General features: G+C 35.8%; 6 protein-coding genes and 1 non-coding gene across 14 annotated transcripts; 3 read left to right on the top strand and 4 right to left on the bottom strand.

Moving 5' to 3' along the window:
• Positions 1 to 4,995: 4,995 nt before the first annotated feature.
• LOC100935210 (2-iminobutanoate/2-iminopropanoate deaminase) lies at positions 4,996 to 20,173 on the top strand. Its single transcript, XM_003763175.4, has 6 exons — positions 4,996 to 5,213; positions 9,987 to 10,092; positions 15,039 to 15,093; positions 15,260 to 15,328; positions 15,896 to 15,951; positions 18,728 to 20,173. Exons 1-6 carry the CDS (start codon positions 5,149 to 5,151, stop codon positions 18,782 to 18,784), a joined length of 408 nt encoding a protein of 135 aa, XP_003763223.1. The 5' UTR covers positions 4,996 to 5,148; the 3' UTR covers positions 18,785 to 20,173.
• Positions 20,174 to 30,106: 9,933 nt separating this feature from the next.
• Positions 30,107 to 56,189, bottom strand: ERICH5 (glutamate rich 5). 2 transcript variants are annotated; one of them, XM_003762682.4, is made up of 5 exons: positions 55,793 to 56,189; positions 36,037 to 37,593; positions 34,933 to 35,049; positions 34,688 to 34,739; positions 30,107 to 33,456 (listed from the first exon to the last, which is right to left on the bottom strand). In XM_003762682.4, exons 1-4 carry the CDS (start codon positions 55,881 to 55,883, stop codon positions 34,690 to 34,692), a joined length of 1,815 nt encoding a protein of 604 aa, XP_003762730.2. In that variant the 5' UTR covers positions 55,884 to 56,189; the 3' UTR covers positions 30,107 to 33,456; positions 34,688 to 34,689. The 2 variants fall into 2 exon arrangements, with proteins under 2 accessions (XP_003762730.2, XP_003762729.2); XM_003762681.4 differs by lacking the exon at positions 34,688 to 34,739 and having other exon boundaries at positions 55,793 to 56,187.
• Positions 56,190 to 70,577: 14,388 nt separating this feature from the next.
• On the top strand, positions 70,578 to 74,921 carry RPL30 (ribosomal protein L30). The gene is made up of 4 exons (XM_031947027.1): positions 70,578 to 70,677; positions 70,776 to 70,828; positions 71,155 to 71,300; positions 74,073 to 74,921. Exons 2-4 carry the CDS (start codon positions 70,808 to 70,810, stop codon positions 74,215 to 74,217), a joined length of 312 nt encoding a protein of 103 aa, XP_031802887.1. The 5' UTR covers positions 70,578 to 70,677; positions 70,776 to 70,807; the 3' UTR covers positions 74,218 to 74,921.
• On the top strand, positions 74,689 to 74,822 carry LOC111719116. The gene has a single exon (XR_002769400.1). It is a non-coding gene; the product is annotated as a small nucleolar RNA SNORA72 (small nucleolar RNA).
• Positions 74,922 to 83,755: 8,834 nt separating the features above from the next.
• On the bottom strand, positions 83,756 to 283,579 carry MATN2 (matrilin 2). 4 transcript variants are annotated; one of them, XM_031947023.1, is made up of 19 exons: positions 283,301 to 283,492; positions 264,619 to 264,794; positions 207,785 to 208,354; positions 181,926 to 182,048; positions 156,362 to 156,484; positions 143,677 to 143,799; positions 139,597 to 139,719; positions 126,332 to 126,454; positions 122,662 to 122,784; positions 116,091 to 116,213; positions 106,073 to 106,195; positions 105,009 to 105,131; positions 103,533 to 103,655; positions 100,806 to 101,219; positions 93,940 to 94,092; positions 91,845 to 91,916; positions 87,658 to 87,792; positions 86,439 to 86,537; positions 83,756 to 84,226 (listed from the first exon to the last, which is right to left on the bottom strand). In XM_031947023.1, the coding sequence occupies exons 2-19, from the start codon at positions 264,758 to 264,760 to the stop codon at positions 84,171 to 84,173; spliced, it is 2,871 nt and encodes a 956-aa protein (XP_031802883.1). In that variant the 5' UTR covers positions 264,761 to 264,794; positions 283,301 to 283,492; the 3' UTR covers positions 83,756 to 84,170. The 4 variants fall into 4 exon arrangements, with proteins under 4 accessions (XP_031802883.1, XP_031802885.1, XP_031802884.1 ...); XM_031947025.1 differs by having other exon boundaries at positions 87,658 to 87,735; positions 283,301 to 283,491; XM_031947024.1 differs by lacking the exon at positions 283,301 to 283,492 and adding an exon at positions 283,250 to 283,296.
• Positions 283,580 to 308,234: 24,655 nt separating this feature from the next.
• Positions 308,235 to 414,242, bottom strand: LAPTM4B (lysosomal protein transmembrane 4 beta). The gene is made up of 7 exons (XM_031947022.1): positions 413,798 to 414,242; positions 386,194 to 386,305; positions 372,879 to 372,952; positions 371,798 to 371,920; positions 364,734 to 364,832; positions 356,721 to 356,816; positions 308,235 to 311,057 (listed from the first exon to the last, which is right to left on the bottom strand). The coding sequence occupies exons 1-7, from the start codon at positions 413,894 to 413,896 to the stop codon at positions 310,896 to 310,898; spliced, it is 765 nt and encodes a 254-aa protein (XP_031802882.1). The 5' UTR covers positions 413,897 to 414,242; the 3' UTR covers positions 308,235 to 310,895.
• Positions 414,243 to 482,360: 68,118 nt separating this feature from the next.
• MTDH (metadherin) lies at positions 482,361 to 547,980 on the bottom strand. Of its 4 annotated transcripts, none has more exons than XM_012541729.3 (13): positions 547,490 to 547,980; positions 525,719 to 525,907; positions 510,677 to 510,761; positions 509,670 to 509,846; positions 508,001 to 508,066; positions 506,702 to 506,944; positions 505,103 to 505,198; positions 504,541 to 504,636; positions 498,617 to 498,738; positions 490,830 to 490,949; positions 488,553 to 488,693; positions 485,512 to 485,668; positions 482,361 to 484,190 (listed from the first exon to the last, which is right to left on the bottom strand). In XM_012541729.3, the coding sequence occupies exons 1-13, from the start codon at positions 547,892 to 547,894 to the stop codon at positions 484,120 to 484,122; spliced, it is 1,968 nt and encodes a 655-aa protein (XP_012397183.3). In that variant the 5' UTR covers positions 547,895 to 547,980; the 3' UTR covers positions 482,361 to 484,119. The 4 variants fall into 4 exon arrangements, with proteins under 4 accessions (XP_012397183.3, XP_031802879.1, XP_031802878.1 ...); XM_031947019.1 differs by having other exon boundaries at positions 506,867 to 506,944; XM_031947018.1 differs by lacking the exon at positions 508,001 to 508,066.
• Positions 547,981 to 570,545: the final 22,565 nt, after the last annotated feature.

The following is a 570,545-nucleotide window of genomic DNA, read 5'->3' as shown; positions in this document are numbered from 1 at the left end:
TGAAACTAAGGCTGCTTCCAGAAACCTCCCCGAGAAACCTGCTCCCAGAGAATCATCATATTTGAAGAGAACATCACAAAACAGTTCACAACTCCACCAACAATGCATTAGGGTCACATCCAACATTTTCCATTTTTGTCATATTAGCCACTCTAATAGGCATGAAGTGGTATCCCAGAGTTGTTTTAATTTTCATTCCTCAACTCTGAAGTGCCACCTCACACCTCTCAGATTGGCTAAGATGACAGGAAAAGATAATGCTGGGACACTAATGCATTGTTGGTGGAGTGATGAAATGATCCAACCATTTCGCAGAACAATTTGGAATTATGTCCAAAGTTCTATAAAATTGTGCATACCCCTTAACCTAGCAGTGTCATTACTGTGTCTGTTTTCCAAGGAAACCATAAAGGAGGGAAGAGCATCCATATGTGCAAAAATATTTATAGCAGTTCTTTTTGTGGTAGCAAAGAACTGGAAAAGGATTAGATATCCTTCAATTGGGGAATGGCTGAACAAGTTGTGGTATGTGAAGGTAATGGAATATTATTTCCTGATAATAGATTTTAAAAAGATTTACACACACTGATGCTGAGCAAAACAAGCAGAACCAGGAATACATTGTATACAATAACAGCAAGAATGTGTGATGATCAACTATGAAAAACTTTTTTTTTTCCACTGGTTCAGTGTTCCAAAGCAAGTCCAAATAGACTTTGGACCAAAACTGCTATCTGCCTCCAGAAAAACAGAGACTGAATGTAAATCAATATATGCTATGTTCACTTGTTTTTTTTCTGTTTTTTTTTTTAATCTCTCCCATGGTTTTTCTCTTTTGCTCTGATTTTTTTCTCTCTCAACATGATTTATAAAGCAATATGTATTAAAAATAAATAAATTTACTAGAAAAAACTTGCATTTCTCTTATCAAAAATTATATAAAGCATTTTAATATGAATACAGATAGCTATGATTTGTGTGAAAAGTGCCTGTTCATATCCTTTGACCATTTATCAATTAGAGAATGACTTGTATTTTTATAAATTTGATTCAGTTCTCTATGTATTTGAAAAATGAGGCCTCTATTCGAAATACTTGTTGAAGAAATTTATTCCATTTTCTGCTTTCCTTAAAATTTGTTTGCATTGGCTTTGTGCATAAACTTTTTAATTTTATGTAATCAAAATTATCTAGTTTACATTTTGTAATGCTCTCAATCTTCTTTGGTCCTAAATTCTTCCCTTTTCCATATTAAAAAAAAAAAAAAGATAAACTTGTAAATAGCAGGCTATTGGAGAGGAAGGAAGTTTACCTATCAAAAATAACAGAAAAGGAAAAAATACATCAGGTCAGGTTGCAGATAAATCAGCAAATAGTGCAGTTTCTCAGGCATTTAAAATTAGCCAGGTAATGCTTATGCTAATTTTAAATGCTTATCATAAAATTAATTAACCCCTTAATTGTAAATCATCTGGGTAAAATTATTGGAGGTCTCAGCTAAATTCCACACTTAGAAGGAAAACCTCAGCCAGTTAGATTAACTCAGTACAAATAAAATGGCTATTTTGGAATCAATAGAAAGCAAATTTAAAAATTCTGTGACACAGGACAGAGCTGTACAGGGAGGATACATTATATGAGCAATAACTATAAATAACATTTATATAGTGTTTTCAGATTTACAATATTATTTAATTATATTATTTTATTTAACCCTGACAATAGCCCTGTTGATTCAAGGATAACTGTTATGGTTACCCTCATTTCACAAAAATATGAAAAAATAGACTCTAATTGACTTGCTTAGGGTCATAAGTGAGACAGATTGAAACTTCAGTATTCTTACTTCCAAATCCTACACTCTATCCGTTATGCCACCTAGCTGCCTAGCAAAGACCCTGAGGGATATCCAGACAGGAGGAGAAGCTGCAGAGAGAAGCATCACAAACTCAGACAAAAGTATCTAGGAGGAGAAAGTGATCCATAGTGTTGTATATCACTAAAAAAAAAAAAAAAAAAAAAAAAAACAAGAAAGATGAGGATTTATTAAAAAAAAAACCATAAGATTTGGCAATTAGGAGATCAGTGATAAATTTGGGAGAGACAATGGAATGTGAGGCTGAAAATCAGACTGCAAAAATGTTGAGAAGTGAGCAGAAAAGTGAAAACAAGAAAAATAAAATAATTTTTTCAAGGAATTAAGCTGAGAAAGTGAGGAAAGTCATAGGCTCATAGGTTAATAACTTGCAAGAGCACTGAGCCTGAATTCAGATCTAGCTTCAGACACTTACTAGCCTTATGACCCTAGCCATGTCACTTAATCTCTTGGCCTCAGTTTCCTCATCTGTAAAATGGCTTCAGATATAAGTTGTGTGACTCTGGGCAAGTCATTTAACCTGTTTGCTTCAATTTGCTCCTATGTAAAATGAGCAGGAGAAGGAAATGGTAAACTATTGCAGTGTCTTTGCCAAGAAAGCCCCAAATGGGGTCACTGAAAAATGACTGAACAAACACTTGTCTTATATTATAATGTGAACTCTTTGAGAACAAGGACCATGTTTTTGCTGTTTCTTGTATTATCCATAGTGCTCATACAGCATCTGAAACATAGTTTATAATAAATGTATATTAATAATGATAATCTTGAGTTAGGGGGATATAGTAGATAAAACATCAAAGCCAGAATCAAGAAGACTTGAAATTCAATTGTGGATTTAAAACACTTAGCCTATGTGCCTCAGTTTCCTTATCTGTAAATGGGAATAACAGCACCTACCTCCCAGGATTGTTGTGAGAATCAAGTGATGATATGTATAAAGCCCTTACCATAGTACCTAGAAATTGTAAGCAACATGTATGTAAATGTTAGCTGTTACTATTATAATTATTGTTAAAGTACATTATAATAAATTAAGGCAGTGTGTTCTAGTACAAAGTTCTGGACTGGAAATTTGAGGACCTACCATTCATTTTCCACTCCTGGTCCCAGAAAAAAGTTTAGTTTTTCAAACACACTCAAGCCAGATTTGGGATTTGCTGGACTGAATTCTCTTGTGTATTCTTCTAATTTCATAGGCATCATCAATGAACTCCTGACATCATAGAACTTCCAGCTACAACCTTATAATCCCACCCTCATTTCCACCTTCTTTAAATCCCATTCCCCTTTCAATCTGTCTCATACAAACTAATAATTGGATTATATATTATCTCACATTGTTTTTGAATTTATGTGCATGTTTGACATTTTCCCAGTTTTCAAGTCCTGGCAAAGTAAAAAATACAAATAGTTAAATGAAAACACTTTCCATCTCTCCAATCATCAAAATTCAAAGATATATACATATACATATCTCCCATAAGGATTCCCCCAGGGGGTGGCATGAGGTCGTAGGACATAAAGTAGGAGGAGGGAGAAAACCCAAGGAAAATTTTATCCTTAACAATTTTGTATGGGGTCATCCTAATAAAGAGCATAACAAGCAATTGCATAACTTAGGACAGATATACTAATAAGGGGCTCATTGCATAAGAGTGCTGAACCTCCTCTTCCACAGTTCAGTTCTAGCCTTAGACACTTACTAACTGGACTTAGAGTCAGGAAAATTCATCTTCCTGTGTTGAAATATGGTTTCAGACACTCACTGTGATTCTGGGAAAGTCTCTTAACCTTAATTGCTTCAGTTTCCTCATATGTAAAATGATCTGAAGAAGGAAATGGCAAACCATTCCAGTATCTTTGCTAAGAAAACACCAAATGGGATCATAAAAAGTCAGACACAACTGAAAAATCACTAAATACAAATAGAATTAAATATTAAGTGCACCCAAGTTTGACTCCATGGGAATTCCCTATATCAGTTGCCCCAAAATCTGGGTTCAAGTTCTAGCTGTCACTTTCTTAAATAAATGTGTTACCTCTCTGGGTCTCCCTTTTCTCAGCAGCAAAATGAAAATGGGGTTCCTTTTAATTCTAAATAAATATATGATCCTAAGGTTGAAAAATGGACTGAGACCGTATCATCTTAGATTTAAAACTATACAGGACCTTAAAACATCATCTAATCCAATTCTTACTTTAATAGACTAGGAAATAAAGCCCTCCACACTAAGGAATTTGCCCAAAATCAGACAGTTATCAAGACAGCTAGGGTTTTAATCCTTATCTTCTATTTCCAAACCCAATGCATCTCTGGCAGTACCACACTTCTCAAAATGAGGGAGACCTGCAATGTAAGTCAGCACAAATCCCTGAATCCACCTGCCTCAGGTTCCTCATCTGTTACAATAGACATCATCAGAGTATCTACATAGCACCGATAACCACAGATATTGTCTGTGGTTCATTAAGCAATGAGCATAAGGCACTTGTTCATTAAGCAATGAACATGCACTCTGTGACGTTTAAAGCATTATATAAAGTTATTATTCTCTTTAGATTTCGCTACTTTGGGTGGGGTCATCTGACTGACTCCTTGGCTAATGATTATTTGAATTGTAGTTCATTAGTTCAGTCCCTGACCCCAAATATCATTGATTTCCTTCTAGTGCTAGTTTTGGACTAGAAAGCAGGATGGGGAAAGGGGAAGACAGCCGGCGCATGCCCAGTCTGTCCGAACATCTTTTTACTAACCCCTCAGGAGAGCGGCCACTTCACACAACAAAATGTTAAAACAGTTTCCTAGAACAACGAAATGCTGTGCAGGATGTGGATGTATAATGATATATATCAGGCAGGAAATGGAATATTTCTAAATATGCAAGCAGTCTTTTTGCTGTTTTTATTTTTCTCTCCCATGTTTTTTCCCTTTTGTTCTGATTTTTCTCTCCCAACATAATTCAAAAAGTGTATTTAAATTAATTAATTAATTAAATATGCAAGCAGGAGCTGGGAAGTAACTGACACACTAGGAAATCGCTGCCTCTCCAATGCTGATCACCGCTAGGCAGTGCGCGTGTGTAAACTACGGAAATTGAGACTACAATTCCCAGAATGGTGTGCGAGACATTCTCCGGTTATTTTTGCTTTAACTGAGTCCGCTACATATTTCACATCCACAGAGATCCAAAGGTTGGTCTTGTGTTTGCACCAGGACAGAACGTAGACACATAGAATTGCAGAGAGGGAATTTAAAAAAACAAATTGTCATGACTTCCTTAATGAAAAAAATAATCAGCACAGAAAAAGCACCACAAGCCATCGGCCCCTACAGGTAAAAAAAAAAAAAATTCATTCGATAATAATAATATATTTTCTTATGAATAATCAATGCATATTAATAATAAGCAATATACTAACGATGGTGAAGATTAATAATAATAATTAGGTTAGAAAAAATAATCAGTGCTTTAGTTTACAAGGTGTTAAGGTCGGATGTAAGCTTTTAATTATGGTGTTTAGATGAATCCCTGAGAATGTGGATTGGACTGAAGTGTAAAATCAATTCACTTTCTTTTTGATTTTTAGTAAGTCGCTCCTGCACCAATTACAAGTAGAATGGTTGGTTGTACAAAGAAAGCTAAGAACTTCTATATGAATAGGAACAAGAAAACATTTACGTTATTTAATTTTTAAAAATCCGTTTTTATAACCTTCAAATTGTTCCTTGTCTTTGATATTATTGTGTCTGGACTGTGCCATTAAAGGCAAAAAAATGAAAAGTTATTTTCAAGTAAAGTCTGGCCAGTAGAATAGAAGGTTCTGAGAGTTGGGACTTCTTTTATTTATGTCTTTTTATCATCTAACACAGTGCAGTTGCATATGATAGTGTTTGATAAATGATGACTAAATTGTATTGGATGTCATCTTCCCCATTTGCAGAGAATAATTTTCTTCTGTATTAGAGTAGTTTTAAGTTCTAAGTGAAATAATCTAAAGCAATTAAGTGAAGATAATTTATTATAGATGGATCCAAGTTTCTAAAGATTAAGGAAATTTGCAAATAGTGAGAAATATCTGAAGTGGAATAATCAGAACAGGTAGAAATCCCTTGAATTAAGGAATCATAATGTTCAACTTAACACCGACATTGGCTATAGAGTTGAAATATGAAGGAAAAATGTGTGAATATAATGCAGTACTTAAGAGACAGAGCACTGGTATTGAATCAGAAAACTTGAGCCCTGGCACTAGCTTTACGATTGGGCAAGTCACTTAATTGTTTTGAATCTTGATATCTCATCTTTAAATGTGTGGTGATTGTAATAATAATTATTATTATTTCTATGAATATTATTTTGTTGTTGCTATTGGAGTCATAATTTATACTGCTTTCCTTTATGGGCTCATTTCATTGTACCATAGGTTTTAAAAAATATTTTGCAGATAACATTGTTATACTCTGCTCCTCCTCTGGTTTATCTCCTATTTCAAGGAGAAAAAAAATTGATATCTTTTGTTTTTACATCAAATTCATCCCAATATATTTTCTTCCTCACCACTCAGAAAGCCATAGGGGGAAAAAAGCAATTCATTAAAATAAAAAATAAATAAAGCTAACTAATCCACCAGGGGAGCTGGTCCAGTATATTCAGTATTCTATATTCATAACTTTCACCTATACATAGAAGGAAAAGAAGTACCTTCCCATATTTTCATTGCAACCAAGCTTGGTCATTATAATTATGAAGTATTCACTCTCTATTTCTTTGTTCTGTTGTTGCTGTTTTTATTTATGTTGTTGAAATTATTGAGAATGTTACTTTCTTTGACTTGCATATGTCATTGTACCATCATTTGTTTAACCATTCCCCAATCAGTGAACATCTACTTTGTCCACTTCCTTCTCTTTAACTATACTCAAGAATGCAAACATTCTGATGAATTTGTGAGCTCATTAATTTGAAGTTTCCTTCAATGGTGCAGGTGCAAACCATACAAGTCCTCTCATCAGTTCTCTAAAGCACCTCCACCCAATTTTCTTGAGACCTTTCTCCCTTTTTCCTGACATCTCAAGGGTAGCAGTAGACCTTTGGCAATTCTTCTTGTCATAATAATGTCTTTTCTGATACTTATTGCATCCAAATCTTTGTTGGTAATATGCTACAATTTATTTATACTCACCATGTGTTTCTCCATTGTTTTTTGAGTTACTTTTAATTTTGATTCTTTGTAAATTATGCTGTTCTACAACACATATAATAATAATGATGATGATGATGATACTTACTCAGATTTACTGTGAGGAATATGCCTTAAGTCTGTGGTATCAAACTGAAATAGAAATGGGGCCACTAATCTGTTCAAAAAGATCCCTGCAGGCCATATATTGACTTATAAAACCATATATTAACATTTTCTATGGTCTATTATATTTAATTTATTTCATTAAATACTTGCCAATTTCATTTTAATTTGGTTTGGCTTTACCCCAATGGTTGTGGGCAGTGTTTATCTCCTCTTTAAATGATTAAGCTACATAAATGGAGTTATCATCATATTATAATTCTTATTTCTAGTTAAAAATAATAAGAAACTGATGAAATCATAAGACTGATTAGGGAAAAAAATATCTCACTGGATATGTTACCTGAGTGCCCCTGACCTCTGCCAAAGTTAGGAGTCAGAGCCAGCTGGGAGCAAACATGTTAAATTTTTCTGTTATAAACTCATAATATATAACTTTGAAATTAGTTAATCAGGGACTAAGAGCATACTCTGGGTACAATCCCAGTACACTTGTTGAAAGTGTGATTTAATTTTTTTTTTCATAATATATAACTCATTTCTGTACACTCAGCACTTCTGTCCAAAAATTTTTGCCAGACTGGACATTGAACTTAGCTCTTTGCTTTCCAAGCTACTTGCCTCATTTCAATTTCCTCCAGCCCCTTTCCAAAATGGCTGAAAGGTAGTGGAGGCATCCATCACTCATTTGTGCATTCATCCACATATAACCACTTAACTAATCAGGGAGTATGCTCTTAGTCCCTTAGCCTGGGTACAATCCCAGTACACTTGTTGAAAGTGTGATTTAACTTTTTTTTTTTTTTGGTATTTGGAGCCATGCTGATGAGATTCAAACCAAGGAGAATCTAAATTCATTTGAACTTTCATATCCAATAATGAAATGTAGCTAAGTGATATGGTGGATAGAGTGCTGGGCCTGAAGTCAGGAAAACCTGAAGTCAAAAGTATACCCCAAAACTTATTAGCCATGTGACCCTAGGCAAGTCACTTAACTCTATCTCGATTTCCTCATCTATAACATGAACTGGATAAGGAAATGACAAACTATGAAACTAATTATCCATGACAAATTATTAAGAGTTTTTAGTTAATCAGTATAACTAACATCTATGAATCAATATAGGCCTTAGTAAAATTTGTAAGTACTTAAGTCCAAATCTTAAGGACTATAAGTTGGTGCTGTCTTGTGAAGTCCGGGTTAGCTCCCTGTTGACCTCAGGATCAGCCAGAGTCAAGATCAGCAAGAGTCCTTGTTCTTTAGGGGGAGAAGTAAAGAAGATGGACAAAACTGCCATAAGCTCTCCACCTACTGGCCTCCCTTCTCCTTGTTCTCCTCCAAAGTGACTCTGGCTTGTTTTACTCTACCCCCTAATCCCTCCTACAATTATCTGTATACACCAAAAGATCGAGCCAGCACAGAATAGTGGGAAGGGTCATTTTCCAAGCATATGCTAATAGAGTATTGTCCAAAAAGTAATTAGCCTTAAGTGCTCGGTAGTCTGATTCCAGTACACCTATTCAGAGTTTCAGCCCTCTACACTGTCTCTTGAGAAAGAAAAGGAAGATGAGTGGTGAATAAGTCAACTTGGTCTGGAGATATTTTACCTAGCGTTGGGTCTCTCTGATATTGTGGTATTTATCATGAAACTTTCCAAAGGATGTTACTCAACTCTATGTTTTCTCTGTTGCTATTGGCTTTGAAGACCCCTATTGCTGATCAATGTGCTTTATAGTCTACCTTTATTTTCTTATAGACCAATCATAGTCTTAGTTTAGTTTGCATCACTGGAAGTTACATAACCACCAAAGTTTATCAAAAGCTGCTCTGATTGTAAGGTATGTCTCTGGTCACCGAGGGGCCATTGACCTTTATTACTAGCAATTACTAGCCTTGCTAATAAATAGTTTTTGCTTGAATCTCTATGCCTCATACTTTCTCCATTATAGATTTTCATATGACAAAACTTCTCCAATATCCTTGCCAAAATAACTCAGAATAGAAGCGCTTAAAGTTGGACACAACACTGACAAGGACATAAAGGGACTGCTTTTTATTAATAAGCCAGTTAGCACTGTTGGAAGTACTGTGAGACTGGATCTTTCTCTATACTTCCTACTCTAAGTAGCAAATCTTGTACACGAAAACAAACTTTTTAAATATTTTAACATTTATTAAGCATCTGTTATGGCATTCATTCTTTCATGCATTCATTTGGATCCTTAAAAAAAATTGCTTTCTTTTGTTGTTATGTCACCTTTACTTCCAAAGAGATCTCTCCTATCTCCCCCATCCATATCTGAATGCATTTCTTGTAACAAAGAATGGGGAAAAGTTTAGCATAAATGACATATCAACAGTCTGTCAATGTATGCAGTGTTTTACATTAATGGTATCAAACTCAAATAGAAACAGATCGTAGCAAGCCATATCTTGACTTAGAAAACCACAAATCAACATTATCTGTGCTATATTATATTTATTTTGTTAAAATTTTCCAATTACATTTTAATCTGGTTGGGGTAGCCTTGCTATCAAATTTGATGCCTATATTTTATATCCGTAGTTCCTCCAATTATATATAAAAAGATGGAGGAAAATACATTTTCTCCTTTCTTCTCTGGGCCAAATGATATTTTAATTACATGCTTTTCAGTTTTGTTTTTTGTTTTTGTGGGGGTTTTTAAAAAATCATTTAAAATATGTAATTAATGTGCAAACTCATAAAATGGAAATTTCTCTTTGCATAGATTCTCAGTACTAACTAAATATTATCTCCCACATTTTTCCAAATTTTAGTCAAAGTTTACTGATCAACCGGACGCTGTATGTTTCTGGACAGGTTGGTAGAGATCCCAAAAGTGGAAAGCTTGTATCAGGAGGGGTGGCAGAAGAATTTAAGCAGGTAAGAAATCATTCCTCTCTGCCCAGCTGGAAAGCCTTCTCTGTATACTTAATATGAAATGTGCCATAAAACTCATTTATATTTAGTGGTCCCAAGTGTCATCTACTTCCCTTTAGTTATAGACATCTTACTAGGGACTGCCAGTGCCTAGGAACTACACAGTTATATGGGATCGGAGGGATGAATTTGCATTTTAGCTTAGAAGAAACATGAGAATCCATCCCAAATGATCATGGGACTATTTGTGTCTGACCTGTGGTGGAGCATTCTGAACTTATATCACCTTGTAGCTTGACTCTAACAGGGTGATGTCATTTTGGTTTGCTTCAAGTACAAAGAACAACCTAACAATTAACCAACTTATATTTGGTGCAATGGGGGTTTTCACAGTGACTGCCCTAGGAACCCCCAAATCAAGGAGAGTTTTCTCTTTCTTTTTTTCCTCCTTTTTTATTTCTAGCTCATAGCACACAGTCACATCTATAGTAAGCATTTTAAAACTACTTGTTGGATTTAATTTAATTTTTAGTAATAGTTGACTTACAAAGCGCTCTACTGGATTCTGACAACAACCCTAGAAGTTAAATCCCACATATAATTATTCCCATTTTGTTGTTGTTGTTTGTCCTTCCTTCTCAAAGAAGACCATGACATCAGGGATGTGATGCCATAACATGCAAGTGAATTTGATTTAAGTGAGGGAGGACTGTGCTGTCTCACTTTCCCCTCCAGAGCCATCTATTATTCTCATTTTACAAATGAGTAAATGGAGACCCAGAGAAGTCATCAGATCATAAATTTAGAATTTTAAAGAAACTTAGAGAGTAATGAGCCATCCCCTTTCATTTTTACAGATAAGGAAACTGAGACTCAGAGAGATTAATTATCTTGCCCAAGGGCACATAAGTTTAAGTGTCTGAGGCAGGATTTTAACCCAACTCTGCATTTCAATCATTTTTAGTTTTGTCCAGCTCTTTGTGACCTCATGTTTTCTTGGAAAAGATGTTGGAGTGATTTAACATTTTCTTCACTGGCTCCTTTTACACATAAGGAAACTAAAGCAAACAGTTAAGTGACTTGCTCAGGATCAGATACTTAGTGCCTTAGGCTAGATTTGAACAAAAGAAAAAGGAATCTTCCTGATTCCACACCCTGAGTTCTTGAGTTTTCTTGAGTCCAAATCCATAGCTCTTATTTGCCCAAATTCACACAGCTAGTCAAGTGTCGGATTGGTTTACAACTTAGATCTTTTCTGAATCCCATCAGCATCTTTTCCTCATTATATGTCTTCTAGGTGAGTGATAAATGTTCCCTAATGAGAAAGTATACTTCTTTTCAACAACTTCACAGTGTTATTGTGAGTAGCACTTTGCAAACTTTAAAGCAACATTAAATAAATGTAAGCTGTTATTATTCATCCTCCGCAGAGAAACTGTGTCATATTGTTTCATTGCTGGAGACAGCAGATAAGGAATAGAAAATTTTTGGTTCGTTGGTTTTAGCATTGTAGTCTTCTTGAGAGAATCCTGCTATAGCAAAACAATTTTGATGTCCAGTAGTCATTCACTCACTCACCAAACATTTATTAAGCCCCTACTATGTGCTAAATGCCAGGGATACAAAGAAAGGCAAAAGACAGATAACATGCCCTGTCCTCAAGAAGTACACATTACACTGGGAGAGATAACCTGTAAACAGCTAGCTACATTCAGGATATATACAGAGTAGATAAAAAGTTGTTTGAGAGAGGAAGGGATTAATGGATTTGGCCTGTAAAAAAGGAGTCTTTTGATTCTGAGAGTAAAAAAAAATGTTCATTGAATACAATAAAACTGCAGGATTTTCCTTCAATGGACAGGAAGCCAATCATAGAATTTAAAGCAGAAATGAATTTTAAAGATCATGCATTTCAGGATGTCTTAATCGTTTTTTGTTTTTGTTTTTGTTTTTGTTTTTTGTATTCTTTAATGTTCTTTAAAATAATAGTTTAAGGGACAGCTAGATGGCACAGTGGATGGAGTACCAGCCCTAAGTCTGAAAGACTTGAGTTCAAATTTGACCTCAGACACTTAACCCTAGCTGTGTGACTGTGGGCAACCCAATTGTCTCACCAATATATTTATGTGTGTGTGTGTGTGTGTGTGTGTGTGTGTGTATACACACACATATATATTTGTTTAATATAAATATATTAACTATAATATATTTATAAACATAAATATGTATAAATATATTTATTAATATATTTTAATATAAATATACTAAACAATTGAAGGAAATGCTAAACTTCAGTGAGTTAAAGTAGTGTTAATTCTAAATATAATGTTCTTTATACTGTAAGACACTGTTCCCATATGAGTCAAAGAATCTTACAACTGGAAGGTCTTCTAGTCCAACCCATACCTAAAAAAGAATCCCATAATTGGGCTAGCCAACCTTTACTGGAAGACATGTAGTGAGCTTCCTGGAGTAAACCATTCCATTTTCAGAGAGCTCTGAAGTACTAGAAAGCATTTCCTCACATTGTCTATACTTTGCTTCTGGTTCTACTCTCTGACCCTCATGCCCTCAGAACAAGTCAATCTCTTTCTCGTTTACTAGCTTTTCAAATATTTGAGTTTAGATCTTATTTCCTCTAAGTCTTCCATTATCTAAGCAAAAGATCACAACTTCAACCTCTCATTGGGCCATCTGCAAACCAGATCAGCAGGTTGTATAGGATTTTACTGAGTCATTGTCAAGGTTGTCTTTAGCAACAGCAGAGCAACAATTTCTTTAATTGCCTTAGTGACAATTTTGCCTTTCAAAAGATAGATAAATCAGTAAAGGAAACAGTTTTTCCTTGAGTTGATCCTCACTACCAAGGATAAACTGGTTATGGAGTGAAGATGATGGAAAACTTGGGGGAAATAACACTTCCATCTTAAAATTAAATGTAAATAGAAAAGGAAAGCTGTATAGAATCTGACATGCACCCTAATTTTAGGGAAGCAGATTTCAAAATGTTCAGAAAAAGAATATGAAGTCCTAATAATGCTAAAGAAAGTCATAATAAAGAAATATATAATATAAATAAATAATAAAAATAAAGACAATAATGCTAAATAGTTTAATTTCTATTATGATAAATATCACATATAATTCACATAAACAAAAAAACTTTTTGGGAGGGGGAAGAATTCCTTGTTAATTTTTGAGTATAAAGAGATCTTGAGAGGCAAAAATTTGAAACCACTGTTCTAAATAATTCTATTCTTATGGAAGAGAGAAAAGAAGGACTAGACAAGTGCATTCAGAAATAATTGACAGAGTCTAAAAAATAATTATTACGGAATCAGAGTAAGTTTTGAAAGATGTCTATAGTAAAGTAATTAAAGTGCCATTAACATTTTTATCAAGGATTGAATAAAAGGATGGCATGTAATTGAATTGTCAAATGGATAAGAGAAATAGCTCATTTCTTGAATGACTAGAATGAAATCCAAATAAAATCAAGCCAATGACCATTTATCAAGCCCCTACTATGTACCTGACACTGTGCTAAGTGTTAGGAAAATAATGAAAGGCAAAAATAGGTCCTGTTGTCAAAGAACTCAAAGTTTAACTGGAGAGGCAACATGCAAATGACTATGTGCAAATAAGATATATACAGGCTAAATTGGGGGAAAATCCTAGAGGGAAGATACTAAAATCTAAGAGGATTGGGGAAAGCTTCTTGAAGGATTTTAGCTTAGACTTAAAGAAAGCCAGAGAAAGTAGAAGGTAGAATTCCAGGAATGGGAAACGGCCAACAAAAGTACCAGAATTTGGGAAATGGCCTGTCATAGATATGAAGAGCAGCAAGGAAGCCAGTGTTAGCCAAGTCATAGGGTATGGAAATGAGAGTAAAATATAAGACCAAAAAAGTTAGGAAGAGGCCAGATTTTAAAGGATTTAAGAAGGTAGAATAAATCATATGATATGGAAAGTGATTGTTTGCTACCCAGAGCAGATTACATCTGAAGTACTGTGTTCAGGTTTAGTCACCACATTTTATAATATTTTATTTTTCCAAATACATGTAAAGATAGTTTTCAACATATATTTTTGCAAAATTTGTGTTCTAAAATTTTCTCTCTCCATCCCTCACCACTTCCTTTCCCAAGACAGCAAGCAATCTAATATAGGTTAAATATATACAATTCTTTTAAACATTTTTTCATATTTATCATGTTGTATAAGAAAATTCAGACCAAAAAGAAAAAAAATCATGAGAAAGAAAAAAGCAAACAAACAAACAAAAAGTGGAAAATATTATGCTTGGATCCACATTTAGTCTCCACAGCTCTCTCTTTGGTTATAACTGGAATTTTCCATCCCAAGTCTATTAAAATTGCCTTGAATCAATGCATTGTGGAGAAGAGCCAAATCCATTGCAATAGATCATCACATAATCTTGTTGTTACTGTGTACAATAATCTCCTGGTTCTGCTCACTTCACTCAGCATCAGTTCATGTAGGTCTTTCTAGACTTTTCTGAAATCATCCTGCTCATCCTTTCTTACAGAACAAGAATATTCCATAACCTTCATGTACCATAATTTATTCAGGCATCCAATTGATGGGCATCCACTCAGTTCTGGATACCAAATTTTAAAAAGGTCCCTGTTAACCTGAAGAATATCCAGAAGAGGGCAACCAAAATGGATGAAGGGCTTTGACTCATGCCAACTGGGAAGAATGGATGGAAGGAACTATGAATGTTTTAGGTAGAGAAAAATATCCTTATGAGGAACATAATTTGTTGCCTTCAGACATTTGTAGATGTGTGGGAAATGGATTAGATGTTTCTTCTTGAAAGAACAGCTGTTTCTTCAATCTCTTCAATCTGTAAAACTTAACAACTTGGAGCATAAATTGGAAACAAAAATCTTCAGTATCTTCAGCTTTGTTCTTTGTACCAACAGGCTCTTATAAATGTGGGAGAAATTCTCAAGGCTGGAGGCTGTGACTTCAGTAATGGTGAGTGATTTGATTTCAAGTATTTCATTATAAATTAGAATTTGAAAGTAGAAAAGGATTTTTAGTGGGAGAAAATCATTAGTCCTCAGATTTATTCAAAGTATAATGATCTAGGGGATCTCATCAAGTTCCAGAGTCTAATGAGATTGTGCCCATATGTCTTTAGTGGTAAAGAGTACTGTTCTCCTGGCTGACATAAATGACTTCAATCTTTTTAATGATGTCTACAAGCAATGTAAGTTATTTTTTATTTACATCTAATTGCTCTCATCTACTTTCCTAAGAAATGGATTGCAGCATTAGACACGCCTTAATTTTCAAATTTTCTCTGGAAATTTTTGTTATTTTCCTTTTTGAAATTTATCTAAGCTTTATCAATTAAGAATATGGTTAAATTTAAATGATTTATTAAATGAATTTAAATGATTAATTCTGTGGTATGAACTATTTACCAGCTTGCTTTTCATTTCTAGAGGTTTTATACCCCTGCTCAGACCTATGACTTAATGAAAATAATTTTAAATAGAAGCAAAATTATAAGAATATAACCCGATCAAAAGACCTGAAATCAGCATCAAAATAATGGCAATTTAGAGGAAAACTAGATGAATTATCATTATAGTTACAAAAAATCATGTATGAAAAATAAAAACATGAAATCTTTTATTAAACATATTAATATAAATTCCAAATGGGACTATGCACATTGTTTGATCTTTGCCTTGCTACCATGCTTACACGCTGGGGAATATTTAATCTTGTTTCAAGGAGTTCATTTCATGCAGAATTATTTTACTTCTAGTTTTCAAAGGTAGTTTTCCAGCCAGATCTGCTTACCAAGTTGCTGCATTGCCTCTTGTAAGTAATAAACCCTTATTTCTTCTATCAAAACTGGTTTGGGATTTATTTTAACTAAGGCTTTGAGTACTGGATTGGGGAAGGGGAGTGTGTGTGTGTGTGTGTGTGTGTGTGTGTGTGGTCTGTTTTGCTTTATATTTTGAGTTTTTTAAATCCAGTTCCTTAAATTCTAGTCCAAAGTAGCTTTCCAGAATTTTGCCTTATTTTTACACACTAGTATTCCGACTTTTGGTACTCTGTGACACTAGAACCCAGAGGTGGCAAAACAGACAGAAGTTTAAAATACCAGCATATCCACAACTTTCCCTTCATTGGATGTGATCTCAGAGTAGACCCGAGTTTGCCATAAGTTGATATAAAATCTTAGAAAAAATTATTTAAACAGTGCAACAACAAAAAGCCCTCTGCTTTTCCTTTTCAATCCAAAGGTGGCAGCAGAGAGCAAGAAGCTCTCATGAAATGCCTTACTTTTCCCAAACTCTTGGAAGTGCTAAAGAAGCAATTTTTGTCTCTGGAAATGCAGATGAAATCTGTTCTTTGACTGATCAGCAAGCTATAGTGGAGACCTCCTCGCGGATGTTTCAGTGGAACATCTCTTCAGATCTCCTGCTGTTTTAAGTCTTCTTAATATTCTTCTTCTTTTCCTATTGCCATGTTGAATGACTCCTTTTATCTTTCCCAACAGCTTAAATGAGAATCTCTTGACTCTCACTTACTCCTTTACTTCAAAAGCCACAACAACCCCCCCCCCAATAGACAGTCCTTTTTCAGAGTTTATAGAACCTCTCATTTCTTATAACTTCTGTTAAGTTATAAAGGTAAACATCCCAACTGACAGGTACACACTCCATCATGGTTTGCAGCTCACTAAAGTTCTCCACAATGTATCTTTTTCGTAACCTTGAAACAGTTTTCTTCAAACACTTTTTTTTCTAGTTTTAATTTTAGTTTTTTTTTTTTTTTTTAGCTTTTAAGTTATATTAAATATAAGGGCTTTCTCTGCTTCTTTATGATACTAAACTGTCCTCACATAAGTGAGATACCTCCACGTTTGACAACTTCTAAGTCCTCACTTCTTTCCAAAATTGTCTAAATCCTGTAGGAAAACTGCATTTCTAAAAAGGAAAGTTCTTTTTTTTCTTTTTCTTTTTGCTGAGGTAATTGGGGTTAAGTGACTGGACCACAGCTAGAAAGTATTAAGTGTCTGAGACTAGATTTGAACTCAGGTCCTCCCAACTTCAGGGCTGGTACTCTATCCACTGTACCACCTAGCTGCCCTTATTTTTCCTCTTAATAGACATCATCATGTTCATCTATGACAGCAGCACATACTAGATCCTTTGTCTTCCTTTAAATAAAAACACTTTCTGCCCTTTTTATCATTAACTGCAAGGAAAAAGTCTTAAATTGAACTTATGTGCCTTAAATATACTGAGGAAGTAAAGAAAGATGAAAGGTAAAGGGTAGAAGAAAGGAAGAAAGGACAAGAGTTCCAAAGTCTACATATAGGGCCCAACTTTGTTGCCAGCTTAAAAATTCAATGTACCTCGATCCCTAAAGGCAAAGAATGCTGTTCCATGAGCAAAAAAAAAGTTTGAAATTTCTTCTAGTTTTCAAAGTCTGTTATTCCATCAATGGGAGGTTCCTCATCTGTAAAATGGAAATGAGGTGAGGTAATAATGACTACTATATTTGCCTAACAGGGATTGTTGTAAGCATCAAATTAGATAATGTGTGCAAAACCCTTTGAAATTCAGAAATGCTATGAGTTAATAGTCTTATTTTCATAGTTGGCCCTTTTTATCTTTCTGTAACAATCTTTTTATACTATAATGACTTCTTTATTCTTTTTTCTTTGGCTATTTCTCTACCTAATTGTAGGTGGAGTTTTACAATCCATTTTCCTCCATTTTCTACAAAAATTCAGTTTCCACTGACTTTAGTTCATGACTACTTACTATCAAGCATTTATTTACTACACATGGCATTGGGAGGGAAAGGGAAAATAATTGTGGTGTTTTAAAGGGGTATGAAATACTCTAAGCAAACTTTAAAAAGGGCTACTTTGCAATACTGCTGCTAAAACTATCCAAAAAAAGGAAAAGGGACCTATTTGTACAAAAAATATTCTCTTTGTAGTGGCTTAGAACTGGAAATCAATTGTAGGATGGTTAAACAAGCTATGGTACATGAATATGAGGAATATTATTATGCTGTAAGAAAGGACAAGCAGGATGATTTCACAAAAACCCAGAAAGCCTTACATGAACTGATGCATAGTGAAACAAACAGAATCAGGAGAACATTGTACATAGTAACAGCAATATGGTTCAATGACGAATTTAGTTATTCTGAACAACACATTGATTCTAGATAATCCTAAAGTACTAATGATGAAGCACATACCTGCTTCCAGAGAAAGAACTGATATTGATTGAATACAGACTGAAGCATGCTATTTTTCACTTTCTTACTTTTTTCTTTCATTTTAGTCTTATACAAAATGACTAGTATAGACATGTTTTACATAATTGCACATGCATAATCTATATGTGATTACTTATCCTCTTAGGTAGGGGGAGAGGAGGGAATAGGAAAAGGAGGGAAGAACAGAGGGATGAAATTTGAAACTCAAAACTTTAAGGTAAAATGTTTTTCTAAAAGTCCATCAGAAAAAAAAAGGTTCTGCTTTGGAAAAGATCAGTGTATGATGCATTTTCAGGGGCTCAGACTGTTTTCATTTTTTTATAGAATGTGTTTCTTTATTTTCTCACAGGGAGCTCGTATGGAAATTGAAGTGATAGCTGTGCAGGGGCCACTCACTTGTGTCTGATAATAAAAAGAAGCCTCATCTGTGCTGACAGTGACATTTGGGAGTTACCATGGTCCTTCATCTTCTTCAAATTTTATCAGTTTTTATTGAAAGTTCTCAGTTTAACAAAATGATTAACTTTAGAAATTGTCCCAAGTCAGGGGTAAAAACAGAATTAAAGTTATTATAACTTTAAATTGGAAAACAGAGAACCAAACAGAATAAGAAGTCATTAAATGTGTTTAAGGTATTGTAAAGATTACAGACTGGGAGGAGATGGGGGTATCTTAGAATAGTGTTTAAATAGCTTCACTCACATACCCTGCCACCTATCCTGAAGGATAAAGAATTGTCATAGTACCTCTAATATAAAACTCCTTATATTTGGTGACACAGTCCCCTTTGGTACTTCAAAACAGAATAAGACTATCAACCCTTCTTTGAGGACTGATGGTTGCTTATATTAATAATTGAAGGAAATGCTAAATTAGAGGAAGAAGTTAATGAAAATAAAGATATAATTTTTGTCCCTGCTTATTTGCATAGACTTCCTCAGGAAGCCCACAGTATTCCATGTACCACAGGTTAAGAACCCCTACATTAGGAGAACTATGGCATAGTGTAAAGGGCCCAGATTTGGGATTTAGAAGAACTGTGTTTGAATACCAATTCTCCTATTCCCTGTCAGGATAACCTTGGAGAAATCACTGAACTGAAGTTTCCTCATCTTAAAACACTGACTCTCAGTGTAAAAGAGATTTAGATTATATGGCCTCGGAGATCTCTTTAAATTTTAAATCATTGAGCTATAAAATGGACATACTAATTCCTGTCATTCTTCCATCATAGTGCATATAATCTGGGGGATCAAGTTATATGATATTTAAATTGCCTTGTAAACTGTGATGTTCACAGAATCAGCTGTTATTGGAAGACAAGAAGTCAAGGTTTTCTTCTGGACAAAAATACAGATTGGCGGCCAAAATGGAATTCCTGTAGAGGTATAGAAAAAGTAGGAGACAGGGGGAGGTAGGTGGTGCAGTGGCTAGAGTACCAGCCCTGAAGTCAGGAGGACCTGAGTTCAAATCTGGCCTCAGACGCTTAGCTGTGTGACCCTGTCACTTAACCCCAAATGCCTCAGCCAAAAAAAAAAAAAAAAAAGAGAGAGAGAGAGAAAGAGATACTGTCCAAATGCCCACTTAACCAATGCCCCAGTACTCTGGGAGATTTTGTGTTCTTCAATCTTGTTCATCAGAATATTCATCTAATAATATTTAAATTATGAAATCTGGGTATTCAATTTAGGGATCAAATTGTGCATTTCATCATTTGATATGCTATTTATCTCATATCACTTATATTATCTACCTCTGACTTAATACCATGCTAAATAAAAAACAAAGGAAAGTATAAAGTGTGGACATTTTTTTCTTCCAAAGAAGTTTGTAAAGATTTGTATGAATGGCCAACTTTTTATGGAACAAAAACTAGCACACACTGAATTGCATCCCTGTTGGATTAGGTAATCAAAACACTGAAGCTCCTTTCTGACTTTTCCACAATCTTTGACGCTGCTGATCATCCTCTTCTCTTTGGAGGTTTTCATGGCATTCCTGTCTCCTGGTTCTCTCCATTTCTGTCTGTCCATTCCTTCTCAGTCTCCTTTTCTGCGTCTTTACCTACAAATCCAGGCGTACCCTCCAAGGTGGTTCTAGGTATTCTTCTTTTTTCCCTCTATACTCTCTTATTTGAGGATCTTATCAGATCTCAGGAGTTTAAATATCTTTTCTATGTAGATGAGGCCCAGATTCCTAATATCTCTCCCAGTTTGCAGGTCTGCTTCATCAACTGAATTTTGGACCTCTCAAAACAGAATGCATTTATCTTTTCCCCAAAACCTTCTTCTCTTCCCAACTTGCCTAAAACTATGGAGATCTCTTCCTATTTGGGTATCATCTTTGACTTCTTATTCACCCCACATATGTAATCCCTGCCTTCAAAATATATAATATGTATATATCAATGTTGTCAATGCCCCACACTTAGATCTCTAATTGAATAAAATCACTTAACTGAGAGTTTGAAGGCTTTTCCCAGTGTGGGAACTCCCTGAAGGGGATCTGGGCCACTCCCAAAAGATCTCAGTTTCAATGGAGGGTGATTTGACCAAGATCTCTGATTGAATTAAACCATTTAACTGAGGAAGGGCTTGTCTGGGAAGGATATGCTTTTCCCAAGGTTTGGGAGCTCCCCAGAAGGGGGTCTGGGACCCCCAAAAGATCTGTTTACTTCATTCCCCCTCTCAAGCAGTCCCCCAAATTCATTTGAGGTAATGGGATGAAGGTCTCATTTTCAGTAGCTGCTCCAAGCTGACAAGGGACATAGAATTGTCTCTAAGTTCACTGGGAGTTTAGGCCAGGATGGGAAGTGTGAGATCTGAAAACAGCAGTAGAAGCATCTAAGGGGTGTTATGTGTCCCAGTCAGTCATCCTATGATCTCCAGGGTGAAGGAGCAATTGAAAATTCCTATCTTGAAGCCTAGAGAAAACAAATCTCAGGAGCAGATTAAAAGTGGGGTGTCATCCATGGTGGAGATGGTGATATTTGAGAATAGGGCCTTTTGCAAAAAAATGCCTCAGTTCCCATCTGTGGGCTGCCTTAAGGATGTTGATAGCCCACCCAATAATCCTGAATGCCCCCACTGCCCACAGAGCTCCCTAGCTGAAAGGCTAAGAAGGAGTTAACTACTGTACGGGGTCATAGAATGCTAGGGAGTTAACTGCAGGCAGGGGCCAAAGGATGACAAGAAAGGTAGGAGAGAAAATGCTAGGAGCAAAAATTCTCATCCTTGGAGTGAGAAAAAGGTAGAAGAGTGAGAGCAAGAGAAAGAAGGACTCAGACAATTTTACCCTTCTTTCTCCAGAGTGCTCACAGGAGTATTCTGAAATACCTGAGAAGTAAAAGCTGGACTATTTGTCTCTCTGCAAGAAGCTAGATAAGCTTAGCAAGTGCTTTGATACCTTCACAGCCTTCTCCCTCCTGCAGGGAAAAACTTCTACCCAATTAGTAAAAGTGTTAACAAAACTGAAAGCAGTTTGAAACCCCCTGCAAGGGGGAATTTGTGTCAATTTGCCAATCTTCCCCTGGGTGTGTACCCCTTCTCTGAACAGGCTTTACGAAGGAGGGAGTAAGAGTTAGTTTGAACGTATTTGAAAACAGCCAGAAGGAGAAAGGATGTACCCCCTTTATTCTACAAGGGGTTTTTCCTGTGACCTATAGGAAGGGGTATAAGAATCAGGGAGCTGCAAAAAGTTATCAAACTGTGCATACCCTTTGATCCAGCAGTGTTACTACTGGGATTATATCCCAAAGAGATTATAAAGAAGGGAAAGGGACCTGTATGTGCACGAATGTTTGTGGCAGCCCTTTTTGTAGTGGCTAGAAACTGGAAACTGAATGGATGTCCATCAGTTGGAGAATGGCTGAATAAATTGTGGTATATGAAAATTATGGAATATTACTGTTCTGTAAGAAATGACCAACAGGATGATTTCAGAAAGGCCTGGAGAGACTTACACGAACTGATGCTGAGTGAAATGAGCAGGACCAGGAGATCATTATATACTTCAACAACAATACTAGATGATGACCAGTTCTGATGGATCAGGCCATCCTCAGCAACGAGATCAACCAAATCATTTCTAATGGAGCAGTAATGAACTGAGCTAGCTATGCCCAGAAAAATAACTCTGGGAGATGACTAAAAACCATTACATTAAATTCCCAATCCCTATATTTATGCACACATGCATTTTTGATTTCCTTCACAAGCTAATTGTACAATAATTCAGAGTCTGATTCTTTTTGTACAGCAAAATAACGTTTTGGTCATGTATACTTATTGTGTATCTAAGTTATATTTTAATATATTTAACATCTACTGGTCATCCTGCCATCTAGGGGAGGGGGTGGGGGGGGTAAGAGGTGAAAAATTGGAACAAGAGGTTTGGCAATTGTTAATGCTGTAAAGTTACCCATGTATAAATCCTGTAAATAAAAGGCTATTAAATAAAAATAAATAAATAAATAAATAAATAAAGTTTTGAATTCAAAAAAAAAAAAAAAAAAGAATCAGGGAGCTGAAGGATTAAAGGTGCCATGGTCAGGGGTAAGCGGGCAGCACTTTAGCAGCTGAATCTGCAAACCTATTTCCCTTGGCCTGAAGTGAGTCTCCATTCCGTTGTCCTTTGCAAAATATGACTGAAACCTCCCTGGGTTTGTGGACAGCTTGCAATAGCTGTAGAATTTCTCCTGCATGTTTAATGGGAGGAGTTTTTGTTGTCAAACGACCCCTCTCTTTCCATATAGCCCCATGAGCATGCAAAATATGAAAAACATATTTGGAGTCAGTATAGATGTTCACTCTCATTCTCTTCCTTCCCCAGTTCCAAAGCTCTGGTTAGGGCAATGAGTTAAGCCTTCTGAGTAGAAGTCCCAGGAGGTAGTGGCTTAGCTTCTAGGGTGCCATTGAGAGTCACCTCTGCTCTGAGTGTTTCTCCCTGAGAATCTGCTGCTTCTCCCAGGGGGCAGAACTTAGAATCAGTATCCTGAGGAGGAGAAAAAAGGCTGGAAGTCTCAGGATCTGGTTCAGGTGAGGGGGATAGAGTTAAAGAGATATTGAGGAACATAAGGTCCTGTTCTGGAAGGGATCCAGAAGCCTTCTGATAAGAACAGCATAGAGGTCCTAGAGGAGCAGGAAGGAGAGTTTGATTTCCTTCCAGCAAATTTAAGCAGCATCCTGCAATGCAGTTTTAATTTAAGCTTTTTAGTTTTGAGATCTTTCAATCTGAATTTGTCTCCATTTTTTAAAGAGACTTCCTAAGGGAGGAGCCTTAGAAACAGAGATGTTCTGTCCCATTTTGCCATAAGCCTTAGTTTTCCCGATTCTATAGTTCCTCATCCTCCCCTAGACATCTCTAGAGATGGAGAGTTGACAAAATGCTCCCTGATTAAGGGAACTTTTGTCAGAGAATGCAGGAATTCCAATTCAAGTGTCCCTGAGAGAATTCTGCTTGAGCCTGGGGCTCCAATGACCCAAATCTTTCCTGGAAATTTTTGGGTATCCTAGCTATAGAATATATATATAGAATATAGATTTTTGGGGATTCCTAGTCAGGGAACCAAGATGATGAGGTATGGGAATAGGGGGAGAGATCCTATCTGCTCAGAGATGCAGGTCCAACGTGAAAGAATTCGCAAACCCAAAAATCTGAGTGGCAGAAAAGGGAATTTTATTGTTCACTAAGAAGAAGCTCTCCTAGTGGACAAAACTTCTCATTAGGAGTTTGGCAATGAAAAGTCAGCTTTGCTAGGAAGACAGACTTCTTAATGGCAAAAGGTCCTATTAGGTTGATAACAAAGGTTAATACTAAGAAGAGACTATCTTCATAATGGGCAAAAGTCCTGGAAGGCAACTTTGCCAAGAAGACAGCTTCCTTAGCAAGCATAATCCTGTTTCAGACTTCTGCAAAGATTTGGGGTTCAGAATTGTCTTTTATTAGCTGTCTAAGGCTTGAGTTTGCATTCAAACTTGAATGAGATTCCTTCAATATTGCCAATACCTGGGGCAAAAGAGATCTCTTTTCTTAGGAGCTGAGCTACTGGGAGTGGCCCCAGACTAATCTTCAACTCAATAGAGGGTGCAACTAGTCCCTGGCCAAGATTTCCAACTGAATGAAACCACTTAACTTGGGGAGGGCGGTGTTGTCTGGGAAAGGCATGCTTTTCTCAGGGGAGAGCCTGAGACCTCAATAACCCTTCTTTTATAGATTAAAGGGGACACAGTTTCAGGGTTCACCCAATCATTTCCCCCCCAAGCAGTGCAGGCAGTCCCCAAAATTCATTTGGGTTGAAGGGGCAAAGGTCTAAAAAAGCCAAAAAGTCAATAGAGCTTTTCCCTTCCCCCTTCTGCTAACCATCCCTGCTTTTGACTTGCTGCTGTCTAGAATAATTCTACTCTCCTTTGCTCTCTTCACCTCATCCCAGGGTTGGTCCATAGTGAAGTCTGGTGATAAAACTGGTGAAGGTAATGTAGGAGCAGAGAATAAAGCCCTGTGGACAATTCCTCTCCCCCTTTATTCCCTCCCCTCTCTTCCATGTGCTTTGCTTCTTTGTCACCACATCTGTTGCTCTTCAAACTTCCAATCTTACCTTTTCTTCTTGGGCTCCGAAGTCCTACACCAAACCTAACTTGCAACAAAATGCCCTGGACAATCTGAATATGGATGAACTTTACAGGATTCCTTTTGTACCCAAATGACCAAAAGGAATCTGCCCTCCCTCCACCATTGCCATAAATATTTATCCTTTGTCTCCAGGGTATATATGCAGGAGGGAAAAATCAAAAAAGTCAGAAGGAACCTTGTCACCTCCTATCTATATCTGATTTTTATCCTAAGTAAAAATAACCAGTAAACCTCAGAAAGGCTGTTATGTGTCTGCTTTTAAAAATAAAAGCTAGCATTTACATAGCACTTTAGGGTTTGTGAAGCACTTTACAAATAATATCTCATTTTATCCTTCAACAAAAGGATAAACAAGTGGGTGCTATTACTATCCCCATTTTACAGAAAAGGAAATTGAGTCAGATAAGTTAAATGATATGCAGAATCACATAACTAATAAGTGTCTGAGGTCATATGTGACTTCAAGTTTTCCTGGCTTTATATTTAACACTTTTATTATACACTGTGGCATCTGTCTATCTCATGGGATAGAAAAAGGAGAGGAGGAATTGCATGTGTAGAACCTATGTCAGAGTTTGCTGTCTTGGAAAGGGGGAAAGTAAGAGAGGGAGGAAGAAAAATTTAAACTGCAAAGTCTTACAAAAATAAATGTTGAAAACTATCTAAGTATATTTGGACAAATAAACCATTGCAAAAGAAGGAGGGGAAGAAAGGAAACTCTGGTGGAAAACTCCAGATAGTAACAATGGGAAGAGAAACAGATCATTGTCCCAAGAAGCAAAAAAGGGGGGACCCATTCAGCAGCCTATTCACTGGCAAGATATCTGTCCTGCCTATAGAGGCAAGAACTTTCCCCTCTTCTAAGCTTTACCCCTCTGGCACACAGGCTGTCACTGCTCCTTAGATAAGGACAATTTTCTGCTCTCGCCAGTTAGCTAGGGAGGAATGAGAAATAGACACATCCCAAAATGGAGACCTTGAAGAATTTTCCAAGAAAAACATTAGTATAGAAAGTGCTTTGTTTCTCTTATGTACCATAAATACATCAGTTACAACTTAGGTTGATACATGAGCCTATCAGGCTGTCCTTTTGTAGCATTATTTCTATGGAAAATAACCCAGAGTGTCACAGAAATAGTTGACAAAAATCTCTTAAATTGGGTGTGGGAAGGAATAAGAATAATCCTGATCCATCCAAATACGTGATCTTTAACACTCACTATTTGAGAGGGCACCTCTCCCTGCCTTCTTTGCAGATCTGAGGGATATGGATGTGGAACATTGTATGTGACAGCGGCTTTTTGGATATGTTGGTTACTTTTGCTAATTTTATCCCTCCCCCCATTTTTTTGTTATAAGGGAGGGTTTTGAGTGGTGGGGGCAGAATTATAGACTGAGAAATGTAGTGATATGAAAATAGAATATAGCAGTGACATTTTTTTTAAGAGTCTCCTCAAAATCTAGTAATTTTGTGACATAGAGTATTGAAGTTTTCTGAGGCACTGCATAATCCCAAAAAGAAAACATCCTTTTGAAATGTATTCTCAGGTTAGATATAGAACTTGATTTAGGTTAATGTAAAATTATAAAGCTTCCATTTTATATGGTAATGGCTTAAAATTCCATTGAAATTGACATGCGCTTTCCAGAACACTGAACAAATAAAGCATTTTCTAATGTAAAACAACATGCAGGATCTCTTTCGATGGCCTATTGTTACTTTAGAATCAAATACAGCTTTCCTCTCAGTGTGATAACTTGCCCAATCAGCAAGTATTTATTAAATGTCTTCTATCCACTAGGCTCTGGAGTTATAAATACAAAACTGAGATAAGCTTTGCTTGAAAAACGCTCACATTGTCCTGGAGTGATAAAACATAGTCATAGATAAGTAAAATAATAGCATAAATACAAAGCAAGGGAAGTGAAGGTGGACACAAACACTTTAGGGAATCAGGAAGGGGTTCCAGAAGATGGAACTGGGAGTTAAGCTTGAAATGAAGCTAGGAATTCCAAGAGGTGGAGGTGTGGAGGGGAACCATTCCAGGAGAGGGACCAGGGGGAAGCTGGGGACAAGGGATGGAGGCAATAAGTACCCAGAGTGAAGGGATGGAAGGACAGCCTATGCAAAGGTGTAAGGGAGGGAGAGAACCAGCAGGAGGACTTGAAATGACAAAGTTTATGTTTTAACATAAAAACCATAAAAAGCAATATAAATTTATCGAGCAGAGAAATGACATTAATCATGTGATACAGTAATATTTGGCAACTAGTAGAAGATGAATAAAAGGGGGGGGGGAATGAATTGAGGGAGAGCAGACTTATGATTAGTGCCTAAAATTTAGCAGGAGTTTTATTGACTGACTCATGAACTGAGCAAAGGAGTGATATGGAATGTTGTTGCTCAGTCATTTCAGTCTTGATTCTGTGACCCCATTTGGGATTTTCTTGGTAGAGATAATGGAATAGTTTGCCATTTCCTTCTTTAGCTCATTTTACAGATCAGGAAACTGAGGCAAACAGGGGTAAGAGACTTGCCAGGGTTACACAACTAGTAAGTATCTAAGGCTAAATTTGAATTCAGTATTTCCTGACTCTGGGTCTGGTTGGCACTCTATCAACTGTCCCACCTAGCTACCACGAAAGGTATGGAATGCATCTAAAATTTTTACCAAATATCAAATCTGGAAAGGATATTTGTCCAATCTATCTGCACAAGAATCCATAAGAAGGGATTCCAAACTTTTCTCACTGAAGATCTCCAGTGAGAAGAAGTTCATTATGTTCTGAGGCAATACACTCCATTTAGGGAGCATTCTAACGCCTGAGAAGTTTTTCCTGACATCAGGACTAAGTGTCTATCTGCAGCTTCTACCCATGGCACCAAATTCTGTGACTGCCATATGTGCCATCTATGTCCAGCAATGCTCAAAGGAGAAGAGTACAACAGAAGTCTTCATGACTAGCCACAAAGAGTTGGAAAACTGAAGTCCAGCATATTCTCTGAGAGACTGGCACACTCTGGCTGCTATCCACAGTTTCTTCCTTAAATCAGATAAAGTCTTTGAAGGAACCTCTGACTTTCTATATGACTGAGATCTGGAACTGACTGCAGAAAAGACTGGTGGGATTTAGTAGATGTATGTACTGCGAGATTTTAGGCTGCCTTAATAGAAATATGATGACCAGAAAAATGGAGATAGCTGTACTCTACCACTCTATACTCTACCACTGTTCTCTTCCTAGTCAGAGCAATCAATAAACTATAGATTTAAAGATGGAAGAAATCTTAGAGAATACCTAACCCCCTTTTTCAGATGTAGAAACCGAGGCCCAAGTCATATGTCTTGTCAAAGATCACACTCACAGAGTCACAAAAATAGGATCTGAGTTCAGATCATTAGAATTTGAATCCCCTACTCTTTCCACTCTCCCACACTGTCTCCATCTGAACTGTAAGACCATTCTAGACAACACATGTTGGAAGAGACATTGACAAGAATAGCATCTAAGATGACAAGCTTTCATTAAAGGAAATGGTAGAACCAAGAACTAGGAGCTTTGGCACTTGAGGCAAGTGGGCAGGACATATATGCTTGTGGGAGACAGAACCTCTAAAACATTTTGTGATTGCGAGTAGGGAACAGATAGAGAAGAGTTCACCTCTATGGATCACCTTGTAGTTCTCAATCCAATCTTTATTATTATTTTTAAAATTCAATTTTATTTCAATTCTGAATTCTTTCATTTTCACCTCTTCCACCCTATCTGTTGAGGTAGTAAGGAGGAAAAAAAGCCCAAAATAAAGATGTATAATCAAACAAAGCAAATTTTCACATTGGCTATGTCCAAAAAAAATGCTTAATCAGCACAGAGTCCATCAGCATTCTTTCTGAAGATGGGTAGTACGTTTCATCATGAGTTCTTTGGAAATGTGATTGTTCATTTTACTGAATGGAGTTTTTAAGGCTTCAAAGTTGTTTGTCTTTACAATATTGTTGTGACTGTATAATTGTTCTGGTTCTAGTCACCTTATTCTGCATCTGTTCATACTGTAATCACTTTTTATGGCACAACTGTATGCCTCCACATATTCCTGTATCATAATTTGTTCAGCCATTCTCCAGTTGATGATCACTCCTTCAGTTTCTGATTCATAGTCACAAAAAGAGCTGCTATAAATATTTTTGTATATATAGGGTCTTTTCCTCTTCTCTAATTTCTTTGGGATATAGATTTAGTAGCAATCCCAATCCCAGTTCAGTTTTACCTCTCACCCCCATCTGTTGAGAAAATACATGGAACCCTTATGTGTAGTCAAGCAAGGCAAATTCCCATATTGGCTTTGTCCCAAAAATATGCTCATGCAGCACTTTGAGTTTATCAGCATTTATTAAATGCTTATTGTATTCAGGCCAGATAACAAAGATCATGGGATTTAAAGAAGAAAAGGTCCAAAGAGATCATCTAGTCTAACTCCCCTCATTTTACTTATGGGGAAAATTATGGCTCAGATTTAATGAATGACTTGTCCAAGATCACACAAGCATTTAAGTGACAGAGCAGGAATTAAAACCCAGGTCTTTTGGCTTCAAAGAACCTCAGAAATCCAGATTACTTAAGATTCTATTCTAATGATCCCAAAGAAGGCAAAAACACACAAACCCTAGCTTGTAGGTTAAGACTGCCTTTAAGTTTCTCCTCCCACCATACTTCCCATTAGTTCTTTGGTGGATCTGTATTAGACATTTAGCCCTTGAATTCCTGCTCATTAAAGAGCACTGAGTGATGAGACCTAGGTTCTAGTTCCAGCTCAATATGACCTGATTTAATCACTTAACAGAATGAGCATTTAATAGGATTTCCAAGGTGGGATGGTGGTGGAGGTGAAAGTCTCTTAACAACCCTAATACCTTCTTCTACTTAAGAATAAAGGAAGCAGATGAAGGGCTTCAGACTCTTTTCTGCCTCCTTTAATTACTTTGAAGAAAACAGAGCTGGGGAGGGGGTGTCAATATATCTAAGAAAAAGTAATTTAATTTCCACTGTTTCTCTTCATAATGATACAACAATACATTGTGATTTTTTTGGTTACAATAATTTGTGCTTTATTCAAGAGAAAATTTTGAAATTTCTACACACTAAGATTAATGAAACAATTTTTTTTTATACAAAATATTTCCCATAAAATAGATTTAAGTAATGATACTTTTTAATCTCTAGGCAGAGTCATGTACAGGGATAGCATGCTTATGAATGTCAATAGCACACTGTATTTTATGGGGGGAAATGGAGGGCAAAGGTCATTAATAATTTCATACTAATAAATAGCAAAATCTCTTTTACAACTGGCTTTAAAACATAACATTTAAGGCTGGCTTTATGACATCTAGGAACTTGAAACATTTACAAGGCACAAGAAAAGCTCCCTAGTTGTTAAGTTTTAACCAACTTGTAAGAACTGATTTTAGTGCTTCCCAATAAAACTAGAGTTCCCCAATGATAAATCTAAAAGAGAAAAAATAAACTGCAGACACAGAATTAAACACTTCCCTTTAACTGGATTAGTTCTGCTCTACAATCAAGATTTTCTTTTTGCCTTGAGAATGTTAACAACTTGATGTTCTAACTTTGTATAAACACTGAAAGGAAAGAGTAAACTGCAGAATAAGATTAAAGTAGAACTCATCAGGACAAATGCTCTGACAGCTTCAGCACAATGATATCCAAAATTGGTGGTGATGAGCAAGAGAAAAAGAAGGCCATTTCTCTCTTACTTAATCCTCAGTACTTAATTAGTTTGCAATGGTATGCAACATAAATCAGAGATTTCCAAGCTGTTGCCCTTTAGGAAATAGAATCCAGAACCCATGTTTTGCCTACCAAACCAGCTTATTAAATTTGAGCAAAGCAGAATCCTTGAAATAGTGACTGAAATAGATTTCTCCAAATTTGATCATTTCCCACAAACCCGATCATTGTTATGTACTTCAAAATAGAGTTTAACAGACTACAAATCTAGGAGGTTCCACTTTGGTGTTAACCAGAATGTCCAAAGTTTATTTAGCTTCTTTTCATTAGCACTGAGTTTTATAAAATACATTAAAAATTTTTATAAGCAGTTTTTGTCAGTGCCAAGTTCAGAACAGTAGTACAGAAAGGTTAAGAGCTATATAGTCAGAGCATCCAGCTGTATTCCACCCTCAACAGCTTCCTTCTAGAGCCAAACAGAAAAGGGAGGATGAAATGTTTGTTTGTTTGTTTTCCCAAACTACCCACAGAAGACCAAGTCTAGTTTGAGGAGTAGGTGGCAGATAAAGAGGCTATTTGGGGATAAAGCTTCCAAGCAAACTTGGGGTCTGGCCTGGATGCTTCCAAGTTTGCACTTGGCCTCTTATGCAGACATCTCTCTTAGAACATCATCTACTCGTGATTTCCCATATAACAAATGGCAAAGAATTTAGTAATGATGTCATAATGGGTAGTCTACTATGAAATAAGGAAGTACAGAAGGGCTGGAAAACTCAGTTCTAAACTCAGTTTTGCTAATGATTCTTTAGAATTCTTGAAAGACAAATACATTAAAGATATTTAGACATTTTGCAAAATGGAGATAAGAATGGTGATGTTCCTTCATTATGGAGAACTCTGTAACAGTGTTTCATAAACCATAAGGAACAAAAATAATTTTGCCGGAGGAAATAATTGATTATTTTTTTAAATACCTTTTTTGCAAGGCAAAGTGCAGTATGTGTTGAGTTTTGTCACCCATGTGACAGGACATTAAAGTATAAATCTTTGGAATCTCTTAATGAAAAAAAATTTTGACTTGGAACCAATCCTATGATTAAAGAGCAAATTCAGAAAATACCATAAATCACTATCAGCTTTTGATACCTTTTATCTATAAATGTTTGCAGTCATCCTTTGTAAACAGTAGAATCACCAATTAAAAATATATATTCAGTAACTTTATGCATGTACAATATAAACACATTGTCTGAAAAGAAGCTTTATTTGTGTTTCAGTTGTGTTTTATATATATATTTACTTAATAGATAGAATGAGCTCTTTAATGATCTTGGATATGAATGCATCATCCCTTCCGGTATTGTTTTAAACAAACTACTTAGGGAACCATTTTAGATCCATGTGTGTTTTTTTAATTGATTAGAGATAGACTAAAGAAAATGTGACATATGAAAGTAATGGGATATTACTTCATGATAAGAAATGACAAATATGAGGATTTGAGAGAAACTTGGAAACACTTATATGAACTGATTCACAGTGAAATAAACAGAACTTTGAGAACAACATGCACAATTACTAAAGTAATGTAAATAAAGAAAATACTCAAAGCCTGTAGGCTCTCAAGTTACTTGTAATGACTAATCTGGAACCTGAAGAGCAAATGATAAAATGTACTTCCTTCCTCTTGGTAAAAAAGATGGGAGACTATAGGCACAGAATATTTTCAGGCTAGTTTGTATTATTCAACGTTTTTTGCTTTGTCATAGGTGGGATGACAAGGGGGATATTGGGAAATAACTGGGTTATAAAAGACAAAAGGCTACATTAAAAATTTTAAAACATATCACTGATAATTTTAATGAAGAAATATAGTCATTGGTTCCAAAATATTAAATTTTAAAGTTACAAAAATGCATTTTGTTAATAAACTCTGATATAAATATCTTTTCTCAGATTTAACTGGTATTTCACAATCATTTTTTAAAATTACATTTCTAAACAGGTTATTATGGATACATGAGATACTATCATGATAATGATTTTTTTAAATTACTTTTTAAAACTGCACAAAGTATACAAGTTGAAGATCATAGTCTGTTTCCTTTTCTGCAAGAGTAATTATTCTAGTAACTTCTTAGCATCTACCTTACAAATCACCATTTTAAAATTTAGGTCATAAACTAGTATCAATCTGTTTAAATAAGGGAAAAAAATGAGACAATGCACTTTGACCATCTTGTATACCTATGGATTAAATGCATAAACAGGAGGTTTCTGTAATTATTGTTTTGACATAAAAATGAATTTAGAAGAGTCTAACTCAGATTTGAAAAAGTATGAAATATATTAACATTTCAGACAAAAATGTTTTAAAAACATAATTCTACTTATATATTAACATACAAAAGGCACTCTATGGCAGATAAGTAAAAATGTACATATGTAACTACTTGTCAAAGTCTTTTGGCAACTTTTGAAGGATCCTTGAAAGGTGATTTCTTTGTGGCAATTTTTTTTAACATTGGTAAAAACTTATAAATTCCTTCTAAAGTCCTGATGTCATATTCCCCACTCCCATCCCCCCAAAGTCAACAAGACTGTAAAAATGATTTTTACTTAAACAGCTGAACAAGATGAAGAGACTGGAATCTGCATGGGTAGCATCTGGATCTTATTTCTTGCTATTTGTTAACTCTGAAATATATTTAAAACAAAATTAAAGATATAATAGGATTTGGGGGGACAAGGTATGTCTTGAAAAAGATACAACCAAATGGAATGTTTCTGCTACAAATGTAAAATCAGCAGCTGATTAAAAATGACACATTTTAAAAACATGAATAATTTGGTTATGAAAATACTTAACTGCAAGTAGCATGTTTTGCAATTATTGGCAACAGCTTTGGCTGTTTTGTTTTATATACAATGATAAATGAGCAGATCATTACTAAAACTGAAATTTACTTTTAGGGTCATAAGTATATTTCAAACAAGGAAACAGGTTGATTTCAACAATCTTTAAGGTCCTTTCTTGTAGCAAATTCTAGGATTCTTTGACTTTTGTGAACTGTGTGGCCATCACAGCCGTGTGACTTCATTAACAAATTTGTGTGTTCATGCATGCATATGTGTGTGTATGTACATGTGTATGATATGGGTATATACTCAGACTGGTCCATAATATGCTACTCTTTTTTTTTTTTTTCTGCTTTCTCTATTCACTTGTATTTAAAGGTATACATTTCTTCTTGCAATTTCTTTTTTTTTCTTTTATATTAGGTGAATCAGCACTGCTGGATAGAGCAATTTGTGGAGGAAATAATAATAGCTAACATTTATATAGCACTTTATAATTTGCAAAGTGCTTTACACACACACACACACACACACACACACACAACATCTCATTTGATCCTCACAACACCCCTGTGAGGTAGGTGCTGTTGCTATCTCCATTTTACAGGAGATTGAAAAGTCAAGTAACTTGCTCTCAGTGTCACACAGATAATAGATGAACTCAGATTTCCATAACTCTAAACCCGGCACTATCTTCACCATGCCACCTAGTTGCCTCCATAAATAATTAACAAGGATTCTTTGCTTGGGATTAAATCCTTGTTCTGCCACTCACCCACTAGCTGTGCGACCTCGAGTAAGTATCAATTCTTTGAGTCTCAGAATCGATAATTTCTTAGGCTGCTTCTAGTTTTAAAGTTTTATGATCCTGTAGTCTACTTATAAATTTTTTGTTATTTCTAAATAGCTTAAATTGCCTTGGAAGTTTTATCAACAAGTAAACAAGACTATATAAAAAGGCATGGTAGCACCATTCTTACTGTTGTAAAAATCGAACAAGGTGTAGAGACTAGACCCACTGGGGCAGGAATTAGGATATCAAAGATTAGGAGTTGATTCTAACACTTACTATTACATGTGTGGCTGTGGGCAAGTCCTTCTCAAGCCTTCAGATTTCTTATCTATAAAATAAAAGGTCAGGATTCTAGCTCAAATAGAATATCAAATTTATAGACCCTTTGACTATACAAAATAATTCAATAAAAGAAAAACTCAGAAGAATGGTGATGGGAAATGTGCTAATAAACCTCCCTAAGGTTCTCCTGTCTTGTAAGTGAGAGTGGGGAGTAGCCATTCACCCTTCTGTCAACATACCTATCTCTGTGAATGTAGTAGTATCCACAGCTTCTCCCGTTTCTTCTTCTTTTGTTTCAGACCCCTTACTTACTATCTCACTGTGCGTCTCAGTTTCCACCCTTTCTCCCGTCTCACCTGGAAACAGTAACCATAGAGATCATGATAGGACACCATTATCCAACATTAGCTGATGACCGAGTAGCTTGTGGTCTGACAGAGCTTATTCTTTCAGTCTCAAGAATGAGGATGGGGTGGGGTGGGTAAATTAGCAGGGAGAGGGAAGAAAGATTGTGAACAGAACACAAACTTTAGTCTTGTTCTACCCTGATGAAGTGTCCAATGGCAAATCAATTCCCTATAAACTTAGGACATAGAATTAAGGCTAAAAAATTGACAGCAGAATATAGATAAACAGGTAGAAAATCCTATATAAATATTAAGAAATAAAAAATAATTAAAATTTTGATATTCATAAAAGATGACACTGTGAAACTGAAACATATTGGCAAAATGGTAATCTGCCCCCTCAACTTTTTGTTGCTCTCTGAGAAGAAAATTATTCTCTTCTTATTAAGCACAGATATGCAATATGGAATCAAATAAGACTTACTTCTTGAATAATAGTAGAGTAGTTTTTTTTGAAGACCCAAACATTCTAGAGTCAAAATAAAATATTAGTTGCATTCACACAGAGGGCCTCTTCTCTATTCCTGTCCTAACAGGTAGGGAGGCAGTAGTTGTGACTTTTCTAATGTCAAGCCATTTCTTTATTCCCCCACCCATAACAATTTTTTTCCTCTCAATTGTCTACTTATATGTAAGTTATGATCAAAGATAAACCTGAAAAGCATCAGAATTCTATACATTATTTATTTGCTTCTCTGGTTTAAATATGATGGACACAGATTGTGTTTTAGAAAAATTTCACCAAAAACTATACTTAATCATCCAATCAAGATGATGGAATAGAAGTTCTAATAAGGAAAAGTAGTTTTGGTTCAAAACACATCCACTCCCATTTACCTAAAAGGTGGTTGGGGTGACTATGTTATAGCCTGGACACTTGGATGTGACTCTCCAGATGGCTATCCTTATAGGATTTAGGGTTTAAACAACCATTACCTTCAATTGCTTGGTTCTCTTCATTCATGTTAATTTCCCTGGCTACTTCCATGACTGGCTTCATGTTTTCCTGTGGCCCTTCATCTATTATGGGAGGTTGAGTTCCTCCAACTGTTTCTACCAACAGAATCTTTTCCACTCTTTCAGGAAGTTCAGTGCCTCTATCTGCTCTGGAATGGTCATTCTTTCCAGGAGCTCTGAGAGACTGAATCTCTCCCATGATTTCTGGGAATTCATTATCTTCAACTATTCCCTGAAGATTGTTCTTTTCACCTGTTACCAGAGTCATCTTCTTCACTACCCCGGAAGGTTTGGTCTCTCCAGGTGTTCCCTCATGCTTAGTCTCCTCCATCATTCCTGAAGGTTTGGTCCCTCCAGGTATTCCCTCATGCTCAGTCTCTTCCATCATTCCCAAAGGTTTGGTCTCTCCAGGTGTTCCCTCACGCTCAGTCTCTTCCATCATTCCCAAAGGTTTGGTCTCTCCAGGTGTTCCCTCACGCTCAGTCTCTACCATCATTCCCAAAGGTTTGGTCTCTCCAGGTGTTCCCTCACGCTCAGTCTCTTCCATCATTCCCGAAGGTTTGGTCTCTCCAGGTGTTCCCTCACGCTCAGTCTCTTCCATCATTCCCGAAGGTTTGGTCTCTCCAGGTGTTTCCTCACGCTCAGTCTCTTCCAACATTTCCGAAGGTTTGGTCACTCCAGGTGTTTCCTCATGCTCAGTTTCTTCCATCATTCCCAAAGGTTTGATTTCTCCAGCTATTCCCTCAGACTCTGTGTGTGTTCCCAAAGGTTCCATCTTTCCACCTGCTTCCTCATGCTCAGTTACTTTACGTGTGCCTGAAGGTTTGGTCTCTCCAGCTGTTCCCTCATACTCAGCCTCTTCCAGTATTCCTGAAGTTTTGGTCTCTCCAGCTGTTCCCACATAATTATTCTCCTCCAATATTTCTGCCCTTCTATCAGTATTTATATGCTGAATATCTTCCACAATTTCTTGAGGTTCTGTCTCTTCAGATGTTACCAAATGCTTAACCTCCTCCATTGTTCTTTGGGGATCAGCCTCTTCAGTCATTTCTAGATGCTGACTATGTTCTGTTTCTGTAGGTTCTACTTCTCTAGCTGTTTTCAGTGACTTAATCTCCTTTACAATTCCAAATATCTCAAGCTCAACAAATTTTCCTATAGGTTGAGTACTTTTCTCAATTTCCCTGTCATTCTTTTCATCTGTTGCTGGAAGTTCATTTTTTCCAGCAGATATGGGTGGCACAGACTCCTTAGGTGCCTCTGGATTCTTAGTTTTTTCTGTTGATTTCAGATATTCTGTTTGAACTCTTTCCTCGGAGCTTGGAGATCCTGCTTTCTCAGGGTATCCCTCTTCACAGGTAGAACTAGCACCATCAGCTGCAAATGGAATCATAAGCCTGGGATCCCCTGCTAGAAGGATATTGGTTGGTCCTCTTTTATCATTGGCATCGACTTTTCCTTCTGTTGTACACTGTTTGGTTTTGTCAAGACAAATTTCATTTTCATATGGGCTTGAAGAGTTTCCATCCGAAGTTGCTTTGGATCATTTATTTCACATGAAAAAGAAAACAAATTATTATTATTATTAATCTAATACTATAGAAAAGCAAATTGGGATTACAAGGAGTACTTAATTCAAATTAATTAAATTGCAGGTAAATCATTTCTAGGACAACCAATTTATGTCTATTTCCTCAAATGTCCTCTGCATCACACTTAACTTTATTATCCTAAATTTAGGGTTTCTTCATACCTGTCTGTTAATCTCCCTCCACCTCCTCCCACCCCTACAACATTCTTTCTCATGACTCTTGCTCTACTTTTGTCATTTGGTACATTTTTCTTATTCTTTCCTTCTGCAGGTTTTTTCTACTGTTTCTTTAGGAATAGAATAGGATTTCACAAAGAATCTCTAGAAGAAATTCTTAGAAACTCTTTTTTCTTTTGTGAGAGGTCCTCAGTGGCCAAAAATACCATCAAACACGAAGCTGGAAAACCTTTCAGGAGCAGAGAATAAATGAAGTGGGTACACAATTCTGAAAGGAAGGGAAGAAAAGTCATTACTTCTCCATCATTTCCACCAGTTGCTTTATCTTAGGGATCAGAAATCATGTCTTCAAAAAGTCTTTGAAACTTTTCAATTTTGGAACTCCCAAACTGAGGCCCTTGCTGTCATTAATAAGTACTTGCCTGTAGTCTACTCACTATATTAAACATGCTAGAGACACACTTTATTCCTCCACCATCTTTATACGAGCCATGCTACTATTACTATAGTATCCTCAAATCAATAATGCTATTACTATTGGAAACAATATATCAGTTTATTCTATTGTGGGCTCCACTCATCATCTCATCTTTGTAATTTTCCACAACAAAATATCCCTCCTTGGCTACCACTTACCAATTATGGTATTTCCTCTATGTATGGTATTTCCTCTTGTTGAAGACAGGGATTGTTTTGGATCCCCAACCTTAGCAGTTCATAATATGTAATAAAAAATATTTTTTTGTTGTCTATTCATTTATACTTAGCTTCCCATGGGACTGTATGATGTGCAGGATGATAGGAGAAAAAACTGAATTAAGATTCAAGAATGCTTGATTTTATTCCTAGATTATGCTACTAAATAGTTGTATAATTAGTTACTAAACCCTTACTAAATTCCATTCATTTTCCTCATCGGTAAAACAGGAATCATAATACCCATCACCACACACATATTCAAAGTTTAATGATTTTATAAGAGTGGAAGTTTAAGTATTTGGGAAGGAATAGAATGAGATATATAACTCCTGGGGAAAATTATGGTTCCTCTCTTTTTCAGACCCTTTAACATCTCTCTTAGCTAGCCCCAATATTTTGCTTTTCTTCTGGGAATCATGAATTGCATCTCCATAATACACATCCTGCTTGGAGCTTTTTGTCCACAATTTCAAGTATAAGTGAGAAATGAGGTTTTAGCAAATTTCAAACTTTCATTTGTTTGAAAGAATGGATAAAAATAAATCCACAAAAACTACAGGACAAGGCAAATTGTATTAGACTAATGGAACACTACTGTTCTATAAGAAATGACAAGCAGGACGATTTCAGGAAAACCTGGAAAGACTTACATGAATTGATGCTGAGTTATGTGAACATAATCAGAAGATTGTACACAGTAACAGCAAGAATGTACAATGAACAACTGTTTAAGACTTAACTATTCTCTGCAAGACAAGTCCAAAGGAATCATGAAAAAAGTGCTATCTGCCTCTAGAGAAAGAATTGATGGAGTCTGAATATCGATTGAAGCATTCTTTCTTTCTTTTTCTTCCTTCCTTTCTTTCCTTCCTTCCTTCCTTCCTTCCTTCCTTCCTTCCTTCCTTCCTTCCTTCCTTCCTTCCTTCCTTCCTTCCTTCCTTCCTTCTTTTCTTCCTTCCTTCCTTCTATCCTTCCTTCCTTCTTCTCTTCCTTCCTTCCAACTGTCTCTCTCTCTCACCAAGTTTTCTTCCACAAAATGACTCATATGGAAATATGTTTTACATGATTATACATATATATAAAACCTATATCAGATTGCTTAATATCTCAAAGAGAGAGGAAGGGAAAGAGAGAAAGTTTGGAACTCAAAATTTTAAAAAATTGTTTAAAAATTGTTTTTACATGTATTGGGGAAAGAATAAAATAATATTAAAACAAATTAGTCTAAAAATAAAATTAAAATATATGACCATAGCCTCAACCAGAGGATTCTTAACCAGCATTCATGAACTTAAAAAAAAATTGGATAAACTGTATTTCAGTATAATTGGCTTCCTTTTTAATTATCTATATTTTATTTTATGCATTTAAAAACATTCTGAGAAGGGGTCCCATAGGATTAATCAGACAGACAAATGGGTCTATGATACCAAAAAAGGTAAGAATCTCTATTCTTCATAGTATATATTCATCATAGTATAGGCATATGACATGCTCAAAAATGATAGAAATTAAATTCAAGGTCTTGCTTTAAAAAAAAAATCAGGTCAGAGTGCAAGTTTAGGAGCAAAGATAGAGCAAAAGTTTCTCTAAAACATCCAGTCTAAAGGCTAAAAAAAAGGGTAATCTGATTAAGCATCAAATTATCAGCAATGGAGGAAATGAATAAAGTAGTTTCATGGGTTTGTGAAGAAATTCATTCTGACAGGAAAATAAGACTCAGATCTCTCACAAAGGATTTACAGGGGTTTGGTTTTTTAAAGTGCCTTGGGGAATTAACAAGGAAATGAGTTTAAATGAGCCCTGTCAAATTATATTTTCTAGTCAAATGTTTACTACAATGATGAATACTGTCAGCAAAAAAGAGACAATATTCATCATCAACTTCAGAACACATAAATTATTTAAAGCAGCAGTTCCACAGTTGAAAAATGAGTGAACATATTAATTAATATTAAAATGAGTGAACATATTAATACCATCAAAAGATAACCCTAAAATCATATATTTTGCAAAAGTTTGTGATATATCAGGAGATTACAAAACAGGAGATTAGGGAGCAGGAACATTCACTGTCTGCTTGCCACTCTTTATGGTGCTCCTCTTATGGACAGCTAGTCCTCTACTGACGTCTAGAAGCCATCATTTTCCCTCTTTTCTATGATTTCCTGTCTGGAGAAAAAAATGGGTTTCTTCTCTCCCCTCTTTCCCTAAAGCAGCACACTACAATTCAAGATGTTTTAAAAGGGATTTACTGTGTAACTCTATAAAGAAAAAAGAGGGAAGAGATAATACTAGCTCACATACAAAAGGGTACAATAGCTTTTCCTCTAAAAGGTGCCAGTGAGCAAGACTTGTGATCTTGGAGTCATATTTGGCTATGGCCTCTCCCTCACTCCTCATATCCGAACAGTTGCCAAGTTCTACTATTGCTACTTCCACATGATCTCTCCCCTACCCAGCTCCTCCTTCACTTCTACAGATTAGTTAACCCTCATCACCTACTGCCTGGACTTCTAGTAAAGTCTAACTCCTCCATGCCTCCATTTTATCCATCCTCTGATTTTCATATTCTCTCTCTCTCTCTCTCTCTCTCTCTCTCTCTCTCTCTCTCTCTCTCTCTCTCCCCTCCTCCCTCTGTCCTCCTTCCCCTCCTTCCCTCCCCCCCCTCTCAACACCTATGTAATGCCAGTCTTACCGACATAGTGAAATGGATACTAGTTAAGTTAGAAGACATTCAAACCAAAACCCAGTAATGTTAATAAAAAACAGGGCTCATTATCCCAAGGCAGGTATAGAAACATTTCTTCTAATGACCAACAGGATAATTTCAGAAAGGCCTGGAGAGACTTACATGAACTGATGCTGAGTGAAATGAGCAGGGCCAGGAGATCATTATATACTTCAACAATATCATATGATGATCAATTCTGATGGACTTGGCCATCCTCAGCAACAAGATGAACCAAATCAGTTCCAATGGAGCAGTAATGAACTGAACCAGCTACGCCCAGTGAAAGAACTCTGGGAGATGACTAAAAACCATTAAATTGAATTCCCAATCCCTATATTTTTGCCCACCTGCATTTTGGATTTCCTTCACAGGCTAATTGTACAATATTTCAGAGTCCGATTCTTTTTGTACAGCAAAATAACGGTTTGGTCATGTATATTTATTGTGTATCTAATTTATATTTTAATATATTTAACATTTACTGGTCATCCTGCCATCTGGGGGAGGGAGTGGGAGGAAGGAGGGGAAAAACTGGAACAAGAGGTTTGGCAATTGTCAATGCTGTAAAGTTACCCATACATATAACCTGTAAATAAAAGGCTGTTAAAATTTAAAAAAAAAAAAAAAGAAACATTTCTTCTCCAATAAGAGGAAGAGAATTGCTAGACGTCCTCAGAACATATAGTAAATTAAAATTTTATAGAAATACACAGCTCACATAACAAAGCAAAAACAAGTATGGGCCAATGGATTTGTCATAGTAAATAGCCAAGATTCAAGAATGGAATCCAAAGGTATTTTATAGGCAATATTCACATGAACTCTACCAAAAGTATGTCAATCAAAAAGTGTTGAATAAATGAATCATATAGATTTGTTTAAAGAAAGAAAAATTATGATAATGATTTAGGATCAGATCATTATAACTAGAAAAATTAACTTTAATTATTGTCTGGCTAATTAACCAATGTGAATGAATTATTCAGGAAAAATTGGAAATTGTGCAAGATGTCATTGAAAGTTACAGAAATTTGGCATCTATCAGATACCTAGGAAGGCATGATCACTAATCTAGAATTATGTATGGTAAACTTGTCTTCCCCTTTAAATTAACAGAAAACACATCTCAGAAGTGAAAATTAAAACATGAAAAATGGTGAAAATTCAACAAATTGTAGTGGAACTAGAAGGAAAGGACTATCATTTCATTAATCATTTCCATAGCACTTAGCAAAGTGCCTGGTATATATTAGTTATGTAATAAATGGTAATTGGATTGAAATGATTAACCCATTTTTTTTGATGAGTATACCATTCAGATGCCTTCTGCCACTCTCTTTTTTTACTCCTCTCTCATATGAAGAAATGACCTTTTTCTTCCAAAGCAAACTGGTCTACTTGCACAAAAGATCCCATTCAATCCAATAGATTGCTTTCTTTATCACTCCCTCTTAATTCTCCCTACCTTCTTAATTCTAGTGCCTTGCCTCAGTTGATTAATTTCGATTTATCCTGTCTTTAGCATCTCTGTGCATAGGTTTTTGCACAGTTTCTCTCCCATTAGATGACTTCCTTCAGGACAGGGACTGTCTATTGTTTCTTTGTATTTATGTATGTATGTCATGACATTCTTACTGATATAGTGAAACAGAATTAGAAGACATTCAAACCAAAATTCCAGTAATGTTAATAAAACACAGGGCTCATTATCCCAAGGCAGGTACAGAAACATTTCTTTTTTTGCATATAGAAGGCACTCAGTAAATGCTTATTAACTGACCAACTCATTCCTTCTTTAAAATTCAAACATGGATTCTTGTGCCACAAACACCAGTCTGTATTTGTGTACAGCCTTTCTCTCTAGGATGTACATTTGAAGGTTTAGAGTCAGCATAAATGGTAGAATTTCTGCCATAATCTTGCTCTATTTACAAAAGAAATGTTCTCATGTGGAAGGTGTTTTAAGTTTTGTATTCAATCCTTTTTGTTGTGTAATGTTTATCAAGTACAATATTTCCAAATCCAAAACTATTTCTTAAAGAGTGAAAGAAAGGAGGGAAAGGAGTTTGTTTTATTTCCCCTCATGTCACATTCCACCTAAATCATACAATATCTGTGGGTAGGAGGCCTGCCTAATCTATTCTACTCTTTTTATCCCTTTAGATTGTACAGCAAATCTATCCTACCATGCACACATTTGCTGTGACAGCTGAACTAACAAAACTGGCGTTGTACACCCTGATGTGATAGACATACAAAGAAACAAAACACTAGGCAACACCACTGAGGGATTATAATCATAAACAAACACACCTGGGAACACATTATGGTAAGAGAACATGGAAACATGGTTTATTGCCCAAAGTAGAAATAGCAAACTTCTACTAGTTATGGAGCTCAGGTCAATGTCTTCAAACCTGTGAGCCATTTGTGTGTGTGTGTGTGTGTATCCATTCATATTCCTATTAAAGAATAAGACAAAGGGAGCAGCAGATAAAGAAAAGGAAAGGTTAGAAGAATGATTATAAAGTGACAAGACTGACTTTTTTTTCCCTAAACAAACATATCAGAATTTTCATATCCCAATGAGTGTCTACCACAAAGAGTCACCTGAAGAAGCCATACCCTTATTTCATCAATGCTGCCAATGAACAAATTATTTTTGAAACTTCTCTTGTGAATTTCCTTCAAGGCCAGTTTGTAAGTTTTTCATATGATAGTAGATAGTAGATGAGTCATGCAAGAAAACCCGTTTCATTGTTTTATAATTACTGCCGTCAAACTAGAGCCCTGAGTTCAGGAAAAAGTCAGGGTCAGAGGTATGAGATTTGCTGGGAACCAAATAGAAAGTATCAACATTGAACAAAGAATTGTACAGAAGAAAGAGAGCAGATTTTTGCTTATAAACCATTTTCTTATCTCTGACATGGGAACATTCTATCACTTGGTGGGGCCAAACCATACTGTGTATCTTTCTCATACAAGCCTTTCTTCCTTTAGGGAAAAAAAGAGATTGAGGAGGGAGGGGGGAGAAATGCAATGGGGAAATTATTTAAACTTAGAGCTCTCTTTAGGTTTTTCCTTTGACCCATAAGAGGAGTTCAGGAATAGGACAGAAGGGAGACCAAAGGGACAGCTTTGAACATGGCCTTCACAGTTAGATCTTCATGTTAGGAAACAGGGACACTTACATCAAAGTCGTACCTATTAGTAAATCTGAAAGTGTTTCTGTGTGTATACTCCAGTGACCCAGGGGTGAGGGAGGAAAGTGTCACCTCAGTAAACAAAGGGAAAAATAATCACTCTTTATTGCCTTTTCTTCGTTTTTAAAAAACAAAAATGTCACAGTGAAGTTTTACTAACTACTTTATTGACTAGATTTATCTCTATGTAACTTTAGACCACTTCCCAAAATCAAATCTCTGATCTCAGGCCTGAAATAATGACACTTCACTTTTGAGGATGATCAAAAGACCCATCATGTTCTGGAGACAATTCCAAAGGCTCATAGATGGAAAGGCCCTCAGAGGCCAATCCTCTCATTTAACAACTGAAAAAATTGAGTTCTGGGGATGACAAAGGTCACATGGGCAGTATCAGGGGCACTATTTGAATTCAAGTCCTCTGACTTCAAAGTCTATGCTCCTTTATTGTATACAGAATTCCATAAATATTTAAGCTTCAAATAAAATGAATAGGTGCTTAAGGTGGCTCCTTTGAAGGGAACAAAACTCATTTGGATATTCAAGTTCTGATGTAGATATGTGTGTTTATACACCAGAATATGCGTGTATATATACAGATATGTGTATTTACACAATCGTATGTATTATACATATATACACACACATCCCAGATACTATTTATGAAGAACCTAGTACAGTATCTGGCAAATATAGGTGCTTAATAAATGCTTGTTTCCTTTCCAACTGGTCATACACAAACACACACACGTTGTAAACATACATATAACATATTAGTGTATAAATATACATTGTGTACATATGCATATATCCACACATATACATGTTTATATATTCACATAAATTTTTTTAATGTATTTTAAAATTATAGATTATGTATATAGGTATATTTTAAATCTCATTACTTCATAGCCATGCCTATACTCCTAAATCCCAATATCTCAATTTTGATCCACTAAATGCGGTATCCTAGTTTTGTGAATTTTAAATTCCTTTGTGGGGGGTAGAGGGAGTATAACCTCAGGGGATGAAGTTCTAGATTTTTGAACCTGAGGCTGTAAAACATTAACATGAAAGTCAAACTTAACATAGGAACTGAAAACTTTTGGCAACCTTACTAAGAGAATAATGATTTTCATTTGGTTACATGACAGTGTAAGAACAAAGATTCATTGTTCTACATCCCCCCTTCTTTGTCCATCAGTAGAAGCATCTGCTGACCACTCTGTTCAAGCTGGTCTGGGCAGACTGGCTTCTTCTTGAGCCAGCATCCTCTCTTTAACTTATTCTGGTCTTCCCTTCCTAATAAATACATTCTCACATTTCTACTATTCCAACTATCCAAATTCATATTCTTTTGTGATTTACAATTCTAAGAGGAATAGAAAGAAGTGCAGTGTTTAGAGCATTAGACTTGGGTCCCAATGTGACCTTACACATTTGACTACAATGTAACTGCAAGCAAGATACTTAACACCTATTTGACTTAGCTTCCTTGTCTATAAAATAGAATCATAATAGCATCCATTTCCCAGGGCTGTTGTGAAGATTTGTAAAGCATGAAGCACAATGAATGGCAGATAGTAGCACCTTATGCTTGCTTATTTTCTTCCTTCCCAACTGGTTAATAGTAATAATAATTGCCATTTAGATAATTCTTTTAGATTTGAAAAGCAACATTAATCACATTTATTTAGTTCCCTACAAATGTAAGACACTTTATAGTAATCGATTGATAATTAATCTATCAATAAACCTTTAAGTGCCTACTTAGTGTACTAAGACTTCATAAATATTTCACTTTATATCCATCATCTCATTTGATCCTCACAAATATTCTTTATTTTACAGATGAGAAAATTAAAAGAGCCAGAGAGATTGAATGATAGAGAGATGGACAGGGGATTTCAGGCTGAGATTTGAAATCAGAGCTTTCTTATATTCAAATCCAGTGCTACTTCCGCTATCCCATGCTGCTATAGTCCTCCAAAGTCTCATTTTTATCCTTTCTTCAATTCAATCTCCAAACTTCCAATAAGATTTTGCAAATCTTAAAGGAATATATACAAGATTGTTATTATTCTCCTTTTGCTGAAAGTAGTGGATATATTTACATTTTAGTGACCCATTGTTTTTACAAGTCATTTTGAGGCAGACCTTCCATAGAGGAAGAAGATCCTGGGATCACAGAATCCTAGAGTTTAGAGGGTCATGAATTTCAAGCTGGAAGAAACTTCACAGGCTGCATCTGAGCCAATATCTTAATTTTACAGATGAGAAAATGCTTTACACGCTTGCTAGCTGTGTGACTCTGGGAAAGTCACTCAAGTGCTGTCTGCCCTCAGTTTCCTTATTTGTAAAATGGGCTAAGATAGCACCTATCTCCCAGGGTTGTTAGGAAATTAAGTGAAACTTTTGTAAAGTGCATGCAAACCTTAAAATGTTATATAAATGCTAGCTGTTATTATTATTATTAGAAAACATTAATCCCTAGGAAAGTTCAGTGCTTTGCCCAAGGTTACACAGAAGTGGGGATTTGAATTCAGATCCTCTGACTCTGGAACTACTGTTGTTTTCACTGCACTATGCATGGTACTTAGAAATAGTGGCCAAATAGTGATATATTGCAAAGAAGGACAATTAAATCATATGCTTATCTGAAATATAATAAAGATGAGAAAATTCCAATATAGAGAGAAAATAAAAGAATTTGGGTTCTCTTTTAAAGCTCATTTTTAAGGAAATTTCCCTGGTATAATATCATGGACTGAACACTGGACTTAGTGTCAGAGGACATGAATTAGAATCTTGGCCCTGTTATTTATCATTCATGTCTATGATCAAATCCTTTTTGGCCTCAGTTTTCTCATATGTTAAATAAGGGGATTGCATTAAATCATCCTTTGGAGGCCTTTCTAGACCTTCTTCTGGATCAGGAGTTCTTATTTTGGGAACCATGAATTTGTTTTTATTTATTTATTATTCTGGGAACCATGAATTTATTTTATTTGTTTTGATAACTCCATTTCAAGATAATGGGTTTCCTTTGCAATACTATGCCTTTTATTTCATGCATTCATGCACTCTTCTCAGATGGGGTTCTATAAACTTTGCCAGATTTTCAAAGAGGTCTAGGACACACAAAAAAGAACCCCGATTTAGATCTTCAGAGCCTTTAAGCTCATCTCAACTTATTATCTTACCTCTGTGCTAAGAATGATAGACAGAGCTGGAAAGAACCTGAGAAGTCACTTACTGACTAAGTCTAGTCCAACTCCTTCAGGGAACTAAGGCCCAATTTAAACATGCCAAGACAGGGATGGGATTCTAACCCAAATTCTCTGAATTCCTTCAGCATCAGCTTATCCTTGGGGTGGTAGAAGAGTGCTATATTTGAAGTTAATTATTATTATTCTAGAATAAGGATCAATTTATTAGAACCAACCATGACTGAAAAATGTTAAGTAATGTAGAATTTGGGGGAACCCCAAAATTTGTAAAAAAAATCCATTTAATGTCCTATTTTTATTATTGGCAAGATGTATTATTGACAACAATGCCATAAGACAAACTTTGGTTTTATGTAAAATTTGGATAATTGTTTTTACATAGTGCTTTTTTTATTCTAGTGAATACTTCCTCACAACAGAATTATAATAAGTAGTATTATTGCAATGTTTTTTGGTTTCTTTGTTTTCCTTCAACCTTTCTAAAAATTTGTGATTACAATGGTGTGAAACCTCTCTTCATGAATGCAGATTGCATCTCTTCTATGCCTTGATAGATCAATTGCTATGGTAAAAGTAAAATCATCACCTAATGGCTAACCTCTCAGGCATGGATAAGCTTCTCTGCAGTTAGCCAAGTCAGTCTTTGGACAATATCCATTTAGTCCATCATCCAGGTGGTATATGAAAACTTTCCAGCTCAGTAAATCCAACCAGAGCTTCTACTTCACTGGCCATTTTCAAGATGAGGAAATCAAAGTTGCAGGAAATTATTTTCCAATGGTCCATTTTAAAGATGGAGAAGTTGATTCTCTATAGAGACTAACTGACTTACTTTCTGATAATTATTGAGTGTTAGATATAGGTTTTAATCCAGGGCTAAAGACCAACTCCAGAACTTTTTCTTTGTACCATATTTCCTCTCTTTAACATGTCTCAGTTTGACTCAGTGATTAAAGTTAGGTAAGAAATGAGGCAGAAACAGCCTCTTGTGTCTTGATCTATATCTTGCCACTGGACCCAGATGGCTCTGGAAGAGAAAGTAAGGCTGGTGATTTTGCACAGTGTACCCTCATTTAAATCCATTTCCCTTACATGTCATATCATCACCATCCTAATGTCATGGTCCTCCTCCAGAATAAAAAACAAACAACAACAATGACCATAACTTCCTCTCCATGAAGAAAAATTATTTCTAAGAAAAGTGATGAAATTCTTGCAGAGTACACTATTTCACAGGATAGAGGAAAGAGTACTGCATGATTCCAATAAATGTTACTCTTATCATTTTTGTATTTGTATTCCCAACACCTAGCAAAGTACTTGGCATACAGAACATATTTAATAAATACTTGTTGATTGATTAGGGTCAGGCACCAGTTCTGCCATTAACTAGCTGTGTGACCTCATTGAGCAAGTTCTTTGATCTCAAAAGGCCTTAGTTTCTTCAATTTTAAAATTGAGGTAAATTGAACTAGATGACTTCTAAAGTCCCTTTATCTGATCCCTTGAATAGATATTCTCTGATCCTTTCAGCTGATTCTATGGTGTAGTCAGAAACAATGGGGGGAAAAAAAAGCTTGATTGCTGCTCAGTGTAAGTAAAAGAGATCATGCAGACTTGTAGTCATCTGAAGTAGGGTGTATATATTCTAAATGGGAATGCTAAACTAAATGCTATGGCTAAAATATAATACAAAGAAAAATTCTGCCTTTTTAAAATTATTAAAGCATGGGTAAAGCATTCTAGGACACATAGAATTAATGTCAGGGATTTTAGGGCACACAGTAAAATTTTAACCAAATTTAAGCTTTATATAAGTCATAGGTAAAAATAAAAAATATCCTGGATGTAAAGGATAAAAATCTATTAGAAACTCAATCAGAGTCCTGGTTATATTCCTGTTGTAATGGTTGAAAAAAGAATAATTTAGTGAAGAATTATCTTTCTGTGAAGATACTGAACAAGGGCTGCCTCTTATAATCTACAAAACACAATTTACATACACTTATGTAATTCAAGCCCATTCAGGCAATGTTGACAAGAAAAGCGAGAAATACTGAAGGTTAAAATAAACAAGTCAGTCTGGCTGATTATCAAAATGTAAACATGAGTCTACTTAAACTTGCTAAAAGTCCTTCTCTGTTTGCAGACAACTGCCCCAGTTCTTAAGCTGTGACATTTTTTTTTTTTTTTGGTCTTTTCTTATTTAAACTTGGTACTGAACAAATACCAAAAGGAAAAAAAAATAGCATTTTCATATGCACAGAATAGAGAAATGGTAATTGTCGGTGAATCCCCACACCTTTATTGTCTTTACAATCTTTCTTAAAAAAAAAAAAAAGATTTATTATAAATCCAACATGCGATTTTCAAAATTCTCTTGCTTGTTTGTCATTCCTTTCCTTTCTTTTCTGTTCGTTTTCTTTTAGTGAGCTGTGACATTTTGAAAAGAAGAAAAGGCCCTTTGGAGAGGCAAGAGTGCCTGTAACAGTATAAGACGGAGTGAAGTATTGTTTTAAAATGTTTAATAAATGCTTGTGGAGTTGGATCGATTTTTTTCCTGAATGTTAACCTTTTTTATCCCAAATGCAATTTAAATTGCCTTTGGCTAAATTGAAATTTATGAAGTCTATGGAAACTTTTCACAGTGTCTTGAATACAATAAATGCTTGTTGGATTGAGTGGATTAATTATTTCAATATATATTAATGTAAAAATACCATACAAGGCCTGGAGATACAGAGGGGAAAAAATGGTATTCCCTGTAATCAAAGTATTTATAATCCAATGAGTTTTTGGTATGTTAACTCTTTAATGTATCATGCATACATTAAGTGCATAATGTATGCATTTTTGTATTATAGTTATCTAGATTGCCCTTATCCCTTTACTACACTGAAAGCTCCATGAAAACAAGAAATGTGTATTATTTAAATTATAAATGTGTATTATCTAAATTATCTACTCTTAGCATAGTGCTTTGCACACAGGGGTAATTGGTAAGTTATTAAATGGATAAACTAATATATATATATACACAAATACTTCTAATAATATATAGGAGACAGTCAATGAAGAAAGAAGGACTCCTTCCATCTTGGTGGGAAGGATAAAGAGCAGAAGTTGGGGCAGGAAGAGAAGGGACAAGGCACTTTAATAGCTTACATTTGGAATGGAGATAGTGTTGTATGAAATCATAGAGTGCTAAATAGTTAATTTTAACTGGAATTTTGAGTATGTGAGCATCATTGTGAGATGAAGCTATAACAGTAGAATGAAGTTAGATTACAGAAGGTCTTGAATGCCAGTCTTAAAAGTTTATATTTTATTCCGTAAACAATGGAGAAACCTCTAAAGATTTTTGATCAGGGAGTAATGTGATTGGAATCACAGGGCATTGGCTATAAAAGAGAGATTCTTAATCTTTTTTGGGGACGGATATCATGGGCTTCTTTAGTCTGGTGAAGCCTATGAATCCCTTTTCAGAATGTTTATAATTGAAGAAAAGATATAGCATCCAAAAGAAACAAATTATACTGAAATATTGACAAAATCTTTTTTTAAAATTCATAGACCTTCTGAAATCTATCCATGGATCTACTCTTAAGAATTACTTCTGCAAAAATACTTTGCATTTGCAACTTGTGTTTACAACAAGAAGTTAAGTCTCAGTCTGGATAATTATTCTTCTAATAAGAAAGTGTGCAATATCCTGTAGGTTCCTATAGGGAGAAAACTGAATTTCCATGTCCCATTCTAACACTCTATTTGAATAGCTGCTGCTAGAGGTTTCTATGGCTGATTTGAAAAAAATATAGAGAAGTGACATCATCTATAACTGGTCACATCTATTTAATAAAGGAATCCATAAATGAAGGAAGGATGATATATATAAAATAATTCTTCTCCTGAGGGAAGGGAGGAAAAAGGAGAAAGCATGATAGGCATTTTATCAACATAATTAACCTGCAGGTCTAAACTATCCAAATCTTCTGAAGGAAGGAGAGAAAATAAAGTTCACTATACCCCAAATGAAGATTAACATCTATTCAATAAAAGTTTTCAAGAATGAGCCAATTTCTACAATATTATTAACAGTTATTTATAAACTAGAAGGCAATACATAATAAATTACTATACAAAATATTCATCAAATTTATTCTCTTAAAATATTCATGAGAATAATGTACAAATTGAAGTCACTCTCAATGAAAATAAATCAAATCAGTAAACATTTTTAAAGCATCTAATATGTGCTGAAAACATAAGAAAAATAACAAAAGATGATACTTAATACTTTATAGTTTGAAAAAACCTTTTCTGTATGTCATCTCATCTGAGTCATGAAGTCAGCCCTGTGTGGCAGCCAGTAGAGGTATTCTTACTTCATTTTACAGATGAGTAAACTGAGGCTCAAAATGGTTAAGTGAATGTCCAAGGGCCATTTAGCTAGTCAGAGGAAGAATTTGAACCCAGATCTACCTTACTTCAAATCTAGCACTCTTTACATTGCTCTATGTAGACTTCCGGTGAAGAACAAAGAGGGTCTAAAATTAAGGGATTTGATTCTTACTACTGTCCCTTAAATATAATACTGAATCTCTTGCTTGTGTTCTTTCAAGACTCATTTCACATCCCACCTACTTAGGAAGAAGCCCTGTCATCCCATCCCCTTAATATCTTTCCTTCTGAGATTACCTTCCATCTATCTTTTTGGTTTAGATCTAGTTACTTACATGTTGTTCCCCATCACCCCCAAATGTAGTATTCTAAAGGGCAAGGATTATTTCTGCCTTTCTTTTATCTTCAGTTTTCACTAGTGCCCTAGTACGTAGTTAGTGCTAAACAAATGTTGCCTGCAGACTAACAAAGGCTACCCTCTTTTTATGACCATTAGAAAGGAGTGAATAGGTGACCAGGAAGTCTTTTTGAAGAAATTCCCATCAAATAGTCCAAATCTCAGTAAAGCAGGAACTTAAATCATCAGGTATAAAGGAAATAAGAAAAATGGGATGAGGCTGAGGGCTTCAGAAAAGAAGGTAGTGAATGAGATACTCAGTGGAAAAGAGAATGTATAAAAGAAGAACTACCAAGCAGAAATGAGACTCAGGTATTCTTCAGTTATAAAATGGGGGTGAATAGATTAGGAACACATCATTTTTGGTCCTTTATATCCCAGACCTAAAAGAACGCTTTGTACTTGGCAAGATTTAAGATTTTGTTGAAATGAAGTCATCTAACATACATTTATTATATAACTCTATATGAAGTTTCCAGTGACTTCATAGATCAACTAAAGGTGATTACCTTGCATTTCTGACAGAAAGAGTTGACTTTGAAGAAATTCAATCCAATCCAATAGTTCTACTGCTTGCTAGACCAATACTAAGCTCAATGAAGGTAGGGACTATATTGTATTTAATTTTTGTATCTTGTAACTTCCCCAGTATCTAATTGGTGTTCTGAAAGCGCAAAATAAGCATTTAGCAAAGTAGCAAAGTAAATAGCAGAGGAAGCACACCCATATATTTGTTGATTAATTGAAAAAAAATAGTTAATTTAATAAATATTTGTGGGATTTGAAAGGTTTTTGCCACCTCAAGAGGGAACTCTATATGGAGTTTCCTGAAGAATTCTTACTCGGTACAATACTTCAAATGTATTACATATTAATTTCTCCAAAGCATATAATTCCTTGATGGACATCCTAACCTCATGTAAATATAAATATTTATTGAATTGACATGCCATTGTTTTGATGTAAAATGTGTTCCAAATTCTACACTACAGATATTATAGCTTTAGAGCATAACCTTTCAAAACCTAGGGGCAGCTTCTATAATATTTTGTTCTACTGCAAAGGGATATATTGAGAACCTATGAAATGGGATGGGTAAAAAAATTAAATATTATTAAACAGAGTTTCGGTATTCCTTGCTTAAATTTTAATGCCTGTTTCTGTTGTTTAAATTATTTATTAGGCCTCCAAAGATCATTAAGTTGAAAAGTTGATGAATATACAGTAGTGTCAAATGTCTAATACTAACCGCCTAATGATCAGAAGCAAAATGCACACACCAACTACCCATCGCCTGATTTGATTCATGCATTACAGAATTTATAGGGACATTCTATAAACTAATCTGAAATTATTTGCCTACTTTGCTGTATTTGTTTTCCCAAATTATTTCAGAGATTTTAGAATATCTTCCGATGTAAATAAAGCATGTGAAAGCAGAATAGCAAAGGAAGCATATCCTAAATATCAAATTACGATTATACAATTTCACTGATAGGTATTGAGTAAAAGATGCTAAATATATTTAAGCCAAAATTGTATCAGTTACAGATAATTTTGCCTTATCTATCCCAACAGTATCAGCTCCCAGAAGACAATAGCTCTACTATTTATATTTTATAAATTACATGCAGCTGAATGTTCACCAGCACTCTTATGAGCTAAAGTAGTACAAAAATTATGTTCTCCATTTATAGATGAGGAAACTAAGGCTCCAAGAGTATTTGAATTTGAACATTTCAAGTTTAACAAGCTAAACTTGGCAATGGATATAGGATTAGTAACAGACCAAGGACCCAAAGCCAAGATTTTTTTACCTCCAAATCTAAGACTTTCCACCATATCAAACTTCTTATTCACAGTAACAGAAGTTACTATTCTGTAACTTCTATTTTATTCACAGTAATAGAAGTTACTATTTTGATGGCACATTTTTTAAAATTACTTCAAAATTTTGTTTTATTATGTTTATTCATAAAGCAAAACAAGTAAATAAAGAATATTGTGTATGGAGCTTTATACAAATTATGTTCATTACTTTGTCAGGGTAAGGAAAATAATCTCAATTAACACATCTAGGCTAAGCAAAGAAGGAAAGGACTGAATTATTATTAAATCACTATTAGTAATTCTCTCTTATGATAGCTCAAAAAAAGAAATTTGTTCATTTTTACAGAAAGAAGCTATCCTATGTAATGCTTTTAAACTAAATCTAGCTTTGGAGAAGGAAAGAACTTCAAACTATAAATACATTGTTCTTTTCACTACACTCTATTAGGTAGATCAGGAAACACTTTAAAAATGAAAATATTGGTTAAGTGCATTTGCATTCTTTAAAAATATTGTCAAGTTACTGGCTTGCTTGCCACAACCATGATGAAATTAAGTTTTTATGCAAAAATTTGTCATGCAAGATTTAACTTGGAAACTAAAAAAGCTGGGAAAAGGGGGGAAAATAGTAAGTCTAAAGAGAATGCAAGACATTACTAATTATTTAAGTTTGTTTTTACCTTAATCTAATCTTTCAAATATTTTGGAATTAAAATATTCTTGGGGCTTAACTTCTAACAGTTATGATCTCAGAGATTTAACTGGGGGAGAGAGACCCTTGAATTAAAGTGGCTTGCTTAGGATCACACCTGTACTATGTGTCAGAGACAGAGCTTGAAAACCTGTCCAGGTTCCTGGTTTGAGAGCAGACAAACTCTACCCACTAACTTTGGTTGGCTCTTTAAAAACTGCATACGCAAAGTGTAATTTATGATATAGTTCTCCCTTATCACTCCTTTAAGGAAAAAAAAAAAAAGAGGAGGTTGATAGCTAATACTATTTCATGATTAACACAAATATTTTCAAATTATTTGTGATTATTTTAAAATATAGTAAAAATGAATTGTTTGCTTGCAAAGAAACCCAGATCCAGAGGGTTACAAGGAGGTGGGGAAGGGAGGAAGGTACATGCTAAGAAGAAAGAAAAGACTAAAGGAAGGAAGAAAAACCAGCAGTTTTCTCTTTCAACAGATCACCAGCTTTCAGGTGAAAAAAAAAAATCTGTCAAAGGACAAATATTTTTCCAGGTTTGGAAACAGATGTCACCAATTCCTTTCATTCAATCATCTAGACACAGCAGGGGACACAAGCTGCTCTTTCTTTAATAAGTTTCTCTCTGGACATTCCCAGAGAATGCTCATAAATTATTACTGCCCAAATTCTCTAGGTCGGGGGTCCTGGGAGGAGATGGGAGATGGAGACTCAGGTAAACCGGGGGAATGGGAAGAGAGGGACAGGCTTTAGGCTGCTCACCACTTTGCTTCAGTCCGTTGGTGACACCGGTCTTGTTCACTGGCCGGCTGCTTTCCTGATTCTGGGTCTGGGTGCTGCTGGAACACCCCATTGCCGTGAAGATGGCTGTCAGTGCCAGCTTCTGGGACTCAGGGGAAGGAGCAGAAGTCTCAGCGGAGATCCCAGGTTGAGCCCTATTCCTGGGCACGTGACCCACCCCCTACCAAGCTCTGGCTGGGACTTCTGGGGTCTAGACAATCAATGTCCAGCACGGTAGCTCTAGTGGACAAACCCTGGACAACAATGTACAGACACCTGCAGAGAAGGCTCGCTCCTCTTTGCCGCCTGTACCCACTGGGACTAGAGAGGCGGGGCGTTGTCTTGTATCCTAAGCTTTGAGAGAGGCCACCTGCAGATTTCTACTCCACTCTCTATTGGTCCGAGGAAGCGAATTAATGGGCGGGGAAGGGTGGACCGCGTGCGCGTGGCAGGGATACACAGAAGGAGCGGGCTAGTGAGAGCTGGAGTTGCTGCTAGATTAGCCTGAGGAGGAAAGAGGAATGTAAGGAGAGAAAAAGGACAGGACAGCCAGAGGAAAAGGAGGACTAGAAATGAAGGCTGGAAAGACAAAACGAAGTAGAGAAAGGATCGTAGAAGACAGAGAAGTGGTGAGGGGTGGAAAGGACTCAGCAAACAGATGGCTCGGGGTTCGAATCCCTTTCTGATGAATACTGCCTGTGTGAATGACTACGGGCAAGTCATTTAAAGAAGTCTCATCTTCATTTATGCATTGATGGACATCTAAGATCCCATGGCCTGTGACTAGTAACTCACAAAACTTTTAAGCACCTAATATGTCCCCAGGCATTGTGCTAGGTGCTAGGGAATACAAAGAAAGAATTTTCCCTTTGCATATATGTATATATATATATATATATATATATATGTGTGTGTGTGTATGTATACATACATACACACACACACACATATATATATATATATATATTACATACATACAAGATAATTTTACTGGGAAAGCACCAGCAATTGGGAGATACTAACTGAGACTCGGAGCTATCACACATTTAATAAGTGAAAGTGATCAAATCCAATCAGGACTCCAGACAGTCTTGGCAATATAGAAAAGTTACACAGATTAAAGACAGGGATGCCTGAGGAGTCAGGGAAATTGCAAGAAAGTAGATAGCCAAAGTTGCCTTAAACGCGATCTAGATATCAGAGAAGAGAGGGATCTCAGCACAATGATTTAAAAAAAAAAAAGTAAGTGAAGTTTGCAGAGTTAGGGTGAAGGTGGCAGAAGTGGAAAAGCTCAATGTGTATTTCAGACCTATTCATGTCCATTTTTATTTAATTAACGTCCAGACTCTGACTGAAAAGAGAATCTTCATAGATACTAATGTCAAGTATCTGTAATTTTTCAAACAAATCCAAAGCTCATGCAATTTGGCTAGTCTTTTGCTATGGTGAGGTTGAAGCCTGGGTGATTAGAAAAGTAAGTAGAAGAGGAAAGTCTTTTTTGAGGTAGGAATATTTGTGCTTTCAAAATAATCAAGTTGCATTTTAAATGTTATAAAAATGACAATTCATTATTGTTTGTATTCTAAAATCACTTCATGAGCAAATTAAAGATGAGCTTACTTGACATTTTTCTTTCTTGCCATGAATTTAGTACAAGTGAATATTTTAATATGCAAAAACAGAAAAGAGAAAATATTAAATTGTAGTTTAATAAAGCTATTACATAACTTTTCAAAAGGCATTAAGTCCTCATTAGTGTGAATAATGAATTCCATGAAATAGTCACATACATTCAGATCCTTACTATTTGAAATTATAATTATATAAAATATAATATAATAAATATAATTTTATAAAATATAATAACCAACTCAATAGAAACTTGCAGTGCAAATTCAAATAATGAGATCACAGGACTCATTATTTGTATCAATTAATTAATATAAAACTTAAGAGGCCCCTTTTGAATTTCCTTCTGGCCTCACCTCTGTATTTTAAAATGTTTCATTCCTCTTCCTCCTCCTCCTTCTTCCATCATTATCTGTTTCCATCAATTCTCTCCCCAATCCAAAATAAAAATTTGTCTTTTGCACAGACACTGCATCAGTAAATGTACACTTCATTCACACCTCTAGTCTATTACTTCTCACTGCTAAAAGGTAGGAAATATAATTCATCTTCAGACCACAACAGTGGAGTTGTATTTAGCCACAACTAATACCAACCGCTGATTAACTAACACACAATAGGTGGGCAAGCCCAAGCAAGAATCTTAGAAATGGCAATATGCTGCAAACCATCAGCACTGCTTTTAGCCAAATCAGGACAGCTTTATCCTATGGAATAAATCTTGTGTATAGTCAGTCAGTCAGTCAGTCAACTAGTTATTTATTAAGTATCCACTAGTGCTAGGCAATGTGCTAAGCACTTAAGAATTGTTATCCCTTCCATATGGTGACCACTTTGATCTGGAAAATCCGAGTAAAAATTTTTGGCCTTCCCTTCCTAATAGAGAAGAAGTCTGAATTTTTTCTTTTTCTTTTATGGGATTTATGGTGTCTTATTGTAAAATCTGGTTGATACATAATATTATGCATTTTTATGCATTTCTGAATTTCTAAACTTTTTCTGTGTTGTCTACTGTCCTTTGCATGTCATATTCCACAAAACTCTACACAAATTCCCATTTAATTTTTTTTATGCTGACCTATGACATAGTTAAACCTTGATGTGAAAAGTTATGTAGAATAACTGTACCAAAAAAGGTGAAAAATAATCTTGATTTAAGGAGTTCAGTCTAAAGAGGGATTCAAGCTGCCAAATGCCTCTTCAAACAATGTTCACAGACCTAGAAAAGTTCTCTACTAAAGACAATTTTTTGTTTTTATATCACATAGATTTCCTTCAGTAGCCCTCTTCTATCTCCTCTAAAAAGAACTGTACCTTATTAATATATATATATATATATATATATATATATAAAATAGAGGGAAAAATTAAAACTAATCATAAATTAATTGCTTTATATTTTGAATTCTCTCATGTTTTGCTGTGCACATAGTAATGTTTTGTTTTTTCTTTTCTTATTTTGTATTTAATATAAAAATTATGATCAGAACATGGATAAAACTGAAGTTATATATAATGTTTCCAAGGACCCTGATTCTGCAAAGAAGCAGGGGAAAATGACTTCTCATATCTTTGCTTTGTTTTTTATAATTGCTCAGCACTCAGTTCTGATAATTTTGTAGCGGTTGTTCTTTCCATTTACATTGTTATAGTTTGTAGATTGTTTTCCTGACGCTGCTAACTTCACTTTGTATAGGTTCATATAAGCTTTTCCATGTTTCCAAGTTTTTCATTATGCTGTGCCTTATAGGATAATAATATTGTAATATATTCAGATACCATAGTTTGGTTAGCCATTCCACAGTTGATAAAAACTGCTGAAAATATAGGTAGTTTCTCCCTGGATGCCATTTGGGGTGACTGATTTCCCTAATTACCTTTAAGAACCAGAGAAAGAGAAGGGGGGGGGGAGGAAGAAGGAAAGAAATTTTAGACCTGGAAGATTATGAAGAGTTCATCCAATAAAACTCTCTAATTTCACAGATGAGGAAATTGAGGTCTAGCAATATTGCAGAATTTGTCTAAGCTTTCATTCTTACAAAGTGACCAAACTAAAACCAGAACTTCCCTGATTCTCAGTTCAGTGTTAGGCAGACGAAATGCTGACGTGTATATTTATACAAATAAAAACGTGTATTTTGAACACTAGCCTTAACTTTTGGTGTGTTTTCCTCCTTTTTAAATAATAGTTTTTTTTAATTTTCAAAATACATGCAAAAATAATTTTCAACATTAACCCTCGCAAAACCTTGTATTCCAAAATTTTCTCCCTCCCTTCTTCCTCCCTTCTCTCTCCCTTCCTCCCCTCCACAGCAAATAATCCAATATAGGCTAAACATATGCAATTCTTCTATACATAGTTCCACAATTATGCTGTACAAGAAAAATCAGATCAAGAAATGAAAAAATGAGAAAGAAAAAAAGGAAAAAGGTGAAAATACTATGTTAAAATCCACATTCAGTCTCCACAGTCCTCTCTCTTCATGCCACTGGATCTCTCCATCATAAGTCTGTTGAAATTGGCCTGAATCACCTCAGAACTGATTATCACATAATATTGTTGTTGCTGTATTTAATGTTCTCTTGATTCTACTCACTTCACTTAGTATCAGTTCATATAAATCTCTCCAGACCTCTCTGAAACATCCTGTTGATCATTTCTTATAAAACAATAATATTCCATAACATTTATATATCAGAATTTATTCAACCATTCTCCAACTGATCCTCTCAGTTTCCAGTACCTTGCCACTACAAAAGGATTGCTGCAAACATTTTTGCACATATGGGTTTTCCTACTCTTTTAGCACTAATATTCCTTTCTCCAAGGGGCTCAGAATTATAGTTTCTCCAGGAAAGGGAGAAAGCAATCTAAGATACTCATTTATTCATAATTAAAGACACCAAATCTGTTAGGAGGACCACTGGTTAATAACTGTCATTTATATAATAATGTTGCTTTCTTTAACCTATGAAAGTATGATTCTCTTCATTTTAGAGATGAGAATACTGGAATTTAGAGAGCTTAGATCACTCATTTATGATCTTATGACATAGTAAAGATCAGATCTAGGATTTTGAGTCAGATCACCTGACTTTGTCCTCTCAGGACTCTTTCTTCTTCATAATTCTAGAAGGATTGCTTATGGTAAAGTTTATTCATTAGTTGGTAAAATGTTTTTGATTTAGGATGTGATAATAGAGAGAGGACGCCTTGCATTTTCCCACTCTTGACTTGAAAAATGTCATTTTAAAATAAACCTCCATTTCAGTGTAAATGGAGCCTATGCTTTGCCTTCCTTAGCCAGATTTTGGTCAAGGTCAACTAAAAGACAAAGTCCATCTGTCTCTGACCTTTGAGACCAACAACAGGCAAGCGGATTAGAAAGTTTCTTTTCTCAGCAAACTACTTCCAAGGCCATGAACTGATCAGCTATGAACCTAGCTGAATGTGCTTTTTTGTATAAGTATCTGTGGGTACTGTAACTTTGTTCTTCTTATTTCCTCATAGAATCATTTGAATTTTGTTTGCTCCATTCTGTTTTTCAGAGTTCCCTATTTGGTTAAGTTTTTCAAATAATCAAGGAAGTTAGGCAGGATGTTGGTAACCATTATGTTTGCTTTATCGGTTATTATATGTAACTTTGGTATACATTAAATAGTTACAAAGTTACAAAGAAAAATTGTTTTTCTATGCCTTTTCGCATTCCTTTTCTATGTCCTTTCCCCCTTTATCTATATTCTTGCTCCTAAGCCATATAAATCTTATGCTGGCTGGTCTAGCACATGAAACGCATTCCACTGTATGTCCTATCTGAGCTTGACCTGCCCTTCCCATCAAGTCAAAGATATAACAGCTTTCTCTCAATTAAACTCACTGATCCTATTTCTCAATTCCTCAGAACTCTGCTAAGTGTCTGGCTTACTAAAGTTTGATAAATCAATTCATCTTGTAGTTTTAATGCTGATAATGGCTTAGCATTTTTAAGGGATATTTGCAATGTCTTAACTTAGAGAACACATCTTTCTTCTTTCCTTATTTGATATGGCCATTTTAAAGATGTCAAAATGCACAAAAATCTACAGTAAAATGAAATTAGTGGGCTTCATTTCATATTTGATATTCAAACAGATGATAAGAATCTGCCTACCTAGGACAATGGGTTTCCTTAAAACCCTTATTTATATTGTAGTGAAGAAAGGCCAAAGTTGAGTTAGTCAGATGCTATGTTATTAGGGAAAAGAGAAGAAAACAATAGTTGATTTCTTATCACCTCAAGTCCTCTAAAGACACACAGTTTTGAATAAATAGTTATATATAACTTCAGAAAATGTACCAACATATAATTAGAATTCTTAAGAGTTCTTTTGTCCTGATTTACTAACACTCATGATCATATGTCATGCCCAGAATGATTGTGGGGTATGTGAAGGCTGAGTCAGCTCACTCAGTTTCCAGATTCCTAATGTTCGGCTGCTTAATCTGCGAGCTGAATCAATGTGATTTGATGATGATGAATGTAACAGATTTGTCTTCTTGACAATAAAGGGATAGACCAGTGCACAACCCAATGAAAATTGGATGAACATGTTTGTATTTGCTCAAAACTAGTTCTTTATCAGGAAACACAACCTGTCACTTTTAATTCTCATACAGAGTATAAATGAGAAGCATAATAAATGAAAGGGACTGCACAGAGTTCCCAGAAAATAGCTACGTTTATTTAGGTTAAGAAAAACCTGGCAGAAAGAATTGATTAAGGCTGTCCTGAAGCAATTGCTTAATTGCTACCCTTTCAAAATAACTGATGGTCTTACAAGAAATAATGCTTTCACTATATTCCTCATAGGTCTGGAAGGTTTGTAAGTCTTAAAGTGCTATAGAAAAGTAACTTAATGGTAATAATGATACTATGGGCTGACATAATCTAAAACCTAAATAATGGTTGGATAGCAGTAAAGAAAGGTATCTTGGTTTAGTGAAACTAGAGGGTTAGCCCCAGTCAGGAAGACCTGAGTTCAAATCCTGACTCTGACAATATTAGTGATGTGACTATGTATTCTAGGCAATCTGCATAATTTTAAAGTACAGATTATTTTCAGAAATCGAGGAAACCTTTATACTGATGAAATCACAGGTTTGGACCCAAAAGGATGAATGGCAAAATGATGTTTCAAAGTAATGTTTTTCAAACTTCTATTCATTTATCTTCTAGTCAACTTCATTACTCTGAAGATTCATGATTTTATCACTGTGGGGAAATAGTACTTCCATTAAAATAGGTCCCAATCACTCTGCAATTTAATAATTGATCTTTGAGAATTGGATGAAATATTACTTACTATGTAGTCAACCTGATGATGAATTTCTTCAAATTTTGCTCTTGGAGTCATTCAATCTGTTGCCATGCCCAAACTTAAGTCTTTCTAGCTTTGTAGAACTTGTGTTCTGCTTGGCATGCCATTTGGAAACTCAATAGTAACCTCCACATGATGAGGAGGCAAAAAGAATAAGATTTTTGTGAGGATTAGTTAAGTATGTAGGTCTGGAGAAATTTGTCAGATTCCTGTCATCCAAAGCTTTATCAGCCGTTGAAATTAGGAAAAATAACATTTTTAGAACTTGCCCTGACATGGAAAAGCCAGCAAAATATGGCCAGTATGTATTCACATTGGAGGATAGTATGCTTTTAATACTGTGAATAACTGTAATACATGTATTAAATTTTAGATAGTGAATATAAATGAATGGAACATAGAGAAGCAATGGAAAGTATGCTTACTTAGCATTCCCTAATGTCCCAAGTACAAGATTTCAAATCTGACATTTTTCTATGTACATGAAATATATAATGGATGTGGGTGTGGGAGTGATTTCTTTTGCTCATCATTGCATAATCACTTGTTTGTCCAACATTTAGTATTATGCTTGGCATGTAGTAAGTGCTTAATAAATGCTTTTGGAATAAGGTTCCTCTGGAAACGCTACTTATTTCCTTCTTTAAGACTTAGCACAGAAGGGGAAATTGCATTTTTTAAATTCCAAAGGGACCACAAGAATATATTTAATCTACACCATGTCTAATTAGGTTTTCTTCAAAACTATTCTAGATATCTTCAGATTTTACAGATTATTTTAGCATATTAATAGTCAATATTGATGACCATTATATCTAACACTTTTTAGGAATGATTTAATTCTATTTTTTTTTCTCTTCTTTTCCCCCAGGATGATAGAAATGACTGCTCTATAGCTTACTTCAAACAATCTAGTTCATATTATATTATTAGGAAAAAAAAAAAGGCACCTGCAAAGTATCTGGGACTCCTCTAAATAGAAGATTCTCTTCTAGTATTGAGGTTAGGTGCTAAAGATGCAATAAAGATTTTAAAGCAGAGCAATACCTTTTCCAAAATTTAACCAGACCAAAAACCCTCCATAATTAACACACTCAATTCCAATCATCTACTGTTCCTCATATTTTTGTATATACTTGGCACTTCATGAATTTATACTTATATGTAGTAGGAACTCATGTAATAACTCATTATTATATGGATACTGTGAGGATTTGTTTCCTAAAAAATAACTATATTCAGTAAAAATCTGACTAGTCTATAATGTTAGTCTATTTTCACTATCCATCAGTATTATAGAGGATTTAATTTTTTTGACCATATGCATGTTTGCTTCTTTCACATTTAGATTGTAAAGCTAAATATTCCCTATAACTGTCTTCATAGCACAAAAATAAATTCTAGCTTAATTAATGAGGCTTGAGATTTTATTGTATTTAATTAATGTAATAGGAGTCTTAAGCTTGTACTTAAGAATGTAATCCAGGTAATAGAGTCTTCTTTAAAATATAAAAACTATCTTTCTGATGATCTCATAGGAATAAGTTCAGGAATACAGAATAGTCTTCAGCAAATATTTGAAGGCAGAGAGCTTCTCTTTTAAAAAAAATGTTTCTTCCTAATGCTTTGAGTAGTGCCACTTGCATAATAAATCCTTAATAATTTTTTTTCCATTATTCATTTCTGCCATACAACACAATGCCCAGATTCAATTAATATGGTACTCATGCTACGTCAAATAATTTTTAGGTCAGGATGAAAATTAAATAAGAGAAGAAAGTGTTGTGTTTTACTCTTATGGTGCAAATAAAAATTCCATAACAGAAAATATGCCGCATTTTAAAATGATATATATGCCTACGATTATCAATGTTTTCCATGCTTTATTAGGCTAAAAACTTTTGAATATTCTTTTTCCTCACAAGAGGGTGCTCTTTCTTGTTTGTAACAGCAGCTTATAAAAATGCACACAAGGAGGCAAAACTTGGACTTGTTTTATTTCCCTCATTAATTTAGTAACTAGAAAAACACATATATAGCATTATTTCTCATGGAAAGTACTCTTCTGAGTCTAAACCTATGATATTTTATCACAGAGGGGAGTTCCAGATGAGGCTATTTCTTCTATGAATGCAGATCAGTAATAGTTGTTTCATTGTTGTCTGGGAATGCAGACAAAAAAGTAATTTGCCCAGTCAGTCAGTATATGGACAGTTTGGTTTCTTGAGGTCTGCTTACCACCTTCATTGGCATTTTTTTCATTAATTCCCTTGAAATAATTATTCTTCTTACAGACATCTTAGGAAAGTTTTACTTTTGTGAAATATTTTATTTTGTACTGTCCAGCTAATAAAAATACCTTATATTTCGATAGTGCTTTTCAGGAGACAAAGCATCTTCCTCATACTAAGCCTGTCTAGCTCAATTGAATGGTAGAGCTACAAATCAATTCTCAGTTTTCTGACTTCAGGCATCTTTTCTATGACATATGAAGTAGTTAAATAGGGCATTGTGTGAAACTTGTGCCATTTGGGCCAAAGGGGGATTCCATTCCTGGGTAGCATTCAAGACAATGTGCAGGGAGGAAACTAGAAGAGATGCTGAGGGCCATTTATTCCAAACCCCTCATTTTACAGCTAAAAAAACTTTAGATAAATAACTCACCTGAAGTCTCACAGGTCTCAAGGATGATTCGGGTGTGGCACAACCAAACTAGAGCCAACACCCCTTTCACTGTATCACAGTTAAGTATTGGTACTTTTCAGACATTGCCAAAAAATGGGAGAGGAATCCTATTCTCTATCTTTTCTTGTTTTAATGATTTTGAGGAAATCTGTGGTGGCTCAGTGTTGCTGGGGCATATAGTTTTGTTATTTATTTATTTATTTTTTTTGGTGGAGTATTACTTAGAATAGTGGAGTCTGATAGCAAATAAAATTTTGTCACTTCCTAATGGCAAATCACTCCAGTATCTTTATCAAAAAAACCCCAAATGGAGTCACAAATTGTCAGACATAAATAATTCAATAACAAACCTTGGGGTAAACAATTCACCATATTTGCCAAATGTAAAGTATAAAACTAGGCTGAAGGAAATGTTGACTTAAGGAAAGTTCATTTATCTAAAGATGTTCCAGAAGAAGTATTGTGATTAGTGAGTCAAGAGACCTGAATTCAAACTCTATTTCTCACACTATGACTTTTATGCAGGTCATTTAATGTTTCTGGAAAAGTATTCTCATTTGGAGGAAATCATACTTGTACTATCTCCTAAAGTAAACACAATACAAACTTCAAAATGTTAATGTGAGCTATTATCACATGCTTTGGGGGCATCAATTTATGGGTTTGGGCATCAATTTGCTGCACATAGATTGTATAGGACCCTGCTACACTTTAATAGATTTCTTGTTCAGTCATGTCTAACTCTTCATGATCCCATGCACCAAATATAATTCTAATGATTAGATTTTTTTCTAAGATTATTTCTCAAGTGACTATTCCACTTGACAAGATATCACAGGATCATGGGAATTGTTTAACTATCGAATTCTCCTATTATATACCTCAACTTTGATTAAACAGTTTGAGACTCTTAAAGAACAGTGACACAATTACATAATGGTTTGAAGCAAATTTAATCTATGATTTGTTCATTTATTCTTCCATTACATAAACAATTTAATTCCTACCACTTGCAACAAATTATGCTGTGAGTTAGGCAAAGAACGTGATCCCTGGAATTTTCAGTCTCATAAAGGTAACAAATAGAGAATTAACTGCAACTCACACAAAATGTGAAATTCTTTGGCATTTTCTTTCTTTTGGTCTGGACCTATGAAGAAAATCCTTCCATATAAACTGGTATGTTCTTTGTAACTTAAACTGTAACTTTAAACTGTAGATGTAACTTAGAAAATTATCTATAGTACCTAAGACTGAGAAATATTAATATATAGTTCTTTTTGTTGTTGTTGTTGCTGAGGCAATTAGAATTAAATGACTTGCTCAGGGTCACACAGCTAGGAAGTGTTAAGCGTCTGAGGTCACATTTGAACTCAGGTCATCCTGACTTCAGGGCTGGTGCTCTATCCACTTGGCCACCTAGCTGCCGCTATATAGTTCATTTTGAAAAAGAATATGATATTGTAAAGGAAGGCAGATGTATGATCCATTATTTACACTAAGAACTTTGGCAGGAACAGCAAAGAGTTCTCTCTCATCTTGCCATAGGAAGTATACATCAGCTTGAACACTGCCTTCATTTATCTATTAGACCTGAGTTACCTTTCTGGTGGGTCCCCTAACTGCCTCTGTTGAATCACCTTGTTAAGTACAGAAATAGCAGTAGATGAGAAGAGGATTAAGTAATTTGATCTGATAAACATTTATTAAGCACTTTTGTGCTAGTTACTGTACTAAATGCTAGGGTACAAAAAGTCAGTTTCTGCCCTCCAGTAGTTTACAACCTAATAAGGAGAAAACATGCAAACAAAGCAAGCTATATATAGAATAGGAATAATCAAGAGGGAAGGCAGTGGAATTAAGAGGTTTGGGAAAGACTTCCTGTAATAGGTGGGATTTTAGTTGGGGTTTAAAGGAAGTGAGAGCATTCAGGCAGGGTCGTCCATCACAGTGCCAAGGACTGGGAAATGGAACGTCTTATTCAGGGAACAGCCAGAAGACCAATGTCACAGGCAACAAGAGAATAGAAGAGTATGTATTAGGAAATAAGTTATAAGAAGACTGGAAAGACAGGAGGAGGTTGGGTTAAGAATGGCTTTGAATGCCTATATACACACACATGCATATATATATATATATATGGTATTTGACATAATCAGACTTGTTCTTTATGGGGGGGGGAACCCTAAAACTTTAGTTTGAATGGAGAATGGATCAGATCTAAGAGAGACTCCAGGCAGGAAGACCCTCATATTGTAATAATCCAGGTGTGGAGTGAGGAGGAGCAGTGTAAAAGGAGAGAAGCCAAGTTTTAGAGATGGTAACAGATTGGCTGTGGGGTATTTTTGGGGGGGAGGGGAGAGTAAGATAGTAAAGAATCCAGAATGACTCTTATCTAGTGAGCATGAGGGAATGAGAGGATGGTTGTCCTATACAGTACAGGGAAAGAGACTGGGTGGGAGGAGGGGAAACATAAGGAGTTCTGTTTTGGATATGTTTAATTTAAGATGTTATTGGGGCACAAACAAAACTAATGCAAACAAGATTAGAAGGGAAGCAACAAACTGGGAAAATATCTTCACAGTTAAAGGTTCTGATAAAGGCCTTGTTTCCAAAATATATAGAGAACTGACTCTAATTTATAAGAAACCAAGCCATTCTCCAATTGACAAATGGTCAAAGGATCAGACAATTTTCAGATGATGAAATTGAAACTATTACCACTCATATGAAAGAGTGTTCCAAATCATTATTAATCAGAGAAATGCAACTTAAGACAACTCTTGAGATACCACTACATACCTGTCAGATTGGCTAAGATGACAGGAAAAAATAATGATGATTGTTGGAGGGGATATGGGAAAACTGAGACATTGATGCATTGTTGGTGGAGTTGTGAACGAATCCAACCATTCTGGAGAGCAATTTGGAACTATGCCCAAAAAGTTATCAAACTGTACACACCCTTGACCCAGCAGTGCTACTACTGGGCTTATACCCCAAAGAGATACTAAAGAAGGGAAAGGGACCTGTATGTGCCAAAATGTTTGTGGCAGCCCTGTTTGTAGTGGCTAGAAACTGGAAACTGAGTGGACGCCCATCAATTGGAGAATGGTTGGGTAAATTGTGGTATATGAATGTTACGGAATATTATTGTTCTGTAAGAAATGACCAGCAGGATGAATACAGAGAAAATTGGAGAGACTTACATGAACTGATGCTGAGTGAAATGAGCAGAACCAAGAGATCATTATATACCTCAACAACATACTGTATGAAGATATAATCTGATGGAAGTAGATTTCTTTGACAAAGAGACCTAATTCAGTTTCAATTGATCAATGATGGACAGAAGCAGCTACTCCCAAAGAAAGAACACTGGGAAATGAATGTAAACTGCTTGCATTTTTGTTTTTCTTCCCGGGTTATTTTTACCTTCTGAGTCCAACTCTCCCTGAGCAACAAGAGAACTGTTCGGTTCTGCACACATATATTGTATCCAAGATCTACTGTAACCTATTTAACATATATAGGACTGCCTCCCATCTGGGGGAGAGGGTGGAGGGTGGGAGGGAAAAATTGGAACAGAAGTGAGTGGAAGGGATAATGTTGTAAAAAATTACCCAGGCATGGGTCCTGTCAATAAAAAGTTACTATAATAATAATAATAATAATAATAATAAAAAGATGTTATGGGGCATCCAGCTAGAGATCCGAGACTGGTCTTCAGCAGAGATACTGGAGCAGGAAAATAGACTGAGAAACATGGCATAAGGGTGGTAATTAAACCCACAAGAATTGATAAGATAACCGAGCGAAGTGAGGAGGGGCAGAAGGCACAAGTTACCCAGCGGTGCTCCCCCCAAAGCGGGGCACCTCTCCTCCTTGTGTCGGGGAAGGATGAGCCGGGGAGTCACCCACTGGCCGTTTCCCCAGACCCACTGCATGGGATGACAGATCTAGGGCTGTGCTCATCCGCGATCTGTGGATTAAAAAAACCCCACCCCCGCCCCAGTACTTCAGCATAATTGTTTTCCTTTTAACACTAATCCTTTTTGATAGTCTTGAGCTGTGTTTGAGTCTGTGGGCGCCTCAGCATGAGAGGGATAGTAAAGGAAGCCGGACTACAGAGCTGAGTGAGGGATGGTAAAGGGTTGGACCCAGAGTCGGGAAGATTCAACTTCAAGCTAAGCGCTTTTTTTTTTTTCCACTTTTTTTTTATTATTTTTTTTTTATTTAATAGCCTTTAATTTACAGGATATATACATGGGTAACTTTACAGCATTGACAATTGCCAAACCTCTTGTTCCAATTTTTCTTTTTTTTTTTTTTAATTTAATAGCCTTTTATTTACAAGATATATACATGGGTAATTTTACAGCATTAACAATTGCCAAACCTCTTGTTCCAATTTTTCTTTTTTTTTTTTTTTTTAATTTAATAGCCTTTTATTTACAGGATATATACATGGGTAACTTTACAGCATTGACAATTGCCAAACCTCTTGTTCCAATTTTTCTTTTTTTTTTTTTAATTTAATAGCCTTTTATTTACAGGATATATACATGGGTAATTTTACAGCATTAACAATTGCCAAACCTCTTGTTCCAATTTTTCACCTCTTACCCCTCCCCCACCCCTTCCCCCAGATGGCAGGATGACCAGTAGATGTTAAGTACATTAAAATATAAATTAGATACACATTAAGTATACCCGACCAAAACGTTATTTTGCTGTAGAAAAAGCTAAGCGCTTTTTAAAGTCATAAAACGCGATGTAACTGCCAAAAACTGTTTGTAAAAAAGAGAGACCCAATCCGCATTCATTTTACAGAGAATTAAGAAACGGAGGCCTAGGGTATCCCCAAATTCGCCGCATCGTCCGAGTCCAAATCTACAAAACGAGGGGCTTGGCCTAGATCTCCCGGGAGGACCGTTCCCGGGGTCCACGCCCAGGGTCTCCATCGCCCCCATCCCTGATCCTCGCCGCTCCGGACACCTCCACACGCTGCGAGGTTCGGCCTCTGAGGGAGAGGCCACGTTAACAGCCGCTTTAAGTAACAGCGGCAGACTACTTCCGCTTGCCCTCAGCTTGGCTCAGACGTTCTTCCGCTTCCGGTCCCGCCCCTGAAGAGCGTTGCATTGTGGGAGCTCCTTCCTTTCTCGCTTCCCGGCCATCTTGGCGGCAGGTCTCTGGTAAGTGGGCTCGGGGATGGCGTGGCCCTGGAGGTCTCGCGGGGTCGCGGGTGGCGCGTTCCAGACGCTAAGTGTTCCCCCGTCTCTCTGTGCTCCAGGCTGAGGGTCCTCCCGCACCGCAGGCAGGAAGATGGTGGCCGCGAAGAAGACGGTGAGTGGGGCGGGCCCGCGCCGCTGGCGGCCTCCGCACGTGGGGCTCGCCGGGCTCCGGAGGCCGCGCCCGGGGACCGGGGGGGGGGGGGCGGGCGGGCGGCATCACGAGGGGATCACCGTCTCCACTCCCCGCCACGCCACCCAGGCACAAGCGGAGTTTCCGGGGTGGGGAAGAGCGAAAGCCGGCTCCGAAAACGGGCAGGCTAGGCTGGGCCACCATAGGCACCCGAGCCGGGGACCTTCCGGGCTGGCGGCGGGTGGGGGGGCGGGTGAGCCGGGGGCGGGAAGCCCCGGAGTGAGAACGGCCTGAAATGTCTCCTGCAGAAAAAGTCGCTGGAGTCCATCAACTCGAGGCTCCAGCTGGTCATGAAAAGCGGCAAATACGTGCTAGGCTACAAACAGACCCTGAAAATGATCAGGCAAGGCAAGGCCAAGCTGGTCATCTTAGCCAACAACTGCCCAGCCCTGAGGTAAGTGCTGCTCCTTTTGGCCGGCTGCGTGCTAAGGGAATCCAAGGCGGGCTCTCCTCCCCAGGGCGCTTTGGAGGGGTGTCTGAAGTGGATAGAAACTTGTCCGTACTAGAGTCAGGGAGAGCCCCTGCTCGCATCCTCCTCCTCACACACAGTGTCGGTAGGGCCCGGGTCAGTCAGAATCCCGGAGCCTTTATTTACCCATCGGTAAAAGATCCTATCCTTTCCTCACATGTTAATGAGAATCCAATGAGATAAAGTATGTGAAAGGTTTTGCAAAGTTTTAGGTAAATATCGGGCTGTTGGAAAACTTTTGGAGACTTAGTTTCAGATCCTGCCCTTGAACCATACGGTCCATGCGTCCAGGAACTGTCTGAGCCTCACTTGCCATGTGTGTGTGTGAGAAAGAGAGAGATAAGGATAAAATATATATATGATAAGGATAAAATTTGGACCATCTACGTTAGAGCATTTTTTGAAAAAAGTACTTGAGACTTAAAAAATTGTGCTAATTAAACTTAGCATCTGACAGCCTTAAAGCTTGACTTAATTTGCAGGTTTTTTGCCATTCATTGTTCTGAGCTGTGGGGTGTTTGTTTGTTTGTTTTTTTGCTTTTTGTTTTTTTTGGTATCACTTTTTATGATTTTATGCACATTTGTAGAGTAGGGCATTTTGGAAGGGAAAGAAAATATTTAGATTGCTCATTTTAAAGATGACCCTTCTACTAGGGCATGTAAGTATGGTGATATCTTTCTGATATGTAGATTGGAAATTGGCATACATAAAGCACACCGTTGGCCCCTGGACCATGAATCGAAAATTCGTTTTAAAGAATTGAAATATTGGATCTGTAAGGGATCCTGTTTGCTTTTTATATTAGGCACTTAAATAAATGGTGAAATGAGATTAGTTTCTTTATCTGCAAAATGAGGGAGTTAGACCAACTATAAGCTTTGTAAAGTACTTTATAAATATTGCCTCATTTTATTTTCATAACAATCCTGGGAGCTAGCTGTTAATCTTCATTTAGGGATAAAATGAGGCAGATTGAGGTTGTGATAGGGACATTGGTAGTCAAGTTCTGAGGCGAGACTTGGAATTCCTGGATTTTTGGTCTCAAGTCCAGTGCTATGCCTACTATGCCACTCAGACTGCCAAGTATGACCTTACCTATATGTATTAAAGTAGGGGTCAAACATAAAAAAATCAAAGGCCACTAAACCTAAATGGCTAAGACCACATAGAAAACCACATTTATTTATTTATTTATTTTGTGATTTTGCTAAATATTTTCCAGTTAAGCTTGTTCAGACAGGGCATTTGGCACTTGTATTTAGAACAGTATTACATGGAGGTGCAACTCGAGGTCTACAGAAATGTTGCTGGTCCTAGAAAACTGCTTAGCTTCTCAAAATGTTTTTTGGAAATTTAAGACCTAAAGAAACATTTTTCAAAATATATTTTTCCAGTTATTTTTTACTTGCCCATTTACTTATTTCTGTTTGACAATTGGCCTGTGTGAAATTTAACATAACCAGGAGTTATGCCTCTTCCAGTTGGCTGGCTCTTATCCTTTAAAAGGCCCCCTTGAAGATTACCTTTGTGAAAGCACCTTTGACTACTCAGAGTAATAGCTTTTTTTTTTTTTCCTGTACTGCTCATTTGTTTCTTGTAATACTAAGCATATGCTTTTATGTATATCTAAATATGTGCATATCATCTAAATTGTAGGTTCTTGGAGAATAGCAGCCAGTCAGTAAACAGTAAGCAACCCACTACATGTCAGGCACTGTGCTAAGCATTACAACCAGCAGCCTCAGACTGTTCTTTGTGTATCCCTTTCCAACTTTGTCACATAGTAAGCATTCAGTAAATTGCTTCTTTTAATTTTTTGCATTCTCATCTGTACTTTCTGGCTTCCTTGACTTCCTTCAAGTCCCAGCTAAAATGTCACTCACTATTATTCCTAGTTTGGCTTGTATAGATCTTATTTGTAAATAGGTACTTGTATTCTAACATTCCTGTTAGAATGAGTTTGAGAAGAGGGAACTATCTTGTTTTACTGTCTTCCATAGCTCTTAGGATAATGTTTTTCAGTCATTACTGACTCTTTGTGATCCCAATTGGGGTTTCTTAGCAGAAAATTGCTCAGGGACACAGTTAATATCTTGAGTATCTGAGGCTGGATTTAAACTCAGGAAGATGAATGTAAGGCCTCTCTAGGCCTCACATTTTATCTACTGAGCCACCTAGTTCCTTTCTGTTGAGATTAATAGTAACATTTAAATTTATTTTTACTCTGAATTTAAAAATAGGTAAAACAAGCATTAAGACTTTTGAATGTTTACTCTTTTCAACAAACATTAAATAGTACATGCATGGAACTTAAATATACTGAAAGGAAGTAGGGGAGATCCCTTGTCCAATAAAGGATGTACTGGGGATATTGAAAGGAGACAGTTTTCCAAAGGAATCGGCCAAGTCTTTCTATTGTGACTCTTGGAAAAAAAAGGTTAGTAGGAAAATCTTAACTGTAGCAGACAATGTGACATAATAAAAAAAACCCAGCAGATCAGTGTAGGACTTGGCTTTGCATTGTCCATTTGATTTTATTGGGTTATAGTGTATGTGAAGATGGGGAAGGGAGCATGAGAGATAACTTTGGAAAAGGTAAGTGAAGTATGAAGTAGTTTTGAATTAGGACTTCAGTGGATAGTGGCAAATCTCCATTTACAATAAATGGGCTAATCTGTCATTTATTTTGTCTTCAGGAAATCAGAGATTGAGTATTATGCTATGTTGGCCAAAACTGGAGTGCATCACTACAGTGGCAACAACATTGAATTGGGTACAGCATGTGGGAAGTACTACAGAGTATGTACACTAGCTATCATTGATCCCAGGTATGTTTATTAAATCAGTTTTGTTAGCTATATATGTTCAAGTCTATAGTTCCCCTTTTAACAATTGTGTGTTCAAGTACTTATGTGCCAGGAACCATGATAAACCTCAGGATTATGAATTGGGGTTGTGGATGTTTAAAAACAATCTTTACACACCTTTAAAATTTTACTTTATCTGACTTATCTAAGAAATAGCAGTGCTGTGGGGGACAAGGGAAAATTAATTATAATGACATTTTCTTGGGGAAGGATTGGTGAATGTACAGAATTTCTGGGCTGCTGAGGTTTTTATACTTTAGAACAGAACAATAGGGCTTTCCCAAGAAACAAGCTTTTATATATGATGTAATTTTAAGGAATTGGTGGTTAGAAAGAGGAATTATAAGTATCATTGATGCCTAGAAAAGATAAGGAGCTCACTGCTTCAGAATAAAATCTAGTTGTAAGCAGTCTTATGATTTCAGTGGAGTTTTGGTTTAGTGTCTTGCGAATATTCTCGCTGGCCTGATATTATTGTGATCTGGTCAGGCTAGACATTCGCTAAATTAAGACCATGCATTGTGTCTCCAGAACTAGTTCTTTTCCCTAGTTTTGGTTTTATAAATGCTGGTAACAAACTAAAGGTAGGATGTATTTTCTTTGGTTTGACTACTGTTAACATCTGGGTGTTAGTTTTTTAATAGTTCTCTTCTCCTCCCCTCCCCCCCCCCCAAAAAAAAAAAAAAATCTGAAAGGAAGATTGCCCTTAGGGAGACAATTGTGTATCCCTAATAGAAAGTTAACAATTGATGACAGACATTTTAAATGTTAATGTAAATTTCCAGGGAGAATGTTAACTTTTGATTATGGTTGATAAGTTTAATAGTTTCATTGGTTGTCTTAATGTAAATTGTAACATTTTGTTTTTTAAATTTTCTAGGCGATTCTGATATCATTAGAAGCATGCCAGAACAGACCAGTGAAAAATGAGCTGTACAAAAATTATCTTTAATAAACTGGCCAGAATCTCTTTTAAAAAAGTTGTATGCATTACTATTTATTTTCCCTTGTAGAAATGGGAATTTATTTGCTCTATCTTTTCATTCCTGTATGCAGACTTTATTATCCTGTTACAGCATTCTTTTTCCACATTCAAGCCTATGGTACAAATACAAATCCCACTTAAAACTTTTTTTTAACCAAAATTTAATCTTCCAAAAAATTTATTATAGCTTTTAATAAATAGCAAAAGTTTTCAAAATCTGTATCTCTGGCTCTTGTGTACAAAAAAGGCTATTACATCTGTGCTTTTTTTTTTTTTTTTTTTTTTTTTTTTTTTTTTTTTTTTTTTTTTTTTTTTTTTTTTTTTTTTGCTGAGGCAATTGGGGTTAAGTGACTTGGCCAGAGTCACACAGCTAGGAAATGTTGTGTCTGAGGACAGATTTGAATTCGGTTCCTCCTGATTTCAGGGCTGCTGTTCTTTCTACTGTGCCACCTAGCTGCCTCGATGGCCAAATTTTTTAAGTTGAGCAATTTAATTCTGAATATTGTTAAGTTATAATGACCAAATGTTATAATGAAGTTATTGTTACAATGTTAAATATTAAGTTAAAATTACCATCTTTTTGGGACCCCAAGAAGATATAATACAACTCTTGCCATCTTCACAGAACACTATATAAAATTTCTCTTTGTTTTTTTTCCCCTCTTTAAAATTAGAGCTTATTTTCAAAATAGATGCACGGATAATTTTTCAATATTGATCCTTGCATAACCTTTTGTTCCAAAATTTCCTCTTTCCTCCACCCTCTCCCCTAGATGGCAAGTAATCCAATATATGTTATGTATGTTAAATCCACTATATGTTTAACAATTATCTTGCTGCACAAGAAAGATCAGATCAAAAAGTAAATTAATAAGAAAACAATGCAAATGAACAACAAAAAGAGTAAGAATGTTATGTTACGATCCACACTCGATTCCCACAGTCCTCTCTGGGTATAGATGGCTTTCTTCATGAGATCATTGAAACTGGCCTGAATAATGATCTCCTTGTTCTGCTCATTTCACTTAGCATCAGTTCATGTAAGTCTCCCCCGGTCTCTAAAATCATACTGTTGGTCATTTCTTATAAAACAATAATATTCCATAACATTCATAAACCATAACTTACTCAGCCACTCTCCAACTGATGGGCATCCATTCAGTTTCCAGTTTCTTGCCACTACAAAAAGGGTTGTCAGAACATTTTTGCATATGTAGGTCCCTTTCTCTCCTTTAAAATCTCTTTGGGATACATCCCCAAGTAGAAACACTGCTGGATCAAGGGGTATGCACAGTTTGATAGTTTTTTTTTTATCAGTTATTCTCTATATATTCTATTACCATGTCTCGGCAAAAGCTGTCTCCTTGGGAAAAGCTGCAGTGGCCTGCCCTCAAGCTCACATAATTCTAGCCTCTTGTTACTTATTATTTTCAGGGCACAACTCGGGCAGTACCTCCTTAATAAAGCTTTCTTTGATCTTCCCCCCCCCCCCCCCTCAATCTTCCCCACATTATCACTCTTCCCAAATTAATCTTCACTCAATTTTTTTTATTATAACTTTTTGTTTACAAGATATATGCATGGGTAATTTTTCCGCATTGACCATTCGCAAAACCTGTTCCATCTTTTCCCTTCCTTTCCCCTACCCCCTCCCCTAGATGGCAGGTAGAGCAATACATGTTAAATATGTTAAAAGTATATGTTGAACACAATATATGTATACATATCTATACAGTTACTTTGCTGCACAAGAAAAATCGGACTTAAAAACAAGGTAAAAATAAACTGAGAAGGAAAATAAAAATGCAAGCTGACAAAAACAGGAGTGGCATTTGCTTAGCATTTGATAAGTTGTGGTTCACACCCATTTCCCATAATTCTTTCACTGGGTGTAGCTGGTGTATTTTTTTTCTTCATACAATGCTAAATATAAAACCATATTGAATGTTTCAGATATTGTCTCCTTTATTTCAGATTTTTAAGAAGCTCAAAACTTAATTTTAACATCATCACCCTTAGTCTTTTTTTATGGAGGTGAAGGAGGTATTTCACTTATTCTAGTGCTGGTGGTTTTATTTAACAAATTCATAATGTTAGTGCTTTGAAAGTGTTACTGTATTTGTGTTTTCCAATCCTTCCACTCCCACTGCCCAAGTTCTTATGTCTTTCCATTTTGGTTAGAGATTTTTAAAAATGCACATAATATTGCAAATGTTAACATTTTTTCAAGGATGCAATGATTAATGGGTAGGTTTTTTTCTTTTTGTCTGCAGTAACACATTGGTCTGATGCAAATATTCTGCATTCTGTTTTTGTATCATGGACCTCTTTAGATTCAAATGCATAAAGTACATAAAAGCTACAAATATATTGAAGTATAGTAGAAATATATTCAAAAACCAAGTGTTTCTCTAGGTAGAGAAAGTAATGGAAAGAGTGCTGGAGTCAGAAAAGTTAAATTCTGATTCTGGCATCAATTATGACTCCAAGCAAATGCCCATTTGTAAGATAGGGAAAATAATAGCATTTGCCTTATAGTATTGTGAGGGTCAAATGTGATTATGTAGAAATGCTTTACTATTCAATATAAATCTGGTATTTAACAAATATGTTTAAGCAGTATTTGGTTTTCCTCAAATAACCTTAATTTTATGCACTTTGAAACTTAACTATTTTTCATGCTACTTTTTTTTTACAATAATTTTACAAATTAATTTTTACAATAATTTTACAAATATATGAGATTTTGCTACATATGTATGGAGATAAAAATAAAAATATTCTGCAAGCCTTGCCATTTAATAGGAAAATTAAGACACATCTATAATATAAAATGGAATGTTGGAAGTTCCTAGGAAAGATACAGGTGAAGTTCTATTTTATTTACCAGTGGGTTCAAGAAAAGCCTCATGGCAGAGGTGGGCATCTAAACAGCCTTGGACAACAAGAGTTTTGGCAATTAGAAATGGGGTAGAAGAGGAAAAAGCCTTGTAGCAAGTTGAGTTTAGGGGAGAATGAATAGTCCTTTTTGTCTGTAGTGTCAATTTCATAAAAGGGGGCCAGATTGGAGTACATGGCTAGGCTTCTTGGGGATCCTTAGGATGCTTTATTCAAGTTACTTTGCTATTTCAGTACTTAAAGAACAATTCATGTGCAGACTTCAGAGACTTTTCATACTTTCTTTCATACAAGGACGTCTCAACTGGCCCAATGTCTCTCTAAGCCGGGATCTGATCCATGATAAATTTATCCCCTTAAAATCCTTGCACATAGTAAGTACTTAGTAAATGTTGAATTCTCTAGGGATTCAAGTTTATTAAATAACCGCATGTAACATCGTGAAAGAATTTTTTGAAAGTCGAACATATTTTTGCTTTAAATAAATTAAACTTATTTAACTCATCCGAAATGCTATCAAGATTTGTAAAGTGTGATACCCAGATCATCATTATCATTATATTATGATATATGTCATCAAAAAATGATGACACAGCTACATAGCTTGTTATTGCTATTATGTTTACATTTGACACTCCCTGTCTCTTCAAAAGATTATTTGGGTGTGTCAGTCTTCCTACCTATCTTAATTCATGTTTAAGCTATTAAAAGTTTAAAACTGAACCAAAATTTTTGGGAGATTGATTTCCTCAGGGCAGGTTCTGTAAACTGGCTCATTAAAATTTTTGTGCCCTTTTTGGTTCTAGTTAAATTCAATAAACATTGCCTGGGGTATTAAAAAAATGTCCTCAAATAGCTTACTACAAATTATGGAAGGTGCTTCAGGTTAAGTACAGAAGTGGAAGGAGGAAAGGTGGCAAAGGAGAGATCAAAGTGTTGGGATAATTTTTTGAAGGGAAAAATTAAGAACTGGGGGGTTTGGGAGGAAATGGTCAAGGTCATTTGAGCTGAGCTTTGGAAGGAAGGTTAGGATTCTGAGCAATGGTATTAGAATATTCTTTTCTGGCATGGAGGACAACCTGTGCTAATGCACAGAGAAGGGAAATAGAATTTTGAGCAGGACTAATGGCTATTAGTCCATCTTGACTGGAATGTGAAAGTGTTATAAATATGAGAAGTTGGAAAGTTAAATTGGAAAGGAAATAGACTTACAGTACAAAGGATTCTTGTTTAGGTATGGATTAAATTGCTGTGGATTTTGGCTTATTCCGGTTCAGATTGTTTTGTTCATAAGGTAATAGGGAATCAATCACTGAAAAGTTTTGTGCTGGAGAGGGATTGGTAGTCACATATGTATATTAGGAAATATATAGATTTTTTTTATGTTAAACTGTTAAAAATGTACAAATAGAAAATGGGAGATAATTGAAATGAAATATAAGAAAGGAAAAAAGATGACGTGGCAAGCCCAATTTTGATTGGGCCTCAATTTGAAGTATTCTGGATTTTCATCTATATCCATCCCCTCTTTTACCTAACCTTGGGTAAAAAAGAAAGAATGTTTTTCATTCTGATGCTCATTCTCCTTAACCAGTTAATTGTTCAAAGTTTCCAAGTCATAGCTCTAAAAGTAGAGGTGGCAAATGACTTGCTTTACATCTCCTGAAACCTTTTTCCATAGTGCCTAGCATAGAGTGGATATTTAATAAATGCGTTTTGATTGATTCACTGCCAAGTGGGTTGATTTATTGATTTACTTTTGTTAAACTAACTCCCATCCCCACCCCTACTTTTTAGTCTTTTTTTACATGGGATTGAAAGGATGTGTTTGGAAATGATCATGTAAAAGAAAATGATTTCCATGATTGTCAAAATGAAATGTATAATGGAATATATGAATAATATAGATTTTTTAGGCCTACCGTTTTCCAAGAAGGTTCTAACTTGGGGAGTCAATTGAGTCTCTCATTTGAGATCAATCAATTCTTGACATCTGTGTATGTTAAGTGAATCAAAGACCTGTTCCTATCATATAATTCCCCATCCTCACCAATAAAGACCCCTAAGATTTGAATCAATTATTTAAAAACTGTTCCCACAGGACTGGACAATACCCATATTGTTTTCTTTGAAAGTGATTAATTCAATCGTTATTTGATCTCTAAAAATCTGTCTTTAGGTCTGCTTTGTGCAGCTTCAGCTGTTCACAGTTTAGAGAGGAATACAGTAAAATTCTATTAGTATTAATTGATAATTGCCAACATTAATTGGAAGCCTTGAGCGCTCCAGTATATAGACTAAGTCACTTTTTCTGGAGTCCCAACTCACCTTGTTGCTTTTTTCTGGACCTGATCAGGGACCCTTTTTGGAAATTGAAGTGTAACTTAGCTTCAGAAGGCCTGGGCTCTAGCTCTAGCTTGACTTTGTTATCTATTTATTAGCTATACAACTTTGGCCCATTCAATTTTACCCCATTTTCTTCATCTATTAAGTGGGAATAATTAATACCAGTCCTGGTTCACACGTAGGTATGAAGTAAAATTATGTGAAAATGGCCTTAGGATATAAGATCATGTTATATTTTTCCTTTATTCAACTGAAAACCATTCTTGAAGCTTTTAGAAAAAACAGGTGGCATAATACAGTATAGAGTATAATAGAGAATGCTGAACTTATTCCTTTGTTCTAGAAACTCCTCATGGCATGTGAGAGAAAATTAAGATTCTTCTTTGAAATTTAAAGTATTTCACAATTTGGTTGCACCCTAGCTTTCTAGAGTACATATTCCAACCAGGTTCAATTACTTTTTATTCCCTGTACACAATTTTCCATGTCTCACTTCTGCCTTTCTACAGACTATCTTTGTGCCTGGAATGTAGTCCTTCACTAGAAGAGGGAGAAGAGAATAAATAGTTTCCTTCAAAAATCAGCTCAAATGTCAAACTAGATGAAGCCTATCCAAATCAGTGCTGCCAAATTTATTTGTATTTCTTATATTAAAAACAATATAACGTAGTGAATAGAGAGGAAAACCTAGATTCAGGTCCAGCCTCTTATACCTACTAGTTATATGATCCTGGGCAAACCACAGCCCCCTTAAAATTGTAAATTACAGGGAATATGGCAAACTGCATTGGTAGAAGGCCTTTCCTCACCTGGGAGTTTCCTATTATCTACATATTTATTGGTCCTGCTCTTGCCATATACACTAAAATGGTATCACTTTTATTTGCCACAATTCTCCACTTAGCAAAGAGATCAAATATTTACTGGTCTCTCGTCTAATTGTGTAAAAGTTCCTTGTCAAACTTCTAATAGAAAAGAATTTTTTTTATCTCTATCTTTTGTCACCTCGGTTTATAGATACCTGAATCCTAGTAGTATGCACTAAATAAATATTTGTTCAGTGAATAGCTTTAAGTCAGAAGAAACAAATTCAATATCTTGTTGTTACATAAAAACAACTAACTGAATGATCAGGGGCAAGGCATTTAAATCTCTTTGCCCATTTCTTTATCCATAAAATGGAGATAACACATCCCTATTTTACAGAGTTGATGTGAGAATCATATAAGATGAAAGCACTTTGTAAATCTCCAAGCATAACAAGTGTTTGCTGTTGTTAAAAATAATGTTTTTTGAAATGTAGTGATTGAATTTGATAACTGAGTCTAAATCTGATTGCAAAATAGATGTATTCTTCATAGCCACCAGAGGGAGCCTGGCTACACAAAATCTAGAAGTGGAGACATTTATGACAACAGAATGGAGCCATCTGGAAACAATTTCTATCTATCTTACTGAATTCTTTGCTGTTTTTGTGGTTCTGTGATCTCACTGATGCAGCTACTCTCTCCATCCACGTAGACTATATCCATATTATCTCGTAAATCCTCTATGTGTGGTCTGCCCAGCTAGAAAGAGCCTTTCTTCTGCTTCTTTTAATGTCTTGCTGATAGCAGTTTAGCATTTGGACTGTGTAGTTCTCATTCTTGCCATGACTGACATCTCCTTTTCCAGTGATACGTCCTTTATACTTTCTATACTACTTTTTGAAAGTTTTATAGCCCACTCACCTCCATATTATAAGTTTTTCCGTTGCCTAAGGATCATCTGCAATTTTGAGTCTAGAGATGGTTGTGTTCTGCAATTCTCATTTATTTATGTAGCATCGTTGAGCCTTCTTAATCATTCTGTGGAACATGATGCTATTGACCATCTTCTGCACTGTATCTGTTTGCATGTGTAGCCACAGTACTTGACATTAAGTAATAACAATAGTTAATATTTATATAACTTTTAAGATTTGCAAAGCACTTTATACATATTAGCTTTTCTGAACATCACAACAACAAAAGTAGGTGATCACAACTTCATCTTATGGATGAAGAAATGGTTTGAAAAAGATTAAAGATCAGTTAGTAAATATTTATTTAACTTGCCCCAAGACACATATGGAGATAAAACTCAAACTTGGATCTCTCTTCATTAAGTTTATAATTCTTACCCCTACTCCTTACTTTCTCACACTATTTGTAATCTTTTCCATTTTGGGAGGGGGGGGGAATCCTTTTCTCTTAGAAATTCTCTTTAAAGTGTAAATACTATTAAATTGTCACATCCAACATACACTTCATCTCTATGCATTTTGTTAAATCCATATAGTCACTCTTCCTTATCTTCATCTTCAGCGTGATTGTGCTGGTTCCAATATCTGTTATTTATTTATCTTTAAATTATATGTGTAAGTGCTTTCACTTACTTTTATAAGCCATACAAAATTTTTTGTAGTTTGTTTTTCCCCTCTCTTTTCCCCATTTTATAAGGTGACATAAGGTGTAATCTTTTTCTTTTCTTTTTTTCCTGAGGCAATTGGGATTAGTGACTTGCTCGGGGTCACACAGCTAGGAAGTATTAAGTGTCTGAGGTCACATTTGAACTCGGGTCCTCCTGACTTCAGGGCTGGTGCTCTATCCACTGCCCCACCTAGCTGCCCCTGATATAATCTTTTTTCTATTGCTGTTCAGACATTTTTTAGTTGTGTCCAACTCTTCATGACTCCTTTAGGGTTTTCTTGGGAAAAATACTGGAGTGGTTTGGCATTTCCTTCTCCAACTCATTTTAAAGATGGTAAAACTTACAGCAAATAGGGTTAAGTGAGGGTCACACAGCTACTAAGTGTATGAGGCCAGGTTTGAACTGAAGATGAACCTTCTCACCAGGCTCAGGCTCTACTGAACCACCCTAGGTGTGCTGTTCTTTCCTTAAATGTTTCACAGGTGAACTTATACACTAAAATGACATCACTTTTATTTGCCACAATTCTCCATTTAGCAAAGAGATCAAATATTTGCTGGTTGAGATGATTTCTAGGCCCTTTTGGATACCTTATTGTCATGACTTTTAAGTCAGAGCTCTGAACAGTTGTAGATCTTTCCTCAATTTTATTTGAATATAAAATTCCCAATTTATAATACAAATGCATATGACCTATGATTCAGCAGAGACCTGCATTATATATATATATATATATATATATATAAAATCAAGTTAATCTAAAAAAAAAAATACCATACTCTTTAGATTTTCCTAAGAGTGATGTTCAATTGTAGTTAAAAAAAAAAAAAAAGACTGTTAAGAAGTGGTTTATTTTGTAATCAAATGAAATATTGGCATACTCAATTTGTAAGGGAAGAACAAGTAGTGAAATTATGTGCATCGTATATGACAAAAATACCTTTTAAAATGCCCACAAATATATTTTCCAAAACAATAATATTTGCTGGGTAGCTTATTTCTTCTCAGTTGGTTGAATTCTACTTAGAATCCACTATGGTTGCTTTCTAAATGTATTTCTACAAGTTAGTGTGCTTTTGCCTTAGTTTCACATGGAATCTAACATTGAATATCTACCCCAGAAATGTCTGGGGATTTGAAAATGTTACAGATTTAGCACCTGGAGCTTCATGGCTCTAATCTGCTTTCACCATAATTCTGTCTAGCATGATAATTCTACATATAAACATGAAGATGAGTTCAGATCTTCATCTGTATCTGAGGCGATTTTCCAGGACTTCCATTCTCCTCGTCATTTCTTCCAGTAAACCATTGGTTAAGGAAAGAAAGAAGCATCCAAAGTGCATTGTTTTTTTGTTCAATCCAAATTCACATGCATGTGGTTATCTACATTAAATTTGGAGGGCCTTCCACCAGAAAACAAAGAAACCCATGCCTTTTCCCATTGCTAACATGTTCTCAACCATATTCAACACCTTATGTTCTTTTTTGTTTTCTTTTGTTTATTTAATATTTTAATTTTCCCATTACATATAAAATAATTTTCTTTTACATTTGTTTTTAAAACTTTTGAGTTCCAGATTCTCTCTCTTCTTCCCCATACTCCCTTTGAGAAGACACATGTGAAGTTATGCAAAATGTTTCCATAAAAGTCATAAGACCTTATTTTAATGATAAAAGCCATAATACCTTATACTTTAATGTTTAAAAACACATTTTAATCCTAACTTAGGCAAATTAGCTCAGATGACTAAAGTGTGACTTTAGAATTTCTTGAAATCCCTTCTACTATAATGCTGTGAAGCATCTTTTGAGGGTGCAAAAATTAAATTTACCTCACTTGTACCATCAGAAATGGTGAGGGGGTGATATATAGACTTACTAGAAGAATAGAGGCAAGGAACTGATTGTCTGAAAATTACAGAAACTAAACTGAAAAAGTGGAATAAAGAGAGGTATGAGACAACAGAACTCTGCTATTATCCCATCCCTATCAACTTGCAGAGTAGCTGGAGAATCCTGATCCATGGTATATATCTTGTATGCTTTCTGCATTCCCTGGCCACCCAGTGGGGTTTTATATATACTGCTCCAGCTGGGAGCCAGCAGACTTTCTTTCACCTCTAGTATGGAGCAGGGATGATCATTTAGAATTAAGCAAGACCATATAGCAGAGCTAACAGCTGGGATGCAGAGTGGCCACGGGGAGCCTAGAGCTTCTGTATACCTTGTACACACCTTTCCTCACATCTCACTCCCCCAGAGAGAACCTTGGATCTTCCCTGAAAGAGCAGGATCCCTTTGCTTTCTGAGTCCCAGCTTTGCTCCATCCCTGGCTAGCTTCTCTCCCACCATTTTTGAGCATTATGATTCCAGCTTTGGGAAGCCATATGGGGAAGGGGCCCTGTGGGGTTCTAGTTGTTGCCTCCCCTCTATGATATAGCTGGGTTTGATTAAGCTAAGACACAAATAGGGGACGGGAGGAACTGTCTGTGGCATAGGGGGCTTACTTGTGTCTCCCACCTTCACATCTACTCTCAGGAAAAGACAATGGCAGCAGAATCCTAACTAGGGAAATTCCTGCCAGTTCAGCACTTTCAAGCACTTTGAGCCCAGATTCATCCATTACAATAACCATCTGCATAAGGTTATTGCATTTACTTGGAATACATATTGTGGACATTCAAAAAGGTAATTGCTACATGCAATTCCTTACTGCAGGAGCCCGCCGGCAGAGAGGTGGCTCAGAATTAAATGGTTTTCCCACAGTCTAGTTAGTGCATAGTAAAAAGCTCTGAAAAAAGAGCTCTTCTAGTATTGGGCTCTGTATGGCATACAGGCACACTATCGCTTTAAGTTGAAAACAGCAGGAAGGGTATTTAGTATGTGAAATCACTGAGCCCCTCTTCTGTTATCCCAAAGCATTCCTTTGTTAGTAATATTGTTTTAATGAATCATTGGATCTGGCTGTTCCCTCTGCAGAGTATTTTCTTTTTAAAGTGCTGATGTAAAGTCATCTGGCTGCCAATATACTCTTCTCCAGAAACTTATATGCAGAGAATCAAAAACCAGGGGTAGTTACCCTTCAGGACTAAGGAAATGGGTCAAGGTGTCAGATTAATCTGATGCTTTCTAAGTCTCATACGTGATTTGCTTTAATATACTGAAAGTTGGAGATGCAGACCTGGTACCTGACCTTTCACCAGGGGGAAGAGGAGGAGACAGTTGTTGATGGTTCAGTTCATGGTCTGTGCTTTATCAAGTCTTGGACTGACTGCTGTGAGGATGTCACTTGGTTAGTTAGCAGGTGGCCTTTAAGTGCATGGTATTAAAGCAGGGCTCTTGGATTTTAGTGAACTGCCTAATTAAAACAATTAGAAAATTTGTTCCCATTAGACTGCCTTGTAATGACTACATTTGAAATTTCCCAGATATCATCTGTTCTTTCTCACACTCCTTAAAAAGATCCTATACCTTGAACTTTACGATGAATCACAATTATAAGCAAAGGATATATCTTTCTGTGAGTTTTCTCACCTCTTGGTTTGCAAAGTTCTGGAATGTTAGGAGGTTTTCACATTTACACTGATCGTGCTTTTCTTCTGAAGGGCTTCCTGGGAAAACAGATGGAAAGTGTTCACCTCTGTAACCCACTAAATGTCCCAGACACATAATAACAGAACTGAATCAGCATATGGAGGAAACCATAATGAACAGATATGCTCAACATTTTCCATGCAGCAATATCTATTAAAGCATAGACCAGCAAATGCCATATGCTCTTCTAGGACTAGCAGTGGCTCTTAAGTATCCCAATTAGGGGAGAACCTAGTCCTCTCTAATGAGTGGTCTTTAGGATAGCTTGAGGCAGTTAAATAGTACAGTGGACAGTGTGCTAGACTTTGAATCAAGAAAACCTGAATTCAGATTTTGTCTCAGACATATTACTATGTGACCCACTTAATCTAGATCTGTCAGTTTTCTCATTTGTAAAATAGGGATTAAAATAGGGATTTTTGCACTTTCCTTTCAGGGTTGACATGTCAGGATCAAATGAGATTAGATTTGTAAAGCACATTGCAGATTTCAAAGTACTATATAAATTCTAGTTATTATTAATTCTTATCATTTATCTTAGATTTCTTCTAGGCTGTCCATTATTTTTTTTATGTTATTTAGACTTTCCCACTTTTTTCTTTTCCCATAATGATATTGTTGATGATAATAGCAGCAGTAGGAGCTAGCATTTTTAAAGCCCTTTAAACTTTGCAAAGAGATATGGATCTATCTCATCATCACAACAACCTTGTAAAGGGTGGATGCAACTATTATCCTCATTTTATGATGGGGAAACTTAAGTAGAGATCAGTTAGTATTTTGCTTAGGGTCACATAGGCAGTAAACATCTCTGATTTGAAGTTCAACTTATCCACTACACCACGTACCTATCTCATCCTACTTTCTTGTTCCTACTTCTTTGTGGAACAATGGAAAGAATGCTGAATTGGGAATAACAGGGACAGGTTCAAATCCCACCTTGACATTGGACAAATCACTTAAACTCTCTGAGTCTCTATTTCCTCCTCTATAAATTATAGGGGTTGGACCAGATGACCCCAAGTTCTTCCAGTTCTAAATCTATCATTCTTTAATTCTTTCTCTGATGCTTATTTGGTTTGGGAGCTTAAAAAAACTTATAATGGATCATTTTAAAAAGATATCTCTTACAATTACCTTTTGTTTTGGTTGAATGGAAAAGACTTTGTGTAGACTGTGAAAGGCTGTCATCTTCAAAGAGATATCTGTGATGAACTGCAAAATTAGAACAGGAAAGTAGGTCTTGGATATTTATGGTGATTGGCTCAGGTTCTGCAAGAGACCACCCAGAGAGAAACAGAGAGAGATGAGGTCAAACCTGACTACAGAACAACCATCAGTGGGGAGAGGCACTTAGTATTCCTGCCTTGATGTGTAGTTTGTCTTTGAGGGAGAACTGTGGCAATAAAAGACCATCTGTAATAGATACTATTGGTCGAGTAGGATTAGATGTGTGGAGTAAATCATTCACAATTTCTCTGTGTCATCTAGTTTAAAAATGAAAAAGGCTGTAGTTGGCATAAATTGTTATGTACTTTTTCTTTGATGTATATGAAAACAGTATTTCTTTTTCCTTTTAAGACTTTCAGCCCTGTTCTTAAGTCTGTTAAGATAATAGAGAGTGAAGAATTTTAATACTTTAGTGACATGCAATTTTCATAGCCCTCCACTAAGGTGGACTGAAGGTAAACCATTTTATAGATCCACAGAAGTTCAGAGCTGGAAAGGACTTCTGTGCCCATGTGGGCAAAACTACTTTTTGCCACCTAGGCAAAAAGAATTCTTAGCACAATATATTTGGCAAATAGGCATCTCACTTTGGCTAAGTGATCTCCAATGGGGGAATCTCAATCTCCCATCATAGCTCATTCCACTTTTGGATATCTTGAATTATTTTTTTTTTTGAGTGTGTTTCTTTTTTAATAGCTTTTTATTTACAAGTTATACGCATGGGTAATTTTTCAGCATTGACAATTGCAAAACCTTTTGTTCCAACTTTTCCTCTCTTTTCCCCCACCCCTTTCCCCAGATGGCAGGTTGACCAATACATGTTAAATATGTTAAAGTATAAATTAAGTACAATATATGTATATATGTCCAAACAGTTATTTTGCTGTACAAAAAGAATTGGACTTTGAAATATTGTACAATTAGCCTGTGAAGGAAATCCAAAATGCAGGCGGACAAAAATAGAGGGATTGGGAATTCTATGTAGTGGTTCATAGTCATCTCCCAGAGTTCTTTCACTGGGTGTAGCTGGTTCTATTCATTATTGAACGAATGGAACTGATTTGGTTCCTCTCATTGTTGAGGAGAGCCACGTCCATCAGAATTGATCATCATATAGTATTGTTATTGAAGTGTATAATGATCTCCTGGTCCTGCTTATTTCACTCAGCATCAGTTCATGTAAGTCTCTCCAGGCCTTTCTTACAGAAAAATAATATTCCATAATATTCATATAACACAATTTATTCAGCCATTCTCCAACTGATTGGCATCCATTGATATCTTGAATTATAAAGAAGTTTTTCTTGATATCAAGTCTTCGCAATTTCTACCTATTGCTTTGGTTCTTCCTTTTGGAGCTAACTGGATCAAATCAAATCCTTAGTTAATAAGGCAGCTCTTCAAATATCTATAGACCACTATCATGTGCTCTTTAAATTTTTTTCTAGGCTAATCATCCCCATTTCCTTCAAGTGATTCTTCTTTTGGCACAAGAACCAAAGCATTCTAGTGCTTTCCTTTGGACATTCCCTAATTTAGCAATATGCTTCCTAAAAACTGTGGCACCTAGAACCATACACAACATTTCAGATGTAATTTGACCAGAGCAGAGCATAGTACAGTTACCACTCTGCCTGGAAGTTAAGTCTCTAATCATGGAGTGGAGATGACTTATTTGTTGGCTATTCAATCACTTTTCTTATTCATAAGGAACTTGTAGTTTGTCTCCAGACATTTTCGCAATGAACATGTATTTGTAAAGCAGATGTTTAAAATCCAAGTATAAGACTTTATATTTTATATTTAAGTTCAACTAACTTGATTCAGTCAAATATTCTAGCATGTTAGAATCTTTTTGGATTTTTAAGTGTCAGCTGTAACTTCTAACTTTGTTTCAGTGAAGACTTTGATAGATATGATATTTATATCTTTATCCTAATCATTAATGAAACTGTTAAACTTCATAAGGCAAAGTATAGATCCCTAGGAAACTCCATTGGAAGTCTCCTTCCAAGGTGATCTGAAACTATTAATGTCTCTTTGACTCTGCCTATTCAAATCAATCCATCTAAAATTACAATTTTCTATCCCACATTCTCCATTTTTAAAAAACAAGAATTGTATGCAATATATTATCAAATACTTAGTTAAAATGCGGTTAAAGCTCTATCTTCTGTGTTTTCTCTATTTACCAGTATAATACTTTTAAGGATCTGCAATTTGGAGTCCTCCACTTAGGCAAATGAACTGCCACCTGACAAAATGGGAAATAATGAATCAGGCATGACTTGTTCTTACTGAAGTCATGCTGACTCTTTTCTAGCTGTTTGCTAACTATCACTTTAATAATGTGCTCTAACATTCTGCCAGCAACCAAAGCCAAATTCCCTGGCTTTTAGATGTCATTCTCTTCCCTTGAAAACTGCCTGCTTGTTTTCCTTTGTTGTTATTCAGTCATTTTTCATTTATGTCTGACTCTTTGTGATCCCCATTTGGTATTTTCTTGGCAAAGATTCTAAAGTGATTTGCCATTTTCTCTTCAGCTCATTTACCGATGTGGAATATGGTTAAGTGACTTTCCCCTGGTCAAATAACTAGTGTCTTGAGGCCAAATTTGAACTCAGATCTTCTGATGCCAGGCCCAACATTCAATCCACTGTGTGGCTTAGCTGCCGCCTTATATTCCAACATTTTTCTACTGCAGCTCTCCTCCATCACGTACTCCAAGGTAGTGGTCACCTCTCATCCTTTCTTTCCTCAGTAATCAGTTCTTGCATGTTGGTGAGAATTAGATCCAGAGTAGAATTTCTCCTTGTTGGTTCTTTTAATTCCTTACATCTAAGATTATTATTATGGCAAGCCAAGAGGTTATTGACTCACTACCTTTGTCAGATGAGAGTTTTAGTGGATATCTATATAACTATATATAACTATATATATATATATATAGTTATATATATTTATATAACTAAAGGCTCACATTACTACCATACCATATTTCAATGTTAGTCTTGTGCTTTATTTTTAAAACTTCTCATCTAGTTCCTCTTTTGGCACAAGTGGTCTTTGACATAGCCTGATAACATCATTACTTTTGTTTGTTTCCTCACTGATGATACCCCACTTTTGTGTTTTGATTTCCTTATGTGAGTATTGTTGTTGGGTGGGAGTAGTCCCCGACTTTCCATGGTCCTGTTTGGAGTTTTCTTGGCAAAGATCCTGGAATGGTCTGCCATTTTCTTCTTCAGCTCATTTTGCAGGTCAGGAATCGGAAGCAAACAAACAGATTGTATAGCTAGAACATAGATAAGGTCAGATTTGAATCCATATAATATGCCTTCTTAATACAAGGGAATATTCCTTCCCTCTTTAATTGGCCTGTTTTTTGAGGTAAACTCATCCAGTAGAAACCTATTTCAATCAATGTACCAAATCTCAATGGAAATATGAAATCAAATTCTCTTCCTTGTTTTTGAAGTTTATCTTGCAATTTTGCCTAAAAGTTGTTCATTAGCATATATACACATTTGATGTCATGGATTTTATTACTGGATCTTTCTGAGGCTCAGAGAAGTTAAATGACTTACCTGTGCTATGTTGAATGTTGGATAAAGGATCTGACCCTAGGTGGTCCCAGCTCCAGAAGTCCACATGACTATCCTTAAGAAGCTAAAAACATTTTTAATAGTGTCCTGGAAATAGGGCTGAGTTAAAAGTTATGAGAAATAGGTTTTAGTGTTAGTTTTCCTATGGGATCCTGGACAAATCAGATTACCTCTTTCCTGGAAAATGTAAAGGTTAGATAAGATGACATCTGAGGTACTTTCTTAGTTCAAAAATTTTATGATCCTTTAGAATAGGAGTCAGCAAACCACATTCCTTGGACCCAATCTTACATTCTGTTTTTGTATGGCCAGTATGATAAGAATGTTATTTACATTTTAAAATGCCAAAAAACCTACCCCTCCTTTATTTAAAAATATAAAAGTCATTCTTAACTCCAGGGTTGTACAGCAGTTAGATTTAGCCCTCTGGCCTTTGTTTGCTGACCCATTCTATAGAATGATGACATACTCTAGGGCTTTTTACTCTACCTGGGGGTTGTTGGGCCATCTTGGAAAGATCACCTTCTGGGAAGTCCTGGTTCCCATCTGAATCTTCTAGTGCTAGGAGGAAAGATATGACCAAGAAGGAGTGAGACTGAGAGACTCATGGCTATGGAGAATGATGACTGCTGTCCAAGTGTGAATGTAGCCTGGAGTCTTTAGATTCCTCATTGGTGGGATATGTGTGTATGATTCCCCTCTTTCTTGAGAAGTTGCTTATACACTATAGGGTAGATCTGGTATAGTTGATTGAAATGAGTATTATGAACATTGTAATAACATTTAAATTTGTTGGAGTTTCTTTTCATCTATAAACTGTAGGGAAAGAGAACAGAAAAGATTTTGAATATTTCTTGCAGATCTAAATTTAATCTAAATTTAAGCTATAAAAACATCCCTCAAGTAGAAGTCATGCATCTTTCCTGTGCACTCCCTTCTTACCACTTCTTAGAATGTCTACTTTCCTTCAAGACATAGTTTAAGCAACACTCCCTACAGAAGGCCTTTCCTGATCTCTCGCTACTCCTCACCCCTAGGTCTGACTTCTGCTATTAGCACTCTTTTCACAAGCCTTTTCTTGATCTCTTTCTCCACTTAACTCCCTCCCACCCCTTGTTATTATCATTCCTTTCCTCTTTGCTGTCCAAGTACTTTGGATAACTTTTATGTAATTACTCATCTTTGTGCATATTGCATCTCTCCAGTATAATTTAAGTCCTCCAACGGCAAAGACCATTTCATTTTTGCCTGTGTATCTCTAGTTCTCAGCATAGCATTTTCCACACAGCAGACATGTAATATATACTCATTGCATTGAATTGAATTCTCAATCCTTTTCCATGATCTCATATAAATGAAATAATGTATCTGAAAGCATTTGGAAAGGTATAAAAGAGTTATATAAATGTAAAGTAGTGTTACTTCCTATGAATGGAAACTCATCGTCATAAATGATGGTTTGGAAGAACATTTTTCCATTAACCCTTTTTCATCTCAATTTCATAGACATATATAAAATATACATCATTTTGGATTTTTTGGTGCCCATTGAAACTTTAAATGATTTATCTTTGATTAGCTAGCCAAGTTTTAATTAGCTTCATTTTAGGCAGGGATATCTCCCCAACCTAATGTTAATTTACTCCATGAAAACAGAACATTAGACAAAGTATTGTTACAGGGGATGATTGGTTCCACAGGAAAAATGTTATCCAATGAAAAATATGCTTCTGTATTACCAAAAGGCTGAAAGAAGACTTACAGAGAATTAAGACTATGTGATCTTTATAATGGTGATGATACCAATTCCTTCTTCTTCCCTACACTTTCCCTCTTCTTCCATACCTAAGACTAGTTATTATTCACTTGGGTCCCACCCATGGTGTGTGTGTGCATATGTTCATGTGCTAGGGTATGGTTTGGAGTTTGACTGTATGACATCTTCATAGTTTTAACACTCTCCCACAATTTTGTCTCCCTTGGTGGTTTAATATCATTCTTTTTTAGGATAAAAGTAGCAAATTCCAACATCAGGCCATTCTCTCTCCTTAGGATTGGCTTTTGTCAAAACAAAGAATGATTTGAGTAAGAGAGATGAGATGGGATTGGGGGAGGGAGTGAGCAGGCAACTGTGCAGGTGGGCACCTTTATAATTACTGACTGATACCATCCTGGACCTGCCAACAATTTTCTGATTGGGCCATGCATTAAAGACTACTCTTATCTCTACCAGTTGGAGGCAGGCAACTCTCAATCTCCATCAATTAGAATGTAAAAGGTATTTTACTGGGTTTATTGCAATAATGTTTAGGTTCCCTATGATAATGTATTAATGTTATTGTGAGATAACATGGGGGCAACACTATTTGGAGCGTGCCTATACTTGACTTTTTCTTGATGTCTAGGTCCTCTTCCTATGTTCTTTTGTTCTCTTAAGAATTATTTTCCTCCTTACTTGGAAAAACATTTTTTAAAAAAAGCTATAGAGCACTAAAGATCCTAAAGAACGGACAGAGACTATGGGAAACAGGGAGATTCCTGTTGTTCCCTTTCCCTTATAACTGGTCAAATTTATATTTGGCACCTTTACAGATTCCTTTCTTGAGCTTTTCGCTTATTTCTCCCATTGTACTGAAGTCTTCTGCATAGAAAAGGTGTTTGTCAGGGGGATCAGATGCAATCTCCTGCAATTCTTCCTCAATGGCTTTTCCTACTCCCACAGCATAGATGGTTATTCCTAGATGCAAAACAAATTAAAACAATGTAGTTAAGGTCTTATTCTAAGGTTCTGAAAGACATGTGTCTCCTCTGATGGGACAGATTGACTATTGGTTCAATATGAATGTGATTGTGTGAGTATACATATACACACACAAACCTAGGTTGCACAGTGGATAGAACAATAGGCTTGGAATAAAGAGTTTAAATTTGGCCTTGGACACTCAGTAGCCATGTAATTTTGGGCAAGTCACTCAACTCTGTCTCAGTTTCTTAGCTATAAAGTAAGTTGGAGAAGGAAATGGCAAACCACCCCCTTATTTTTTGCCAAGAAAACCTCAAATGGATTCACAAAGAGTTGGCCATGACTGAACAACTGGACAATAACAAAATATGTACCCCTATAAGCCTCTTTGCTTTATATGTCTCTGTCTCTCTGTCTCTGTCATTTCTGTCTATCTCTCTCTCTCTCTCTCCATACATACATATATATGTATATACATACACACACACATACATATACATATGTATGTATGTGAGTGTATTTCTTTGACAAACATTAAAGAGCTATATAAATGCTTACCATCATCATCATTTTTATTATGAAGGGTCCTATCAGCTATTATGGATGATCATTGCGTTATTCTACCATCATTGATTCATTCCTATGCATGGAAAAGTATTCATGGGATAGGGAAGTGACAATGATGGGGAAACAAAAAGGTTAAATCATTTAGTGAAGAACCTTTACTCTGCTCTGGGAAGGGTCATTCAAAAAGTGTTTATTCTTTTGTGTTGGTTGCCCAGTTCCTAAAACACAATAGATACTTGAAAATGGTCATTGAATGAATGAGTGAATGTTTACTAAACCCCATAGTATTAAAATGAGACATCACCCCCTTGAAACTTGTGAAAAGATTGTTTTAAGATACATGATACTGTAGAATATTTAATGTTTCTAATTATGGTTTAAACAATGAGATCTCAGTACCCTTATGCATGCTCAGATTTGGGTTGGTTATACCTAAGATTTTCTGCCTGTTGCCAATCCAGCACCTGGAATTTCAGAAGCTAATTTCAGCCACAATTACTCCAAGTTGAAAAATGATGATGGTATAAGCCCAGAAGGAGTGATGCGTAAGTGGAGGCTGAGTGAGCTGAAAATGAGCCTGCATACAAAATGTTTGAAGAGACAAGCTCTCCCTCTCTTCCCTTAAGGCTTACAGCAAAGAAAGAACTGGACTGAACCATTAGGTGGGAAGAAGGGCAGTTGGACACTTTTCCCGCAAACTAGCCAGCGTGTCCCTGAATGTATGTTTCCTGTTTATTTTTTATTTGTTGCTTCATTATTTTAGATGATTGCATATCTGGAAAAGAAGCTGACCAGGTTTCTTCTGATCAGAAGAATTTGCAGAAAGTTGGAAGAAACACCAGAGGTTCCTTTAGCAACTATAATTGGTAGTAAAGAGCTGATAATGGCACAGGCAAGTCTGATGAGTAACCAGTTTAAGCTCAAAGAGACCTGCTTGACTCAGCCTAGGAATGTATTGATCCATTATCTGAGACACTGTGCCCAAAAAGAGACTTCCCAGACGAGCGAGGGAGCAATTTGACCGTTGCTCATGCAACGCCCTAGTCTCCAAAGTGAGCTTGGTAGGAACGCTGTGAAGGAGTAAAAGGGCTCCTAGAACCAAGAGTTATGAGGTATCCCTTAGTCCTGTGCGTTTCCTATCTGGGCCTGACTACTTTTGTACTTTAACCTTGAATCCACTGGACCCTTGAATCCACCTGAATACACTGGATATTCAAGAGAAGAATACATCTCTGGTTTAGGGGGTGTTTTCATAACTTATTTACCTTCACAGTAAATATTTTTTCAGTAACTACTCTCTTGTAAAAACTCATTAATATCATTTAGTTGGTTGATATTGGGGAAAACACCAAAGGGGGCTCATAGATATTAGAAGTTATAACTCTTTAGGGTTACCCCAATAACCCTGAGAAGAAGGGTAGCCAATTGCCTACTAGGGACTCAAGCTACCAGTAGAAAGGGACTTTAAGAGACTGGGCCCTGAGAGGGTACTACTTTTTCTAAATATTAATGTCTGATTGCTTTTCTGTATAGCATAAATACATTAGTACCCAGGTTAACATTAATACAGACTCATAGAATTACTTTAAATGGTTAACTCTCAATTGTGACAAAAATTATACTCTCTTCTCTCTGTGAAAGGTCAATAGCTATATGAGTTCAACAGAGTTGTCTGGCAATCCAGCAAATTTGTGCACAAGTTTCCTAAAAAGGCTAACTGCTATTTTAAGGTTTAAAAAACAAACAAACACCCAACCCACAACTATATAACAGTAATTAAATTCTTTAGCTCATTGCAGTAAAAATATTGTTTCAATTAACTCTTGGTTATTTAATGAAACAATTGCTTTTCTTTTTCAGTCAATTAAGAAACACTTATTAAGCAACTGCTATGTGCCAGGCAGTGTGTGCTAAGTGCTAGGAATACAAAGAAAAGCAAAAATAGTTCCTGTTCTCAAGAAGCTCCCAGTCTAATGAGGGAAGGGGAGGGGGCGAGACAACATGCAAACAGCTATGTGCAAACAAGATTTTGTGTATGTGTGTTTGTGTGTATGTGTAGGCACATGTCAAATTGGGGATATTCACAGAAGGAAGCACTGTAATAAGGTGAATTGAGAAAGGTTTCTGTAGCAGGTATTAAAGAAAGACAGGGAAGTTAGGAGATAAAGATGAAAGGAAAGAGAGTTTTAGGCATGGAGGATGGATAGTGAATATACCCAGAATCAAGAAATGGGGTATATAATATGTAAGGAAGGAACAACAAGGAGATCAGTATCTTTGGATCACAGAGTTCATATGAGGGATGTAAAAACATAAGAAAATGGAAATGTAGGAAGAGGCAAGGCTATGGAGGGCTTTCAAAGACAGAGGATTTTATATTTGATTCTGGAGACAATAAGAAGCTATTCGATTTGATTGACTAGATCAGCCTTATACTTTAGGAAGATCAATTTGATAGCTGAGTATAGGATATGCTGAGGTTGGGAGAGATTTGAGTAAGGAAGGCCAACCAATAGTGCAGATATGAGAGGATGAGGGTATGCAGCAGGATGGTTGCTATGTCAGAGTGTATGAGAGATGTTATATGGTAGAAACAACAGATCCTGGCAACTAAGTAGATGGGAGATGATAGTGAGGAATTAAAGATAAACTTAGGTTGTGAGCCTGGATGATTGAGAGGACGCTTGTACCTTTGACAGTAATAAAGAAATTAGGAAGGGGGGAAGGTTTGGAGGGAAAGATAATAAATTAAATTTTAGATATAGTGAGTTAAAGATTCCCAGTTTGAGATATTCATTAGGAAGTTGGAGATTCAAGGCTGAAGATTAGAAAAGAGGTAAAGGATGGAAAAATAGGCCTAGAATCATCTGATGTTGATTGAATCCAGGGGAGCTGATGAGATTATTAGCATAGAGACAGAAAAGAAGAGGGATAGTTTGGGAGTCCTGAGATAGTTTGGGAGACACCTCTAGTTAGCAAGAGTGACCTGAATAAAGATCTAGCAAAGTGGACTGAGGAGTGGTCAGACAGTAGGAGAAGCTACAAAAAAACCAGAGAGAAGAATCAGGTGTATGGTGTATGTAAAATGTAAGATGTATGATGGTGTAAAAAACTGCAGAGAGGTCAAGAAGACTGGAATAAGAAGACTTTTCATCTTCTTAAGATCTGTGGATTTGTTGATTAGGAGGTTATTGATGAATTTGGAGAGGGCAGTTTCAACAGAAGGATGACTACAGAGAATTGGGAACAAAGTGAGAGGACAAGAGGTTGGGGTTGATTGTAGACAGCTTTCTTAGGGGTTTAGCCACAAAAGGGAAAAGAGATGTGGAAGGAGAGATAACAAGGATAGATGGATCAAGTGAAAGTTTTTTGAGGATGAGAGAGACATGTACTAGGAAAGTAGTCAGTGGGCAGGGAGAGATTGAAGAGTCACAAGAGAGTAGGGAAGACAGAGGCAGCAATCTGTTGGAGAAGATGGGATAGAATAGGATCCCTTGTGGATGTGGAAAAGTGGGTCTTGGCAAAGCCACATTTTCATAGAAGACAGGTGAAGGAGAAAAAAGTAGTAGAAGGCATTTGAGTAATGTGTGATGAGGGGAGGTGAGAAGAGGGAGCTTGCAGCAAATGGCTTCCATTTTTTAAAATATGAGGTAAAATTCTCAATAGAGCCAGTGGGGTTTGGGAGAACTGTAGGAGATTTGTGATGGATGAAAAGATTTGCAAAAGTCACCATGGTGAGTGGGATAGTGAATCAATCAGAGAGAGCTATAAAAGGATTGCCTGATGTGGTGTGACTTGGAAGAGTACAGAGGGACAATTACCTCCTTATTCTTAGATACTTCATTTTTCTTAATATAGCCCAAGGCTTCACTAGCTTTCTTGGTTGTTATTTCCCATTGCTAGTTTCTATGAAACTTTTAGAATCCAGCCTTCTTTAAAATGAACTTTGATTGTGGGATCCATTTCCAACTTTAAACTTATCACTATTAAATTTTATCCCATTAAGTTCAAACTAATGATCTGGCCTATTGACGTTTTTGGAACTCTTTTTTTATCTCAGTTCATTAGTGATCCAGCTTATTGTCATCTGACCCTTTGGCAAACATGTTATGCTTTTATCCAACTGCCTGAAAACTATTAAGCCTCACAGGGCTGAGCATAGATCCCCAGGGTAGTCACCAGAGACTTCCTTCCACTTCCAAGGTGACTCTGAACCATTAAAAACTCCTCTTTGGTTTCAATCATAAACCACATAATTGCACCATAGTCTAGTCCACACTATCGTATTTTCCACAAGAACAGCATGAGAAACTTTGCCAAATACTTAACTAAAACCTAAGTGAATTACATCTGTAGCATCCTATAAGCTATCTGTGTAAAGACTCTCTTAAAAAAAGGAAACACCTTTATTCTGGCATGACCAGTTCTTGATGAAGCCATGCTGGCTCTTTGTGATTACTGCTGCTTCCTTTTCTACATGCACATGATCCATTCCTTTACCCCTTAGAATGCTTCCAGGAATTGAAGTTAAACACTAAGTTGGCTTGTACACATAAGAAAATACAACTCATAATGGGTCTCTTGCCCCAGACATGTATTTTTATATTGAAAAGCTATTGCTATTAATCTTAGTAAGCTCAGATTTCCATAGGTACCTTTGGAAAGGATTAGTAATTAGATTAAGTCAAGAAAAGAATGTCTTCTCTCTTGGGTTTCACTTTTACTTTTGTAAGAAGAAGGTAACCTCTACTTCACCTGCTTGCTATTGCATATAAAATATCATACTGTTATTTGAAAGTTTTTAGGGCTGGGTTTAGGTTAATTGGGTTAATAAGACTGAATTAGCTTTCTCTCCAAAATTTTTATTTTTAAAAAATTTAAATTTAATTTGTAATAATTTAATAATAAATAACAATTATTCATTATTAAATTAAATGATCAAATTAATTAAATCCATTAAAATAAATAAAAATGATAATAAATAAAAATTTATAATAATAAAATAAAAATTTAAATTTAAAAAATTTTGAAAAGTCAACTACTTACTCCTCCTAACCTAAATTATTTAGGATTAGTTATTACATTCATGGTATCTATACCATAGGAGTTAGAGATAGAAAGGACTGCATAGATAATTGAATCTAACTCCTCCATTTTATAGAAACTGAGACCCAGAGAAACTATGTGATTTGGTCTTCTGACTGCCTCTTCAATATACACAATGCTTTCTAGAAGAGTACACAATAATGTACCCCGTAACAAAAACCATTAGAGAAGGTTAGAATTTCTATCCCTGGCTAGACATTTGGTTCAGGAAATCCCATGGAGAACACACTGCAGCTGGTAAAGATTAGTACATGATTATTCACATCCAGGAGAATGAAAAATCTCTGAGGAAAGGACCTTATTTTGCTTTTGTTTTGTATTTCCAGCACCTAGCACTGAGTCTGGCACAGTTGCATTGTTGAACTGATTCATCAGTGTATAGACTGGACTGACATTATTACTAACCTCCTGAAAGGGTTTCTTGCAAGCATGAGGATTTGGAGGCACTCTTGGTGAATGGACTCTCTAAGGCCACTAGGAGGCAGGACAATAAGGTTTTACGGTGGTTGTACAAGACTTTAAAAAAAAATTTTTTTTTTGTTTTTAGCTACTTGTCTAGGCTCCCTCTGGCCCTATGTTTGATTTATGAGAGGTACTTGGTGCAGGACAGACTTGGGGGTCAGGAGGCCTGAGGCTTCACATAGCACATATAAAACTGATACAGAATATATCCCAAGTGCTATATAACTCTCTCTGTTAGTTTATTAATCCTATTAGAATATAAACTTCATGAGGGCAGGGTCCATTTCTTATAAAACTTTCTGTCTTCTCTAGGGTCTAGCACTGTATCCAATACCCAGTCAGCATTTAATAAATCATTTGCTGAACTTCATTCACCAGTTATGTAATCAGGCTCATCTATTAAATAGAGATAACAATGATTAAATTACCCACTTTGCTGATGAATAAGAGACCTCCAAAGTGCTACAGAAATTATTGGCTGCTGTCACTGATAACTTGGAGGAATTGCTGATGTGATTGTTAATACCCTTGGGGGAATATAAATAACATATAATCCAATAATCCAAGATTACCATTCCGCTGGGCTCTGTTCGCCCATTCAGAGACATCATCTTGGGCTCGCCCATCTGTGAACACAATGGCTACTCGGGGCACTCTTGCTGAAAGTGGCCTGGCTCCTTCCCCTTCTGTAAAACTTTTCTCAAACATCTGCTTCAGGGCCAAGCCAGTCATGGAGCCTTTGCCCATGTACTTCATGTGGGTCACAGCCTTTTTCATGTCTCTGGCTGTGTGGAAGTCCCTCAGGGTGAACTCTGTGCGGACCTGGGTTGAATACTGCAGCAGCCCCACTCGAGCTGCTTTGGGGGAGATCTCGAGGGATTCTAAGATGCCTGTGACAAAATGCTTCACAATCTCAAAGTTCTCCTCTCCGAGACTTTTGGATCCGTCAATCACAAATACCAGGTCAATGGGGCCTTCAGTGCATTCTGTAAGATAGAAAATGGGGAGAATTAAGGCAAACAGAGCTTTATCAGTCTTTAGAAACATACACAAACACGATTACCTAATAAAAGGAGGCAAAGCATCTTGGGAATTAATTCCAACTCTTGACTATTTTCTTTCACACAGGGCATTGCCCAGCTTCAAAAACAAGTGCTCTTTACCTCCTTTTTGGGAATCTCTGTCCTTCTTCAAAGCTCAGCTGCAGTTCTATTGAAGCCTTTATGTTCACTCCAGGTTCTAGTGCCTTCTTCCCCCTCCTGATATTTATAATTATTCTGATTTTTTTTGTATATTTATTTACATTCTGTACACATTTCTCCTGCTTGAATATAAGTTTCTGGAGGCAGGGATTGAGGGTTGGGGTTTTTTGTCTTTGTATTCTCTAGCCTGGCATCTAGCTGCTTAACATGAATTTTATTTTTGAAAGTTAATGTAAGAGATTGACATAAATGCCTAGGCTTACAAAGACTTCTTGTAATTTAGAGGGTAGTATAGTAGCTTCAACCAACTGAATTTAATAGGATCACATATTTAGAACCAGATGAGATCTCAGAGGTCATTTAGTCCCTAATTTTTCCAAGGAGGAAATTCAGGGACAGAAAAATTAAAGTGCCCAATGTCCCCCAGGTAGGGCAGGACAAGGACTGGATTGGAGCCCAGCTTTCCCCTATAACTCATTGTCCCTCTTCATGAGCCTCATGTCAAATACAGCTAGATCCTGCGGAATGATCCATTTCATATATCAAGTGCATCTTCATTTGATGGCAGAGTACAGACAGAAATAAAAACAAAACAAAACACTGGGTTTAGAGTTGTTAGAACCAGGTTTGATTGAATCTTGGCTCTGTACTTTTACTAGTTTTGTGATTCTAAGTCACTTTAGTTTCCTCATCTGTACATAGGTAATAATATTTTTACTCTCAATCTCACAAATTTGTTTTAGGGGAAACATCAAGTTTCATCCAAATGAGTTATTTTTATTTATTTTTAATGTAACATGCTTTTTATGAGAAACTTTTATATCTCTATATATACTAGAATATATATACTATACATAGTATATATGTATTATATAAATAGTATACATATGTACTATATATACTAGCAATAATTTTTGATGGTGATAGACAAAACACACACAACACATACACACGCATACACACACGAAACGTTCTGTCTGATATGGGCAAAGCGGGGTTAGAAATAGAGGCAGACTCTGCAAGGCATATTTCTTTCCAACCACTTTTTAGCCAGTGAGCTCTTCTCCTTTCCTCTCATCTCTTCCACTATAACAGGTGTTTAAATTTACAGAAGCATATGAAATGATTCCCATGTGTACTTTATCAATCAGAAGATAAAAAGGCCAAGTTACCTTCACTTAAATTTACTCTGTGTTTGAAATAATCACTTCTACTCAACATGAGTATGACTAAATAATAATTATTGTCATCTTTTTTCTTCTTTAATGTTTCATTGCTATCTTTCCCAACCATAAACCCCCCCTTCCTCACCTGAGACTCATCTTTTATGATTAATAAAGAATAAAAAGAAAGAAAAATAAGGGAGTTCAGCAACTCATCAATCAAGTTATAAAATATCTGCAATATTCAGACATAATCTCCCCTCTGTTTAAAAAAAAAAGGCAAGAAGATATTTGATTTTCCTTCAGCAATTCTGTCCTTTTTTTTTTTAAATTTTTTTTCTTAAACACACACACACACGCACGCACACACATCTCACATCTCAATTTGAATTCTTCATATGCAGAAGTTCACAAAGTGAGGCATTTCTGTGATTCCAGAAAGGAGAAGATTCTAGCCCAGGTCTAGCTTCCACATCCTCACATAAAAAGCAAAGAGACTTCAGGGAAAGAATTGAACAGAGACCATTTTCTTTGGCAATAAGGATGTTTGTTTTCAGGCTCAGGAAAGAATGACAGTTATACTCACTGGTTCCTGGCTTTTAAAGGGAGTTCTTTTTACTTATTTTCCTTAGAAATTTTCTCAACAACGATTCCTAAGTAAATGGGTTTGGCTTTTAATTCAGACAAGTTTTCAGAAATTCACTTTTTTGCTTATTCATTGTGGTGGAGGATAGGAATGGGAAGAAGAAAAAAGCAGTTAGGGATTTATTCATTCTAATAACTTTCAAGAAAGCAACTACTCTCAGCCATATCCAGGTATGGAGCCAAGCTCTCATCACTTCTACTCTCAGCCCCTCCAAGGAGGCAGGGCCAGCCTCCAATCACTTCTTCTCTCAGCCCCTCCAAGGAGGTGAGCCAAGCTCCCATCACTTACTTCTGCACCGTTTCCCATCTTCTGCCAGAACATATCCCTCTGAGCATTTGCAGATGTAGGAGTTGCCATCATTAACACAAGTGTGTTCACAGCCGTGATTGGTGGATTTGCAGACATCCTCTCCTGAGGATTATGGAAAGAGTTAACATAACTCTGCCAAGGCAGCACAACAAGACCTTAATAGCCCTCTAATGAGGGATTAAAGAAGTGTTTTCTTAGCTACACTGAACCTCCTTTGGAGTGAAGAAGGAAGAGTTCTGTTTGAGGACTTAGAAGACTTGGGATGGGCTTCTGGCTCTTCCATCTCCTTCCTTCCTTCCTCCCTCCCTCCCTCCTTTCTTCCTTCTTTCCTCCCTCCTTTCTTCCTTCCTTCCTCCCTCCCTCCTTTCCCTCTCTTCCTCCCTCCCTTTTTCCTTCCTTCCTTCCTTCCTTCCTTCCTTCCTTCCTTCCTTCCTTCCTTCCTTTTCTCTCTCTCTCTCTGTGTCTCTCTCTCTGTCTCTGTCTCTGTGTCTCTCTCCATATATATACATACACACACATATGTATATATACACATATATGTATATAGTATATATATAGATACAGCATATATATATATGTAAAATGGAGATAATACCCATACCACCTGCCTTACAGGGTTGCAAAAGAAGAACTTTGCAAATTGTAAGATTCTATATGTATTATTATTAATATTTTTGAAGGTTCCAGATCTTCAATAAAAGTAAAGCCTTTGTGATTCTAAGTTCTGGGATCATCATCATCAACATCTTCTTTCATATGTTCCTTTGAGACTTAGCTTACATTCTTCCTCCCTCCTTTCCTATTTTCTTTCCAATTACTGATGTCTTCCTTCCATGAGGTTACCTTGCATTTATTCTGGATAAAGCTAAGTAAGGCAGTGGGGATCCTGCTCGGACTTGGAGGGAGGAAGACCTGAGTTCAGATTCTGCTTCAGATAACTACCTTTCTCTGCCTCAGTTTCCTCATCTTCAAAATGAGGATAATATTAGCACTTCCCTCCAGGGGTTGTTGTGGGGCTCCAATGAGATAATATTTATAATATTCTTCATAAATCCTAGTTATTATCATTGTTCCTTCATGTCCAACTCTGGCTGGCATTTTTCATCATGAGATTAAAGGGTATTTTCTTAAGTGTAGGGCTTTATTATTTCTGCTTTTGTATCACCCACACTTAAAGGGGAAGAATGGCATTGTGCCTAGAGAACTGACCTCCAAAACAGGAAGATCTGGGGTTCAAGTGTAAACTCTCCCCCATACTGTCTCAGAGGTCTCTAGGTAACTCTCATACTCCTTTAATTTGTAGAGAAGGAGCACATTGTAGAGAAGGGAGTTTCCTCATCTGGGAGTTCCTTATCCTATTGTCAGGTCCAGTCCCTATCCCTAGCACAGTGCACAGTCAAACACATAGTAGGTGCTTAATATATGTTTGTTGAATTGGATTTAAAGCAAACTTACTTTTGCAGGTTTTCCCATCTTGTAGAAGTGTATACCCTTCAAAACAGATGCACATGTAAGACTCTCCTCTGCTCACACAGGAATGCTCACAACCATGGTGTCCCAGAGCACACGGGTCCAATACTGAGTTTCCATGTGGTTCCAAGGGCACAAACAGGAAAAATATGACACTCATTAACAGTTATTCTCCCATTAACAATGCACATGAATTGGACAAATATTATGTGCTATTTCCCATTAAAATATGCTTTTGAACATGAAGGCAACTTTGGATGTCTTTCTCTCTTAGCAATTTTGGGATGAAATTCTATTGGCATTTTTGAAAGTGAAAAAATGACATGGTTATTTCAGCCATAGCACAGGTTTCAAGGTAAATTTCTCATTTCTTATCTGCTTTGATAATAATGATTTCTATTGTTGTTTAACTGTGTCTGACTCTTCATCAAACCATTTGGGGTTTTCTTATAAAAAATACCAGAATGTTTGCCATTTCCTTCCCCAGCTCATTTTACAGATGAGGCAGGTGAAGTGCATTGTTGAAAGTCACAGAAGTTAGTAAGTGTCTGAGGCTAGAGTTAAACTCACTTGAAATCTGGGCACTCTATCTCCTAGGCCATCTAGTTACTAATTAATAAGGATACCACCCATTTAACTGGTGCTTGGCAATTAACAGCCATTTCCCTAAAACAATCTAGGGGGAAACAATCAGAATAAACATTAGCCCCATTTTACAGATGAGAAAATTTAGATTCAAAACAGATGAACTCATTTGTGGGTTTAAAGCTTGATTTTTGGTCTTCAGATATCACATCCAGTGCGTTCCCTACAATATACCATGCTGCCTTTGTAAGGGGATTTTGTTACCAACGGAACAAATTGAAGTGCTATGATAAAGACCCAAGGAAGGCATTTCAGCAAGGGCTAGATTGTGACCTAATTGTCTCATGCAACACAGTTCCAATTTTATCCTAATGAGTGCCTCTTTGAGTAATTAACTGAGATGAAATTCAGGATCTCCATTTTTATACAGTCATTCGAGCTAGAAACCAACCACATGAACATACCTCTGCAGGTTTTCCCATCATCTCGGAGAGTGTAACCTTCATAGCAGCGGCACTCGTAAGAATCCTCAAGGCTTACACAAGTATGCTCACAGTCATGGTCTCCCAGAGCACAGGCGTCCAGTCCTGAGGTTCCATTTAAAATTATGCAAACAGAGAGGAAAATATTTCACACATTAGCAATTTATCCCCTTTTAGCAACTGCACATAGAACAATAATTGATTTTTACGTGGTTCCTTAAAGCTAGGTCATGTAGCTCATATACTATTTTTGTTGTTCATTTGTTTTTCAGTTGTGACTGACTCTTCATGACCCTGATTTGGGGTTTTTTTGGGGACAAAAATACTGGAGTGATTTGCCATTTCCTTCTCCAGCTCATTTTACAGATGAGAAAACTAAGATAAATAGAATTAAGTGGTTTGCCCAAGATCACACAACTAAGAAGTATCTAAGGCTGGATCTGAACTCAGGGCTTCCTGATTCCAGATCCCATTTTCACTGCCCTACACATTCCTTCCCTTATAATGCTAAGACAGAGATACTAAAGGCGCTAGACTAATTTTACAGATAAAGAAAAAGCTTAGAGAATTTTAATGATTGGATGAGTTAGACAAGTGGCTTATAATATTTTCCTACTAAAACATGCTTGTGAACATGAAGGAAAATGTGGATTTCTTCTAGTAAGTAGCTTTGGGAAATGATGCTTCATAAATTTTTTTGAAAAGGAGAAGTGGTATGTATATTGCCACCACATCATAGGATGGATTCAGGGCCAAGTTCTCAGATCTAGTCTGCATGCAATAATGATAACATCTTATACCAGAGCATTACAATTAACTCGATACTCTGCAGATTGCAATCCACTGAGGGAGATAATGAAAAGGCTTTCCCTTTTTTAGATGCTCAATTTACATGTGGAGAAACTGAGGCTCAGAGAAATTATTAAATGACTTACCCTTAAGCACATAGCTAATAAGTGGCTCATTGGATAGAGTACTGAAGTTGGAGTCTAGAAGACCTGAGTTTAAATCTTGTTTGTGAAGCTGTGAACTAATACTTGGTTCCTGGTCTTTAAATATCCCATCTAGTGCTTTCCCCACTATACCATGCTAAAGGGTTTTGTTACCAATGGGACAGATTGAGGTGCAACAATAAAGACCTAAGGAAGGCATTTCAGCAAGGGCTAGATTGTGACCTAATTGTTTCATGCCACACAAAGCTCTCTGAACTTCAGTTTCTCACCATTAAAATGAGAGGAGTTGGACTAAATGCCTCTAAGATTCCTCCAGAATCTTATATCTATAATACATAATATATAATATAATTATATTATTTTATATATTATGTATAATATAATATGTATATCTAGATATATATTATGGATATAATCTATATTTATAATACTTTGACTATGCATTCAGGTTCCTACTTGTTTATGCATGATAATATCTATAATCTGCCCCTCTTTTTGTTGTTTTGTTCTTTATTATTCACATCAGTTCCCTTGGGTGATGAAACTCTATCATGACATATTGGTGACTTCTCTGCCATTTAGTCTTGGAGGTTACCTAGGAGTCTTGAGCCTCTGTGTGTCACAGGTGGGACCTGAATAAAAGCCTTCATGACTGAGCTAACTCTATCCCTTACAGCACATTGGCCCTGGTGTGTACATATATGGCAGCTAGATGGCACAATGGACAGACTCAGGGCCTGGAGTCAGGGAAACTGGAATTCAAATCTGCCCTCAGATATTTATTATTAGCTGTATGATCCTGGTCAAGTTATTCAATTCTGTTTACCTTAGTTTCCTTATCTATAAAATAAGCTGTAGAAGGAAATGGCCAACCACTATAATATCTTTGCCCAAAAAAACTCCAAATGGGATTATGGACTAATGGGGTCATAACTAAAAATGTGTGTATGTATGTGTATGTAAGATTGTATATCTCTATTTATCTGAAGTTCTATTTCAATGCCTCTTGTAATCCTTTAAGGTAAATGGTCCAATCCCAATTCAGACATTAGTTATGTGGCCCTGGGAAAGTAATTCAACCTCAGTTTGTCTCAGTTTCCTCAACAGGAAAGTAGGGTTACTATCACATATCTTTTAGAGTTGTTGTAAAGAGCAAGTGAGATAATACTGTAAAGCACTTAACACAGTGCCTGGTATATAGAAGATGCTTAATAAAGTCTTAATCCTTCCCTCTTCCTTCAAAGGCTTCTGGGAATGGGCTGGAGCCAATTCATACCAAAACTCAGCAAATGCTATAAATTAGGGCTTGGTTTATTTTTTTGTTAATTGTCTAGATTTAAGAAAGTGACGGGGAAAATGTTAATAATGCAGATGAAATTTAAAAGTGTGTGCATGACATCCCCCCCTTTCCTAGAAAGCTAGTTGTTAACCATTTACCAGCATACCACTGACAAAGCCAATCTGGGAAAAACTCCTTTATCTGTCTATTTTCTGAAGACCAGTCTTTGTAAGACCAGAGATACTCATCACTAGGTTGTCCACATAAAGACTATCTTTTCCTTCCTTCCTTCCTTAATTCCTTCCTTCCTTCTTTCTTCCTTCCTTCCTTCCTTCCTTCCTTCCTTGTTCCTTCCTTCTTTCCTTTCTTCTTTCCTTCCTTTCTCCCTCCTTTCCTCTTTCCCTCCTTCTCTTCCTCCCTTCCTGTCTCCCTTCCTTCCTGTTTCCCTCCTATCCTCCCTTCCTGTTTCCCTGCCTCTCTTTCTTTCTTTCCTCCTTCCTTTCTTTCTTCCTTTCTTTCTTTTAGTATAATTATGTTACTTGCTCAGGCTCTCATAGCTAATCAATGTCTCAGGCTACATTTGAACTCAGATCTTCTTGACTCCAGAATTGGTGCTCTATCCACTGAGCCACCTCACTGCCCACACAAAGACTTTCTTTGGCCATAACAGCTCTTGAACATCAACTACCAAACCACAGAAAGGTGGTCACGTATCTCTTTGGGAGGTGTGGTCCAAACTGGCAAAAATCTTGGACTGTGCAAGTATTGATGAAGATGCCTTGTGTGTTCCTCTAGATAAGATCTGAAAGTGATCAGGAGGAGATGATCTTGACTGGCTCCAGCCTTTCATCTTGGATCTTCACTGGAATTAATCGATTTTTTTTTCCTTTTGCTTTTAGACTATAGTGTTGACAGACAGACAGCTTTCCTGAAGATTTTCCAGTCTTCAGTGGGAAGCAGTCCAACTGTTTTCTTTTTTTCCCCCATTACATAAGCAGGGCTCAACTCCACCGTAGTTTGTTGCAGGCCAATTGTACTGCTCATTCTTTGTCTTGGCATAACAGAAATAAAAGCCAGTGCTACATGAGAGCTTCATGAAGTCTTCAATAGGGATTTCGGCCAGTCTCTCTTGCTAAGAATCCAGTTTCTGAATTCTCTTGGGCTTTCAAATTAGTAGCAGTTTTTTTTTTTTTTTTAAACAAGTCAGTAGAGCATTGTGGTATGGTTTTTAGCCTTCTAAAAATGTTGAAATTTCTCATTTTCCCTTAATCTTAGTGCCTATATACAGTACTTTGCTCAAAATTAGTCAATTTTTAGAAGAGTCAATAGCTCTTCTAGAACTGAGTTTGCCTTAATTTGAGTTTCCCAGAATCTAAATAATTTCCAAATGTAAATTCACTAATTTATTTGTTAAAACTTACTTTCCTCTGTCTCTTCTCCTTTTATTTACTTTCTTCTTTTCCTTTCTGACTTTTCCTCACTTTTTCCTCTCTTTTCTTCCTTCCTTTCTACCTGTTTTTCCTTCTTTCTTTTCTTTCTTCCTTCCTTTCTTACCTTTTAAAAATAAATTTTAGTGATACTTTTTGTTTTTATATCAATCATTTTGGGAAATATTTCCAACATTGACTATTCCCACAATGACTTCAAATGCTAGTTTATCATCTCTGACAATTTGAAAGATATAAAGTAAAAATTCAAGATTGTTTTAATTCATACTTTTCTTATTATTAGTGATTTGGAATATTCTTTCATGTGACTGTTAAAAATTACAATCCTTTTTGACAATCGTTTTTGATGTGTATATATATTAATTATATATATATATGTTATCAGAGACATTTGATAGTAGGATATTTTTCCACTTGAATGCTCTTCTTACGTTAGGCACATGGATTTTTTTGTGCAGAAACTTTTCAGTTTTGTGTAATCAAAGATATCTTTTTTTATCTTTTATAGTTGTCTGGTTGAATAGTCATCAATGTTGGAGGGGTTGTGGGATAGGTAGGCAAGTGGATTGTTGGTGGAGTTATGAAAGAGTAAACCCTTTTAGAAAGCATTTTAGAATTATGCAAATAAAGTAACTATGTCCATATCCATTGGCTTAGAAATTTCATTAGGCTTATACTGCAAGGAGATAACTGATGTTTAAAAAAAGTCCGCATTTACACCAAAACATTTATAATAACACAACAAAGAATTGGAAACAAAGTAGATGTCAACTGATTGGGAAATGGTTAAACAAATTGTGGTACATGAAGTTATGGAATATTATGCGCTGTAAGAAACAATGAATATGACAAATGCAGAGAAATATGAAATGATATGAAATAAGCAGAGCCAAGAAAATAACATGTACAATTATAACAATATGCAAATGGAAAGACAAAAACGAATTGTTGCAAAATTGTAAAAAAATAAACATGGCTCAAAAGAAGAGATATGAAAAATCCTATTCCTTTTCAGAGATGAGAAGACCAAAAGTTTTACATAGGACATATACTTTCAGACTTAAAAAATGTATTATAATGATTTCTTTTCTTTTTCTTTTTTTTTCTTCTTAAAAAATTTGATAATATAAGATGGCTCGTTGGGAAGGAGAGGAATTCTAGGGGAAATTATGATGATATAAAAAATAAAAGAAATAAATAGAAACCAATTTTATAAAAGATCTCTAGACATATTTGTATCCAGAAAATATAATTTCCACTACTCATCTTGTGGTTCTCTATTACTCTCCAGAGCCTTCACACAAGGAATGCAGATGGATATCTAATAGTTGAGTATGAGCCAAGGGATTAAGGAGGGTGCAGAATTCAAATCTAGTAGAAAGACGCAAAAGAAGCCACTTTGAACTTCTTAAGTTTCTTCTGGGAATTCAAAAAAGGAAGAATGAAATTCCTAGGAAGAAAACATTTCCTTTCTTAAAGGATGACTTCTTCCAAGTCTAGTGAAAAAAAATATATTTTAACAATTTAATTAAGCAATCTGGAATACAATTGATTAGCAGTTTGATGATTTGGAAAAAATTTCTGGGTAGGAAACTTTCCTCTGGTCTATTAACCCAACCCAGAAAATGCTCCTAATGTCTGGATCAGGGTCTGATGACTCAGGCAGTCTGAGGCAGGGCAATAACTGCACTTTAGAATAATAGTCCCTTTCTAGTGATGACAGAATGTAAGGTGATGTCTAAGGTTCCACACAGGACAGCAGGAAAAGCAATCTTGCTCTTCAGAGAAAAAAAAGGCACAGTGTACATTGTGCTAAGAAGAGGGGAGTAGGGAGAAATGTAATTACATGATTTCATTATTTTTTACATAATTTTTATGTAAATTATTTTTTTTTACATTAAAAAATCAAAAGAGTCACTGCCTGCAAATCTTTATCTTATCTTCAAAATGAGTGGGCTTGACTCAATGATCTCTCATGTCTCTTCTAAGCTTACATTCTACAAGGTTTTGTTGATGACGATTTCAGTGGGCATTTGACTGACTGCATTTTCCTTCAGGTTGGGTCATTCATTGCTTCTCTAAGACCTGGCTCTAGCTTAAAAAGACCAAGATCTCCCCTTTCATCCGGGGTCATTTCCAGTTGTTTTAATCTATATCTGGTTTACTGGACCCTGATGGCTCTGGAGGGCTTGCACAGCCCTCTCTCACTTAAATCTAAATTCACTTTCATGTCATGACATGATCTCCCTGATGTCATGGTCTTCTTTGAAAATGAAGGACAAACAGCAAGACCTGGCTACAGGGAGAATCCCAGTGCCTAGGAAAGCGAAGGATTTTTTTTTTTTTTTTTTGTATTAGATGGTGCAAATCAGAGAAAAGTACTCTCTGCTCTCTCTTGTGCTGCATCTCTGCACTCAACCAGGAGCAGGATATAAGCAAAGACCTTGAGGATAAAATAAGTCAATATTGGGCAAATAGGTGGAATGGTTAGCATTCATGTTGGAAATCCAGAAGCAGATGATGGCAGTGGAGGTACATTATAATAGAAAGTTGGGCCCAGAAGGGACCTTATAGTCCTGTAGTTCAGCCTCTTCATTCGACAGATTGGGAAACTGAGGCCCAGAAAGGGCCACTGAATATTGAAATGAATTGTGCTGAAGTAAATGTTGAGGGGAACACGTAATAATCCTGGGTCTCAAAACCGGATCTTGTGACCGGGGCCACTGCTCTTGCTGGCATGGAGGCAAATCCATGAAGAAACTCCATTCAACAATATAAATAGACAGCTTGTCCACAACTTAATAGTATTAAAGGATGGCCCAGGGCATAAAGAAGAAACCTGCCCAGATTACATTGCTAGTTTGGATCATACTTGGAATTTAAGTCCAAGTTTTTCTAATCCATTACTCCTCATTGCTACTCATTTTTTCCAGTACACCATATTTAAATTGAATCCAGCCTCTAGCCCAGCATAGGTAAGGAAGGGAATAATTTTTCTGTTGCCTTCAGACTCCTTGCCAGGGTTCCCATGGCCCCTCTTTGAGGTCTTTCCTGGTCCTTAAAACAGAACTATTAACTCCCAGATCTCTCTTTTGCCTCCATAATTCATTATATTTATCTATCTAACCATCTGTCCTCAGCCCTTAGTAAACTGTAACTTTCTGGAGGCCTATGATGGTTTAACCCATAGCATTTTAGCACAATCCTTTCCACACAGTAGGTGTTTAATACATCTTTACTGAGTTGAAGTGACTCAATTTGACTTTCCATTCTTCAATGATGTACCTGTCTTCTTAGGTGAAAGAGAACCTCATTGGGGGCTACCCTTCAGATCTCATGCCTGCAAGGCCATGTCTGTAGTCTGCCTTTGGAGAGGGTCAAAAGCACACCTATCTGCTTAGCTGGAACTGGCTCACTGCCCCCAACCCAGCAGGCTTTGTGAAATGGAGGTGAAGTCATGTCTGTCATTTGGCACAGGGAAGGGGAACATATACCCCAATCTCTTGTTAACTGTGGCTAAACTGAAACCCAGCATATTATTATTGGACAGAATGGTCACACTGAATCATCCTGGGGGAAGACAGAAAGTCCTTTTTTTTTGTGGGAATTGTCTGGCTGAGCACATATAGTAGGGTGAAGGGGCAGAGAATATCTCTGCCAGTATAGCTATGTCATATCTTATTACTTCAAGGGTTTGAATATAAACTCAGCCATATACTCTAAATGCATATATAAAATTTCAACTTTAATTCCTCTGATTGATTTTTACCGATGAGATCACATTATCCCAAGTAACAAATATACTCTGAATGGGAAAATGGGGAAGATAGAAGGTGTCATGATGTGTTTATGTGTGTAGAATTCAAGCAGCATTTGCACAGACAGACATGTCCCTAGACATGGGAGCACGATGTGAGAAGGAGTTAGTTTGCTATTATTTTAGAAAGGCCCATGTGAACTTTAGAACTAAAGAAAAATTTAAAGAACTTTGAAGGAGGGAGAGAGTTATTGGGTATTAGAATCAAGCTATTTGGACTCAGTAGCAAGAGGAATATTTGGGGAGTTCTGATATCCAATCATAGGCTGATTATTGGATTTTCATTGGTTCATTTGTATTGAGTATAAGATATAGTAATTTCCCCATAGAGCATATTAAAGAAGGAAGCCCTAAGCCAGAGATGAGGTTCCTTGGGTCAGTTCATAAGCAGATTCCTGGGAAGCTGAGGGTTTGAAGGCCCATGACATTCAGTAAACATCATTCATAACCTTCTTATCTTTTGCCAGACTTTTGAGGAAATCCCCATCTCCCCTGTGCTTTCTCTCCTTTTCCCAGTTCTTCATACCCAAAGTTGGCTGATGATTGAATTAAGTGGGGTCATTGTGAGGACAGAGAAAGTGAATAAAAAGGGCTTTGTGAAACTGCAGAAAGAAAAGGAGAAAAGCATGAAATTGGAAAATCTTGCCTAAAGAGTGTGGGAAGGAAGGCAGCTTGGGGACCAGCTGGTTGGCAAATTGAAGAGATATTCCTCAAGGCATAAAGATTTCTGAGGGTTGGCTGTATACAAATGCATATATAAAACAGAGGGCTGGCCAAAGAGGGCCCATATAAGAGCATACAGAAGGTTTCCACGAGGCTCTTTGGTAAGCTTGAATCTGGATATGTGTGATGACATGGCATGGAATGATTAGAGAATGTATTTGGAGGCTGTTTTCCATGTGCTCAATTTTGTAGTGAAGAATAGGCCGTTTGGTTGGCTGATGACCCAGAACTGCCATATAAAAGGTGCCAGTGGAAAAATTTACTCTTTCTTTTTCTGCTAGCTATGAGGTGTCAGAATGTCTTTGAGTCCTGGAGGGCCAGTGGGCGGGTACCCTTCCTCCTGTTGTGCTTGCCCCATGGCCCCCCAGGAAAGCTTATATTGGGGATAAGGTTGCTTTGGGGTGTTCTTCCCTTTTGGTATAGTATCCCTGTGAGCTTTGAAATATCAAAGAATCAGAGATTTAGTGATAGGAATCCATACCGGTTTTTGCCAGCCATGGAGTTCAGTGAACCAGCCCAGCTTTAAAGAATCATCTACCTGGGGCAGGTAGGTGGTGCAGTGGATAGAGCACCAGCCTTGAAGTCAGGCGGACCTGAATTCAAATCTGATCTCAGACACTTAACACTTCTTAGCTGTGTGATCCTGAGCAAGTCACTTTACCCCAATTGCCTCAGCAAAAGAAAAAAAGAGTGATCTACCTGATTCCCAGTTTGGCAATGGTTCAATCTGGTACCTGAGACACCGTGTTCTACAGAAATGGAGCAACTCACCCCATACCTATGTTGCACTTGGACATGAACCTGGTGGGGCAAATGCTTTGTAGCAACTATTTGAAGGCTCAGTCCATTCTCCCAAGGGATGAAGGAGAGAGTCTGATTTTGAGAGGAAATGTTTTTGTATTTTTGTTCTTGATATCTTCTCAGGAAATATCCTTTTGCAGCAACTAATTCATAATAACTTGTTAAAATAATAATGGGGGTACTAATCACTGGTTTAATTGATGATATAGGAGAGAAACTACTCATAACTATCTATTGATAATAGGAAAAATGAAATGGGAGTTCAAGCCAACAACATTAGAATAATCACCCTAACCTCTCAGAATTACTCTTAGAATCTTTTTTTCCATAGTCAAACATAGTTATTTATTCATTTTTTTCTCTTATAAATAGCATTCAGTTTCTGGAGAGGAAAAACCCTAGAATTAAAAAACTTCTTTATCTCATTACATCCCACAATCTGTATATATTATTTACATCTCTCAAATAAAACATGTTATGAATCTTTTTGACATTCATTTCCCCTTCTCTTTTAAAATAAAAATTATGTACTAGTATGACCTAAGATAATAATCATTAATAACTACAAACTGAAGTAAGATTGGCACAGTTAGCTTGTAAGTTCTTATAATGTGTTTCACAGTTTACATCTATTTTTTTCTTCAACCTTCTTTAATATAAAGTGGATATGATCCTCTCCCCATGACAACAAGGATCATATCTACTCTTAGAATCTTGAAGAGATGATGTAGTTACCCCCTGAAAAGTCAATATGCCAATGCATAGACTTCCAGCTGTGTAACCCTGTCCTTTCCCCACTCCCATTCCCTCCAGGGCTCTGAGGAGGAGCAGTGAGCTCTGGGAACCTGATCTGTTAGTACAAATATAGGTTGGAAGAATTAAGTCCAAAGTTTTCCTATATATATGTCAAAATATACATGCTTCAGTATGTGCACAGAAGGTCTAATTTCTTTTTAAGTAAGAACTACTGAAAACTTACTTTTACAGGTTCTTCCATCACTCCTGAGTACATATCCCTCAGAGCATTGACAAACAAAGGATTCGTCAGTATTTATGCAGGAATGTTCACAACCATGATCACTCAACAAGCAATAATCCACTCCTACAAAACAAAGAGCCAAGTAAGGATTCTGTGAAAATTGAGCAAAACAGTGATGGAAGGGCATGCCTTGTTCAACTCAATTTAATTCAATGAACACTTATTAAGCTACTACAAAGTGAAAAACACTGTACTAGGGAGTAGGGCTCAATTCAGTTGCTTGGCATTCATGGTGCCAGACTACCTGGCCAGTCTCCTCTTATATTATCCCCCTCCTGTATTCTCTGCTCTAGATAAACAAGACTTTAGATCCTACAACGAAAATTGCATGACCTCTAAGTTGGGAGGGGCTTCAGGGGGTCTCTAGTCCAACCTATAACAAAGTAAGAACCCCTTCTATAATCTGTTCAGCTTTTGCTTCAAGAACTCTGGGGAAAGGAAAGCCACTATCTCTTGAGGCAAACTATTCCATGTTTCTTTACAGTGAACCTAAATTGGGCTCTGTGGAACTTCTATGCTTTAGTCCTAATTCTGACCTCTGTAGAAAGAGGGAGAAAAGGAAGTAAATTGATTAAGTAGCTACTATGTACGAGAACTATGATGCTTCACAAATATTTCCTCATTTGATCTGTACAACAACCTTGAGAAGTAGGGTTTTATTTTTCTCCTCATTTTACAGATGAGGAAACTGAGGCAGACAGAGTTAAGTGACTTGTCCAGGGCTGTACCACTAATAAGTGTCTGAGGCTGAATTTGAGCTCAGGGTCTTCCTAATCCAGTCCAGCTCTTTGTGCGTTGTGGTACCATCTAGCTGTCCATTTAGTGGTCAAGCAGAAAAAAATCTAATCCCTTTTCTGCCTGACAGCTCTTGAGAATTTAAAGACAGCTAACATGTTTCCTCTAAGTCATCTCTTCTCTAGGAAAAAACATCCCCATTTCCTTCACTTTTCCTCCAGTAGCATGGTTTCTAGTCCATTCACCATCTTAATTATCCAATTTGTTGATGATCTTTTTTAAAAAGTGGTACCAAAAATACAATATTCTAGATGAAGTTTAACTAGGTAAAAATCAAATAATAGGACTATCACTTCTCTGGTTCTGGAGACCATATATATCCTTCTTCATTCAGCCTAAGATAGTGCTATCTTTTTTGTTTGCCATTGGTTGCTTTGGTGACTTGAGTCTCAGTGCTTCTGTTCTTGTTGTCCCTTGTGACTGCAATTCCTTTTCTCTTCTTCACTTGTGAAATTCTTACCCATTGTTTAAAGTCCAACTCAAATGCTACCAAGGGAATGAGGCTGCCCTGGTCTCTCCATGGGTAGAAAATCATCCCCCTGGGATTTCACCCAGCATTGCATTTTTGCACCTAAATAATCTATTTATCTTGTAATGTATATTATAGTTATCTAATCTGGGCCATTATCCCTCTACAAGACTCCATGCCTATACTTTTTCAATCTTGCCCCTCTCTTAGGAGCTGACACACACAATAAAGAAATGCTTCATAATCATAATAAATTGTTTTTCTCTATTGCTACTTGTTACAAAGAAGGACTTTTATTTGGGGGGAGAGTTGAAGAGTTCGGAGAATTATGAAGCATGAGGGAATGGTTTAGTTATAGAGATACCAAAGAAAGGAAAGAAAAGAGCATCTATAAATCATTTTAAAAATACACAGAAGGGATACAGATGAATAGAGTAGTGTCGAAACTACAATGCTAAATTTAATATGTTTAAATGCCAAGAGATGAGCTAGATGATTCTTTATTAGTCTTGTATAGTGCAGATTGGTCATTATGTTGATCATAATTCTTAAGTCTTCCAGTTGTTTTCTTTTACATTGTTGTAGTCATTATATAAATTGTTCTCATTTGTCTCACTTCTAAGAAACCACCATGTTTCTCTGAAGACATCCTTTTCATCATTTCCTATAGCATAATTACATTCGATTCCCTTAATATGACATATTTTGTTTAGCCATTTTTCATTTGATAGGTACTTATTTTGTTTCTGGCTTTCCTGTAGAGCACCAGCAAAACAATGAAAAACAAATGCTGCCAAATGATAAGCAAGGCCCCAAAGAAGAGGCATGAGAGGATATATCCTCTCCTTCCTTTGTAAAGTTAAGAGGGTTACTGGTTCAGCAGATTGCATTTAGTGCCAGACTTTTTAATGTAATAATTTATTTTGCTGATTTTTTTTTCTTTTTTCTTGGGACAACTAGGTAATGCAGTTAATAGAGCACCAGCCCTGGATTCAGGAGGACCTTAATTCAAATCTCACCTCAGATACTTATTAATTGTATGACTCTAAATCACTTAACTGCGATTATCTTCCAAAAAAAAATTTTTTTTTTGTTGTTATGCAGGATGACTTTCTGTGAGGGAGGAGGGAGAAGGATGAAAGGAAAAATACAGATGATGTAAAAATAAAAGGTATAAATAAAAATCTATTTAAAAGTGCTATTATAAATATTTTTGTACATGTATATTTTTTTCTTTCTTTCTTTGATCTCTTTGACATTATATACCTAGTAATTGTATTATTGAGTCATAGGACTTAATACATGATTTAGTGACTTTTGGAGTATAGTTCTAAACTTATTTTCAGAATAACTAGCCCTAAGTCATTTCACCAAGAGTACATTTGTGCATTTATTTTTCCACAATCCATCCAACAAGGATCATTTTCTTTTTTGTTTGTTTGTTTTAATTCTTGGCCAATCTGATAGACATGAGGTACAATCTTGAAATTGGTTTAATTTGCATTTCTTTTATCATTAGTCATTTGGAACCTTTTATCATATGGTAGTTGATATCCTGTATTTCTTCTTTTGAGAACTGCCTGCTTACATCATCTGATCATTTATTTGTTAAAGAATGCCCCTGGCATTGATTCCCTATATATCTGGCAAAACAGATCCCTATCAGAGAAATTTATTGCAAAGATTTTCATCTAATGAATTCTTGAATATACTTTCTAACAATTTCATTTTTCAAAAGGAACTATGAAAGAAACTGTTATTTTTTACCCACTGTAATTCTGCCTCAAAAGAAAGATGTGTTTATGAACCTGGGGGATAAAGTAACCATAGCATTCTCAAAAGGGAGGGTGATGCTGAACTTCCTCAGATATGTGTGCTGGACTTTAGGAAAACAGGTCACAAAAAGATCAAAGAAATGATAGACATGTTCTCATAGCTAGGAAGTATAATAAAGTAATGGCTTAGGGGGGATAAAAAGTTCTCAAAAAAGGAAATTCTGACCATACAATTACAAAGGATCATGTTACTTCAAGGGAGGTGGCAACTAAAGAGACCTATATGATCAAACCAGGAATTTTTGGATGAATTTAAATGTGATTTCATTATTGTAGGGATCTTTAGATGAGGAAATTCTCTCTCTCACTGCTGATAAGCAGTTCAGGGTCATAGAAAGAGACCATTGGTAAAAGGAATGTGGACAAAAGATGGAAGAAAGGACCAAAGATGAATACACAGGTATTTAGTACAGGTCGACATGCAGAATTCAAGGAGGCTAAAGGATAGAATGAGTTGTGCAAAAAATGTTAAGGGCAATAAGTAGAGATTTAAAAGATATTCAGAGCCAGAAGAATGTGGAAAGGGTGGATCTGTGGCTTGGGAGTATCTGTTCTAGTATTTAATAAATAATAAAAATAAAATGGAACTACTCTATTCTCATGTTGTTTTCATCTTTCCCCAAAGTGGAAAATATTCAGACTAGAAGGGTCAAGAAAATATGATTAAGAGGGATTTGAGGTTTAAGACCAGTGAGAAGAGAGAGTTTTAGCCTTCATTCAAAAAGTGTTATATCCCAAGGTACAGGAATAAAACTCCAACAAACAACCTTATAGATGAGATCACAGAACCATTCTTTATAATTTTTTAGTAATTATGGAGAACAGGAGAACTATAAGAAGGCTTGTGTTAGACAAATACACTTATTTTCAAAAAGCAAAAAAAAAAAAACCTTTACTTTATAAGCTACAGACTGGCGAAGTGGATATTGACAGCCAATGGAATTCTAGAGAAAATCACAAATGATTCATTAGGGACACTTATAAAGAGGAGTGGTGACAATTAGGAGTCATCAGGGGATAACCAAGTATAAGTCATGCCAGATAAATCTCAAATCCTTTTTTTGATGAGATTTTTAGGTTATAGATCAAGGGAATGGTAAATATATATATATCTTGGTTTCATCAAAATATAATAACATTAGCTCACATTTTCATATATTTTTTGCAAACTTCAAAATACTTTACTCAACAATCCCATGAGATTGCTAGCATATTTTTCTTATTCTGCAGATAAGCAAACTGAGGTATAGAGAAGTTAAAGGGTTTGCTTCTAGTCACATAGTTATTATAAGTCAGAACTGAGAACATAAGTTCTTTTTTATGGAGAGAGGAAGAAATGTAAACTGAAATGGTTAGGCAAAAAACAAAACAAAGAAACAATCTTTTTTCTTAAGCACCTACTATGTGCTAGGCACTGCGCTAAACAATTTATAAATATTATCTCATTTAATCCATATAACAACACTGAAAGGTAAATGCTATTGTTATCCCTACTTTATAAATGAGGAAATTGAGGCAGGTAAAGGGTAAGTGGCTTGCACAGGATCACATAGCTAATAAATGTCTGAGGCTGGATTTGAATTCCTCTTCTTGACCTCAGACATAGAGCTTTAGAGAATGATTAATGAGCTGATAGCATAGCAGAGGAAAGTCTCCAAGGACATGCCTGCCTCTCTCTTGGACCCTTTCCTCTTCATCATCTTAATTAATGACCCAAAGGAAGACATACTTATCAAAGTTATAGATGATATATATGGGAAGGATAGATCATATGTTATTCTAGAGTCAATATTCCAAAAGTTCTTGACAGGATGGGAAGATGGGCCAAATCTGACAGGCTAAATTATAAGAATAAATAAAAAAGGGCTGTACTTCAGTTAAAACAGTCAACTAGCCAAGTACCAGATGAGGGAAATGTGGTTTAATAACAATTCATTAAAAAAGAACTTAGAGGTTTTAGCTTATTGAATCAACAATATGAAGTGACTGTTCAAAAAAAAAAAAACAAAACCCCACAACCTAATACAATCATTTTTTGGAGGGAGATGGAGGTGGTTTGGACCTGTAATTTCATCACTGTAGGGAGCTTCAGGTGAGGAAGCTCCCTCTACCATTGATGATCTGAAATATATCATAGAGACGAGATTGGGACAAGATTAGGTGCCTTTGCTTAGAGTCATAGCCAAATAATTGTCAGACATGGAATTTGAACTCAGGTCTTTAAATTTGACACAGTTCAAATCTGGCTTCAGATACTTAATACCTGGATGATCCCGGGCAAGTCATTCAACTCTGTTTGCCTCAGTTTCACCTCCTAAATAATGAGGTAAAGAAGGAAATGGCAAACTCCTCCTATGAAATTGCAATTGTATTTAATTTACACTTTCACATATTTAACATGTATTGGTCAACCTGCCATCTGGGGGAGGGGGCAGGAAGGAGGGGAAAAATTGGAACAAAAGGTTTTGCAACTGTCAATGCTGAAAAATTACCCATGCATATATCTTGTAAATAAAAAGCTATAATAAAAAAAAAAATAAAATAAATCTAGGCATTTATCAAAAAAAAAAAAAACAAAACAAAACAAAACAAAACCCAAGACAGAAAAAAGTCACCTATACACTAAAAGATTACATTAGTCTTTTTTGTGATAGTAAAAAATTAGAAACAAACTAGATGGACACTGATTGAAGAAAAGTGAAGCAGAAGGATTAATGGAATATTGTGCTGTAAGAAATGATGACTGAGATACATATAAGAAGCCCAATACAAAGTAAAATAAATAGAACCAGGAAAAAAAAAATACACAGTGACCACAACAATATGACTAAAAGAACAATAAAATGGAATGGGAGATTAAGTAATTGTAATGACCAAGTTTCTCCATGCCTGGAGAAAAATTGAGAAAATATCTCCTTCCCTTTATTACAAAAGACATCTACTCTTAGACACTGCTTACTTTCCTCCCCTCTCCCTTTCTTTTTCAATCTCTGTTTTAAGGGATTATTTATTCACTAGAAAAAGGAAAAAAGACATATTTGGAAATGAATGTGATGAAAAAACAAAAGGTTGTTACAAAAACTTTTGTTAACAAAAGCAATTTTTAAAAAAAGTTAAACAATTCAATATAAAATCTCATCACAATCTCCTTAGTACATTTAAAAGGACACTAAAAAGGAGGTTCAAATCCCCATTTCTCTTTAAAGCTACTGAAGAACAGATGAAAAATAGAATTCCAATGGACAGAGTTTAGTGAAAAAAAATTTCAATCCTTTTCTCCTCTGCCCTCATTCCAACCTTCTACCCACTTTAGTGTAATGATAACTGTGGATCAGAAAAGGCCACATTGGTAAAGTTGAACTGATATAAAAAAAAAAGAGTCTTTTTGAAGGAGGGAAGGAAAGCAACTCACTTGAACAAGTTTTTAGATCCTCATTAATGACGAAGCCTTCCGAACACTGACACACATATGAGTCATCCGTGTTTAGGCATAACTGCTCACAGCCATGATTATTCTCTGCACAGTGATCCACCCCTAAATTCATTTAAAGGAATGAACAAAAAGAAAAAGAAATGGGAGTTTAAAAACAAATACTGCTTGGGGATTTTGTATTGTTTCAATTCATTAGCAATCAGACTGGGAGGTATGCACATAATATTCCATTCTCAAATTGTTTCCTCTTAAGAAAACCATTCTCTGCCCCTTTCATTCTTTTCTTAATGGGAACTCTTGTACAATTTCAAAAACCAAGAAATAATTTTGAAAGCATTTGTTACTGTGTGGAAGTCAGTTTTAAAATAATTTTTTTTTTTACTATTTTGAATCTGAAAAATTCTTTTGTGATTTGTGATGACATTTTAATAATCTTTCTCCAACTTCCCTAATAATTCCAATCCCAAAAAACATTTGTTTGGTGATTAAAAAATAGCATAGCTGGTTTGGGGAGAGTAATAGAGAATAGTTCATATTTATATGACACTTGTTGCTGTTTGGTTGTGTTGATATTTGAGTGGTTTGTTGTTTCCTTCTCCAACTCACTTTACAAATGAGGAAACTGAGGTATACAAGGTTAAATGACTTACCCAGAGTCACACTCATGACTAGTTAGTGTTTTGCCTAAAGTCACATAACTATTAAGTATCTGAGACTAGGTTATGAACTCTGTGCCACCTAGCTGTCCCTGTCATTGAAAGTGTTTAATTAGAGGCTGGATGATGCCCTTTCAGCGAATTTTAATGGACAAAACAGTTTCTAATTCTCATGGTTTTATTGTTGCATCTACATAGATCATAGATCTTTATTGGCCTGCATATGGTCAGGTCTGATAGTTATTTGATCCTTAAACCCTTGGTAGCACTGACTTAACTATAAAATGGGATTTAACTTGTATCTGTAAAAGACTGAATTGACACAGATCTGTCTTAAAACTTCTTCATATCCCATCCCCCATATTGCAGAACTTCTTTAACTTTTCATCTATATTCTCCCTTCCTTTGCAGGACAGCTAGGTGACACAGTGGATAGAATACCTGGCCAGGGGTCAGGAAGATTCCTCTTTCTGAATTCAAATCTGGCCTTAGACACTTACTGTGTGACTCCATGAAAGTCACTTCACCTTACTTGCCTCCCATTTTTCATCTGTAAAATGAGATGGAAAAGGAAATAGTAAATCATTGCAATATCTTTGCCAAGAAAATTCGGGATCACAAAGAATCGGATATGACTGAAAAACAACTGAACTATAAAAATGAGGCAAAACAATAATACTTGCCTCCCAAGGAGGTGAATATCAAATGATGATATATGTAAACCATGTAATAAGCTTTAAACAGCTATACAAATGTTCATTATTATTCATCATGGTTCTTCTGCAGTATATGATACTCTTGACTATTCTCTTCTCCTAGATAATCTCTCCTTGTCCGATCTGTCAGATCACTTCCTCTTGGCTTCCTTCACTGTCACCTTTCTTGAAGGTAAATATTGTCTTGCTTATATTTATCTTTATCTTTAGCATGGTGTCTCGTACATTACAGATATTTACTAAATCCTTTCTCTCTCTCAATCCCCTGTCCCTATGCGTGTGTGTGCATATGTCTCTCATTGTCTCTCTATCTATCATAATTCTTATTTGTCTAAATGACATATATTTCACTCTACTTCCCAGGAGATAAGAAGCTTCTTAAAGGCAAGGACCACTAAAAATTTTTTTATACTTTAGTACCTTGCACAGTGCCTTAAATGTAACAGACACTGAATAGTTATCTGCCAAATGGAATTAATTAGTCCAGACTTTCACTTTGCTTCTTTTCTTAACTTAGAATTTCAGAGGCAGAATGCCAGATAACACCAGGATCTTCATTGTGAAGACAGGGCCTGAGAATGTGTTTGGATTAGTTCCATTTGTATACCAATTTACTGGATAATTTTTATCTAGGAACATTTCTAAAAGTCAGTTCTTAATATGTTTAGAGTGGGTGATTGCTGTCCTTAGGGACTTGAAAGGAAACAATGTTTAATAAGGACAAGTCTGTACCTAATGCTTTGTCCTCGAAACTTTCTCTCTTAACAATTTATGATTCAAATGTTCAACAGCTGCACTGTTCTCATTCACAATGTATCTCTGTCCCTAAAGCTTTTACAGATGTGCAGCTAGCTTGGTGAACAGTCTGAGGTCCATTGCTATCAGCAATGACACAAAGAACCACTTTCCCCACCACCACCACCACATTACTGCTCTACTTCTTTCCCACACCCTTGCCCCCCAAAGTGGCAGATTTACAGGAATCCATCCTAATTTAACATACATCATTCCCAGCCTTTTGGCCAGAACAAGCAAAGTGGAGACTATGACTTGTAAAAAACTACAGAAAATTCCAGTTGGCAAAGTCTACATTTTTCCATTAGCTTACATCATTAAATTGAGCTTTGTTGTGGGCTATTATATGAGGGAATTAAGAAAATGCTTAAAAAGAAAATGCACCACTGCACTTGGCTCAGTTTTCTGGTAATTGGGATGCCTATTATTTCAGATTTGCTTCTCCTAGACTATTGTACCAATATTCCTTTCATTCTTCCATGTTTAATAATAAGGCAATTGTGTCTTTAGAGAGCTCAGTAATGTTACTACAACCTGAAAACCAGCTTGAGTCTATACTGTCTTCAAGTGTTTGAAGGGTGGTTATGTGGAAAGGGGAGTAGACTTCTGCTTCGTCCAACGGGGCAAAACTAGGAACAGTAAAAGGAAGGAAAGCATGAAGAGGCAGATCAAGCTCAATTTAATTGAGGAGAGCCTTCCCCTCCAAAAAAAAAAAACAAACCAAAAAAAGCCCTAAGGAGAACTATTTATTTCTCACCTGGCTGTATCTCTGAGACTTCTCTATCATGATCCAGGAAACTCATTATTGAGGAAGAAGAAAAAAATACCCTCATCCTCCTGCAAAAACAGATCCTATCTGCCTTTAGACTTCACCTTATCCCCATCCCCTGCCTCTGCTTAGAGGGTGGGGCCATGAACTCCCAAAGCTCCTTTAAGAAAGGAGCTAAGATTATAAATAGCCTCATTTCTTAGCTGGCTTCACTACTTTCCCACCATGCCTCTGGCACTGATACCTTACCCTCCTCTCTCCTCTTCTCCTCTCCCAGCTTTTCAGCTTCGTTTTATATATTGTCTACCCACATTAGATCGTAAGTTCTTTGAGTGTTCTTGCACTCCTTTTTTTACATTTGTACCCCCAAATTTAGCATAGAGCTTGACACAGTCAGAGCTTAATAAATATTTATTGATCATTGAACTATCTAAAAAGGAAGTAGGCTGCTTTGGGAGGTAGTAAGTTTCCCCTTCACTGGAATTCTTTCATTTTGTCTCTGTATCCCCAGAATCTGGATCACAGAATTGGAATACTTGCCAATTGACTGATCTGCCTATTGCTAAGCATGATATCTATGCTGTCTTTCAAAAAAGCAAGGCTGTTTGACTATTATCTCTGAAGTTTGGGGGAGAGGATTTCCCCTTTGGTCCTCCAATGCCCTAATCTCATCAGTGTGGGATGATGTATGTCATTCTGGACTGAATACTTACTTCTGCAAGTCTTCCCATTGGGGTTGAGGGTATATCCAGGACGACAACGGCAATAGTAACCTTCTTCTGTATTTGCACATTCATGCTCACAGCCATGTTTTCTCATAGCACAGTAGTTGATTCCTGATAGGAGCAAGGTAAAAAGGTTGAGATGAATTCTTTGGTTCCTAGAGAATAATGACTGGGGGCCCTGAAGCAGCTCCAGAAACACTGGCTACAGTGGAATGGAAGGAGTAATTGAGATCACTGGTCTGGGGTGAGGGGTCAGACAATCTGAGTTCCAATCTTAGCTCAGCAGTAAGTGGACAACAATAATCTCCTGACTCCAAGTCTAGCATTCTTTCTATTACAGCACAGTGCTTAATGATTCTAAAATGCTATTTCCCCTCCTGTTCTAAAAAATTCCAGGATCCCAAGATTCATGGAAGCATTAAACAACAAGGCTATTTTTAATTTTTTTCCATCATTATCAATATTTCCTGGGGATCTTAAATAAGCGGGACATGATACAGAACACACTCCCCTCAGTAAGTTTACATAAAATGGCTGACATGCTGGACACTGTCTCTTGCTCTGTGTTTGTCTCCTTGATCACGACTACCGCCATAGTCTGTTGCCTGTTTGATATCCCTCGCCCCAACCCAAAGCAACAACAAAAACCTGTTGGATTTTGAGAGAAGACAATTTCTCTTCTTTCTGTATAACGTGAACACTAACAGCTGTATATCCTGAATATCAACTAATTGTCTAACTGTATAACATGAAACATAACCGGCCTTTAGAAGGACTGGGAAAAGTGATGTTTGCAAGTGCCATGGATCGCAGAATAAAGGCTGATCTTTCCAAATGGATCTGATCTTGCCAAACACTGAAAGAGCCATTTATGAGAGTGAGGGAAATGTATTTATATTTAGCAAGAGTTCAAAAGCTTAATCTTGTTCCAGATGAGTTCACAATTACAGCATCCATCTCAGGGAACTCAAAGTGAAATCCAGGCAGCATTTCCATTGGAAATGTATCTGATGATGCTACAAGTTACATTACTGTAATAGACCACCCCTATATTTCTACATTCAAATTTCATTTTTGTTGCTCAGGAAAGGCTACATTCTAGCTATTAGGTAATTAGTAGTTTATTTCTTGGTTGGAAATTTTAAAACAATATGAACTTATACCTGTCCATATACAAGAAGTATGTACAAAGATAGCTGCGGAAAAGAAAAGAAATGGGCAATATTTCCTGGCACTATGTCAAGCCCTTTATAAATATCTCATTTTATCCTGTGAGCAATCCTGGGGGTTGAGGGTGGGTAGATGTTATTATTATCTATTTTTCAGTTGAGGAAACTGAGACCAGAAGAAGTTAAGTGACTTGCTTGCCCAGGGTTTGTTGCTGTTAATGCAGCAACTGATCTTCAGTTGTGTCTGATTCTTTGTGATCCCATTTTGGAGTTTTCTTGGCAAAGTCATTGAATGGTTTATCATTTTCTTCTCTAGTTCATTTTACAGATGAGAAAACTGAGGCAAACAAGGTTAAGTGACTTGCCCAGGATCACACAGCTAGCAAGTGTCTGAGGCTGGATTTGAAAAATGGATCTGACTCCAGATTCATTATTCCATTCCATGACTCCACTTAGTTACCTCTTTAGGGGAGATGGAAAACTACAGAGAGGGAAGTGAGTAATACCTTACATTTACCTACTGCCTATTATATGCCAGACACTATGATAAATGTTTTACAACTCTTATCTCATTTGATCCTCACAACTCTTTGAGATAAGTGCTATTATTTTCCCTATTTTACAAATGAGGAAACTGAGGCAAACAGAAATTAAGTAACTTGCCCAGGGTCACCTAGTGTGTTAGTGGATTTAGAATTGAGAGTGCAGCTCTACTAAATTCTCATCCACAGCTCTTTTTATCCCTTAACTCTCTGTGTTATAGCTGTCTACTTTTATTTACATGCTATTGCATGACAAGGGACCCAAACTGACCTCCATTATGTTAGTATGTGCATAATAATGAAGGGGAAGGAGAGAAGGAAACAGAAAGGAGAGGAGAGCAGAGACATTGGAAGGAGAAAATGAAATCCCATTAGTCTTAGCAGTGGTAAGACCTGCCTTTAAATCTTGGCTCCTCTCACTAACTGAGCAGCCTTGGACAAAATTATTTCACATCTACTAATCACAATTTCTTTCAGCTGTATATTTTAAAATTTTTGGTCCAGATCCATGATTTCATCTGGGTGGTGAAACTCACACTGTGGAAACTCTCTCCACCTGGATAGACAAGAAACTCACTATACTCTTAGAACAGTCATCTATAACCTTGAGAGATGAAGCACCTCTCCTATAATTAATAATAACAATAGCTGTCATTTATATAGTGCTTTCATGTTTGCAAAGTGCTTTATAAATGTTATCTTATTTGATCCTCACAATAATCCTGGGAAATAAGTGCTATTATTATCCCCATTTTATAGATGAGGAAAATGAGGCAAATAGAGGTTAATACTTGTCCACAGAGTTAATAAGTATTTGAGGCTGAATTTGAACTCAGATTTTTCCCACCTCAAAGTCTCAGCCTCTAGCATTATTGTTATTGTTGTTCTTAACTACACAGTTAATATATATCAGAGGCAAGCCTTAAAGTCTTGTTTTTCTGATTCCAAATGTTCTTCTCACTTGTAATATGGGAGAAATAATATTCATATAAGTTACCGTACATGATTAAATGAGGCCATGTACATAAATGAAACCAGGTATGTAAGCAAGACCAGGTATATAAACAATGAGTATCACAGAGGACAGAATGTCAGATAGGAGCTCAGGAACATCTGAGTGTGAATTCTGACTCAAACACTAGCTGGGTGACTCTGGACAAATCTTCACCTTTCTCAGCCTCAGTTTCTTTATCTTTAAAGTGGAGATAATAATTGCCCATTTCCCAGGGTTGTTGTGGGGATTAAACAAGATTATGTATATATATAAATGCCAACTGCTATTTCAGAGTCATAAAGTGTTGTTTGAATGGTTTTTATTATAGATTATAATTGCATTCTCTATCTATACTCTGAAATTATTTAGTTTTTTCCCAAAAATGTTTTCAAATCTATTATCTCATTATTACCTCACAACCACAGGTAGGGAGGAGACATGGGAGATAATTGAGTATCTTGCCCAAAGTTGCAGTTAGTTAATGGCAGATTTAATTCACCTAGAACAAAGAAGTTGTTGTTCAGTTGTTTCAGTTGTTCTGACTCATTGTGACTCTATTTAAGGTTTTCTTCATAGAGATACCATAGTGGTTTGCCATTTCTTCCTTCAGCTCATTTAACAGATGAAGAAACTGAGGCAAAAAGAGACAAGTGACTTGTCCAGGATCACAAATCTAGTTTGAGGCCACATTTGAATTTAAGTTTTCCTGTCTCCAGACCCAATGCTCTATCCACTGCCCCAATAAAGAAGTAACTAACAGTAACTGACATTTATATAACTGGTTGCGTACATTATGCCATTTGATCTTCTCAACAATTCTGAGAGGAAGTAGTAGAGATTTAAAAAAAAATACCCATTTCACAACTGAGAACTGAGGCTCAGGGACTTGTCTGTGATCACATAGTCAATGTTAGTGGGATGTGAACCTCCTTCAAAGTTCAAAGCTCTATCCACTGCATCATGCTGTCCATAGAGAGAAGGATGGGTAATATGGGCTCATTCAACAGCTTTCTCATGGCATAGGAAAGGGGAAAAAAACCACAAGCAGGGAGAGACAAAGCTGTTTTTGGCTGTCCTTATGTATAACTTCAAACAATATTTCTGACCAAAGAGATGTGCTGAAGCCAGCTGGAAATGGGGAGGCCAATTGTTAAATTTTCAGCATTTGTACCTCAGAAATTGGCAAAGTACAAATCAGGATATGATTTATTGTTGTGATGTTTATTTAAAGAGATGGAGACAATGTTAAATATACAGACTAAACATAAAAAAGTGTGTTAAGCACATTTTGGGCAGTTGGTTGGGGGAGGGAAAGAAATGCTAAACATTTTCCAGGTGATTTCCTAGTTCTGAGCTATTAGGTGATTACCTAGTTCTTCAGAGACACCAGCCCTGACAGTCTAGCTTCTGCTGTGATCACCAGAATGAGATGATGCTTCTTAAGCAGAGGCTTGGGTGGATCATGAGTTTGGGAGAATTCCATAGACCTGGAGTCACAGCTGCTCATGTTTATGGCCCTAAATCAAGAACAGTTTTCATGTGTTCATATGGTAGAAAAATGGGGTTTCAGGAGTCTGTCACGGATTCATATTGTCAGTTGGAAAGGACCTGAGAGATCACATAGTCCATCCTCTCTCAGAGAACATATGGGGAAACTGTGTCTCAGTCAAAAGAAGCAATTGCCAAGGTCATAAAGATAGTAAATAGCATTCTTCTCTACTGTTATATTTAATTTGTGGTTATTTAATTATTTTAATTGTCCAGCTTTTCATGGGATTCTTGGCAAAGATACTGGAACATTTTGCCACTTTTTCTCCAGTTCATTTTATAGATGAGGAAACTGAGCCAAACAGGGTTAGGTGATTTACTGATTTACGAAGGGTCACACAACTACTAAAGCTGGATTTGAATTTCTGCCTTCCTGATGGAGGCTCAGTATTCTGTCCACTGCATCACCTACCTAGTCTATTCCATTTAATAAGTAGGATTTATAGATATAGCATTTTAAGGTTTACAAAGTACTTCACAAATATCTCATTTGATTCCCATAACAACCCTAGGAACTAGGTGTTATTAGACAGACAGAAAGGTTTACTGATTTGTCCAGGTTTACACGGCTAGTTTAAGTGTCTGAGGGAGGTAGGTGCTATTATTTTTTCCCATTTTACCTATGAGGAAACTGAGGCAGACTGAGATTAAATGACTTACTTAGAGCTACCCAGCTAGTATTAGATGTCTGAATCTGGATTTGAATTATTGTTCAGACCCAGTCCACAGAGCCACCTAACTACCTCTACTATTACTATTATATTGTTCCTGTTAGATTTGGGTTTCCTGCTTCCTATCCAAGGGCTTCCTGGTTGGATGCCATAGTGCCTCTGAAAGCTAAAGAATCTGTCCACAAACATTATTCCCCATCTTATGAATTGTGGATAATTTAATGAATCTGTGATCTCATCAGTGTCTCATTTCACTGTGAAAGACTGTGGCCCCTTTTTGTAGTGGCAAGAAACTGGAAACTGTGTGGATGGCCATCAGTTAGGAAATGGCTAAATAAGTTATGATATAGTAATATTATGGAATATTATTGTTCTATAAGAAATGATCAGCAGGATGATTTCAGAGAGGCCTGGGGAGACTTACATAAACTGATGCTAAGTGAAATGAACAGGACCAGGAGGTCATTATACACGGCAACAATATTATATGAAGATCAATTCTGATGGATGTGGCTCTTTTCAACAATGAGATGATTCAGACCAGTTCCAATGATCTTGTGATGAAGAGAGCCATCTACACCCAGAAAGAGGACTGTGGGAATTCAGTATGGAACATAATATAACATTTTCACTCTTTTTGTTGTTGTTTGCTTGCATTTTATTTTCTTTCTCAATTTTTTTTTCCTTTTTTGATTTGATTTTTCTTGTGCAGCAAGATAATTGTATAAATATGTATACATATATTGAATTTAATGTATATTTTACTATGTTTAAAATATATTAGATTATTTGCTTATCTAGGGAGGAGGTGGGGAAAAAGAGGGAAAATTGGAACACAAGGTTTTGCGAGGGTTAATGTTACAAAATTATCCTTGCATATCTTTTGAAAATTAAAAAGCTTTGATTAAAAAAAAAAAAGGCTGTAGCGCATTGCATCTTCTCACCTTGTACAATTCCTGCTGTTCATTTCTTACACACAAGCCCTAGATATGGATCAAGTTAGCAGACAGAAGGACTTCCTTGGTTCTGTATCCTAGATGCTAGTGCAGCACTAGTGCCCACGTCTTATCTCTCATTCTTACCTTCCTCCTTTTCCTGCCTTACATATCCCCGATACTGTCTTTTAAAACATTAATTAATTTATTTTTAATAATAGCTATTTATTTTCATAATACAAGCAAAGATAAGTTTCAAATTTACTCCTATAAAACCTTATGTTCCAAATTTTTCTCCCTCTCTTCCCCCCAACTCTCTCCCTTAGACAGCAAGTAATCTAATACAGATTAAATATGTGCAATTCTTCTAAACATATTTCCACATTTATCATGCCAGACAAGAAAAATCAGATCAAAAAGAGAAAAAAAATGAGAAAGAAGAAAAGCAAGCAAACAACAACAGAAAAGGTGAAAATTTTATGTTGTGATCTACATTTGACCCCCACTGTCTTCCCTCTGTGTACAGAGGGCTCTCTCCATCACATCTATTAGAACTGGCCTAAATCATCTCATTGTTGAAAAGACCCATGTCCATCTGATACTGTCTTTAATGGCAGTTTAGGTCTTTGACTATGTATGATAACTTCCTTACACCTACTCATGTTTCTTTACATTGATCTTTGCTACTAATTTATGTAAAATCCTATAAGTTCCTAGTGGAAAAGTGTAACAGTGGAAAGAACTGTAGTTTTGAAGTTTAAAAGATCTAGTTTTAAATCATCTCTCTGATAATTTTTATTAATATATAATCTATAGGTCTCAATTTCTTTTCTATATAATGTTATCATTTCCCATTTTTTAAATATGAGGGAAACTGAGGTTTGGAATTGCAATTTCCCAACTCAACATTTATCTCCCCAGCTCTCCATACCCACATTTATAGTCTGATTCTAGAAATGTGGGCTTCTCTCCAAATGCTCTCTTTTTCTCACTCAGAAACAAAGGAAGGGGGTGTAAAAGAGAAATCAGAAATTATATATATATTTATAAGAGCTTTCTCATCTTTGCTGGTAGGAGCTCGCATTTATATGGTGCTATATATAATGTGGGAAGGGAGTTAGACTAGCAGTTTCTTTTGGGTCCTATATCTCTGAAGTTCAATGAACATGGTGGTGATGTAATAATTAAGCTCTCTTCTCCCCTCTTGCCCCAAAGACCTGGGAAACTTCACCCCTTCCCTTCTTTGCAAAGGTGGAAATCTGTGGGTGTGGAACTTTGTACATATTGTCTAACATAGTGTTACTTTTCCTGAACTGCTTTTTATTTTTTTCTTCTCTTTTGTTCTGATTTTTTCCTAACAAAGGATGGCTTCCTGAGCAAGAGAGGAGAAGATAGATATCCTGAAATGTTGTTCAGTCTGACTGTTCCCCCTTTAGGAGTCTTCTTGCAAAGTTACTAGGGTGGTTCGTCATTTCTTTCTCCAGCTCATTTTACAGGGTTAAATGACTTGTCCAGAGACACAAAGCTACTAAATGACTGAAGCCATATTTGCCTGAGTTCAAGCCCAACATTGCACTATCTAGCTGCCCATTCAGAAATGAGTGACATAAAAACAAAAGATAACAATAAAAAATTTTAAAGGTAGTTATAATGTTTTGCAGCATTGTTCCTATAGACCAATTCAATTTCCTGTCACTAACTTTAGGACTCTGAAAACAGTGGAATGTGGAATCCTTCAGGACTGACTTAGTTTTGGAGTAACCCAAAATGGGAATTTACCAAATGGAAATGTTATTTCTACTCCTAGGGCAAGGTGAGTCTTTAAAGATTTATGTTCTTTTAAGTTTTTAAGATTTTGTGTTCAAATGTTGTGCCTGAGGCTTCCTAATGGCATTCTGGGAGCGTTAATCACACAAAAAATTGAATAGAGAATTTTCCCAGCAATATCTTGGAGCAAAGAAGATTAAGCAGGAATCTTTACCATTCTGATTTTCTCTTTCCACTCCACTCCTGGTTTGGGACTGGTTTTGTCTTTCCCAGAATGAATGATTGAATGCACAGGATGGCTTAGCTATACTATATTAATACTATACTTTTTATATTAATATATATATATTATATATAATAATACTATATATTAAGCATGGACAAGAGATCAATAACATGCTATAATCAACTGGGCACTGGCCTTATTCCTTATGTAACCTTGAACTTAGTGGGAGTTAGACTCCCACACCACTGGAATAGCAGAGGGAAACAGCTGGTTCTCTGAGTTTATTTATTTGTTTGTTTATTTTTTTGAACTTCTTTTGCCAACAAGTATTAATATTTGCTCTGCAAATCATATTCTTAGCGAGTTGAGCAGACTCTGTAGGGTTATATGACTGGTCCAGGGAATCACAGTCATTGTGTGTAGAGGTAGGTCTTTTTGACCCTCTATCCTGTCTGACAAGCTCCCTCTCACCCACAGCTGTTAGGTGTCAGCAAATTCCTTAACTATTTCAAGAGTGAAAATATGTTCTTTGGGTGTTGGTGATCCAAGCATGTTTGGCATAGTGTTAATAAGATCCAGGCTTGGGTGTGTTTGTGAGAGCATGAATACATTTTCTGAGGGAGTGAAATAGAAGAGGGATGTGGGAGAGGGAGTGGGAGAATGTATCCTGAGGTCAATGAGAGCAAGTGTGGAAAGAGAATAAGAGACAGCTGCTGTATTCATCCATGCTCTTTGAGTTGGGACCATGTATTTGGAAGGACAGAAGGAAGGGCTGAAGAGTTTAGTAGAAAATGGTGTATTCTACTCTTCTGGTACTTGAAGCCTGAGACGGTGGGCACCCCTCAGATCCAATGTTCTCCCATGCAATGATAGAAACACTGTGAGGCAATTAAGTGGTATAGAGAACCAAGCAGCAGAATTAGAGTTAGGAGGAAGAAAACAAGCATTTATTAAGCACCTATATGCCTGGCACTGTGATAAGCACTTTATGAACATTATCTCATTTGATCCTCACAACAACCCTGGTTGTGAAGGCACTATTATTACTCCCATTTTATAGTTGAGGAAACCGAGGCAGACAGAAGTTAAGTGATTTGCTCAGAATTACATAGCTAGCAAATAACCAAGGCAGACTGAACAAAGGTATTCTTAACTTTAGGTTCAGTATACTATCTACTGTGTTATTCAGCTTCCTTTAGAGAGGTAAACTTAGGAGGACCCGAATTGAAATCGTGTACCTATATTTAATAGCTATGCAACTCTGGGTAAGTCACTTAGCCAATCTCCAGCAGTTGGGCACAGCATCTGGCACACAGTAGGTAACTTAATAAATGTTTAATGATTATTCGACTGCTTGTTTTTCAAACTCTAAAGAACTATATAAATGCTAGCTCCTGTTAGCAAAGATGAGAGAGCCCTGGTAAATATATATTTCTTATTTCTCTTTCACACCCCCTCCAGTTGAAAAAAAGAGAGTATTTGGAGAGAAACCCTCATTTATGGAATCAGACTATGAATGTGGGTGTGGAGTGCTGGGGAGGTGAGTATTGACTTGGGAAAGTTACAACTCCAAACCTCAATTTCTCTATATTTAAAAAATGGGGAATGATGACTCTTGTATTACTTAGCTCACAGGGTTGTCATGAGGATCAAATGAGGTAACATAAGATAAAAAAATGTAAGCTATCACTATTGTAAATTATAGTCTCTACCCTCAGTGAGTATGGAGTCTGGCAGTGGGAATGAGAAAGACACACTTAAAAGAAAAATTAACACTAACAAGGTGGTGGATGAGAAATGCCTGGTGAGTAAGATAGACAAGCTTTGGGGAAGTTAGACCCTATTTCAAGTGGGGCACAGAATAGGTGTTAATTATCCAAAGTGAACCCCAACTAGTCCTACTAAAGTCAACAGTCTCACAAGGCCCAAGGATAAGTAGTATATGTGGGAGGCAAGCTTTCTGATGATTCAGGTCATTGGTCCCCAGCTTTGAAGGAAGCCCAGCCCTAGCTTTCATGTTTTTTTCTCAATACCCTGATGATTTTTACTTTAAAAATATGATGAAGGTGCTTCACAGTATGAATTGCAAAGGAAACTCAGAAAGGAAGGGGGAGAAAAAGTAGAGTACATCATGGAGTCTCCCTTAACAGATTTTAGGCTGTAAAAAAGTTCACAAACTGAATGCATCCTGTGAATGAAATCTGAGAGAAAAAAAAAAGTCATCTTATCCAGAGTATAAAAAAATGCTTCTGGGGAAAAAACTTCTGTTTAGGCTGGATAAGTACTCATAATTCTTTCCCTCGTTGATTAGAGATGATTTTTATATTAGAAAGAAATGCTGTTATGAGCCAGGAGGATAAGGGGAGGAGTTACAACCTCTTGGACTGGGCAAAAAAAAAGCATATATATGTCTCTCTGAAGAGTAGTGTACTGTATTGTACATTTAAAAAAATTAATTTGTAATTTTTATGATATCAAACATTTTTTTCTTCCACCTCCTCTCCTGCACCAAATAAAATCAGAAAATAAAAACAAAACCTCTGTAACAAATCTGCACAAAGACAAATTTCCACATTGACCACATCCAAAAATATGTATCTTATTCTGTATATTCCTTTACCCCTATTTGTCAGGAGGTGGGTAGAATCTATCTGAAATCATGGTTAGTCATTGTGTTGATCAGGGTTCTTAAATCTTGCAAAATAGTTCAATTTTATAGTGTTGTTACTGTAAAAAGTGTTCTCCTAGTTCTTACTTCATTCTGCATCAATTCACACAAGAATCAAGAAGATCTTATTGCTAGACTAATGAGCCACTCCAGTATTTTTGCCAAGAAAACCTCCTTGAGAGTATTCCACAGTCACTGGGATCACAAAGAGCCAGACATGCCTGAAGGATTGAACAATGACATTACCATCAAACTGCCAGTCAGGTATTTGCTAACTATGTGATCTTGGGCAAGTAGTTCAATCTTTGCTTTCCTCAGTTTTTTCATCTGTAAAATGGGTATGATTACAACACCCACCTCCCAGGATTGTTGTCAGCATCGAATGAGATAATATTTAGAAAGTACATAGCACACTACCTAGCACATATTGTTGGTCAGTCATTTCAGTCAAGTACAACTCTTTGTGACTGCACTTGGGGTTTTCTTGGCAAGAATACTGAAGTGGCTTGCCATTTCCTTCTCTAGCTTATTTTTACAGATGAGGAAACTGAGGCAAAGGGTTGCGTGACTTGCCCAGGCTCACACAGCTAGTAAGTAAAGTTCTACTCTGATACCTCAGGATATTGAACAGACCTCAGATTCTCAAAAGTCATGTTCTCACAGTACAAGAGGTAGTAGATTGTTTAAGGTTGAAAAAGGAAAAAAAGCCTGATGACTGATTATGTATCTATCTTGGACAGTCAGTCTAGTTGAATGTATAGAGGATATTTCCATAGAAATGAACTTTTTATAGTATTAATATAACACCATTTACCTTAAATTTACTTTTTATGTATCTTGCATGTACATAGTTGTTTACATTTTAGAATGTGAGATTCTTCAGGGAAAGTATGTGTGTTTGCCTTTCTTTGTATCTCTAGCACTTAGTCCAGTGCCTAGCACATTACAAGTACTTAATAAATACTTACTGTTCTGACTTTAGGAGAGTACAGGAGGGGCTGTGATGTGGCTTAGGGGGGATCCACACCAACAAAAATCACAAATTTCTTGAAGTGTCAAAGTGAGTTTTAACACCCACTTCTAAGTCACCTATGGGTGACTTCTCCTGGGTGCAGTTAACCACACATATCCATGGAAAAAGTTGTGGGCTACATCGAGAAGAATCCAACAGGAAAATCTGATTTAGTATTTCTATTCATGTGTGGTCTAGTAGAAATCAACCCATCTAATTATTTTTGCATTCTATAAGAATGAAAATAAAATTTTGATGTAATGTTTGATTGTGTCTAACTAAGTACTGTTATCATACTGTGTTATCTTCTTCAGAAGCCATGATATTCCGTATTTAATTTTAAAATGAGACTATGTAACCATCTGCTAATATTGTGTAACTCTGCAACATTTATTAAAACAAGCATTAGAATGTGCTAAGTAATATATGAATCTTCACTAGAAAAAATAGATTTAATTATACAATTAAATCTAGATACATAAAATCTAAATCTAGATCATAATTATATACATACATAATTAATACTGAATTACATAATTAAATTTTGCTGGCACAAAGAGCAACAATGGACAGAGTACTGCATTTAGAATCAGGAAGACTGCTCTTCAAGAGTTCAAAACTTATCTCAGACACTTGTTACCTATGTGACCCCAGGCAAGTCACTTAATCCTGGTTGCCTCAGTTTCCCATCTGTAAAATAATCTGAAGAAGGAACGGCAAAACACTCCAGCATCTTTGATAAGAAAACCCCAAATGGGATCAGAAGATTTTGGACACTAATGAAATGATTCAACAGCAACAGTCAGTAAAATAGAAGGTATAAGCATTAAATTTTGGAAACAGATGCCCACTATGTCTCACCTTATCATGGCACTAGGGGCACTTATAGGGCAGCCTGAAGGCCATGAGAGCCAGAAGTGAAGGAGAATTGGAGTCAGCTCTCCAAATGAAAGTTTTGCTCATTTCATGTGAATGCTAAAATTAAGTCATTTTATATCCATCCATCAGAAGAATTCCAGAACCAAAGATACTTTTTATTGTGATATAATAAAAAGCAGGTTGGACTTAGAGTCAGGAATCCTGGTTTCAAATCTTGGTTCCTTAATTACTGATTGTGTAACCACAGGCAGATCACACCACCTCCCTGAGCCTTAATCTACTCATATTTAAAATGGGGATAAAAATACCTACACAGTCTACTTCAAGGGGTTGTCATGAAGAAAGCTTTTAAACCTTAATACACTGCATAAGTGTGAGCTGTTATTAGCTGGAGTAGATATGTTGGATGAATTTGTGAACATTACTGGCTTACTGTGCATTGTCATAAGTGATTGCCTTTTAAAAAGTACTACTACTAATTATAAGCATTCAATCTTTGCCTCTGTCATACATTAACTGTGTGACTATTGGTTACTTTTTTAAACTTTTTGGTGTGCTAAGATTAAGAGATCAAAAGTAATTCTAATCTACATTATTAGGCAGAATTTCTATACAAGAATGTCTCCATATTGCTAAAGTCACAAGTCCAGAAGTTTCCCTCCCCCCAAAACAAGACAAAAATACAGGTGACTAAATGAGTGAATTGTGATGACAAAACTATTATACATGTGCCAGGCAAAAGTTTAGGATGGGTGTGTATAAATATGTTTTATCAAGTTTCCCTCAGAAAATAATAAAGCAACTCCAAAAATCACTCTTGGCTGACACAAAGAAGGACTTACTTCTGCATGTTTTCTTATCTGGGTTCAGATTAAATCCTTTCAGGCATCGACAAGAATAAGAATCCTCCGTATTAACACATTCATGCTGGCAACCATGGTTAAGGGAAGCACAGTAATCCAACTCTGATTAAGAAAAGAAAGGAAATGATGAATTTGATTTAGAAAAACCAGCAGTAAGTCTTTTCTTGTTTTACAGGTAAAATTCTAAGAATTTGGCTATTCCTCCTCTTTCCTTCTCCCTTCTTTTTTTGAGAAGAATTCAATAATAAGCAAACATCTATTAAACAGTTATTAGGTACAAGGCACATACTGTTATTTATTTCTCCTTACCAGAATTAATATGAATTCTCTGTGATCCCTCCTCCCTATACCTCTTTCTGGCCCTTTAACTCTTGCTTCTTTGTATCCACTCTTTAAATCTCATGGTCAGCACCTGAGCGCTGTCCATGGTACATACAGGTCTGGCCTTAAGAAGCTGATGCCAAATAGCAGAAATTATGTTTTTGCAATAGCTGTACACTCTCGCACCCCATATCCCTTAAATTTCCAGGTAAGCAGACCTGGTTTCTCTATAAGCCCATATAATTACTCTAAGATAGCAAGGAATGCAAGTATCAGTTATATTTGGAACAGTTGCTATTTCAGCTTGTTGGAAGAGTTTCCTCAGTGTTATATTGCATTGTGGCAAATGAACCTCCAATGGAATGAAAAGTCTAATATTCCTCTACTTGGTGGCCAGCCCTTTTCCATGAAGTTATTTATATAAAGAACTTAGAAAATCTTAATGCATTATAGAAATGCAACTTGTTTTTATTGATGTTATTGTTGTTCCATTCTTTGGTATGTCATTTTATATTGTTTTTTATAAGGCTTTGTATGTCTGTGGGGAAGGGGGAATCTTTTGGGGGTCTTGCTCAGTGCTAAATTGGAGAGATGTAGAAAGAACAGATATCAATCAATATCTCAGAAGGTTGAGTCTATATTTCTTTCTGGTTAAGTGCTAAAAATCTCTAGGTTTGTGAATGAATCTTACTCCCCTGAGGCTCCACCTATAACTATATGAAGAAACAAAATCATTCTTTCTTCCTCCTTCAGTTTCTCCCTCTTCACTGGCTCCTTCTCCTTTACCTACAGAGAGGGAACAGGGCTGAAGACAGGGATTTGGTTATTAGCTATAGAGAAATGATAGTTGAAGATTGAGAGATGATTTCATCATCTCCATTTACTATATCCGAGAGATATAGTAAAAGAACAGAAGAGAGATGAGAGCACCAAATCTTTGGAGATACCTATATTAACAAGAAGAAAGGAAGAAAAGACAAAGAAGGGGAAGTCAGAAATAAAGGTAAGCAGGATAATCTCTGTCATGAAAGCCAAAGAATACTATTCAGAAGAAAGAGGTATGGTCTATAGTGTTAAATAGTATAAAGAGTCCAAGGAGAATGAGAATTGAGAAAAATGCCATTTAACTTGGCAACAAGGACACTGGTGGCTTTTTTTGGAATAAATGTTAGTAGAATGGTGGAGACAGAAGTCAGATTAAAAGTGGCTAAGGAGTGAGTGAATGTCAGGGAAGTGAATGTAGAGAATATTGATGATTCTTTCAAGAAGTTCAGCAATGAAGATGAAAATAGAAGTAGAATAGTAGCCAGCGGGATTAGAAGACTTAAGGGGAGATTCAAAATTTTAATATTATTCAGGATAGGAGATACCGACATAGAAGTGATAGAATCAGACAGAGAATAAGGAACCAATAAAGATGAAAAGACTTAAAATTTTATAGAGAAGGGGGATGATTAATGGAATAAAATGCCAGAGAAAAATAGAAGAAAGATATCATTGCTGAATCCACATCTTTATCTGTTCTGTTTCTTTCTCCTGGAGTGCCTTTCCCCTTCTTATTTACCTATTCAGAACCTACCCCTCCTTCAAAGTCCAACTAGAGAGCCACGTCCAAAAATATTTTATACATGACTCTAAGATTGAAGCCTAATGTTAAAAATTATTTCACATCTATTTTCTTATTTATCTCTTTTTCATTTGGTATCGCTTTGAACTAAGGTAGGTATCACTTTGTCCATTTTATGGACATGGTGCAGAAAAAGTTAACTTCCCAAGGTAATAAAGCTAGCTAGTGTTATGAGGAAACAAGATGGAACATGGGTCTCCTGAGTCTCAGAACTATATGTTGCTGGCCTATCTTCTTCCCTCAGATTTCTTTCCCATAAGATCTTCCCTGATAGCCCTAACGAGTGCTGATCTCCCTTTTCCCTAAAGTCCAATAGACCACAGTGCCATTAGTATTCTTTTTGACACTTGGTCAAACTCTTGGAAGAGTTTATAAGACAGAAACTATATCTTACATTTATTTTATCTCCCTCTCTTAGTTAGCACAGTGCCATCAAATGAAAGAATTATTTCAAAATCATATGCTAAATTAATTCAGCACCTTTAGTTGTAGGATACTGAATCCATTGGTATGTATTTAGCTAGTTGTATATAATTTATCTATCTATGTCTATCTATGCTATTACCCCTCTTTCACAGAATTACAGATAAAGGTGTTTGTATTGCAGTAAAATTCCTTCTTTTGGTCTATAGCCCTACCATTTTATAGCAACTGGAGCTGCAGGGAAATTATTGGCAGGTGGATGGAGCAAAAGAAGAAAATTGATGACCAAAATAGCTCATATCTAGTGTAACTATCCATCCAGCTGTGTCCTTCATTCTTATGTCATTCCTAATCCTGATGCCTGCTAGTATTGGATGTTAGGGGAACTGAAAAATATCAAGAAAGTTAAATATTGGAATTCCTTTTTTTGTTTGTTTTAGTCGCATGTGTGTTTCTAAGCACTGGATTCCTTGTTTATGTAATAAATGTTTATAAAAAATTTTGTAAAGTCATCTTTTAAAAAATAAATTGAATCCCATTTTCTCACTGATTTATGTTTCCAAGCTGCATGATTTTCAGCTAAAAATTAATCTTCAAATGATGTTGGGCCCTAATATGGAAGCATTAAGCCTCTTGGTAAAGAAAGTAAACAAAGTGTGCACTAAAAGAACTCTATATTTACAACATGAAAAACAATTAAAAATTGCTTTTGAAAAGTGGGTGTGATCATTTCTTAATTTAGATTTTTTAAAGGTTAAATTTTGGTATATCAGACTTTCCTTCCCTTTTCCCCTCTTTCCTTCCTTTCTTCTTTGTCTCTCTCATTCTATCCTAACTTCCTTTCCTCTATTCCCTTCCTTCCTTCTCTCTCTCCTTTCTTTTTTTCCTTCCTATGTTCGTGCCTTCCTTCTTTCCTTTCTTCCTTCTTTCTTCCTCTCTCCCTTCTTCTTTCCTTCTCCTTCTTTCTCCTTTTTTTCTTTGACACTGGATCTCTCTATCTTGCCCAAATTGTACTATTTAGTGGCCCCTTATGAGCTGATCCTACTGCTAAATTGTCCTGCTTTATTTGTGACCTAGGTTGTTTTGGCCCACTTTATATATATACTTGATGACTTCTGCAATAGTCCCCTTCCCAGGGATTAACTATATTGGTGCCAAATTTAGTATGGGTACTAGACTGACATTAGCCCTACTGTTGCTTAGAACTCCTAAGTTCAATCAGTCTCAGGTTCCCCAGTAGCAGGGATTATAGACATTCACCATCATGCCTGTCTTGTATAAGGCTTTCTTAAAATGGGACACTCTTGGTTTTATGTGCATGAATTATTTAATAAACTATCTTACAAGATTCCAATGAAGATTTTTTAAAAATCTACCAATAAATGGTGAATATATAGTTTTTTAAGCACCAAAATGACATTTCAGGTTTATTTGGGAGGAAAGTAGGATCCTCTCCTCTAAATGTAGATCTTCTATGGAAAATGAGCTATGTGATTCTATAAAACAAATTTTGGAAAAGATTTGGATAACTTGTCAAGAAGGTCAAGAAGCAGTGATCACTAAGTTATAATAGAAGAGGAAAAGGTTAATAAAATTCTGCAGAATAAACAAAACTTAATTTGGCATTGAGAGACTTCAAAAACCCAAAGTCATGGAATGTCATCAGAATGCTACATTTTGTAACTTACTGTTGCATGTTTTTTTATCTGGGTTAAGAGCAAACCCTTTATGGCATTTGCAGAAATAGGAATTATCAGCATTTACACACTCATGTTCACAGCCATGGTTTTCTGAGGCACAATAATCCACAACTATAGAGGAAAAAAATTCAAAGTTAAATTTAAAATGAAATAAAAGATAGCTAATACATATGCATCATCTATAACAACAAAACAATTTTAACACGTTCACATTGTACACATAACTCATGTTATGATACACAATAAATCATGTTTATATTGTTTACAACTAACTCATTTTTACATTGTTTACATAGCAAACCACCTTCCCAGTCACCCTGTTTGACAGATGTTGTAGATATTATAACATCCATTTTACATATGAGAATGCTAAAGTTTAGAGAGTAAAAAGGGAAAAGAAAGGATCATTGTATTGCTAAGAAGACTTAAGTCTTAGTCAATTATTGCACAATATTGCGGATATGGTATACAACATTCTTTTGGTTCTGCTCACTTTATTCTGCATCAGTTCATATGAATCTTCCCAGGTTTTTCTGAAATCTGCTTGCTTGTCATTTCTTATAGCACAATAGCATTCCATTTCATTTATATACTACAACTTATTTAGCCATTCCCCAATTGATAAGTATCACCTCAATTTCCAATTCTTTGCCAACATAAAAAAGAGCTGCTATAAGTCTTTTCTGTACATGTGTACATCCTTTTTAATGATCTCTCTGGGATACAGTAGCATTTCTGGATTTACAGATATGCACAGTTTGATTGTCCTTTGGGTGTAGTTCCAAATTGCTATCCATTTCACAATTCCACCAATGTGGCTGTTGGTTACATTTTCTCAATTTCCCCTCCAACATTTGTCATTTTCCTTTTTTATCATTTTAGCCAATCTGATTGGTATGAGGTAGTACTTCAGAATTATTTTAATTTGCATTTCTATAATCAATAGTGATTAAGAGCATTTTTCATATGCCTATGGATAACTTTGATTTCTTCATCTGAAAACTGTCTTTTAAAGTCCTTTCCCCATTTATTAACTGAGGAATGACTTGTAATCTTATAAATTTAACTTTGTTCTCTGTATTGAAGGAGAAGAGAAAGGAACAAGCATTTAGTAAATACTAACTATGTACCAGGCAATATACTAAGCATTTTACAAATGTTGTTTCATTTGATTCTCACAATCTTGGGAAGTAGCTACTATTATTACTATTTTATTATTAAAGCTTTTTATTTACAAAACATATGCATGGGTAATTTTTCAACATTGACCATTGCAAAACCTTCTGTTCCAACTTTTCCCCTCCTTTCCCCCACTCCCTCCCCTAGATGGCAGGTAGTCCAATACATGTTAAATATGTTAAAGTATATGCTAAATACAATATCTATATATATGTGTATATATATATTTATACAGTTATCTTAAGTAGCTACTATTATTATTTCCCTTTTTTACATTTCAGGAAATTGAGATAAACAGAGGTTAGTGGCTTGCCCAGGGTCACCCAGATATTAAGTATCTGATCTGAACTTGGGTTTTCCTGGATCTAGGTTCAACCCTCTGGCTACTATGATATATAGCTGCTAAGAAAAGTGACTACATAGATATTGTCAGTGCTTGGATTCAAATTGCGATCTCACGACACAGGATCCTTTTTAGAATATATCAAGTTACCAAAGAAATGATACAGTATTTGATATATTAATCAACTAGTTATATAAATATGATGGTTAAGCAGTCAAAAGGGCAAATGCTTACTCTTCTGCTACCAGGCTAATTAATAGGCTTTAGAAGAACATAATCTTGATGTTCTAAGACTCATTACATATGAAAAGTACTAATATTCACTTGTTCAGTCAACAAACTATCAGACTGAGAACAGAACACCCACATAGCCTTAATCTCTGAATGTACTCCTCATTATGGGACATCAGCCAATTGCTAGAGTTTGGCCATAACAAAAACATGAAGATAGGAACCAAATCCTAACAAAAGTGAACTTTTCATTTTTCAAATGCCATTGAATTTTTTTTTACATTTTGGGTATAATCAGTAATGAGAATACCAAGTAACATCTTGATCTGGAGTTGCCAATCTATGATACATATACTGAAGTGTATATGAAGGCTTGTATTCATTGGCATACAGGGCAGTTTGCACAGGCAGGATGATGCAGGAGCAAGCAGATAATAAACACTTCCCAATGCTATGTCCCTGAATTCTCTTAGATCATAGAATTTTGAGATAGAAAGACATTTAAACAATCCTCCAATTTAACTGCCCCCATTTTATAGGTGAGAGAACTGAATGACCTATCCAAGATTCCATAGGTGGTAAGTGTTAAGAGACAGGACTTAAATGCAGGGTTTTTTTGTTTTTTTTTTGAAGATCTTTAAAAAGATAGAAGCAAAAAGGGGTTAGAGTCTCGGTATTTACTAGATCTATGATCATCTTGTGAATACTTGCCCTGTGTGAATTTTTTATAAAATAATTTTTTTGGGGGAGGAAGCGTATATTTGGTATTCGAATAATGTTGCCAGCCCAATGGAGTTGTATTCTCTGCAGCAGAGTTGGAATGCTTGGCAGTTTAGTTTGAGAAAGGACTGGTATTCAATGTCTGGTATTTTATCCTGCCTTATTCAGAATCTTCCTAAGACAAATCAAATGGAAGTGATTCAGTTTCCTGGAATGGCACTAGTATACTGTCCAGGTTTCACAGGCATATAACAATGAGATCAGCACAATGGTTCTGTAGAAATTTAGTTTGATAGTCTAATACCTCTCCTCTCCCACTTTCCTCTGGATCCTTCAAAACAATGATCTAGCTCTGGAAATACCTGTGTCAATCTCATAATCAATGTGGTCATCCTTGGAAAGTATACTGCCAAGGTAAGAGAATTTATTCACAGAATTCAGAATTTCACTATTTAAAGTTACGGATGATGTGAATATGAATATGAATAATGTGGTGAATGGCTAATGGAGAACCTGTGCTTTCTTGTTGTTGTAAGGCAAAAATTAGCACAAGCAACAGAAAATTAATCCATACTCTGTTGCATCTCAACTTTGGAGGCTGCATTGATTGCACAATTAAAAAGTACACTCTCAAGATATTTTTTAAGAACTTGAGAATTGATTATATGACATGGGAGACACTGACACAGGATCACTTAGCATGCCCTTATCAGAGAAGAATTGAATTAGCCCAAAAGAAACATGAGATGTGTAAAACTAAAGAAGCCAACACAAATGTTCATATGGAGCATTTATGTCCAACCTATGGCAGAGCACTCCAAGCTCATATTGGTCTGATCAATCACAGTCACATCCATTAACTCAACTCTTAATATAGTGATGTCATTTTGGTCGTCTTCAAGAATGAAGGGCAGTAACCACCGCCACTAGATCTATATCCCAAAGAGAACAAAGAAAAAGGAAAAGGGCAAATATATGCAGAAAATATTCATAGAAGATTTTTTTATGGGGATGAAGAATTGGTAACTAAGGAGGGGAGTCCATTAGTGGGGGGACAACTTAACAAATTATTTTATATGTGTAAATGTGTGTGCGTGTGTGTGTGTGTGTATATACACACACACACACGCACACACATACTTATTTATGATGGAATACTATTGTGCTGTAAGAAATTATGAAGGGAATGCTTTCCAGAAAACCTAAGAAGACTTGTATGAACTGATACAAAGTGAAGTAGAAGTAATATAACAATTTGCACAATGACAACAATACTGTAAAGACAAACTTGGAAAGATTTAGCAACTCTGAGCAACACAGTTGAAACCAACCATAGTGCTGAGAAGTTATAATGAAATGTATAATTCAATTACAGAAAGAGAGCGTGGACTAAGAGAAAATTGAAGCTTATTTGGGGTGGGAGGAGAAGGAGATATGGCTAATTTATGATTTTTAAAAAATTGACTATCCATGTTTTTCTTTCTTTCTTAATGGAGAGGGAGGGAAGTGAGAAAGAATTTGGACCAGAACAAATTTTAAAAATTAATTTAAAATCTTGCTTTTGTTTGAAAAGTTACAGGATTTTGAGTTATATCTTTCATGCATATTTGAAAGTACTTACTTTTATTAATTCTCTCAGTATTAGAATTCTAAGATATGTAGCAGACCTAGACTATTCCATCACAGGAAAAATAAGAGCTTTTGAAACCTAGTGGGTCAATAATACATAAAGCCCAAACATAATTTTTTGTGGGGGAGATTATTTTGAGTATCTCCATCTGGTTGAAGAAATTATACTCTTAAAAACAGAGGTGTACAAAGGTAGGATAGAACAGTAGTAGGTAGAGAGTCAGGAAGAAATACATTCAAATACCATCCTTGACATATACTAGGAGATGCTAAACAAACCTCTCGTCTTTTTTTTTAGCTCCCCAAGCAATTCTCTAAGACTATAACTTACAGAGAAGTTACCAATTTGAATCGGAAAAGGGAATTTCTTCATTAAAATTGTCTAAAATAATAAATTCTCTGATATTCTAAAAAAATAAAAATAAAAATAGAGAAGTAACTAAGGCCTGGGGTGGGGAAAAGAGGATCAGGGAGGAGGGAAGTGCATAGTAATCTTCACCTAGAATTCAGCAATGACTATATTTTCCCAAGTCTCATTCTAGTTCCAAAAAAGTCAGTTCTTACATAATGTTCTCTTGAAGTTTATGGTGTTTCCCACAGGACCCAGGAGTCTAATTTCTCAGTTATTATATTCCAGCTCTTCTGACTACAGAGTCATAAGCCCACAGAGACTGGAACCCTACTTGCTATTTTTGGTCTCTGACTGACTTGAAAGAAATAATTTCTCAAATAGCCAGTAGCTGTCTGTAAAGATAAAGAGTATTTAAGTGCTATATAATGAAAAGTAGAGATTTATAGCTCTTGATTTAAAATCTGGCTATACTCCATGGGTTTTCCACAATGGAATAGTCTGAAATGTGGATAATATTGAGCAGTAACAGGTTATTTTTAGGAGGAAGACACATATTCTTAACATCTGGCAATACCCAGAGATCAAAAGCCAAATCCACTATTGAGAGAAATTAGATAAAATGACTTCCTATGCAAACATACACATTCACACAGATATATAAAAACACCCATGTACATCTATACAATCTCTGCCTCCCCTCAAATCTCTAAATTGCTATATTCAGAAATGGCAAGTTTAGAAAAAAGGTTTCATGTTGATGCTGGTTATATTATTCCAGGAATTTTTAATCTTTTCTTAAAGTCATGGACCCCAGTTGAAGATCTGATGAACTCTAAGATCTTCTTAAGATAATGGTTTTAAATGCATAAAATAAAATATCAAAGGTTAATGGGGGAGAGGGGGAAAGATGTAGTTTTCCCATCCAATTTCATACATCCCTAGAAATCTATCTATAGAAAATATTAATATTAAAATAATAATATTTTAAAAGAAGCTAGGCCATTTCATATTTGAGTTGTTTGTTTTTACATATCAATATTATAATGAGAGCCTAAAAGTGTACATGGTATTGAATTGGCTGATCGTATCTCACATGGTTTTGTAAGCCTCAAATGAAATATTATATTTGTAAAACACCTTGTAAATTATAAAGCATTATATAAATGTTATCTAGTACTACAAATGCATCTATTTTATAGTATGGTGTTTATCTTGAAATATATGTGTATAGCATAGTATATAGTGCATATATAAACATATAGATACATACATATATATACATGTATGATAGAAAGAATACAGATACTCCAGTAGGAGTAGAAGCGAATTACCAAAAAAAATAATAATAATAATAACACACAATTACTACCCTAAAAGAGCATTCTAATGGGGAAGTTAAAACAAAGATAAAAAAGAATATAAACTATAAGTTCCTTGAAGACAGGGACTGTTTGGGTTTTTTTTTTTTTCTTTTTTTTTTGTCTTTTATATTCTGAGCTATAGCATGGTGAATGTTTGGCAAATTTGATTCAATGACCATAAACTTCCTTGTTTTGTTATTCAACCTTTTATTTAAGACGACAAACATTTAATAAATGCCCAATCTGTCCAAGATACTGTGCTAGGGTCGAAGTTACAAAATTATTCAAGAACCTTATATTTTACTATGGGGACATAACAACTACAGAGATAGCTATAACATAATTTGTACCTATTGTGTCCATTTGTATTGAAGAGCAAGAGAGACCATTTCTAACAACTAGGCGATTGGGGAAGGTCTCATGGAGAAAGTGGCTCCTGAGAAGAGACTCAAAGGAAGACAAGAATTCTGAGAAGTAGAGATGAGAAGGGAGTACATTTTAGGATTCAAGGATGGCCTATAAATATGCATGAAGGCAGGAGCTAATCTAATGTTAATTTAAGTGACTTTATGTGAAATATTTTGACTTGAAGGTAAGTAATGTAAAATAAGTATGAGAAAGTATGGGGAGTTAGATTGTGGTAAATATCTGCCAGTGCAGCTTATAATTTATCCTAGAAGCTAGAGAGCTGTTGAGCAGAACAGTTAAATGGTCAGTCTTGTACTTCTGAAATAATATTTCAGCTTCTATGTGAGAGATAGCTTGGAGAGGGAAGGAACCAAAGGCAGGGAGATAAACTCGAAGTTTATACAAAAGAGAAAAATGATATTAGCTGTTGCCTTTAATGAGCTTATATTGTACTGGAGGTAGTACAGATGCAGATGAGTTAAATATAATGCAGGGTAGAGGGTAAAAGGAAGAAAGAAGGGATTAAGCAAAATGCTCTAGCAGGATTTGGGAAGTAAAAGACCAGTTACATTAGGAATGATTAGATAATCTGTGCAAAATGAATGAAAGGGATTATTTTTGTGCTGTAAAAGCACATGAATAAATCTGGAGAATTCAGAGAAATCTTGGAAGATTGGTATGAACTGATTCAGAGGGAAATGAATAGAATCAAGTTATTTGCACAAAGACCACAATACTATAGAGGAAAAAAACTTTTTAATAATAGACTTCAACTATGACTTCAGAGTACTAATAGTGAAACATGTCACCTTCCTTCAAAGTACTAATGAAACCTGTCACCTTCCTCTTGGCAGAGAGGAGATGTCCTGGAAATGTAGAGTGGCACATGCAATACATTAATTTGTTTTCTTTTACTATATTCATTTTTTAGGGAGGGCTTCTATAGGAGTAGGGTAAGGTGGTGGGTGGCAATAGAGGCACCAAAAAGAAGGAAAGAAGGAAAAAAGAAAAAAAGGAAAGAAGGAAGAGAGAGAGGGAGAGAGGGAGGGAAGGAGGGAGGCAGGAAGGAAGGAAGGAAGGGGAGGGAGGGGAGAAGATCAATAAAATATACACCAAAGAGAATAGAAAGAAAATAAGATTACACAAATAGAGCAATTTGTAGCAATAACCTGGATTTCAAGATGAGAGAGACAAGACAGAGAGAGACAAATAGACATTCAGAGATAGAGAGGCAGACACACACATACATACAGAGAGACAAAAAACTCATAAAAACACAGAGAGAGAGGAAAGGAGGGAGGGAAGGGGAGAGAGAGAGAGAGAGAGAGAGAGAGAGAGAGAGAGAGAGAGAGCGCTCTAAATTCTCGAACTAGAAGATAATCTGGAACTATGTGTGTGTCTGTCTCTCTAAGCCAAAATGAAAACTATTTCCTCTCCAAAGCTCTTATAATCTCTCTCTCACACAAGCACACAGTTTCTAAATATCATTCTTCCCATCAATCAGGAGAATCTTATACAAAATGCTCCAGGCTTAAAACCTGGCTTACATGATTATCTTGTTAAATTTAATATTCACTTTAAAAAACAAGTTCATGGTTTTGTAAGTAAGCCTCTTTTTTGTTCTTTGAGAAGATTTGAGTTAATGTTTCTTAAATTCCGAACAGGAAGTGTGTGTGTGTGTGTGTATAATGTATATAAACACTTAAGTATATATATGTTTCTATATCTATTTTTTGAGGAAAGAACTGATACAGTGAAACAGTAAGTGATACAGTGGAGACTGCTAAATGACATAATGAACAGAATGCTAGATGTGAAAGCCTTGAATTCAAACCCCACCTCAGATACTTGTTTAGTTGTGTGGTCATGGGGAGGTCACTTAAACTCTCTCATCCTCAGTTCACCTGTAAAAGCAGGATAATAATTGCACTTACCTCACATGATCATTGTAAAGATCAAATGAGATAATATATGTAAAGTGCTTTGCAAATTTTACAGTACTATGTAAAAGCTAGTTTTATTATAACTAATAATAACAATAATATAAAGCTTAATGGAACTAAAAAGGCAGAAATTAAGGGAGAGTTCATTGCATGCATGAAAGTTAGTATCCATGAGGTCAAGGTGGTGAGAGATGGCATGTTAAATTGAGGGAATGGTTAATAGTGTGATTTGGCTACAATGTTGAAGCAACTATGTGTCCTAGAACCAAAAAGGAATCATCGATGGGTTTTGAGCAGGGGAATTATATCCATGAGACAAGTCCATTAAGACATTATTGTATTGTAGCTGTGATAGGTTTCAACATATAACCAATAAAGAATGCTGAAAAAGAAAGAGAATAAATGATATCATTAGAACTGAATAATAGAAAGAGAAGATGGACTGGTCACATGTTGAGAGTGAAAGATGATAGGAAGACAGTCAGAGTGTTCTACTAGTACCTCATAGAAAATGAGTAGACTCCTATGGTGAATTTTGGGGGGAAATGAATGAGAGTTTCACAATATGGATATGTATGGATATGTTATGATCTAAATGGAGGGACTTTCTCAAAGTAAATAGACCATTAATCCATTAGAAAAATATGTCTATAGCAATAAAGTGAAGAGGGCCTGAAGAAGATGGTAGAAATGAGTGGAAAGAAGAGAACAGATTTGAGAGATTCTGTCAAGGCAGAACCAACAATTCTTAGCAATTGCTTGGATATGGGCAAGTGAGGGAAGGGAAAGGTCAAGGATGACTTTGACAATATATATTATATGGATTACTAGGAAAATAAAGGTGTCCTCCTCAGAAATAGGAAACTTTGAGGGAGAAGTAGATTTAGGGAAGAAGATGATCAGTTCAATTTTAGATATTCTGAACTCAAAGGTAAACTAGGCTGATTAAGCCTCACAGTTTACTGAATTAGGAAGAGAGCATTTTGTAAATTTTAAGAGTCTGCTATCAGTGTAACTGACTGATCATGATCCACTCTCATGGCTTCAATAAGCACCTTGAAAAGAATAGCTTCCAAAGTCATGATGCTCTCCTGACCTTTGATTCTGTTGGGCAGCTCTATTTGCTGATGTCCTGCTATTATCCCGAATTCTAATTGTCTAAAATTGAATTCAATGTTTTTCTCTCCAAAGCAGCATATATAAATGCTATTAGTGTTCTTTTAACTTTAAGCCAATGAACTTGATTTTGATTCCTGGCAAAATTCTTCAATAAATTATTAAAATAATACTTTTTAAGCATTTAGGAAAGTGGCAGTCCCCAAGAGCTAGCTCTCATTTATCAAGAACAAGTCATGCCAGACTGAATCTGTAGTCTTTTTTGACAGGATATTGATATAATAAGTAATCAACATAACCATAATATGTTTACATTTCACTCTGTCTTGGTATCCTTGTGGACAAGATAGTGAGATGTAGACTGGATAATAGTACAGTGTAAGTGTATTTGGATCAGTATGATTGATTGAGCTTAAAAAATATTGATTATCGAACAAGGTTGACACAAAAGGAGGTTTTTAAATGTCATTGGCCCCATTCCATTCAACAAAATTGTTCATGACTCATATGAAAGCACAGGTGACATGCTTGTAAAAAATTGTAGATAACCCAGACCTCTAAGAAAATAACTCGGTATAGAGTAGTGATAATATAGAAAAAGATCTTGGCAGGCTTTTGAGATGGACCCAATTTAATAATATTTGATAGGGATAAGTAGAAACTTCTACACTTGGATTAAAAGGAAATTAACTTCAGAAGTCCTAATTGAGAAAGGCAGACCTTCACAGAAATTCTAATGAAAAAAACCTAGGGGTTTTAGTGGACTACAAGCTCAGCAAGAGCTAGCAGGGTGATGCAACCAAAAATACTAATGCAAACCTTTCCAGAATCACTAGTGTTATTCCAACTTATTATGCTTTTATCAGACTTCAGTTCAGCTCCAGTGGGCCCCTTCTCTCAATGGCAAATTTTTCTTGAAAGAATTCTTCCCTCTTTGGGAAAGACCATAGAGCAACTATTCTTGATTCTCTGGATACAGTCACTATATTCATGAGCATCTCCTTCTTCCTATTCCCAATTGTCTAGCTCCTCTTTTATTTATTATCTTTTCCATTAAAATATAAGCTCCATGAGGTCAGGTACTATCTTGTTTTTACTGGCATTCATCCAACTTACTACAGAACTGGTACATAGGAAGCACTTAATAAATGCTTGTTCACTTGCTGATTCCTATAGAAAGGTCTTTCATAATCTGAAGAGTGTTCAGAGTAAGAGAGTGATCAGGCTAAAAAACTGTGAATCCAAAGTTTGATCCATCAACAACTTTACTAGGTCTGTATCCCAAAGAAATCATAAAAAAGGGAAAAGGATCTTGACAAAAAGATTTATAGTAGCACTTTTTTTGTAATGGCAAAGAACTGGAAATAGAGGGGATGCCCATCAATTGGGGAATGGCTGAACAAGTTGTGGTATATAAATATAATGGAATACTATTGTACTATAAGAAATGACAAGCAGTCTGATTTTAGAAAAACCTGTAAAGACTTACAAGAACTGATACTGAGTGAAGTAAGCAGAACCATAAGAACATTGTACACTGTAACGGTAACACTGTGCAGTGATAAACTTTGACAGACTTACCTCTTCTCAGCAATGCAATGATCCAAGGGGCTTGTGATGGAAAAATGCTGACCACATCTAGAGCGAGAACTAAGGTGTCTAAATACAGATCAAAGTATGCTATTTTCATTTTTTTTAATCATTTTTTTTGTTTTTTTCTCATAATTTTTCTCTTTTGTTCTGAATCTTCTTTCACAACATCACTAATATGGAAATGTGTTTAACATGATTGTACATGTACAGCCTATATCAGATTGCTTTCTGTCTTGGGAAGTGGAGAGAAAAATGGAAGAAGGGAGAAAAATTTGGAATTCAAAATCTTACAAAAATTATTGTTTAAAACTATCTTTACATGTAATTAGAAAAAATAAAATATTAAGTGCAAAAAAAGAATGACCAAGATGATGATAGCATAGTACTTAGCATATAACAGGTGCTTGTGTCCTGGCTGATTGATTTTAAACTATATGATAAAAATTGGTTAAAGACACTAGGAATCTTTAATTTTGAGAAGAGGTGAAATGATCAATCTCTTCAACTGAAGGGGAATATGTAGGAGAGAGATGCACAGAATATAAGCCCCCTGAAAGTAGGGACTGTTTTGTCATTTTATCTTTGTGTTTCCCCAGTGCCTTACATGTAATGAGCATTTAATGCTAAATTACTGAATTGAATCAGCTTTGGTTAATTCAGCCCCAGAAGACAGTTCTAGGAGCAGTGGGTAGAAGTCATAGAGATGAACTCCAGCCCAAACTAATGACAAAATTCCTAACAAAGTTGTCTAAAAATGGAGAAGACTTACTTCAGAAGATAGTTAAATAAACCATGACTGCAACTGGTTGGTGGGGAGTTTGGATGGGTGACCACTCTTTGGGATATTGTAAAGAGTATTTCTGTGAAGATACAGATTCAACCTGATGATCTCTGAGGCCCTTTTTTACTCTTTTATAATCTACTCTCACTCATTCCCTGCTTGGGACCAATATCTGGGAAAGATGATGGGTAGTCTTATCTATTTATGGGAAAATAACAATTACTAAGTTTGGCTTATTACTAAGTTGGCTAATTTAGCTGCTTCCTAGGCAATCATGTCACTGTTATCTCTTGATTACCATGTGCCAAGTGAATGTCAAATCACAACAATAAATTGCAAAGAGAACCTCTAAAAAAATTAACTTAAACTATGCCCCATATACAAGAAGTTGCTTATTCTATGACATTCCAAATTTGGCAATGTCTATATATATTCCCATATTAAAATGCCTATTCTTAGGTTTCCCCAGAACTTTGTTCCTAGCTTAATTAATCACATGCCCCTCCCTATCTCATTCTGCATCTCTATAATCAGGATTCTCCTCAATCTGTTGCCTAGACCCATCTAGCTTCCACCCACAGATTCACAAATCTCAAGAACTGAAAAGGGCTTCAAAGGCTATCTAGTCTAACCAACAGTTTACTGAAAAATCTCTTTTCAAGGATCTCCTTTCTACCAGATCCAATTGCGAATATATTTTCTAGTCATTTGAGAATGAATATGAGAAGAATTTAAAACCTTGGTTTATTTTCACTTTAAAAGGTTCCATGCTCTTCTGCTTTTGGTATCTTGGACTGTGAAGGCCATCCAGGAAGATCAGGCCAATTTCACTCCAGAGGAAAAGCTTTTGAAATACTTTTCATTCTTGTTTGTGATGAAAAACCTGATGGAGGATAGAGTGGAGCTTAAAGCTAAGCAGATGTAACTCCACATATATGCCTTCTCACTTTGGTCCCCTCTTCTCCCTCCCGGTTACCTGATTCTTCCATAATACTCCAGTTTAGCATCAATACTCACTGACACATTTCTTCCCATCTTCAGCGAGGGTATAACCATTATAGCATTGGCACACATAGGATCCTGGAACATTTACACATATCTGCTCACAGGCATGGTCCTGCATTTCACATAGATCCTGAACTGAAACACAAGGTCAAGCCATTAGAAGATGACTATATGGTGACCCAGACATAGCTTTATCTTCAGGGATCTCAAAGCACAAAACAATCTAATTAACAGTTCTTCAGCATTCTAAATCACCACCACCAACAAACACTTTTTAAATACCTACTGTTTTTGAATCCAGCATCTTGTTAGGAGAAGTACAAAGACAACAGCATAGATACAGTTCTTTCTCTTATAATTTTAAAAGCACTTTAAAACTTAAAAATCTTGTCTAGCACCTCTACCTAATTTTCTACCTTCCCTCTCCCCACCATGGATCGTTCACATTTAATAGACAGAGAAAGTGAGGCAGAGGGCAATTCAATGACACATATAACTAATGACAGATCCAAGAATTGGAGATCTTTGATTCCTGAACTGATACCAGCCCATCAAGGATACAATCCCTTGTCAAATATGTATCAGGAGTAAATGTAATGCATTAGTTGGTGTGCTTGAAGTGGAGTCATAATTATTTTTTCATTCCTCTCTGAATTATACTCCTGAGTCTCCAGGATTTTCACCATAATATTTCAGTAACTTCTTTACCCTAGAAGTTCACTATACTTAGGGACTTCACACATTGAAAGCATCTTTGTATTATGACCTCTCCCTCTGATTGAGTGGTTCTGTTCAGAACAGCCATTTAAAAAAGGACATCCATGACAACCTTGGTTTCATTCTTCTCCCTAGAGTTTCTCTGCAAAACCCCAGTATCTTCATTTCTTCCACTTAGCCTTTTCAGCTTCCTTTTATTTGTTATCTCTTATTAGAATTTAAGCTCTTGGGGCAGCTAGGTGGCACAGTGGATAGATTACAGGCCCTGGAGTCAGGAGGAGCTGAGCTCATATTATGACTAGGCAAGTCACTTGACCCCAATCGTCTTTAAAAAATAAGTAAACTTCTTGAAGGCAATTATGGTCATTCTGCTTGTATTTGTATTCCTTAAGCCTTAAGGAGTACCTGGAACATAAGTAAAAGCTTAAGAAATACTCATTGACTTGACATGAAAACCTAGGTTCAAATCCCACTTCTGACTTTTTAATTATGTCAAGGCAATAAATGCCATAGACAAGTAATTTAACTTCTCTTAGCTTCAGTTTCCTCATCTGTAATATGAGGATAATAACACCTGTAGTTCTCCCATTATAGGATTATGAAGCTCCAAAGAAATGATAGAAAGTGCTCTGGAAACTTCAAAGTACTATATTAACATTAGTGATTATTACCAAAATAAATTCTGAAACTGTCTCTTCCTCTGTTTCTTTTCCCTAATAAATAGCTGAGGGGAAAATGATAAATGGAAATGCTAGAAGAAAATGCTAGAAGATGCAAATCACCAAAGGGAACTGGATTATTAACATAAATTATCATTATTGTTTGGTGTCATCATTTCTAAGAGTTCACAAAGTGCTGATAAGCCCTGTCTCTTTTCTTAGAAAAACAAAAAACAAAAAAATCCACAAAACTATAAGAATGCATTTACAGGAATATATTTTGGGGAGGATAATATATTTATGAGATTGAAACTTAGGAACATTATTAAAGGGTAATAAAGGTCAAAGATATCATCAGTTCATCGCTGATTCATAATTTCCATTCAACAAACTCTTTTTATAATACTCTTTTCAAGCTCAGAAGATGGTTTGACTCATAGAAGAGAACTGAATTTGCCATTGATTTCCTCATTAGAGCCTGGGGGAAATCAAAACATATTCACGAAGCTTTTTGTTCAACATAATAAAGAGAAATTTATCTGCTTCATAAATGAGAGGGCTTGTGATATAATGGAAAGAGTGGTAGATTTGAATCAAGAGTTCAAATTCTGAATCAGGTAAGTCATTTCAGGTTTCGAAGCCCCAATTTCCACATATGTAAATGGAGTTAATAATATTCTATTCTTCTCATGCAACAGTCCAAGGGAAAGTCCCCAAATCACAATAAACATCTAATTAGAAAGATTAAATGCAGATTAAAGGATGCTATTTTTCACTTTATTTTTTCAGTAGTTTTTTTTTGTTCAGATTAATATAGAAATATATTTATTAATTTATTAATATGGAATTATATTTATCAATTTTATTGCCATATCAGAGAAGGAGACAGGGAGGGAGGGAGAGAATTTGAAATTTGAAATTTTAAGAAATGGATGGTGAAAATTGTTTTTACATGTAATTGGGGAAAAATGTTTTTCAAAAAACCCTAACTCTCATAGCTCATTAGTTGCTAACTGGAAGAGTCCGTACAGCCAATTGAGGGTATTGGCTTAGGCTATCTTTTTGTAGAATCCAAATCACAAGTTGTCCATGCTCCATGTCCTTCCTTCCATGGCTTTTTTCTTAAGCTTGTTCTCACAGATAAATCACCTTCTGCACTTCAAATTTGGATCTATCACTTATAAACTCATTTCTTATACTTCCTATTTCCTACTCACTTGGATTTGTTGCATTTTTTTTTGGGGGGGGGGGTCTTTTGTCTCTGAATAGTAGGCCAGTCAACAAATCAACGAATATTCATAAAGAGTCCATTATGTGTCAGGCACTGTGCCAAGAGCTGGGGATACAAAAAAGGCAAAAAAAAAAAAGTCTCTTCTCAAGAAGTTCAGTCAGTCTAGTGGGAGAGATAATATGTGAAAAACTAGGCTATATACAAGATAAATTGTGAAAGTGAGGAGTTGAAGATGATACTAAGATTGCAAAACTAGGCATTTCCAAAGATGGTTGAGCTTTTTTGACAGTAACAGAGAAGTCTAGAAGTAGTGTAGGGTAAAGGTAAGGAAAATAATGTAATTCAACTCTGAGATACTCATCCATGCCTGGTCATTCGAAGCTCACTCTGTTCAACTAACTGGAAAAGGAGAGATGATGATTGCTCTTGGAGTCATTCAGGTCATTGTCCCCACTTTGAAGATAGACCCAAGAAGAAATACTGTGTCCAGGACCAGAGATTACTGAATTCAGTAGCTTCAGGAAATATGCTTCATTTAGCTTCCTGTTATAAACTTCTGCTCTCTTTGGAAGCTATGGCCACATTTTCCCATTTGTTGGATTAACCACAAATGTGGTGATATCATCAGTTGGAGGCATCCTTTTTAATCTTGATGATTATATTTAATTCGTATATTGGCCTTCAGAAGAACTTTTGGGCTTTTGGCTCTGGAAGACTAGACTGGGTGTGTAAGCATTTGAAGCCAGAAATGTGACTGGCAATCAGACACCCCGAGGGTAAAGAAAGCCAGGACATGAGATCCTCATGTGTCTTCATGATGTACCAAAGTGTGGTAATGCATTGTGAAGGGGTTTTTTGATGTAGAATAAATAGCATTGGATTTGGAGTAGGGGGTTCAAATCCTGGCTGGATGGCTTATCTACCTTGGTAACTCTGGGCAAATTCCTAGATATTTCAAGCTCCTAATTTCTTCTTCTGTAAAAATGAAAAGGTTGGACTATAAATAACTAGCTATTATTATTGCTAGAAAGATCAAGGACAAGGGATGTCGACAAATTAAACCAAGATTTTGTATAATGATTAGGTAGTTCCTGTCTACTAGGACGATAAGTCCCTCCCTCATGAATCACCAACCTCTTTCCCTCAAACAGAAAGCTTTCCAATTGCTTTGATTTGTTTTTGTCCTTTCATGCTGTTTTTATAGTCTCTGGGATTTATGACCATGGGGATTTGTACAGGCTGAAGGGAAGATGTGGTGGGGGATTAATTTAATTAAACAAGTACCATACAATGGATACACACTAGGTCTTGAGAAAACAACTGCAATGTTTTTCTGGAAATAAACACTTCAATCAGATACCAATACAGATGTTTTCAAATGATAACTTAGGCTTTTGAAAAACACCAGTGATTTTCTCGTGTTTTTCACTCCATGGAGCAGTTTTTTTCTGTATTGGTAATAAAACCTAAGTAGTGGACAAAAGACTTTGAAGTGAAATGTCTTTAAGTGTCAGCACTATGATTTATAATCTCAAAGATGACTTGTGGAAGGCCTCGGGGTTGATGGCACAGTAATCTTCTCCAAGACCTCTTAAAAAAATAGAGCTTGGGAGAGTTTGGTGACATTCCTTTCCCTGGACTAAATCTACTGTTATTCATCAAAGTAAAAGGCAAACCATAGCCATTAGCCAAATCTTCAGGCCTGCTTTTGTGCCATCCTTATCCTAAGAGTATTTTTTACATTTTAAAATAAAGACTTGTCTTACTTAAAAACATATGACAAACCACTTATGTTCTTTCATTGTGGAAGACCCTCATCTATGCTATTCTGTAAGATCCAGCCACCATCTTATAGGCAATCTTATATTTGACATTGCATGGCTACCAGTGGAGCACTGATTTTCTTATTTTGCACTGCATTACTGATCTACTTTCTTTTCTGTTCATACCTCTCTCTAGTAGAAGACTAGAAGTATTTTACTAATCACTCTCTCCTAGTAATCTAATTAGTAGAATTAGTAGAATACAGCCTCAACACCATTTATCTTGCATAATTCTTTCTAAAAAAATTTTGATACTATTTTATTTTTCCAAATATATATAAAGATAGTTTTCAACACTCACCTCTTCTTGCATAATTCTTGGCAACTAAAATAGCCTCCTTATATCAACCATGCACCTCTCCGTGACCCACAACTTTAATTATTCAGGACTGTTATAATCTTAGGTAACTAAGGACAGCAATGTATTAATTGCAATAATTTTGAAGTTCCAGGTAAATCTAATTCTAATCTTAACCTGTTTTATGATTTGATCTGTGAGCTTAGCCAATCACAACTTTCCTCAGCCTCAGTTTCCTCATTTATAAAATGGGAACAATAATATTCCTTACCTCAAAGAGTTGATGTGAGGATTAAGAGCCATTATATATAAAACATTTCACAGACCTTAAAACATTAAATGGTGGCTATTATTTTATTCTGAGTCTCACAATCTAATACAACTTTAACAGAAGAATACTATTGTCAAAATGATGGGACTTTGTTTTAGGAAAAAGCCTGGATACATTTATCTATGTATTCATCTATATATACATTTATCTATGTCACAAATAAGAAATAAACTTATTGCTAGAAAGATCAAGGACAAGGGATGTCGACAAATTAAACCAAGATTTTGTATAATGATTAGGTAGTTCCTGTCTACTAGGACGATAAGTCCCTCTCCCTCATGAATCACCAACCTCTTTCCCTCAAACAGAAAGCTTTCCAATTGCTTTGATTTGTTTTTGTCCTTTCATGCTGTTTTTATAGTCTCTGGGATTTATGACCATGGGGATTTGTACAGGCTGAAGGGTAGCAACTGTTTCATTCTGTCTTTGAATTTCTAATGCCTAGTATCAGGGTCTTGAATGTAAATAGTCTCTATTGAATTGTATTGAATTAAGCCTCAAATACTACATGGTCTTTTCAGTGGGATACAGAGTCACTCAGAAAAAAAGTAACTTAGTAATCCTTATTTAAAAACTCATGGAAGTAAGCAAAACCAGGAGAACATTGTTTTCAATAATAGCAATATTGTACGATGAGCAACTATGATAGAATTAGCTCTTCTCAGCAGTACAGTGATCCAAGACAATTCCAAAAGACTTGTGATGGAAAATACTATCCATATCCAAAGAAAGAATTGATGAAGTTTGAATGCAGATCAAAGCATATTATTTTCACTTTATTTTTTTGTGTTTTTTTTTTCTTTTAGCTGTTTCTTCTTTACAACATGACTAATATGGAAATATATTTTACATGATTGCACATATATAACCTACATCAAATTGCTTCCCATTGTAATGGGAGAAAAATTTGGAACTCAAAATTTTATGTTAAAAACGAAGGTTAAGAATTGTCTTTGCATATAATTTAAAGGAGGGAAAAAGAAAAACTATGAGAATGAAGAATACATATTGCTGAGATTTTCACCTATAATCTTATGGGCAACTCATTGAATTGGTCTATTAGGATACATATCTTGAACAGACCATATAGATAGCTAGTGAGCTGGGCCCAGAATTGAACAAAAAGAAGACAGAAGATTGAGTTACAAAATTTGCATTTGAGAAAATGGGTAGCATTTTCATTGACCTTCCAGTTGTTTCATGGCAGACTTGCAGGTGGGCCAAGTAATAAGGTGATGGGCATAAAATAAAATGTTAAATCAACCAATCAATGAATCAAAAAAAATTGCTATGTGCTATAGTACATATGCTATGTACTATATAAAAGTCACATAGCTGGTAGAACTTGAACTTAGATTTTTCTTATTTCTGGGATAGTCTTTGGGAACTGGTCAGTCATATATTGAGAGAGAGAGAGACAACAAATATTATTTTTAATAACAGATGTTATGTCTAATAACACTAATACCTAGAAAATGCTAACTTACCTAGAGCAAGGACTCAAGTACTATAGGTAGATCATGTGGAAAGGAGCTATGGGATGTAATGGGCAAGAATTATACAAGATAAGAAAGTGGGAATGAGTTATAATCTACACTAGTAGAGGGAATGCCCACATCAACGAGATCATAAAAACACAGGAGTATATACAATATAGAAATATCAAAGCAATAGACTATGAGTAAGCTTTAAAGAAATATAAAAACAGATATAAAATAATTTTCTTCACTAAATTTGATATATAATTTAGTATTGGTCAACTTATCATTGGGTTTACTTCCTAAACCTAAACCAAATTCATGCTAACTCTTCTTGGGATAAGACATTTTCTAATTTAGCAGTGGCTTTGGGTTTCAGAACAATTATGTTCAGTATTATGTCCTACTATCCCTTCTATCCTTTTTAAAAGAAAGGTTATTTTGACCAAGTTTTTTTTTTTTTCCTATCAGAACTAAAGATAAAAAGTCATGTTTGTCCTTTCTGCTGTCTGTTAAAGACTCCAGGGACTGTTTTCTTTCAATCAGGAACAAGTTTCTTTGGCAACCCAGTTACAAACTCTCAATTTAGTTATGTAGATCTAGCATTTACACTAACCTCTGGATCTCAGACAGAACTTCTTTTAACAGACTATATCTTGAAAGTGCTTTCCTTTTCCCCTACTCACCTCCACCTCTCACTTTCCTTCAAATCTCAGCTGAAGTCTCACCTTAAGTACAAGAATCTTTTCCCCATTTTTCCCCATTTAAATTTTCCCCATTAATACCAATGCCTTCTCTCTGAATTACCCCCAATTAATCTTGTTCCTGTCTTGTTTGGACATAGTTGTCTCCACATTGACTCCCCTTGTGTACCTCTTGAAGGCAGATTGTTTTTGACTTTCTTTGTATTTCTAGCACTTAGTATTGCCTAGTGTTTAATAAATGCTTTTTAACTTGACTTATTTGAGTCCCTGGTTATATGTAAAGAAATGTACTTTGTTTATGGCTCAGCGATACTCATTTTCTCTCCTCAATTGAAATAAAAATTTCAAAACATAATTTCCTTCTTCTGCTCCATAATCAAGTGCTTTGCTTCCTTTTGCATCAGGTTTCTATTGTTATTATACCCCTTTTTTCTTCTCAGTATTCATTCTAGGCCTAACTGCCAGTCACATCTAACACTTACCTTTCATCTCACCAGTATATTCTCACCTCAAAAACTTTTTCATAAGCCAAAATGGTTGGTTAAGAATCCCATCCTGACTGGAAATTGAGTGAATGTTCATCAGTTAGGGAATGACTGAGTAAGGTATGTAATGGAATATAATTGTTCTATATGAAATAAAAAGCAGGCTGATTTTAGAAAAGTCTGGACTTATATGAACTCATGCTGAGTGAAGTGAGCAGAAACTTGAAAATATTGTATTAAGTAACAACAACATTAAGTGATAATCAACTATGATGGACTTGGTCTTCTCAATAATGAGGTGATTCAAAGTAATTCCAAAAGACTTGTGATGGAGAGAGCCACTTGCATCCAGAGAGAGGATTATAGGAACTGAATATGAATCAAAGTCTAGTATTTTCAACTTTTGTGATTGTTGTTTGCTTGATGTTTTTTTTTTTTCTTTCTCTTTTGTGATTTTTTTTTCTTTTTTGATCTAATTTTTTTGTGTGTGTGCACTGCATGATAAACATGGAAATATATTTAGAAGAATTGTACATGTTTAACCTATATAAGATTGCTTGCTGTCATGGGGGAGGGTGGGGATAGGAAGGGAGAAATATTTGGAACATAAGATTTTGCAAAGGTGAATGTTGAAAACTATCTTTGCATGTATTTGGAAAAATAAAATACTATTAAAAAAAAAAAAAAGACTCCTGTCCTGGAAAATTCAGTTCTAGATAATAATAAAACAATATAGATCTCACAGGAACTGAAAGACTTGACCATTTCAATGGAGAGGATTTCCTTGGTTGGAAAAGAGTGGACTTCCCTGGATAAGGAGTATTAATTCTACCATCTTCTATTGTGTGATCTTCAGCAAGTTACTTAATATCTAGGTCTCTATTTCCAAATCAATAAAACTAGGTGGCTTCTAAGATCCCTTCCAATTCTATACCTATAGACATCCTGTGTCTATAATCTTTGGCTATTAATTTTTAGTACCTGTCTACACTGCTTTTGAAAACATATTAAATTATTTGGTCACTAAGTATGATTTGTCATGCTTCAGAAAGTGGATTCAGAATTTTTAAATGTTGCCAATGGATCTACATTTAAATCTAAAAAAGAAAAGAAAAGAAACAAACAATTTGGCTAGTATAAAAGATCAAACAGGCTGCATCTAAATCCATGGGGTCACTGGTGGAAATATTCTCTTTATAAAGAAAACATCACATACCTATAAAGATAGACTACATTACCAGGATAGGAGTGAAGTGGGGAGGAAAGACTATTTATAAATGATAATGTAAAAATAATATATCAACAGGATAAATTGGGGTTAATCATGCAAGGGAGGGACTAGCATTAAGGGAGATTAGGAAAGAATTCTTGAAGGTAGTAGGACTTTAGTTAAGACTTGTTAGAAGTTAGAGAAACTGGGAAGGAGAGGAACAGAGCTCCAGCTGTGTGTGATTGCCAATAAAAATGCCTAGAGTTGGGAGATGGTTTGTTCCAGAAATAGCAAGGAAGCCAGCCGTGCTCGCTGAATCACAGATTATATGGGAAGGGTGTGAAGTGTAAGGAGACGGGAAAGGTGGGGAGAAAGGAAGGCGGGTCAGGTTATGAAGGACTTTAAAAGCCAAAGTAAGTTTCTGTTTTCCATTAGACACCACATTTTAGTCCAGAGTGCTTACACAATGAGGAGCAGTGGAAAGGGTGGGAAGGATTTTCTATCCCGTCCTATCTGTATGACTTTGGATAAATAAATTTTCTGGATCTCAGTTCCCTCATGCTAAAAAAAGCAAAGAAGTTGGTCTAGATGGCATCTCAAACTACAATCTCTGAATCTCTAAATCCACAATCTTAAGTGACTTGAAATTTCCTTTTTTAAGTCACTCTTTTGGTTTGGGTTTAGTGACAAAAGTAAGGGGACTATCTCCAAAGGTCTTTGCTAAAATTCTCTAGAGTGCTTCTCTAGCCTTCTCCCAATAACAATAGCAGTTAATCAGAATAGTTATGGCAGATAGATGTCAGGGAAAATAAATAGAGCACAGGGATGGAGTTCAAAAGACCAAAGTTCAAATCCAGGTTCAGATACTTACTATTTGTATGATCTTGGGCAAGTCATTTAATCTCTGTTTGCTTCAGTTTTCTCAACTGTAAAATGGGGATAAAGTAGTACCTACTTCCCAAGGTTGTTGTGAAGATCAAATGAAATAATATTTATAAAGCATTCTGCACAGTTCCCGGAACATAGTTCTTGTTTGTTCATCATCTTGAAAAAGGGCTAATGACATCATGGATGATGTGAGTGCATTGTAAGTGAATTGAATTTAAGTGAGGCAGAGTTGCACAGACTCATCAAGTTCATTCTCTCAGTCATTAAAGTCTAATGATAGAATAAAAGTTGAAATGACTGGTAATAGTCTTGGGATGCAACTGATAACCCTAGCATTTCAATGTCTGACCAAACTTTAAGCACTTCACCAGACCTGTTTCATGACCTTTAGAACAAATTATTCTCATCCACCCATTAGGACTGAGGAAGTCTTCAGATGCTTGGAGAAGACATCTTTCTAATCTACTAATGGCTTTAAGGCCATGTTGGCTCCCTTCAATTTGGTTTAGGTCATCTGCCCAGATGGACATTTCTTGGAGCCACCGGAGGAACCAAAGATGCATGAGTAGCCTTGAAATGGACTCTGCAGCCCTAGCCCCATGAGAGAGCCCTCCCTGAACACCCAATTTACCCTCCCTGGAACGTAATAGGTACTATATAAATAAATTATCTAGTTAGCTATAGTAATAGTAGAAGAAGGAGGAGGAGAAAGAAGAGGAGGAAGAATTGCTACCCTGTAAAGCATTGTAAAGAGACAAATCTCAACTGGTCTGGAATAGCAGGAAGCATTTGTGTGGGTGCTTTGAGGGCCTAGGTCCTGGGTAATCAGCAAGGTAACTGAGGATGACTAGCCAAAGAGAGCAAGCTCTCAGACAAGGCCAAAGGAAGGCCAAGCAAGGGCAGGGTGGGGTGTTTGGTTGGAAGACCAAAAAACAAATGGTGCCAATTCTCAAAGATGTTAACCAGGATTAGTGCTCATAAAGATGATTTTATTAGGTTGAGTACCTAGAAAAACTATGACCATAAATATCAGATTCAAGTTTTTTTTTTAATCTCTTTTGGCAAGTATAGACTGCTTTGTAAATTCTAAGGCTGAAGTGTTCTTGCACAGCTGAATAGGAAATTTTGTGTTTTATAATAAAAGCTCTGGCCAAACCTTGAAAGTCCCCATTTCAAAGCAACTTTACTTCAGCAAAATTCATTTTCTTCCTTCTCAATAAGAATATTTTAGGAGAGATTTTTATCTGTTTACACTCCTATATTCTTTAGTTTGGGTAAAATATAAGCATGTGATAGCAAACTTGAGGTTAAAAGCTTCCCTCTAAAAGATAAATTAGAAATCTGAGCTCCCACAAGAGAACCACAGGCAGCCTTCTTTTAAATGCTTGTGACTTGGTAAAACCATCTCTACTCAACCCATATGATGTGAAAAATGGCAACTGAGATGCTCTGGATGGGAATACAGGGCAAAAATGTTGATTTCTTTGGCTCACACCAGCCTTTGTCACATCTTTTAGGCTGTTTGACATACTAGAATTCACTGAAAGATATCACAGTAGTGATGAATTAAATTCAACTTTAAAAGTGAATTGAGATGAATTTTTCTTTTACCAGAAATTATTCAGCCCCCTCATCTTTTCTGTTATTGAATTCAAAACCTTGGAAACAAAATACATTTCACAGGACAAGTTAGAAAGCATGTCTACTTTTTAATTACAGATACTTTGAAAGGAATGGTATATGTGACTTACTCCAAAACCCAAAAAGAATATAAAAAGAGTTGCTTTATTAACAATGGGCAGACACAGGAGTGAAAATAAAGACAGGCAAAACTCATCGTCTCCATTTGGGAGCTTCCCTCTTCTTTTTCACTGAGTCCAGAGGCCCCATACTTATTATGACAGCTGTGGTTTGCTTAAAGACTGTCAACAATCCATATGAGTCATCAACTGTTCTTGTACATTGAAACAAAAAGAAAGAAAATAAACCTGACCTATCAAACATGTCTCAGCTGTTCTTTAGATCCTTTCCTATGTCAATTTAACTATGTTGATTCTATGATTTATTCCCCAAAGTTGTACTTTTTTTATGAGAAAGGATAAAAATTCTGAAACTGAAACTTAATTACTTAAATGGATTAATAGGAATCTTGAGAGTATGGGCAGGTTCACTTTTGTCTTTGTATTGCTAGCACTGATGCTGCTGCCATTACCACCACCGTCACCATCACCTCCGTCACCACCACTACTACTACTGCTACTATTATTTACTACTTCTTTCATTACTTCCACTACTACTACTACTACTACTACTACTTTCATTACTTCCACTACTACCACTACTACTACTACTATTTTTATTACTTGCACTACTACTACTATTTTCACTACTTATCCTATTACTACTTTTACTACTTACAATATCACTACTACTACTATTTTTACTACTTGCACTGCCACTACTACTACTTTCACAACTTGTACTATTACTATTTTTACTACTTTCACTACCACTACTACTACTACTTTTACCACTTGCACTACCACTACTACTACTTGTACTACTACTTTCACTATTTGCACTACTACAATTACTTGCACTACTTTCACTACATATACTGTTACTACTACTTTCACTACCTACACTTACTACTTTCACTGTTACTACTACTTTCACTACTTACACTACTAGTACTTTCCCTACTAATATTACTACTACTTTCACTATTTCCACTACTTCTACTTCTGTTACTAGTAGTATTAGTATTACTACTCCTACTGCTATTATTACTACTGTTGTTGTTCATCCTTCATGGTCAGAGAATACTAATGGCATCACTATGTTGAGGTCAATGTATATATATTTTACTGTCTCTGATCAGCTGAATATAAGCTTGGAAGGCTCTCTCACAGTTTGGGCACAAATAATCTATCTGAACATTTGTGATAAAGCTATCTCTAAATTTGCACATCTCACATTTCTTTGAGCTACTACGATTCTGTTTTGCACAGAGTTCAGTGATTTCTTTGATGCAGACCACCTTGCTGGGCAGTCCTGTTCCAATGTTTCCCAAGTCTCCTAATCAATACTAACATTCTTTAGAGTAACCTTGAGAGTATCTTTGTATTGCTTCTTCTGACTTCTATGTGAATACTTGCCTTGTGGGAGTTCTCCATAAATTAATATTTTAGGTAAATGTATATTTTTGGCATTTGAGCTACATGACCAACACATGACAGCTGTATTCTCTGCAATAGAGACTTACTACTACTATCTGTACTACTACTACTACTATTGCTATTGTTGGTTGTAGTAGTTGTTCAATCATTTCAGTTGTCGTATTCTTTATGACCACATTTAGGGTTTTCTTGGAAAAGATACTAGAGGTTTGCCATTTCTTGTTCCAACTTAACTTGAAGATGAGGAAACTGAGGCAAACAGGATTAAATCACTTGCCTAGGATCACACAGCTAGTAAATATCTGAGGCTAGATTTGGACTCAGCAGATGAGTCTTCCTGATTTCAAGGCAGGTTCTCTAGCCACTATGCTATGCTAAATTTTGAAAGCTCTAGAGACTTGTCAAATTTAGAATTTTTAGGTGCTTGACTGTATTTTTTTCTCTTTTTGTATCCTCAGCACTTATCACAGTGCCCGGTACATACTAGTTGCTCAATAAATATTGATTGATCAATTGTGAAAATAAATAATCAAAAGAAAAGCTGGGATAAGCTATTAAAAGTTTATGCTATTTAAAGTTCGTGTACCCCTTTCTCCCGATTCATACATCATACCCCTGCCTTCTATTAGAATATATGTGGTTCATCAAGCTCTTCAGCTCAATATTTTCAAAATCTCATAATTCACCATTGTGCACAGTAGCCAAATAATCAGTTGGCCATTACCTGAAGGTGCACTGCCTGCAAGATAGTGCCTCATAGATGATTCAGGCCAGTTCTAATGGCCATCTGCACCCAGAGAAAGGACTGTGGGGACTGAGTGTGGACATAGTATTCTCACTCTTTTTGTTGTTGTTCGCTTACATTTTATTTTCTCTCATTTTTTTTTTTTTTGATCTGATTTTTCTTGTGCGGCATGATAATTGTGGAAATATGTTGTACATGTTTAACATGGATTGCTTTCTCTGTCTAAGGAAGTGCTGGGGTGAAGAGAGGGAGAAAAAAATTTGGAGCACAAGATTTTCCAAGGGTGAATGTTGCAAACTATGGATATATTTTGAAAATAAAAAGCTTAAAAAAAAAAAAAAAAAAAAAAAAAAGATAGTGCTTCTTATACCTGTGCACTTTGACCGGAGGTAAATACAAAGAATGTGTGGTGTCCATCCTATTCAGATAGCTGCATCTCTGCTCCCTCTGTTCTAGCCACAGGTCTGCATCATTTCTGTTTATTTTAATGCCGAATACAAACTTTTGAGGGAGGGGTTGAGAAGTTTATCTGTGATCATTTTTTCCTTCTCTTCTCTAAATGAATGTGTATTATTGAGAGTCTGAATCCTTGATGCTTAACTCTTCTATCACTATACTTTCTCCTTGAGATCTCATTCACTTTTATGGCTTAAACTATCTCCTTCACATACTTTAACTATGAAGTTTACACTTTTGAAGCTGGTTTCTTTTGTGAGCTCCCATACCCCATTTCTAGCTGCCTATGGGACATAGGCAAACATGCCAGTATGACAAGTATTACTGTTGAGATCTCGAACCAAATGTTGAGGTGTAGACCACATGTTGAGGTCTACATTTGGGGTACCTAAATGAAATTAGGGCTTAGTTAAGGTCTAGTGGAAGGTTTGGGGTACAGGGAGTCAAACAGAATTCCCCTGCAACCCCCTTAGATTCGGCACAAGGATACGGCGGTATATGAGGTCTAGTAGCGGCGCGGATTCCCAATAAAAGCATTTATTGGCCCAGAGAGCTAGATTAATAAAAGAGGTTTATTATTGAGTTTAGAAGTAGGAGATAGGTGAAGGTAGAGATAAGGAGGGCACTGGACAGAGGGTCCAGTGGACAGAGGGTCCTCACATGGCTGCCATGTTTGGAATCTCTGCAAAGAGGGGTTCCCAGTGTGGTCCTTTTAAGTCGGAGACTTAGCTCGAGGGGCTTTGGGGTGTAGCCCCAGAGTTGGCTCAGATCCGGGTGGGGCTGGGACAGGTCCGGACCTTCTATTGGAATTCAAAGGGACCAGGATTTGTGAGTCAAAGGGTAATTTACATTAGCTAGGGGGGTTGGGAATCAAAGATTGGAATCTTTCCCGCATCATTACCACATCTCAAACATATATATCTCACATATGTGAGATATATAACATAATTCTTTTTCCCTCCAGTCTTCAAGGACAGGGACTGTCTGCTTTTTTTTTTTTTTTTTAATCTATCCCTAGTACTCAAGAGAAGTTTTAATCAGTTTTTCTGTAAGATTCTTTCCTACCTCATCCCACCCACCCACCCTCCATGCAAATATCCAAATTTCTCTCTGTGGTGTTAGCTTCTAAGCACTCAGATTCAAAACTTCAAAGTCATTTTTGATTCCAACCTCTTCTTCACCTCAAACATTTAGTTAGTCCCAAGTTCTACTAAGTTTTCCTTCCTAATGCTTCTTATCTACCTTCTTTTTACTATCACTGCAATCATTCTATTTCAGGACTTTACCTTAGCATGACTAGACTACTGCAATATGTCCTAGCTAGTATTTCTACTTTCAATCTCTCCCTCTCGTCTAAGACATTTTACACACTGCCAAATTAATCTTATTAAAATAACATTTTGCATCATGTGTCTCCCTCTGCACCCCCCCCCCCACCATCAAAATTTTCAGTGAGTATCTGCTTCCTCTAGCATTGAATACAAACTCTTCTGCTTGACATTTAAAGCATTTACAACCTGTCTCCAATCTATTTTTCCAGCCTAATTATTCATTATTATGGTCCAGTCAAGCTAAGTTTCCTGATGTTTTTCACACATGATAAGGCCTCTCATATCTGCTTTTGCATAAGCTGCTTTCCATGTCTGGAATGTACTCCATCTCTGTCTCTTAGAATTGCTAGTTTCCATCAATAAAGGAAGTAGTTCAAAGTCTACCTCCTATAGGAAACATTTCCTGATCCTCACTGATGCTTTTATTCCACTTCTCCCTATACAATTATCTTGTATTATCTTTATATGTGATATCTATCCCAATAAACTTGTAAGCATCTTGAGGGCAAGGAATGTTTAATTTTTTTTTTTTTTTTTTTTTGCCTATTACCATTGTCTGGTTAGTAATTGTTTATTGACTGATCAAATGAGATAATACATGTAAATAATTCTGCAAACATGCCAGTATGACAAGTATTATATTTTTAGGGGAGACTTACAACTACCCAAAATTGTGAATTATATCCTACCTCCCACCCCTACCTTATTCCACCCATACAAAAGAGTGTGAAAAAAACTAGCTTCCCAGTCAGGGAACCAAATGTTGAGGTCTAGATTTGGGGTACCTAAATGAAATTAGGATTTAGTTGAGGTCTAGTGGCAGGTTTGGGGTACAGGGAGTCAAACAGAGCTCCCCTGCAACCCTCTTGGATTCGGTGCAAGGATACGGCGGTAAATGAGGTCTAGTAGCGGTGTGAGTCCCCAATAAAAGAATTTATTAGCCCGAGAGCTAGATTGATAAAAGAGGTTTATTATTGAGTTTAGAAGTAGGAGATAGGTGAAGGTAGAGATAAGGAGGGAACTGGTCCAGTGGACAGAGAGTGCTCACAGGGCTGGCATGTCTAGAATCTCTGCAAAGAGGGGTTCCCAGCGTGGCCCTTTTATAACAGGAGACTTAGCTCAAGGGGCTTTTGGGTGTAGCCCCAAAGTTGGCTCAAATCCGGATGGGGCTGGGACAAGTCTGGATCTTCTATTGGAATTCAAAGGGACCAGGATTTGTGAGTCAAAGGGTAATTTACATTATTAACTAGGAGGGGGTGGGAATCTAGAAAGGAATCTTTCCCACATCATTCCCCCTCAAGCAGGGAAACTAGCTTCTGCTCATTTTTAACAGAAAGTAAGAAGGAGGGCTGAAGAACACAGGGTTCTTCCAAGTGTTACTTCTTAAAGTGATCAGTGAAGAAATTAGAAAAAAGTGTGCTATAGCTCTTTTAGACTGGATTAAAAAGTGATCCTTTCTTGACATTCCTGTTAAAGGGTGAGATTATCTTTCAAGGTCAGAAAGTGTCATAGTGGATGGGTTTCAAGTGAGGATCCTCAGCAATTTGGGATGGAATCACCTCTACACTGAACTTTGTTCTGTGACAATGTTAGGGAGAATAAAGTCTATATATGAAGATAGATCCTCCAGTCTGGTTCTAACAAATGATTTTGAATGTTAGCTCATGAGAAGTTCTGACAGAAGCTGTAGTTTTAAGACTTCTGAACCCTTTAGGTATAGTCATGTTTATGAAAATGGGGGGGAGAGGGAGATAGTTGGTAGGACTAATTTAGAGATTATGAGTACAGAAACGGGTGTGTCTAAGATCTGTGTCTATGATGGAATTTCATTTAACAGATTTTAATGTCTATCCTCAAAAGCTTACATTTTGCTATGATGGTATGCCAAAAAACAAGGCTGTTTTTTTTTTTTTTTAAATGGAAGTACTAGAAATGGTGTGATATAGTCTCCTTCTTGTTGCCTTTCTGTACTGTACAGGCAGAGCTTTAAGCATCTAGATCACATCTGTGTAAGTGGTACTTCTAGGGAGAAAGGAAACAAGTTATTTATTAAGCACCATGTTGAGTGCATTACAAATATTATCTCATTTTTGTTCTTCAGAATTTCAGTTCTGTCTAACTTGAGACTTTCTTGGCAAGATTCTAGAGTGGTTTGTTATTTCCTGTTCCAGCTCTGTTTAAAGATGAGGAAACTGAGGCAAAGAGTATTAATTGACTTGCCCAGAATCAAGTGTCTGAGATGATATTTGAACTCAGGAATATAAATCTTCCTGGCTCCAGGTAAAGCATTCTATTGCATTACCTAGATATCTTAACTATCTCATTAGATCCTGACAACAAACTTGGAAGACAGATGCTATTATAATGCACATTTTTACAGTCTAGGAAACAAGTAGAAAGCAGTTAACTGATTTGCCCAGAATCACTGTTAAAAGATCAGACTGGGTGGTCTTGTTTAGCTTATAAAATCTATGCATGGAAACCATTGTTATGAGATTAGACTGATGGTTTTGAGGGCATTATAAGAGCTTCCCCTTAAGGGAGGCTGTGAGTATATAGAACATAGTCGGGGAAAAAATATTGACAATAACATTTTTTGAAGATTGATACAACTATGTTCTCCAAATATTTTGTCAACTACCAGTTTGTTTTGGTCCCTAGTAACATACCCCTCCAAATAATATTTTCCCCTGACTCCTGATATACAGTTGGGTCATCTTCATGGAGGCCAACCAAAATGATGGTTTAAGAACCTGACTCTCAGAAGACCTGGAACACACCCTCCCCTCTAGCAGCAATACATTTCCCTGAAGGAGCACCCCCTTCCTGCTAAGGATTCTTATCTCTGTGCTCCCCAAAGCAGCACTGCTCGTAGATGAGTTATACCCTTTGTTAGTGTATGGTATATTGGTCCATTTTTCCTATCTTTTCTTCCCTCTCTTCCCCATTGTTTACAATAAAGTTTTGCAATAATAAACTCCTATTATTTTACATGATGTTCTTCGCACCCAAACTTATTAAGGAATTATTTTCTCTGCTATCTCTGGCTGGCCCATGGGTCTTTTCTTAAGACCCTGGTAAGAACTTAACCAATTGACATCCATACTAACATTGGGGGTGCATAAGCTAGTAGAAAGCAGAGGTCAATAGGGAAACCCAATATCCTTCCAACCCAACATCCATGATGGAGGGACTCCCTCATGCTAGAGGACTATCTCAAAACTGTCACCCGGCTAATAAGTGTCTGAAGCCAGATTTGAACTTTTATCCTCCTGACTCCAGGCCCATTATGTCATAGGAGGGGAAGGTAGGGGGAAAAAAGGGAAATTCTCCTTAATACCTTGGAATTCCATATTAGACACTTTCTCATCACATGACACTGGCAAATCAATTAACTTTTCTATACCTCAGTTTCCTCATGTGGAAAATGCCTTAGAAATTTCATAATTAAATGGTACATGATGGTTCTCACCTATGATGTCTGCTACAAAGAGACTGAAATTGGTGGATCTCTTGAGCTTGGAGTTCTGAGCTTCAGTGAGCTAAGCTGATGGGGGAGTCCACACTAGGTTAGGCTTTAATATGGTGGACCCCCAGAAATGAGAGCCACATTTATGTAAGCAGGGATAAACTGACCCAGGTTAAAAAACAGAGTAGGTCAAAGCTCCTGTGCCAGGTAGAGTGGGATTAGGCCCAAGAGTACCTTAGCATAGATAAGAAAGGATGACTCAAGCATGAAATAAAAAAAAAAAAAAAAAAAAAAAGAATAGAACAAAAGAAGTCAATCTTTCTAGTGACATAAGAAAATTGATAAGAACCAAGATTAAAAGCAGGTCCATAAATCTACGTAAATTATTTTACTTTCATTAAAATTCAGTTGGTTAGCCTGATTCCTGAATTTAGGAATTTAAATATGCAACATGGAAGACCAAAAATCAGTGGTGCAGCTAATGGGAAAATTATGCTGTTCCTCAAATGTAAACAGACCCCAACCAGAAGAATAAGCTTTTTTGTGGATTCCTCCCCAGTGGCTTAATCAAAAGTTATCAACCTTTTCCCAGTCCCCTTGGGACAATAGCATGCAACTGTGGGACCTGACTGTATGTTATGTAGTCTTCGAATGTTAAGCCAAGTAAAACTCTGCAACCCATTAGGAAATTGGGGATTGAGGTAGACTGCCTGGATTCTCTACCACCAACAATTCCTCCACTTAAATCAAAGAGGCCTCTGCTAGGGATCTAGTTTTAGAACATATTCACTTTCTCCCACCACTGGGCCTTTCCCTGCTTCCCCCTGGAAGGACAGTCATTAGAGAACATATGCAGCATGGGGGGAAAAAAAACAACAGGAACTTGTCCAAAGAATGAAAGCAGTTTAAATGCATTTAACATGCTGTTTGGGACAGAGAAAAGAGAGAATTGGACAGGAAAGTCAATGTTGATTGCCAAATGAAGTTTCTGAAATGTTGTATTTCCATGAGCTTCCAGATAGCAAGGATATGTTCCAGAAAAAATGAGAAGAGGAGGAGAAAGTCTTTAAAACAATAATATAAAAAAACAACAAACCAGATTCCATACACATAGGCAAACAAGGCTGAATCCTTTTATGTGAGAGGAAAAGGAAGCTGACTGAAGAAGGAGATGAAAGGCAAGATCAGAAGGCAGGCAGACATCTGAAAGAAACATGAAGGGAAAGATGAAGGGTAGTGATGGAAACAGGGGGCATCTGGACAGTGTCACCTCCTGCAGAAATGGACCCATTTTGGAAAAATCTTAGGAACAAAAATTTAGAGGGAGAGGGACTTTAAAAATTAAGTAAAAAAAAATTATTAAGTCCTTCCTCCTCATTTTACAGATGAGGAAACTGAGGCACAGAGTGATTAAGTGACACATCAGAATTACAACAGCTAGGAATGTCTAAGATGGGATCAGAATCCATATTTTCCTTACTCCAAGATACTTTGGGGAAAAATTCTAATGAAAGGAACATTTGTGTTTCCAGCCCTAGTCCTTAGAAGTGAATCAATTGGATCTCTTCCTTCTCTTTTCACATGAGGCTCAATAAATGGTTTTGAAGGCAATTCCAAAACAGGATTCTAAATTATTATCATAATAATTTAGACTGCTTTGAAAGCTAACAATAATTTAATAGATAAATTTTGACATCATTTTTTAAAAGAGAAACTTCACTTCACTGTACCTGTAAGCATACTGATACAGTTACCTGCTGCAGTAATTAACCAATTTATCAACTAACAAACATTTGTTAAGTATTTAGTATGTGTTTCACACTGCCAAGTGCTGGGGCTATAAAAAGAAATGGAAAAAACAGTTCTTGATCTCAAGGACCCTCTAAGGATCATAAGCCTTCTCATCTATGAATATCCTTTACAAGGGTTTCAATCCAATGTACTAGGGACCCTTTGTCTAGGTTTGTTGACACTGACTGGGTATCAATGGAGCACAAAAAATGTGCATTGGTCATCCTCACTCTAGCTACATGACTGGTCTCCATCTTTTTTTTTTTCTGGTTTCCTTCTTTTAATGATATCTTTTATACAGCTTCTTGTACAAATAACCTCACTGTTCCATGTTGCAGCCTACACACATCCACATTATGTCTCTGCATTGCCCTAAGGATAAACTATAATTGTAAACTGATTTATTAATTTTTGCACCTAGGGTAAATGAATACTGGGGTGGGGATCGTCTAGAATGTAGCCATCAGGGTAGAAGGAGGCAAGCCTGAGATTTAAAAAAATTTTTACAATGCTAAATACTGACCACTGACAAGGAAAAACCTATTAGTATAGCGACCTGGAAGAAAAAGGGATAAGGCACTTGCTACATTGTGGAATAGTAAGGGGAAGAGCTAGGGAAGATGATGAAATCTCAGGACAATATTATTTAATCCCTCTAAATTTTTTTTAAAATTAAATTTATTTTTCCATTACAAAGAAGCTACAAAGCTTTTATGATGCTCTGGTCTTTTCATCAAGAATCTTTGGAAGCCCTCTTAAAAATTTACTTTTCCCCTATTGGGACAATTTGTTTTGCTGACTAAGTTGGTTATAAACCCATATCTTGGTGGTAAACATATCTTTTTCCTTTTGGGAAAATATATTCCATGTTTTCTACTCTATTATGTGATAGCTGCTAAATCTTTTGTGATCCCAACTAATTTCTTGATACTTAAATGCTTCCTTTCTAACTCCTTGTAGTATTCTTTCTTTCACTTAAACTTCTGGTTTTTAGCTATGATAATCCTAGTAATTTTCATTTTGAGGATTCTTTAAGGAGGTTATTTGGTGGATTCTTTTTTTCCAATTTGTCCCCTGGCTCTAAGCAATTTTTTATCATGATTTCTTGAGACTAATTTTTTTTGTCATGACTTTCAAGTAGTTCAATAATATTTATATTATTGTTCCTTGATGTTATTTCCAAGTTAATTGATTTTAATAAGAGATACCTTCCATTTAAAATTTTTTTGATTTTGTTTACATATTTCTTGTAGTTTCATTAAATCATTAATTTCTATTTGGTCCATTCTCATTTATAGGGAACCTTTAAGTAAAGTTTTGTATTTCTTATGCCAAGCAGTAAAATCTCTTTCCAATTCTTTCCTTCATGGTTCTCATTTCTTTTAAAAATTCTTTCCTCTATCATTCTCATTTCATTTATAATATCATTTAAACTAACTCTTAAATTCTTGCATAATTTCTTCAAAAAATTTCAATTAGTCTAATAGTTAGGATGTTTTGTTGTTGTTTTTAAACTTTGCTAGTAGGTGTTTCAGCGTTATTTTCCTGCTCTGGGTCTACATTTTTGGCATCCTTAGCCTCAGGGCTCTTTATGTTTTTCTGTTCTTCCAGTGATCTACTCTGGGAAACCATATATATGTAAATATATGTATGTAAATATAAACATATATATTATGTATGTGTGTACATATATAATATATTTACACACATGTATAAAATTAAATGTGTATTAGATTACTATTGTCTTAAGTCTTTTTCAATGAGAACAATGAACTTTATAGACCTTATACATGCACACATATATGCTCAATTTTCAAAGTTTGTTGCTAATATAGTATTAGTATCTGCTTATTTCAAAAAAAAGAGAGGAAATACCACTAATACACAAATGTACCAGTGTCCTCTCAAAGGCAGATGATCTCATGCTAGCTCAAAACTCAGCCTATTTGTCTAGTCTTTGATATCTGTCTTGAAAGGAGCACAAGGGCCCTGTTAATATTTTATTTTAATTTTTTTGCTTTTTCATTTTATAGACCTTAAAGTCTTTTTTACCAAAGCATTTTGGTGCCTGCACATCTCTAAAAGAGGCCCTAAAATAGTAAGTACAGCGCCGAAGTTAATAGTTGTGCTTTGGGTTCACTTCTTATCAAAAGTGAAAAGAGAATAAACAAATGATGAAGTGCAATTTCTAGGGGAGATGTAGCGATAACCCCAAGGTCCTCTGGCCTTGGGAGTGCTATAGTTCTACAAACATTGCTTGCTCTCAGATAATAATCTGTTGGTCAATAACTCTGAAGTCCCTTGGCCTTGGGAGTGTAGTAGTTCCACAAACATTTGCTGGCTATCAGGATACAATCTGTTGGTCAGTGATAACAAAGTTTCTGAGACAATAATGAGGTGCATACCAGACTAATCCTCAAATCCACCTCTACACCATAAAATTAGTATATCAGTGACATGAAACACCTGGTTACCCCAATTTTTTTCCTATAAATTCATCTTCCTGCTCTTGGTTCTTTGCTAATTTCTTATGGAACTTATCCCGCCATAATTGGCATTATAATTATAATAAACTTTGCCCTTGACTTGGAGATGGGTCCGAGCCTACAAATTCTTTTGAGGTATCTCCCAACACAGATCTGGAACCCCAGCTTTCTGGGGGTTTCCTTTGAACCTTAAAATAATAAAATAACCCTTCAGGGAATAATTAATGAGAGAATAAGTTAGAATGATCTTCAACAAACTTTTAAGCAAAAGAATAAGAATTGCACAAAGAAAATATACATAGGCAGTGGGGTAGTAACATGGATAGGACACTGGGCCTGGAATTGGGAAAGCCTGACTTGAAATCCAGCCTCAGACATTTACTAGGTATATGACCCTAATGAGTCTTTTAAACTGTCTTAGACTCAGTTTGCTCACCTATAAAATGGGGAACATAGGAGGATCTATTGTTAATGCTGGAGAAACTGAGGCAAGATAGAGATTAGAGAGTTTTTAATATTTTATTTGGATTTCTGAGAGGGAGAGACTGTGCTGGGGGCATGCTGCCCCTAGGGCTGATGTCCAAAGCATCCAGTAGCGAATGTAAATTCTCAATGACATATATATGACTCTAAGCTCAGGTAGACAAAGGCAGGGGCAGAATGAGAATACTGAGAGCAGGAATCTCCAGGCAGGGACCATCAATCCAGTTCTGACAGGTTGGGGGGTAGAACCATAAATTCTTACAAACTGTAAGGTAAGAAAGTATCCAGCTTAGAGCCAGGAAGTCTGGACTTAGAGGTATAAACAATGATAAATAGGTATCTGAGATAGGACATCTGGAGTTTTAGCCCTAATTATCTCAGTTCTAATAAACAGAAAATGGGGATTGCAACCAGGGAAACTGAGGCATAACAATTTAGGAAAACTGAGGCAGGACAATAAAACAGAACTGTGGCACAACACTATCTTTCAGGGTTGTGAGGATAAAATGAAATAATAAAGTACTTTGTAAATCTTTAAGTAGCATATAAATGTGAAAAGGAGGAGGAAGAGGAGGAAGAGGAAAAGGAGAAGAAGGAGAAGAAAAAGGAGGAAGAAGAAAAGGAGGAGGAGGAGGAATGTAAGTTCCTTGAGACTGGGCACTGTCTTTTGCCTCTTTTTGTATCCCTAGCACTTATCACAGTGTCTGGCACATGATAAGAGCTGAATAAATGTTTATTGAAATGAATAGTAGTTGTCATCACTGTTATCATCAGTCTGAAAGAAATCTTGAAAGGCATCTTATTCAAAATCATCCTTTTATAAAGGAGAAAAGTGAAACATTATGAGGTTAAACAATTTGCCCAAAGTTATATATGTGGTCTTTTATATATATTTATATATATAATATAATATATTATATATATTTAACTTAAACATTTGAATCAATCAAACATATATTAAGCATTTACTATTTGCCTAAAATTCTACTAATTGTCCCTGGGATTGTTTTATTCACTTATTCCAATCCTGAGTCTTCGTGACCCCATTGTGGGTTTTCTTGGCAAAGATATTGGTGTGGTTTGCCATTTCCTTTTCCAGATGAGAAAACTGAGGTAAACTGGATTAAGTGACTTGTCCAGGGTCACATAGCCAGTAAGTATCTAAAGCCAGATTTGAACTCAGAAAGATGAGAATTTCTCTCTCTAAGAGCAGTGCTCTATTCACTGTACCATCTAGCTGTCCCACCATAGGGAAGAAAGTTCTTTTTGAAAAGCATGAATTGTAGTTTCAATTGATCAATGATGGACAGAAGCAGCTATACCCAAAGAAAGAAATTAATGTAAACTGTTTGCATTTTTGTTTTTCTTCCCAGGTTATTTTTACCTTCTGAATCCAATTCTTCTTGTGCAACAAGAGAATTGTTTGGTTCTGCACACATATATTGTATCTAGGATATACTGTGACATATTTAACATATATAGGACTGCTTGCCATCTGGGGGTGGGAGGGGTGGAGGGAAAGAGGGGAAAAATCAGAACAGAAGTGAGCACAAGGGAAAATGCTGTAAAAAATTACCCAGGCATGGGTTCTGTCAATAAAAGGTTATAATTATTATTTTTAAAAAGTTTGAATTGAATCTTAGAGAAAACCCAACTAATGTAGATCTATTTGGAGAGACAGAAAAAGGAGGATAGAGAAAGAAGGAAAAGAAAAACAAGGAGGAAGAGGACAAGGAATAAGAAATAGAAAAGAAGAGAGATATGGCTAAAATGAAAAAGTATACTCAATTTAGGGGGGAAAAGATGTCTTACTTCTACAAGTTTTCTGATCTGTGTTCAGAATATATCCTTGTTTGCATCTGCAAAGGTAGGAGCCAGGTGTGTTGATACAAAAGTGGGCACAGTTATGCTCCATGATATTGCACATGTGGGCCACTGAAAGAGAAAAGAAAAAAGACATTTGAAAAATGGTTACCTTAATCAATTCAATTAATTTCAATTCAACAAATTTCTCCAGTCTTCAGTCCACCTTTACAGCAGAAAATAATTTTCCCAAAGTATAGGTCTGCCCCTGGGATTCCCAACCTCAAACTCTTTCGGTGGTTCTCTATTATCTTAAACTAAAACAATGGACCTACCTTGGGATTAACACTTTATATAGCTGTCTTATTGGATCACAACTACACAATAAAGTAGGTACTGAAGGCATTATTATTTTCATTTTACAGATGAGAAAACCAAGACATAGAAAAGTTAAGCCACCTGCCTATGTTTTGTGAGATTAAGCAAATTGCTTATGGTTAAGTAGATTGTCAATCAAGTCAATAAGCATTTATTAAGCATTTAATATTTACCAGGCACTGTGCTAAGCAGGAGGAATACAAAGAAAGGCAAAAACAGTTTCTTCCTTCCCAGAACTCACATTTTAATGGGAGAGAAAATAGGTAAATAGATACTTAAGAAATATATACAAAATGAATAGAAGGCAATCCCAAAGAAGGCTCTGTCATTTAAGGGAAGTGGAAAACATCTTCTTCAAAAGGTAAGATTTGAATTAAATCTTGAAAGAAGCCAAGGAAATTTCTCTTCCTCCTCCTTTTTTTTCCTTTTCCTTTTTTTCTCCTTCTCCCCCTCCTCTTCTTCTTCCTCCTTCTCTAAGAGACAATGTAGAGAAAAGAATCAAACATTTTCTCCACTATACTACAAAATTGTATTTCAGTCATTAAATGCCTCCTATAAGATGACTAAAATCTTCCTCTGCTGGCTTATCTCATAATATTCCCCATCTTTCTTTCTTTGTTTTAGCCAGACTAATGATCAACTTTGCTCCTTAATCTAGATCTACAATGCATTCTTACTTTCAAGTCTTTGAGTTAAAATCCTTTTCTTCTCACAAGGCTCAGCTCAGGCACCACCCCTTCCAGGTAATTCCCATATCTAAAAGTGTTCTTTCCCTTCTTCAATGTTTCTAGAATGACTCTTTTTCTGTTACCACACTCTACCTTGCATCAGGTTAATATCCATAATTGTCATCATCTCTCTCCACCTCCCCTTTCCCCTGCCCAGATAATAAACTCCTTTGAGGAAACAGACTATCTCATTTCTCTCTTTTTGTAGCACTTCACAGGCAGCTGCTTGTTTTTATGGTATATTTTATGATACGTAATATTAAGGTAGTAGGAGGTGCAGTGGCTAGAGTTCTGGAAGTAATGTCCAGAAGACCCGACTTCAAATCCAAACTTAGACACTTACTAGCTGTGTGATTCTAGGCAAGTCACTTAATTTCTATCTGCCTCATCTATGAAATGGGGATAATAATAGCACCTACCTCCCAGGGTTGTTGTGAGGATCAAATGAGTTGTTTTTAAAGAGCTTTACCAACTATAAAACACTATATAAATGCTAGTTGTTATTATTGCTCTTGTTATTTGAGGGTGAAATGCATAACAGGGTGTGAATTGTAAAAATTTTTGGAATAAAAGAAATCTGGTGAGTATTTCTAGCTATCATTACCATTCTTCATGATGTACAAAACAGAAATTATGATCTTATATCCACCCTTTCCATTTTTGAGCAAGGAGCCAAACTCTTGGCCCTTCCCATTTACTTTCAACCTCCTGACCTCCTAGCATCCATCCTAGCAGATCCAATCTGCTAATCATGTGCTCTATTTATCATCTCTTCATTTTACTCTGTGACCCACCTAAACTCTCTTTTCTGACTAGAGGCTACTTCCAATACAGTCATCACCCCAGGTTTTTATGGCATTTCTCATTTGTCATGTAGCTTGGCAGATCATTCTGTGTTGGATAACATGAACTAAAGATTAATTTAATGATAATTATGATTACTGATAATTATAATTCCGACTGAGCCTTGGGAAAATGATAATTATGCTAATAATCACTATACTGGTAAACTAACATTGATTTAGTACTGATGGGTCAATACATAAAGAACAAGAAAAAATTTTAGTCCATTTTATGGGAGAGTTGGCATAAATATATATATGCAAATATATCTCATGATTTGGGGTATATATCTATGAAAATTCTGGAATTTGCCAAGTTATGGAAATTTTTAATAAACTAAAGACTGACCTAAGGACATGTGAGAAATATTGAAAAGTTGGGTTTCCACAGAATGTTGCAATCTTTGAGGTAGTGTAGAATAGTGGGTAGCACTGACCAAAAGATTTTCAGAATGTGAGAGGTTAAAGAAGGTTAAGATTCCACTGAACAATTAAATGATTAATAAAAGCCTTGAGCAAACAAGGAATTGGAATTCTAGGAAGGCACAGGTGGATTCAGCCAATCAGAAAGAGTCTTGGGATTTTGAGAAAACCACAAATTTAAGATAATAGCCCATCCAGCCCAAACTAGTTGGGGTTAATGACCTGATTTGACCAAATCACTATTGAGCCTGCTTAACAGGCTAATTGAATATCAAATAACACACCCCATAAGAGGAGTTTTCTGCCATTTTTGAACATGGAATGTATGACAAAAGAGAGGAAACATGTTCATACATATTTAGGGGAAACGTATAGTGGATATATCAGGAAGATTGTAGCCCAGAAAAGAACCAATCTGATTTCTGTAGAGAGAGACTGTGCTAAGATAACAAGTAAAAAGTTTATTTTCTTTCTGTGCTCAGGGGTTCAGGAGCCCGTTTCTGGCTAGAAACGTTTAGATGATTCCTTAAGATTCTTATTTAATGAATTTTCCTCGATATCTGATTTTCAGTGTCAAGAGTGTGTTTCTAACAGACAGATGTAGTGTGGAATCAGAAAAATGCATCTTCCTGAGTTCAAATCTGGATAAGTCACTTAACTCTTTATCTTAGTTTCCTCATCTATAAAATAAGCTGGAGAAGGAAATGGCAAATTACTTCAGTATCTTTGTCAAGAAAACCCCAAATAGGGTCAAGAAAAGTCAGACATGACTGAACAACAACAAGAGATAAGGGAACTAAGACATGTTAAAAGATAAGCTACTTGCTTCTGGTAACATGGAATTAATGGTCACACAATTAATAATCAGAGACAGAAATTGAACTCAGGTCTTTTCTGACTACAAGTACAATATCTTCACTTTGTATCTTGTGCTCCTTAATCCTAATCTATCCATCCTTTGGTCTTGAGTCCTAATAGCATTGCCACAGTCTATCAGGGACAGTCTGACAACTATTTTCACTGTCTTTAAAGTATGTTGTGAAATAGCATTCCAAAGCAAAAATCAGCATTTTTATCCTGCTCTTTATACTCATCTCCTCATTGCTAACTTTGTACAGATGCAGCCAAATCTCATCCAGGTCACTTTGTGTTTTAGGATCATCCATTAGGATCTAGAAAGATTCTCAGAGGCATTCTAATCCAAATAACCAAGGGATAAAGGCCTATGAATATCAGGTGGCTTGTCCAAAGTCACATAGAAAGTAAGCACTATCTTGCTCTATACTTAGTTGGTACTTAATAAGTGCTTGTTGGGTTGAATCACTGGAGTGAGTGACTGAAGTACATGTGTACTTGTGACATGTGAAGTACATGTCTCCTACTACTGTGAGCCCCATTAGGAAAAGGACCTTTCACATCCTGCCATCTAGGGGAGGGGGTGGGGGGGGGGAAGAGGTGAAAAATTGGAACAAGAGGTTTGGCAATTGTTAATGCTGTAAAGTTACCCATGTATATATCCTGTAAATAAAAGGCTATTAAATAAAAATTAAAAAAAAAAAAAAAAAAAAAAAAAAAGGAAAAGGACCTTTCAAGTAAAGGAATTCCCTTTACCAATGTAGGTCAGCAACTTAAACCCTTCAAGCCACTTGAGGAGCCCTAAAATGTGAATTGTCCAGGGTCACTATCTCCAACTGTGTGCTGGCTTGATCATAAAATTTCCTGAGTGCATCATGAAGATATTCTACTGTTTTAATTTAGAAAAAAAATAGGAAACATGTTGTGCTTGCACACTTTCAAATCTATGATATATCTCCATTATTAAAAAAAATTCTATATTACAGTATGTAAGTATTCAGGCACATTGATTGTTACATTAAATATGCCTGGATCTCATTAAAAATCTCATTTTTTTTCTGGTATTTAATTTATAACTTCCTCTGTAACACTATGAAACTTGAACACACTTAAATTTTAACAAGCTTTGGTGTAAACAGAATTGGAATTATGGAAATGTTCTCATAAACAAAAAAGATGAGCCCCTGTAGAGAGAGATTTTTATGATATTAAAATAAAATAGATGATTCCAAGGCTTGGAAGCAATCCAATTAATCCTGACTTTAAGAAACACTTTGGTTCTAAAAAAAAAAATGGGTTTTACTTGAGTATGCTCAAGTATAGAAGTAGCCAGTGCCTTCAGAGATAGAGCATGGAGCTTAGAGTTAAGTCCTCAGTTCAAATCCAGCCTCAGACATTTCCTAGCTGTATGAATCTGTTTGCCTCAGTTTCCTCATTTGCAAAAATGGAAAATAAGCAAAATAAGGAAATGGCAAAGCACTCTAGTATCTTTGCCAAGAAACCCTAAATGGGGTCATGAAATGTTAGCCAGAAATGACTGAATAACAATGCACTCAAAGATACTGTCTAGTGACTTTTGTCTAAAAGAAGAAACCCAAAGAATTGAATGTTTGAGTCTAATTAACAGCAATTAAATAGAAAAGGAAATCTTTCAAGGTAAGTTCCATCTAGTACTGATTATCAGAGGTGTACTATGGGGAAAGTGCAGAGGGATGGCCTGTGTCAGAAAGGTTTGTGTTTAAGACCTGCATCTCAAATGTTCTGGCTACATAACCCACAGGTAAGTCCAGAGCTTAAACTCATCCTTGCCCAGAGTGGGCTGCTTTTATTGTGTAACAAAGAAAAGAGGCAACTTGCCAAGTCATAAATGAACAAATTCAAGGTGCTTACAGGAAAAAAAATGGTTACTATTACTATTTATACCTGGGAATCCTAATTTGCATCTGGGATCTTTGAGGCTTATTTTATACTATGCTCTTACAATTACTACTGCCCTACCACTAGTAGCTACTGAACCATTGAATTTCCAAGCTGAAAGAAACCCTAACAGCAAACAAATACAATCCATACTTGAACAGGATCCCCCCTACATAACTTTTTTCCCTATTTTTTTATTTCGATGATAGCATTTTATTTTCAAAATACATGCATATAGTTTTCAGCATTCACCTATGAAAACTATCTTTGCATGTATTTTGAAAACAAAAAAGCTATTATTTTAAAAAATAATAATTTTAAAAAGAGTTTCAAAACAAAGCAAAACATTCACCCATGCAAAACCTTATGTTCCAAATTTTTCTCTTTCCCTTCCCCTCTCCTAGACAGCAAATAATCCAATATAGGTTAAACACTTGCAATTCTTCTAAACATATTTCCACATTTATCATGCTGCATAAGGAAAAACAGATCAAAAAGGGAGAAATGAGGAAAAAACAAGTAAACAATAACAAAAAAAGGTGAAAATACTATGTTATGTTCCATAGTCAGTCCCCATGATGGGATACAGCTTCTAGAGGAGATGTAGCAAAAATTAGTAGCCACAACAGTGGCTGTAGTTCCAGAAACATTACTGGCTGTCAGGTAACGATCTGTTGGTCAGTAATAACAAAATTTCTGAGATAATAATGAGATGAATGCCAGACCACTCCTCAAATCCACCTGTAAGCCATTACAATTAGCATATCAGTGACATGCTCTCTTTTTCCTACAAATTTATCTTCTTGTTCCTGGTTCTTTGATAACCCGGTTTAATTGGCATTACAATTATAATAAACTTTGACTTGGAGATGGGTCCGAGCCTGCAAGTTCTTTTGAGATACCTTGTGACACCGATCTGGAACCCCAATCTTTTGGAGGTCTCCTTTGAACCCCAACACCCATAGTTCTCTTTCCAGATGCAGATGGCTCTATCACAAATTGATTGGAATTAGCCTGAATCACTTCATTTACATCTTAGCGGTTAAATGGTCTCCTAGACTTTGCTAGAAGACCTACAGTGAAGGGAAGCCCACTACCTTCCCAGGCATCCCATTCACTGCTCTATCCATTGCCAAATTTAATGCCAGGAAAAATTTTGTAATTTTCAATTGTAATCCATTATTTACCCTTCTAACCTCTGGGATTAAATAATAATTCTGTCCTCTCCCAAATGGTCCTCCCTATTGACTTTGCCTGTAAACTTGACTGTGTAATAAAAACATTTGAGTTTTACCACCTGGTAGAGTTAATAAGTTCTCTCTAGCAACAAGGGAATGTGCTCTGGGACAGTCTGGTCCAGAAAGAGAGGATAATTCCTCTTCCAGGAAAGAGAGAATAATTGCATGACCTGAACACTGTGATGGAAGACACAATAAATCAATATGGGCAATTTGCTTTATACAGCCTAATTATTGTTACCACCTTGTAATGCACTATATCTACTGGGACATTAAAGAGAAATTACCAGGTGGAGAAAGAAGAGAAGGCTTAAGTAACTGGCTAGGTCTTTGGAGAATAAAAAAGTTTAAGGAATATGGTCTTTCAGAAGGCTCAGCAATAAGTCAGCTGGTGGACAGAGGATTGGAGCTAAAGTCAGGAAGGCTGAGGTTACATCCAACTTCAGACACCTCCCAGCTGTGTGATCCTAGACAAGTCTTTTCACTTGAGTCTCCTTAAGTTTTCTCATCTGGAAAATGGAGTTAATAGTAGCACCTACTTCCCAGGGTGTTGTAAGAATAAAATAAGATGCTATTTTGGAAATTTGGGGGGGGCAGCTAGTGGGCACAGTTAATAGAACACCAATCCTGGAGTCAGGAGCAACTGAGTTCAAATTCTGCCTGAGACACTTAAACACTTAATAGCTATGTGGTCTCAAACACTTAATACTTTTTTTTTTTTTTTTTTTTTAGTCTTTTTATTTATTTTTTATTTTTTTATTTTTTTCATTTTTTTTTATTTAATAGCCTTTTATTTACAGGATATATGCATGGGTAACTTTACAGCATTAACAATTGCCAAACCTCTTGTTCCAATTTTTCACCTCTTACCCCCCCCCCCCTTCCCCCAGATGGCAGGATGGCCAGTAGATGTTAAGTACATTAAAATATAAATTAGATACACAATAAGTATACATGACCAAAACGTTATTTTGATGTACAAAAAGAATCAGACTCTGAAATATTGTACAATTAGCTTGTGAAGGAAATAAAAAATGCAGGTGGGCATAAATATAGGGATTGGGAATTCAATGTAATGGTTTTTAGTCATCTCCCAGAGTTCTTTCTCTGGGCGTAGCTGGTTCAGTTCATTACTGCTCCATTGGAAATGATTTGGTTGATCTCGTTGCTGAGGATGGCCAGGTCCATCAGAACTGGTCATCATATAGTATTGTTGTTGAAGTATATAATGATCTCCTGGTCCTGCTCATTTCACTCAGCATCAGTTCACGTAAGTCTCTCCAGGCCTTTCTGAAATCATCCTGTTGGTCATTTCTTACAGAACAGTAATATTCCATAATATTCATATACCACAATTTATTCAGCCATTCTCCAACTGATGGACATCCATTCAGTTTCCTGTCAAACACTTAATACTTAATAGATGTGTGATTCTGGACAAATCATTTAACCTCAACAGAGAACCACTGATCTAGGACAGAACTGCAAAAGTAGTTATGGTGTAGGATTAGGAAGCAGCCTCATTTAGAAGCTGCCTATTTTAACTAATTTTCTTACCCTGGCTTCCTTTCCCTGGTTATAGCTTTATGGAGCAGTACAAAATTTATGAAAGATTAGAAAGTTAAGTTTGTTGCTGAATAGACTTCAAAGAGTCTTGGATGGAATCCATATTCTTCTAGACTTGTGGCTCATTGAGAAGACCAGACTGACATACAGTGGGTCAAATGAGTCCATCACTTAACTGGGATGTTTTGGGTTTTCCCCCCACCTAACCAACTATTATTTGTTAGATCTGGCTGGTTGTTGCATAGTCTTGTAGAGAGAGTCAATTTGCAAAACATGCTGCCTCCAAATTTCTCTTGAAGTTACAGAAGCAGCCTGAGAACATGACCTTAGTAATTTTCCTTTCACTGTCATCTTGAGAGCCGCATGCTTTCCCATCCCTTCTTTGGAATCGTCCCCATTGCAGTCAGTTTATAGTTCTGGTACCACGCCACCACGATTCCCAAGACCTTGATTCAGATTTTTAGATGCTGTCATCAACCATTATAACAGAGCTCAAAGGCTCATAGGTTTAGTGATCATCTCGAGCAGGGCTTTTTCTACTCATAACCCTTGACTGAGAAATTTTTATATGACCCCTGATATATAGTTATATAAAATTGGTAAACAAATCAAACATTTGCTGATAATAAATCATAATTTAAGAAACTGGAATCTAGTGTGACTCCCCTCATTCTAGAGGACATAACAATAGTTAGCTTTATATAACTGTAAGGTCTGCAAAGCACATTCTGAATATTATCTCATTTGTTTTTCATGATAGCCCTAGGAGGGAGGTTTTATTATTATCCCCATTTGACAGATGGGGAAAGTGAGGCACACATGGTAGTTAAGTGACTTATCTAGGGTTACATTGATGGGAAGTATCTGTGCTCAAATCAACTGAAGTTTTCCTTTCTCCAAGTCCAGTGCTTTAACCACTGATCATCTTGATGCCTAATTATGAGGAAGCTGAGGGTGAGAGCAATGAAGTGGCTCATCCATGGTCACACAAGGCATAAGTGGCAGAACTGAGATATGAGACCAGATCTTGATCCCATTTCCAGAGATTTTCCCACAGACTATATGATTGCTAGTTTTATTTATAGGGATGATATTATACCAGGTCCCAGTTTTCTATGTTAGTTATCCTAATGTTCTCCTACAAAGGCAGGTTAGATGAGTAACGGATCTCTAAGACAAAGGCTCTGTAACCAGACACTTTCCAAGAGGACAAGCTATTGGCAATTGTGCACATGATGGTGCCTTTCCTCCCAAACTAACATTTTTGCATACATTTGCATTCATTCACTTTATATTTACATCATAGACATATATATGTATATATGTGCATGTATATAGATATATATTTATATTTTTATATACATTTGTTTTTCCTCCTATTAGAATGTAAACTAGCTGCACATAGGGATTATTTCATTCTTTGTACCTGTAATTTCAGTTTCTATCATGGGCCTGGCAACATGCTTAATAAATACTTGTTGATTCATCCATTGATTGTTGCTCCTTTTGATTCTTCCTTTGCTCATTGATAAATCAAAGTGTGAAATAAAGGCGGTAAAGAAAAGTTCTTTTGTCGAAGCTATTCTTCTGCTCTTCTGAGGAGGGATTGTCTGTTCTAGTTATCAATCTCTCTGTTAACCTTTACCATTTAACTTTTCTTCCTCATCCTATTTCTTCCCAATTCTTGAAAATTCAAAGGGAGGAGGGATAGTCATTGCACCCCACTACCATGTTTAAATCTTCTCTTTGCTATCATCAGTCAGTACCAGGCTCTTTTAAAAAAGTTTTGGGGTTGGGGGAAGGTGTCTGAAACCCTTTCAGAGGGTCTACAAATTCAAAGTTAGTTTTTATTTCTAATATGGTAAAGCATCCTGTCCAGAGCTTTATATGAATCATTATCTCTCCCCTCCTCTCCAATAAGTTTAATAGTCAGCTCTCAGATTTCTCCACCTTATTTCTCATCCCTTTCAAATATTCTGGTCTCCCAGGTTTTTAACCTTTTTAACTCCCATGATTCCTATCTTGGGATTTTCAATCAAATGTCTTAGATTCTCTCATCACCCTCTACTCAGCTGAATTTCCCCCAAATGCTAGACTGCCTGCCTGGTTTAGTTCTTTCACTAGCTACCCACACTGATGGAATCATAGAACTTCATATATTAAATAATCAGTTAAAAGGTAATTTATTTTTTAAAATTATATTTATAAGATATGAGTTCTCCCTTCTAACTTTCTCCCTTCTTTTCTTCCCTTCTTCCTTTCTCCCTTCTTTTCTTCCCTCCTTCCTTTCCTTCCCTCTCTTCCTCCTCCTCTCCTATTTTTCCTTTTTCTCTCCTTTCCTCCTTCATTTCCTTCCTTCATTCCTCCCTTTTGTCTTTCTCCCTCCTTCCCTCTATCCCTCCCTCTTTTCTCTCCTTTTTTCCCTCAGTATGTGAGGGGAAGTCAAGGAAGGAAGGGAAAAAATGCTTGATTATTGAAAACATTTTGTTTAAAGAAGAAAAACAAACTATTAAAAAAATAGGCATTTGGAGAAAGCAAAGGAAAATTAAATATAACTTTTGCTCCCTAACTGTGTGACTTTGGGCAAGTTATATAATATGTCTTTGTTTTGAGTTTTCTCATATGTTAACTTTCCTCTGATTTGCGTCAAAGGGATGAAGAAAAAGTCTTTGAGTACATGAAAGTTTAAAAGATTTAGATTTTATTTTTCTTAGTCTTAGAGCAGGATCCTTAATTCTGGGCCTCTTGACTTACTTGTTTTTTTTGTTTTTAATTTTGGTAACTGTATTTCTTTTGTCATCTTTTATTTATGGATTTAAAGCTATTATTCCAAGAAGGGGTCTGTAGGCTTCCTCAGACTTCCAAATGGATCCATGACACCAAAAACAGTTATCTAGGGGGTAGAAGCAAGAACACTATGTAGAAGTTTCAGAAAAGCAGATTTTTGGCCTGTTGCAAGGGAATTCTTAGCTTTGACAGCTGGTCTGTCCAAAAAAGAAATGGACTTTTGTCAGGAAGTAGTGGGTTCTCCCTCACTACAGATCTTCAAGCAAGGGTTATTTGTGGAGCTAGTGTAGCGAAAATTCTTATTTAGGTAGAGTTGGAGCCAAAAGATGGATTGTGAAGATCTTTCTGGCTCTGAGATTCTGAGGTTCCAAGAATCTGTGTCATAAAATAATCTTAAATACTCAAATCCAGTCCTGTCCAGCCTGTAGAACTCTTTCCATGATCTTCCAAAAGTTCACTAACGTGAGTCCTTCCCAGTGTTCCAAAATCATTCCTACTTCCTCTTGAGATTGTGAAGACCCCAGTGAAGTAGAGAAATTGACCATCAGCCAAGCCTCATGGTCTCCATCTGCTGGCCATCTTTTTTTGTTCATGCTTATTTGGCACCATCCTTTGCTCTGGTTCTCCTTTGTAATTTTTTGTTCATTATATTTTACAGCTTACACCCACCCACCATGTTCCTCCCCATCACTTGCTGGGTGATGCTCATTTTTCATTCTTGCAAAGGATGTAGTTTTACGACTTGTAGCCAAACAATACCAGCACAATATTGTTTTTAAAAAGATAAGCCTAAATTTCAAAGAGAACTCCAGAGATATTAAAAGAATTATGCAATTTCCCAAAGGATAGCTAGCTTGTGGTCCTCTTCTTCTAAAATAATAGGCTCAATTCATTGTCCATTTATAGAATCTGCCCATATGTGTGTATGTATATAGCTATATATACTGTACACATGTATTTAAATATATCTATCTATATTTATGTGTATAGATATATAAATATTGTTGTTGAGTCATTTAGCCGTGTCCAACTCTTCTGACCTTATGGATTTGTCTATGAGTTTTTTTCGACAAAAATACTGGAATGGTTTGCCATTTCCTTATCCAATATGTCCCCTTTTTATAGATGAGGAACTAAGGTAAATAGGGGTTAAGTGACTTGCTTGGGGTCAGAAACATAGTGTTTGAGGTCACATTTGAACTCAGATCTTCTTTAGGCTTGGTGTTCTTATCTAGCTCATTAGTTAGCTACAATGCAAACATACATATACACACATACACATGTATGTGTGTGTATATGTGGATATATATCTGTACACACATGTGTGTATCCACGTATACATGCATGGATGCATGCATCCACATAAACATATATACAGATATATGCATATGTGAATACACTAATAGATGAATTAATTTAGTTTTCCATCTAATGGCATATTATTATTAGTCAAGACAATAGACAATCTTAATCCCCTTATGAAATGATAGTTATTCCATAACACTTTTCAATAGTTATAGATCTCATAAGTTTCTGTAGTTTCTGCAGTACTAACAGGTTAATATAATCTGCACTATAACTAGAGGGCTAGCCTTCACATCAGGATTACTTGAGTTCAAATCACATCTCAGAAATATACTAGATGAGTGTTTGACAAACCCAAAGACCTTGGCTTTTGGGATAAGAACTCACTATTTCACAAAAACTGTTGAGAAAATTGGAAATTAGTATGGCAGAAACTAGGCAATGATACACACCTAACAATGGATACCAAGATAAGATCAAAATGGGTTCATGATTTAGACTTAAAGAGTGATATTATAAGCAAATGAGAAGAACAAAGGATAGTTTACCTTTCAGATCTATGGAGAAGGAAAGATTTTGTGGTTAAAGAAGAACTGGAGTTCATTACTGAACAAAAAAATAGATAATTTTGATTATATTAAATTTAAAAAGTTTTATATAAACAAAACCAACATAGACAAGATTTGAAGGGAAGCAATAAACTGGAGGAAAAATTTTATATTCAAGGGTTCTGATAAAAGCTTCATTTCTAAAATATATAGAGAATTGACTCAAATTTATAAGAATTCAAGCTATTCTCCAATTAATAAGTGGTCAAAGGATATGAACAGGCAATTTTCAGATGAAGAAATTGAAACCATTTCTAGTCATATGAAAAGGTTCTCTACATCACTATTGATCAGAGAAATGCAAATTAAGACAACTTTGAGGTACTACTGCACACCTCTCAGATTGGCTAAGATGACAGAAAAAGATAATGACGAATGTTGGAGGAAATGTGGGAAAACTGGGACACTAATACATTGTTGGTGGAATTGTGGATGGATCTAACCATTCTGGAGAGCAATTTGGAACTATGTACAAAGGGCTATCAAACTGTGCATACTCTTTGATCCAGCAGTGTTTCTACTGGGCTTATATCCCAAAGAGATCATAAAGGAGAGAAAGAGACCCACATGTGCAAAAATGTTTGTGGCAGCCCTCTTTGTAGTAGCAAGAAACTGGAAACTGGGTGGATGTCCATCAGCTGGAGAATGGCTGAATAAATCGTGGTATATGAATGTTATGGAATATTATTGTTCTGTAAGAAATAATCAGCAGCATGATTTCAGAAAAGCCTGGAGAGACTTACATGAACTGATGCTGAGTGAAATGAGCAGAACCAGAGATCACTGTACAAGGCAGCAACAATTTTATATGATGTTCAGTTCTGATGGACGTGGCATTTTTCAAAAATGAGATGATTGAGACCAGTTCCAATGATCTTGTGATGATAAGAGCCATCTACACCCAGAGAGGACTGTGGGAACTGAGTGTGGCTCACAATACAGCATTTTCACTCTTTTTGTTGTTGCTTGCTTGCATTTTGTTTTCTTTCTCATTTTTTCCTTTTTGATCTGATTTTTCTTTTGCAGCAAGATAATTGTATTCATACATTGGATTTAACATATATTTTAACATATTTAATATATATTGGATTACTTGCCATCTAGGGGAGGGGGTGGGGGGAAGTAGGAGGAAATTTGGAACACAAAATTTGCAAGGATCAGTGTTGAAAAATTATCCATGCATATGTTTTGAAAATGAAAAGCTTTAATTTAAAAAATATATTAGATGAGCTACCCTGACAAGTCACTTTTCTCAGGACCGTCTCTAAAATTAGTTTTGATTACCGCTAAGGTCCCTGTGATCCCTGTGATAGGACTACTATCTGGGTGGAATGTATCTCATAGTCAATGCTATATTTCTTCCATAACAATGTTGAACAGCTTCAGCATGCATATATCTGTTTCATGCCTTGCTTTATGTTATTCCCAAGGGCCATCAAATAAGTTTATCTCTGTTATTATATTTTTTTGCTGAGGCAATTGGTGTAATATTTTTTAAAAAATCTTGGATAATTTAGATGTATGCAAGGGAAATACTTAGCAAAAGGGGACCTGTTAAGGTAGCATCTTGCTCTACCATATCAAATGCTTACTTATATTCAGCAAATACAATAAATACAATAGATTCTGTACTCGGTATATTTTTCCATATTACTGAAGGCTTGTTCCTTTCTAATGCTCTTATCAAGGATGCCTTCAATGTATGTGTAGATTGTTCTCACAAAAAATATTATATAGATGGGGAAAAGTACATAGGCTGATAATTGTTGATGTTCTCTTCATCTTCTCTTTTGCGTAATAATGATGATATTCAAGGTTTTTTCCCTGCATCTTTGGTATTTTCTCCTCCTTCAGGTTCCTTGTGTACTGATCCCTCAATATTCTTAAAAGCATATCATCATTCCCTTCCCACCCCACCTCCCAAACCAACATAAACAAATCCTTTATATATACTCAGGCTAGTCCTGCATTTTTCCTGTCTTTGTTCTCAGGGCCATTACCACCTCCTTTATAAGCAAATCCAGATCTATGATTTTAGCCACCAAATGTAGTAGCCCTTTTAGCCTTGATGGTGAAAATAATAAGAATGATGCTAATTGATAGCTATCATTTATAAGAAACTTTTTACATTTGCAAAGGGCTTTGCAGATGTTAATTCATAAACAATGTATTGTAACAAGCTTTTAAATACTATTATTATCTCCATTTTAGATATGAGAAAACTGGGACAAAAATTGGTTTTGTGATTTGCCCCAACTAGTAAGTGTCTGAGATAGAATTTGAACTCTTGACTCCAAGAACAATGTTCTATCAAAACTTTGCAGATCTTTTCCATCATTTATCTGTGACTTGCCCTTCCAGTTTTATTCACAAATGCTCTTGATGTGACTTTGCTTAGCTAGGTCGCTTGCCAAGTTTTCTTGAATCTGGCTTTGCTCTCTACTGCTTCTGTCTGTTTTATTAGGTGATATGCTTCATAATTTTTCCATCATACTTCTTTATAGGATTTTATAGGCAAGTTTATGTCCTAAATCAATGTTGGCCTTGGCTGCCACTTCTTTCCTTTTGGCAATCAAATCCAGTGACTGTTAACAAGGTTTGTATTTTCTTTGATTCTCCTCATTTTGGCAAATGATTTATATTAAACTCAGAATAGCATAGTAGATAGAAAACTATCTCCAGAGTCAGCACAGCATGAGTTCAAGTCCTTGTTATAACTTTTACTTATTGTGTGACCCTGGGCAGGTCACTTAACTGTCCCCAGGAAACTCTGTAAGTCTGTGAATTGTGTGGAAGACGTCAATCTATATTATTTCTCACAGGGAACTTTGTACACTAATGAAAACATAGGTCTAATTAAAAACAAAAAAAACATTCTGCATTAAATTATTATAATTGGTATCAGTGTCTTTTCTTCATCTATTTGTCTTTTATATTTTTTTAACTTTTAAAAATATCTATTTATTTAAAATTAAATAAAAAATAAGAAAAAATAAAAAAAGAAACACAGAAAAATGAAAATAAAAAACAAACAAAATATTGCCATGTTCCCAACAGATGATAATTTGTTTAAACAGGTCAAGTTGGAGCTATTTGTATTATACCTCATATCTTTTTCCTTACTTTTCTTTTAATGTTATCTTAACTTAGAATTTAACTCCACCAAGCCAATGGCTTGACTGGGTACACATAACTGATTTAGAAAGTACTCCCACATTAGTAATGAGTCATTTTCCATATCTTAAAATAAAATAAAAAAATGAATTTCAATTTTCATAACATTATTCATCATATCTAGTACTTTATGATTCTTTTCCTGAAGGACACATATAGGATATATATATATATATATATATATATATATATATATATAGGATCATGATTTCTGACAACAGGGAACTCAAAGGTCATAAGTCTAACACCTTTCTTTTGCAGATAAAGAATTGGGACTGAAATTGCCTAGGGTCACATAAGTAATAAGTACCTAAGGAGGTCTTCCCAATTCCAGGTCCAGGAATCCATGTACAATTCTTTAGGCAAGAGGCTTCTGGGCATCCTGTGAGTGTTTGGCTTCTCTCATTCCTGGTCCCTGATTCTTATGCTCCCATATATTTTCTTGTGCCTCATCTACTTCCAGATATAAATTGAAGTCACTGAGTATTAAAATATACTCAAATGGATCTTTGATCTTTTTGATTTGGGAATGCTCCACAATGATGTAGATCCCACCTATCCTGATCAAACTCTTGCTTGTGTCCTTGAAGATTTAAATATTGCATTTTTATTTATTTTGTTAAACATTTTCCAAAGACAAATCCACACCACAGCAAGAATTCCCACTCCCCACAACATCTCCTACCAAAAATTCTTTCAGTCTCTGATTGAAGACCTAATTTGGAAAGTTTTAATGATTTTTTTTTTTCAGAATTTTTCTTCCTCTTCCTCCCCTATAACATGTCATGGTACATAAACTGCAATTATCATGAGGGTTGTTTTGCAAACTCTTACTATAAGCAGTGCAGTATGAGATAAGTAAATGTCCCATGAAATGATGTTTCTTGTTGCCTTTGGATACATGATAAACCAAATCTGCCAAGTCCTTGATTTACCTCTCCAAGGAAAACGGTGAGCTATTCTTCCACTTCACTGCAAATTCTATCTTCTTTTTCATCTCTATGAATCAATCAGCCCCTCTATAAATATACCCAGTAGTTGTTGATCATTAGAAAAGCATCTCACATTTGGAGTGCCAAGAGCAAAGCTAATGTTTATAGATGACCTAAAAATGGTTCCTTTTTCTACCACTGTTGTTGCTGTCGTACCAAACAAGATCAGGAGTCATTTTGAATTTTTCTTTGTTCCACAACTTGTTGTGGCCAAAAAAATTAATTGCCAAGTGATCCATCAATTAAAGATGAACCTCTGTTTTCTTTAGCCAGGGTAGTTCTTGGAAAGTAGCCTCTATGACTTGCTACCGGAGCCGTGAAGCCTTCTCAGCATGGGAGAATGTGCTGATTTCATTTTGCAATCTTCTGGCATAGCCTCTGAGAAACCAGGGTCACCACCTCTATGTTTTGGTGAGGTAGTAAAGGAGGACTTTGATGAATAATATCCAATACTATTACACAAATGAGAATGTGTGATAAGTGCAAAGAAATATGAGATGTCTGAATGATCCCTGAATCTAAGCTATCCCTCTATTTAATTAATGCTCTCATTACCTCTTAACTGGCCTACTAAAATAGCCTCCTAACAAGTCTCCTTCCAATATTCTTTTCCCGATTTATCTACTGTCAAAGTTGTATATAAATATGTATATAAATTTCATACACATATATGTGCATGTATGTGTGTATATATCTGTACATATATACTCATATACATGTATGTGTATGTGTGTATGTATATATCATATTTTTCTTCTTCTTAAAAACTCTTAATGCCTCCTGTCTACTTAATGTTATACCAGCTGCTTAGTCTAACATTCAAAGCCTTTCATAATTTTACCTGGTCATAAGTAGATCTACACTTATTACCTGTTTGACTTTGAATATGTTACTTCTTCATGGGTGTTAGTTTTATTATCAGCAAAATGGTCTTCAAGGTTTTTTCTGGTCTTAAACCTATAATCCTGCCTTTTCAGTCTCCTTTTTTACTACTCTCTTTCAAAAACTATATTCCATCCAAACTGGATCCCTTCTCCATTCCCCAAATTCATCCATTTTGTTCCTACCTCCATCCTTGGTCCAAACTATTTTCTATGCCCAAACCCATTACTTCTCAACCCTATCGCTACCCTTTGAAATTCTTCTACCCTTTCAGACTTAGCCAGGAGGCACCATCTCCTCACCTACAAGGGATCTGAATGCCTCAGATCTTTTCTATGAAGTAATCATGTTCTAAGTCAGGGGTTCTTAATTTTTTTTATGTCATAGACCTTCTTTGGCAGTCAAGAGCAGTCTATGACCCCTTCACTGAACAATGCTTTTAAAATGTAAGAAAAATATGGACTACAAAGGATTCTTCTTAAATACAATGGATTACTTTGAAATATAAAGAAAGTATTTATATTGAAACACAGTAATCAAAATAGTTGTTTTAAAAAGTTCATGGGCCTCAGGTTAAGAACTCCATTCTAAATTATATTTCACTAATTTATGCGCCTTATAAACCTTGCTAGAGAGTAAGTTCCTTGAGAACTTTTTTATTCATTCTTGTATCCCCAGAATCTGGCACAGGCACTTTCATATAATAAGCTTAATGGATTTTGGTACTTCTAACAGGGGTCACCTATGAGTATATTGAGAGAGCCCTTAATAAAAATTTCAGGAAGCAACAATAAATAGTCCTGGATGAAATCTTTTTTTTTTTTTCTTTTTAAAGTTTTTTATTTTCAAAACATATGCATGGATAATTTGACAACATTGACCCTTACATAGCCTTATGTTTCAGATTTTCTCCTCCTCCTCCCTACCCCCTTTCTTAGATGGCAAGCAATCCAATATGTATAAAACATTTTAAAATATATGTTAAAACTGAATGAAATCTAAACTCATGGAATTCAACCCTCTCATGTGTCAGAATTGGTTTATTCCTTGTATCCATAACACCCCTTCCCTGTGACAGTGAGGTTCCTTCCAGGGCTAAGATTTTGGGATTCAATGATTAACCAGACATTGATATTAAAGGTACTATATTGTCATAATAATAGCTAGCTTTGATATAGCCCTATAAGGTTTACAAAGCACCTTACACATTAATTCATATGATTCTTGAAATCATATCTAGTGAGCTAGGCACTATTATTATCCCCATTTTATAGACAAGGAAATATAGGTTAGAGAGGTCAGGTAACTTGCCCAGACTCATACCCTAAAAAGTGTCTGAGGCAAGATTTGAATTCAGCCCAGCACTCTCTCCACTGTACCACTTAGCTGACTAACCTACATCTCTAGATTGGACCTTTGGGATGGATATCCAGAGGACTGACTTCTAATAGACCTCAGAGATCTCATACTCTGGTACTCTGGACCTTGGGAATACCCACAGCTGTTATATATTAAGTGGACTGTAAGCCAAAGCTGAGAAACATCTGTTCAGAATGCTGGTGCCTCAGAGCATCTGGCCACACATCTTGGGTATTTTGGCTGCTGATTTGTGACAAAACACCCTGAATTAAGGCAACAGGAACATACTGGAATTAAACATTGGCTCCTAAAAGATTTCCTTTGCTTTCAAAATCTTACCTATTTAGGTTCTTAGCAGATTTAGGACATCAGAGTTGGAGGGGTTTCTGTCAGTGAAGGGTCTGCATGTGAAAATAGGAGTTGAGAAGGGAGGGGCAGAGGACTATTTGCCCCTTTTGTCTGATGCGGTTTTAATTTTTGCTGAAACAACTTAAAGATGGGACTACTGCAACATAAAGTGGTTGTTACAGAGTAGCCTCTGTTCTCTGAAAGTCATTTTCATTTTCTGAGCACTGAAGCTTAGCAGATAGTTGCCCTTCAAGTGCTAAACGTCTACTTCTGACTCCTACTAATTGTGTGACCCTAAGTAAGTAATAGTGTTCTAGGTTGGTGATATGAAATTCAAATAGAAATGTGGACCCCCAAACCATACATAAAGGTCCCTACCAGCCTCATGTTGACTGGCTGTTCTCAGGACCATTTTTAATATATTTTTATCTGGTTTTGACAGTCCTTAGAAGTTTTGCAGGCTACACATCTACATATAGTTGTGGAGTGTGTGTATGTGTGTGTGTGTGTGTGTGTGTGTGTGAGAGAGAGAGAGAGAGAGAGAGAGAGAGAGAGAGAGAGAGAGAGAGAGAGAGAGAGATTTCTATTTTAGGAAACTTAAAATTATAAGTTGCAAGTAAAAAGTGCACAGTGAAGAACAAAAGAAAACCAACAAGAAAGCAAAGATGGACAGTCCTGAACATAATGTGTAGCATTTATTATGTATGATTTCTAAAAATGGAAATTTATTGCTTTATACTTTGAATCCTCTCATGTTCTCCTACGCACAGGGCAATTTTTTCCCTATTTTATATTTAAGTTTAAAAAACAACAACAACAAATTGCAGAGAGGGGTCTAATCTGCATTGGAAGGAGTTTTCCCATCTGGGAGTTTTCTATACCAAAGAAATTGCAAGTCCTATTACTATGAATAAAATTTCACCAGGGTTAACTCAGTTTCTACACTGAAAAGAATGTGATGAACAAGGAGATACCTTTTGGTTTTCTGTCTCATTTGAAAAGAATGTAGGAAAAACTCTGCAAACAAGTCAATTTTGAAGCTTAATGAGGGTCAGGCTATCTGGCTAGCCTTGTCATATTACCTTGAGATTTATTTCTTTGCTAACAACAGAGTGGTTATAAAAATAAAAATAAAAAAACACCACCATTTAAAGTTTTCAATCCAAATGAATAAACAGTCAAAACTATTACTGAATCAATTGCTTTTTTAATATTCCGGGAAAGGAAGATTGTAAATTCCGCAGAAGTCATTTAAAGCAATAAACCTTGAAAATAGTTTTGAAGGATTCTACCAAATATATTTCTTCCAATCTTCTTTAACCCATGTATTAGCAGTGCACCACAAAAACAATGGTCTTTAGGGGGAATCCCAGGAAGCTACCACTCAGAATGTTTTTCAAGGGACACATGGGGAAAAGCTCTCTTCTTTTAATAATACCTTTATTGTAAAACCAATTTTGCAGACTTAAAAAAAAAATCAGCATTACAGACTCTTAGAATTGGAAGATGACCCAACTTAGTGATATTGTAGACCAACCCTGACTTCAGTAGGGATCTCCTCCATAATTTCCCCAAGAAGTAGTCATTCAGCTTGAAGATTTCCAGTGATTGAAGGAAGAAACAAGAATTTTTAAGCGCTTACTATATTCTAATTACTGTGCTAGATAAACATTGGAGATACAAATAAACAAACATAAAGGTGGTTCTTGCTCTCAGAGAACTTATATTCTAATGGGGGAAGGCCTGAGATATCATTCTCAGAAGAGGACCATGACATCAAGGATGGGATGCCATGACAGGCAAGTGAATTGGATTTAAATGAGGGAGGGCTGTGCAAAGTCACCAGTGGCAAGATATAGATTAGGCTGATATGAAGGGGAAAATGAAGGTATCCAGAAGGGCATGATTTTGAAGCCTAGAAAGTCAGGAACAGAGTCAAGAAGGGAATAAAGACTGACCAGTCTCAGTCATTTCAGAAAGGAGGCTCCATGAGGAACTCACCAGTGAGAGAAGAGAAGCTAGAATGGCAAAATAATAGTGCAGAATCAGAAATCTGCAAAGGTGGTTAGATGTTTCAGGGTCAGGAGACAGGCACAAAAGGAAGTTCTGTGTTACCTCAGCCCGCATAACTATCGCCCATGGGGGAAAAGACCAATTACTCTCACTAATTTCCTACCAATTGATGAACAGAAGGTGAGACATGATTTTGAAGACCAGGAAGAAAGCCAACTAGAATAACTCATAACTTCTTAAGGCAACTTATTTTATGATTAAGTAGCTTTATCTACTTCTGTGGAAAATAAATTTGTCATCCTCATCACCATCAATAACAACTACTCACCAATTGCCATTAATGGACAGGTAAACTAAAAAGCCATTGGAACAGCAGCACGTCCCAGATTACTGGCACTGCTTCTAGTACAGCCCATGAAATTCATCTAGGAGATAAGAGGGCTGTATTCCCCCCAACTAACCACCAATACAGGGAGGAAAGCCTACCACCTTGAAGCAGCAAGATACATAGGGAAGAGACAGAAGGTTGTACATACTAAGCAGGTCAAGCTACCACTACCAACTCCCTTCATACTACAATGGAAACAGTTCAGAGCCTTTTGGGCAACCATTGGCCCTGTTTCCAACCTAATCCCTAAAGTCATCATTTAAGAACTCAACCCTTGCAGAGATGAGACTAGCAATTTTCTCTACAGGTGTAGCCTTTACCTCTTCAGCAATCACAGCTTTTGAAGACCCAGAAATAAAAAAAAATCTTGTCAAACAATTCCACATTGGAAATGGAGACAGTTTTATCAGTGGAAATGTCATTAAAAAAGATGCTTTACCATCTGCTTTGATACTTCATTCTAAGTATCACGGGACCTTTTCATTTGACTTTTAGCTGAAGAATGTGAGATCCTTGAGAGCAAGGGCCATCTGGCTTTTTTATTTGTATCTCCAGTGCTTAGCAGAGTGTTTTACACATTGTAAGCACTTAATAAATGCTTTTTCTTTCTTTCATTCACTTATTTATTCTTTCTTTCATTTAAAGGACTTTAAAAACTCCAGTGGGAACCCTTAAAAAGTCTTTTTGAGACTGATAATGCTCTTTATTTGTTAAGACAGAGCACCTGCCAACCAGGACTTGGATACCCAGAGAAAGCAGCATAATAGTGTATAAACAAACATCTCTTTCCTTCCTCAAGGTAGATTGGTTAAGAGTAATTTTTCATTTTTGGAAAATACCAAACCATTATTCACCATACAAAAACTACTGAGCATAAAGTAAGACAAATGGTTTATCATTAAAGAAATTCCTTCCCATTCCCTCCTCTTCCTCCTAAGCTTCTTCACTAGCATCTCCTGGTAGCAATTAGGGATAGGAGCCACTTGAGAGTAGGGATTGTCTTATTTTTAAAATTTATATTTCCCATCCTGAGTACAGTACCTGACACATGGCAGGAATTTAATAAATATTTCTGACTGATTGACACATGTACTGACATACTGTTTCAAAAGACCAAGCCACATGCTTCTAATGACCAGAAATTGAAATGTAGCAAGACTCAGCTGCCTGGTGTAGAAAAAGAAAAGGAAACTACTTCGATACCAGGAAAATGGAGAGAAAAAGATTTATGTCTGCCTTGAGAAGGAATGGATTCTCTCTTACTGTTGGTCTTCATGGAAGCTAAGGGAACATTTGCCAAGTATGTTGTAGTGGGGATTTTTTAAAAATGTATTAGTTAGATTAAATGGTATTTAGTGGTGTAATTGAATTGAGCTTTTTCTTTAAAAAATATTCTTATTGCTATTTTTTATCACTTAGATTTTCCCTTGTATCTCTCCTTCTCACTCCTTCCCAGAGCCATCTCTAATAACAAAAAATTCTTCAAAAAAAGAAAGAGAAGCAACACTTTTAACAAAACCCATTAATTCATTGAAAAATAAAAGATGTCATATGAAACTGTGGAATTTATTTTATAATGTTGTTTTGATGGAGATAATATAGTACAATAGGAAGAGCATTGTTTTTGAAATCTGAGTAACTAAGTTCAAATGCTGAGGCTGATTCTTCATACTTGTATAAACTTGGATAAATAGTGCTTAATCTCCCTGGATCTCAGTTTTCTTGTCCATAAAATAAGAGGGTTAAACTAGATAGCCTTTGAAATCTCTTTCAACTATCTCTAAAATTCTGTGATGTTGTTGTTCAGTCACGTCCAATTCTTTGTGAAAGTTTTTCTGGGGTTTTCTTAGCAAATATTGGAGTGGTTTGACATTTCCTTCTTCAGATGAAGAAACTGAGAAAAACAGGGTTAAGTGATTTGCCCAGGATCACACAGCTAAGTAAGTGTCTAAGACCAGATTTGAACTCATAAAGATTAATCTTTTCAATTCCAGGTCCAGTGCTCTATCCACTGTAACACCTAGCATCTCATCTGTGATTTTGATCATTCTAAGTCTTCTCCTGAACAGGCCCTCCCCACAGTTCCCTATTTCTTTCCATCTGGAGTTCTCCGTTCTTCCAGTTTCATTGCCTCTCTATCCTCTCCTTGATCCCAATGAAACTATCTCCTTTATCTCTCTATTTTCCTGACATCAAAGCTACATCTTTTCCCTAAGCAGACAAAGGAAGCCCTGGGAGTTTGTACAACATAAAAGTAACAACAGGGTAGGAAGACAGTCAAGAAAGAAGGATGACACAAGTTGAAGTTGAAAGGAAAACAGGATTCAGAGATGGAGCCTCATCACAGAAGCACTCCTGTCTACAGAGAAGGGGCCATCATGTTGATAGGAGATAGAGAAAAGGCATTCTGATCATTTAATCAACCATCATGCATTTGTTAAGCATCTAATGAATTCCGATCATTTGCTAGGCACTAGGAACATGAATACAAAGAATGAAGCAATTACTGTTCACAAGAAGCTTGATGTTTAATGGGGAAGATAAGTACACATATAAATATATAGGATGGGATAGGGATTGGACCTGTGTGATTTCCCTGGTGCACGGGACCCCTAGATAAGGAAACTCCCTCTGCCCATGTAGATCAGCATATTTTCTGCAGATTCCAATCTTATAATTATCTAAAGCACAAAGAACCAAGTTTAGTGACTTGCCCATGGTCTCACATACAGTAATATGTTTTAGGTAAGTCTAGAAACCATGTCTTCTTGGTCTTAAGGTCCTGTCTTCTGCTTCACTGCTACTCATACATATATATAGAAAGATTAGCTTTCCTAATCATCATCAAGTTATGGGGCATCAGGTAATTAAATACCACCTAATTTTGGAAGGAGAGCACTAGCAATTTGGGGAATCAGGAAACAGTTTGTGTACAAGACAGTGTTTGAGTTGAATTTTTAAAGAAGAGAAGGTTTCCTTTAGATAAATGACCTTCCTAGCCAAAAGAAAGAATAATTTTTTAAAAGTCAAGTCAGCCCAAAGAGATTATAAAGAAGGGAAAGGGGCCTGTATGTGCACGAATGTTTGTGGCAGCCCTTTTTGTAGTGGCTAAAAACTGGAAACTGAATGGATGTCCATTAGTTGGAGAATGGCTGAATAAAGTGTGGTATATGAATATTATGGAATATTACTGTTCTGTAAGAAATGACCAACAAGATGATTTCAGAAAGGCCTGGAGAGACTTACACGAACTGATGCTGAGTGAAATGAGCAGGACCAGGAGATCATTACATACTTCAACAACAATACTATATGATGACCAGTTCTGATGGACCTGGCCATCCTCAGCAATGAGATCAACCAAATCATTTCCAATGGAGCAGTAATGAACTGAACCAGCTACGCCCAGAAAAAGAACTCTGGAAGATGACTAAAAACCATTACATTGAATTCCCAATCCCTATATTTATGCACACCTGCATTTTTGATTTCCTTCACAAGCTAATTGTACAATATTTCAGAGTCTGATTCTTTTTGTACAGCAAAATAACATTTTGGTCATGTATACTTATTGTGTATCTAATTTATATTTTAATATATTTAACATCTACTGGTCATCCTGCCATCTGGGGGAGGAGGGGGTAAGGTGAAAAATTGGAACAAGAGGTTTGGCAATTGTTAATGCTGTAAAGTTACCCATGCATATATCCTGTAAATAAAAGGCTATTAAAATAAATAAATAAATAAAAGTCAAGTCAGATAACATTGTAAACTGCTTTTCAAATCTTAAAGTTCTATATAAATACTAGCGATTTCTGTTGTTATTAATAATAGTATTATTGTTATAAAAAGAAAATACAGTGGATCTATTTTTCCAATCTTGGATTGGATTTATGGAACTCTGCCTCTGGGAATGGGTTTTCCATGCAGACTAATGGAAAATCATTTTAGTTGAAAAACAAGTTTTCTTGGACATTTCACAAACCCTGTATACCTGAAATGATCTTGATGTCCAGACAGGGGAAGGCAAGATAGCAAGATACAGGAAAACAAAACTTTACTTACCGCATAGTTTATTCTGGAACACTGAAGTTAGAGTCTCAATCTGGCTGAAGTTGGCCACCAAGAAAATGTGGTCTTCGTGAGGTTCACTTCCAATGGATTTCAGAGTATTGTAGTCCACCTGACCCACACCAATGGCAAAAATCAAGATGCCCGAATTCCTAGCCTTTGCTGCTACTTCAGCCACTGGGTCCTGTGGTCTCCCATCTGTCACAATCATAATAATCCGGGGCACATTTTCCCTGAGAGGCCGAGCCCCCTCAGCTTCAGAAAACGCAATGTTCACTGCATACTGGATGGCTAACCCAGTCATGGTGCCAGTGGACAAATGCATCATTCTCTTGACGGCTCTCTCTACCTCAGACTTTCTCTTGAAAGTCTTCAGTGAGAACTCATTCTTGACGGTGCTGCCATACTGGATCAGGCCCACCCTGGTGACATCAGGGCCAATGTCCAGGAATTGCAAGATGGTCACAATGAATTCCTTCACCTTTGCAAAATCATAGGGGCTGACACTGCGGGAGCTGTCAATGATGAAAACTAGATCTGCTTGCTTGTTTTCACATGAGCTTTCTGGGAGAAAAGAAAAGCACAGATAATTAGGAGTGAACGATGTACAACTTGTGGGTTTGTTATCATTAATGGAGATAGATATAAGACAGAGAGAAAGAGAGAGAGAGAGAAGAAAGGAGGAATAAAGGGAGGGAAGGAGAGAGAGGGAAGGAAAGGAGGGAGAAAGGAAGGGAGGGAGGAAGGAAGGAAGGAAGGAAAGGAGGAAGGGAAAGAGGGAGGGAGGAAGGAAGGAAGGAAGGAAGGAAGGAAGGAAGGAAGGAAGGTAAGAAGAGAGAGGGAGAGAGGGAGAAAGGAAAGGAGGGAGGGAGGGAGAGAAGGAAGGAAGGAAAATATACATTTCAGTTATTGTTGTTGCTTAAGAGGCATCATGGTATAGTGAACAGGTCACTGACTTCAGAATAAGAAAGAGAACTGAGTTAGAATCCTCTGACATTGGCTGTATGAAGGTTAAGTAGGATATGGATCAGTAGAGAGGAAAAGGGGAAGATACTGTGGGAAGTACAAAGAGAGTGAGAAACAGTGTAAATAAAGGCTTCAAGATATAAATTAGCAAAAAGAATGTTAGAGCCAGCAGAAGAATAATCTATAGAGAGCAGAGAGTTTGGATTTGATGGAAAAGGGAAGTAATAAATCACCAAAACTTAGATTTATACAGGGCTTAGTACAAAGGGTATACATTTCTCCAAAATTATAGATAAAATGACAGAGGCACAGTGAGATTATATGAATTGCCAAGGCCCATATATCTAGTAAATAGCAGTCAAGATTCAAATTTAAGTCTTCACATGGTCACTCAGTGTTCTTTTGAACCCTAAGTTCAAGGCTAATGGATTTATATTATAATCGCGGACACTGGGGATCTGTTGAAAGTTCATGAGTAATAGTGACATGAAAAAGTACTTTAGGGACAACATGTTATTCTAGTAAAAGCATGACATTTCTTACTGCATCTACTCTAAATTCATAGCATTATACCAAATGTGCCCAGAGTAAATTAAAAAGGAATTTATTAAGCATCATGCTCTATGTACCATGCTCTATGCTAAGTAATGAGAAATCAAAGATGAAAACACAGTCCTTGTTTTCAAGGAGATCACATTCTTATGGTAGAAGTTAAACATCAAACACCACTGTGGACTTAGGCTTTTGCTTTGGAGAATAAGGAGGGCAAGAGCAGCAAGAACTCTCCAACTGAAGAAACTTCCAAAACAACCCAAAACAAAACTAACTAAAAAATGGAACTGATGACAAAAACATAAATACTCACATAAGCCAACCAAATGTGGTAAATTGGATCAATTCTTTATCTAATTCAACATTTGGTTAATCTGGTACCAGTTGTTGGTTCTTCATTTTCAAAGAGGACCAATGTCATCATGGAGTGATGTCTTGATTCTCTTGTGAGTTAGATTTAAGTGAGGCAGAACTGTACAGTCATCAGATTCACTCTCTTTTCCAGAGTCATCAAATTTCAGAATCAAGAAGAAAAAAAGTCAAGACAAGGGCAATAGCCCAGAATGTAGTGAATTCCAAGCTCCAAGCACTCCACAGTCCTTGTTTTAACTTCTTTTATGGACACTGGAATAAATTCTCAATTGCTTATTTCACCAGTGAAGTCTTCACATAATTCACTAATTCACTGAACTACTAAAGCCCCAAACCTCAGAAACAATCTTTTGCCACTGTTGTCTCTCCTTGACTTTTGTTTTGATTTTTTGAATTTGAGCCAACTTCTCCAGACCCCTTCCCCATGTCTTATCCTTTTAGTTGTATTATCATTTAACTCTTGGACTTAGTTTATTCACACTGAAAATATGACCCTCAATTGAGCAATGATTTCTCAGTCACAGACCCATTCCTACCTTGCTCCCCAAACCTCAGAACCTCAGAGACCTCCACCATAGAAGACCTTGACAATACTGACCCTGACCCCCCATTATAAAGTCCTAGATAAATGCTGTCCAAGGTATTTTTTCACACACATGATATCTAACATCAAAATTGAATTAGTGATGAAACTGCATGACAGTCAAATCCGCAAAACATAAGACTTATATGTTGTCAGAGAGACTAGTAATATTTAGAGGATGGTGACAAAACAATTGTTATTCAACACATTTAATAATGACAGATAATGAGGTTTTGTGTTATAGTAGAAAGTTATAGTAGAAAGAACATTGAATATAGAATCAGATATCCTGGATTCAAATCTTTATCACAGATATTACAGATCAAGTTCTTGTCCTTATGTCCTGTGATTATCACAGTGCCAGGCATCTAATAAACGTTTGCTGGTTAAATCATAGATTAAGAAACTACACCTACTGAGGCAGCCCCCTGCCTTTTTTGAAATCCTCATTGATTGGCAGTTTTGCATCATACAATTTGTAACCTATTGCATTGGTTCAGAATTTTCCTCTTTGCAACTTTCACCCACTGGTCCTAGTTCTGTCCTATGGCACCAAGCAGGATAAACCTAGCATCTAGCATGGAATCTTGCCGAAATTCATAAATGCTGAAATCAAGGTTTGAGATGAGTTCTTTTTCCAAGCATTTCAGACCTTTGAAGGTAACTATCATGTTATTCTCTCCAGCACTGCCCCCCAACCAGTTTGCTCTTCTTCATACTATACATCCCCTAATTCATTTCCTATAAGAGAAGTAATTCATTTGGACCACTACTCGATTGCAATCAGTATTAATCAATTTGATAGAATCATATCAATGTTCTGTATATAAGCCCCAGAGCTGTGAGCTGCAGATTCTAAGTTCACTTATTTAATTAAAGAAATTAACTAAAGGCTCTCCACCCTTGTTTTGCCTTGTCATTGTGACCAAACCCAGTGTGGCAGAGATCACAACTACATGGGAAGTCACCCAAAATAGTTTTCTATCTCTGGACCAATCACCTGTCCAACAGGAGCAGGTAACCATCTTATGACCACTGACCATGTTATGTTCACTTAGATCACTGACTGTGATAGTTTCACTCAACTTGTGACCCTACAGATATTCATATTTTGACCTATGTATTATTATATGTTAACCAATGAAGTCACCGTTCTATGTTTAGTATAACCATAACCTGATAAAAGTAAAGTGCTAAAGAGAGGTGGCATCTTATATCATGAGGAGGATCTGAGATCAGGGGACTAGGAACCCTTTAATAAAGTACCATTGATTCAGAGCTCCTCCCTCTATCTCTTTTAATGTAGATAGCATAATTTTAATCTCCACACATATGACATAATTTTGAATCTATTCATTTTAGATAACTACCAGCTTGCCAGAATTCCTTCTTTAAGGAGGCACCTAGAATGGAATTCAATAGAGTCAATGGAGAGAGCATTAACCAAATCTCTACTATTACTTACTAGCTATATGTCATTGGTCAAGTCATTTAATCTCTCTTAATCTTTCTCATCTGAAATGTGAGGGAACTGTACCACATAGCCTCTTATGTCCTATCTATTTCTTGATTTGTGATCCTATAAGCCCATATGTGATCCAACCAAGAGAGAGAGAGAGAGCATAGTGGAGCTCCTATCTTATTCCTTTGGATAATAACTTTAAATATAGCCAAACATTTGAATGTCAGATCATACTACTAATTCATAATGAATCTGCCTTCTATTAACTCTTACCCTTCCATACTCTCCAAGGTATTTTTTACATAAGCTGCTTTCTAATCATATCTCTCCCATCCCTGTATTTGTAAATTTCCTGAAGGAGATAGGAAGCTACAGAAGATTCTCAGATGGGACTGATATGATAAAATCAGTGTTTTAGTAAGAGGAGTCTGGTAATAATGTGTTCAGATTGAACTGTAGGGAAGAGAGAGTGGGCGTGGTGACCCAAGCTTGGAAAGCCATTCCAGTAATCCAAATATGAGATAATTATGAGCTTCAACTAGGGTGTTACTGAAGAAAGAATTAATCCAAGAGGCGTTTTAAGAAAAGAAAGGACATAATGTCAAAAAAGAAAAATACTGAAGAGTTCCCATATGCCTCAGTCCTCAAATAGTCAGGTATAGGCAATAAAAATAATTAAGGTCTAACCATGAAATCCCTCTCAAAGGCTAACTTGGATAAGGACAAAAAAGGATGGGAAAATGACAGGATGTCTGGAAATTACTGAGACAGATATAGTCTGCAAAAATATAAGTGTCTATAGTTTGTAAAAAGACACATGTAGGTGTTTTTTTTCCCCTCCTCCTGGTCTGTTTCTTCTTTTATAACATGACTAATATGGAAAGATTTTTTTTTACATGATTGCACATATATAAACTATATCAAATTGCATACTGTTTTAGAAACAAGAGAGGTAAGAGAAGGAGGAAGAAAATTTAGAACCAAAATCTTCTTTAGAAACGAATATTAAAATTTGTTTTTACATGTAATTGGAAAAATAAAACACTTAAAAAGAGCATAGGAAAAATAATAAAGACATGTATACACACACACTTTTCCCCTTACCATAAGTGTAGGCAACTAGATAGACCTGAGCTCAAAATCAACCTCAGACAGTAACTAGCTATATGACCTTGTGCAATGTACTTAACCTCTCTGCCTCAGTTTCTTCATCTGAAAAATGGTGATAATATTTGTGTCTACCTCCCAAAGTTGTTGTAAAAATCAAATGAAATATTTATAAATACTTTGCAAACCTTAAAGCACTATAAAATGCTAGTTATGCATATAATTATTATTGTTATTATTCTCATGAAAGAGGGACCAAAGATGCCCAGAAGTATGAAAAGTAACTTCCCAACAGGAAGAGATTTAGAACTAATGCCTCAGACTACAGGACCCTTCTGCTCAACAACTCTGCTATCCCAACATACACATGTGAGTTAGGATTGTGTGAGAAAAGGAATCCCAAGGGTTTGCTGAATCCCAGGGCTTGCAGCTGCAAGGAAAGAGAAAAGAGCCAGAAATCAAACAGTGAGCCTAGTCATAAAAATAAGAAATGGAAAAGATCCATTAGGTCATCTTGTCCGGGTGGATTTGCCAAAAGCTGGACCATGCCTTAGACTTTGTGCTCCCTTGCTCAGTCCGGGCTAAGTCCAAAATTCTTGGGGGAAGAGACTTTTTTTCCATCAGAATGTGTCCCAACAATGGGAGGTCTTGATAAGGCATCTGGGATACCAGAACGTGACTTTGGCAGGTGGACACACTGAATGTGGGTTTCACAAACCAGGAGTCTAGGACACTGGACTTTTTGAGATCCATGGTAACAACAACAACCATAACAAGGGAGTATCAAAATGGAGAGACTGTCTTCTATTTCTCTTTTCTCATTTGGTCCTCACAAGAATCTGTGTGAAAGGAGCAGAGAAGATGGGATTATGCACATTTGACAGATTAGTAAACTGAGGCACACAATGCATTTGGGAGTGTTTTATAAGGGGTGATTTATGCACGGGAAAGAGTTGGCCTGGATAATCTTAATGACCCATTAGAACTTTGAGATTCCATCTTCTATTTAGCGTAGAAAAGGAAGTGCAAAACTTGAGACACTATGGAGTTTAGTTGAAATGACAGTTTCTGACCAGTAATATAGTTCACCATTGGATTAGTACATGGACCATTTCCTTAACAAACAGGATAGATTCTTTAGTTTATAGAGTCCCAAAATAAGAAGAGATCCTGCATCTGGATAGAAATCCTCTGGATAACCAGCTTGTAAATACACAGAAGTTGGTGACAACGTATCAGTAAATATCTATTATATGTCAGGCACTGGGCTAAGATCTGGGGACATAAAAAAGAGGCAAAAGATAGTTTCTAACCTCAAGGAGCTTACAATCTAAGGGCACTAACTCTGCAGATGCTGCAGCCCCAGCCTCCTCAGCAGCCATAATCCTGAAAAAGAAATTTCTCACCACTAAAGACCTTGGCAATGTCAAATGGTTCAATATCAGAATTCCATTGGTGGCCATTTAACCAATGGAAACTACATGGGAGAAGATGCACTGCCATCTATCAGCCTTGCTCCTGTAATCTAAGGACCATGGGGCCTTTCTATCTGCCCTGTAGCCAAAACCTACATATGTTGTTTTTCCCTGTTGGACTCTAAGCAAGGACTGTCAGATTTTTTTATTTGCATCCCTAGCACTTAGCACAAAAACTGCTTGAGTTATGCCTTTTCACTTGTCCATTTAGTCTGCTTTAAAGATAGCCAGTGAGGGAGAAGCTCTTGTGGCAGCCCATTCCCCTTCTGAATAGTTCTATTTAATAAGCAAGCTCCAAGTCTAAGCAAAGAATAAGTTCTGAGTGACCTAGAAACATAGTGGAATAGATTTTTAAAAATATGTGATAATCATAATTCCTTGAGTAGTAAATATAGGATTTGAACTCAGATCCTTTGACCCAAGAGTCAGAATAACTTTGAATGTAAATGTATTGTAGTGGAAACAAAATTTAACTTATAGCCAGAGGACCAGGGTTTGAATCCTGAGTTGGCCATTTACTGAATTGCTTGGGCAAATTACTTAATCCAACTAGGCTTCAGTTTACTCATCTGTAAAATGAAGGGATTAGACTAGAAATTTTCCGAGGTCCCTCCAAAATCTAAACTCTATGCTTCAAATCTTGTGCTATGAACAGGACCTACATCACCACTTCTCCAACTGGGGACTGATTCAATTCAACTGCCTCAACTTACTAAGAGGCTTCTCTGTAAAAAAGCATGAAAGACAATGTTTTGTAGTGGATAGAGAACTGACCTCAGAATGAGTGAGCCTTACTCTCAACAGAATTGGCTCAAAGAGGAAATAATTTACATACTCAATATGGGTATAGAAATCATGTGCAGGAAAGTAGGAGGGGAGGTGGATATTAGAAGGGGAAAGGATGGTAAAAGAGAGGGCACATTGGTGGAAGGGCTGGTCAGTAGCTAAACACATTTGAGGAGGGTCACAGTAACAGTAAAGAGAGAATAGAATAAACAGGGAGGATATATCAAGTTTCTGTGATGAAAGCCTCATTTCTCAAATGTAGAAGGAACTGAGTCAAATTTAAAAAAAAAAAAAAACATTCCCCAATTGATAAACGATCAAAGGATATGATTTATGTGCAAAGGGTTATAAAATTATAAATATCCTTTGACTTAATAATGCCACTACTAGGCACAAATCTCAAAAGAGATTTTAAAAAAAGGAAAAGCACCTATATGTACAAAAATATTTATAAAGAATCTTTTCTCAGGGCAAAGAATTGGAAAGTAAATGAATGTCCATTAATTGGGAAATGACTGAATGAATTGTGATATGAGGGAATATTAGTGTTCTATGAGAACTGACCTCAGAGTCAGGAAGAGCCAGTTCAAGTCCTGCCCTTGGCAAATATTTGGTTATGTGATTCTGGGTAAGTTACTTAACCTCTCAATGGCCCAGGTATCTCTCTAAGCACAAGTTGATCAAAGGCAGAATTAAATTGCACTCTTTTACAATGGAAGGAGTTCCACGATTAGAAGCACCTTGTATTGCTGACATCACAGGTGTAGCTTAAAAAAATTGCACAAACCACTGTAGGATAGTAGTAGGGATATAAAAGTAAAAAGACAAAATGGTTCCTGGACATCTATTTATCCATCTGTAAATGAAGAGTCTAGACTACTTAATCCCTTCAATTTACTTTAGACCTAAATCTTATGCTCCTAAGATACCAAGTTTAGTTACCTTTCTTCTACCTCATGCATTCTTTAAACCTGGTTCCATCTTATAAGTCTATCTTATAAGAGAAACCTGAAGGCAGCAAGAAAGTTCCTGGGAAAACATGCTCTGTTCTCAGTTTGGGCACATCATAACTAATTTGTACTTTTCACAGCTCCTGGAAGATTATAAAAATACCACAAATATTGTCCAGAAAGGTCTTTAGGGAGTCCAAGGAAGCTAAAATTACAGCTGTTCTAGATCTGCTAAATCCTGACAATTTCTAGTGCTTAATGCTGTAATCAGTCAAGTGTTAAGTACCTACTATGTGCCAGACACTATGCTAATTGTGGAGAATATAAAGAAAGGCAAAAGACAGTCCCTGTTTTTAAGGAACTCATTGTTTAATGGAAGAGCAACATGTGAGTAATTATGTACAAATAAGCTATATTATGTTATATGTTATAATTATGTACAAATAAGCTATATGCAGAATTAATTGGAAATAATCAATAGAAGGAAAGTCCTCATATTAAAGGGATATCATGAAAGACTTCCTATGGAACATAACATTTTAGCTGTGATTTGGAGGAAGTCAGGAGAAAGAGCATTCCAAGAAAGGGGAAGATGCATGGATTCAGGGGTTGGAGTTTCAATAAGAATAACAAAGTTAGGGCCACTGAATTTCAGAGCATGGGGTAGGGTGTGATGGATCTGTAAAGTCTAAGAGAAATATAAAGTTGAGGGTGGGGACAGGTTATGAAGGTCTCTGAAAGTGAGAGAGAGAGAGAGAGAGAGAGAGAGAGAGAGAGAGAGAGAGAGAATAAGAGAGACAGAGAGACAGAGAGACAGAGAGACAGAGAGAGACAGAGAGAGAGAGAGACAGAGAGAAAGTTAGACCTGTGCTTTAGAAAAATTATTTTGTCACCTGAGTGGAATAGAGATCAACCAGCAATAATTGCAATAGTCCAAGCATGAAGTTTTGTTGCTTAGTCATTTTGAGTTGTATGTTTTCTTAGCAATGATATTGGAGTAATTTTCCATTTTCTTCTCCAGATCATTTTCCAAATGAGGAAGCTGAGGCAAACAGGATTAAGTGACTTGCCCAAGATCACACAACTGGTAAGTGTCTGAGATCAGATTTAAACTCAGGAAGGTAAGTCTTCCTGATTCTAAGACCAGTATTCTATCTACTACATCCCACCTACTTGCTCCAGGTATAAGGTTATGAGTAAGCAATGATGCTTTACAACTATTGAATGCCTCTTCCAGAAATGTAGTCATCTGTGGCCCCTGGGTCACCACCAGTCCAGCAATTCACAAATCAAGAGCCTGGCCACTGACGGTTAGGAATCATACAGTATAGCAATTCAAGCATCATGCAAGTTCAAATGACTTTATTTTTCTGGATTCCCAGAAGAAATAATTTTCACTTTCATTCCTGGTGATAGTATAGCCCTGGCACATTTACTCATTTCACGGTAAAATGAGATATGGCACTACAGGTCAAGAAAGTGGAAAGTAATTGAATCAGGTGGTTTGGGGAAAGGCTGGAAGAATCGATAAATCAGGAGATTATTGGCAATTTCCTCATCTGTAAGATGAGGGGAGTCACACTAGATGACCTCTAGGTCCCTTCCAGCTCTTAAACCCTATGATCTTAATACATTTTAAAACTTGTGCTAGGAGCAGAACCAGGAAAGTAGTTTACATGATGACCACAATAATGTAAAGGAAAATAACTGAGAGATTTCGGAGCTCTGCTCAGTGGTATGAGGCATCATGACTTCAGAAGGCAGATGATGAGATATGCTTCCACCTCTTGGCAGAGTGATGACAGGCTATAGGATAGAATGAGACATGAATCTGCAGACACAGCCAATGTGTTGATTTGTTTTCCTTCATTCTATTTAACTATTGTTACTAGGAAGAGTTTTATTGGGGTGGGGTGGTTGGTGGATAATGACACAAATGCAAAAGAAGAAAAGAAAGAAAAGAGTTTTAAGGAAAATTTTTTAAAAATACACAGAATATAGCAGAAGTTAAGTTCAGAAGGGTACATAGAGGGCAGTTTTGCTCCCATTGTGTCAAATATAATATTTTCAATGTTTTAAGTAATACTTTAATAAATTTAATAAATAAATAATATAAATTACAATTTTATATATATTTTAAAACCAAACTATATACCAAACTGTATAGAAGTTCATCATTTCATATGCAATCTTCTTTTTCTGTTCTTCTTTGTAATTTTGTTGATGTCCAATATCATGATAAAATAGGAAATTTTTAAAAAGCACATCTCTCTGCTGTAAATAGGAAAATTCATTTCCTGCATCCCAATCTGGCACTTAGTAGTTGTGTGAACTTGGATGAGTCACTTAATCTTACTTGCCTCAGTTTCCTCATTTGTCAAATGAGCTGAAGAAAGAAATGGCAAATCTTTCTAGTATCTGCCAAGAAAATCTCAAATGGAGTCACAAAGATTAGGACATAACTGAAAAATGATACATGTACAAGGTCTCCACTATACCTCACAGTATCATGGTGATGCTGGATTCTTGGGTGATATGTCAGTGAAACATAAGCTCTGGTAAGTTTTCTCATGTTAGAAAGTTCTTAGGCATAGTCTAGGAGACATTTTGTATGTGCTTTTTGAGGGTTAGACTAGTTAATATAAAAAAAAAAGTCATCTTAAGTAGGTTGACTATTTGGTAATGAATGAATTCTTTGGTCACAGCAAACCATGGAACAAAGAAAAATATAAAATGGTGCCTGTTACAAGGCACTGTGCTGGTCTCTAAGGATACAGAGAGGTAAAAAAAGAAGGCAATTTCTGCCTCTCAGAAACTTAAATTCATAGAATCAGAGATCTTGAAAGAGGTCAACTAATCTAACTCCTTAATTTTACAGATAAGGAAAATGAAGCTCAGAAAGTGACTTGTCCAAGTCACATGGGAAAGCAATGACATATCGGGGAATCAAATTCAGATCGTGTAGCCCCAAATTTAGGATTTTTCCCACTATCCCAGCTTACTTGACTAATCTATCAATAGATACTAATTGATACTAAGTATCAATACTTAGGAAGATACTAAGTAACAATGTCTTATGGGTACAGATAATGTCCAATAGAAAAATCTGTTCTCTTAAAGTGGCAAGGAACTGAAAATTGAGTATAGCTCATGAGCTGGAGAATGGCTGAATAAGTTATGGTATACAAATATAATGGAATATTATTGTTCTATAAGAAATGATGAGCAGGCTGGTTTCAGAAAAACCTGGAAAGATTTACATGAACTGATGCTGAGAGAAGTGAGCAGAATCAGGAGAATATTGTACACAGTAACAGCAAGATTATATGATGATCAACTGTAATGGACTTGGCTCTTCTCAACAATATAGTGATTAAAGGTAATTTCAATAGACTCAGGATGGAAAACACCATCTGATTCCAGAATGAGAACTATGAAGACTGAATGTAGATCAAAGCAGAGTATTTTCATCTTTTTTGTTTGTTTCTTTCTTTCTCATGGTTTTTTACTTTTTGATCTGATCTTTCTTGCACAACATGACAAATATGAAAATATGTTTAAAATCATTGCACATATTTAATCTATATCAAACAGCTGTTTTGGAAAGGGAGGGAAAAATTTGGAACACAAAATCTTACAAAAATGAATGTTGAAAACTATCTTTACATGTATTTAGAAAATAAGCCCTATTAAAAATAAAAAAGAAAAGAAAAAGAAAATTCTGTTCTCAGTTTAATACATTATTTAGAGCTTGCTTTTAGCTTTTCCCCAGTTCATTCCCTTTGTCCCCAAATCATTTCCCTTTATATGCTAGGGAGGAAGAGCACAGAATGATTTTCCATCTCTTTCTTAATCAGAAGGCTTTTTACCAGACATTTAGGGCATATTCTAAAATACTATCTTTTATCCATTGAAAATCAGCTTGGCATATTGCATAAGGGACTGGCCTTGAAGTCCGGAAACCCTGGGATTCAAATCCTAGTACTGACATACACCAGGTTAGGTTTCTGTGGGTAGGGCACTTAAGCAATCCTCTAAGACTAAGTAAGTTACAGAAGAGCTGCTGGCAAATCTGCTTCAGAGGAATGAGTTCTCATGCTGGGAAATCTGTGAAAATGAAGATACAGACCCTTTCTTAATGACTTGCTCCAGAGATTCTCCAATTTTGAGAGTTTGATTCACAAACATACCCCAAGCCAGCATCTCATTCTTCCAAGAAGTGCTGAACATAAACCAGAGTGAGCCAAGTCCACATTCTGACTCTAATGCGATACAGACACAGTCTGAGGAGTAATCCGCCTCCCCCTAACCCATTTTATAGCTGGAGCTAATTATTCCTTCCTCTCGTCAGCTTCACTAAGGACATGTAATTGTACTATGAATACATGGAAAATTTGAAGGGGGAGGTACAGAGGGAAGAACAAGCTACAAAACTCTTCCTGCAGCCCAATTAGTGCCACATGTCAAATGGCATTTCAAATAATAATAATACCCCTCAAGCATGACTCAGTAGAGAGACCACTGGCTTTGGCTTCAGAAGTCCTGGGTTTAAATATTGCCTCACTAACTTGTGTGACCTTGAGTAAAATCACTTACTTCCCCAGGCTTCAATTTCCTCATCTGTAAAATGAAAGGGTTGAACTAGTTGATTGCTGAGCTTTCCAGCTTTAAATATATTTACCATAATATGTTCTTCTTATCTTTTCTAAACAGGGGTAGACAAGGCTGGCCACATATCTGTAGTCTCAAATGCTGGTGAAAAGGGCTGGGGAAGAGGAGGAAATGTGCCTCTCTGTGTAATAACATTAAAATGAGGGACAATGCATATTTTTTTTGAAGGACAATAAAGGAGAAACAAAATAATGATGGATATAGAAACTGTCTTTTCCTTGCCTTCCAGTGTTTCCAGCTGATAAGACTTTTTATAGAAAGACCACCCTTTAGCTATCAGCTGAGATCCAAGGCAAATAATGAATGTGAGTGGAGTATGTTGAGAAGCCAGAAGTGTGCTGTGACTCAGTGGTCAGCAGAGTAGGAAATCCATGGATAATAAAGGAAAAGCATCAGCGCCCAGTTCATCTTATTCTCAATTAAGATTTCATCTTATCTCAAACTTTCTAGAATTCTAATCTCTCTTTGGCCCCCTTAACTCCCTACCACAAACTTATAATCTGTGATGACACTGTTGATTGACTGTGATGACTTATAATTGTGATGACATTATTGATTGTTCAGTTAACTTTTTCAGAATGGGGCCTCTTTCATTTCTTTGTCTTTACCTCTTTGTCACCTAATACAAACCAATGCTTAATAATTATTTGTTGAATTGAAATTAATTTAATTGAACTGATATTCTTTTGGCTATGAGAGAAAAATACCAACTGGATTGTAGCTCAGGAGAAATCAAGGTTGGTTTTATAATTGTACCCAAAGAGTATTATTGAATGTATCAAGAAGTCTCTAGGAGAGGATTCTGTTAGCCTTTCCTGCTCTATTATGTTTATTTACAATGTGAATTAAGACAAACTGAAGATCACCTTACTCCCATTGTCTTAAGAAAAGTTATAAATCAAAATACTGATCAAGATGGGTTAATATAGCCCTCACAAGTGAGACTACCAATTCTAAGGGTTTTCTTCTCCTAGAATAATTTTTTTCAGTAGGTAAAAGAGGCCATTTTTTGCCTCGTTTCTTACCTAGCTGTAATCACTGAATGGTTTTTGCCTCAGACAAGATGAGACCTGGGAAAGAAAGTAGCTTAAAAAGCCAAGGTATCTCACTCCATCTAAGGTCATGTTCAGTCATCCTGGTCTATATCTTGCTACTGAACCCAGATGACTGGAAGAGAGAGTTAAGGCTGATAACTTTGCACAGCTCTTAAATCCAATTCACATGCAAGTCAAGACATCACCTTTCTGATGTCATTGGTCCTCTTTGAGAATGAATGACAAACAACATTCTCCTTGAAATTTTTACATGTATTTTTGTGGATGCATCTTTCATCTATTTGTGTACATACATATGTATATATATATGTATATCTATATGTCAATATGTACATGTATATATGTATATGTATATATGTTTGTATATCTATATATAACTGCCTCTATCTGTTGGGCAGCTAAGTGGTACACAGATAGACCACAGGTCTTGAAGTCAGGAAGAATTCAAGTCTTGAGTTCAAATTTGTTCTCAGATACTTACTAGTTGGGCATGTCATTGTTTGCCTCATTGTTTCTTCCCCATCAAATGAACTGGAGAAGAAAATAGCAAATCATTCCAGTATCTCTGCCAAGAATAACCCAAATGGAGTCATGAAGAGTTGGCCATAGTTCCAATGATTGTGTGATGAAGAGAGCCATCTGTACCCAGAGAGGACTATGGGGACTGAGTATGGATCACATCATCGTATTTTCACCCTTTTTGTTGTTGTTTACTTGCATTATGCTTTCTTTCTCATTTTTTCCCTTTTTGATCTGATTTTTCTTGTGTAGCATGATATTTGTGGAAATATGTATAGAAGAATTGCACATGTTTAAGATACATTGGATTACTTGCTGTCTAGGGGAGGAGGTGAAGGAAAGGGAGAGAAAAGGTTTGAAACATAAGGTTTTGCAAGGGTGAATGTTGAAAATAATCTATAAATATATTTTGAAAATAAAAAGCTTTAATTAAAAATAAAAAAGAGTTGGCCATTACTGAAACAAATGAACAATAACATCTATTTTCTGTATGAGAAGTAATATGGCATAATGACTGGAGAACTGCCCAAGCCAAGAAGACTTGGGTTAAAGTCCCCACTCTGACACATATTGGCTACTCTACTAGGCAAGTTACTTAATTTTTCAATGCTCTGGGTCAGACTCAGGAATACAACACTCCCTATGCTGCCTGAATGTAATTGGGAGATATTTAATAAAATCAATAAAAATACAATCAAACATAAATAATTTTAATATGTGGTTTTTCTAAATCAATATGTGGCCTTCAGGGATTTTGTGGATAGTTTTGTGGCCCTTGCTTTTATTTGAGTCTAATATCACTGCTCCTAAAACTAGAAGTTACAGAGAAATGCCTGTATTTAGCAGAGGGCATTTCTTGGAGTTTCCTATAACAGTGAAATCATAGGTCCGATCCCTGCTCCTCTGTGTATTTCACAAGCCCATGTGTATACAGGGTACATACAAACACATACATGTACATGTATACACTTAGCACACACACACATTCATGTACATACATACATACATCCCCCTCCAATTTTCTGATATAGGTCAAGATTCCTGATAAATGTCTAAGACCAAAAGGGGAGAGAGAAGCAATCACAAGGCTCAGCAAAAACGAACACTGGACCGTGGCCCAAGGCTTGTAAGATGAATCGATGATAAGCAAAAGGGAATGTAATATGGAACAATAGGCTGACTTTTGTCCATGGAGCCAAGGGATCTGGGTTCAAATTATGCCTCTGATGATTACCTCTTGTATGACCCTGAGCAAATAACTTTACCTTCACAGCCTTCGGTTTCCTCATCTGTAAATGAGTCAGACTAGATGGCCTCTCAGGGCCCTTTCAGTCACCAAGTTATGATTCTCTAATCCCATGATTCATAACTGGAGTAAGACCAGGAAGCATCATGGGAGGTAACTGTAAAACGGTTATCCAGATGAGCATTTGCTTTGCTCAAGAATCAGCTTAAAATGGAGACCTTTGATGGCCCCAGTGCTGTGTTAGCCTTGTTGAAGGCAATGCTGCTAGCTGTGAGTTCAAACATCTGTGGGTTTTAGCTGACCGTGAATTAAAAATGAGTCAATACAGTGATGTGCTTGTCAAAAAAGCTAGTCTGCGACAAGATTAGAAGGGAAGCAATAAACTGGGAAAATATTTTTACAGTCAAAGGTTCTGATAAAGGCCTCATTTCCAAAATATATAGAGAATTAACTCTAATTTATAAAAAATCAAGCCATTCTCCAATTGAAAAATGGTCAAAGGATATGAACAGACAATTCTCAGATGAAGAAATTGAAACTATTTCTAGTCATATGAAAAGATGCTCCAAGTCATTATTAATCAGATAAATGCAAATTAAGACAACTCTAAGATACCACTACACACCTGTCAGATTGGCTAAGATGACAGGAAAAAATAATGATGATTGTTGGAGGGGATGTGGGAAAACTGGGACATTGATTCATTGTTGGTGGAGTTGTGAACGAATCCAACCATTTTGGAGAGTAGTTTGGAACTATGCTCAAAAAGTTATCAAACTGTGCATACCCTTTGATCCAGCAGTGTTACTACTGGGATTATATCCCAAAGAGATTATAAAGAAGGGAAAGGGACCTGTATGTGCACGAATGTTTGTGGCAGCCCTTTTTGTAGTGGCTAGAAACTGGAAACTGAATGGATGTCCATCAGTTGGAGAATGGCTGAATAAATTGTGGTATATGAAAATTATGGAATATTACTGTTCTGTAAGAAATGACCAACAGGATGATTTCAGAAAGGCCTGGAGAGACTTACACGAACTGATGCTGAGTGAAATGAGCAGGACCAGGAGATCATTATATACTTCAACAACAATACTAGATGATGACCAGTTCTGATGGATCAGGCCATCCTCAGCAACGAGATCAACCAAATCATTTCTAATGGAGCAGTAATGAACTGAACTAGCTATACCCAGAAAAAGAACTCTGGGAGATGACTAAAAACCATTACATTGAATTCCCAATCCCTATATTTATGCACACCTGCATTTTTGATTTCCTTCACAAGCTAATTGTACAATATTTCAGAGTCTGATTCTTTTTGTACAGCAAAATAACGTTTTGGTCATGTATACTTATTGTGTATCTAATTTATATTTTAATATATTTAACATCTACTGGTCATCCTGCCATCTAGGGGAGGGGGTGGGGGGGTAAGAGGTGAAAAATTGGAACAAGAGGTTTGGCAATTGTTAATGCTGTAAAGTTACCCATGTATATATCCTGTAAATAAAAGGCTATAATAAAAAAAAAAAAAAAAAAAAAAAAAAGCTAGTCTGCTTTGTGTGGGTGACCTGTGATCCATGATACCAGAACATTAAGTGAAATGGGGAGGAGTCAGATGTGCTGCCAAAGCTACAATTGAAGCTCACTTTTTCATGGAGTCATCCTCCCTCCCAGCATACAAGCATTCCTTACTGAGGGACTCAGGGAAAGTCACTCAGCAAGAACAGACCTCCACAAAGCCATACTGCTCTGCTAAGATTCAAAGCTGCAAGGGGTTTGAGAAGTTACCTAGCCCACCCCCTTCATTTTACAGATGAGAAAACTGAGGCCCAATGAATGAAAGAAAATTATTTATTATGTGTTTACTGTTCTTGCCAGACACTGTGCTATAGATACAACTATGAAAGTGAGGCAGACAATCCGTATTCTCAAGGATTTTACATTCTGATAGAGAAGAAAAAGCATAAAAGAGTACTTTGGACTAGGAAGTCAAAGCAGTTTATTGACACACTCTGACCAAGTATTTAACCTTTCAATATCTACCACAGATTCTCCAGGGTAAAGTGAAGATTAGTTGTTGATCTGCACTTATAGAAGGAATTTCCTTATCAGGAATCACTTAAACCAATTTCACAGAAATCCAACAGGGAAAGAAAATCACTGGCTGGGGTATTCTCACTCTTCCTGATTCTATCTACAGGCAAACTCTTAGTGACAGACACATTGATGTAGTTGTTAATGCATAGTTGTTCACATTATCTAACCTTTACATGTCATATTTCTCATGTATACATAGTAACTTGCCTATTATGTCCTCCACCAGAAGGAGAGGTATGAATTGGGTTTTGCCTTTCTTGATAAGAGGATTCCTCTTGTAGGGAATACCTGTATGCTAGGAGGAATGTTGACTCCATCAAAAAGTGAGTTTCAATTGTAGTTTTGCATTTCTTTCTATGGGACAACTAGGTGGAACAATGGAGAGTGGCAAGTCTGGCAGTTTTGTTACATGCAAAACAGAGATAATAATAATACCTATCTCACAGAGTTGTTTTAAGGAGCAAATGAGATCATATATGTAAAGTACTGTAAAAATTTTAAGGAGTCATATAAATATTATTATTAGTCCAGTCCATTACAACTTAAGAGCATATAAACTTTTAAATAATTAGTTATTATAAAATGGAATGAACTGCCTTGTGAAGTTCCAAATTCCCAGTCCCTAAAAGTATACTGAGTTTACATATAGTATATTATGTTCATATACACACACATAGCGAGAGAGGAGAAAAAAATGCACAGCAGAAAATAAAAGAAAACTTAGAAGGAAGGATGAAACGGTAGCTTTAAAAAATCATGTAGTTGGCTTTTTTTAAAGAAAGTAAACAGAGTGAAATAGAAATTCATGGTTTTATATTAAAATCTCTTTATTTTGTGCTACATACATGGAAATGTGTTTTTTTTTTTTTTTTGGTCTTTTTTGTATTTAAATTCAAATGAATAAAAAATTCTAAAAAACGTTTAAAAATCACAAAAAAGATGGATGACACAACATGATCAGGTGGCGTTGTTTATCTTGCACTTTAGAAGAGGACCAATGACATCACATATCTTGATTTCCACATGAATTGGATTAAAGTGAGGCAGAGTTGCTCAATGTTGTAAGTTTCACTTTCTCTTCCAGAGGCATTGAAATCCAGTGGCAGGACAAAAGTCAAGACCACTGGCTACACGATATTACAGATATTATAGAATGAACACTGAGTTTAAATCCTGCTCCAGACACTTATTACCTGTTTGACAGTGGTCAAGTTATTTCACTATGTATACCTTAGCTTCTTCATCTTTAAAATGGGAATAAAAATAACACATCTCTCTCAGAAATTATGAGAATCAAGTGAGATTAAATTTTAAAGAGTTTTGTATTTAAGTTCTAGTTTTTATTTTTGTTAGAAGTTAGTCTAGAGGAACTTTATGGCTCTTCTGCACAGATGCTTAATAAATACTTATTAAATTTAACCAAATTTCAATATTAAGATTTACTGACTGTGAACAGAATCCTAACTTTTATTTAACACATCTCTTCTAAGAAATTTTGCTGGTAAATGAATAGCTAAAGTGTCTGTTTCTGAGCTGGAAGTGACTTCCCCGTCATAAGCTCATAACACTGTTCTCCATTTATCCTCCTATATAATTCGTATTATATCTATCCATGTATGTGCTTTTTCTCCTCCAACTAGATTCCAGGAGGTCAGAGACTTTGAAGTCATTATCTTGGTAAATACAACACATATTACAAAGGCTTATTGAAAACTCTGGCCAATTATTACACTGGTCAATATTAGTATTATACTGTCAAAGTTAAAGAAGACTTTCCTCTTTTTCATTAATCATTAATAAACTCATTTTTTTTTTGAGGTTTGAATGAGACTTGGTTTAACCAAATGTATCAATAAATTAAGAAATAAAATAAAATTAGGGGTTGGGGTAGGGAAAAATTTGCTAAATGCATAAATCCATGCTCAAAATCCTAAGACCCCTTTGCCAGAGGATCTGCAGCCAAACAGCTGCTTTTGAGATTGGGTCATTCAATGAGGACTTTATATACAAAGATTCCACTGAATACAGAGCTGCTTCTGAGAGGACATTCTGTCATTGTTCAATTCCCTTGGGAGTTTGCAGTTGCCAAATCCATATGTTTGTCATTCAGATGAACTAAGCTGGCAAAAATAATCACTTATTGGAGCAATATGGCAGTCATAAACGAGGACTAAGATGGATATATGTATGTCAATCAACCAGCATTTATTATGTGCCAGGCACTGTGCTAAGCATTAAAGATACAAAAGAATGGCAAAAGACAGTCCTTGACCTCAAGGAGCTAATGGAGGAGATAGCATTCAAATGACTATATACTACATATAGAGGAAAAATTGAAGGTACCTTCTCAGAGGGAAGGCACTCAGATTAAGGAGAAATGGGAAAAGCTCCTTGCAGCTGATGCTTTAGCTAAAACCTGATGGAAGCCAGGGAAGATGAGAAGATGAAATGAGGAAGAAGAACATTCTATAGGTGAGGGACAGCCAAGTAAATAAGTGGATCAAAGAATACATGGAAGGTGTAAGAAGACTGGAAAGATAGGAAGGGGCTAGGTTGCAAAGGACAACCAGAGGATTTTTTATTTTATGGAAGACACAGGGAACCACTAGGGTTTACTGAATTCCAATTTTGCTAGCTCAATTCATTTGAATGTATGGTTTTGGCAATTACAAATTCCTAGAGAATTGAAAGGAAAGGAGGTGACAAGGTCAGAAGATCACTTTGGCAATGAGTAGGTAGGATTCTAGTGGAAGAGGTCTGAGATAGTAAGATCAACCAAGCAACAGATTATTGCAATAGCCTAGGTGTGGGGAATAAGGGGCTGCCCCAGAATGGCTTCAGTGTCAGAAGAGAAAAGGGAGGGTAATGAGAATTACAGTTATAAAGAAAATCAGAATAAAGTCATAGACAAGGAGAACTGTTCTTCTAACTTCCACAGGTATATGACAGCCTCAGTGAGAATATATTCATGTTGATATTTCACACTGACATATGAAGGGCTCACCAACCTTTGCCTTGATGGCACACGTCAAGATTGATTCTGAGCAAACCACCAGTAGATTACAAGCCCCTTATAGTCAAGAACTGTTTCATTTTATATTTTATTCTGATTATTTACCCTTACCACCTAGCACAGTGCCTTTTACTCACTAAGTATTTTATAAGACTTACTAGCTGGTTGGATTAGGTTGGACTGAATTAAATTAACTGGATTGGAATAAAGTGACAGGGTTTCAGTACCATCACACACCCTGGAGTCACTGCAATGCAAGCAGAGGGAGAATCAGTCATTGTAGGGAACAGCAGAGATTAGAGAAAGGCTCATAAGAAAGATAATGGGGGGGAGAAATGGAAAGCTGAACAGGAATTTATCAATGTACCTCCAACATCTAATAAAAAAGAAAGATTCTATCTAATGAGCAGAGAGAACTACTAGATACTAGAAAAGTGTATCTGACATATGAGCAGAGAGAATTGAACAGCAGTGCTCTAGTATAGGGATATAGAGATAATCTATCCCTAGAGATTACTAAGGACAACTAGGAATGCCATAGTGCATAGAGTGCCACATCTGAAGTCAGGCAGACTTATCTCTCTGAGTTCAAATCAGACTTTGGATACTTACTAGCTGTGTGGGCCTAAGCAAATCATTTAATTCTGTTTGCCTCAGTTTCCTCATCTGTAAAATGAGCTGGAGAAAGAAATGACAAATCACTCCACGATCTTTACCAAGAAAACCCTAAATGGGGTTAAGAAGAGTCAGCCATGATTAAAAAATGACTGAACAACAAAAAAGTTACCTGATATAGTTGTCTTTCCTTGTAATCAAAAATATCCCTATGATCTCTTTTATTTCTAAAATGTTATAATGTTATTTTTCTTCCCTTTCCTTTATATAACTTCCCTTTTCAATAAGTTGTGTAAAAGATAGTTTCTGTTGCTTAAGATTATATGTGAAAGACAATATATGTATGTGTTCCTATGTGTTTTACATGCATGTGTTTGTTTTAAGGATCTATTTGAATGATATGAAAAGAATATAAACTTGATATATGTCTTCTGTGTCCTCATTTGATCTTTAGAAGTAAATATTACTGCAAAACACGAAAAATACAAAAACAAAGATTACATGTAAAAGAAATGACCAAGTCTTTCTTCAAGAACTATCAGGGTATGAACTTATATTTAAATCTCAGCTCTAAGAAGATTTAATTTGATTACTGCGAGCAGAATCCAGACATATAGATTAGAGCCAAAGGTTCAGAACCACTAAGTTTGTGTCTTCTAAAGCCCTTTAATCCTTATTTGTGTTGAATAAGAAAGTATAATTTTCATTACGAATTCATTCATTGAATTCATATTCAATATAAATTTCATATAATTTTCAAAACAAACATGATTTGTTTTGTCTGTCTATGAAAATGTAGGCTTAAAAAAGAATATATAAATATCCTCAATTATACTTCCTTATGATACTGAATTTCTGACAGATCAAACAAAAGGATTTAGCTACCTTCCATACAGATATTAACAGAGATATACAAGGCAGGGACATTTAGCAGTTTCTGAGTGATCCCTAGTGAATACTAGCTCAAATTTCACAAGTTGTCCCTGTTTATCATCTTAAATGCCTTCAGAAACCCTGCTTTCCAGTGCCCAAGAACAGATACTAACTAGCCTGGAAAAAAAGGGGGGGGGGGGGGGGGGGGAGGAGGGAGGCCTGCCACATCACACAGGTCACCTTGCCTAACTATTCCATGTGCTGAAAGGAAAGAAGACATTGTATAAAGTTTTGCAACTGTGGTTTCCAGGATTCTGGACCATTTTCTTTTTAAGGAAGCCAAAGGGAAAGTGGCCTCATTTTTGCCCTGGAGAAAACAAATTCCAATGTGTTGAATTTCCTTGCAAGGTGAAACATTTTTCTAAGCTCCTAACAAAAAAACAGTCTGTTATATGTCCAGGTTTTCTCTTAATTGACAAGGAGGAGTATTTGAGGGCCCAGGAGAAAATATGCAGAGGAGATTTGTGGCTAAAAAAAAAAACCGAACTCCTCCACCCTATTCTTATTCTACCCAAAGAAAATGGCAAAATTTTGAAAGGGCATTTATACTTTGAAAAGGAGTTGTGGGTAGAGGACTTGACTGCTTTGAGTCAGAGACCAGTTAATCCAAGTCTACTTCCAATACATATTAACTGTGTGAGACCATACAACCTCTCTGTGCCCCAAATATCTCTCTAACTCTGTATGTTAGAGATAAATTTCTTTTTAAACTGATGGAGAGAGTTTTCACACAGGTTGTTCTCTCTGTTAAGACAAGAATAGATCTGAATTTGGCTTCGTTGGTGCTTTTTTTCAGCCTCCATTCTTGCAATAAAACCTCTACTATTTAATCTTAAATGTTTCTTGGGCTTTATTATATAAATAAGACATAATAGCCCCATGTGTGATAACTGAAGACAATTCATATAAATACCACAACCATACCTGATAATTCTGGTGCTAAGATTTCAAATATGCTTGGTTTGAATAAGCAAGAGAGATTCATATTGTTCATTCTTGTCCAACTCTTTGTGAGCCCATATTCCACAGCACAGTACTGTGCTCTACTATCTTCAACCTCAGGTTCCTGTTTCCATGACACTATCTATCTATCTCATCTTCTGCCGTCCCCTTTTTCCTTTTGCCTTCAATCTTTCCCAACATCAGTATCTTTTCCATTGAGTCATCTTCTGATTATGTGGCCAAAGGATTTAAGCTTCAGCTTCAGTATTATTGACTATTTAGTATTCCAGTGAAAATTCTGAATTTATTTAAGTATTAATTGATGTCCAAGGGATTCTCAAAAGTCTTCTCCAGCACCACAATTTGAAAGTGTTGATTCTGCAGCATTCAGCTTTCCTTAGTTCAGTTCTCTTAGCCAAACATTGCTACTATAAAAACATAGTTTTGACAATATGGAAATTTGTCAGTAAGATGGTGTCTCTGGGTTTTAGTATGCTATCGAGATTTACAATAGCTTTCCTTTTAAGAAGCAAGCATCTTTTAATTTCATGGCTGTCATTACTATCTGTAGTGATCTTTGAGCCCAAGGATATAAAATTTTTGACATTTCTCCTCCTTCTATTTGTCAGGAAGTGATAGGACCAGTTGCCAAGATCTTAATTTTCTGATGTTAAGCTTCAAGCCAATTTTTATATTCCCTTCTTTTATCCTCATCAAGAGAGTACTTAAGTCTTTTTTTACTTTCTGCTATCAGAATATATCTGAGATAGCTGATATTTTCTCCATCAATCTTAATTCCCATTTTTGATTCATCCAGCTTGGCATTTTGCATACTGTATTTCTACATATAAGCTAAATAAAGGGACAATATACTGCCTTGTCATATTAATCTTCCAATATTTAACCAATCAGTTTGTTGCTTGTTCCAATCTCACTTTGGCTTCTTGGCCTCCATATAGGCTTCTCAAGAGACAAGTAAGATGATCTGGTATTCTCATCTCTTTGAGGACTTGCCACATTTTGTTGTAATCTACATGGTCACAAGCTTTAATATGGTCAATGAAGCAGAAACAACACAAAAAGCATGCTCAAATTAAAATTTAAAGGCAAGTTTAATTGAAACAAGATGAAGAGGTTGAGTTGAGGTATACTTCCAGAAAGAAGGCTACATTTGGGTAGATATCTAGGGACGCTGCCTCATGAGAGAGACAGAGATGGAGGCAAAGTGGGGACCCTCAAACTTTGGACACATACCCAAAGCTATGAAGCTGAAGTTAAGAAGTTAAAAAAGGACTTTGCAAAGGAAGAGATCAGAGCAGGTCTGGCTCAAAGAGGAGTTCATCCAGGAGCAAAGTGGGGAGGAAGCTCATCAGCTTATAGCTTCCTATTTTAATTAATTATTCTAATTAACTTGCTAAGTCAATTCCTTGTACCTGATGAAAGAATTTAGAGCACTCTAAATTTCAGCAACATGGACTAAGTCCCTGACAGCTTGTCCTAGTTGTGGTTCTGGGCAAGCAGTCTCAAGAAAAATCATGAAGAAGTCAAAGTCCATCTATAGAAACTCTTCTAATTTGTACTTTCCCCCCTTATTATCTCTCTTTGGGAAATAGGGCCTGCCTGCTTTGTACAAAAGGATAACACAGTAGGACCATGCAGCTTTAACTGTCCATCTCACCTTTCACGTTACATGAGCCATCTCATCCCTGACTGATGGCCAACTCCCCTACTTATCCTTACTTCATCCCGTGTAGCATGCAAAGGCACCAAGTTCTCATTGTGAAAATGGCGGCAATTTGAAATCTTACTGAAAGAGGGTCTCGATAGAGTCCTACGAATCGAGTTTCTCCAGGAAAACATTTCCCATTTTCTAATTCCCTCTTCTTCACAATAAGTTACGATCATTTTAGATTATAAGACCCATAGAAGTCAGGGTTGGTTAGGAAAGAGCAAGTCACCATCCCAGCTTTAAAAACTGCTCCTAAAACTTGGAGGGGTGGGGTGATCTGAAGCCACTGGGCAAGCTTGAAGCTAGCAGGCAGCTCAGTTGCTCTTCACCTGTTCTACCTTGAGATTTCATGGAGGTAACCATGCTGGATACATCACAGATCTGAACTCAAATCCAGCCTTAGACACTTATTAGCTGTACAGCCCTGAATATGGGCTGTTTGTCTCAGTTTCCTCATCTGTAAAATGGGAATAACAATAGTAGCTACTGTTGCTGTTGGGAAGAACAAATGAGATAATAATTGTAAAACACCTGATACATAGTAGATGTTATGTAAGTATTAGTATTATAGCAGCTAGGTGGCGCCAACGTGCAGAGTGCAGGGATGAGAGTCAAGAAGACTTCTCTTCCTGAGTTCAAATGTGACTTCAGACACTTTCTAGCTGGGCAAGTCACTTAATCCTGTTTGCCTCAGTTTCCTTATCTGTAAAATGAGCTGGAGAAGGAATGGCAAGCCACTCTAGTATCTTTGCCAAAAAAAAAAAAAAGAAAAGAAAAAAGAAAAACAACCCAAATTAAGTGCAAAGAATTAGATACAACTAAACAATGAATTATAGCTTTAATTATTTTTTTTCAGAAACAGATAAAATGCCATAGCAAGTGATAGCTTCTAATCTGAATTTGAATACCTTGAACCTGGATCTCTACTAAAGCTCTCTTTTGGAGCATGATGCTTTTTCTCTTTGTTTTTGTTTTTGTTTTTTAATACTAGGAAACTCTGGGCAACAGAGTTTCAAACTTCACTTAATTGTTTGCAAAGTTAAAACTGCCTAAGCTTTTTCGTTGACTATTATTTAGCGGATTTCATTGTGAAATAATTGAGTATATTTTCTTTTGCATCATTAGATTTCCTAACTGGAACCAGAAAAAAAGAATGATTTTGTTTCTCAAAGATGCCTGGTAACCACTGACCTAATTTTTCATACTTTCATTTGCTCATTCATTCTATAAACATTTATCAAGTGCTTAATTACTAAATTCAAGAGACATTATTAAGCAGTTTAGAATACTATGCTACATATTAGGCCAATACAAAATTTAAATATAACAGGTGTTTACTATCTATTAGAAAGCTGTGACAGTTAAACTAGAGTCTAGTAGAGAGAAATAATACAAATATAAATGAATGTATAATATTGCTTGAGAGCTTTATAAAAGTATGGAATCTGGTATGTGAGCCCTGAGGGGAAAAGACTACTTTTGGAAAAAGATGAATAAGGAAAGATTTCATGAAGGGGATGGCATTTCAGCTGAACTATAAAGACTGAAAAAGTCAAGAGGATGGAGAACATTCAAAGCACGGGAGCAAATAGGAGTAGACATGGAGACAAGAATGTCTATTCAGGAAGCAGAGTCATAATGCAACCAAAAGTTGCATTAAAGGTAATGATATGGATTAAGACTAGAATATCAAATTAGTGCCAGATTATGGAAGATTACAAATACTCAAGAGAGATCTGATTTCATGTTTTATGTGGATAGGGTTGGAGATGATATTTGGGTGACAAACTCAAACTCAGAATTTTTATTCTTTAGTTAGCTTCTAGGATAGAAAATACCAGACATATTGTCAAAACTTGTTGTTGCTTAATCCATTTTGAGTTGTGTCCAACTCTTCATGACTCCATTTGGGATTTTCTTGACAAGAATTCTGGTTTCCTTCTCCAGATCATTTTATAGATGAGGATACTGTGGCAAACAGGGTTGTAACCTGTCCAGGATCACACAGTAGTAAGCATCTGAGGTTGGATTTAAACTCAGATCCTCCTGTCTCTGGGTGCTCTATCCATTGTGCCCAGAGCCATAACTATTATAGGCCAAATGGGATTTTGACACAGGGTGTCAACATAGTGGGGAAAATTCAACTATTATTTTGTGGACTCATTTAGAGAAGCTCAACCTCCACAGAATTCTCTAGCAAAGAAGCTGCTCTTTCTTTACCTGGGAATAGTGGATAGACAGCTGGTCTTGAAGCCAGAGAGGCCTGAATTCAAGTCCTGCCTGCAATGTAAACTAGCTGTGTGATTTGCCTGGGAAAATCACTCATTTCTCTGTGCTTGAAGGCAACTCTCTCAGACTTTTGGTAATAAAGAAGATGCCAACCTGAATTGTTTAGAGACAAGATTTTCATCTAACAATTCCCTATGCCAATTAAATCACAGATCTGACTTTCTTCTTCTAAAATCTTTCTTTTTATGGAAAACCTTTTCTAATCTGTAATTCTAATACTTTTTTATCTTGTATATAGCTTGTTTGTACACAATAAGTAAGTTCTCTCCCTCATTAGATTTGAGTTCCATATGAATAGGGACAGATTTTTACCTTTCTTTGTATCCCATGCCTGGCATATGGTAGGTGCTTTATAAATGTTTATTGAGTGTTTCCTGAAGTCTTTGAATACTTATCTACTCTTCTGTTCTACAGGCACTTCCATCAAAAGCAATCCCTATCTCCTTTAACTCATTTGCCAATTCCTTTTGTAAATTTCCCCTAGTTTGTCCCTTTGGATATAGTAGCTCATTTCTGGTTTGTTATTTAACTTGGCACATTCCCTAACTCCTGAAAACACTTTGGGATAATATAACCACCAAAGGAAAACTGTAGAGCCAGTAACTTAGCTCCTCATCAATCTTAAGGCTTTCATAAAATCTTTAGGCCCCATTGTCTCAGTTAATTCCACTGAGTATTAACGCTTAGTGTTAGTGTTGCCAAGGAAACAACATTTTAAGAACACTTGGAAGCCTTAGTAACATTGGTTTCTATGTTCTTTCACAAATAAGATTAACACTGACCATTAAAAATAATTTAATAAAATAGCTATTTTAATCAATTTAATTTTAGCAGAAATTATATCATTGCAAAACATGCATTTTTCTATGTGTGCTCAGTTAATGTAATTAATGAGAGCTGACATTTATATAGCACTTTAATATCTGCAAACCATTGTACATACATTATCTCGGGATCCTCACATCAATCCTCTGAAGCAGAAGCTACTATCATCCCAAAGGCGAAATTTGAACCCAATTCATTCAGGGTGCTTTCCCCACTGCTGTCATAGTAAACAACTATTTTTTACATAATATACCTGATATTATATGAAGATTACCAGAATGTAGTGGAGAAAGTACCTGAATGAGAATTGAAAGAATCAGGTCCCAAGTGATGTGATCTTGGGCCAGTAAGTCATTTAATACCCCTTGGACTCAGTTTGTTCATTTTTCAAATTAGATAATCTTCTAAAATAGTTCTGAAGGTCTAAAATTTTGTTTATAGCTTTATCACTAATTGCATCATTTTTGTCAAATCATTTAGCTTCTCTGGGCCTCTATTTCATTATCTATAAAACAAGAGGTCTGGACTGGGTGACTTCTAAGATTCTCCCATCATACAATTCTATGAGCCTGTTATTACTCCATATAAAATTATAGATTTGAAGAATTGAGTGATGCAAGGGAAGACTTGTAGAATAAAGTAAGCAGATCCAGGAAAACAATGAGTATAGTTCAGTTGGGTCTGAATATACTTGCAGTTTTATTGGCAAAGATAATGACCTAGTTTGCTATTTCCATCTCCAATTCGTTTTACAGATGAAGCAAACAGGTTGGAGTGACTTGCCTGGGATCATGCAGTTAGTAAGTATCTGATGCTGGATTTGAACTCACATCTTTCTGACTCCAGGCCTACAGTGAGCCAACAGTATAAATGGAAAGAACAAAAAATTGCTTAAGTTTAATGCTGCATTATTATAATGGCCAAGCTTATCCTGAAGAAGAGTTGAGAAAATATCCCTCCTTCCTTTCTTTATAGAAGTAGGAAACTATAGGGTGCATATGTTGTCAGATTTGATTGATATATTGGTTAGTTGTGATAAACAGCTATCTTTCCTTCTTTTATTGCTTGTTATGAGGGATGGTTCAGTGAGAGAGGGAAAAGCACATAGGGCCATAAAGGTAACATAAAAATATGTCAATGAAAGGAAAAGATAATGATAAATGTTGGATGGGATGTGGGAAAACTGGGACACGGATACATTGTTGGTGAAGTTGTGAACTGATCCAACCATTTTGGAAATCAATTTGGAACTATGCCCAGTCATCAAACTGCATACCCTTTGATCCAGCAGTGTCTCTTCTGGGTCTATATCCCAAAGATATCATAAAAAAGGGAAAGTGACCCACATGTGCAAGAATGTTTGTAGCAGCCCTTTTGGGGATGTCAAGAAACTGGAAACTGAGTGGATACTCATCAGTTGGAGAATGACTGAATAAGTTATGATATATGAATGTTATGGAATATTATTGTTCTATAAGAAACAATCAGCAGGATGATTTCAGAAAGGCTGGAGAGACTTATATGAACTGACGCTAAGTGAAGTGAACACAACCAGGAGATCATTATACACAGCAACAAGATTATGTGATGATCAACTCTGATGGACGTGGCTCTCTTCAACAATGAGGTGATTCAGGCCAATTCCAATAGACTTGTGATGGAGTGAGGCATCTGCATCCAGAAGAATGTTATCACAAGATAGTATTTTCACCTTTTTTGTTGCTGTTTGCTTGCCTTTTTTTTCCCATTTTTTATTTTTTCCCCTTTTTGATCCGGTTTTTCTTATACAGCATGATAAATGTGGAAATATGTGTAGAAGAATTGTACATACTTAACATATATTGAATTACTTGCTGTCTAGGGGAGAGAATGGAGGGAAGGGAAGGAGAAAAATTTGGAGAAAAAGGTTTTTGCATAAAAATAAATGTTGAAAACTATCTTTGCAATTTTTTTGAAAATAAAAAGCTATTATCTAAAAAATGTCAATGAAAATCAAAAATTAAAAACCTTCTATGAATTTATATAAAGCAAATTATAACAGACATGGTTATTGGCTGTAAGAGCTTACATGTTAACAATGAGTCACATGGGCATATAGTGTTGCTGAAAAGGCACTACTCTAGTGGTTGCAGATTGGGTTCAAGTCTTCCTTTTGCTACTAATCATGTGATCTTGAGCACATCATTAAAATAGATAATCTTTGATCTTAAGGTTCAATAAGTTTATTATCCTAATATATGTATATCTAGGAAACAATATTCTTACATAGTAGGACAACATTCTGTAGGGAGATAATATAGTGTGACTTTGCATATAGTTTGTAAAGTCAGTTACATTATCTGATAGTTAGGTGATAGTTAGATAATGTAGTTAGATAGTATAGATCATGGAATTCATAGGAACCTGATAATACTCAAATCATGCTTGGGAGACAGGTTTCCTAGTGAAATAATTCTTTTCCATTTCCATAAGCTCTCAGAGGACCAACAGAGCACCATCCTAGAACAATCCTTCTCCCAAGATATACTGTTGACATATCCTCATCAAATCTCAGAAATCCTTCTTGGCCTGGGAGTTGGGCCAATAGGCTTATTTCCATTTTACAGCTGAAGAATCTGGAACCTGGGGAAATTAAATAATCTTTAAACAGTAATACAACAAGATTAAGTGACTTCTAGTGATTACATCGAGAATAACTGGAAGAGGTAAAATGTGAACTCAGGCCTTCAAAACTCTATTCACTACAACAAAGTGTAAGAGGCAATATGACTTAGTGGATAAAGAGCCAGATGGTCTATTCTATAATTTAAAAAAGAAAAAAAAACTGTTGCAGACACAAAATTTTTTAAAAGTTCACATATATTATAAATTGCTCGATAATTTATTCATTAGCTTCCAGATGGCACTGATATGCTAATTTTATGGTTCAGAGATAGATTGGGGAGTGGTTACATTTGGCTTTGCATTCCTGGTACCTGGGTCATAAAATGTAAATTAAGACAAGATAATCTAAAGGTAGAGATACAGTATTCATAAAACAGACACCTTGGGGCCTATTCCTAAAGTCATTATTTCCTGGACTAGGTTGGCTAATGGTTACAATCACATCATTATGAACCAGCTCCAGAGGACAGGCTGCATTGTATAAATAATATAGTGCTGGACCTGAAAGCAAGAATACCCAATCACAAATAATAATAATAATAGCTAGCATGTACATAGAACATGCTATGAACCTATGTTTTGCAAAAAACTTTACAAAATATTGTTTCATTTGATCTTCACAACAATTCTGGGATAGAGGTGCTATTATTATCTACATTGATAATAATGTAATTATTACATTACAGGAAACTGAGACAGAAATTAAGTGATTTGCCTAGGGTCACACACAGCAAGTGTCCAAGGCAGGATTTGAATAAGTCTCCCCCTGCCATCCATGTCCAGTACCCCCACCATTGTGTCACATAGCCGTTTCTTGCTAGTTGGTGACAAGAGACAAACTACTTCATCTACCTAAGCTTCAGTTTTCTCATCTGTTAAATGGGCAACAATGATGCCGCTAATATTTACCTAATGGGGCTGCTGTACAGTTTAAATGAGATAAGTATATAAAATGCCAATTTTACAGTTCTATACAAATTTCAGCTTATTATGTTATGCCTTCAATTTCAAGATATTGGCAAATATGATAAACATATCCCTTATGCCTTCATTTAAATCACTAAAAAATGTTGATTAGAATAGGGTCAAGGTACTCTATGAACAACTTCCATCCAGTGTGACATTAATCCTTGATCAATGCTCTTAGGGTTCAGTTCATTTTGAATATACCAAACTACATATATAGTACTCCTTTCCATCTTACCCAAAACAATACCTGGACAGATTATCAACAACCATATCAAAAACTATGTATGCATATTAACTATGTTTGTGTCATTTTCCTGCTTTATCAGACTAGTAATCCCATCAAAAAAAAAAAAAAAAAAAGGACACAAAATTAGTATAGTATGACTTGTTTAATTAGCCATCCTGGCTTGTAATGATCATTGTTTTCCTTTCATTGTGGTTGTTCAGTCATGACTAACCCTCTTACTCCATCTAAGATTTTCTTGGCAAGGATACTATAGTGGTTTGCCATTTCCTTCTCCACCTCATTTTTCAGATGAGGAAACAGAAAAGTTAAGTGACTTGCCCAAGATCATACAAGCTAGTGTCAGAGGATGTATCTGAACTTAGGTTTTCCTGACTTCAGGGCTGATGATCTATCCACTGCACCACGAAGCTGTCCTCTGTACTTAGCAACATACCATAAAGAAACAGTTTGTTAGAGTAGTTGAATGGCACAGTGTATGGAGCACCACTCCTGGAATCAGGGGGACCTGAGCTTCCAGCCTCAGACACTTGACATTTATTAGCTTTTATTAGCTGTGGAACACTAGGCAAGTCACTTTATCCCAATTTCCTTGCAACCAAGAAGGAAGGGAAGGGAAGGGAAGGGAAGGGAAGGGAAGGGAAGGGAAGGGAAGGGAAGGAAAGGGAAGGGAAGGGAAGGGAGACGGAGGGAGGGAGGAAGAGAAAAGAAAAGAAACAGATTGTTGCCTTCTTAACCTTCAATCTCCGTTAAAAGTTTAAAGGATTGCATAAAGCATGTGTGAGAAATGAATATTTCTCTTTTATTTAACAACTAATTATTGAATAAAGACCAAGATTTTCCCCTTTTTTGACTTTAGCATGCAGAAATCAACCAGTGTAGGAAATCTCTTTTAAAAGAAATTTACCCAGGCTAAGATCTAATCAGGCAGAAGAAATTTTAAATTTGGGCTAATGGGTATATTCTTACTCATTGTGTTTGTTCAGACAAGTCTGGGAAATGTTGATTCTGCCCTATTATCCAGACAGATGATATAGAAACTGATATCTCTTTCCCCCTTCTCCCACTTAATAGTATTTTTCCCAATTGCAGGTAAAGATAGCTTTCATTACTTTTATAAGATTTTGATTTCCAGTTTTTTTCTCCCTCCTTCCCTTCCCTACACCCTCATCCAAGAAGGCAAGCAATCTGATATAGGTTATACATATATATTCATTTAAAGCAGGGGTCCTCAAACTACGGCCACAGGCCAGATGCGGCAGCTGAGGACGTTTATCCCCCTCACCCAGGGCTATGAAGTTTCTTTATTTAAAGGCCCACAAAACAAAGTTTTTGTTTTTACTATAGTCCAGCCCTCCAACAGTCTGAGGGACAGTGAACTGGCCCCCTATTTAAAAAGTTTGAGGACCCCTGATTTAAAGCATACTTCCACATGTCACGTTGTGAAAGAAGAATTGGAACAAAAGGGTGTTATGGGCCAGAACTTGAAACAAGGAGGCTTACAAGGTACTAAGTGGAATTGAGGAGACAATGGTTATCTAGTTTAGCATGATTCAGTATGACTGATTTAATCTTACAACATATAATGATTTCCTAGTGATATAATGATTGTTTATACTCAGTGTAGAGCATATAAGCTAGGAGTCTTAGCCAAGATTCATACAGAGATTCAGAGGACAGAGAAGATAAGCGCATTAGAAGCTCTCAGAATCAAGGGGAGAAATTCAATTCCATCTTCCATCTTCCTGGTGGTTGGCCTAGCTTCCTATACTTCCCTCACTAAGACCAAGGCCAGACTAAAAAGCTCTTCAGAAAGCTGCCAGCCCCAGTTAGGAGACAATAAAGGATTTGGACTTTAACACCTGGCTACACTTGTGGTGATTACTGAACTGAAATGAAGGCTGCTTCCACAGACCCCAAAACCCCCAAAGACCTCCAAGAAAACCGAACAAAAGAACATTACAAAAGGGGAAAACCACAAGAAAGAAAGAAAAAAGTGAAGATAGTATATTTCAATCTACATTCAGACTCCATAGTTTCTTTTCTGGATATGGATAGCATTTTCCCAACATGAATCCCTTGAAATTGTCTTGGATCACTGTATTGCTGAGAAGAGCCAAGTCTTATCAAAGTTGATCATTGTTTAATGTTCTACTGGTTCTGCTCATGTCACTCAGCATCGGTTCACATAAGTCTTCCAGGTTTTTCTAAAATCTGCCTGCTCATCATTTCTTATAGATCAATAATATTCCATTACATTTGTGAACCACAATTTATTCAGTCTTCCCAATTGATGGGCATCCCTTCAATTGCCAATTCTTTGCCAGCACAAAAGAGTTACTATAAAAATTTTTGAATATGTGGGTCCTTTTCTCTTTTTTATGGTTTCTTTGGGATACAACTTGGCAATGCTATTGTTGGATCAAAGAGTATGCACAGTTTTATACCTTTTGAGGCATAGTTCCTAATTGCTTTCCAGTATGGTTGGATCAGTTCATAACTTCAACAACAATGCATTAATGTTCTTATTATCCCACATCCTCTTCAAGATTTATCATTTTCTTTTTCTATCATATAAGCCAATCTGATAGGTATGAGATAGTACTTCAGAGTTATTTTAATTTGTATCTCTAATCAAAATGATTTAGAACACTTCTTCATATGCTTATAGATGGCTTTGATTTCTTCATCTCAAAACTGTCTATTCATATACTTTGATCTTTAGGGAATTGATATCTCTGACCAAGATTTGAGCGACTATAGTCAACATCCCATTGTGTTAACCAATCATCCCTCAGGAACGTCTCCTCTTCAAAGGGTGTATAAACTGTGACCCCACCACCATTAGGAGTCTTTGGTCTGAGAGAGACAGCCAAATGACTATCCTTTTATTAATAATATGCTGGCCTTATTAATAAAATACTAAATTACTTAGAAACTATGTCTTTCAAAAAACAATATAAAAATCCTGTGCATACTTTTACATGTGTGTATATGCAATGGGGTAAAGAGGTGAGCAGCAAGACATTGGGCCACTTCTGGTAGGGTCATGTCCTTTGAGACAATGAAGCAATCTCTTAGTCACTGAACTAGAAGAAACCTCCAACAAAGAGATTTTAAAAGGAGAGACAATTCTCATTCTTGCTTTTTCCCTTTTTCAGAACATAGGGCATAGAATTCTTTTTTGATCCTAGTCTTCCTGGCTTCTAGTCTATCAGAAGTTCAAAGACCTGAGTTCTAGTACCATTTCTAATTGAGAAGTTAAAGGATTTGGCCAGCTGGATAACTGTGATGGGCAAAATTTTTCAGGTTCCCTACTTTCCTTGTCTATAAAATAAAAGTATTACATCATATAGTCTCTCTGGACCCTTTCAACTATGAATATGACACAAATCATGACACCCAACTCTAATCTTTGTTTAGATTTATTGACTACAGCTATAAACATCAAGAAACAAAAGAATGCTATTATACTTTTAACAGTCCCCTGGTACTAACAGAACATTCAATTGTGAAGATTGGCCAAGTAAAGCTAAGTAACAGGAATCAACAAACTCATCCCCATTACTTATTCTAGATTCAAGTCTCATTAGAACAAAGTCTCAAGATTCTAACAATGACTTCCTAGACACTTGGCAGTGGGGGGGGGGGGGGGGGAAAGGGGGAAGAAGGGGAAAGGGGAAGGGGCCGGGAACTGAATAGGGAGCGGTTGATGCTTGAGAAAACGGAGCAATAATTTGACTCTAGTGTATAATATCCAATTAGATGTCTAGAGTGGCTCTCCATCATTACTAGTTTCCCAGAATCACAGAACATTCCAACTGGAGGAAACATCACTGACCATTTCTGCTCTTGAATATCTAGACTTCCCTACCAGATCCAGGAGACTTCTCATCCTGGGAGATCTTCCTGACTCAGAGATTTCCTCTTCTGATTGGTGAACTCCTCCAGAATTCTCCATTTTTAGGCAGTGTCCAGACCAAATCATGCTCACTCCTTCATAACTCATCTTCTAGACATTTCCACCTTGGTCCTGATCAGGTTACCTTTTTCATCCTACCCCTAACTTTTTAATTCCCTTTTACAAGTGGTCTTCCTCAGTTAGAATATAAATTCTTGGAGGGCAAACACGATCTTTTTTGTTTAGCTGTATTCCTAGTTTTCAGTATAATATCTGACTTATAATAGTTAATTAATGCTCTATCAACTATATCATTTCTATATCGCTTATCAATCATTTATGTCTATCACATATATCTCTCTATCCCCCACCCATCTATCATCTATCTTTCTATTTATCTATCATCTAGTTAGCTAGCTATCTTTCTTTCTTCCTTCCTTTCATTCATCCATCCATCCATCCATCCATCTATCTGGAGGCCCCAGAGGAGCAATGATTTGCTCAGTAACACAGCTTATAGGGTCAAAGATTTATACCTGAAAAGCCCTTCTGGAATTATCAGATTCAATTATTCCTTTTACAGATATTAAGCAACTAAGACCTAGATCCTAGATTGAAGGATAGAGTGTTCCTACCCAGAAACCATTAATAGTTGTCTTGGAACAAAGGCACAAAATAGCTTTGTTGCCTTCTGACTCAAATATATTGCCTGCGAGAAGAGTTCCTAGACACCAAATTCTTTGTCCCAGCTTTGGAGAGATAGTAAACAACCCTCTCAGTCTGAGAGATGACAGCCAGGGAGAGGGGAATCACGTATTTGACTTCCAGTTTCCTGGATGTTGTTGTTCAATCATGTCTAAGTCTTTGTGACTCCATTTGGGGTTTTCTTGGCAAAGATGCTGGAGTGGTTTGCCGTTTCCTTCTCCTGTTCATTTTACAGATGAAGAAACTTAGGCAAACAGAGTTAGGTGACTTGCTCAGGGTTCACATATCTAGTGTCTGAGGCCAGATTTGAACTCAACTCAGGAAGGTGAGTCTTCCTGATTCTAAGCCCAGTGATTTATCCACTGCACCACCCAGCTGCCCACCATAGCTTCCAGATAAGGATTATTTCCTGGTTGTATGACTCTAGAATCAAATTTCTTATAAGAGAAAGGGGTCTTAGAGGTTGCCCTTTTAAAAACCCCAAGTTTTAGTGTGGTTCCCCACACTAAGCCCCTAGGCTTTTACCGAAGGATGGTTGGTTCCTAGGTATTGAAAGCCTCCCAGAAAGAGAGGAGAATGAAACATGTCCCCTCCCATCTCCAGCCAGAGAAGCAAGGAACAAAAACAAAAGATTTAAACTCAACTATGAGTCATTTGGACAGGGTAGGTCCAATTTGAAAAGGAGTTGTCTCTTTAGCAAATGTGAGGGAAGGCCATGACCCTTAGAGGAGTACCATGAAGTTGAATATCTGAATGGGTCTCTAGGGTAAAGTAGAAATGAATGAAATATCCAAGGGGTTGATGTGCTAGCAATCTCAAAATTTCTCTTTCAAAGAGAGTACTTACCTTGAGGTAACTTCTTAAGACAAAATATCTGTATGATTCTCTTGAGTAAAAGAGTAAGGTTGAGGGGTTCCCTTTATAGCAACCCAAAGTTTGTTTCCCTTTAAATGGGGAGTCTAAACAAAGGAACTATGATTTTTTTTCTTTTTTCTTTTTTTTTATTATAGCTTTTTATTTACAAGATATATGCTTGGGTAATTTTTCAGCAATGACAATTGCAAAACCTTATGTGCCAACTTTTCCCCTCCTTCCCCTTACCCCTTCCCCCAGATGGCAGGTTGACCAATACATGTTAAATATGTTGAAGTATAAGTTAAATACAATATATGTATACATGTCCAAACAGTTATTTTGATGTACAAAAAGAATCGGATTTTGAAATGGTATACAATTAGCCTGTGAAGGAAGTAAAAAATGCAGGCGGACAAAAATAGAGGGATTGGGAATTCTATGTAGTGGAAACTGTGATATTAATATGAACAACTTTTAAGATTCTGGTGGAAGGCAGAACTCACTAGAAAGAGAAGGGAATTTGTCTATGGACTGCAATGAGTCCTTTATGTTAATTTTGTATTTTCTTTATGGTAGTGTCATATATGATATGCATTGTTAAATGAAATGCTTATAAAAGATCTGGAGATTCTTACACAATTCTATGGAGAATTAGATATGTTATATTTGGGCCATATTCTGAGATTTCAAAGAAGCTACTTTGGAGGACAGCATAGAAAACTAAAGAGAATGATTTTAGGGAGATGCTCCTAAGATGGAATTTTGTCAATAAAATCCTAGAGCTCAGGGCTCAGGGTCAAAGATTACACTGAAAAATATCATGTTTAAGTATTAAATGATCATTAGATACTTGAAATATAAATACTCCCATTAGTAAAGGATAAGTTCAAAAGCTTTTTGATCCTAATTATTATATTCTTGATAATAACAACAAATTTATGAAACATTTTAAGGTTTGCAAAACACTGTATATACATTGATAGGAATCATTCCCTAAACTTCTATTGCCTTTTTCAGTTTTTTTCCTTCCCTTGAAGTATGAGGTTTGTTAATGCTGACATGTTATTTTCTGATGCCTTCCCAATACTCTTTCCTTTCTGAGTCATTTTTTTCCTCCAGTTTCAGGCTATATAATTCTTATTAGGGTACACTGGGGAGCTATGTAGAAAGTCTTCAATAGTATGTTACTTATTAATTTGTCATTTTGTTTCTGAGTAACTGCAACAGGTCAGACTGCAGCTGAATAGGCTGGCAACACCCTACAGTTGGAGGTCAAATAATTAATGTAACTGATCTCTGAACAGCCTGGTTGCACTCAATGGCGAGAAGGAGAAGGAGGAGGAAGAATGGGAGGAGAGGGAGGAAAAAGGAAGAAAAAGGAGGAGATTAATTCAAGTCTAAGAGAATTCTAAAAACCAGCAACTAGAGCTATAAAAGACCCTTCCAGAATGAACATGGGGAGAGTAGTTTTACAGAAAAAGATGAAAGAAATGAAATGAGTGTGCTTTGGCCAAGTAAAGGAAAAACTACTAGTAAAGGATCCCAGGAGAAAGAGAAATACTCTAATATTTAGTAAAAATGCACATCAGAAAGAGAAGGACCTACCTGACAAGGTCCTGTTTGATGAGAAGTGATGATTGGGGAGGGGAGAGAATAGCTAAGAGAAACAGCATGAAAAAGAGAAGAGGAAAATGTGGGCTCCCTAGCAGTAAAATTCTGAAAGGAACAATGAATTAAACCAAAAGGCAGCCTGCCATAAGAAGTAGTGGGAGTGGAATGTTCATCTAAGGCCTTTAAAAATCAGTTTGGACCACGAACTACAGAGCCAATTGTAGGGGAAATCCTGTTCAGTCTCAGCAAAGCCCGGCAAGGAGCCACAAGCTTTAGTGGATGCTTTCTACAGCCAAGTTCTAATTCCCCCAAATCCTGTTGCTTGAGGTTTCTGAAGAATCAGAGAGTTTCTTGGATTCATCTATACCACTTGCTTTATAAGGCTTTTCCTTCCTCTGGGGATATCCCTTACCTTGATGAATGGATGAGTTTTCAGATCTCCTGCTCTTTATAAGGGAGCTAATTGTCCCAAGTAACTAGATGATGCCATGAATAGAGTGCCAGGTCTAGAATCAGGTTTCCAATCTAACCAGCTGTGTGACCCTGGGCAAGCCATCTAATTCTGTTTGCCTCATTTTCCTTATCTGTAAGATGAACTGGAAAAAGAAATGACAAACTACTCCAGTATAAAATCCCAATGGGGTCAAAAAGAATTGGACATGACTGAAAAATAACTGAGAAACAAATGTATCTATCAGATACTATACTAAGTACTAGAGATACAAAAAGACCAAAAATATAGCTTTTTTCTCTCAAGGACTTTATGTTCTAACAGGAAAGACAGCCTATAAATAATTAGACACAGAAGATATATACAGAGTGGGTGGAAGGTAATGTGATAGGAGAAAACATTAACAGTTGGGGTATTTGGGTAAGTTCTCTTACAGAAAGTCTTAAAGAAAACCATGAAACTAAAATGTATATGTGACAATAGTTCTAGGCAGAGAGGACAGTTAAGTGCAAAGGTAGGGGGACAACAGGTATGTGTGAGAAACACCAAGTAGGGCATTGTAATTGGATCATGTAGTTCCTGAAGGGAAGAAAAGTGGTCCTACTCTCCCCAATTGTCATTAGGTTTACAGCTCCATATGTCAATTCCATGGGCCCCAGACGCAGGCTCAATACCACTAAACCCTCCGTGCTCTGCCTTCAATACTCCAATAAGGTGTGTCCTCTTGTTGAAGGCATCAAACTGGCAGATGAAATGAAGGTGAGATGCTTAGCTAACACAGCAAAAAATAGAATTAGGATTCCAAAAGGTCTGAGAAACATAATAGCTTATATTTACATAGTGATTTAAGGATACTATAAGTATTGTGGCCTTATTTTACAGATAAAGAAAATAAAATTTAAAGCTAAAAATTGATTTGTCTAAGATAATACAGTCAGGAGGTAGCAAAGTCAAAACTCAAACCCTTCTCCTGATTCTAAATCTGGTGTTCTTCTTACAATACCACACTGTCTCTAGCTAGAATGATTAAATTTAATAAATGTTAATAAGATTAAATCTGGGAAGGCCAAGATTTAAGGCCTGTCTCCTCAGAAGGACTAATCTGATGCTTGATAATAGAAGAGAAATGACCCTGAATTTATGAAGGTCATGTCAAGGGAGGACAGACTTTGACAGGTCCATCTGACTCAAAAAGGTTTTTTGAATATGAGCCCTATGATGAATTGTTTCTTATCTGCTTCCTAAGGATAGGGCACTTAAATAGTACAGTGAATACAGCATCAAGTCTACAGTCAAAAGACCTGAGTTAAAATCCTACCTCAGATTGACTAGGTCACTGGATAAGTCATTTCATTCTGTTTGCCTCATTTTCAACGTTTATAAAATGAGCTGGAAAAGGAAATGACAAACTACTCCAGTATCTTTGCCAAGAAAACTCCAAATGGGGTCATGAAGTGTTGGAATCAACTGAACAACTATCCCTACCTGAGAATTAGCCCAGCTAAGCATAGAAAGAAGGAAATGGATCTTTTGACCATAGTGAACCAGGAAACAACTATGTGTAACCCATGGTCCAGAATCTCAAAATTCTAGGCTCGCAAGGACTGGGGTTTAACCTGGCAGCCAAACCAAGAGCCACCCTTTTTTGATTCAGCTGTGTCCTCATCTGTAATGTACTCCAGGAAATCTCCAAATATAGTTTAGATATACATTACATCTAGATTTTGCCAACTACAATTAGCAGGGTCTCCTGTTCCTATAATACAAACAAGATAATACATAGAGATAAAGTAGAATAGTCTTTATTTCAACTCATGTGCTCATAAAGAAATATAAAAAAACATGCATTGTACTCAAAGGGTTCACAGAAGCTTAGGAGCAGATATAGAAGATAAAGTACAATGAAACCATAAACTCCCCCAAATGGGAGGAATAAGAGAGGAACAAATTTGTTCAGTTGTTTCAGTAATGTCTGACTCTTTAAGACCTCATGTTAGTATCTTGAGAAAGATACTGGAGTGGTTTGGCTTTCCTTCTTTAAGCAAGTATATAATAAGGACTTACTATGTGCTTAGGCATTATGCTAAGTAAGACCTTGACAATTCTCTTATTTGATTCTTATAATGGCCTTGTAAATTAAGTGTTACTATTAGCCCCATTTTTTCAGCTGAGGAAACTGAGGCAGTGAGATTAAGTAATGTTCCCAGGGTTCCACAACTTGTGTTTGACCGAATTTGAAATCAAGTGGTTCTGATTCCAGGTCTCTTGCTGCGTTTAAATGGTAATCATATTTACCTTTAGCAGAACAAACAACACCCCTTCCCACTGTACCTGCATTGGTCAAATCATTCACCGGCAAGAAAGAAAACTTCCTGACAAAGCTGTCCAATAGTTTAATGAAACTCATTCAATCAACAAGCATTTATTAAACACCTATCATGTCCCAGGGCAACTAGATGGCACAATGATCATCTGGCCTGGAATCAGGAAGACTACAGATAGAGCACTGGTCTGTCTTTGTGAACCTGGACAAGTCATTTAACCCTGTTTGCCTCAGTTTTCTCATCTGTAAAATAAGCTGGAAAAGGAAATGCTAAACCACTCCAGTTTCTTTGCCCCCCAAACCCTCAAAGAGTTCACAACTCAAAATAACTGAACAACAAAATCACATGCCAGGCACTGTGCTAGGCACTGGAGATACAAAGACAAAAGTTAAAAAGGTCCTGCCCCCAAGGACCAAGATTCAGGTAGAAAGTGGACTAAATGACCTTTGGACTCTCCTTTGAACTGTGATTATGTGGAAAACTGGAGTAGTCTAGTTAGTATATGAGACAATTTTGCTAATTGAAAAAATACATAACTTTGTCAAGATTTTGAATTTCATTGAATAATCAAATTTCCTTAGCAAAACTTTCTGGATTTTATATCTGATACAATGGAACAGTAGAGCTAACCAATGTAGCAACCTAATATGACAGTATATTATAATATGACATAATAATATAATATGACATATAATATGACATTATTATTATTACTACTGCTACTACTACCACTATTGCTGATATCAGTGCCAACTTTAGGGTTAACAAGTACTTTTCATTCATTATCTCATTTGAACCTGTGAAATGTTAATGCTCATAGACTGTAGGTCTGGAAGAAAACCTTTCTCAAGTTAGTTGAGTTGAGCAGTACCACTGAGTTTTGTCTTTTCTGACATCTCCATCCAGCTTTCAGACAGTCAGAGCTGAAACATGACTACTGGCCAGTTCACTAAACGGAGGGAATTATGCTACTGGCCAACCCAGAAGAAAACAAAATCCCAGTTTCCAAAGTTTTGCAAGCTAAGCCTCTCTATCATGCTTAGTCATTAGAACTTGGGTGACAGGTACAAGAAAATCACCAGCATTTCCTGTGTCAAAAAGTTTAAAAGTTATGGGTTTTTTTAAATTCACTTAAGAGATAGTGCATGACTTAGAGATACTAAGCACATACAAAAACACAAATCTCAACCTCCTGGTTCTAATGAGTTTGCTGACTCCTCCAGAGAATTGTGGGAAGCAACTAAAATACTTTGAGCGTATCAAATACTAGAGAGGGATGTATCCTATCATCTCTAAAGGAAGTAGATGTTTGCTTCAAGGTTTGAACAACTGAACTGACCTGATAAAAGCTTTCTCAAAGGCTTTAGGGACTGATGTAATTTACAGATTTAAGAGAAATAATGGCATTTCTAAAGTTTGACACTGATGTTAGCAATAATAATATAATATATTAATAATGACTATTATTACTATGAGAAAAGAGGTATAAATAGCATTTTGTGTATGGGGTGGGGATGGGGGTATTTGGGAGCAAACAGCAGAAAATTCAATCAACAATTATTAAGTATCCAGTATGTGCCAAGCCCTGTCCTAGGTACTTGGTATAACAGAGACAAAGGTGAAATAAAGAAATAAATGTCCTGTACTTTTAAGGGATTTACATTTTAACAGGAGAGACCACATGTTTCATCCCTATAGTACAACAGAGACTGTACCCAGAGAGGGAGGGAAGAAGGGAAGGAGGGAGGGAGGGAAGGAAGGAAGGAAGGAAGGAAGGAAGGAAGGAAGGGAGGAGGGAGGGAGGAAGGGAAGGAGGGAAGGAGGGGGAGGGGAGGGAGGAAGGAAGGAAGGAGGGAGGGAGAAAGGAAGGGAAGGAGAAAGGAAGGGAAGGAGGGAGGGAGAAAGGAAGGAAGGAAAGAAGGAAGGAAGGAAGTGAGGAAAGGAGGGAGGGAAGGAGGGAGGGAGGGAAAGAAGAGAAGGAGGGAGGGAGGGAAAGAAGAGAAGGAGGGAGGGAGGGAAGGAAGAGAAGGAGGGAAGGAAGAGAAAGGAGGGAGGAGGGAAGGAAGGAAGGGAGGAAGGAAGGAAGGAAGGAAGGAAGAGAGAGAAGTAGGGAGGGAAAGAAGAGAAGGAGGGAGGGAGGGAAGGAAGAGAAGGAGGGAAGGAAGGAAGGGAGGAAGGAAGGAAGGAAGGAAGGAAGGAAGGAAGGAAGGAAGAAGAGAGAGAAGTAGGGAGGGAAGGAAAGGAGGAGGGAGGAAGGGAGGAAAGGAGAGAGGAAAGAAGGAAAGGAGGGAGGGAGGGAAGGAAGGGAGGGAAGGAGGAAGGGAGGGAGGAAGGAAGGGAGGGAGGAAGGAAGGGAAGAAGGGAGGAAGGAAAGAAGGGAGGGAGGGAGAGAGGGGGGAAGGAAGGGAGGAGGAGGAAGGAAGGGAGGAAGGAAGGGAGGAGGCAAGAAGAGAGGGAGGAAGGGAGGGAGGAAGGGAGGGAGGGAGGAAGGGAGGAGGGAGGGAGGGAGGTAACTTTTCCTTCTTACATTTATTGAAGAAGGAAGGATGGAGGAAAAAGAATGGGAAGAAGGAAGGGAGAGAAGAAGGAAGGGACAGAGGGAAAAAAGGAAGGAAAGGAAGGAAGGGACAAGTAAGAAGGGGAAGGAGGAAGAAAAAGAAAATAGGAGAAAAGAAAGAAAGAAGAAAGGTAGAAAGGCAACAGAAAGAAAGAAAAAAAATAAAGAAGAAATATTGGCTAGGAAAACACTGAGTTTTAAAGTTTATTTTAAGTCAAATGGTGTTATTTTTCAGATTCTCTCAAAATTAATCACAATTCAGGAATGAGGATTCTTACTCCATACATTTTATTAGGGATCCATTTTAAGTGATCTGTGGATTTTGTTGCAGAAGCCTAATCTAGAAATGAAAGACCGGTTACTATGTGTGGTATCAGAGTATGATTTGGTTTTCTTTGAGATGTTACAGAACTTTCCTTGCAATGTTTGAAATGCACAGGGTGTGACTACAAATGATAAATGCAAGGATAAGTTACAGTTCAGCAACAGCTGAATTTAAGGGTGGAAGTCTTTCTAGTCACTGCTGATTTTCAAATAATCAGACAGTCTGCTCATGCAAAGATTCTGATTTTGTATAATCAGATTTGTTTTCTTGCCTTGATTACAGCAGCACTGACAAGTAATGCCATCTAACAGATCAACACACATTTCTCCTTTACCCTGCCCTTCTCTTTTAAGGGGCCCACTTTCTGTTAACTTCAACCCTGAGAGAAATTTTAGCAGTTAATCTGTACAGTCCCAGAAGAAGACCTAGCCCAGGATAAGTTTATATTTTCCAGCTGCAACTAGGTTCTGGCTGCTGCCCAGCAGTCTTATTCACCCCTCATCTACTCCTTGGCCAGCTCCTTACTGTGATGGGTTCAAACCTTTTCTTTCCTTAAATCCATGTATTCTGACTTTTCTGTTGCATTTGGAATTACTGACCTTCTCAAACTCCCTGCCCTACCAAACATATCTCCCTTCTTGAAAACCTTCCCTCCCTTGGCTTCTCTCATATATTAGTGAATTGTAATCATTCCAACTATCCATTTTCTGAACTCCTCTCTTTATTTCTACCCTCTTAAAATGAGTATTTCGTAAGGCTCCACCTCTGGCCCTCTGCCCTTTTCTCTTTATATTTAAATCTTCCGGAGCATCCCTTTGCTCTTAGAGCTTTATCCATTATTCCTACATTGAGAACATCCTCAGACAGTGATTCAGATTCAGAAGTAAAGGACTTTTGGTCAAAGTTAGCAATATGTCTAATCAATGTTCAAAAGACGGTATTTGTCTCAGAAGACTGATTAAAGGCTTTAAACTGAAAAGAAAGATAAAAAAAGAAAAAAATATAGATGTTAGACCCTAAAATAATAGTTATTAAACCAAATGCCACAGAAGTCAGCCTGTATGACATAGAAAGAATAATAATAGCTAGCATTTATTTATATTGTGCTTTAAGGTTTGCAAAGTATTTTACGGTAGGTGTTCTTATTATCCCCATTTTATAGATGAGGAAACTGAGACAGACAGGTTAAGTGGTTTGCTTAGAGTTTCATAGCTGGTAAGTGTCTGAGGTAAGATAAAAATACAGATCTTCCTGATTCTTAAGTGCAGCATTTTATCCACTATGCAACCTAGATAACTAGAAAAAAAAATAGCAACACATATAATAAATTGGGGGGGAGGGTAGGGAATGACGGTGAAGTAGAATGGAAATGATACTCATGTGCTCACTTAGCTATGAACAAATTGATAAAATCTGGATAATAAACCAATAACTAGAGATTGTAACAAGGTGTAGTTGGTAAATACAGTTCCAGAATTACTACTAAGACTTTACAAAATATAATTCATGTCTGACACATGACAAAGGAAGAGTATATCTAATTCAAAAGGTGCAGGTGTGACAGGTAGGGTGGTATTGTACATAAAGATATTCTCCACAAAGCTAAGGAGAAAGAATGGTGGAGAACACTTAGTTGAGAATTAGAGGAAGGAGAAAGAGGAATGAGATATAGTAATGAGAGGCCCCCTAGAGGAACAAGAGGATGACTTTATGATATAGACCATGAAGCTTGGGCAGAAGCAGAAAATGATTATGACAGGGGACTTTAATGTTTCATCAACTAGAGATTTCTCTTTGCTAAAAGTTGAGGCGATTCCTTTCCTGTAATGGGTTGAGGCTTGAGTTGATGCACTGAGGTCCCAAGCATGTGAAGCTAAATAGTAATTGGACTATACTCTATTAATATACATGCTTAGATAAAGAATGGCCCCCCGCCCACTCTCTGTGCAAGTCCTGATGTGTTGTATAGGGAGAGACAAGAAGAGAGGCTGGGAGAGATTGTTGGCTGGGTTCTATTCTGGTGCTTGCTGGTCTAGTGGCTTCTGGTCTAGCTAGCTTCTTGACTCAGCTGCACACATTGCTATTGCCCATTCTCTTCCACCTCCAATCTTTCTTCACTGAGAATAAAGATTGACGATTTTCCCCTAATCTGAATTCCTGACTCCAGCTGATTTTAAAATATGCAGTCATTACATTTGGCGCCCAACATGGGGCTCAAACCCACGACCCTGATATTAAGAGTCTCATGCTCTACCGACTGACTATCTCTTGGCTGCTGAAGAAGGTGTATGTGTGACTGTTGTTTACATACCCTCCTTCTAGCTTCTGGCGATCTTTTACAACACCATGTTGATTTATATTGTTAGCTATTCCTCTACTTGCATGTACAATTCATGTTTGTTACACCACATCGAGCCTGCACTGACTAAGGGGAGGGTCATCCCTAATAGCCTCTGCGTTATTGCTATGTGCTTGTGTAATACCTCCCATGCTGATGGTTTTGTGCATAATAAGACCCTTCAGCCCAGAAACCCTCTAGCAACCCCCACTTCCCTTTGGTGCTTTTCATCTCCCTTCCTGAGATGTCAGGGAGGGCGTGATCATTTCCTTTTTAGTATTTTCACCTCCCTTCCTGAGAAGTCAGGGGAGGTCGTGATCACCTCCCTTTGGAGGCTCTGACATCCCTGAGGAGTCAGGGATGGCATGACCACCTGTGTTCTAAAACAAAAGAAAACGGGAGATGTAATGGGCTGAAGCTTGAGTTGATGTACTGAGGTCCCAAGCACGTGAGGCTAAATAGTAATTGGACCATACTCTATTAATATATATGCTTGGAGAAAGAATGGCCCCGCCCACTCTCTGTGCAAGTCCTGATGTGTTGTATAGAAAATGACGATTTTGGTGGGTGAAGGCAGGGAGAGGCAGGAAGAGAGGCTGGGAGAGATTGGCCTGGGATCTATTCTGGTGGTTGCTGGTCTAGTGGCTTCTGGTCTAGCTAGCTTCTTGACTCAGCTGCACACATTGCTATTGCCGATTCTCTTCCACCTCCGATCTTTCTTCACTGAGAATAAAGATTGACGATTTTCCCCTAACCTGAATTCCTGACTCCAGCTGATTTTAAAATACGCAGTCATCACACTTTCCTTCCTTCCTTCCTTCTTTCTTTCCTTCATTCCTTCCTTCTTTTCCTTCATTCCTTCCTCCTCTTCCTCCCTTCTCCCTTCCTTTGTTTTTTCTTTTTTCTTCCTTTTCTCTTCCTTTCCCCCTCTTTTTCTTCCCTATCTTCTTTCTTTCTCTTTTCCTTCTCTTTTCTATTTTGTTTCCTTCTTCCTTTCCCCTTATTTTTCTAACTTCTTTCCTTTGTTTCTTTCCTTTTCTTCTCTTTTCCTTCTTCTATTTATTCTATGTGTGTGTAGATATATATGTATAGATATGTATGAACTTTTCTCTTACCATTAGAGGTAAATTTCTGTAAAGACTGTTTCATTCTTTGTTTTGAGCTCTGGCATATTGTAGGCTCTTAAATATGTACTGAGTGATTACCTTCTTATAACATCATCTTTCAGAAGGGAGAGGTAGTGACAAAGGAAAGAGATTTTATAGATTTAATTCTCATCAGTAAGGAAGAATTAATTAGTGAAATAGAGGTGATAGCAACTTAGGGAGGCAGTAAGCAGGTCACCTTAAAACTTGTGACAGAGAAGGAGCATGACAAAGATATAATCTAATATAGCAAGATTAGATTGACTCTTCTTGCCTCAGTAGAAAAAATTAAGACCAAGAGGTGAGGAAAACAAATTTCAATTTACCATAAGGAAAAAAGTTTCTTTAAAATGACAGGAGACTTCAACTGCTGCTACATTAATTAGAGGTTTTTCTTTGCTAAAAATAGATCTGATGATTCCTTTCCTTTCCTTCCTCCTTTTCTTCCTTCTTTTCCCTCCCACTCTCTATCTGTTTCTTCTTTCCTCCATCCTTCCTTTCCTATTTTCTCTTCTCTCCTTCCTTTTTTTCTTTATTTCTCCATCCAAAAGTGGGACTTCTTCAGTGGACAGTAGGTTCCCTGTCACTTTAATTTTTCAGGCAGAAACTAGACAATTATCTGTTGGGACTTTTGTAGAGGAGATTTGTGGTTAAGATAGGGGCAAAACTAGATGACCACCTGAGGTTCTTTTCAACTCTAAGTCTTACAATGTTAAGAGACAAATGGGCAGAAAATATGGTTACTAAAAATACTTAATCCAAAAGAGTGTAAAGATATTGGGGCACTACAGTGGAAGCCATTATGATATATCCTCATCAAATGGTAGTCCCTACCTGTAAAGGAGCCAGCTTAGTTCATCACAACAGGCAATCTTTTTCCTATTACAAGATCAACAAACATGAACGTTCCAGTACATTTTACAGATGAGGGAATTGAGACCTAAAGAGATTAAGTACAAAGAAATAGGATCTGAACTCGGATCTGGTGACTTCAAATCCAATGTTCTTTCTACCACACTGTATTGCCTCTTCTATTAACCTTAATATGATAAAAATGGAAAGAATAATGAAGTTGGAGTTTGGAATGTGGGAAAGTCAAAAGCTCTCAAGGCCTTAATTTATTTGTAAATATGGAGACTGGGCTGGATGATCTGGAAGGTCCCTTTGACTCTAAATCTATGAACCTATGATCTGAAACTAAACCCATCTTGTTGCTAGGCAGAGGACTCAGAAGCATGAATTCTAACCATGGAAAAGTAGCATCATAGGCTGTGGAAGTCTGGTTTCAACATGGGTCTGTTGTCCTTGAGCTTAAGAATATGTCAGTCTTTCATTCCCAAAAACCTTTGGCATTTCCACTGAGCCCCTGAATGTGGGATGTTGTTTTGTGAAGCAGAGATTTGCTTTAGAGAAAATGGACTAAGACCCCATTCATAAATGCCAAGAAATGTTAATAACTAGCAACCTGGTCAGAAATACTGCTGGAAACAGCAAAATGTAATCCATAGCAATAGGATATTAATCCCCTAATGAGATCAACCCTTTTAACACATTATTTTAAGAAGTTTCAGCAATATGTAAGAAAAAAAATTACATTCTTTATATTAGACTTTAGGAAATAGAGAAATTTATCTGAATAACACAAATAACTTTCCTTTGTAGCAAGAAAGCCTTTCTACCTTCCTATGCAGAAATCTTCATGTAATGATACTCACTTTCAACAAAAATTCAGAGTTCAGATATATAAAGTATTTTAGGGTTACAAAGTATTTTGCAAATAATATTTCATCTGATTCTCACAGAAACCTTAAAAATTAAATAGAGCAAGTATTCATTTGCAGATGAGAAAATGGAGATTCAGAAGGGTACAGTAGGTATTAATATACCAAAAGAAAAAATGAATATGAAGAATTTCAAAGTAACATGGGCAGATTTAGATGAACTGGTGCAGAATGAGTAAGTAAAACCAGGAATACATGATTGTTGCTGTTCAGTCATTTCAGTTATGTCTGACTTTTTTGGGATTTTCTTGGCAAAGATACTGACCTGGTTTGCCATTTCCTTTTTGAGATCATTTTACAGATGAGAAAATTGAGGCAAAAAGAGTTAACTAACTTATTCTGAGTCACAAAGCTAATGAGTATTTGAAGCCAGATTTAAACTCAGGTCTTCTTGACTCCAGATCTAGCTCTCTATCCACTGTACCATCTATCTGCTCTTATACATAATGACTACAATATGGCCAGAAAGAACAATAAAATGAAAGTGAATGTTGAAAACCTATAATGAGCAAATTTGAGTCAGAAGAGATGAGAAAATGCTCCTTTATCACTGAGGTTAGAGTTTGTGGGTATAGAACATAACATATAATGTCAGAACTGCTTCCCCTCTTCTTCTCCTCTCCCACCTCTTTTAAAATCTTTGTTATAAAGGGAAATTTCCTGAATAGAAGAAAGTAGAGAGTTCAGAAATTAGTGTATATAATAGTAAAAGACTGTGGTTTGTCATCTTTGAGTGGTTTGCCATTTCCTTCTCCAGATCATTTGAGAGGTAAGGAAACTGAGACAAATAGGATTAAGTGACTTGTCCAGGGTCACACAGCTAATAAATTTCTGAAGTAAGATTTAAACTCAGGAAGATGAATCTTCCTTATTCCAAGCTAAGTTCTATCCATTGTGCCACCTAGAGTTAGAGAATCTGTATTTAAACCCAGAAATTTTCTGTCACTTAATTCCTTATGTGTAATCACTCTGGCCTCAGTTTCTTTATCTGTAAAAGGAGAGGATTGGTCTTAATCCCCTTAGGAGCTCTAAAATCATTTCCAGCTTTAATTCCCTGATTCTATTTTTCACCATTCCAGTCTTCACATAAATAAATAATTTATGAGGTTAGGAAAAAAAAATTACTTTATAAAATCCTAGTTCCAAATTCCAAAGGAACCTTATGAGACATTTCACCTAGAGTCAATATCATAATATAAACATCAAAGAGAGAATATAAGACAGCTCCAGTTTTGTTGAAGAAGGAAACAGGGAATTGAATCAAATTGCTGATACTTAATTAGCTATATGACCATGACTCAATTAGCTTCTCTGAATATTAGTTCCTTATCTGCAGAGTGGAGATGATAATACCCTTAGGACTCATCTTAGAAGGTGGTTGTAAAGATCAGCTAAGAGAACTTATTTTGGGAAATGTTATGTAACTGTGCTTGGGAAGCTAGGTGGGTGCAGCAGATAGAATGCTGGGCTTGGAGTCAGAAAGACTCGTTCTTCTGATTTCAAATCTTGCCTCAGATCTATGTGATCCTGGGCAAATCACTTCACCTCTGCCTAAGTTTTCTCATCTATAAAATGAGCTGGAGAAGGAAAGGGCAAATCATTCCTCTTGCCAAGAAAACCCCAAATAGGGTCACAGAGTTGGGCATAAGTAAAACAATTCGAAGACATCAACAATATAACTGTGAAGCCATGTAGCTGACTGGCTAGAAGGTAGCTTTGAGGACAATCAGAGTTGGGTTCAAGCTTCACCCTTCATACAATGGATAAATCCCTTTTCTAAGTCCTTATATCATATATGAGCCTGCTTGGTACCTGTGGAGGAATTCTCACACTAGGATTTCTCCATCTAGATTAGAAACACTGAGGATAATCAATCTAAAACTGGAAAGGACTTCAGACTTCAATAATTCCTTCTTTTAAATTTTTTTCCCCAACAGATTGAAGCCCAGGAAATTTAAATGATTTTCTTTGATTCCCAGAAGCATTACTCTATCCACTGTACCATGTTGTGGTAAAAACACACGTCTGGAATCTCTCAAAATGGAGCTGTTGACTATTGTTACTTCTCAGAAGTACAAAAATGCTTGCCCTGTTTGTTCCTATGTGTTCTTTTCAAATGCCAGCTGCAAATTATCACTAGAACTTTGACCAACATCCAGAAGCTATAAAAATCCTGAAATAAGTCAATAGGAAATGCAAAGAAAAGAACAAATAATAGCTGTAATAGTGCAGAGTGATTACTCATAATTATGACCATTCTACTCAGTTTTACACTCTGCATTTTGCTTTTACATGCTGTAAAGTAAATGAGACACACATCAGAACATTCTGTAAACATAGTGAGAGCAATTTCTAGCCATCTCTCTTTAACTCGAGGACTAATCTGTGGAACATTTGGAATGCATCAAACACAAAAAGAGGAAAAACAAACAGGCTTAGAGAAATGAGACCCTTTTACAAGCTTGAAGAGTTAAAAGTAAAAATAGTGTCTACAAAGGTAGTCATGGCTTGGTGATTTCAGTATTCAGCATAGGGCCTGGCACCTATAATGGGTACTCAGTAAATAAATATAGATTGGCTGGTAGTATTTCCCTCTTTGCATTCTGTTTCATGGAGAATAAACAAAGTGTGTGTGTGTGTGTGTGTGTGTGTGTGTGTGTGAACAACATAGTAAAATTCAGGCTTTTGTAAGTTCTCTTCTTTCCCTAAAAACAGTGACATCTCCATTTCAACTCCCTGTGAATTTGTTTCCAGGTTTTTGTTATTATAAGTATTTTTCATTAGCCAAAGATCTGGAGTTTGCTTTAGGATGATATGATAGATATAATGTAATAGAAAAAAATGTCTGGATGTGGTTTGCAATATTTAACAGACATTATCTCACTCAAGTCTCACAAACAAACAAATTCTGTGAGGTAAGTACCATTATATTGGTATTAGCCTATATTATAACCTCAATTTACCAATAAGAAAAATGTATCTCAGAGAGGTCAAAGTCAATTGATAAGCGTCTCAGAGCTAATAAGCATTAAGAGGAAAAATCTGAACTAAAGTCTTTCTGAATCCAAGTCAAGTCAACAAGCATTTATTATGTGCTAGGCAATGTGCTAAGCATTGAGGACACAAAGAATGTCAAAAGATAGTCTCTTCCCTTAAGGAATTTACAATCTAATGGGGGATATGATCTCCAAAAAAGTATATACAAACAAGATTATGCAAAGTAAATTAGAGATAATCAATAGAGGGGAGGCTTCTTGTGAAAGGAAAGACTTAATTAGAGACTTGAAGGAAATCAGGGAAGCCAGGAGGCAGAGATGAGGAGGATGAGAATTCCAGCCATGGGGACAGACAAAGAGAATGCAGAGTTGGGAAATGAGGTGTCTTATGCAAGGCCTAGCAAGGAGGTCTGTGTCATTGCATCACAGAGTATTCAGGAGGGGGAAGGGAAAGAAAGGGAATTAAGGGAGAAGAAGACTGGAAAGGTAGAAAGGGACCAGATTATAAAGGGCTTTAAGAAACTAAATAGAAGATTTTATATTTGATGTAGGGGGTAATAGGAATCTTTGGAATTTATTGAATAGGGGAGATAACAAGGTCAAATATGAATTATAAGAAATCAATTAAATAACAATAACAACTACGCTTAAGATTTGCAAAATGTTTTTATTTCATTTTATCTTTATAACAATCCTAGGAGGTATATACTTTTATTTCAACTTTACAAATGAAGGAATCAAGGCAGAGAGAGGTTAAATGACTGGCTAGTAAGAATCTGAGGCTAAATATGGATGCAGGCCTTCTTGTCTGCAAGTCCAACAAGCACTGCACCACTAGTTACCTCTAATTTGATAATTAAGTAAAGGATGGACTGGAATGGAGAGATATATGAGTCAAGAAGACTAGCCAGAAAACCACTTGTAATAGTCCAGGTGTGAGTGATGGTAGTGAGATGGTAGCAATATCAAAGAGAGAAGGTAGAATTAACAGAGCTTGACAACTGATTAGATATAGGAAGTAAATAAGACTGATAAATGGAGGATGGCAGCTAGGTTATAAACCTGGATGATTGGGAGTATAGTGATTCCCTCGACAGTGAAAATTAGTAAGAATGGAGAGCTTGAGAAAAAATAAAAATAAATTCTGTTTTTAAAATGTTGATTTTGAGATGTCTATGGAACATTCAGTTTAAGATGTTCAAAAGGCACTTTGGAGATAGGAGAATGGATGTCAGGAGAGAGATTAGAGCTAGATATGTATGTCTGAGAATCATCGATGTAGAGATGACATTTGAATCCATGGGAGCTGATAAGATCATCAAGTAAAGTAATATAAAAACCATTAGAAGAAGGCTGACACAGAGTTTTGGAGGATGCCCATGATTAGAGGACAAAAATTCAACAAAGGAGCCTAAGAGGGAGTAGTCTAACAGGTAAAACATTGAACTTACCCTCTTTCTCCCTGAACCTCCCCTCCTTTAAACTTTCCTATTACTGTTGAGAGTGACATCACCTTCCCAGTCTAGACATCATTCTCAACTTCTCTCTATCTCTCACCCCTCATAGCTTATCTGTTGCCAATGCCTGATGACTTCACCTTTGCAACATCTCTATAATATGGGTCTTTCTCTCCTGTAACATTGCCTCCCACTCTGATGCAGACCTTCATCATCTCAAGCCAGGACTGATGGGTCTGCCTGCCTCAAATCTCTCCCTATTCCAGTCCATCTTCCATTGAGCCACCAAAGTTCCATAAATCCTCTGACATTCAAATATAACCTTTCCCTCTCTAACTGCTTTAGCTTTCTTACACTTTCTCCTCACCACGTACTTACTCTTCTATCCAATGTCACTGTTTTCCTCTCTGTCCCACAAACATACATCACTCCACTTTAGGCTCTCTATGTCCCCATACTTGGAAATCTCTCTGTCTCTCCTCATTTGTTCCTACTGGCTTCCTTGCCTTTTCTTAAGTCCAAACTAAAACACCATCTTCTACAGGAAGCTTTTCCCATCTCTACATAATTCTAGCACTTTCTCTCTAAGACCATACCCAATTAATCCTGAATATAATCTTATTCGTACATAGAAACATGTTGCTTCTCCCTTTCAATTATGAGGTCCTCAAGGACAGGGATTATTTTGTCTTTCCTTCTGTTCTCTAGGCTTAGCACAGTGCCTGGCACACAGTAGGTGCTTAATAATTTATTGACTGACTGACATTAGTTCTCTTGAAGGCAGGAAAAGTTGCATTCAACTTGGGACAGCTAGGTGGTACAGTGGCAAGAGTACCAAGCCTAGAGTCAGAAAGAGCTGAGTTCAAATCCAGATGACGACATTTATTAGTTTTGTGATCCTGAGCTTCCGTCTGCTTCTGTTTTTTCATCTGCAAAATGGGGCCAATAATAGCACCTACTATTCAGGGTTGTTGTATAAGGATCAATTGAGATAATATTTGTAAAGTGGTTTGCAAATTTTAAAATGCTACTTAAATGTTAGCTATTATTATTATTAATGTGGGAATTAGGCTATTTGACATTTTAAAAGCTTTAAAGTCATCATTCTATGAAATGATGGCATTCACTGTAGAATCAGTACTATATAACCTCCTAGAGTTGTCGTGAGAATTAAATAAGATAATCTTTTCCATAAGTCCCTATCTTTAGGGATTCAGTTCCAAGTGCCAAATGAACTTTGCTATGAATTTAATCTTGTTACTTTCCCAAACCATATTATGATGGAAAGCATATTAATACATATATTGGATAGATGTGATCAAAATAATTTCACAAAAAATTCTTCTTAAGATTACTCAAACAATAGCCCATTCTAATGCAAGTCTTATGTTGTATATTTAACTTGAAACAAAGTAACAAAACTATATTAAGTTTAGATTTTAAGTGAAGATGTTTAATATTATTTTCTAGATTCATTGTTATTGTTATCCACTACTCTAAGTACATCAATGTACATCCAAAGTGGATAGTGTGTCCAGAAATTGTTAGGAAAAATTATCCTTCTGAGTTCAAATCTGGTCTCATAGCTGGTATATGAATTGAATTATATATGAATGATTGGTATATGAATCTGAGCAAGTCACTTAATCCTGTTTGTCTCAATTTTCTCATCTGTAACATGAACTGAAGAAGGAAATAAAAAACTATTCCAGTATCTTTACGAAGATAACCCCAAATGAGATCATGAAGACTAGGATACAACTGAAAATTGACTAAACTACGACTACATCAACTATCTGTAAAAGTGCTTCCTCCATAATAAATACTCAACCAAATAACAGAATTTTCCTCTTCTTAGTCTTTATTCCTGGTTTTGCTTTTGACAAGTATTTATTAACCATCTTCTATGTATAAAGCACCATGCTCAACACTGTGTTCAGAAAGATAATAATATCCCAGTCTCTATCCTCAAGGAATTTACATTTTCTAAAAGAGAATATCTAGTTAATCATTCCTTCCTATTTTTTTTTCTTGGAAAATTCAATTCAATAAACATTTATTAAGTACTTTGTTAGGTATTAAGGCTAAAGAAAAGTTTATTTAAGAGTTTTTCATTTTTCATTGTTAGAATCTAGTTGACACATTTCAGGAAGAACACTGATAATTAGAGAGGTTCCAAAAGAAAGAGACCAAGATCAGGACACATGGGGATAAGCTGGAGAGAGGGATCACTGCCTTCAGGGAGCTTACATTCTGGTTGAGGTAGGAGACACAAATGCAGGTGGCTGGAAGACAAATAGTTAATAACTTACCAAGCAAAGCAGTCTGGGGATGGGCCAGAGAATTTCTTCCCCTTGATAATGGCCATGGGAGGTGCCTCTCCCTGGCCTCAGCAGGGAAAAGTAGAATTTGTCCAAAGAACAAAAGACAGCAGACCAGCACCATTTTCTCCATTTCTAGAGTCAAATGAATAACCACCAAGGCCAGCCTATAACAAATAAATGAAAAAAAGCTGAATTTTCTGAGTAAATCGTTGGCATGTGTTGTAATTCTGCCAGCTCTTAATTATTCTTCTTTACATACATGCCATGGATACTTAAAATGCCCTTTGTATGTTGAACCAACAAAGAAAGTCTAACAGCTTTAGATGAAGTAATCCATAATTCTTAATGATGATGGTCTTCTAGGATTCCCCAAGCCCCATAGATGTAGGCAGGTGACCTTCATAGTTGAAATTTTTCACCATTTAATCCTTCAGTAACAAGAAAATTACATGAAAATATTTATTTATGTTTTTGCTGGACTTTTCATATTGCCATTTTAACCACAAATGCTGAAGATTTTTTTAAAGTTTTATTTAGTGGGTTATTATAAAATAGCATAAATGACTTTAGGATCATTACTACTTTTTAAATTTTAGTTCTGGAAAGAGAATTTAAAACATTCAAAGGGAAGAACAGTTGTCAGACAACTGTTCTTCCCTTTGAATGTTTTAAATTAGGCAAATGATTAATTACAAGATTACCAAAGAATAAGTACAGGGGCAGTCCTGGGTTTAGCAGCATTCATAGTCATCTTAATGAAGACGTTGATAGAATAGTTGTCTCACTATCACTATCAAATCTTAGTTTTCCTACTTTGTAGCTAAAACAGATTTCCTTGAATGGGAAGGCAAGAGGTACTTGGCAACATGGAGAACCATACCAACGTGATTTTAATACAGGAAAACCAATTAATAAATAAGTATTTATTCATCAGTTACTAAGGCCAGACCCTGGGGACACAATTGTAAATAATGAAACAATCCCTATTTGTAAAGAGTTTAAATTCTAATTGGAGATTCAACAAGTGTATTTAAAAATATCTACTGCCGTAATAAAAAGCTAACAGACACAATTGAATATAAAAGAAACTTGATGAATGAGAACCTTACTAATATAAGAAGTCAGAATCACATGAATACAGAACTGGACTGAAGTTTGCCTTTATATTACTGAAGGGGGAAAAAAAAGTTCTGGTAAGGAAATTAGTCATGTAAGTGTGGTACCTGGGGATCCCATTCAATGGAAATCTCCAGAAAGCTGCTCCTGATTGAAGGCATTTTATAAATCAGTAATCATTCAATCATAGCTCAAGAGTCCCAGTGGTTTGTTCACTTTGACCCTTAATGTAGCAGATATGACAAATAGTAAAAAGCAAAAGACATTTAATCAATTAACACAGAAAATTAAATCATAGTATAACTTAGTCAAATAAAAGAGCAAGAAAAGATCCCTCCCCCAAATTTGCACAAAATATGCTCTCCCATAAGTAATTGCATGACTTATAAAGAAGTTTACATACAAGAATATATATATATATATATATACATATATATATATATATATATGACCAAGGAGTCCATATATAGGAGCATACATGTAGGTAACAATTATCAAGACACAAGCATGAAGACACACATATGAGATACAAACAACTATGACATACATGTGAAGGTATACATACATAGATATTTGTGGGCATCTCTTTTTGCAATGAAAAGTTGTGCCTTTTTAGTCTGCATATCCCCAGACAGGTGGTCCCAAGAAGATAATCATAGATTAGAATATTATCTATTCTTGGACTCACACTTTTTCTGTTCTAGCTTAAAGTTCCTAGACTCAGCCAACTATATGGATTTGGGGATAGAAATTTTTTCAATTCCTTTAAATCTCAGATTGTCTGTATATATCTCTTCAAACAATTTAGAGGAGTCCACTCCTGACTATGTGGACTTTTCCATTTTTCCCCAACTACTTTTACCATTTTCTCCCCACCTCCCACTTCCTATTCCAACTCTTGTTTACATGTTTTCTTCTCTCTTTAGAATGCCAAGTCCTTCATGGCGCTTGTCAACAATGAGATGATTCGAGTCAATTCGAATGATCTTATGATGATGAGTCCAGGAAGAAGAGTAAGGGAACTGAGGGTGGATCACAACATAGCATTTTCACTCTTTTTGTTGTGATTTGCTTGAATTGTATTTTCTTTATCATTTTTTTCCTTTTTGATCTGATTTTTCTTGTGCAGCAAGATAATTGTATAAATATGTAAGTTTATATTGGATTTACATAATTTTTACCATGCTTAAAATATATTAAATTACTTGCCATCTAGGGGAGGGGATAGGGAAAAGGGGGAGTTGAAAAATTATCCCTGCATATTTTTTGAAAATAAAAAGCTTCAATAAAAAATAATAAATAAATAAAAATATAAAGTCCTTGAACAATTTATGAGGAAACAAAAGATAGAAAGCACTAGAAATATAAAATGGATCATTTTGATTACATTAAATTACAAAGGTTTTGTGCAACTAAAACCAATGAAACCATGATGAAAAGGTAAAGAGAAAATTGGAAGAAAAATTTTACAGACAATTTTTCAGATAAAAAATTCTTATCTCAAATCTATAAAGAATGTCAAATTAATAAGAATGCAAGTCATTCCCCAATTTACAAATGGTCAAAGGATATAAAGAGGTAGTTTTTTAATGAAGAAATCAAAACTGTATGTAGTCATATTAAAATATCCTGAATTACTATTGATTAGAAAAATACAAATTAAGTATTGGCTAAAATGATAGAAGAGGAAAATAACAAATGTTGTAGGGGATGTGGAAAAACTAGCACACATTCACAACTGGTGGAACTATGAACTGACCAACTATTTTGGAGAACAATCTGGAATTATGCCCAAAGAGTTATAAAATTGCGTATATTCTTTGATCCAGCAATTTCTTTATTAGATCTGCTTCCCAAAGTGACTTGGGAAAAAGGAAAAGAACATATACTTTCTAAAATAATTATAGCAACTCCCTTTGGTGGCAAAGAACTGGAAACTTCAGAGATGCCTATCAATTGGAGAATGGCTTGCCAATTGTGATATATGATGAAATACTTCTGTGCTTATAAGAAATGATAAGTTAGTTTATTTTATAAAAACATAGAAAGACTTGCACAGAATAATAAAGCGTGAAATGAGCAGAACCAATATGATGTTGTACACAGTAAGAACAATATTGTTCTAAAAACAACTTTGAATCTCTAAGTATTACAAATATTCAAAATAACTACAAGGGATCTAACTACATCCAGAAAAAAAGAACTCATAAATAGAATTATGTATAGTACACACACACACACATTTGTCTAATGGTGGCCTTCTCTCAGGTGGAGTAGGAGGGGAGGGGAAAGTGCACAGCAGAGAGCAAAGGAAAATTAGAAGGAAGCACAGAAAAGCAGGGTAGCTTTGCAAACCATGAAATATTTATTTAATAGTTCGTTTTTTTTTTTTTAAGGAAACTGTGAAATGAATATTCATGGTTTTATATCAAATCCTCTTTTTATGTTGTGCTATATTCATGGAAATGTTCTTTTTATTTTGTCTTTTTTTTTTAAGTTCAGAATGAATAAAAATTCAAAAGAACATTAGTTTATTGAGGACATGAATTATCTTTCTTGCTAATAGTTGCATTCCCATGTACTGGCTCATAGTAAGAACCTAATAAATAAACTATCTATTAATCTATCATTTATCAATCATCTATACATCTATCGCCTATCTATTATCTATCTGCCTGTCTATCTATTTCTCACCTATCTATCTGTTCAACAAGCCTGAAGAAAAATGGTGGAATTGGGAAGATGAAATTCACTTGACACTTCACAGTGCTCCAACTTGCCATCCATTATTAACCTGGGTAAAAGATCAAAAAAAGTAGGTGGAATCATTCTTGGTTTCTGCCTTAAATCTGTGTCTTAGTTCTTGTCTTCATTATTGTATGTCCAGCTGCAAAATTGCTGGGCTTTGTTTAACATACCCATCAACAATCAACTTCCTAGTTCTTCTTCCTTATTTATGGTAGGGGAAGAATCTTAAGAGAAGGAAAAACTGAATTCACATGTGATTCTTATTTGCATTTTAAAGCAAATCTGGGTAGGAACTTTTCCTTGGCAGTTATTTTTTACCTTAGTTCAAGTTACACTTGAAAGTAATAAAAATGTATTTCATTTTTAAAAAATGCTACAGTTTACAGAATCCTAAAATCACAGATTTAAGGCTGGAAAGTGCCTTAAAGATCACTCAATCCAAAAGCCCTCTTATTTTATTAGTTGAAGAACTTAAGACCCAGAGAAATTAAATGATTTTCCCAAAGTCATACAACTAGTAAGTGACAAAATTCAAACTCAGCTATTCTGACTCCAATCCAGTACTTTATTCACAGCACAGTGGATTGTGTGTTAAAAAATCTTATGTAGTTATGATGAACATAGAAAATTCTGATGGCATTCCTTGATGTAGTTTTTTCCTTTCTTTATTACAAGTTTTGCCACAAAAATTTGCCTCAATCATGCTAAGCTGCTCTTTTGTTATCTTGACAAATCCTGCTTTTCATGGGATAGATCTGCTTTAATGTATCCTTTCCCCCTTCTTAAATCTGCTGTTTATATTCAAATCACTGCAACATTAATCGCCTTACAACTTTTGATACCATAATTATTTGTTATTGTTATCTATATGCGGCTTATTTTATTGCAGTTTTCCTTCCTGGTGGTCAAAAAATATTCATTGCAATGATCATTCATTCCCAAATATATTCCACATGTTCTCAGGCTCAAATCTCTTTTGCCACATTTCCATTTAAGATCAACTCTATACTCAAGTTACTTGACAGTATGTGTGGCCAATATATTTTTTGGATGATGGCTAATCATCACTTACTAAAACAGATCCCACTGCACATGTTCCATGTCTTCTGATCATTTCATGAATTGCTGGAGGTTTTTTAGCCAGTTTCTAGCAAAACAGCATTTATCCCAGCAGGAGAATTTCAGAAAGGCCTGGAGAGACTTACATGAACTGATGATGAGTGAAATGAGCAGGACCAGGAGATCATTATATACTTCAACAACAATACTATATGATGATCAATTCTTATGGATGTGGCTCTCTTCAACAATAAGATGAACCAAATCAGTTCCATTTGTTCAATAATGACTAGAACCAGCTATATCCAGTGAAGAAACTATAGGAAATCCAATCCCTCTGTTTTTGTCCGCTTGCATTTTTTATTTTCTTGACAGGTTAATTGTACATTATTTCAAAGTCCAATTCTTCTTGTGCAGCAAAATAACGTATGGATATGCATACATATATTGTATTTAACATATACTTTAACATATTTAACATGTATTGGTCTACCTGCCATCTTGGGGAGGGGATGGGGGGAAGGAGGGGAAAAATTGGAACAAAATGTTTGGCAATGGTCAATGCTGAAAAAAATTACCCATGCATATATCTTGTAAATAAAAAGATATGTGTGTATATATGTGTGTGTATATATATATATATATATGTATATATAGCATTCATTTATGCATCCATCTATGCATCTAAGGCTTAGGAAGTATCTTCTGAGTACATGGTAGTCAACTAAGTGGAGGGGATGCAAAGATAAAAGGAAACATTCCCTGCCCTCAGGGAGCTTACATTCCATTGGGGGTAAAGGGGAGATATGTATGGAATACAACATAATACAGTAATTATTAGGAAGCTTGTTGTTCAGTCATTTCACCAAATGTTTGTGACCCTATTTGGAATTTTCTTGGCAAAAATACTGGAGTTGTTTGCCATTCCCTTCTCCAACTTCTTTTACAGATGAGGAAACTGAGGCAAGTAAGGTTAAGTGACTTGCCCAGGGTCACACAGCTAAAAAATATCTGAGGTCAGATTTATACTTGGGTGATGAGTGTTCCTGACTTTACACAGGACACTTTATGTGCCACTTAGATGTCCTATAAGGAAACTCAAAAGCCATTTAATTCCCTAATATTACAGAGCAAGGAACTGAGGCTTATGAAGTTTAAGAAATCTTTTAAGGTTATACAAGTAAGTCAGAGGTAGGATATGAACCAGCTCCCTGATTCTAGAACCAGCTTTCCATAGATCAGGAGAACCAGCAAAATACCCTTTTGCAATTGAACTCTCAACACAAAGTGTTTGGAAAGTCTATTTTAATTATTTTCTTCTCCACTGAATTACTACTTTAATATTTCATGATGTAGCGATGGCTCTGTGTTCTAGAAGGCTATGAATGAATGAAGAAATGAAAAAAAATCAAAGAAAAAGAAATTACTCCAGTCTAAGCCTAAGACCCATTCCTAAGATTCCATTAACAATGGAATACATGATCTGACTGATTCTGCCAGACTAAAGTAAAATAACTTGAATAATAATAGCAGCACTTTAGTTAGTACCACTTTATACCTCTCAGACTGTCTAAGATGGCAGGGAAAAACAGTGATAAATATTGGAGGGGATGTTGGAAAACTGGAACACTAATATCTTGTTGGTGGAGTTTTGAAATGATCCAACCACTTTGGAGAACAATTTGAAACTATGCCCAAAGAGCTATAGAGCTGTGCATACCTGCTGATCTAGCAGTGTTTCTACTGGGTCTGTATCCCAAAGAGATTATAAAAGAGGGAAAAGGCCCACATGTGCAAAAATATTTGTAGCAGCTCTTTTCGTAGTGACATGGAGCTATACAAAATGCTTCATATTGTTGTATTGTTCAAAAAGAAATGATGATGAGCAGGCTGACTTCAGAAAAGCCTTGGAAAGACCTACATGAACTGATGCTGAGTAAAGTGAGCAGAACCAGGAAAACCTTGTACACAGCAACCACAACAATTATGTGATGACCAACTATTATGGGCCTGGCTTTCCCCAATAATGCAAATAATAATTTCTTTCTCATGGTTTTTTTCCTTTTGGTCTGATTTTTCTCACACAACATAACAAATATGGAAATAGGTTTTAAAGGATTGACCATATTTAATCTATATCAGATTGTTTACTGTCTTGAGGACAGGGGAGGTAAGTGAGGGAGAAAAATGTAGAATACAAAGTCTTACAAATATAAGGTTTGAAAGCTGTCTTTATATGTATTTGGAAAAATAAAACACTAGCGAGGAAAAAACAAACAAAAATAATTATTATCACATATGATCCTCAAAACAACCCTGGGAAGTTGGCACTATTATTAACCTTATTTTATAGATGAAAATAATAGAAGTTAACAACAATCATGTGATTATCTCAATAGATGCAGAAAAATCATTTGATAAAATTCAATACCCATTCCTATTAAAAATACTAGAGAGGGGGGTATCTAGGTGGTGCAGTAGATAGAGAACTAGCCCTGAAATCAAGCGAACCTAAGTTCAAATCTGGCCTCAAACACTTAACATTTCCTTGTGTGACCCTGGGCAAATCATTAACCCCAATTGGGGGGAGGGGAAAAGGAAAACACTAGAGAGTATAGGAATAAGTGAACTTTTTCTTAAAATGATCAGTAGCATCTATTTAAAATCATCAGCTAGCATCATATGTAATGGGGACAAACTAGAACCATTCCCAATAAGAAAGGAGTGAAACAAGGATGTCCACTATCACCATTACTATTCAACATCATATTAGAGATGTTAGCTTTGCAATAAACTGGGAAAACATTTTTATATTCAAAGGTTCTGATAAAGGCCTCATTTCTAAAATATGTGGAGAATTGACTCAAACTTATAATAATTCATTCTCCATTTGATGATTGAAACTATTTCTAGTCATATGAAAAAGTGCTCCAAATCACTATTGATCAGAGAAATGCAAGATAAGACAATTTTAAGACACCACTACACACCTCTCAGATTGGCTAAGATGACAGGAAAAGATAATGACAACTGTTGGAGGGGATGTGGGAAAACTGAGACACTGATACATTGTTAGTGGAACTGTGAATGGATCCAACCATTCTGGAGAGCAGTTTGGAACTATACTCAAGAAGTTATCAAACTGTGCATCTCCTTTGACACATTGTTTCTATTGGGCTTATATCCTAAAGAGATCTTAAAGGAGGGAAAGGGACCCACATGTACAAAAAATGTTTGTGGCAACCCTCTTTGTAGTGGCAAGAAACTGGAAATTGAGTGGATGGTGGATCAGGTGGAGGGGATGGCTGAATAAATTATGGTATATGAATGCTATGGAATACTATTGTTCTGTAAGAAAAAATCAGCAGGATGGTTTCAGAGAGGCCTGGAAAGAACTATATGAACTGATGCTAAGTGAAATGAGCAGAACCAGGATTTCATTGTATATGGCAATGGCAAGATTATAAAATGATCATTTCTGATGAAGGTAGCTCTGTTCAACAATGACATGATTCAGGCCAGTTCCAATGATTTTATGATGACAAGAGCCATCTACAGCCAGAGAGAGGTCTGTGGGAACTGAGAGTGGATCACAACATATCATTTTCACTTCTTTTGTTGTTGTTTCCATGAATTTTATTTTCTTTCTCATTTTTTTTCTTTTTGATCTGATTTTTCTTGTATAGCAAGATAATTGTATAAATATGCATACATATATTGGATTTAACATATATTTTAACATGTTTAACATATATTGGATTGCTTGCCATCTAGGGGAGAGGGGAGAGGAGGGAGAGAGAGAAATTTTGGAACACAAGGTTTTGCAAGGGTCAGTGGTGAAAAATTATCCTTGTATATGTTTTGAAAATAAAAAGTTTCAATAAGAAAAAGAAAAGAAAAAGAAAATAGAGATTAATGATTTACCCAGGGTCACACAGCTAATAAGAGGTTAAGTTTAAACTCAGGTCTTCTTGACTCCAAGTTCAGCACTCTATCCTTTGAACCCACCTATTTGAGAACAAGGTCAGCAGTGAATTGTGGGTAGTTAGGGAAATCAGTCTAGTTCATCATTAGATTGACCACTAGCTGATGTCAAATCTTCTCCTATAGCATATATCTCAAAAAATTGAATAATAGAAGGATAACAATGCACATAATTGGAGGAAATAATCACACTGATAAAATCAGAGATTTCCAAAATATTGAAGCACCCATCTTCTTCTTCTTCTTCTTTTTTTTACTTTTTCTTTCTTTTTTTTTTTTTTTGCTGAGGCAATTGGGGTCAAGTGACTTGCCCAGGGTCACAAGCTAGGGAATGTTAAGTCTCTGAGGCCAGATTTGAACTCAGGTCCTCCTAACTTCAGGTCTGGTACTCTCTCCTCTGTGCCACCTGACTGCCCCTACCCATGCTTTTTAAAAATGCATCCATAGGGCAAGAAGAGGGAAAGAAACAGTGAAGAAAAAGAAAAGAAAACAACAACAGAAATTCATGATAATTTAATGATATATTTAAATGGACTAGGAAGCTGAACATAATAGATTTATTTCATCTGCAAACAAATTATTATACTGTTATGAAAATGCTTCTTTTTTCTAAAAAATTATAAATAAACTTTTTTTAAAAAGCATCCATATATATGAATATTATGTAATATTATTGTTCTATAAGAAATGACCAAAGGATGATTTCAGAAAGACCTGGAGAGACTTACACAAACTGATGCTGAGTGAAATGAGCAGGACCAGGAGATCATTATATACTTCAACAACAATACTATATGATGACCAGTTCTGATGGACCTGGCCATCCTCAGCAACGAGATCAACCAAATCATTTCCAATGGAGCAGTAATGAACTGAACCGGCGACGCCCAGAGAAAGAACTCTGGGTGATGACTAAGAACCATTACATTGAATTCCCAATCCCTATATTTATGCCCACCTGCATTTTTTATTTCCTTCACAAGCTAATTGTACAATATTTCAGAGAATTATTCTTTTTGTACAGCAAAATAACGTTTTGGTCATGTATACTTATTGCGTATCTAATTTATATTTTAATATATTTAACATCTACTGGTCATCCTGCCATCTGGGGGAGGGGATGGGGGGGTAAGAGGTGAAAAATTGGAACAAGAGGTTTGGCAATTGTTAATGCTGTAAAGTTACCCATGCATATAACCTGTAAATAAAAGGCTATTAAAAAAAAAAAAAAAGCATCCACAGCTTCCTTCAGAGCTTAGTTCAAACTGAGTGCAACTTCCTACATAATGCTTGTCCTGATTCCCCAATCTGCTAGTGCCTCCTCTACTTTCCAAATTATTTTGTATTTACATAGATTTGTAGGTGTTGTCTTCTCCAACAGAATGCATGGCCCTTAAAGGCAAAGATTATTTCATTTTTGCTTTTGCATTCCCATCACTTAGCATAATGCCTAGTACACAGTAAATGCTCAATCAATGCCTGCTGCTTGATTATTTTTGATAGTTACAAAAGGCACTGATAATGTTGGTCTTGCTTTTTTGGACAGGCCAGAGATATAAAAATTAATCAAGATACAAAAAGACATAATGTGAGAATTATGTATTTAATTGTTAGAAAATTTAATGATGTGATTATAAAATTTAGAACTCTTCAACTCCCTAATTTTACTTCTGGGGAAAGTGAAGATCAGGGAAGTTAATAATATGCTCAAGATCACACAAGTGGTAATGAAAAGGGCCAAGATTCAAAATCCACCTTCTCTGATTCAAAACACAGTATTCTTTCCTATACACCATGCTTCATTACGTTGGTCCCTTTCTTTATCTTGGATATATATCATAGATTAGAGCCATATCAAGATCAATGGAGACTAGGACTCATTTATTGTTATTTTTTGTATATGGCTATTTTCAATTCAATCCAAAACACATTTATTAATCATCTGTTATATGACAGGCATTGTGCTTAATGTTGAGGATAAAATTAATAAAAAGATGGATAATTCCTGCCTTCAAGGAGTTTACAATTTAATAAAATGAGACAATAGGAGTCAAGATAGGGTGGGTGGAGACCAGGGAGTATTCAGCAAGGAACATCTTGTGCTGTGGAGTGAAAATCAAGCAGGATAACCAATGAAGAATTAAGTGAGTCAAAAAGTGCAGGTTCTGCCCTCTAAAAAAAAAAGGCACTGGGAGGAGTTTGGTACCTCCAGGCCTAAAAACAGATTATTTTATTCTTAGTAATTCATAGTTGACAAGCAGAGTCTCTTAGGGTGATTGTCCCATTATTTATACTTCAGTAAACCAACCGTTATGGTATATTTAATATAATAATAATAATGAAATATTATTATTCTATAAGAAATGATTTGATAAGGATGATTTCAGAAAAGCCTGGAAACTCTTATATGAACTGATCCTGAATGAAGTAAACCAAACCAGGAAAACATTGCACACAGAAACAACAAATTATATGATGATCAACTGTGATGGATCTGGATCTTCTCCACAATGTAGTGATTCAAGACAATTCCAGTAGATTTAGGGGAAAATGTCATCTGCATCCAAAGAGAAAACTATGGAGATTGAATGTAGATCGAAGCATAATTTCTTAATGTCCTTTTTCGTTTGCTTAGAGATCCCAGGATTTTACCTCATTATCTCTTGCCTCTGTTATATGAAATGGATTTTTGGCAGAAGAAATTATAGGTTTTCTGGTACCACACTTTCCATTGGCACTAAACTGAGCCAAACCATCCACCTTAGAAGGGCACACAATTGGCAGCAGAAAAACAATGATATGCACAACCCCTCTTTCCCATACCCATTAAAAGTTCTCCAGGAACTTTTTTCCCTCATATCATAGTAAAAACTGTTCTTACTTAGGTGTAAGATGACCCATCTTAAAATCCTGCCTCTCAAGCTCATTAATTCTATGATTTTGGGCATATTGCTTAATCTCCTGGAACCTAAGTTTCTTTATCTGTGAAATGAGATTATTAGACTAGTTGATTTTGAGGTCCCTTCCAGATCTTGCTCAATATTCTTATGAGAATAGCCATTTCCTTCTCTAGCTCATTTTACAAAGGAAGAAACTGGGGCAAACAGGGTTAAGTGAGTTGCTCAGAGTCACACAGCTAGTTAAGTATCTTAAGCCAGCTTTGGGCTCAGGTCTTCCTGACTCCATGCCTGGCATTCTATCTATTGTGCCAACTAGCTGCCTCTGATTTGGATTCCCAATGGAAAATAAACATGGGTGCTGCTGAATAAGCAATTCTTCGACCTGTATCTTTTGAGTAGCTCTCTGACTTTCCTCTCCAAACAAGATACTGCACAGGAACTATGTAAATGATTTTCTTTTTCCACAAAGCATACTGTATTAGGAAATTCTCTTCTAAGACGTCCAATCCCTGAACTCTCGAACTTGAAGACTCTTGAACTGGAGCTGAGAAAGACACACATGACGTGCTTTGGCATCTCTTGGTGACCCAGTTGCTTCTATCTCTTGAGCTGGTGCTGTCCAGAAAATCTCCTTTTTTTGGCCAGAAAGTTAGATTCCAAGATCACAGTGCTTAGGGAATTTAAAATTTCCACTCTTTTCCACAAGAGGCTGGATTTCAGGAATATTGTATGAGAACTACCCTCTTAGGCTAAATGCAAGCACATATCAACTATCATGGGGCTTCTGCAACAAAATGTCATCAATTCTTGTTGGGGTGAGAAAAACGTCCCAAGAATACCCAAGTCTAAGCCTTGCAGTTATATCACCTAGGTCACCATCAAACTGATCAGAGACTCAGCTGAACAGTTCTCTTACAAATTGCATAATATGAACTTTCTAAAGACAGCTTTCCCCAATCCCTCTTAATTTCAGTGCTTTCCTTCTTTTTTTTTATCATTTCCAATTTATTCTTTATGTGGTTTGATTTGTTCATATTTGTTTGCATGTTTTTTCCCCCTTTAGCTTGTAAGCTCCTTGAGGATAGACACTATCTTCTGCCTCTTTTTGTATCCCTGGTGCTTAACATCATGTAGTTTAGCATAGTAGGTACATAATTAATGTATATTAATTGATTGATTGACATGCCATTTCAGGATCTATCTTTCATATAGCTTTTTACAATGGCTCATCATTGAAGGAGTGAATGGCAAGTCAATAAGAACTTATTAAGATCATGTGTCATGGAACTCTCAATACAAATATGAGACAAACAAGGGTCCCTGCCTTCAAAAAGCTTACATTCTAACTGTAGTACTAATGGTGTATATGTCATCTGAGGAGGGCTCTTTTGTCATAGCAAAGCATTAGTAGGTGGCACAATGGACCTGAAGCTAGGAAAACTTGACACATGCTGGATAAGTCACTTAACTCAATTTCCTCATCTATAAAAAGAGCTGTAGAAGAAAAGGGCAAACTTCTTCAGTATTTTTGCCTAGAAAACTCCAAGTAGGGTCACAAAGAATTGAAAATGATTGAAACAATTGTACAACACCAACCTCTGCCATACCAGTATATGAAGAGAAAGGGCAGTTAATCAGGAAGACTTATGTTCATGAGTTGAAATCCGGCTTCTGACACTTACTAGCTGTATGATTTCAGGCAAGTCATTTAACTCTGTCTCAGTTTCCTCATCTGTAAAATACCTTAGAGAAGAAAATGGCAAACCACTCCAGTATTTTTGCCAAGAAAACCACCCCCAAATGAGGTCAAAAGAGTCAGACACAACTGAAATGACTGAACAAGCACAAATATGAGAAGAGAACTGTACTATGAAGCACATGGTAATTCAGTTTGGATACGATTCATTGATCTCTGAGGGACATGAGTACAGGACAGGGATTTTTGTTTTATGAAAGCTTCAATTTCACTCTTAGTAATTTTTCTTCTCTTGATTGCCAGCCAATATTTTCACTAGACGTCACCTGTAGAATGCAGAATCAGAAAGTCTGAGCTGGAAAGGAACTTAGGGGCTATTTTATCCCACCTTCTAATTTTACAGATGAAGAAACTGAATCCCACAAAACAAGAGTTCTCTAAGGACTGTTTCAGTTCAAAGTCTAAGATTCTATGGCCCATTTATATGCCAAAGATTAATAATGTTAGTTTCTATTTATATAGCACTTGAGAGTATCCAAAGTTCTTTAAACAGCTTAATTGATCCTTACAACATTCATGTGAGACAGACAGGACAGATATTATTATTATGCCAATTTAACCAAGAAACTAGGGTTCAGATGTGAGTGATTTGCCCCAGAGCACAGTTAGTCAAGGATGGGGTGGGGTGGTGCAGTGGATAGAGTGTCAAGTATGGAATCAGGAAGACCTGAGCCCAAATCTAGCCTCAGACATTTAACTAGCTGTATGACCCTGGATAAGTCCACTTAACCCTGTTTGACACAGTTTTCTTCTTTGTAATATGAGCTGGAGAATGAAATGGTGATTCCCATAATAATGAGAAATAGACATGGACTGTCTCTTAATTCTACTTTTTTGTTCTAATTTTTTAAAATTCCATATATAATACTCTTTCCCCTATAATAACTTCTTGACTCATAATTATGATGCCCATTTTACAAATAAGGAAAGTAGGACTCAGAGAAGTCAACATTACACAGCCAGAAAGTGGCAGAGCTCAGACCCCAAACAGGTTTTTCAAGTCAAAGTCCAGATCTTGTATAACTAAACCATGTTACCTTTCACTGTTAATTTTTTAATTATTGGTCTTTTCTAAGTACTACAGTTCTAAGCATTAAATAGTCAAATCATTTCCCTTCTTTGAGTCTCAGTTTCTTCACTTGTAAAATGAGAGGCCTAGATTAGATCAGAGGTTTTTAAGATCCATAAACTTTTTTTTAATACTTGACAACTTTAGTTCAATGTAATTAATTAGTTTCCTTTGGAACCCTATGTGTTTTAATTAATTCATTTAAAATCATTATTCTGAGCAAAAGTTGAATTGCACATAATCTTCCTTACTTTATTCTCTTTGGGGTTCAGTTTCTTCGTAAAATTGAATTCGTAAAATTGAAGAGTTAGATTAGATCATAGTTTTTAGAGTTATAAGAGTTCTAGACTTCTCTATACACTCAAATAACAATCACAGGACTCTAAAAGGAACTTTGTAGATCATTTATCTAATAATCCCCTCATTTTACAATTAGGGAAACTGAGTAACTAGTCCCAAGGACAATCTGTGGCATTAAGTGACAAAGTCAAGATTTGAATCTAGGTTTCCCAATCTAAATCCAGTACTTTGCAGTGTACTATACTATTTCTATTCTCCTGACTTTGAGAAGCAAGTGAGTGGCAGAACAGGAACTAATATTAATGATAAGAAGTGATATTTGTATTTCTATGTGCCAGGCTCTGTACTAAATATTTTACAAATATCTCATTTGGTCCTCACAATAACCTTGGGAAGTAGGTGCTATAGTCATGCCCTTTTTCCAGTGGTGGAAACTAAGGCAGAGATTAAGTAACTAGATTCCAAGTCTCAACTCTCTCTCTAGTGTTTTTTTCCCTACTATAACACTTGGAGTCCTTAGCGATACTTCTTTTAAACTAAAAACCTGTATGGCTAAATTAGAGTTGGAATATATGCCTGGCCCTCCTTACAAATCCCAGTCCTCCTTACTGAATCATGCTGACCTATGTCTTGCCACTGGACTGAATGACTTGGAGGAGAAAGCGAGATTGATGATTTTGCACAATTCTACCTTACATACATTCAATTTACTTGCAAGTCAGGACCTCACCCTCCTGAACTTGAACTCAGCTCCTCCTGATTCCAGGGTTGATGTGCCTAAATGTGCCCAAAATTATTTTAAAATAAAATTCAATAACATTTCTAAATTAATTTTAAAATAAACAAACTTGTTTTAAATAAAATTGTTTCAAAAAAAAAAAAGAAGAAAATACTCTGGGTACCACTAGGGACACTATTTCTTACAGTAGAAAGACTACTAGGACAGGAATCAAAAGACCTGAGTTCCATTTGCAGTTCTGTCACCTGTCTTGTGACTTTGGAAAAGTCACTTACTCTCTGGTGACCTTAGTTTCTCCATTTATAAAGGCAGAATTAGATGATTTCTATGGTTTCTTCCAACTCTATGATTCTATGATTTATAACTTTCAGCTTTGTCAAGGGAAAGATTAAGAATGACAAAATGGCAACTATATCAGGAATATATTGGTATTTTTAAAAAAAACTATTTATTAGGTGACTCCCTTGGGTAGGGACTCAGGTCTGGAGCTGAGGAAACTACATGGAAGTAATGTATCAAAATGGGATCTCCTCATTTTAATTGAAATTTTGAGGGTACTGTCATAGGATCTCTCAGACCAGTATTCATGGGTCTGTGAAGACATTTCAGAGGGTCCAAGAACTAGAATGAGAAAACAAAACAAAACACCACCAATACATCATTATTTTCCCTGATCTCTGAAATTTAGCATTTCCTTCAGTTTTTAAAAATCGGTCTTCTGTGAATGGGTCCATAGGCTTCACCAGACTACTAAAGAGATTATAACACACACACACACACACACACACACACACACACACACCTCTTATCATGGAAAATAACACAGTCTATAGGCCAACAGATTAAAACTCAGATTCTCCAAATGAAGTGTCAGGAAGGGAATTCTAATTACTTAGGGATGCTTTAAAGTAGATATACTGGGAAGCGTAGCTTTGGAAATGGAGGAAATATTTTGAAGGAAGAGTATGAGAAGCTGACAATTACATAAGGAAAGAAGTAACATTTGGTTTACGATCTTTCTTTCCATCCTCTCCCCTACCATCTCCTCAATCTGATGACCCTTCTACTAACCTGGCTTCCCAGTTCCTCAATACCTATGATTTTCATTAGAGGGAAAAGGCAAAACATTTCCCATTTTTAATCATCTTCAGAAGTGTTCTTCTGAAAGCACTGATAACTGAGGGTTATATAGGAATACATTTAAGGAAATAATTATATATATATATACACCCACATACATACATAGTGGGAGGGAGGAAGAGGGAGAGGAAAACGGAGAGGGAAAGAAATTAATAGAACGCCAGACAGTCAGGAAGACTTGAATTTGGATCCTGTGTCAAGATCACTCAATTTCTCTCAGCCTCAGTTTCCTCATCTGTAAAATTCAGATAAATCACTTGCCTCCCAGAGTTGTTGTAAGGACCAATGGAATTAATATGCAAAGTTCTTTGTAAAGCTAGCTATATAAATGTTAGTTATTATATATTCCCTTTTACTCAGTCACAGAAAACTAGAAGGCACTGTGGAAATCATCATTTCACCCTACTTTTGCTAAAAATCAGTTCTTAAGTCGCAAAGATAGGACTTAAATCTAGGTCTCCTGGTTCTCGTGTTCTTTCCACTATCAATAGGCAGATCTTCTCCACATAGGAATTCTCCTGAAAGGTTTTGTGAAAATCCAATTTCAACAAAGTAATTCCTTCCCCAATCTACCTTTGGTGTAAACCTGTATTTGCCTAGCTTGGCTGCATTTAAAGTGCTTAGGGTCTTACAGGTAATCTGTTAAAATGCCATACATGATGGTGGAAAGGCAAGAAGTTCTTGGAAGATAATTGGTACTTCCAAAAACAATGCAAAGGCTTGGTGATTGTATTATTATGTCTGTGAGTAGAGGACCAAGGTAACTAAGTTCTGAAGGGCTTCTCAGCAGATGTCTGAACTCTGAGTGATAGTCGTTTTGGCCAGAACCACTAATATAAAGAAGGGCTCCATCTACATTGATAAATACCTCAGGTCCTGGAAAATTGAAGCAGAGTAGGGGAACTATTACTTTTCCCCTTAACAGATACAGAGCTAAATTCTAGGACCTCTTTTTAAAAGCATTGGGTGGTTCTTTAGAAAGCTTAAACCGCTCTAAGACTTCAAGAACACCCTGTATTTTTGTCCATCTCATTCTGTAATCTAAAAAGTCTGAATTCCCACCATATTTTCTTTTCTCCAAGCTCTCCCTAACCTAAATAGGTGAAAAGTAATTTCGACGGAAAGAAAGTGAAAGCTCCAATCCGCGTCACTGGGGCTATTAAAACACCCACCTCCACCACATACCCCCGACTGCTTACTCTACTCCACCCCTAAAAAAAAGATTATTATTTAAAAATCACTTCCAGTTCCCCAAGGTGGCAGTCAATAAATCAAATGCACGGGGTTGCAGCCTCTACACCTTTCCATTTCACGCTATCAGTGTGGATGCCGTCTAGAAGCCAGCTGCTACTAGACACCTCCGAAAGATGGGACATAGAAACCGTGAGGCTAGAGTCGGGGTAGCCTTTCCCAGACCAGGAGCGCTCACAGCTCTTTGCCACCGGGTCGTTCAGGAGCGTGCTGCGGAGACCCCAGCTTCCAGGGCAGAAGTTGCTACCGCCATCACCTCATCCCATCTCCCGGGAGAGCAAGAGCAGCTCTGTGTGTTCCCCACAGAACCCGGGCCAGCCCCGCTGCCGGGGGACGCGCGGGGGGCGCATTAATAGCCGGCGCAATGCGCGCCTCGGCGGGCGGGAGCGGAGCTGGGTGGCAGCGCGGAGCCCAGCTAGCCCAGTCCTCTCCTGGAGGCAGATCCCGCCCCTCAGCCCCAAACTCTCCCCACTCGAGGTTTTCTGGTCCCCTTCTCCACCCGAATAGGGGCAACCGGGCTAACGCCACCCGCGTCTAACCAGGACTGCTGCTCATACCTGTACCTCTCCAACACGGGAAATCCCAGGGACCGGGAGAGTTCCGCTCACCTGCAGCTACTACTGCTTCCTTCGCCGCAGCGGCTCTTGCAGCTCCGGTAGCGTGGAAGCCAAAGGCGAGGCGAGGCGCGGCCACGTCTTCCTCGTTCTCCTCGGTGTCCAAAAAAGCAGGCGGCTCCTCTCCTGGGAACGCTGGAGACCAAGAATCCGTGCCACTGCCGCCGCCGCCGCCGCTGTCTCCTCCTTCCCTTCCTCCTCCAAGTCCCATCCCAGAACGTTCCCCTCTCTTGCTGCTTGGGCTGCTTTCTCCACACGGGCGGGCTAAGGGGAGGGAGGAGAAAAGAAGGGGAGGAGGCATTCTGGAAAAAAAAAAAGAGTAGGGGGAGGGACGGGAGAAGGGGGCGTCCTCTTAGGGGATGAGTTGGGGAGCTAAGGAGAGTGAGCTAAGTGGAATGACCCTAGGTCCCAAATGGTCCTTACTTGGCGAGGTCTTGTTCCTACTTCCTTCTAGTCACTTTTCATGCACCCCAGATTGTAATATGGTTCTGGAGGCAACCACTCAGCAACAGAATAACAATAGCTGTTTGGACAGGGGAGGCATCCCACTTAGCAGGAGGTGATACGAATTCACAGGGGCAGAGTAGAGGGAATCAGGGGCCCTGGAGACAGCCTGGGGACACAATTTCAGTGGAGAAAGACTGATGAATCTCTCTCCATGATGATAACGATGATGAAGAAGATAATACGGGTCATGATAATGAAGTTAATATAGAAAAGAATTATGACAACTTTCAGGAGTGGTTTGATGGTGCCCACGATGGAGTGAGTGCCCACCAGTCTTGGTACCAAGCATTCTGGGATAAGTGGGCTGGAACCCAGAGGAGACAAAGCCCCTGCCCTGGAGAAGCATAAAGTCTAGTTCAGACAAGATGCAGAACAATTACATTTTTATATAGAGCACTCCCTAGATTCCCAACGAGCTTTCAGTAAGTAACATTTTGAGGTCTTTCACGAGTCCGATAAACTTGGACTGTTGGGAGACTAGCACTTACCACACTTTAAACTCTTATGTGTTCAACTCTGTTACTGTCCGACAAGTGGTGTGAGGGGCTCTGTAAAAGACAGTTGGAATCCTTCACTGGCAGACACTTCACAGATACTGTACCAAACCATTAACTGATCAAACCAGAGAAAAATGCCCGCGCCCAGTTCAGGTTTTAACAAGCTAAGGGGAGAGGCAGGAAGAATCAAAAATCAGGTTCACAAGCTTCTCTGAAAAGTGCCAAAGAACCCAAGTGGCAGTTGCTGTCTTGATTATCCCTTTAGCGATGCCTGGATTTTGTAGTCATTCTTCCTCCCCCAAATCCCAGGAGCAACTCAGTAATTTTATCTTTACTAAAGCAGGAGTTGAGTTCATGGAATGCCAAACAATAGTTTGACTCTGTCCTGTGCCCCATAAATTTGACTTAGGTCAATTTGGTTATTTGTATTGATCCTTAGGTCAATTTGGACATTTGGTTATTTGTATTGATCTTTTAAGTCAGTTCTACATCCCCTGGAAAAGTGGCAGTTTAGAGGTCAGAAGGTAGAAAGGTGGACCTGCAGGAAGTATGTGGTTTCAGAAATCTCAGAGCCTAAAGAAAAACATCCTTCCTGAAATCTAGGCCAGGGAGAATCCCCTTGGAGCTAGGGAAGTGAAGTTCCAATTTATGGAAGTGAAATTACAGTGTCTAATTGTTTCAAAACACTGAGAGTTGAGTAATTTGTCAGGATGCCAGGAGCAGGGGCTTAGCCTTGCCCTTAAAGTATGATCAGGAAATTAGAATTGAATATCTACTCCAGTGCCATGCAAACTAAAGCAGGCATTTTATTCCTATGGAATTCTAGCAGAAAAAAAAAATGATCTTCCAAAATAGGGTCCTAGAAACTAATGAGTCCTAGAAAATGAGAGTGGTTTTCTACTTTAATGATTGGTTTGCATCTCTAACAGAAGAAACGAAAGCAACAGTTTGTTCACAATCCCTACCACAGCCTCCCATAACAGGATAAAGAGAACAATTCTGATACTCTCATGAAGACAGATCATGTCCATCATTTTGTTCTGGAAATGCCCCTATTTAGACTTTGGTATATTTCTCAGGACAATTTGAGGCATGCTATTTCCAAGTGTGGATTTTAGGCAAGACCTTACCTAGCAAGATAAGGTAACACAACACTGAGATCTTCTCTTGAGTTGAACTGCTTAAATTCCACTATAAAGAGTGAAATTCTGATGAACTGGCCATGTAGTGGTAGCCCAAATGTCAAATGTACATTTACCTAAAAGATCATTTTACAGAAAATAAGACAAATAAGCCATGTATTTGTTTGGAGGTCAGAAGAAGCACTACAAGGACATCCTCCAGGTCTCTGTAGAACTTCAGTATCAACCATGAGATCTATAGAAGTTGCTAACAAAGAACTGGCCAACATGGTGTGCTATATCAAAGGCATTGTGCTCCATGAGCAAAACAAAATCACAGTAGCCCAGAGAAAATGTGAGGTGGAAATGCAGATATCTCTATCCCAAATGTTTAAATAGACTGTGCTCTACTTGTAGTATCTCAAGTTCAATGTTGGACTGATCAGCCACAGATGAACACTCTATACCTTGATCCCAACATTATGACATCATTGATCCTCTCCAAGTATGAAGGCCAAACAACAACTGAGACCTCATGCGGCAAAAAATTATAATGCATAACTAACAGGTGTATAGAGCATTAGTATAAACATACCATTACTTCATTAGCAAACAAGTTTAAAAAACATCAGCAAGAAGAAAGCAGGAAATATGTGTAACAACCTCTGGAAAAGGATAGGCTGGCCACAAAGCTCTCTGGGATTTATAATTCTTCCCAGTTTGAAAAGAGGAAATTAGGGGCAGCTAGGTGATGCAGTGGATAGAGCACCAGCCCTGATGTCAGGAGGACCTGAGTTCAAATCTAGCCTCAGATACTTAACTGGTCCTGGCTGTGTGACCCTGGGCAAGTCATTTAACCCCGATTGCCTCACCCAAAACCAAAAAAAAAAAAAAAAAAAAAAAGAGGAAATTAACATGAGTTTCACCTTTGAGGAGGGGGATAGGAAGTAGACAGGTTTTCATTCAAACTACAGGGGACTTTCAAGAACAACTAAGATGGAAGGGAGAGGTTGTAGTCATTCTAGGGCAGCGGCACAAGATCAGAGCAGCAGCCAACATCAGCAATATCTGAAGTTTCTTTATATAAGACTATGAGAGATGATTCTCATGTGAATAGGTAAGTTTGGAGGTACAAATGAATGTGTTTTTTATCTTTGGCACTCACTTACCTGAGGGGCAGGCAGATGAGATGAAATGGATAAAGTTCAGGGGCTGGAGTCAAGAAGACTCATCTTCCTGAGTTCAAATCTCTCCTCAGGCACTTACTAAAGTATAACCCTGGGCAAGTCATTTAACCCTGTTTGCCTCATTTTCCTCATCTGTAAAATGAACTGGAACAGGAAATGGCAAATCACTCTAGCATCTCTGCCAAGAAAACCCCAAATGGGATCACAGAGTCAGGTATGAATGAAATAACTGAAAAACAACAACTTATTCACTCAGGAGCAGGAGAGAAACAAGCCTTCTGAGAAAAGGTTGAGAGAGGAACAGTGATGGGTCCCTGCTCTATCCCCAGTCTTACTTGTTCTATGTGTTTCTCTTAAAATTCTGTTAAAGATTATTTGCTGGATTTTGTTTCTCATACATTCATGATAAACCTGGTTCTTATGTTACCAGATGTCCTTTGGTTGTGGCATGAGGGCGCAATGGAAATCACACAGGAAAGAGGATCAGGAGCATTTTACTTTCTAAGTGGGGGCTTAAGCACAATCCATTTTATAACCATACTTCTAAATGTGAAATCACTGTGAACTCAGGCATAAATTTACCCCATAGAAAAGAGTGGAAGTTATACATGTAATCTTAATTGATATATAAAACACAAAATCTCAGTATTTGAGAATTAAAAGGGACCTTTTTGACCTTCTAGTCTACTTCATACACAAAAGGAATATTGTTCACCTTTTGTTTTCAAAGAGGATAAATGACTTCAAGGGGTAATAATGTCTGGACCTCTGAATGAATTGGAGTTAAATGAGGCAGAGTTGCATATCAACTTTCCCTTCTAGACTCATTGGATCTAGTGACCAGAACAAAAGTCAAGATGACTAGAGGTATCCTGGGATGCAGTGGATGACCTTGCTGTCTTTGTTGTTCTACTAAGCTCTAAGCTCTCCACAACACCTATTTCAACGGCCTTCCTGTTATTGGAATAAATTGTTCTCATCCATCCATTCCCCAAGGGGAAATCTTCACATGTTTGGAATAAGCACCCTTGTAACTCATTTATTGGTTTGAAGCCTATTGGATTGCCTTAACCTGGATTAGTCCATCTGCCGAGACAGTTTGCTGGAATGTGGCTACTAGGCATCCTGCAGCTTCTTGGAGCCATAGCTGAGAGCTGAGTGGCAGGTAAACACCAAAGGTCCAAAGGTGGATGAGCATCCCTGAAAAGGGCTCAGCAAGCCCTTACACCAGGGGTGCTAGTCCTTCCTGAACACCCATACTTCCTACATAAAAGCAGTCCCTATTATAATAAACACTACAAAAGAGTCTCTGTTCTTGAAGTCTTCCAAGGAAGGAGAACTCACTTCTTTTTAAGACAACCCATTTATTCCACTTTTGGATAGCTCTAATTGTTAGTTTTCCTGACATTTATCTCTTTCGTGTAACTTCTTTCTATTATTCCTGATTATGCCTTCAAGGTCCAAACAGAACAAGTTTAATCCCTCTTCATATAATAGCCTTTAGAATACTTGAAGAATACAGTAACTCTTCTTTTGTTCAGGCTAAACACCTCCACTTCTTTCTATCAATTTCATGCATCATGAACTCAAGGCCCTGCATCATCCTGGTTCCCCTTGTCAATGGATCAACACATACTAGTCCTTGAAATTACATCCAAGCTTGCCTACATGCACATGCATTAGTGCTGTCTGGAAATGTGCAATTATTTCTAATTCAGCTATAACATCATCTGTTCATTGACGTAGAATAAATCTTTGCGTGACCTGCTGAATCTTTTGTATCTACATTTGAGTTGGTTGTTGGTCTAGCCTACCTATCATAATCCTTAGATTTCTATGACCAAAGCCAAGCTGGTCAATGGTCCAGACTAGCTGTGAGTATTCTCAGATACTGAGTTTCTTTGTACCCTGGAGGTCTCCAGAGTTGAAGCAATAGTTAGAAAAGAAACTACTTCTTTTATTATAGCTTTTTATTTACAAGATATATGCATGGGTACTTTTTCAGCATTGACAGTTGCAAAACCTTTTGTTCCAATTTTTCCCCTATTTCCCCCTACCCTCTCCCCCAGATGGCAGGTTGACCAATACATGTTAAATATGTTAAAGTTTATGTTAAATACAATATATGTATATACTACTATATACTATATATATGTATATACATGTATATACTACCTGAACATGTATATATATGTATATACATGTAAATACAACATATGTATACATGTCCATACAGTTATTTTGCTGCACAGGAAGAATTGGACTTTGAAATATTGTACAATTAGCCTCTGAAGGAAATAAAAAAATGCAGGTGGACAAAAATAAAGGGATTGGGAATTCTATGTAGTGGTTCACACTCATTTCCCTGAGTTCTTTCACTGGGTGAAGCTGGTTTAATTCATTACTGTTCAATTGGAACTGATTTTTTCCATCTCATTGTTGAAGAGGGCCATGTCCATCAGAATTGATCATCATATTGTATTGTTGTTGAAGTATGTAATGATCTTCTGTTCCTGCTCATTTCACTCAGCATCACTTCGTATAAGTCTCTCCAGGCCTCTCTGAAATCATCCTGTTGGTCATTTCTTACAGAACAATAATATTCTATAACATTCATATACCACAATTTATTCAGCCATTCTCCAATTGATGGGCATCCACTCAGTTTCCAGTTTCTGGCCACTACAAAGAGGGCTGCCACAAACATTCTTGCACATACAGAAAGAAACTACTTCTGAATTGAACCCTCCCTGACTTCATGGACCATGGTTCCCCTTAAAATAAGAGAGTTAGTGGGCTTTATAGGGTATACACAATGTCACTTCCTTCATCTGCTATCATCTTGATGACTAACAACTAAGCTTTTATCTAGTTCAGGTAGTATCTCCATAACTGATAAGCAGGTTTTTATCCTCAATGCATTTTACTGACTGCCCATCTTTCCTCCTGCTCACCTGGATGTCTGATTTATTCTTCTCTAGGCAACAGGTGATTGAGGTTAATTGACTTTGTAAAATTTCTCAACAGAAGTCGTGTCTTCCTGAAGTTCTTGAAAGAAACATTTGTTTCTATCAGAGTTATTTTGAGTAAAATTCATGGCTTATCAGACAATAAATAGTCTCTTAGGCTGGTTAGTGACTCTGTACCTTCTCTATTTTCTGAAACTCCAAAATACAAATTGTTGGGTAGCTCATGGCTCAAAAGTTTGGGAGCCTTAATTTATTTCAACTTATGGAGTAAAGCCTTTCATTCCTAGTCATATTGTTTGTATGTACCAAGAAAGCCACATTGTCTCCCTTCATTTCATAGTCTCCCTATCATTACGTGACTTCCATTTCTGCCATTGTCTCCATGGTAAGGTATACTCTAAGAATGAAGTTTGAGTCAAAGAATGTCAATAGGATATAAATGCCTTGAGGATAGGGGCAACCTCACTTTTAATTGTATCCCAGTCTTAACTCAATATCTAGCACATAGCAGACACTTAAAATACTTTGATTGATTGAGTCCCTGGAGTTTATATCTGCTTCTTGAAATGTATTGCTTGTAAATAATGTTTTGGTCATGTATACTTATTATGTATCTAAGTTATATTTTAATATATTTAACATCTACTGGTCATCCTGCCATTTAGGGGAGGGGGTGGGGGGGGTAAGAGGTGAAAAATTGGAACAAGAGGTTTGGCAATTGTTAATGCTGTAAAGTTACCCATGTATATATCCTATAAAAAAAAGGCTATAAAAAAAAAAAAAAAAAAAAAAAAAAAGAAATGTATTGCTTGTATGGGACATAGTCTGTGGCTTCATTCCTGTTATATATTATATTATATATAGTATTATATTACTATATTCTTGTTAGTGTTCATAAAATCCCATCTTCTACAGAAAGCCTTTGCCAGTTCCTCTTAATTTCAATGCTTCTCTTATTTATTTATCCATATAGCTTGTTTATACATACATGTATGTGTAATTTTTGTCTCTCTTTTTAGATTGTAAGTTCCTTGAAGGCAGGATTTTTTTTTTCATTCTTAGTACTTAGCACAGTGTCTGCAACATGGTAGGTGCTTGATAAATGTTTATTGACTGATCAGCTATTGTTTATATACACACAAAGATATATATATATATATGTATGCTTATATACAATGTATTATATATACATATATGTGTGTATATAGGGATATATACATATAGAAAAATATAAGTATCTATATATATGTGTATATATGTGTGTCTGTCAGCAATGCATATGTTAACTCCACTGAACCTTCTGCTTAGATTCCCTAGTCATATTGAACAACGTGGAATTAAAACCTTCACATTATCATTATACTTGGAAATAGTAAGATTAAGTTCTAAGTTTCTTGAGTCCTTACAAAACCAATATTTTCTTGAGCAGTTTGCTCTAAACAGCTCTCCCTTTGACAGATTAGGTCCTGAGGAATCCACTCTGGCAATACACATATTAAGAAATATTTCTTCTGAAACATTATTCACTATTTCTATTCTTTCTATTTCCTGGTTGTCATGCCTGTGTTTACACATATTGTTTATATGCTTCCTATCTCCTTCCAGAAGTAAAAAGCCAAAACATACCATCTTCAACAATTTGTTTATGCCCTCCAATTAAGCAATGAGAACTTATAGCACTTTCTTTTTGACACATTGAACACAAATTATATGTTTCCCAGGGGCATCTGAATTATGAATTGAGATGGTTTCCTTCTCATTCTCTTTCTTGGTACCTCACATGGATTCTAATCTAGTCCAGGGGTCCTCAAACTTTTTAAATAGGGGGCCAGTTCACTGTCCCTCAGACTGTTGGAGGGCCGGACTATAGTAAAAACAAAAACTTTGTTTTGTGGGCCTTTAAATAAAGAAACTTCATAGCCCTGGGTGAGGGGGATAATTGTCCTCAGCTGCTGCATCTGGCCCATGGGCCGAGCTGTAGTTTGAGTTCCCCTGGAAATGTGAGCTTTCCACTTCCACTATGTCCCAATGGTAAGACACTCTCTATGGAATGAAGCTTGAGTCAAAGAAAGGAACAAGAATATAAACTCCTAAACATAGCAATTGTGTGTAATTAGAGCAAGCTCTCTTCCCTTATAAAGAAAGCACTTAACCTCCCTCTCTTGAGCCATGATGCTTTACTTTCATAGAATCTCTCTCAACTCAGTTTTCTGAGTGGGAGGCAGGGGAAGCAATAGATTGACAATACCTATCCATCATGAGATGGGCCTAATGAACCACGGGGGAAGGAGTATGGGGTGAGAGGGCAGTAAAAGGAAATGTGTTGCTAAAATAAATATCTCTGGGTAGTTCTCTCTCACTCCTCAGAAAAGCTGATTATTTTCTTCTTCAATTCAACAAACATTTCATGTCTATTAATAGCTAGTATTTAATATAGGGGGTAACTAGGTGTCACCATAGTGGATAAAGTGTCTGGACCTGGACTCAGAAAGACTCACCTAATAAGTTCAAATCTGGCCTCAGATTCTTACTAGCTGTGGGACCTTAAGCAAGCCACTTAACTCTGTTTGCTTCAGTTTCCTCATCTGTAAAAGGAGCCAAAGAAGGAAATGGCAAGCCAATCTAGTTATCTTTGCCATAAAAATCTCAAATGGAATCACAAAAAACAGTTCTTATGAACTGTTCCACTTATGTGTCAGGCACTGTTGTGGTACTGAGATTCAAAAATAAAATAATATAATTTCATGTCTATAATCATAAAATCTCAGAGATGGGAATATGTTGGATTTGGAGGCAAAAGAATTGAATTTGAACATTGCCTTAATTTTACTAACTGTTCTTCAGTTTTCTCATCTATAAAATGAAGAGGTTAGGCATAATGGTCTCTTTAAGTTCTAAATCCATAATCTCATGATTTAGATTTGAATCCTGGAAACTGTGTGGCTTTGGACAGGTTATGTAACACCTCTGGCTCTCAGAAGTTGGATTCATCCAATCTTTTGATTCCTTTCAATTCTGATTATATGATCTTATGATCTCAAAAATGAGTCCAATCTTTATTTAATAAGGAGCCTGAGTTACAATAACCCTGAGAGGGATCATAGAAAAGTGGGAAGAATAATGGATCTGGAAACAGAGGACATGGGTGGATTCAAATCAAGTGTGAACAAGCCATCTAATTCCCATGGACTACAATATCCTCTTCTATAAAATGAAGGTATTTGACTAAAGCCATTTAAAGTCTCTTCTTGCTCTAAATCAATGATCCTGATCCTGAATTGAGGACTTTGGGAGATCAGAAGAAAGACAAAACAGAGTTGCTATAGTCACCAGCTATTATCACGTTGGGCTGTCGGTCTGCAGATTTTCCTTTGTTTCCCTTCTTATTTTCTCTGCTTTTCTTTGTTTTTTAGATTGTGATTCTGCAACATGGTATGGATACCCTCTTCTTTATTCCACTACCATTAATTTTCACTGGCTTTTCTCCATGACTGGATTGTTGTCTGTCTTCTTACTTTACTAGATCTCCTTTAAGTCTCATTTAGTGTTCTGCCTTTTGTAAGAAGCCTTTCCTAGTCTTGTTTAATTTCAGCATCTTTTCTTCTATGACCCCCCCCCAATTTATTCTGTCTATATATCTTATTTGTACTTAGCTGTTTACATATTGTCTTTGCATTAATCTATGAGTTTCATGAGAATAGAGGCTTTTGCCCCTTTTTGTATTTCCAGTGCTTACCACAGTGCCTTATAGATTTAAAAATGCTAGTAGACTGTCTGACACATTAATCTCAAGTACTATAGTCAGGAGGCCCTTGAACACATGGAAATATCTGGCAGGGTAACCAGGAGGAGGTTTAAGAGATGTTTGGAGGTGAATGTCTCCATATAGGAGTCCTTGGTCAACTAACTACCATTTCACTTTATTCTATGTGCAAATAAACTATGTGATCACATTTATTTTATTGGTTCTGATGATTCTGTTTTCACAGAAATCTGTGAAAGCAGTGGGATTGAGAGAGGGAAGCACAGATAGAGCCCCACCCTAGGTGGTTCATAATCTAGGTACAGGGAGGAGATTTTCTGTTTTGACATTTATATTTTAACAATTTCATCCCCTAGATTAATTTGTAGGCTGAATACCTTCTCAAGCATACTGAAGGTTTTTTTAGGGAAACTATTCCACCAACCAGAGAGAAACTGACAAGGTCACTGCACTGAGGTATCAAGAAGAATGCCACTTAGTGAACTACTATAACCCAAGCTGTATTTTCTTGCTAGAATATAAAGTGAAATATTGTTTTCCTGAGGACTTAAGGGAGACATGTGAGCCAAATGGTCAAAGGGACTAAGAAAGTCTATAGTGTCATGTATGTGTAAATGTCATTTTTTTCTTAATATGATCTCCTTAAGGGCAGGGAAAGTTTTGTTTCTAACTTTGTATCCCTGGTGTTCAGTACAGTACCTTGCACATAATAAAAAACATTTTAATTATTGGCTGAATTGAATTGAACTGAAGGGGATCTACGTATTAAATAATAATCATGTATTCAGCAATGGCCCAATGTATCTGGTCTTAGAAGTAGATTCTGGACAGCTAGTTGGTGTAGAGGACAGAGCACCAGCCCTGAAGTCAGGAGGACCCGAGTTTAAATCTGTTCCTAGACATTTAACATTTCCTAACTGTGATCCTGGGCAAGTCACTTAACCCCATTTGCCTCAGGAAAAAAAAAAAAAAGTAAATTCTGCAGTGGGCAAAGCAAAGGATATTTTAAAGACATAAAACATGCCAGAATCCCTAATAGTAATGTTTCAGCATTTAGTAAATAAATGTGATCATGTCCAAAGGATGGAAGATCTTTCTATGATTGACAGATGATTATCTTTGGGATCAAGAGAGGTGATATTTCAACAGTTATCTACGTTGTGGGAGCAGAGGAAGAAGTGAGGGTCTAGAAAGCTGGGGTATATAACAGTGGAAGGATTCTTCATTCTAGACCACGACAAAATACTCAGTATAGGAAAAATTGCTTCCAAGTATGGTTTGCTATCAACTGTTTTCATGTCTACTTACACTTAAGTCTCTCTAAAATTGCCTTTTAGAATAGGTGTTCATCGGATGTCCATCAATTGGATAATGGTGGTATATTAAATTGTGGTATATGAATGTTATGGAATATTATTGTTCTGTAAGAAATGACCAGCAGGATGAATACAGAGAGGATTGGCGAGACTTACATGAACTGATGCTGAGTGAAATGAGCAGAACCAGGAGATCATTATATACTTCAACAACAATACTGTATGAGGATGTATTCTGATGGAAGTGGATTTCTTCGACAAAGAGATCTAACTCAGTTTCAATTGATCAAGGATGGACAGAAGCAGCTACACCTAAAGAAAGAACACTGGGAAATGAATGTAAACTGCTTGCATTTTTGTTTTTCTTCCTGGGTTATTTATACCTTCTGAATCCAATTCTCCCTGTGCAACAAAAGAACTGTTCGGTTCTGCACACATAGATTGTATCTAGGATATACTGTAACCTATTTAACATGTATAGGACTGCTTGCCATCTGGGAGAGAGGTGGAGGGAGGAAGGGGAAAAATCGGAACAGAAGTGAGTACAAGGGGCAATGTTGTAAAAAATTACCCTGGCATGGGTTCTGTCAATAAAAAGTTATTAAAAAAAAAAAAAGAATAGGTGTTCAGCTATTCACACCTGATAATTCCCATGACCCCTTTGAAATTTTGTCTAAGTAAATGGGACTATCATGTTTCATAGGTTGAAATGGATCAGGACAGAAAAGTACTGAAATTTGTTTAAGCAACATGGCATTTTGAAAGGGACTTTGAACATTTTTATGAGGAATGACCATTTCATTCCCATCTCCTCCAAATTCAATAAATTCCAGTGGCTCCCTGTTGTTTCCAAGAGCAAATACAAAATGCTTAATTTGGCATTCAAAGCCCTTCATAAAATAGCCCCCTCTTATCTTTCTATTCTTGTTAAATCTTATTCCCAATCACATCATTTTCAATTCAATGATACTAGCTTCCTTACTTTTCTACAAACAAGACATTCCATTTCATGGCTCCGGGCACTCTCTATGATTCTCTCATGCCTGGAATGTTCTTCCTACTCCATTCCAACTATTTACCTTTTTAGCTTCCTTTAAGTCCCATCTAAATCCTACCTTCTACAGAAAGTCTTTTCCAACCCTTCTAATTTCCAGCTTTTCCCCTCTTCTAATTATTTTCTATTTTTCTGCATATAGTTTGCTTTGTATATATTTGATTGTATGTTGTCTCTCTCATTAGATTGTAAACTTCTTGAGGTCTAGGACTCATTTTGCCTCTGATTTTGTTTGTTTGTTTTTTTGTATGCTCCACTCTTAGCACAATGTCTGGCATATAGTAAGCACTTAATAAATGTTTCTTGAATTGAATTGAATAAAATTTAAGTTATGAATTCCCAAGTGGCCCAAAACAGCATATGTTCCAATTAGAGTCTCTTACTTACTTGGGTCATGTTGGAAAGGAAATTCACTTAGTCATAGTTTAATGCAAAAGTGATAGGTTTTCAGTTCTGCATTTCACAGCAGCAAGCAGCTAACACTAGCCACCAATAACTGAGGATCTGTAGCATCAAGTAGATTCTTATTGTTTAAAAACTAACTCTTGCTTGGTTGTTAAACTTAGCACTGGATAAAGTCAAATGACTCCAGTATCCTTTCTATTAGTTACTGGTTATGTGACTTTGGACAAATCATTTTATTTCTTTGGTCTTCCAAAGATCTTCCAAAGACCAAAGATCTTCCAAAGACTCATTTGGGAGCCAGGTGGCAAACTATTGTGACCAAGTGTGCTGTGTAGCAGACACATGCCCATTTGATTTTAATCTCATTTCCCAAGGGTCTGGTACTGACTTGAGGTAAACATTTTGTGATAAAGAAGAGACAGAAATACTAGGAAAGGGAAAGGAAGAAGAGAGAACTTAGGAGAGTCATGTGGAAAAAGAGGAGCAGAAGTGACATCTGAGTCCTGAGCTGCTGAAAGTAGAGAGCCATGCTAGAAAAGGAGCATTAATTGCTTTCTGGGAAGGCTATAAGTGGCAGAAGCTGTCATATCTGTCTCAGCAAACCTCATCTGCATGTGGGTTCCCTGGATTCTTACTCCTTTCTCCCTTCTCAGTATTTGTAGATCCTCCTTATGTACTAGACACCAGTCTCCTAATAATAGGAATCCTGTTCTAATAGGCTGGCATCTACTGCAAAGCACGCATACAGGAAAGCCTAGCCTTGTCCTTGTGTAATACTCCATTACATTTGTAAAAGATGAGTTGAACTAGATAATCTTTCATGTCCTTTTCAGTTCCAAACACTACGATCCTATGAATGTCAACAAGGCTGAACTGTGATCCTTTCTGAGAGCTGATTACTTTGATGGTTTTTAAAAGAGAAAAGAGTGAACTTTGGCTGATTCTTGGAAAGATCACCACATTGCACATGGTGCTTTTCATTCATTATTCCTTTCCTTCAGAGTCTCTGTGGAGTGAAATGTTATTAGAAAAGGCCTATAAGTTCTTCCCTGTGAGACTCAATCACCTTCTCAGATGGCATTCTGCGTCTATCAAGTTATATTAGTATTAAATCAAGTGGCAAGACACTTGGGCAGTGACTAATGTCTTTTCTCTTATAAAACTCTGACTGTATTGGCAGTATTCAACAAGTTGTACCTCAAGAATAACAAAGGTAGAAACCTTTTCTACCCTTTTATTGGGAAAAAGAGCTGAGATACTGTCTTGTATGAGGTCCTACAGAAGGGGCAACTCTCCAGCTAGTCCACTGATGAATATGAGATGATGGACCACCACAAACCATGAAAAATAAAAGGATTGGACTAGATGATTCCCTTTTGGCTCCAACATTCCATGTTTCTTAAAAATGATGAGATTGAGAAGAACAAGATTTAATGTAATTATTTAAAACCTATCATCTATCATTGATTATAGAAGTCTCTTAAAGACAAATAGAAGACTCTCTGCAAGCTGTTTAAAACAACAACTCTTCCCCCCTCAAAGCAATTCCAAATATCCCAAGAGTAATGATCAGAAAGTAGGTGAAATAAATGCAGGCTTTCTCTTTCTAACTCCTGTAATTGTCATATTTAGAGAAAAAAATACAAATTTCAAAGAGATGATGAAGGGATCAAATGCTTATTTGTTTCAGATGAGGAAAGGATAAAAGCTTTTTCCTCCATGTGTTTAAAAGGCACATGAAGGTTATTTTTTAAATGCTTTTTCAATATCCACCAGAAGACAAAATCAAATGAATGAGTAATGTACATATATATCTAGATTTAGGGTTCTTAACATGGGTTCAATAGATCTGGATCATTGTCAATGGATCTGGAAAAGATTCAGAGGGGGATGTCCATGAACTTGGATAGGGAAAATATTACATCTTTATTTTTACTAATCTCTAACCAAAAACATAGCATTCCCTTCAATTTCTTAAAATATGATTCTATGAAGGGTCTATAGGCTTCACTAAATGACCAAAGGGCTCTAGGACACACACACGCACAAAGGTTAGGAACCCCTGCTCTGCTGTCACAACTAGATGTGCAAACAGATCTAGAACTTCCTTCAAGCCATAGCTTAGCCATCACTTTCTACAGAGTCCTTTCCTTATTTCCCTAATTGTTAGCAATCTCCTTCTCTAGAAATTACTTTACATTACTATGTATTTCTAACCGTCAAAGGGAGCTTGTGAACAAGCATAGGACCTGGTAGCTGTGCTGGGTTGATAGGGTAGATACGAATTTCAAATGCGTTGTTTATGCTCTCCCGGTGAGTTGACTTAACATACTCCTCTCTGATGTTAGGAGCCTTTTGCAGCTCCAATGGAAAGTCAAGGAAAAGACAAATTTCCAAAGCTTCTCAGACCAAAGTGTGTGTTCACTTCCATATCATAGACTTTGGGGGCACATTATTTCTTTCACAAAAAGAGACGATAAAAGGAGAAGGGTCACTCTGGTCTCAAATACTTTTGATTTGGCTCATGGGAAACATAATAACAACACAGTTCTTACATAGCACTGGAAAAGCTGAAAAGTTTCCCCTTCTAGAAGTTCCAAGGCAGGACTGTATTCCAGTTTTTTTTTTTTCCCCTGCTAATAAAAGGATGGGAACTGTTTCCATTTTTTTATACTTGAGTTACAACTTGTGGAACATTGGGCAGAAAATATCTCCATGCAGTGGAAAGAGTTATCTTATTTCTCTTATCTGTAGCAATATAAAATACAATGCACTGAAAATTTTGTTGACCAACAAACTTTATTACATTTTAAAAGGATAATAGTGAAAGTAACCATTTGAGGAAAAGAACAATGATGTCAAAGCCCCAAATGATCTTTCAAGAAGACTAAAAAGAGACAAAGGATTGACTTTATTCAGAGTAAATTGTTTTTCCATACATAATTGTACTGGGGAGAGAAGCCCAAATAAAAAGAGAAAGGGATTTACTTTATCAATTCCAAACTGACACCAGGTCAACTGAGCATGGAGCCACCATACTTCCTCTATTTGAATTCCCAACAAATAGTCCTGGACAGCAATCTCATCAGGCAGCATGACATCTGCTGCACTTTTTGTAATGACACGATTGCTTCCTCCTTCTTTTCCCCACAGCCTCTTCATTAGCAAAATCGGAGAAGACTCTAAGACTTGGATAATCTTACTAGTTCATCTATGTTAGTTCCTCCAAATACCAAGTCTCTTAAGTCATTGACCTCTGTAAGCATGGTAGATTACACATAGAATCTGTGTATGTATTGTATCTCCCCAAAAGAAAATAAACCCTCTGAAGATAGTTTTTTTTTTAAATATTCAGTTCACTGTAGGTGAATATAGAAGCCCTTATCTTAGTAGATAATAGAAATCTGATTCCACGTCCAGTACTTTAGCCACTTGACTCTTTACTTTCCACATGTTAACATATTAACTTTCCACACCTCAATATCATGCTTTCAAATGGCTATCTTCATTTATTCCAGCTCCCTTTTGGTAAAGAGAATACAAAACAGGTATGACATAATAGATAGAATACTGGATCAAAGTCAGGAAGATCCAGGGTCAAGTCCTACTGACACATAGTATGTGATTTGGAACAGGTATTGATTGATTAGCAATTCTCTAAGACTTTAAATTTTACAGAAAGTGTTTACTTGAACTTTACTCTCATCTGAACTGGTCAAAGGAAGGAAGAATACATACAAGACTATAGAAAAACATTTCTATAGGATGGAAAGGAGAGAAGGGAAAAGGAGGAATAAGAGAGAGGATGCATTAAGAAAGGAATTAATCCTAAACAAAACAAAACTTTAAGGATGTACAAAAATATTTATAGCAATTCTTTCTATGATGGCAAAAAATTAGAAAAAGAGGAGGTGGTCATTAATTGGGAAATGATTTAACAAATTATGAATATAAATGTGATAGAATACTATTTTACCATAAGAAATCATGAAGGGGATGGTATCAGAGAAACTTAGGAAGACTTGTATGAACTCTTGTATGGTTAGTGGACAGAACCAACAGAACAATTTATACAATGACAACAATATTGTTAAAACAAACAATTTTGAAAGCCTGATTAGTGTAATGATCAACCACAGTTCTAGAGGACTCATGATGAAATATATTACTTACCTCTTGATAAAGAGATGTAATTGGAATGCAGAATGAGACATCTATTTTTTGATATGGCCAGTGAGGGAATTTGTTTTGCTTGACCATATGGGTTTGCAACAAGGACTTAATTTCTCTTTTGTTATCAAGGGAGGGAGAGAAAATTACTTTTTCTCTTATTTTATTTTATTTTTCTCAAGTACATGTAAAATTTTTTACACATTTAAAAATTTTTTTCAGTTCTAAAATTTCTCTTTCCCTGCCCTCTCTCCTTCTTGAGAAGGCAAGCAATTTGAAAAACATTTCTGAATTAGCCATGCTGCAAAAACAAAAACAAAAACAAAAACAAAAACAAAAACAAAACACAGACATTCCTTTTCCCCAATTTTTTTTTTAAAGTATACTTTAATTTGAGTTTGGATTCCATCAGTTCTTTCTCTGAAGGTAGATAATATTTTTTATATGTCCTTCAAAATTGTCTTGGATTATTGTATTTCAAAGAATAGCCACGTTATTCAGGGTTGATCATTAAACAATATTGCTGTTACTGTGTATAATGTACTGGTTCTGCTCAATTCATTTTGTATCAGTTCAGAAAATCACTTTCAAGAGAAAATTTTTTCCATAAAATTTCATTCTTTGTATATTGGAATTTGTGGAGGATTTTCAAGTGTGCCAAGTACAGTGTTCTAATGGAGATATATATTTTAAAAAGCAGTTCCTACTCTCATCTTTACAATAAAATAATTAAGATTGGGCCTGCCAATACAGTTAATCATCTTTGGCATGATAACCAAGTAATACATACCCTCATTCATTCCAGATTCCTAAAGTTAAGAAATTCTTTCTTTGCATAGTCTTTGAAAATCATTATGTTTTAAAGGTTTCTCAATGGTCAATGCTGAAAAATTACCCATGCATATATCTTGTAAATAAAAAGCTATAATAAAAAAAAGAGAATGAAAAGTAGAGAAATATGAAATAATATTGGAAAGTAGGTAGAAACTATTTTTGAAGGGCTTTAAGTGCTGCTCTATTTTAAAGCAAAACTTTCCACTTTAATAAATTAATAAATAAATAAAAAACATTTTTAAAAATCATTATGTTTTGAAGAAAGGCAGAATAAACATCACTAGCTTCTTCCCTTTACTCCCTTCTCTGAAGTAGACTTTTATCATGACTAGAAGGGGAAGATGATTGGGCAAGAAGTTAATCTGCTTTCCTCAAAGAAAGAGGTTACTAGAGTAGAAGGATATATCTGTCTGCTCCTTTAAATATTGTTACTTTAGGGGATATGACAGGGCAATCTAACTTCTGATAGTGGGTCATTATTACTGGGGAGGAGGACTCAAAGCTTTATAGCCAAGGTTTGGCCCCTTTCCAATCAAATTCCAGTTTCACAATGAACACATAACCAAGAATGTTTAAATCATAACAAAACTCAAAGAAAGTATATTTAGGAGAATATATACCAAGTAATGCAAAAAGTGAAGGAATTCTCTCATTGGAAATGAGTTAACTCAGTTCAATCAAAAAAAGATTGTCCTGGATCTTACCTAAAGGGAAAAACTCCTCATAATCTCTTCTGTAATCTTCTGGGATAGGGACATGATAGAAATGGTCAGTTCCTCTTAATTCCTTCAGCAATCTAAAGTTGACCTCTTTCATTTTCCCCCTTGAAGAAAAACTATTGAAGGCTAGAGCTACTCTGTGTCTCTCATTAATTCCATCCTACCTCTCAAGGCAGAGCATTCATCTCCACCAATGAAGAAAGATTATTGGACCAATAGGCTTTGAGGTAAGAGTTACATTCCTAAATGAACTAATGATATCAAGCCCTGCAATCCAGTTGAAATTACTCTGAGCATAAGGATTTTCTTCACTCATTTGCTTTCCTGCCAGGCTTTTGCCATGTGTGCTATCTTTTCCCAATAGGTATTTCATAGATTTGTGACATTTAAAAAGTTCAAGGGATAGAATTTCTGGGTAATTTAATAATTTTATTAATAAGGCTAGCATGTTTATTAATAAAAAGAGGTCAGTGGCAGTCTTGACTGTTTACAATTTATAAACCTTAAAAAATTACTGATCGATTCTGATTGGTTAACAATTAATGAGAGAATGAATATTATATTGAAGGGCTGAACTGTATTACAGTGAGGGTCTTGAGGTGCTTGACTTGGAGCATTAAAGAGATACATCAATTTCCATATCACAGGCTTGACAGTAGGGAGAATACATGTTCAGACCTGTGTGAATGAATGTAATTGATGGGGGCTGAATAGGACCCCCAGGTTTTTGGCAGGAAGTAGTGGTATCCAGAGAGAGCCTGAATTACTGTAAACAATCTGGAAACCTAGATACTCCCTGAGAAAAATAAAGGAGCACAAATAGGATAATAAGTGGACCTTTGGTTCTAATTAGGTCTTTTGTTAAGTAGGACCTTTATTACAGCCCCATTCCTGGAAAGAATTCTCTGGTAGGATTCTTATGAATTCTTTTTTTGATAAAACCATCATAACCAGTTACCATCTAATCCGAAAGCCAAATTATGATGTCAACCTCCCCCCTTTCTCCCCCAAGTTATATTTCCTACTCTTTTGTAATTCCCTTGTTAATCTTTTTTTAAAGTGCTAAATCCCTTTTAGGGTTAGTCTGCAGTGCAGGGTAGTCCCACCTCATGGTATCTTCCTCCCAATGGTGTTTTACTCCTGGTTACTATTAAGGAACTTATCTTCCTCCTTATTACTTGCTAAAATGCTTTTCTTTGCTAAGGACCTTTATGAATTTAACCCTCTTTTAGCAGTGTAATAAAATCTTGGCCCTTTGATTTGGAAGATGTCTAAACCTACAAATTCTTTTGAGACAACTTGTGATACTGCCCTAACATCAATATGCTTTGGGGATAGCACTTTATATCCCACCATTTTGGTATCCCAATACAGGAAGAGTCTGACTCTACCCTGTAATCTCAACATAATAGGCAGGATCTTCCATTAGCCCAATTTTGGAATTTTTTTTTTTTTACTATCTGATTAGATCTTAACCTGTATAAGTTTTTTAGCAAAATTTCCCACACTGGCTGATCCCTGGATGAGGAAGAAGGAAAAAAAACAGAAAAAACTTGGTACTAATTCAATAATTAGTTATTAATACAATAGAGAAATCATTTCTCTCTCATTGATGGGTGTGATGTTACATTTCTATTGTGATGTATTGATTACTCCTTCACTTGTTTATGGTAATCATGATTTATTGCTTATTACTGCTTTTAACTTACTGTTAAGTGGAAGATTATATTGAAAATCTAAAATTGTCATCTTGAGTGGCTGTTTTTATACAAATGGAAATCACTCACCCAGAGGCTCAAGAGCTATAGTGGGAGTCCCTACAACTCTGAGAGTTTAAGTGTAAATATATAATGGTCCTTTGGGAATTCAAATCTGTCTATATTGAGATCAACTTGTGGTGAATGAAGGCTAAAAAGTCAATTGGGAGGTCCAGGTAGGTATTATACTATGGCTGACAGTTCCATTATGTCTTAATTTGAATATAAATGTCCACCAAAGCATTTAAGTCACTTGACTTTCATACTCATGCATAGTTAATAAACTAGTTCTAGGCTCCCAGTGGTCTAGAACATCCTATATATTTTACTTGTCAAATTGTGTGTATTCAGTAGGGGAATTAATGTATACATGTACTTTTGTATAGGCTTTCACTGCTACCTGGAATGTACTCCTTCCTCACTACATCCTTGTAGAATTCCTCTCCTCAAGGATCATTTCAAGCACCACTCCTACATGGGGATTATTCTAACTTTCTCATGTCTCTCCCATCCCAAGTTATTAGTGTCCTTTCTAGTCCTCAATATTACTTTGTATTTATTTATCAATGTACATGTTGTTTCCATTATAGAATATAAATTCCTTAAGAACAGGGATAGTTTAAGTCTTGTCTTTGTATTTTTCTGCTTAGCATAATATCTCATGCTTGTTCAGTTTTTTAGGTTGTGTCTGACTCTGGGATCCCATTTGAGGTTTTGCCATTTCCTTTTCTAGCTCATTTTACAGATGAGGAAACTGTGGCAAACAGGATTATGTGACTTGCCCATCGTCACACAGCTAGTAAGGATTTGATTTTTGTGATTCCAGCCTCAGAGCTCTATCCACTGTGCCATCTAGCTGTTTGTTGAATAAATAAATGAATGAATGCACCAGGTAAATATCAGCCTGTTCAGAGGTGCCACGATAGCACTCTATTCTTTAATTCCATGACAGAATATACTTGGCATTTGATGAATCTACAGAGAGCATTCTAAAACAAACCTTCAACGTCTTTTCCAGACTGCCTCTGCTTGATCAATCATTTTTTCCACTCTGACCACACAACAAAGTCTAGATATCACAAATGAAAGCAAATTGCAATAATCACAACAGATTTCCTTACTGTGTTCAGAGATTCCTTATCTTAGCAAGCTCTGAAGGTTCTTCACATAAAGATGGGCATGAATTGAGTGAGAGAGGCATGAGAAAAACAAACCTTGAATGATTCTATTTCTGCATTAATTTAAGGAGTTACTTCTCAAATAGCAGCTGTTCTGGCTAATTGGGTTTATAGTGATGGGCGTAGTGGATGCCATATTTCCGGTACTGGCCGAGTGACAGCTTATCTCTTCTCCTCAGGTCCCAGTCTTGAAGTCGGCAGAAGGTGCACATGGTCTTCTGGGCAGAAGGTCAGATCTGGCCACTGTCCAGGCCCAAATGAGCTAGTCAGCAGGAAACTTGGCCAGTTTGCAGCACCGTTTTGGGTGAAATCCATGGGTGTGGAGACGTCTTTGCAATACCTCTTTTTCCTTCCCTTTTAGAACATGCATCTCAGATGCCAAGAACTCATTTTAAACAACCACAGGAGTTATTTTGGGTATTACTAAGGGCTGAGTTATGATAGTAGCAGAATGATTTAGTCTTTTAAGCTAATGGATGACTACTTTGAATGGAAGATGTGATAGCTATATACTTAAGTGAGAGATTCAGAATGAACCCCCCCAGATATGAAACATGACCAGGGACTACATGACAAGAATAGATATTACCTTCCAAAATAATCACAGAAATCAACATACTTCATTTTTAAGTAAAACTATAAAGATGAAAAAATAAAGCTCCTTTCCCCACAAGGGAAGTAAGGAAGTGCTGAACTAGTTGTACAGACATGAGATCCTGGGTGTTCTAGTTATGATCTTGTTTTATTTCTTAGAAAGATCAGAAGAAGTGGAAGGCAATAGAGAAAAGCAAAGGGGCAGCTAAATGGTGTACAGTGGATAGAGTACCAGCCGTGGAGTCAGAAAGACCAGAGTTCAAATTCAGCCTCAGAAGATTCAAACTTCCTAGTTGTGTGAGCTGGGGCAAATCACTTAACCCCAATTGCCTTGTGAAAAAAACCAAAAAATAAAAACAGGATTTTATAAATGAACTAAAATAATTGCTAGCATTTATAGAACATTTGAGGTTTTGCAGAACATTTATTTTATTCTCACAGCAACCTTTTGAGTTAAATGCAATTATCATCCCCATATTTTGAAAGGAAAAATGGAAGCAGACAGATTTAGTTAAATGACTTGCCCAGCAAATATCTGAGGCTGATTTTGCTTTTGTTTTTCAATTACTTTTTTCTTTTCTTTTTTTTTTTTGGGGGGGGGGGGATTTATATGTTTATTTATTATCTGAGACTGATTTTGAATTCTGATCTTCCTGACTCCAGGCCCACTGCTCCATTTACTATAACTACCTCAGTGCCCTAAGACATATAACTTTGAGAAAAATCATTTAATCTCTATGTATTTGAAGATTCTTGGACTATTTCCCTTCCTCATAGAGTTATTGTGAGAAAGATACTTTGGAGTAGTCATGATATAGAAGGCATATATATGCCTTCTGTATAGCACAGTGAAAAAAAACACTGCTTTGGTATCAATAGACTAGCTTGGAGCTTTGACTCAATAATTAGCAAAGTGGTAGTGGGTATTTACCTCAATTTTCTCACCCAAAAGATGGGAACAAATGTAACTTTAATAGAGAATCATATTACTCTCAGCTTTAGTAATGCTCTAGTGCATAGGTTTTTTGACTTCACCAAAGTAAACAGAATGGAGATAATGTTGATATACGGTTTGCTAAGTTAATGTGTACTCTGCTAAAATCCTTAAGTTTGATTTTGTAGCCCTTTTTTCTATTTTCCTCAGGAGAATTCTTCCCTGTCTACCACTTTGGAAAACATTGCAGATTTTACTCATTTGTATATTAGTCTACTACTTGGTTCCTTCTTGTCATTTACTTTGTTTTAATGTTTAGATTTAACTTAGATTGTAATCTCTTATGAGCAGGGACTGCCTTTTGCTTCATATATTCCCAGTGATAGCATATTAATTAATAATTGTTAGTTGATTGATTGATGGATTAAATGCATTTGATTTTTGAATCAATGTCTTTTGTATGGTTTGAAAATGGATAGTGTTTTATTGGTCCGGGGACTCAGGATGTAATACACATATTGATCAATCTCAATAGTCGTCACTAACCTGGGAAGTATTGGAAAGGTCTCCAGAATAGATTTCTTAGAATTTTCAGGTTCCTAGTGTTTAATTTGCATTACCTGCTTCATAGAATAGTAATTGCTTTGAAAACTTGAAATTACTACATAAACATGAATTATCTATGGATATTTTTAATTCACTCATTAATAATAAGACAGACACAATCAGGTAATACCTCATACCCAGCAATTTGGCAAAGATGACAAGAAAAAGGAATTATCAATGTTGGAGAGATTGTGGGGAAAAAGGGTACATTGTTGTACTGTTGATGGAACTATAAATAAGTGTAACTATTCTAGAAAGCAATTTGGAATTCTCTGGAGAAAATAACTAAATTGTCCATGTTCTTTAACTGTGATTCTACTGCGGGGCAAATACCTCAAGGAGGTCACTAATTAAAAAAAAAGATTCTAATAGAGTCTTTTTTTTAAAATGGGGGTGTCCCACCTACCCCATTATACAGTACTTTTTGAAGTAGCAAAGAGTTAGAAATGATATATATCCATTATTTGGGGAATGGTTAAACAAGATGTGATAAAGTGGTGTAATAAAATATTATGGGACTATAAGAAACCAGGAATAAAGTGAATATAGAGAATTATAGGAAGATTTTATAAAATGATGGTAAGTAAAGTAAGCAGAACTAGGAAAATAATATGCAAAATGATTACAATTTAAGTATAAAAAAAAATCAAGCCCCAATTCCGGGAAATTATGATCAATCTTGGCCCCATAGAAAAGCTAAATAGAAGGCATTTCCTTTCTGCCTCTGCTGAGGCAGGGGATTATGGGTGTGGAATACTACAAAAAAATCACATTTTATGATGTGTCAGTTAGATTTGCTGACCTATTTTTTTCCCCTTCTCTTTTAAACATCTTTGTTATAAAGGGTGGCTCCCTGGTAGGAGAGGGATATGTTTTTTTTTTTTTTAAATTATTCATTAATGTCTTCTTTAGAAATGGGTGGAACTCTCTTACAACACTTTTCCTTTTTTATTTTCTATAATCTGCTAACTCTGTATGGGTCTAGAAGCTGTAAACTATGGAATTTATGGAGTGTTTATACAAAGTAATTATGAGAGACACTAATAGAAAAAAATCAGGCTGATTCTTAGGGGGTAAACATTCCCCATAGTGAGCCTCTTGTGAAAAGGGGTAAGATCTGAACTGTTTATTATTAAGGCTGCATTTAGGCCCATTGCACACCATATGCAAAGCAGATGAGAAAGTGCTGGGGAGGAGAGTGAGCCACTGGCAGGAGTTAGGAATAATGTCTTCAAATGTCTGTTCACTATCCCTTAGTTCCCAGATTAGGAGATTTTTATTTTCTCAGCATTTTTTAAAAAAAAAGAAACACATAGGCATGGAACAAATATGACATTTATTTCTCATTCACGGGGAAATCGTGTGACTTTTGCATGACAATATCGGGGAGGGGAATGGTCCATGGGGCAGCATGCCCAGAGTTTCCAAAGGCTATTTTCTTAGACATGAGGACATATCACTTTTAATTGCAGGAAGCCTTCACATAGAGTACATTTAGCAATGAACAAATAATAGAGTTACTGACGTTCAAATAAAGGATAATACCCAGTAAAAAAAAAGTGGAATTTATTCAACTTCAGAGGAATTTGGGGTTTGCTTTATATGTCAGAAGGTTGTTCAGCATCCCAGAAATTAAAAAAAAAGGAATGCTTGCTTGGATGGAGAGAGAAAGAATAAGTTTGAAGGTCTCTGTTACTATCTACCTACATGCCTCAGAGACTTGTCTTGACCACCTCCCTGAGAGGGCCTGGGATACTTTTGGTGAGATCAAACAATAGGACCTAGCCCTGACTGGTAGATGCAGGGAGTTAGGGACTGGCTTATGCCACCAAAAACATTTCCAGTCTTTGGAGAGCAAGCAACCTACCAAATATTTATTTAGTGATGTGCTCCTCTCTCTCTCTCTCTCCCTCTCCCTCATCTCTCTCTCACCTTCACCTCCTTCCCCAACTCTAGGGAAAAGTTCCTATTGTCTTCAGTCTCCCATAGATACTTGTCTTTTACTCTCTCAACTGACTCAGTTCCACTGATCTATCTATTCTAAACTCCTCCTCATTTTTATTCTCCTCCCCTCTTCCCCATTCTGGCCAATTCTCTCACTCATAAAACCTCTACACGCTTCCTCTGCCCAGAAAGACTTTTTTCCATCAGGTTTACTAAACTAATTTCCTTTTATCAAGAATTCTTTGAAATCTTTTCCAAGATTCTTGCTTTTGGGTAGGATAATGACCCTTCTCTCCCACCAAGCTGCTCTAAACACCAAAAAACATTTGCAAATAGTTTCATAAAACTACATGACGTGTTAAATAGAAACCATGCTAACCAGATTTGTTAGTGCTCAAGCAAATCATAGACCCTTACTCTAGCTATACCACTGATCTATTTAGCAATATATAGGAAACAGATGGCATTGACCCTTGCCCTCCTCACTTACATGGATATTGTCCCCCTTGCCCTGCTCTCCCCATCCCTCCTCTGCCCTGCTTACTTGACCCTCCACAATTGGACCTAAGGATTTCATACTTTTCTGACCACAGAGGGGGTACCCATCAGAAATGGTCAAAGGAATGAGATTATTTGGGGATGCCTCAAAGAGCAGAGCCATGAAATCAAGATGGACAGAGTTCAAGATATATTATAGAAGGTCATGGGATGAGGTGAAAGAGGCAGAAGGAATGGGGAGCAGAATACATTCTGCTAGCCTTTCTAATGAGTAATATGACAAATGAATACTACTACTTAAGTAAAGGACTTAAGAATCAAGGAAGATAGAAAGCAAGGATGCTGAAAGCTGAAACAGGAACTGCTAAGGTCTGAGAAATCAGAATCATATACATTTGAGAGCTAATGCAATATTAAATATGGAGTTCAACATTCTCTGTCATTTTATAGGTGAGAAAACAGCTGCAGAGAACATGAAGTAATTCTCTGCTTTCTTCCCTAAGTAATGTGAAAATTTACACGCTTACTATGTACAAAACCTACCAGTTTTATTGTATATGTTTTAGGTTCACCGAGGATCAAGAATCGAGAGGGTGACTTGAAATTCTAAACATGAGGCAAAAATATCATCCTTGATTTAACATCTTAAATATGTAAGATTTTTCATCTTTATTCATTTTGAGAAGGGAACTATGAGAGGTTCCTTTCAAGTGCTTGGAAAGTTGATGGGTCAATGATAGGTGATTGATGAAGCTCTAGTCCATTTTTAAGTGCACAGCTTGGATTAGAGCAGGAACCAAGAATTTCAGAGCATCTCATTGTTTTGGGGAGCATTTTTCTATAGAAAATTTATATTTACGGAATTGAAGATTGAGCGAGTTTAAAAGACACGAGTGACCTTTGCCCAGGAATCAAGGGTTGAAACTGGAGCATAAATTCAAATCTGCTATTGACTTTTAAGTCCTACAAAGGATTCTTCAGTGAACACCTAGGATAGTTGAAATAGCTATGCCATTCCCCAAATGTTTTAGCAAGTATCAGTCTTACCAAACTCATTCTGCACAACAGAATTAGGAGGGAGGTGAAAACCCTTGTCTGTCGCTAATTTAAATTTTTATTTATATTTTCAATTTTTTTTTTCAAATATTTATTTTTTCCAAAGTTAAAGAGCACAAAGACAAAAAATTTCTACCACCTCTACCTGATATTGGGACTTCCATGGGGACCAAATGAAACTGCTCCCATACTCAAGGCCGGGTCCCAAATGTTAAATATAAAAGTCTTGTAATTGAAGCTACTATTGGCTTAGCACAAATGTAAAAATTCTGAAGCCCATCAGGTAGAAAATGTAACTGAAGCACATTCTGGAAATTATGGACAATAAATTTTTAACAAAATATCAGGGTTTGAAAATCATAGGAGGTCAGCAACAGACAAGAAGATGGGCAACATTAAAGGGCCCATCTCCAAAGGAACAAACTATTGCTCACATGTTTGAGGGAAGTTGTTATTCCCAGGGCCCTTTCACCTTTTGGCTTAGGCAGATACATAAGGTGGAGGGGGCTCCTTACTTGCAGCTGCACCCCCACTTGCATCGGCACCTACATTCATACCCATACCTCCCCCTGCCCCTGCTCCTACACCCACTGCAGTTGTTGTTGAGGCTGTAGTTGTGTCATCATAGGGTGGTAACAGCATCTGAGGAAGAAGCAGAAACAAAGAATGAAGTAAAAAAGTAAAAGCAAAAAAAAATCCATAGTTGTTGAATTAATTCAATTTTCAACAGTCATTAAAAAAAAAAAAGTCAGGCTCATTGATCAAGTTCATTCTTATTAGCCACAATTTAGTTTAATTTAATGTAGCAATTTAATTCAATTTAGCAAACATTTGTTAATTTGTGTACAACATTAATTTAGGTACTGGGGATACAAAAACAAAGTTTTAAAAAAAAATTCTGCCCTCAAGAAACAAGGATACAATATAGACATAGATCAGCCAAAAAAGATAATTTTAGGATGAGGACATTAACAAATTAGGAGATTATGAAACCTATAGAAGGCAACACCTGAGATGAAAAACTAGCCAATGAGTCAATAATATTTATTAAGTGTCTAGATTGTACCAGGAGGAATTAGCAAGGTCATACAATAGATAGAGTGATAGGCCTGGAGTTAGGAAAACTCATATTCCTGAGTTCAAATCTGACCTCAGACAATTATTAGCTGTATGTTCCAGGACAAGTCATTTAACCTGTTTGCTCAATTTCCTTATTTGTAAAATGAGCTGGAGAAAGAAATGGCAAGCCACTTCACTATCTTTGCCCCAAATAGAATCAGACACAACTAAAAAACAACTCTACTAAGCTCTAGTAATACAAAGAAAGATAAATGACATCTAAAAATTAACTTATAAATATATATATGCACTTATAACAATTATACACTTTCTGCTCGGCAGTTCAGAGAACCTATACAAAAACTGACCATATCTTAGGACATAAAGACCTCAAAATCAAATGCAGAAAGGCAGAAATAGTAAATGCATTTTTTTCCAATCACAATGCAATAAAAATTACATTCAATAAAGTGCCAGGGGAAAAAAGACCAAAAAGAAAATGGAAACTAAATAATCTCATTCTAAAGAATGAATGGGTGAAACAGCAAATCATAGACACAATCAATAAATTCATCCAAGAGAATGACAATAATGAGACAACATACCAAAATTTGTGGGATGCAGTCAAAGATATAATAAGGGGAAATTTTATATCTTTAGATGCTTACTTGCATAAAATAGAGAAAGAGAAGATCAATAAACTGGGCTTGCAACTAAAAAAGCTAGAAAAAGAACAAATTAAAAACCCCCAATCAATATCAAACTTGAAATTCTAAAAATAAAAGGAGAGAGCAGTAAAATTGAAAGTAAAAAACAAAAAACAAAAACTATTGAATTAATAATTAAAACTAAAGGTTGGTTTTATGAAAAAAACCAACAAAATAGATAAATCTTTAGTTAATTTGATTAGAAAAAGAAAAGAGGAAAATCAAATTGTTACTCTCAAAAATGAAAAGGGAAAACTATCACCAATGAAGAGGAAATTAGAGCAATTATTAGGAGTTACTTTGCCCAACTTTATGCCAATAAATTTGACAACCTAAATGAAATGGAGGAATACCTACAAAAATGTAGATTGCTCAGATTAACAGAAGAGGAAATAAATTACTTAAATAGTCCCATTTTAGAAAAAGAAATAGAACAAGCTATTAACCAACTCCCTAAGAAAAAATCCCCAGGACCAGATAGATTTACATGAATTCTACCAAACATTTAATGAACACTTAACTCCAATACTATATAAGCTATTTGAAAAAAATAGGGAAAGAAATACTCCTAAACCAGGAAGGATGAAAACAGAGAAAGAAAATTATAGACCAATCTCCCTAATAAATATTGATGCAAAAATCTTAAATAAAATAATAGCAAAGAGATTACAGATAATCCTCCCCAGGATAATATACCACAACCAAGTAGGATTTATACCAGGAATGCAGGGCTGGTTCAATATTAGGAAAACTATTAACATAATTGACTATATCAATAACCAAATTAACAAAAACCATATGATTATCTCAATAGATACAGAAAAAGCATCTTTAATAATAAAAATAAATGATTGAATGGATAAATAAGTGAGCGATTAAGTGAATAAATAAATAAATAGATAGATAAATGAGTAAATAAATGAAAGTTATAAAAGGCGAGGAGAGGGAATATTCTATAAGTCAGGTACATAGAAGGTGAAGTATAAGTAATGGAAATTAGATAATGGTTGATTACATAGTGTATAAAGGGGAATAATAAGAGACCTTTTGAATTCCTAAAGATTAGGAGTGACCTTCTTTTATCTTTTCCTTTCTAATACTGTCATGTTTTCTTTCCACATACTTGGGACTAGAGTTGTAATCAGGAATTTTTGTACTGGGGAAACAATGGATGGCAGGATAGAGGCTAAGAGAAATTCATCTAAGCTGCTACCATTGTGAGGACGACATTACAAGGTTTCTACCTGCTGAAGGACTTAATGCTGCTGAAAATTATATGAAGTAAGCAGAACTGGGAGCCAGAGGCATAATAACTTGAAGGGAAAAAAGAGTACCCCAGGATGAAGCTATCATCATTAAGAGAGCCTGGAGGGGAGGAGCATGTGGTGGATGACGGAGGAAGGAAGAAAAAGCACACCCTAGAACAGTGTTCTTGGACACTTCAAATTTTTAAGACTTTGGACAAGCTTCAGTTGTCCTACCCTGGTTATGGCTTTTCCCAGCACAATACTTTGCATTTGTTGGTATAATAAAATATAATTTTAACTAAGGAATTTATTCATCTTGTTTAAAGAAAAGCTCTTTCTCCTATAGAGTTTTCAAATAAGATTTTTTCGGGGAGGGGGGAAGAATAAAGCCATTTTAGCATTATGTTTTATAAATATAATTGGTCTTCAGAACTGTTTTCAAAAAAATTTGTTGCTCTAGTTAAAAAAATAATCCAAATTGTTTGGGTATAATTTCTCTTCATAGGAACATGTGTTAATGCCCATCTTCCTGCTTGATACTTTTCTCTTATGCTCCTCCCTCTCATTAGAGTTCTCCATTTCTAGAATTGCCATGCAATTCCGCCAAGTAGTACTTCTCTGCCTGTGACATCTATGGTGAGTAACCAATCACATAGACCTGAACTCCATGTTCAGGGAAAACCTTCCCTTTCCTTATAAAAGACCTATGTCCATCAGATTCCTCAGTCTTTTGTGGATACATGGATTAAAGATAGACTCAGACTCAGAAGTTCCACCTATGAAATGGCAGAGATATTGGTGTAAACATATGCCAAAGTCCTGGGAACAATCTTTTGCACAACTTCTATGGACTCTCTTCACATTCCCCTGTCTGAAGAGCATTAATACTCTATGTTGACATCATTTGTTGTATACCTTCCCTACTCTTTTTTTTTTTTTTTTTTTTTTTTGCTCTGCTCTGGTCATGTGGGTCCTAATTTTGGAGGTGTCAGCAATTGCCCCAGTTGGGAAGATGGATGCTCCCAATCACTATCTTGTCATTCATACTCCCTTGAACTAAGACACAAGGACCTCACTTAAACCAATTGAAAGAGCAAATTTATTTCAGCACTGACCATCTAGCTCCCCTGCTTCTTTAGGGGAAAGACCCTTTCTACAGCAAGAGAAGGAAGTATAGTTTAGTTGAGATAATACTGAACCAGGAATCAGAAAACCTAGGTTTTCATCCTGTCTCTGCTACCATACAAGCTATTTGATCTTGGCTAACTCACAACTTATCATAGCCTCAGTTTCCTTATCTATAAAGTGATGGGATTAAACTAGATGATTTTCAAAGTTGCTTCCAGTTTGAAATTTTATGATTTTAAGAGTTTTGTGGGTAGGCCTTCAGAGAAAAAATATAGCATGAACCTCCTCAAAGATACAATAATAGGTTATGTCAACCTATGGCTTTGGGTTTATCCCAAAACTCAATAAGCATGTAATGGCTTGTCGGTGATTGGCTTAGATCAGGCAATAATAATCAGAAACATTATGAAAAAATCCTCCTGTTTAAATTTCCATTACAAAAAAGGAACTGCTTATTACATAGTTTATGACATATTAACATTTAAAAATAATTAGTGGTGTCTGAGCTTGGTTTTCCTGGTACAAAACAAAACATCCGTGAAGTTCAAATGTGTTAATTAACCTTAGGAATAAAAGAGTAAGTATTATCTATGAATTTTCTTTTTCTGTTTTTTTCTCCTTTGAATTTTGCCAAGGTTTGAATAGTAAGGGAAAATGTACTTTGCATCCATAGTTATGAAACAAGAGTTATATAAATCTTTATGTTTGCTTTTTTGTATTCTTAAATATTTTTATTTGAGTATAGTCTGCCTACCCCATTAAAGGGTTAGGTAAGAAACAGATTTTTAATTTTTTATGTATGACTATCCCTATTTTCCCCTTGTATAGAATCTAGAATAAATAACTCTTGGGGCAGCTAGGTGCTGAAGTGGACAAAATGCTGGACCTGAAGTCAGGGAATTTCATCTTCCTGAGCTCAATTTCAACCTCAGATTCTAATTGGGTGACCCCAAATAAGTCACTTAATCCTGTCTGTCTCAATTTTCTCATCTGTAAAAAGAGCTAAAGAAGAAAACAGCAAACCATTCCAAAATTTTTGCCATGAAAACCCCAAAAATGGTGCCACAAAGAGTCAGATATGACTGAAACAATGAAATAACAAGACTAACTCTCAAGGTTTATTGACAAATGAAGGCAGCAAAAAAGGCATAAGAGATGGTGTCAGGGCCTAGATGGAAATGTAGGTACGGGATAACCCATGATCATTTGATCCCTTCCTTTCTGATAAAATACCTACCTGATAAAATAAGAGTGAGGCAAGTAAAAGAGACAATAAGATATTAATGTGTTAAAGTTACTGCATGGTTACTACTTTACAAAGTTTTCTTCCCCTTGATGTAATTAGAATGTAGCTAGTTACTGACAGATCGTGGATCCTGTGGTCTTTGACAAGCAGGACATAACTCTCTAGGGAGAGATCATCAAAACAGAATGTAGGTAGAGTAAACAGCAGAGGAAAAACCTGACCCTTAAGAGAGCATCTCTCTTTGCTTTCCCACTGTTGCCTCTACTAAAGGGAAGCAGGGCAGAAGGATGGGGTGACATTTTGCCCTCCTCTAACAAAAAGTCATGGCACTTTGTATGAAGCCATTTGCCCATCATGAAACACAATACCCAAAGACGGCCATTTGAGGCAACTATAAGAAATGTGACTCCTGACAACAAAGATGACAGCTGGCTATAGATTCAAGAGAGAATTACATTTGAAAGTTGAGAATAGAACTATAGAAAGGAGCAGACCCAGAGAGCCCAGCTAAGCGATCTGTTCAGCAGAAATGCCAGGGACTATCAAAGTGAGAATACCACAAGAAGAGAAAGGACATGAAGAATCTGGAGTGTCACAATACAGGTTGCTTTGGCCACATGAATTCTCTAAGTGTATATATGCTTCATCCTATCCTTATTCTCCCCACGAAGGGTGTGCTTCTTTGTGGCAAAGTGTTCCCCAGTTTTGAAGAGAAATATTTTATAATTACTGTTCTTATTTATACCATTTCAGTAAATGTTTTTGCTTTGAAATAATTGTATTTACTGGTCGACTATTTAAAGATAACAGTATGAGTAGGGGCTTATGAACTATAAATTTGAATTTTCTTGGGTCTAAAGTGATAGTTATAAGTCAATGTGGAAGAAGGAACCCTAGAGAAGACACAATAGAAGGAAATAACAAAGCTGCCTCTTAGAACCTCACTTAAGCTGACTTAATAATGGCTCCCAACATTAACAAACTATTTATATTCCTTTTTCTTTTTTTTAATTAAAGCTTTATTTTCCCAAAACACATGGATGGATAATTTTTCAACATTAACCCTTGCAAAACCTTGTGTTCCAAATTTTCCCTCCTTCCCCCCTACCTCCTCCCCTAAATGGCAAGTAATCCAATATATACTAAATATGTTTTTTAAAAAGCTAAATCCAATATATGTATACATATTTATACAATTATCATGCTGTACAAGAAAAATCAGATGAAAAGGGGCAAAAATGAGAAAAAACAAAATACAAGCAAACAACAACAAAATAAGTAAAAATGCTATATTGTGATCCACACTCAGTTCCCACAGTCCTCTCTCTAGGTACTGCTTACATTTCTACCAAAATACTTTCTTCACAACAATTTTGTGATAAGAATAGGATAGCTATAGCTTACCCAGAATTCCATAACTACTATCAGAATTAGGATTCAAATTCAGGTTCTCTGAGTATTCTAAATCTAATAATCTTTACTTCATGCAAACACAGGAATCAATCTCTCAGACTGGAGTTGGGATGGTGAAATGTAAAGAACAGTTTCTGAAGTCAGAGAACTAGGTCCAAATCCTAATTTCTCTCACTTCCTACTTGTGTGATCATAGACCAAATACTTAACATTTGTGTCCTTGAGTTTCCTCATCCATAAGACAAAGGGTTTGGACATGACTAATAAAGGCTCTTCCAACTCTCAATTTCTGATCCTATGACTTATAGAATGTTAAAACTTTTTGTTGTTCAACCATTTCAGTCATGTCTGACTCTTTGTGACCCCATTTGGTGTTTTCTTGGCAAAAACACTAGAATGGTTTGCTGTTTCCTTCTCCAACTCATTTTACAGAACAGGAAACTGAGGCAAACTAAGGTTTAAGTAGTTCAGCCAGTGTCTGAAAAGATGAAACTTCCTGACTCCAGATCTCACATTATATCCACTGAGCTGTCTAGTTGTCCCTTAGAACTAGAAGGGATATTAAAGAATGTAGTCCAATCCCTACATCTTTCAGAAAAAGAACTGCCCAAAGAAACATAATAGGGTAATGGAAAAACTGGGACAAAAGCCAAAGTTTCCCAATCCAGTGTTGTTTACAATATCCCATGCTAATCTCCAGCAGGCCTATCCACAGGACTGAATTCATGGTGCAATTCTCCCCCAACCTCTTGTAAATGTACTTTCAGGTCAGCCCTTGGAAGATTACAGTCCCTGAATGATACTGTGCTCCAAAGACTTCTGATTATGTTTATTACCTCCCATTTTAATGCCTCCTTCTAAGTTACTTTTATTATGATGAATGGCAATGTTTCTGGTTCTGTCAGGAATAACACTAATGGGTATTAACTTCTCTAGCTCAGTTCTCTCCTTCATTAAAAAAAAGGGGGGAGCAGGGGGTTTTGGGACTAGGTGACCTCTAAAATCCATTCCAACTTCATTTAAATACAGTATAGACTAAATGAAGTCATACTTGTTATATAGATGCTGATTCATTTCACTGGCAAGAAGAAATGGTATTGTCATGGTGCCATCAAGTCAACTTGACTTTAGATCTTAATTAACTTTCTGGGACAACCAACTTTATTTGTGGCTGGCAGAGTACAAGCTTCCTCCCTGTGCCAGACATATTTCTAAGACTAATAAATACCATATAAAGGCATATAAAGTTCCTGGCAACTGTCCTCTATCTGTTGAATTATAAAGATCTTATCTATGGCATTACATTGCCCAGACTTTTACTAAAATTTTAGGAGCATATATGTGCACATGGGCCACAGATAGTAGATCTATATCAGCTCATGTTCAGGACTAACTCTAGGATCAAAGATGTTGATCCTACTAGAGAAAAGTAAGATTCCCTCAATAGCTGCTGTCTAAATATTTCTTAAAAATATTAATGTCCTTTGGGTTTTTTTTTTTTTTTGCCACATTTATTTCCTTATATACTCTATTCCAACCCAGAACCCTCACCTGTAACTAAGAAAACCATTAAATAAAGTTTACTTATATAGTGGCCTTGTATTCAATATTCTGTTAGAGGTAGAGGATAAAAGTTTTTTTATCTTCTGTCTTCCAAGAGCAGGGCTGGACTTTGTATTTAGTCTGAGTTCACCTGCTTTTAGTGTTGTTTATGTTTATATTACTATCGCCATTGTGTGTTTTGTTCTGTTGTTTTTGCTTTCGTCCTTCTGTATCAGTTCATATAGCTCTCCCCTTATTTTTCAGAATTTTTTTCTTGAGAAATTCCATTAAATCCATATATCAGAATGTCTGTTAATTAGGAACTCAATTAATTTGGTAATTCACCATTAAAAAGAAGCCACATTACTTCAATTTTTTGCTACAACAAAGAATATTTTTTTACTTCTTTGGGAGCCTTATATCAAATAGTAGAAAGAGCCAAATGATTTTTTTATTTCCAAATTGTTTTCTTAAATAATTGGATCAATGACCAGGTATTTGGGTATATTAGTATGTCTGTTCAGCTTCCACCAGTCTCTCTAACACTCTTTCTAACTTTTATATTATTTGATTGCCTTTCCTTTTTGAAAAGAGTGATAGTAGTTATTTCCTAAATATGACCTTTGCTAAAATCTTGCTTTAGTATCTAATGGTGTGGAGATGACTTTGGAGTGATGCCAGAGGAACACAAAATCTTGATGTTTATCCTTCAGGATCAGAAAGAACCAAAATGACACAGTGATATCAGTCAGAGTCAATGTACAAAGTGTCTGGCTGTGGTTGATCACAACAATACATACAATCTAGGAACATTCTACCACAGATTGGGCACAAATAGTCCATATGACCATTTGGATTTGGGAAGGAGATATCTCTAAATCTGCACAGCTCATTTCTCCTGATAAGTACTAGAACAAACTCTTGGAAGGTACTACATGAAGAGGGCTTTGCAAACAGGTCCAGTGAAAGACTGCAGTCTGTTTTCTCATAGTCACCTTAGCAAAGTTCATAGTCTCATCATCAAGTCCCAGAAATTAAAATTTCTCAGTTATAGCAACTTTCAAAAAGAGTATGTATGGGTGTGTAAGTTGAAAAGTAAATAGATGATTGAAGTACTGAAACAAGATGATGAGAAGCAGCATTTCTTACTTAGACAATAATGTCAGAATATAAAAGTCATTTAATAGTTGTTTCTCAGCAGTAACACTGTTTACCTCAGTTGTCTCATCTGTAACATGAGCCAGAGAAGGAAATGGCAAACTATTCTAATATCTTTGTCAAGAAAACCCAAACTAGGGTCACAAAGAGTCAAATACAGTTAAAACAGTACTTGTGTCAGGTACTTTACCAGGTACTTCAGAAACAAATGAATAATTCTTGTTCTCAAAGATCTTTTGTTTATAACTTTTAAGCTTCTTTCCAGAACTTAACTCATAATGCAATGAACTACTCAAGCTCCAGACTCTTACTCTCTATGGAGAAAAAGGTAGCAAATCTGACATTAGAAATTCCTGCAAGTTTTGACTGGGTAAAGACAAAAAAGAAAGGCACTTTCTTAAATACAAGCTCTACTAGATTTCTACACCAGCTTAAGCTGAGCCTCTGGGGAGGGGGGAGGAACTTTCTTGCTGCCCTCTTTGCAGCTCCCACACAGAATTAGAGAATTAGATGGGTTGACTGTTCATTACTGAGAACCACTAGGACTACTTTGTGGGAGATGATGGAGTTTTAATAGTATATTTCAGGGATTCATTATGGGACTGAACTATATCTACATGTATGTTTAGAGGACACATCCTAAAATACCACGAATCTTCTTTAAAACAGGAGTGAAACAGATCCAGAAAATGGCAGGCCTGTGGAGAATACATCTCCCCCAAATGCCTCTTGCCAAATGTTCAGTGAGAGTTGGACACATAAATCTCATTTTAAAAATCACAGTCTGCTACAAATTTGAATTGTAAAAATAAACTGCAGAAGTGAGCTTAACAACTTGGAACTATTTCTTGTCATTTAACAAACTTTAATTTAAAATCAACAGTTGCAACATTCAGATGGTGTTTTCTCTCCAAAATGTTCAATTATGTTTTATCTTTTGTTCAAGTCAGGATGACTGAATTAAAAAAAAAAAAAGTCTTTGAAACTCTTACTATATTTCATGAATCTATTTCTATTGTATATTCTGTGTCATCATATGGATAGAGGGAAAAGAATCAGAACTGAAAGGTTATCTAGTCTTTACCACTAATTGGTTGTATAATTTTGGGCAAATTACTTCATTTACTTTGGCCTCAGTTTCTTCATCTGTAAAATGGGGATGTTGGACTACAAGATTATTAAGATCCTGTTTGGCTCTATAGGATCCTGTGATCATATTTAGAGCTAAAAGTACCTTTCAGTGTCATCTAATTCAACCCCCTTCATATTAAGCCAAAAAAAAAAAAAAATTGTGGATAGAGTGTGTAGTTGATCAAAACCTGAAATCACATACTGCCTCAGATACCTATCACATGGATCACTATAGGCAATCTACTTAATTTCTCTCAGCCTCAGTTTTTTCATTCATAAATATAAAACATAAAAACCTCAAAGGATTGTGAGGTACAACTTATATAATATTTGTAAAGAACTTTTTGCAGCCTTAAAATTCTAAACATTAGCTTTTATTATATTACAAATAAAGAAACTGAGACCCAGTGGGAAATTTGCTTAAGATCATGTAGATAGTTAAAGTAACAGAATTCGATTTTAACTTTAGAGTCTTTTGACTCCAAAATCTTGTACTCTTATAGTAATGCACACACAGATACACACATATGCATATATAAACACACATACATGTATCTATTATGTATGTATGTATGTAAGTAATAGTATCCCAAAAGTCAGTTTTAACCTTTAATAGCTTTAATACTGTTAGAATTCTTACAAGGTGCTAAGTCACTGGAATTGATAGAGACAATAATTATCTAATTTAGCATGGTACTTAACAATTCTCTAGTTCACTAATGAACTTAGTACTTATTAAAGTTTACACCTTTCACACCTTTAAGAGAGCATATATAAGCTAGGAGCCTCAACCAAGATGGACTCTGGGAGATTCAGAAGTCAGGATTCAGTCCAGGAGATTTCCAAATCTAAGACACAAGCCTACTCTTGGAGGAGGAGTCAGATTGATTCCAACTTCCACTTTTGTGCTGGCTGGAGACATTTGGAGGGAGCTAGAGGGAGAACCTGGCAGAGGCAAAGGACTAGTGGCAGGAGCTCTTGGAACCAAGGAGAAAGACAGGCCTCTAAAAAAGCTAACTGGGCCCCAGAAAGGAGACAAGACTTGAAAGAGAAAATAAAGAAACTGGACTTTAATCCCTGGCTGCATTTGAGGTGATTATTATACTGAACTGAAAGGAAGGCTGTCTCCAGAAGTACCCCAAGAAACCTGCTCTCAGAGAATAATATATTTTAGAGAAGAACATTATATAATTTAAGTTTTAGTAGTTTAAATCCACAAGTATATAAACACATCTATAGATATACATATCTATGTATATATATTTGTATGTATATGCATGCATTTTATTCATATTGTTTCCCCCATGCAATTAGATTATTTTTTTTTTTAATTCTTTAAGTCTTTTAAAAAAATAATACTTTATTTTTTCCCCAATCACATGGAAAGTCATTCAAGTACTTAGGTGGACAATATAAATATCTATCTGAATAATGCTGTCAAAGTCATTGCTAAGGAAGGTCTGCCAAGTGGCTATCCTAATCTGTATTTGTCTAACTAATGAAAGACTTGCTATGATCCCTACTTCACAAGGAAAAGAGGGACAGTAAGGAGAAAAACTGAGTCAGAATAGTTGGGAATATAAAGCATTAACTATAACATCATCTGAGAATATGTATTTAAAAATGAAATATGGAAAATGTAAGTTCCATTATATAAGTATGATATAAAATGCTCCATCATGCTAAAAGAATAAATGAGAAAATTATTTAGAATATTTTAGAAGTCAGCATTAACTGAAATCTTAGGTTTTAACATTACTACTGAAAAAGAGGATTTAAAAAATAATATTTATAGTGTTGAAATGTAGATCAATTCTATTTACAACTAAAATTTTTGCATAACAAAGGTTTTCAAGCTCTACCCATGTCAGTCAACCAATAAACACTTATTAAGCATTAACTATGTGTTTGGTACTCTGCAAAGCACTGGAAATAAGAAGAAAAACAAAAGAAAGTCCCTTTTCTCAAAGTATTCACAGACTAATAGGGGAAAAATTTGCAAATGACTATATACAAACACTTTTATAGGATAAATTGCAAATAATCAACGGAGGGCATGCACTGAGGCCACATAATATTCCATATGCTCAAATTCCAACACAGAAAAATCTTTCATTAGATAGAGCTATCCCAAAGTGGAAAAAAGGATGTCTCACTGGAGGACTTCTGGGAAAGGCAAGATGGATAACCAAATATTCAATATAATATGGAAGGGATTCTTATTCAAGAAGGGGCTGGAATAGGTTATTACTGAGTTTTGTCAAAACTGATATTTTATGGATAAAAAAATAGATCCTTGTTAAGTCAATCAGTCAATAAAGTTTATTAAGCATCCACTATATTTCAGGCATTGTGTTAAATGCTACAAAGAGATATTAAAAAAATAGTACTTGCCTTTGAGGGACTCACAATTTAATGAAGGAAAACAACACATAAGAAGATGACAAAAAGGAAAGGAAGAAGAATGGATGATTCCTCTAGCATTATGGTAGACTGTTGAGTTGGCTGCTCTGGGCTTTTTGCTTAAATGTAGTTTTGGGGAGGAGCTCTCTGAAGTTCACCCTCTCCAGGTAGAGGAAGAGAGGGGTCTCAGAGACAAGTGATACTGAGAAATTGTGAGTTTCAGAGTTAAAGTGAACCTTTAGGAAAATTATTTTTTTGGAGATAATGATGAAATGTAGGCGAGCCCCAGAATCACTCAGAAGATTCTGTGGCTGACAGCTGTCACTTCTACTTAGTTATGTCTACATGTCTTATCCATAACAAAAATCACTTATTTACTTATGAGGTAGGAAGGCATCTGTTCAACGGTCTCCCTCCAGGGAAAACTTTCTATAATCAAAGTCATCTTTTGGGAAAGAAGCCCATTGGATATATTCCTATCCTTTTTCTCTAACCTCTTTTAACCAGAGGAAATTACTTTAGTTTATTTCTTCAAGTGGGTGTCAGAGGAAATACTAGTTGACAGCAGAAAAACAAAAGAAAGGTTATGTTTAGAGAATGTGAGCAAGAGGCAGAAATACATTTCCCAAAGATGATTCTGTCTTCAGACCACACACAGTCTAACATTCCCTTCGAGTACTATGGGGATCGAGCGATTCATAATAGCAGAATGTTAAAGTATCAACAATAAATAATATAGTACTCTATATACTGATTATTCCAAATCATTCAGGAAAGGAATACCCCACCACAACATACCAGACAAATGGTCATCAAACATTTGCCTGATGTCCTCCAATGAGGGGAGTACATAACATCTCAAGGTGGCCCATTCTATCTTTGGATAGTTCCAATCATTAGGAAGTTTTTCTAATCTAAAGTTTAAATTTGTCTCTTTTCAAATTTTATCCATTGTTCTGGTTTTGCCTTCTAGGGTTAATCTAATTGTTCATCCCCAAGATGGCCCTTCAAATATTTAAAGACAGCTATTATGTGACTAGGAATCTTCTCTTCTCTGGGCTAATGTTCTCAGTTCCTTCACTTAACTCTTTTGTGGCATGGATTCAAGATCTTTCACCACCCTCATTGTTCCTCCAGATGTGATCTAACTAGGGCAGTGTAGTATTCCTATTTTATCCCTATCTCTAGAGAGAAGGAATCTACATGGCATACATTGTTTTGTTCCCATAGAATGCAAGTTCCTTAAAGGCAAATGCTATTCATTTTTGTCTTTGTATCTCCAGAATCTTCATACCAAAACATAGCAAGTATCTGATAAGCTAGAAGTTCTTAAACTTCTTCCATTCATAATCCCTTTTTGCCCAAGAAATGTTCATGTAACCTCAGCATATATATATATATATATCAAGCATTTGTTGATAATAAATCATAATTTTTGACTCCCAAATTCAGTTATGAGACCCCTTATGGGGTCACAACCAACAGTTTTAAGAAGCTAAGTGATAAATGATTAATGAATTCAAGTGAATAGGATGAGTTTCAGAACTGGAAGGGATACTATAGATTCATTCATTCATTCAAATTGCATTAATCAAGAAAACATACTATATACAGGACAGGGATGGGGAATGAAAAAATAAATTTTTCTTCTTTTCCTTTCAGAAGCTTACAACTCAATAGGGAATAATAAAACACGTACACAGTTAAATAAATGTTATTTAGAACATAAATGCATAAGAAGAATGCAAATTGAAGGCTGTATTATTTATGTTAACATTTACAGTTTCTTCAACCCATCCTTCTATAACATGATCTTGAGTCCCTTTGTCAATCTTGCTAGTTTTCTTCAGATAATGTGTCACCATGAGCTGGGCACAGTATCCTATTGTTTAATCTATTTTTTTTTTCAACAAACAAAAATCAACTTTCTTTTCCTCCCACTCCAATAACAATTAAAAAAGAAAAAGAAAAACAATACTTTTACAACAAATATGAATATTCAAACAAAATAAATTCCTGAAAAAGCCAAAAACTTTATATAACATTCTGCACCCAGAGGCCAACACCTCTCTGAAAAGAAATGAGTAACGTTTCATTTTTGATTCTCTGAAATCATAGTTGGTTATTATAGAGATGAGATGAACACAATATTCCCCATGCAATCACACTATGAATAACAGCAGGGTTGCCACCTTCCTAGTCCTGTACACTGTACACTGCACCTCTTTTAAAGCACTGCATTAGATTTTTTTTAGCTGCCTTATCAGATGATTCCTCCATTAAGTCCTACTCCAATGTCTTATTGTGGGTTGGAAGCAATTTTGGATTCCTGAAGGTTATGCCAAAGGAACACAAGTTCTGACAGATTCTGCTATGTTAGAAAAGCTTCAGGTATGGGCCCAGAAACATACATTATCTTCTTTCTAAAAACCAGTCAAGCTAAGTATAAAGAGGCTTATCACTAGTAATCTGGTCACTTGGTGATTCATTCTTTGACCATGGTAACTTGATGTTTCAATGGCTCAATGCTATTTCATGGGTGCATCTATTTCATAGATGATCAATCATGCATCAATCAACAAACACATATGAAGCATCTACTATATCCTTGTTACAATACTAAGTGCTAGATGTACTGCATTGCATTGCACAGCTGGCACAAAATCTGTCATGCTTCAGCAGAAATTTAAAAAAAAAAAAAAAGCAGTGGTAGTAATCATGACCTCAAACAAGGTAACAGAAAAAATAGATTTGATTAAGACAGCTAAACAAGAAAACCGTATTATGTGAGAAGATACCATAGACAAGTAATTAATATCAATACTTAACAGATATGTACTAAATGACTTTACATCTAAATCCTTAAAGGAAAAGCTAAAAAGATTTACAGAGAAATATAGCAAAACTGTCATGGAGGATAGGAGGGAACATCAATGTATTCCCTTTCAGACGAGGACAAATCTAACCAAAAAATACATGAGAAAGGAGTTAAAACATAAAAAGAATTTTAAAAATGCATATATTACAGATCTTTGGAAACTTTAAAATGGCAAGAGAAAGGAATATGCCTATTTATGTGTTTATAGGTGTTTATATGTGTATATATATATATATATACACATACACACACACATACATATATATATATATGTGTGTACTAGCTATACCTGTCATAGTTTTGCAAAAATTGGTTATGTATTAGAGCATTAAAAAACCCTAATAAATGAAGAAAAACAGAAATATGAAACATATCCTTTATGGAGCACAATGCAATATAAATCAATTCAGTACAGGACCAGTGAAGAAGGGATTAAAATTAAATGGAAGCCAAATATCTTAATCCTGAAGAATTAAGGTATCAAAGAACAAACCTTGGAAAGTTTAAATAATTTCACTCAATATGATGCAACAAACGATTAATAATCATTTGAAAGAATGCTCCATCATAGATTATAAGAAAAAAAAATACATATGAAAACAACTCTGAAGTTTCATTGCACACCTAGAAAATTGACATAGGATAAAAAATAGAAACAGTGTTGAAGAGATAATGATAAGTACACTAGTGCTTTGTTAGTGGAATTATAAATCAGCATAATTAGTGGAGAGATGATCAGTATAGACATTTTGGAAAAACTTGGAATCATACACATAAAATGAAACATATCCCACCCCACCCCACCCCTGCTCCAAAATCACTAAATTGCATTTCCTTCGTTTCAACATTCTAATAGGCATATACATCAAAGAGAACAAAGAAAGAGGAAAAGGACCTATATGTATAAACTATTATTGCAGTTGCTTTGTGTTGTACCAGGTCCATAACAGATGCTTAATAAATTTTTATTGACTGACTAGCTGATAATATGGCCAGAACAAGGGATATCAGGAGGGGTCTTCCGTTTGACTCCAACAAAGAATTAGGAGCAATGGGTGGAATTTATAAAGGGGTAAATTTAGATTTAAGGCAAGAAAAAGACCCTAAAAATCAGAATTATCCAAAAGTGCAACAGGCTATCTTTAGAGATAGTGGGTTCCCCCTCAGTGGAGATCTTCAAACAAACATTGGATGAATATCTGTTGGGTGTATTGTAATAGAGATTTCTTTCAGACATGGATTAGACTACATATCTTCTTGGCTGAGATCCCATCTTATTCTCAGATTCTGTTACACTATGAAAGCCTATATGTTCTGCTAGTGTCCATTTAATGTCAGGCAAAAGGAAGTAAGGTGTTTAGCAAAGGAAACACCTTGTGGCAAATATCTTAGATATTGATATGAACCACTCGAATGAGTAGGTATACATGTGCTGTAATGTGCATTGTTGGAGTGAATATCTTCTATTTAGATATAACTCTAAATAGAAGAGATCACAGGTCCCTGAAGAATTGAGAATATCACATTGTTACTTCGTATTGAGCTCATAACCTACTAAATTCCCAATTATATTATTTTTAATAGGACTTACAATCTGTCTTTACCTGTCCTATTTTGTATGGTTGCATTTTTTAAAAGTTTTATCTCTATCAAATTTCATAAAATTAAATTTAGCCCAACATTTTAACCTACTGGGGTCTTTGTAGGAATCACCTCTGTCATCTGATGTATGAGTTATTGCTCCCATTTTATGCCATTTGCCAATTTGAAAAGCATAGTATCTATGATTTTATCCAAGTAACATGGAAAGATGTATATAAATTGATACAGAGTGATACAGACTCTGAAGTAAGCACAGCCAGGAAAAAAAATACAAACACACACACACACACACACACACATACACACACTGACTATAACAATGTAAATAATAACAAACAATTGTTGCAAAATTATAGTAACAGATATGGCCCCTTGGAAGAGATAGAAGACACCTTTCCTCACTCTTTTGTAAAGTTGGGAAAACCATATATTTTCAGATTTTAAAAAATGTAATGAATTGTTGATTACTTGTTTCTTTTCATCTTTAAAAAAAAAAAAGAGGAAAAAAAGAAAAAATCTGTCATATGGGACAGCTCTCTGGGAGAGACAAGGAGGAGAAAAACAGAACAAATGGGGTAACATAAAAACCAAAGATATCACTGAAATTTAATTTTAAAAAATTTGATTTTGTAATTATCCTAGTAATTTCTCTCAGTTTTTGCTGGCATTTAAGAAACTTGGTCTCTGAAGCTACTTAAGAGGGCTGAGACTTTGTTGAGAATAGCATGTTGGCACATGCATGTTCTTTTTTTACAGAAATATGGCACATCTTGCCTTCAGTCTAGTAGTTCACATTTGGAAATCATAATACCTTGAAACAAACCCAATTGCAGCTTTATTTTATATAGATATAGTTGTATTTTCTTAGCATCCATTCAAGACAAACTGACATTACTAGGTCAAGGTCTCATCCTCTGCCTGCCCCTCTTCCAGTTTTGGGGTGGTTCTGAAATGAAGTGAATCTTTCAGATCTTAGATGGTTCTAGATTTATAGGAAGCAAGATCTGGCATGGGCCCTATTGATCAATAGTGCTGATTAACATATGGATGAAAAGCTGTTCACAGTATTTGCCCATTTTGGCTTTTACTATTTGGAACAATGATAATGCATAAAAGTGGGAGTTGAGAATCTCCAGTGTGTCTGGAGATTTTTTCTTAGATATTATTTCTTTTTCAATATCTCTCCTCTCTCTATTATTACAACTTGTAGGAGGGCTTAACACTTGTAATTAAATCAGGGATGGGTCTGGAATTATGTTCAGATTGTCATGTGTAACCCTGTTTTCAAAACTCTTACTGGAGTTCCTGTACTTGATGTTAAATTAAAGCACATAGTTGAAAGTCTGAATGGATGGAAAAACAAATGAATGAATGAATAAAACATTTATTAAATGTTTACCCTTTATTAGACATTATGCTAAATTCTGGATTGCAAAGACAAGCAAACAAGATTGTCCCTGTACTCAAGGAGTTTATATTGTAATAGAATGAGATAATTCATATGTAGAAGTGTAGGGATGAGGAGGGAACACTTTGGTTTTGTGAGTCATAGAGAAAGTGAATGGATTAATAACTCAGTCTGACATATATCATTTACAGAAGCAACTAGAACTAAACCCTCCTCTTAACAGTTCCCCCCTCCCCCCCAAAAAAAAAGATTAGAAGGATGAGATTAGTTCTCTTTTTTTTTGATCTAGACCTGAAAGAAACTCAGGGCTCTGAAAGGTTATATGAGTCTCTCAGAGTCATTTAGGCAGGGTTTAAATCCAGGTCTTCTGATTGTGAAGCAGCTTTCTTGGAGACATTCTTTCATTCTTCATCTCATTTCAAAGTACTAAGATTACAAGAGAGTAGATGAAACATGCTCTTAAATACCCTAAGTCTATTAATCCCCCTCTGTCTCTTCCTTCCATCAAGTCCTCTCCTAGCCCCTCCAGGATATACTGCCCTTTCCCCACCAGGTCTCTGATTGATTGGTTATCCTCCCTACTGTCTAAGCTGATTAGATTGTTCCAAGCTCAACACACAATTGTTTTGCTTATTTTTCCTGCGCTTCCTGAAACCTTAGCTTGGAGTAAGGAAGAAGGCAATCAACTCAGTTTTAGCTTGTTTATACTTTATGGGGGGGGGGGGGAAGGGGAGGACAACAGGAAAGGGGAAAATAAGAGAATTATTATGGTTTCTTTATTGTTTTCTTCCATTTGAATCTCTCCTTATGCACACATTCTCATATAGTATGAATAATGGCATTTGCAAAGGACTTAATACATATATATTACATTTTGGATCTTTGGCTGAACAGATACATTACTTGTGTCTTCAAACAGAACCCCAAATTTCATTTAAAAATCTTGCAAGAAAAATGAATCACCACAGTAACTGGAATGAATCAGCTACTCATTGCACAATCCTGTTGTTGTGCCTGTCTGTTAGAAAGGGGCAGGATTATTATACACTGTGAAGAGAAAGGATTCAATTCATCACCAGATCTCGAAATGTTAAGTTTGTATTAACCAAGTAATAGAGTTATGGAACATAAGTTCTTTCCTGGTTAAGAGGAACATCTGTATTCTTTTCTTTACAGAGTAAAAAGTTCCAAGAATGAGTCATTTGCTATGTATGAATGCTGAGTGCACCTAAATGAATGTGTTTAAGTAAAGGCTTGGAGAAATGTAACACCGATATAATGACATCTTTAGCCAACCAATAGAGACAAAATAATAAGATATTTTAGCCTCCTTTAACTCAGTAATTTATAATCTCATATCAAGAACACTGCTTGATTTAATGACTAGGCATCATGAGCATAAGAAATGGTATTTTAAAGGCACATAGAGATTTATGAAGGTTTTAATCAATCAGGGAAGCATCAATTCTATGTCAGTTCTACCAGGCAGAAAATAAAGATAAAAACGTGGTCTATGTATGGTATAGCTCATTTTATGTGGTTGATCCAATTCTCAAAAGTAATGCTTTTTCTGGTCTTTTTTTTTTTTGGGGGGGGGGTGTAGAAATAAAGGAACATGGGAGTGGATAGTTGTTTACACAATTAGATGTAATCATTGTGTTGTGGATTTTGCTAAATGACTTTTCTTTGTTATAATGGAGGGAAGGCTCATTTGAAGGTGGAGAATGTATATCAGGAAATAAATAGCTACAATCTAAAAATAAGAATCATCAACAAAATTTATTTTTTTTCAATTCATTTACAGGCCTTTGGCCAAATCAAAAAAACTCTAACTTGATTTAAAAAGCTGTACAAATATAAAATTTGGTAAGTAGAATAATGGATTTGGAGTGATAGAACTGTGATGTTCAATCCTGATTTTTTGCTACTTTCCTTAAATTGCTTTCAAGAAATCACTCTTTGAGTTTTTGTTTCCTTGTCTGTAAAATTAAGTGGCTGAACTAGATGATATCAAAGGTCTCTTTCAATTCTAAACTCATAATCATAAAAGCTCTCTGATATACTAACCAGGAATGAACATTCTATAGTGTTTTTAATCACTTTAATCCATCTGTTATAAATTCACATTTGGAAAATCAGGTTTTCTTTTAATAGGACCCACACATGAAGATATTTCTACTTACTCTGGGCAAGTAATCTCTAAATTATTCTAAACTATGCTTTTAAAACTTAAAAATATCATAAATGTTTATGTAGGAAAATGATAGAGGTATAATTACTTTAACATTTTAAGGATCTATCAATCGTACCACTAGGTATCCCAAGAAATATTTAACAAATCAGATGAATAATAGTCAAATGGATAAAACAGTGGGAAAAGACATCTAAGTAATGTGAGGACAGAAATGGCCTGGGTTTTTTGATTTTTTTTTTTTTTAAAGTATAAGTTAAGATTATCAGCTGAGAGTAGATTAAAGTAGGGGAAAGAAGTGTCACAAGAAATGTAAGCTGCTATGGAAAATGGGAAATGGACTTGACTTCATTGGGGATACAGAATGGGATACAGAAAAGGAGCGCCTTGCAGCATTAAGGGCCCAAATGAGATAATGTAGCTTGAATTTTTTGAGGACCCAGTCACCATAGTCCCATGCTTTTTTATAGCTCCATTCACCAGAAAAGACACTCTGTGTCCCTACTCCTCGCATGAACATTTCATTTCATTTTCTTTGAGAGGACTTTCTTGGTCCTCCTCAATGTCAGTGCCTATCCTCTGAAGCTATCTCCAATTTATCTTTCACATATCTTATGTATCCAAAGTCCTTTATATGTTTTTCCTCTCTCCCCTTTAGAAGGAAAGCTCCTCCAATGCAGAGATTGTCTCTTGCCTTTCTTTGTATTCCCATCACTTAATTGTACCTGGCATCTAGTAAATGCTTAATACATATTTGTTGACTGACTCTCTATAATGATAATTTTTAAATGATAGCTAATTTACTATTATCAATTATTTACAATTTGTAACAAGTTGCCCAGAAGCACCATAACATTTATATACTGTCCTATTTGATTATCATAAGCCTTTAACTTTTCACTCACAGGTGACTCTGTGTGTGTGTGTGTGTGTGTGTGTACTGTCCCAAAGGAAAGGAGAATGCCATAGTATGATATCCATGTGGTAAACTATTTCCCATTGAAAATACCTTAAAAACACATTATTGGCAAGAACTTATGTATCTCTGTGTTTTTGATTATGAATTTCCTTAAGCTTAAATTGTAGTACCCTATCCCACCATGGAATTACAAGCCCAACTCAAATTCTACCTTTCTTGATCTCATCCTAGTTAGTACTAATTATTCTGCCCTCAGATCTCACATAGCACCTGTACAGTGGTGTGGTGGTAAAAATTTAAGCAATAAATTGAGTCCTAATTTATACCTATTTGTTGGAATATTTACAAACTGTTAAGCCATTAGTGTTGATAGAGACACTAATTATCTAATTTAGCATAATTCAATATGATTGATTTGATCTTAGAAGGAGATATTTTGGGCCAGAACTTGAAACAAGGTACTAAGTACAACTGATAGAAAAGATGCTTGTGTTGCCACCTTTAGAGAACTCATAGAAGCAAGAAGTATTTAAGTACTCATTGGGGTTCACATGTTTGGGAGAGTTCAGGATTTAGAAAGAGATATCTGAATTCATACCTCCCTTAATCCCTGCCTCCAGAAAGCAGAGTCAGCCTTTTACATTCAGCATAAATACAGCTCCAGTGAGCCACTTGAGAGAGTTACTTGGGAACATTAACTGGGGTCAGAGAAGAGAACTCTGGGAGGAAGCCCACAAGCCCTCTCTCTTGAAGGCAAGAGAGATTCATTGCATCTTCTACCTTAGTGCTGCCTGGAGGCTGAAGAAAGCAAAGGCAAAGGACAAAGCTGCAAGAGCTCTTGGAACCAAGCAGAGAGATAAGGCTTCTGAGCTAATTGGGCTATATTGAAGAACACAATAAAAGAGCTGAAATTTTATCAGCTGGCTGCGATTTTGGGTGATTATTTGCTTGTAACTGAAACTAAAGCTGCCTCCAGAAAACCTCCCCGAGAATCCTTTCTCCCAGAGAGAACTATTCTTATATTTTAAAGAAGATCACCAACACCTATTTTCAAGATGTAAATGCTCATGATAAAAAAATTAATAAGATCCTTACTAACATTTAAGCTGGAACTTGAAGGATGGTTAGTAATTCAACAGATACAAAAAAGAAGTGGGAAGATGCTGTAGGTATGGGTAAAATTGTGAGCACAAAACATGGAGATTTGAGGGAATTTAATAAATATTCCCTGATTTGAATTGCTCACAAGAGGGTTTCCTTACATTCTTCAGTATGGAATCAAGAGGAAAAAAAATTTTTTTTGAAAGTAAACTCCTTGAGAGACAAAGTTTGATCTTTCAGGTTGTGTGTGTGTGTGTGTTTCTGTTTTGTTTTGTTTTTGTGTAGCATCTTTCTCACCCAAGCAGGATATATAACAATATTCTAATTCAAGGTTTGGCCTTTACTACTCTCACCTTCTAGTCATCTTGGATTTCTTCCTCCCCACCTCCTCCACACACCCCCATTGCCCACTCTCCACTGACATTTCCTTTTAACTAGAGAAATTATATTTCTTTCCAAAGGTAAGCGATTCTCAGAACTGAGTAGTTAAGAATCTAAAAGGGGATTTTCCATATGCTTCTAAAGGCATAGGTATTAATTTGTATGTGCTCACATTTTTGTCAAGTGCACAAACCTTTTAATAAGTCACAGAACCACTGTGCCTCAGGTCAGTTTTAAGTATTCGACATGCATGCACGATATGAATAAATTATTTATAGTAATTCTTTTTGTAGTGGCAAAGAATTAGAAATTGAAAGGATGCCCATCAATTGGGGAATAGTTGAACAAGCTGTAGTATGATTTGTAATGGAATATTATTATGTTATAAGAAATGACAAGCAGGATGGTTTCAGAAAAACCTGGAAAGATTCTCAGAAACTAATGTCAATGAAATGAGCAGAACCATGAGAACATTGTACACAGCAATAGTAATATTGTAATGATGATCAAGTGTGAAAGATTTAGCTATCCTACTCAACATAATGATCCAAGATAATTCCAAAGGACTCAAAATGAACAATGCTATCTACTTCCAGAGAGAGAACTAATGAAAAATACAGATAGAAACACAATTTTTTCACTTTATTTTTCTTTCCTTCTTTTGTGACATGGCTAATATGAAAATGTGTTTTGCTGACTTCACATGTGTAATTGATATCTTCTTGCCTTCTCCATGGGTAGGGGAGGGACTAGAGGGGGGAATTTGGAACTTAATTTTTTTTTAAAGGAATGTTAAAATAAAGTATAATTATAAAAAAATCAATATTATATTTGAAATGAGTAATCCTGTTTTTTAGCATGTTTGAAATGAAGTCCACTTTGGACCAACGACTGTGATAAATTCTGAAGTGCTATGTTGTAAAAATGAATATATTACACTATATTTTAAAGTTATCATTGAAACTGGATACCTTCCAGATGTGATTAAAGTGTACTTTTTCTTTTTTGAGCTCAATACATTCATTCCAGCTTTATATAAACCCCAAAAGGTCTGGGCTCCAACCAAAAATGTTTTAAGCTAATCCTTCCCAGTGAAACTCTGCTTGACAAGCCAATCATACATCCACTGGTAAAATCGACTCAACTTCAGACTATAACTGGCCATTTAATGTGAGAATATTATTTACACAGTCATCAAGGCAAGTCAAATACACACATTTGCCACAGGATTTAAATTCACAATTCTTAGTAGAAGGGAAAAAAAACCAGGAGAATGAAAAACACTGACTTCAACTGAAGAAGTGAAGCAAGGAAAAGGAGATCAGAGGATTATAAATCAGATTTAGAACTAGAAAGAACTTTTCACATCATCTAATCCAACTGCCTCATTTTATGAATGAGAAAATAGGTTTATGGAGCCAGCCAGTCAAGGTCCAGGGCATCCATCTATCCATCAGGGTGGAAAAGTCCAAAGATGAATCACACTGTGTATGAAAGTCCCTCCTCCCGATAGTCTGATAAAGATAAAACTATTAAATTTTTCAGCATTTTGGTTCTTTCACTCAACTTTTATTGAACCAAAAGATATAATATGGAAGAAAGGGAGGAAAGAGGGGGAAGGAAGGAAGACTGACTATGTGTCAGACATTGCTAAATGCACTTCTGTGGACATTAATTTAAAACCAGGCTCTGCTTCTTGCTCTAGACCTGACCCAGGAGAAATGAGCACCTCCGTGGTCTCAGTTTTTTTACCTCTAAAATGTAAAGGAAGGACTTGATGATCCCAATATTCCATTCAGTCCTATTTCCTCTGATCCCTACAGCTCTATGATTCTTTGGAGCCCTGAAAAAAAAAAATTTGTTGTATTCTCAGGAGCATGCTCTAGCCCTGGAAAAAAAGGTTTAATATTCCTTCCTATTCGTAAGGAATAATCTAGCACATAGACAAGACAGCTTTTTAGAGTTGCTGATCCCTGCACCCAAAGATCATCTTCTCTAGAGTAGGAAGCAGCCTCATAGACCACCTAGTCCAATGCCTTCATTCAGATAAGAACACTAAGGACCTGGCTGGTTAAGTGACTTGCCTGAAGTTATATAGTTAGTATCAGGCAGAATTCGAACTCAGGGCATTTGACCCAAGTGCTGTTCCCAAATTTCCTAACCCAATCAACCATCCAACAAGCTTTTAATCAGTGCATATTATATGACAGGCACTATGTTAAGCGAAGGGGATCCAAAGACAAAAAGAAATATTTCTTGTTCACAAGAAGCTTACACTATTATCACTGACACATCTATGTCTAATTACTAGTTTGACCCTGCACTTACTGTTCCGCTAAAGAACAATAATCCTAACTCTTCACTTTTGGTTTTGGAATAGACCAGTGGTTTCATTGATAATGGGCACCCCAATTAATACCAACCACCACTTGCTATGAAATTTAAAGTCTCAGAGACTTTGCCTGATACACTGACATGATTAAGTGATTTGCTGAAATATCACAGAGCCAGGACATTTATCAGAAGTAGGGCTGAAATCTAGCTCTTCCTACCTCCAAGTCCAATTCTTTATTCAATCTGTCCCACTGTCTCTCAGCTCCTCATATTAAATATTTATAAAGTGCTCTCCTAAACAAGTGACCTTTTGGTCACTTTGGCAGTACAATGGGTTATTATCTTCTTTTTACAAATAAGAAATCAGGGCTTAGGGAAGTTGAGATTAAGCCAATCCATACAACTAATAAATATCCTAGTTGTGTCTTAAAACTATGTGTTTTGACAATAAGACCGATATTCTTTCACTATTCTAGGAGAAAGACATTTTATTGTTGTGTGTCTACTAAAATTTCAGGGGAAAAAATTTTACTTTCTGACCCTCAAGTTAGAATTTCCAAGGGAGCCCTCCTCTGCATGGTTTTACAAGCTACTACCTAAATACAGAAACATCTTCTGGAGGTTTAGGGTTACTTGAATAATAACTGATCATATTATTTTTCAACTAATTGTTATTAGTAGACCAAATAGTGGGGCAAATATTGATAAATTGTATTTTCTCTCATCTCAAGAAGTCAACATCAACTGGGATCAGCTCTAGAAAGTCAAAATATCATACTAAGTTTGGATCTCATCTCAAAATTAGATTTAATCCTAGAACTGACCACAGCTTTGGGTGTAAGAAATATGTGCTAAGGCACACTTGTGACTGAAACCCAGGCTTGGCCTAGAAGTGAGTTGGATCCCAAGGGAAAGGCAATGATAGGTTGTATTTATCTTGAATTATTCAATATGAAATTGGCTTAAATATTTCTCATTGCACCTGTCATAATGATCAGAAATCACACCTTGTACTTATATGGTGCCTTTTGATATCATCTATTTATTTCACCTTAACTTCAGGACATTCCCATGCAGGGAAAGAACTATTACCTCCATGTTAAAGATGAGAGAACAGAAGTCCCATAGAGATTATTACCGTTTAAGGCCAATAACAATAATAATAGCTGATTTCTACATAGTGTTTTTAAAGCTTGCAAAGTACTTAACCTACATTGTCTAAATTTGATCACAACACTGTGACACAGGTGATGATATTCCCATTTTACAGTGAAGAAACTGAAATCCAGAAAGCTAATGTGGCTGGGAAGTATCAGAGAAAAAATTTAAACCTGAGCTCTAAATTCTGCCTTCTGTTTGCTATACCCTCCATGTGAATGACATAGTTAGGGATAGAATCCAAACTTTGAGTTTCCTGCTTTTACCACTATTACCATAATAGGAATAAAGTCATATAAATTCAATGATAAAATATTTCTATATTGAAATTTATTTTTTGGCCATTGCAAACCTCAAAAGACCCAAATACTGATTTGTAGTGGGATTGTGGTGTGCAATGGTAAAATGATTCATTATTTATTCAGAATGTCATAAATTCTAGAATTATTGAAGGAAAGAATTGGGAGGTTTTAAATGAGGAGAGCTTTACCACATATCAATCAATCAACCAACAAATAGTAATTAAGCATCTACTATGAGCCAGATACTGTGCCAAGGTATGAGATTGTACAAAACAGTCACTGTCCTCAAGAATCTTACATTCCATCAAGGAAAACAAAATGCTTACATAGAAATGTTTATGACATGAATTCAAGCTAATTTTGGGGGGAAATGCTACCAGCTGGAGAGAAAAGGTCAGCAAAGGAGAGGAAGTTACTAGAATTGAATTCTGAGGAGAATCAGATATTTTAAGAGGTAGGGATGATGAGTAAGAACATTCTGGGAACAACCTGAAAAACAACAGGAGATGGAACAAGAATGCCAGTGTAACTGGACCAAAAGGAGCATTAAGGAGACTGTAATAAGTTTAATAATTCCTTAGGCATTAGTTCTTGAGCAGGGGAGTGACATGATAAGGTCTGTGCCATGGGAATAGCTCATCAGCAGTTTCTATGGGGAACCTTTCCCAATCCCTAGGGATTTTTTTCTTTGTATTTCTAAGACTTAACACAGTGCCTGGTCACATAGTAGGGGCTTAATGAATAGCTATCATCTGACTGAAGTATGGAATGGGGAAGGGAGAGATCTGAAGCAGAAATTAATTAATCAACTTAGCACAATACATTGAGTTTACAAAAATAAGCTAAAAGAGCTCTGCATTTGAGGAGTTTACTTTCTTATGGTAGAGGTGTCACAGCTACAAACAGTAGACACAAGGCATATATACAGAAGTTGGAGAGCAACCACAGAAGACAGGGCAGTTGAAATACATGGGGAAAAGCCTCCTGTAAAAGGTAACCTTTAAACTGAAACTTTGATTCTAAGAGAGGGATATGAGGAAGAAGCACATTCCAAGAATTGGGAAAAGACAAAACAAAGGAATAAAGATTGGTAACAATAGTCATTAATATTGTGTCTTCGAGGAACAGAAAGTGATCATGTATGGCTGAACTATAACATGAGTGGAGGAATTCACATTTGAGAAGCACCAAATTTTGAATTGATATTCTTTCTTTTTTTATTCATTGAACTTAGCACAATGCCTGGCATATTGGTGCTTAATAAAAGTCTAATGGATTAGACTTTTAAATGGTGTCTTGTGTCTTCCTGAACATTCACCTCCCCAGAATAATCAATTCACCTGAACATTCACCTCCCCAGAAAAATTAATTAAGTCATTTGAATGACTCCCTATGATTGGGGGCTTAAGACATTTTATCTGTATGGATCAGAAGGGAAGCAGTTTCTATAGGACTAGATAATATTTTGTAAGCTTGCTTTGATGTTTCTATCTATGTATATATCATATACTACTAGATGTACAAACATATATATATTATATATATATATATACACACACACACACACATATACAAATATGCACACATATATGTAAAAATATACTTACATATTTGTATGCACCAGATGATGCAATAGATAGAGCAAGGGAAGTCCTGAGTTCAAATGTGGCCTCATACACTTACTAGTTACTTACTAGTGACCTTAGGCAAGTCACTTCATGCTGTTTGCCTCAGTTTCCTCATCTTTAAAATGAGCTGGAAAAGGAAATGGCAAACTACTCCAGTATCTCTGCCAAGTAAACCCCAAATAGACCCGTAAAGAGTCAACAAAATTAAAGCAAAGTGAACAACCACAACTTCCTCTGAAAGGATCTAGTTGAGAAAACATTATTTTCTGGGCAATTTGAATCATAGAATCTTATAATTGTAGAACCTAAAAGCTAGAAGGGAATTAAAAGGCCAAATAGTTCAACCCATGCCTGACAGGAATGCTCTTTATACTAACCAGGGAACCAAAATTAATTCAAATTAATTTTAAGAGGCAGAATTCAAACCCAGGTCCTCTGACCCCAAATCTAATAAACGTTCTACTATACCTCACTAGTTAACATGGGGAAAATGACAGTCTGGCAAAAAGATGGGGTAACTTCCCTCTCTCTGATTTGTTAAATATAGATCTGTGTACAGATATTTAAAAAAAAAATACTGGGGGAAGGGAGGGAATAAAGTTGTCTCAGAAAAAAGAAATCCTTAAATAAAGCCAACAGATTAGAGGCTGGTTGCATTGCCAACACTCTTGTGGGAAAAAGCACAACTCTGAATCAGTCTGGCCAAAAGTAAGTGTTCAGAAATTCCTTGCTCTGGGTCAAAGAGTTCTGTAAAAGCCTGGAAAAGTGAACTTGAATTTCCACTGAGGGAAATGAAAATCACTCCTTCAAATGGTGATCTTAGAGAGTGTAATGACTATAACATCAGATGTAGACATATGAAGACTTAAATACCCACTTTTACCCTCATCTTTTACAAACACAGCCCCCTTCAAAAGGCTTCTCAGCTCCCTAAGAAAATTCCAACTGTCCCTGAAGCCTGTTTATCTCAATTTAGTGAATACTTATTAAAACTTAAAATATACTTGTCATCTCTATCCTAGGTACTTCTCTTACTATTCAAAAATAGATCTTATTTTCAAAGTGTATCCTGATGACAATAAGTTTTGTTATTATTGGGTTGTTTCAGTAATGTCTTACTCTTTATGATCCCATATGGGACTATCTTGACAAAAATACTGAAGTTCTTTGCCATTTCCTTTTTCAGCTCATTTTACAATTAAGAAACCTGAATAAACAGGCTTAAGTGACTCTCCCAGTCATAGCTATTAAGTGTCTCTAAGGCTAGATTTGAATTTAGGAAAATGAGTCTTCCTGCTTCTAAATCCAGTGCCCTATCCATTGTGCCACCTAGCTGTATTCTCACTCCCCACCTCTCTTTCTCCCTCCTTTTTCTCTACACTCCATGAAAATAAGGCAGTTATATTACTTAGTCTATATTCTATTACTTGCCTAGAAATAGAAGGAAAGCTTCCTAGTTTAGGGAAAGGATTAATCAGAATTTGGAAAAAAGAAGCTATCAAATGGATTTGTTTTTAATCACAAAAGAGGTAGAGATTCAAGAAGACTTAACCTCAGGACTGCTTTTCCCAGGTTCTATGGAAGAAGAAATAGTGGACACAACTTTCGGGTCTAATGTAAATAACAGATTTCTGTTTCTCTCTCCAAAGGAAAACTGTTTTCAGTGATAGTGAAGAGGATAAGAGTGAATTTCATTCATTCATTCATTTAATCATTCATTCTAGAAATTCCTTTGCAACTGCTCTCACTTTGATATTTAGGAGAAAAATTTCCCTTCCTTTTTCTTTTTTCTTTTCCTCCCACCTTTCTTTCCTCCTTCTTTCCTTTCTTCCCATTTCCATTCCCCCCTTCCTTCTCCCCTTCCTCTCCTTGTACTGTTTATATCTTGTAGGTAAACAAGTTATTTAGATATTCTTTCCCTCATTAAACTAGGAACTCTTTGAGGGCAAGAACTGTTAAAAAAAAAAATACTTGGATTGAATCCACAGAGATCAGTACATGTCTGGCATGTAATAAGAATTCATTAATGTTTGCTACTGTTTTAAGAAACCTATTGCTAGCCTCTTCTTTCTAAATCCTCAATCCCTTGCGGGGAAAAAAAATAAAAAAGCCAAACTCTTGCAAAACTAATTCCCATATTGACCATGTCCTAAAATGTTTGCTTCATTCTACACCTTGAGTTCATAATTTTTGTATCAGGTAATGTGGTAGTGAAGTTTTTAAAAGTCTGAGGAAAGAGTAAACACAATAGAAAAGGAATAGTTAAACAGCTCTTTTTAAAAAAAAATCTTTGTTATTTTTGTGGAAAGTAAGCTCAAAATGAGTCAACAGTGTGCTAAAAGTTAATCAGATCTTCGACTACTTCAAAAGTCCACACTGATAAACAGTTCAAGGATATGAATAGGTACTTTTCAAAGGAAAAAAAATCTAAGCTGTCAGCAACTATATGAAAAATGTTTCTACTTACTAATAATTATAAACGTACAAATTAGAATGATCTGAGTTTTCATCTCATAGACTGAAAAAGTTGACAAAAAGACAAAGATTTTTGGAGAAAAAAGGTCCCACTAATGAATGATGCCAAACTTTCTGAAAAAACAGTTTGGAACTAAGCCTCCAAAGTTACTAGACCATTCCTACTATTTTACCCAATAATATTACTACAAGGACTATGCCTCAAAAAGAGGGGGAAATGACTTATTTATATATAAAAATATACATCTATATATAAAACTATACTATCTATAAGTAAAAAATACACATATATAAAAATATACTATGCACAAATATATATGTATATATATAGCATATAGTATCTATCTATATAGAATAGTATATAAAATACATATCTATAATAAAAAATATTCATCTATATATAAAAATATACTGAAGAAATTATGCAATATGAAATTATGCAAAATACTATTATGCTACTGTTGTTATTGTTTAGTCATTTTCAATCAAGCCTGACCCTTTGTGACTCATTTTTGGGGGTTTGTCAAGGGATCTATGATTATCCTGTTAATTGATATATTATAAATATAAATATAAATTTATTATAAATATAGCATATAAATATTCTAGTAATTTAGATGTTTTGGGGTCTATCAGATTCTGACTTGGGAGTCAGAGACTTAAAATGCAGCTTGAAATGATCAATCAGTTCTTGACAGCCCTCTTCTGTGTGTGGAAGTGAATCCAAGGTTACAGAAACTTTTCTTATCACAGCACTTTGGTCCTGTACCCCATCAAGTAATGACTCCCTAGATTTTGAAACAATCACTTAAGAAGTATTCCACAGAAGTGGACAACACCTATATTGTTCTGAGCTCATGGCTTTGTCTTGGGAAACCAATTACCTGGGAAATGACTGTATTGTAATCCACCTTCCCCCTTATTTTCCCACTTGTGAGCTATGTTAATAAGCTTTGCTTTCATCCACCAGGAGGAGCTCTCAGAACTTTAAAAGATATGCAAACTGATTCCCTACACAAAATAATTTATTAAACGACTACTTATTTCTTGGTGTTCCTATCTCTGACTTGCTTTATGTGGCTCTAGCTGTTCCAGGTTAGAGACTTGTCCCATCTGGACTACATTTACATTTTCTTGGCAAAAATATCAGAGGGGTTTGACATTTCCATTCATTTTACAAATGAGGAAATTGAGGCAAATAAGCTTAAGTGAATTGCTCTGGGTTTCCCATCTAGTAAGTATCAGAGGTCACATTTCTCCAAACCCAGCACTCTATACTCTATGTCACCAAGCTGCCCTGTTGTGCCATAAAAAAACTATTATTTTTTATAAAAATAATAAGCTTCAGAGAGGCTTAGGAACTCATATGAACTGCTGCACAATGACATTAATACAATTTATATGATAGTAACTATAGTGTAAAGACAAACTATTTCAAAAGACTTAAGAACTATACTTAACTTTGATTCTAGTGGATAAGTGATGGAGCATGCTACATAGGCATTTAAATATTTATTCCTTCCCTCCCTCCATCAAGGTAAAGAATGAAACATATATTTTTTTAACATGACCAATGTAGGAATTTATTTTCCTTGACTAAGCATTTTTAGTTTCATTGCTCTATTCAGTTGCATCCATCTCTTCATGACCCCATTTGGAGTCATATAGTTACATGAAGTGACATATAGTCACAATAAAGATATTGTAGCAGTTTGCCATTTCCTTCTCCAGATCATTTGACAAATAAGGAACTAAGGCAAACAAGATTTAAGTGACTTCCCAGGATCATATAGTAGTAAGGTTGGATTTGAATGAGAACAGTCTTTCTGATTTCAGGCTGGATGCTCTATGTACTACTTAGATGCCCCACAAAGGAACTCATTTAATTCAAGCCTTCTAATTTTACAGAGTATGAAACTGAGGCCAAGGGAGGTTAAGAAACCTCCTTAAGATTATGCAAGTAAGTTAGAGGTAGGATATGAACCCCAGCTTTTCTAATTATAGAATTAATAATCTGTCCATGGATCAGGACAAGCAGAAAAACATCCTTTTGCAATTGAGTTCTTAACACAAAGTGTTTGGAAAGTCTACTTCATCATTTTCTTCTCTATTGAATTACTACTCATGGTTCATTATGTAATAATGACTCTGACATAGCAAGGAGAGCACTAGTTCTAGACTCTGGAGGACTCGAGTTAATATATGGCCTCAAACACTTCTTGTTGGTCATCCTTTATTTTCAAAGACTAATGACATAAAAAGGTGTTGTCTTGTCTTGCTGGAGAATCAGATTTAAGTGAGATAGAGTTGCATAAAGTCCTCAGCCTTACTCTGTCTTCTAGTAATCAAAGTCAATTGGCAGGACAAAAATCAGGATGACTGGAAATGGCTCAGGATGCAATGGATGACTTCGGCAGCTTCCACATCTGAGCAAGCTCTTAAGTACTCCAGCCCTCTTCATGGCTGTTGAACAAATTGTTCTCATTCAGCCATTCTACCAGGGGAAGTCTTCACATGTTTAGGATAGATATCCCCCTAATTCTCCAACAGGTTTGAGTCTTGTTGGCTAGCCTCAAAAGCCTCAGAAATTTATTAGTCACACCCAATTTAAGAATGCCTCAGTTACTTCAACTGTAAAATAGAAATATTGATAACACCCCTCAGAGTTGTTGCAGGGATCAAATTTGCAAAATGAGTGGCACTTATTAAATGGTTTCTTCCTTCTTTTGTACTGAAGCACTATCAAAACACTAAAAGAACAAGTACATGGATCTCAGATTAAGAACTCCTGCCTGACAAACTGAGAACTGCTACTTTTCTTTTTCTTCCTCCTTTTTTTCCCCATCATAGATACTTTAAAAATAATACCCAAACCTCATTCCCTAGTTTAAACCACTATGAGACCACTTGTCTTATGACTCACTTTAAGGTAGCTAGGTAGCACAGTGGACAGAATGCTGGCCTTAGAATCAGGAGGACCTGAATTCAAATCCAGTCTCAAACACTTATTAGCTGTGTAATCTTGGGCAAGTGACTTAACTATGTTTGCCTCAGTTTCCTCGTCTATAAAATGAGCTGAAAAGGGCATATTACTCTTTTCCAAAGGGGTCACAAAAAGGTAGATGTGACTCAGCAATAACACATTTTTATTTGTACAATTTTTTTTAAAGATGAAATCTTTTTCAATAAAAATCAGACTTTGTTTGAAAAACTCTTCTGAAAGGATGGGTTGAAAGTGCCCATCTGTGTATCTGATGGCCCCTATTTTGTGCGTGTCTTCTTCAGTGCAAACTCTGACTCCCTCAGACAAAAAGCCCTCTAATGTTTATGTGTAGAAGCCTTTTCCAGGAAGCCACCCTGAAAAATTACAGATGAAGTAACCAGAAAGCTGCATGGGTCAGAGATCAGTTATAATGAAAAATGAGAGCTCACTGATCTAAGACTACTGACTGAAAACAATGTAATGGAACCAAAACACATGAAGATTGTGAAAGAAATGAACAAGTTGTGGTATTAAAACAAGATGGCTCAAAAAGGAAATATGAAGAGGTTTCAAAAGTTATTTAATCCAAAATCCAAACCAACAGTGTTGTCCCAGCTATAATACTCCTGACATATAGTTAGTTGATCTTCATTATTGGGGAAGATGCCATGATGTTTATATTTTTATACTGGTGTCAACATATATCTAAATGATGAATGAAATGCTGTGACTATAAGTCTAGGAAGCCACATTCAGAAAAATGTATTTAGTCCCATGATTAACTTATTAAAATGTACAAGTTTTAAATAAGGAAAATCCATCGATTCCACAGAGCTAATATTACTTGCTTTGTTTTCTGCCTTTTTAATGTGCATTTTGTACCTAAAAGTTTGAGTGCAAACTATTTAAAGGGAAAAAGTTGACCATGGTGAGCTATCATGGGGACTTGTAGACAGAGAAACCTATCACTCATAGAATCAACGTGATGACAAAAAGTGCAGAAACAATACACAATAAAGAGGATAGAACATTCCATAGAGATAATGTTATGCCCTAAAGATAGCAGCAGAGAGCATAACTTCACCAAAGGATGCTAAAAGCTCTGCAATATCATAGAAGTGAACTGTCCTGGCCATGTTTATAGTCTGACCACACATTCCCCTATGTATGTCCCACCATATTTGTACATCACATGGACTCCACAATAGCCACATAGGTTACTGATATGTGTGTTCTGTATATATCCTGACTACATGGGTTTCCTGGCATATTCCCTCTCACGTATGATCCTCGGCAACATAGTTTCCCTTCATTCTGGCTTTTTTTCCCCACTAAAGTTTGGGAATATTTGAGACTGTGTACCCCATCTGTGCATGATCACAGGATGGTAAAATTTATTTTTGACATTTTACTCATAATGCTGTTTGAATAAATGATACTATAAATGAACAATTCTTTTGTTTTGAACTAATTGGTTGACACAAAATTAAACAAACTGGGTCTTTGGAGCTATGGGTTTGAGCAGTTAATAAGTCAGAAAATGCTTCAAACCTGGGAAGTTTTCTAAGAGCTTTGTAATACACAAGAGGCTACCCTAGATATTTACAGCTAGAATTCAGGGCCCAGATTAATGAAATGAATGTGAGTTCCTAGATTCAATGAATTCTCTGGTTTATTTAGTGACATGTGGCTTAGCATTCTGTTCCAATTTATTTTTTTAAAATGATCTTTATTTTTCTGTAGTGTGTCCAGAACTCCCAGTCTTTCTTACATATTTCTAGATTTATTAAGTTAGCTTTGGTTAATTCTTTAGAATAAGAATATTATATGATCTTATAATCAGCATTTTCTAATTTATTTTTTAAACACAGCTGCTCTCATCCATGAAACATCTGAAATCAGAAAATCCACTATTAATAATGTATCTTAGTTACAGGGAATTAGTTTCCTGGGGCTTCAAGAACTTTTTCAAAGGTATATTAACTCAGCTAAGCCATTTTTTGCTGGAAGACCTTTGATTCTGCTGCCTTTGGCAATATGCTTCCCCAAGTTTCAGTCATGTTGTAAGATCTTATCTCAACTACTTTCTTTATAAAATCTTGAATTAAGAGACCTCAGAGGCTGTATCTAGTCCAACCTCTTCATTTTACAAATAAGGATGTTACAAATGAGGAAACTGCAGTAATTTACCCAAGGTAAAATGGAAATTTAAATAACTTATTTCTCAAAAATAAATTTATATTTTTCTTCTTATTCTTTACTTGATAGGAATTTTCTTTTATTACATCTTAATATTTTAAACATCTTTTGTTTTTACATTCCCTTCATTTCTAATTACATTCCTTCTCTCTCTCCTGCCAAAAAGACAAGGGAGATAGGAAAAAAAGTTTAGGAAAACTATATTACAATACATTAACTGAATTTGATAGTGCCATTTTCCACTCCCATAGCCTTTTACTTTGTAAACAAAGGAGCTGCCATAACTTCTTGGGATCATTCTTTCTTGTTTGCAATTTAAATCTGGGATGCTGCCCTGATTTCAACTTACTCTTCTTGAACAGACTCAATCACACAGTAATTCCAAGGCAAAATGGAAATTATGTAAATGTCCCCCCTCTTTTTTCAGAAACAAATGTATACTATTAAACTATTGGAATACTGCAATTACTTCAGTTTAAATGTTAATATTCGAAAAGCCTTTAAAGGGAAAAAATACATTTATAAAAATGATGCAAATTCCTTTCAAAAATTCCATATTTCAGTTTGCATATAAATTGGAGACCAGGGATTTTGTTGCTAGGAATGTATAATAAATGCAACAATATGGAATAAAAGAACTAGGTAGACAGTCCCTAGTACCACCTAGGCTGTTTAGTTTTGGCCCTGCTTGATCTACATGGTAACCAGAGGCATTATGGGGGTTGAAAACAGATCCATAAAGCTTTGCAATTTTACTTCCCAGCCATCACCATACCATGCTACCTAAACTCCAGCCAACTTCCTCAACTAGAACCTTGGTTTCTGCCCCTCTGAAGCATAAGGCTCTGATAGGTATTTTTATCTTATCTTTTGGAAAGTCTTTCTGTCATTTCCCAGTTATCATCATATCATGTTGCCATGTGTATTGACTTTTCTTATTTTCTTATTCATTTGAACATAAATGCATTAAGACTGGATATTGTCTGGTCTGCTTATAGCTTAGCTCAATACCTGCCACTTAATGAATGTTTAATAAATCTCAATCGCTCCTCTGTTTACCTATTTATCTACCAATCTACCTAACCTACCTATCTTTATGTCTATCTATATATCTATATCAATCTTTGCATGTATGTATGCTTGTGCCTACCAATGTATTAAACATCTGTCTACAGTTACCAAGATCCCAAGATGATATGAAGGATGCAAAGTAATAATTCAGTGTATGACTGGATTTAAAGGGAATTTCCTTACTTTAATTTAGCTAAGAGGCTGAGAATAGGCACCTGACCCTATGGGGCAAAAAGATGTTTCAAAAGAGAAATAATATTAGCCTGAGGACTTTTGCTGGATGCCTGGGAAAAGTGGCTATAGAACTTTGCTACTGATGACAGAACTTCCCTATCTATCTCTTTCCAGAGAATGACTATCTAAGCAAATGTACAATAGTGGATGTTATGAAAATCAGCAGAGAGCCTAAACTATCCACACAGCTGAAGGTTAGAGGAAGTAGCAAAGAAAAATTAAATAACAAGCATCAATGAAAGAGTCTGGAAAAGAGGAGAATGCCCGAGAGACCTGAGTATCAGAGTGCCCCAGCTTAATGAAAAGTACCTTGCTCAGTGACATCAGTGTGTGCTTGGAAAAGGTGCTATCTTTACCTTTATATCCAAATACATTCCAAAAAGTCATCTATCATAACAAAGGATAAAAAAGGTAGGAAAAGAAATGTATGTCTTTCACATATGTTTCCTTTGCTGGTTTTCTCCTTTATAGTGGTATGGGAGAGTATAACGTGTGTATGGGGAAATTTTTCTTGTACTTTATTTGTTCATGCCATTCACTTAAACTAACAGGTCTTCTGGTTAGTCTAATAAAAGAAATATCAGTGAGGTTCATCAACTATTCAATTAAATGGATTTAGCAGGCAGAATCTGGGGTAGTCTTGGTCCTAAGTGTTTGAAATTTGTATGAAAGGGGATAATTCCTTTCAATTTGAGGGCTTCATGTTTAGCATTTTAATAAGCCTTCCCCTTAATATTCATCCAATTCTCTGACAGAGATGAAGCATTGGATAGAGAAAAGATAGTTTCAAATCTTTCAGGGTAATTAACCCTTTGGGCTTATGTGATAGGAAGGAAAAGCCATCTTCCCCTAAATATGACAGCAAGAGCTCCTCATGACCCTTATCCTCTGCTATCTGTAGATTGTCAAGGGATCAGTAAAACCTTAGGGATGATCTTGTAGTTTCTGACAACATATCATAATTCTTTACTACATCTACCTCTCCAGGGAAATTGATGAGGATACATTCCCCATGTCACAGGAAATATCTATTTTATCATCTCTTCCTTCTATTTTACAAGTAAAAGAAACAGTTTTAGAGTAAAAAAGAATGCCTGTACATTTTTACAGATGTCAACTATCAGCTCTGCAACATGTGTGGAGTATGGAAGACATCTCTGCCTTATACATAGAAGGTAATAAAGTAAAAAGTGAAAAATGGAATAATTTTGCCACTGTGGCGGGAGCATTCATTCCCCAAATGGTCAGGAAAATAATACTAGGACACTTTCAAAATATCTCTTAAGAACTTTAGAACTGATTGTAAGACATGAGAGACACTAGCAGAAGACCACCCTGAATGATGGGCCATCATCAGAGAAGGTGCTGTGGCCTGTGTTCAAAACAGAATTGAATTAGCTCAGAAGCATTATCTGCACTTAGATGTGCAGATTATCTGCACAAGATGTGCAGAGTTAGAGAATTCACCTCAAAAGTTCATAGGGACTATTTATGTCCAAAGTATGGTAGAGCCTTCCAAGCACATATTGGATCAGTCACAGTTGGACACACTGTAACTTGATTCTAACACAGTGATACCATTTTGGGTCCTCTTTGAGAAGGAAGGACAACAACCAACCTTAAATGATAAGCTCTTTTGGCTATAGTTAAGATTGCGTTTAAACAAGAGCAGTAGAAAGAGTACTGGATTGGGAGTGAAGGGATCTGCCATTTATTGGGCAAGTTACTAAATCTCTCTGTGCTTCACTAAATTCCGATTTCATAAAAAGTTGTCTTAGATGATCTCTGTCATTCCTTCTAATTCTAGTTCTATGACCCTTTGTTATATATTTGTTTTAAAAATCTGTTTTCAATAACAAAGAAATACTATTCTGAAAAAAAATATATAATCACCTTAACAATGGAAATTTGACAGATCTCTCAACAAGCATTTATTATGTGTCAAACAATATGCTAAGGAAACAAAAAGACAATTTATACAAAATAAAATTTATACAAAAAGACAATAAAAAAATTAATCCCTCCTCTCAGGGAGATTTCATTATATAAAAGGAGACAATGTGTACATGTGATTATGGTGATTATGTACTGAATAGAAGGGAAAAAAAGTAGATAAATACAAGACAGGAAGGAGGCAAAAGCAGTTGAGGGCTTATCAGGAAAAGTATAAAACATTGTTTGGCTTGTGTCTTATAGAAAGTGATGGATTCTATGAAACGGAGTTTAGGAGAGATTGCATTTCAAGTAAGGGTGATAGACACTGCAAAGGCACAAAGATGGGAGATGTGATACAATTTCAGAAACAGAGGGAAGGTCTTTTGGCTGAATCATAGACTATGGCAAGGCTATTAATACCAGTGAGGCTGTAACATATCCCAATTTCCAAGGTTTAATATCTCACAATTAAAATTTAACCATCTGTTTTCTTGAGCCAGTTCAATGTGGTTCCAGCACACTGATATGTATGATAGTTACATGAAGACAGACAATGTTGGCAAAGAGAAAGACCACTTTATTTTTTAAAAAATTGATTAAAACAGATGAAAGGAGTAGAGTTGGGAATGATGGCAAGTGATTTTTGAGACAAAAAAAAGGGCAATAAAGAGGTCAGAGGAAAGGGATAATTCACTGTTATTAGTGGATAGAATGGGTGAATGCTTGATTGAGGACCAGACACCAGTCATAGCACCCTTTGGTGTGACACTATCAAGATCCAAATAAGAATCACATGGAAGCATCAGTTTTCACATAAATAATGGAAGAAAGAAATAATTGGAGAACTATCCAATGTGCAATGACTATACTGAAACAGAACATGGAAGATGACAATAAGGGAAAAATTATAGCTTTAATAGACACCCAGAATCTCAGAACTAGAATCCCCTCTACTACAAACTCAGCAAGCAAACAATAATCCAGCTTTTACTTGAAACCTTCACATAGATAGAACTTACTACCTCCTGAGACAACACCTTCTACTTTTGGATAATGCCAGTTAGAGAATGTTTCCTTATAAGGAAACTGAATTTGTCTCTTTGTAACTTCCATTTCTCATTTATATTTATGCCTCCTGGAAAAATCAAGTATGTTTCTTTTTCCATATACCTTATTACCTTTTTAGTACCTGAAGACAACTATCATATCTCTCTAAATCTTACCTTTTTCAAGCTATGTATCATCTGATTGATTGGTCTAAATTGATTGGTTTTTTAAATAATATGTACCAAATAAATAAATAAATAAAAATGTTACTCCATAGAATGAAAAGTATAAATATGGTGTTCCCATATAGAACATAAGCTCCTTGAGGGTAAGGACTTTTTTATTTTTATTTCTGCATGCCTAGTACCTTGTACTTAATAGAGACTAATAGAAGTTTTTGCTGAATTGATTGAATTAAGGTAATCAGTTTTGTTAGAGGTAGCTCCTGATGACTCAGACTACATGTGTGAGCATTTACATCTTAGAAATCTGAAAATGTTATAAATTAGGGCCTGATTTATTGCTACATCTAATGCTTAGACTTAAGAAAGTATGGAGAAAATGTTATTAATTCAAACTAAACTTTAAAGTGTGACCTACCTATTTTTCTCCTTGGAGAACACATTGTGAAATATTTATTAGCATATAAGTGATGATACTAACAATGTATCAATAGAACAGACTAGATTATCCCAAAATAGAACCAAAGGAATAAAACAGACTAGTTTGTGAGAAATCCAAGAAGACAAAAGGACTAGAGTATTCATTGTTAAAATATCCCATCTTTTAATTTTTTAAATTAACAAAATTGGATCAATATAATAAAAAATAGAATTAGATTATAACATGTCATGTGCCATAATAAATTTCAAATGTTTTAATAATTCAAATATTATTAAAGGAAATATTTTTAAATGGATTGATCTAGATCTATCAATTGTGAAATGAAAGAAAATTCTCCGCTATTTAATGAATAGAAGAAATAGTCAAATAAGGGACTATCTTGATTCAATTATATTTTTTAAAAGAATTTTCCACAACATCAAAAATAGTAGCATATATAGAATGAAAAGGTAAGGAATAGAATGTTTAAAGAAAACCTTTTCCATGATAATAATCCAGTTATGGATTTGAATAGAATTGAGGTAAATTTTTCAGAGTTGGAAAATGTTTCCCCCATTATATATAGGGAGTCAAAAATCAAACTGCCACCAATAGGTAAACAAAGCAGCTTATATGAAGCAACAAGGTACTCAAGAGGGGAAGACAGGAGGCAGCTTGTGCCAGACAAGTCAAAACATCACCATCTCCACTAGGTTCTAATGAAAACAGCCCAGGATCTTGAACTTAAGAGCCTTGGGTATAACAATGCTTGTAGCCCATGACTTCAGACATCACTTCACTAGGGACTTTTCCATCTGACTTGTAGTTGAAACTATTAATGTTTTTACTTCCAGTAGAATATTAACTCCTTGAGAGCAAGGATTGTCTTGTTTTCTATTTGTATCTTTAATGTTTTATACATATTTTAGCATTTAAACAAGTTCATTCATTCATCCAAAGGATATGGAAGAAATCAATGCTCAATGAATCATTGAATGATTATTCCTTCCAATTATCAGAGAAATAGAAATTGGAATAACTAAAATTATTTACACACATTAAAATTTTCAAAGATATTATCTTTAATGGATGACCATTTGGGGGGACCCCCTACCTGGACAAGAATCCTTTTTAGGATACCCCCAAAGTGACCAAAATCAAAACTAAAAGAAATCATTTATAAAAGAATAATTTAGAAATGGTGTTCTCTCAAACACGTCTTACAAAAGGATCATGTTTGATATGTAGTCATTCTTTGACATACTTTCACTTTTTCTCTCCACCCCACCTAAGTTTGAGTGAATTCTGGGATAAAATCTCTGTATCAGGATCTCTTTGGGGGCCACAAAGGAGAGGACTTTCCACTTTCCATTACTAGTTTAGCTAGACATGAATTCTGCCTTGATTTTTTTTGTGGGTGTGTATATACACATGTTGTTGTACCCACCAGCACCAATAGCTGTCTCCTCCACCAAATCACAGAAAAAGAATCTTGAACTTCACTTGAATGAATTAAAAAACTGTGGCACATTATCGAATGAAACAGAAGTCATTGACTTCTTCAATTTTGGACAATATTAAAATATTTTAATGTTTTAGCAGAGGTATGATATGACTATTTTATTGTGCCATCTTTTACTCTCTGTGCCTCTTAAATTTGATAGATATTAAAGTTATATATGTAGAGCTTGAAAAGTAGTTGTTGGCAAGTCACTTTCAGTCATGTCTGATTCTTCGTGACCCCACTTGGGATTTTCTTGGCAGAGATATTGGTTTCCCATTTTCTTCTCCAGCTCATTTTACAGATGAAGAAACAGAAACAAGCAGGGTTAAGTGACTTGGCTAAGTTCATACAGATAGTGTCTAATGCATATTTTGAGCTCAGAAAGATGAATCTTCCTGACTCCAAGCATGGCATTCTATTCACTGTGCCACTTAACTGTTCCTTTAAAGGACAGACAGTAAAATGATATAATCTAGAGGAAGAGAGCTAGGAAATAGTCAAATACAGTGGTATCAAACTCAAATGGAAATGGAGGCTACTGATTCATATTGTATATTGTAGTTTCCATATTGACTTAGTTTTTTTTTTTCTTAATAGCTTTTTAATTTTTCAAAATATATGCAAAGATAGTTTTTAACATTCACCCTTGCAAAACCTTATGTTCCAAATTTTTCAACCTCTCTCCCTCTCCTCCTCCTTCCCTAAAGCAGCAAGCAATTCAATATAGGTTAAACATGTACAGTTGTTTTAAACATATTTCCACATTTATCATGCTGCATAAGAAAAATCAGATCAAAAAGGAAAAAAATAAGAAAGAAAAAAACAAGCAAGCAAACACTAACAACAAAAAGGGTGAGAATATTATGTTGTGATCCACATTCAGTTCCCATAGTCCTCTTTCTGGATGCAGATGGCTCTCTCCATCACAAATCTTTTAGAATTAGTCCGAATAATCTCATTATTGAAAAGAACCAAGATATTGACTTAGTTTTAAAATACACTGCCACTGACTAATTTAAATGTTTTGCATGACTATAATGTATGTCTTGTCTTCTCAATGGATGCGGGAGTGGGTGGAGAGGAGGGAACATGCAACTGAAAATAAAAATAAAATTTAAATTAAAAAATATAAATAAAATATTATGTTTCATTGTATTTTTATTAGTTTTATTGAATATTTTCCCAATTACATTTTAATCTGATTCCAGTATTCTGGAGTATTGCCAGTCCACGTGTGACACTAATAGAAGTCCTTTTATAGTTAGAAAACCGAGGCTCAGAGAAGTAAAATGATTTGTCCAAATTTACAAAGGTAAAAGAGTCGAGTAAAGTTCAAATCCTGTGACCCCAGATCTGAAGGAAGTTCATTCTTATCAGTTAAGTAGCTCCTCCACTACCAAATATTATAGCATTTCTATGCTTTCTCATCCTTTTTTCAATTCTTTTCTATACTATTCCATAAATCTTCCATCCAAAATAAAGAGATCTTCCTCCTCATTTTTCTTTTTGGTAAATACACTAAAAGAATATAGGATTAGAGAATTAGAGAATTAGAGCTAAAAGGCATAATGAAACGGTTGAAGCCAGGAAATTAAGTGATTTCCCCAGTTCACATCGGTCATATGATCTGAGCTCTGCACAATTTCAAATATAAAAGTTGGAGCTGTATTAATTTTGTAGAGAACTTTCTTCTCAAGAAATGACAAGTGAGATTCAAAGTTAACACATGGAATTTATGCATCATCTACCTTCTCACCAGGAATTTTTGAAATAAGGATTTTTTAAAAATATAACCATTAAAATACCATGCCTTAGGTAGGGGGATATAGGGCAGTAATGACAAAAATAATCTAACATATTGATTAAACTGCAAAGTAGAGAAAATATTTCTTCACAAATATAAAAAAAAAACATTACAATGACTTGTTATTTCCCTGAGGTGTTTCATATTTTAAAATACACTGGCAGTAAGTGCTTAATAACAGCTGAATGTTTAGGGAAAATAACTTCCATCATAGGCTCATAATGAAAATACCATTTTAATTCTTTAGCTATGACTGGAAAAAATACTTATTATAATATCATTTTGTATTAACTATATTCATTTCCTAGGAAAATAAAATTCAACAGGGAAATTATTCATTTATATTCAATGTCATCCACATGATCTGGGGAATGATTTTTTTAATTTTCATTTCCTATGTCCTAAATGTTACTATAATGGAATCACAATATCCATATTCCTAAATTATACATTCTGGTTTGGCCCACATTTAGGCATTATTAGAAGTAATTAACCTACCAAAACTCAAATACAAAAAAATAAGTAATTTTAAAAAGTCTAAAGAATTTTGGTGGTAGGTTCTTATTGGTAGCTTTTTTAATTTAAAAAAATTCATAGTGGGGCAGCTAGGTGGTGCAGTGGATAGAGCACCAACCATGCCTAGCTGTGTGACCCTAGGCAAGTTACTTAACACCAATTGCCTCAGTAAAAAATAAATAAATAAAATAATAATAATTCATATTGTTGCTTTCAAACATTCTGTAATCCAGTAAAATCGGCCTTTTTGATGTTCCTTACATTTGAAATTCCTTTTCCCAACTCCATGCCTTTGCACTGGCTGCTTGGAATACATCCCTTCCTAACCTCTACTATATAGAATCCCCCACTTCCTTCTAGAGTCAGATCAAGCATCACTTTCTACATGAAAGCTTTTCCCAACTCTCCTACTGCCTGCAACTGCTAATGCCTTTCCTTCCTAGCTACTTTACATTTATTCTGTGTATACTTATATATCATGTTATCTCCCCAGATAAAATGAAAACTCCTGGAAGGTAAGAGATTATTTTCTTTTTTATATCCCCAGCACGTAGTACTTGGTAGATAAAGGCACATTAAAATCCTTACTGATTGATCAATTTATTCTTGAACATGGTTTACCCATTTCCTTTATTTCACTTGCTACTTGAAGATTTTTGCTTTTCCCAAATGAGACCAGAATTTTGACTATACTATGCTTGAAACCTTATAATGTGTAGCTGATAGAGCTAAATGATAGAAGTCACAGGTCATTTTTCATTCAACAGCATAAACCATTTTTTTTAAATAAAAAGATTTGTGGAATCTGCTGAATCCATTGATGACAGGTGGAACATCACTGACAAAGTAAACTGAGGTTGGCAACCAGGGGAGTGAATATTAGAGTTACTAGAAATATACAGAGACTTGCTAATAAAGGAGAAAGAATTACAGGTGTTCCCTGTATCTCAGATCAAAATGAGAAGATAGATCCTGGATTTAAAGGACATTGTACTTACTGTAGTATCATTGGTGGTTATATAAACTAGAATATCAGAGGAGTTTCGGCCAATGATGTATCGATAACAGTTCCAGACACAGCTAATCAGGTAACCCTGGCAAGAAGAGAGTAAGAGACATTTAAAATCCTCCTAGGAAAAAACACAACAGTGTTAATGACATTACAAGAATCCCTTAAGATTTAGTCATTTGGGTAATATTTAAAATAGGCAGAAATGACAAAATAAGGCACTGATTCATTTTACAGAAATTAATTCCCTAAACTTAAGGAATTTTCAAACTAGAATCCATCATTGTATGGCGGCACCTACTGGTAAAATAGGCAATTGTAACCTTATTCAAGATTATATCACTGTATATTCTAATGGGAAGAAAATGAGAAATGTGGGTCTGCAAGCATACAACCAGGGAGTCCTAAGTTTGCTAAATCTTCCTATGGCCTCAGACAGGGAGGCTAAGGGGAAATCTTGGAGTTATGAAAATTCTAGAAGTGTAGCAAAAGCTCAACAGAGGATGAGATGACTACATATTTATTCTTTTCTTGTCCAATTTTAATCTGCTAAATTTAGTTTAGAAACACACTATTAGTTGATGCCAGGGGGCAAATGGGTAAGTAAAAATGGGAATCCCTAACACTTAAGGCAACTCAAAACCATCAATCTAAAGCATAGCTGGGGTCAGAAACTCAGAGAGGACAGTCAATGAACCAAGCACTGTTAATTGATGATACTCAGGCCTGACAAGTTTTTTTTTTTTGGTTGTTGTTCCATTCCTGTCACTGCCCTGGATTGCTTTTATTAATGATGGAATCATTTCTGGGTAAGTGTTATTCTAGATTGATCTCTTTTAAATACACTTGTGACTGCCTTTATCCTTGGATATTACTTCTGAGTTTATATACTTATGCCCTTTACAAATAAAACTGTGTGGAAAAAAAAAAAAAAACATATTATGGCTTAGAGCAGAGAATGAAGAATAAGAGGAAATGGATGTTGGATAATTCATAAGCAACAAAAGAAGAGGGACTTGTATCAGTGATTGGAGACCCCGGCAAGACCCCGGCAGATATTGGACCCAAGAAGCCTAGCAGTTCAATGATCAGGAAGGTCAGGAGCTTGGTAGATATCTTGAATCATGAGTTAGAGATCATCACATTTTAGATAACAGTAAAAGAAATCCATGAGAAAAGGAAGCAGTGATTTTCTAGGTTAGACCTGCTGATGCTTTGATCTCCCTAAAGGAGAGATTTTCATCAAACCAGAAATCTAGGGTAATTCCTTTACAACTGATGCAATTTTCCATCTACTGGGACATGTTTTTCTCATAGGATTCAATTTACAGAATTTTATATAAGGACAGTGAACTTTATTGAAATTTTAATTCTATAAAAGTAAGAGATACCTATGTTTAGTAGTACATAATACATTAATATTTATGACACAGGCAAAATTTCTTCAAATTTAATTTTCGGGAAGCAAGTAATAAATGCCAAACAATGTACAAATGAACATTCAGTATTTAGTTTTCATAATAGAGCAAAACTAACATTTCCAAGAGAGAAAATAATCCACTTAAATTCCTAGCATAAAGACATGCTTGAGTTTAGCCAGATGCCATCTAACCAGGGAAAAATATACAACTATCACTTCTTAATACCTGGAAGGCATATTTTTTTTTAACTTAGCCTAAGATCTCATTAGTGGTCTTTTATACAAAATCACAGTCTATTCAAGTCTCAGTAATTATCAAGAGTGTGCCCCATACTCTTGTCCAACTTGAGAAGTCTTAATGTGTAAATGAACTGAATTGTGTCTAAGTATGCCCCTGAAATGCTATGGAAATTTAATAAAGAAAAATAAATCAAACACAAATAGAGACAAGGGGTCAAGGCTCTGTGGTGAAACAAACAGGAAGTCATGAACAAGAGTCTCATAGGATGAATAGGGAAGGGGCTGTCATTTATTTCATTGGAAGGATTTTCTCTATGTTGATGGGATACCACTGATGGCAAAATTACCTCTGGTCATATAACCCTTTCTTCTTTCTTCCTTCCCTACCTACACCTGAGTCTAGCCTATAACTTCATTGGCTCTGCTAGAAGATGTCTAATTAATGGTTGTCGATTGATTAAAGAACCCTTTTGCAAATATTGACTCTTAATGGAGGTTACTGATTTCCATAATGGAACTTGATCTGAATTTCTAAAATCATTTCTTTCCTAAAGCTAACACTTTTATTACTGGAAAGTGGTCATCAATGGTCATCATTTCTTACTGACTCCTAATTCTTGGTAAGGTGAAAGATTTAGCAAAATTTAAGTGCTAACTATATAAAAATAGAACTGTTAGCACAACAGGGTTATAAAAAGAGAAACAAAAATATTTCTTGTGATCAGTGAGGAGCATTAACCAAACTCATAAAATAACATCTTATTATTCCCATCAGGTAGTCCAAAAGATAAGTCTTGCTCTCTGTCTTATAATTTATATCAAATATCAATATAAATATTACCCTTGAGAGGACTTGCAATTTATGGCTACTGGCTTGCTGCTCGTAACTGTAAATTTAAACTGAGTAAGCAAAATTTTAAAAGTAGCTTTTTCACTAAAGCTGAAACAGAAGCCCACAAGAAAGCTGTAAACAAGAGTAAGGCAATCAGGGCTTTATCTCAGGCCCTGAAATTTAGAGAGCACTAAAAGCACTTGAATCCTTTCAACAGCATAAAAATACCTGAGTTTAGTAACTAGTTAACAAACTTAAACTAATTAGTTAAAAAAAAAAAAAAAAACTTCTACAGATTGAACTTCTATCTCCCAGTCGTCACATATCTTGCCAACTTGGACCTATCTTTTTCCATCTCTGATAGTGGCTTCCCCAGCAATGTATTAAGAACCATGCCTGAGATCTATCTATCTATCTGTGGAGGTAGACCTTTTGAATTCTCTATTCATCATGGGATGGTATCTTAGGCTTGTTCCTATTCAAATGAATTTATTTTCAAAAAGTTAACTTGAAGACATGTTTTAGGGAGCTTTTCTTGAGTACAAAAATAGTTAAGAACAAACTTGACCCATAGTCTGAACACAAGCTGCCTGAACACGTCTCCTTAAATCTTGGGAGTTTCTGTCCTTTACAATGGTCTTTACCTGCCCAAAGAGTAGGAGACACAGAATTGCTCTGAAGGCTCAAAATAAGCCAAGGAGTACTATTCCTCTTCTCTGCCTGACCTGGAAGGCTCCCTGGCAAGCATCCATTCAGGAATGTTGGAAGCCTGATTCTTAATTACAATTCATAAAACTTGTCACTGTCCACTTTTATATATTAGAGTGATAAATAGCACAAAGCTTTTTTGATGCTGGCCAACCTTCATTTCATTAAGTAGCTTCCATAAATCTGCACATGCTTTTGCAAGCATACAAAATTCAATTAAAGTGTTAGAACCAACTTAATTTTAGTGCCTATCTCACTATGTAGAGTCATATATTTTAAGATGTAGACACACTAATGGTATTTTCCCAGACTGACCATTAAGCAAGAAGAGGTAAGAGCTTGTAATGACCCCAATTCCTGAAGAATAAGCTGACGGGGGTGGGGGGGTGAGGGGGGGAAGAACAACATTAACTAAGCTCTACCTCAGGCCTCCTACTGTCCTCCAGACCCAAAGAAACTCTTAAGGGAAATAAAAATTTAATAGGGCTTTAAATAAAAGAATAATTCTTCTTTAAGTCATGTATTTCCCAGATTCATGTACAACCTTGACTTACATGTACTCATGAACAGGATTCTCAGTCAATAAAAACCCTAAACTATAGCTCAATATGCAATTCTTACGACTTAACAATTTTCAGATATTATTAATGCTTTTTGTGGGAATAGTAGAAAGGAGGTAGGATTTCATGTTAGAAAAAGATTCGGGTTTGAATCTCAGGGCTGCCATTGCAACTAGCTCCATGACCTTGGACAAAGCAACTGATCTCTCTGAATCTCAGGCTTTTCATCTTTAAAATAAGATGATTAAACTACTTGGGCAGCTAAGCAGCACAGCAGAAGAATGCTGGATCTCGAATTAGGAAGACTCATCTTCCTGAGTTCAAATTCAGCTTCAGATACTAATTAGCTGTGTGATCCTGGACAAGTCACTTAAGTGTTTACATTAGTTTCTTTTTGTGTAAAATGACCCGGAGGAGGAAATGACAAACCACTCCAGCATCTTTGTCAAGAAAACCAACCCCAAATGAAGCAACAAAGAATCAGACATGACTGAAAAATGACTGAATAACAAAATATATGGCATCTAAGGTCATGTCCAGCTCTATAGCTAGAACACTAAGCAATAGAATGTATTTATGTACAAAAAATACATACAAATTCCACAAAGCTAACCCTAATTACCTCCTTCCCCCATAACAGTTCATTCTTCTTTTCTAAATCATCCTATCTTCCTTTATGATCCTTTTATGTTGCTATTTCTGTCTAACTTGTATTTATTTTCATACACGTCCCACTTCTATATTAGAATATAAATTCCCAGTCATTGTGTCATTGTTCATCTTTGCGTCCTCAGCATATAGTACAGTTTTGCACATAGTAGGTGATTTGTAGATGTTTGTTGAATCAAAGTTATCTCATTTGATAAACACAAAACAGAAAACTGAAATCCAAAGGGTGAGAAAGAAACAGAGATCATTCCTGAGGGAGCTTTTATGTGTGTATACAAACATGGTTGAATTGTAAGGAGCTATATTTATGATGGGATAGAGGAGAGATGAGTCTCATTAGGGGACATCACCAAACTAGCTAGAGCTATAAATTTTGTGGGAGTAGTAGTACCTCGTGAGAAGAATAGGAGTCATTCCTCAGTTTCCTCAACTAGGATGCCAGGAAGTCTCCCTTTTTACTCTTAACATTAGAGTTCACCAACAGGATTATTTTGACAGGTGGTGGGTTCTCCCTCCCTAGAGATCTTTGTGAGTTGTTGAATAACCATTTGTGAATATTATAGTAGAGTCTCCTTTCAAATATGAGCTAATTCTGAGGTAGTCAGCTTATGAGTACCTTGAATGGCCAAGAAAGGATGCTGGTTAGAAGACCAAGAACAGGCCAATAGCCCTTGTGGAAATAATGCAGATGATAAACAGATGAGACTTTGCACATGTTTCTTTCCATCTAACTGCTAATGTTCAAACTTAGTATAACAGTAATAATAATAGTTATCATTTACATACTGCTTTAGTATTTGCAAAGGATTTTATGTATATCCTCCTATTTGCTACTTAACAATCCTGAAAAGTAGATGTTAATTCTCAACCCCTTTTTACAGATGAGGAAACTGAAGTTGAGAGACGTTGGGGATTTCTCCAAGATCACTCAGCTGACAAATGTTGGCTGTTACAGCAGCTTATGACCTTATCAACCAGCTCCAATGCCACCTAATCAAAAAGGATCTTTCCTGCTCAGATGTCATATCATATCACATTTTGTTGAAACTCTTCTCATACATTTATAAGGTATTATTTAAGATTCTAGATGTTTGAGCACATGCCTCTGCCCCCTGATTAAGTATTAAGCTTTCGTTGGCAGAGAACATGTCTTATTTATCATTGTTATCTCTCTCACACAATATATTATATATGGTAGCTGTTTAATAAATATAACTGAATTTTGCATGAAAAAGGAGAAATAAAATTTCTCCATGAAACAAGTTGAAAATGGACAATTCAAAAAACAACCTTTATCTTTTTTATCTGTACTCTTTTCCTTCCTTCCTGTCTTGGGGAAAAGGTGTTGTTATGCTTTTCCAAGGCCAACACCTTCACCTGTGTCCTAAACTCTATTCCCAAATTCCTCAATTCAATCTGATTCAATTGAATAAGCATTAGCTGCTTCTTTTGTGCCAGGTGCTAGAGATACCAAAACCAATATGAAACCTTCCCTTTGTAGTACCATAATACAGAGGTGAGTAGAGACCAATTTATTTAAAGTGGAGTTTATTAACCAGTGGCCAAAGGAGGCTCAATTTACCCAAAATCAAATGCCCTTGAACAAAGAAAATGGCTTATATAGAGTCCTAACTTAATTGCTGGACAAGCAGCATACAGAAGCTAACCAAGCAGTTAGCCTAACATCTTGCAGCTGCCGTTATCTTGAGGGAAACACTTCAAAGGCAGGGAGACAAGGGAGGAACCATAGCTCGATGTCTTGTCAAGGACAGAAGACTGGGGGAGGGGGCAGTGTGCTACAACTCAAGTCCTAAGGGAGGTCGGGACATCTTGGAAGGATGGAGTCAGGGAGGCGGGCACCTGGACAATATTTTTCTTTGCTATCCTTTATTGTGTCAGAATGGCATGTGAAGGGGGTGGAGAGGGAGAGGGGGTGTCAGAGTTTAAAGGTTTAGGGCCTTCTTCTAAACTCAGTTTTCTTAGACAGTCTATAACCTATCATCTAAGGCTTCACACTTTGAAAAGTTTACATTATAGTAGGAAGAAAATGGAATATAAAAGTTGAAGATAAATTTATAGAAAACATAGAAAATACAAAATAATGTCAAGGCTTCCTACCTCTAGCAATGTTCTCCTCATTAAAAGTCTCTAATAACTCCCTATTGCCTAAAGATTAAAACTCAAGTAGAATATAATGCAAAGCCTTGTACCATTTAGCCACTATTCTCATAAAATCCCCTTAAAAGAGTTCCTTATTCCTCTCTATCCAGTCAGGTGCCACAGATATTTCTACCTCCACATCTTTAATCAACCAATTTGCCACTTAGAAAGACTTCTCTTATCTCAATCTTCATTCCTTTGGAATTCTCCCTTTAAATTTAAATTTCCGAGCTCAGCTCAAATTCTCACTTTTTCTTAAAACAACAACAACAAAAAACTGACTGGATGTCCTTAACTCACCTAGGATAAAAGTGTAGGAACTATTTAATAACCTACCCCATTCTAACTGGCATTAGAGCTTTGACCAACTCCATTTCTCTAAGCTAATTCACCATTCCCTAAGTAACACCTCCCCCCAGATTTTCAGCTGTATTCCACCTCATCCCCTGTAACAAAGAATATTAAAAAATTAAAAAAGAGAAGAAAAATGTGCAAAAATAAGCAATACATCAAAAAAAGCTTTTCATATGTATTACAAAATTTGATCCTGATAACAAATCTGTGAGATAGATGGATGCTATTATCATTCCCATATTACAGATAAGGAAATTTTTGCCTGGGAAGTTAGTGATTTGCCTGAGCCACATAGCTAGCATATAGCCTGAGGAGAATTTGAACTCAGGTTTTCTGTATATCAGCACCAGAGCTCTACAATGCCACCAAAATGCCAGGCAGGGAGGTAGCACCGTGGATAGAGTCCTGAGTCAAGAAGAGTTAAATTCAAATACAGCCTTAGATGCTTTCTAGCTGTATAACCCTGGCCACATCACTTTACCTCTCTTTGCCTCAGTGTACTCAACTGTAAAATGGAGATAATAATGGTACTTAAATGTCCCAAGGTTCTTGTGAGGATCAGATGAGATAATACATGCAAATTGTTTGAAAACATTAAAAATAATAACTAGCATTTACCTAGCACTTTCATATATGCAAACAGCTTTACAAATATCTCATTTTGGCTTCATAACAACCCTGAGATGTAGATGCTATCATTACCTCCATTATTTTTTAAAAAAGGAAACTAAGATGACTTGCCCAGAATCATATAGCTAGCTAGGAAGTATCAAGGCTAGAGTTAAATTTAAGCTTTCTTGATTCCAAGTCCAGCACTCTAAATAAACAATTATAATCATTTATCTGTTATTATTATTTGGAAGGGAGTAAGGTCACAAGGATTTTCTTTTTGGATTTTCCATGTTAGTGAAAATAAGAGTTTTCAGTAAATTATTACATAGTGTGTATTAGTTCTTGAAAACAGACACCAATTGCTCTGGAAGGAAAGGGTAATGATTATTAATGAGAAAACTCTTATCTAGAGCATATAGGAAAGTTAAACAAGATATGTATTCTTACCTTAAAAGCCAAGACAATGCTGATAAAGACAAGAATAATAAGGACTAGACAGGTAGGATTCACTGACATGATATCTTCCTTGTATGGAAAATGAGGAGGCTGGGGATAGAAAAAAATAAAACTCATTAGTGAATCTCATTAATCATTCAAGATCCCATTCTCTGGGCAGTGTTTCAGGCATTCCTATCAGAAGGCAATTAATTAAAGCTGATAGCTATTATTTAGGACCAAGATTCAATTTCTGGCCCATCTGGACCAAATAAAAATAACACTAAGAGAATGAAGAGAAGCTAGTTTCCTTATTTTTGTCTAGAGGGAAAAAGGAAATAAAGGTACATGAATGGCATCTTAAAAGTTGCTTTTCCATTAGCCATAGACACAGAAAATAGGTATCTTGTAATGGTTTATTGACTGACCCCCAGATCCCACTGTCATTTTGGAAACAGTGTCCCTTATATAGAGACCCTATACCTTTAATGCATCTGAAAATAACAGAAGAGAAAGAATGAAAGACAAATTGTGCTTTCTCATTTTTGCCTCTTGGAATCCCCATTTTTCTTTAAAGCTCAGTTGTCACTTCCTGCAGGAAGAGCTTTGTGTTATGGTTCCTCTGAGCTAATAGTGTCTCCATTCCTCCAATTTACCTTATAATATATGTTTTATATACACTCTGATATGGGTATGTTGTTTCCACCAAATAGGAACCAAATTCCTTGAGGGCAGAGACCGTTTCATTTTTGTCTTTATAGCCACAGCTCCTGGAGCATCATAAGTACTTAATAAATGCTTGCTGATTAACTGAAAGTGAAAATGGAGAATGGTAGTTTAATCTGTACCAATGACCGAATCATCTCATACCATATATATGTTTATAATGCCACCTTTCAAGAGTATTGGAAATGTCCCATTCTGACTCTTTGAAGTCCCTCTAGAAGGTTTCAATCTGCCAAGGGGTTAATAGGAAAGATGTTTTTTTTTTTTTTTAAATAAACTTTTTAAGAATTTTCACTTAATAGCATTTTTTTCCAATTACACATAGTCTTTAACATTTACTTTTATAATATTTTGATTCATATTTTCTCTCCTTTTCTTCCTCCCCAAGATAGCAAGCAAATTCATATAGGTTATATATGTACAACCATTATCAAACTTATTTCCATATTAGTCATGTTATAAAAGAAGAATCAGAACAAAAGGGAAAAAAACAAGAAAGAAAAACACCAAAAAGTGAAAATAGTATATTTCAATCCACATTCAGACTCTTTTGTGTTGTGATAGGAGAGCCACCGTCCAGTGACTGCTGGAAGTCTAACTCAGACCTGTAGAACGGATCTCTTCATTTGAGAGGATGACGATATAAAGAGACTGAGAGACAGTTGCATTCTCTGACCTCTCTCCTCTTCCCTCTGCCTCCAATTTATTTCATTCCCAATCCAAAGGAACACCTGGGAAGGCTGCTTCACTCCTTCAAGTGTTATGATCACAGCTGTGGAGACTCTTAGAAAATTGACCTGCCCCTTCACTTAGGCATGGTCCTTAACACTATAGGTTTTTCTCTGAACATTGATAGCATTTTCAATCATGAGACTTTTGGAACTGTCTTAGATCATTGTATTGCTAAAAGAGCTAAGTCTATCATAATTGATCACTGCATAATATTGTTGTTACTATATACAATGTTCTACTGGTTCTGCTCATTTTACTCAGCAGATAATGGTTTGGTGGGCTTTTTTATTTTATTTTTAGGCAATTGCAGTTAAGTGACTTGCCCGAGGTCATATAGCTTTTAAGTATCTGAAGTTGAATTTGAATTCAGATTGTCCTGATTTCATGGCGGCCAATGCTCTATCCATTGTACCACCTATTACCTCTCATAACATTCGGCTATGAAAGAGAAATTTAACATCAAACAGCTGCTTAGTACTGATCTCAGCCCTCTATGTAATTATTATAGGTCAATGTCATTAACATATGGTAAAAATGCAAAAAAAAGAAAAATACTATATAAATGGATCCTGAATGATTTATAAGCTCCAAACTCCTCTTGATTTCCAATAATATTTATTTGAAACTTATCTAAATATTGATTTCTCTGGATATTAGATGTTCCAATGGAAAGAATGTTCAATATAGAATCAGAGGAATTTCTGTTCAAATTCCAGGTTTATCATTTAGTACCTGACTTAGAAGGAGTCACTTAACTTTGCTGAAATGGCTTTTCCTCTTATAAAAAGAATAATTTGAAGAAAAAAAATTTAAATAAATAAAAAATAAAAATGAATGATTTGTTCTAATTAATCTCCAAGTCTCCATCAAATTCTAAAACAATGATTGTTTTAACATGTTGATATTAAAATGTGGTCTCTATTTTCTAAAACAAATAACAGTATATGACAGGCAGCACAGTGCAACGAAAAGAGTTTTGGTTTTAAACAAATTTGGAAAATGAAGGGAATGGACTAATGACTTCTAAGATTCCTTATACCTCTAATTCATGACTTTTCCTACTTTATTAGCATTTTAATAAGGGATTGAGATTCTACAGAGAAACTGAGGTCCATGGGGTTTGAGGGACTTGGCCAAAGTTACATAGATAGTAAGTAGCAAAAACTTTTCAGTTAACCCAGAGAACAAAAAGTTCTCAGCATTTGAACAATTAGTCACTATACACTCAGAAGAAAATCCAAAGTTAGGAATGCAAAAAATTCTTTCTTGAAAACTGATTTGCTCTCAGTTATATTATCTTTCATTTTGTCAACAAGTTTCTCCTCAAGCTTTGAAGTTTTATTAGTTATCTTCTCTCACATTCTATGACAAATGGGACAAACAAATAGACAAAGTCACAGAATTTGATATTTGAAAAGGACCAATTGAAACACAAAAGGAATTTCCAATATAACATAATATCTGATGAGGTCATTCAGCTTCTCCTTAAAAAGAAAGCTTTCTCAAAGCAGCGCATTACATTTTTAAATAGCTCTAGTTGTTAGGAATCTTTTCCCGACATCAGTCAGGTCTAAACTTATCTAGACTGAGAACAGGCTGAACTTACTACACTTGCTAGTATTAAAAATCAAAGAACTAAAGTAATTACTGTATGAAGTTGAGTAATATTAGGACTAAACCCAGGCTGTCATGGACACATAAGGGCATCACTCTAAAAACTTTACTTTTCCCTTTTGCGGATCTCACCTTTTCTGGAACTTGTGCCCTCTTAATGAAGCTTAGAAGAACGAATGATGAGTCTCACTTTTATTATTGTTCAGTTCTTTCAGTTATACCCAATCCCATCTGGGATTTTCTTGACAAAGATACTGAAGTGGTTTGCCATTTCCTTCTTCTATGCATTTACAGATGAAGAAACTGAGGCAAACAAGGTTAAATGACTTGCCCAGGATTACACAACAAGTGACTCTCTGGGGCAAGATTTTGATGCAGGAAAATATAGAGGAAAAAGGAAATGGGACTCAAGACCAAGAAGCACTAAAATTTTGGGGGATATCTACAGTAAGTGGCCATTACCTGGATGACAATCCAAAAAAAAAAAGGAAGCTGAACAGACAGTTAGACAGAGGGTAAGGAGGAGAATTCAGGGTGAAAAGTGCTGGAAAAACCAAGAAAGGAAATAGTACATAGGAAGAGACAATGGTCAGCAATGCCAGATATTTCAGAGAAGTTAAGAAGGATGAAGATAGTGAAAAGACCTTTAGGCATCTTCTAAGTCTTTTCACTGTCTTCATCCTTCTTGACTTCACAAAGGCTAAGTGAATATAACAAACTCAGAACCCCAAAAAGAGATAGTTTTCTATTAAATCTTTGCTGTTCCTGTCACTTGTCCTAGGCAACACTTCTTTACCAGAGTGTATAATCCCATGATTAATATAAAATTGTGGTTGCAAACACATACTAAAGGTCTATACAATATTCTGAGTTTTAAATGTTGATCACATACACTAACTGGGTAATGTGATTTCTAGAGTATTGTATTTAGTTTTACATCATATTTGAGGAGTGTGAAAGCAAAAAGAGAAGGATCCAATATCCTTCCTCCCCAGGAATGAGTCTATTTCCATTTCAGTAAGAAATGAATAGTCATGTCCAATCCACATTTTGTTTGCATTTCTACTCTTCTCTCATTCTTTTGCTATGATAACCATGTTGCAAAACAAAGCTGCCTTGCCCAGCTCTCCCAAAGGCCAGCAACAAATATACAATGCTCTGTCCTCTGTCCAAGGTCAGGTGCAAACTTGGACAGTCTATTATCCCATCCTCCAGTTTTCTGCTTCCTAAAATCTTTTTCTGTCTGTCTCTGTCTCTTTCTTTCTTTCTTTTTCACCTCCCAAATCTACATTTCCATATCTCTATCTCTATGTTCATGTTATGTAAAACATAGATATTACATATATAATATATAAAATTATTTTAATTTAGAAAACTCACTTAACTGATAGCAGAGTGTCGTTAATTCATTTCTCCCTGCAATGTCTTGTAAGAACAATAAAGCCTATGTGGGGACATATTTAATTTTAGAATATAGCCAATGATTTTTTTTGCTTGACTATACATTATTTTTCAAAAGTTTTTTTTTCTTTTTCAAATGAATGAGATACATATTGAAATAATTTTTGTAAACGAAAAACCACATAAAATTAAATTTGAAAATAAAAATAACAAAGCAAATAGAGAATATAATAATAATTGTGCAGTTTCACATAGATACTTTCATGTATCATCATGGCATGGAGGGAATGCTGGCCTCGCATACGGTACAAAAAAATGCAAATCCTGTTAGGTCAGCTAGGCAGAAAATATTTCCAATTCTGGTCCAAGAATTAATATATTTTGTTATATATATGACTATAGGTTATCTTTGATAAGGATGGACAGACATCACCAGAAAGTACAATATAAAGAAGACTGACTTTCAGCCGATGCATTTCTATATAGTTCATGAAACTTTCTCTTAAAGCAAAAAGGTGTTGTGTTTTGCATTGGAAAAAGGACACATTCTGATGGAATCACAGCTCACTTAAAAGAAGAACAATGAAAATAAAAATGAACTTTTATTGCAAAAGTCCCTAGAAGGGGAAACAAGAGATTTAGGTCCTAGTTCTGAGTCATCCACTAATTAGCAGTGTATCTTGAGCAAACTATTTCATGGAAAACATAAAATCTTTGAATGAACATTGAAAGGGATCTTCAAGATCATTTTGCTCAATAACTAAGGAAACTGAGACTCAGAAAAGTTGTTTCTTGGTCATAATGGTAGTAGGTACCAGATTTGAACCCATATCCTTTGACTTCAAATCCACTGTTATTTTTAATCTACACATTACATTAAATGATAGTTCGAAATTTCTTTCCAACTTTAAAATTCTAAGGCCTTCTGATACTTTAAGTTTTCTGATTCTTTATCAGGCATATGGAAAAGAAGAAAAGACCTTGCTCCAAGCATTTTGGAAAAAAGAGGATTTTAAACTAGATCTAGGTCTCCACAAAGCTTCTTTGAAAAAAAAAATGCTTTGCAGAGGAAAAAGTAGAATCGATGTAAAAACCATTGTTTGTCCGCTCTTACTATAGAGTAATGTCATGAACTGTAAGAGGCTAATGAAAGGTTGTCACATTTAATTTGTCTCCCAAAACAATTTAAAAGCACTCCTGCTATACTATACATGTCATAGTAGGACATTTTATTTGCAATATTGAAAAGTTGTCAGAAATCAGTATCTGAAAATATTAAATAAGTGATATTGATTCCAGGATTTGAAGTAGGGTTAGGGAGATTACATTTTGTAACCCAATTCAGCAGGAATGGCATTTTGCTAACAATATAAATAACATTTAGTAAAAGAAATCAACAGGCATTTATTAAGTATCTGGTATGTGCCAGACATTGTGCTTAATGTTAGGGATAATAAAAAGAAAAATTAAATAGCCTCTTGCGCAAGGATTCTATATTCCACTGGGGGAAACAACACACACACACACACACACACACACACACACACACACACTCAGTTGTGAGTGTGTGTGTTTGTGTATAGATACAAATGTGATACAAAGTAAAACAAAAGGTGATTTTAATTGGTGAGGATACCAAATTAGAATTATCATGAAAAGCTTCATGGAGGAAGTGACATTTGACACTATAAAAGTAGAGAACACTTGCCCAAAAGAAACAGAAAATATTGACACCCGTGAGACTTTTCCACCAAAGTTTAACAAGGTTGCTACATCATAGAATGGAGATGATGCTTAAATCATTTTCAGATCTCTAAAGCCACTTTCAGCTCTAAATCTCTATGATATGATCTGTATTCATAATTCTTATGTAATCTGTAATTCTGTAACAACCATGACCCATACTCTCTACACTTCAGCATCCCCTTATCATTGTCCCCCTCTGCAATCTTTGCTGCTCTCTTTGCTATTGAAATACCCTCTCATTTAAACTCCCCCTCTTCTACCCTCATGGCATCCTTAATCTTGGAATCACAACACCAAGTCTGAATACTGCCTTTACTACTTAGTATATCCATGAGACCATAGATAAATCACTCAACTTTTCTGTTTTTTTCTGAGTCTTTCTCATCATGAGGGAGGATTAGACTAAATGACCACAAGGTCTCTACCAGTTCTAACCTTATGACTTGCTCCTTCCATTTCTGATAAATACATCAAAGTAAATGGAGAACTCTCCTCAGTTTCTACCTGACAAAGCAATGATAAAATTTCACGTAATAAAACAGGTGGTGATCAGCTTTCAGAATGATTTGCTGAGTAGTAACATCACAGGCTTATTAGACTCTGGCTCTGGGGAGCTCGTGTTTTCCCAGGATGGAGTCCAAGAAACTAAAAGCTCATATTCAGCTAATTAGCCTTCAAAACTTCCAGGTAATTCAGAGTCAGCTAAGTGCAAAGATAAAATCTATTTAAGCTATTTCCCCTGTAGCTTGGATATCTTACTAAGTCTCACAAAGCTTCAAACTATTTGAAAATATCCCTTTAGCCGGCCATTTTACCCGGATGAGAACATGCTTAGCATGGTTCTGATGAAGACTTACCAGCTGTCGTATATATTCCTGGATTGAACTAGGATAAACAAGCACACTGATCGCCACCAGCGTGCTGAGGGCAAAATCAAAAATTTGATAGCAGAAGAACGGGATGATCCAGGCAGCATGTTGCTACATACAAAAGAAAAGAAACAAAGTATTAGAACAGGCTCACCACTGTCGCAAAAAAAAAAAATTCTAGGCTGTATTTATTGTATCCTTTGAGAAAATCTTTTATTTATTGGAAGAAAAACTAGCACTGGACAACTTTCTACCCTTGGAGAGATTTCTAGCACAAACTAACACTAGAAATAATCCAGGTCTCTAAAACAAGATTATTCTAATTGAATGAGGGAGCTGATATATATCAGAGGATTGAGTGCTAGATTTCGAGGTGGGAACACCCAAGTTAAAATTCTGCTTTACTTCATAGCTGTGTGACCCTGAATAAATCATTTAATCCCTCTGACTTCAGTTTACTCATCTGTAAAGCCAGTGGTTGTACTCAATGACTTCTAAAGTTTCTTCCATTTTTAATCAATGACTCTGTGACTTCTCTTCTGTATTCTAGATATATGTTAAATCTTCAACAATTCTTAAGAAAACAGAAAAAAAAAAACTACCTCCAGGGTTTTTCTACACAGTTGGGAAAATACTTTGGGGACAGGCCATGTAGATTAGGTCAGGTGTCAAAGTTGGGTTGTTGGCCAAAAGGAGCCCACAAAACTGCCAAAATTAGATTTAAATGTATTTTCAAATGTTTAACAAAATAAATTTAAAAATACAATACAATTTAGATACTGTTAATTTGTGGTTTTCCAAGTCAATATATGGTATGAAGTTTCATATTCTATTGAGTTTGATGCCACTGGTCTAAGAAAAAGAAACCCAGTTGGCCTTAAAACCACATCTGTACAAACACCTTTGACAAATATTGCTGTGGGACATCAGGCAAGTAGCTTAATGTCTCAACACCACCTCAGAAAATTCTAAGATTGTTAATTACAAAATTATTGCTGAGTAGCACTACTCAATGGGATTTACTCATTGGGAGGCTCCAATAAGGGAGCCAATCCCTACAGTTGTTTACCTTGTATGCACCATAGGTTGCCATTGCACAGATCAAGATCATGAGAAAGGAAATTGCAGTTGCAATACACAGGTCTGCCAAAAGAAGAATGCAAACAGTCAATTCAATTCAATAAACATTCAACACCCAACTCTGTCAGAGGGGTCAGAGTCCAACCCACTGTTTCAATATACTGCCAACTTCCTCCCACAGGTATTTTGTTTATGATGATTAAAAGACAAATTAACTGGCTGTGGACTACAAAAGACATTCGATCTCTCTCTAATACAATTAAACTTAGAACCATTTAAACATGATTCACCAAAATCCTCCAAAAACCGGAATTTTATATTTTTAAATGAAAAAATATGTAACAAAAAAAATCAACTACTATCAGAGATTAAATTTTGAAAAGCACATCACAGTCTAGGATTTAAGTCAATTCTTCATTTACTAAACATGTACTAAGCCTAGGAAAACAAAGATTTTTTTTTTAAAGAATTATGTTTTCATGTTAAATACAGTCTAGTCTCTTAAAACTATTGACTACTATACAATGATCCCCAAGTTCAGAGTATTCAGTCTGACCACTAAAACATTTAACAAAATATTCCAAGCATGAAACTGTCCTAAAATAAAAAGATTAAATTAAATTCATATTTATTCTTAATTTTTTTTATTTTCTGCAATCCATTTTCTATATAGTAATAAAATTCCTAAAGCGCCACTTATAATTCCTTTACAAAAGGAATTAAAAGCCTATGTAAAATCCCTAAAGTATTACTATAACCTTGTCAGTCTCTGCTCCTTGGAAATCTTCAGTGACTCCACATTGCTCACTGCATAAGGTATAAATTTCTGATTAGTATTTAAAGCCCTCCACATTGTGGCTACTTTATCAGCTATGTCTTGTACTGTTCCCCTTCATGCATTCTATATTCTGATCAAATTAGGGGATACATTCTAGCCTATATGCTCTTCCTATTCTCCCATTTGTACATCTTTGCTCCTGCCATCCTCAACATTGCCAGAATGTTTTCCCCAAACCTATTACTGTTTCAATTTCTCCTTTCCTTCAAGGTTCAATTCAAATCCCACTTCTTTTAGGAATAATTTCCTAACCCTCCCCAGCAGAAAATTCTCTCTTCTCTTTCCTATGGTAAAAATTTCCATTTTTTGGTTTCATTCACTTATTTCATTATTTGTGTACTTGTTTTTTACCTTATTAAATTATGTAATCTTTGTTAGAGTTGAACTTATACTTTTGGATCCACAGTGCCTAGCACACAGTGCTTTATAGAGAAGAGCGTAATAAATGTTTTCAGTTTAAGACAATATTTGAAAGACTGAAGAAGAGTCTGACAATTGTAGAATTTCAGGCTCTATTTTTTTTTTTTGGGGGGGGGGTGAGACTATCAGGTAAGTGACTTGCCCAGGATCACAAAGCTCTGACATTGGATTTGAACTCAGGTCCTCCTGAGTTCCATCTATTGTTATCCCAACTTTCAGATTCTATTATGAAATATCCTGAGACTGTTCTTATAAGATATAAGACTGTTACCTCCTAGTTAAAGTTTGACTGAACAGTGATAGGATCCCAATATACAAATGAATTCCCAGAATCACTGTATGTTAAAGTTGAAAGGGACTTGAGTTTTAAATACAATTAACCAGGGATTCTCTACATCATTCTCAAGAAATGGTCATCCAACCTCTCTCTGCTGGAAGAAATCTAGAGAATAGGACCCCACTACCTGTTAAAGGAGCTCACTGTTGCTCTTATTATACTGTGTCTAACTCTTTGTGACCTAATGGACCTTAGCATGTCAATGTTGTCCGTGATATTTTCTTGGCAAAGATACTGAAGTGGTTTGCCATTTCCTTCAAAAATGGAGTAAGGCAAACAGAGGTTAAATGATTTGTCCTGATTAGTAAGTGTCTTTAGGACACACTTGAATTCAGGTTTTCCTGACTCGGCCCTTTCTCCAATTGTTTAAAATAAACAGATCTTTACATTGAATCTAAATCTATTTCTTTGCAAATTCCACCCATTGATCCTTGTTCTATGCTCTAAAACCAAGAAAAACATCAACAAACCACCTTCCAATGGATGTAATGGATGACATGAGAGTTATCTTTTTAAAAATTTTCTCTTATACAAGTAAACAACCCCAGTTCCTTCAATTGATTTTTTGGTAGTATGATTTTTAGCCCTTTAACATTATGGTCACTTATCCAGATGTGTACCAGCTTGTTAATTTATATCCTTCCTGAAACATGGAACCCACCACTTTGTCTCTTGTTGAATGTGGGAATTGCAAAATTATGACTTATTACCAGTAAATGTTTGATTTGCATGCCTATTTATACAACTATATGCCCAGAGTCACATAAAAATTTCTTAGGCAGAAAGGAGTTGCAAGTGGAAAAAAAGTTTAAGAAGCCCTGGTAGTAAACAAAGTATTGGATTCAGAATCAGGGAGACCTGAATTTCCAATACTACCTCAGTGATTTATTAGGTAACTCCTTCAGCTTCTGTTTCCTCATCTTTAAAATGGGGGTCAAATGAGAAACCAGGTGTGCAGGCTTTGTAACCTATAATAATAAATATAAATATATTGTACATATTATATTATATATATAATATAATATCAATAATACTATGTAAATGTTAGCTATTGTCATACTACTAGTTAGCCAGATGAAACACTTTAAAAATGCATAGTTTGGATTATAATGCTTACTAATTTTTATTAATTCCTAATAAAAGCAGTTGAGATATTTTGGGTTAAAATGATGAATTACATGAACCATTACTGAGCCATTTGGTGCAGATCTGATAATATTAACAGACCAAACAGTCCAGTCATCTGAGAGAAGAGAAAATTGAGCATAAAGAGGAAGTTACTGGCAAAATAAGAAAATACTATACACTTCTCTAACTGGGGATCAGCTGAAAATCCCAATATTTTAAGCTTTGGGACTACCAAAGCCAACGTGGCCTTTCTTTTTGTTGTGGTGCACTTACACATTGGCTCTGATGGTATAGAAAAGATTGCATCTAATGGGAGGTTTTTCCTTAAGACCTTAGAAAATGGAGCTGACTAGAAATGAGGCAGACAGTTGTAGTGTAAGGTATTTATGCTCCTGTTTATCATTACATATGTCAACTTGTGCTACAGAAATACTAATGAAATATACTTTGCAATGTCTGCAATCAAACTTTACTAACCCAAGCATAAAAACAAAACTATCATCCTGTCATTTCAGGCTGTATCCAATAGGCCTCTTTCATATCTGATGAGACTAGGTTCACTTCTGGGTGGTCTTAAGGCAAATCTCTAAATCTCTCTGTTACTTAACTAATATTATCCTTGAATCATATGGATAGGAAGATAGAAGGCAGGCCTAATTAAGAGCAATCTAATAACTGGGATCTCAAGCAGGTTTTTTATTCTGTTAGCTAAAGTTATTAACCATAATTTGATTAACAGTTTACTTCAAAATTACTGTAAATTTGTTCCTATTTCTTTACATGGTAAACTTTTTTCTTTAAGTGTCTATATAAATATGTCAGGGGTTTTTAAGATCATAAGAGTTTATTATATTATATTACATCATATATTAATATATATATACACACACTATATTGTTTACTACTATATAACATACTATATACACCACATTATAAGAACAAAAGTATTTGTCTTATTGTCAAAAAAACAACTTATTCAAACAGCTCAATCACAAAATGCAAGTTTAAAAGCAAAATGCACTCATTTATGCTAGGTTGATAAACTCTCTTATTAAAGTAACAAATCCTATTCTCTATTATTGGTTATTCTAAATTGATAAGCATATTTCTCACTATCTTATCAATGTACTAAGATTTATTTTCCATACAACAGTGTATTATTTTCTTAAGGAGATCAATTGCCTATATGTACAGAACAGACTATCTCCAATAAGGGACCTAAAGTTAAAAGTCCAGTTTTAAAGAGTGATACACAAATGATTAGGGATTCAGTTCAGCCGATGACATACGGGTTAATGGGCAAAGCACATGAAATTTTTAAAAAATGTCAAAGTTTCTGTGATTAGATATACTATGCTAAAAAAAAAAAAAAGTACATTATTGGGTATAGCTATTGCAGGACAGTATAATTCCTTCCCATTGCACAGTTAAGTACTCTTACATGGGAAGCTCCTATTTTTAGCTCTGTAAATCTCACCCTAAAAGCCTCACTGCTCATATTGGAGAGTACATCACATGGCCCACTATCATTATATGATATCTACTTCACATTTTACCCTCATTATTCTATTGCCATACAAACTCCCAACTTTCACTGCTCATCTTGATTTCCAGCTTTGCAAAGTGAAAGAATATATGTTGATCAATTCCCCCATGGCTTCCCTCATCATCCCACTTACTTCTCTTCCTCCTCTGTACACTCTGCCTGCCACTATTAGAATGTGGGGCAGATAGATTGCTCAGAGAATAAAGCTCTGAATCTAGAGTCCAGAAGATCAGAGTTCAAATTCATCCTCAGACACTAGTTCTGCAACCCTGGCAAATTACTTAAGCTCTATTTAACTTAACTCCTGGAGAAGGGCGGGGAAAACCACTCCAGGATAATTTACCAAGAAAACCCCATATAGGGTCGTGAGGGGTCTGACATCATTAAATGACTGAACAAGAACAACAAAACTATAATTTACTTTACTACTACATCTAGATGGTGCAATGGACAGAGTATGAGGCCTGTGGTTGTACATAGTAACAGCAAGATTACACGATGATCAGCTGTGATAGATCTAGCTCTTTTCAGCAATATGGTGATCCAAGACAATTCCAATAGACTTGGGATGGAAAATGCCATCTACATCCAGAAACTATGGAGACTGAATGTGGATGGGAGCATACTATTTTATTGGTTTGCTTTTTCTTTCTTGGGGTTTTCTCTCTTTTAGTTTGATTTCTATGCACAATATGGCAAATGTGGAAATATGTTTAAAAGGATTGCACATACTTAACCTATATCGTGCTTGCTTGTTGTCTCAAGAAGGGGTGAGAGACAGAAGGAAGGAAGAAAAATTTGGAACACAAAGTCTTACAAAAAGAAATGTTGAAAATTATCTTTAGAAGTAGTTGGAAAAATTAAATACTATTGTAAAAAAAAAATAAAATGAAAAGAAAAATCTGATTTCTCTACTTTAACAGCCAAAATCACTGGAGTATGTTCTTTAAGAACAATAAATGCTATGTTTCCTTGGAGAATATCCATCTTTAAAAACATGAAACAGAGCAAAGAATGACACGTATGTAAGGCATTAAATACAGTATTACACTGACCTATTACTAACTATAATCAAAGAAAATAGTTCAATTCTCTTTCATCTAGGCTAGTCAGATGTTATGAATCAGCTTAATAAAAGTAAAAGTACATACAGTTTACCAATCACACTCAAATAATTGCTTGTCCCAAGTATTTTATATACCATTGTTTGTAATAAAGCTAATAAGAGGAAGATTCCCAGATCTTTCAAATACTAAAATTATACAATCTTATTGTATAAGATTTGTAGCTCAAGAGATCATTTTGTCCAACTTCTTTGTCTTATAAATGAAACACCCTACCCACTGAGAATTTAAATTCTTGTTCAAGGTCACAGGGTCCTAAATGTCAGAGGCTGCATTTGAATCTAGGTCCTCTGACTTCAAAGCAGGCTTTAGGCTTCATTTGTTGATGTCTTATACTTCAGTAAATTTCTTTCTATTTAGTGTTCCTAGGCCTACTATAATGACTTGCTAGTTGAATGTAATTTTTGTTTTCCCTTGAACTATGCCAACATGACTTTAGATTACTATTATTACAATAGAAGGATTATTTTATATTGAAAGGCATATATAAATACATACAATTTAGTAAAATATTCAACTACATTATTTAAAAAAAAAAATATATATATATATATATATATTGCTGAGGCAATTGGGGTTAAATGACTTGCCTACAACTAGGAAGTGTTAAGTGTCTGAGACCAGAGTTGAACTCCAGGTCGTCCTGATTTCGGGCTGGTGCTCTATCCACTGTGACACCTAGCTGCCCAGGAAATATTTTTTAATTAGGCATTTAATCTTTGATTTGCTATTTGATTTGCTATGGACAAGTCACTGCTACTATTACCTATAACTGAATTGCTATTGTTGAAACATTTCTGTCATATCTCACTCTTTGTGATCCCATTTGGGGTTTTCTTGGCAAAGATGTTAGAATAGTTTGCTATTTCCTTCTCCAGATCAATTTACAGATGAGAAAATCAAGGCAAATGGAGTTAAGTGACTTGCCCAGGATCACATAGCTAGTACTTCTGACTGCATACTGGTGCTCTATTCATTGTGATGCCCTGCTGCCCAACTGAAACAGTAAGATGATGTAAATTGAAGTTCCCCAAAAATTAATCTTAAAATGAAGACTTTTTTTCCTTCTACCAGTAAGCTGTTGCATGATGTTAGACAAGTTACATAGTCTCCTGATATTTACCCTTTAGGGGTTCAAGAATCCTAGACTAAGAACATCTGCTATAAAATATGGACAAGAATTAAGTGATCATAGAATATCATAGAATAAATTTATAATAAATAAATAGAACATACTGAAATACTTCATACTCTTTAGAAAAGTAGAACTACACAAACAGAAAATGTTGTAAAGACATCTGAAGTGACACCAACAAAACTAGGAATCATTATCTTAAGCTTAAGTAAAAGACTGCATTTCCAACCCAAACTGACTATTCCTGAAAAAACCTACATTTTGTTACAAATCCCAGGTTAATTTTAAGAGATGTAGGAAGCATAGCTTTAAAAGATTTGCAAAACAATTCAATATCTTATCTTTGACATTCACAGTAAAATATGAAATATTCACTAGAATTGAGGACATTTGTAGTATTTTGCTTTTTTGTTTTGCTCATTACAACAGGATTGCAATCACTCTACTAACCATAATAAACTTTGACCTGAATTGTTTTCTCACTCATTTTCCAGTCACATCCAACTCTTAATGTCCCTTTTTGGGGTTTTCCTGACAAAAATAATGGAGAGGCTTACTGTTTCCTTCTCCAGCTCACTTTACAGATGAGGAAACTGAAGTAGACAGGATTAAGTGACTTGCCCAAGGTCACACAGCTAATAAGAATTTGAGGATGGATTTGAACTCATGAAGTCGAGTCTTTCTTATTCCAAGCCCAGCTGCCCCTAATTTGATCTTACCATTCAGGGGAATCATGTGGTCATAGAGCCTGAAGAGATTTGTGAAGCAATGTTATCCAACCCTCTCTGATGAAGAGATTTGAGGTCCAGGAGCATTAAGTATCATACAACAAGTGAGCAACAGAAATAGGATTTGAAGCCGAGTTCTCTGACATCAACATACTATCCACTGTTTACTCCCTTTACCATACAAAACAGACTTTAGCTCATGAAGAAAATAAGTACAGAATTCAAATGAGTAAACAATCACCAATAGTCCTGGGCAAAGATGAATAGGAGAACAGAGGAATCTGAACTTGGGTCAGTGAGCCAAGTTCAAATTCTGCCTCAGACATTGACTGTGGGATGTAGATAACTCACTTAATCTCTGTCTGCTTCAGTTTCCTGTAATATAAATATAATAATAGCACCCATCTTCAGGGTTGTTGTGAAGATAAAAAGAGATAATATTTATAAAGTGCTATTTAAATGCTAACTACTGTTATCACAAACAGAAAGTAATATATTTCATCCTAATTTTTCTAAACAAGTTATAAATTCCTTCAAAATAATATAGATATTACTTCCAAGCAATTATATTTTTGGTTATGCTTAAGGAAGATGAATAAGGAGTATTAAATTGAAACAAAAAATATCAAACCATAATTGATGTCTCCAGTAAAGATCCTTGGCTACAACATTTCCCTCATTTTTCAACCTCTCTCTCTCTCTCTCTCTCTCTCTCTCTCTATCTATCTCTATCTCTTTCTTTCTCTTAAATTAGAGCCACAGAAATCTAGGGCTAGGAAGGTCTTTTTATTTCACTTTTTAATTTTCTCTCTGTATAGCAATTCTCCCATCTCCACTGCAGAGCAAGCTGATAATTTGATTGTTACCTAAATTAAATTCCTTACTTCATTGTGCAATTCAAATGCACCTCTTAAAATCTCAAAGCAACTCACAAAAGGCAGATAGCCCCCTTGACAGTCAATCTATCACTAAAATATGTTAATTACTCACTATGAACTATGAGTGTCTTTTGTTTGAAATTTTCAATTTCTCCAAACTTTTCGTTCTCTTTCTTCCAAGGTAGCTTTCCTTCCATCATGAAAACTTGAAGTTGGCAAGAGCTGATCACCATACCTTCCTTTACCTGAGCTTTAAACTTGAAAGTTTCTACCATCTGAATTCATGAATCATTTTAATTTCTTTTTTCTGGATGCCCTCCATGTGTCTATAAATTGCATTGGCTTGGAAATGTACTCTTATAGTTATGATAGCTATTTAGGATTATATTAAAGTCTTCAGTTTTCTATAACCAGAAGACAAGCTACGCTCTCAACCTCAGATTACATCAGCTTGGTCATTAGATTTCCACATCCTGTCTCTCTAATATAAGGCTGCTACCAAGGATTTTCCAATCCTAGGTGGGAAAAGGTAAGTATCTAGAAGGTTCTGTCATACTGCCAACTTCACATATCCCCCAAATGATCTGAAGGCTATGATTTTTTGCTACTTCTTGGGCTCAAATCTGATTATATTGGTTATATGACCCTTAAGTCGTTTAACTTTTCAGAGCTCTTAAGCAACTCCCTTATGCTATAAATTGATTACTGGATGCTGACCTACAAAAGTAGAGGGAATCAAATCTTAATTTCAGTTAAATCTTAAATCTATTCCCTCTCTTGACCCCTAAAATGGGGATATTGGCAACTGGAGAATTCTCATTGACATTAATCTTGACTCTCATCACTTCATTCCTAATATACTACAGTATCTTGCTAACTGGTCTTTCTGCCTCCAGTCTCATTCCTCTCTCCTACATCTACCTTTCTTGCTCTGTACTTACATATCATAAGTTTTCCAGGAAGGAAAGAGCTCACGAAGGTAGAGTGTTATACCTAGGGAAGATATAATGGTTGACTGAACCTTGGGTCTTTTCTGCCATACCTACATACACACCATCAGGAGCAGAACCATCTTCAAATATATGAAATAACAATAATTGTTTTTATTCTAATAATAATAGCTAGATTTATTTACACTCCTTTAAAGTTTACAAAGTACTTTACATTTGTTTCCTCACTTGATCCTCATAATAGACCTAAGAGGTAGGTACTACTATTATTCTCATTTTTCAGATGAGGAAACTGAGGCTAAGAGAAGTTAAGTGATTTGCCCAGGATCATGCAACTAAATAAATATTTGAGGAAAGATTTGAAACCAGGTCTTACAGATTCCAAGCCTAGCACTCTCTTCATCATGCCACTTAGCTAACTACACATGAAGGCCAAGATCTTTAATAAATAAGAAATAACCACCTACCTATCACAGGGAAAACATGTCATATGATAATTTAGCTTACTTTGGCAATCTTTTCCCTAGATCATGATGGCTCAAACATGCCCCTTTTAATCACAGCAACTTCATCACATTTACTACTAGGCTTCCTGGTTTTTGTTTAGATTCCTTTGACCTCCTAGACCTCTTAGCCAAACCAATAGGAATTAATTACCCAACTAAAACTCCATGAGGTCACTATCAAATCTTTTAATTAAATCCAGATGTATAGCTTCTACTTTACAATCACTGTTTTTGTAATTCAAACGAAAAAAAGGTTTGAAAAACACTTAGCAAATCCACTCTGTATAAATCACAACTCTTTTCTCATTTATATATATTCATAATTATATACATGTTTTATATATATATATATATTATATATATACACATATATATAATTATTAGGGATTCTCTTAACATATGACTTTTTTTCTAACTTTTATTGATATCTTTTGTTTGTATTATCACCTTCTTTTCCTAATATACTCCTCCAATCTTCACAACAGCCATCTTACAAAATTTTTTATGAATTAAAAAAGAGGGGAGAAAGTCAATTCAGCAAAAAAATTGTTAATATCAACCATATCTGTCAGTATCCACTGTATTCTTCCTCCATGATCTCACAGCTCTACAGAGAAGGGAAAAAGGAATATTCTCATCTCTTCTTTTCTCTATCTCATTTCTTCTATTGTCATAATTATATAGCATTTGACTTTGATTTTTGTTGCTGTTCTTACCACTTACATTGTTAGATTTTATTATGTATTATTTTTCTGGTTCCAAATACTTACCTTTGCATCAGTTAATATAAGTTTTTTCATGCATCCCTGAATTCTTCATTTATCATTTTTTGCAGAGCAGTAATATTCTACTATATTCGTTACCAAAGTTCATTTAACAATTCCCCAATTAACAAACATTTCTCTTGTGACTGCTAATACCAACAAGATCACAGATTAATCTAACAATATTTATTTGATAGTTACCATGAATATCTATGTTACTGATGTAAACACACACGCCCACAAATCATACCCAACAAGAAACCAACTTCTAGTCTTATAACTGTTACTATATCCCAACTGAACCATCTCTTAATGACCACATTCAACTCCATGGTTCTAAAACTGGGTTCACAGCATTCTAATTATACAATAAACCCAAGGCTTTAGTGATACACACACACACACACACACACACACACACACACACACACACAAACACACATCCCTTGCAATCACTATATAAATGACTATATAAATGTCAGTTATTATTTTGAATAATTTAGAATTTCATTCACAACTGTCATCAAATGTGACATTGCAGTTATGATAGCTGACTGTTTCAATTTCTGAAGCCTTGGCCTGAAGAATTCCTGTAGGCCAAGTCAAATGGTTAGAAAAAAATCAAGAGGTAAAATAAAAAGAGGGGTCATTTAAATTTGATAAATATTTTCCATTTGGTTGGTGCACAAGCTCTGCATACAACCCTTCAGTAAACAAGAAAAATAAAAAACCTCAAATGCACTGGGGTTAATAGCCACAGCATTACAAAACAGAGCAATTATTTTAAAGTTTCAAGTACTGGCAGACCTTTGAAGTCAGCTAAATAAAGCCTACATTGTCAGACAATCATCACCAGGGTTAATCTCTGAGAATTAGGACACAGTATTCCATTTTGATGCCAGTTCAGCTAGAGTCCCATCTGTGTCTATTATAACTCTTAGTTCTCTAGATCTAATTATATAAAGGGATAAAAAAAAAATCCTGTCATCTTATCAAATTGCATTTAATAAAGGAAAGGGAATAAACATTTATGCAGTGCTTACTATGTGCCAGGTGCTTGACAAATATTGTCTCATATGATCCTTACAACAATTCTTGCTTATAAATGATATTATTAACCCCTAGAATTGTTGTAAGGATCATATTAGATAATATCACTTCTCAATATTATCATTTGAGCACATACATCTTTGAAAATATGGAGGTCAGAGCAATTATTCATCACCCATTTTAGCTATCATAGGCTTTGTAAAACTAATTTTTTTTTAGAATCTTTATTTTTAAAAGTCATCATTACTATTATAGGTAATATGATAGGGATTCACTATCCTTCCCAGAAGAAATGAGTGTAACAAATGCCCTGAGTGGAGATAGAAATACCTCTGGCAAAATACATAAAATAGAAATAGCATATCTCTGTAGCATATCTGTTATTATCACAGCATATAGAGAAAGCCATTATAATTTCAAAACCCCAGAGTATCAGCAAGGTATAAGTGATAAGGTATTATGGAAGTAGTCTTTAGGGTTTCATGACATTTGTGGATAAAGTGCTGAGTTTGTATTTAATAAAAATGGGCTCCAATCTCACTACTGATCCTTAACTAGCTATGTAACCCTGGGGAAGTCATATGTATCAAACAAAATCTCTAGGATAATATTCTTCTTCAGTGGCAGCACTTCCCAGTTCAGGAATTCCCTATGCAGATGAAATCACATTACTATACAGACTGAAGGTTAGCAATTATAATAATCCCCACTTTCTTTAGACCACAACTCAAGATTTCATAAACATTTCTCTTCTGATAAGGTTCAAATGATGATGTCAAAAAGTGCTCCTGATTTCTGGATAAAGGTTTTAAGATGATAACCAACGTCCACTGACTAAATGTTCACTAGCATTATAACTAATGTCTATTCTCTTGAAAATAAAAATCTAGGCTTGTTTATTTTTAATGCAAGTGAAATATTGATTTATGGGTGAATGATTTTTGTGGATTATCTGAAGCAACATTTTAATGTTGAGCTTGACCACTTCGACCAATCAGCATTATCCTGGTTATATTGCCTGTTAGCCTAGCACATGTCTACTGCAAGTCGGGCTAGCTTAATATTAGCCAAAGCATCACTAAAGAAAAAAACTAAACGAGTAAACATACAGCAAAGTGGGCAATGCACTCAATATATTCCAAAACCAGAGATGAATTTGCACTTCATGCTGTTGGGGATTATGCATACAATAGTATCACTGGAAAGACATAATTTCAAAATCCCAGAGTATTAGCAAGGTATAAGTAACAATGTATTATGGAAGTAGTCTTTAGTGTTTCATGATATGTCTTTTTACCCATCTCTCACCAATCAAAACTATGTTTTGGTATACCAAATTGGGTTTTATTTTCCTAGAGTTAATTAAGAAAGTGCTTTCTGGAATGGAGGATGGCTAATCTAATGTCCTTCAGAGAAATAACTAAATATAGCAACACAATGGGCTACAAGATAATGGAATTTACATTCCCTGAAATCAAAATGGAAAGGAATTCTTGGACATAAGATGTAGTTCACATATTTCTTTATGACAAAACTATTTGCTAATTAACAAAGTGCCTAGCACATGGTAAGTATATAATAAATGTTTTATTTGCCTATTTAATTTGATCTGCATGGCGAGATGAAAGTATAAAACTTACTCAAATGGGAGTATAAGGGAAGGCAGTGAATCAACTTAAGTATATATGTTATCTTCATGTAAACACATAAGAGGTGAAGGCATGAAGAAAATTACTAGGAGTCTTCTAAATGGAGCATTAAGCAACATTTTTAACTTGTTCAATTCAAGCACAGAATATTTTATTAGCAGTTAAAACTCTATCCTGAATCTCAACTCATAAGCAAATACTTAAAAAGAAACAACCCACAAATGCCCACAATGGTTATTAAGTGTACTTACTGGCATCATCCATGAATTCAAAGTCACCTCCTAGGTCAGAATTGGTTAAATGATACTGATCTGGATCAGCCATGGCGCTTAATAGGATCAGAAGTACCACAGCATTGATGATCTACAATGGGAAAAGAGGGGGGAAGGCAAAACATTATTTTTGAGAAACACACTAAGAGGGAAGCTAGGTGGCACAGCATATAGAGCACCAGCCCTGAAGTCAGGAGGACCTGAGTTTAAGTTTGGTCTCAGACACTTAACACTTCCTAGCTGTATGACCCCGGGCAAGTCACTTAATCCCAATTACCTTAGCAAAAAGAAAGAAAGAAAGAGAAAAAAAAGAAAGAAAGAAAGAGGAAAAAAAGAAAGAAAGAGAAAAGAAAGAAAGAGGAAAAAAAGAAAGAGAAAAAAGAAAGAGAAAAAAAGAAAGAAAGAGAAAAAAGAAAGAAAGAAAAAAGAAAGAGAAAAAAAGAAAAAAGAGAAAGAAAGAGAAAAAAAGAAAGAGGAAAAAAAGAAAGAGAAAAAGAGAAAGAAAGAGAAAAAGAGAAAAAAGAGAAAAAAGAAAGAAGAACATACTAAGAACAAGCTCATAGTAGTTATTATAATAAAAAGAACTAGTATTTTTATATCACTTTAAGGCCAGAGAAGCATTTTTCAAATATTATCTCATTTGATCCTTTACAACAACCTTTATAGATGCTACTGTAGTATAGTATATATTACATACTATATGTATATTTGTGTGTGTGTGTGTGTGTGTGTGTGTGTATAGTAAAGAAACTGAAGCTGAGAGAGGTATATGACTTGCCCAAGGTTACACAGATAAATGTCAAAGCTAATATTTGACCTTAGGTCTTCCTTATTTCAAATCCAGACCTCTACACATTGTGCTATCTAAACAGTCCATTTTCTGGCTTTAATATTAACCTTAAAAAAAGTTCAATTACTCTTCCCCATGAAATGGGAAAAATAGGGATAAACCATTCCTAAGACCAAGTGCCAGTGCATCGAATACATCCTATTGCACCACTGCCCAATATTTCTGTGGTAAGTTCTTAGTCCAATTACAACCCTGAGGATATAAATTATAGGAATTAACTCATCAAATATAAAAAAAAAAAAAAACATCAGGTATAAATCAACTTTTCAGCTAAAATAAGTGATGCAACTAGAAGGAGGAGCTAGAAAAAGAAACTATGACTTGATGGACTGAAAATCTCAACTATCCATGATTGCCAATGAAGATGTCTGCATCAAACTTATTTTATTCTCTGGAAAGGGAACATTTTCTAGAGACTAAGGGAATTAAGTTAAGTAGAACGCGACTTCAGGTTAATTCAACAGAACAAGCATTAATAAGCACCTACAAGATTCAGGGCACTGTACTAAGTGCTAATTTCTGGAAATGCATAAACAAAAATTAAAACAGTTCCTGTCCTCAAGAGGTTACTGAGAGAAAGCATCATCTATACAGATAAGTAAATACAAATGTATGCAAAGCAAGTAAATATCAATATAGATGCAAAATAAATACAAAGTAGCAGAGAGTACTGACTGTGGGAAGTAGAAGAGGTCTTTTTTGAGAAATTGACTTTAAAACTGAATTCCCTGATTTCCTTTAAATTCCAACTAAAATTCTACCTCCTAGACTAAGCCTTCCCTAACTTTCTTAAATTCCAGTGCTTTCTTTTAATTATTTCCTTTTTTTTCTTAGATGTAACTTGCTCTGTGTGTGTGCATTTTGCATGTTGTCTCCTCCATTAGATTGTAAACTCCTTGAAGGTAGGGACTATCTTTTGTCCACTCTGCTTAACAGAGTGCCTGGCACATAGTAGGTACTTAATGTTTATTGAATTGAATCAAACTATGTTTTGAAAGAAACTATGATCCCAACAGTCAGCTGTAAGGAAGGAGGGCAGGCATCCTAAGAATGGGGCTCAGCTTCTACAAAGGCATAGCATAGAGTGATGAGATATTATATATGGGGAACATCAAGTTACCAACTTGGTTGGAATGTTGAATTCATGATGGAGAGCAATATGTACTAAGCCTTGAAAGATGCTTGGAAAAGAATTATAGAATACTTTAAATGTCAAACATATCTACCTATTCCAGTTGTATCCATGAAGCAACAGGGAGTTATTGAAATTTTTTTTTAACAGAAGAATAAAATTCCTAAGCAAGAAATCAGTGAAATCCTGACTTTTTTCCTTTGCTTTTTTACTCAAAGGATCATAGATAGAATACATATTGCAAGGAAACTCGGAATCCTTCTAATGTAACCTTTCACTTTCCAGATGAAGAAATGAACATCAATGGAAATTAAGTGATTCATATAGGTATTGAACTATACACAGAATTTGAAACCAAATCATCAGACTCCAGAGTCTGTGATCTTTCTTCTATACTACACTGTCTCCTCAATCTTTTGAAGCCACACGGTCCAAATGGTCTTTAAGGTCAAAGATTTAAGAGAAACACTTTTGTGGAGTAAGGGAGACAGCTTTAATATTTAAATGGTCAGATGTCTTAGGTTCACCTCCCAATTCAGTGACTTACTATTTTTAGGTCATTAAACCAATCCCTTTAACTTCTCTGAGTTAACTGTTCTTACTGACCACTATAAAGATTGGCCTATTTGACCACAGAGTGCTGGCCCTGGGGTCAAGAGGTTTGAAGTTCAAATCTGGCCATACCCACTAGCTGTGGGGACCCTGGGCCAGTCACTTAACTCTGTTTGCCTCCATTTCCTCATCTATAAAATGAGCTGGAGAAGAAAATGACCAATCACTCTAGTATCTTTGCCATGAAAACTCCAAATGAAAGGACTGAACAACAATACTCATTTAGTCAGCTTCATTTAGGCAAAGAATGCAATGTTCCCCAGATTATTTAGGGAAGGTTGGCAAATTGTCCTAATCATGATGCCCTTAGGGGGGTGGGGTGGGAAAGGAGTTGCTTTCCAGGTCATTCTCTGATTGGCCCTAATATCCCCCTCTTACTCAATCCTTATGAATCTACTATAAATCTCTATATAGGTGAAAACACAATATTTCACTATTGACCAAGGATACACATCTTCCAGGATGCCCAAGTTACCAACTCCTGATTACTCATGGGACTAAAGGGCAGGTGATTTGCATACTTGCATGTCTGTGAGTAATAAACTGTCTGGTTCAGAATGCTACATCTTCAGGGCTCTCTCCAATGTTTTATGACAGTGTTAGAGAGCTCAGTCTAGCTCAGAGCAATCTAACACTACATTGGTCAGTACTGGGCTGGCCCACTGCTGCTCTCCAGGACTAATAAGGTCTCTCCTTTCCCTAGAGCTTTCTGACCACCTTGGGGTTTCCACAAGGGAATCTTCCATTCTTTCTCCCCCTGAATATAAAGTCTTAAAGGCTAAATAGATACCATTTTTGACATCCATGTGGTCCTTTCCTATTAACTATTGAACTCTGGCTGATTTTTTATGCAGTTCTCAGGTGGGAAAAGTCATTGTAGTTTTTCATTGAGTAGATCACTCAGACCTAGACTCTGAGATCTATAACACTGTGTCATGAAAGATCTGTATTCAGTCTGGTGTGAACTTTTCAAGGTTTTTCTGGAGCAAGTACATTGGGATGAAACAGTCTGCATCCACTCAGAAAGCCATTATGGCAAGAAATTATATAGCAGGAAATACTATATAATTAGCATTTATATAGCACTTTAACATTTGTGAAGCACTCTACAAATATTTTTAAATTTTATTCTCACAACAATCTTGGAAAGTGGGAATTAGTATTATTTTCCCCCCATCTGATGAGAAAACTGGGGCAAACAAGTTAAATAACTCGACCAGTCAGAAAGTGTCTGAATTTGAGCTCAGAAATTCCTGACTCTGGGTCCAGTGTTCAATCCACTGTGCCAACCAGCTGCATGTGATAAAACTATATTTCTTTAAATATTCATTGGTTTATTCATTTAATGATTATTTACTGGATGTTATGTGCTCAGAACTTTGCAGAATGCCTTTTGGAGTCTGAAGAATGAAAAGAAATGACATTGATGCTAGCCTCAAAGAATTTATGATGGTGGGACTGGTGAAGAAAGAGGAGGAAGAGGAGGACAGATAACATTTATCTATTAGGTTCATTCAAAATCTAAGATTTTGTAATTCTATTTGTCATGGTCTTATGTTTCTAACTCATGTGAGTTAGCTGTAAGCTCTTTGAGGGGCTTGTGCTTTACTGGGAAACAACATTAAAGCTGGAGATTCCATTAAAGTCCTGGCTCTCCTGCTTATTAGCTGTTAAGACCTTGAATAAGAGACACCATTTCTGAGAAAGTATGTATTAAACATTACAATGTATAAAAGCACTATGCTATGCTAAGCACTACAGATACAAATGTAAAAGCAAAGGTTATTTCTGCCCTCAAGGAGTTTATATTTTAAAGAGAGAAACAACACATATTGCCAATGCTGGCCAAGGAAGAGCAACTTAGCCCAGAAATTTCCTTGAATGGTAAAAGAAACATTGGAGAATTATTTTGATCATGGTTCATGGTTCCTGAACTGAAGAGTTTGGGGGCCAGGAGAAGGGGAAATGAAACTAGTAAGGGTGAAAGGCTATTGGGGGGGGGGGGCGGAGAGGTAGAGAGGTGGAAAGAAGAATTAGAGTTTAGAATTGTCTCATCTGTAAAATGGGTATAATTGTTCAGTTACTTCAATATTTCCCAACTCTTCTGTAATGCTAGAGAAACTGAGGTAAGATAGAGGTTAGAGAGTTACGATAATTTAATTTATTGGAGAATAAATCAATTGATTGGATCGGACTCTCATCTTCAAGTATCCAGTATTGAATGTGGGATATAGAGATTCTTTATTGGGTGACAGAAACAATGACATAATGGGGAGCGGGTAAGGACGACATAATGGGAAGGCACTGGGAGATGGGAAAGTTATCTGATATTCTAATGGAGTAAAGTGTCTGATATTTTAATAGATTGGGTTGGGGAGCAGCATCTGATATTTTCAAACATAAGATCTTTTGTCCTTATCAATTATTCTAATGATCAAGAGGGAAGGGTGGTATGATAGCCTGAGGTAAGGTAATTCAAGGAGACTGTGGCATTACACTTCATGACCCTATTTGGGGTTTTCTTGGCAAAGATACTCAAGTGGTTTGCCATTCCCTTCTCCAGATTATTTTACAGATGAGGAAACTAAGGTAAACTGGATTGAGTGACTTGCCTACAATCACATAGCTAGTAAGTGACCAGATTTGAATTCAGATCTTACTGAGTACAGGCCCAACACTATCTACAATAACCACTTGACTTCCCCTAATTTGGATAACATGCACACTATTTACTTTCCAGGGATGATACAAGGATCAAATGAGATGATAAATATGAAAGCCCTTTGTAAAACAAAGTGATTGGTAAAATGCTACCTCGATAATTTTGTATCTCTAACAAAGCCTTGTAAAATTAGCAGAAAGATATAGGACTCAACAAATGTCTGGGTTCAATTATTTTCCTTTTCCCTCCAATCTTTGTTCTTTCCTTATATCATTCCCATTACCCACAAAGTGTGACACTTCTCCAAAGTGCCTCTCATATGAGATGGTTTATAAATTAACAAACAAGGCATTCAAGGAAATCCAGCTTTTTTTCCCCCTCACAAATCAATGAAAGTGAAGAGTCTAACACAATAGGATGACCAATCATCTATATATATAGTCTATAGTATGTGTGTGTGTGTGTGCTTAAGACAACATGTCTAATTTGAATACAGTCATTAGTACTGTATGATCTTGAAATGTGACAATTTTATAGTCATTATGTCAAAATGCTTGCTGATTGAAACTAATCAAGACTGTTGTTCTCCTTTGTAATCCCAAACAAAGAACTAGTACAGAAAGACATTAATGTAAAAGTCACTGAAACCTTTAAGAAACCAATCCAATTCATCTCAGTAGGAAGATTTTAAATTTTAAACAAATAAGAACGAATACAGCTTTATACTCAAATATAAATGAATACATGAGAGTAAGCAAACATGAATGCATAACAAAGCATGAATATATTTCCAAATAGGGAGTAATCAAAGACAGCCAAAAAAAAAAAAAAAAAAAAGAACTGTTACAACTTAATTTTATATAATTCACCAAAACAACAATGTGTCTTTCCCAAGCAGTTGTGTTTCAGAAGGTAAAATATTTAATTTTTCCATATAAATTCTTGTTAAGTGCCTTGATTAGAGCAGATATTTAATAAAATGCTGCATTGTGTTCAAGACATGAGAGAGTAAAAAATAATTCAACACGGAAAAACTAGTAGACCAATTTGACTAGAACAGAGATTAAATAAAGGCAAGTAGTCTAATAAGTTGGACCTAAATGATGAAATATCCCAGGCCATAGAGCTTGCATTTTATTAGCTACTGATGATTTTTGAGAAAGTAAGTGGGCATGGTTAGTACATCAAGATGATTATCTTGATAGCTGTATGAAGGATGGAAACAGTTATCAGTTAAAAGGCTAGTTCTGTCCAGTGATGATGAGAACTTGAGTGTTGACAGTGGAGCTGGAATGAAGCAAGGATATTGTAAGAGGAAAATGGATAGGACTTAGAAACTTAAAAATGATCGTTTAGTTTTGAACTTGGACAAGTGGAAGGATAGTAGTACAAACAAAAGAAATTGGGAACAAAAGCCATTTTAAGTAGAAAAATGGCTCCTGCATTTTGATATATGTTTCATTTAAGACATCTACAAGATACTCAGATGTGGGATGGGAATTCAAGAATGAGATCATACCTAATAACTTTGGTCCATGTGCAAGGAGGTTAGGACTCTAAAGCAGCCAAGTATAAATAGAGAAAAGAGAAGAGGGTTGAGGAAAGAGGCTTGGGAAATACCCAAATTTAGTGGCCATAAAGAGGAAGATGACCCAGTGAGGAGTAAAGAGAGTACTCAGACAGGCAGAAGGAGAACTAAGAGGCAATAGCATCAGAGAAGCCAAAGGAAGGAAGAATATCAAGAGCAAGTCAGTAGTTAACATTGACAAACTGAGAAAGGGCCCAAGAAGTAAGAACTAAACAAAGGCTCCTGGAGACCTAAGAGGTGTTTCTGTAGGATGATAGGAATGGAATTCAAATTGTGGGGATCTGAGAACTAAGTGGGAGGGGCAGACAGCTTTTCTAGATGGTTAGCAATGAAGTGGAAGAATAAGAATGTTAGAGGGTGGTGCAATCAAGAGGGTTGTTTTTTCTCCTCCAAAGATAAGAAGAATTTTTATCTGTAGGCAGTGGGAAAGGAGCCAGTTGAGGGGGAAAGATTCAAATTAAGAGCAAATGAATGATCAATGAAGCAAGGACTGAGGGGAGGCAGGAGGAAAGGAGGCTTAGTTCAAGCTTAGTTTTTGAAAGAAAGGCTCACTTCACTTTCTGAAACTTTAAGATAAGCATAGGATAAATGAAGACATTAGTTGAGTTATGGATCAAAATGAAGGGATAAAGTGATATGAACTTTAAATCAGTTTATTTTCAGTTTTTGCTTAAAAAAAAAGTCTATCCCGTTTCTATTATCAAGATTGTATTGTTAGAATAGAATAATGTGAAGGTAATTGGCTTTCCATTGTTAGTACTCTAACCTCAGATAACCAAATTCCTTCCGGATTCCTCCCCTTATTTCCTACATGCTGCCTCCCTTCACTCCCCACTTCTGTTCCTCTACTCCCCTGAGACCTTATAAGTCATTTCCCCCAAAAGCAAATTGCTTAATTAGTATGATTCTGCCTCATTTGGTTAAGTCCCTGAGCTATTTCACATAATAAATGGCAAATCTTTGTAACCTGTGATGGATGTCTATGTTAGGTGTACTTGATTTCAAAAAGAACTGGGAATAATAGATGAAAGATGATGAGAAGCAGATTTCAGCTCAATATAAGAAATAAATTCCCCAATACAAGAGATATTTAAGAGTTGAGTATAGTAAGTTTCCTGTAATTCGAAGCCCCCTGAGATGCCTTTAAACATTTCAGATAGCAATGACAAAGTTGTAGATGAAGTCTAAACTTGGAGTCAGGAAGATCTGGATATTATTATAATCCTGCCTCAGATATTGTAACCCTAGATAAGTCATTCAATTAATTGTTCAATCAATAATTTAATCTCTCTTGAGTCTCATTTTTTGGTTGATGTTCAGTTGTTTTCAATCAAAAATAATCTCAAATCTGGACCAACTATGCTGCATCTTTTTTTTTATTTTATTTATTTAATAGCCTTTTATTTACAGGATATATGCATGGGTAACTTTACAGCATTAATAATTGCCAAACCTTTTGTTCCATTTTTTCACCTCTTACCCCCCACCCCCACCCCCAGATGGCAGGATGACCAGTAGATGTTAAGTACATTAAAATATAAATTAGATACACAATAAGTATACATGACCAAAACGTTATTTTGCTGTACAAAAAGAATCAGACTCTGAAATATTGTACAATTAGCTTGTGAAGGAAATCAAAAATGCATGTGGGCATAAATATAGGGATTGGGAATTCAATGTAATGGTTTTTAGTCATCTCCCAGAGTTCTTTTTCTGAGCATAGCTGGTTCAGTTCATTATTGCTCCATTGGAAATGATTTGGTTGATCTCGTTGCTGAGGATGGCCTGGTCCATCAGAACTGGTCATCATATAGTATTTTTGTTGAAGTATATAATGATCTCCTGGTCCTGCTCATTTCACTCAGCATCAATTCGTGTAAGTCCCTCCAGGCCTTTCTGAAATCTATGCTGCATCTTTGTTATCACTTAGTCTTTTACTTCTTGCAAGGAAACTTGCCTATTCTTCCCAGTATCTGAACCTGCAAATATGCAAAATACTTACTTCCCAGTTTCTGGCTTCTGGGTCTTTCTCTGGATTTAAGTTGTTCTCATACTTTGTTATCTATCCTGCATTCCCAGTTTTAACTTCAGTTTCCCTAATTCCAGCTCCTTACTACACACCCACAATTCACTGATTATATTTGGGGTTCCCATGATCTCAGAGATGACTATGATTAATGGTCCCTTTGTCAAATTGTCCAGACAAAGGTGGTGGGAGATTAAATTTCCATCAAATGGTAAGAACAATCAATAAACACCAGAGATGACTTCTAATCACTTAGTGAAATTTTCACACACGACTTGGATAGTGACATGTACTTACTCTATCCTTTTTAAACAATTGCAAATAAAAGAATAAAAATTCAGAAAATTCAGTAGTCTCCTGTGGATCATAAGACTCTTTAGTACTCCCTAATTTAGTCTAAAAGGTTGTGATAGAAATAATCAGTGTAGCAGATAAACATGCAGGGATTTGGAGAAAGTTATAGAAGAGCTAAAGATCTAAAAGCACTGGGAAGAAAATTCTACTACTAAAAAGAAATAAAGACCTAGCACCTCTAAAAAACCAAATCCCCTATTAGAACAACTCAAATCAATTCAACAAAATTCAACAAATTTTTGGCCAAAATATGAAACAAATTATAAAAAAAAAAACAAAAAACCCACAGCTGCTGCCTTCAAGAAACTTACAATCTATTTATTGAACAAAAATAAAGATCAACTAGGTACAATAGTAGCTAGTAGAAAAAATGCTTGTCACTAAGTCAGGAAAACCTTATATATTTATTAGCTTTGTGACTGGGCAAATCAATTCACCTGTCTGCCACAGCTTACTTATCCATAAAATGGGGATAATAATAACACCTACACCCTAGGATTGTTGTGAGGATCAAAAGACATAATATTTGCTTTGCAAATCTTAAAATGCTAATTATTATTATTATTATTTACTATTAAGTATAAGAACTGATTAAATGAAGTCTATACACTAAAAAGTTTTTAAAAAGAGGAAAGGGGCTCGTATATATAAAAATATTTATATCATAAAGAATTAGAAATCGAAGGAGTATTCATCAATTGGGGAATAGCTGAACAAGTTATGGTACATGAATGTGATGGAACATTGCACTGATGAGAGAGTGGGAAGAATTTTATGAATTGATCCAAAGTGAAATAAACAGAAGCAGAACACAATATACAATTTATCAGCAATAGTGCAGAGCAACTTTGAAGTCTAAAGAGCTCCAATCAATACAAAATGACCAACCACAATTTCAGAAGCTTCATAATGAAACATGCTAGCCATTTTCAGATAAAGGGCTGGTGGACTCAAGAGTACAAATGAGGAATACTTTGAAACGGAGGAGAAAACATGGCTATGGAATTTTGGACATGGAATTTGTTTTATTTAACTATACATATTTGTAATGGGTCTTGTTTTTCTTGCTTTTTCGATGGAGGAAGGGTGAAGGAAAAGAATTTAGAGCTGAAAATAAAATTCAATTTAAAAAACTAATTAGATGGTAACAACTTGAAAGTATAGGTTATATAATGACCTTCCCTTCCCTAAAAGTGAAAGAAAAACAAAGGCTATTTATCTCCTTCATGTTCAGTTACATTTTAGCTTTTTCCTATTTTAGAACTTCATGTACAAACTGTGCCTCTTGTATTTACAAAATGTTCCTGTGGCACCACACACTCCCCTGTTTTTTGACATTGTTGTTTCGATATATAAATAAATGCACCTTCTGTTCTCTAATTCAAGTGGTGCCATGCCCTAACATGTGCTCTCTTCAGTTTCTAGTGCTCCATTCTCAACTCACAACCTTGAACCAAATGAAAGACAAGCCGAGGAGCTTAAACAATCCAATTCACATAAACAGTTCATATTTATACAAGACTTTATGAAGTATCTTCTTCATGCTCCCCCCCAAGAAGATAGTATGAATATTATTGATCCCATTTTGCAGATAAACCGAGGCTCGGTTTTTGAATTATCCATAGTCATATTGAGCTGGAATTTTAAACCCAACATTATTTCAGACATTGTTTTTTCCTCTTAACTTCAGGTTAATCAAAATAACAATATATTATGGCTAACCATATAGTGCCTTTGAATTATTTTTTTAAATGTATAAAGAAAATTTCTTTCAAACAAAGATTAAGCTTTGATAATTATTCCTTAAATTCATTTTGAAAATCAGTTGGAAAATATAACTCACTAGCTATCTTCCTAGTTTCCAGTGTATCTCTAGAATCTAGCACTTAGTAGGCACTATTGAAATGATTATTTGGGGCCATCTCCAGTTGTCCCGATTCTTCTCTTGCCACTGGACCCAGAGAGCTCTGGAGAAGAAAGTAAGGTTAGTGAATTTGCACAGTCCTCTCTCACTTAAATCCAATTTACTTGAATGTTATAGCATCACCTCTTTGATGTCATGGTCCCAGGTAGGTAGTATGAATATTATTGATTCCATTTTGCAGATAAAGAAATCGAAGCTCAGATTTTGAATTGTCCATAGTCATAGAGAACAATACGTTATATGGCTAGGCATATAGTGACTTTTGAGTTAAAAAAAAAAACTCATTTTAAAAAATGCTTAAAAAAAATTTCTTTAAAATAAAGATTAAGCTTTGACAATTGTCCCTTAACTTCATTTTGAAAACCAATTGGAAAGGCATACAAAAAGGCAACATAACTCACCAGCTACTTTCCTAGTTTCCAATATATTCCTAGAATCTAGCACTTAGTGGGCACTATTTAGATGATTATTGAGGACCATCTCCAACTGTCTTGATCTGTATATTGCTCCTGGACCCAGATAGCTCTGGAGGAGAAAATAAGATTGGTGACCTTGCACAGCCCTTCCTTACTCAAATGCAACTCACTTTCATGTCATGACATCACCTTCCTGATGTCATGGTACTCTTGGGAGCAAAGAACAAATAACAAATGAACGAGAGATATAAGTTGCCAAGTAGTCATCACAAAATAGATAGATTTGGTGGACAGGAGTTTGTACAAAACATATAGTCTCCATGGGGCCTTTAATAGGTTACTTAATCTCTATGTCTTAGTTTTCTTATCTGTAAAATGAGGATGTTGGAACTGATAATTGCTAAGGTCTTTCCCAACTGTAAAATCCCATGACACATGTAAAGGGGAAAACCTTTAAGATAAAATGATAAATCATGAGCTGACAAATGTGCATAAAAATTGGCTATTCAAATTCCATCTAAGATTCTTTTGAAAAATAATTCCTCTCAAATAAAAAATAATTTCTAAAATAAAATGCAATTGTGTTTGTTTAAATCCAGAATATCTATTCCTCTTCAGTCTTACAGAAAGAGACCCTGGATTGGAATTAAAATAAATTTAGGCAACTGAATAATAATTATTGGCAGAGAAAAGGGATGCAAATTATAAATTTAAAATGTAATTTTGGTTGTCAAAGTCACTGACTTCCAACTGTTTCAGTGTTGATGTCAAATAGAAAGGAAAAACCTTCAAAAACTTAAAATGTTATAACCCATCCAGTGATCATCTCACCGGAAATAAAATTCATTAATGTCTGCAGAATACTCCGCTGGCCCTTGTGAAGAGAAATTCTAAGACAATTCACGTTCCAGCAGAGTTAACACCTATTTGGTAAATCTCTATTATTAATATGGGTAGCAGTATCATAATGATTGCAGTGAATTAGTCATTAGTCTGCTCATTTGAGTCATACCTCAAATTAAGCACATTATATAGATATGCCCAGTTAAATTTTAGAACTAGCCAGATTTGGAAAAGTGTTAAGATAATCTATATCTACTGGATGGTGATATTTTTTACAATGGGGATAATAACTAATAGTAATAATAACAATAATAAACATAAAATGCCTTATTTAATTTGATCCTCCCAATAACACTTAGGAAGTAAGTGCTATTATTATCATTTCCATTTCACAGATAGTATTTAAGAAAAATCACCTAAGGTAACACAATAAATGCTGTTAATAGGATCTGAACTCAAATCTCCCTGAGTCCAAGTTGATCACTCCTTAAGATTTTGGTCTATGCTTTATTCTTAAGGGGGAAATAAAGAAAAACATTCATCTTGTCAAAAGTAAGTTATCTCTACTCATTTTTCTCTGATTTAATTATCAGATTTAAGGAATATTCTTTGATTGCATATAGTAGTGGGAATGAGTCACTGGTACATTCTACCTATTGTATGATATGCTTTCCATAATTATGTAAAGTTGGGGAGGTTTAAGATTCATTATCCGGACCCCAGGGCCTGCAGTCAGGAAGACTCATCTTCCTGAGTTAAATCTAGCATCACACACTAGCTCTGTGAATGTGGGCAAGTCACTTAACCCTTTTTGCCCGAGTTTCCTTCTCTGTAAAATGAGCTGGGAAAGGAAATGGCAAAAGTCTACAATATCTTTTGCCAAAGTTAATGCCAAAAATGGGGTCATGAAGAGTTGAATACAACTGAACAACTACATAAGTATACTATAGAAGTATTGAATGTCAGCACTAAAAATGACCTAACTAGTCATTCAACACAAACTTTCTTTTTTGTCATGCACCTAAAGGTTTGCTGGAAATAAAGTTTAACAACCAGCTTTCCAAAATGTACCAAACATACATTTAAGTTAACCTGCATTAGTATCTTTTTCTCTATTGCTTTCTTAAATCTAAACAACTCACAAAACAATTGATTAAGCCCTGATTTTCCATTGTCCAAAGACTAAATGCTTATATAATCAGCATAGATGATACTTGCTGGCTCCAATACACCCTTGCATAGATCCTTCTGGCACTGTGGCAGACCAATGTATACCTTTTCAGAATCACATTAGTACATGTCCATAACTAAAATACACAGTTATAAAAGAAATCAATCACACTGAAATAGTTATTAAAATTAATTTGAATCAAACAAACTGACAAACCCCAGGTTAAGAACTTCCCGACTTAATTGTTTTCATTTTATGAGGAAAGAGGGAGATTGAAGAACCATTAAGAAAAGATTTTGATAAAATTATAATCTAGTCATCTTCAAAGTGAATAACTAAGTTTAAAAAATACTAAATACCTACTTCGTGTAATCTGTTATGTAGTTAAGGATACAAATATCAGTTGTTCCAACTGTCATAAGAGCTCAAAGCATATGAGCCCTTTGATTTTAGAGGCAAATGAAGATGGAGACTCAGAGTGTGAAAAAAGTTTCAGTTCATTATGTGATACAGCCTTGTTGATATATTTTTGCAGTATGATCAGTGCATGAACAATAGGCAATCCCCAATCATCATTCAGAGAAGCAGTATGTGGACTTTGCCTATGTGTGGTATCTGCCAATGGGAGGAGAGTCAATCCAGCAATTCAGCAACTCACTCACAGATGAGAGGACTTGTCAAGGCATCCCTATTTCCAAGTCATGGGCTGTGACCCTCAGGCTCACCCATTCCCATGATCACAAATTATTGCTCCTTGCTCAAGGAGGGCATTTCTGTAAGGGGGCAGAAAACTTATTGTGCACCAAAGGTGATCTCGGTGCTCCCTCTGGATAGAGTCCCATAACCTAGCACAAACATGTCTTGCCTTCATGAAACTTATGGTCTACTGGAAATGCTGCTGAAAGCAAATTGAGAACCAATGAGGCTAATTGTTATACAATGATTTACTGATAATCATTGTATAACAATTATTGATAAAGCTAAGAATAGGGCTGAAGTCTTCTACATGGTAATCTAGTGCTCTTTCCAGATATATCAGATATCTCTATATTCAAATATAATAATCAAGATTCCCCAAATTAATAATTTTCAAAAATGCCAAAAAGTTGGGTTTCCAGTATCACAAGAGGTAATGTGGGATTGAGATAGTGGGTACCACTGACCAAGAGGTTTTCAGAATGTGAGAGGTTAAGGAAGATTAGATTTCACAGAACAATTAAGTGATCAATAGAAGCCTTGAGCAAATAAGAAATGGGGGGGAGAAGCGGGTAGGAAGGCACAGGTGGATTCAGCTAATCAGAAAGACTTGTGGTTTTGACAAAACCACAAACTTAATAGCCCATCTAACTCAAACTAGTTGGGGTCAGTGGCCTGATTTGGCCAAATCACTACTGCTACCTCCTTAATAGGCTAACTGAATATTAACACACTCTAGAGGAATGTTCCACCATTATTGAATATAAGATGACTGATGAGAGGGGGAGCATGTTTTATACATATTAAGGGGAAACATGTAGTGGGTATATCAGAAAGAATGTAACCCAGATAAATAGGACCAATCCGTTTTCTGAAGGGAGGAGCTGCATCACATGAGCAAGTATAAAGGTTCTCCCATTTCAGTACTCAGTGCTCCTTCTTCCCAAAGAGGATGGGGACTGCTTCTGGTCAGAAACATTAAGACGATTCCTTAAAATTCTTCTTTAATAAATTTTCCTTGACATTTGATTTTCAATGTCAGGAATGTTATTTTTTAACAAAGTATAAAGTGATAAAAATCCTGTAAATAGACTTTGGAGAAAATACTCAAATTTAATTCATTTAAAATTCTGTGTTATTGTCTTTTTGAACATTGATTCAACTCAACAGTACCATGTTTGGTAACTTGCATGAAGAAGTCACTTAAATATTTATTGTTTTAAATTGAACTCTCATTTTTCTTCTATTCCTGACATTTTTAAGCTTAGAGAATTCAGTAAGTCTTTTAAGTATCAATGTAAAAATGAGTAACAGCTTAATTAAAATTGTTACATAGACAGCATAATGAACTGAATGTAAGTCATTATTTATAACATAATCTCTTCACCAGTTTTTACTAGAATAGTTGAAGAGGAATAATGATTGAGAAGCCATCCACTTTCTGAGTTATCTAACACTGATTTCTTTTAAAATAAAGGCAGAAATATAATTAGATGCTTATAACCTCAAAGAATTTTTCATTACCCAGATCCATAGCAATGAATATTTATAGAAGTTTTAAAAGCCTGGCTAGAGAAAGGAGCTGTCCAGCAATTCAGCACAGTAACTACAAAACATTTCTTTGTTCTACAAAAGATTCTCAGAAGTTATTACTACAGCATGATATTTAATTATGACAGTTAAGGTTTTTTTGTAAAATAATATATAAAATAAGTTCTATTTTCTCCACTGATACTTTATTGTTGTAGAATTTTTTAAAACCATATTTCAGATATTCTGAGGAAGTATAAACTTTTAGTTTTTAACTTTTGTTTTAAATTTTATTCAAATGTCTATTTTGGGGGAAAACAACTTTAACCCTCAATTAGAGCCAGCTATGTTCTATTTTTTGATGGCAGGATAATTTAAGTTAATGTAGAAGTCCACAGCTATTTTTTTTTCTTAATCAGAAGTAAAAAGCAAAAAAAAAAAAAAAATGCTGATTAAAAATTGTTAAAAAAAAAAATAACACTCGATACTGAAAATCAGATATCAAGAAAAATTTATTAAAGAATCTTGAGGAATTGTCTTAACGTTTCTGGCTAGAAGCAGGCTGCACTCCTCTTTGGGAAAAGGGACCACTGAGTACAGAAATGGGGGAACCTTTATCCTTTTTTTTAAATATTATTATAGCTTTTTATTTACAAAATATATGCATGGGTAATTTTTCAGCTTTGACAATTGCAAAACCTTTTGTTCTAATTTTTCCCCTCCTTCCCCCAGATGGCAGGTAGAACAATACATGTTAAATATGTTAAATACAATATATGTATACATATCCATACAGTTATTTTGCTGCACAAGAAGAATCGGACTTTGAAATAATGTACAATTAACCTGAGAAGGAAATCAAAAATGCAAGCAGACAAAAACAGAGGGACTGGAAATGCTATGCTGTGGTTCACACTCATTTCCCAGAGTTCTTTTGCTGGGTGTAGCTCATTCTATTCATTATTGAACAAATGGAACTGATTTGGTTCATCTCATTGTTGAAGAGAGCCACGTCCATCAGAATTGATCATCATATAGTATTGTTGTTGAAGTATATAATGATCTCCTGGTCCACAACTCTACCAACAATATATCGGTGTCCCTGTTTTCCCACATCCCCTCCAACATTTAGCATTATCTTTCCCTGTCATCCTAGCCACTCTGACAGGTGTGTAATGGTTATCTCAGAGTTGTCTTAATTTGCATTTCTCTGATTAATAATGACTTGGAGCATCTTTTCATATGGCTAGAAAGTTTCAATTTCCTCATCTGAAAAATGTCTGTTCATATCCTTTGACCATTTATCAACTGGAGAATGGCTTGATTTCTTATAGAGTCAATTCTCTATATATTTTGGAAATGAGGCCTTTATCAGAACCTTTGACTGTAAAAATATTTTCCCAATTTATTGTTTCCCTTCTAACCTTGTCTGCATTAGTTTTGTTTGTACAAAAGCTTTTCAATTTGATATAATCAAAATTTTCTATTTTGTGATCAATAATGATCTCTAGCTCTTCTTTGGTCACAAATTCCTTCCTCCTCCACAGGTCTAAGAGGTAAAGTATTCTATGTTCTTCTAATTTATTTATAATCTCATTCTTTATGCCTAGATTATGAACCCATTTTGATTTTATCTTGGTGTTCGGAGTTAAGTATGGGTCAATGCCTAGTTTCTGCCATACTAATTTCCAATTTTTCTAGCAGTTTTCGTCCAACAGTGAATTCTTATCCCAAAAGCTGGGATCTTTGGGATTGTCAAACATTACATTATTAAGGTTATAGACTATTTTGTCCTTTGAACCTAGCCTATTCCACTGATCAACTAGTCTATGTCTTAGCCAATACCAAATAGTTTTGGTGACTGCTGCTTTATAATATAGTTTTAGATCTGGTACAGCTAGGCCACCTTCATTTGATTTTTTTTTTTCATTAGGGGAACCTTTATACTTGCTTATGAGATGCAGCTCCTCCCTTCAGAAAAATGGATGGGGGTGGGGGGGAATTGGGGGGTAGTTAGGTAGCACAGTGGATAGAGCACCAGCCCTGAAGTCAGGAAGACCCAAGTTCAAATCTGCCCTCAGACACTTAACACTTCCTGGCTGTGTGACCCTGGGCAAGTCACTTAACTTCAATTGCCTCAGCAAAAAAACCAAAAAAAACCAGATTGGTCTGTTTTATGTGGCTTACAGTCTTTCCTATACACCCACTACATGTTTCCCCTTAATATGTATAAAACATGACCCCCCCATCATACATCCCATGTTCAAAAATGGTGGAAAATTCCTCCTCTAGGGTGTGTTGTTTAATATTCAATTATCCTATTAAGCAAGAACAGTAGTGATTTAGTCAAGTCAGGTCATTGACCCCAAAGCCACAAGAGTCTTTCTGATTGGCTGAATCCATCTGTGCCTTACCAGCCCCCAATTTCTTGTTTGCTCAAAGCTTCCATTGATCACTTAGTCTTTCTGTGAATTCTAATCTTCCTTAACCTCTCAGTCTGAAAACCTCTTGGTCATTGGTACCCACTATGTCCATCCCACACTACTTCAAAGCTTGCCACACTATGGAAAACCAATGTTATGCCACAGTTCCCTTGAATTGTTCTGCCTCAATTTCCCTAAATTATAATACCTCAGCTTCCCTGCATTAGTTTCCCTGAATTATAATATCTCAATTTCCCAGAGTTAGTATGCTATATGCCCCACCCCCTTTTTTCCTGACCATTAGGACTGATATAAATTAGGGCTAAGAGCGCTGACCATTAGCATTACACGGAGTCATAAACTGCAGATAGGTAATTTAGAGATAGGTAAGTATATCTCTTGTTCCAGACTTCCTGTCTCTAGCTTGACTAACTTCTTCACTCCCAACTTAACAGAATTTATGGTCCTCACCCTTAACCTGTCAGAACCGAAGTTATGGTCTGCTGACCAGTGCTCTTACCACCACCCCCTTTTGTCTCTCCTCGTTGATGAAGTCCTATAAAAATCCCTGGAATTCTTCACCCATTGCTGGAGTCTTTGAGCCCCTAATCCAATCCAGTCAATTAATCAAATCTCTCCAATAAAATATTAAAACTCTCTAATCTCTATCTTGCCTCAATTTCTCCGGCATTATACTAACTTTTCAGCATTTTTCACAACTTCTTTTTCTTTGATTTATTATCACCAAACCACTAAGTATTTAGCTATTCATTTTATTATCTTTGTAAAAAAATACAAACCATTCTTTTAAATTAATTTAGCTAATTAATATTTTGGGTGTCTGTTGGTTTGACAAAGTATAAAGTTTAGGAAAAATAAACATAATCACACAACATTGTGAATTTGAAGATTAAATGGAATGATTTTTATAGGTTTTTAATATGAAGATTAAGAAGACTAACATCTATAGGTTTAGGCTCACTAATGTTCAGAAATAAAAAAACAGGTGATTATCAGGCTTTTCCATTATTATTTTTTGCTCTCCTTTCACTGCTGTTGATTAAAATACAGTAGTAAGAAGGAACATTGAGCCAAAAAAAATTTCTTTTTGAAAAAAAAAATACTGTTTGAACAAAATATCCTTTAATCTTTCTTCCTTGTGTCTTTATATTTGACATGAAGTCTAGTTATGTGAACCTTATGGAATATAGTCACAGTTTTGACTTGAACTTGGAGCTAAACCAGTTCTTTGGAACAGTAAAATAATGGACTGCAGTTCACAAGCCTCCCTAGTGTGCCTCCTACTGATTGTCAGTCAGTAGCCACAATTAGCTTTTAGCAAAGGCATTTACCAAGGTGATACTGTGGAAACATTAAAAAAATCTAATTTTAATAGTATAAAGCATTTTCCCCCACCCTCAAAAGCCTGAGGCATCCACCCCACCAAGTACTAAGAGAGTCATAGGAATAGAGTTAAATATAGAGTATAAGGCAGTGAAGCATACATTTGGAGGCCAAACACTGAAATCACAACTCCTGGTTTTGGAAGTACTTTCTTGAGTCCATTGTTTGCATTTTTTTTTCATGGGCTTCTCTGGATCTATATTTAATATGTGTGTGTCTCTCTGCTGACATCTGGATGAGTTATCTCTTACTGGTCCATTTTTTCTGATGACAAGTCAGGGAGACAGAATAACACTCCCCCTGGTCTCATATTGCTCCTTTTACCACCCTAATTTCCCTTTGAAACAAACAAGAGCTCTAGAAGCTCCCAAGCCTGGAAACTCCAGAAGCCTGAATGCTTCCCAGGTTCATCCAGCTGTTGAACTTTCACTGCTATTTAAAGAGTTCCCAGAGATGTGGTCAACTTGTTTCTTTCCAGAGCCTTCTACATCCCTCTTAGAGAATCATAACCATAAAAATCTGTCTGGTCAATTGATCAATAATTAATCAATCAATAAACATTCATTAAGAACCTACTTGGAACCTACGGTGCAAAAAGATAAAAAAAAGAAAGCCCCCTTCTCCCAAGGAGCTCATTATCTAATGAGGGAAACAACATGCAAACATTTGCATTTGTGTGTATTGAGCTATAAACAAAATAAACAGGAAATAATTAACAGGCACTGGGGAAAGCACTGGAATTAACAGGGGTTAGGAATGGTGGAATTCCTATAGAAAGTCGAATTTTAGTTGGTACAGAAAGGAAGTCAGGGAGGTCAGTAATCAGAGTGAAAGAAGATAGAGAAAATAACCAGAGTCCAGAGATGGAGTGTCTAGGTCAGTGTCACTGTATCAAAGAATGCATCTCAGGAAGGAGGTGTAAAAAAAAAAAAAAAAAATCCAAAAATAGGTTAGGAAAAAAAATGGTTAGGAAGGGCTTTGAATACCAAAGCATTTTATACTTGCTCCTGAAGGCTATTGGAAGCCTTTGGAGTTTGAGTATGGGGTGAATGGTCATATCTGTACTTCAGGAAAATCACTTTGATGGCTGAATGGAGGATAGATGGGAAAAGAGACCTGAAGCAGGCAGACCTAACAGCAAGCTATTCTAGGTGTGAAGTGATGAGGGCACTGGGTGGCAGTGTCAAGGGAAAGGGGGGTGGATATTTAAGAGATGTTGAAAAGGTATAATTGATAGGCCTTAGCAACAGCTTGGATGTGAGTGGTGAGAGAGAGTGAAGATTCCAGAATGACTTCAGGTTATGAATCTGAGATTAGAAGGATGATGTTACTCTTTACAATACTAGGGAAGGTAGTAGGATGGGAGGGTATGTTCCAAAGGGAAGTCATTAAAATTCTAAATAGGGGATGCATATGATTATTTTTAAATGGTTAAAGGAAAATGATCTGGCAGCAGAGTGTTAAGATGAATTGGAGCAAGGACTAACCAATATCAGTTTTTATCACTTGGTAGAGTTACTATTGTCAAAAAAATTCATTAACTTGAAGATAACCTGTTTAAGAACCTCCCCCCCCCCTCCAACTCAACTAATCTGAGTTTTGGAGGATAAGCACACAAAGCTGATCACCAAGCCCATTCCCAAAACCTTTCTAACTTTGCAGGACCTGCTAGAGTGTACTGCAATGGCATTACCAGCAAAGATTTAGGGTCATCTCCATGTTATAAGACACCAGAATAGGACTATGATAGATCTATCAAAATACCAAAATTTTTCTTGAAATTTCTACTAAATATAAATAAATCATTATGTGAAAGAGAAATTGAATCACAAAATTAACAGCAAAAGGCACAAATTGCTGTTATGATTTGGTTGTGTCTGAATCACAGACCCTATTTGACCCCATTTGGGGTTATGTTGGCAAAGATTCCAGAGAGTTTGACTTGCTCAGTGTCACACAGCTAGTAAGTGTCTGAAACTAGATATGAATTCAGGAAGATGAGTCTTCTTTACTTCTCAACTTTTGATTTTACTACTCAGCTGCCTAAAAGAGGCATAAATTAAATCATGATAAACTTGGGCCTGGATAAACAAAGTTTAGACATGCTGAAATAGGTCAATGAGTAAATCTGTAAAAATATATTCCCTGGAGGTATTTAGAAATAAGATGGGTCAACATATGCAAAAATGTTTGTAGCAGCCCTTTTTGTAGTGGCAAGGAATTGGAAATTGAGTGGGATGACCATTGGTTGGGTATTGCCTGAATAAGTTATAATATATGAATTTAATGGAATATTATTGTTCTATAAGAAATGATGAGCAAGCTGATTTCAGAAAAGCCCGGAATGGAAAGACCTACATGAACTGATGTTGATTGAAGCAAGCAGAACCAAGAGAACCTTTGACTCAGTACAAGATCATGTGATGATTGCGATAGACTTTACTCTTCTCAACAATGTAGTGATTCAAGGCAATGTCATTAGTCTTGGGATGAAAAATGCCATCCACATCCAGAGAGAGAACTATGAAGACTGACTATGGATCAAAGCATAGTATTTTCACCTTTTGTTTTGTTTTTTTCTTTCTCGTTTTTTTCCTTTAGGTTCTGATTTTTCTTGCACAACATGATAAATATGGAAATGTTTAACAATTTCGTACATATTTAATCTATATCAGATTACTTGCTGTCTTGATGAGGGGAGAGGAAGGGAGAAAAATTTAGAACACAGTCTTACAAAAGTAAATGTGGAAATCTATCTTTACATGTTTTTGGAAAAATAAAATGCTAGTGAAAAAAAAATTTTTTTTTAAATAAAATAGGTCAGATATGAGTCTTTCCTTTGTGCTTCAGTCTCCACGTTTACAAATACCTGATGAATATTTTTACCAAAACAATCCACTCAGCCTCACTTCAAAATCACTATACCTAAAACCAAATTCATCATCTTGTCTTCTCATCATCTCCCAAATTTCTCTTTAATGCCACCATTCTCCCAGTTACCTAAGCTTCAAGCCTGAATCCTTTCTGATTCCTCCATTCTTTCTCCCCATTTAGCCAAGCATTGGATCCTACAGACATCATGCCTTTGTGGCTTTTTTCCCTATTCCCAACGCCCCTTAATTTAAGCCTTTGGTACTTTACTTCTGAACCAGTGTAATAATCTCTTAATTGCAGCACTCCTCAAGTCTTTCTTTATTCCATTCCATTTACAAGTCATTATCACTTCTTTTTGTAATCTACCATTTTAATTATATCGCTTTCAGGCTCAAAAATCTTCAATGGTCTTTCCACTGCTTAAAGGATAAAGTTCCATTTTCTTACTTTGGCATTCAAGGCTTTCCTCAGAGTGTTGTCAATTTATCTTTTCTTACTTTCTTTCTTATTTTCCCTGAGACAATTGGGGTTAAGTGACTTGCCCAGGGTCACACAGCTAGAAAGGATTAAGTGTCTGAGGTCAGATTTGAACTCAGGTCCTCCCGACTTCAGAGTTGGTGTTTTTATCCACTGTGCCACCAGCTGCCCCTTCGATTTATTTTTTCAAACTGACCTCAAACTGTTTCCATACTCCAAAACTTTGCTCATGGCTGTTCTATTCCCAAAATGTGCTTCTCCATCTTTATGTATGTCACACCATCCATTCTACCACCTCTCCTTGCTAATATTGTCTAATTAATTGGATCATAAATCTACATGTCTAGACTTGAAAGGGACTCTAAAAACTATCTAGACAGGTCCCTCAGTTTACAAGTATGAAAACTGATACCCAGAGAAATCAAGTGACTTGGCCAACACTACAAAAGTAATTAACATTAAAGGCAAGATTTCAAACCCAAGTTCTGTGACTATAGGTGTTGCTGTTCAGTTGTTTCAGCTGACTTTGACTTATTAGTGACCACTTAAAATTTTCTTGGCAAAGATAGTTTACCATTTCCTTCTCCAGATCAATTTGCAGATGAGGAAACTGAGGCAAGCAAGGCTAAGTGGCCTGCCCAGGGTCACAGAGACATACAGTTAGTAAGTATTTGAGGCCAAATTTGAACTTCAAACCTGGCACTCTATCCACTTTGCCACCCCGCTGCTAGAGAGCCCATGCTGTTTCCACTGGACTATAATCCCTCTCCTCTTCAAAAGACTACCTTTTTCCCAACTATCAAACCAAATCCTCTTTATGAATTCATAGCATCTATTTCTGTAATAGCCTTCATTTGACATTTACTCTATATAATGCCCAATATAGCATTTGCTTTTTCCACCTGCCTTAAGATCCCTACTAGAATGTAAATTCACTGATGGTAACATCTTGTACTCAGAAGTAGCACTCTGTATTGGAAAGAGAACTGGACTTTTCAGCTATCAGTAGAGATTTAGGTTTGCATCTATCACAATATCTTGCTACTACCATAGGATAATTACTTCACCTTACATACAGCAGTCACTCAAAAAAGATTCATCAATGATGATCTAAATGATAAGGAATCTAATGCAGAGTTATTGTCCACACCACTTCACTCAGTAACAATAAACAATATAATTTATTGGTACTAAATAAATGTAGAATGACAACTCACATTTATATAGCACTATAGAATTTACAAAGCCATTTCCTCACATTAATGCCACATGGCAGAACTAAAAATATTCAATACCAAAAAGGATCCTAAATTCAATTCAATTATTTATTAAGCACCTACTATGTGCTAGGCATTGTGCTAAGCTCTAGCTCTAAAATTTCCTCGGAATTGGATACTCCTTTCAGCAAAGTAACAATAAATAGATCGTGCTAAATAGATAGATGGATGGATAGATAAGGTGTAGTACTTTAACATGTGCAAGACACTTCATTTGACAGATAGATTATCATCTCCTTTTTGTAAATTAAGAAAGTGAAAGAGTCAGATTAAATGAATATTTACTTAAGGGGTAGTAGTACTCCCCTCAAGATGTATTGAAGTATATAGAGTTGTTTGCTCCAATACCAAATAGCTCTAGACTCTTCTTTTTGAGTTCTTATCTGCGTTTTAGGACTTGTTTCCTTCTTTATTGCTAGGCCATCAATTGTCTTTTATCTCTGCTAACAGTATGGCTGCCTTTATCAACACTCCTTTTCTCTTTTTTCTAATTTTCTGGTTGATCAAGGAAGTTCGGAAAGTTTGAAAACCAGCTAAGGAGAGTCATCAGCACTGTATATAAAACAAAGTTCTACAGACTATGAGTAAAAAGATATAGGCTGTATCAAGAGTCAAGTATATGAGTTTAGTGAATAGATTCCATAATATAAATTTGTGATGGTCTTCTTTTCCAATTCAGATTTCTGAGGATTTTGTAACTTCCATCAACAATAAAGAAGTGTTCAACTAGTAAGCAAATTGTGGCACTCTTATTTATCACACAAATACATTTAATTTTGTTGAATTATAGCCTATAAATGGAGCTCAAGTAAATTTATCACAACTATATATTATGTAGCACATTTGGCTGATGCAATGCCCTAGATTCTTTAAGAGAAAGAAAAGTCATTCATATACTTGCAAGTCTAAAGGCTTCAAGTTGTTTTTTCAAAGTATATGGTTTTAATATAAATAAATAAATATATGAACTGCATTTGATGCATCTTCATTTTTCCCTTTAATTATCTAAAGGATTTCCTGGCATTTACCAAGTCAGAATTGAGCCAACACACTGATGTTTTATCTGCATTCATGCTGCACTTGTTAAAGGCCCATACATCCTGATGGAACGTTTGAAAGCTTTTTAAGCAAGAAATTAAAATTGTGTGACCACAATCTATGTTCAACCAAAAGGAAAGCTGTAACTACAGTTAATTTGTAAAGAATTATAAATGTCTGCAAATGTTTCCTTTAAAAAAAATACACACACATTTAATTATAAACAAGATATGAAATAATCGCCTAAGGCTTGCTATCTATATTATGTGACATGGATATTATCACTGTGTTAAAAGATTTTTTTTTCTAAAAAAACAAACTGATATTTACTTATGCCTACAACTCCTCTAAAGTAAAAAGCTCTATATCCAATCTCACCAAGGCAATTTCTAGATTTTTTTTCTTTTTTAAATAATGAATTTTGCTTTTTAAAAAAATGACCCCAAGGTACATCTCCAGTTTTAATCCTCCAGGCTCTAACAGTGATGCAATAGACTCAGATAAATCTTTGTATGCAAGTGTTGGTGCAGACTGAGAAAGCCAACAATCTAGCAACCCTAAGAGTTGAGAGACTTTAGATAAGTATTTTCAACTCTTCTGAAAATACAGAAAATTTGAACCCTAATGTTAAAACGCCGTTAGTTTATACTGCTAAGTAGAAAAAGAAAAAAGTAAGAAAAGAGAAAATTGATCTCAAGTGACTGGAAGAGTATGATAAATGAGTGCAAAATTATTTCCCTAATTAAGTAGGTAAAAGGGCAGTATATAATATTCAAATAATTTTCCCTCAACTATATCTTAAAACCTGTGAGAAATCAGCACACACACACATCATTCAGGAGATTGTTATAAAAAACCCTCAAAAATTCCAGGAACAGAAAGGAATCTACAAATCAGCGACTCAGAAGATTAGAAGAGAGGAATCTGGCAATGAAGGTAGGCCCGCCAAACCCTCCAGTTTAAAGCAGAAAATATCTCTGCAATAAGCCCAGCTACCTCAGTGAGCTCTCTCTAAATCCCTCTAACAACATAAATATCTTATGATTTTGTGCAAAAGAAAAAATTCTCCACAACAAAGTGAATAATATTTGGGGAACTAAGTCTATTTTCATAGGAAAGTGGGGGGAGGGGGAGAAGGGTTTCTTTCATCAACTCTAGCCATATAAAGCCCCTAAGCAATATGCTTGGGGTTATCTCAGAAATGTCTGGCCTTTTTCTCTTTCTAGTTGTAATGAACATCCAAAAGAAGCTGAATGTTCAAAACCAGGATACGGGTTCTCCAGAGGAAAGCTTGGGGTTCCCAACAGACGCAGTGCTTCAATCACCTCGTAGGAGGGGGTTTCCCGAAGCCGAATGACTTAGGGAGAAGGGAAAAGAGGATGCTGCCACAGGTTAGAGCAGCCAGAGAGAATTATTGACTCTTAAGGAGAATTAAGGTTTCTAATAATAACACCATTTAGGAGGGTTATCTCCAGAAACACCCAGTCCACAGGATAGACCCGGCTCAAACTGCTAAAATCCATAGCCGCTGACGTATGAATGAGCACGGAAAGCAAGGCAGAGAGGAAAAAATAATAATAAAAAGCTGTCCTACCGGAGTGGAAAGCAATTAATTTCCGGGGGGCAAGGAACCAGGAAGCAAAGGATTTTGTTTTATTTGTTTTATCTTTCCCTCTACCTGAGAAAACCCGCAGTACTAGGCTTTAAATCAGACTAAAGGGATTATTGTTTCCCCTAGGTTTTTTTATCCTTTATTGTGTCATACCCCACCCCCCAACCTCCCAAGCAGCCTGATGAAGCCTGTGGACCCATTCTCAGAACGTTTTTAAATGTATAAAATAAAATACATAGGATCCAAAAAGAAACTAATTATACTGAAATGCAATTGTCAAAATATTAAAAGAAAAACTACTTCACAGACCCCATGTGTCTATACCCTCCACTCTTCCCCTCCCTGCCCGCCACGGCCTCAGTTTTCCCGATTACTCCACCCGTGCACAACTTCGCATTCTATTCCTGGGGCACCTGCTTGTCTTTTCTTCCCTGGGAAAAAGTAAGGAGGCTGCGTATCTGAGAAGCGAAGGAAGGGTTTGGGAAGGTGGTACGGTGGGAAGATGGAATTCTCACCTGTGATAACCCCCCCCCCAAAAAAAAAATTAAAAATCTGCAGGAAGAGTTCACATCAAACTCTAAAGTAACCAGGGTAGGGAAACCCAGATATCCCACTTTTCCAGCTGCATCGCTTCTCCCCATCGCCCCGAGGGGACACCTTACTGAGCTTACCAAGTACCAGATGCCCAGCAGGATGGTGCCGGTGCGGACATGGCAACATAGGCAGCAGCTGTTGGAATAGAAGCGGGTCCAGGGCGCACTCATCTTCATCTCAAGGGGTCTCCCTTGGCTCTGAGAGCCGTTCAGGGGTCGCCACTGCCTCTTCAACCCCTGCTGCTTCGCCGCCCCGCGGGTTCAGAGTTCCCGCAAACGCGCGTCCAACTTTGCCTGAGCGCTAACACCCTGCTTCTGCCTTCAGGTCCACCTCCAGCTGCTGTGGCTGTTGCGGTCTCCGGGGAGCACCTTTTTCCCCCACCCCCTTCCTTCCTTTCGGCCTCCCTCTGTGGTTCTCCGGCTCTGACAAACCCAGAGAGGTTTCAAGCTGCAGCCTCTGCGGGACTCTAAGAGCAGGAAAGTGGTGGAGGGAGGGAGGAGGAAGGGATTGGACTTCGACCGGAGTGGGGGTGGAGGGAAGTAGGAGGACCTGGACAGAAGGGGAAGGACCTGAGGGGGAGGGGAAAGGGCCAGGGAGAGAGGGAGCCAGCGACACCGCGTGACCAGTGCTAGCCATAATCTGGGTCTGAGTTCCATGATGTCACTAGGTGGTTTATTCCAGCTACCAATTGATGGAAGATAAACCTACATAAATGATCTTTGAGCCCTCAGCAATTCCCAGAGACCATCAAAAGCCAAAGTAAAACTGGTGGAGTTCTCTCCCTTTTCTTCCTTTGTTGTTTTGAGTTGCTCTGTTGAAATCTAATTGAGTTTGTTGAAATCTACTCTGAAATACTGACAGGGTCATTTAGAGCAGTTTTGGCCAAATAGGAATCCTGGTAGGTGCATCTGTCAAGTCTGATCTTTGCTTCAAAACTGGAAAATCATTATCTAGCTTGAAGTCACTAACTTGTCAATATAGTTACCCTAAATCACTCATTTCAATCACAGTGAAAATGATATTCTCCCAGTAATATGGTACCTAACTAAGAAAAGGTCTCCACACTAGCAACATTTTAAGTCATCATTGCATTTCTTAAAAAGTCACAATAGAATTTCAAGCTGCATACACTATGTTATCATCATCAATAACATGTACAAAGGAGAGGAATGAAAAATTTTTAAATGACAGGCATTTAGAATTCTTCACTTTAGAAAAGAATTCAGTGCAGATATCCTATAAATACTGAATTTCTTCTTTTTCTTCTATTAGTACTAGAATTAGTACTAGTACTACTGATGAGGTCTTCAGTGTTAGGTGTGGTTAGCAGAAGAACTGATAAAAATTAATCCCTGAGGCAGGCAGGGAGAAGGCTCTGATAGATATCAGTTTAGGCCCAAGGGGAGGTAATCCAATCTGAAAACCAAGTTATGTCCAACTCCTAAAACCCATCCTCAACAGAGGTCTCAAACAGTCTCACCTTATAATGCCTTGTCAGAAATCTGTCATGTCCCTAAAGTTAAATTTGCTCTATAAAATCCACTACTTTTCTTCGGGTCAGTCTGCCATTTGGCACTGTGCCTCATGGTGTCTTTCCCCTTTCCCTTCCCCCCATGCCAGTGGTAGAGCTCCTAATACCACTATGCTTTGCTAGGATATGGAGGCATCAATGCTTCTCACCTCTACTTCTCCTACTAACAGCGAATTAACTAACTAACTCTTTTAGGATGCTAAGTCCCTTTCAATTTTTAGCCTGCCAGCTAAGGGCATACCCCAACGTCATGAAGTGCTCCCTTTCTACTTGGTAATTAGGAGTTCGGCTGGGAAACTTGAATTTCATTTGCTCTCCCATTCTATTTCATATTTACCATATCAGGTATCTACTGTATCCCTTCATTTTGTCTGCAACTGCTTCCCCTAAATAAATCTACCAAAATGCCAAAGAAAACGGCCATTCATTCATTCTTCACATGAGTGAACCCCAACTTTTAGTGTCTACCATCATCTGGTAGAGGACATCACCCACATACATCATTTTGGTCCTCAAACCACATCATTTGGTGCTGAACTCCACATCACAAATCACAAATCACATCATTACTACTAATACTACTACAAATTTCAAATCACATATAGGTTTTCGAGAACAAACTTGTGTAAAATGAAGTATCCTGGATTTGAAAGCCTTGGGGCCATGACAATTATAATGTTTATTGTCCATTCAATAAAGTTATTATACTCTAGTTGTTAGCTAGTTCTCCCAATGACTTTCTTGTCCATTGCTATTTTTCACTTTCAAGATTTTCAACAATCTTGTCCCATTTGGACTCCTTTCCTCATGTTCTTTTGTTCACTGTCCTGCTCTAGGATAACTCCCAACTACTATTTCATGCCTCTCTTTTCGGTACTTTTCACAAGATGAAGTAACCATTCACTTTCCATCACACAAACTAACTCTCTTTCCCCTTTTTAAATTCCCATTTATTTGTGACATTGTTTTTGCATGCATATTTAGAGCCTGCTTTGTCTTCCACTTCTCCACTGCACAAAGTAGGGAAGAACAAAATTAATCCAGTACTCTAAAAGTTCCTTTTTTTTTTTTTAACCAAATGATTGATTTCTAATTATAGTCATTAAGGGAGAAATCATTCAAATACAAAATTTGGTGCTTGGAAGAAGCTTTTTCCAGAGTTCATGGAAGGTAAAATTTTTAATAATCTTTTGAGAAGAAAAAACAAATAAAAGTGTTGCAAAATTGGGAGATTAATAAAGATGCATTATGGGTGAATTGTTCTACTGTAATCAGTCAAGATTTGAGTTCACTTACTAACTGTGTGACCTTGGGCAAGTTACTTAATCTCAGTTAGCCTCAGTTTCCTTACCTGTAAAACAGAGATTATAATAGCATCTATTATAACAAAGTATAATATAATATAGTACAGCACCCACCATGATAAAGTATAGTACTACTAAAATGGCATTCCAAGATTGTTGTGAAGATCAAATGAGATAAGATTTGTAAAGTGATTAGGACAGTGTCTGGCACATAATAAGTGCTATATAAATGTTAGCTATTTATTTATTATGGCCAGGTTATTTGTAAGCACATAGTTGTCTCTGTCTCTATGTGTTTGTTTTTTCTTAGGTATTCTAAAATGGAAATGTTCAGGAAGTGTTCAAACTCTTGTGAGTTTGAGAGATTCAGACGTCCCATAGGCAGCCAAAGATAAATAGCTGATGCACCTACCTCAGTGGCAGTGGTTGGTGGGAGTAAAACTATTTACATTGGAAGCAGAAAGGCATACCAAGGACAAATAGGTCCAGAGCAATAATCACTCAAAGTAAAACAGCTTCAAAGAGTTTTAATCTTGTGACAGAGAGAAATGCCAGCTATGGACTCTAGTTAGATACCTCAGACCATAGCAGAGAATTATATGTAAAGAAATTCCATGAGGACAATATAAAGAGAGAAAGGGACTTATAATGCAGGAGTTATGAGTTATCCTTTTGCCACATATTTTCCCTACATGTGACTCACTACCACTATACTTTAAACTGTGCCCACTTCCTCCCACTCATGACTTCTGCATGTATTTATGGGAAAGTGCATCTCAGGTTTGGAGATAATGTTTATATCAAGTATTCTCAATATGCTTTCTTAGTATACCTTTAGTATACCTTTTTCTAAAAGCTACTTGTCTACTGGTTGATAGCTCATCATGAACATCCAGTGGGGACTCAAGAACGACAGTATTAGAAGTACAGCTCTTAAGAATTGTCCCTTAGAACCATGAAAAAGACTATTATTCACCCTTTTGGAGATTCAACCTGTAATTTCCAGTGCAAGTTAGTGAAGTGATTTGGGATAGGCATGAAGGGTGCTATAATAGTATTTAAAACTGAGATATTTAGTGAATGTTTGCAATATAAAATTTTTGTGACTCAGTGCTTAAGGTTTATTTTAATATTTTAAGAAAAAAAGCTTGTACATGAAAAAATGTAATTGTAATTCCTATTGTTTTACGTAAAGAGAACAATGTTTCACTTGGGAATGCCATTTCCCATAAGACTTGACTGTAATGTTAAAGTGCTTTTCAGAAGCACATCAAAATTAGATAGGTTTAGAATCAAGATCAGAATAGTAGAGAAAGAGGGGAAGTTAAAACAGCTGACAATGAAGAGTCAGTTACTTTTGTTTTGTACAAGAAAGTCAGATGATGCTTATTATCACTATGTTAAAACTGTATCTTATTCTGATCCCTCTGTCTCCTCAATCCTTTATTTTATTGTTTATAAGGAACCTGTATGAAGTAACAATAACAATAAAATCACAAAAATTCACATACAGACAGTTCCAAAGGCCACAGATATGTAACAGTTACTTGTAATCTCTATTACAAATTAACTACAAATCACATCCTGAGACTATCTGCTAAATCAGGGGACCTCGTTGTAAGGGCCTTTTGGTCCTAGCAACTACTATGGTCTGTAAGCCTCAGATGAGCTCCAGACATCCACAGTTGGATAGACACCAAATGTTGTTGATAACTTTGAGATGATATGAATGTGTTAATGAACTAATCCCAAGGTGGCCGAGATAAAAGGTAATTTGTCTCCAACTAAAACCCTATAAAAATGAGACCCAAACTGCCCTGGGCCCCAGTATTCCTCCACATCCATCTGGGTCCATGCTACCTGAGTACTCCTAACTCCAATCCATGATTATGTGACTCTCTGAGAAATTCCTCCTCTCCGTTCTTTTCCTCACCTCACCTGTTTTCTTCCACCATCCCATCCCTCTCCCTACTCTCTCTCTCTTTCTCTGTACCATTCACATCTTTGCCTCTGTACCTTTTTTTGCTATTTGCAGAAGTAATCTCTGTGCCTTATTAAAGAGTGATTGAAGCATTACTCCCTAATACCATTGTGGTATTTCCTGGCAAGTATTCAAAGAGCCCTGTATGCTTGATCCCATTTGACCTGCAGGAACCCCCTTCTGGTTTCATTCTCTCATCCAATTAATATTTCCATAAATTAATTAGCAATTCAACCACCAATGATTCTGAGGTTCCTGGTTGTCAGGCAAGCAAGGGAGGTAGTAACAGAAAAATCCTTACATGTACTTGCATTTTCATGAGTTATCAGGGTTCCTCCCACTAGTACAGATCAAAACCCATATAGCTTTCTTACCTTGTATTCTCCTTGTCCATCTTTTTCCACAATTCATGCTTAGAGGATTCATCCAACTAGGTGAAGGGCTCCTTTTGGATCCTTTATGCTCCCTTAAATAGCTAATATATGTAGTTTATATATAAAATGTAATTTATGCCTTCTATATAATATAATATATTCATATATAGTATATATAATAATCAGCTAATAAACTACTTATACCCACTATGAATTTTTCCATTTTCTTTTGGGTCACTTGTCATTTGTATTTTTTTAAGATCATGAAATTCTAGGATAAAAAGTTATATATCACCTCCCAAAGAATATTTATCTTAATGGGTAAATAGGTTATAAAATGAAGATACTGGACCAGATGATTTCTATAATCCCTTGCACTCTAAAATATTATAAATTTGTAAGAAGATGGTCACCTGGGAGAGACCAAGGTGGCAAGCTATAAGTTCAGGGATTGATTTCATTCTGGTCACAGGTCCAAAGTTTCTGATCCCATTTGCTAATAGGCTAACTGTCCTACTTACTGAACACCTATTGATCAGGACTCAGGAATTTCAATTTTTGCTCTCATTATCCATGCTTTATACAGTGCTTTATGTTTTAATGACACTAATAAATATCCATGGTAATGACAAGTTAAAGCAACAATAAATTTTTTATATAAGACAGAGCCAAGACCAGAAGTAGGCAAGGCAGGAATCTGCTGAACACACAGCACACATTACTTTGGACCAAATTACTTTATATAAACTCATACTTTTTTTTTTAAATCCCAGAAAATTATATATGTATATATTTGTTTTGTGATAGGTTGTTCAGACACAAATTGTTGTTGAATGAATGAAGAAAAGAAGGGGAGAAAGAAGGAAGAAAAAAGGAAGGAAAGAAAAGATAAAAGGAAGGAAGAAAAGATGGAAACAGAAAGGAAGAAAAGAAAAAAGGATGGGAGGATGAAAGGAAGAAAGGAGGAAAATAAGAAGGAAGGAAAGAAAGAAGAAATGAGTTTAAAAAAGATGCATAACAATAAAAGCCTCCAATACACAGTAACACAAAAAAAATCTAATGTCTTTTAAATGTGCCTCTGCTATCAGGTATATTATAAATATCACCAGTTTTTTTTTTTTTTTTTTTTTTTAAGTTTCCATGAAACATTCTTCTTAGGCAAGAATATCTTGGACATAGAATCAGAGGACCTCAATGTGAATTCCAATTCTGTTATTTGTTGCTTTGTTGGGAGGACAAAATGCAATGATATTTGTAAAGTACTTAGCACAGTACTAGGTATATGATAGGCACTTAATAAGTGCTTGTTTTCCTTTTCCTACCCGGGTGACCTTGTACAAATCACTTTACTTTCTGTGCTTCAGTTTTCTCATCTATAAAATGAGAGTATTCTCATGTGTCTGGATGGATATTGGAGGAGATGTGGGATAGGGCACTAAAGCATTGTTGGTGGAGTTGTGAAGTGGTCCAGTCGTTCTGGAGATCAGTTTGTGCTCAAAGAGCTATGGAACTGCATATGTCCTTTGATTCAGCAGTCTCCCTGCTGGGTCTGTATTCCAAGGAGATAATAAAGGAGGAAGGAGGACTCATTTGTATGGAGGTATATTTGTGGCAGCTCTTTTTGTGGTGGTGAGTAACTGGAAATTGAGTAGATGCCCATCAATTGGGGAATGGCTGAATGGGTTGTAGTGTATAAAGGTATTGTTCTGTAGGAGGTGATGGGCAGATTAATATCTGAGGGGCCAGGAGGGACCTGCATGGTCTGATGCTGGGTGGGTGGGAAGAATCAGAAGAACATTGTACACAGTTACAAGATTATGTAATGATCAACTGTTATAGACTTGGTTCTTCTTGGCAGTGCCATGATTCAGGACACATCTGGTAGACTTGGGATGGAAAATGCCAATCACATCAAGAGAGAATTGGGAAGACTCATTGTGAATCAAAGCTTAGTATTTTCACCTTTCTGTTTGTGTGCTTGTTTTTTTTTTTTTTTCCTTTCTTTTTCCTTTTCTTTCTTTTCTTTTCCTTTCTTTTCCCCCTCCCCCTTTTTGGTGTTATTTTTCTAGCGCAGCATGACAAATAAGGAAATATGTTTAACAGGATTATTCATATTTAATCTATATCAGATAGTTCACTGTGGTGGGGAGAAGGGAGATAGGGGAAGCTATTTTTGTGTGTTATTTGGAAAAATAAAATATTATTAATAAAATAAAATAGGGTGTTCCACTAGTTGACTTCCAAAGTTCCTTCCAGCTTTAAAAAGCCCCAACACATCTTTTTGTTTTTGTTTTTGTTTTTCCTTTGGTCAGGCAAATAGGGTTGAATGACTTGTCCAGTATCACACCATTAATAAGTATCAAATAAGCTTGGATTTAAATTCAGGTCCTCCTGATTTTTAGGGCTAGTGCTCTATCCACTGTGCCACTTAGATACCCCAGATGCAACAATCTTATGTGAAAATCTGCTACATTCAAAATGCTGCTCTGGATGCTCTAGGGTAGGGCATGACCCCTTTTCACCTGAGAAATTTTTACATTACCCCAGATATCTAGGTATATAAAATAAATGTTAAATCGAACACATACCAATGATAAATCATAAAGAAATTTATTTTAAAACAATTCCTTGGTATACATATATTTTTACCACTTTTTAAAGACGAAAGCAAAATCACATACTAATAAGATAAATTGCTTGTTTGTTTTTACATAAAGAATTAAATCTTGGTAGAATGTTTAATACCTTTATTGTTGCCACATTTATTGGAGATTCCTGCATTCAGTTCTGCAACTGCATATGAGTTTGTGATCCATAGGTTTTTTTTTTTTTTTTAAAGTTTGTTATGTTCAAAATATATGCATAGGTAGTTTTCAACATTCACCCTTGCAAAATCTTGCGTTCCAAATTTTTTTCTCCCTTCATTCCCCCCATCTCTTCCTTTACATAGCAAGCAATCCAGTATATGTTAAATATGTGCATTTCTTCAATACATATTTCCACAGAGAGCAAGCAAACAACAAAAAAGATGAAAATACAATGTTGTGATGCAGACTCAGTCCCCACAGTCCTCCCTCTGAATGCAGATGACTCTCCATCACAAGTCCATTGTAACTGACCTGAATCACCTTCAACCCATGTCCATTACAGTAGACCATCACATTATCTTGTTGTTGCCATGTACAATGTAATGTTCTCTTGGTTCTATTTACTTCACTTAGCATCAGTTCATGTAAGTCTCTCCAGGCCTTTCTGAAATCATCCTGTTTCTTATAGAACAAGAATATTTCATAACATTCACATGCCATAACTTATTCAGCCATTCCTCAAATGATGGGCATCCATTCAGTTTGCAGTTTCTTGCCACTACAAAAAGGGCTGCCACAAACATTTTTGCACATGTGGGTCCCTTTCCCTCCTTTAAGATTTCTTTGGGATATAGCCCCAGTAGAAACACTTCTGGATCAAAGGGTATGCACAGTTTGATAGCCCTTTGGGCATAATTCTATATTGTTCTCCAGAATAGTTGGATTGGTTCGCAACTCCACCAGCAATGTATAGTGTCCCAGTTTTCCCACATCCCCTCCAACATTCTTCACTATCTTTTCCTGTATATAGTGGTATCTCAGAGTTCATTGAGAAATTTGCATTTCTCTGATCAATAGTGACTTAGAGCATTTTCTCATATGCCTAGAAATGGTTTTAATTTCTTCATTTAAAAATTGTTCATATCCTTTGATCATTTATTAATTGGAGAATAGCTTAAATTTTTATAAATTCCAGTGAATTCTCTATATATTTTAGAAATTAGGCCTTTACCAGAACCGTTGGATACAAATGCTTTTCCTCAGTTTTCTGCTTTCCTTCTGATATTATCAGCATTGATTTTATTGTACAAAAACTTTTTAACTTAATATAATCAAAATTATCTATTTTGCATTTCATGATGTACTCTAGATCTTCTTTGGCCAGAAATTCCTTCTTTTTCCACAGATCTGAGAAGTAGACAATCCTTTGTTCTTCTAATTTGCATATACTATCACTCTTTTGTAGAGGGTCATAGACAGTGGGCAAACTCTGGGTGAGGTATAAGACCCTTCAGCTCAGAGGGAACCTTCTGACAATGTCTGGCTTGGTACCCCAACTTGGGGTCTCTAGAAAGCAGGATGAAACACTCTTTATATCTAAATCATGAACCCATTTCAATCTTCTCTTGAAATAGGGTGTTAGGTGTTGGTGATCCATAGTTCTAACCTGGAAAGACAAGAACCGATGATGAGTAAACATAACCAGGAAAACATTATACATAGTATCAACAAGATTATGTGATGATCAAATATGTTAGACTAGCTCTTCTCAGCAACACAGTGACATTCCCTATAGATTTGGGATGTAAAATACCATTTGTATTTAGAGAAAGAACTATGGAGACTAAATGCAGATCAAAGCATAATATTTTCACTTTGAAGTTTTTTTTTTCTTTCTCATGATTTTTCCCTTTTGTTCTTATTTTTCTTTAATAACATGACTAACATGGAAATATGTTTTTTTTTTTTTATTTAATAGCCTTTTATTTACAGGTTATATGCATGGGTAACTTTACAGCATTAACAACTGCCAAACTTCTTGTTCCAATTTTTCACCTCTTACCCCCCACCCCCTACCCCAGATGGCAGGATGACCAGTAGATGTTAAATACATTAAAATATAAATTAGATACACAATAAGTATACATGACCAAAACGTTATTTTGCTGTACAAAAAAATCAGACTCTGAAATATTGTACAATTAGCTTGTGAAGGAAATCAAAAATGGATGTGGGCATAAATATAGGGATTGGGAATTCAATGTAATGGTGGAAATATGTTTTAAATGATTGTATATGGATAACCTATATCAGACTGCATGCTGTCTTAGGGAAGGAAAAGAAGGGGAAAAGAAGAAGAAGAAAAAATTATAATTCAAAATCTTACAAAAATGAATGCTGAAAACTATCTTTACATGTAACTGGAAAAAATAAAATACTAGCAAGTGGTGAGGGTGGAGAATGTAACTTATTTGAGGACCCCCCCCCCAAAAAAAAAGGAATATCTAGTTTTATTTCCTTCAGTTCATGGGATTCAATTAATGTCAAAAAAATAAAAAAGAAGTTTTGCTCTAGGGAATATAAAGATATCAAATATGGCATCCCTGCCCTCAAGCATCTTATATATCAGTTGGAAAGAAGAGGCAAAGAACTAGACTCAACATCAAGAAGAGCTGGTTCAAATCTTTCTGACAACTAGCTGTGGAGATAAAGATAAGTTACCTTGTATTGTATCTCAATTTCTTGTCTATAAAATAAAGATAATAATACTTATAGTACAGAGTTGTTTTGTTATCTAATGATAAAATGTCAAGCAACATATAAATGTTTGTCATTATTATTTTATTACAAAAATCTATTTTTCCCATTTTGTTCAATGGAATTCAGATAAAAATGGTCCCACATTAAGGCATTATTCTGATATAGTTCTTCCATAGTTAATATTCTTTGGACAGTTGTGTAATTGGCTAAGATATTTCCTTTGTTGCAGTTTAACAAAAGTTTTAGAATATAATACCATCTTCTGTAGGCTTACTGAAATAATTTTCTATGTATCTTCCATTTGTAATTCAATTTAACTGCCTGACTAGCTTCCAGTCAGCAGGATGGATTTCTGTTTCTCAAACCAAATCAATAAACATTTATTAAACACCCAATATATGCCAGGCACCATGCTAAGTCCTGAGAATACACAGAAAAGTGAAATGCTGCCTGACTTCAAGGAGCTAAAAATTTAATGGATACCATGCAAATAACTAAGTACAAACAAGATAAGTTGGAGGCACTAACATTAAGGAACACCAAAAAAAAAGTTGCTTGTAGAAAGTATGATTTTAGCTAAGAATCGAGGGAAATGAGGGAAGCCAGAAGAAGAAGAGGAGAAATAGCAAATGAAAGTGTATATAATCAGGAGATAGAGTGTCTTCAGTGAAAAACAAGAACAACAAGGATGATTATATCACTAGATTGTAGAGATCATGGAGAGAGAAAAGTCTAAGAAGATAGAAAGAAAAATGGAAGGAAGGAAGCAAAGAAGGGAGGAAGGAAGCAAGGAAGGAAGGGAGAAAGGGAAGAAAGGAGGGAGGGAGGGAAGGAAGGAGAAAGGGAGGGAAAAATATAAAGAAATATAAAAACATGTATAGTTTTCTAAAGTCACATGCAGCCCATAGGGATCCTTATAGATGGTTCAGCAGTCCCCTTATTAATTGACTTTGACATCATATATATATATATATATATATATATAATAAATCCTGTCAGAGTTCGGAAGAAATCTGGAGTAGTTAGAAAAAGGTTCATGGAGGAGATGAGACTTTCAATGAGCTTTAGCTGTGCTTACACAAGTTAAAAGGGGTAGGGGAGAAGATAATTCCACATTATGACCATATCAGGAGCAAATTATTAATTTGAATAAGCAGAATGATTCATTAGCTGATATGGAAGAGAAGGTTAGTGTTAAGGAGTAATAGTAGATGATATGTCTGGAAGGTTTTCTGAGACAAGCCTTGAGAAGGACTTTAAAAATTAGGATCATGTAGTACAGACTGAATCCTAGTCAATGGCAAGACTACAAAAGAAAAAAAAAAGCTTAATATATTTTTTTCTCCTTCCCTTTTGTTCACTCCAAAGCGAGAGCATCTAAGTATCTGTAGGTTGCTTCATGTTTAATGGACCCTTAGAGAAAGGAGATACTGAGATTTCCTAATCCTTATTCCCTCTTTCACATTAGAAATTTGGACAGCATGGTAGTAGGATGCTAGGCGTGGAGTCAGAAAGAGTTGGGGTCAAATCCTGCCTCAGACACATGCAAGGCTCAAATTAGATTACCTTATATAAAGTGCCATATGCATAATAATTATTATTATTATCATTTCATTATACAGATAAATTAATCCCAGTAGACATAATGATTTGAATATAGCTTGTTCTGGTCTTTTCTTTCCTCCCTTATTAGTTAAGAAGGATTGAAGAGATGGAGAGTTTAAAGGAACTTTTTTTTTGTGTGTGTGTGTGTGTGTGTGTGTGTGTGTGTGTGCATGGGTAGTTTCAGATTTTTGTTATGCCAAGAGATCTTAGTCAAATTAAGGGAGAGATTTTTTTTCACACCTTGGCCAAAGAAAATCCAGTAACCAAGTTGATAGAGCACCAGCTCTGAAATCAGGAGGACCTGAGTTCCAATCTGACCTCAGAGACTTAACATTTCCTAGCTGTGTGACCCTGGGCAAGCCACATAACCCCAATTGCCTAGAAAAAAGAAAAGAAAAAGAAAAAAAAAATCCAGTAACCAGAGAGAGAGATGTTGATGGCAGTAAAGAGACAATCTACCAAAATATTTGGGGTGTAAGTAGTCTATTGGAAAATAAGAAAGATCCACAGGACAAAATAGTCAATAACTATAGCAATCTAGTGTTTCACAAACCCAAAGATCCCAACTTTTGGGATAAGAATTCATTATTTGACAGAAACTGCTGGGAAAATGGGAAATTAGTATGGCAGAAATTAGGCATGGACCCACACTTAACACCATATATCAAGATAAGATCAAAATGGGTCCATGATTTAGGCATAAAGAATAAGATTATAAATAAATTAGAGGAACATAGGACAGTTTATCTCTCAGACTTGTGAAGGAGAAGGAATTTGTGAACAAAGAAGAACTAGAGACCATTATTGATCACAAAATAAAAAATTTTGATTACATCAAATTAAAAGGCCTTTGTACAAACAAAACTAATGCAAACAAGATTAGAAGGGAAGCAACAAACTGGGAAAACATCTTCACAGTTAAAGGTTCTAATAAAGGCCTTATTTCTAAAATATATAGAGAATTGACTCTAATTTATAAGAAATCAAGCCATTCTCCAATTGATAAATGGTCAAAGGATATGAACAGACATTTTCAGATGATGAAATTGAAACTATTTCTACCCATATGAAAAGATGTTCCAAATCACTATTGATCAGAGAAATGCAAGGGAAGGGAAAAGTCAGAACAGAAGTGAGTGCAAGGGATAATGTAAAAAATTACCTATGCATATGTTCTATCAATAAAAAGTTATAATAAAAACAAATATTAAAAAAAAAAGAAAATAAGAAAGACCTCACAGAATGACCTTGAATTAACCTATGAATTATGTTCCCCTTTCTACCTGATATTCATTTTATGCATCCAGTGGAGATTTTTAAAAGGAGAATGACAACAAGAACTATTTTTTGAGAAGGTTTGATCTGACAATGGTGTACAAGATTGATTATGATTATAGACTAGAAATGAGAAAACGAATTAAGAGGTAATTATAATAATCTGGGGGTGACAAAGTTTGATTTAAGATGATAGTAGTGAGGAGGGAAAGGAATGTTGAGTGAGCTTTAAAAGAGTAATTCTCTGAAAGGAGGATAAGCAAGGATTTCTTCAAGATTTCAAGCCTGAATGACTCTGGAAATGATTGAAAAAAATAAAAAAATCATTAGTCTGCTATTATTTCCCAAAGGATAAGATAGGAATTTCAATCAATCAACAAGCATTTATTAAGTACCTACAATGAGCTGAGCATTCTGTTATACCATATTTCATTCATTGTTTTCCTAAGATCTTGGAACTAAGTCTCATTATGAATATAGGTGACTTTGGATTCTTAAGGATCTCATATCTCAAACACATAAAGAATTTTGTCAGCTCCATAAGAATACAAGTCATTACCCAATTGATAAATGGTCAGAGGATAAACAGGTAGTTTTCTGATGAAGATATTAAAACAATTTAGTCATCTATAACTTCTTTAAATCATCATTGATTAAAAAATACAAATTAAAACCATTTTGAGATGTCATTTGATATTTATTGTATTGATTAAAATGATTGAAGGGAAAAGTGACAAATGTTGGAGAGAATGTGGAAAAACTGCTGAAAAGTTACTAAATTGACTATACTTTTTGAATCAGTAATATCACTACTAGGTCTCTTTCCCAAGATGATTAGGATTATATGTTCTAAAACATTTATAGTAGCTCTCTTTGTGGTGGCAAAGAACTGGAAATTGTGGAGATACCTATCAATTTAAGAACAGGTTGTGACGTATGATTGTGATGGAATACTAATGTGAAATAAGAAATATTGTTCTCTATGATCTTAGAAAACACATGTATAAACTCATATAAAATGAAGAGTGAAATAAGCAGAACTAGAAGAATGTTGTACATAAAAGTATGCTTAATGTTTTAAGAATAACTTTGAGTGACTAAATCATTTTATAAATACCCAAATTATAAAAGGACATATGAAGGAAGATACCATTTGCATCCAGAGAAAGAATTGGTAAATAGAAGTAGGCATGAAATGGTTTTGCATAGCATACATATGTACATATATATGCTTATATGTATGTATATATTTGTATGTCTCTAATGGTAGCTATCTCTAGGGTGGGGGAGAGAGAAAAAAAGGTAAAAATGTTACATGATAATTTTATTATATTTTTTAAAGGAATAGCAAGTTGTACATAATAGATTTGCAAATTCATATATAATCTTTTTTTCTATTCTACTGCTATAGATATGCTTATTTTATTAAGTTCAGAATAACACACACATACTTATGTACATATACACACACACATATACATATGTGTGTATGTGTATACCAGCATAGCTCAGATGGTAGAAGGTACTACCAATCTAGAAAGTGGGGGCACTGAAATGTATATGTCTATAGTGGCAGTTAAATGGCATAATGAATAGCAAGCTGGACTTAGAATGATGAAGACCTGAGTTCAAATCCTACCTCAGAAATTTAGTACCTGTGTGATGTTGAGAGATTTATTTGTCCTCCCTTAACTTTAGTTTTCTCAATCCCAGAGTTGTTGTGAAGACTAAAAGAAATAGCCTATAAAATACTTTCAAATTTTAAAAGGCTACTTAAAGACATTAGAAGACATTTTGTTTTCCAGATCTTTAGCTCAGCAAGCAAGTTGTATCCTGAGCTTGGCATAGCAACAATGTTTTATACTCACCCTGTGGCAAAATCATATAATTATTATATTGCTTTGACCAGCACCAAGTGTTCTCTGAATTGGGACAAGCACCGATTGTACTCATGATCTAGATCACGAAGAACTGCTATGAATCAAACTGGTCACATTGTTTCTTTTATCCTTCCTTGTCAGGGCTACAGCTCACTGTGCTTACAGTGGACATTAGTGGAAGTATTGAGATTTTGATATAACGTGATTTTTGGGGTCCCCTGACTTTGGGACTTCTGTTCTAATGAGTCCTTGGTCTTCTTTTGGAATCTACCTCAGGAAATTTAGCATATCCAATCTATTTGAAAACCACCTTAATTCATGTGGAGATTACTTCCTAGCCTTACCCTTGGGTCATAGAATTAACATCTATGATTAAAAACTAAGTGTTATATGCATTTTTGATTTCCTTCACAAGCTAATTGTACAATATTTCAGAGTCTGATTCTTTTTGTACAGCAAAATAACGGGTCATGTATACTTATTGTGTATCTAATTTATATTTTAATGTACTTAACATCTACTGGTCATCCTGCCATCTGGGGGAGGGTGGGGGTAAGAGGTGAAAAATTGGAAGAAGAGGTTTGGCAATTGTTAATGCTGTGAAGTTACCCATGCATATATCCTGTAAATAAAAGGTTATTAAAAAAAAAAAAAAAACTAAGTGTTATCTCCTTGCCTCAGTCTCTTTATTGGATTCTCTTAGAATTCAGTCCATTCAGCAATGGCATCACATTGCTTTTTTTTCTTTTTAAAATTATTATAACTTTATTGACAGAACCCATGCCTGGGTAATTTTTTACAACATTATCCCCTGCACTTACTTCTGTTCCGATTTTTCTCCCTCTCTCCCTCCACCCCCTCCCCCAGATGGCAAGCAGTCCTATACATGTTAAATATGTCGCAGTATATCCTACATACCATATATATGTGCAGAACCGAACAGTTTTCTTGTTGCACAGGGAGAGTTGGATTCAGAAGGTAAAAATAACCTGGGAAGAAAAACAAAAATGCAAACAGTTTTATTTCCCAGTGTTTTCTTGGGTGTAGCTGCTTCTGTTTATCCTTGATCAATTGAAACGGTTAGGGTCTCTTTGTCAAAGAAATCCACTTCCATCAGATTACATCTTCATACAAAATGTTGTGAAGATATAATGATTCCTTGGTTCTCCATTTCACTTAGACGTTCATGTAAGTCTCCAAGCCTCTTTATTCATCCTGCTGGCTTTTCTTACAGAAAAAATATTCCATAACATTCATATACCACAAATTTTCCCAACCATTCTCCAACTGATGGGCATCCATTCATTTTCCAGTTTCTAGCCACTCAAAAGGGCTGCCAAAACAAGCACAAAGGTCCCTTTCCTTTTAGTATCTTTTATAAGCCCAGTAGAAACACGTGGATAAAGGGTATGCACAGTTTGATAACTTTTGGGATAGTTCCAGAGTTTTGTGGTTGTATTTGTTCCAATCCAAACATGCATCAGTGTCCCAGTTTTCCTGCATCCCCTCCAACATTCATCATTATTTTTTCCTGGCATCTTAGCCAATCTGACAGGGGTGTAGTGGTATCTCAGAGTTGTCTTAATTTACATTTCTCTGATCAATAGCATCACATTGCTTTTAATAAACTTTGCCCCTTGACTAGGAGAATGGTTCAAACCTGCAAATTCTTTTGAGGCACTTCATGACACCGGTCTGGGACTTTTGAGGTCCCCCTTCTCAACCTCAATAATTTGATCACACTAAAACAGGTCCCCCCACTAGAGGTGGAATTCTGCCATATGTCCTTGCTTGGAAGTCCATTGCCCTCACTTTGAAATTAAACTTCTGTTTGATTTCTGACTCTCCTATCTCTAGCTTGCTCTGTTTGGCGCTAGACTTATATAGATTTGAGGCCGGTTCCTTATTGAATGTGATGATGATATATGATAATGATGATGTCTCTTTTCTAGGACAATTGATATGAAGGAAGGACCTGCCTAATTAAATTTTCAGAGGTTCAGCAGCAGCTCATCCACAAGGTGATTTTATTGGGCAAATTTTAGATAAAAATACAAATTTTAGTCCCTGTTTGGGTGCCAAAATGTAATATTCTCTTTAAAATGTAATGTTCTCTTGTTGGGGTTTTCTTGGGGTTCTCTGGGAGAAGCCTTCCTTTCAGTTCAGTTATCACCACATGGGTAGCCAGAGGTTAAAGTCCAAATCCTTTATTGTCTCTTTCCAAGTCTTGTCTCCTTTCCTGGGGCCCTGTTAGCTTTCTTAGAGGCCTAATATTGTGCCACAATTCCTTTTTAATGTCCTGATCCAGTTTCCTTAATTGTCCTATTCAGTTACTCTGCCTCAGGTTATAACCATTTCCTCTTAATGTTAGGATAAAGGTCTTATATCTGAGACCTTAGGCTATAATCATTCCCTCTTAATATTTGTTGGGATAAAGGTCTTTATCCATTTTAGACATCATTAGAATATCAGGAGCCTCTCCAGTACCTCCCTCCATTTTGTCATCCCCATCTAGGTATTTCCCCATTATGTCATCGTTCTTGTTACCCTATAAAAGAAGCTTGTATCTGACATTCATGGCTGGATTCTTTTGAGATGATAGTCTCATTCAGTCCTGGGATCAAACCATGGATCCATTTGGTCCCAGTAAATCTCTTCCTTTTAAATAAATTATTAAATTGTTCTCTAATCTCTATCTTGCTCAGTTTCTCCGGCATTACACTATCTATCTCCTTGGTTCCAGGAGCTTAAGCTCCTGCTGCCGGTCCTCTGTCTTCTCTGCTTCTGCCAGCTTCTTGAGGTCCTCCTAAATGTGTCTTGGTTTCTATGGGGGGAGGACCTCCACCATGGTCTCTGTTTTCCAGTTCTCATGCTGACTGAGTTTGTCTCTAATCAAAGGTGTGAATCTTGTAAAACTATAGTAAGTACTAAGTACATGTACTGAACTAGAGAACTGTTAAGCACCATGCTAAATAATCATTGTCTCTATCAATTCCACTGACTTTGGACCTTGTAAAAATCCTTTGTTTCAAGTTCAGAGTTCTGGCCCATAACATCTTTTTTCCCTGAAAGGAGGCTCTCTTCTAACAGTTAATTCAAAGAAACACAGATTTAAAATACTGGCTTTACTTTGTGGTTTTCTTTTTTTTTTTTAATTAACAAAAGCACCACATACCCATGAGGAATTTTTAAATGTATAAGTATCCCTTAGCAAAGTGGTCTTTGAATGGGTTCTTTATTTCCTTGACTCTCATCACAAAGATATAGTTGGTGCTTTTTTATTCTTCCATTGGATTTGTGATTAGTTTTTAAAATTAGATTAGGTAGATTAGTGGGAATGAGATAAATGAAGAGGTAAAGGGTGAGGTGAGAAGATAAGGTAGGGATCTTTGAAGGTGGGGGAGAGGTTATATAATAACAAGGCAGATCTAGGAGTAAAACTAAAGTAGAAGAGTTAGCCAGGATAGGAAATAAGAGATATATACAAACACAACAAGGATTAGGAGTAGAATTTAGTAGGAAAAAAAAGTAGGGCTAGCAATCATTGATCTCAGACAAACTCAAACTTAAAGAGTCAATCAAGAGAGAAATTACATGAAATGTGTGTGTATAGATATATAGATAGATATGGCTGTGTGTGTGTGTGTGTGTGTGTGTGTATGTGTAATGTATAAATATACCTGTGCTTAACTGTAACCTACTTGGGGTGGCAGGAGAGAGAGAAGAAAAGGGAAAAAAAGAATAAAGTAAAAAGTGTGCAGCAGAGAACAAAAAAATAACTTACAAGAAAGCAAAGATGGACACTCATGAATGTCTTCTATTCTTACATATGCTTTCTTGAAATGGAAATTTGTTGTTACATATTTTGAGCCTCTCTGATAGTCTATTGAGCATGACAATATTTGTTTTGTTTTCCTTTTTCTATCTTCCTATTTCTATTTGTTTTTTTCTTATTATGTATTAAATAAAATTTTAAAAATAAATATGAATTTCACATTATCCTTGTTTGAAATAAAAATTCAGACATTAACTGGATTTGGAACTCAGTTTATGACTGTGTCTGGTGTAGCAAATGTTACAATCTTTGTTCAAATGTTAAAAGTCCAACTCTAAAATCAAGTTTACATAATTATGTTAAATATCTTCCAGTTCATAATTTATTTCATTAAAATGTTATTTATAGTCAACAAAATTTGTAAGAATAAATAAATGTGGGGCAGCTAGGTGGTGCAATGGATAGAGTATCAGCCCTGAAGTCAGGAGGACCTTAGTTCAAATGCAGCTTCAGACACTTAACACTTTCTAGCTGTGTAACCCTGGGCAAGCCACTTAACCGCAAATGCCTCAGAGAAAAAAAAGAATAAATAAATGTAATGTGAAGTCTTATAAATAACCACAAAAATTTTACTCTTTAGAATCAGAAACCCCAAAAGGCAGAGATTGTATTCTTTCCCGCCCAGGGAATACCCACATGGATGAAATCATAGCTACTCAAGGGTTTGGTCTGATTGAAACTCAGTATTTTCATCATCCAAGTGAAACAATTACAGTCAATTACAAAGTAAAAAAACAAAAAAAAATAACTAAGTTCTTGATGTCATAGTTTATTATTATTGTTCACTGAGATTTCAGGCAAAAGTAGCAGGAAAAATTATAATGCCGAAGAAACTGAGCAAGACAGAGATTAGAGACCAGTTCAATAGTTTATTAAATGGAGAGAAATACTGGGACCAATGGATCCATGTTTGGTCTTAGGGCTGGATGAGACTATCTTCTCAAAGAGTCCAGCCCTCAAGTAGCAGAGGGCAAGCTTTTTATAGGATAACAAGGGCAATGACATAATGGGGGAGGTACCTGGGTGGGGATAACCTAATGATGGGGGAGGCCCCTAGGATGACACAATGGAGGGAGGTTACTGATATTCTAATGACATTTAAAATGGATAAACTTTTATCCTGTCAAACATTAAGAAAGAATATCAATAACCTAAAGATATAAAACCTTTATCTCATCAGCCATTTAAGAGGGAATGATTATATCCTGGGGTTTTGGGGCAGAGCAAGTGAGGTTGACCTTTATCTCATCTAACATTAAGAGGGAAAGGTTATAACCTGAGGCAGAATAACTAAATAGGACAATTGGAGAAACTGGGTCATAACATTAAAAGGGAACTTTGGCACAACAAAATGAGCTTATCTTTTATTCTCCTTTGCTATTGAGTGACTGGAACTTCTCCAGCCTCTTCTCTCCTCTTCAACCTTTTTTTAGCCTCTCTCCATCCCCAATACCTACACACAAATACAAACACAAACACACATATTGACATATATTCATATATTCTGACTCTGGCTCTTTTGTTTCAAGCTGGGAATTCTTTATCCCTCCTGTGTGTGGATACATCCAGAGCTTCAGAAATGTGTCAGATGGCAAATGGGTCACAGAGTCACCATGCTATCTTCTAAAATGTTGATATTCCTCCTTGAGGATTGAATTTGGGATCAAAACACTCTCATTCTTTGGATTCAAAACATTCGCTTTCAGCACACAATTTATCCATGTACTTATTTCCACCAGGAAATACTTAGAGGAGCAAAAATTACCTTCAAATGACCCGGGTATCTGTGCTTGAATAACACCTGTATTCAATACACATTGACTCTTACCCACAGATATATGTATAGGCTTAATCCTACTACTTGCAGAAATATATATTAAAGAGTTGATCACTCCATCTTTTTCCAAATACTCTCTGACCTTTAGTATATACAACTAGGGTTGTCTTCAAAACCTCACTAACATCAGGACAACATCTGCTACCTCTTTTAGTACTCACCTTCAATGACAGCTATCTGCCTTTCCAAAGAGATGTCTGCAATCTAATATCAAGATCTGACTATCTCTTATTCAATAATAGTATTTCAGTATCATTACTTGGGTAACAATATTGATAAACCCTTAAAATATGGGTATAGGAAGCAGATCTTAATCATCTATGTGGTAATGTCATAAGCTTTTCTTCTTGCAAAGTATCAAATAATTACTATATATTTGTATTAAATGTCACCTTTTTAAAATGATTGTCCATATTTTTTTTTATTAATTTCTTCTCGTAATGACCTAAGAAAGTTAGTAATCTTGTTAGGTTTCCTTTAAAGATCCCTTAAAAGGATTTCATAACAGAACATCTATAGCAAAGGACTAAATTTGTATTCTCCAGCAGTGTCAGCTAAATTACTTACCATACAGTGGTCCAGTTCTGATTCAGAGGGAGTGACATGAAATGTATAAGATGTAGTACTTGCTCTCATAAAAAATTCAATTTAACAGGGGAGGCAAAACAGAACATCACTGTTGTAAATGCTTATATGTTTGTGCAGTAACATTTGTCAGGGAAGAAGATATCCTTAACAAAATGAACAACCAAAAAGCCACCTGACAAAATTAGGCTTCGTAGAAAAAAATCTTAATTTTAATGATTTATGACCGTGTTCTTACTAAATTTCTTTCTAAGACTCTCTACCTTAACAAAGACTATTTGAAACACATTTAATATTTTAACAATTTTAATTAATCTTTTTGATTCTGTGTCATAGATATATCAGTTATGAAAAGGGTCTAGAAAAGTTCTCAAGGATAATTAAGATAGATTAGGGCTGGTTTTCCTTATGGGCAAATGGCTCCAAACTTTTGTGCTTTTATACTATTCTTCTTTCTTTTCCTTCCTTCTTTCCATCTTACCTCCCATCCTTTCCTCCTTCCTTCCTCCTTTTCTTTCTTCCTTCCCTCTTTTCCTTCCTTTCCTTCTTCCCTCCTTGTCTGTCTCTTTCTTTTCCTTCCTCCCTTCCTCCCTTCCTTCCTTCCTCCCTCCTTCCCTCCTTTCCTCCCTCCCTTCCTTCCTTCCTTTCTTCCCTCTCTTCCTCCCTCCTTCCCTTCTTTTTTTCCCTTCCTTCCTTCCTTCCTTCCTTCTTTTCCTTTCTTCCCTCCCTCCCTTCCTTCCTTCCTTCCCTCCCTTCCTCCCTCCTTTCTTTCCTTTCTTCTCTTTCTCCTTTCCTTCCCTCCTTCCCTTCCTCTTTTCCTTCCTTCCTTTCCTTCCTCCCTCCTTCCTTTCTTCCCTTCCTCCCTCCTGGTCTGTCTTCTTTCCTTCCTTCCTACCTCTTCCTCTTTCTCCTCTTCCTCTTCTTCCTCCTCCTCCTACTTATGCTTCTTCTGTTGCTTCCTCCTCTTCTTTTTTTTTTTTTTTTTTAAATTTGAGACTGAGTCTCCCTATCTTACCTAGGCTGGAAGTAGAACAGTCGCTTCCCAGTGCTGACCCACTGCTGATGTACACAGAAGCTTGACTTTCAAAGTCAGGCTGGTTCACCCTTCTTTAGGCAACCCTGGTGGCTTGCTCCTACAGAGTCATCATATTGGCACAGGGTTTAGTGCAGATACTTTTTGCCTTTTTGCAACTCAGAACACCAGCTTCCCTAGTAACAGGGTTTACAATTATGTGCTACCATGCCTAACTTTGGTAGAGAGAGAAAGAGAACTCCAGGCATGGGGCATAATTTTTGCAAAGGCATAGAAATGGAAGAACCAGTATTATTTTCTAAGAATAGCAAATAGGTCAGTATAGCTGTATTGAGGAGTGTATGGAGGGGAATAAAGGTATTAGAAGACTGGAAATGTAGGAAAAGGACAGATTGAGTTTTAAATGCCAGAGAACTGCATTCTTTTGCATTTTCATCACAAAGAAGTAAACACAATTTTATAACTTTTTGTGTGTCTTCTTATTGGAACTAAATTGAGATTTGATACTAATATCATTTTCTTGAATGAGATTCAATACGCTTTTATTGAGCACCTAAAATATTCAAGAACCAAAGTAGGCAATTAAAAACACAAAGACAACTGAGGAACTTATATTCTACTTGGGAGAAAATGTGACATGTAAATAAATAAACACAATATAAGTCAGGAAATGATGGTAGCAAAGGAGGAAAAAAATCCTTTTGAATTGACATCAAGTCCAAATGTTCTAGGAGTGAGAGAACATTTTCTTCTGAGGACATTAGGAAATATTTCATGGAGCAGCTGGTATCTAGAGCTGATTCTTTTTTTTTTTTTTTTTAATTTAATAGCCTTTTATTTACAGGATATATACATGGGTAACTTTACAGCATTAACAATTGCCAAACCTCTTGTTCCAATTTTTCACCTCTTACCCCCCCACCCCCCCCTCCCCTAAATGGCAGGATGACCAGTAGATGTTAAGTACATTAAAATATAAATTAGATACACAATAAGTATACATGACCAAAACATTATTTTGCTGTACAAAAAGAATCAGACTCTGAATTATTGTACAATTAGCTTGTGAAGGAAATCAAAAATGCAGGTGTGCATAAATATAGGGATTGGGAATTCAATGTAATGGTTTTTAGTCATCTCCCAGAGTTCTTTTTCTGGGTATAGCTAGTTCAGTTCATTACTGCTCCATTAGAAATGATTTGGTTGATCTCGTTGCTGAGGATGGCCTGATCCATCAGAACTGGTCATCATCTAGTATTGTTGTTGAAGTATATAATGATCTCCTGGTCCTGCTCATTTCACTCAGCATCAGTTCGTGTAAGTCTCTCCAGGCCTTTCTGAAATCATCCTGTTGGTCATTTCTTACAACAGTAATATTCCATAATTTTCATATACCACAATTTATTCAGCCATTCTCCAACTGATGGACATCCATTCAGTTTCTAGTTTCTAGCCACTACAAAAAGGGCTGCCACAAACATTCGTGTACATACAGGTCCCTTTCCCTTCTTTATAATCTCTTTGGGATATAATCCCAGTAGTAACACTGCTGGATCAAAGGGTATGCACAGTTTGATAACTTTTTGAGCATAGTTCCAAACTACTCTCCAAAATGGTTGGATTCGTTCATCTAGAGCTGATTCTTAAAGGGAATTAAGGATTCTTAAAGGCAGAGAGAGATGAAATAGTATGAAGTCTGAATGTGATATACTATATGGGATAATAAATGCTAAATATGATATTAATATGGAGTAGTAACTACTATTAGTGTTTGTAGTTATTATATAGGCATTTTCAATTGTGTTGGACTCTTTGTGACCTTATTTGGGGTTTTCTTGGCAAAAATACTGGCATGACTTACCATTTCCTTCTCCAGTTCATTTTACAGATGAGGAAACCAAGGCAAACAGAGTTAAGTGACTTGCCCAAGCTCACACAGCTAATAAGTGCCTGAGGCCAGATTGTGACTCAGGAAGATACAAGTCTTCTGGACTATAGGCCTATTACTCTATCCATACCTATATGTCCAAAGATGAATATAGATTGTATATATTTGTTTGCATGTTGTCTGTCCCATTGGAATTTATAATTCCAATTTACAATAGTAGGGATAGTCTTTTCCTTTTTCCCCCCTAACACTTTGTAGCCTCTTCATAAATATTTATTAATTGATAGATATACACATAATAATTTGAGAAAGGACTACTGTGAAACTGGGTTGTGTGCTTATTCCCATGCTTTTTAGCTGGATGTTTTCAGTGATGGTGTCAGATGCCTTCAATAAGGATAAAAATAGCATCAGGATCATCTACTGCACTACTGATGGCAAATTATTTAACTTGAAAAGGCTATAAGCCAAGACTAAAGTGGAGGGAGAATTGGTGGGCAACTTTTTGTTCACAGATGATTGTGCATTTAGTGCAATCTCTGAGACTGAGATGCAACAATATATGGATCAATTCACTTGCTGCTTGGGTTAATTTTGACCTAATAATCAACAAGAAAACAGAGGTTTTCCAGCAGTCAGCACTGCACTATCTTTCCATGCATGGAACCCTGGGTTACAGCAAATGGAGAAATTTTAAATGCTGTGGATAAATTCACTTACTTTCTACTTTCCAGTCTACTTTCCAGGGATGTTCATATAATTGACGAGGTTGACTCACACATTGCCAGAGCTAGCTCAGCATTTGGAAAGCTCTGAAACAATGTGTGGGAGAGAAGAGGTATTAGGCTGCCTACCAAAAAGTCTACAGAGCTGTTGTGCTGACCTCCTTGTTATATATGTCTGTGAAACTTGAATAGTATAGCAGCGCCATGACAGAAAACGGAATCATTTCCATTATGAAGATCATCTGGCAGGATAAGACACCAGACACTGAGTTCCTTTCCTTTCCTGAACTGCCAAGCATTCCAACTCTACTGTAGAGAGTGCATTGTTTGAATGCTCAATGGAAATTTGCCTAAAAAGACTGTTTTATGAAGAACTCACAAAAAGTGAGCACCCACCTAGAGGCCAGAAGTAATACAAGGACAAGTTTTCTCTGAAAAACTTTAAAATTTAATGGGAAACACCAGCACAGGATTTGCCCAGCACGGTTTGTCCACATCCAAGAATGTTCTGTGCTCTATGAGCAAAACAGAATTGCAGTAACTCAAAAGAAACATAAGATATGCACATATGAGGAGATCTCTACTCCAAATGTTCATGCGGACTATTTGTGCCTATTCTGTGATAGAGCTTTCCAAGTTGCTATTAGTTTGATCAGCTATGATTGGACACACTGTACCCTGACTCCTACCTAGTGAAATGATATTTTGATTCTTTTTCAGAATGAAGGACAATAATCAATATATAAACATATATGTATATTTGTTTATTTGAGATTCATAAGGCCATGAATTTAATTGCATATTCTGCATTGCTTCTTACAGTTTGGCTACTATTTAGTCTGAAATAATAAAGTCTTCATTCTTTTCTTTTTACGGATTAAACTAGATAGCTATTGAATATTTAATAGCTATTAAGCTATTATGTATATACATATAAACATTATATAGGAGCATATGAATAACTGATATTTCTTTTTAGACTCTTCTATTGTATAGCCAATTTATTACCACTTTTTGTTTAGAGATCAAGTGCTATGACAAAGAAAAACATTAAATAATTAACAGCAACAACAAAAAAAGATTTCCCAGGGTCATGAGACAGTCTATTAGGAAAATAGCTGATATAACCAAAATCCAGTACCAAGATAATTCAGAAATATTATTTGAATTTTAATAATTCAATTTTACCTATATTATACACAATTTGCAAATGATGGCTTATTTAAAAAAACTGATTTCAATCTGTTACATCATTTATCTTTTTACCTTCTTCCTTTCCTCCTTGTTCCAATCTTTTTGACCATTAGTTTCTTTTGATGTAAAATGTATTAAAGTGCTAAAATGATTGAATGTAAAGGTCCTCTGATCTCTGACATAGTCATGCCAGGAAGGACTCAGCAGCTGTCTCAAGGACATATCTGTCACTGACTTTTCAACTATCATCAAGCCCTGACTTCAAGATGTCCCTATGCTTAAGTCCTTAGGTAGCATGAAGCTCAATCTAATCCATAGGACTTTATCTTGGACATACAAACACACATATAAAGCCACATAATTAACTTGACTTCCCAGAATTACATAGCTCTGCTACAATGAAGTCTCATTTGATTCTCTTGCCTATGCATTCACCTCTACAATATTATAAGGATCAATTTAGAAACTCTCATAATAGAAGTCTGGGCTGATCCTAATTTTATGTTATCTCTAGACAGTTCCAGAACAGAAGAGGTATGATGGTTTATTAGGGCTATTAGCAGTGATTGCTGTCTTCCCAGCACAGGATTGCCTTGATTGTGGCAATAAAATAAGGGATTAGTTTAGATTCAGTTCATTTCAACAGACTTTTGTTGTCTATTATGTGTTCCTGTTATGTGTAAGGAACTGTTTGTGCTATTCAGTGTGTAATCTCGGAGGCCTTTTTCATCATTAAGGTTATGTAATTTTGTAATTTTACTTTCAAATCTTTTCTTACAGCACCAACTCACAATTGTGGGGGTAATCAGCCTTTCCATTTATAGGATTTAAATCCCTTTTACTTCCTCAACTTCTTTAACCTCAATTTAGTATATCAAGAATTATTAGCCTCTTTTGAAGCATTGATTTTTTTTTTTTTTTTACTTTATCGGGGTTTGTCATGGTGGGAGCATAGGTACAAATAATGGTGGCATGGTATTTTCTGCAAGTAGCAGTTGTATTGTCCCGGGCCTATTGTTCAACTTGAAAAGGCTACAATCCCAGGCTAAGATGGAGAAAGAAATGGTGCATGATTTTTTGTTTGTAGTTTGTATATTCGATGCATCCTTTGAAACCGAGATGCAACAAAGTATAGATTGATTTTCTGCTGCTTGTGCTATTTTTGACCTAACAATTAACACAAAGAAAACACAGGTTTTCTTTATAATATATTATATAATTATAATGCAGTAGAGAGTAGAGGAAAAAAAAAAACCACCTAAAGATCTCAAAAACAGTGGTCCAGTTGTTCAAAAACCTTATTTAGTAGAGGTTAGATTAGATGTATGTAGAGAGAAATGGGCTTTATATTTTGTCTATAATTTATCTTTTACCATCATGTCACAGAGAACAGCTCTGTGCTAACTGTGACAAATGCCAATGGCTGAGGAGTTAATCCTATCATAAATTCACAATTCATAATATATCTGAGCCCTTTCCAATTCAAGGTGTGAAGTATAGAACCTTGACATAAACCTAATCTCAAATTTTAGCCAAGGTTAGAAATAAATGTTTAGTTGAATCAATCTATCAGTCAGTAAAATACCTATGAATGTATTTTCTCTAATGTCAAGCTGCCAAGAGATATAGGAAGGGAGGGAGGAAGGAAGGAAGGAAGGGAGGGAGGAAGGAAGGAAGGAAGGAAGGAAGGAAGGAAGGAAGGAAGGAAGGAAGGAAGGAAGGAAGGAAGGAAGGAAAACAAGCATTTATTAGGTATCTAATATGGGCCAGACATTTTACCAATCTAATTTAATTTTATCCTTGCAAAAACCCTGAAAGATAGGTACTATCATTACTCCCAATTTACAGTTGAGGACACTAAGGCAGACAGTTTAAGTTCAGTGACTTGCCCAGAGTAACATAGCTAGTGTCTGAGGGCAATTTGAATTGGTCTTCCGGACTCCAGACCCAGAGTTCTAGCCACTGAGCCATCTATATGCCTCCAGGAAAGTATTGTACTTGGAGGAAGAAAGACTTAGCTTCAATTCTAGATCATGAGGTCACTAGCTAGGTGACCTCAAGCAAATTGTTTAATTTCTCTAAGAGTCTATTTTGCACTTTGCAAAATGGAGATAATAAAGCAATACTTGATAAAAATTGGTGTAGGCAACAAATGTTGGGATTCGGTCATATGATGAATTCATAATGGCTTTCTTCTTTATCAAAAGATAGGTTATATTTATGAGAAGTTACAGACAAAACAAAGAGGTAAAATAGGCACCAGGAATGGTAAATAAGAAATAGATTTGAGAGAGCATAAAATTATCAAGGAAAGGGGTTTTAACAATTAACAATAGAAAAGACAAGTTTCTCAGGAGAACTCACAATCAACCAGGAGAAAGGGAATATATCATGAGGTGGAAATATGCCATTGATTGGCAAGCTAAATCCTAAAAGGGATTTAGCACTCTAAAAAAGTTAGGTGCTGTAATGGTGAAAGACACCATGAAAGTTGGGACATGATAGGGGTTAGGGATGGAAAGAAAGACACCATGAGGTAGAACTCTATAGCAGGCTATCCCAAAGGGATTCAGCAAAGATGGTGTAGGACATAGGCAGATTTCTAGGGGAAATTTAACCTCAGGGATTTGACATAATTTGGCTTTCTGATTGAATATGATTAGGTGATATTACTCAAGACCTCCACTGCCCTTCTCTGCTTGCTTTAGGGTGTAATCTTATCAGTACTTCAGGCTTTCTCTGCCAGCCCGATCAGAACCTCATCCTATTTGCATTGCTTTCCCTGGAGAGTTATTTTAAGGATACTTTTAAAGTTCTCTACAAATATGAGTTCTTGGGAGTTCAGATCTTCTGGAAAGGTTCTTTCTACTAGACAACAGTGACTCAACATATATTTTAAACGACAGGCAACAGAAGATGCTAAAAAACAGTAACTAATAAATGTGACATCACAGCAGGTATTATTACTATCCTTTCTCTTATTCCATAATTAGGACCTCAGGTATAGAGTCCTCAATTGAGCACTCAATTCTAACTCATGTATACAACTCAACAACAGAGAATCTTTTGGGTATAACTACCAGCTCCCTATGCCTTTTTAGCTTTCAGAGAAGCTTTTTCTTTTTTTTTCCCCCTGAGGCAAAAAGGGTTAAGTGACTTGCCTGGGGTCACATAGCTAAGTATTTGAGATCAAATTTGGTTTTTTTTTTTTTTTTTTTTTTTTTATTTAATAGCCTTTAATTTACAGGATATATACATGGGTAACTTTACAGCATTAACAATTGCCAAACCTCTTGTTCAATTTTTCACCTCTTACCCCACCCCTCCCTAAATGGCAGGATGACCAGTAGATGTTAAATATATTAAAATATAACTTAGATACACAATAAGTATACATGACCAAAACATTATTTTGCTGTACAAAAAGAATCAGACTCTGAATTATTGTACAATTAGCTTGTGAAGGAAATCAAAGATGCAGGTGTGCATAAATATAGGGACTGGGAATTCAATGTAATGGTTTTTAGTCATCTCCCAGAGTTCTTTTCTGGGTATAGCTAGTTCAGTTCATTACTGCTCCATTAGAAATGATTTGGTTGATCTCTGTTGCTGAGGATGGCCTGATCCATCAGGACTGGTCATCATCTAGTATTGTTGTTGAAGTATATAATGATCTCCTGGTCCTGCTCATTTCACTTAGCATCAGTTCGTGTAAGTCTCTCCAGGCCTTTCTGAAATCATCCTGTTGGTCATTTCTTACAGAACAGTAATATTCCATAATTTTCATATACCACAATTTATTCAGCCATTCTCCAACTGATGGACATCCATTCAGTTTCCAGTTTCTAGCCACTACAAAAAGGGCTGCCACAAACTTGAGATCAAATTTGAACTCAGGTTTTCCTGACTTCAGGGCTGGTGGTCTCCCCACTGCGCTGCCTAGCTGCCCCTCAGAGCAGCTTCCTGCTACTCATCCCTTGGTCATACCTCTCGATGAATGTTTTCTATGTTCTTAGCTATTTAGGATATTGGTTGGTATTTTCATCACTCAGCCTTTATCCTATTAGCTTTTCACATATTGCTTTACAAATGTTAATTGTTATGGTTACCTCTATCTTTTTTGTGTGTTTGTAAAGTTCTTACAAATACATACATATTCTTTCTCAATGATGGATTTTTGTTGATTAAAAAAAATTAATGACTCTCCCCCCAAAAATACATGCATGCATAGTCTTTAATCAGAATAGCAAAAATGAGTCAAAGCCCATTAATATCACCCATTTTGTAATCCTTATTTAGTTCCCTGGATTAGGCAAACCATATACTCAGATTTTCAATCCCATCATCTGCCTTCATTCTTCTATACTTCTGGGTATCAGTTGTCTCCAAGATTTGAGGTTCCCTCCTAAAGAATGATGAATAGTCAGTCAGATAAGTTTCGGGAAAGCAATTAATGATTCCAAAAGTGTTCAAAGTGAAAGGAGCACGTGACCAATTCAAAATAGCGTTTTACTTTGCTAAAATGTACATTTATTTATGAGAAAAAGTCACAGACAAAATCCAAAAATGATTTTTGTGACATGTTTTGGGAAGGGGCTTATTTTTATAGACAGATAGAGAAAGGGAAGAAACCAAGCAGGAGTTGGGGAGATAAAGGTTATTTAAAGATATTATTTTGTTTCGGACAATAGTTTGTAGCACATTATTGAGACAACAGAGATTCAAATTAGGAGTTTTGTCTCTCTTTTTGGAGGCAGAAGAAGTTGATAATAGCAGAATGGGTCTCTTTTTAGCATTTCTTGATAAAAGGAAAGAACAAGCTGACTTCTGAGTTCCCGTCAAGTCTAAACATCAGAGCTCTACAGATTACACTCAGGTTCTGATCTTTCTCTCTTTTTTTTTTCCACTTAATAGTATTTTATTTTTTACAATTATATATAAAGATAATTTTCTTTTAAAAATTATTATTATAGCTTTTTATTGACAAAACATATGCATGAGTAATTTTTCAATATTGACTCTTGCAAAAACTTCTGTTCCAACTTTTCCCCTTCTTCCTGCCACCCCTTCCCCTAGATGGCAGGTAGTTCCATACATGTTAAATATATTAAAGTATATGTTAAATACAATGTATACATATATGTGTGTGTGTGTATACATATTTATACAGTTATCTTGTTGCATAAGAAAAATCAGATTTAGAAAGAAGGTAAAAATAACCAGAAGAAAAAAACAAAAATGCAAACAATAACAAAAAGAGTAGAAATGTTATGTTGTGATCCATACTCATTTCCCAATGTTCTTTCGCTGGGTGTATCTGGTTCTGTTCATTACAGATCAATTGGAACTGATTTGGATCCTCTCATTGTTGAAGAGGGCCACATGCAACAGAATTGATCATCATACAGTATTGTTGTTGAAGTATTTAATGATCTCCTGGTTCTGCTCATTTTACTCAGCATTAATTCATGTAATTCTCTCCGAACCTCTCTGAAATCATCCTCCTGGTCATTTCTTACAGAACAATAATATTCCATAATATTCATATACCACAGTTTATTCAGCCATTCTCCAATTGATGGGCATCCGCTCAGTTTCCAGTTTCTAGCCACTACAAACAGGGCTGCCACAAACATTCATGCACATACAGGTCCCTTTCCCTTCTTTAGTATCTCTTTGGGATATAAGCTCAGTAGTAACACTGCTGGATCAAAGGTTATGCACAGTTTGATAACTTTTTGAGCATAGTTGCAAATTGCTCTCCAGAATGGCTGGATGTGTTCACAATTTCATCACCAATGTATCAGTGTCCCATCAACTACCAGCTTTTGAAAAGGTGTGAGAAAGTGACAAGACTTGAGAAACCCTAAAGCCAGTCGACTTTGGGAGTAGTATAAACAATGCTGGTGGCCTGAGAAGCCCTGAGTTTACTTGATTACAAACAATCTGGCCAATAGCAGTAATGCAATACTGATTCTGTGGGTCAGTAAGCTGTAGAACTTAATGATGGGAACTTCCCCACCCCTACCACTCCTCAATAGTACCTCTAAACCATAATATTAGCACATCAACCTAATCTTTGCTTCTCTCCTGTAGTTATCTTCTGATCCTTTTGCTAGATCCCTTTGGAACTTTAGCCAGCTTCAACTGAGGTCACAATTATCTTCTTGATTCTGTCTCTGCTAGATTCCCCAGAGAATTAGCCCACTGTCAAGCAGCAGCCTAATTTCTTCTTGTTTCTAACCCTTTGCTAACTCCTTTGGAACTTAGTCTGTTGTCAAGCAGCGTAATAAATCTTTGTCCCTTAATTTGGACACTGAATGTACGAATTTTTTTGCTAAACCCACTACACCAAACACAGAAGAGAAAGGGGAAGGGGAGGGCTAATCTTGTTGAGGTATCTTTCTCCTTGACAATTTCATCTCCCAATCAATCAATCCAAGCCATCTTCTTTCATTCAAAACACTAAATTTATATGCAGACAGAGGTGGGAAAAAGCTTGGGGGGGGGGGGAGGGAATGGGAGAGAGAGAGAGGAGACAGAGAAAGACAGAGACAGAGAGAAGAGAGGAGAAAGAGAGGAGAGAAGAAAGAAAGGGAGGAGAGAAAGAAGAAGAGAGACAGAGACAGAGAGAGGAGAGAAGAAAGGAGAAGGAAAGAGAGACAGAGAGAGGGAGAGGGAAGAAGGGAGCGAGATGTTGAGGTTGGGAAGGGTCATAGACTGGTGTCATGAAGTGTATCAAAAGAATTTGCAGGCTTGAACTCACCTTCTTAGCTAAGGGCCAAAATTTATTGTAATTGTAACAAGCAGATTGAATTCTAAGAGAATCCAGCAGAGAAACAAGCCAGGAGACTCATTTATCCAGTTTTCTATCATTGATGTGCTAATTCTACAACTCAGAAGTGGTCCCTGGAATTTATCACTGAAAAGATCATCACTATTGTCTCAGAAGTTTGGTCCTTGGAATTGTCCTGAAGCCAGAAGCTATCTGACAGCAATGAATTGAAGAGTGGTCTTTTCAGAATTAAACAGATAATTGTTCTTAGATTAGAAGTGTGGGAAGTCCCTGAAGCAGACTCCAAAGCCAGAAGATTTAGGATTACTGAATTATTGTTAAATCAGGGAACCACAGAATCAAATTACATCAGAGAGAGGGAGAGAGAAAGAGGGGGAGAGAGAGAGAGAGAGAGAGAGAGAGACAGACAGACAGACAGACGATTTGGGAGAACCAATTTCTCACTCATAACATCTGCATGATCTGGAAGTCAGCTCATCATAGGCTTTAGCCTCTTGTCCAGCCTCTGTTTCTATAAGCCTCAGTTTTCAGTTGGCTCTATTCCAATGCCCTCTGTGCTCACTGCAGCAGTTCTTGATTTCTTCCTGCATCTCATTCATCTCACTTCATTCAAAGCCTACACTTGATTCTATGTTCCTAATATTTAGGAAATATTCTATTTCCTAAAAGGATGTATAGTCTCACTCTTGAAGTCTTAGTTCAGGAAAGTGGCTGGAAGGCACAAGCAATTTGGTTCCACTCTCATGACCTTTTTTTTTTGGTTTTTCTTTACCAACATCTTCAGAGTTCTACACATTTCACTTCCTCCTCTGTCTCTGGCAGCAAAATGTGCAAGTGAAATAACAATTGGTCAGGCTGTTTCAAATATTTCGGAGGAGGCATGTCAAGGAAAAGAGACATTTCAGAATTTCCTTGGAAGTAGAAGTCCAATAAAAATCTCAGATGATGTTAACATTTGTGTTGGTCCCACTTACGTGTAGCAATTAAATTTTCATTCATTCTAATGTGGGAAGTGTTGGAATACACAGGAGAACTGCTTAAATACATGGGAGCCACCTGACAGTGGCTGCTCGAGATCCAACCCAGAATGGATCTCTTTTTGTGAGAGGATGATATAAGGAGACTGAGAGGCAGCTGCTGTTCTCTGAGAGGCCATTGCATTCCCTGACCTCTCTTCTCTTCCTTCTGCCTCCAATTTATCTCATTCCCAGTCTGCAACACCCGTGTCAGCAAAGGCTGCCCTGCAACTCCTTCAGATGCTATGATCACAGCTGTGGAGGCTCTCAGAGAATTGACCTGTCCTTTAACAGGAAGACAGAATGATTTTTTTTCTGGGCTAATGAAAATATTATTCAAGATAGTAAATACCACTTATTCACAAATATAGTGCTCCTATGTATGAATCACAAAACTGTGATAAATCCAGTAAAATTTTATTTAAAAAATTTCAGTTGGGCCCTCACAATCAGAAGGCAATATTGCCCTACTTGACTTACCATCCCACTCACTATAGAGGCTTTCCCAAATCTTTTAAAAATCTTTTCAAATTTCTTGTGTCTTTCTTTCTCCATATTCTCTCAGTTAAGGAACTTGTTTCATATTTCACTGAAAAAAAAAAATGAGGCCATTCACAGAAAGCCCCCACTTCTTTTCTTATCACATATGTCAAGTGCCTTCTACCACTATCTATCTTCTTATGATATGGTTAGTGGCAGTACAGAGAGTTGAGGTGTGAGAATCCCCCTTGGTGCAGGTTTCAATGTGAAAGGATTCATGAACCTAAAAAGTTTGACTGACAAAAGGGAGTTTATTATTGGCACTGAGAAGCCACCTTTGCTAGGAAGACAGATTTCTGAGTGGCAGGGTCCTGGCAGAGAAATAATAAAAGGTTTTCACTGACAAGAGGGTCTCCTCACAGCAGGCAGGAGTCCTGGCAGGCCACTGTGCCAAGGAGAGAGGTTCCTTAACAAGGCATAATCTTGCTTCGGACAGTCTACAAAAATATGTTTAAAATTGTGTTTTTTATAAGAAATCTGAGACTGAGGTTTCAATTGAATGAGATTCCTTCAATGTTGTTACTGTCCTCAGGCCTAAATTTCTAATTTAATGAGACCACTTAAGTTCAAGCTACTAGAAGTGGTCCTGGACTAATTTTCAGCTCAAAAGAGGGTGCAGCTATTCAATAGAAATATCAGATCCAGATCTCCAACTAAATGAGACCACTTAAATTTGAGCTAATCTTGGTCCTGCTCTAATTTTAATGAAATTAATGTGTTGGACACAAATAGTCCACATGAACATTTGGAGCAGAGATGAAATGACTAAATTTGAACATATAATTTTTTCTTTGAGCTATTTTAATTCTGCTTTGCTCATAGAGCACAGAACCTCTTTGATGAGGGCATGCCATACTAGGAGGTCCTGGGCCATCTCCCGTGTCTCACAATTGATTCCAAAGTTCTTCAAAAAAGACCTTGATATGTCCTTGGATTGCTTTTGTGTGAAAGCTTGTCTTTTGTGAGTCTCCGTTAAATATTCTTTTAGGCAAACATACATTTCACATGCTTGGCAGCTTGCAATACCTTAAGTTACCAATTGATCTTCAGAATCTCCCTAAGACAATTCAAATAGAAATAATTCAGTTTCCTGGCACAATGATGGTAGACTGTCCAGGCTTCACAAACATAGAGCAATGAAGTTAGTACAATGGCTCTGTGGACTTTTGGTTTTGTAGGCAGTGTAAGAACCTCTTATCTCCCATATAATTTATTTTTTATTTTTAAATTTTTATTTATTTTCCCATATAATTTTTTCAAAGTCTCCCAAACAATGAGTTTACATAGGTTCTGGATAAATGCCTAAGACCCACAAATAGCAGTAGAAAGTTATCTATTTCATCATAATTAGAAACCCAGTAAAGATGATGTTCTACTTTGCAAAGACAATGGAATACTGATAAGAGAGCCAAGACAGGAAGCCTAAGCAGCAGTACCTCAACCAAACTCTAGCCACATGTGGCCCTACCTTTGTGACTTCTGTGCATATGTCCAAGCCATATATATTCCCAACACTACACTGGTACTATAGTAACTGGAGGGAGAATATATCTTTATGAGTATAGAGATAGATCTTGTTGCTTATGTTCCTTGATTTAATGTCTTTTGATTAAGGTGCCCTTTCTAGTTGTCCTAATTAAAGCAGACACATTGGTTGGAGGCGTTAGCAAACTTAGGATAGCTTTCTACAATTTTATGTAAGATATGTAAGAAGGGTAGGATCTTCTGTAGATCCCATAGACTTAGCTAACTATATTTTCTCTTGGCAGTATTATATTAGGATCATCTTAATGCACACCATCTTATTTTCTAATTGTACAAAATATAGGATTTAGCATTTGATTTTGTACTGTCCATTTCAATGATTGTTTCATATGTCTTCCATTTAGAATTTCAGCTTCTTGTGGAGAAAGATCACATCTTTTAATGTCTTTTCAAACTTTAAATCCTTGGAAAACCTTAGGTCATAGAGTTTTGTGATACTACAGCTTCTAGCATAGTAATAGCAGAGATAATTAGCTAGCAGATGAGAATTATAATCCCTCTTTTTCCTCCTCTCCAGAAGCTCACTATAGCATTCTTCCAGTTTGGGCAATTTTAAGACTTTAAGGAAGTTAAAAAAATATTTACTCCCAACAAAAATATTGGGAGTGCTTGGAAAATGCATAGAGATCAGTAGGCAAGTTATTGAATTTTGTTTTTTCAAGACATTATTTGAATGGAAACTTTTTGAGGACAGGAACTGTGTCATTAATGTTCATGTACCCTAAAGCACAGTGATTTATATGTAGTTGTTCAAAACTTTTACTTGTATTAGACTCTTCCTAATCCCATTTCTGGTTCTCTGGGCAAAAATACTGCAATGGTGTGCCATTTTCTTCTCTGACTTATTTTATAATGAAGAAAGTAAAGCAAAAAGGATTGTGACTTGTTCAGAGTCTCACAGATAGGTAAGTGCCTGAGGACAAATTTGAATTTGGGTCAGGGCGTTCTATCCACTATGTCACCTAGCTACCAGAGATAGTTTGCACTCGTTTGGCTTGTACATAGTAGATACTCAATAAACGTTTGCCATAAAAAGATAGACTCATTTCTATAGTGTTTTAAGGCTCAGTAAGGATTTTATTGAATAAAATAAGTGAATTTTGAGTTTGAGGATGATTCCATTGGGTAGTTGATGCTGAAGAATTTGAATCTTATGAATATATAATTGGACCTACATTCTTTCCTCCTTATGCAGAATGTCTACCAAAATGTACTTTAAAATTTGTTCCATTAACTGAGTGACGATTGAAATAAAATGCTAAAAAATCATCCTCCACCTTTTAAGTCTATTACATAATTCAGCAGCTGCTTTTTCATTTCAGTAACAAGATTTCTGAAATAGTTACTCTGAAGTTCTAGTTCTAGTCTTATTTTCAATAAGACTTATGTACCCAGTTACTGGAGATACAAACTTTGACCTTTTTACTTCTTAGAAAATTTACTTCTTAGAAAATTTAACGTAGGAAAACATAAAAGCCTATAGCTGCTCTTAAAGACATGTTTTTTTTTTTTTTAAACCAATTTAGTGCCATTGAAAATTATGTCACAGTATTTTGGTCAGAAAAAAAAAAAAGAAAATAGTGAATAATACACATGATCTTTTGTGACATGTTGTGGTCATTGTCAATATTCCAAAAGTTTGCAAAGAGTTATGCCTAATTTTATTTTTTAAGCTTTTTTATTATTAAAGCCTTATATTTTCAAAACATATGCATAGATAATTTTCAACATTCCCCTTTGCAAAACCGTGTGTTCCAAATTCCTTCCCTTCCTTCCCTCCATTCCCTTCCCTTAACAGCAATTAATTTGATAAATTTTAAATATTTGCAATTCTTCTATACATATTTCCACAATTATCATGCTACATAAGAAAAAATCAGATCAAAAAGGAAAAAAATGAGAAAGAAAGCAAAATGCAAGTAAACAAGAACAACAAAAAAAGTGAAAATACTGTTATGATCCACACTCACTTCTTACAGTCCTTTTTCAGATGGCTCTCTTCATCACAAGACCATTGGAACTGGCTTGAATCATCATTGCTGAAAAGAGCCATATTCTTTTTTTTTTTTTTTTTTTTTTGCTGAGGCAACTGGGGTTATGTGTCTTGTCCAGGGTCACACAGTTGGAAGTAACAAGTATCTGAGGCCAAATTTGAACTCAGGTCCTCAACCAAATTATCACTCTTTGCAGATGATATGATGGTATATTTAGAGAACTTCAGAGATTCTACTAAAGAAGTTATTAGAAATAATCCACAACTTTAGCAAAGTTGCAGTATGCAAAATAAATCCACATAAGTCATCAGCATTTTTATATATCACCAACAAAATCCAGCAGCAAGAGATACAAAGAGAAATTCCATTTAAAATAACTGTCGATAGCATAAAATATTTGGGAATCTATCTGCCAAGGGAAAGTCAGGAAGTATATGAGCAAAACTACAAAACACTTTCCACACAAATAAAGTCAGATCTAAACAATTGGAAAAATATTAAGTGCTCTTGGATAGGTTGAGCGAATATAACAAAGATGACAATACTACCTAAACTAATGTATTTATTTAGTGTTATACCAATCAGACTCCTAAGAAACTATTTTAATGACCTAGAAAAAATAACAAAATTCACCTGGAAGAACAAAAAGTCAAGAATTTCAAGGGAATTAATGAAAAAAAAAATCAAATGAAGGTGGCCTAGCTGTACCTGATCTAAAACTATATAATAAGCAGAGGTCACCAAAACCATTTGGTTCTGGCTAAGAAATAGACTAGTTGATCAGTGGAACAGGTTAGGTCCACAGGACAAAATAGTCAATAACTATAATAATCTAGTGTTTGACAAACCCAAAGACCCAGCTTTTGGGATAAGAATTCATTATTTGACGAAGATTGCTGGGAAAATTGGAAATTAGTATGGCAGAAACTAGGCATTGACCCATACTTAGCACTGTACACCAAGATAAGATCAAAATGGATTCATGATCTAGGCATAAAGAATGGGATTATAAATAACCTAGAAGAACATAGGATAGTTTACCTCTCAGACCTGTGGAAGAGGAAGGAATTTATGACCAAAGAAGAACTAGAGCTCATTATTGATTACAGAATAGAAAATTTTGATTATATCAAATTGAAAAGTTTTTGTACAAAAAAAACTAATGCAAACAAGATTAGAAGGGAAACAATAAACTGGGAAAACATTTTTACAGTCAGAGGTTCTGATAAAAACCTCATTTCCAAAATATATAGAGAATTGAATCTAATTTATAAGAAATCAAGCCATTCTCCAATTGATAAATGGTCAAAGGATATGAACAGACAATTTTCAGATGAAGAAATTGAAACTATTTCTAGCCGTATGAAAAGATGCTCCAAGTTATTATTAATCAGAGAAATGTAAATTAAGACAACTCTGAGATACCACTACACACCTGTCAGATTGGCTAAGATGACAGGAAAAAATAATGATGAATGTTGGAGGGGATGTGGGAAAATTGGCACTGATGCATTGTTGGTGGAGTTGTGAATGGATCCAACCATTCTGGAAAATAATTTGGAATTATGCCCAAAAAGTTATCAAACTGTGCATACCCCTTGATCCAGCAGTGCTACTACTGGGCTTATACCCCAATCTTAAAGAAGGGAAAGGGACCTGTATGTGCCAAAATGTTTGTGGCAGCCCTGTTTGCAGTGGCTAGAAACTGGAAAATGAATGGATGTCCATCAATTGGAGAATGGCTGGGTAAATTGTGGTATATGAATGTTATGGAATGTTATTGTTCTGTAAGAAATGACCAGCAGGATGAATACAGAGAGGATTGGAGAGACTTACATCTACTGATGCTGAGTGAAATGAGCAGAACCAGGAGATCATTGTACACGGCAACATGATGATCAATTCTGATGGACGTGGCTCTTTTCAACAATGAGATGATTCAGGCCAATTCCAATGGTCTTATGATGAAGAGAGCCGTCTGCACCCAGAGAGAGGACTGTGGGAACTGAGTGTGGACCACAACATAGTATTTTCACTTTTTTTTGTTCTTGTTTGCTTGCATTTTGTTTTCTTTCTCATTTTTTTCCCCTTTTGATCTGATTTTTTCTTGTGCAGCATGATAATTGTGGAAATATATATAGAAGAATTGCATATGTTTTAATATATATTGGATTACTTGCTATTTAGGGGAGGAGGTGGGGAGAAGGAAGGGAGGAAAAATATTTGGAAGACAAGGTTTTGCAAGGGAGAATGTTGAAAACTATGAATATGTTTTGAAAATAAAAAAACATTAAAAAGCAAAAAGAAGAAAACTAAGGCCAACTTACCTTTTCTTAGCTTTGAAAGTCAAAGATCTTTTTCAAATTATGGGTTTGAAATGGGAGTGAATTGTGGAAAGTAATGAAGGAATCTTCTGAATGGCCCTCTGCAGGCTTGTTGCTAAGAAAGCATTTTGGGAATATTAAAGAATTTCAGAAACCATCATCCTAAACTTTGTGCTTTAAGCTCCAAGGAAAGTAGCCTATATATTTACCTTTTAAATCTTGATCTTTTCAGCTTTTTCTTCTTCATATTTTTGGGGGGCATTCCTAATAAGCTCTTTTGCAATAAACATCAGGTTAAATAGGTGTTCTAGTTCCCTGACCAGAAGATGGAGGAGGGCAGAGGTAGTGACTCCCAGAGAAGACACCTAGCAGATATCAACATCAGACCCAATGCCCTGTTGTTATTTAGTCATTTTAATCAACCAGTTGTTTATGACCCTATTTGGAGTTTTCTTCGCTAAGGCACTAGAAGAGTTTGCCATTTTCTTCTCCAGTTAATTTTACAGATAAGGAAACTGAGGCATAAAAGGTTAAGTGACTACCCCAGAATCACACAGTTCGTGTCTGAGACTGGATTATGAGTTTAGGAAGATGAATCTTTCTGACTGTAGGATTAGCATTCTAAATATACTGAATCATCTGGTGGCCCTTACTCACAAATATTGAAATGCATAAAGCAAAAGAAGTTGATTGTTCATATTTTATCAAGTGTAACCTATTATCAAAGTACTCACTAAATTAGGAATTATAAATAAGCTTAAACAACAAAAAATCTTTTTATTAGACACCTGCTTGACCAGAAAGGAAGCTGTGGGATACTAACCAGCAGAATCTTTATTCTGCTTTTGTCATTGGCAGAGAGGATCACTCAGACTATTTTTATTCCTTCCTGGAGTTAAGATTTATAATCCCTTTCAAAACAGGCTATGGTATATAAGAAAAGTATTCACTGTAGCATTAAAATGAACACTGGCATTTTTACAGAAGAAGGATGATTACTCCAGTATCCCAGGTAACCTCCAAAAGATGCCATTTGCAGTGAATCTATATCAACAATATATAAAATAAATATTATAGTGAAAAGAATCATTTGATGGGCTGTTTCAGGGACTTCAAACCTAAATTATATGCAGGATATATCACATGCTTTTGTTCATTTATACATATACATGGGACACAAGCAAAAATAACAGGATCTTATTCTTACATATTTTACCTATTCTTACATATTTTACCGATTCTTACTAAATTTCAAATTTTAGTCCTTTATGAAACAAATTCATTGTGAAGATTTTTTTCCAAATCAAAGCATTAGCTTGCTGCTTTGTGATTGGAGACTTCGTTGCTAGCCTATTGAACTGGACTTTTGAGCTATGCTGGGATTAGGGACTTCCCACTGGCTTGCCTGGACACCACCTGTGCTGGACTCTGGTCCTCTTTTACTTAGGGGAGACAGTCCTTTCCTGCAGTCCTTGTAAGTAGTTATGAGGCTGGAAAATTGTTTCCTCCCATTCTTTTCTAGGTTCTGTCATTCCAGAATTTATTTTGGGATACAATTTAAAACTGTTTTGAGGGAAATTGGGAGAGCTCAGGAAAGGGAAGCCTTTTCTCTGCCATCTTATCTCTGCCTCTTAGTCACAAATTCTTGGAAGGAGTAAATCTTGCAGTTGTCATTTCTCTGTGTCTCTCCATCCCAACCTTCTAAAGGCCCCATGTATGATGCTTATTTTGCAGGAAAAACCTATTGGATTTCTCCACTAACAACTTTTGAAAGATGTCCACTAAAAGGAAGGACAAAAGTCCTCTAGATCTATTGTTAACAACAGTCAATATATAAGACTGTTCTGTTCAGCTTTTCAGCTTATATAGCCAAAACTATATTGTGTTGGGTCAGCTTCTTATTTCCTTATCAAGCATTCACAATAGTGCTTGCACATAGATTCACATTTATATAATATCAGTAGGTCAACCAGATGAAATAAAAAAAAATAGTTTTTAAATTTCATCATGATTTTCCTAAGTCTTTCTCCCTCTGCTTTTTTTTTTTTAAGATCTTCTTTTAAATTTAACAGCCCTAAAGATGTTGATATTTGGTTAACAAGAAATAGACATAAATTCAAACTCTCTTTTCAGAAAGTCCAAACCACTTCATAGAGTTTTCCTTTGAACTCTGATTGGCTTAGAATATTCTGAAAATTCTGTTGAAAAAGGCCTTGGCAAACTATATATCATTATAGAATGTTATCACTACTACTTTCAGATCTGAACAATAAAAAATCTTGTGTTGCCTGAAACACATCAGCTGCTATGGTTTTGCTGGTAAATACCTCAAAGACTTGGCTTCTCAGACTTGACAGCCATAAAAGTCAGTTCATTTCCAATAAGTTCTTTCATTTTCCTTCTTCTCATGGTGTAGCATTGGGAATTCTTTGTTCCTTATTAATTTCAGATTTTTCAAGAAATGGAGTTTTATATTTTCTTTTTAGAACACAGACTATGAAACAGGGAAATGTAGTCATCAGTTTAAAAAAAAATAATTAATTTCAAAAAATCCCTTGGAAAGTGGAGGATGTCCTGTATTACTCTGGGTCCCTGGTTGTCTTAAATCATACAATGAGGTTGAAAATCATTCCAGATGGTTTGCAAAGGATTTCATTGCATGCCTGCCATCATTTTTTCTTGCTTCCTGATAGAAGCTTCCAGCTGCTGTTCTTTTTGAAGCAGCCTCTCCCATAGTTCTTTCTTTGATGCTACAATGGCTATTCCTGAAAACCATCACCAGGTAATTCCTCTGTATCTTTCAATGCAATGTGGACATTTCCATTTCCATTTAGTTAAGGGGATAAAAAATAACAATTGATTAAGTGTTGGTGATTGCACCTGCCACAGAATGAATTAACTGGTTTTGAGACTACTTCTTAGCACTTGGTAAAGTTGTCATTTATATATTTAATACTCTTAAAAGTAATATTTAATATTCATTTGTATCTAAGATGAATTGGTTAACCTAGGTGCCCACTCCTATATACTTTCCTGGATCCCCTAATTAATTCTCTCTCTTTCATAAAATAAGTTTTGGACATTTGAAAATAATTTACATTACTTATTTGTTATACTCTATAGTATTTATAAAATGTATTCTCTTTGAGGATAGGGTTCATTTAATTTTAGTTTAATAAGCCAAGGCCCTAGCTCAGAGTTTTACATACAGCAGGCATTGAATAAATAATTGTTGAAGAGAAATTGGACTGAATAATTAGATCAGGGAAGTAGTTTATCCAGATTTTGGCAAAGTATTTGACAGTCTTTCCTATTATTCCTGTGGACAAAAATAAATGTAGAGAGATCTGTGATATACAAAAGTATAGCTAAAAGTGGATTTAGAGCTGATTGATTAAATGGCCAGACCAAAAAAGGTTTTATTAAAGTCTCTATGTCAAATAGAAAGCAGGTCTCTCTATTGAAGTATCTCATGGATCTATTCTTGGCCCAGAGATATTTATTAATTTTGTTTATGCTTTAGAAAAAGACATAGATGACATCCTTATGAAATTAGCAGATGACACAAAACCAGCTCTTCCAGACCTGAAGCCCATCACTTTTTCCACTATGCCATGCTGCCTCTCATGATAAAGGATGAAATTAAAGTCCTGAGGAAAGATTTGAAAGGATAACAAACCACTATAAACAGAAGTTGGAAAAAATTACCAAAGCAGTAGACTCAAAAAAATGGAATAAAAAAACCAAACTAAAAAATTCAATATTACAACAAAGTTTTTTTTTTTTTAAAGTCAAAAGACTAAAAAATTGGCAGAATGAGAAGTATTTGCTTTCAAAAACAACAGACCTGGGAACTATGATGAAGAGAAGTAATTTTAAAATCATTGGTTTCCTTTAAAAGCATGATGAAACAACAACAAAAAAATCTGGCTACCATTATTTTAAGTAATCATAGAGGCTCACATGACCAAAGAGATGGAGAAACTTTCTCTGATCCTCACAAACTCTCAAACTTTCATAAAATAGTAATTATACAAAAATTATGCAAAAGAGATAGAACAATTGCAGATCTCTTCATGAATAAGGACACTAAGAACCCTACAAGGTTAAAAAAAACAAACAAACAACGACCAAAATAAATCTCAATGAATCAGCAATAGAGAAATCTAATCCTTAATTCTTAATATGTTCACTCAGCACCCACTCCCCGACTACAATTATATTCTCACACAAAACAGCCATGTAATTCAGGCTTATAGCAAAACTTGACTCTACTCAATATCCTCCCAGTACAGAGGAAAACCAAAAAGCAAAATCTTGATTTGGCTGGGTACACAGAAAAACAGCATGTTACGTTACAATAGAGCTCAACAGAGAACTGAGGGAGGAAAAGGAAAGTAGGGCAGGATTGCAGGATGTTTGTGGATCTTCCAGACCTGCCCAAAACAAAGGCTGAGCATCCAGCTAAAACAAGTTTTATCCCTTCAGAAGTCACTTGGAAACAGAGATTAAGGGTAGTGAAAATTGATTTGTCCAGCACAAGAGAAAACAGTTATGAAATCTAGCCAACCTGAAACCATACCCAAAGGGGAAGGAACCAGAAAGTAAGCAATGGGGGAATATAGAGAAAGTCAAAGATTTTAGAAGCAAGAAAACTACTAAGGACTTTGAGCATAAAAAGATAAACCAATAGAGAAAATAATAATAATAGTAATAAAGGGAATATGGCCTTCAGATAAAATCAATGATTCTAGACATATAGGAATAAATGTTGGAAGACAAAGGAAAATGAATTAACTGCTCTGGAGGCAAGGGAGTCTATGTGGGTTTCCAAGAAGTCATGAAATCACAGTAGGATGCTTCTGAGTGTTTTAAAAGGGAAATAAGAATTATAAAAGCAGAATGTATGGTATGCATAGCAGAAATAATTGACAAAATGGAAAAAAAATACATGTCGGCAAATCTCAGAAAAGAAATAAAATAGAGGATGTGATTGAGAATACAATACACAGGAGTACAGGACAATCTGGAAGAAAAGAATCAAGAAGCAATGACTTTGTAAAAAGCGTAATTTTCATATAAGCAAATTGATCTTGAGATCAATATACATAACTAGAAGGATTAAGGATTAAAGACATAGATGTCCTAGAAGAATGTGATAAATCAAAAACCTGCATGCTACAGAGCACAAAATAATACATGAAAATTTCCCAGAACTTCTGGACACAAAAAAACTAAGTACCAATTGAATCTAAAGATCACCTCAAGAAAAGAAAAAAACAAAATTCTGTTGTAAACTCTAAGATATATATTGCAAAATTTAAAGATACTAACAATAAATAACAAATCCTGCCAATAAGATCTTCAAATATAAAGGAAAGGAAACTTGATCAATAGAAGATTATTTTGTACCTACCAGGTAGTGCAGGAGGAAATAGAATAATAAGTAAAGGATCTCAACATATTATCCAAGATGATATATTCTGCCAATCTGAGTCTAATCATAAATGAAAAAAAAAAGTTCAATTAAGAAGAGGTATTCAAAACATTCCTAGGACAAAAACTACACCTGAGAAAATTATTTCCTTTTCAAATAAACATTTGAGACAACACAAATCAAGCAACATTAATGAGCATAGTAATCAATAAAAATAACAAGAGAAACAAAAATGAAAGTTAAAGTAAAAAAAAAATTGAATTCAAAAGCTTTAAATAAAATCTTGTCAAACAGAGTATAATCTTTCATGACCAAACTGAATTTATATCAAGGATGCAAGGTTAGTTCAATATCAAGGAAACAACAAGATTAATCACATTAAAAACAAAACCATTCAAAACACATAATCATCTCAAGAGATATAGAAAAAACTATTGACAGAGAATGGCATTCATTTGTGATAGAAACCATACAAAGTATAGGCACAATACTAAATACTTAAAAATATTAAAAGTATTCTCTGAAAACAAAAGCATGTCATATGCCATGGGAATACATTAGAAACTTTCTTGATAGAGGAGTCAACTAAAAATGTCTACTCCTACCACTATTTTTGAAATGATGCTGCAAATGCTATCAATAGCTTCAAAACAAAAAGAAGAAATATAAGGGAATAAAGATAGGTAAAGGGGGAGATAAATTTATCCTTATTTGCTGATGATATGATCTTTTACTTACAAAATCTTAGGAAATTAGCAAAGAAACAAATTAAGAAAATCAATTGCTTCAGCAAAGTTGTAACTTACAAAACAAATCCTCCCAAATCAAGAGAATTTCTATATAATAAACAAAATCTAAGTAGTCATAATGGAAAGTAATGTTATAGTCCAAATAACTACAAAATGCATAAAATATTTGGGCATCAATTTATCAAAGTGTACATGATTTTAAAAAAATAAATTGTAGGTGATAACAACTAAATTGATAGAACAAGGAACATGGATTACAGTGTTTTCCCCACAGTAATCTATGTCCCTTGTTCTATCAATTTGGAGGACATCTGGTGTGGTCACTTACTACTTTCATGATCGTGGGCAAGTCATTTGTTTTTTCTGGGACTAATTTTCCTCATCTGCAAAATGAAGGTGTTAAATAGGTCCAGGATTCTTTACCTTTTTTGGTCATGGACTCCTTTGGCAGATTGATAAAGTCTGTGGACTCCTTCTCAGAAGAATTTTGTTTTTCTTTTTATTAATTCATAATTGAAGAAAATGCTAAATTTCAGTTAGAGATTAAAGAAAAAAATATATAATTTTTTCCCTAACCAAGTTGGTAGAATTTCTGAAATCTATCTATAGGCCCCATGAGGGTCCACTGACCTGAAGCTAATTGTCCTTGGATTAAATTATCTCCAAGATCCCTTCTAGTTTTAGATTTCGTATTGGTGCTATTAAACAATAGCTAGAGAATCTCACATAAATATTGTACTTTTCCTCCAGTTTATGAAACCAGTTGATTTCAGAAATATGTCACCTACCTTTTAGTGGGAGAGAGGAAAGGGGAAGCTGTTTTATTCAAGAAACATTATTTATTTCTTGGCCCTTGTTTTCAGTCTTTTGCTTTTGTGTGGTACAGGAAATTCAATTTACAAATACTCAGATATCTCAAGTGAAGAATAAAAGTGTTTATTTTAGAATCTTTCAAGAAGTGAACATCTTTCCACTGGAGTTCCACCAGTGGAGAGAGGCTAATTTCCATAGAGATCGAAGTGAGTTATATAGTCGTGACCACAAGAATCCAAGACACCCCTTATCGATCAATTCTCACTTCCCCACTTAGTGGCACAAATTTGCCAAATTCCGGTCAGGCCCATATGGTCAGTTTTACTATTTGCAGGTGTTTTTTCCTAAGTTTATGGATTTATGGTGGTCAGTTTCACAAGGTTTATAACTGTTTACTTGAGCCAGTATGAGCACCCTATTTCATTTTCCCATATTCCCCAGATAAACTGAATCTGTTATGAATTCAATCTACCTTAGTTAATAATTTTATAAGAAATCATATAATCCCCCCACAATAAGGAGATTTGTTTAGAGGTAAGTAGTCCATTAAGCTAGAATAACCAAGGAGACTTAGTTTACCTCAGGCTCCCTCAATCAACAAATAGAGATTAGCCAATTTATAGACCTCTTAAAATATCTCCAGGTCATTAAATAGTTAGATTTTTCTCTAAGTAGTTAAGTCTTTACTTAACTACTCCAGGACTTCACCTCAGAAATTTCTACTAGAAGAGCAAGCTTTCAGTTTTCCTTCCCGGAGCCTTGATTAAGAGACCTTTGAAACTGGGTCTGGAATTATCAAGTGAGTATTCTAAGAAGTCCTCAGTTTCCCATTACCCTCACTTTTATTTAGAGACATCAAAAACAGGTTAAATTGTTCTGCTGTAATGTGAGATTCTTCCACAGACCAATGAAAAAATTTCGCTTCACTTACTGAGAAAAATCCACTTAAAAAGTTTTAGCCCCAAGCCTGAGAAAAGGCTATGATTTACTGAGGGGAAAAAAGTATCGTTAAATATATCTTATACTGCAAAGAAAGGATTCTAGCATTAGTTTTCAGTATGAGTCAAATTTTATAGTGAAATTAATTTTTTTTGCCAGATCAGTGATTTCATCAGCATCGGGAACTACTGGTGAAGTACTTGTCTCTTGAATGCTGATTAGTGTCTTCTTGCAATTTATTGACTTAGAGATTTAGTTAGGTCAAGAAAGGTGAACTTGTTCAAGGTCAATATGTGACAGAGGTGAGTCCAGTTCTTTCTGACAATATAGTCAGCTCTGAATACTATGCTATCTTTATTCTTAAGGCAACAATAATCAGATAAAAATGTCAAATATATCTCCTCTCCCAACCCACACTCACATTGGCAGATTAGGTCACTAGACCGTGACTGATTACTACTTCCCTCAAGATATCTAAGGAGGTAAACCTTAAGGTTACCTCCTTGAGATTAGAAGGATATTACCACAATATCCTTCTAATATACTTCTCCAACATGGATTATCAATTGACCAGCAGATTTAATTTATTTTTTAAAAAGGGATATTTACTGAACTAAAAAGATTGGTACAAAAACATTTCCCCCAAAAGTTTGAGATACACTCCCCCAAAGTACCCACAGGGTTTAGGAAAAAATGGACTTGAAATTAAAGAAAATGTAGTAAAAAGGTAATTTACAATTCCTGTTTCGGAGTAAGTTTTTTTCTCCTTTCCTGTTGTCCTCCTGAAGTTTCCTGGGAAGGGTGGGGAGCCCTTTCTGCTGGCCCCTAAGAATCAGAGCCCTTGAATAGTGCAGAAGCTATATTTTTCTCCCCAGTGTGTCTAGTTTGCCTTTTCTCAAATTCCATCTAGATGCATTGGTGCTAGTTCAGTTTCTAAGATGATATAGCCAATAGGGGAAAAGTGAAAATGTAACACTCTTGGCTATTCCCATCCCCTACACCCCCAAAACTCAATGTCTTCTGGTTAAAGGTGAAAGGGTCTGACTTTCTCACTTTTCAAACACACCCAAAACATAAGTCTCTAAATCATTGCTGGAATGCTTTTGCTGAAATCTCCTTCCCCTAATATTCAAAGACACAGAAATATGTCTAATTCTTTTATTCAATCTCAATCTATTTTGCAATGTGATTTTATCCAATGACTTGAGGCACTCTATTCCTTCCCTATTTGATTAACTAGGTTGTCTGCAGATAGTTTATTTATTTTATTGATCATGATTTTGCAAAGCAATCAAAGGAGTCTTCTCACATGATAAAGGTGTCAAAGCATAAGGGATACTTCCTCTCACACACTTTCCCTCCATCTTAATATTTGCAGTACTCTGAATCTATTGGTAAAGTCCTTTGTATTGTTCTTTATGCTAAAAGTCTGAAGTCATACTTCACACTTGTGTGGACTGGTGCTAGACCCCTTTCCAAAATTAACTAATCAGAGAAATCTTTGTATTTACAAAGAGAAAGCATTTATTTAATCCCTGCAGGGAGAGGCTCAGATACACAGCTGGGAGCCACCCCAACTCCTCATCATATGTTCCTGGAACCTGGTGTTATGCCTCAGTTTCCCTGCATTAGTTCCCCTGAATTATATTTCACTTTCCCTGAGTTAGTATGATGGGCCCAAATCCCCCTCTCTTTTCTGGCCACTAGGACTGAGAGAAATCGCTGCCTGTTTTTGCTTGTTGTGTGATAAGTCTCTTAGGGTCTCCTAGGATACACTATTATTAACTGACACAGGCTGAACCTTAAGAGAGAAACTTGAATGGTATATTCACCTGCTTCTCTAAGCAGACTTGTCTCCAATCACTGATACTCTCCCTAGATTCATTCCTCAATGGCCAGCATATTTCCCACCTTGTATACTCTCCCCATCAAAGGATAATGAACCCTGGATTACCAGTGTCAATACCTATTCCCAAATTTCAACTGTCCACTCCCATTTCCCTCAATTCTACCTCCTCACTGAAGCCCCACTCTAGATCTATTTCTCAGTGCTCTCACTGCTCTCAGTGCTCTGACTCCATCCCTGCCTCAAATTACCCTGGTGGCTTGGAGCCATGTGTGTATATATACTTCATGGGAAACACACATTATGAGCGGCTGGATCCTTGGAGACAATAGTCTCATTCAGTCCTGGGAACAAAACATGGATCCATTTGGTCCCAGCACATGCAGTATTCCCCCACATACCTCATACTTTTACAAAGTAGTGAGCAGAGATGTCTTCTCTTGGGAGTCTGATTGGTATAGCACTAAATAAACAGATTAGTTTAGGGAGTATTGTCATCTTTATTATATTTGCTCAGTCTATCCAAGAGCATTTAATATTTTTCCAATTATTTAAATCTGATTTTATTTGTGTGGAAAGTGTTTTGTAATTTTGCTCATATAATTCCTGACTTTCCTTTGGTAAATAGATTCCCAGATATTTTATGCTATAACAGTTATTTTGAATGGAATTTCTCTTTGTATCTCTTGCTGTTGGATTTTGTTGGTGATGTATAAAAATGCTGAGGATTTATGTGGATTTATTTTGTGTCCTAGAACTTTGCTAAAGTTATGAATTATTTCTAATAGCTTTTTAGTAGAATCTCTGAGGTTCTCTAAGTATACCATCATATCATCTGCAAAGAGTGATAATTTTGTTTCCTCATTGTTTACTCTAATTCCTTCAATTTCTTTTTCTCTTATTGATCAATCTAACACTTCTAGCACAATGTTGAATAGTTATGGTGATAGTGGGAAACCTTGTTTCACTCCTGATTTTACTGGGAAAGGTTTCAGTTTTCCCCCATTACATATGTTGCTTACTGATGGTTTTAAATACATGCTTTTGACTATTTTAAAGAAAAGTCCATTTATTCCTATACTCTCAAGTGTTTTTATTAGGAATGGATGTTGGATTTTATCAAATGCTTTTTCTGCATCTATTGAGATGATCATATGGTTTTTGTTAATTTGGTTATTAATATAGTTAATTATGCTAATAGTTTTCCTAACAGAGAAAGAAAATTATAGATAAATTTCCTTAATGAATATTGATGCAAAAATATTAAGTAAAAATATTATCAAACAGATTATAGTAAATTATTCCAAGGGCAATTCACTATGACCAAATAGGATTTATACTAGGAATGAAGAATTGGTTCAATATTAGGAAATTTATTACCATAATTGATTATATCAATAACCAAACTAACTAAAGTCATATGATTATATCAATAGATCCAGAAAAAGCATTTGACAAAACCCAATACCCATTCTTATTAAAAGCACCAGAGAATATAGGAATAAATGGAGTTTTCCTTAAAATAATCAGAAGCATCTACCTAAAACCATCAGTAAGCATCAGTAAGGGGAATAACTAGAAGCATTCCCAATAAAATCAGGGATAAAACAAGGTTGCCCACTATCACCATAACTATTCAACATTGTGCTAGAAGTGTTAGATTGATCAATAAGAGAAAAAGAAATTGAAGGAATTAGAGTAAACAATGAGGAAACAAAATTATCACTCTTTGCAGATGATATGATAGTATACTTAGAAATTCCTAGAAAAGCAACTTAAAAAACTACTAGAAACAACAACTTTAGCAAAGTTTCAGGATATAAAATAAATCCACATTTTTGCATCAATATTCACTAGGGAAAATTATAATTTTCTTTCTCTGTTTTGACCCTATTTGCTTTAGGTATTGGCAATATATCTGTGCCTTAAAAGGAATTTGGTAGGACTCTGTCTTCCCTTATTTTCTCAAATAGTTTGTATATTATTGAAATTAATTGTTCTTTAAACCATCAGCATTTCTATGTCATCAATAAAGTCTAGCAGCAAGAGATACCAAGAGAAATTCCATTTAAAATAATTATGGATAATGTAAACTATTTGGGAATGTACTGGCCAAGACAAAGTCAGCAACTATACAAGCACAATTACAAAATACTTTCCACACAAATAAATTCAGCTCTAAATAATTGAAAGAATATCAAGTGCTCATGGGTAAATCTAAATAATATAACGAAAATGACAATAACTCAAATTAATCTACTTATTCAGTGCCATACCAATCAAACTCCCAAGAAATTACTTTACAGAGCTAGAAAAAAAAAAAGTTCAAATGGGAGAACACAAAAGGTCAAAAATCTCAAGGGAACTAATGAAAAAAAAAAATGCAAATAAAAGTAGCCTAGTTGTATCAGATCTAAAACTATATTATAAAGCAGTGGGTATCAAAACCATTTGGTATTGGCTAAAAAATAGAGTAGTAGATCAATGGAATAGGTTAGGTTCACAAGACACAATAGTCAATGACTATAGTGATCTAGTGTTTGATAAACCCAAAGACTCCAGCTTCTGGGATAAGAACTCACTGTTTTTTTTTTTTTTTTTTTTTTTTTTTTTTTTTTGTTTGTTTGTTTGTTTGTTTGTTTGTTTGTTTTTACAAAAGGTGTTAGGAATTGGAAATTTATATGGCAGAAACTTGGTATTGACCAACATCAAACACCTTATACCAAGATAAGGTTCAAGTGAGTTCATGATTTAGTCATAAAGGGTGATACTATAAGCAAACTAGGAGAATAAGGAATAGTCTACCTTTCAGATCTGTGAAGAAGGAAGGAATTTATGGCTAAAGAAGAACTAGAGAGCATTATGAAATGCAAAATAGATAATTTTGATTATATTAAATTAAAAAGGTTTTGTACAAACAAGACCAATGCAGTCAAGATTAGAAGGGAAGCAGAAAATTGGGGGATGGGGGTATTTTTCATCCAATGGTTATGATAAAAGCCTCATTTCTAAAATATATAGAGAATTGACTCAAATTTGTAAGAATTCAAGCCATTCTCCAATTGATAAATGCTTAAAAAATATGAACAGACAATTCTCAGACAAAGAAATTAAAGTCATTTCTAGTCATGTGAAAAAATGCTCTAAATCACTATTGATTAGAGAAATGCAAATTAAAACAACTCTGAGGTACCACCTCACACCTCTCAGATTGACTAAGATGGCAGGAAAAGATAAAGACGAATGTTGGAGGATGTAGGAAATCTGGGATACCAATTCATTGTTGGTGGAACTGTGAAATGATCCAATCATTCTGGAGAGCAATTTGGAAATATACTCAAAAAGCTACAAAACTGTAGCTATCTTTTGATTCAACAGTGTATCTACTGGGTCTATATCCCAAAGAGATCATAAAAAAAGGAACAGAATCAACATGTACAAAAATGTTTGTAGCAGCCCTTTTATTAGCTGCAAAGAGCTGGAAATTGAATGGATGCCCATCAGAAGGGGAATGGTTTGACAAATTATGATATATGAATATAATGGAATATTATTGATCTACAGGAAATGATGAGCAGGCTGATTTCAGAAAAGCCTGGGAAGACTTACATGAACTGATACTAAGTAAAGTGAACAAAACAAGGAGAACATTGTACATGGTAACAAGATTATGCTATGATCATCTCTGATGGACTTAGCTCTTTTAAACAATGAAGTGATTCAAGTCAGTTCCAATAGACTTATGACAGAGAGACTCATCTGTACCCAGAAAGAGGACTATGGGGACAGAATGTAGATCATAACACAGTATTTTCATCTTTGTTGTTTGCTTACTTTTTTTTTTTCTTTTGATCGGATTTTTCTTGAGCAGCATGATAAATGTGGAGATATGTTTACAAAAATTGCACATGTGTAATATATATTGAATTACTTGCTTTTTAGGAGAGGGGGATGGAGGGAGGGAGAAAAATTTTGAGACAATGTTTATAAGGGGTAAATGTTGAAAACTATCTTTGCATGTATTTTGAAAATAAACAGCTATCACAAAAATGTATTCTTTGCTATGTTGATGATTCTTTAGAAGGGAGATGGAGAATGAGGTACTAGGAGAAATTTAGGTGATATAAAAACAGAAGATATAATTTAAAACATTAAAAAAAAAAGAAATGTATTATCATTATCTGTAAGAACATTCTCTGGATTTCCCCTGGTTCCACTGTTTTAAAATGCAAATCTGAGAACACTTCTCGCACCTCATAAAAATATTTGACTTAGATTATTGCTTGGCAATAATGTAAATACCTTGAGTTGATGTGATTCAGTGAGGTATTTGTTAAGTATTTTTAGTTTGTGTTTATGCTCTTGGAAAATGGTTTGTGTCCAGATTGTCTCAATTTGGTAGTAAGCCTCTAGAGATGCCATCTATTTCCTTCACTTATTGAAACCCACAATTTAGTATTGGCATAAATGAGCACATAATTAATTCTGGTGATCTTTCCCTCTTCATAATATTCTGAAGGTACTGGTGACACATACCATGCTATTAACTGCTGTCTGTTTTATTTTCTATTATTCTCCCCTCATTACAAAGAAAGACCTTGACAAAAAAAATTTCAGATAAACAGCTTCTAAGAGCACTCTCTATGCCTCTGTGTTCTCACAAAACACTTAAGCCAAGCATATTGTATGAATAAGACTGTCAGTCCACTGCTCTCAAATAACCAGCTAACTGGATGTTAGTATTATTTTCATTATTGTCTGCTAAATTGTTCTTTAAAAGCTTTAATTTTAAAAAATACTATATTTTTATTTTACCCTCTATCTAAATATATAGAAAAATCCCTTTTTACAAAAAAAATAAGGGAAAAAAAGTCTCTCTTCAAAATTAACCAACTCATTAACTGAGTCAGACAGTATATGTAATGCTTGTTCCATTCCCCATCCTTCCAATCCTTTGCCTCTCCAAAGAATCAAGAGACATGCATTTTTCATCTTTGGGGTCAACTTTGCTCATTATAATTACATAGTATTCATGTATTTGTTGTCATTTCAATTCACATCATTGTAGTCAATGTATATATTGTTTAACTGATTCTTATTATTTCAATTTGTATCAGTTTATATAGGTTTTTCACACTTCCCTAAATCCTTTTTTAATCATTACTTATGATGCAGTAATATACCATTATCTTCAGATATCATAAATTTTATTAGCCATTTTTCAGTAGATAAAATACCTGCTTTGTTTCCTATTCTTGAGCTCTGCTATGAAATTTTGATGTATGAGGAACTTTCCTTTTTTTCTTTGGGGTATATATATATCTAATAGTGGGTCAAATGGTATGGGCATTTGCATCATCTTATCTCTAACATTACTTGGTGGTGTATGCCAGTGGCAAAAGTAGATGCAAAAGGCTGTATTAAGGCTGGCTACTTTGACCTCAGCTAGTTTTATCTTTTACTTTCTGATACACTGTCTGCAGAGAGGATCTTAGCCAGCATTTTAATATGTATTTTTAAAGGAATGAATGGGAAGTGATCCAAAAATCTGATGAATTAGTTGGCAACCTATATCCGTCAGTCTGCTGGGAAATTCTTCCTAATCTAATTCCTTTTTTCTTCCAGTTAAAGCTCATTTCTTTTGTTTATCCTTAGCAGAAATGTAAGAACCTGCTCAGAATTCAGGTTTGTAATGAAGAAAATTATACCACGTTGACTACTTAAAAAAATATACTATTGTATGGTATCATATTGCTTGCCTTCTCCATGAGTGGGAAGAGGTAGAGGGAACTTGGAACTCAAAAACAAAACGAAATTATACACTGTTGTAATGAGATTGGGCTTATGCTGTCAGAACAGGGTATCCATCTATCCATCTATCATTTATCTATCTATCTATTTATCTATCTATCTATCTGCTATTTGAGAATTTCTCAAATGTGTCAATACATTTGATAATATCTTGGGTGGCAGGATAATGGATTTGTCCATTATACCATCACTATTTTAATTAATGAATTTCTAATATACATTGTTTTATGAATCATGTTGAGAGAGAAAAATCAGAAAAGGGAAAAACTATGGGAGAGGAAAAAAACATAGAAAAAAAAATGAGCATAGCACTGTTGATCTACATTCACTCTCCATAGTTCTTTTTTCTGGATGCAGATGGCATTTTCTGTTCAAAGTCTATTAGAACTGTGCATACCCTTTGATCCAACAATGTTACTACTGGGATTATATCCCAAAGATATTATAAAGAAGGGAAAGGGACCTGTATGTGCACGAATGTTTGTGGCAGCCCTTTTTGTAGTGGCTAGAAACTGGAAACTGAATGGATGTCCATCAGTTGGAGAATGGCTGAATAAATTGTGGTATATGAATATTATGGAATATTACTGTTCTGTAAGAAATGACCAAGAGGATGATTTCAGAAAGGCCTGGAGAGACTTACACGAACTGATGCTAAGTGAAACGAGCAGGACCAGGAGATCATTATATACTTCAACAACAATACTATACGATGACCAGTTCTGATGGACCTGGCCATCCTCAGCAACGAGCTCAACCAAATCATTTCCAATGGAGCAGTAATGAACTGAACCAGCTATGCCCATTAAAAGAACTCTGGGAGATGACTAAAAACCATTACATTGAATTCCCAATCCCTATATTTATGCCCACCTGCATTTTTGATTTCCTTCACAAGCTAATTGTACAATATTTTAGAGTCTGATTCTTTTCGTACAGAAAAATAACGTTTTGGTCATGTATACTTATTGTGTATCTAATTTATATTTTAATGTACTTAACATCTACTGGTCATCCTGCCATTTGGGGGTGGGGGTGGGGGGTAAGAGGTGAAAAATTGGAACAAGAGGTTTGGCAATTGTTAATGCTGTAAAGTTACCCATGTATATATCCTGTAAATAAAAGGCTATTAAAAAAAAACAAAGTCTATTAGGATGGCTTTGGATCACTGAACCACTGAGAAGATCCAAGTCTTTCATAGTTGATCATTGCACATTCTTGTTACTGTGTACAACATATTTCTGATTCTGCTTCAGTTCATGTAGGTCTTTCCAGGCCTTTCTAAAATCAGCTTGTTCATTCATTTTTTAATAGAACAATAATATTCCATTATTTTGATATTCCACAGCTTATTCAGCCATTCCCCAACTGATGAGCATCCACTCATTTTTAGCTCTTTGCCACTAATAAAAGGACTGCTACAAACATTTTTGGACATGTGGATTCTGTTCCTTTTGGATTACAGACCCAGTAGATACACTGTTGAATCAAAAGATAGACATAGTTTTGTAGCCTTTTGAGCATAGTTCCAATGTGCTCTACAGAATGGTTGGACCATTTCACAACTCCAACAATGCATCAGTGCGCCAGATTTCCTACACCCTCCAACATTCATCATTATCTTTTCTTGTCATCTTAGCCAAGCTGAGAGGTGTGAAGTGGTACCTCAGAGTTGTTTTAATTTGCATTTCTCTAATCAATAGTGATCTAGAGTATTTTTTTCATAACACTATATCTAACTTTAATTTCATCATCTGAAAATTGTCTATTTATATCTTTTGACCCCTTATCAATTGGGGAATGACTTGTATTTTTATAAATTTGATACAGTTCTTTATATATTTCAGAAGTGAAACCTTTATCAGAAGCAGTGGCTGTAAAGATTTTTCCCAGCTTTGTCCTTTCCTTTTAATCTTGTTTCTATTGGTTTTGTTTGTGCAAAAACCTTTTAATTTAATGTAATAAAAGTTTTCCATTTTGCTTTTTATAACATTCACTAGTTCTTCTTTGGCCATAAATTCCTCTCTTTTCCAAAGATATGATAGGTAAATTATCCCTTGTTCTCTTAATTTGTTTATGGTATCATCCTTTATGCTCAAATCATGTACCCATATTCACCGTATTTTGATATGAGGTATGAAATGTAGGTCTATGCTGAGTTTCTGACGTTATTTTTCACTTTCCCCAGCAATTTTTGTCAAATACTGAGTTCTTATTCCAAAATTGGAGTTTGGGGATTAATCAAATACAAGATTACTATAGACCTTGATGATTGTGTCATGTATGTTTAGTCTATTTCACTGATTATACCATCACTCAAACAACAGAGATACTCTATTAAAAATACTACCTTGATCTAAAGAGTAAGCTCATAATACAATCTGGAAGGTGGATCAAAAAGCAATTCTGCTTCCCAAGCTGTTGTAGCCACCACTGATTTTAGTAGAGAGCAGGATGCAGTGTCTAGCAGGGGCGAATCTTTCATCTTTCTCTTTATCCCAGTTTTGCTTCCTTCCCCACTTCCTCCAAAGAGAAAGAGTCCTTCCAGGAAAAGAAGCTTCAATTCTATACTCATAAGGACTAGGTTCTGTCATGGGAGAGGCTGATTCGAAAGGATCAGGAGGAATTTTCTCCAACTTCTAGCATGATAGTATGGAAGGAACTCTGGTATCAGAAGATCTGGATTCAGAAGCCATTTTGATAGTTGGGACACATTTGACTGGGTAGTTTACTCCTTAGACTTCAACTTCCTCATCTATGAAACGAGGGAGTTAAAACTAGATGATCTTAAAGGTACCTTGTAGTACCTACAATGAATTATGCTCCCATCTTGGAGTTTTTGGGGAAAGTATCTAAAGCAAAATTTAAGTATGATTTATATCTATTGTCCCTAAAAAGAAAAGGTTCTCAGTAGACAAAGAGGACATCAGATGGATAACTATTTATTTTACCACAAGAAAACTGTTGAAAACACAAACACAAGAGACTATCACATCACCTCTCCTATGTTCTGTTTTGCCTCCAGGATGATGTATTAAGTCCTCTTTTTGGCATCCAGAGCTCATCACAACACTGCCCCTTTTTACCTTTCCAGGCATCTTATGTTTCAGTCCCCTCCAAATGAATCTATTGGCTCCTCCTCAAATTTGACACTCCCTCTCCCATTTCCATGCCTTTTTTACTGGCTGTTCCCCATAGCTGGAATGGTCTTGCTCTTCATTTTTGCTTATCACATCCTTCACAACTCATCTCATTTGCCACCTGCAGTAGGAGACCCTCCCATCCTCCTGTCTCCTCAATCCCTGCCCTCCCCTCCAGCCATTTGAGCCTTCCCCTCTGCTCTGCTTTTCTTCTGTTCTGTATCTGCTATACAATTATTTGTTGTCTATACCATTAGTATGTAAACTCCTTGAGATTTGGGGCTTTTTATATTTTTGTATTCACTCCCCAACATGTAGCAAATTTAGGTTTAATAAATGCTTGTCAGCAACATAAGTACACGTTAAAAATATTTAGAGCAAAGCAATTTTCTACTACCTTTATTCTTGATATATATTCACCGATGGGTGGATAGATACGTATACTTATATAGACAGACATAAATGCCAGAAGCACACACACATGGACAGCTGGATGGTGATAATGGGTGGATATCTACATGTACTTAGAGATGCTAGGTGGGTCAAAGGCGTGGACATACATGCATAGATGATGTAGATATATACATGGATGAATAGGTGTGTACGTCTATATTTACACACATAGATGATGGATGATGGATACATAATGCACGCATATGGGTAGATATGGATGGATACACAGATGAATGTATAAAAAGATATATGTATATATGGTTACACGAGGAAATGAGATATACAGGATTAAGTGACTTGCCCAGGATCTGAGGCCAGAAGTCTCCCTGATTCCACGCCCAGGATCCTATCTACCACTGTACCTACTGCCCCTTGATTAAGCATTTATGACGTGCCAAGCACTGGGGATATGAAAACAAGACCTCCCTGACTTTCAAGACAGCTGAAAAGGACGAGGGAGAGGAAGAAAAGAAGGGGACCATACTCAGTTAATTTGGTGGTGACAGTAGGCCCAGAGGGCAGAGCAGAGGCTTCTGGGAGGCTGTACAAATAAACATGCAAGTGCCATGACTGCTCAGTTGGCCGTGGATGAGAAGGGCAAGTCTTTTCCTGGGTTGGGAAGGAGGACTCAGCCAGAGATAAGAAATTTTTTGTCTTTTGGTAAATTCTGAGCGTGTCCCAGTGGCTAGACTACCTCTGTGACCTAAAAATAGGCATTCTCTTGGGTAGGTACTATGCCCCGTGTACTATCCCCAGATAAGAGCCAGGGATTCAGACAGAAAAATAAAGACAGCCCTTTGTGTAGATTTGCTTCTAAAAAGGTGCCTCAGATTGTATGTAAATGATATTAAGAAATCAACATAGGCTTTTCTGCAGAAAGAGATCTCCTACATGGCTTAAGTTGCACAGAAATTCTCCTGGGTGCAGTTTCCTTGTGTGGGATCTGAATGCCCCCTGGTGAGCAGAGCTGAGGACTGCAGCACTGGGAATATCCTAGCACCCGGTCACTTGGAGGGTGGCCTGAGGAGAGCAAAATATACAGGTGGACCGTAGCTGTTCTGTCATGTGACTCCTTTTGGGGTTTTCTTGCAAAGGTCATTTTGCTGAGGTAGCCAGGTCAAGCCATTTGCCCAAGGTCACACAGCCAAGTTTCCTGGTTCCCAGCTTGTGTCCCATCTAGATGCAAAGCCAAATGTATTAAACTAATTAATGGATTGACACTAAGCCGCATGTGTCAGAAGCCCAAAGAACAAGCCGCCCGTATTTGGGCACTGCTTTGGCTATCCAAGAACTGATTGAAATAACTATACAAGAAAACACAGCTTTAGGCCTGCATGGAGCGTAGGTCGAGCGATGCCACTGGCCAACCCTTTGTCCCGAGGCTGCTCTTCATTTCCTGTTTGAAACTCATTATTCTAAATATGTACAACTGAGCAGTCACAGGGCTTGGACATCCACTTGTAATGGCCCTGTGATTAATGGAGACTAGGAAGCTTCTGCTGCCACCCCCAGATGAGCAGGCCCCCTTCTTTCCCACCTCTCCCTATTCCTTCCCAGCTTCCTTGTTTTGTCCTTCTCCATGAGAACAAGTCAGGACTGTCTTTTGTATTCCCAGTGACTGACACCTAAATCTGTCATGTGGCAGCTGGTTAACACTCACCATATTTACCCAAAGTGATACTTCATTGTACTACTATACTACACCATTGGTTGACTACTAAAATTAAAAGGACGGCCTTGGTTTGGAGTTCAGGGACATGAAAATGTCTCCTGGCACTATCCTCTGTCCTCCCCCCTTTTCATTCATCTAGAAATGAATGCTGAGGAAAGACAGGAAGAGCTGCCTATTACATAGCAGATAGAGCTGCCCAAGCAGTTTCAGTGACGTCAGCTAGTTATGGACAAGTTACTAACTTCTCAATGCTGTAGGTAACTGTCTTGAAGTATGGGTCTGCATTGCTAGTTCTTCCTCATGTCGGTCTCCATGCAATGACATTGCAGAGCCAGTCTATTCTTATAAAGGATAAGCTTTATGGGCTGTTCATCTAAATGTCTATCATAATGTGAATAGGCACCTTTTGCCCACTCGGTTTTTTCCCTAAAGGCTTAAGCCAAATTGGAGTTTTCACACATCTCATCCAGGATGCTTTGCAATTTTCAAGGCTGGCCCAATATCACACACTAAGAGCAACATTGGGAAGATCTCTCTCATCATCCACCTAGAATCCCACCTTCCAGATGGACCCTGTACTAGATCTCCTCTACAATCGAAGAAAATGACCTTAGCATGCATGTCTTCCTGTCTCTTGCTCATGATTAATGGCTAGAGGGTTAAAGAAGGATCTGTTACAGATTTTCATTAAATCTTGAATAATTTTTGAGGTATTGTAGAAAATGCTATTTTGGAAGCATACAAAAATTTTTTCATAACTACTTTCTATCACCAAAGACAATGGGACCTGCATACTTGGATTCTGATAAGAGATACCCAGATATCCTTCCAAAGAAGTTAGAAATTACATTGAAGACAGTTGGATTAGACCTATTTTTAGACCTACAGGTTTGTGCTGCCCCCAAATTGCAATTACAAGTAAACTGTGAATCAATTCATAAGGTATCTGAAGAGAAATATTTAAGTTTTGGAAATAGAGTCCTAATGCTGAAAATTAGAGCAGATAGGTGATCTAGTGTTTAGTGTTAGACCTGGAGCCAGGAAGATTCATCTTAAATCACTAAACCAGTTTGCCTCATCTGCAAAATGAGCTTGAGAAGGAAATGGCAAACCATTCCGGTATCTTTGGCAAGAAAATCTCAAATACAGTCATGAAGAATTGGACACAACTGAACGAAACACTGAAAATGGAGAACATCAATCACTTTCAAACTGTAACAAATATATACAATTTTTAGCAATATAATCTGTACATCGAGAACTGAGTCATTTATAAAACAAATCATTTCCCAATTGATAAGTGGACAAAGATATGAAGAAGCAGTTTTCAGATGAAGGAATTAAAACTACCTCTTATCATATTATAAAAATGCTCTAAGTCAATATTATCAAAAATAAACACAATCCTGAGATACCACCTCACCTCTATCAGATTGGCTAATGTGACAAAAGGAAAATGATAAATGTGGGAAAACTGGGACACTAATGCATTGTTGGTAAGTTATGAACTGATCCAACCTTTTTGGAGAGCAATTTGGAACTATGCCCAAAGGGCAATGAACTATATACCCTTTAAAATCCAGCAAATACTACTACTAGATCTATATCCAAGAGATTATAAGAGAAAAACACCTACATGTAAAAATTATCTATGGCACCTCTTTTGTGGTGGCAAAGAAGTGGAAATTGAGATGCCCATTAATTGGGAAATGGCTGAACAAGTTTGAAGGTGTATGTGATGGAATACTGTTGTGCTGTAAGAAGTGATAAGCAGAAAAACTTGAGGACTTACATGCACTGACAATGAGTGAAGTAAACAGAACCAGGAACAGCTGTGCCATGATCAATTTTGCTAAATCTTATCTTAGCTCTTCTCGATGTTAGTACAATGATGCAAGACAATTCTACAAAGTCTCAAGATGGAAAATGCTTCCATCTTTCAGAGAAAAATAACTATGGAGACTGAATGTAGATCAAAGTATACCACTTTCATTTTTTTTCCTAGTGGTTCTTCCCTTTTGTTGCTTCTTCTTTAATATGAGGAATGTAATAAATGTTTTAATGTGACTGCACATTTAACCTGAACCAGATTGCTGTCTTAGAAAGGGAGAAATATTGAAAAAATATCTTTATATGTAATTAGAAAAAATATACTATTTACAAATATAAAAAAAAAAAACCTATACAAGCACTGACAGCATCCTCAATATGAGGATAGATATCTTCATCATATATCTGACAGGCAAGATTCAAATATACTTCTTGTTTGACTATTTTTAAAAATTTGATTCAGTACAGCAAAATGCTTCCTTAAAGACTTTTTTGGAGAAAAAAGTGTGAGCTAGATGATAATGCTACCAGTTCTGAACTGGTATAATAGCTGGACCATGGATAGTCATCATTGCTCTAAATTGCCTTGGAAGGAGATTTCTAGCAGAGAGGTTCAAGTATCTCTGTGCAGTTGAAGATTTTAATAAGAAATAATACAGGGGGAAGCTAGGTGGCGCAGTGGATAAGAGCACCAGCCCTGAAGTAAGAAAGACCAGAGTTCAAATCCCCAGCCTCCGACACTTAACACTTCCTAGCTGTGTGACCTGGGCAAGTCACTTAACCCCAATTGCCTCAGCAAGATGATACAAAATAGGTTCAAAAAGTTCAATTCAGGCTAGAAAACCAAGCTGAATGACTGAAATCAATGAAAAATGTATGAAGTACTATGTACAAAGCACTAAGCTAAGTGCTCAGGATACCGTAACCAGACAAGACACAGTGGCTACTCATTTTGACTTTATTGTGGCCAATACAATGACCCCAGGCTAAGACTCAATGGTAAACCACTGGAGGCATTCTTTGTGCTTCAATTTCTTTATCTATAAATGAGAAAAGTGAATTCTAAATATTCCTAAAATTAAATAATTGTAGTCTTAAATTTATTATGTTGTTCTACACAACATAATAAACATAAAATGGATTTAATGGGAAGAAAATGAAGCAGTAGAACTAGAAAACTGCAAAGATTTGGAAGGTTTTTTAACATTATTACGAAGGCTAGCGATTAATTTGAAGGAGGGGAAATTTAGAGAACCTGATAAGGAGAATTAAAAAAAGGACTTGGGTGAAGTTTGTCAAGGTAAGACAAGATGACCAGACATGGTGAGGGATAAAAGAAGGGAATGATAGATGGGTGTGACTTTCAAAATCAGATACATGGGATATTCACAATTGTTGACATAAGATAGCATTGTTACCATTTCCTCTGTTAAAAACAGTAAAGTGGAAAATGCTAGTCTCAAGCTACAGGAAGATGAGTTCAAGCCTGGCTAACTGACTAAACATTTCAGAGATACAGATATGCATTGGTAGATGGAGTTTCCTAAAAATCAATATAAAGTTGAGTCTCTAATTTTTTTTTTCCAATCAAGACTATCATCTGCACACTTAGGAAGAAGAAATAAAAAAATGTCCAATGAGTTGATACTCAAGATAGCTATATGGTAATAATTAAACAGCTGCCTTTAGTCTTCTAGTCACTAGGAACAAGTGAGCTGCAGGTATGTCTAAAAAAAATGGCAGGTTTATCACTGGTTGGCGAACTAAGTTCCAATGGAAGTCTACAGAAAAGCAAATGACCCATTTTTTTTTTTTCTCTTGAAGAAAAGTGAATGAGATTGCAAAGTATAGGCCAACCGAACTTAACTTCAATCCTTGGCAAAGATCCCCAATAAAAGAATGGTTAGCAAATATCTACAATGGGAAGCAATGGCTATGAAAAAATGTTCAGACTAATCTAATTTCTTTTGATAAGAGTGTAGAATTTATCATAGTTTTATCAATGAATTTGATTCTATTGTGTAATTTTCATGGATAAAATGGAAAGATGTAGGATGACAGATAAATTTGTAAATGTCTGAAAGATTAAACTGAGAACAGTCAGCAATTTGATTTCAATTGAAGGTCTACAGTTGTTCAGGAGATCTGTATTTTGCTCCATGCAGCTTAACTTTAAAAATCTGTATAAAAACCAGTGAGATCTACTTATCTCACTGGTAGGTAACATAAAGCTGAGAATAGCTTATTTACTGGATTGCAGTCAGAATGAAAAAAAAAGTCTAAGTAGAAAACTGAATTAAGTTTTCTAGTAATATAACTCTTACACTTGGATTAAAAAAAAAGTCAACTTTAAAAGTACACAATGAGTGGAGATATAAAGTACTTCATTGCAAGCTTCAAGAATGACAGGACAAAAAACAGGTAAAGTTATTCCAGATGAAAACCTTCTCAATTAGTATGGGAAACAAGGATAAAAGAATGAAAAACGATTAATTAGCATGGGAGGAAAATCATGATGAAGTAAATTTTTTGGTTAACTCAAATTTAAGCAGAAAATTTTCAGCTCCTTAAATGATTAAAATATGGCAGTGCTTCTTAGTTACCATTATCAAGATTAAGGACTACCAATCACTGTCGATATTGGCTGTGTAAATCTGGACTGATCCACCTTTTTTTTTTTTTTTTTTTTTTAAAACCTAAACAAATATGAACCCAGGGAACCTATTACTTGTAAACTTATTTTTGAAAGTTAAGAGTTCTGAATGTATATGTTGGTTGAAATTAACTTAAAGTTACACTTTAGGGATCTCTTTTGAGCAATTTTCTAGATGGCTCTAATATCTATGTATTTCTTATACCCTTGCCGTTTAACAAAAACGATTACATTAATAATTATTACATAATTGAAAAAGAGAAAACTGAAGAAAATAAGAGAAAGAGGAGAAAATCCCTCTTTCTTATGATAATCTATCTTGAAAGAGGTTCATAAAGGAAAACCTTTCTTCTCTAATGATACAGGATGCTATGTTGTTCTGAATGAAGTCTGGTGCTTGAGACTTTCAAGTGCTTGTTTTTTTAACTTATTTTTATCTAGACTTATTTTCAAAGAGATCTGTAAGTCCTTGAAACTTCTAATTGGGGAAAATACAATGGTTATCATTTATTTACTTAAGCTGACATTCAATGTTTTGAGAGTCAACTACCTTGCTCAGAACAATGGGAAAACAGACCATAGCAATAAAACCAAAAGATAAAACAAGACAGAAAGATAAGAGAATAGTCTATAAGAATAACCACTGTTCTTGAAAAGTTAGCATGATGAATGCTGAATGCTGAATGAAAAGGGCCAATTAACTTGTCAAAAAGATAACTGTATTTTTATTATATTCTGAACTAAAATTCAGGTCCATCAGTAGATATATTCCCTTTTCCTATTTTATGTTGTTTAAAAAAAAAAAGTCTCAAATTCAGATAAAAATATCTATTTTCTTAAACATTCCATATTAAAAAATTTACCCATATGTAAATTCACTTAAAAATTAAATTTTCTTCCTTTTTGTTGACATTTTAGGAAGGAAGAGAAGGAAAAGATATACACCATACCTAACTCTCTTTCCTTAAGAGTCCTGATTAAGAGTTAATACTAAGAACACTTACTTAAGCTTAAGACTCTCTGTGGGGGCACAAATTAATCTGGTGCATAGGCTGATTTAAATCCTCCTGCATAAGAATTGAGGTTTCATTCTATACTTACCATAGAGGATGAAGTCCATACCCCACTGTTGCTCTCAGCAAAAGCTGACAGACATGAAGGCTTTCCTTAGCTTTCCTAGTTTCTGCCGCTGAAAGCAGAGCTGACAGGTGGCAGAAATTCCCCAGCGCCTGTCTATTACCACTGGGAGCTGGGGCATTTCTGCTGCCCATCACCTGCTACTCTGAACAGCAGCCAACTGGCAGGAATGGGGGCTGAGGAGATCTCTGCTGGTCAGCAGTAGCTGGTGTGAGCAGGAAATAGGGGATTTCTGGCACCTGTCAGCAGCCAGTGTATCCACTTTGTAAGTTAACTTCTATTTTGAAGATTTTCTTAACTTTAAAAAGTCAACTGATGGTGTGTACTCTACAATGCTTGACAACATTCAGGTATGCTGTTGTATGATATGGTGAAGTTTCCCAAAGGGTGCATGGGAACTGTAACTTGTCTCACATAAGCACATTCTATCCTTTATGGGGTGGTGGGGCCTTATATAGAAGGGCCAGCAACTCAAAGAATTTAAATATGTTACATACACCAGACCTGAAGTTTGATCAGTAATTGGTAGGTCATAAGTTTATGGTCTCAGCTACTTTCTTTCTTGACTAACATATCTTGAAGAAAGCCTTATCCATAAGTCTGTGTGGGTAAGTCAAGCATGATCTGATCAACTTTAGTACTGCCAGATGAATCTTCCTAAATACCATCACTTTCATCCATTCAATCCCTATTCAAGAACTATTCTATTGTCTGTAAGATATTGTACTTAAACACTTTTAATGCTGAAAGGATCCTGAATTAAAAAATGGCCAGGAGAGGAAGCACATACTTATAACTTACATTCTCATCAATAAAAGCAAAGAAATATATCTGGTAGAAGATGCAATAAATGTTACCAAGACTATGTTAAAATTTATAATGTGAAGAATTTTCCTGGGTGAAAATAATTTTTTGAGAAATGTTTTGTTTTTTAAAAAAAGAAAAGGGAAAAAGGAGGATGTTTTATTGATAACAAGCAAAACATCTTACATGACAGCATTCTTTAAGTCTCTTTGAAAAGCAGTTCTATGTAGATACTAAATTTACACAAAAACTTCAAAACCATGAAACGATAATGAAACCAAATGGAAGTATTGAGTAAAAAATTTAGATTTTATCAAAACATTTCACGCTGTATTAACATATTTTTAATTAAGAAAATAAACAAAGGACTTAAATATTGCTCTGTAGTATCTACATACAAACACAGAACTAATTAGACTATTAAATAAAATCCATCAGATGAGTGCCTAAAAGAATAACATATTATTACCAGAAATGAATCGTTTACATTTCAATAACTGACAACCAAGATATTCTTTTAAATGAAGACCTTTTGGCACATTTCTTAATTACAGAGATTCTTTTTCTTTTCCCTTCTTCCTCCCGGGGAAAGAACTATAAGAAGTTCTGGCAGATAAACCAGGGTCCTTGAGTCTCTGAGGAAATATTAAATTTAAAATTAGCCAAAGAAAATAATAATAAAAAAATCCAGCATCATATTAGCTATTATTTACTCTCATAAAGCAAAATAAAACAAAACAAAGCTATCATTTGCTCAATTTATTTAAACAATCAACTTAGAAGTGTCACTGAATTAAACAAAACTTTGAACATGTAAACATACTGCCATGTTCCTGAAACAGATGTTAACACCTGTATAAAAGTAAGCAATCACTATTAGGAAAGCAGTTCATTGATAAAGGCCAATCTTCAGCAAAAACTAAAGTAATTTTGTTTCTCTACCCCTTCTAGCATTTGTAAGTTAATACTACCAAACTGCTGTCAAGTAAAATAAGACAATATTGGGTGGTTGGATCAGTACCATTGGTTACAGCTGTTACAAACAATTTCTCTGAGCACGTAAAAACAACTAAAGCCAATTGCATCAAATAATTCATGGCTTTTTTTTTTTTTCTTGATCACAATTCACTAAGGGATGTTAATTATGGTCCTTGTCAAACACATTTGGTAAAGGCTATTTACAGTGTACATGGCTGAGCATGCACTATTTATAGATACAAAGATACCTGCCCTTTCATTACAATATAATTACACAGTGCCTGAAAATGAAACATTTCACACATCATTTAAATCAATACAGTTTCAAGTGGGAAATGTTCCTTATTTAACTACAACTGCAATACTTACATGAAAATTCTTATAAAAACACTAATCCCCCCTCAAGAAATTTAGATGCATATTCTACACACTACAGGTTAAGGCAGTAAAAAAATGTATTCCTGATAACTGGAGTTCTTGACAATGTCAATTAAAGCTGTCTGATTTTAGTCTTCCATTCTCCACCAAAACTTTGATGTCTTGTATAACTAGTGTGTGAATGATTTAAATTTTAAAGTCAAAAGACATTTCAGCAAAAAGAGAGAGAGAGAGAGAGAGAGAGAAAGAGAGAGAGTGAGAGAGAGAGCGCGAGAGAGAAAAGTTGAAGCTGGTAAAAATATTTGCTTGGGAAAGGGAAAAGGTGAATTATAGAGTTTGACTAAAAGAATTCACATCATTTAAAATGAGCAATTAAACATGAGCATGAACTTTTAAAAGGAAACAACAGAAACAAGACCATATACACATAGTTGAGTTTTTGTAATATAATTAAAAATATACTGCACTTTGAAGAATTCAAGTAATTTAAGACTATCAAAAATAACTTCATGAACCATACTCAAGTGTCAATTGCATTTCTGATCTTTTAATTGAAAGCATTTTTCTTTAACTGTCAACTAAACCATAAAGGTTCAGCTAAATAAATGACAATAAATGATTTTGTACTTGCACTTGTATCTCCGTTAATACACACACTGCTACCAAAAATATGCAAAACGTGGAAGATTATGCAATTAATCAAAGCACTTTGATTTACATATGAAGCAAATTCAAATGGCAGACAATCTGAATCAAAGATGCAAGAAATACCCACTATTTTATAGTCAACCCTTTCTCTAAATACTCCTCTAGGTTCTCGGCTGCAGATGAGACAGAACACAATCTGTTGTAAACAGGGCACTGTTGTAAAACCAGGAGATCTATTCTTAAATTAACACAGTTCATAAAATTGAAAAAGAGACTCCTAAGCATCTTCCAGCAATGTTGCATGTTCTGTTGAACTCTTAATTTCGCAAATTAACTTTCCTTTGATTCCATTTTAATGATGGTTGCATTCACAGCAGTTTTGTCTTTAAAAATCAGTTGAAATTTATATAAAATTCTGTACATGTTCACAAATTATTGCATAAACAGCATAATCTTCAAGACAGTGTCTGCACAACACATGTCCAATTCAGGATAAAACATTCACGTTTCTCGTCTAGCTTTTTTCTTCTTTTTTACTTGTTTGGGAGATTCCCAGCTAGCTTCAGACTTGGCTAAAAGAGGAGCAAAACATAAAAAAAAAAAAAAGCTTAGAAAAGGTACCTCTCCATACATTACAAGTTACAACAAGAAAAAAAATTGCAATTAAACCATTTTAAAAATAATTTTCTTTTGTGACAATTTTACTAAATCCATATTCAATGTTTTAGATGCTGTTTGCAATATCCCATTCTCTCTACTATATGTTTTTGCTATTAAAAAGATTTTTGTAGTTGGTTTTTTAAAAGAAAAAGTATAGTAACTGGTTCTAGCCCAGGAGAAATAAGCAGTGTTAATTCTGATACTGAAACCATTTTGGAGAATTCATTATTTGCTGAACTAAGAACATTGTGCATATCTACCTGTTCATAAACATGCAAAAAAAAATTTAACAAATGTTCATCTCTATGAATCTTACTTTAATAGTCTTACCCTGACATCTGTTTTAACCAAGAATTGCCCCAAATAATCATCTACCTTTTTGGGCTACTGGGCATTCACTCAAGGATTCTTTTAATACCAGGTTCTTACGAATATTTTGAACCGAATATTAAAATGAGATGCAGTTTTTTAAAGAATAGTGATTATTTTTAGATTTTAAAGATTAGATTAGATTTTAAAGAATAGTGAAACAATATTTACTCATGCAATGAAATATGAAAAAATTACTAATATTTATAATAATTTCATTTTTGCAAATGTAACTCTTACAAATATTTACCTGACATATAAAAAGGGAAATGATTATACATATAAAATTTATGTAGATGATCATTATATATACAATGCAATTCTGATAGGAGTGAAGCAGCTTTCACTCCTCTATGAGAGTAAGTTCATTCACTATATGGCATTCACAAAGTCACAATAGAAGCTGGTATGCAATTAGGATAGTCACACGTTGGCACATGTTACTATATATGGAAATTTGGTACTCTTGGGAATTAAAAAGGCATCTGGATTCTATTACAAGGAAGAGAAGACTTCTGGTTAGATTTAGTTAAGACTTGAAGTTTGGCTCTGAGTTCCTATTCTTATGTCTAAAAGACCAAAATGAGATACAACTTATTGACTCAAATGGCACCAGGGTTCCCAATAAGGAGCTCATAGAAACTGGTCAATTCTTGTCTACTAAAATTATGACCAAAGTATAAGCGACTGTTGATGTGTTTTTAATCTGATTGACAATCTAACCCTTCCTACTTAGTTCCCAAAACAGCAAACACTTGTAAAAATTATTGAAGTCCTGGCAGTACAAAGGAGCTGTATAATCTGCACCTCCAAAGGCTCATTATTGTTCCCTTGCCCCCCTGCTTCATTAAGGTTGTTACTTACTCTGGGAAGGAGGCACACTATTCTGTTTAAGATTAGGCTTGGAAACAGCTGTCTCTTGTAGCGTCTGGGGCACTTGGGAAGTGATCTTGTCAGATTCATTTTGTGATAAAATTACAGATGGCTCGGTAGAAACAGCAAGTGGAAGAGTCTTAACAGGCTATTTTGAAATACAAAGTTAAAAAAAAAAGATCTCTTATGTAATACAATATTAAACACTCAATTTTGTTCAGAGGACTTTCTTAGAAATGCATACTGGCAACTGATCTTAAAAAAGATGCAGTAATTGTGCAAACATGAAGCAAACATCTTGTCCTTTAAGTGACATAAATAAAAATTAGTTCTTATTCAAAGATCCAATAGGCTGAAATTTAACTTTAAGGAAGGTGTTTATGACATTCAAACATGACTGGTTTAAACAAGAACAGAAATTTCCCTTAATTTTCATTATTTTTAACTTGGTTAATTTATATAGGATTTAGCAGTATTACTACTGGGCTTATATCCCAAAGAGATCTTAAAGAAGGGAAAGGGATGGATACACATGTGCAAAAATGTTTGTGGCAGCCCTTTTTTTAGTAGCTAGAAACTGGAAATTGAATGGATGCTCATCAATGGTAGAATGGCTGAATAAATTGTGGTATATGAATGTTATGAAATATTATTGTTCTGTAAGAAATGACCAACAGGATGATTTCAGAGAGGCCTGCAGAGACTTGCATGAACTGATTCTAAGTGAAATAAACAGAACCAGGACAGCATTATACATGGCAACAAGATTATATGATGATCAACTCTGATAGATGTGGCTCTCTTCAACAATGAGATGATTCAAACCAGTTCCAACTGTTCAGTAAAGAAGAGAATCAGCTACACCCAGAGAGAACCATGGGAAATGAGTGTGGACCACAACATAGTATTTCCACTCTTTCTGTTGATATTTGCTTGCATTTTTGTTTTCCTTCTCAGCTTTTTTCTTTCATTCTAGATCTGATTTTTCTTGTGCAACAAAATAAATGTATAAATATGTTTACATATATTGGATTTAATGTACACTTTAACATTCCTCTCCCATGGGCACACTGTTGCATAGGTACAAACTGGCAATTAATTCACAGCTACATTAATATGCCTGGTTTTAATACAGTTACTTCCAGATTTAAATGTCCCTCCCTTATTTTAACAAAGCAAAATAGTTCATCAAAACCTCCTTTCTGTGCTTGGGTCAAAGCATTGCACAGTGTACTTATATCTCTGACCTCTTAAGTGAAAAGAGTAAGATGTCTTTCAATGTCTCGTTCTTAGAGAACAAGATCAGTTATTGCAGTTAACAGTTCAACTTAGTTTTCAGTGGAGTTTTTTATATTACTTTTTAATAATAAATAATTTTGTTGATAATATTATGTATAATGTCTCTTGGTTTTTATTTCATTCTACATGTGTTCACAGAAATATTCCCATTTCCCTACCTTCTTCCAATTCATCATTTCTTAAGAATACTCAATTTCCAAACAATGGACAGTATTATTTCCTGATCTTTGCAACCACAGTAAGTCTGCTACTACAAGCACATTCTTTCTTTAACTCCTTCCATTCTTTTCCAGCTTTTTACTTCTAATCATGTGTTTTGGGTGGAAGGGGAGGAGAAGATATCTGGTCTGTGATAGCAGTTCTTGTAATTTACTGACTGAGAAAAACCACCTACAAAGATAGGCTGTTTTGGCTCTAGCTCTTTAGCAAGTTTACAATCATATGCAAAACTCAATGAAGGAAAATCCTGACTCTGGACTATGTATGCAGTCTGGCATTGTGCCCAGCAGGCAAAGCAAAGAGATTATGAGCTCTACCATCCTTCCTTCATACATGGGGACTTGATAAGCAAGAAAGGAACTTGATTTGCTTGGTTGCTCTGTGGAGATGTCAACCAGGGGTGAAGTTAAAGGAGTAGCATTATCTGTTACCCTTTTCTGCTAACATCTGACAGGATTCTAAGAGAAAAAAAATGAAAGGCATAAACATAGGCAAAGAAGAGGAAAAATACCATTCCTATTCGTTTATAGTATGGTGTTTGTATAGAAAACAGGAAATCCCATATGTTTCAGTCAAATAGCAAGATAGAAAATAAAACTCATGAAACATTTCTATACATCAATAATGTAGTCATCCATTCAAAATTATAACAAAACACACAAAATATCTGGGAGTCAATCTAAGACTTGTATGAAAACATCCCATAAAGATATAAGGAATTTAAATGAACTCAAGTGATATTAAGTAAACAAGAATGGATTACTTTGATATATTTAAAAAAAAAAATAACAGTACTGGTTTTGACAATGAGTTGCTAATTTAAAATACTGGTATATCTTAGGTAACAAATGCTAAATAACCTTATGTAATGATGCAACTACCAATGCTGGAATTACTTCCTTCTAATTCAAAATATACATGTAGGATTCAGAAAGAAAAAAAACAATTTATCTCTGCTGTTTTTTTATTAGTTTTAAATCAGTCTTTACTTTGAAAGAGCACTGTCCCTCTAAGGTTCTCCCTTAGTTATTTATACAAGAAGAAAAACATTTAAAGTCATCATTTAAAAAAAAAAAAAGGAAGAAAAAGAAAAAAAGATTTGTCCAACAAAATTTAAATAAAAAACCATTAGTGGGTGCTGATAGAAACCAAAAGTCTAACTAACAAAGACTGGACATATATATGTAAAGAACCACATATGGCCCAAGTACTATTGAAATGCCCCTTTTGCTCCTACCTTCTCACAAAACCACTAGCTAATTATCAGTACCTTCCATAACATTTATGTCTCTAAATCCTAATTTAAAATATGATGCTTCCCTCAAAAACAAATAAATATATAAATGAAAATAAATTACTAGCCAGATAATAAGTGATATATTTGTTGGCCATGCTAACCAAACATTTGCATTCTTACAGAGGTTGGGAATATGATTCCCTGAGCCACTACAGCTCATTTCTTACTTCAGCTGTTCTATGTTCAAGGCTCTGGTTCATAAATAACAGAAAATTACCTGGCTACTTTTGATGAGTACTTCAGGTGGATCACTAGTGCTCATGGTCTTCAAAGAAAGAGCTTTTTTCTGTTTTGTATGGATTTTAGAGGTGTCCATTGGGAAATCTTCTCTAAACTCTTTCTCTAATTCTTCTGTATCCTGTAGAGGAAAAATGTCCAAATGGTTTAAATGGAATGTTGATAGTATTAATAAGATTATTAATACTAAAATAATTGGTCTTGATATATCACTTTAAGGTTTACAAAGTGCCGTACACATTTAATTCTGACAACCAACATGGGGCATGGGTACTATTATTACCCTGTCTTTACAAATAAAGAAACTGAGGCAGAGATAAGTGGCTTGCCTAGGAAGCTTTTGAGTATGAGTTTGAACTTAAGTCATTTTAATCCCAGGCCCAGTGTACTAACCAGTGTGGCACCAGGCTGCCTGAAGTTTACCATTCACAGGTTAGCAGATAATTGCTGCTTTAGGGAAAAGTTAATCTATAAGTTTATACACAGTAATTCACTTCCTCTTACACCATTTTAGCTGTTCTAGACAATTAAGATTGTTAGAGGTATGACCTAAAAATAAATGCTTTCCAAAACTATTAAATGGAAATGAAATTGAAATATCAAGTTTTATATTTGATATTTCATTCAGTCCAAGGCCCTAATTAATTATACTATCCTAAGTACTAATCTTTGCTTTTTTATTACTGGCAAAATTATATTTTGTGACTACTTTGAAGTCTCATAAAATTTTCATTATAATCACCTTATACTAAATTGTTCCAATGCATAGAGTACTTGAAGTAGTAGATGGATGAGTACTTGAAGTAGTAGATGGATGAGAAGAGAGAATTAAAGAGAATTGTTAGTTCGCTGATATAGGCAATAAAATGGTGAAGTTTCCTTAATCAATACAAATAGTACAACTCAGTTTTGGAGTACCCAGGATACTCAGTACAGCATCATGAATACCCTGATCTTTCTGATTCCAAAGTTAGTTCCTTATTTACTACCTTATGCTGCTTTTCCAGTGTATGTATACATTTAATTACTTGTTTGTCAAAAACAATATATTTACAAACAATAACAGATGGTTGGCTCTGATACTGGCAATAAATTGTATGTGCTTAAAAATACTTAAGTGTAGATATGAACAAAAAACACCACAGCAAGAAAACAAACCCAAAGGAGGTAATATAGTTTGCCATTTTGCTTTTCCAAACTTTTCTTTTACTTCTAAGTTACTTACATCTACTAATTAAAAGAAATAGTTATAATGCTATATAGAGATGAATACCATACCAACAATGTTTTGAGGAATTAAACTTTTTTTTTTTTTTTAAAGAGAGGAAATAACTATTGAGGTCAATGGTAATTACAAGGCAAAAAGACTAAAGGAAGGAGAGGGCAATTTTATTTTTGCTCTGTGAATTTGTGTTATCTAAAATAAAAAATTAGCTGGATCAGAAAGCAATGCCCAATATCTTAAGATATGTGACTACCCTGTAAAGTCTGAGATGGTGAGCTGCCAACTTAAAACACTTGCTTTTTGAATCCTTAGTTCAGCACTTTAATTTTATATCCTCTATCAAATCAGATGTCAACTAATAAGAACAACTTTAATAAAACAAATAAAGCAAATGCTTAAATCTTATCAACACTTTTTAATATGTGACTTGCTCGAGGTCATTCAGATCTTCCTAAATGATGGTCAGGCCTCTATCCTACTGTGCTAATCAGCTCTGGGCTATCATTTCATGTTATAAGTCAGAGGCTAAGTAGGAAATCCCACACCCTGGTTATGGGATGTAGGGTGTGTCCAGGGAAGACCAGCACCTCTAGGGTGAGGGCTCCTTTCTACCTTTGGTGCCTCCTGATCCACCTAACCTGTGACTCCAAAAGCTGTAGCATTCACAGTTGCCACACCCTTCAGCAAATGGGCTACTTTGGGTGAGGGTAAGGGTCTCAAAACCCAAAGCAAATAATGGGGCTGTCTACCCCAAGCACATGAAGCCTTCCCTTGGTGGAATGGGTGGATGAGAACAATTTGCTCCAACAATCATGAAGGCAGATGAAGCAGGTGCTTGGGCTTAGAGCTTGCTCAGACATCAAAAACACCAGTATAATACATCCCCTGCCTCCTGAGTCTCACCAGTTGTCTGTTCTAGAATTGTACAGGGATGACTCTGGAAGATTAAGAGTGAGGCCTAGGACTTGGTGCAAACTCTGCCTCACTTAAATCCAATTTACACAAGAATCAAAACACATCATTATGTTATACCTGTGTAGGAGTGTTAGTCTCTTCACCTTGCTTCTTCTTTTTCTTTTTCTTCTTTTTAGATTTACCAGATGCAGAACTTTGAAGAGGCACATCTTCCTTTTCTTTATCATCATCTGAAAACTGTTGAAAATATAAAAAATTAAAGAGAACCAATAAGATTAAGTATAATATTTAATTCAAAAGAAAAACCAACAAGAGATAATTAAAAAAAAAAATCAACAAGGGAAAAATTACATGCCAAAGATAAAGCCACTTCAGCTATCTCTATGGTTTAGGACAGGGCCTCTTAAACTTTTTCTACTTGGGGCCCTTTTTCACCCAAGAAATAACCCCGTTTTGAATCTGAGCTGTGTTCTTTCTGGCAGTGTCCATGCATGCACAGTTCAAAGTGCGTATGTTGAATGTTCAGAACCAAAATTGCAATGAAGTTATGTGATGCAAGATGGCCAAGTGCTGCTAGAAACACCTTGGATTTATTACATATTTGATTCTGATTTTATTTTTGGTTATTACATTCAGAAACCTTTTATCTTTGCCACATTCAGTTATAAGACCCAGTTGGGACCCACAATGTAAGGAACTTTGGTCTAGGGCATGCAAAATCCAAAAGAAGGTTAAAAACAAACAAAATCATGAACTAATGCACACCGAGCTTACTCAGCACCCATCTCTTTTACCTCCCACACTACTGGAAAGAAGGCTCTACTGACAGACCTTAGGAAGGGCCAGGGAAAGCTTACTACAAACTCAACCCCACATTCTTATATCCATTCCCTCTTTCCAGGGATGTGTAAACCCCAGCTTCAGGCTGAAGAGAGCTTCGGGAAGTGACAGGCTGAAAGCCTGAGGGCAGCAGATGTCTAGGAGCAAAAGCCTGCGGAAATCTATCAAAGCCTACCATTTTGCCTAATGAACAACTGTGAAGCACCAGCATGGAAATCCTGATGGTGCTGGGCAGATAACCTCAGCTCTTTGAACTGCTCCAAGCGTGCCCAGGACAGGACACATTGGCTATTTGGTGGGGAGGAAATAGAGGGAAGCAGAGAGAATCCATAGGCTAGAGAAGAATCTAGCTAAAGCCAGTTCTGACCACTACTGGTTACTACTGAGGCTAGTTAAGTAAGAATTTAAGAAAAGGCTGAAAAACTTGGAAATTCAACTTCCAAAGAAACTACCATTAGAAGGGTCAACAGTCAGAAAGTGAATAGGAGAAAACCCAATACGGGGGGTGGGGGGGTGGGGGGTGGGGTGTATATATAAGCAGATAAATCAACAGGGAAAATAGTAAGAAGAGGAAATATGGCCTCTGGATCCAGAAATAAATACTGCCAAACAAAGAAAAATTGATGAGACAGACAAGTCTGTGGAGTACAAAAAAAGCATGGAACCACAACACACTATTCTTGAGTGAAACAAAAGAGAAATGAGAATTATGAGAGCATAACTTAATGCCAGTAGGGCAAAAATAATAGGATAGAAAAACTGCAATCTGCAAAGGCATAGCCTCACCAAACAAATAAAAGAGAACAGGTTGGAAATATAAACACACAGAACTGAAGGACAACTTAGATGAAGAGAAGCAAAAAGCAGTAAGAGAAATTTTCACAAACAAAACATATTGATTGATCTTTAAGAAAGTATACACAGAAAAACTAAAACGTGATAGGACAAAAAATCTTAACATCCCAAAAGAACTGCCCAGAATTTCTGGGGAAAAAAAATTTAAAAACCCAAAATAGCCACCAAGGCTGCATACTCCAAGACATACAGTGGTTAAAATGAACAATTAATTTCAGAAAGTTTTTTAAGTGACCCGAAAAAACACCTTCAAATACAAAGGAAAGCAAATTCAAAATGCAAGATTATTTTGCACCTACCAGAAAATGTAGTAGAATATGGAATAATATATTCTGAAAAGATATAGCCAAAGCTGACATGTAATGCAAACCTAAGCTTAATCACAAATGAAAACCCTGCCCCCCCCCCCCCCCCCCCCCCCGATATTCAATAATAGGCATTGGAAGTATTTCCAGGAAAAAACCCTGTAACTTAAGAGATTATTTGCTTTTTAAACAGCCCATTCGAGAGAAATGCAAGAAGAGTTAATGAATGTAGTAGTTAGGGGCAGAAACAATCAGAGACATCAGTAAAATTATGGACAAAAAATCTGGTGATAACTTCCCTAAATACAAATCAATGTTTGGGTTCTTTTGTTTTTGGTGGACTAAATTATAACATGAGGAGGGAAAGGAGTAAGAAGCCTTGTGTTGAACCTGAGCTAGGGAATTTGGTGTTTGAAGAACCAACTTGGTGGAAAAGCAAGGACATAGGGAGATTTCCAGGCAAATGTAAAAAACTCAACAAAATAGGGTATAGATTATTACTGGTGGGATATCAATCCCATTGTTTCCCTCAGTTTCCTCATCTGAAAAATGAGCAAGAAGGAAATAGTAAATCAGTCTTTGTCAAAAAAACAAAACAAAACAAAAAAAAAACAAAACTCCAAATGGGGTCACAAAGAGTCAGATATAATTGAAAACAACCGAATAGCAACATTGAAAAGTCTCTTAAGTTAAATGGAAATCAAAGATTATATAAGAAATATCGAATAGTCAAAAGACTAAAAATCAGAAATGTCAATTAAACTATTAAAAAAAAACTGACCTGGAAAAACCTATCAAAGGGAAATTACCTCAAGCATCTAGAAATAGCAAGTTCAAATACAACAGATCCACAGTCAGGATCATATAAAGTTTGACATGTAGGAGTGCTTGAAATACATATTATCAAAAGGCTTACAACCAAAAATAATTTACCCAGAAAAATGGATATAATCTTACAAGGAAAAACAAAAATTTCAAAATTAGATCACTAATGAAATAGGGTATTTCTAGTTATACCTCATTAAAAAAAAATCTCAATTGATACTCTGAAATGGAATCACAGTAGTCAATATAAATAGAGAAAAGTAAATATAAGTGATCTCCTGGAAGTGACTATTTACATTCAAATAACATATAAGGAAACAAATGTCTTCTTAGAACCTTAATTTCCAGGTCTGAAAGTAGTTTTATTATGTTGGTGATCTTAACAGAAAAAAATGTAAAGGACAGGAAAAAACAAAATATTTGTGAAGAAACAAAATATTTGGCTGCAGGTAAAATAAAATTACCTCACATAATAACAAGAGAGAAGATTACAGTCCACCCATGAACTTCCTTTTCACGTGAACTAGACAAAAGTAGGTTAGACACACATGCAAACATATACACAAGAAGGTGTCACAAAAACACATTAACCTCCAAAAGACATCTGGTGGGAACAGGGAAAAGAGTGTGGAGGTTAAGAGGAAGAATAAACTCAGGGAGCAAGTTGCTTAAAACACAAATCACTATTAAGCACACATCTCTCTAACCATCCTCTTTCTTTGCAAAAAGGAAAGAAATTGAGAGAATCGCAGGATTAACAATCATAACTATGAATATGAACAATGCAGAATCCAGGAATGCACTGTTTAAAAGAAGCACTCTTGAAAAAGAGATCAATAATGAAAACAAAGACACTGACTGATATTAAAAGATAGGACTATAGCAAAATCTATTGTTTCATAAGATTTCAAAGAAGATGGGGTAGTGGTGATCATTATCTTAGACCCCAGTCTGAGTAAAGCAGACTAAAACTACAATATGCTTAAAGGCATTGCAGACAGTGAATTAATATAGAGACCTAATATATAAGCACCAAATGGCATGGCAAAGCATAAAGGAAAAGATTTGTAGGAAGATATAGACAGTAAAAATATAAATTTGGGGACTTCAATGTAATCTTCTCAGATCTTAAAAAATTTAACCCAAAGAATAATGGGGTTAAGGACTTAAGTTAGATATTTTAAGATTTCTGGAAATTATTCAATAAGGACAAAGAAAAAAAAAAAAAGAATGATGTGCACTGCATCTTAAACATTACACATCTTTTAAAACATCCAAATAGAAATTCTGAAAATCAAGAGGTTAATTACAAATTTTAATAGCAAATACTTCCACGTCCTCAACTTCAACCATGTCCTAATGTCCTCAACCATCACCCAGGGAAGCAACTCCTATGGATATGTACCTGGGTAAATACTCCTATAGATACTACTGAGGAACCAAAAATAAAATACAATAAAATCAAATTCATGCCATCAGAGTACTTCACTTCATGAAATGATTGAATAGAAAATAGTATCATCTTATCACTGAAAATCGTATTTGCTTTGATGCTTTACATTAAAGCCTGAGGGATTTTTGCATCACTTAACAACTGATAACCTTCTTGGTGTTGTCCCACTCATTAGAATATGAGCTCCTTGAGAGAAAGGATTGTCTTGTTTTTCAGTTTGTACCCCCAGTGCTTAGACATGTTTTATTCATTCACCAATATATGAAAGCCTTACCTGACCCTCCCAAATGCTAGTGTTCTTTCCTACCTCAGTATCTTAGACTTAACTCCCTTGTGTTCACTTTCTATGTGTACTATGCAAAACCTAAGTCAAGAGAAATTAGATACAGATAAGTGAAGCCTCTAGCTGTTTTGTGAATTACAATATACTGACTATATCAAGCTACACAACACTTGAAAAGCCTTCAAAATGAGATCACACTCATGCATAAGAAATTATTCTAACAATCCATAGTAGGAAAGCCAAAAAGATGAATACTGCCTAAATTCAGATTATAAGATATAAAGAGATATACAGTTTGTGGAATGAGTTCATCAAAGCAGATATCTTGACAGGAATACAGTTGGACAATAAGCTGGATGCAATATTTAAGAACAAAAGTACAAATTGGACTGCATTATGGAAATTGAATAATCTTCCCTTTTTGGAATCTTTAGACAATACCCATCTTTTACAACAATCATGCATGTTATCTGATTTAACACTATGGATCAGAAGCCACACATAATAAAAGTCAAACATTTTATAATAATATACTAGGCATCAAAGAAAGGCAAAAAAAGTTTCCTGAACATGGAAATTATGTACACAGAAGCTATATTCCAGACAATGATACTAGCATGAGGACTGTAAAAGGCTTCTCACAGAGGAGGAATTAAAGCTGTGACATGAAGAAAGCCACAAGTGGTAGTGAAGAAGAAAATTCCAGACATGAAGGAATAGCCAGTGAAAATGCCTGGAGTCAGAAAATGGAATATCGCCCTAATCTCTAAAGAATTAAAAAATGTGTAAGATAAAGCAAAGGAGAGACAAATGGATGATTGGAGTGTAGGTAATAGTACACTCTCAATGAAGATGTGCTGAGAAGTGGCATAAAAGATATCATTTATGTTTATCATTATGTCTAACCAGAAATGCTTATAGAGCAGGCATATGGCAAGAGCAAAGGATAATATATGGACCACCTGGGTGTAACATTTAGACCCATGAAATGTTAAAAGACCTAAGAGAAAGTCTACAGTGATCAGGGAAATAGTTAAGACACAATAGTCAGTGACTATAGTAATCCATTACTTCAAGTTCTGGCAGAACTAGGCACTAACATCCCACACCCTATACCAAGATAAAGTCAAAATGAGTTTATGATTTAGACATAAAAAATGATACTATAAACAAATTAGGAAAAGGACAGATAACCTATCAGGTCTTTGGAGAAGAGAGGAATTTAAGACCAACCAAGAAATGTCTACATCTGAAAATTGTCTGTTCATATTCAAATTAAAGTTTTTAAGCAAACAAAATCAATACCGCCAAGATTATAAGGAAAGAAGAAAGCTGTAAAATATTTACAGCCAATGTTTCTTATAAAAGCCTCATTCCTCATATATATAGTGAACTGACAAAATACTTCCCAAAGGATATGAACAATTTTCTGTTTTCCCTCAGAGATTAAAACTTAAGCTGTATGCTTAAACATGGTACAGATTTGAATTGAATAAAGCTCAGCATTCTAACTAAGCTTTTTAAAAAGTAAAATTATGTCAAAGAAATATTTTCTTACATAGCATTCTTTTGGGCCTTTTAGGTCATAAAGATCATACAGATCTACTCAAATGGAATCATAAGTTCAATTGTTCCTCCAATATTATTTGGTTAAAGCAAGTGAGTTAGATTGAACTAGCAAACAAACAGATTTTAATCCTGTTTGCAAAAATTTACATCATAAAGGTACTAAGATCACATTTAAAGAATTTACATTCTTTACAAGGGAGAGATTTATAAAACAATTTTTCAGATGAAATGAAAGCCATTTATAGTCATAAAAAGTGCTCTAAATCACTACAGATTAGAAAAGTGCAAATTAAAACAACTCCAAGGTACCACCTTACAACTATCAGATTAGTAGATAGATAAATGTCGGAGGAACCTAATACATTGTTGGTGGACTAGTAAACTGATCCAGCCATTCTAGAGAGCAGTTGGAACTCTGTCCAAAGAGCTTAAGATGTGTATATCCTTTGATCCAGCCATGTGTCTACTGGGCTGGTATCCCAAAGAGATCATAAAGGAGGGGAAAGGACCCACATGTGCAAACATGTTTGTAGCAACCCTTTTTGTAGTGGCTAGAAACTGGAAGCTGAGTGGATACCCATCAATCTAGGAAGTGATTGAACAAGTTATGGTACATGAATGTAACAGAATATTATTGTTGTGTAAGAAAGGATGAGCAAGCTGATTTTAGAAAAGTATGGAAAGACTTACATGAACTGATGCTAAGTGAAGTGATTAGAACAAGGAGAACATTTTACACAGTAAGCAAGTGTTTGATGATCAACTATAATAGACTTAGCTTTTCTCAGTAATACAATGATTCATGATAATTCCAAAACACTTGCATTGGAAACTACTATTCTTGTCCAGAGAGAATTACAGATGATATAGATCAAAGAATATTTTCATCTTTTATTGCTGTTGTTTTTTCTTTCTCATGGTTTTCTCCCTTTGTTCTGATTTTTCTTTTATAACATGACTAATATGGAAATGTTTAAGGTGACTGTCCATGGATATGTAACCTACTTCAGATTGCTTGCTGTCTTGGGAAAATGAAAGGAGAAAGGGGAAAAAAAAAAAAACTGGAACTCTAAATCTTATAAAAATGAATGTTGAAAGAGAACTATACGGTTCTGCACACATATATTGTATCTAGGATATATTATAACATATTTAACACGTATAAGACTGCCTGCCATCTAGGGGAGGGAGTGGAAGGAGGGAAGGGAAAAGTCAGAACAGAAGTGAGTGCAAGGGATAATGTAAAAAATTACCCAGGCATATGTTCTGTCAATAGAAAGTTATTGAAAAAAAAGGAAAAAAAGAATGTTGAAAACTATCTTTACATATAACTAGAAAAATAAAATATTATTAAGTTGGGGGGGGGGGGAAGTCTATAGTGTGTTGGATAAATATTCTAGTAGATATAAACAAAAATTAGATAGAATGACCAAGTGTGGATAGGCTAAAATCTATCATTAAAAGGAACATAAACTCATCAATGAATCATGGAATGGCAGAGCAATTTTCTGGTCCATTTCCTGTATTTATTTAAAAATTGTCTTCTAGCTCAGGTATCTCAGTTGGCACATGAAAGTAAAGTCTTCTACTATGGCATCTGTCCCTATTTCCCCCCAAATTAGGGGATAGAAAGGACTCAAAATATGGATTAATGCAACAATATTCTACTAGATTGTAAAACTGTAAACAACATTCTAATAAGCCACTTTTCTTGGCAAATATGAAATTTAACTAGTTAAAGTAACAAAAAGAAATAAACTTTTGTTTTACTTACTTTGTCATCATGGACTAACTCTTGGGATTTCAGAAATGAAGCCTTCTCTTCATCTACCCAGTTCCCCCACTCTTCAGCTGGAGCATTCCAATCAGAGCTGGGATCAGCAGAAGAAAGTCCATCTATAAATTGAAAACACCATATAAATGTCTATTCGTACTCTTATAAAAGTAAAAGCAAAATATTCAAGTTTTTTATTGAGTGCCAGACCCTTCAGTTACCATGATTGTTTAGCAATACCTTTAAAATGGGGTAAAAATCTCCTATCCTTCTGCTCCCACACAACCCTTACTTTTGTAAAACGACAGAAGTAATAGTTGAATATTATTTCACTGGGACATAGGACTCTCAGTGAGAAAACTCCCATTACTGAAGCAGAGGAACAATCATTTTATAACTTAAGATCTTAGAAAGTTTCTTGAGACACTGAGAGTCTAAGTAGCCAGGGGCAATAAAGCCCATATGTGTCAGAGATGAGATTTGGAAATGCAGGTTTTCCTGGTTCCAATGTCAATTCTAATTCTATATCACGGTACCTTTCTAAACAGCCTGGTAAGTTTTTTTTTTTCCTTTTTCTCACATAATCCTTAGAAAACCATTTCAAAGTATATAACTTTAGACAAATTATTCTACTATTTAATGCTCTCGTTTTCCTTTTATTTCCTGAATTTGTTCCTTTCTGCTATCACAAGAGCCACCAAGGAAGGTTCTAGAGCTTAGTGATTTCTTGCATTACTTATTCCAACTGACCTTTTTTTGGGGGGAGGAGGGAAGGGGAGAACTGGGGAACTTAGGTGCTTTTTTTTCTTCTTTTTATAAGTCAGTTGTACAGGGAATCCTTACAAGCACTGTTACTTCAACTTTCTTCTAAAAGTTTTCCTATGAAGTATCTTCTTTCCTGTCTATTCTAACTAGCCTTTTCTAATCTCTCACCCACTCAAAGGTATAAAAATTCTACACTTATGGTGCTATTCCTAGTTAACCTGAAAAAAATTACAAATAAGCAACTTTCTTTAAGCAATACCCCAAGACAAACAATTAATGAAGTACTATTTGCTAATTGAAGACACAAAAAGGGCAAAAATAATTCCTGCCTTCAAAGAACTTAATACTGTAATATGGGAAATAGCAAGAATATAAGTTGGTAAATCAATAATCATATATGAACAAGACAGAAAAGAAGCTCTCAGAAATACAACTAGTGGTACTAATAAAGACTTTTTAAAGAAGGTAACTTTTAAGCTGAATTAAAATATAAAAACAAACAATTGACAACCATAAATAAAAGTACCCACTCCAATAGTAGGAAGAAGCCCCATGATTTTAAAAGTCATACGTCTTTGTGAAGGATGGCTTGGAGTTGGGAAAGACTTGAATTCCTTGCTTATAAATGAATGGGTCTGGAGGCCCCATTCAGGATATTCACCGTTTTCTATATTCTACCTACTTATCAGATTTTATGAAAATTTAAAGAAAGTTTATAAATAGCAGTTTGAGAACATTTTGAACAATGACCATTTAGTTTCAAGATGGCATTGACTTCTCAACCCCCAAATCAGACTTCAGATATATCTTGATTCCCATTAGTAATACATCATTTTTAGTCTAAGGCAACTCTTTTTAAAATAGAAAATTTCTTTTGAAAAATCTTCACTATGGGTCATATAATCCAACGACTTCTATTTTACCCAAGAAACCCAAGGCTTAGAGAATTTAAGTGACTTTGTATAAGCCTGGATAGCTAGTAAATAAAGGTGAGCAATCTAACTAAATCCAGTGCTCTTCTCTAATACTACAGTTGAAACAAAATAAGAAATCAGGTGAGCACTAGCTCTACAATTAAATACAATCTACATAGTTGGGGGTCACTTCTTTTCAAATGTCAACAGGAAAGCATATTTGTAATTACCTTTATAGTACTAAAATAACAGGTTTCTATAACGTTAACAAGAACAAATGATGACTAGGAAAATAAGTAAATGAGGGGAAAATGAAAGTTTGAGGTGAAGAGATGCAAACAGCTTACCTGGAAGACCTTAAAATAAGTTCTCATGATTATTCTATAGGAAACCAAAAAGCTTTGGGGTCTATATCTATACATGAAATACAGGTGATGACAGTAACTTTGCTTCTTAGCTTTATCTCTTATATCCTTCCCTACTCCCTATAAATCCAAGAAGAAAAATCTCAGAAACCAGGAATTAAAAAAACTAGGGAAAACTCTGAAGCCCAGGACTGAAAATTTTCAATGACTGGCCTTCATAAGGGTACAGTAAAAATATAGTTGTAACGCTCACCCTATGTTCCAGGAGATTGCCTGACTCCTTGTACCACTTCAACCCCAATCACTTCCCTGGCAAAATGACAAGTTTGGTCCTAAGAAAATGAGATCTGAGCCTGAGAGTATAGCTATTAGGACTGTCTTATTCTGTTTTAAAGGAGCTTAGAGGCTAAGAATCTCTTATTATAGTTGTTCAGTCAGTTCAGTTCAATCCATTTGGATTTTTCTTGGTAAAGATACTGGAGTGGTTTTTCTCTAGGTCATTTTTTTTTAACTGAGGCAATTGGGGTTAAGTGATTTGCCCAGGGTCACACAGCTAGAAAGTATTAAGTATCTGAGGCCAGATTTGAACTCAGGTCCTCCTGACTTGAGGGCTGGTGCTCTATCCACTTTATCAGCTAGCTGAACTCTTACTGGAGCATAGGGAATTAATAAGGACAGGTCATTGCAAAGTCAAAAGGTTCTCTCCCTTGCTTCTACTAGTGTTATTTGATGGTCCATGCTAGGGTAGCTGTTTTCTTTTTTCTCTGGCTTTTAAACTAAAGAAAAGACTAGGCAAAGACATAAGTGGAGTTCAAAGTAGCAGATTAGTGTTCAGTTGTAGACTATAGAGTTAGTGGAACAGAACCAATGGGAAGCTTAATGACCTCTTTTAGAGAATAAATTAAGCAGCTTTACACCTTTAAGTATAATCTGCCCTTCTAATCTTATTTCTTAGCCATTTACAACTTTGTGGGTGTGTGCTCTTCCACTACTGTGTCTTGGCTATATGTTTCCTACATGTATCTATTCTCCTCCCAGGGTACTTGCATTTGTAGGAAAATCCCCCCAATTTTAAGGATGAAATGTTTTATTGTGACTTTTCTTATTATGCTACTTCATTAAAAAATTTGCTTTGAATTAATTGCTTTTTCTGGTAGATCAATAAAGATAAATACATCAATGGAGGTTCAATAGCTAGGAGTTTTGTAGATGCAGGCCCACAGCACTGTGAACTTTGGGGTAGCTGTGTCTAAGAGAGCTATGATTTGGGAGATGCCTACAAAGGATACATTCACAAATAATACACAGAACACATTTCCAATGGACGTTTATGAATTCCAAATTTCTGGTAGTTTCTATTTTACAAAAAAAAAAAATCCTTTTACATATATTTTAACATGTATAACATATACTGGATTTCTTGCCATCTAGGGGAGGGGATGGGAGAAGGAAGGGAAAATCCGAAACAAGGCTATGCAAGGGTCAATGTTGAAAATTTATCTGTGCATATTTTGAAAATGAAAAGCTTTAATAAAAAAGAAAAAATCCTTATTCATCTAAAAGTTTAATACCATAGATCTAGAAATGGAAGGGATCTCGGGGCATTTACTATAATTGTCCCTCATCACCTACAAGTCAAGTATGCTACAATGTCTTTGAAAAACATTTTATATCAAAAGCCCTATTCAACCCAATTCTATTTTCATTTAAAATACAAAAAACATCAAGTATAACTGCTTTCCTAAAATATTTTTGTAGACCATAACAAAGGCATGATATTAAAATTCCATGCCATAAAAGTTAAAAGTAACATTCTTAAAAAGGTTCTTTCCTTAGTTTCTTGCATGAATTTTAAAAGAACATTCAGTATGACTAAATTGCTACAGAAAAATCTCAAACATTGTTGGTTAATGTGACTATAGAACATATTTGTGCACAATTTTATACTACAAAATTACACTGAAAAATGGACACGAGTTAACATGGAATTATTCAATTATCTACTTGCCTCTACTGGAGAATCCAATCTGTTGGATGACCCAGTTAGTGGAAAACACAACCCTGAGAGATTATAGAGCATGATTCTCACAAAACTCTTTCTTTGTCATACCATAGGCAAGGGACGCTAACATGAAAAGCCTAGAGTTCTGGGAAAAGAGTTCTATGTAACTTGATCTTTTGCTTAAGGCAAACATCTTAGCTTTAGGGACTAGGCATGTGGCTGTGAACTATAAAGGAAAAGAGAAATTTTTCATTCTTACAAAGTATGTCCATATTCAAGGGTTATGAGAGCTTTTTACTGATAAGGTTGCATTCTGGCGACTTTAAGGAGTAGGAGATCAATTCATTCTTGGGGACTGGAATGATTTAAAAGAGTTTCAAATCAAGTACACAAAATCAAATGGAGAAAAATTTATTGAGCTCTTCTCAGATGAGAGTTAAAAATGGCATGGCCTTAGAATCAGTAAGAACGTGAATATCTGAAGATTTTAAAACTAAGACTTCATAGCTCTGAAGAATCATGGATTCTATTATGGACTTTATCTACACAGTCGAAATAATCTGATAGATTAGATAAAATACGAAAAGACTGAGTAAGGACCTAGCACACTACAGTCATCCAGCTTGTCTTAGTTCAGCTAAAGCTCATCATCAGTAAGATGGCCATCAAGTGACATAAGTTTTGGCTATACCAAATCATGTTTATTATTAAGAGATAGAAATGTTGAGATCTGCACCTAACATGGAAAGAATCTACAATGATGAAATCATGGAGTTGGTGAAGCAGGAGGATAGATAATGAAGACTCCTTCACCCAGTATGCTAACCTTTTTAACTGTATATTCTTTAGTCCTATGAACTAACCTTGGAAAAAGTGTACTTGTGGGTACAGTACATAGTAAAAGACCAAAAAGAAGAACAAGTAGGAGTTGTAAGCAGTGATAATTGTGGTCAAAGGACACACAAAAATCAACATCTGGAGTATGGCAGACTCTGAACTTAGGCCCTTCCTAATACCAGATGGGCTATATCTGAGATCTAGATGCCGTTATTTCTGTTAATGTGGCCACAGGGTTTGTTTCTGCTACTGTGTCACACTGTTGGTTCACCTGACTGAGTCACTTATCATTCTCCCAAATAAATTATGACCCTCACATATCTGCTACATAGCAGGCAGAAGCCAAAAATTCAAAGGGAACATAAAATGTATGAATGAGATAGGGGATAAGTGCCAATATGAAGAAAAAAGTAGCAATGTTCTTCATGTTTCTTTGGTCTCTACTAATGTTCTTGATTTTTAATGTGACTTGGCTCTCCACAATGAAAAGTCCATTTCACACCTAGCTTTGAACATATTTTAAGAGTTTGTTCAAGTTACTTAAGCATCTGTAAGATTGATTTCTCACTTTCAAAAGAATATAGCTACAGGATTGTTTGTAAGGAAAATACTTTGTAAAACAAAGTGCTACATAAAATTGAATTGTTATTCAATTAAGTATTGTTATTAATTTCTTTCATTGAATGCAAAAACTTGCTGACTCCAGAGTCTAAAAATTCAAATGTTTTGTGTCCTTGACCTACTGTGTGCTATACTAAGATTTAATTGCAGAAATATAAGGCAAACATTTTGCCCTTGAATTCCCAGGGCAGCTTTAGAATAGAAACATCAATTTTGTGTTTAAATATGATTTCAAGTATGGAGATAGTTTGAGTATGATATTACATTAATCAGTTTCAAGTAGGGCATTTGACAAAGCCTTTTGAACTAAAGTTGAAAAGAAGGTGTAAAATTAGAAGCAAAAACACAAAATAGTAGTTAAGATTATTTAAAAGCAAGTTGCTTAGAAAAAGCTTTGTTGTAATTTTTAAAAGGACATACTTAACCCAGACCATTCATCATCGATATGGGGTTGATTACGGCTTACATCCCACTGAAAATCAGAAGCAGTAGACTGAGAAACCTCAGTGGTAGACCCTTAAGTGAAAAAATGAACGCAAAAAAATTAAAAAACAATTTTATAATGAAGTTTTTTCACAATAATTTCTTCCTTTCTTTTTTCGGGGGATGGGGTGGGGAAGGGAGATGGGGCTTTCTTCTTAAAATGCTATGATTTCTTTCAAAGAAAAAGAAAGGTTTAATTCCTGGTGGCAGTGGGGGATGAGTAAGGAGAAAAGTAATCACTAATGCTTACCAGATGGAAGCATCTGCCTTGGTCCCTAACTATACATAGGAAGTGTCTCTTTTATAAAGGAAAAGGGGTCAGATCTTACTGTCCTGAAATGTTAGTATCAGCTTCAGAGTGACTTCATGTTGATGAGACTATTGGCAAATTTTGCTTCCAAAAATTCCCAAGAAATTTAAAAAACAATTTAAAATGAAATATATTTATAAAAAAGATAGTTTAATTTTGTTTCAAATAGTTTAAATTTATTTTACATACCAGAAACTGCAGTGGTGAGTGCCAGAGATGGAAAAGGAGCAGAATTCTGCTCAGCCGAATTATTTACCCTTCTGTCCACGTCACCAGACCAAGAAGCTGTCAAAACAAAGGTTACTTAGCATTTTTCAATTCACAATGACAATATTACCAGGAAAGCTTTGAAATAACAATATTTTTAAAAGACACTTTCAAACCATAAACATATACTCCAACATTCTAAGAAAAACCTAATGACTGAGGAATATTTTAAAATTAAAATCCACCATGTTCTGAATCTCTCCTTTCTCCCCATCTTAGCACAGCACCTGGCACAGTAAGCGCTTAATAAATAGTGACTGATTATTGATAATCCCATGACACTTTGAAGAGAGTAAGAAACTAGGATTCTTCTGTGAAGAATGAAGAAAATGAAAAAGTGGGATATGAAGAATACCCATGTGGGATTTTAAGAACATTCAGGTGCCCTAACAGTAGATAAAAATTAAAAGAAATTCTAATAGAACACTATTTTAATTATCATATAAAAAACCACTAAAGGCTATTTATTCTGTGTCAAGTCCCCACCTCTCTATCGTATTGGTAAATGAATGAGATCTTTGATACTACAGGCTTTTTTTTGGACCCTGTCCTTGTCCATCTCCTTTCTTTTATCCTCGATCTCAAATGTCATACTATATGTCATTATGCTAAAATAGCTCAAAGAGTAGAGGACTAGCTATTCCACAGACCAATTTAAATAACTCTTTAGGAGTTTCATAACCAAATAGTTTTCTAAGAATGTTAATCCAAGTTCTAGAGGGAGCACCCAGACAGCTGACATAATGAATGCTATGGGTACTGAATTTAATGAATAGCTTTAAACTCCTTACTTTTGTTTTTAATTTTGTGTGTGTACCTTTTTTGGGGGGAGGGCACCAAGGCAATTGGGGTTAAGTGACTTGCTCAGAATCACACAGCTAGTAAGTGTTACGTGAATAAGACAGGATTTGAACTCAGATCTGACTTCAGGGTCAGTATTCTATCCATCTAGATGCTCTTATTTTTAATTTTAAAAGTACATGTTATTCTTTCTAAAAAGTAAATAAATTTCTAAGTGAATCTCAAAATATTTCATTGTCAAATGATTTTTTTTTGTTGGAACTCAGACAAAAAGCTCTTCACTACTTTATCTTTAAAAAATTAAGAATGTACTAGTCCTGAAGTCAGGAAGACTTGAGTTCAAATCTGCCTTCAGACACTTAATACCTCCTAGCTGTGGGACCTTGGGCAAGCAACTTTACCTCAAATGCCTCAGGGGGAAAAAAATGGCAAAATGGTGCTTTGCTGAAGTTATTAAATACTGATACTTAGATAAGACTAATTCTACTTTCCTTATACATTACATATATTAATTTCTATATTATATACACTGACTTTCTATTGTAAGCTATTAAGCTATAGGAATTTCCTGAAAATCTTCACACACAATTCCTTCGGTGAGACTTTACTGTTATACAGTATTATTTTACTTCCTGAGGATTTTTCAAAGGCTGGAAAATCCCAAATTTTCCAGTTATACAAAGTTAGTAAATTGAATTAACATGATTTAGTAGCTCTTACCAATGCCAGGGAATAATGAATGTTCACCCCAGGTCCTTCCCACCAGGGACACACCCCAGTCTTTTCCATTTGCACTAGTATCTCCAGTATCCTGACCCCAAATAGATGGCTCAATCTTCCTCTTTCCAGCTGAAGCAGATGACACAGATGTCCATTTCTCCTCACCTGCACTGATCTGTGAAGGGATTTTTATGGACTTTTCATTCCAGCTGCCTCCATTTACAGTAGGGTTTTCATTCAATCCTGAAGAAATAGAACCACGGGTAAAAGTTATGGAGAAATAAATTTAAGGCAACATTACCTAACAATTACATCTATCCCAAAGTGGAAGATGAAAAAGATGCTTAAGAACAAGTTGAACCAGAGAGCATCTGAGGTCCCTTTCAAATCTGGATGACAATGTGAGGATCCTTACAATCAATTAATCAATAGACCTGCAAGCATTTATTAATTGTCAACTATGCTGGCAGAAAAGTAACAGAGTAGACAGAGTGCTGGACTTGGAGTTCAAAAGACCCAAATTCCTCCTGCTTTATGTAAGTACTAGTTGTATGACTTTGGGCAAGTCATTTAACCTTCTTCAGCCTTAGTTTGCTCATCTATGAGATGGATTAATAGCATCAACCTCACTAGAGCTGTTGTGCAAACCAAATAAGATAAAAGATATAAAGTACAAACTTTATAGTAGCTTTAAAGTTGTTGCTGTTATTTTGCTGGTTCTAGGTGCTAGGGATATACATACAAAACCTGCCTAAAATTTCAATCTAAAGGAGTACTGCATTTCTCTCCTTTGCTAATATATTCATGCATATGAATGTCAGATGATAATGGTAGATATGAAGATGACACCTGAAAATGCTGTCTCAAGTTTTATACAGTGTAATAAATTCAATCTTTTTAAAGATAGAATAGTATAGCACATAGAGCATCAGATTTGGAGGTCAGGAAGATCTAGGTTCAAAATCCTGCCGCTGATATTTAGATATTTAGCTATATGACTACTGGCAAGGCCCTTTAATTTCTTTAGGCTTTACTTTCCTCCTGTGTAACAGCTGTAGTAGCTATCTCACAAAGCTGAAGTGAGAAGCTATCTCACAAGGCTGAAGTGAGAATGTATGCAAAGAATACTGAAAACCTGAAAGCACAAATGTCAGTTGTACAAAACTAAAAATATGTGCCTACTTATAAAGTTAAAGAGTACTTATATTATATACTTTTTCATCAATATTGTGGGGTGGAAAGTATTAACCCAAAATGCTTTTGGGACTCATTAAAATGCTTGATTGCCTAACTCCTTACCCTGAAGGGTGAGATCTCCTTTTCCAGACTTAAAGTTGCTACCTTGAACATTGAGAAGAGAATCACCTGGTTGAAACAGAAATAAATTTCATATAACATTAAGCAGGGAACTATATAGGTCAAATTCACTTAGAAACAACATGATTTCAATTCTATTGAACAGCTGTAATTATTAGATTTGGTAGCAGAATGGGAAGGAAGATATACACCAAAAATTTTCATGTCTACTTTTAGGAAACTGAGCTTTTTAAATTATTACGCCACCAATTAACAAAGAATCAATAAAAGGTTTAATAAGTCCTTAAATGCCTAAACTTAAAAGATTTGTGAAATTAAAACTAAAGAACTGGTTCACTAGAACTGTATTCAATTTTGTCATTTTATAAGCAAAATTTTTTAAAATTAGAAATTTATGCCCGATTCCTTTCTTTTTGACTCTCCCCTCCTTTTTCTATTATTCATGATACCAGAGGTAATCCTTGTTAAATAGGATGATGACAGAAGTAAATCACTGAAAAGTATTAATGGGATTGGGAGTTTAGAGACCTGGCTCTTTCACTAATTTAGCTATGTGATCTTAAGACTGTAAAAGTTCTTAGTCTTAGTTTCTTTATCTGTAAAATGGATTATATAATCTCTAAGGTCTAAGATCTCTAAGTCTAAAAATGTGGTTATATTTTGGGCTATGCCAGATGTCTTTTCAACAATCCCAGCAGAAGCAACACTGTGACTTTGGAAAAGACTATACTACATTTAAGAACAGAGAGACAATTTGGAGTCCCTAGACATTTGCTCTTTGATGCCTAAGAACATACTAGTCACAATGTATTCTCTTTCTAAAACAGCATTTACAGGATTGTTACTAAAGAGGCTGGCAAAAAGGGCATGCATATGACAGTGAAAAAGGGATACAAACTAAAAATTACTAGGGAGTAAAACGGGAAAAATTCAACAAAAATGAGTCACTGCTGCATGATGCCGATAAATCCCACCAGGCATACAGGCAGCAGAGGAAAGAAGCAAGTAAAGACGATGAGCCCAAGGAAAAGACAACTCAAAGACTAAACCAAACTCAACATGGTCACACTAAGCCTTCCAGGATGAAAGTGATGGCAATGGGTAAAGCTCCAGGACAACTGGACAATCTGAGCATTAAAATGCTCAGGGGCACAGAACTAGTCCAAATGACCACTCAAGGCTCCTTTGAGCACTATCACTTTAATATCTTCAAAATACTCAAACATTTATGTTGTAAACACTCTTTTACAAGAGGATTCAAGGACCTCAGAACCTATTCTTCCCCAGAAATGCTTGCTTCAGAATGTTCAAAGAAGACGCTAAAGATGCAAGCTGTTGACAAAAGCTCCAATGTACTAAATGTCTACATCATGATGACAAATGAGAATGACAGAAAGTATACTTTATTTTTAGGGGCAAAGGAAATACAGATGAGGGAAGCAGGCTGTTTCTTTTTCTCCTCTTAGGCTATGAATTTTTGGTTAAGGCTATGCAGTTTTTGCTTTGCTGGGCCTTATTTTTAAAAGTATTGTATATAACAAGCAATGCTGCTAGTATTGGCTAAATCATGAGTTCTGAACTCATGATACTATGTCGTAGCTCAGAATACGAGTTCGTCTTTGATGTGTCCCTCTTATGCTCCACTAAGTACCTTTATTCTTCCTGGAACCAACGGGAAACGAAGTTGTAATAAGCTGCTCAGTGGTTACTGTATAGGCACTTTCTATCCCCGAGACAGCTGGATCCAAGGGACCAGTATCAGGCTGCACCTTGTCGCGCTTACGCTGCTGCCGTTTCTCTCTGTTACTGACTTTAGTTTCCCAGGCTCCTGACATAGCCCCAGGGAGAAAAAAAAAGGTATTTAGTAAGGACAAACCAAAAGGGTGGCTTTGAAAAAAACAAAAAACAACAAAACAAACAAACCAAAAAAACAGAAACAAAACAAATGGAACAGGGCATCATGACAAATTTAGGTCTTAGAATAAAAATCAGAACAAAGCTGGTTACATGAAAGAGTCTGATCTAACATTTTCTCTGGCAATGAACTACCAAGAGTGATACCAACTATCCTTGTGCTTTCCTCCAGACACCCTGTCAAACTTATCACCAATGTCTCATAGAAGCTAAGGGATGAGGGAATATAACTTGTGTCTTTACCTTGTTGGGGACAATACCTAACAGTGTCGTGTAAAAACATACTGGAGCATTTTTTTTTTTTTTTTTTAGATGACAACAAAATGGGCTCCTAAATAAGGACATTCATTGTCCTCTAATGGACTGGAAGATATTTAGGGGAAAAACACTGATCTTTAAGAAGCAAAGACTAAGTAGGTAAATCTAGTTATTTAATGTATTCAGGGAAAAACACTGATCTTTAAGAAGCAAAGACTAAGTAGGTAAATCTAGTTATTTAATGTATTCAGATAAACCTTTGAAATTTAAAGAACACCCCCCCCCCCCAAGAAGTATGACAGGTGTTTTTCATTGAGAAATCATTGCAAGATTTCATAGTTTCATAAATTCCAAATACAAAAAATTAGTAAAGTCACAGATTTGTATGAGATACAAAGTTATGAAAAGAGGAGTTAAGATGATACATCATTAAACAAATACAACTCAGAAATAGAGATGACTGCATTCCCTTCCCTGCTCAGGTACCTTCATCAACTTCCTTTCCATCATGGCGTGAACTGTTCTGCACTGCTTTAACCTCTGACTTTGATTTCTTCTTATTTTTCTTTAACTGAAAGGAAAATAAAGTGTTAACTTATTCCTAGGTAACTGAAATTGGATAGAAATATAATCTCTAGGCATATTAAAACTATTTCACCGGGATTTTATGGCTGTAAGAAGTCAGAAAATATGTGATATTTATATGGCACTGATATATCTATATGTATATATAGGTAGAGAGACTTTTTAACAAACGTGACTATGTCAATCATCATGTTATATCACAACATCAACAAGAAGATGTTTACTTATCTCTTTTTTAGTAATACATTGTATCAGAAAATTATAAACTGCTGGAGTAGGGGGACAGTTTGTTCGTTTCCACTTGTTTCTTTTCTTATAATTATATTTGAACTAATAGATTTGGCTTTTTTTTTTTAGCATTCCTGACTTGGACCAGGTCTAAGCAATAGATTGTGTTTGCTCCTGAGGTACATTCAAAGAACTGAGTTACTGTTAACCTGCTAATTTATTAGGATGGTAGCTGTAATTTCACTGGTGTGAAATCTTCCACCAAGGCAATACTTCAACATTCTTTGGATAAGGAATTCCACTATCATAGATAAGACGGCAATACGGCAACCATTTATTTATAGTACCTTTTTGGATGCTCTGACAGTTTTGTCAGGTCTGTCCTTGCAAGACACTAATCTTCAGGAAAAGGATTCCTTTTTTTTCCTAACCCACAGAAGTCCAAAGTAGCTGCAAAGAGATGCCTTTCTCTTGTAAAAAAGAATACTGGGCCTGGAGTCAATAAGACTAAGTTCAATTCCACCCTCAAACACTAAAAGCTGTGTGCCTCTGGACAAATCATTGAGCCTCTCTGTGCCTTAGTTTCCTCAATTATTAAAAAGGGGATAATAAATATTAACACCCACTTCCCAAGGTTGTTGTTGAGGATCAGGTAATTAACATAGTGCCTGACATATGAATGCTTAATACATTTTTGTTTCCCCTTCCCTTCTCCAAGTTGGAATCCTCCAGGAGTCTGTCCCATCCCTCGTTTCCATTCTATTGAACCCTAACAGCTCTTACCTTAATATACAAATCAGTCTTTAATACTTTCCCATTTACTACCATTTCAAGGTTTAAGATCTTTACCCAAACTTGCTTGTTAGCTTTCAATTATCCTGTAGTTCCTCCCTCCATATTCTCCACCACTTGATGCTACTGTATTACAAAGAATTAGCACTTTGACCCTATCATTGGAATTTGATTTCTCAGAAAAGCCACCAGCAACAAAAATGACCACACACTAATTATCAAAAAATAAAGACCACAAAATATCAGCAGATAAACACATTGCACAAAATACAAATTAGGCCCCCCCCCAAAAAAAAAACTGCTATATTAAAATGAGGCATGAAAGCATAGTGGAAAGAAAAGTGGTCTAGGAATCAGGAAGACTGGGATTCAAGTTTTAGCCCTAACATATATTATCTGTGCAACTCTGACCAAGTCTCCTCAGTGTCTAGGTAACTTTCTACAATTATGAATTGCAAAGAAAGTATCCACTTCCACTGGTAAAGGAAGTTTCTCAATGAAATTAAATTTCTGGTATCTATCAAGGACTCACGTGTTCAAATTCTTAGTTGAGAAATGGAAATATCATTGATCAAAATAACATCCCATCTATAATAGTATTACAATCTATATAATATAATATGCTATATAAACTTTAAATATCCAAGTATTTGCTTCTCATAAGAATGGCAGCTAAGTGATTCACTGGATAGAGTGTGGCCCTGGAGTCAGAAAGATCTGAGGTCAAATCTGGCCTCAGACCACTTAATAACTCTGTGATCCTGGGTTAAGTCACTTAATTCTGATTGCCTCAGTTTCCTCATCTGTAAAATGAGCTGGAGAAGGAAATGATAAACCACTGCAGTATCTTTGCCAAGAAAACTCCCCAAAAGGTCAAAAAAAGTCAGACGACAGAAAAAATGACTTCAAAATTAAAACAAGAATGGCAAACTACACCAACATTTGTATAATTCATTATAAGCAAAAAACATTTACCATAAGTGTCTCTATATTACTAGTTATAAATAAAAACAATCCACCATCATACCATGTTAATATCCTACAGCCCATAACAAATTGACATTTACCACAAATAATTTTTTTTTATTTCAAATCAACCCACTTTCATGGCTAACCAGATTCTCATACACATAGAAGATACAAGAAATTGTGCAGGGGATAAACTACAATCTGAATTCTGCGCTGGTAAGTACCTCTCAACTTAAAAACTTACTAAATCTCATCAGCACTAAAAAAAACTCCTATCTTCTTTTTTTGAAGCATTTTGTCGGTGATTCAATCTAAATGCATTATTTTCCTCCCACAATTTCAGCGCAGTTAAGTGGAGACATTTTAAAATTCTTACTGACTCTAAGGACCTGGTTTAAGCAGTCATCATTTTCAAGCCCCAGTTTTGATGGTTATCAAAGTTCACTGGCTGAAGTTACAAAGAAGTAACTTTTCAGACAGTTGGATCAATGCAAAAAGCAATGAAATACAATAAAAAGTAAAAGTGTTGCAGTTTATTTTATTAACTTCAACATCAGAAGTCTTTCCTGATTCTCTAGCAGGCCAGCAATTAACTTTGATGTAATATAACTCATTCAATAAGCCAGTGGATCATTCCTGTGTTTTCTGTAATTAAGGCAGTCAGGTCCAAGATCTAGTCTCACCATAGATAAGCCACATGGTTTACTGTTAATTACTTCATTCTTCCCTGTTCTATTATTTGCAAAATGGAATGCTATGCTATCTGCTTTTTAGCATTGTTCATGAAGAAAAACATTTGTCAAGTGTCATACAAATGCTATTATATTTTATCAAATGAATAAATGCTAAGCTTTGCAGTAAATATATATAAAGTGAGACAGCATAAGCTCAGAATTGTGAATATGAAATGAACATTGAGAACAGTAAATAAAATAATTATCATATATGGTTGGTAATTTCTTTATAGAATACATAATTCATTGCAAAATTCTGTTTCCCAAACATGCTAGGGAACCAAATTTAGTATTTACTTAAAATTACATACCTTTACTTAATAAGTAGTATGTCTAAAGTTTTATTTCTAAAGCTAGAAGCAAGGTGTCCTCATTTCCCCTCAGACTAGAAAGCATCCAGACATAAGGAATTGGTTGTAATGATATATTTAATATTTCCTCTTTCTTCTCTTATTCAGGAGCTAAGGCTACAAAAAGTCTGTATCACAATAAGTGACATCCCTGAATAGAGTGGCAGGAGGTACAAGCCGACAGTGTAAATAGAAGTTCTCCGCCTTAACAAAAGGCCCTTTTCATTCTAAATGACTGTAGTTCAAACCAGAGAAGGTCTTGGCAAATCTTACCTTTGAAACCAGCTTAAAGGCTTAGTAAGCATGCTTAAGTCTGTCAACTAAGGATAAGTATATTGGCATATACTTATGGCAATGAAGGTCTCAAAAAGGATCCAAAAGCTGTACTAGTATTGTCCCCCCCTACCCACAAAAACAAACAAAAAAATGTTGACAGGTTGAATTCTTCAGTATTTGTGGCCTCACTGACAGATAAAGATCACACTAATATCGGAAATGCAAGTTAAGGGGTGTCTGAAAGGATATTGTTTTGTATCCAAAATGATATTTTGACTCCTTCCCATTCAACCCTCACTCCAAAAATTTAGGGAGTTTCCCCTTTATATATAGTTTGCCTCTCTGTTAAATAATTGTCTAAATATTACTAATTGCTGACATCTGGTCATTTGAGAATTTCTACCAATATCTCCATAAAGAAAATACCAAATAAATTAACTATCTGTAGTCAGGATCAGGTTCTGAGCAGAACTGATTTAAGATTCAATCTCTGGGAATATAGTTCTTTTAAAAGACAATATTTTTATATATTAACCTGAATTAACATATGTAACTTGAATGTTATTTCAAACAGATCAAAAAAGGGCATTATTTGCACCACAATGAAAAATGTCATTTCAAACTGGCTAGAACTTGGTAGTCACCTGTCAATCAATGAATAGTTGACACTTTTTATATAAAAAACCATTCTGGGTCTAAGGTAAGATGTCACAATGGAGCCTGACTGGAGCATACTGCTTTCTTTTATCTAGTGAAGTTCTTTTAAAAGTGCCATCTTATATACCATACACTACATGAAAGATAAATTTGTAATAAATGAAAACCTTGCATAAGCAAAAAACGACAATAAAAAAATCAGATACAAAAGCACAAGTAAAAAAGACAAAATTATCCCTATCGGTGACATGATGGATAGCAAAAAAATAAAAAAAATAAAAAATAAAACAACAACAACAACAAAAAAAAAACTAATGGAAACAATGAAGAACTTCAGTAAAGTAGTAGGACACAATATAAATCCCTAAAATCAACAGATTTCTATACATTTCAGTAATAAAATCCAGAAGCAAATAATAAAAATAAGTCCAATTTAAACCTTCCAGATTTACATAAACAGAATTACAAAGCACTAACACCAAGGGGATGCTTAATATATATATATTATCATAATATGTAACAAAACTCATTTGGAGGATTACAAGTTCTAGATGCTCAAGGAAAGTTCAGTAAAGCCAAGAATTTAATGGAGGAGGGGCAACTAGGTGGCACAGTGGATTGAGCATCAGCCCTGAAATCAGGAGGACCTGAGTTCAAATCTAACCTCAGACATTTATTCCTAATTGTGTGCAAGTTATTTAACTCAACCCCAATTGCCTCAGGGAAAAAAAAAATGGAGAAAAAAAAGGAAAACACAATAAAGGGAAACAGTATCTCCAGAATTCAAATTATATAGGCTGTTGGCCATTAGAGTTTGAAAATGCATTAAGACTTTAAAATACATGCATTACAAAAGCAGTAATCATCAACACTTTAAAATTGTTTAATAATAAAACAGTTTATCAGAACAGATTAGATAAGAAAGAATGAGACAACTATATTTAAAGGCTTAACATTCCATAAAATTGAGGATATAAATTGAGGGAAAACTAGCTATTTGAGAAAAGATGATGAGAAACTACACAGTCCTTTGGAGGAAAAATGAATATACAACCTGAATGTTTGTCACATTATTAAAAAAAAAAAAAATACAAGAGAACCGGTAGTGTTCACAATTATGGCTACAGGGAAAGTTTTTAATCAAACAAGGAATAGAAGCAATCACAAAAGATAAAATAATTTCAATTACATACATGCCTATGTGAAACTGAAAGGCCTTTGTACATCAATGAAGGAGGAAGAGAAAGAGGAAGAGAAGGAAAAGGAAGAGGAAGAGCAGCAGCAGCAGCATGATAGACTAGGAAAATATCTCTATGTCAAATATCCAAAATAAAGGTTTGATATGCAACATATATAAGAAATGAATGTAAGACTAAGACCAATTACTTATATGGTAACTACATAATAATGATATGAAAGATTATGCCAAGTTACTAGTAATAAAACATGAAAATCAAAGTCAAGAGGTTTTTTTCTTCACATCCAGCAAAGTGGCAAAGATGACAAAAGATGTATATATGGAACAGTCCATGTTTGGGTGGGAAAAATGAGCACAACAATGCATTACTGGAGATGTGAATTAGTAACACCATTTTGTAAAACAATTTCAAATTATTGACTAAAATATCCCTATTCCTTAGATTCCATTGCTAGTTATATTACCAAAGAATGTCAAAAACAGAAAGGTTTCACACACACCAAAACATTCACGACCATATTGGATATAACAACCACAGTGGTACTTTTTTGTAAAAGCAAAGAATTGGAAACTTCTTTGGAAACTGTCCAAAGATTGAGGAATGGCTAAACAAATTGTGGTATAGGAACATAACAAAGCTCTAAGAAATATTCAATTATGAAGAACTCAGAGAAACAATAGTGCACATATATATGAACAGGATAGCAAAGAAAACAAAACAAAGAAAAGAAACTAATGGAAACAATGAAGAACTTGACAGTGAAATGGCATATACTCAGTGAACATTATGTAAACAGAAAGACCAATGAAATTAAAGTGAACTCTATGTGATTATAATAATCAACTTGGCCACAAAAAAGGGCCAAGAAAATGTACCTTTCCTCCCACTTAGCTATAGAAGTTAAGGGTCCACAGATGTGAAATATGGTATTTAGCAATCAATCTATAATCATGTGCTAAATATTTATTATGTGGGGAAGGAGGAGAGGGAGGGTAAAGGGGAGGGCAGCTGTGATAGCCCCTGTGGACACAAATACAATGAATGAAGCAATTTTTAGTTGTCAAGTTAGACATGTTCTCTTAGCTGATTAGTTTACTGGGTTGCTCCCCCCCCCCCCATTTTTTTTTAAAAATGTGAGGCACTAACATTTGTCTTAAAGGCAGGACAAATGGAATGTAAATGCTTTTTCAAGTCACCTGCTGTATGACCTTTGTTAAGTCAAATTACCTCTCCATCTCAATTTCTTCAGCTATAAAATGAGATCAATAACAACACCTATTTCACAGGGTTGTTATACAGATAAGATGAAATAAAATGTATGAAGTGGCAAATCTAAAAAACATTATGTAAACGATATATTAATCTTAGTTACAAGAAATGGTTTGCCAAGAAGACATCAATAATGAATGTGATTTATAGATAAAAAAGTTTTAGTAAAAATAAAATTGTAAGGAAAAGTGTCAAGAATATTCAAGTACAGAGTAAGCTGAAGCTGGCATTAAAATGGGTTGGAAAATGTTATTTTTTTCCTTTCGGCTATATTGGGATAAGGAGAAGATGCTTCTGTTTCTCATTCCAAACGGAATGGCTTTTGTATTGGGAAGAATAAAACAAAAGTATTATTTTTGAGTAAATTAAGCTTTTTGGAGTTTCTCTAAGGTATATGGTGAATATTTTTCTATCTTCACTTTGATTTCTAATAGATACGAGCAGTTTTCACTTTTCACTTCTTGAAATGCAAAATCCAGGCTTTGTTTTTCAAGAAGTTGATGATTCTTAAAGTATCTCTTTGGTCTATTTTCTAAACTGTTTTCTGACATCAGGTATTTTACAATTTTCTTTTTCCTTTTGTTAATCTTTTGATTTTTTATTCTACTATTTCTAATTGTCTAACAGAACTATTTATTTGTTTGGTCTATTCTATTCTTCAGGGACTTACCATCTTTCTTCTAAGCTATTATTCTTTCAATTCTTTTATTCAAAGTTTTAAAATTCATTTTAAAAAAATCTTGCTTCATTCTTTTAAGGTCATTATATAGTTAGTACTTGTAGAAAATCCAGTTTTTCCTTTGAGCTTCTATAATTGTTTTGAAGTTACAACCTTCAAGAATTGCAACCTTGCAACCTTCAAGAATTTGAGTTTTTTGCTGGATTATGTCTGTTATAGCTAAGTTGGCTGCCTACATTCAGGTACCATCCTGGTCAGAAATCCCAAAGTTAAACCCAAGAAAACTGAGACTGTTATGAGAGCATCCAGTCGCCTTCAATCAATCAAAACCTGGTCAAGAAAAAAATAAATTCCTGAAGTAACCTCAATGAAAAGCTTGAATGAAGAATGAGAAATATCTTAATAACCAAAAAAAGGAGTAAGGGGAAAAGTTTATAAACAAGAGTTATAAGATTTCTTCTTTTCCTAGCAAAATCTACAATTCATTAAAAAAAAAAAAAAAACTAGTGAACAATTAGATATTGATTACTAATAATCAACAAGGATTCAGAGCTAAGCTAAGCTACCAAACTCATTGGAGGATGGGGTGTTATGGGCTAGAACTCTGAAACAAGGATTCTTACAAGATGTTAAGTCAGTAGAATTGAGGAGACAATGGTTATCCAGTTTAACATGGTGCTTAATAGTTCTCTAAGTTCAATATGATTGACTTAATCTTACAACAAATAATGGTTTCCTAGTGATATAATGATTGGTTTATACTCAGTGTAGAGCATATAAGCTAGGATAAACTCAGCTAAAGGAGACAGAGACAGACTCATTCCATAGTCCACCTTTGTGGTAGGTAGAGGCTGAAGCATAAGCCCTCCGACTCAGAGAGATTCATTGCATCTTCGGTCAGGCTCCTGGGGGACTGAGAGACAGATGCATTCATACCATCTCACATCCTGTGGAGGCAAGTTCCTCCTTAGCTTCTCCACTGAAACCAAGACACCAGAAGGCCTTTAGGAAAGCTAACAGGGCCCCAGGAAAGGAGACAAAACTTTGAAAGAGATAATAAAAGATTTGGACTTTAACAACTGGCTATTCTTTTGTGGTGATTAATCTGCTGAAACAAAAAGGCTGCTCCAAAGACTTCCAGAAAACCAAATAAAGAACATTTCAATGGGGGTGGGGGTGGGGGTGGGGATTGAGGTAAGTAGACTAGATGAGGGAAATGCTGTAAATATCATATAACTGGCATTTAGCAAAAAAGATGACTTGTCATCCTATACTTGAGTAAAAATGGAAAGACAGGTAAAATTAGAAGAAAGAAGAGTTGGAATATTCCAGGCTCTACAAATTTCCCACATTAAGATAGAACATTATATATTACCAACAATGTCCAGCAGTAAGATATACAGAGAAAAATTCATTTAAAATAACTATAGATAATATAAAATATTTGAGAGTCTACCTGCCAAGGTAAAGTCAGAAACTATATGAACACAATTATAAAACACTTTCACCACACAAATAAAGTCAGATCTAATCAACTGGAAAAATATCAAATGCTCATGGGTAAGCTGAGCTTATATAATAAAAATGACAACATTCCCTAAATTAATCTACTTATTCAGTGCCATACCCAATCAAACTCCCAAGAAATTACTTCACAGAGCAAGAAAAAAATAACAAAATGTCAAGCATTTCAAGAAAATTAATGAAAAAAAGGAAAAAAGCAAATGAAGTGTGCCAGATTTAAAACTATATTATAAAGCAGCAATCATTAAAACCATTTGGTACTAGCTAAGAAATAGAGTAGTTGATCGATGGAATAGGTTCACAGGACAAAAGTCAATGACTGTAGTAATCTAGTGTTTGACAAACCCAAAGACTCCAGCTTTTGGGATAAGAACTTACTATTTGACAAAAATTGCTGGGAAAATTGGAAACTAATATAGCAGAAATGAGGCATTGACCCACACCTAACACTCTATACCAAGATAAGGTGAAAATGGTTTCATGATTTAGACATAGTGATATTATAAGCAAATTAAAAGAAAAAAGGACTCTCAGATCTGTGGAGAAGGAATTTGTGGCCAAAAAAGAACAAGTATATTACTCAATGCAAAATGTATAATTTCAATTATATTAAGTTAAAAAGTTTTTTTAACAACTAAAACAAATGCAGACAAGATTAGAAGGGAAATAGCAAACTGGGAAAAATTTTTTTACATTCAAGAGTCCTGATAAAGGCCTCATTTCTAAAATATATAGAGAACTGAATCAAATGTATAAGTATTCAAGCATTTTCTAATTAATAAATGGTCAAAGGATATGAACAGCCAATTTTCAGACGAATAAAGGCATTTCTAGTCATATGAAAAAATGCTCTAGATCACTATTGATCAGAAAAATGCAAATGAAAACAACTCTGGGGTTCCACTACATACTCTCAAGATAATTGAAGATGACAGGAAAAGATAATGATAAATGTTGGAAGAGATGTGGGAAAACTGGGGCACTAATACATTTTGGAGTTGTGAACTGATCCAACCATTGTGGAGAACAATGGATACCCTTTGACCCAGCAGTGTGTCTCTACTAGACTTATATTCCAAAGAGAGCTTAAAGGAGGGAAAGGGACCCATATGTGCAAAAATGTAGTAGCCCTTTTTGTAGTGCAAGAAAATGGAAACTGAGTGGATGCCCATCAGTTAGAGAACAGTTAAATAAGTTATGGAATATTATTGTTCTGTAAGAAATGATCAGTTGAATAACTTCAGAAATGCCTGGAAAGACTTACACAAACTGATGCTAAGTGCAATGAACAGAACTAGGAGATCATTATATACAGCAACAAGATTATATGATGATCAACTCTGATGGACATAGCTCTTTTTCACAATGAGATGATTGAGGCTAGTTCCAATGGTCTTGTGATGAAGAGAACCATCTGCACCCAGAGATTGGACTGTGGGAACTGAATATGGACAACAGTATTTTCACTCTTTTTTTGTTGTTATTTGCTTACATTTTGTTCTTTCTCATTTTTTTCTTTTTGATCTGACTTTTCTCGTGCAGCTATTTGTTGAAATTTTTGTAGAAATGCATGTTTAACATATATGGGATCGCTTGCTGGCTAGTAGAGGGGGTGGGAGGAAGGGAGGGAAAAATTAACATAAAGTTTTGTTAAGAGTGAATGTTGAAAATTAACCATGTATATATTTTGAAAATAAAAAAATAAAAAAGACAGAACATTGACTCAGAGTGAACTCAGAGCAGCAGAAATAAATAAAAGTTGGGGTAAAGCAATTGTCCTCTTAAGACAACTAGAGAGGACCTTAGGAAGAAAAATCCTACTATGACAGTTTGTGCCCCAGAGAAAAGAAACCACCTACAGACTTATCAGAATCGACTTAATATCAAGCAGTTGGATGAGGGAGGCAAATCAGCCTCAGGAACTTTTACTTCACCAACTTTCACCTTAGGAAAAGGAGTGTAGATTAGGAGAAGATTTAAAGGACCTTCCCTGTCAGGACTCAGTCCCAGAAGGAAATAGTACATGCACGGGTGGGATAGAACAGCAGAAGGGAACAGACATATACTACATAAAGCAGTAAAGGATGACAGTTAAAAATGTCTCACAAATGTTAAAGATTTAAATCTGGGAGATAAAAATTCATTATTTGGTAAAAACTTGTGGGAAAAGCTCGAAAGTAGTTTGGCAGAAATAAGGCATAGAATAATATCATAAACCATGTAACAAGATATGGTTCAAAATGAATGCATGACTTAAAATTCAAAAGGAGATATCACAAGAAAATGAGAAGAACATGGAACATATTACCCGTCAGATTCATGGATAGGAGAACAATTTGTGAATAAGCAAAAGCATTGTGTGAAAAATGGATAATTTTGATTATATTAAACTGAAAAGCTTTTGTACAAATAAAACCAACACAGCCAAGATTAGAAGGAAAGGATTTTCCTTTCAATTTCAAAGAGTCTTTTAAAAGTTTCTAAATATATAAAGATCTTTGTCAAATTTATAACTACCCGAGTCATTCTCCAACTGATAAATGGTCAAAAGTTATGAACTTGTAGTTTTTTGATGAAGAAATCAAAACTATATACTCCTTTGAGATATCATCTTACACCCATCAGACTGATTAAAATGGTGGAGGTCTTTCAATTAGGGAATTAGACTAAACAAGTTGTAGTATAATATTATGATGGAATACTATTTATTGTGCTGTGATGAACTGGTTGATTTTAGAAAAACATGGAAAAACTTGGACTTAAAGAAGAGGCCATGTACTTCAGAGAAAGAGCCATAATTCAAAGTATGTATAGTATGTTTTTAAATATGACATTGCTGAGTGTATGTACATATATTTGTGTTTAATTGTAGCTTTCTCTAGGACAGAGTAGAAAGGGAAAAAAGGGAGAACAAAAAAGCTGGGTAGCTTTGAAAAACTACATGTAGTACTTTTTAATTTTTAAAGTTTATTTTTTTAAGTAAACAATCAAATACAAATTGATGGTTTTATATTGAATTCTTTATGCTTTTTTGTATATCAGAAATGTTTAAGATGAATAATAAAAAAATAACCAGAAAGACAAAAATTCAAAGTCATTAATACAGTGATGTCAAAATAACCTCTTTATCTCTTGTTCAAAACCCAACACCTCTCCCTTCAAATAATTCTGTACTTCACTACTGATTTTCACCCCTAAAATGTAGCATTTATTATGTCACTCCTCTGCTTAGATTAGCATTCAAGGTTTTCTACAACCTTAATCTACTCTTCTAGCTTTATCTTGTATTTCCTCCAAACCTTTTATACTCCAGTTATATTGGAATAAATATGTCTCCAGAGATCTCCTGCCTCTATACTTCTGACCAATTTCCTATATCAATAATAATTATAATAGCATTATATAACATGTAATAACATTAGTATTTTAAAGTTTTAAAAGCATCTTATCCTCACAGCAACCTGATAGTTGCGATTGTCAACCACATTTTACAGAAGATGAAACTGAGACAGGTGAGAGGTTAAATGACTTGCTCAGAAATCAGAACAACCCTGAGATTTCACCTTGGACTCTGCAAGTTGCCAAAGATGACCAAAAATTTAGCACCAAAATTAGAGAAGTTGTGGAATTTCAGCAAATTAATGTTCACCTTTCCTTTTTGAAGAGGAGCAGTGTCATCATGATGCAACAGGTAAAATCCCCACAATGCAGTCTGCCTCAATCACATTCAGCCCTAATTAGCCAGGCTCCCCAGATTGGGGATAGCCTGGAAGGAAGCAGATGACATCTGAGCAAACCTTAAGCATTCCACGGCACCTGTTTCAGCCAGTTTCATGCCACTGGTTCAATTGTCCTCATCTACTTATTTTGTTGGGAGGAAGTCTTCATATGCTTAGAACAGACATCCCTCTAACGTCTTCAAACTGATTTAGCCCATCTGCCAAGAGTTTTACCAGGGTGTGGCCACTGTGCATGCTAGTTTCTTGAAGTCAGGGGTGAAAGAGCCAGATCATAAATGGACATCAAAAGTAGATGAGCAGGGCTGTTCTGTACATTTAGATTATAGATGGAACTATGAAGTGATATGACCATTTTGAAAGCAATTTGGAATTATGCAAATAAAGTGACTATAATGTCCATATCCTTTGAAGCTCAGATTACAATACTAGATTATCCCCCAAGAAGAACAGTCCCCACATACTCCAAATTATTTACACTTTTTGTGATACATAAGAAGAACGGGAAGTAAAGTAGATACCCATCAATTGAGAAATGGATAAACAAACTATGATACAAGAATATTATATTATTATTATATTATATTATAATTATTTTATTATAACTGTTCTAAGAAATGTTTTGTGTGGTGAATACAGAAGCAAGAAAGACCTATATGAACTGATGCAGAGTGAAGTAAGCAGAACCAATAAAACAATAAGCACAATAACCATAATAATGTAAATGCAAAGAACACACCAAAAATTAAAATATAAAAAAATTATAAAGATCAGGTTGGATTTGAATGAAGAGAAATGAGAAAACATTTCTGTGAAAGGGTACTTATACATTGCATGTTCAGATATTTTCAATGTATTGATCAATTGTGCTGATTCTTTTCTACTTTAAAAAAAAAAACTATTTATCATATATGATGGCACGCTGGGAGAGAGAGGGGGAGGGATGCTTAGGATAACTATGGTTATGTAAAAAATAGAAAAGAAAAATAAAAACTTATTTTTAAAAAATGACTTGCCCACAGTCACATAACTACTTAAGTGTCTGAGGCTGTATTTGAACTCAGGTCTTCTTGACCGCAGATCCAATTAAGTTTCCAAAATATAATATACTTGCACTAAAGCAAAAATCTTAGCAGGACAATTTTGCAGATCAATAACCAAAATTTGTGAAGAGTACATGAAAAGAATCTGTGAAAGGCAAATGAAATACTTCAAAGTATCACTGCAGGGAGACAAGTTGACTTAAGTATAATTCCTTTGGATTCCCTTTTTGCATTCTGCAAAGTTCCTCACACATAATAGATGTTCATAAATATTTTTAACCGATTAAGAAATTGGAAAAACTTATCAATCAAGTAAATGGAGCTACGTGAACTCTGCCAGACAGGTTAGTATTGAAAAAGCATTGGGGATTTTTGACTACAGCAGTTCCACATTTTCCATTTAATGGCTCCAAAACTACAACTCATCATATAAAGAATTCTTTTTATAAAGTATATAATGTAATATTTATATCAAATGACTCCAATAACAATTGTGTGGGTGTCAAAAGTTATGTTTCTCAATAATCCTACAGTGAAAATGAAGGGGCTGGATTTCTTAAGATGCCTTGCAGCTCTTTTGTAACTATGAAAACAAACTATTCAAATGTTAACTTTAACAGATTTGTCCTCTTTTACTGTGACTTGATTCCAAATACCAAGTATAATTAGCAAGACTTTTACAATTACAACGTGCAAAGTAATAATACCAACCCCACACTTCTAAAAAGTAGAGGCAAAGATGTTGAACCAAAATGGAGTTTTGTCCCATATGAATCAGAATGTCTCAGGATATAAAGCATAAATCAAGAGGCATAATGACCAAAGTAATTATAAGTAATTGCAAGTGTCATTAACTAATAATGTGTGCCCAGAACACAGGTGGACTTGTGGGACAATATGGCCCCTTCATTAAAAAAATTTTTTTTTTGGTTTACCAGGATATAGCAGATATCAGAGTATATTAAATAAGTGCTTTGGTTGGTATCTTACTCTGTAGAGAAATCCAAGAAACAGTGATGAGAAATTGAAGATGTGGTAATTGCTTTCAACACACTTATTGGCATTTCTGGAGAGAAATAATTAAAAGTTGACTATTTAACAAATTGTTCTAGCTACAAATCTGAGAGTTAATTTTGGAATACCACAAGGGGAAATAGATTGTTTACTAAAAGTAAATCTTGTCAAACAAATAGATGATTATGCCTTAATTACAATAAAATACTGATTCAATGAATCATGGATCATAAAATTAATGTTCTAAAGGACCTTAAGAGATTATCTAGTCCAGACCCCTAATTTTAAAAATGACAAAACTAAAGAAGGTTTTATTAATTCAAAAACACAGGTACTTTGTTGCCTAGGATGCTCACATTTTGTACTGGACAATAGGATACCATCCCCTTCCCCCAGAAAAAATTCTGCTGTTCATTTATGAAGGCATAAGCTATTAACCGAAGGAGGAGGAAATTCTCTAACTTCAACTAACCTTTTCATTTTTCTTTTCTCCATCTAGCTGCTGCTGCTGCTGCTGCTGCTGCTGCTGCTGTTGTTGTTGCTGTTGTTGTTGTTGTTGCTGTTGCTGCTGTTGCTGCTGCTGATGTTGTTTTGCCATTTCTCTTCGAGGAGCTACAATTACTTCTTCATCTGGCACTTCAAGCACAGTTCGTCCATTTGGCTGCAAATAGGTTGGAAAAATGTTTATAGTTATAAAATGGTCAGGATAAATCATATTAAGGCATCAAATACAGCAAGTAATACACATTATAACAAAATGTTACAAGGTTTTATGTATCAAACTTATTTAAGAACAAGTGCCTACCAAATTTTATTTGTAACAATATAAATATTCAAACAAATTATTGTAGGATTAAAAAAAAAACCTACAGCATTTTAGATTTGGAATTGGAAGAAGATGGATGTGGTTCTCCTCAACAATGAGATGATTCAAACCAGTTCCAATAATCTTGTGATGAAGAGAGCCATCTACACACAGAGAGAGGGCTGTGGGAACTAAGTATGTTTCACAACATAGCATTTTTACTTTTTGTTGTTGTTTGCTTCCATTTTATTTTCTTTCTCATTTTTTTCCTGTTAGATTTGATTTTTCTTATGTAGCAAGATAATTGTATAAATATGTATACATATATTGGATTTAACATATATTTCTATCACGTTTAACATGTATTGGATTACTTGTCATCTAGGGGAGAGAGGGTGGGGAAAGGGGGTAACAACAAAGAAAAAAGGAAAAAAAAAAGATCACCTAAGATAAAATGGTTTTATACAATCAAATCCAATAAAGAATAAAAAGGAAAACAGTAAACTGGGGGAAAAAAATCTTTGCAAAAAATTTCTGTCATAAAGGACTCATTTCTAAGATATAAAGAACCAATTAAAATTTATCAGAAAAAACCATTCCCCAGTTGATAAATGGTTTAAGAAAAGAAATCAGTCTTATCTAAAGTCATAAGAAAAATGTTCTAAATCACTACAAATTAGAGAAATACAAATTAAAGCAATTTTGATATTTTCCCTCTGACCCCTCAAATTGACAAAAAAGAAAAATGATAAATACTGGAGTTGTGAGAAAGTAGGTGTAATTTTACACATGGCTGGCAGAACTATGAATGGGTACAATTATTTTGAAAGACAATTTGTTATTATAATCAAAATTACTATTCAATGCTTAGCATATCCAGTTATACCTCTGGTAAGGCCTATGCCACAAGCTGATTAAAAAACAAAAGTAGGAAAAGGTTCTAAACCGGAAACTATAAGGAACATTAGTTGAGGACTTGCTGATTAAGTTATGCTAAAAAGACTCCAAGAAATGAGGAAACTGATGAACTCAGAGACATGGAAATTTCACTTTATGTGAACTGCTGTAAAGTAACCAAAAACAGATTAACAATTTATACAGTAACATCAGTATTAAAAAACAATCTTGAGATCTTTAAAAAAAAAAAAAATCAAACAAGCAGAATCAACATAATTTATATGATGACAATAATATAAAGACAAAGAATTCTGAAAGTTGTATATACTAAAATCAATGCAATGATCATCCAAGATTTCAAAAGAACAATAATGATGAATATTATGCACCTCCAAAGAGGAATTTAGGAAGCAGAATGAGATGTGTATTTGTAGACAACAATGAGGGAATTAGTTTTGTTTGACTATGCATATTTGTTATAAGCAATTTATATTTCTTTTCACTTTTTCTCATGAGGTAGGGAGGAAAAAAAGATGTCTATTAACCCTCCCTCCCAGAAAATTAAAATATGGAGGGACAAGTGATTAGTAAGAAACATTTTTGAGAGATACTGCAGTTGAAGAATTTTGTATTCACTATTATTAGTTTTGCTTGATTATTTTATATTGTTTCAAGAAATTCCTGGGAAAATTGAGAGTAATTTGTAAAAATTTGTAATGTAAAAAACATCAGTAAAACTTTAAAAAAATGCACCTAACCTATTCAGTTGTTTCATTGATGTGTGCCTCTTCGTGATCTCTCTCTCTCTCTTTTTGGGCAGAGACATTGGAGTGGTCTGCCATTTTTTTCCTACCTGTTTTACAAATGAGTAAAGTGAAGCAAATAGGGTTAAGTGTTTTGCCCAAGGCAAACCTATTAAGTGTCTAAGGTCAAATTTGTATTTAGGAAGATTCGAGATTTCAGACCCAGCATTCTATTTACTTTGTCCTCTGCCACATCACTGCACTACTGCTACTACTGCCAGCTAGCAGAATCAATCAACGATGCATTAAGTACCATATTTCTGACACTATGCTAAGGAGTTAGAATAGAATAGAAATAGACAAAAATCAAATAGTCTCTACTCTCAAAGAGCTAAAATTTTTAAAAGCTTATTTTTTAAATTTATGAAATAAAACAAGCATTTCCTTAATTATAAAATAAAAAAAATGCTTACACATGAAACCACAAATTTATTACATACACTTGCTATTCCTTTTAAATATGTAATAAAACTGCCATAAATTTTTGTGTTGTTTTCTCCTCCCCCTCTACCCTAGAGATGGTTACAAATTTTAAAACAGCTTGAAAAGTTCTGAATAAATATCTTTCAGATTAATTTAATATTACATAATGCTAACTTCTTACACATTCCTTCCAAACCCCCTAACGTCTAGACTTTTGAAAAATTCTTTAATACAATTTGATGAGATCAAACTGATAATCAAAAAGAGTACATGCAAAAAAGTCACTACTAGCAAGGAATTTTATTTATGCTATCATTCATGGATAATATCATCACTTATATCTATACCTCATTGAATTATGAACTTGTCTATTTTTTTAATGCAAAATTTATCTATAATAAAGATAACAGGTTATGAGAACAAAACTGTTGGTGAACATCTCAAAATATGTAAATTTATATATTACTCAATTCAATACTTATTTCTCAAGGACTTTGGGGACATCATTGAATACACACCACCCTCTCCACAGAAATTGCAGCCTCTACTTCTGGTTCTTTGTAACATTTTTTGATCAATAGAGCCTGGGTACATTTTTCAGAAGTACAAGGACAGCTCAGTATTTTCTTCCTCTTTGAATTTCAATCTGTTATTCTAATGTAAAGAATGACTAATGCAGGAAAACAGTGACTATAGATCAATTCCCTTTACACCTCAGCAGACATACCATTTTAGAAATAATTTTTGGCCACATTAGGCTCAGGATTTCATTTGACTAGTCCTCATAACACTGCTAGTCTGCCAGAGATCTGGTACTGAAAGTCTTCAGATGCCAGAGAAAGCATTCTATTACCTGTGAGATGTTCAGGTCAAAAAATTCATCATTGTCTGTAGCAGACTGTAATGAGTCTTTCTAAACCATATGCTAAATCAGACCTCTGACAACAGACATACAACCTATATCACTACACTGGCTCTATTCTTCAAGACTTTAGCTTGCTAAAACCTGCCAGATCTTGTGCCAAAGTTTTTGAGAACAGATCTCCATGCCATGAGAAGACATCAAAGGAGGATTTTAGTGGAGTAGCTTTAATTACTTATGTTGAAAAAATATTCATCTTGCACATTTCATCAGACAATGGTCATGTTTTGATTGGTTTTATTGAACTGCTTTTTAGACTTTTTTTTTCAGGGATCACTCCCTGGGTAATAAAGGAAGAAGAGATATTCAGAAATGAGTGAAACAGTGAAATAAAAAAACTTCATATTTAAGGCCAAAGGATTTAGACCTGGAAGTAACCTTGGATATCATCTAGTCCAGGAGTTATTAAATCTTTGTGTTAATAATTCTTTTTGGCAGTCTGATGAAGATTATGGACCCCTTCCTAAAATAAAGTTTTTAAATGCATAAAATAAACACACAGGACTAAAAAGAAAATCAAATATAATAAGTTATCAAAATATTTTAAAAGTTTACTGACACTTAAATAAATGCCTTTCATTTTTTGTAAATTACTAGACTTCTGGAGCATGATAGTTTCTCTGCTGAATTTTCTTCTAACACTGCTTTCATGTACCTCCTGATCTGAGGATTTTTCATCCAGATGAAGTCTCCGGTAATTGTATACTGCTTCCTTCTGTTCAATCACGACATTTTCTCACTTGACCTCTCAGTCCCCACAGATTTTTTCATCTCCATGTAGATGATTCCTATTTCTACATATGGCCCTAATATCTCCAGGACTCTAGTCTCATATCACCAACTGACTACTGGACATTTTAAACTGGGCTTGGGTTTGTTCTTTTTATCTTGTAAGCATCTAAACTAAATATGTCTACCCCCAAAAGTCATCCATTTTTCCATTTCCTCAGTTTCACAACCTTAATGTTATTATTTTCAGAGTCTCCCTCTTACTTAATCCCACACATGTAAGTAGACTTCTATCTCCACAACAGCTCTAACCTACCCACTCAAAACACCTTATTTCAGTCCTTCATAACTTTTCCCTTGTACTGCTGAAATTGTTTCCTAATCAGTTTCTGTCTCAAATCTTAACTCCCTACATGCTATATTCTCCACATAGACTCAAGTAACAGCATGCAAGAATTAAAAGTCCTGAAAACCCTGATTCAAATCTTGTTTTGGACATTTGCTAGCTGTGTGACCATGGTGTGTAATGGAATCTCTCATCTTGAGTGTCCTCATCTGCAAAATGAGTATAACAGCATTTACCTTATAAGGTTCTGTGAGAATTGAATAAAATAATGCACAAAGAGGCTTGCAAAAAATGGAACTTCTTGTAGCTATCATCATAGAAAGGATTCTAGCTTACAATGTTTAAATTGCAGGGCTCTTCCAAGTCCTTTCTACACTGACTGAGTTTTTTCCTATTTTGTGATTCTGTGAGTCTGTTGATTGAGTTCCTGGATAATATTATGCCAGAAATCCAAGTTTTAGCAGACATTGCTCAGCTAAAAAGGCTCCCAAGTCATTTAACTTCTCACTGTCAAAGCCTTCAACTTGACAATATTGAACAAGATGATATAGGCTTTAGGGAGGCTCAACGTAGCTCAGTTTAAAGATCATCACCAGATACTAGAGAATAAACTAAAAAACTACTAGAAACAATTAACAACTTTAGTAAAGTTTCAAGATACAAAATAAATACAAAATAAATCCACATAAATCACCAGTATTTCTACATGTCACCAACAAAATCCAGCAGCAAGAGATACAAAGAGAATTCCATTTAAAATAACTATAGATAATATAAACTATTTGGGATTGTTCCTGCCAAGACAAAGTCAGCAACTATGAGCACAACTGCAAACCACTTTCCACATAAAGTCAGATCTAAACAATTAGAAGAATATCAAGTGCTCATGAGTAGGCTAAATTAATATAATGAAAATGACAACTCTATCCAAATTAATTACTTATTCAGTGCCATACCAATCAAACTGCCAAGAAATTACTTTACAGAGCTAGAAAAAATAATAACAAAGTTCAACAGGAAGAACAACAGGTCAAAAATTTCAAGGGAATCAACCAAAAAATGCAAATGAAGGTGGCCTAGTTGTAACAGATCTAAAACTATATTATAAAGCAGCACTCATCAAAACCATTTAGTACTAGTTAAGAAATAAAGAGTAATAAACCAATGGAATAGGTTAGGTTTACAAGACACAATAGTCAATGACTAGAGCTTGATAAAGCCAAAGACCCCAGCTTTTAGGATAAGAACTCACTATTTGACAAAAATTGCTGGTAAAATTAAAAATTAGTACGGTAGAAACTAGGCACTGATCAATAACTAACACCCTATACTAAAATAAGGCTGAAATGGATTCATGATTTAATCACAAAGAGTGATATTGTAAGCAAATTAGGAGAACAAAGGATAGTCTACCTTTCAGATCTGTGGAAAAAAGAATTTGTGGCCAAAAAAGAACTCAAGTATTGAATGCAGGATTATATTAAGTTTTATTTATTTATTTATTTTTCTTTTCTTTTTTTTTTTTTTTTTAATTATAATAACTTTTTATTGACAGAATCCATGCCAGGGTAATTTTTTTTTTTTTTTTTTTTACAACATTATCCCTAGCACTCACTTCTGTTCTGATTTTTCCCTCCCACCCTCCACCCCCTCTCCTAGATGGCAAGCAGTCCTATATATGTTGAATATGTCCTAGTATATCCTAGATACAATGTATGTGTGCAGATCCAAACAGTTTTCTTGTTGCACAGGGAGAATTGATTCAGAAGGTAAAATAACCCGGAAGAAAAACAAAAATGCAAACAGTTTACATTCATTTCCCAGTGTTTTTTCTTTGGGTGTAGCTGCTTCTGTCCATCATTGATCAGTTGAAACTGAATTAGGTCTCTTTGTCAAAGAAATCCACTTCCATCAGATTACATCTTCATACAGTATCGTTGTTGATGTATATAATGATCTCTTGGTTCTGCTCATTTCACTTAGCATCAGTTCATGTAATTCTCTCCAAGCCTCTCTGTATTCATCCTGCTGGTCATTTCTTACAGAACAATAATATTCCATAACATCATATACCACAATTTACCCAACCATTCTCCAATTGATGGGCATCCACTCAGTTTCCAGCTTCTAGCCACTACAAACAGGGCTGCCACAAACATTTTGGCACATACTGCTCCCTTTCCCTTCTTTAGTATCTCCTTGGGGTATAAGCCCAGTAGAAACATTGCTGGATCAAAGGGTATGCACAGTTTGATAATTTTTTGGGCATAATTCCAGATTGCTCTCCAGAATGGTTGGATTCGTTCACAGCTCCACCAACAATGTATCAGTGTCCCAGTTTTCCCGCATCCCTCCAACACTCATCATTATTTTTTCCTGTCATCTTAGCCAATCTGACAGGTGTGTAGTGGTATCTCAGAGTTGTCTTAATTTGCATTTCTCTGATTAATAATGATTTGGAACACTCTTTCATATGAGTGGTAATGATTTCAATTTCATCATCTGAAAATTGTCTGTTCATATCCTTTGACCATTTATCAATTGGACAATGGCTTGGTTTCTTATAAATTAGAGTCAGCTCTCTATATATTTTGGAAATGAGGCCTTTATCAGAACCTTTAACTGTGAAGATGTTTTCCCAGTTTGTTGCTTCCCTTCTAATGTTGTTTACATTAGTTTTGTTTGTACAGAAGCTTTTTAATTTGATGTAATCAAAATTTTCTATTTTGTGATCAATAATGGTCTCTAGTTCGCTCTTTAGTCACAAATTTCTTCCTCTTCCACAAGTCTGAGAGATAAACTATCCTATGTTCCTCCAATTTGTTTATAATCTGCTTTTATGTCTAAATCATGGACCCATTTTGATCTTATCTTGGTATACGTGTGTTAAGTGTGGGTTCATGCCTAATTTCTGCCATACTAATTTCCAGTTATCCCAGCAGTTTTTGTCAAATAATGAATTCTTATCCCAAAAAGTGAGGATCTTTGGGTTTGTCAAACACTAAATTGCTATAGTTGACTATTCTGTCTTGTGAACCTAACCTGTTCCACTGATCAACTAATCTATTTCTTAGCCAATACTAAAATGGTTTTGGTGACTGCTGCTTTATAATATAGTTTTAGATCAGGTACAGCTAGGCCACCTTTCATTTGATTTTTTTTCATTAATTTTTTGAGATTCTTGACCTTTTATTATTCCATATGAATTTTGTTGTTATTTTTTCTAGATCATTAAAATATTTTCTTGGAAGTCTGATTGGTATAGCACTAAATAAATAGATTAGTTTAGGGAGTATTGTCATCTTTATTATATTTGCTCATCCTATCCAGGAGCACTTGATGTTTTTCCAATTGTTTAAGTCTGACTTTATTTGTGTGGAAAGTTTTTGTAATTTAGCTCATATAATTCCTGACTTTCCTTTGGTAGATAGATTCCCAAATATTTTATGCTGTTGACAGTTATTCTGAATGGAATTTCTTTGTATCTCTTGCTGTTGGATTTTGTTGGTGATGTATGAAAATGCTGAGGATTCATGGGGATTTATTTTATAACCTGCAACTTTTTAAAGTTATGGATTATTTCTAACAGCTTTTTCATAGAATCTCTGGGGTTCACTAAGTATACCATCATATCATCTGCAAAGAGTGATAGTTTGGTTTCCTCACTACCTATTCTGATTCCTTTAATCTCTTTCTCGACTCTATTGCCGAGGCTAGTGTTTCTAATACAATATTGAATAATAATGGTGACAGTGGGCAACCTTGTTTACCCAGATCTTACCGGAAAGATTCCAGTTTTTCCCATTGCATATGATGCTTACTGATGGTTTTAAATATATGCTCCTGACTATTTTAAGAAAAGTCCATTTATTCCTATACTCTCAAGTGTTTTTATTAGGAATGGATGTTGGATTTTATCAAATGCTTTTTCTGCATCTATTGAGATGATCATATGGTTTTTGTTATTTTGCTTATTGGTCAATTATGCTAATAGTTTTCCTAATATTGAAAGGATTATATTAAGTTAAAAAGTTTTTGTACAAACAAAACCAATGCAAGCAAGATTCTGATAAAGGCCTCATTTCTAAAATATATAATTGATTCAAAATTTTTAAGAATACAAGCCATTCTCCAATTGATAAATGGTCAAAGGATATGAACAGACAATTTTCAGACAAATTAAAGTTATTTCTAGTCATATAAAAAATACTCTAAATCACTATTGATCAGAGAAATGCAAATTAAAACAACTCTGAGGTACTACTACTCACTCTCAAGATAGTTTTAAGATGATAGGAAAAGATAATGATGAATATTGGAGGGGACTGAGAAACTGGGGCACAAATACATTGTTGGCAGAGTTGTGAACTGATCCAATTATTCTGGAGAACAATCTGGAATTATGCCCAAAGGGCTATCAAAGTATGCATACCCTTTGACCTTTCAGTGTCTCTATGGACTTATATACCAAAGAGATCTTAAAGGAGGGAAAAGGACCCACATGTGCAAAAATGTTTGTAAGCAGCCCTTTTTGTAGTGGCAAGAAAATGGAAACTAAGTGGATGCCCATCAATTGAGGAATGGCTGAATAAATTATGGTTTATGAATGTTATGGAATATTATTGTTCTATAAGAAACGATCAGCAGGATGATTTCAGAGAGGCCTGGGGAAACTTATATGAACTGATGCTGAGTGAAATAAGCAGAACCAGGAGATCATTATATATGGCAACAACAAGATTATACAATGATCAATTCTGATGATTGTGGCTCTTATGTAACAGCAAGGTGATTCAGGCCAGTTCCAATGATCTTAGGATGAAGAGTCATTTGCACCCAGAGAGAGGACTGTGGGAACTGAGTGTAAATCACAAGATAGCATTTTCACCTTTTTTGTTATTCTTTGCTTGTTGTTGTTTTCTTTTTTTATCCGATTTTTCTTATGCAGCATGATAATTGTAGAAATATATATACAAGAATTGCACATATTTAACATATATTGGATTACTTGCTGTCTAAGGGAGGGAGAAAAAAATTTGGAACACAAGGTTTTGCAAGGGTGAATGTTGAAAACTATGTATGCACGTATTTTAAAAATAAAAAGGTTCAAAGAAAAAAAAAATCATCTCCAAGATGACAACCAGATGAAGAAGCTAATTCATGACATTGTAGTGCTAAGGCTGAATAGGATTGCAATGGGTATGAAATCCCAGATCCTTAAGTACTGATTAAGAATTAATATTAATTAATAAAGGAAGAGGGGGAAGTAGAGAAGATTTACAAACACCAAGTCATCCCCCCCCCCCACTTTTACTCTTTCATGTATATGCGTGGATAGAAATCCATTAATCAAATCAAAAAAAAAAATTTTTTTTTTAAAATTAATGTTGATCACAATATTCTTTTTCCTAAGTTATGGGAGCATTTCTACTCATTAATATCCACAACAAGCACATAGTTTAACAACAAGCAATTTGTAACCACTGTAAGGACTTACAAGCTAGCCAAATTAACTAAAGTATGAAATCATTTTTCCCCCTTCTAATTATCCTGGATTTTGAAATATAACAAAGTTTCTTGTTGATAATCAAAATCAGTCCTCATATATTGGAGGAGTATCAGCATTACTCCACTCTAGCACCATAGTTGTTGTAGGTATCTTCCTCCTGATTTGATTCAACCCTGTTATACAAAATAACCAAACAGCCTTAATCATTATACTCTGCTTAGGAAGTATCACAACCTTACTTATTCACCGCTATCTGCGCCATCACACAAAACGATTTCACCAAAATTTCACTGAATATGTATTCCCAAGCTAAAGCTGATCAATCTTTTTAAAAGTTCATTTCAACCACTCCCAATTTCAATCTGCAATGTTTTCTTCTTCCTGAATTTCCCTTATTCCAATCCCAAAATTTAAGTAAATATTCAAGTCATATACACTGAAGAGATTCTACATCTACTAACTACTATTGAACTTCCTCAACTCATCAATACTCTCCCCTCCAATATCCACTACTGCCCCAGGAACTACAGCAATATACTTTTCACAAATATATTCCAAGTGGTAACAATATATACAAGGGAATAAAGAGAAGGGAAACAATCATGTTGAAAGTTGCAGTCCTCCATTCCTCTCATGTCTGGTAGTAGTTGCAATTACCTAGAAGGCAGGGAGCAAAAACTTTAGCTAACAATCAAACAAATGGTGTAAAGAATGCTATTATTGTTTTATGAATACTGTGTGTTTTATATAACTGAGAGCTAAAAGTTTTGGTTCTACTTGTTTTATTCAAATGCTGTGCTCAAAATAAAATTCCCTTATAGTTGGGCAATCTAAGTCATAGCATGAATAGCATTCATCCTAAGAATCTAGCAATATAGATTACTATTAAATATAGTAGATATGCATAGAATTTAACATTTGATGTCTAGAGTAATTTAGGGCCCCATTTGAAGTTAATTGCAAGCCAAGAAGTTGAAAAAATCTTGACTTCAAATTATGTTGAAATTTATCAAATACAGAAATAAAAAAGTCTAATTTTTCTAGTAAAATGATTTAAACACTATCATCTGTCTACCAGAGTGACCAGCAGGCTGGTACAGTGGAAAGAGTGTTGGATTTGCAAGGAGTTCTGAGTTTAAATCCTATTGGTATGACCTTAGAACCCACATGGACCAGTTTCCTCACATTTAAAAAAGAGGTCTGGGTGTGATTCTTCTAGCTTCTAAATTTATCATTCTTTCCCTGTAATAACATGTTAAGTTTCTATTACTTCTTGGAGCTATGGCTCAGAGATGGGCAAGAAGCTCAGTGTACATTCTTGCACTACTAAGGATAGTCAATTCCCCACTTTTCAAGGGGCAAAAAGAAAAATAAACCAGATCTAAGATAACATAATGCTATATATCTACTTATATCAATTTTTAGTGCCAGCACATCTCTTAGATTTAACATTTCAACATTCTGTCATTAACTGGTTTACCGATTATGTAATCTAAGACCTTGAAGATTTTACATTTCCTAGGACTTCTAAAACACAGTTCCTGTTCTTATGAAGCTTATCATTTAAATGATAGGTTTAAAAAAAAAATTATGATACAAAGAAGTATGTGATGAATGCCAAAAGTGAGAAAAGTGCTATGAAAGACCAAAAAAGTTATATAAATGGGAGGGGGATAAACATAGTCCTGAACAAGGCATCGGTTTAAAATGTCACGAGTATCTTTTTAATTAATTTTTTCCCCAGTAGAATTATTTTTCAAAATACGTCTAAGGATAGTTTTCCACATTCTTTTTTTTTTTTTTTGGCTGAGGCAACTGGGGTTAAGTGACTTGCCCAGGGTCACACAGCTAAGAAGTGTTAAGTCTCTGAGGCCACATTTGAACTCAGGTCCTCCTGATTTCAGGGCTGGTGCTCTATCCACTGCACCACCTAGCTGCTCCACGTTCATTTTTATAAGACTCTGTGTTCTAAGTTTTTCTCCCTCCCTTCTTTACCTCCCTCTAACTCAAGATAGCAAGCCATTTGATATAGATTATCAAGTATCAAAGTACAATCCTTTTGAAAACATTTCCATTTTTGTCATGTTGTGCAAGAAAAATCAGACCCAAAGGGGGGTGGGGGGGGGAACTATGAGAAAGAAAAAACAAACAAGCAAATAAAGGTAAAAATATTATGCTTTGATTCACATTCAATCTCCACATTCTGGATGTTACTGATATTTTCCATCCCAAATCTACTGAAATTGCTTTGAATCACCTCATTGTTAAACTGGGAAAATATTTTTACAGTCAAAGGTTCTGATAAAGGCCTCATTTCCAAAATATATAGAGAATTAACTCTAATTTATAAAAAATCAAGCCATTCTCCAATTGAAAAATGGTCAAAGGATATGAACAGACAATTCTCAGATGAAGAAATTGAAACTATTTCTAGTCATATGAAAAGATGCTCCAAGTCATTATTAATCAGAGAAATGCAAATTAAGACAACTCTAAGATACCACTACACACCTGTCAGATTGGCTAAGATGATAGGAAAAAATAATGATGATTGTTGGAGGGGATGCGGGAAAACTGGGACATTGATGCATTGTTGGTGGAGTTGTGAACGAATCCAACCATTTTGGAGAGTAGTTTGGAACTATGCTCAAAAAGTTATCAAACTGTGCATACCCTTTTAATACAGCAGTGTTACTACTGGGATTATATCCCAAAGAGATTATAAAGAAGGGAAAGGGACCTGTATGTGCACGAATGTTTGTGGCAGCCCTTTTTGTAGTGGCTAGAAACTGGAAACTGAATGGATGTCCATCAGTTGGAGAATGGCTGAATAAATTGTGGTATATGAATATTATGGAATATTACTGTTCTGTAAGAAATGACCAACAGGATGATTTCAGAAAGGCCTGGAGAGACTTACACGAACTGATGCTGAGTGAAATGAGCAGGACCAGGAGATCATTATATACTTCAACAACAATACTATATGATGACCAGTTCTGATGGACCAGGCCATCCTCAGCAACGAGATCAACCAAATCATTTCTAATGGAGCAGTAATGAACTGAACCAGCTATGCCCAGAAAAAGAACTCTGGGAGATGACTACTAAAAACCATTATATTGAATTCACAATCCCTATATTTATGCACACCTGCATTTTTGATTTCCTTCACAGGCTAAATTGTACAATATTTCAGAGTCTGATTCTTTTTGTACAGCAAAATAATGTTTTGGTCATGTATACTTATTGTGTATCTAATTTATATTTTAATATATTTAACATCTACTGGTCATCCTGCCATCTAGTGGAGGGGGTGGGGGGAGGGGTAAGAGGTGAAAAATCCGAACAAGAGGTTTGGCAATTGTTAATGCTATAAAGTTACCCATGCATATATCCTGTAAATAAAAGGCTATTAAATTTAAAAAAAAAAAAAAAAGAATCACCTCATTGTTGAGAACAGCAAAGTCAATTACAGTTGACCATCACACAATCTTGTTATCATGTACAATGTTTTCCTGGTTTCACTCAGTTTCATGTTAAGTCTTGACAGGCTTTTCTGAAATCAGCCTGCTCATTTCTTATAGAACAATAATATTCTATTACCTTCATATACCATTCTCAAATTTATGGGCATCCACTCAATTTCCAGTTTCTTACCATAAAACACAAAGAGGTGCTATGAACAATTTTTTGCATATATGGGACCTTTTCCTTTTTAAATTATCTGTTAGGGACACAAACCCAGTTATGAGACTTCTAGGTCACAAGATATGCAGTTTTATAGCCCTTTGGGTATAGTTTCAAATTGCTCTCCAGAATTAATGGATCATTTCAAAACTCTTATCAACAATGCATTAGTGTTCCAGTTTTCCCACATTCTCTTCAACATTTATCATTCTCTTTTCCTGTCATCTTACCTAATCTGATGGTACCTAAGAGTTGTCTTAATTTGCATCTCTAATCAATAGACTATTAAATTCTAATCAAAAGCTATGTTCACAGAACTTTTTTTTAGTCAACATAACTTGTGCTTTTACTCCCCAAACAATTATACATGTTATAATTTCTGAAGCAATAACTGACAGCACTAACATTACAATCCAAATGTTACCTAAAAACTTCTCACATCATCCAGTATTCTTTCTTTCTTTTTTTTGGCTAAGGCAACTGGGGTTAAGTGACCTGTCCAGGGTTACACAGTGAGGAAGTATTAAATATCTCAGACCAAATTTGAACTCGCGTCCTCCTGACTTCAGGGTTGGTGCTCTATCCATTGCATCACTTAGCTGCCTCCTCACCCAGTATTTCAAACCACTTAAAGTACAGTGTATAACTATGTAAAACACTAAGACTAAAGATTTATATTTACAACCCCCCCAAAAAAAACTAGAAAAACATTAGAAAAGTTACTTGAAATTTTATTTAAGTTTAAATTCATGCAAAATGTAATCTCTCTCAAAATCTTGCTTTTATACCAATAATATCTTTGGTGCTTACCATTTTCTACTAGAGAACTAGCTTTCATCACTTATTCAAGACTTGGAACTAGAAGAAGCCCTAGGTCAAATCAAATTCCTTCATTTTATAGATTAGGAAATTGAAGCCCAGAAAAATTCAATGAAACTCAAATTTCCTTTGGAGGGTTATCTACCAGCTTGTTTGACCTTTTTAGAGCAGAGAAGATGATCTCTTTCATGGAGCAGGTAAGGAATAAATACTTGGTGAACTGAATTCATAGGAGTTGGTAATAAAGGTGATCACTACTCATCAGCTCTTATACTGATACTTGATATGTGGTTGATGCATAGTATGGAAAAAGCACTGTCCTACAAGAGACTTGCATCTGAATAATGACTATGGGCAACACTTAACTTTTCTGCATCTCAATTACTTTCCATATTTAAAAAAGAAGTTAATGAAAGTATCAACTTATGCCCAAATGATATGAATAGTTGATTCCTGTTCAAATATATAGCTTATACCAGCATTGCTTTTTTGAAATTAATTTTGATGTGTCTTGTTTTATCATCAGCCATTTCTGAAATATTCTCCCCCTTACTTTCAACTCTTATCCTACAAAAAAGAAAAAGAGTTAGTGCTAAGAAAAAACACTCATCATAGTGCCCTCAACTTTGATTGTATACAGTTTACATATTGCGATCCTCCAAGTCCCTTAGCTTTCTGCTGAAAGAGGGAGCTTCAATTTCTGTTCTCCAGGACAATCACTCTGGTTCAGTTTTCTTTTAGTTTCAATTTACATTGAAGCCAATTAGGTGACTCCTTGGTAGAGATGGCTGGGCTTGGAATCAGTAAGACCTGGGTTCAAATGTAGCTGTAGATACTTCCAATCATATGACTCTAGGCAAATCATCTAATCACCGTTAACCTCAATTTCCTTATTGTAAAATGGAGATAATAATAACATCTATTTCCCTGGGTTGTTCTGAGGATCAAATAAGATATTTGTAAAGCACTTAATGAGCACAATGCCTGGCATATAGTAGGCATTCATTCAATAAATACTTGTTTCCTTCCTGTTTGGTTATATTTTCATTTATAGTGTGGAAGATAGATAGGTTTATAGTTTTTCTGGTTTTGCTGATTTCATTCTGCATGAGCTGCTAAAACTTTTTCCATCTTTTAGAGCACCAATTTTCAAGTTGTAGAATCCTTATGAATATTCCATGTCCTAGGTGATCACAAAGGTACTGATATGCAGATCCAAGTAATGGATGAAATATACATCCATTATGACCATCCTTCCTTTCAAGGAATTTAAATGGAAAATTGGAATTCTATAGAAAAGTTTGGAATTATTGCTATAGAAAAAAATTTAGTTGGGTTCATTTAAATTTTAGTCTCAATTTATTTCTTTTGATTATTCCACAAATTTTAGTAGAACACATAAGAGTAAAAATTATCCCACAAATTGCTTTACTTACCATATCCCTTTTGACTGTCACAATGATTGCGCATTCAACGAAGGCTCTGAAGCTGAGATGCAACAAAATATGGATTGTCTACTGTCTGTGTTAATTTTGGCCTAACAATTAATGACAAAAAAATACATCGGCTACACAAGCCAGCACCATACTATGTGTAGAATCATAAGTTACAGCAAATAGGGATTTTGAATTCTCCAAGTTCCCTTACCTTGGCAGTATACATTCCAGGATTGTATACATTGCCAGAGCTAGTTCAGTGTTTGAGAAGTTCCAAAGTAGGGGAGAGCAGAGTAATATTTGACTACCAAACCAAAGGCCTACAGAGCCATTGTGCTAACCTCATTTTTGTATGCCTATGAAACCTGGACAGTTTATCAGCACCATACTAGAAAACTGAATGGCTTCTATATGAATATTCTAAGGAAAATTCTGAAGATCATCTGGGCAGGATAAGGTATCAGACACTGAGAATCTTTCTTAAATTAAGCTGTCAAGCATTTAAACTCTACTGTACTCTGATGGGCTGGCTGCACTGTTTGAATGTCAAATGCATGCCTGCCTAAAACTATTTTACAGAGACTTACACAAGTCAAGTGCTCACATTGTAATTAGGAAAAAATGATACAAGTACACTCTCTCAAAGTCTCTTTTAAAACTTTGGAATTGCTTGCATGACATGGGACACACTGGCACAGGACTGCCTAGCATGACATGCTTCAGAGAAGGTGCTGTGCTCTATGGGCAAAATAGAATTGAATTAGCTAAAAAGAAACACGAGATGCACAAGTTTAGAAAATGTACTCCAAATGTTCACATGGCCTAATTGTGCCCAATCTGTGGTAGAGCATTCTGAGCTCATGTTGGTCTGATCAGCCACACTGTAATTTGACTAACATAGTGATGTCATTTTGGTCCTTTTTGAGAAAGAACAACCACCTTATCTCATTTGATCCACACAACACAATCCTGTAAAGTATAAAGTAAGGAATCTTCTCTGTTGTTAACTCCCATTTTACATAATGGGAAATTGATGCTGAAAAAGGTTAAATGACTTGCCCAATTCTCTCTGAGGCAGAATATTAATCTCAAGTCTTCCTATCTCAAAGACTAATACTCTATCCACTAAGCCATATGTCCTCCTAAAAACTGATAAATGCCAAATAATACTCACATTTACATAGCACTTCTGAGGTTTACAAAGTAGTTTCCTCCCAAGAACTCTAAAAGTAGACTGTATGAGTACCACCCATTCTAGAGCTGAGAAAATAAGCTCAGGGACAGTTAAGTGACTTGCTATGATCACAAAAATATGAACTGATAATGGTCTAACCCCAAGTCCAGGGATTTCCCAACAACCAGGGTCTCTCTCCTGGAAAACACATTTTTAAGACATCAACTGCTCTCAAGAAATAGTCCTAATGGTTTGATAAGAGGTTTTAGAAGATGTACTTGCAAATCTATTTGTCATACTAAGATGAGTGAAACCATTACAACATTTTCTTCTAAATGAGATGAGGAAGAAGTTATCAAATACAACCAAAGGAACTAAGAGCTGATTGAAGGTCTTTGGCAAAGGGCCTAGTGTAACTTCTTGCAAATGGATAATACTAAGAAATTGCTTTTATGTTAAGAAATTTTAAGTTTGTTGTTATTTCATATGAAATTCAAAATAATGATATACAAAAGTCCAAAGTATTTGGATCTTGGTATGCAAAAAATGAACAAAACCAAAAAACCATCTTGGTAAATAAAGTTAAAACAAGAACAAATTATTCCTAATTATTATATTCCTAACAAAGTGAATATGCCTTATAAGTTAGAAGAGCAGGATTAAAATTCCATTTATGAAACATTGATGACCCTAACAAAAGACAATCTATTGCACCCTGGCAAATTTCTAATAGCAAAACAGATGCCTAAAGATTGCATCAGAAGAGGAAATTTCATCCCTTGGAGTCCTCTATGCAAATTACTCCTGCAACCTCATCTCAGGACCTCCATTCTGAAAAAGAATCTATCCTTCCTCATACCAGCTACACTTCACTCTATGGCCTTTGCCATCATTACTCAGCTGCCTTCTTTTCCCACTACTTTGTTCCTCCTAAAGCCTCCATTTCAAGGACAGGTCAATGCTTCACTTGAATTTCTCTCACCATGCTCCTAAATAATCCTCCACACATTTCAACTGTTTTATGTTATCTTCTTTCATTAGAATGTAAGCTCCTTGATAGAGGCTGTCTTTCTTTTTTGCTTATATTTGTATCAATTATTTTAGCAGTTATCTGGCACATAAGAAGTCCTTAATAAATGCTTCTTGATTTTACTACTAGACATTACAAGTCTGGAACAACAACAATAACAAATTATATACACATGACATATTGTCTCCTATCTACATACATACATGTATCTATTTCCCTTCCTAGTACTGTGGTAGGCACTAGAGATGAGAGTAAAGAGAGAGATAGCATGTAGTGGTAGAGACCCATTAGATACTTGCCATCTTTTTGAGAAGATATGTATGTATCTCAAATACATAAGACACAATTCTACACTAAACTCTTATAGAGATGGTATGGGCAACTCCACATATCCAGAACAGAACTCAACATCTTTCCCTTTAGATCCACCCATTTTCTCTATTTCTGTAAAGGGTGTTATCATCAAGGTATGACGATATATTGCTGAGGATGCATGAGGATATATTACTGACTGATCTTAGACAACATTTTCTCCCATACCCCAAAATCAATCACTAAACTTGTTACACCTCTCCATAACATCTCCCACATTGTCTCTTCTCTCTACTTTCATCACATCCACTCCTCTTAATTATACTTCTTTCTCCAGATAATAGTTTCTTAGGTAGTTTCACTTCTTTTTAATTTATCTACAGTAGCCAAAGTAAATATTCTCAATTTGATTTCTGTTGTTAAATAAACTCCAATGGTTTCTATTTGCTTCTAAGATGAAATATAAATCGTGGTTTCTTATGTAAAGGAATTTGCAACCTGGCTTCAGTAGACCTACTATTCATATCATAAATTACTCTCCTTCATGCACTCTTTGTTCTTGGTAAACTGACTTATGTGTTCCTTCATATGCAACATTCTGTCCCTTCTCCTGTGCCCCACATTTGCCTCCTCTGTACCTCTGTGAATTTGTAGTTTCCCTCAAAGTATGAGATCTTTTTAGATATTTTTCTAACCCTAAGGCTTCCCTCCAAAATTACCTTGTATTTATTTTGTATGTTTACACTTATACTCATTGAAGACAAAGCACCTTGAAGGCAGGATTGTTTATTTCTTGTCTTTCTAGCAGTGTCCATCACATATTAGGCACTTATTACTGGCTGTCTCCTCCTCCATACCTGTCAACTGCTTCTACAACCAAAGCTATTGAAGACCACACAAAAAGTCTTCCTCACCAAATTGTCTGGCATTGTTAAATGACATTAGAAATGAATATTGTTTTATAAGTGGGGGGAAAAACATTAAAGATAAAGATGTATTATTTTCTGCTTGGCAGCTGAAACCCAAGAACCATGAGGCCTTTCCATCTGCCTTGCAGAGGTAACCTATTGGGGGTGTTTCTCCAACAGAGAGTAAGTTCCTTGAGAGCAGACTGTCTAGAACTCAACATAATGCTTTTTGTACATAAGAAGCACGATATAAATGCTTTTTCATTAATTTATTCATCAGTTTGGAAGAATTCATCTCATTTGAACTATGAGGTTTTGTGTTGTTGTTTTGGTTTTTTTTTGGCTGAGGCAATTAGAGTTAAGTGACTTGCCCAGGGTCACACAGCTGGAAAGTATTAAGTGTGTGAGGCCAAATTTGAACTCGGGTCTCCCTGATTTCAGGGCTAGTACTCTATCCATTGTGCCATCTAGCTACCCCTGCTACACAATCTGAAATTGCAGTACCTTTACTGATTTGATAAAAATCCAAGCATAGAATATTTCAAACCATGAATTCTTGTAGGTTTTCCTCTACGTAAAGAATGTTGGTGCGATGACACCAAGCTGAGGACCTTTATTCCAAATTCAAATACAACTTGGCATTTGGGGAAATTACAAATTTATACCACTTCATTATAAACAAATAATCGAATCTGAACATACTACTGTAAGAATTTTCAAATTGTTCATTTTCTAGCAGCATGCCCAGATAAAGTACATAAATTAAAAAAGCTGTACTAGGTCTAATGTGCTAATCCATAAATAAAAATGAGACATTATAAACAATTTTTTAAAAAAGAAAAAAAAAAAAAGATTTTGGCCAAGTAATTTAAGCCAGTTTCCTTATTTGTAAAATGAAGGGATTGAACACGTACTCACTCTTAAGTTCCCTTCTACTTTATCTACATCTATGAATACTACACTCATTCATCAAATAGCCAAGGTCAATACATGGTAATGACTTTAACTGAGGTGACAGCTAGATGGCGCAGTGGAGGGTGTGCCAGGTCCGAAGTCTAATTTCAAATCAGGTTCCAGTCACAAGTTGTGTGACCCTGGGCAAGTCATTTAATCCTGATTGCTTCAGTTTCCTCACCTGTAAAATGAGCTGATGAAGGAAATGGCAAACCACTTCAGTATCTTTGCTAAACGGGGTCAGTCTGAATGACAAGAAACTACTGATGAAAAACAACATTCTTCCTCATTCCTTTATTCTCTAATACAGACTCTTTGAAAGCAGGGACCTCTGCTATATATGAATACACATCTCAATAATGATAAATTTAAAATTTTATTTTCATTTATCTTTAGCAACTTTAAAAAATAAGGCTCAAGGTGAAAATTTCTTTACATGTTTCAATAACAAAGTTCATTAGTGGTCAACTTAGTACTTTTCCCCATAACACTTTGTATCTCTATTGCAACACTCATATTCTTCTAAACACTAGGTACTTTTCTACTTAAAAGTCTATCTAAAGCATGATTAGGTTTATATTGATAGGCAGAAAATATCACAGCGCCTTAATATTTTCTAAACTACAAAATTTGATCTTTCCCTAACCCTTGTATATCATCTCTAACCATCTGGCTTACAAGTCCGCAACTAGGGAAGTAATCTTTTAAAATGGAGAACACAGGAGAATATAAAAGTACGGAATTACTGCTACATAAAAACAAAGTGAAAGATTTCACGTTCACTGTCGGCCCAGGGAGTGCCTACCTCTTCCCGAGTTTTGCTCTGTCATTCTACTTTTACTCTAGTTCATTAAATACTTCCCGAAGTTGGGGCTATCCATGGTACAGAAGAAGGCGTAAGGGATTATCACCCCGACCCCCGAAGCGTCCTTTTGGGCCAACATTTTGTTTCCCTGGCCTATCTGCCAGTGGGCACAACTCTATCCCCAGTGCTGGGGATCCATGCTGGGACAGCATCCATTTCCCTTCCAACATGGAAGGCTGGCGGGGTGGGCGCTGCGAGCTCAGACGCCGCTGAACGTGTCTTCCACGTGTCTTCCTCCTCAGTGGGCACCTGCTAAATATACATCCTGGAACGGCATCTCTCCTGGCTTTCTGCTCGCCCAAGCCAGAATGCGCCCTCCCAGAACTTCCTCTTGCCACCATGACATCCCGGCCCATGTCAGTGCCCGCACATGTCGGCTGGGCCTAGGAAGACGCTCGGGGGTCACAGGGGCCCACAAGACCGGCAGCGGCACGCCTCGTCGGCTCTCTTTGTCCACTCCCCGCCACCGGCCCGAGTGGCGGCTCCGCCTATGGCCCAAGTTCACGTCCATGCCCAGTTCCACCCCGTGAGGGAAACCCGCGGAACTCGGAGAGCCGGGGGGTCCGCGCTCCCACTCCCGGGCCCCCTGTTCCCACCCTTGCTCAGCGCCCCGGGTCTCACCTTGGGCTTCTCGGCCAGTCTCTTCCGGTTCTTCTTCCTCGAATCCTCGCTCTTGAGGCTCTTCAGGAGGATTCCGTCCTCCGGGGCCGGGGCCGGGGCCGGGGCCGGAGCCGGGGCCGTTGCCTCCTCCCGCCGGCGGGGCGGGCTCCTCCGCCTCTGGCGGGCCCCGGCGCACGCCGCGGCCCATCCCAACCCAAGCAGGAGCAGCAGCAGCAGCCCGAGCGCCGCCGTGCCCAGCAGGATCACCCACGCCGGGTAGCTGTACGGCTCCAGTCCCAGGTCGAGGCCCAGCTCGGTGCGCAGCAGGTAGAGGCCGGCCGACAGCAGCTCCCGCAGCGGGGCCGAGCCCTCCTCGGCCTGCTGGGCCAGCGCGTCCAGCCAGCTCCGCGCCGCTTCCGCGGCCATCTTCCCTCGGGGGTCCGGGGCCCCGCGCGAGGAGCCGCCGGGGAGCGAGGGCGCACGAGGGGGCCGAGGAGCCGCGGGCAGCGAGGGAAACAGAGACGGAGCAGGAGGCGGCGGGCGGGCGCTCCGCTCAGGCCGACCTCATCGCGGCCACAGCCGCCGGGGGACAGGGCTGCTCCCGGGTCCCCCAGGCAGCCTCGCTCACTCGCCGCCAGGAGGAGGAGGAGGAGGAGGAGGGAGAAGAGGAGGAGAAGGAGGAGGAGCGGAGGGGAGAGCAGGCAGCCTCTCCAGGGGCCACCGCTAAGCGGCGTGTCGGCGCCGGCGCCAGGGACCGGGCCTCCTCCCGCGGCTGAACAATGGCGGCTCGAGAGAGCGGCGGGGCGCGCCGCGTAGGGCTAGGGGCGGGGCGAGGCCGGCGGGGTGGGGAGGAGAAAGGCCCAGGCGGGCCGAGGCGGAAGGGTATGCGAGTCACGTGGGGCTGGGTGGTGGGCGGGGCTAAGCGTCAGCGCGCGAGTCCCACGCTCCGCTCCCAGAAGGGCCTTGCCTTTTGCTTTGCTCCTCCAGGGCCTGGGGCCCTGGGGAGTGCGCCGGTGAAAGGGGATTTTGGGAGAGGGGCGGATTTCGCCGAGTCGGGGGCCGCAGTGCGGCGGGGGGCGGCCCTGTTTTCGTTGGCTCCCGGGAAGGAGGTGCTAGTGAGAGAGGCTGGGAAAGCCCCGAGGGAAGCCGAAAAGCAGGGCGGGGCCTAAATCGAGGGGGAACCCCCAACTCGGAGGCGTTCTTATTAAAAACGACTTTTCATTCTCTTCCGGCCCCCGAACCACACCGCCACCCCTCCCCCCTTCCCAGCCGTAGGTCGGAGACCCACGGTTCACAAACTCGAAAATTGCGTTAAAGTTGCTTGTCTACTTAAGGCTCCCCTGAAATCGGACTGTGTCCTTGTTCTGTAACTCTTCAGTAACTGTAATTCCGAAAGGCAAAGCCATGGCATTGCACTGATGAACTACCAGGCTTCAAAGATCATCCCGACCCTGACGGTCCTTCCCGTTTAACACACGCTTTATCCTACGTCGATTAGTTAGTCTGTCCCCTCCCCTCCTCGTTTCACAGACCGAGAAATTGAAGGTTGTAGATAGAAGATCTGTTCAAGGTCACAAAGAATTGTCTTCGTAAAAATAAAAAAAGGTGTTAACTAGAGGTCACAACCTTTCACCCAAGGTTTCTTCGTTTTTATAATGAGAAAGTTGGACCAGAAAGCCTCTTACGGTTTGATCTCTGATTCGATAATACAAAACCAATAGAGAGAGGCGGTTGCAGAATCCGCAAGATCTAGGTTAAAATTCTGCCTCTGACGTATTAGCTGCTTTCCCCCTAATTATCCAGGCAACTTTGGAAGCTTAAAAACTTGAACTGGTCAAATGGTAAACATTAAGTGCCTACTAAGTGCTCGGCTTTGCGCTCAGTGCTGGGGATATTGTTTTCTTAAAAGTGCCTTTCTTGGAGCTTACTCTCTAAGGAAGGAAGATAACACACTAAAAGGAAATGGGGGAGGGAAGTGGCAATTTACAATTCTCCATATCAAAGAAAATACAGATTCTTCCCCCCCAAAAAAACCCAAAAAAACTTCTATAAAATGAGTTTTAAATGATTTTCATGTATTGAGTATAACTTCAGAGGTAATTTTAAGATGGAAATTAATTATCCTATCAATTCTGCCCCTACTTGCTATAAAATATATAAAACATTTTCATCACTCTCATCAGCATGAAAGCTAGCCTGAATGGATGAAATCCATAATCACTATGTACAAAGTCATGTATTAGGGAGGGGATGCATTCTTATGAGGGAACCATTCTAATGGAGACACAATACACATGGAAGGCTTTAACTGCAAGCCAGATAGAAAAGTCTAGTCCTTAGGGTACAAGTTCTTTAATGTTATTATTTTAATGTCAATATTCCCAGAACTCTTGGATTCAGGGTCCTGGACTGTCGTTAGATTTAATATTTAACCTGCATGACATTATGTGAAGTGGATTAAGTGGAGGATCATTTTAGGCTTGAAAAATAGGAATGATATTAATAAACATTGAATAGCAAGTGTTTAGGGATATATTGACCTACTTTACAGAAATGTTCTGATGGATGTTTGTGATTAAATAAATGGAAGGGAGTAGGATGAAATGATAAATAATAAAAGCAGAGTTTTGCTAGGCTTATAATTAAGGACAACAAATTACAAGGCAAAAAAGAGTAGATATTATTGAAGATTACTTCTCCAATTCTAATTTCTCTAATTCTAAAATATTGTCAGTTTCACAACTTTAACTTTGTACTTGGGAAATATATGGCATTTTGACACTAGAACTAGCATTTCTACTTCCAGTCTTTCCCCTTTGGATCTATCTAGTCTGAAAATAATGTTCCAAATGCCCCAATCATAGGTTCTTATATCTGGACAAAGGTGACCTGAGTATAACCTCCTCATTTTACAGTTAAAGATTAAATCATTTGCCTATGGCCAATGGGTAATAAGTGGCAAAGACAAGATTTGAACTCAGATTCTTTTCCTCAAGGGGAAGAAATTAGGTGTTATTAGTATCCCCATTTTATAGTTGAGGACACAAAGTTTGGTGATTAGGACCTGAACTAGGGTAGCATTTATATGCCTGAGAAGGAAACTGAGAGAGATTGTGGAAATAGGAATAAGATTTTGCAACTAATTTTTATATGTGGCATAAATGAAAAATTTAGGATAACCCTGAGGTTGGAAAAATGGAGACTGGAAGTGTAGTTATAGTTTGGAAGGAATACAGAGAGAGCAGTTTCAATTGAAAGATGAATTCAAAAGCTACGTTGGAGGGAGGAGGGTGGTGTATTAGAGTGAGATCCTAGATTGAACTCCCCAATATCTCCACTATTAAAACTAAAGGTCCAACTGAATATCTTGTCTTTTCCTTGAAGCCTGCCCTTATCCCCCAGGTTTAGTAGAAACTTACATTTACATAGCTTTTTAAGGCTATAAAAATACTTTCCTCACAATAGCCTCATGAGTAGATGGTTGAATGAGGAATTAAGCCCATGGTCATACATCTAAGAAGAGGTAGTTTGGTGATGTGCTAGAAAGATTTGGTATTCTTCAGGAACTGAATTTAATTCAAACAGCTGCTACTTTCTGTGTGATGGGAAACCAGGTAAAAACCCAAATCTTCTGTCTCCAAATTCAGCATTGTTTCTGCTACATTGTGCTACCACTTAAAATGATCCTTCTCTGACTGGTGTGAAACTGGAATAAGATATTGAATGTGAAACCATTTGCAAACTTTGAAGGCCCATATGTCATTACTCATCTACTTTATTAAAAAGAACTTTTTAAACACCTCCCCCCACTTCTTTGCAGAAATCGGAGGTCCGCAGATGTGGAACATTTCATATATTTTCTTGTTTTTTCGATGAGTCATTTCATATTTTTAATATTAAAGGGATAATTGATGAATGTTGATAATATTAAAGGCATAATTGATTGGAAAAGTAACAAATTCTGTTGACTACACCTGACTATTATCATCCAGACCATCTTTCTTGTTTACAGGGATATTCCAAAAAAAATTTGTTAAATACCTTGCTGAAATCCAGATATATAAGCAGGCATTCCTGTGATTTCCCAAGAAATGGAATTAATCTGGCATGCCTTGTTTTTAAAGAACCTAGTGACAGTGTTTAAATCTCTTCCCTTTCTAAGCATTCACAAATAAGCACTTGTAGAATTTTTTTTTTTTTTTTATTTAATAGCCTTTTATTTACAGGATATATACATGGGTAACTTTACAGCATTAACAATTGCCAAACCTCTTGTTCCAATTTTTCACCTCTTACTCCCCCCCACCCCCTCCCCTAGATGGCAGGATGACCAGTAGATGTTAAATATATTAAAATATAAATTAGATACACAATAAGTATACCTGACCAAAACGTTATTTTGCTGTAGAAAAAGAATCAGACTCTGAAATATTGTACAATTAGCTTGAAGCACTTGTAGAATTTAACCAGAAATTGAAACCAAAGCTTATCATAAAACTACGAAGAGTCTACCTTATTCCATGTTTAAACTATCAAGACCAAATTTGTCTGACCCTTATCCTGTGGTACCTCTTCTATAAGCTATAATTCTGTGTAGAAGATTCAGCCTTTGCTGTTTGCTTCATCACTTTCATATGAAATCATTATCTCATAAGCTGGTTACCTAATGTGATAGATTAACGTTGAGATCACTGGTTTTCAATATTTTCTGTGGAAAGATCCTCTGATGAGCTTTACAAAGCTATCTCGTCTTCAGTCATTGAAACTACCAATCTAGGTAGTTCTGGAAGTGACCTGCATCCTATTCTTTTACCACCCTGTTCTATTGCCAGCACAGCAAGCTTCCCAAGCCCACTGGAGATGGCAGAGATAGGGACAAGACCTCAGCCTGAGATCAGTGATAACTTGGCACCAGTGAAATGTTCTCAGTGGGGAGGGGAAGGTAATAGTTAATGTTTTCCTTTGGCTGCTGTTATTGGGCATTAGAAAGAGAGCTGCTGCTATTTGAGTCTGTGATTCCGGAAAATACTTACTAGACTTCAGAGGAATAGCAAGCCATGTGGCTGGTTGTTATTTGAGGGGCACATGGAAGCACTGCCAGCCTCAGAATATCTCTTGCACTAGACTCATAATACCTATGCCCTTGTCAAAAATATGAACTATTATTGCAGCTGAAAAAAAAAAAAAAAAAAGGAAATGCTTTGTGGTTCTTAGACACAGATGTCCCACAATAACGAAAGCTAGCTATGTTTGGCAGTTAACTGCCATGTCATTCCAGGCATCTGAGCTGCTGGTACTGAGTAGAGCCCAGCTAGAGGGCTCCTGGAGCACATTCTCATTAGCACACCTGTCAGCCTGGGCCTATAAATACCAGCATCAGGAGCTCCTTTGATGCTGTTCCTTTTTTTTCAGTCTTGCTGAGGGAGGTTCTTACAAAAGACAGAATTCCATGTCCCTCAGACAACTCCCTACATGAAGTGTCTTGGATCTCTTCTCCAAATGGCAGTTGTTATGATACACTGGAAATAATACTGGCTGTTGCCAAAGGACCTGAGTTTAAAAAAAAAAAAAAAAAAAAAAAAAGGACCTAATGCTTACTACTTGTGTGACTGGGCCAATTGCTTAACTTCCTTGAACTTGACCTTCAGCTAAAAAAGTGAGTGGATTGGACAAGATGGCTTCTGACATCCCTGTCAGCTCAAAATCTATGTGCCTATCAGGAGGTTTGAATTAATTAGAATATTACTATCTACTATGATTTTGGAAGTGTCAACTGAGTACTCTGGACCTATCTCTTCATTTGAAAAATAAGTGAGGTGGACTAGCATCTGAAGGGTTGTCAGTGGGAAACTCTTCTTGGACACAGGAGGCTAAACTAGAAGCAATAGGTAGAATTTACGAAGAAGACAATTTTACGTTTTGATGTCAGAAAAAAACTTTCAGATAATTGGAGCTATTTCTAAGGTGGATGGGTTACCTTGAGAAATGGTCCCTTCTCCTATCTTGGAGATTCTTGAGCAAAGGCAGGTTAACAATTTGTTGGATATGTTATACTGAAGATTCCTTTTGTGTATAGGTTGGACTAGAAGACCAATGAGGGAGAATTTCCAATTCTTAAATCCTGTAATTATGTGACTAACTTAAACTTAACATTTCTTCTAGTCCTGAATCCTATAATCCTATAGAGAGATATCTCTTTCTATGAATTTGAGGGACTTTCCCTGGATCAGTACATTCAGAATTGATATAGAGAAAAGGTGAACTTTGTCAAAGATAACATCCACTGATAGAGATCTTGAGATGTCAGAAGCAGGATTTGTACCCAGATCTTCCTGTTTGTGACCCCAGAAATTTATCTGCTCTACCATGATTGCCTCCAGAGGAAAAGACCTAGAGGAGGAAAAAGAGTCAAAGGCAGAAACTTGGGGGATACCCACTTCAAACAACAGAAAGAAGGAAATAATTATTTAAGTGCCTAAGAAGATGAAGATCCTGGAAAAGAGAAAGAGGGAAGGTGTGATGACCGCATATTTTAAAATCAGCCAGAGTCAGGAATTCAGGTTATGGGAAAATCGTCAATCTTTATTCTTAGCAGAGATGAAGAAAGGTCAGAGGTAGAAGGGAATGGGCAATAGCAATGTCAGCAGCTGAGTCAAGAAGCTAGCTAGACTAGAAGCCATGAGACCAGCAGCTTCTAGAATAGATAGAATCCCCAACAATCTCTCCCAGCCTCTCTTCCTGCCCCTGTGCCTCCACCCACCAAAATCGTCATTTCCTATACAACACATCAGGACTTGCACAGAGAGTGGGCGGGGGCCATTCTTTATCCAAGCATGTATATTAATAGAGTATAGTCCAATTACTATTTAGCCTCACGTGCTTGGGATCTCAGTGCATCAACTCAAGCCTCAGCTCATTACAGGAAGATAAGCTGAAAAGATAAGCAAAGAACCAGGATAATGTGATCTCTGGATGAAGCTGAGAGAAAAGATCCAGGAAGAAGGGATGAAGTATCAAATGCTTCAAAGAGGTCCCAGAGGATGAGACCTGAAAGGGGACCATTGAATTTGTTGATTACCAGTTCTCTGAAAGAATAGCTTTAGTAGGATGGTGGGAGGGAGAATCCAGAGCCAGAAGAGCTTGGGGAGAGACTGAAGTGAGGACATAGAAACAATAAATGATAACTTTTCCCAAAAAGCTTCACTCAAAAGAAGAGAGATGGAATGGTAGCTGATGGGACAGAAAAGGAAAATTATTTTAAGGATTAAGGAGATATGAACATATCTCTAGAAATATGCTGAGGGACCCAAGAGAGAAGGAGTGATTGGAGAGGAAGAAGGAGAGGGAGAGATTTCTAGGAAAAAGGATTCTGGAGAAGGTAAAAGTGGAATCAAGTGCATAGGTACAAGGGTTATCTTGAAGAATTCTAGGTTTTAGAACTGGGGGGCTATAATTTCAGGAATGAAGAGAGAATAGATTTTCAACTTTTCCTGTAGAGAAGAAAACAAGTCAGTGATAAGATTTTTAGAAGAATTTGGATAGCTTGTTGAAGTCATGCCCCATAAATTCTGTAGTGCGAAAAAATAATTTTAACATCTTACTAAGAATTGAAAACAATGCTCCTTGTAACAGTTTTAGAAGTCAATTAATATATTAAATTTTTTCCTTTCTAAAGAATCTGCTGTATGTATGCATGATGAAATTTTACCTTGAATGTGTTATTTAATGGCACATATTATGATTTTTAAATTTAGTTCTTATTTGTAATAATAGTAGAGATGGATAATGACAGACTTTTAATGAACCAGATACTGGAGACCTACATTTATAAAGTCAAGGTCATTTTTAATGATGCTACTTTATCTCACCAAAAAAAGGATACTTTAAATCTTGGGCAAAGGTTTCGTTACCTATTTATCTTTTCATAACCTTTCTATGGACTTACTCATAATTCCTAATAAAAGTTTCTATATTAAATATGCCTTATAGAACTGTGAGGCAGTTTAAAAAAAGGGGGGGTGTGTCTTGATTTCACAAAGATTTTTCCATTAATTAGCTATGTAACCTGGGATAAGTCATTTAATTTCCTGAGCATTATCTCCTCATTTGTAAAGTAAGGAGTTTAGAAAAATTGATTTTTGAGTTCCTTTTGAGTTGTAAAAATATGTTTCTGTTTCATAAGGCATGATGGTCAAAAATTACAAACTGTCTACAAGCATTAGATTGTACAAGATTGTAGTTAGTATTAATAGGCAAGGCTTGTTCAAATCATATATTATGTGAGGTGCTCATTCACATCTGTATCTACATTCTCACCATAAGGCAGAGCCCAGAATTGAGAGGTAAATTTGAGATACCCTAGTTTACTATCACAAAAATATTCATCCAGAAGGGGAAAGACTTCAAAGTTTCTGGCAAAAACAAAACAAACAAACAAACAAAAAAAAAAACTGCTGTTTATACTCATTTTAAAGCATCAAAAACTAAATAACAAGCAACATTAGTCTGAGGACTATTATTGGTCATTCAATGAAAACCAGAGTGATTTCAGTTTCAAGACTTAGTTTAGTAGTAATGATGAGGGGAGTCCCAAAGCTCTCTTTCTCTCTCTCTGACTCTGGGGGTGAGCCATGCGATTAAAGCATTTGAGAAGCTCATTGAAGGAGAGATTCTCCTTGAACCCTGCCTCTGAGAAAGACCCACCCCAGGGAATCAAGATAAAGTGGTTTCATTCTGTTATCTAGGTGGGACCTGTTGAGTACCACTCCAACTTAGCCAGAGCTGGAAATTCCAACCTTATTGAGTTGGAAATTAGCCCAGAAACACTCATTCACTTCCAAGATTTTCTATTCTAATTCCAGCTCAAACTGCTCCCAGCCCTTATCTAGAGCAACCCCCAACTTCTAGTCAAGATTTTAATTATAAAAAGAGCCAATTTGGGGCTCAGTCTTTGCACAGGATCTAATTTGCCATGCCAAGGAACCTCTCTCCCCTTGGCATAAGCTGCAACCCTCTGCCCGCTGAAATGATATTCTCCTTCAGTATTGCTCCCTCTTTATATTTATTTCTATTTCCTTAACAAGACTTTATTCACTTTCTCTGCTAAGATAGGATTTTTCTGCTAAAACTTTATATCTCTCTGTTGGGACCTTGCTATCGAGGAATTCATTTTTTCTAGTAAAGGCTGACTTTCCAATGCCAATAATAAACTTCTTTTGCCATTCTAGCTCTTCAGGTTTGTAAATTCTTTTATGAAGGACTAGAAAGGGGTTCCCACAACTTCCTGCCTTGCGCCAAACCTCATCATTTGGGGACACAACCCTAAACTTCATCAGTGGCTCTATTTGAATCCCGACGGTCTTTTTTAAAAGCTTTTTTTTTTTAATTGTATTTCAAAAAATCATAATCCTTTAGGACAAAAAATAAATTGTCTCAGCTTTTTGAAAATAAAAATAAGTTAAAATTTTTAGAAATCTAGCTCCCAAACCCCAAATAGTTTATAAAATGTAAATACTCCAAAATTATATTCCAACGTAGAGACAAACCACATGTGTTAAGGGAGGAAGAGGAAGAGAAGATTGGGTCCCCAGAGTACAGTTACTATTATTCATAGATAATATGGTAAAGGCACTATTGTCAAAATGGAATGGCTTCACTTTATAAATCACCTTGATTTTCACCAGCTCTTTTACTGGTAACTGCCAGACTGACCTGGGAATTAGAACTGATATGAACTTTAACCAAATATCATTGTCAACCTTATCCCACACAAAGGCCACTTTCCTGGAACTGCTTTATTTTGATTAGATATAATGTATATGTGAATTTGTTCTTAATTAGGCCCCTTCTTACCTTTTCCCTAACTCTATTACTTCCCCTTTCCCTTTTCTCCTCTGATTTTTAAATGGCCCCTTTCAATTATAACTGTTGTGTCTTGCTTGCTAGAGCCCCTAAATTGGGGTGACAAAACGTACCATACTTTCTAGAGTCCCCACCCCTGGGGTGATTAAGATATACCTTCCTAGTGGAGAAGTGATGAGGCAGGACTCCCGAGCATGGTAGGAAAATGGAGTCCGATTATTTCAAAAGCTTTCCCCTTTTTAAAATGCAACAAAAACAACACTGAGCAAGTGGGACCACATAAACAACTTGCCATTATATGTAGTTTGCCACCTGTTATTACTCTTCCACCTGGTATCACTCTCCCTCAATCTCAACACAAGTTGTCACCGCCCCCTCACTAATCAGGAAGACTGAGAGCACTTAGGGGAGAGGGGAAGCTGAACCAGACATTGTTAGTAGGTTCCCTCTGGGCTGAAGGGTCTTATACCTTACCCAGAATTTCCCCACTGACTGTGATCCTCTACACATAGCCAGCAGCTAGATCAACTTGATCAGCCCATTGTGCCCTTTTCTACAAAAATAAAAGGACTCCTTGTGGTTATGATTATGCCTTTTGTGTTTTTCACATTCCAAACTGCTCTCTCAGAATCTGGTGCTTCATCAGAACCAGCCCAGGAAGAGAAAATACTGAATATTCCTTAAACTGGACATATCAGAAGTCCCTTTGCCTACTGAACCCTGAACTCTCCCTTCTATGCCAGATAACCAACTCAAACTGATTCATGTCAACTCCCAGTTCTGAAAAACAACCCAGCTCAGAGATGAACTGATAAGATAACTATGTTGAACTCTGTAATGGGCTGAAGCTCGAGTTGATGCACTGAGGTCCCAAGCACATGAGGCTAAATAGCAATTGGACTATACTCTATTAATATATCTTGGAGAAAGAATGGCCCCGCCCACTCTCTGTGCAAGTTTTGATGTGTTGTATAGGAAATGACGTAGAGACGATTTTGGTAGATGGAGAGAGAGGCAGAGAGACTGCTGGTCGGGTTTGTGCCGTGACTGCTCTCACTTCCTATTGCCATCCCCCTCAGCAAAGAATAAAGATCGAGGATTTTCCCTTAACCTGAATTCTTGACTCTAGCTGATTTTAAAATATGCGGTCATCACAGAACTCAGTTCTGTGCTCCTATATACACGTCTGCCTATTTAGGAGGAATAAATTCACAGACATAATTGTTTTGTCTTTCTTAGACTAAACTCTGAGGGGAAACAAAAACATTGACATTAAAAATACTCTCCTAAAAATCTTTACCACAGTTCTTACCACAAAAACACAAAACATCCATGAGAGGAGTAAGCTTAAATTTAAGCCATAATAGTAGTGAAACACATGTAAAAAATGTGTGACCAAAGTTTAATTTATAACACCCACCCTGGAAATCCTTCTCTTTATAGATGCCACATATAGAACCTTTGTTGTTATTTTTGTGGTTGTTTATCCTTCATTCTCAAAGAGGCCAAAGATATCACTAGGGTGATGTCTGGACTTGGATTTATGTGAGGCAGAGGTACATAATGTGCCCTCCAGATTTATCAGAGTACAATGGCAAGACAAAAAGAAAAGACAAATGGTGATGGCCCAAGATACCAGACCAATATCTCATACCTTGTACAAAGATAAAGTCAAGATGGGTACATGATTTAGACATAAAGGACAATACCACAAACAAGTTGGGGGAATCTTGGGAAAAAATTATGTGTTGGATTTTGGTTAAGGGAAGATTTTATGATAAAACAAGAGATTGAGACTATCATAGGAAGTAAAAAGCATAATTTGGATTATATGAAATTAAAAAGGCATACAAATAAAACCAATATTGCCAATATTAAAAGGAAAACAAAAATGGCACAAAAAAATTTACCACAGTTGTCTCTGTTAAAGGCTTTGTTTTTCAATTTTATAGATACCTGAGCCAAATTTGGAAAAAATAAGAACCATTTCCCACTGATAAATGATCAAAAGATATGAACTGGCAGTTTTCAGAAGAAATCAAAGGTATCAATAGTCATATGGAAAAATGTTCTAAATCACTAATAATTAAAAAATACAAATTTATGTAACTCTGAGGTAGTACTTTATACCTTTCAGATTACCTAATATAACAGAAAAAAATTACAAATGCTAGTGCATATGTAGAAAAATGGATATACTAATGCATAGTTGGTAGACTTGTGAACTTATCTAATTATTCTAGAGAACAATTTGGAACTATGTCCTAAGAGTTATAAAACTATATTCCCTTTAATCTAACTGTATCCCAAAGAGATCAAAGGAAAAGGACCTATATGTATAAAAATATTTATAGTAGTTTGTGATGACTGCATATTTTAAAATCAGCCAGAGTCAGGGATCCAGGTTAAGGGAAAATCTTCAATCTTTATTCTTTGTGGAGGTGATGGGGGATGGCGATAGCAATGTGAGCAGCTGTGACAGGAACCCAACCAGCAGTCTCTCCGCCTCTCTTCCTGCCCCTCTGCCTCCACCCACCAAAATCGTCCCTATGTCATATCCTATACAGCACATCAGGACTTGCACAAAGAGTGTGCGGGGGCCATTCTTTCTCCAAGCATATATATTAAAAGAGTATGGTTCAATTACTATGTAGCCTCACATGCTTGGGACCTCAGTGCATCAACTCAAGCCTCAGCCCATTACAGTAGTTCTTTTACTGGTGGAAAAAAAAATGGAAATTCAGGGGATGCCAATTAATTAAGGAATGGCTGTACAAATTGTGGTATATGGATGTAATGGAATACTATTGAGCTATAAGAAATCCTGAGCAGACTGATTTCAGAAAAGCCTGGAAAGACTCTACATGAACTTATGCTGAGTGAAGTGAACATTACCAAGAAAATATTGTACATAGTAACAAGATTATGTGATGATCAACTGTAACGCACTTGGCTCTTCTCAACAATACAGTGATTTAAGGCAATTCCAATAATAGTCTTGGGATGGAAAATGATAATCACTAGAGAACTATGGAGACTAAGTGTGGATTGAAGCTTAGTATTTTCACCTTTTTGTTTGTTTTTTCTTCTTTTGGTCTGATTTTTCTTGCATAACATGACAAATATGGAAATATATTTAAAAGAATTGCACATATTTATATCAAATTGCTTGCTGTATTAGGGATATAAGAAAGGGAGAAAAATTTAGAACACAAAGTCTTACAAAAATGAATATTGAAAATTATCTTTATATGTATTTGGAAAAATAAAATACTATTTTAAAAAGAATGTGATAACTAACCCATGTACTTATTTTTATCTCTATTTGATCTTTATAACAATAATTCACATATTAATTATAGGGATCTTGCATTAAAATTGAAAAGGCAACAAGTATATTTCCAATAGCAAAACACACCTGTATAATCACATAATTTACTGAGATATAGTGAGCATAGTATACTGCTATCATTTGTTACATTGCAAAAATGATGAGATTTGAGAGGGCAGATTTAAAGATTTTCTATATACAATGTATTTGCCACAAAGGATTAAAAAAAGATATAAGATTTCATGGCTCTTGTGGTCATGGATATGTTTCAACCCCAATTTGTAGCATCTAATGATGTTATAAATTATAAATCAGTGTTAGAAGAATCACAATTGTGAATGACTCAAAGAGTAATGGAAAAGCCCAAGCAAGGCAAGAGTAAAGAACATAGATGGAAAACTAGTGTTGCACTGGTATGTTCACAATATTAAAAGAGGTAGCAAAAGGCCTTCAATGTATTTGGTGGGCCCTCTGTGCTGATTTTACAGAAATAGAAGAACAAAACAAGGATCATGTGGATTGAAAAGGTGTGAATGTGTTAACATCTGCCCTATTCCATGGTAATCACATCACAGATCTAGTCAAGGTTTGAAGCATTTAACTGATAATGCTGTGTTGTGTTACATCATGATAATCCACAATTTCAGGATAATCAAATGGTGGGTAAAAATACTCTTGCACATGACTCGTACGAAAAGTGGTATCAAAAATATCATCAGAGACATTTAGATCCAGAAAGGGAAGTGGACTGAACATACAGGAAAAAGGACTGACAGATGGACAGCCAAAATGCTACATTATTTTCTATGAAAGGTAAAACAGTGCAAAACTAGAGCAAGACCTCTAGCACAGTGAGTGGGTTATTACTTGAGAATTTACTGAAAGACATAGTGAAAAATTGTATATAATGAGAAGGTGTGGAAGGGTCGTGGTCTGCACTGTTAGTAGGAGTACTTATATGGATGAAATTAGTCTCAAAATTTGATTCACAAAAATTCCTTTGAGAAAAGTTGTACATAGATATACTTATTCTTGTTCAGTCATGTCTGACTCTTTATGATCTTGAAGACCATACTATCCATAGGGTTTTCTTGGCAAAGATAGTGGAGTGATTTGCTAATTCCTTCTCTAGTTCATAGATGTAATAATAGGGTTAAGAACAACTAATTGACACAGTGGGTAGAGCTCCATTCTAGTGTTAGGACAGCCTGAGTTCAAATCCAACCTCAGACACTAACTGTATTACCTTTTGGCAAATGACTTAACCCTGTTTGCTTCTATAAAATGAGCTGGGGAAAGAAATGACAAACTATTTTATTATCTCTGCCAGGAAAATTCTAAATAAGATCACAAAGAGTGACATGACTGAAACTGAACAAGAATGTTAGGGGATAAAGCTTAGCTTGGAGATTGGATCCTCGCAGACTAAACTACCATGCGTATGAAGCACTTTAGGTTTTTCACCACCCAAAATCATTGCATGAGCCCCTACCAATGTTTTTGCTTTAACGAATCAGCCAGAGGACAAAATTAATTCAAAGCAATTACTTTTAATGAAATAATGTAATAAGAATAGATTTAATAATAGCTAATAAATAATCTTACCTGTCTTGACTCATTCAATTTTCAAAATATCTCTGAGAAGTAGTTACTGATATTATCCTCCATTTTATGGATGAGGAAACTGAGGCACAAAGATGTTATATAACCTATGCTGATACAAAGCTAATAAGTATCTGAAAGAGGATTTGAACTCAACTCTTTCTGATTCCAAGCCTTGAGCTCTATGTTCTGTGCCACCTAGGACTAATGATTTATTTCACTAGAACTCCCAGATGAGGAAACTTCCTCTATCATTTTAGTAACCTCCTCTGTAACTTAAACTCTTTGAAAACTCTGAAACACTGAGAGTTTAAGTAATTTACCCAGGTCACACAGATAATATTTATCAGACAGAGGAATTCAACCCATCTTTTCTGACTTCAGGGCCAGCTTACCATCCACTATACCATACTATCATTTTTAGTAACAAAACATTTTCTCCATAAAGTTAGGGCACACTTTCCCACAAATAAATATGTCATAAGTGAGCAAAGGGGACCCATGCAGAGAATGTGCATGGAGAGGCACGCACATAGGAAATATGAATGGCCTAGCACTTGTGCAGGAGGACAATTCACACCTCAGATGCTACAGGGCCATTGATGTCTTCCTGGGATGTCATCGTGCCATTCCCACTCTGGCACTACATTGCTGCTGGCCTAGGCCTAATCTATAGTCTCCTATCAGCCTTGCAGTTAGTGCTGGTCACTGTTAGGATGGTGGTTGTCCATCTTCTCTCTGATTGCCTCTTGTGACTTTGACTGGAATCCTTGGCGAAAATACTCTCCTTTTCTCCTGTCTAGAAGGGGTACCACCAAACTCTTACATTTTAAAGCAAGGCAGCTTTCTATAGCTCCTTTAGATAAACAGCAACACTCATCAACTCAACCATTTGACTATAGTTGTTTTTTTTTTCCTCAAGAAGTGATTCATTTCTCAGAGCCTTGGCTAGAAGAGGCTTTTCATCTCCTCAGAATGACTTTTTTTTTCCTAAATATGAAATTTTTTAGAATACTTCCTCCTAAAAAGTACCTCCAGCCTCCAGTCTATCTCCTGCAATGGAATTTCCTACTTACCAGGACTTGTTTTCCATTGAAGATGTCTCTGTAGCTTCTTCTCTTTTTAACAGTTTTTTCCAGTTAGATTATCAGTATATTTATAAGTTCCTTTTATGTGCCAGGCACTGTAATCAGCACTGGGAGACAAAAAAGAAGTCTGGGGTCCCCCATTTTCCAAATCCCCAAATCTTTTCTACTTCCCTCTCCCCGGAAGATGAGGGAAGGAGAAGAAAAGAGGAAAGACAGGGAGTGGAGAAATTAAAATAAACTCTGTTAAAGACCAGGGTCTTTATCTTCCCCAATCCAAGCCACATATTCTTTCTTAATATCACACACACACACACACACACAGTCAGTGAAAAAAAAAAACTAAACTTTTTATGAATATATGTCTAGACATCCCTTTCCCAGATTCCAGATCCTTTACTTGGATGAGTTATACCATAGAGTTCTAGTACATGAAGGTGAGGGATTGGTGGGGAGAGAAATCAAATACATAGATTCTGTAATTAGTATCTCTAACTTGAGTAAAATGTTAAGTAATTTCTAACTAACCTGAGGAACAAAGTGATTCCAAGTTTTCTGAGCATTTAACCAACAAATACTTATTAAGCATATTATGATTGTGTACCAGGCACTGTGTAAAACCCTGTGGATATAAAAACAAGCAAGCCCTCAGCCCTCAAGTCAAGGGTATTTAACTCTCCATAGTTCCCTAGATTCCTCTTTGGTTTATTAGAGAAAGTTACTGATCACAATTTGTTAATTATTTTTAGCCATAATTAATAAATTGAATATTAATTTCCATAACTTATGTCTCTCAGACTTTTCATTAATCACAATGCTGTCATTGATAGGCTTCTTAATCCAGCACATCTAAGTACCATAGAAATCCCTAGAAAATAGAGCTTACAACTTGTTTATTAAAGGCACATTCCAGGGAACCTGCTCCTGCCTACAGTGCCATACTCTATTTAAAGGCCTAGGGGCTGGAGCTTTTGCTACCAGTCAGCTGTTTCTTGTTGCCTGCCATCCTCTAAATGGAGTAAGGTCTTGTAGATTGTAGACTGAGCCAAGAGAAACAGCTGACAGGCTGTAAGGGATCTCCTGGTAGCTCTGGCAATAGAAGTGATTTCCAAAAGCAGTTGTAGCAGCATGGGTATCTTTGGTAATAATGCTGATGGATTAAAAAGGGGAACTGTTGATTGACAGTGGAAGGATTATTACTACAGCAGAAATTTATAGGTGAAAGAATCAGGCACTGCAAAAGGAATAATTGCAGAAACACTCTAGGTTTCATAAACTTTATTTTTAAACTATAAACTTAAATTTCACAGCAAATGCTAATAATTGAATTTAAGATAAGCCTCCCACAAAGATTTTGAACTTTAACTACTTATATTTTGGATAAGCAAAAAAAACTAATAAAATATAGATAAGTAACACATGATGCCTATACTTTAAGAAAATCAAACAAAAATATGCATATATTTACATATATGTACATAATTTCATAATAAAGACTATATTATATATATATATATATCTCCACAGCACATTTTGCATTGTCCCTTTTTCTACTTATCTATGACTGTAGTTCTTGACTACTCACCTGAATTATTTCAGTTGACTTCTAATTGATCTGACCTACCCTTATATCTTCTCCATAGATGCCAAAGTGATTTTTCCAAAGCAGAAATATGACTATGTTACCTCCCTACTTAATAAACTCCAGTGGCTCACTATTACCTTGCATTAAAATTGATGTTAAAATTTACAACCTTTCTGGAATTTACGTTCCCTGTGTAATATTTTTCCTAATAAACTTCTTTCATTTTTTAAAGATATTTTTGTCATTCGAAACCCTTTTATCTTTGTAAAAATCAAATTCAATGCTTTTCTCTCTAGTGCTTCTATTTATTTAATATTTTCTTCTTTCTCTTCTTGAAATAAATATATCATTCCATTTTCTTCCAGTTTAAAAATAATTCTTTAAACATTTAGATACATTATTTGGTTAGATCTCCTTATAGTAAGTAGTATAAAGAATCTATCCTTTTCACCATGTCACTAGCCATATTTCCCCAAAGTTTTTATGTAATGATTTCTAACCCCAGTGTTTTTTAGACATTGGTTTGTGAAGCAGCAACCACTTATAAATATTGGATTCCTTGGAAGATTTCTTTATTCTTTTTCACTGATCTCTTTCCCTATTTTTTTTTCATACTAGGAAGTTTTTAAAATCTGGTGAGACACTAATCTTTTTATCTGTTTCTTCATGAGAATTTCATTATGACTTTATCTAATTCTATCCGGTATTAGAATTCCATTGGTATTTCACTCAACAGTCATTATAGGTCTTTATCCAAAGGAAAGACTCTCTTCTATGGCAACAAATAACCCCCATAATTCTGTGAAAATTCATATTTTAAAGAGTTTTTCTTAAGGGCAAAAATCTATACTAGTATTTGCCTTTATTATTACCTAATAATAATGATGATGGTTACTAATATAGTGCTTTAAGGTTTTAAAAGCACTTTAAAAATATTTCATTTGATGTCATAATCTTATGTTATAAAATGTTATAATGATTACACTTTTTAAAAAAAATTTAATAGCCTTTTATTTACAGGTTATATGTATGGGTAACTTTACAGCATTGACAATTGCCAAACCTCTTGTTCCAATTTTTCCCCTCTTTCCCCCCACCCCCTCCCCTAGATGGCAGGATGATCAGTAGATGTTAAATATATTAAAATATAAATTAGATACACAATAAGTATACATGACCAAACCGTTATTTTGCTGTACAAAAAGAGTCAGACTCTGAAATATTGTACAATTAGCCTGTGAAAGAAATCCAAAATGCAGGTGGGCAAAAATATAGGGATTGGGAATTCAATGTAATGGTTTTTAGTCATCACCCAGAGTTCTTTCTCTGGGAGTAACTGGTTCAGTTCATTACTACTCCATTGGAAATGATTTGGTTGATCTCATTGCTGAGGATGGCCAAGTCCATCAGAATTGGTCATCATATAGTATTGTTGTTGAAGTATATAATGATCTCTTGGCCCTGCTTATTTCACTCAGCATCAGTTCGTATAAGTCTCTCCAAGCCTTTCTGAAATCATCCTGCTGGTCATTTCTTACAGAACAATAATATTCCATAATATTCGTATCCCACAATTTATTCACCCATTCTCCAACTGATGGACATCCACTCAGTTTCCAGTTTCTAGCCACTACAAACAGGGCTGCCACAAACATTTGTGCACATACAGGTCCCTTTCCCTTCTTTAAGATCTCTTTGGGGTATAAGCCCACTAGAAACACTGCTGGATCAAAGGGTATGCACAGTTTGATAACTTTTTGAGCATAGTTCCAAATCACTCTCCAGAATGGCTGGATGTATTCACAATTCCACCAACAATGTATTAGTGTTCCTGTTTTCCCACATCCCTTCCTTCTGCGTTATCTTTCCCTGTCATTCTAGCCAATCTGACAGGTGTATAGTGGTATCTCAGAGTTGTCTTAATTTGCATTTCTCTGATTAATAATGACTTGGAGCATCTTTTCATATGGCTAGAAATAGTTTCAATTTCTTCATCTGAAAATTGTCTGTTCATATCCTTTGACCATTTATCAATTGGAGAATGGCTTGATTTTTTTATAAATTAGAGTCAATTCATGAGGCCTGGCTGGAAAATTGTTCCACTCTGCTTTTTTTGTGTGTTCTGATGCTCTAAAATTTGTTTAGAGTCATTATTTAAAAGAATTTGGAGGGGGTTGAGAGAAAGCTTGGTGAATCCTCACCTTTATGCTGCCATCTTGGCTTTGCCTCCCCCTCCTATATTTTAAAAAAATGAAATAGACACTGTATTTTATCTTCTTTATTTTTATTTTTAAAATTAAATATTTTTATTTTTAAAATATATACATGGAGAATTTTTGACGCTCACCCCTACAAAACTATGTGTTCTAATTTTTTTCCTTCCTTTCCCTCCACCCCCTCCCCCAGTTGGGAAGTGATCCAATATATGTTAAACATGGACATTGTATTTTATTAGACATTTTAGTCCAAAAATATACAATTATATATATATAATTGTATATTTTTATACATACATACATATATATAATCCTAGAGTTAGAGTTAGATGGGGCTTCAGAGACAACTCTAGTCCTACATCCAAGGTTATGTATATAAGAAAACTGAAACCCCTGGAGGTTAAGTGATATACTAAGCTTATTAAGGACCAAAGCAAAAATATTAACTCAAGATGTTTTGTTTGGAGATGAGATCTAGGAGAAGTACATATTTTAGTTATATTTAGTAATTGCTCAAAGGGTGTTTGATTGGCATAGATTTTCCCTACCAACCAAAAATCACGTTTTGAAAACTCCTCTGCAGTGGCTTAGAGGAAGTATATACCCAACTTTTTAAAGTAAACTCAAAAACAATAATTTCAAATTGCAAAACTTGCCTTAAATTTACAAATCAAGAAAAGAGTATTTAATAGAAAGGGAAAACAAATCAAAGAAACATTTGTGGTATTAATCATAATATCAGCAACAAATAACTATATTGATTAAGGATGAAATGAAGATGTTAGAAATCTGAGATCCAAACAAGCCATTATGAAAATAAAAAAACTGTTGACGCTCCAAAGATTGTTGTATTATTTGGTGCCTGGCTGAGAATTCTTAAGCTATTAGTTTCAATTGCAGCTTGGGATAGAAACATAGTTTAAACAGTTTTAATAAAGAAAGAAAAATAAAATGATAGCCTAATATCATTAATGAATATTGGACAAAAAAACAAAATAAAATGTTATAAATCAATGAAAAGACTGAAAAGATATATAAAGACCAAATATGATTTTTTAACAATAAAAGGATAATTTAAACAGTTTAAAGCTGTTTATTTTCAAAACATATACATAGATAATTTTCAACATTCATCTTTGCAAAATCTTGTTTCAATTTTTTTTTCTTTTCCTTCCTCTCTCCCCCCTAGACTGCCATAATCCACTTTGTTAAATATGTGCAATTCTTTCATACATAATTCCACAATTATCATGGTGCACAAGAAAAATCAATTCAAAAAGGAAAAAAAAAGATTAAAAAAAAAACCCAAGCAAACAACAATAAAAAAAAAAAGTGAAAATACTATGTTATGATCTACCCTCAGTTCCCACAGTCCTCTCTCTGGGTATAGATGGCTCTCTTCATCACAAGACTATTGGAACTGTCCTGAATCATCTCATTGTTGAGAAGACTCAGGTCCTTCAAAATTGATCATTACATAATCTTGCTGTTGCCCTGTGTAATGTTCTCCTGGTTCTACCCCCTTCACTTAACATCAGTTCATGTAAATCTCTCCAGACCTCTCTGTATTCATCCTGCTGGTCATTTCTTACAGAACAATAATATTCCATAACATTCATATACCATAACTTTTTTTTTATCCATTCTTCAACTGATGGAAATTTACTCAATTTCCTGCTCCTTGCCACTGTAAACATTTTTACATATGTGGGTCCTTTTCACTTTTTAATGATCTCTTTGGCATATAAGTCAAACAAAGACACTGCTGGATCAAAGGGTATGTACAGTTTGATTGCCCTTTGGGTAAATTGCTCTCCCGAATAGTTGGATCAGTTCACAACTCCACCAACAGTATTTTATTTTTCATTGGCTATTTTTTAAAAGCTTCTTTGAAATGCACATTGTCTTTGTTGTTTCTTTTTTTATTTCTTTTTTTAAGCCTAGATCTCTCTATCTTGACCAAGTTTGAAGGGCAGTGAGCCTTTACCAGTTCAGCTTCTATTATTAGAACAGAAAGATTAGTTGTGACCTTTTCTATTCCTATAATGGGTTGGTTTGCCCCTCCTTATCCAGCTTGGTCACCCTTAACATCTTGGAGCTCCACAAAGTAGTCTGAATTTAGTGCTGACACATGATTGGCCTAGTCTATATCAATTCAGAATTTCTAAATTCAAATGATCCACCGATCTTAACCTAGCCAGTAGCAGGGATTACAGATATATACCATTATATCCATGATGTCTGATCCTAAGTCTTTTGTAAAATTTTAAAAGTACAAATGATTTGCAAACATCTATCTCTTGCCTTAAAAGAGCATATTTACTTTTTTTGATTAGATAATGCTGAGTTGACTGTCTATGCTTCTTAATTTTGCCTATGTCATAGTTTAATGTCCCAATTGTTCTTAATATCCCTAAAGTAATTGTGAGCTTGCCTTAATTTCTCTTGATAATTCATTTTTCTGATTGAAATCTATAAGATTCTTAGTCAATGTTGGGCTGGAAATGAACAATAATATATTTAGGAGAATCTTAAATTTTTTCTCATCAGTCTTATGAATTTTTTAAAAAAAATTTTGTGTGCTTCCTTTCCCTCTAATAATTTTCTGAAATAAGATGTTTAACTGGTTTTTTTCTTTGTCAATTCCAGTATGTCCATAATCTTGAAGTTTCCATATTATTATTTCTTCTCCAGATTTTTTACTTATAGAGGTCTTATGTATTTACATGGTTTCCAGTTCTTATAGTATTTTCCTCTTCTTCAACTATGCTATCTGCAATTTTGTTTTTAGCTCCAATAAATCTAGTTTTGGTGATTTCTATTGATGTTTTTGAGTTCTATTTTATCCATATTGTATGTCTTATCTGTGCTTCAGTTTCAACAAGTTGGAACTTGTTATTTTCTATCCCAAACCACTTCTTCCTCATGGCTTCCCTTTCTGTATACAGATATTTTCTCCAGTACAATCAGTACTGTTATAATATTTGTTTTAAAAAAATCAATTTGTTAAGTGAAAAAAAGTGAATTTGATATATTACATAACATTTTGAACATAACTTGAATTTTGAGTTTGTTTCTTCCCTGAAAAACATTGAAAAAACATAGAAGATTGTATTACTTCACAATGATACAAACTATAGCCTTCCAATGCCTACTTCCATAAACAAACTTCAGGTATTTTTCAAAGCAAAATATTGTATTTATTATATATTTGGTGCAGTAGATACTGTGGTCTGAGGGCTGATCCATTCCTTTCCTGTTCCCATGGTTTCTCCATGTTTTCAACCATGTTTCAGCTCTTTGAAGTTCTATCCTCTAGCACAACCTGTGGGAACCAAGTGCCATGGATTTCTTACTATTTAATATTATAAAACTGTACTACTGTCTTTATTAGAAT

Source organism: Sarcophilus harrisii, chromosome 1, assembly GCF_902635505.1.
Source record: "Sarcophilus harrisii chromosome 1, mSarHar1.11, whole genome shotgun sequence".
Taxonomy (NCBI): Eukaryota; Metazoa; Chordata; class Mammalia; order Dasyuromorphia; family Dasyuridae; genus Sarcophilus; species Sarcophilus harrisii.
This window is presented reverse-complemented; position numbering and strand designations above follow the sequence as displayed.

Coding starts and splice junctions, on each gene's coding strand:
- LOC100935210 (XM_003763175.4), top strand. CDS start 5,149: ATGACTTCCTTAATGAAAAAAATAATCAGCACAGAAAAAGCACCACAA. Junction 5,214..9,986: donor CAAGCCATCGGCCCCTACAG/GTAAAAAAAAAA, acceptor TCCAAATTTTAG/TCAAAGTTTACTGATCAACC. Junction 15,329..15,895: donor TAATGATGTCTACAAGCAAT/GTAAGTTATTTT, acceptor TTTTACTTCTAG/TTTTCAAAGGTAGTTTTCCA.
- ERICH5 (XM_003762682.4), bottom strand. CDS start 55,883: ATGGGGTGTTCCAGCAGCACCCAGACCCAGAATCAGGAAAGCAGCCGG. Junction 35,050..36,036: donor AGAGAACCAAGCAATTGAAG/GTAATGGTTGTT, acceptor TACTGTTTCCAG/GTGAGACGGGAGAAAGGGTG. Junction 34,740..34,932: donor TACTACATTCACAGAGATAG/GTATGTTGACAG, acceptor TTTATTTTATAG/ATAAGAAATCTGAAGGCTTG.
- RPL30 (XM_031947027.1), top strand. CDS start 70,808: ATGGTGGCCGCGAAGAAGACG. Junction 70,829..71,154: donor TGGTGGCCGCGAAGAAGACG/GTGAGTGGGGCG, acceptor TGTCTCCTGCAG/AAAAAGTCGCTGGAGTCCAT. Junction 71,301..74,072: donor AACAACTGCCCAGCCCTGAG/GTAAGTGCTGCT, acceptor TTTTGTCTTCAG/GAAATCAGAGATTGAGTATT.
- MATN2 (XM_031947023.1), bottom strand. CDS start 264,760: ATGGAGAAAATGGTGCTGGTCTGCTGTCTTTTGTTCTTTGGACAAATT. Junction 143,800..156,361: donor AGATGGGAAGAAATGTGTCA/GTGAGTATTGAT, acceptor TTTCCTCTATAG/TTGTGGATTATTGTGCCTCA. Junction 91,917..93,939: donor CAAGAAAGGAATCTGTAAAG/GTGCCAAATATA, acceptor CTTTCCTCCTAG/CACTAGAAGATTCAGATGGG.
- LAPTM4B (XM_031947022.1), bottom strand. CDS start 413,896: ATGAAGATGAGTGCGCCCTGGACCCGCTTCTATTCCAACAGCTGCTGC. Junction 364,833..371,797: donor AGGAATATATACGACAGCTG/GTAAGTCTTCAT, acceptor TTCTATCCCCAG/CCTCCTCATTTTCCATACAA. Junction 356,817..364,733: donor GCATTGTCTTGGCTTTTAAG/GTAAGAATACAT, acceptor TCTTCTTGCCAG/GGTTACCTGATTAGCTGTGT.
- MTDH (XM_012541729.3), bottom strand. CDS start 547,894: ATGGCCGCGGAAGCGGCGCGGAGCTGGCTGGACGCGCTGGCCCAGCAG. Junction 488,694..490,829: donor AGACTAACACTCCTACACAG/GTATAACATAAT, acceptor TTTCCTCTACAG/GATACAGAAGAATTAGAGAA. Junction 485,669..488,552: donor TACTCATCAAAAGTAGCCAG/GTAATTTTCTGT, acceptor ATTTCAAAATAG/CCTGTTAAGACTCTTCCACT.